This window comes from Haliotis cracherodii, unplaced genomic scaffold, assembly GCF_022045235.1.
Source record: "Haliotis cracherodii isolate W230 unplaced genomic scaffold, xgHalCrac1.p SCAF_16, whole genome shotgun sequence".
NCBI lineage: Eukaryota > Metazoa > Mollusca > Gastropoda > Lepetellida > Haliotidae > Haliotis > Haliotis cracherodii.
In genome coordinates, this window is record NW_027266271.1 from 1,398,017 (window position 1) to 1,974,732 (window position 576,716).

Sequence of the window (576,716 nt, forward strand, 5' to 3'; positions counted from 1 at the left end):
GCAACTGCGCCATCTGAGTGTGCATACACTTATGACCAATGATTTCGCTGTCATGTGACTGACCTCTCGTCCAACTGAAAAGTTGTACAACGTGTAAACTTCAAATAAAAAAATTGTATGTATATATAAAATTTAGATGGACATTTATATCATAATTAATATTGTAATTTATTGATGATACAATGCGTGACAATACAAATGGTACTCTCGTGTCGTAACTTCCGTTCAGACTCGTTTTATATATCCCTTTTGTCCCTTGAGGACATGTCCTGTGATTTCATTCAGCAAGCACTCAGAGACAATGATGATAATTACGAATGATTAGTGGTATGCGTGTTATGTAAAATAGGTTATGTCCCTTTGTCATTTTCGCCCGATTCCGCTCATTTCCGGGAAATCGATAACAAGATGGCTGAAAAGTGACAACAGTGAACAGGTGGACAATCCATAGGTAATGGTACCCCCAAACATGCTTCAAAATGAGTCAGACTTTGTATATGTATTTCAGTTATGTGGGCAGTTTTATGCCACTCGTTTTGATCCAGATGGAGAGGTTATTTGGAGATGCAGATTGCATAATTTATAAGCTAAGTAATTCCAGTGGGGACAAATGTGTTTAGCATGCAGTAAGAATTTGACATGACATTGAACAGCTTCGTGCATCCAGGTTTGGCTCCATCTCAACCTGTCTGTTGGTACTGTTTAGTTTTTTAAATATCTCACATATCCCAGAGAATATGTGAGACAACGTACTTAGTACGTCCGTAAATAGGATTTCATGTTTCATTCAGTTCTACTTGTGATTTGGGAACATTTGTCATATATAGGCTATAGAGTATAAAGTTCCAAATAGCTATCACAGAAATAAGTGGATCCTTTCTTATCCGATGGCTAAACTAATGAGTCTAACTTGTCCATATATATTCTTGTCCTGAGCACAATGGGGTCGAACAAAGACAACAAGAAATGACTTGACCAATGTTTACATAAGGTGGAGAACACCACCTTCATAAATCCTATGTAGATTGTTATGGCTGACAAATTCCCTGCTGTACCAGTCTTAATGTTGTTTCCATTATCGTAGGAACGAACAGCTGGGGAAACTGTTTCTGTTATTTTTCAGCAGGTAGCCTTGTTGACATGGTGTTGCAAATATGTTAGCATCATGTAGAATTCTTTTGGGCCTACCTTTAGAATACAGAACCACAAACTTTTCAAACACGTGACAATACACTAACACATAATTTGTAGTATATTGTTGCATACAGTCACATCGGCGAAAAAATGCCCTGTGACGGGTAGTATAGGTAATGGTGATTCTGCCACAACCCCACTGGGGCCAGATTTATATACCTATACTGCTACTTGATCTATTTCAAGTAGATCCTGGTCGCGAGTTTATGGGATCAGTAGCTAAACTGTTAACAAAGCATGATGTTGAAATCAGGCGTGGTGAAAAAGAGGCCCACCGTTGTCAAGCTATCACTGAAAGATTTAACCGGACATTAGCAGAACGGGATGGATCAGAATCAGTATGGGATCGAAATGAAATCGGAATGATTAAGATCAACCGAATGGGTGACACGTTTATCAGCTGTTGTATCAGCGCTAAATAATGAAGTAACGAGATTAATCGGGAAGAAACCATCCGATGCAATTAAAATGAAATCTGTGACTTCCGAATCTTCAGCACCAAGGAGAGGCAAAGAACAAAAACTTCCAGATGGAGTAAGCGTAAGATATTCACACCAGCTCGGTGAACTCGAAGGAGGTCTACGTCGCGCAACCGATTCGATTTGGTCCCTTAAGATATATAACATTAGTCGATTGGTTATGAAAGAAGGAGAGCCTATTCTTTATTATCTTAAAGATGGACCGGGCAGGGCATTTGTACGAGAAGAGTTGCTCATAGTTCCCAACGATACAGTATTACCGCCCTAAGTAACCATAAGCATAGGTAGTTACACCATCCTTATCAATCCTTCTCTTTGGGGGATAATGATGTCTTGTTCATTCTTAATCCATATATCCTGTGATTGACACTTCTTAAAGAGTTCATCTTGTGTTTGAATGTTCTACCATTGAATAATGCTTCTTTATACTGTTCATGTTTGATATGCTTTTTTACAACATACTTCTTAACACCCTTAGCTTTTCTTATCTCCCCATTATCGGACTTCTTTATAGAATACATCTCAGGTCTTAATCCAACATACTCCGCTATAGGGGTCCCAGCACATTCATCCTTCATCTTACCTAACACCTTTTTATTTACTACGCTGTGCAGTGGATTATCTTTTGGGTAATCGCTTGTATCGTACATATCTATTTTTTCTGCCATATCTTTATACACATCCTCGGTTTGTATTTCCATCAACAAAGAATCTGTTTCGGTATATAACACCACATCTATCGCCGTATTACTTCTTAAGTTGTAATAAAAGTCATACATTAAGTGTTTTGACAAGTACCAACCAACGTACACCGGTCTGTTGAATTTTATATTACTCTTCTGCATATGCGGCTAAGTCGTTATCAAATATCTTGCTTCTGTTAAAAGACGGACTGGCTGTAGGTTTCCTAAGTCTTTCTTCCTCATTAGATCTGACTAATTTAACATCAACACGCTTCCTCAGATTCTCCATAGTTTTACCAAATACTAAGTTATTCATGAGCTTAGTAGGTTCTTTTCGAAATCGCTGGTAGCCATCTTTCTTAAATCTGTGTTCAACCTTATATAGGGTTCTATCCAAGGGCTTTGATCGAACTTTAGAACTCTGTGTATTTTCTTTAGTTTCATATCTAACAATAGATGAAACTGGAGATTTCTATAGTGAACTGTATATTTTGTCTCATCCGTCAAATTTGGTACGAGTTTTTCTACGTTAGCCAACCTTGTATTACCCATCAAGGAGTGTTGATATTCCGACATCCAATCTTTATTAACCATTAATCTTTCTGGACCTAGCAGATAACTTATGATCTTTATGTAACTCTGTTGGATATTTCAAATCAACTTCTAGTATGTACCCTTTATTCACATCAATCTTGTGAATATCATTCACATTGATATTATGACTATCGACCCACTCAAAACCACCCGTGGGTAAAGGTTGACTCATAGCCCACCCGTACAAATTGTTGGCGTCGAGATATAATATGTGCGTATCAGGTTTACTTGGATCATATCCTTCTACAAATTTATTATTAGCCTTAGAATACCTTTTCGCCGCCATCGATATACCACCTCTTAATCCTTTCTCAACAAACAAGTGCATATAGTAATCAGTGAGTAATTTTAGTTGTTCACCGGTCTTCTTCAACAATGCATCCCACGATAGTCAGAGACTGGAATAGTACCATGCCGGATCCAAGCCATATTGTTTTAAACATGTCTTTCTAAATATCTCAAATATATCGGCAAGTAACAGTACATTGGTTTTTAAGTACAGATTGTGATAATCACCTAACTTCTTACAACCTAATTTATCCCACACCGTCAGAGCGTGTTCATAATCAGCATCGGTTATTTTTGATTCTGTTAAGTTACTATAGAATGATTCAAGGGGTGGTAATTTAGTTTCGTCGAATATAGACCAATCATCCATATATTCGTAAGGATATACACCTTTTCTTAGCAACAAATGCCGAGTTAACCGATCAGTATATTGATTTGTTATGCAAAGTCATCGGGATTGTTCGCATTAGCTAAATTGTCCAGGGAAGATAACAGAAACTGTACGGAGTCCATGAATATAAGTCCATTACTTTGCTTTATTCTAGCTTTCCCCATCTTCCCGGGGCAAGATAGTTAACTGACTTTAAAAGACCAGTTTCCACCCTTGCTGAACTATGCTGGAATGTCCCTTCTATGCCTCTCCTATGGACCAATCAGATTCCACCTCTCGTATCAGTCGCATTTGCTTCAAACAAAACGGCGGCTCCCAGTCAAGACGATCTGATCGATAATCAAGATCTATATAATGTGATAAAATGAGTCTTACATCATGAAGTGCATCAAATCACGTGAGCACCTTGATTAAAAACATGAAAAGATTAAGAAAATACCTATTGACAACGAGTTAGCGGTGCACATGCTTTTCAAATCCTGCAATTGACCGAAATCTGCGTGACAATTTACGAACCGGATTTCGATTTCGGAGCGCAATTTTGATTGGACTATGCATAGACTCGTAAGTCCAGCCAAAATGTAACTCCATAATACCAGCATAGCTTGGCAAGGGTGGAAACTGAACTTTTATAGTTAGTTAACTCACTTGCCTCGGTAAGATGAGCTTTCCCATCCTTGTCCGTAAAATTTGTAGTTTTAGTCAACGAGAATGATATGTTTTTTTCCATATTATTAGGAATGCACGTTAAATCGCCGTCGGTCTTTGAGATAGCTTGCATAATGAGATGTGAATCGTATCCCCTAAGGTTGTGAAACACAACGGGGATGGGTATTGTTTCACAATACATTTTTAGTTTCAAGTTACACTCGTTATGAGCGGATCCCCGATAATTACCCGTGACGTGGCAATGATCTCTTACGGAATCCCCATCCAGGGGTTTATTACAAACATGACAACTCGTTGACTTCTTATGGGCCCTCCAATCATCCCTCGTCATACACATGGGTTTCTTACACGATAATTTTTCCCTGATTATTCTCTCTTCATTTTGTAGATATTCTAGGAACTTTCCCGCTGCATCAGGACCTCTGTAAATCACTGGAGTGTTTGTTTTCCCATCATACCTTACAACTATATATCCAAACCCACAAGGAATATGTTCTTGAGTTTTGTACGTAAAACTACTATCAGTATTGCGTTCAGTATTTTCTATGGGTTTGATAAACGCTTCGATGTCGGCGTAAATTACGTACGGTACTGGCATTTGATTACAATAATGTTCAAATTTTAACATATTTAAGCCACCGTCGGTCTTTGAGATAGCTTGCATGATGAGATGAGAATCATATCCTCTAAGGTTATGAAACACGACAGGCATGGGTATTGTTTGAGAATTCATTTTTAGTTTCAAGTTACATTCATTATGCGCCGCTCCCCAATAATTACATGTGATCTCAGTGATCTCTTACGGAATCCCCATTCAGGTGTTTATTACAAACATGGCAACCTGTTGACTTCTTATAGGCCCTCCAATCATCCTTCGTCATACACATGGGACCGCCTCCGTGGTCTAGTGGTAGAGTGTCCGCCCGGAGAGCGGAAGGTCCGGGGTTCGATCCCCGACCGCGTCATGCCAAAAGACGTTAAAAGATGGTACTTGTTGTTACCCTGTCTGGCGCTCGGCATTAAGGGGCTAAAACAAGGACTGGTCGGCTCGGAGTCAGTATACTGTGTCTGAGTGGGGTATTCATGTCAAACTGCGGTATGGTATCTCAGTGAGCTAGCACTAAAAATCGGCATCAGTCCGGACTAGTACAAGCAGCCACACAAACACACACATGTAGATGCACGTCGCTATATAAGTGCAATAATCTTGGACGCGACGTTAAACCCGATTTCACCTCACCTCACCTCATACACATGGGTTTCTAACACTTTCCCGCTGCATCGGGACCTCTGTAAATCACAGGCAGGTTTGTTTTCCCATCATACCTTACAACTATATATCCAAACCCACAAGAAATATGTTCTTGAGTTTTATATGTAAAACTACATACGGTATTGTGTTCAGTACCATTTTCTTGAGTATAGTGCACACTTTTTTAAAAAAAAACCACAGCTGTGTAGAAGGGGGTGCGCATTATACACGAATTATGAGTTTGGATGTTTTTTCCCTCATGGAAAGACTGTGAGCATGTAACACCGGAAATACCATGTCAACAAATCCATACTGAAGTACGCAAATTAATCATGTAATTACACTGTCTGGCTATAGAAAGTGTTCTTTGTATATCTGGACTTACATTTGTAACTTATTTTATTAATTTTATTCAAAATTCCTTTTAATATTGTTTTAATTAATTTCGGCCAAATCTTGTGTGAAGGGATCGGAAGATCGCACAACTCAACATTATTAACAGCAACCACGGTCAGATTACCGCTATTGACGCCTCAAAACAGAACTTTAGTTGACAGAGAATGGATACATATATCATAAATGCCATACTTTGACTCGTTAAAAGCCATATTTGTTTTTGTTTGACGATTCTATGTCAACACGTCATTCTCGTGATCACGTGCGCGTGAGCCTTGACGGTGACTAGTCAGACTGGTTCCATGTAAAAATTTATACCCGGGATCAGCTGCTTCGCTTAGGGTTATTATTTTTTTAAATATCAGTAAAAGCTGCATCTAAATTAACAAGATATTGGAATATATTATTCCTGATAAAAAAAATAGTTTCAGATACAATTTATGCTGATCCTTGCATTAAAATCCTGTAAAGTTATATCATTGGATGTGTCTTGACTTGTGTACAGCTGATTGCTGTTTCCGGCTTAGTTTACGAGAAAATACACATGGTTATCTTAATCCCTGGATATGAAACAATGCCTAGAAGAATAAAAAATACGTTTTAAATAGTAAATCAACATGTCTGGTCATTTTTTATCTCAACTGCCTGACATCGCTGAAGGGACGCGGTGTAATTTTTTATGCGCTTGGTATTCGAATTTTTTTCTCCAAAATACGTAATCCGCTAGAGGGGGGTGTGCATTATACATGGTGTGCACTATACTCAAGAAAATTTGGTATTTTCTAAAGGTTTGATAAGTGCTTCGAAGCCGGCATAAATTATGTACGGTACTGTCATTTGATTACAATAATCTTCAAATTTTAGTATAGGCATATGTATCCTGATAACAGTCTATCCAACACCTATGCAGTCTTCTTTATGAGCTTCTAATAGATCTTATCTGCTGTACCAATGCAGGAATCTTTCACACAAATATTTCTTTCCTGCATGTTTTGCTTGATGGCATAATAGCCTGCTTAAACTCTTTATCCACGTAAAATGATATTTACCATCAGAAACGAAATGATTCTGGGAATATGTTCCGGGGCGGGGCTAATCCTGTGTACAACATCTAACTAATTTTACTTGATACGATGGACTTAACATCATTGACATACATGTTGGAATTAATACGTATCTTCCAACCTCTAAGATATTTACCAACGCCGGCAGTGGGAACAAATTTTAACTCATCAACCCGATGATAAAAATAATCAATCAGTTGATAAAAATAATCAACCAGATTGATCTAGTAAAGGGATCAATTCAGCTTTTCTCATTCGAGAATAACCTCTCAGCCCACTTTTTTTCGCTTGAGCTTTGAGTTCTCTAAAAGTCTTGGTTTTGTTGTATTCCAAACCGAGTAAATCAATCAATTCAGCTTTTCTCATTCGAGAATAACCATGTAGACCACATTGTTTTGCCAAAGCCTTCAACTCTCTCACAAAAACCATTGTGGTTTAATGGTATATGCAAAATGAGTCAAATCTCTAAATGGTTGTTTTTCATATATCTAAATACTTATTCTCCCCAACCTATTCCTCTCGTTGATGTAATCTCTCTTCCTAGCGTAAATAATCTGGTTCCTCACCCTATCAGCGCCGTGTTTCTTACATAAACAATAACGACCTTTGACTCCTATCCCACATACAGAACAAACGTAATTTATGTTTCCCCGTCTGATGTAATAAGAGTGGATCCTACAGTAAACACCCACATAACGTCGGTTGCATTGAATCAGCTTCCCCATGAGTGTAAATCTGCACAGATTCATGGTTATACATCTATCATATCATTTGTCTAAATGCAAATCACATCTCAACTGGTGAGTCATAGTTATCCTAGCTATTTATAGATTAATTGATACGTAATAGATCATAGCTTTTGTGTAGCTTAAAATAGATAACAGTCAGCCAGTCAGCGCTATTTATAGCTGAGTAGTCAGGGTTATTATTGATGGTTGATACTCAGTAGAACATAGCTAAATACGGACACACCAGTCAATCCAAAAACTATAAACGCTATCTTGCGGTTTTTCTGAGCCTCTGACGGTGTAGAAAACTGACTTATTGTTGGTCTCGGTATTGGGTCAAGTTTCTTTCCATAAACGAGGAAGTATTCATGCATGGCAGATTCAACATTCTTAAACGTTTGAATTGAATGCCCCTCTTTACGCAGTTCATCATTAATAAAATCTAATCTTAACATCCTATTTCTGGCCCATTGTGACTGGGCTGTTCCGAGTTGTTCTAATGCTTTATTATGTCTTTTCTGCTCAGAACCTCTCATACTAGAAAAAAAAAATTACTCCCCCAAAAAGCTAGAGCATTAACAATAGCTCCACCGACCATCATCGGAATTGATGCTATATTCAAATGTTTTATATGAATATAAAATATTCATATGTTCAATAATATAAAATATTCAAATGTTTAATTACTTCATTATGTCTTCTGGGATAAGTCCTTGTTTGATGAGCATATCTTTTGTAGCCATTGCCAATACTATATGAAGAATCATCATACCGATACCATAACCATTAAAATCTAGCTTGGGTGGTGTGGCTTTAGTAATCATTTTACCGTATATGACCGCGTATAAACCGAATTTTGAGGACCAGAAAAAAGATTCTGTAGGAAGGGGTCGGCTTATCCACGGGATACACTTTCATGGTAGTATTTTTCAGATCGTGATTTGTCAGAAACATCGCCTGAATGACGGTCCGATAGGTTACAACTTCCCGAAAGTTTGGAAGTTGCCACGACTAGAGCCATTATTGTTTTAAATTATCAATAAAGTTATTATTATACACCAATGTTGTCATTATTAAAAAAATGTTATGCATGTTACTACTTCCGATAATTAGTTTTCAACTGAATGTTCAAAGTTTATCGTTCTTCATAAACTCCACAATCTTTACATGTAACAATATATATAATTCACAGCTATAATATATTATCCCCAGATGAAATCGCCAATAGCTATTATGTACGTTTTGCAAAGTTCATAAATTGATAGTGAACAAGTGTCTGCCTTTATTGAAAGAGGCAAATAAACAACTGTAACACTGAGTTATTCTGTTCGCCATTTGCAAAAACATGTGATCAGCTGTTTCCTGTGACGTCACAAACGGTGACCACTGTCATTGCTTCCTGTTGTTTAAAAAGCAACACGGTACACAAGGAAATGAGCACTGATAATAACGGTCTGATTGGTATTGTCATGTTGTTTACACAAACATTTTCAAGTTGTGGCTGCTTAGCGATCGTGTTGGGAGTAGGGGCTTAATTCCTTTGTTTTCGAGAGATTAGTTTAATAAACTGGAGAAGCCTGTGAGTAAGTGATGGTCATTCAAAGTGTTCATAGTTTATTTAATTCAATTGGATTAACATACAATAGTGGTATAAAGGGGGTTATAAAAGTTGGTATATATTTACTGACTTACAGAAAGTGAGAAAGAAAGCCCTAAATAGGTCAAAAAGGGATAAATCAGCCTTTGCCCAAGTCCGAGCAGCCAGGACGAAAGTAAGACAACTCATAGACGATTCTAAAAAAGAGTCATGGCAGACATTCTGCAAATCCCTTAATGAGAAAACAAATGCTAAAACAGTCTGGAGCAAAATACACGCAATCAGGGGTAAGCGGAAACCCACAAAAATTCCCAAGTTAGCCAACGCCCATACAGTCAAAGAAAAGGCCAACATTCTAGCTGAGCACTTCTCATCTGTCAGCAGCAACACAAATTGCAGCGAAGAATTCAAACAGGAAAAAATGCTTATGCCTAAGATCTCAAAACGGCCGCAAAGCAAGCATCTGGTATACAATATACCATTTACGGTGACAGAGTTTGATGATGCGATACAACATAGAAAAGGCACAGCACCTGGTCTTGACACAACCAGCTACGAGATATTGAAAAACCTACCTGATCAAACCAAAGGCTTACTCACTGAGTTGTATAACACGATATGGTCCAAAGGAGAAGTCCCAAAAGCATGGAAACATGCTGCGGTTATCCCGCTGCTAAAGCAAGGGAAAGAAGAAGCCCTACCAAACTCTTTTGACCGATCTCACTCACCTCAAACATGTGCAAAGCCATGGAAGCCATGGTTACAAAAAGGCTCATGCATCATCTTCAAACTGGCAATCACATAAAACCTGACCAAAGTGGCTTCAGGAAGGGACACTCGTGTCTAGATCATATTCTAAGACTGGAAAATGAAATAAAAAAAGCCCAATTAAACAGACAATACCTAGCCGCAGTATTTCTGGACTTCAGCAAAGCCTTCGATATGGTATGGCATGACGGACTCCTCTCAAAACTATCACAAAATGGAGTTGAAGGGAACATGGCAAACTTCATAGACAGCTTCCTGCAAGACAGGTCGCTATCAGTTAAAATAGGGAACAATCGATCGGATCCTATGGCACTGGACAATGGCACGCCACAAGGCAGCATCATAAGCCCAACCCTGTTTAATATCATGATCAATGATCTTTTTGACCATGTCAACTCTCCTACCCAAACTTCTAAGTTCGCTGATGACGGAGCAATATGGGTAAAGCACAGAGATATCTCACAAATCAGAAAAAAACTCCAGTCAGCCCTGGACGGAGTAGATCAATGGTGCAATAAATGGGGATTCACCCTTTCAAGTGAAAAAACGGTTGGAGTTCTATTCAAACGTCGGGGGAAAGATGCTATGATACCCCGTGTCTCCATAAAAGGCAAACATATCAAATTCGAAAAATCTGCAATATTTCTTGGAGTTATCCTTGATCAACACCTCACTTGGCGCAAGCATATAGAATATGTGGAAAACAGATGTCAAAAAGACCTGAACGTATTACGGGCAATTTCAGGCACATCTTGGGGCACATCGAGGGACACTCAGCTGGACCTCTACAAAGCTCTTATCAGATCAAAAATTGACTATGGTTGTGAGGCTTTTCACTCAGCATCAAATACTGTCTTGAGGCGCCTAGACAGAATACAATACAAAGCCCTAATGCTGGCCACAGGCGCAGCGACAGGCACCTCACTAGAAGCACTACAAGTAGAAACAGGAGAACTCCCATTGAAACTAAGAAGAGAGCAGGCAATATTATCGTTCTGGGGACGAACATCAAACCCTTTGGTTAAAATGATATGGCAAGACAAAAACGCTCGAGATGAAGCCCTAGCTCGAAAAAATCCCTCACTAAAGCCATCTGGGATATTAGTGCGTGAACTCATTCGAAGTCACAATTGCGATGACATTCAGCCTCCAGAAAGTCACTACAAAGGTTTACACCCTCCCTGGACTTTACAAACTCCCAAAGTTGACACTGCTTTAACATCAGAAGTCACTAAAAGAGAAAACCCAACCCTACTACGATCAGTAGCTATCACTAAAATTCAAACTACCTGGGACAGCTGGGCCCATATATACACTGATGGATCCAAGAATCCTATCAACAACAGTGCTGGTTACGGGATCCATATCCACAGCTCCAAACCCCAAGCACATTCAGTTCGCTTGCCTGATGGTCAGTCAGTATTCACGGCTGAATTGGAGGCAATTCATACCGGAACTCCCGGAAGCAAAGGCAGTCGTCCTATCAGACTCGCTAAGTGCACTTCAGGCCATCAGTGGGAGAAACTCAAACTCCAGGCCAAACACAGTCAACAATATTCTATACGAATATACAAAACTATCGGACCAAGGGCAACAGGTGGAGCTGTGTTTGATCCCCTCTCACATAGATATTCATGGAAATGAAAAAGCAGACTCACTGGCGAAGCTAGCTCTAGACAAAGCGGATATACAGCCTATTCCCTTTAGTAAACTAGAGATAAAAAGCAAAATCAAAGCCTCCATAGCAAAAAGATGGCAAGCCCAATGGGACGCAAGTAAGATCGGCAGATGGCTATACAAAATTCAAGCCAAGGTCCAACAAAAGCCAAACTCATACTCAAATGAAAGGAAAATTGAAACTGCTATCTCACGCCTCAGACTTGGTCACAAAAAGCACTATGACAAGGTTTGCTCATCTTGCAATCAGGCTGAAACCATTGACCACCTGTTACTAGAATGTCAAGACCATGCCCCAGCCCGGGCTAGGTTAAAACAAGAATTGCAGTTAGATCCGCTATCTGTCATAGATCTCCTAAAGCCAAGAGATGCAATAGCGAAGGCCAAACTAACTCTATTTCTGAGAGATGGACAGCTGCTCGAACGTATATAAACAGAGCAGCCAAGGATAAAAATGAAATCATATCAATATAAGAAAATAGAAATCATATCAATGCAAAAAACAGAAATTATGTGAACACCGAAATCACAATAGATATGTGAACCCTTCTCACACACAGGAGTCCCAAAGAGGGACAGGTCAGCCGAAATTGCCTAGGCAGAAGGCGACCTCTTAAACACCTAATGCAACAACAACAACAACACTGACTTACAATATCCCAAAGAATAACAAACTACCTAAATGAACACCAAATTAAAAATCTTAAACAAAACTGCAAACAATCAAATATCTTCACCCCTAAACTTAAAATACCCAAAATAGACACAACACTAGCTAGCCAAATGAATAAACAAACCGACCCAAACATAGCTAAAACTACCACACTAGCATACATACACGAAAATTGGCCAAATTGGTGTCACATTTACATGGACGGATCCTCAGATCTCCAAACACACAGGTTTCGGAGTCCATACCACACAACCAACTAAAACCACACAATCCTTCCGACTCCCAAACAACCAATCAATATTCACGGCAGAACTAATGGGCATGGCCTCAGCCCTCCATAATCAAGAATCCAAAAACCACAAAAAAATCCTAATACTTACCGACTCCCTGAGTGGACTGCAAGCCCTCCAAAACAAAAATACCAAAAACCGACCTAAATTAATAAATCAAATACTTAAAAGCTCCAACGACCTAACTAAGGCAGGCAAACAAATAACCTTCTTGTGGATACCCGCCCACGTAGGAATATACAGTAATGAAAACGCCGATGAAGCAGCTAAACTATCCCTCAAAATCCCAGAAATAAGCTTAAACTTACCCATCTCAAAATCAGAAATTAAAAGTGTAAACAAACAAAAAATCACAAAAAAATGGCATAACCTATATCTAAACTCAAATAGCCAAATCAAAAAAATGCTCAGCAAACCACTAACCAAACCAAAAATTCTCCATCCATCAAAAAAATGGACAGAGTAATCACTAAACTCCAAACAGGTGACACCAACCTAAATAACCACCTAAAAAAAATAAAAATACACACTACAGGTAACTGCCCACACTGCAAACAACCAGAAACCCCAGAACACGCACTCATCCACTGCACACACTACCTAACACATCAAACCGCATTACAAACCACCCTCAATCTAAACAAGACTCTCACTCTAGAAGAAATACTAAACCCACAAAATAAACTAGAAAACTTTAAGGCCTTAGGCTCCCTTAGTTCTCCTCCCCAACCCCATCGGCATCTATTCCAAATCTCAAAATTCCCAAATTCTATATAAGCAGCCCCTAAACCGCCCTCTGGGGTTGCACAGACCACTTTCGCCCCTTTCGGAAACACATTAAATGGCCTGGCCGGGCCCGTGTGCGAAATACGCATCAGTCGGAAAGCGCACGTTAAATCTCCAAAGTAAGTAAGTAAGTAAGTACTGACTGACATTCTCATCATGAGTTTGAATTGAAAACGCCATGCTTACGATGCTGAATTCAAACTGCGAGTCTTCGCTCTAGCTGATATATTTTCTCACAGGTTCATAATTCTATATACACCGATTCACAAAATGGCGCTTCGTTGTTGATGGCAACATATAACGATCTTTATGAGATTAATAAAACCCAAGAGAAACAGCTTCCCACATTATGAAAGTGGATGACTGGTTTGTTAAATCTTTATTAGAAATAATAATGACTTTTTCAATTTGATTACGTTGTTTTTCATCTTTTCTTTTTGAATATCTGCGAGTACCGGCACATGTCTGACTTCGCAGTGTTTTTTGCCTTTCACTTCCTGTTTCGGCTTATCTGTGGGTCATATCATTTTCTTTCGTATTTCAATGGTCAAGTTAACACCTCGGCTTATCTACGGGGTCGGCGTATCTGCGGTCATATACGGTAGCTATATGAGCATAGCCAATGGCTAAGCCGCTGACCACCGCTGAATGATATGTTGCGTTTACCAACATTTTACTGTCTGTAACTGGAGTAGTCATTGCTATTATAACATTACATGAGGGCTTAACTCTAATTATGGCTCCAAGCCGAAAGGCTGTAGAGCCCTATTGTAATCGTTCGATTTATTATTATTTATTAGGGCTCCAAGCCTGAAAGGCTGTAGAGCCCTATTGTAGTTGTTGTGTTTGTTATTATTATTATTATTCCGCCGTTTTTTGTACCAGACCTACAAAAACAACCAGTGGCCAGAATGGCTTCAATATGGCTAAGGGCAGATACCTCATCAAAGTTTCAACTTCAGCAGCAATAATCTTCGAAACTAATTGTCCAAGGACTTCCAGATTTGCCATGCGGCAGCGCAATCAGATGCCCATCATTTTGTACTGCAGGACCATGGTAGCTACAACGCACCGTTTAGCAGCCATATTGGATTTATATGTTTATTGTGGTATATGTTTGTGGATTTCATAAACAAGTACGTGGGCTTTGTGTATAATTTTCAGCGAACTACGATTGTGTTCATCCGCTGTGGAGTGCCGAGATCAGTTGTCAGCCGAGATCAGTTGTCAGTGTTAGTGAGATACAGTGTACATTCTGCTGGTGAACAACACAAGAAGAAACGGACTATAGAAATCTGTTTTTGAAGCAGTGAAAGAAGCTGCAGTAATATTTCAGAATAAGCCCCGTTCACAGCATTTCAATCTACTTAGAACACTCATAACGTGCTCGCAACGGACTTCTCCAATAGGCATACTTATTTCTTGAAGTAGTACCGACACGGTGATGTTTGAGATGTAATGTTGTGCCCTGTTTCCTGGTGAACTGCAACTGTGTTCTATGGCTATGGTTTTTGGATTACAGCTTAGCTACTACTACTATGTACACTGGGCTTCCCCATAGCCATGTTTAATTGTAGCGGCATAGAATCGAAGGCTACGGAAAGAAACATTAAACAGGATTCATCTATAACAACATACTTGAACCTATTGTACCTCAGCAGATCATCCAATAACTGTCAGACTAGGCACTTTTTAGTATTTACTCATCCGAATCATACATTCACCAAACTGTGATCTGACATGTTTTGAAAATGTTTTTTCGGGAGAAGGGGGACCAAGCGATTTTATGACGTTTCCAACTGGTTCATTAAAGACACCGAAAGAAGCAGCAGTAAAAATATCAAACAAACCCTGTTTGTTTTATCTCAAAAAGGCATATTTATTTCTTTGCATAATACATGACAACAGGACAACGTGACGTCTGTTCTGTGATTCTGTGTCCTATTCCCTGGTGAACTGCAACTGTGTTATTCCTATGGTTTACCGATTTCACTAGCGGCTGAGAGACATACTTACTTATCTATAGAAAGCATGTGCGTACAACATGTCAACATGCTGATTTGGCTATGTCCGAAGGTGGTATTCTCGGCAGTGATGCAGGGTCGTGCATCGATGGTATAGCCCCATGGACAAATAAACTTCGAACATATTGTGTATAACCACCCAAACCCTGCTTCAGCCGGCACTGACAAGGTGTATTTCAGGGTAACGGCCAGCTAGCCAGCCAGCCACTGTAACACTATAGCAAGACTGCAGTAACGCTATATCGCGGTGATGGACATACTTGTACCAGTCAATGCACTCAGTAAACTGCATTGTTCCCCAGGTCTTTTGGTTTCGTTTGACCCCATCGCTTTTCTCGGTTAATACAAACTGTGAACACATGATCCATAACCACCTAAATATTAATTGCTTCAATGGGCACTCAGGATAGATGATATGTATAAGAGTGTACAGTAGTGCATATATCATTCCTGATACTGGAAGTGACTTATGAGTCAACTGGGATAATTGTCTAAAAAGTAATCACCTTGAGCCATTAAAAACTCATTTTCATTGGTTTAGTCCTCTGTATAACCAAAGTGAGATATTGTGAAATGCACTACCATGAATGTAAACAAGCATCAGCACTTATATTTGATATCGCTTGGAGCCCGCATCGTTGCTTGCAACTATATTTATTATTATTATTGTTTATTATTCCGCCTATTTTTGTACCAGGCCTAGCAAAATAACGACTGGCCTGATTGTGTTCAAATTTTGTATGTGTATGTGGACTGTTGGGTACTAGTGCCTGCTAAAAACCCAAGGCCTTAGGCCCAAAGGCCAAGGGCAGATAACTGAAAAACAAGTATTTTTTTACGATATATTTTGCCCTGCTGCTCCACAACCGTTTGTCCGTTTACTTTCAAACCTTGCATGTATCTGCTGCTTCAGTTCTTTGATATGTTTTGTTCTTTGACTTTGGTCATTGATCATGTGGTTTGGCAGCCATATTGGATTCAAGGTTTTCACAGGGTTTTTTGGGTACCTGTCTTCAAATACTATCTGGGGGCACGGGTGGCCCAGTCCTCTAAGGCGCCCCGATTTCGCTGTGTAGATTTGCGTCCCTTTGGCACGCCAGAAACCTAAGATTGTGGGTTTGAATCCTGGTTCGCCCTGATTATGTTTCTAGGTTTGTCAGCACCATACCCGTGCTCGTGGGTTTCACTGAAGTGGTAAACGTCTGAGACCTGCATCACTTCGGGCTTTCCTCCCACATTAAGCTGACACGCCGTGATATAACTGGAATACTGTTAAAAGAGGCGTTAAACCCGACTGACTGACTGACTGACTGACTGACTCACTGACTATCTCCTCCGAATCCACTGCATGAAATGCTTTCAAAATTTCTGAGAATTGTCTCCATACAGAACACAACAAATTGCCATAGCCGTTTGGATATCCTGTTTGGTTGCGGCAATAATGGATTTTGATTTTGATCATTTTATTTCACCGAAATTTTACTTTAAAGATCATATCTTGTGAGGTTCTCCACAGAAACTATTAATAGTTTACATGAAGTTAGTTGGACATATGTAGCTCATTTTTTGTTCTTTGACTTTGGTCATTGGTCACATGGTTTGGAAGCCATATTGGATTCAAGGTTTTCACAGTGTGTTTTGGGTACCTGTCTTCCAATCTTATCTCCTCTGGATCCACTGCATGAAATGCATCCAAACTTTCTGATAATTGTCTCCATACAGAACACAACAAATTGCCATAGCCGTTTGGATATCCTGTTTGGTTGCGGCAATAATGGATTTTGATTTTGATCATTTTATTTCACCGAAATTTTACTTTAAAGATCATATCTTGTGAGGTTCTCCACAGAAACTATTAATAGTTTACATGAAGTTAGTGTGCCATATGTACCTCATTTTTTGTTCTTTGACTTTGGTCATTGGTCACATGGTTTGGAAGCCATATTGGATTCAAGGTTTTCACAGTGTGTTTTGGGTACCTGTCTTCCAATGGTATCTCCTCTGGATCCACTGCATGAAATGCATCCAAACTTTCTGATAATTGTCTCCATACAGAACACAACAAATTGTCATAGCCGTTTTTGGATATCCTTTTTGGTTGCTGCAATAATGGATTTTGATTTTGATAAAAAAAAATCACCGAAAGTTTACTTTAAAGATCATATCTTGTAAGGTTATCCACAGAAACTATTGAAAGTTGACATGAAGTTAGTTGGACATATGTACCTCATTTTTTGTTCTTGGTTGCATGCTAAAAGTAACACCGCTTGGTGGTAATATTTGATTAATATTTGGGACACCCCTGGAACACGCCAATTCGTATTGGCGATGTCAGGTGACTATTTTTGGACGGAGTTGGTTCAAGCAAACCCTATGAGGATTCGAACATGTTCAAGGTCGGAAATGGGTTTAGAACAGACTTGGACACCCCTGCACATGACAATTACGTAGCGGCGATACCCTGCAAGTGGTGCCTACATTTGACGGTACAAGGAAACCCTTTGAGGATTCGAACATGGATGTTTGTGCGCAGTGTTACATGGAGCCCGGCATTGCTGCTTGCAGCTTTAATTGAACTTGTTGTTGTGATTGCGCAATCGCTGGTGAAGTTTTCTCTTCTCCAGTCTTATAAAACAACCATACCACCGCTATAGCAACAACCCCCAGTGTATAGGGAGCCCAAGTTTTAATCGTGCTATGTTCAGTATTTGAATTGTGGACCTTTGCCTTCCTCGCTAGCGCACCCTTCCTACCAGCTGTGACTTTTCGAGGATTCTTAGTCACTCTTGCTTGTGATTTCGCAATCGATGGTATTTCCTCATTCACTTGTGGTGCAATCTGTGTTTGTGGTGTTTCCTAGTTTACTTGTTGTGCAGTCAGGGTTTGTACTTGTTGTTGCGTCTCCACAATCTGTTGTGGTGTCACTTGAGTCTCCATTATTAGTATGTGGGCACTTATGTTTAAATTGACAATACCTAGCCGTTATTAAAGCGGTGGTCACCGGCGCTAAGAACATTCCGTATCTGTTATAAAACTCACAGCTTACTGTGCTTATAGCATGTTCGATGAATGGGTCTTTCTCTAGAGATTCCCATAAATACATGTAATGTTCTGTCGCGATAGGAAGAAATGTACTAGCTATGACTGTGTATAGTTGTAACATAGCCGAACCTATTGTTTTAGTCATGGTAGCTCCCAGTCTAGACTCGTAATGCGCATACAGTTTTTTAATTTCTCAATCAGTCATGTTATCAATGGTATAATTTTCCCCCAAATATTGGGAGCATTTTCCACCGGATACCAAAGCCGCGAGTCTTTTCTCTATGGTTATCTAAAGATTTATCTGTAACTACTTCAGCATGTTGATCAGGCTCATCTTTGAGCATTTGTTCGATAAGTTCGTCGCATTCCATAATGTAATACCTAAGGAGATATTTAAGTCTAACATAATGGAATATTGCATATCAAATACACCCCGAAATAATAAACTGCTGTAAAAGAGTGAGGATTTCAAACCACATTATTACATAATAACCGCTACTAATGTTCAATTTATCGTATTTTTGCTATATTTTTGCTTAGCAATTGCTATATGTTTGCTTAGCAGTTGCTATATTTGCTATATTTTTGTTATATTTTTGCTTAGCAGTTGCTATTTTTGCTATATATTTGCGAAGCAATTGCATAAGCAGCTGTTTGATCGGTTTTTAATACGAGTTTACAATGCTTTGTTTCCTCTAACAGTTTTCTGACTTTATCTCGTTCGTGCTTGGTATAAATAACACCATTTTTGCGTAGACATTCCTCAAATGAATCGGGGTCTTTGCAATGAATCAGGGCTACCTATTTGGTCTGTTCTCTGAGATCTTTCAGGACAGAGTTGTATTTTTGAGTAAGTACCCAAACACTATGCTGAGTATGCCGACCGGAGAATGCTAAATATGAAAGCATATCTTTCTTTTTGGTAAGTTCTTTAGTTGCACTGCAGTCGTCTATTATGAAAAGGGTTGATTCTCCTTTGTATTACTCGTAAACAGTCTTGTAAACGATCACCTGGGTCAACTCTGTGCACCCCGGGATCTTTCATTACCCAATCTCTCGATAGGTATGTTTTATTAACGTTTATGGTCTGACACAAAATAATAATATGGTTGAAAACAGTATGATAATGACTTTGTAAAATATCTAGAATAAAAGCTGTTTTTCCACACAACCCGTTTGCCCGCAGATGATAGCGCAGTGTGGTTCCTTAGGTAAAAGATTATTAATAGATTGCTTGCACGAATCGTCCATTCTGTATATTAAGTTGCGCGTCCATAATCACGTACAAATATAAGTTTAATTTACTAGCCGCTTCCTGGAGCTTCATCATCTGCATAGTAACACCCTCGCTAGCATTTTCTATTCTCCGCCCACTGCCGTGTAGTTGGTCATCGTCTGTTGTTCGCATGTCGAGCCATATCGCATACTTCGTGGTAAGGAATTCAGCCATCGACACATCCCCGAGAGACAGATCTTTCACGACTGCTTCTCGGCTTTGTTTTATAGAAGGGAGTTTTTTAATTTCATCCTACTGTTGATATGCTCGCATGCTATATAGTTGATTAGGCACACCCTCGATAGTCAATTCTACTTTTGTAATCTTGGGATTGTAGAACTTCTCTTATCTCTTGCAAATTCATCAGAGGGGTCCTCAAACAACATTAAATACCTTCAACGATCTAGCGGGGATGTTTAGATTGATATTCCACGTCATATCTCTTTTGTTCCTGGTGATTCTGGTGTCGAAGCACGCGATCGTAGAAAATGGCTAAACTTCCGGTATACTGGTTACGAATTTGTCTTGTTAATTCAGGATCTGTTATCATTTCATACTCTTGTGAGATATTGTAATTAGAATAGTTAGTATCATCTTCAGCGTTTTGATTACTCTGCTGTAGTCATTAAAAGTGAGTTCGTATTCTAACCTATCGCCTAGGGATGCTTGATAGAAGGGCATGTGACTGTCTTGTAATTCAAAGTCTAGCGGAATATAGAATCGGTTACCTAATGCATCAGCAACAGCCTTATCTCCTACGACGGTATTATCGCCACTATCGGCACCTACATGCAGTTTCAATGTGTTCTGATTACAAATACCTTGGTACTGTAAGTTTTCCCGTTCTTTAGCCGTTCCCCAGAGATCCATATAACAGAAGTATACATCGCTATCGTCAGTTCCTGGAACTAACACATCGTGTGCTCCGAGATTAGGAAAGCAAACCAGAAGTGTTTGATTCTGATCAATGGTACTCGGGTTATTATCCCCCGCCGGGCCAGAAATGGCCAAAGGGGAATTATGTCGTGGCGCAGTCCGTCCGTCCGTCCGTCCGTCCCACAGAGGGTACTAAGCTTGTGAAATCAACTCCTCCTACAGTTTCCAGAGAATATCCCTGACATTCTACACACAAGATGTCGACATGTTGATGATACGCATATCGCAGTCCCGTTTGGTTTCGACTAATTTTGACAGAGTTACTGCCCCTGTTTTATGGAGTTTCATTTGCCGAATTGTGAGAGAGGGTACTAAGCTTGTGAAATTAACTCCTCCTACACATTCCAGAGAATATCCCTGACACTCTACACCCAAGATTTCGACATGTTGATGATACGCATATCGCAGTCGACTAATTTTGACAGAGTTACTGCCTCTGTTTTACGAAGCTTCATTTGACTTGTTAAAAAAATTTATGCGGGGGATGTTGTGCTCTCAGAGCACTCTTGTTAGTTATAGTTACAGACTGGCGAATTGCTTTGACTCCTAATGTATCCCGAAGTCTACGTTGTGGATTTAACTTGCCTCCGTATTGCGAAGACATTGTTATATTGAAATTATGTAACCTTATGTTAAATATAAAAATGGATGAAATTAAAACTTTGATAATCCGAGTACAATCGAAGAGGGTACTGATGAAACCAGCTCTATGAATCTTAATGATGAACTTTTGAAACCAGCCGTTAATGATTATTACGATGCCTTAAAAGAAACTATTCAAAGACTATTCAAAGTTTACGATAGATAGTAAAGGAATATTGCAACTGTGTGGCTCTCCGGACTATGCGTACTGAACTCGGTACCATAGATAAAGATAATTTGGAAGAAAGCTCGAAGCTGGCCTTGGACGGACTCGGAGAAATCTTGGATACCTACTACGATAATTCCACGTTACTGGTATCACAATACTCTATTACGAGGTCTTGACAAGGCAATGCAAACAATGCGGGGAGAACTCATCAATAATATAGTCAAGCTATCTGAACTCGACAAGCATATAGCTTATGAGAAAACAAAACTTGAACAGGCGGGTGATGAATTCACTGAAAAATTGCGAAACTTAGAAGAGGAAAGATCGGCCCTCCTCGAAGCACATTCGAGTAATAGAAAGGTTCTTTGTTCACTATCGAACAGGTCCTCAACAATCAAACAACACTGGCCGATAAAATTAAAACATTGTTCAGAGAACAGGGGATAACCATTGCCAGTATTTTAACCGCATCGGGATTTATTATATCGACTTTGACTCTCGCGTTAACAGGTGGTGGTGGTACAGGAGGTGGCACACCACCTAGTGATAAAAATGGAGTAAAAGAGTGGATAAAAAAGCATTTAAAAGCATTGGGAGAAGCACTGGGAAAGCTTGCTGGGAAAGCTCGCTGGAAAATCTGCACTTCCCGGTATAATATCAATAGGGAGTATAGTTTCCTGGCTCTTGAAATTATTAGCTTAAACCACCACTTTGCTTAGTCCAAACTTGTGGGCATTGATCGTAGCAATTGCAGGGCTGTTGTAGGTATCCGCTAAAGACTATTTATCCAAATCATGAGTAAACCAGCCGCGACTCCACCTACTATAAGCGCTGTTTTTTCATCGATATGTTGTTGATTTTTAGCTTTTTGTCTAAGTTTGCGACAAACTGTTTTTGCGCATCGAGCACCGTCCCATATCCAATTATTCGCGTTAGTGTTTGCGATTGTGCACCAAGAATTGCCCATACATAAGTTCTTATTGATTCATTAACTCTTACAACTCCTTGGTTAGTAAGTATATTTTCTGTTTTATCATACAGAAATTCATTCCAAGCGTTTGCGGTATCGTTCAGTTGTACCAATTTTGTAATAATATAAGCTAAACCACCCTTAAAACTCATAAGATCTCCTCTCCAATCGTTACTCGAAAGTTCCCAGCCATGATAAAGATTATGCATTCTTACAAAAGATTGTTTTTCTGTAACAACATAAATGGATTGAATGGTTGATGAGTTTTTTTTAACTAAATCATTGCTTTCTTCTTTAACAGTTTTTTGTCCGCTGTACGGAACGCCTAGACCATGGTTAAGTCCTTTAATACGCCAATCTTTACTGGTAGAAATATTAAATTCATTACCAATACGTTTGAAGGCCTTCTTATCATACGGATTATTTGTGGAATTCCATGCTCGATCCTGTGGTAATAATTTCTTTAAGAATACGTCTAATCTGATAAAACACATGAAATGATAAAACAGACTTATTTAGTTCAAATCCTGGGGAATAAAGAGATACACCACATCCTGTTGTGGCACGCCATACAGCAAAGTTTAACTGGTTCTGCCAAAATTGCATTGGATTGTGGAACCAATCGTGCACCATTTTATTGCTAGTTGCCGTGACCCTGTATTTTTCAAAGATATCAGGGAATTTAAGAAAAAAATGAGCACCAGAGGCACTTACTAAAATAGACTGATTCGTAATGTAAGTTGATTTCATATTTAAGTTATGATATAGTATCATCTTATATTTAATATGTATGTTACACTCCCGGGAATAACAAATGGTCAGTCTATTCAACTGCTTCATACTATTGATAACTCGGCTGGTCAACTTGAAGTCGCTATCTGCGATGTAACGTATTACCCGCGGTGGACCAATATAAGTGCTGCGAGAGATAATAATTGGTTTTTAATAGGTGAATTAAGTATTGAGCACACTCACATTGTTATACCTGATGGGTATTACAGCGTATGCTCACTCAATGATGAAATTGGGGGCACGGGTGGCCCAGTCGTCTAAGGCAGAGTTGCGTCCCTTGGGCATGCCAGAAACCTATGATTGTGGGTTCGAATCCCGGTTCGCCCTGATTATGTTTCTAGGTTTGTCAGCACCATACCCGTGCACGTTGGTTTCACCGAAGTGGTAAACGTCTGAGACCTGCATCACTTTGGGCTTTCCTCCCACATTAAGCTGACACGCCGTGATATAACTGTAATACTGTTAAAAGCGGCGTTTAACCCAACTCACTCACTCACTCAGTGATGAAATTTTTAAGCCTAATGGAATTAGTCTCGCACAAAATGAGTCCAATGGGATGCTGATTTTAAACTCTGGAGAAAAGAGTATACATGTTGCCCCGAAAATATCAGTTACACTTGGACTTGTAAAATACTCAGGAGTAAGAACGACATTATTACAACCCAACGAAACAGTGCATGGAGTTAAATTACCCGATTTAGTTCCCTATAAAGAGTCAGTACGACGGATAATATTCAACTGGAAAGTCCTTCAACTCTACTAAGGGCTATTCCAGTCAAAGATGAAAAATACAATAGCGGTAGAATGGAATCTTTCTCATCATTACAATATAAAAAATTAAAGCGGGGTATTATTTCAGACCTCAAAATTTCTGTATTAGATGTAAAACATCAACCTGTACATATAGGATACTTGAGTGTAACACTCCATATTATAAATAATGGCTGATTCATCAGGCCCTTGAAGGCATATCCTTAGACAATGTAATACAATTGCACTTTCCGATCTCTGAGACACAGAAGGATTCGTTAAACCCGGTATCGATGGCAAGTTATACGCTTTACACTTACAAGATAATGTATACAAGTGGAAAGAAGTTGCAATCACAGGTAATCTAGGAGATTAAGCGATGTCAACGTTAGTAGACTAAATAAAAACACTTCATACAATCTTACTCGCAGCGATGATAATAAATGGACTATGATCGACGAAAAAATCGTGTGGCTATTGAATATCGCCATTACCCAACCATATGTGATGATGGGTAAGGGACATCAATTAACTAAGATAATAAATAGTGGGATCGTACTTGGGGCTTATATGCCCTCAAAACGAAAAAGTGTGTTAGTCTCTCCCCTGCCAGAAAACCCAGGTCATATGTTATTGAGTCATCCGGCAGTAAAAAATGTTAGTTTAAGTTTGGTTACTGAATTCAATGATATTAAAGATAACTTGAGTGCTATACCTAATCTTTCTACGCTTATTATTGAAGTCTTGTTTGGAGATGTACTAGTAGATGCCTTCGAGATATTACCAGGTCTATCGATTAAATTGCTCAAGCAACACAAGCGTCGACGTTGTAGTATTATTTATGTAGGAGCATCACCCGTTGCAACCCTTGAGGGTGTCCAAATTATTAAAGGTGATAGCATTTCTCTTACTAAGATATTTATGCCGTATAATACACATTTAATAAGGTTGATGTATACTCTCAAAACATTGAAGCAAGACCAATTAAAGACTATAACATGATATAATAATATACACTATGTGTTTATAATCGGCGCTCGATGAAGCGTCTGAAAAGATGGATACTGTTGATGGATTTCGATTACATCAAATAAGCGACATAAAACATCGAATAGAGAAGGAGAGGGAGATGAGACTTGGATTGTATAAAAAGTATTGCAGAGCTGGGAATGCTCTCAACAGAGTTGACACTGCGCTTGTAACAGCTGGTATGGGACTCGGTGTAGCCAGTGTTGGTTTATTATCAACTTTCATCGGCGCGCCTATCGTACTAGGCATGGAAATAGCTGATGAGTCTCAGGACTGGCAGGATAGCGATAAAATTTATTTCTCGTAAGTTACAAAAGAAAGCGTAAAAACATGATAATATTCAGATACTCACCGAAGCTCAACAGCATTGAGGATCATATTTCAACAGCACTGGCTGATTGTAAGATATCCTCCGAGGAGTTTGTTTAGTGCTGTCAGAAATCAAATACAACGTAATGAAGCAGGAGATTCGATCCAATTCCCGTAAGACCAGTTGTGTAAGTAAAGACAAGAAAAAAAAGTTCATAAAACAGGGAAGACAACAAGCGCGTCAATTATTCCGTGCCAAAACCAAAGAACTGGTTGGAGATTAAAAATAGATTGCTTGATCACGTTGGATCACACCACAATAATTTAGACGAATGCTTACATAAGTATATAATAATGTCAACAACATTTATGTTCCAGGACAAATTATCAAATGGCGAGAATTACCACAGGGTATATATTATATCAGTGATGTCAAACCAACCAAATACGGTCATCAATTGTTTCTTTTCAATTTAGAAAAAGAGTATGTAGTCTGGTCTCCTAGTAAAATGAACAAAGAACTTGGTAAAAATGTTGAATATCACTTTGTTAAAAATAATGGTATGCGTATGAGTAAAAATAATAGAGAATATTTTTATTACAATTAAGTTTAATCTCTTGACGATCATTGAATCGCATCAGCGTTTATGCATAAAAAATTCCCCCTGTAGTAGCGGTATAGGTATATAAATCTGGCTCCAGTGGGGTTGCGGGAGAATCACCATTACCTATACTACTGACATGAGAGGTCATCGAGTGTGCAGAAAGCTCCTCCAAGTGATCTATCATCTCTACACGCAATGTCATTGAACACGCCCAGCGGTGTTGAGAGTTTTGAATAGTTGTTTACTAAATATAGCCTGGGGCGGCACATTTTATAGCAAGTGCTAATTTGAGGGTACTGCCCTTGTCCAGAGCATATTTTCTAAACCGTACAACCATGCTTTCGCAAAACTTGGTACACTTAACAATCAGGCTCAGCAGGAGTGCCTTTTGCTATTTAGAGATTTTTAAAATTTTATATTTTTGTCGTTTCCATGGAAATATGATGAACTTAGGAAATTTGAGGGTAGTGCTCTTGCTAATCATATGCTAATCATATTGTTATTACAATTTCATGAGATCATCAGAAAGTGAGCTACATGAACCAATATTTAATAACCTTCATTATATTTCTGGTTTGGGCATCAAGGAAAAAGATTTCCTTGCCAATCTAAATACATTTGAAGGTACACACAGTTTACCGACATGCCACGTCGGGGGGATATGTCATCTTTGGATGACTCTTGTTTATTTCGTTTTTCTCGTAATTCAAGTGGCTAAAATGGTTATATATGGGAACTAATATACATATATTATTTTTTCTGTTAATTAATTTTCATTATTTTTCATAAGAATGCAGTTTAATAGGGATATTATATTGGCGCTGAACACATCCAAATATCAGCAGTGTTAGGGTAGGTTATCCCGAACTCTATCCTTAGCCCTTGGATCCTCTTTACGATCAATCCCCCTTTATGGTCATTAGGGTCAGGTACCCCTTAGTGGCTATTAGATTACCTGAACTCTATCCTTAGCCCTTGGATCCCCTTTACGATCAATCACCCCTTTACAATCATTAGGGTTAGGTATCCGTTTAGTGGTTATTATAGATTCTGTAGTGGCTCCTAATATTCTTCACACAAAAACGTTGAGTGAAAAGGATGAAATGGTTTTGTGTCAAGTATTTTGGTTACTGGAAACTGTCCTGGAACACAATCCGCTTTCACGGCTACATTTGTTCAGGACAGTGTGATTGCATACAAGGGAAATACAGGTTTGCATCAGTATATGCAAAGTAATCCACATAAGGAGACATGATATCATTGGGTTTAGCGACAAGAAAAGGCAATGGTATTTATGTAGGGACATTTCTTTTAGCTACAAATAACAGATTGGGACACATGTTGAACACTAAGGACTATATATGGGTGCTATACATGTGATACCTCCCAAGCTCTCCAGGATGCTCCGGGATTAGCAACCCTTATCATTGTCACCCACTCGGGGCCTTGTTTGACTCAGATTGGTCTATTAGTCAACTGGTAATTACTTCCAGTTGTGTGTCATTTCGTATCCAAGTAGATTTGTATCGTGGCACTTTAGTCACCTCTAATTCATTTCGTGTCTCATCGGTTTCATATTCCTTCGCCAGTTTCATACTCTGTTACATGTTTCATGCATTGTACAGCATTAGATATTGGCACTAGTCCAACAGTCCTTGTCCTTGTCTTAATAGTTAAGGTGTCATTAGGACTATATATTTCCTGAAGACGATCTATGTGACATCAGTAAACGATTGTCACTTGATGATGTGGTTAACAAATTTGGTCGCTCTCTTCTTAATTTATGTTATGTATATAATCTGTATATCATGAATGGCAGAGTGAATGGCGACAGAAGTGGTGAACTAACATCAGGGTTAGAAACTAACAATTTTTGTCCACTAGTCCTTATAATGATAACATACAGCAAAACCCTGAAAATGGGCTAAATTCTACTAGTCCTTAGGATACCTTTACTATTGGGCAGTTTGGTAAGGACTATAGGACTAATGCCAATTTCTAACGCTGAACATGTGTAAGTAGTAATGGCAGTAGCACTGTTGACTATTTTATAGCGTCAGCTGAATTCTTCAGATTTATTGATTGCCTAACTGTTGGGGAGAGCACAGACTCCGACCACTCTCCTTTAGAACTACAGAGTGCATTTTATAATCCTGTATCGGAACCATTATCAGAGGATATATTTTCTGACAGTTTTAGATGGAATGAATCTAAAAACCCTGACTTCTTACGATGTCTAAGCAATACTTTTGATGAGGTTTCTGACACCCTGTTTATACTTTGAGGAGTAATATGCATGATGCGGTTGATCTCTTTATAAACATTCTTTTGGAGTCCGGCAAATGTATGAAACGATGCTCGTGTTCAAATTTAGTTCCTAAAAAGCTGTTCAGTTTAAACAGTAAATGTAAAGAACACAAGAGATCAGCCAGAAGAGCTCTTCACGAGTTTCGTCGAAATAGATCAGAACGAAATAGAAGAAATTATTGTAAACTAAGAAACAAATATAAAACAGAATGCAGACAACATCTTAACTCTTTAAGACATCTGAAATTGAATAAATTAACCAACTCATTAAAGAACTCAAAGCATTTTTGAAAAGAGATAAAATCTCTGCGTAATCCAGTCATTGCACGTAATAATATTACAGGTCCTGAATGGCTTCTCCATTTCAAACAGGTTTTTGGAAATAACCATATTTTCGAAGATAACATCCATGATGTTGTTAATGATGTAAATTTATCTAATGTTGAGCGAGATATTTTAGAATCGGAAATTGAAGTCGCTGAAATACACGATGCCATTAATACACTTAAATCAGGTAAATCTCCAGGCCCCGATGATGTCCTAGCTGAAATGTTAAAAAGTTCAAAACATATCATTACTGCCTTTTTGCACAAATGTTTTAACGAAATATTCAGAAAGGGTATATTCCCAAATGCATGGTCTAGATCTGTCATTGTGTTTAGACCCTTAATCCGACTCCGACGCTCCGAATTTGCAACGAATTACCAGAATCAGTCTTGTTAATCCGACACAGTGATCAGTGTACTTCGTTGTCATCTGCCCACGAGTACACAACCTGTGTTTGATGCGAGACGAGTCGGCTGGTAGCTGCATATTACGGCTGCAGAGATAAACTTGCTTAACAAGAAACAATTATTGCTTTTAATAAAGAAAAGAGGATTAATCACATGCTTAGATTACCTCAATCTCATTTTAATCTGATACAAGTTCTCGCTGTCGCCAAGGACGTCCCATTACAGGTCACGTCAGAACAACATTACACGAACTATGACCGACCAATGAAATGACAAACAGGAAGTCAACGTTAGCCACTTAGAAAGCAGCTTTCTTAAGCTTTGCAGTACCAGTTCCAAACTGGCAACTTCCATTCCAGACTATGTATTTTGTCTGTAACAGTTGTTTTGTGTTAAGCTTTAGAGATTGCATGATTAGAAAACATATTCTGCTAACAATGTAACATAACAATATGAATATTTCATTTTTTATTTTGTGTTTGTATCGTTATCTATCATGTAGTTGTCTGATTTTCGATCACGAATGTTGATACTACTTAATTTTGTTTATCCGACATACTCGTTTATCCGACATAATCATATGCAACGAACCATGTCAGTTGAACAGGTTGACTGTAGTCAAGATATAATAAGGACTAGTAGAAATTTTCTCTTTTTTGGGGTTTTGTTTTATGTGTTATCAAAATAAAGACTATTGCAATTAAACTGTTAGTTTCTATCGCTGATGACTGTCCCAGTTATACATGACTTTATTGGTTATCAGAATAATGTATGTTAATATGCCTCAAAGTTACCCCATGAAAACAAAATAAGACCAGCAAATGTCCTCTCCAGAAACAACATAATGCATGAATGGTTGATCTGGTAGTTGAAATAACAAGTTACACAATCATGGTTCCTCAAGAGGTTTGAAAGTCAAAGTTTAAGTAAAAGTCATGTTAGTTTGCACCCTTAGCTGACATCAGTACTCATCTGCACAGAAATATCAACACGTCAACTTTTGCAAGAATGTATCATGTGAATCGATTTGCTAATAGTTTGCTTAGGTCCCAGATGGGTAATAACATTTTCATACAAGAATATTAGTCAACCAATGAGATTAATACACGTTTAGGTCAGAAAAGTCAACAATGAAAATGAGACACATTTCATTCAAAAATTGTAGTGAAGCATAATCATTGTAATTGAACTTCCAACACTGGCATACATTTCTTGGAAATGGACTGATGTGTACATTTTTAGGAAATTTATGAAGTTAATTAAGTAGTCATACTACATACTACTGCAGACAGCAATTTAGTGAAATCTAAACATTTTTCCAGTTTTGAAAACTTATCCTGCATTACTCCCTAATACATTTACTGCACCAGCCAATCAGCAACAGCAATGTCCGGCACCGAGTGACCATTCCTGTCGGCAGGCAGAGAGAGAGTGAAGTTTGTGGGAAGTCCGGGTATTATTGCAGTAATATAATTTTAAGCGAGGTTAAAGAACTAGACGTACCAAGCCAAGGTGTGCTGCATGTAATCTTCTAGTTTGGTGTGACACGGACCAGAGAGAGGTGGAAATGACCACCAAGGAGCCAAAACTGTGGACGCCTTCCACATCTTCCAAAGCAACAACTTGCAGCCATAGGGCTAGATGAAAAGGCTGTGGTGTTGGCTTCGACAAACTTTGGAGTGTCGAATGAAATATCACAGCGCACGCTCTGGACATAGGAGAAGTACCTTTACATCTTCAACCCCCACTATCAAAGAGAGGGGAGGGAAGGTGAATGACCTGTCCAGAATGTCCTGGAAGTTGCTTCTTGGCCATGAAGTCCCAGAACAGCCTCAGATGAACGGCTCCATGGGTACCGCATTTGAAAAGGACAGGGGAAATGTAAGAGGGTGTGAAGCTTGCTGACCCATGCTGCAGTGCGCTTTAAACGATGGGGCGAAGGAGAGCTTCCCAAAACCCTCGTCCAGTGAGGTCAACATAGGGTCTGGAAGTAAGGGCATCGGGAGGGACAAGATCCGGTGCCCTATCCACAGCAGGGCCCGGAGACTGTGCAACAGAGGCCATGAGATCAGCCATCCAGTCAGCAAGTGGATTCAGACCAATTTTGGTTTGGAAGGATCCGTACGAGGAATCCGAACGATAGTCACATTATTTAACGTGAGGAGTCCCACTGATCTGTCTTTGTGTTGAACTGTGACCCCTTAATGGTCCTTTGGCTGTAATCAGAACAGATGCACAAAAGTTCTCACTGAGACCAGCGTTCTTCAACGTTTAATTTTAAAGGCTGAAGAACATTTAAGAACGTTCGTGGAACGTTTTACTAATGTTCGCCGAGCGTTGCACGTGTTCGGCTATCGTTAGTCAGTCGTTACTCTAGCGTTACTTGGTTGTTACTAATCGTTTGCTTTGCATTGAACGACTCACTGGCGACCTGTCATCGACCACTGAACGGTCCCCTAGCGCACCGTAAAAATAACATGCCAGCAAGACGCTATTCTGTCGTTATTCACCCGTTAGTCACACGCTCAACACGCTTGTCTAACGTTGACAAATCGTTCGTCGCGCGCCAGTGGCACGTTAGCACACGCTAATGGTTTTCAGGGGTATCTTACTTGGTCGCTGTTACACGCTTCTCGTGCGTTAGACACACGCCAGTCATGCGTTAGGCACACGTTAATCACACGCCAGATGTGTCATCCTCATTCTTGAACGCTCAAAAATTGAACGATTGAAATGTTCAGAGAACGTTGACCAGAACGTCATGGTGTGACAGCCCCTTTAGCAATGAACAAATACCAATGAATAATCGAAAGTTCAGTGGTGTACACAGTGAAATTACAGAGGCTTCTCTTCACAAAGTGTTGCCTAGCCCTAGTGTTGATGTTGGCCATCTGATATATGTATTTGTATAGGCCTAAGCCAGTGATTGTTATCTGGCTTCTTAAACTTATGGTCAGTGGTGTAAATTTTAAAAGGTACCCAACTTTGGAGCAGCTCTTACAGAATGTTACAAAGTGCCACATGCTCAACTGCGTTCTTCCTTGCCCCTCATGCTGAGAAATGCCACAGATTATACATCAGACATGTAATGTTGATTGTGATAAGACACTCCCCTCCTGATCCCCAATCCCCTCTCTTGCATACAGCAAGAACTCTCACCACCCCCAGATACATCAAACGGGGACTATCGCAATAAATGATTGCATGCTTAAGCTGAAGATTCCAATTATTCTGTCCGACAGTGTTGATTCTAGTGCTTCACCCCAGTTAATGTTAAGACATTTCTCACATGAGAGACGCATACCAGACCACCTTAAGAATTATTTTATTGACTTTTCATTTCTTGTACAAGATACACACCTTTGCAATCATTTCCATGTATCATGACACCTTGAAACAAACCTCTGTTAACAGAAAATGATACATATATCAGAAATGCCATATTGTAGTTTGACTATTGTATGTCAACATATTATTTTTGCATTGGAAATACCTAGACCATGCGAAACCTCAACGGTGACTGGTCAAGTTGTTCCATATGTAAAAAGTATCTGACAATATACCAAAGTGCTACTCCCATAACCCTGGTTATGTTTTTTATTGTTTGAAATATATTAAAGTAAAACCTTCAATTAACAAAACATGATATTAGATTATGTTATGCATTGTAAAATAATATGTTCAGATACTATTTCTTTCTGTCATTGCATCAAGAACCTGGAGCACCAGCCAGTACTCAGAGCTGATTGTGCCGCTACCATGCCAGTACATTGGGTGGTGGACGATCCCATCGAACATCTGTGACAGGGTCTCTTTGCGAAACTTTGTGTCAACCCACCATCTCTTCTTTGACGCATCACTGAGGTGTTGGGGAGCACACATTGGTCACCTAACACTTTAAAGGGTGTGGACAGTTGAGCAGGCATGCTTGGGGATATCAAAAGCCTCAAGTTTTTGTCTGTGGTTCTGGCGATCAGTGGTGGCAAAGCTAAGGTGACTCATTACATCAAAAAGATGGGGTCCACACATTACAGCCTCTTGTTAGACCAGACCTTTCAGTTTTACTGGCTCACAAACATTTTTGCTGACACCCTCTCTCGCCCTCATCAGTCCAAACCGATGGAATGGCAATTGCATCCTGTCCTGTTGCAGGTGGTGTGTCAAGAATTGACCCCAGCTCCAGATCCACTGGCTTGCGATCACAACACTGTTGCTATCTCCTGAAAAAACGTTCATGAATACGCGTTCCTATTTCCGGCAGTGCTACCCAGAATCCTGCAGAAGTTGAGGGAAACAAAGCAGATCCATCTGCTTTTGGTAGCGCATTATTGTCCATGGAAATTGTGGTTCCCAGAGCTTACAAAGGTCGCAGGAAATCCAGTCATGGAGTCCCTCTGTGGCAGAAGTAACTCATCAACCCACTCACAAAGCAGGCTCATCTGAGTCCTGGCTTGTTGGCTCTGTTCGTGTGGAGCATTTGCAAAGAGCATTAACAACCAGGGGTTATGCAGGCTCACAGTATTTAGCACTGCGCTGGAAATCACAGCTATGTTAAAGGGCTTCAGACGGCAAAATAAAAAAAAGTGTTTAAGATCTAGGGAGAGTACAACAACATCTGGTCTCACTACCCTTTGGACCATTTGAGCAGGCTGAATGTTTAACTAAAAAACTATTTTTCGCATAGCCTTGGCTATGGCAGCTCGTATTGGAAAAATACATGCTTTATGTGACAGGGGTCCTGATGCTGAGGTTCACCTTGGCCTTATGTTGGACTGAAGTGGCTAAAAACCAGCAGGGGAGGATAATCGGTGGTTCACGATATTGCCGTGAACGTCCATCCTGGGGAAGGAGGAAGGACACCAAGGATCTGTTGTTATGTCCTGTAGGAACGCTCAAGCGTTACCTACGATTCTGCAGTCGTATTAGCATGCATGTTTGGACCCACCTCAGGCACACCATCCCAATAAAATCAGAGCCCTAGCATCCACGATGGTGCTGAATACCAACTGTAAGGTGACTGATGTCGTTGAGGGGTGTTTTTGGTGCACTGACAGTACATTTACCAACTACTATCTAAGGGACCTCTCTGTCGAAGGGGGTTCATCAGTTCAGGGCAACTTGTTTGCGCAGCTGTTAACTGTCCCAAATTTGTGTCATTGATTTTCACTCTGTATATATTCAGGTTACCTTTTTTTCATGAATAGATACAAAAAAATATGGCGTTCCTATGTTTCTTTTCACCACATGAATGATGTCAGATCCTGCTGTGTGCCGTAGACAAATTATCTCTGAAGTCTGTGCATTGTCAGATATTTCACTTGTGTCACATGTGGCTCAGTAAATATTCTGAAGGATATCTTTTAGTTCTGATCCTCTGGGCATCAAGTATCAGAAGCCGCACAGGTACTAGGACATGTAGCATATAGTCTTACGTGTTAGAGAAAGGATGTGTCAGGTGATACGGGATTAGTATCGAGAGCACCTCTGTTGCATTTCGCCTACTCCAGACGTAATCTGGGTGGTTGCCCATATCACAAGCTCAAGATATTTTCATTATGTCTCACTTTGGTCAAATAAATATTCTGAGGGATTGTTGGGCTTGGGTTGTTATGCGCTCCATCGGATGTCACAGGTGATACAGGATTATTGAAGAGGGTGCTCCGCTGAGCATAGTCTAATCCAGATGTAATCTGGGTGGTCACCAATTCTGCAAGTTGCAGAACCTGCCACCATCTATGTTGCAATGTGTTGTGCCAGGATAAGAAATAATCTACAGTGGTAGAAATTGACTGTTTTCGTCCACTAGTCCTTAAAATGATAACATATAGCAAAACCCTTAAAAATGGCAAATTTCTACTAGTCGTTATGATACCTTAACTATTGGGCAGTTTGGCAAGGACTACAGGACTAGTGCCAAATTCTACCGCTGTTCTACATGAATATGATTGTTCATGATATTAGTATACTTATCCAGACAGACTCAGGCCCTCCCATCTGTCCGTTGTGTAACGTTCAAGTGAAGCGCTGATGAGAAGACAACAAAGGGATCCCGGACAGATACTCCTCTTGGTAACCGAGGGCTGGGGGCACCCCAGAGGAGGAAGAGGCACATTTTGGGTTCTGTGTTGTAGGATCAAGTCAAGAAGAGAATTTGCTGTGTGTTGTGTCAGGATAGGTAACGGTATACTTATATCATGAATAATCAAATTCATCTGCATATAAAACAATGCCGAGCGATGGTAAATCATCATGTCTAGTGATGTTTTATTGCAAATTTCCAATTCTCGTTGATGAAGTTTGTTATCTCTTGTTCATTCACCAGAAGCAATAATATGAAGTGTATTACTAACAAAAAAATAGTTTCATGAAAGTGTAACCTTTACATAGGCACTATACCACCATGCTATATTGGTACAAAATGTATTTAAATTTGTGTTTTGTTTGTTTGTTGTGGGACTCAACACAAGGGCTGAAACGGGTACTCAGTAGAGTTTCCTGCCCCTTGGAAACATGAGTGACCTCTCTTTCTTAGGGTCCGACCACACGGTCATTATGTCAGACTAAAGTAAGTCTTACATTTGGGCTTATTTTACAGTAACGCCAGACAAACTTAAAACAAAATGCTGTTTGTGTGGTGTTCAACTGTCATTCAAAGGCGGCACACATCGACAATGCGAAGTCATTTGAAAATGAAACATGCCAAACTCACATAGAGTCAGGCGTCTTCCTCCATCTCATCATCTACAAAACAAAGCACATTCGTTAGTTTCACTAAAAAGGTAGGTTTTTATGATTTTATGAAAGTAGATCTACATTACAAAAGACTACTTAATGAATAATTTAATATTTGAAAATTTGAATCTAAAATAATATAAGTAAAATTTAAACCTCAGAATTAGAATCTAGAAGCCTAAACATTTTGGATCAAACAAGATGTATTAAAACAAAGTAGAATCTATATTTTTTAAACCATGATATAATAAAAGTTCAATAAATATCTTATGTCAATTTTCCATAAACAATATTTAATTTTTGGTGTGCATTTTATCAATATAGGGCCGTACGTTATTTTCAGATGACACCTCTCTCCAAGACCACATACCAAGATTTGACAAAAAGGGTGTGCTCATGATTGTCAAGGATTTGCGCCCTCTTTCTATTGTTAAAGGAGAAGGTTTTAGATAATTTACTGAAGCACTTAATCCCCAGTACAAAGTGCCATGTCACACTACAATGCATATGTATCTGATGCTTATGTATGATGAATAGAAAAGAGTTAAACTTGACGACACCTGTCAGTTTAACAACTGATTCTTGGACCAGTTGTACCTCACATGGATGCATCACTGTCACCTGTCATTTTATTAACATTGACTGGACTCTGTCTAATTTTATATTAGCAACAAGGAAATTGGATGAGCGTCATACATGAGAAAACCTGGCTCCTGTTCTAACTAATATTCAGCAGGAATTCGGAATCGCAAAAGTGTCAGCAAACTGACAACGCCAGCAACATGACGGCAGCTGCTGCAGCCACAGGGTACAAACATGTTCAGTGTTTTTCTCACATCTTGCAACTTGCTATCAAAGATGCACTATCTGTATCTACAATTGAAAACATGTTAGTTGTTGCAAGAAAACTTGCAGTGTTTATTCACATATGTCCTTTGGCTACATCAGCGAAAGCTTGGCAAACCAGTTCAACATATAGTGATTAACGTTGCCACCTGGTGGAACTCTACCTTCTTCCCCCTTGACCGCCTTCTCACCTTGAGATCAGACATCTTCACCATTCTCCATGACAAGGTCAGCTCCACATGTATCAGAAGGAAGACCTTGAAGATACTCACAGATTCCCAGTGGACAATCATGGAGCAGTTCACTGTGGTATTGAGACAACTTGTCACAGCTACAAAGGTTCTGTGCTCTGAGGAGTACCCGACATCTTCGTCCATTTTGCCACTCGTCCTGGGTTTAATACCAATCTCATAAAATCAGATCTTAGTTCTCACTATCGCTAAACAAAGATCTGAGGACATCCCATTACGGGTCACGTCAGAACAATCTTTCATCCAACCAATCAAAGCGTTGCTCACCAAATGATGAAAGTGACCATCGGAATGTGTTTTCTCATCGTGCAACCTCGAAAACGTTAACACAGGATATCCAGGACGACAATTCCGCCCCGTACGACTGATTCCGTCAAAATTATCGGCTGTCTCTCACTTCCGTAGGACAAACATTTGAACAGAGGAGGCGTTGCACAGTACATGTGAAGTACTGTCATACAATTTAAACCATATATTAGACATTCTGGAATGTTTGTTTGTTCAGTTTTCAAAACTGTGCCAACATATTTTTCAAGCGTATTCTGAAATGGAAGTTGCCAGGTTGAAACGAGTACCGTAAAGCTCTAGAAAACTGCTTTCTAATTGGCTGATGTTTGTCATTTCAGTGGTCAGTCAAAGTTCGAGACAGGTCGTTCTGACGTGACCGTAATGGGATGTCCTCAGATCTTTGTTTAGCGGCAGCGAGAATTCAGATCTGATTTTAATGAGATTGGGTTTAATACAGAACCGCTTTCAGTCACAAGAACTCTACAGCAATGTTATGTGCACTGTAAAGGAGAAGATCACCAATGGTCTCCGTCAGCGCAGCATGAATGGGGAGTACTGGTTGAAACTTCCAATGATTGCTGCAGTATTTGAACACATATTCAAGAAACTAATGTTTCTTAGTGATGAGCAGACATCACAAGTATACATAGAGGTTATCACGCGAGTGTGTTTGGGGATGGTAAATATCCTGCATTAGGAATAAACATTGTATTTAGCGAGCCTTGGCGAGCTAAATACATAGTGTTTATTCCTAATACAGGATATTTACCATCCTCAAACACACAAGCGTGATAACCTCTTTATCATATAATGTCATTCTTTAATTCTGTGCTTGAAAATCGCTTTCCCTCTCTCACAAACATTACCATAACATTGCCTGTTTTCCTGGAAAGCGCGCATTGATATTTATTATGTCACAGGGTAAGTGATGTGTCAGTCGGACAGTGACAGTAGCCAATATAGTTCCAACTGAAATCTGTTTCTTATACAGTGGCAAAGCAACATATACGCAAAACAACAATTGTTTTCACTTGCATTTCGCAGCAATCCATCGGTCTGTCCGCTAGAATAACTGCACTTTGTCAAAGGGAAGCTACTCTAGCCCTAGTCTATGAGACGTCACGGCCACGCTCAGACGTTGTTGACAGTCGGCCTGTCCTGTCCTAACGTTAAGAAGTGCAATCAGATGTACACACAGCGACAAAACGAAAGAAGGTAACAATTCAAACATATTTCGGCCAAATCCAATTATTTTAATTTATGGAAAAGGTTTCAAGGCGCAGAAGTCTACAAGCACAGATATGGCTACTGATCACGCTTGGCTAGGCCTAGTGCCCTCGCAAAATTGTTTCGAAATTTATCTCCAAAGTTGCCAAAATTTGTAAAATGCCTTAGCTACATCACAGTTAGACACTGATTTTAAGTATATTAGACTGTTCTTTTGATAGTGATAGCAATTATCCCTGTAGTATATCCAGATTCCCGATGGTTAATTCTGACTCGATTGCCAAATGACAAGGGCGACGCCATGTTTGTTTATAAACACTGAAAGTAGTCCCTACTTGACCTTTGATATTTGCAACTCTATCCGCAAATGACCCCAACGGATATCGTTTTTTTCCGTTGGCTTTATCCTGCCGAGAAACCTACCCATTGTATGATAAAGCCGTGTACGTGATGATCTTCAGAACATCATCTGTGACAATGCACGGAATCAAGGAGATCAAGGATTACCTATCGAGTCTGAGCCTCAGGAGGATGATGAGCCACGTAAGAAGTCTGTCAAATCCGAGGGAAATGTCTTTTCATACCTCATCGGAGATCTGATAGAAGTGTCAGATGATGAGCAAGATGAGGATCAGCTTGAAATGTACCTGTCGGACCAAGTCAAATTCCGCACTGGGGTTCTGGAAGGATTATGGAAGTCGATACCCGAAGATGTAAGAACTTGCAAGAAAATACCTTGCAATACCAGGTACAAGCATGAGTTCAGAGAGAGCCTTTTCTGCAGCTGGACAAACTATCTCGGAGAAACAATCAGCTCTTAACCCCAGAACGGCTGATGCCATAATATTTCTCAATAAGAACCTTAGGCATTCACTTTCAAGCAAACCCAAGGTATCTGACATGCAGGGTGCATGTGTTGATCTTCCATGCACCGTGGATGCTACTACCTCGGTTCCAGCCACTGATGGCCCAGCACTGCCTAACCTCAAATTAGAGCAAAGCGAATAGAGTCATGGATGTTAATTACCGGTATCATATTGACAAGGACATTGGGTGTTTTCAATCCTATGGATTTCTGTATCCATTTATGTATGCTTTGTTTGGCATTGCAGTTTAATGCTGTCGTTAACATTGTTTCTGTTTTCTGTTTAAATAAAGAATTCATTTTTTTGAATTTTCACTCGTTATGTTTTAACAATTGATTGCAATACGCCCTTGTAATAGTATAAATACATGGTGTATCGAGATCTAAAAGCCTACATATAATAGTTATCTGAATAACATAAACAATTATTTATAAACAGGCAAGTGTTAATGCATAATGTAATGGTCAAAATGTTTGTTTCTATTAATTATGATAGCTTAATTGGTTAAGGAGGTATGAAATCTTGTTTCTACAATTTCCACAAGTTATGTATTGCATATAACAACAGTAGTATACAATATTACATAACTGTTATGCTTAGGATGGTTATTTAATTTCCTGGTTTTGAATGTTATGTTTCATTTTTGATCATGTGCCAATTTTATATCAACCTTAATAAGAAGGGAGATAAGCACAGATTGGTGTGGTCATATCACCATGTGTTTTAAGCAACATCATGAGGAAGTCATGCTAAGAGCCAATGAGGTCTAAAGTAATGGTAAGCCACATTTATTCACTCATTTGAAAATTCATAAATAGGAATTTGTTTTGAATGCATCTTCTTAATTTCTACCATACATAGTAACTTAGTTCTTCATAATTGAGGGTTTGTGGCTGATTTAGACTTGGCTCATGGAAATACGCCCTAGACTTCAACTTTGTTCATAAATATTCTCATGGCCTAAAGTTATGAAAGTTAAGGCATTGTTTCTGTACATTTTATTGGACTATTATGTACTTAGTGCAATTTCCAGGTTTGTGTTGTAATTTACCTTACTGTTAAATGTTCATGCCTTTGTAAAGTAAACAAGCCCAACCTAGTATAATGCTGCTGTATTATAAGTTCATGTGTAACGTAAGGAAATGTAAAAGCCATATACCAAGTATACTAAATGAAATCCTTTTTATCTGTTACAGTCAATCTTATGTTTGTACATGAGACACCAGAATAAGAAAAGAATAAAGAATCAAGATTATTGTTTGGAATTTCATGTTGTAATCAACACAATCATGACCTTTAAAAAATCGTCTTTATTTAAACCACTTTTTTTATACTTTCAATTTATGTTTTCCATATACAACTGTGAGATGTTAATCTACATCAGATTGGTTTCTTTCTTTAACAAAAATAATTGAAATTTAGTATAAGAAAAATCATACATATGTATTGTATCAAATTTGTAGAGATAAAAATTATATTTTACGAATTTATCATGAGTTCTGTTTTTCTGTTTAAAATGCAGGACATAGCGTATTTCGAGGTTGTATTTTCACCCCCGGCAATATCGTTTTCTCTGCCGTTTCAGCCCTACTCAACACATATGTCCAGTTCTTCACAATATTTTAAGTTTTGAACTTCTTTTGACAATGCTCTTAAATTATCTCAGAAGTACTTGACTGTGTAAACTTCTCTGAAAATGTCAGACTGAGGGTGTCAACTTTGTCATGAAGGTTTCTCCTTTTGATGACACCACATTTTACTTTAGTGATTATGCATAAACTAGTTGAATGTCAACACTGACAACAACTTTTAAGCTGTTTAACAAGAGTTTTGTTGAAATTTAAACCGTAGACTAAATATCCTGGTGAGCATGGTGAGCTACAGTGCTGTTTGACTATGAGTATATTTGAATTATCCCTCCTACTGGTCATGTGGTAAATAAAACCTGTGGGGATTCATGGTGAGAATAGGTCCCCAGTAATCCAGGTTTGCTTGTTTGCACCCCTCTACATTGACATTGCAGTGTTTGTCCTGGTCCTGACTGCTGCTTCGATATAGCTGGGATATTGCTGACTGTGATGTTAAACTACATGTGAATTATAAAGAATCTGATCGCTGGCTATTGAGTGATCATTGCCATAAAATATCAATGAATAAATGGTATTAATTCTTGACAATAACAATGGGGCGATGACCACCTTAATAAACACATGTGAATTAGGGCTGGGACAGGTAACTCGGGTATTCGCAGACTGCCCGGACCCGTGGTTAGTCTTATGATATATTGTTTATCAACAAGAATTATCTAGAACTCTACGGTTACACTCCAAGTCACTAATCACTAATGCTAATGTTCGCATTTCTTTCTGACTATGCACCAATTCCTTCTGAACTCTATAGGTTTGAATGAAGATAAAACTTTGATTAACTTCAGTGTATGCATGACCAGATTGTTTAATAAGTGTATCTAAATACATTTTCCCAATCGGACATTTTGTACCCAACTCTTAAGATTTACCCCGGGTACTTGGGTAGGTTGGGTAATAAGGGGTCGGTAAATATGGACTCGTCCCAGCGCTAATGTGAATGTATGTTACCATTATGGTGAAAGTATTTTGACGGGCATTGAATGTTTGTGATACAATTGGAAATTGAATAAGAAACATAAATTGCCTCATGTTGAAACTTGTGTTACATAAATTTGGCTGTTGTGTATTGCAACAATGATATGCAATATGACATGTCAATTTCATTGTTTTGACATTGTTGAAATTTAATACTTGTTTCATATTTGTCAATACTCTCATCCTCAATATTACAAACACAAAATTTGAAGACTTAAAGTGGTGTGGCACTATTTTTGACTGTTATCTGGCTTGGGAACATGCTTCACCCCATATTGTGTTCTATTTGCAGATTTGATGCAGCAGAGATATACTTGGCTAGAGAGTTTTGTTACGGTGCTTATAGATTGTCTGTGAGAGCAAAATGTCGTAAGTACACTTGCATTTAGTATGAATGATAAAGCAAACATATTATACTGTATTCGACATAATAAGCGCCCAGGGTGCTCTCAAAATTAGAAATGGGGGCTCTTATTAGAATATTATTTTGGTGAAAAACAACCGAGTTGAAATATCTTACATTTCGTGGTTTATGCTGACAGCCTGAAATGTATATATACGACAGATATATTTTTCAAGAATTTAATTTCCCATAATTAAGGGTGCATATAACATACGTATTATACAAGAATAAATATGTCTACATTGATCAATCGGAAGGGGTGCTAATCGGGATTGTTCACTAGCCAGTACATTAGCTAATATCGCCATGGGCGCTTATTACGTCGAATATGGTAAGTTATCAAAGTAGAAATAAGTGCGAAGAATAGCATTCATTAATGTGTTCTGGAAATGAATGGCTTTAGCGTTGCTCAGGACATTTTTAAAAGGCTAATCTTATTATCCCCCGCCACAAAGTGGAAGGGGGATATAGGAATGGGTGCCGTCCTTCCGGCCGGCCGTCCTTCGTACCGTCCGTCACATTTCGTTTCCGGAGCAGATCTTGAAAACCGTACCATATTTCTTCACCAAACTTGGCACTTAGTTAGGTCTAGTGGTGAACTGGTGCCTTTTGATCGTTTGGGATTTTAAAAAAATTACTTTTCGAGTTTCCATGGCAATGACTTTGATTTAGACTGAAAATAGTGGTAGTCCTCGTTTCCGGAGCAGATCTTGAAAACCGTGCCATATTTCTTCACCAAACTTGGCACATAATGTCATCTCACAGTATTGAATACTTTCCTTTCTTGTTGGTACGTTCTGCATTGCTTGAGTGTATGTTCCTCCAAAAGTGTCATGGACACAGTTGTTGCATTCACTGATTAACTTCATGCAGAAACACAACTCATTACAAATACAACAATGTAACTGATCTTAAACCTACTCAACTGTATAAACACTATATATTCTTGTCAACCATACTGTGTACTTCACTTGCTAGATAAGGGTGTTAGAACCTACACCGAAACCATCGCTCCTAATTGTAATAAAGAAGTTGTTCGTCCATATGCCTCATCCTTACTAATTACAAATTCAGTTACATATTCTATCATAAACTGCAGATGGAAAAATAACACCAGTTACAACTTTTTTAGTGCTGCAATTAGGCCATTTACAAAAAGGCCCAGTGGACATAGTTCACAGGAGCTAATGCATTGCACACAACCGGACATGTTGTATTGGTGGGGGATGTGAGTATTTCATGCTTGTTGTTCTATTAACATGATTTGCTCGCCTTGACATCATGGGTATTGTCAGTCGTCCATTTGAAATCTCACTTTGAACCCTATACAACATGTAGTGGACAATTTTCAAGAAAGATATAGATATGTTTTAATTGTTACTTTAGAAACAATTAGTCATTTGATACCCAGCCATCTTGAAAAACAACCATATTTGAACACCTTGATATGAATATTAAGATTGTTTGTTAATATTGTTTTGTTATTCTTAAATCCAAAACTAGGTACCAGGTGTAAGTAAGTCCGAAATTCTGCAAAAAGTTGTTTTCAATGATTTTATGCTTGGAAGTGTTCCATTTGGGAACAGTTTCGATTCTGACGTTGATCTCTGCATTCTTTCTCAACTCCAGTCGGTGATCTTACAGTTTCTTACATTTTCTTTTGGAGCAGCTGGGGTGGATCATCAACAAAGCTCTCACTTCCTTGTAGTCCCTTCAGTTCATCGGGAGACAGTTTCACACAGCATAGATCAATAATCTTTTGGTTCCTTTAGACATTTGGCTGCGAATTCAGCCACTGGTATCTCAGGCTCTGTCTGCTGCTCATCTGTTCACAAGCACAAGATGGGGTCTCCATGTTTTTCAGGACAGACCAGGATCAACCAAATTTTGGGTACCATTTAATTAGCCACTATGTCCCTATCTCTAGTGGTGGACCTTCGAGTCCAGTGTCTTGAACATAGTCTCTTTAACAGACTTTGAGTTTGTGGATGCTCTTTTGCTGATCTGACAATGGTGGACATGTGGTCAGACGAAGTCAAGAGATGGCACATGAACCGTCATTCAGGCTATTCAAACTTGACAACATCTTCTGTGACATGGCAGGGTCATGAATGTCACTGACAACTCCACAGTAGTGCATTACATGAAGAAGATGGGGTCCACACACTCCCGACTTCTCCAAGAGTTGACATCTCTGTTCTACTGCTTACTTGACAGTGTACCAGTACAGGCATGTAGGCACTGACAGAGTGCACATATCCAAACATAGACCTGTTCTGTCATTACCCCCCAGTAACTGCCAGTGTCTCCCATGCCAGACCCTCGAGCGGTGGATCATGATGCACTGGCGATCATGGAAGGGGAGAGAGTCTTCACGTGTATGCATAACCTCCCCCAGTCCTGTTGCCACAGATTTGTGCACTAGCCAACTCGTATCCCAGCGGAGGTTTCTATTTTACGGTATTCTCAGTGCCGAAAATGAGCACATAAGATATTTCATCAAACTAAAGCTCTTCAACAAAGACTTTATTATACATACGCCCAGGTTTCAGACTTATCTATAAAAAACCTCAGAACCGAAGGTGGACTGGTCAGTCAGCTCAGACTTACAGGTGTGTATCTCTATGTCCCTGTCCTTCTCAATTGAGGTTAGTACCTCCATTTCACAGTTAACAGAAGGAGATACAAATTTCTCAGCATATTATTAGCGCCTTGGTTATCCACTCGGATAACAACTCCAATCAGCTTTGTTCATCACAGACTCAAAATGGAATTCGATCAATGGAAATGGAATTCAGCTAATATCCTACCTAGGGTTTCTTGTTCATCCAACCGAGTTGGATTTTCTGTTGTTACAGGACATTGTGTACATTGGGACCAGATTCCAGTTAAAGGGGAAGTGTACACGCAAAAATCACTTTCTTTCTTTTTCTAAACAAAACGCAATTTTAGAATTAGTTAGTATCTGTGTTTGAAAATATACACTCATTTTTTTTCACAGTGAAAGTAGGAAGCTCACAATAGTGTGAAAGTGATATGCCGTTATGAGGCCTTCGTTTTACGAGCGAAATAGGCCTGAGTTATCCCCCTTAGATTATGACGTAATTGGTGCCAATTCAACTGGGTCCCTGTCTATTCTTAACGCAAAAGATATCAAGGACCAGTTTGCGGTAAAACAACATGGTCTACGACACACTCCGGCGCAGTGGTGTCTCAGCATAACACAATTCTGGCTGGCATCTGAGATGCTAGAATCACAAAACTGTACCTACCCCACGTGAAGCGGCTCTAACAAAGCATGATGACGTCATAATGTTTATCAATTGGCACCAATGACGTCATATTGCAAGGGGCATAAGCCATGGTGTTTTTGTTATGGAAATAGAACACTTGGTAAATGTGAAAAATATGAATCGTTTTAGTGCCAAAAATATGTTAATTAAATATGATGTTTTTATATTTTTGTCTATGACACTTCTATGTTAACACTTTTAATGTGGAAAAAGTACAAGAAAAAATGGTTCATTTCCGTGTGAACTTGCCCTTTAAGCCAGGCTATTGTCGGACCCTTGGAGGAGTGTTACATGAATGTACAGATGATGATCGCAGAAGCCATCAGTCAGCCCTTGCGATCTCGTCCTTGGTAGATGTCGTGTTCAAGGTTACTGACATCTCTCCAAGTTCTCACATACATAGGACAACTTCATCTCTACCCTCTGCAAACTTGGTTGAGCTCGACAAGATCCCTTGATCTCGATGCCCTTGTACGACATCCTCACGTCAGTGTGGCTCCAGCTCCAACTATATCCATATCTGCTATGTCAGCAACAATCAAACATACAAAGGCTGGTCAAAATGTTCTAAGCCTTTCAAACAAAACCAACAATTGTGAAAGTGTTTTTAATTATATTTTCAACTTTATCCCTCTGCTTTTCAATACACTTCTCATATCGATAGTGAAGCTTTTCAATTCCAGTCAGGAAGATGTTTTCTGAAGCCACCCTGAAATATCCATTCACAGCAGCTTTGAAGTCATGGTTGTCATCATAGTGCTTATATATATGCTAGTATATATCATTTTCAACAGCATGCAACATTTTTTGTGTGTAAATTTGCACCTATATTACCATATGGTTTGGAAATATGAGAAACAAAATTAATGCTGACATTGAAAAAGTACATACCCAGGGCTCGAAATTTTTTTAAACCCAACTTGTCCTGCAGTGCAACTAGATAATATTTTGTACTTGTCCTGCAATATTTTCACTTGCCCTGTTAAATGTCCTAAAGTTTTATGTTCTCAGTTATCATTTACTGCAGACATTACAAAATAATTCAGAATCCTTGCCATCTGCGTTCATCTCTGCCCATTCAAACTAGCTCAACCATGTGTGTCTTGTGGTTTGTTTTCTTTTTTTTCAGTCATACTGTTTTTGAGACAAAACTTTTTGACCCGTTTGTTAATTAAATCATGTTTTTTTTTTTTGTTAACCCCACCATCCCCGATCAAAAACTTTAAATTCCATATGTCAGCAATTTTCCTCACAAAATCAGTTGTTCACTATCGCTTTGACATCTGAGCATCAGTAAGTTAACAAGTATCTTACAACAAAAACAATTCTTTTTGATTATCTCCCTTGTTTCTATACCTGCTGCGCAAACATACTTACTGTTTAATTTTTTACTTATCCCGCATTACTCCTTAATGCATATTACTGCTTGTCCTTGACAGAGAAAAGAGCTGTGTGAAGGTCTTTGCTTGAAGAAGTTGTTCCAACTAGCTGAGAGGCCAATCCTATCGCGCAGCTCCCATGTGACCAAAGGAAGTGACGTCACGGATCCTCACATTACTCTTGTCACTTGCTGAGAGAAAACCTGTTTTTTATCTGTAGCATAAACTTGTTCAGACCCTTACATGTTTTGCTTCTTGAGTTAATGTTCATTGTGCTTGTGTTGTGCATACGGTTTGCATCTTGTGAAACATTGTACGTTTTAACATGTGCACAACCTTTGTACACCTGCTGGCGTTTTCTTCAGAAAGAAAACAATGGTAAACCCAGGGGTCTTGTTGTTTCAAGTAGTCATCTTGAATATTTTATGTGGCCATTTATTTCACTGGCTTGCATTCTATATTCTTCTTGCTTTGTACCCCACCATTGGCATACCCTCGCAAGTATTTTGTCTTCGTTTTGAATGTTGTCTTACGTTTGTTGTAATAATTGTTTTATAAACCCACGTAGTGGAATAAACAAATTATAGCATACATAATCGGGAGGGGATGCATTGTGATTTTACACTGCTTCATTGCAGATATAATGCTCTCATGCTCAAAGTGCCGGCGTAATATGTTGGCGTGGGATCCCCACCCCCTGTGCCTTAATTGTACATCTAAATGTATGTGTCATAGATGTACAGACTGTTTCCGCTTTCCCCCCACAGCTTTCAGACGGTACCCCTGTATGTCCAGGAAATGGAGAATGCAACCGGTCAGGAAAACATCGGCGCAAGATGTCTGACTTATCCGAGTATTCGCCCACTACCAGATCGACTATCTCGGACGACAACACCCAGACCTTCATTACTACCATGATGTCGGGCCCCATGGTCCTTATAAGTCTCTACCCAGAGCTCCCTGACGACCACAACTGCGTCTATCTTAACGGCACCTATCCAGTCCACCGGACAGAAGCATGGCGCCCAAGAGGCGCCCCGCCTATGGCCCAGACGCTTGCTATTGAAGCCCCTCTCCTCCAGTACATCCAGTACTTGCGGGCCATGCAACAGACGCCAACGCCTATTGCCTCAGCGCCTATACAGACTCCTCTACAAGCGCCGTCCACAGCACCCCTGCAGACGCCCCTACTAGCGCCTATTCAGATAGCGCCTACACAGATAGTGCCTGTCTATTAAACAGCGCCGATACAGACACCAGCGCCTCGTAGGACGCCTATACAGACGCCAGTTCTTCGTCGGATGCCTATACTCACGCCAGTGCCTCGTCGGACGCCTATACAGACGCCTTTACAAAAGCACTGTCTACATCATCCATAACAGTGTCTATCCTAGCGAGTCTGATTGCGCCTATCCTTCGCCTCTCCAAAGTGCGCCTCTACAGACGCTCACCTGGGATAACCGCGCAGACAGACGATTAGCCATTCCACGATATACTTGTGGCTATGTGCTCTCATTCTACAGGCCAATGAGATCGTCAGATCCCCAGGGCCAACCTTCGGAGACCAGAGCGGTCGCTGGACACTTGATTGTCGCTGAACGTACTCTCAAAGATTTCCCTACCTAGTGTACTGCGCAGGACGACTTACATGTCACGTGTCAAGAACTACGACTGTAAACATCGTCGACCGTAATCAGGTCAACTGACCTAATGGGATTCGTGCAGTGTATTTGTGCAGTCTGGCTTGCATGATCGCTTATGCGTAACACTGCGACCACTCGATCAGACGCTGTATACTCTGTCGCTGTACATCAATGACTCAATCCTAGACAGCTCTCAAGACCCTGGCTAGGGTGTCACAGCCAGCCTTCGCTGAGGCGTCCAAGTCTGGCTCACACCAGCCGTGACGCAACACCCTCCAGCCCCAGTGGCGTGGCGCCACCTCAACCTCCCGGGGCAGAGGAAAAGGCAAGTCATCGGGTGCATACCAGTCCCACAGCAGCAACTCCAAGAGAGGTAATGCCGACTGCAGGGACTTCAAGTGAATAGCCAGACAAGCACGACTGGGACTTCCACCCCCAGCTGCCCAAGTTGTTGACACTCCAGTATGTGGGAGACTGGTTGTTTCTGGCAGATTTGTGAGATCCTGGGGGACCCATATGTCACCAACATCATCCTACATGGGTACAAGCTGGCGCTTATAGACGACCCGCCGCTCACGTCGGTGCCCATAGCCACCTACCCCCCTACTCAACAGCAGCTACCAAGCCAGTACTAAGCCAGTACGTCTCGGCGCTGCTGGACAAGAAAGCGATAGAGGTTATACACGCCCCAGCCAAAACATCGGGCTTCTATCTCCCTAGTCCCCAAGAAGGACTCAAACACAGGAGGATAGGCGGTTCCCCCATTTGGATTTTCTTCTTGGCTACTCACACAGCTTACAAAGTCGATAGCCTTGTACCTCCATCTCCGGGACATCCAGGTCGAGGCATATATAGACGACTGTCTCTTGAATCATTGGGACACCGTCACCCTACTTCACCCTGGCTTCTGTACCTATTGGGGTGGAAGATCAATCTCAGGAAGTCAGAGTCGACACCTTCAGTTCATCGTGGTCTTCTTCCAGACGGACCTCGATCTCTTCTCTGTACCCAGAGACCGATGGGAGCGCAGCTCTCCACCTTCCATGCACTCTGCGCCAATGGCAAGTCCTCCTGGGCCTCCTAACCTCAGCACAGGACTTGACCTACAGAGAGGGGCTCCAACTGCGCCTAGATCAGATGTTCCATCGTCCTCCCAGATCATCTCAAGCAGCATCTCCGGTGGTGGACGGTGGAATCGAATGTCTTAGGCGACGTCTCCTTGACAGGGCTTAATACCTCTCTGCGCCTATTCGTAGACGCACCCCTGCAGTGATGGGGCGCACACCTGGAGGGACAGATCGCCTCGGGGCTGTGGTCAGCCAATCAGCGCCTATGGCTTTAGACAACCTCAACCTCTCCATCTCAACAGACAACATAACTGTTGTATGGTGCCTACGGAACCAAGGAACGACTCATTCGACCTCGCTCCTTCAACAGACGATTGTTTCACCTGGTGTATCATCTGGGGATTCAGTTCCGGGTTCAACACATTCTGGGCTGCCGAAACATCCTAGTAGATGCTCTATCTTGGCCAGGCAAAGTCGCTCCCACAGAATGTGGGACAGAATGCAGCCTCACCCAGACGTCTTCGCTCTTGTTTGTCGAGAGCATGGTCTCCCCAACATGGACCTATTCACCACCAGCTAGAATTACCAGATCCCGACCCACATATCTCTGGTCCCGGATCCACTGGATTGGGCAGTCGACGCTTTCAGTGTCCCTGGGGAAGGACTAAAAGCGTACGCTTTTCCGCCACCTGTACTCCTTCCCAAAGTCGTCCAGATGAGCATATCGACACAGAACCTCAATCTGACTTTGGTTACGCCCTGGTGGCCAGCGAGGGCTTGGTTCGTCGACCGCAGAGAGCTGTCCAACGCCAACCCACTTCCACTTCCAGATTGGCCAAATCTGCTGATACTCCCCCACAGCAGACGGCCACTCCCAGGATCAGACAAGCTGTGTCTTCACGTCTGATCCATTTACAGAGAGCACTGAACGCCAAAGGCTACTTGGCCAGAGCGGCTAGCGCCATCACGATGGCACATCGCCCAAACACTAGGAGCCTCTATATGACAAGTGGCAATCCTTCGAGAGCTTTTGCAGTGGCAAGCAACAAGACCCCACATCGGCATCGCCTCAATTCCTGGCCGAGTTCATGCTCCATCTGCGTCACAAGCGTAAGCTCAAGGGCAGTACCATCATGACCTACCATCATGACCTTCAATGAAAGTGAATAATTGACCACTTTCGATTATAAAGTGGTTTTAACTTCCCGATAATCCCAGTCGTGTCCTGTTAACCACATTTCTTGTAACAGTATCTTTTCAGTGATTATAAATGGTCCTATGAATCCAAGAGGATCAAATAGTCTTGCAATTTGCCTGAGAAACCTCTTTTAGTGGTTTCCTCTTCAGGAAACATACCAATTTTTGAATGTGAACATATCTTTTTCAGCAACCCACATAAACCCAAGTGCTTTCACCGATGGTAAATGGCCTTTACAAAGATCAATTTCAGAAGCCCTATCTTCTTCAGGAATGTTATCAAGGACATTCAGGGAATTTGACAACCATTTTCGAGCATGCATTGAAGCACTGGACCATAACTGAGCTAATCGGTTGTACAGTTCTATACCTTCATCCACATTCTCTACCGAGTCCATACTGTCATCCATGTATGTGGACTTTTTGACAGTTTTTGCAGCCATAGGCAGATCTACAAGATGTGCCTTAGTATGTTCCTGGGTAACATACTGAGCCAAGAAAGGAGAAGAGGTGTTCCTGAATACAAGACGACTACCTCAGGAGGCATCTGTATTCAGAGAATTCAGATCTCCAGAGAAATCTGTGGTAAGGTCTATCTTCCGGTGATATTTTGATCTGCAAGAATATCCCTGCTTATCAAAAATGAGAGAGACTGGTTTTCTCCTGAACCGTATCAGCACATCAAAGAGCTCATGATGAAGTTTCGGACCTGGACTGATTACATCATTCAATGATGTGTCCTGATTCTTTGCCGAAGCATCAAAAACAATACGGAACTTTGTTGTGGTCTTATCTGGGCACAATATCGGGAAATGAGGTAGATACCACACATTTTCTCACGATTCCTCATAATCTACTTTACGGATATAACCTTTTTCAACATACTGCAAGATGAACTTGTCATAGGCTAGTGCCGTGTCCTGCTCTTTGGATAACTTCTTTTCAGTGCCAAGCAACCTTCGAAATGCCATGGCATAGTCATTTGGCAATGAGGGAACGTTCTTCCAAGGAATACCAATCTGGTATCGGCCATTCAAAAACACTAGTGACTTCTGTGCTTTGTGAAGAGCTTGCTCATCATCTGGTATAAGGCGTTTGAAACGAGTCTTCAACTCTTCAACTCTTCAATTTCCCAAAATGACTTCACCAATGAGCACAATTCACTGTCTTTGCTGTATGTGTGGTATGTATATGCGCAGTGTTTTTGGGATGTTGCCTGACTGCTTACATTGCCTATGCATGTCCACCCAAGAGGCGTTCTCCTTGCAAACAGGATCACCTACATCTCTACAAACATCTTCGAATGACTGATGTATTTGCACATGATCAATACCTATCAAGAGATCGATAATTGGACATCGCCCAATACATGGGAAGCTAATGTTCTTCAAGTGACTCCATCTGTGTCTGCATTTCTGCCAATCAATCACTTGCAGGTCCCCCTTGACCCTAGAAGTAGTCAGTGCTGTCATTTCCATATCCACCCTACTATCTTCACTCTCAATTCTAAATGCCACTGGCTTGGTCTCAAATCTTTCTTTCTTACCATTCAAGACACTCAGATATTTTCTCTATTGACCCCTGCATCCCTAATTCTGAAGCTACATCAGCATTAATGTATGACCTGGTACTTGCATCATCCAATAATGGGTTAACACGGATCCTATTAGTTCCATTCTTCAGCACTACTGGGACTGTCCAAGTGCTGTGAAGGGATGGTCAAATTCCAATGGCATAGTTGCATGTGCTCTTTCAGAAAAACCCAGGTCATGACCTTTTTTTTGAGAACCTACCTGAGTATCCTCCTTATCCACAACTAAACCATTTTCTGCAAAATCCAGATTGCCTTGTGCAATGTCTATTCTGGGTATGTTCTCATGTAAGAGTCTATTTTGGGTTTTCCTACACCCATTGATCCCACACTGATATGCATATGTACATTGTGTCCCACGATGATTATCACCAAGACAACAAAGGATACTTTCATTTTCTTAGCAGTGTTCCATCTCTCAGAAATATTCATATTCTTGAACACATTGCATTTCCATAACACATGCTGTTCACCACAAACCTTGCATCTGACCTCCCTCTTTGACTTTCTATTCAGCTGACTGAAAAATGAGCATGACTCTTTTCTTTTGAACTCAAGTCTTTTGCTTTTATCAGAAACACCATGTGTTGTTTCCACAGCTATGATTTGGTATTCAGCTTCCTGAAGTACCCATTCTCTTAGAGTCTCGACAGACTCTTGCCCATCTCTGTCATGAAGCCATCTTTGGTATTGTGCAATCATTGACTCAGTCATTTTCTTTTGTAAAATGGCATACAATAACCCATTACCAAGCTCTTCTATTCTATCTGCTTCTTTCAGATTAACGACTGCAATGTCCAAGACATCAGCAAATCTTTGAACATCTCTAGCACTGCCTTGGCGAATAGGCTTCAAATTTGTCACTTCTTCTAACTGTAACGCTACTTGACGCCTCCTACCACCATACTTCCTTTCTAGGCGCTCTAATGCAATGTCATAAGCTATAGCACTATGCCCCAAACCTTGTACTGCTTTCAAAGCTTCACTAGAAAGATATTGCCTCAGCTGCAATAATTTGTATTCAGCAGTTGCTGGTGCTTGGTCTATGCATGTCAGAAATGCAGCTTTCTAACGTTCATAGCATTTAATATCACCAGAAAATACTGGGATAGAAACACGTTTGAGTTGATTCCATAGCTCAGTGCCTATTGCATAACTGTGTGACTCTGCTTTATTAGCACGTGTGGGTTCATGTGGTATGCTATGAACATCATGCCCAATGTCTTTCTGAATCATGGCTCACTTCCCGCAGCCTGTCGTTCAGGACTATACAATCTATTGCGTCTCCTACTTAACACGGAAGTCACATCTGACCTATTATCTAAGTGACATTGTGCTTGTTCAACTACAGCATTAGTTTCATCCTCAAGATGACTAATCTCTCGTTCAGTTTTAACGACATTTTCACCTTGCTGATTCTTTGCAAAAGCCAGAGTGAGTTGTGTCATAACATCGACAGCTTTCACCTGACTTTCATTTACTTTATCTATACCATCTTGTATGTCTATTCGAGATAGTTGGTCAGGAGATTCGAGTAAACTGTACAACTTGTTTTTTGCTTATGTGAAGGTTGACTTAACATTTGCTTCTTTGTTGATTAAGTTTCAAAATGTTCTCCAGTTTTAACAGAGACCCTTCTGTTTCTTGGCCAGAGACTCATCGCTCTTTACAGAGCCTCCTTCCTGCAGATACGACATAATTAATTTGACTTACCGTTTGGAAACCACGCTCTGCTACCATATATGAATGAGGCAGTTCTTATTCCCCGTTGAATAAACAAGTCAAAAAGATCATGTCGGACATATAATTAGACAAAAGACAGAAACACAAACCTTCCTTGCAAATCTGAATAAATCCCCCCAAAATGATATGTTTCTGTATATTCAACGAAAGTGAATAATTGACCATTTTCTATTATAAAGTGGTTTTAACTTCTCAATAATGGAAGTTCATTCTAACATTAGAAAAATCAATCTCCTGACTGGAGTTCTGAGGACGTCTTCATCCCACACCGAATAAATGTCAACTAAAAAATGTTACACTGTTCAACGTGATGGTCTGTCACATACAGAACATGAAACGCAAGAGATTTACAAAAAAACGGGTGTGTTTGGGCGAGCACTTCCATATTAATCGAGTATATTAAGATGAGCTGTACCAAAGCCAACCGAGAACAACTGTTTCCTTCTGTTCACTTTGTTCAAAATAATGGTATGCGTATGAGTAAAAATAATAGATAATATTTTCATTACAATTTAGTTAAGTCTCACTGAATCACATCGTCGTTTTTGTAAAACAAATTACCTCTGTGGTATAAATCTGGCTCCAGTGGCAGTGAGCTAGAACTGTCATTCCCTATAAAAATTTATATCATAGAAGCATTGATATGGTTCGGGAATGGTTCAGGTGAGCTTGAGCCCTTTTCATTACAATTTAGCTTAGTCTCATGACGATCGTTGGATCGCATCGTGGTCTTTGCGTAAAACATTTCCTCTGTAGTATAGGTATTGGGGTATAAATATAGCTCTAGTGGAGTTGGGGTAGAATCACCATTGCCTATACTAGTGTTTAACAACTATATTATGATGTTGTGTAACAACATATATTGTTTTTGTATTTGTATGTCAACAGTCTCAACACTATTAGAATAAAGTACCTACCGGAGTAACACAGTTTTCAGTAGCCATCAACACATGCCATAATTTCCCAGCAAATTCTTTAGATAGCACTGGTTATGGTTATTTTGACAATTTTTAAGGCAGTATAATATTTTCCAAAGCACGTGTACAGATGTCGTTAAACCATAAACATGCACATTCACCCTATTCCGAGGCAGGAGCATGCACGCTGAAACATTCACTTCCTGAGGCAAGCACATGTGCAGTCAGCCAATTCCGTTTCATTGCCATATTGCCATCAGCAGCTTTTTATCGTACCCACCACCACCCTCATCTCCACCTAGCTAACTCTCTCCTGTCCCATTGATTCATTTCCACAGGAAGCACTCCTAGGGTCTCGTCTGTAGTAACCGTTTTGGTTTTACTTGTCAATCACATTAACAAATACAGGTTTCACAGGGTATACATTTGTGAATCTTATTACTGTTGGTTTCATATCATGCCACATCTGGGTTTCTCATTGTGTTAGGGATTTCATATTAATTATTATTATCCAGGCGGATGCTCTACCACTAGACCCTGGAGGCGGGCTTTATAACCATGGTAACCATAGGGACCATTCTTCTACTGGTGTATGTCACCATGTGTTTTGTCTTTCAGTACTCGTGGGTACTCCGGTATGAACTATGACCGACAGGTGGAAAACACAAACACTTCAACATTCCACAAGATGAAGGAAACCTACTGGACCACAAAGCAGGCAGTTATACAGAAACTTGGCAAGAAGGAAGATGAGCATGTTGTGGCCTCAGATCATGAGCTGGATTCAAAATTAGATGTGAGTAAACAGATCATAATCAGGCTCATGTGGTTGTTTCTTAAACATTTGATGTTAACATGACATTGTTTAAGTATTGGAGAAAACACGCTCACAAGGTTTTGGTAGACAGAGCATGCCCTACCAAAACCGAGGGAAAGTGTTTTTCCATACTTATAAACCGAAAAAAGAAACATAAAACAACATTTATCAACATTTTTATGTTTCGAACATACTTTCCATGAACCTTAGGAAACGCGCGTAAAATATCTGTTGCTGGCGTACGGATCTTGAAAAGGACATTCTAAAAACCAGTGAGTCTTATCAACACCTTTGAAGCCTCGTGGTACACTCACTGGGCTACAGATATGAAGGTTGCGAGTTCAATCCTCGGGAATATAAAGAAAACATTTGTCATTTGATTTTACATTTCATTACATCTTACAATCTGAACGGAAGTTATATTAATAAAATACCCAGGACATTATATAAAATCCCAGGGACATTACAAGGTCCCTGTTAAGGAGATTTAATCCGACTGGAAAGTAAAACCTCACAATAGGTCTTAATGCCTATAGAAATGAGTCTCTTACTTAATAGCGATCCCAATAAATAGGTTTATAAAAAGTGTATGAAGTTTATGTGCTGAGAACGTGTGTAACATGGGTGCTCAAAGGGTTGCACACGGGTTTAGCACCCGTTGTACACCCACGCCGGTCTGGAACTGAAATCCGGTCCCGTGTTACACGCATGGCACACATGTGCTCAACGGGTTGCACACGCGCTGCACACCCGTTGCACATGCGTCTGCCATGCATGTAACACGGGACTGGGTTTCAGTTGAAGTTGGCAAATATATCAAATGAATAGTGAGATAAAACAAAACAGTGAGATGTGGATCTTGAGTTAATGACCGGCCATTGGCCTGTGTTCACTAGACCATAATATGCACAAGGTTGGCCCGTCTTAATTTTATGGCATGAGCCATTCCACGGGGGCCCATTGTAGCCATTGTGGCTACCCAAAGTAGAACAGAAGTGAATTTAGGGGAACTAGGGGAACCCCCCGAGTTGGAACGATTGTTGCTGGTTGGTAAATATTCAAGGTTAAAGAAGTGATTGTTTGTAGATTGCAGACATATTCGTTTTAAGTTTTGCCCACATGAGTCATTCCAGGTGACTGCAAATATAACGTTTTTCTTCGCCAAATTTATGCTTTAGATAATACAATCATGATAGAGCAGTCACCACTACTTGTCTTATTATTTCATGTTGGAATATGTCCCTATTCCCCCCACCCCACTGTCTGTTTGGAAATTTGTTGGAATTATTTGGAGGAAGTTTTGTGTGGGACTCACTTATTCTAAGAGGATATTGGAAATGAATATGAACAGCCATGTTGTCTGACTGTTCATAGAATTTGAGATCTTCACAATCACCGGGTGTGATAATGTAGACAAATATCACGTTAGGGTTAGTGATTTTTACATTTGCCCAATGACCATAAGGAGTATTGCAGGGGATACCAATGGTAACAGTTTGTTATAAGAGGAAATTGGTTGTGAGTACTTATGCCATGTAGATAGGATGTCTTTTAGGATTTTAATCCTTTATTTCCCTGTTGGTAATCCTTTCACGTTGATAGAAGGAAGTCACTCAACCAGGTAATGACAACGGTTATGCGCAAGGCTCGGGATAGGGAAAAAATCACTAGAGGTGTTGATGGAGGATGGACATGCAGCATACACCTTTTCCAGTTTATGCGGGCACCTTGTCTTTGTTTCACTCGGTATTTAAAACCTTGATATACAAGTCTATGACCACCATGCCATTCACAGGTGCATTTGTCTATTTACAGTGAAGTTGTTTGGCATTCCCAGTATTTATATACTATCGCACCGATTACTTGTTAACTGGTCACTGCAAGTGCCTTAATTATCTAAATTTCAGTGAACTGAGTTTATTCACATGTTAGATTTCAAAGGTTGTGAGGGAGCACAAATCGCCCAGTCGTCTAAGGTGCCCCGATTTGCTGTGCAGAGTTACGTCCAATGGGCATGTCAGAAACCTATGATTGTGGGTTCAAGGTTTGTCAGCACCATACCCGTGCTTGTGTGTTTCACCGAAGTGGTAAACGTCCGAGACCTCCATCACTTTGAGCTTTCCTCCCACATCAAGCTGACACACCGTTATATAACTGGAATAAAGGCGGCGTTAAACCCAACTCACTCACTCACTCATAGGTTGTGATGGATACTTGTAAAATCCCCCGTTGAGTTAATTCACAAACTACTGTGAGCGTTTTTGCCAAGACTTCTGTGCTTGTATAAACACAGTAACTGCTAAAAGCGGCGTAAAACCATACTGACTCACTCCACTCATAGTAACTGTTAATCCTCTGCTGTTTGCAGGCAAAGTAGGGATAAACCTCTGTGTCACAGACGAGCAAACTCAGTGAGAATCCTTTTTTATCTGTGACATCTTCTAAGCGAGATTTTAGTATCCCCCGCCCAACAAAGTTGGCAGTGGATATAGAAACGGGCTCCGTCCTTCCATACTTCCGGAGCACAACTCATAAACCGTTCAATATTTTTTCATGAAACTTTGCAGGTCCGTCAGGTACATGCTGAACTGGTGCCTTTTGCTCTTTGAAACTTTAGAAATTTTTATTTTTTACGTTTCCATGGCAGCAAGATGGACTTAGGTTCGGTGAGGGTAGGGTTCGTTTCCGGAGCATAACTCATAAACCGTTCAATATTTTTTTATGAAACTTTGCAGGTCTGTCAGGTACATGCTCACCTGGTGCCTTTTACTATTTAAACTTTTTGGAAATTTATATTTTTTTTATTTTTCCATGGCAAAAGGTTGAACTTTTAGAAATTTATGAATTCTTCTTTTAAATGCCAAAAAATTCAACTTGACACCCATTTAGCCTGTTCAAGGAATATTTTAAGTCATAATAAAGTTTTTTTGTGTGCCTACATTTTGTGTTTGTCATCATTTGGAGGTATTTCCTATAGTAGGGGAAACTGTGCATGCCTTCTGCCAAGTTGTCAGTATGTGCCTCAATAATGGTTGAGGGTAACTTTCGTGACTTCATTATCAAATCCATCATCCCTACTTCTGCATTGATTATGACAGAGATGAGTGTGCAATAAGATGGCATACTTCTCTATGAAACTTTTTACAGTTTTCAGCACATGTTGATATGAAGACTTTTGTGCTGTAGAGTTTTAACATTCACATTTATAATATTGTCTTGTTTGTTTTTTCACTTTATCATATCACATGGTATGACCATATTGTTAAAAAGCCACAACTTCCTCGCAGGGAGTGCCAGTAACATGACTTGTAATGTTTTTTCTTTCTCCCACCCTAATGAATTCAGTAGTAAGTGTAGTAACTGATTTGTCAGTTTGTACTTCCATCATGTTTTTGTGGAGAAGGTTTCATTTTTTTCTTGAAGTTCATAGAAATTGTGATTTGCAGCATTTTATTTTGTTTCTTCAGGATATTTTGCATTTACATCAAGTAGATGTTCCCCTGCTGCCTTTTGCTCCTTACAAAATTTTGAATATTTTCAAATGTATGTGTTTGTGTGATCAAATTTCACTATTGTTGACATAATATACACTTCATTTGCTGGGCAGGAGACTTGGCCACGTTAGTGGCAAACTCTTCTTTTTGTAACAATTTCCATGACAACAAGTTCCACCTCGGTTAAAAAAGGTTAGGGTTTGTTGAGATTTAATTATGTCATAAATTCTGCAACAGGGGTGGGGTTTAACTGTTGTTAAACTTGACAAGTGATGATGAATTTTAATATTCATATTATTATAGTTTATCAAATTGTCTGAGTAAGTTTAAATGTCACGTCACACCAGTATTTTTTCAGCCATACTGCGAAGAAATAATTGCCAGCTTTTTGGACTACTGGTACATGTAACATGGCTGCTTTTATTATCAGTAGATCAATTCGATTTTTTATTGTGTAAACAAATTAGTCAAGTTTACAACAATAGATGAAGAAGTTGATAAATTTGGACTGCAGCTACCGATTAACAACTTAAGACAGAGACAGAGACAGGGAGTCGATATATAACCAAAGTTATGGTCCTGGTGAGACGATTGACAGTTAGAATGTAGCAGTAAATGACAGTAACTAATTTGAACATTCCCCAGTAATAATATAAAATACATCATTACCCATAACGGTCTGAGAGACAGCTTCAAGTTATTTTGTAGGGTCAGTCGCTTTTGATATATTTAAGAATAAACTCACTTTAAGGCACATGACAAGTCCAAACTGGCCGCCCTGATTATGTTCTTAGGTTTGACAGCAACTACGCTTGTGGATTTCAGAGATAGATATGATTTGTTAAATTGATGTTATTACAATAAACGAAAATGTCTTCAAAGTCAGAGTTTGTTTAATAGTACAAAAATAAGTGTGTTAAAAATCTATCATATTTGTTTGTGATCTTCATATGCCACGGTCTGTGGCCAGAAAAGCAAATAAAGTTATGTCTTATGACCTCCATTATCCCTGCTGACACTATCATAATGTTCAATTTCACACCAAGCGTAAATAAGCTTTATACATGTGTTGATAAACCACACTGACGTATATATATTTTTGTAGATATGAAACATTCTAGTTAACTGTGGATACAATCTGCTACACATACATAACATAACCACATGCCGTATGAATTGGTGCCTTGATATGCAACAAGAAAGAATCTTGTTTGTTTCCAGGCCATCCTGATCATCGTTTACTTCTACTACATGCATGGTTGGAGGCAAGATCAAAGGCGCCGCCCAGCATTTATTAGACAACAGACAGGGTTGTCTGTTTCGCTTTAACCCTCTGGATGCCGATTTTATTTTCCTGACGCACATTTTCCTAAGATCGGAAAAGTGAAGGTTGAGCAAGAATTGGGTTCACGTGGCACTGGATCTACCTCTTGCTATAAAATTATGCAGAGGTAGAGAATATTAAATTTCCTATTTGATGGTGTAAATTTAACTGCAAATGATAAACCAGTTTAAAAAAAAGAAACTTCTTAGTGTTGTCTGAGAATATATTCTGCGTTGAAAACAGTAAATTTCTCCGCTTTTTATCGTTCACCGATAAAAGTACTCTGCATCAATTTTTTTATATTTAGAAGCTTTACAGAAACTGTGAGCGAACAAAATACTGCTTAATATCTGAAAGACATAACTACATATCAAATGGAGTTATATGCGTTTGTATAACGACATACATACAATGCCAAAAATAGCATGCCGTAAATGACGAAAACTGATTTTTCTCTATGACGTCAAACGGCGACAGAGAGGTTAAACACCTACAAAGAAACGGGGACATAACTCTGCTATGCTCAGCACTAGTTTATTTTAACTCGGGTCACTTGGTGAGAATTGGCTGTGGGTAAGGACAATATATTTTTGTGGTGTTTTGTTCAGGATGAACCAAACTATTCCAACACAAATATCCATACTGAAACTGTATACGTTAAGTTATAAAAAAAACCCAATAAGAAATGATGAAATGGTACTTCATAAAAAAGAGGTAATAGAGAAATGGATTGCCCTATCTAACCTATAACTAAGTCCTGAGATTCCAACATTCTCCTGATTGTGTAAGTGTAATCTGACCAATTTTGCACTATTATTAATGGAGCACTAGCCTTATCATCAAATGTAATGAAATACCAAAAAAAAATCAACATTCTTTTTGAAGTCGTGGCTGGTTTTATGTCTTTGATAGTGTCAGAGAAAGACGACACTGGTATTTTGATTAATATATATATCTCCCCTAATTTTCGTTCATGGTTTGGAAAATCTCGATGTGTAACCAATACCCAAAAGAATATTTCAAAACAACCAAAATTATATTCAATATTGGACATATATTTGTTCATTATTATGTTATTATTTCTCTTCATATCGTCTCAGAATTACACAATAAAAGATGCGAAGAAAGCTCTATTGGTATAGAATTATCAGGATAATCGTATAGGGTTGAACCAACAGAGTACCTGGCATGGGTTTTATTTTTTATACTTTTTACAATTCCTGGAGTAAATAAAGTAAACAGTTTAATATCCTGTGATCACAATATTGAAAAAAGAATAAACCCATTGATTATATAATGCAAAACGAGGGGAATAATTTGTTAATTGTTTGTGACTGATGCGTACGCACCTGGCGAATCGTTAGATATCACTGTTCTGTATATCAAACGACATAAAAAACAATTCAATTCAGAAATGTGTGCATATATTTTAACGAAAAATATTATCCATTTTGTTAAAGTAATAATATTCAGTACTAGTTATAAAATAAAACGAAACGGCTATTCATGGACATTGGTTATATGAACTTATAATATTGACTATTACACATCCCAAGAAATACGTACATGCTGCAGTTTCATTTACACTTCATCTTGTAACACTTGTCCAAAGGAAACAACAAAACAAACCAAAGGAAAAAAATATTGTATTCGACTCTATAAACCTATCAAGTTTTATGTAAACAATGTTCAAACAAACAGGATATTATCAAAGGTTCCTTCACACATGTTGTGGCCTATATTTACGTTTGATATCATTTTGAACATTGACTAATATCCAAAGTGAAAATAATTGTGTGAAAAAATGTATAAAAGATATGCAAAATCTACATCATAACTGAAACTGTAAACAGCATGATACAGTGATCGTGTGCACTCTCATTCAGGGACCTTCACCTCAAAGAAATTACCAAATATGTACAACAATGTTGACGTATGACATCACTACCGGTGACCGACTTTCACAAAATGACGTGTTCACTGTCATCAGTAGGCGGGATTTTACAAGGGGTCTTTAGTTGATTCAGGGATCGTATATACATAAATGTGACATGTAAGTAATCAGAAACTTTCTGACATTCTATGTACTGTTATTTTTTGTTATATTTTTCATTTAAACCAACGGAAATAGTCAGAAATTCCGATAAATACCGTTGTCGTTGTGAGTGATTTTCCGTCAGTCATGGCGTCACACAGGACAGTAAATTTGACAATTTCTGTTGAAAATATCGAATCATTGCAATTTATCTATTTTAATTTCCCTAATACTTCCTACGATTCTCAACCCATGCATATTCTGAAAATGTTGAGCCAATATCTTGAACGAATAGACGAATGGATAGCTCAAAATAGGAGAAAATGCTACACTGTAAAATCTGAATTTTGCTTTGTTTACATTTCAAACAAGTGCAGTTTTTCGAGCACAGTGTTCGTTTTCACACCTAATTTATTTTGCTTGATTTCATCTTGGCACTTTGTATTGGTGACAAAGACCATTTGTCATTTGATTCTAAAATGTATGAGGAATTCAAGGATTTATGTATCGCTGCTAAGTTTGAAATATACGTGATGTTACAGATGTCTCATAACCGGTGTACCTGAAACCATCTTCCCGAGGCAAGTGAGTTAACTGACTATAAAAGTCCAGTTTCCACCCTTGCCGAACTAGGCTGGAATTCCTGGGCTCGATCGTAGCGCCACCAGTGGCTATTACGAGTTATGTCCTTTCTATGCCTCTCCTATTGACCAATCAGATTCAACCTCTCGTATCACTTGCATTTGTTTCAAACAAAACGGTGGCGCCCAGTCAAGACGATCTGATCGATAATCAAGATCTATATTGTGATAAAACGAGTCTTACATCGCGAAATGCATCAAATCACGTGAGCACCTTGATTAAAAACATGAAAAGATTTAGAAAATATCTGTTGACAACGAGTTAGCGGTGCACATGCTTTGCAAATCCTGCAGTCGACTGAAATCTGCATGACACTCTACGAAACCGGATTTTGATTTCGGTGCACGATTTTGATTGGACTATGCATAGACTCGTTAGTCCAGCCAAAATGTAACTCCATATAACCATCCTAGTTCGGCAAGGGTGGAAACTGGACTTTTATAGTCAGTTAACTCACTTGCCTCGGGAAGATGACCTGAAACATGTTTTTGTAAACACTTTCCAATATGGGGGAAAGTTTACATCGGAGTTTGTGTTTGCATATTTTCTGAAACATTCGAAACAATTCTAGGGTTATTGGAGACGTTTTGGAATGATCATTGGTGATTTCATAAAAGACGGATACCCGTGATAACTAATATGCTATTTTTGAAATTCATTTCTCCGAGTAAATATCCGAAATTTAGATTTCAAAACATCCTGTAAACAACGCTGTGAGTGGTGATTTAGTAATGTGTAAAAAATAGCGACATTTACGATGTACCTAATTTTCAGAGGTCATTTTCAGTACTTTTGCTTGGCCTAAAATGCCAGTGGATGATGATATCACAAAACAGGAAATTTCCCTCCTTATTCAAAACTGTGAAGTGTATTTGTGTGGGTGATGTATTTTGAATTTTATTTGACTTCAAAGTGAGGGTTGTAGAGGAGGGACATATGTCCCTGTGGCATCCAAGGGGTTTAACCACCACCCCACCCTGTTAATAGGAGTTACCCAATCGATGCGCAAATAACTGTGTCGAGTATACCACCACCCCACCCTGTAAATAGGAGTTACCCAATCGATGCGCAAATAACTGTGTCCAGTATACACCGAGTTTGATGCAGTGTCAGTGTCAAATGATTTTGTGATAGTTGTACAAATATTTGTTGTATATTGTATATTTTTGTTACGAACTATCCTCTTATTTGCTAAAAGAAAACAAACTGATATTTCAAACAATAAGTCAGCTTACTGGAAGCGCCACTGACTGCTACATCCTTGATATAGGCTAAACGGTCCTGTTTGTGTGTACTAGACGTAATATTCGAAGAGTAATAAAGTCAACTTTAAGACAGTACAGGCTATAGAACAGAAAGATAATATGTCCAGAACGCATCTGTTGTGTATAAGAGGTTGTCTATGCCCTGAAATGTTATAACGTGAGATTGCAAGGGCAAAACATAAAAGTAGATACACGTGAATGGGGACACTTGCTGTGTACCACCAAGACATGCCATTTGAAATCAGTCACTTACATAAGAGATGAGGTTAATTAAACACACAATTTTGCTTTCATATATAGCATTATGAGAACTGGGAAGCCAATATGCCAGTGTAACACGCATTAACACGCGGAAGAAAGTTACAGTTGATATAGTATAGTTAATCTGAACACATGTATATCAACAATAAACAAATGAACAAGTCTTTGGAAAATGCTTTGTTGCACGTTAATTTTTTTGGTTTTCACTTTGACATTATAGATCATAACAGAGTAATAGAAGGTTATATCGTACATACCATGCATACGTACAGTCATGTTATCATATGTAAATACTGAATAGGTAGGAAGTGGGTGTATTGATCTGTTGTCTCAATCACTGACCAATCAAGAGTGTCAGTCGTATGTATTCAATCTTTATAACCGGTGAGATTGTGATAACTGTCACACCTGACATACTTGTCTGAATGGCACGTCTGAAAACAAGGGGTGAACCTTTACACAGTAATTCAGTGCTATAGAATCGAAATCCTGTTGTGCTACTTGTATCTATAGTACATATGTTATGATGATGTGTCATTCCTCAATCAGTACAATGTATTGTATAAGTGTATACAGTCAAGTCCCGTTAATCCGACATGATTGGTTGCATATGATTATGTCGGATTAAAGAGTATGTCGGATAAACAAAATTTAGTAGTATCAACGTTTATGATCGAAAATCAGACAACTACACGATAAATAACGATACAAACACGTAATAAAAAAAATAAGAATGAAATATTCATATTATGTCACATTGTTAGCGGAATATGTTTTGTAATCATGCAACTTCTAAAGCTCAACACAAAACAACTGTATGACTTATTCAAAATACTTTAAATAGCTTAGTCTGGAACGGAAGTTGCAAGTTTGAAACTGGTACCGCAAAGCTTAAGAAAGTTGCTTTCTAAGTGGTCATTTCATTGGTCGGTCAAAGTTCGCAAACGGTTGTTCTGACGTGACCTGTAATGGGATGTCCTCAGCTATAGCGAGGACTTGTATCTGATTTTAATGAGATTGAGGTAATCTAAGCATGTGATTTATCCTGTTATCTTTATTCAAAGCATTTATTGTTTATTATTCAGCAAGTTTATCTCTGCAGCCATTGTAATATGCAGCTATCAGCCGAATCATTTCACCTCAAAATTGGCTGTGTACTCACAGGCAAATGACCATGGAGTACGCTGATCACTGTGTTCTGATTAATGAGTGATTTTGGTAATTCATTGCAAATTACGTGAGTCGGAGTCGGGAGTGCGAGACTGCCAGATTAACAGGTCTAAATAGCACTGATTTAATCGGTCCCGACCATTAGTGTCGGATAAAGCCAATTGTAGGATTAACGAGTGTCGAATTAAGGAGACTTGACTGTATACTTAAAAGTAGACACATGTTGACGATAATTATGACAGATAGATAAACACAGGTCGGGTAAGAATTGTTTCCTTGGTTAATAATAAATTACCATTTTTTAATTTTTTTTTTATAATATGAAGGAAATGATTGTGCAGAAAAAGATAAGCAATTAACACTACAACTGTGATGCAATCGCTTTACTCAATACAATCCACAAAGATTAATATATGTCACCTTTTTACTATTTATTCCTTATTTGATATCAATAATTCATTTATGGACACCAATCATATCGCAAATTGATTTTTAGATATCAGTAACTTAATTTAATTTATTGAATGATGTACTTTATTATCTAAAAAATTGAATGTAGTATAGTATCTATAGCCTTCGTTTCCGTAAACCTTAATCCCATTTTTTTAATAGTATGTGAATATACTGTAGACCACAGATATAACAAACAAACGGATACAACGAACTGTTAAAAAATCCCCTTACTTACTTACTTACTTTGGAGATTTAACGTGCGCTTTCCGACTGATGCGTATTTTGCACACGGGCCCGGCCAGGCCATATAATGTGTTTCCGAAAGGGGCGAAAGTGGTCTGTGCAACCCAAGAGGGCGGTTTAGGGGTTGCTTATATAGAATTTTGGAATTTTGAGATTTGGAATAGGTGCCGATGGGGTTGGGGAGGAGAACTAAGGGAGCTGAGTATGGTGGATGTTTGTTTGTTTATTTGATTTTGATTTGGTAGGTTATTGTGTTTTTAGATGCGTTTTATTAGTTCCGTTTTGATTAAGAATACGCCTAAGGCCTTGAAGTTTTCTAGTTTATTTTGTGGGTTTAGTATTGCTCCTAGAGTGAGAGCCTTGTTTAGACTGAGGGTGGTTTGTTATGCGGTTCGATGTGTTAGGTAGTGTGTGCAGTGGATGAGTGCGTGTTCTGGGGTTTCTAGTTGTTTGCAGTGTGGGCAGTTACCTGTAGTGTGTTTTTTAATTTTTTTTAGATGGTTATTTAGGTTGGTGTGTCCTGTTTGGAGTTTATTGATTACTCTGTCGGTTTTTTTTGATGGATGGAGAATTTTTGGTTTGGTTAGTGGTTTGCTGAGCACTTTTTTGATTTGGCTATTTGAGTTTAGATAAAGGTTATGCCATGTTTTGGTGATTTATTGCTTGTTTACACTTTTAATTTCTGATTTTGAGATTGGTAAGTTTAAGCTTATTTCTGGGATTTTGAGGAATAGTTTAGCTGCTTTATCAGCGTTTTCATTACTGTATATTCCTACGTGGGCGGGTATCCACAAGAAGGTTATTTGTTTGCCTGCCTTAGTTAGGTCGTTGGAGCTTTTAAGTATTTGATTTATTAATTTAGGTCGGTTTTGGGTATTTTTGTTTTGGAGGGCTTGAAGTCCACTTAGGGAGTCGGTAAGTATTAGGATTTTTGTTTTGTTTTTTGGATTCTTGATTGTGGAGGGCTGAGGCCATGCCCATTAGTTCTGCTGTGAATATTGATTGGTTGTTTGGGAGTCGGAAGGATTGTGTGGTTTTAGTTGGTTGTGTGGTATGGACTCCGAAACCTGTGTGTTTGGAGGTCGGATCTGAGGATCCGTCCGTGTAAATGTGACACCAATTTGGCCAATTTTCGTGTATGTATGCTAGTGTGGTAGTTTTAGCTATGTTTGGGTCGGTTTGTTTATTTATTTGGCTAGCTAGTGTTGTGTCTATTTTGGGTATTTTAAGTTTAGGGGTGAAGATATTTGATTGTTTGCAGTTTTGTTTAAGATTTTTAATTTGGTGTTCATTTAGGTAGTTTGTTATTCTTTGGGATATTGGGGTAAGTAAGGGGTGTTTACGAGCTAAAGCTTGGTTTTGGGGCTGATGTTTTGGTTAATTAAGTTTTGGATGAGAGGGTTTGATTGGGCCGCGACCCAGAAATTTAAGCTTAGCTGTTCCCTGCGTAGACTTAGTGGCATTTCTCCTGTTAAGGCCTGAAGTGAGGTGTAGGAGGTGCCATGTTGGGTGCGTGTAATTAGTTTGAGAGCCTGATATTGTATTGAGTCAAGTTTTTTTTAGATAGAGAGTTGTTTAGGGTATTGTATATGGCGCAGCCGTAGTCTAGTTTTGATCTAATTAGTAATATGTAGAGAGAGAGGAGGGTATCTTTGGAGGCTCCCCAGTTAGAACCAGTTAGGCATCTTAGGGTGTTTAGGTCTTTACTGCATTTAGTTGTTAGGTTTTGGATGTGAGCATCCCAGGTGAGATGTTCATCGAAAATAAGTCCTAAGAATTTGGTTTGTTTTTGAAATTTGATTGTTTGATTGTTTAGCTGGAGGATTGGGGAGGCGGGTTTCATGTTTCTATGTTTGAATACTATTCCTGTTGTTTTGTCTGAGTTAAGGGAGAAGCCCCATTTGTCAGCCCATTGTTGTATTTTATTAAGAGATATTTGGAGTAAATTTTGGACCATTTTCATGCTTTTAGTGCGGATCTAGATGGCTCCATCATCCGCGAATTTTGATGTGTTTACTTTAGGGGGTAGGCCCTCGAATAGATCGTTTATCATTATATTTAAGAGGGTGCGGCTGAGGATACTGCCCTGTGGAGTGCCATTTTCTAGGGGACATTGGTCCGATAGAGTTTGGTAAATACCCACGGTTATTTTACAATTGTTTAGGAAGTCCTGGATGTAGTTTATTATCTGACCTTTGAGTCCTATTTTTTAAAGTTTTTGTATTAGCCCGTCGTGCCATACCATGTCGAAAGCTTTAGAGAAGTCTAAGAAGATGCCTGTAGTATTTTGTTTATTTAGTTGTCCTGTCTTAATATCTTGTTCTAGTCGGGCGAGGTTATCTAGGGTTGAGCGGCCAGGAGTGAAACCGCTGTGATCTGGGATTATGATTTTATTTTTGGTTAAGTAATGTTGTCATCTATATTTAGCCATTGATTCCATTACTTTACATAAGTTTGAAGTTAGGGATATTGGTCTATATGAGTTAGCTTGATTAGCTGATTTATTAGGTTTAGGGATTGGTATGACTAGGGCCTGTTTCCAGGGAGTAGGAACCTGTCCGTTTAGGTAGATGAGATTGTATAGTTTGAGTAGTGCCTGGAGTAGTTTTAGGGGGAGTTTTTTAATTATTTGGTAAGAAGTTAGGTCTAATCCTTGGGCCGTGCCCTTTTTCCTGTTTTGGATTACGTAGAGGAGTTCCTCCATTGTGTAGGGTTGATTTATTTCTAGATTGTTATTGTTTGGTTCTTTTGTGGGTTTGTTTTCTGTTTTAAGTTTATCTTGGAATTTTTGACTGAAGTTGGTGTTACTGCTAACGGCCGAAAAGTGGTTGGCGAGATTATTTGCTTTTTGGGTGTGGTTGGTTGAGTTGTCAATGTTAGTTTTTTTTTAATGTCGTTATAAGCCTCTGATGGCGTGGATTTTGCGCCAGACCATTCTGGCATCTGTACGGTTATTTATACCTTCGCAGAATTTTTTCCAGTCTCTACTTTTGGCTATTTGGACTAGTTTTTGAACCTGGTGGTTTAGTTCGTGGGCTATGTTTAAATATTTGTAGTCGGGTTTTGCTGGGTTTTGTCGGGTCTTAGATGTTTTGAAGGGGATGGAGGTTTTGGCTGCCTTTATTATATAGTCTGTTAGGTTTTTACAATAGGTTTCTGGATCCTTATTTTCTATTTCGTTTAAGTTAGCTTCGTTGCAGATATCTTGGAATTGGTCCCAGTTAGCTTTAGTGTAATGGAATTTTGGTTCTTGGTTTTCTGTTTGGATTGGTAAGTTTGTATTTCCTATGGTTATGTTTATGGGGAAGTGGTCACTACCTAACGGGACGTCGTGCACTTCCCATTGAGTACTTTGGGTTAGATCTGCGGTGCATATGGTTAGGTCGATAGCCGACATTTTTTGGTTTATCTTATCGTACCTCGTGGGTTGGTTGCTATTAAGGAGTACTAGGTCGTTTGTTTCTATCCATTCGGAGATTAATTTGCGATGATTATCTATTTTATCATCTATGTTCCATGTAGGATGGTGAGCGTTAAAGTCTCCTAGGAATATAGTAGATTTATCGCTTATTTGGAGTAGTTTGTTTAGATCCTCAGGTTGGACTTTTTGTTCCGCCCAGTGGTAAATATTTATGATGTTTATGTTTCGGTTATTTAATGTGATTTTAATGCCGTTGGCTTCTAGGTTTGGCGTGTCTATTTTTATTTCTTCGTAATTTATATCTTCCCTGATAAATATGATTAGTCCTCCTGCGGCTCTTCTTGTTTTGGGTTTAGCTCTGTCAGTTCTAACTGAGTTGTAGTTAGGTAGTGTGTAGGTGTCCTGTATACAAGCAATGTGAGGGCCTTTATTTAGTTAAAATTTAGTTTTTAGTTCAGGTGAGTCCGTTGGCGTTCCACTGAAAAATATTTAGTCCTTCCATTATTGGTGATTGGTGATTTAGTTTTTAGTTTGTTTTTTTATTCGGTGAGTTCTTTTAGATGGAGGTTAAAGAGGAAGAAGGGAAGATCGGTTAATTTTAGATTGAAAGCTACTTTGTGGAAGGATTCCATGCTAGCTTTTGGTGAGTTTTGACTATGCATGTATGCTAGGAGTAAGGTGAGGTTATTTAGGTTTTGGGTGTTGGCTGGTTGGGGAGTTTGGTTTGTTTTAGTTGGAGTAGTGTCTATTGTTTCCTCAGTAGTGGAGAAATTTTCGTCATCGGTTAGATTAGGTTTAGCTGATTGAGTTTCCATGGGGGAGGCATGTGATATGGAGGATTGTGAAGGTGTTTGCGGGATGGGTGTAGCTGATGATTTCTTAGTGTTTGTGTTTTGTTGTTGTGCTTGCTTGTGGGAGAGTGTTGTTGCCATATGGGCTGTAGGGTGCTTGGATGAGGGTCGTGTTGTGGTGGTCATTTTGAGGTTTGTTTTGCATGCGGGGGTTTATGTTTTGGCTATGTGAGATGTGGGAGGGTTCGTGGTTGGTTGAGTGGCTGCTTGTGTGTGTGAGGTGGTTGCAGTTTCCCGGTAGGGGGCCCAGACAGAGCTGTCGGTTATGGGTGTGGTGTTTATTTGTGGGATGGTGTTTGGGTGTGGTGTAGGGAGGAGTGGTTTAGATGCGGGTGTAGCAAATTTTCGTGTTTGGATTTTAGCCGTGTCTATGTTTATGTGTTTGTTGGCCTGCTGGGTGAGTGTGTGTCTGTATGGGCATTGGTTTGAAAGCGAAGTGTGTTGGGTGGATTTGCAGGGTGTGCATGTGCCTGGGCAGTCTGTTTGTGCGCATTTTTTACATTTAGTTTTACGGTATGTGCATTGGGAGGCAGTGTGGTTGTATTTGAGGCACTTTGAACATTGCTTAACCTGCTTTATATAGGGTTTGACTTCTAAGTTGGTGTGGGCTCCGAAGGATATGTGTTTGGGGGCTTCAGGGAATTTAGCGGGGTTTTTGAAGTTGATTATGACAATGGAGGTTGGGACCGTTTTTCCGTTTCTAGTTGAGGTTATTCTATGCGTGCTGGTGATTAGGGGTTGAGGGTTTTGGTCTTGGTTTATGTTAGCTTCTAGAGAGTATAATTGTAAGTCCTCAGTTGTTTCCCTTGGGTTAACCCTAATTACGCCTTGTGTATATTGTTGCCAATTAGGTGTTTGTTTGATTACCGTGACGTGGAATATTTGAGTTATTTTATTTCCCCGATTTATTTCCTATGTAATATCATTTAAAATTTATGTATATAACAAACTCTCTACAGTGAACTAACAGATACAGCGAACTGATATCTGATCACCGACAAGCCCATCTATCCATAATTAGTGACGTGTATAGCGAACTGAGAAATCTCACTCAGTGCCAAGTGTCACTGACAACTGGCTCTACGCAATCAGCGGCGAATCAACACAATGCTGGTGAATCAATACAATCAGCGGTGCTGGATCAACATTGTGTTAATCTTACCTGTCCATGTCTTTAAAACAAACATTAAACATATAAATTTTACAAGATTGTGTCCAAGTGTCAGAACACTTGCATATGCTATCATGGCGGGCAATAGTAAGTGGAAAGCAATCAGTTCAGACGCGAAATTGAGAATTATAAATGCTGTTGATGCTGGCATAAAAACCAAGAAAGGCATTGCAATGGAATTTGACATTCCAAGATCAACATTAAATACCATTATGTAGAAGAGAGAATCCATTCTTGAATCCTGCGACTCGACTGACTTTGGCCCGCCCGGAAGAGGTTACGAGCTGCCAATCACCAAGACGTAGAGGACGCTCTCATCAAATGGTTGCATCATCTTGCATTGTACGAGCCAGAAAACATTTTCTATGCAGACTCCCCAGAGAACTCTTCATCTAAAATAAAGAACTGTTTCAGAAAGGGTGGCTTCGTATTGACGGATGGTGTGGCTTAATCCGACAGTGATTCGGATGACATTCCGTTATCAGACTTGCGGGATGTATAGGCTGAATTAAAGAAGGTCACAGACATTCCATCAGAAGTGACACTCCAAGAATTCATAGACGCCGACAGAGATATTCTTGTTGCTGAACGGCCGAGCGATTACGACATTACCCAGTCAATTATTGTCAAGCGCGAAGGCACTAGTCGAATGAATTCCGACGATGAAGACATGCAAGATGCAACCCTCTCCTGCAAGTGTAGCCTCCATGATATAACCTACTCTCATTAACTAAATGTTGCCCTTTCCCAGCGTCACGGCTTTGAAGCAGAGACAGAGAGACCCAATCATCATAAAGTAATTAGGGTCCAATAAAAACAATGCACCGCCAAACCTCATAAACATGATCACTGAAAGTCGTACTACAGATGTTTAATGTCAAATTACAAAAAAACATTTGAATAGCAATAACATTTACCAGTATCATGTATTCTCTTAACACCATCGCAAAACATCATGTAGAAACCACAACAGTACTCATATTTTCCAACGAACTCACATCTAAAAATGAGACATCAGCAAGTTCATATAATAAAATGTGTATTAACATTTTTCGTCAGGATAGCAAAGAATTCTCTTCTTGTTACCAGCTCCAAGTGCAGCTTAACAGGGGTCCTGCTTTGGTCAAAAGTTCGTTCCCCCTATAATGAGTGTGTCACGCGTTGCACACAAGTGACGAACGGAGTGCACACCCATATTCAACGCGTTGCACACGGTTGTCACACGCATGGCGGATGGGTTACACACGAATGACCAACGGGGTGTACACTCATGGGGTGGGGAGGAGTGGCATTGATATTGAGTCGTATTATTGGCTAGGGGTCAGCAGTCGTATTAATTTAGAGACACATTAATTTCAAGATTCACAGTATTGTAATGATATCACAGAATTGGACAGTTAAAAAGTTCTGCTTCAAAGATCCCTTGCATAGTCCCAGACAAATGGTAACAAACAATGATGTTCATGTGAAGAGCATTATGAAGGACGCTATTTATTTCTAGGAGTTGTGTGTGGGATAAAACATGTTTGAGGGTTTTTATGAGATTTCAAACCCGAATCCAATGGATGAAACTGAGGGGGGTCATCCCCAAGCTTTTATCCCAAGGATGAGGGTTTTAAGTGTCATTAATGCCTGTGGGTTAGTATTTTGTCTAACTTATAAACCCCCCAAAAGAAACTATAAATAATATTTATCAAACATACTTTCCATGAACCTCTATAGGAAATGGATGTAAAATATCTGTTGCTGGCTAACATGTATTCGAAAAAGACATTCTTCAAAGCATTGTGATTAATTAGCGCGTCTGTAGCCTTCGTGGTACACTCACTGGGATACAGATATGAAGATTGCATATTCTATCCGCAGGAATAAGAAGAAAACATATGCCATGTGATTTTACTTTTCATTACATTGTGTTCAAATTGCAACATAAATTTCCTAGCGACATACATTCATATATTACAATATAAACTGAAGTTGTATTAATAAAATATCCAGGATATTATAAAAGAAACCCGGGAATATTATAACATCCCTGTTGTTTGAGATTTGACCTGACTGGAGAACAATAGGATGACGTCACTGGAGGTTTATGACTGTACCTGAACCCTTCACTTCCTTTTCATCTGTGCACTGTGACATATTTGTGATTTGGATTCTATATCGTTGGTTTATTTTATTTGTTGATGTTCTAAATGAATAGTTAGACTATGTCAGATACCCATGTGGGAGGATACTACGTAAGTATTTCTTTAGTTCTGGTGAGTGACCCTCCTCCGTTGTCTAGTGGTAGAACGTCTGCCTGGAGAGCCGAAGGTCCGGGGTTCGATCCCCGGCCGCGTCATACCAAAAGACGTTAAAGATGGTACTTGTTGTTACCCTGTCTGGCGCTCGGCATTAAGGGGCTAAAACAAGGGCTGGTCGGCTGGGAGTCAGTATACTGTGTCTGAGTGGGGTATTCATGTTAAACTGCGGCATGGTATCTCAGTGAGCTAGCACCATAAATCGGCATCAGTCCGGACTCTCTCTCTCTCTCTCTCTCACTCACTCACTCACTCACTCACTCACTCACTCACTCACTCACTCACATGAAAACACAGTACTGCCAATCATACAATTATTAGCTTGTGAAGAAAATACATAAGAAAAGTTCATACACTCTAGGTCAGCTTCTGTACCCTGATTCTTCTAAGTCATAAGGAGGCATTGGAATATGGTGGTATGTCAAGTCTCATTTACATATACACATTTTCAGTTAGTATAGAAATTGACTTCAGCGTTTTGGAGACATAATCTCTGTGTAAAAAAATGTCTGTGATAATAACTTCACAGTCTGCTAATGTGATCATTCACACAAAACCCAGAAGCCAGCAGTAGAATGTCAATGACATTGTTCAATGATAGAATGCAACACAAGCCCCACCCATTCTATTTTCAAGAAACAAATCCATTAGTTGGCGTGACCTATTTTAAAATTGTTTGTGAAGACATAAATGCAGAAAAAATTGCTTGGTTTATGGCCAATCAAGTGCCACAGAATCACTTACAATTTATTTATACCAATGATTTCTGAAAGACCCTGAGGTGTCCAGATAAAATGGTTCCAATAGGTATGATTGTGTTTGAGTGGTTTGATCCCACACTTTTTAAACTTTGTGTGTTTGGTTGGGCTGCAACAATACAGGAAGGTCATGATACTATATGTATCTCGATATTCTTGTCACGATACGATATGTATCTCGATACACAACGATTAAAAAAGAGTACTCCAGTACTCCAGCACTCCAGCATTTATTAAATTTCAAGGCTCCTAGCATGTCAGGATTGGACCTTTCATGATTTTGGAACAGTCAAAATTACTTTATAATAACAAGACTACTTGTTAAGCTTCAAAGTGGAACTTTCTTTCACTTTCCATCAAAACATGTCAAAACAGCAGGAAACTTCAAAGTTCAAATACCAGAAAATAATCAATGCACTTTGCAGTCTGAATAGTTGCACTTCAGGTTCTTTTTCAGAAGAGTTGTAGGGGGTAGATGACCAACACAACAGTACATGTTCTGCCTGCCAAACATGATTTACCATGTACGCTTCAGAGTTTAACAAAGGATTAGAATGATAGTTGTTTATGATTCATAGTGTAAAAAAACATATTTATCGAGTGTTATGCACTCTAAAAAAACACATCGTATCCCTTCAGGGAACTCGGGTGAAGAAACAGGTATAACAAACCTGGTCAATAAAAATATGAAATTTGATATAAAACATCACAAGACACGATGATTTACCATTAAAATTCTATTTCCTGCTCTCATAGGCATTGTTTTATATGCAGAGATTAAGATTATCGTGTGTATTGTCTTGTGAATTAAGCTGGAAATCAGCTGTACACACATGTTCTCCCAATTCAGTTAAAAAGTACCCAGTGACATAACTTCATAGAATTTTGATGCAATGGTCGGAAGAAATTGTATCTGAAATTATTGTTTTATCAGGAATAATATATATTTCAATATCGAGTTACTTTACATGCAACTATATATATATATATTTAAAATTATAAGAAACATAAGTGTAGCAGTTTGGTCCAGGTGATTGCTATTGCAGGATATTTTTACGTATGGTACAATTTGACCAGTCACTGTAGAGAATTCCCGCACTACATGTATTTCGATAGCGAAAATGTTATGTTGACATACAATAGTCAAGTTGCCACAAATATATACACTGAATAAAATATACAAAATATATTACAAACATAAGTCCAGATATGCATTGAACACGTTTTTATAACCAGATAGTATTATGGAATTATTATGTTCTGTTCGGTTGAACAAAACCTTCCACATGGCGTGCTGGTTTTCTTGGGGGAATAGTCAGCAAAGAGCCGGAGTCACAGGAGACTTATCACAATTTTATTTACAAGAACAACTAACAATGAACAATTTACAATTTACAATATCTTAGAATGTAGCTGAGGGTGCCACAGAGAGTCGGTACAACCCTCTGGGCTGTGGGTGAGAGATCTGCTTGGTAAGAGCGTCAAACCCCTTCTGCCTAACATTTACTTACTTACTTACTTACTTTGGAGATTTAACGTGCGCTTTCCGACCGATGCATATTTCGCACACGGGCCCGGCCAGGCCATTTAATGTGTTTCCGAAAGGGGCGAAAGTGGTCTGTGCAACCCAAGAGGGCGGTTTAGGGGTTGCTTATATAGAATTTTGGAATTTTGAGATTTGGAATAGGTGCCGATGGGGTTGGGGAGGAGAACTAAGGGAGCTGAGTATGGTGGATGTTTGTTTGTTTATGTAATTTGGATTTGGTAGATTATAGTGTTTTTAGATGCGTTTTATTAGTTCCGTTTTGATTAAGAATACGCTTAAGGCCTTGAAGTTTTCTAGTTTATTTTGCGGGTTAGTATTGCTTCTAGAGTGAGAGCCTTGTTTAGATTGAGGGTGGTTTGTAATGCGGTTCGATGTGTTAGGTAGTGTGTGCAGTGGATGAGTGTGTGTTCTGGGGTTTCTAGTTGTTTGCAGTGTGGGCAGTTACCTGTAGTGTGTTTTTTAATTTTTTTTAGATGGTTATTTAGGTTGGTGTGTCCTGTTTGGAGTTTATTGATTACTCTGGCGATTTTTTTTGATGGATGGAGAATTTTTGGTTTGGTTAGTGGTTTGCTGAGCACTTTTTTGATTTGGCTATTTGAGTTTAGATAAAGGTTATGCCATTTTTTGGTGATTTTTTTGCTTGTTTACACTTTTAATTTCTGATTTTGAGATTGGTAAGTTTAAGCTTATTTCTGGAATTTTGAGGGATAGTTTAGCTGCTTTATCAGCGTTTTCATTACTGTATATTCCTACGTGGGCGGGTATCCACAAGAAGGTTATTTGTTTGCCTGCCTTAGTTAGGTCGTTGGAGCTTTTAAGTATTTGATCTTTGAATTTAGGTCTTGGATTCTTGATTATGGAGGGCTGAGGTCATGCCCATTAGTTCTGCTGTGAATATTGACTGGTTGTTTGGAAGTCGGAAGGATTGTGTGGTTTTAGTTGGTTGTGTGGTATGGACTCCGAAACCTGTGTGTTTGGAGGTCGGATCTGAAGATCCGTCCGTGTAAATGTGACACCAATTTGGCCAATTTTCGTGGTGTGGTAGTTTTAGCTATGTTTGGGTCGGTTTGTTTATTTATTTGGCTAGCTAGTGTTGTGTCTATTTTGGGTATTTTAAGTTTAGGGGTGAAGATATTTGATTGTTTGCAGTTTTGTTTAAGATTTTTAATTTGGTGTTCATTTAGGTAGTTTGTTATTCTTTGGGATATTGGGGTAAGTAAGGGGTGTTTACGAGCTAGAGCTTGGTTTTTGGGGCTGATATTTTGGTTTATTAACATTTGGTTTCTGTATGTATTTAACAAAAATTAGAACAATAAAATGAAATATGATTGGTTGATACACGATGGGCTGTGCCTTATGGTAACAGGTTAATGAATGGTTAGACAGAGGGGAATACTTAATCCTGTTAATACTGTTGGACTGGCACTAATCTTGTTGACATATTTACTGGGTGCTTTGAAAGAGATTATGGTGTCACTATAGACGAGCTTGTATTAGGGCTAATCCTTAATGCACTATTGACGAGCTTGTATGGGGGCTAATCCTTATTGAGTCTAAATTGAAGTAATTGCTGAATGTTATTCTAATATAGGTGATGACAGATTTACTTAAATAAAATAGTTCAAGGTAATCTATAAGACTTATGTAGACATATCTTTTGTCTGGGAGATGGGATCTTGATACCTTAGGCTAGCATTTATCTAAAAGCTTCAAATCTATTAAAATATGTAGACATAACGCTTGTCTTATTGAATAGTATGTCTAAGAGATGCGCTCCCATTACCTTAGGCTAGCATCTATCTAAAAAGCTATAGACTGAAACTACTGATATTTTATATATGCATTTTACCTGATGATAAGTATTACTTGCTAAACTATAATTATATGAAATGATGTATAAATGTTACACCATGATAACTCATAAAAGCACTTGATGTGGATCTAATTATTATAGGAAAACTTAGTATAAATGTTATATCATGATAGTATAATAATAGGATTGAATTGCGTACTTGAGTTCGTATTAATTGACTGGTATTTCTGGTGTTCCCTGCTCGCGCTGATAATGTTTTTTTGTGATTGAGAAAAACATTGTGTCAGTGAAGAAACTTAGGCTTATTAAAATGTAAGTAAGTTACTGTGCTCTATAACAGAGTTAGCGCTATATTGATGGGTGCAATAGCGAGGGAACATAGTACTAAGATGTGCATTCCGTATCGTGGCATATCGATAAAGAGACCAACGTGTAATGTGTATTATATCGTTGGTCAAGTATCGCGATGCATTGGAATATCGGTGTGTCATTTCACTTTTAGTGTTTGGTCACAGCAAGTGTGCATGTCAATGTCATACAGAATTCGAAACCAATTTTATCAGCATGGCTGCCACAACATTTGAAATGTAATATAAACTTAGACCATGATGAGCCTTTGTGTTTTTTAGCATACAGTAAGTATGACTGTTACATAAACATTTATGTCTTTGGCATATTTTTAAGTGTGATTTTAATTTCTGATTATGTGATTGTTTGTTTGCTGTTTAATACCGCACTCAGAAATATTCCAGCTATATGACGGTGGTCTCTAAATAATCGTGTCTGGACCAGACAATCCAGTGATTGACATCATGAGCATAGGTCCACGTAATTGAGATACAATGACATGTATCAAGCAAGTCAGCGAGCCTGATCACCTGATCCCTTTTGTTGCCTCTTACAACAGGCATAGTCGCCTTTTACCACGAGCATGGGTTGCTGAAGACCTATCCTACCCCGGATCTTCACAGGTCTGATAATGTGGCCTGTGATGTACAAATTCTAGAACATTGGAGCTATGGAGCTTTTTGCCTTTATTTCTATAACTTTACGGTACACAATCACATTCCCTAATGCCTGTTGTTTTATGTTCTGGTTTCATTGACACAATAATATTCATTTAGCAAATTGTCAGTATCACTTTTAGTTGTTTTCAATTCAGAATATTTGGTTTTGCTTCACAGTTTTAGTGCTTTGATGCTCAAATTGACCCTCAAAGGAGTTAATCCAGGTAGAGACTTGTTTGAGTTGGACATGTTGGATCACATCTTCACACTTGAATGTTTACATATTAAGTCATTGTATAAGCTTTATGTTTATTGTAAATTGTATGTTTTTGGTTGAATAGGTTTTTACCATCTCTATCTTTTTTAGGTGTTCAGGGCTGTTCAGAAGTCCTCCATGGATCTGCTGAGAGTCATTGAGAGATACCAAGATAGACTCTGTGGTGAGTTTGTTACCTAACATTTACGATGACATTGTTTTGACAAACATGTTTTTATTGCAAATGTAGGGATTGTGTATGCACTGGTAATGTGCTTCATTCCGATTTGCTTTATAGACAGGGTATATAAATTAGCATTGATTTTGAAGGCTTGTTCAGGGGGGTTACCTTATACGTGGGGACGCTTTATAGACAGTGATATACGATATGTAAGGGCAACTTACAGGTCCCATTTCTGTCAGTATTGTTTATGTATGGGCAACTTCCAGGTCCCATCTGGCTCAGTATTGTTTATGTGTGGTCAACTTACAGGTCCGTTCTGGGTCAGTATTGTTTATGTAAGGGCAACTTTCAGCTCCTTTCTGGGTCAGTATCGTTTATGTAAGGGCAACTTCCAGGTCCCATCGGGCTCAGTATTGTTTATATTAGGGCAACTTATAGGTCCAATCTGAATCAGTATTGTATAGGCAACTTACAGGTCCTGATTGTGTCAGTATTGTTTTTGTGTGGTCAACTTACAGCTCTGGTCTGGGTCAGTATTGTTTATGTTAGGGTAACTTACAGGTCCCGATTGTGTCAGTATCGTTTATGTGTGGTCAACTTGCGGCTCCACTCTGGGTCAGTATTGTTTATGTAAGGGCAACTTACAGGTCCCGATTGCGTCAGTATTGTTTATGTGTGGTCAACTTGCGGCTCCACTCTGGGGCAGTATTGTTTATGTAAGGGCAATTTATAGGATATAAGGATACATAGTCATCATCTGATCTGTCTGTCCATTCGTTCATCCACCTGTCCATCCTGTTTCAGGAGCAGAGCTTGTAAATTTTGAAAGATTTTCACTCAAACTTTGTACATGTATCAACCAGGGGCTGAAGTGGTGCCTTTTTCTATTGTGGGGGCTGGGGGGGGGAGGATTGACATCTTCTGATTGCTCTTTTTAGTATTTGGTTAACATTTAGAGAAATTGTCTTTGTTTGTTTGTTTGTTATTTAACGCTGTTCTCAGCAATATTCCAGCTATATGATGGCAGTGAGAAATTGTCATGTAATGTCCTGAAAACTGTCTCACATTCTCCTTACTTTTTACAAGTGGAAGCCAAATTACTCATTGTGCCTGATATCTGACTAATTATCTGAATGGGAGAAATTGTCATGCAATGTCATTGAGATAATTAGTCAGATATCAGGCTCAATGAGTAATTTGGCTTCCACTTGTAAAAAGTAAGGAGAATTTAAGACAGTTTTCAGAAGGTTTTCTGAAGATGAGTGTTCTTTGTACTACCTATGTTGTGCAGCGGTGTCTCAAGAGGAGAATGCAATGGGTCGGTTCTTGAAAGCTCAGACCAGCCATGACAAGACTCGTGCTGGGAAGATGATGGCTGCTGTTGGCAAGTCACAGAGCTTTGCAGCACAGCAGAGGTGAGATGAACTTCAGAATGTTCGCAGTTATATGGCCGAAATAAAAGGAATTGGAAAAAAGAAGAAGAATACTATCCTGCTGAGACAATACGTAATTTACTAAAACATAGGGCAGTTTTTTCCCTGTCAACTTTCTGTCACTTAATAAGATTATATGACTATTTCATTTAAGACTGCCCCTGTGATCTTGTGGTAGTGCATCCCCGGGAGACCAGAAGGTCAGGGATTCGATCCCTGGCTGCGTCATACCAGAAAATGTTAAATGATGATACTTGTTGTTACCCTGCCTTGCGATCGGCATTAAGGGGCTGAAACAAGGACCAGTCGGGTCAGAGACAGTATACTATCACAAGACCAAGGAGCGTCCATCCGAATTTAGAATGAACGTTGGATTGCTTTGGAAAGATCGCTCATTCCAACCTTTCCAAAGCTTGGAAGGATCGATTTTTATGGTAAATCCAAAATTGGATGGGCAACATTTCCAAACATTTCAAACACAGGAAATGTTTGGAATGACGTGGAATGGTTTGGAATGGTTTGGAAAGGTTTGGAATTGTTTGGAAGTATGGTTAGAAGGGACAAGTTAAAATATGTTTTATTAGTAATTTGAAAAATCAAAAGACTATTAATTATTTATTGAGTTTAAACTATATATAATAATTAATAAACTTATCTCAAACATTCACTACTTGTCGTTCGTTCGTTCGGGGATTTAACGTGCGCTTTCCGCATGTAATAATTTACATTTAGCGTATCTCGCACACGGGGAAGCACTAATACTAAATAGGAAAAAAAGCGTAATGAATAGATAAGAAGTGTGACCCCCAAAAATGTAAAAGAAGTAAACCTAAAAATTTAATCTAGGGGGGGGGGGGGGGGGGGGGTGGTCAAGCGTGGGAAGGCACGGCGTCGGCTGGCGAGCTGGTGTGGCGAGTTGCTGCTTCTTCCTAGCCAGGAGCCTCCTGGCTAGGTCGAGCTCTCCGGGAGGAAGAGCTCGGAACAGTGCGGTGGTGAGTGGTTAGGCGGGTGGTGGCGTTTGTGATGAAGAGTGGACTGACTGGGAGATCAGTCAACCATGAATTCCGAGAGATCCTGGTAGCTGTGAATCTCGTGCTCAAATCTTTCTTCACCCCAGTACTGCACCAGCACCAAGGGTGGGCGTGGGCGGTTGCTGGGATAGATCTTGCCGCTCTCATTCTGGTAGCAGGGGTTAAGGTGGACGTTGTGCTGTTCCAGAATGAGATCTGCCTGCTGTGCAAGGTTGGCACGGACGTCTACCGCAACATATTGTTCTGGACTTGGCTGGTGTTGAGGGAGGGGCCTGGTGTTGTGGCGGTCTGCGTCTCCGTGGTTTTGCAGGTTGGAGGTGTTGGGAGGGGGGGAGAGTCAGGGGAGAAGATACTTTTCTTCTTTCTCTTTTTCCTCCTGTGGCCAGTCCTTACCGGCGTGCGAAAGGGCTCCTCCCCTCTGGATTCGAGAGGAGCGAGTTCCAGTGCAGCTGTCGGGGGCGGAGGGGTGGTGGGAAGGCTCTCCTGGATCTCCATGGGGGCGATTGGTGGAGCCTTCTTCACTGTAGGCGACCTGGCCTTCTCTACTGGGCGTGTAGCAGGGGTAGGGGCCGGGGTCTTCTTCTCCTTAGGCTTGGTCTTGGCCGGAGCCTTGACCAGAGGCCTTTTCCTTTGGCCTAGGTCAAAGGAGATGGAGAGGGTGGATGAGTTGGACTTGTACGAAGTCTGGAGGGAGTAGTCCCCAACCCTGTAAGCCAGCAAGGGCTCCAGGATGGCAACTAGCTCCCTAGGTAGCGATAGGGCGATATCTCTCATGGTAGAGCGTGGGTTGCGAGCTAGGAAGGACACGTCTGCACGGGGCGAGTGTCCAAGCCGAGATGAGTGGCACTACTTGTCTGTCTAGTGAGGGGCTTATACAGTCGCATTCTCCCTAAGGTGAGAGGGAGACCCGTATTTGACTCGACAAGACACTAATAGGTCTCAAGATTAAGTATTCGGCTGGATGGCTGCCATTTTATTACAAAACAGACAGTCGTCTAGACAGCTCACATGTAAGTGCGCCGACATGTGCCTAAGATTATAAAATGGACAATCTTTGGTACATCTAATTTATTGTTGTCTCACGCCATAGCTTTGAATAATTCTGTTCATTGAACAATTGGAATTCAGGAAGTTATCAATAATTGTTTTACTTAACATAAGATAAGATAAGTTGTTTACGACATGATATTATCATGTCAGGACGTACTACAGTCAAAACCATATATTTTAAAATCAATTTAATGACAGACTATGATTTCTAAGTCCCGATTATCAAATCAATTGAGGTATCAGTTTCACTACATGTGCACAGACCGCCTATACTTATATTTACATTTTTCATAACTATTCTCCAGTTAATGTTCTATCCTCTTATCAAATAATCTGCAAGAGTGATCATCATTAAGGAAACTCATTCTCATCAAAGAATACAGAACAAATGAAGAATCAGATGCATACATTTATTGCCATGCTTCATTCATCACGAAGCAGATTTACATACATTTGTGAACAGCACTTAAACTGTGATAATGTATTTTACCATTGTCCACATTAACATAATAATATATACATATATGCAAAACAGGACATGCATTTAATAAATATTTACCTTTATATGGATTTCTGAATATATAAATGACTTCAACGTTGATATTTCAGACAAAAACAAAGTCTCCTGTCTTTTTACGTTCAAGGGAAAAGGGTTTGCTTTCACAATTTAACATTTGTTTCACCAAAGGACAATCAAATCAAGCCAAAAACACGAAAAATACATATATATGTTTAGCGACCGTCATTATACAGCGAGGGGGGAAATTCGTCTGCTCTAACTGCCTTCACAAAACATTCCAGCCCTTAATTACCGAGGCAGATGTGACGTAGTAGCATTACATTCGCTGCGTTTGCAGCATATAAGATGTGTAATCTGTGGAGTAACTAAAGTAATATTACGGCTTAAATCTTACTTGCATGGTTCTTTTAATAGAAAACTTTTAAAAACACAGTTGTACTTATATATTGTTTTTAGGTTTGGTTTATAAATACTAGAGAAATTTGTTTATACCTATAAAACTGATTGGAAATACAGCTGAACAATAGAAACATCAAAATAGGAGTTGTGAATAGTGACTTATTTTAATTACATCACTGTGTCAATAATTATTGACTGATTCCGTCAAACAACTGTCAAACCATTTATTGCCATGTACGTACATGTACACATGTACACAGGAAGTCTGCGCTGTCTGAGGCTCCAGGTAAATAAACATCGTGGTTTTATGACGGGAGATCAGACGAACCATGAACCAGGGGCATGTGACATAATTACACATAAAGGTGGTAGAACCAGGGTATTGTCTCTTGAACTGGCTACTTGACCGTACATATAATTGGTAAATATATTCGTTTTGACACCCGTGATTCATGGGCATCCCGGCTCATGAGCAGAATACAGACAAATGAGGCCCCGTGATCAGCGGAGCGTGAACAACATGGATGCCGCCTTTCGGACGTACCGAACAGTCAAGCTGCGATCTCGGAACTGCTCGCACGATTAAATCCAATTGCAAGCGGAGACAAGATTATCTCCCTTACCCAAACATGATCGTTGCTCAGAAATGTTCAAATCTATCTTCAGTAAATCATGAAATTAATGTGAGCATGACATTTATGCAAAAAATGCGATCGTCAGTCCCTCTGATTTATTTTAATATGTTTCATTTCATCATGATAAAAAAGTTAGTAACTTATAAGGCTGCCACGTTGAAAATGGAAATGATCGTTAACAAAAACAACAAAATGTATTCTCTAATCAGTCAGCCTAACAGTGATATAAGTGCACATAAAACAATCAAGTTCGCTAAAGTTTTACACATGATGGGTGGAGGAACAGGGGCACTTTGAGTTGACAGGTGTCATCAACTGGTCAAGTAACATCACGGTTTGTATATTCACGTTGATTGGACAGTCTAGACTGGCGTCAACTAATCATGACGGCGTCTTCAGAACAGAACAGAACAGAACTTTATCAGGTTTAGGCTTACATGGATAACGGAAAATTTTGTTTTAGGGACAGCATTAATTGTGATTTAAACAAAGCAGATTCTTCTAAAAACATCATGGTTTGCCTATATAATATATTAGTTCAAATTATAATAATGAGGCCCTCTATTCTCGAAACGGTCTTTGTTCTACGACAATCGTAAGTCGGTATGGGAAAACAAAATATTTGTTTAGTTATTCAAAGTTCATAGTCAATGTCATATGATTATAGACAAGGAAGATAAGAAATTAGATATAAAGAGTAGCCACTTTAAATGACAGAAATTCCTTTAGTTAAATTTGCTCATGATTTGGTCTTTTCGTGGTAAATAGTGCCAAAATACTTAATTATTTACTTTCATGTCATTACTAATCTGACATAAGGTCAAAAGTTGTACAACGTTGAACAGATATGATTATGACATGTTGTATCCAAACATATCCAAACAAATAAAAAAAATCAAACAAATCCAATCAAATCCTAACAAATCCAAACAAATCCAAGCTTGGAAATATGACCTTGACAAATTTTGGAATGGTCATATTTCCATTTGGAATGGTGGTATTTCCAAGTTTTGGATTGTCTGGAATGGATGATATTTTGTCCAGTGTATGTCTGAGTAGGGTATTCATGTTAAGGTGCGGCATGGTATGTCAGTGGGCACACATGCACGCACGCACGCACGCATGCACACAAATTACAATAAAAAAAACACAATATTAAGCTTCAGAAACAATTCATTATTACAATTCTAAAACATTTGGCAGGGGATTCTCATTGTATTGTTACCAGCCAGACTTGCACAAGCAGGGACTATTTGTCCCTTGTCACCAGGGTAGCCTGGCTGGACGGCATGGCAGGCAAATACCTGCGACTGGGTTGCCTGTAGATAACCCAGTTGAGCCTGGCAAGCAGGAGTCTCTAAGAACCTGACTACTTGTCCTGGTCGACAGGAAGGCTTGATGGGGAACGATATGGTTGGAATGACCGAATGTATGTGACGAACTTAAGGGGTGTGATATATTCCCAATCTCATTAAAATCAGATCTTAGTTCTCGCTATCGCTCAACAAAGATCTTGAGGACATCCCATTAAGGGTCTCGTCAGAATGACCTTTCATCCAACCAGTCAGAGCGTCGCTTACATAATAATAATGTTATGCTATCCAACAGATGGCTTGTGAAAGTGAATAAAAAATTTGATGTTGGATCTACAACCAAAAACCAACCTGGTGAAGTAATATCATTGACCTTGCCATATGAGCCTATGTAGGTGCCACAGTGATGCATGTATTGGGACTAATTTGAAACCGTCTGTGATATCTGTTTTGCACGTGAGAGTACCTCTTCCTAGCTATGATCTATCCTGACGTAGGTGAGCGAATATCTGTCTTTGTCGATTAGTGTGCTTAAACTGGAGTTTTTCTCATCTTCAAGTGCTGTAGACATGTGTTTTCGTGCCCGTTCCTAAAATCTTTTGACAAGGATGAGTTGGTTCCTCTGTGGACGTAATCATTGATTATGCACATTGAAAGGGATTATTTGAAAGTTGTTGCTGAAATACATGTAGAAATAGTGGAATGTTGTCAAGTTCTTTTTTAACTATACGAATTCAAAGCCCAAATGGAACAGAATAGAGATGTTCTACCTGCATCACCAAGTGATTTTAGCATTTTATAAGTCAGTTCCAGTATTTGCAACATGCTTGGCTGTACTGTACGAGTATTTCACAAGGCGTCTTAAAAGGAATAAATGCACCTATGCTTTCAATATCAGGGAGTATTTGTTTCAAAAAATGAATAGATCTCAATATAATGAAATTATAACACAATATAAACAAACACAACATGCTATTTTTAATGGTATATTTACTCCTTAATATTCCAAGATATTTTAAATCTATAAATATGGTTTTGTAATGAGTTCACACCAAGTCCACGTTCCACGCCCTTATAACGGTGTTGTATCAACAAGAGTATTTCAGCATGTATGTTTTAGCTAGCAATGTCAGATAAATTATTGTTTGACAAGTTATCTTAATGTCCAGTTATTCCTGAATCCAGATGATGAAATGATCATCCATGTGTAGCCAGGAAAAGGATACATATGTAAACCGTGCGAATACTGCCATGAATGCATCATGAAATAATTCATGCAGATATAATTTCTCGTTTCTGCAAATTTACATATTTCAGGATGTGTCATATGAACTAATGGGCACTTGCGGTGTTTATGCCATCACTTTAGCTGGTGGTTGTGCACAATACTACCCAATATAAATAAAATGCTCAGCAGTCAGTTGTTTTAAAGGATGTTCCTTATTATGAGTGAGTGAGTTAATATTTAACGTCACATCGGCAGTATTTCAGCCATATCGTGACGATCCTTATTATGATAGGCATTACGTGTCATACACGGGACAATAATTTTAAGATACTTTGACCTCCTTGTCGGAGGAATCTCCATTCATAAAATTAAAGCATGACTACAAATTTAGAAACAAGCAATTCGTTATTCACATACATATTTAAAACATGTGATGCAAACCAATTTCTTTCAAGTAGGTAAGGCTGAGATGCACTTAGTAATATTTCAAGTTGAATATTGGCAATCTATAAATAGCCAGACCAGATTATTCCAGACAACCTAAGAATATTTTAATGAGTATGGGTCTTTGCATATGTCATAGACGATCGATCGACTTTTGTTAGAGGACAGTAATTCTTACAAAATGTCTAGTAAGTGTGATTGAAGCCAAAATACAGAATTTAATAGAGGTAGTATTTTTAGAATTATTAACAATGATAACTATTGTTTGCTATTTTGGAACTTTTCACAAGAAACAAACAAACATTGATACAACTTTATTGACATTCACAGTAATATTGATTGATAGAAGGTAATGCAAGCTTTTGCAAGAGGGTTGTTGTCAAAATGAGGAACGACGTCTCTCCTCAAAACGTCCCGGATGTACTGAGCCCCTGTTAAGTTATCCCTTATGGTGACCAAATCCAACCTGCAATCATGAGAGATACACACCCAAACCATTACCGAGCCTCCAACATATGTAACAGTCGGTTTAATGTTCCTGGGGGTGTAGGCCGTGTTCCGGTGCCTCCAAACTCTCATTCTTCCATCAGTGACATGGAGCAGAAAGCGACTTTCGTCTGACCAATGGATCCGTCTCCAAGTTTCAGATTCCAATTCTGTCACCCAATACAAATATTTTGACCAAACAATAATGAAATATATTAGGGTGTGCTTAACTATTTTCTTTGTGTATACATCACGCACACAAATACACTTGAGAAATTCCCTGTTCTGTGATATCATCCACTGTCTTTATAGGAAGAGCAAATTTACTGAAAAAAACTTCTGAAAATTAGGTACATAGTCTATCTCGCCATTTTTTACACATTACCTAATCACCATTCACAGTGTTATTTACAGTATGTTTTGAAATTAAAAAATTATTTATTTGAAGAAATGGGTTTCAAAAATAGCATATTAGTCATCGTAGGCATCCATCTGTCTTTATTCCAAAATGTTGCCGATAAAAACCCAATTATCAATTTGAAAGTTTTGGAAAATACCGAAAACATGAATGTTGAAGTGAACTTTTGCCATTTTGAATAGTGTTTACATAATGACGTTTTACGTATGCCGGTTATGATACACCTAGTACATCACTTATGAACCTAGAACTCAACTGTGATACATATAGTCTGGAAGTTAATTTAAAAGGGGCACTGATCTAACGCAATTCCCCGGGACTGGTTGTTGCCTTTGTTATTGTTTTTTCCAAGTGAGTACCCGGATGTATAGCAGAAATCTAGACTAGTTCGCGACCTGTGCTGCGCCTTTCGTAAGCGCATGGGGCATTTTTATGGATACCGGTAGTAATAAGGGCGTATGGTCACATTGATCAACAAAATGAAATACAGTTTTCGAGATACATGTAATAAGGAAATGTAAGTATCTTTGTGGGTAGCATAGGTAATGGTGACGAAGTTTTGATAAGTCACTTGCTTGGTAATTTTGCGATTTTTGTTTACACTATTTTGACTTGCAACACAAAGTAAATATTTCACCTGAGCATTGCTTTTTTTTATAGTGTGTATATATTTTTACTGTCAAAATGAGTAACATATTTATTAAACGTCTAAATATTTAAAAAAAAGTGACTGAAAAACATTTCCATCTGTATTATTATGATAACGAATTCCAAACATTTTGATGTTTAATGTCATCACCAAGAGACTGAAAATGTTACGTTGAAAAGTACATTTCTATGTTGTTTGGCTTCTAATCCTACATAATAATCTGTTGTGATGTTTGTAGGCCCTTTTGATCGTCTTAATCAATCTGGACAGATTTTTCAAAATGACTGAAATATTTACACATTTTATAAATTGCCTGAGAGAATCACATTTTACAAATTGACGGTAATATATACATGCTTACAAAGGAAAAGACATGTGAAAACAACGTCTATCGCTCATTGAAGAATTTCCCAACCAAGACGTAGAGAAACAAGAACGAACCGGTTCAAATGAAGGAAAACAAAAGAATGCAAATACCATTTATTTGAATATGTGAATAAATTTTAGGCAGCTTCCTTGTTCGAGGAGAGTATCCGTTAATATCCACACAAAGGAACAATATCCCACTCGTCTGCAGCTGTATAAAGAAACTTATTCGATGTCACGTGTCTCTGTAACAATCAAATATTTTAAAATATATATATCGTTTCGAGATATTATAATCTGTGTTCGTTTCTCAACTGATCACTTGGATTGTTTCAGGTGTTTCACATAGGTGTCAAGTCTCAAGGGTCGGCTGAAAAAGCCCACATGACAACTATTTTCATAATGTCCACTGTTCCTAAAAAATCCATTGAGTGATAGATAACAATGATCAATCAATCAACGCATTATCAGTTAACCCTTTGAACAAAGTATGTTGTTTTTACATCGGCACTTCATGCCATGATATGAGTGTATTCCCTTTGTTTTAGTAAACCTAGACATGTAAACACTCACTTTTGACATATCCACTGTGCAAGATAACAGTGATTAATCAATCAACGTATTTTCTGTTAATCCTTTGATGACTAGGAACGATCCGTTGATTTACAAAAAAAAGTAAATGAACTGATCATTCATCTCTTGCTGGGCTGCCACGTGCATATTACATAACACACATTTCACCTCACTTCAAACCTGGATTTAGATTGAATAATTACCCCAGACACAATAAATGCCAAATGGGAACCTTTGTCAGGTAATCTAAGTGGTGCTACCACTAATTGTACCTGTAATAAATTCATTAACTGAACATCAAGTGAATCCGAAATCCGAAAATGCTTTCACTGCATGGATACTTTTTTTAGTATTAAACTATAACTATCTGGGGTATTTCCAAATTATGACAGCTGGTGAGCTCCGCCGTTCTTTTTGTCTGTTTGTTTAGGCTGAAGAAATTAATTAACATGCGCCCTTTGTCGAAATCTTTATAGTTACAGTTAACAAATCAGTGTTTATGCAAAAATGCTTAAAACAAATATTGCCTCCAGCCTCCAAGTTTATTTAGCTGTCCTTGCAGACGGTAGCCCAGTCTCTGGTCACGCTCAGTTGCGTTGCTTATCATTCGGGTAGTCACGGGGAAAAAAACAATAACAAAGGCAACAACCAGTCTGGAGAATTGCGTTAGATCAGTGCCCCTTTAAGGTACCAACGTTTACTACAATATCTGAAAAACTATTGGACCTACTCCAGTCAAAGTTGGTATGAGATTATTAAACAGGCATACATAACTGGATGTTACATTTAAAGACAATCGGTGAATGAATAAAAAATCTGGCTATTTAGCTACAGTGCCGTGTCAGTTATATTCATACGATCCAAAATGGCCGCCGTTTGTTTACATATCGACACGCTTTTACAGAGCGTCATTTATGAATGAAAAAATTATCTACATACCTTAATACTTGGTAAGATGCCCTTTCATAGTCAGAACTTAAGATATCGGGCATGGAATAGCTTCATAAAGGCCTTGAATAAAGTCAAGCTCAATGTCCCGTCAAATGATATGGATCGCTTCAAACAGCTGATCTTGGTTAGTGATGTCGTTTACGGTGTCCTGTAGTTTTTTCTTTAGTTTTAGCCAAACATTTTCTAAAATATTTAAATCCGGTGATTGTGCTGGCCAATCCATCGTGTTTATGGCATTGTCTGCAAAGAATGTTTTCACAATATTTGCCCTATGAACGGGTGCATTGTTGTCTTGAAATATATAGTTATTGTCTGGAAAATGTCTACAAATTACTGGCCACAAATTATTGTCCACAATTTCTATGTATTTCTGGGCATTTATGTTTCCATTTACACGCACCAAAGTCCCCACACCATTATAACTCATTCTCCCCCACACCATCAAACTCAACTTCCTGGTTCGAGGGGGACACTCGGGTCGATCGGCTTCATTTTCCTTTCTCCAAATGTATACACGATTATTATTTCCAATAACCACCTGACACTCATCAGTAAAGATTACATTCTTCCAAAAATTATTGACAGTTTTTTTCCTCATACTCCAACACCACAAGACACGTTTTCTTCTGTTCACCTCCCTAACAACCATTTTTTTTTTCGTGATCCTTCTCGTTGTAATTCCCTTTGAATTGTTCTTTTCGAGACAGGTTGGTCTCTCACCGAATTGAAATTACCAGTGATATCCTTCAAAGGTCTCTGTCTATTATTTTTAACGAGTCTGATCTCTGTCTGACAACTTTTTTTGTCTAGCTTGTCTCGGTATGTTTTCTACCAAACCCGTTCGCTGAACTTTAGCAAAAATACTACCCAAAGTAGACTTGGGAACCCCCCAACAGGTCAGTAATCGCTTGATAACTTTTCCCCTCTTCTTTTAACTTTAACTCAATTCCTTAGATTTTCTCCCCATGTTTGCACTGATTATCGTATGTTTTGATCAAAACAGCAGACGGCACTTTGATGGACATCACGTGACGGTCACATGATCAAACGGAAGTCATTTCAAATTTAACATGGTTCCGAGCATTATTGACGCTACGCGAAACATTTTTGTGCTCGTAAAATATTCGATGGTTATAAACCGTTATGGATCGTACGAATATAACTGGCACGGCACTGCATAACTATATTTCATCAACAACCAGACCTGTCACGGGTTGAACGAGCATTCATTGTAACAGCCATCTGCATAATGCTACCCCTGCGTCACAGGGCCATATGACACAGTTCAACTCGAAAGGTTCCACGGGAATCATGTACGCACGAATACGGTCTTAGCGTTGGGCGTCTCAAGCAGTTATTTAATAATATTTATCCAATTATTTTTGCATTCTTTTTCAGGTCAGTGTTATTGACTTGAATGTGTCATTCCTTGCCACATTATTATATTTCATGCATCATGTTATTTGGTGTAATATATCATACGTAATTATTCATTTAGACAAATCATTGCTTTATGGTTTCGAAGAAAATATTTTGATATTTTCGTAGATGATTCGATACTTTCGCGGCTGTTTAGGATGAAAGAGAATCAAATTCTGAGCCAAGAATTGCACAAAGTGGACAAGATCTGATTACGACATGTACTACAAAGCACGAATCTGAAATTCATAGACGATTCCTAGAAATTCTTTGATAAACAATTTTTTTCTCACGAATCCCACGAACTACAAGAATGTTTGGGAATCAAATAAGATATATTTAAGATTCTTAAGAAATGATTAAGAATATGTACGAATATGTAAGAATTCATATCCGTGGTAATTCGGGCTATTACATGTCGTAGTGAAACGGGTATATGTATTGCACCATTCTTGGTCCCACGAAATGCCCTTGTCATCACATTGGAGTCTGTGCTGTCACCTAAATGAACAACAACAGGCTGGACAGTATCTGGTCGGATACAGTCTTGTTTCCAATACTCTTCCTCAACTTTGATTACATGTTGGATGATTGCCGTTTCCATGGACACATAAAGAAACTTAAACTTTTAGGGTGGGTGTTTTGTAAGGCTCATATCTTTTTAACTATACATCCTAGCTTCATCAAGCTTGCTACATACATTTACCACAATGAGTACTTGTTCCTTTTGCTAGTTTGAAGATTCTGAATTATTTTACTTTTGCCGTTTCCATGGAATCATGGTGAAACATAAATTTTGGGTAGAGTTTTTGTACGATCCATGTTTACAATATTATATGAACTCAATCTTAGTTTTTAAAACATTGAAGTTAAAATCAGTTAGAAATATGTAATATTTCATTAATTAACAAACTATTTACTATTTGTTGTTGACCAGCGGGGATAACGGGGGTATGTGAGATTTGCTCACTTCTTTCTTGTTCCTTCCGTTTTTATGTTATTTAGTTCTTCCAGTTCAGTGTTGGCCCTTTTAAGTTTCTTAAGTATTTTTTTTTTAATTGCTATATCCTTTGAGATGTCTATATTGATTTGCAATGCTTCGATATGTTTTTGTCAGTCATTTTCTTTCTGTTCTCGCTTTTGTTTCCTTTCTGAGGTGTATTTTATAGTTTGACCTCTTATCATCAACAATAGTGTTTCGAAAAAAAGTTGGTTGTCTATAATAAATATGTCATTGCACCTGTTTTATATTGTTTTATCGTATTTTTGATTACTTCTTTAGTTTTTTCAACAAAAGTTTTGTCGTTTAGTAGGGAATTATTAAACTTCTAATAGCCTCTTCCTCTCTCAATACCATTAAGTTTTAGCGAGATCCAGTGTATAGAGTGATCTGATCTGTAAGCAGGGTCTATACCAACTTTATATACGGATATTTCAAGGTCTCTGGTTAACAAGAAGTAATCTAATCTGTCTTGTTTTAGGGGTTTGGTTTGTCTCCATGTATATCGTCTTTCATCTGGGTTCATATCTTTCCAAGGGTCAAAAAAGGATTTGTTCATCTATGAAATCTAATATTATTTCTCTGGTGTTTGGGTTGTTTACGTTTTTATAGTTGTAAGACCTGTGAAATCACCACAGTTGCGTAACGATTTCGTCTCAAGGAAAAGGGGTGGGCAAGTGTGCTTACTGCGCGAAATACTCCAGTCAAAGATGACACAACACAAAAAGACAGTAATAATAGTGTATTATAAAGTAAGGAAGTTACAGGGTGCAAGTCCTGGCTGCACAGGCTGGAGAACACCTAAAGCAAAATGAGCAGGGCTAGCTGGCGATGTTGGTGTCCAGGCAGTGCAGGCAGAAAGAGCTTATAAAATATATTTAAAAGAATCAACAATAATCCAACTGATATTCAGGATGTGATGATAATACTTATATGAGAAAATGACACTGTTAAGGACTATGCAAACGCATTATTGATACAAAAAGGCATATGTGCATAAATAAATACACAACGACAATGATTGTTTACGGAAATGACATTAACTAATAATCCCCCAATATAATCATCACATCCTTTCTACCATATAGGATACATATAAGATCCCACCTGACGTGAGGTGAAGTCACTTTAACAGCGGCGAACAGAGTAGGGCTGCAATGATACACCTAGGTCACGATACGATACGTATCTCAAATACTTACATCACGATTCGATACGTATCTCGATACGCTACGATACATATTGTGACAAGAGAAGACAAGAGATAAATAAACTTAGTTTATTAAAATGAAAAATTAAATGAAAGTGAATGAATGTTCATGAGTCATAAAATATATACTGTAATGAGTATTTTAACTTAATGAATCATCTGCCATTTCCATGTAATGGCTAGCAAACACAAAACTAACAGTTCTACATATTTGTGAGTTGTGACTAGATGGTAGATTCTAGGAGTAAATACTAAATACTAAATGTCCCAGTGTCCAGTAACTAATGATTTGCCATTTTCATGTATAAAGGCAAAAAAAAACAATTAAAAATAATTATAGCAACACCCTTGTTATACACCGTTTGAAAGGTCTAATCCTAGTGTTTATAAGTTATGTTGATCACATTATTTAAATAATGCATTGACAACTGAATTAAGTTCGTTGTAAATAAAAAATGTAAGCTGGCACATTCATAACGTCCAGATTAAGGACCAAGGAAGCGAAAATTTGATGATTTGGGGCAAATGTAAGATTTCAAAAGATCTACTTATTTATTTTTTTATTTTCATTGATTAATTGGAAAATTATTTTAAAAATAATTATGAATAGCATCTCTTTTCACTCATTTCCAGATAACAGCAGCTGTCCACTCAGTAACATGAAGAAAAAACCTCCGTTTTCGAATGCTTCGTATGAATAACACGTTCGTCGGTGTCTGACATATGACACATCGCTAGAAAGCTGTTTTTTTTCATCTACACGCTCGTAACATTGCCTTGAGTCTTTTCGTAGCTTAACATAAGATTTCATTGGATAAAAAATGGTTTCTAATGACGCTTTCTTGCCGAAATCTGCTATAAGGTTCATGATTGGTCAAATTTGAGCACGTGACCTTAGGCAGGCAATCAAATTACAAATCCTTGTGTACGATGAATTTCAGATTTTTACGAAATATTTTGGTTAAATCGTGTTATTCTGAACGTTTTAAGCAGGAAATCGCGACTATTAAAAATATGGATCTTCGTGGATGTATCATGCTAAGTTGCAAGCTATGACAAAGTTTTTTCCTGCATATATTTTGGCATTGAACGTCGTGTCCGAACCGAGAATTCAAGGTGCCGAAAGCTGAGATGTCATTTGACTAACATTACACGCGATCGCACGAAAAGTTGGAAATAATAACTTAGCTGTGAGTTTGACCACTTTTAGATATATTTATGTTGATTTTATTGATCACTTTGTATGATATATTTAAAGATTTGCTTGAAACTTCTTTGTTTTGCTCTTTGACACTTTCGATGTGCACGTTGTCGAAGTGTATGTCCAAAATTATATTTTCAACAACATTGCGGGAAATAGTGAATAACTTTTTAATCTATCAATAAATTGAAATAGAATACGTATTTCAGACATTGTGAGATGTGATAGATTTAATAAATGAATGGTATGACAGGTAGGTCCATAAAAATATATATATACTATTTTGACGTGACTAAGGCTTGGCTGGTTAACGGGCCTACGGTGCCTGGGAACTCGATGCTTCTTTAAACACATTTAAAACGTATCTGTGATAAAAGTTTATTTACAAAAAAAGACGTACGTATAGATCTATACGTCTTTGAAAAAAAACGTATCGTGAAAAATCGAGATACAGCACCTCACAAATCGCACACCGTATCGTATGGAGTGTATCGCGATGCATCGGTGTCCCGGGATATCGTTTCAGCCCTACAACAGAGATTTTGAAAACATACATTTAAACCCAAAGTGAGGGAATATTTATCCTAGCGCATTTGGAATAGGATAGGCAAGTATAAATAACCGGTTGAAACACGTAAGCCTAATAACCACGAAAGGACACCTGGCCTGTACTAGAATTGTGGCTAAGAGGAGTGGGGCATGACTGCCTGTTGGATGATCATACCAGTCCATATGGGGCTAGCTCCAACAGTATGACAATACACCCAGTAGGTAAGCCACGTGAGGCACCCCAGAATGAATGCCGAATTTAAGCAAATGTATTAAAAATGAATGTAGTAAATGGATATTACATAATACATATTTCTCAGATTGCAGGCAAATTGTTGGCCATATAATATAATACATTATATTATTATTGAATACAAGGTGACTTCACTATCACATCAAGTGGGAAAACGCAGTGAAATATACTTTATAACACCAATCCGACAATGTAGAAATATTACATATTTAATAGGACAGGATTGGTATGTAATAAACAGGGTTTTTCCATATTTAGAAGTTGGTTACTGCTAAGCCACTTGTCATCATATGGGATTGCGTAACGCCAGACGCCAAGAGGACAAGAAAATTACCATCTGCAGGAATGTACACTAATCTCAAATTGCCGGATACTTATGCCATATATGTGAACTGGTAGGTGTTACCATTACTTCGCAGACATTAGGATAGGATGACATTAATGTATGGTAGGCCAAACTGTGTTAAGGTAAGCATGAAACAGACGACGGAGCCATGCCTTGTTTACATCCGGTGCGGCCATTTTGTGATGCAACCGGAAGAGAGCCGGAGAGTGCCGAGGATAGCCGAAGATAAGGTGTGCTGCCCAGCGCACAGGTCAAGAGTTGTCAGTGAGGGGTCAGCCACTTGTTAATTTAAAATAAATTTGTAACAGAGTTCTGTTGTTGTCAGCAACAAGTGCATTTATCAGACGAAAGAATTTGGAATAACTGGAACTTTGAATTTAGCAATGAGCTAGTTTCAATTCTGACTGGCCGATCCAATTAGCAAAATTACTTAAATTTACTCCTGTAAATGTTATAACTATGCACTGGACCATACCATAATTGCCTACAATAGACCTATAGTTGCCGCACAGAGAAACTGGTGCTCTTACCTAAAACAAAATGAGCAGGGCTAGCTGGCGATGTTGGTGTCCAGGAAGTGCAGGCAGAAAGAGGCTGTTAAAAAGTTTAGGGGTCACACGGGGGCACTGGCCCCTGTCATGTGACCCCATAGCCCCAGGCTATTGGCTAAGAGCTGTTTCAGTAGTATAGGTAATAGGGGTTCTGGACCACTTCCACTAGAGCAGGATTTATTACCTCTACTGCTACTACAGGTGGCATTTTTTATGCCAAAATGATGATGCAATTCAACGATAGTCATGAGTTGTATTAAACGAAACATCAATATTAATTAATAATGAATAAAATTGACTATAGCCCACGAGGATATTGGAAAGGTATAGGAGCAATAAAAAAATTAGCCACCGCGGCTAAGGTATCTAAAGATGTGGCCAAGGATTGGTTAAAGAAACAAGCGATGTGGCAAATATATTTGCCGGCACCGCGTTATATACCGAGGAAGAAGTTTGATATTTTTACGACGAATGAAGTTCATCAGGCTGACCTCTTGTCTCTTTCCCACGATAAGGTAAAACGCAAAACGTATAAATACGCTTTAACAGTAGTGGATGTGGCTAGTCGATACAAAGAGGCTGAGCCATTAACCTCGAAAGAATCAAAAGAGGTAGCTAATGCACTGAGCCGCATATATAAACGTGGACCGCTAAAATGGCCTAAGCTATTTCAAGTAGATCCCAGTCGCGAGTTTATGGGATCGGTAACTAAACTGTTAACAAAGCACGATGTCAAAATCGTCCATGGTGAAAGAGAGGCCCACCGCAGTCAAGCTATCGTCGAAAGATTTAACAGGACATGTTTGGCTATCAGTATGGGATCGAAATGAAATCCAAGCGATTGAGATCAACTGAATGGGTGACACGATTATCAGCCGTTGTATCAGCACCAAATAATGAAGTAATGAGATTAATAGGGAAGAAACCATCCGATGCGATTTAAATGAAATCCGTGACTTCCGAAACTTCAGCACCGAGGAGAGGCAAAGAACGAAAACTTCCAGATAGAGTAAGGGTAAGATATTTATACCAGCCCGGTGAACTCGAGGGAGGCCTACGTCGCGCAACCGATCCCATATGGTCCCTTAAGACGTATAACATAGAGCCTATTCTTTATTATCTTAAAGATGGACCGGGTAGGGCATTTGTACGAGAAGAGTTGTTCATAGTTCCCGACAGTACGGTATTACCACCATAACCATAAGCATAGGTAGTTACACCATCATTATCAATCCATCTCTTTGTATCTAAGGGGGATAATGATGTCTTGTTCATTCTTAATCCATATATCCTATGATTGTAACTTCTTAAAGAGTTCATCTTGTGTTTGAACGTTCTACCGTTGAATAATGCTTCTTTATACACTGTTCGTGTTTGATATGCTTTTTTACAACATACTTCTTAACACCCTTGGCTTTTCTTATCTCTCCATTATCGGACTTTTTTATAGAATACATCTTAGGTCTTAATCCGACATACTCCGCTATAGGAATCCCAGCACATTCATCCTTCATCTTACCTAACACCTTTTCATTTACTACGCTGTGCAGTGGATTATCTTTAGGGTAATCGCTGGTGTCGTACATATCTATTTTTTCTGCCATATCTTTATACACATCCTCAGTTTGTATTTCCATCAACAAAGAATCTGTGTCGGTATATAACAACTCGCATCTATCGCCGTATTGCTTCTTAAGTTTGTTGTAATAAAAGTCATACATTAAGTGTTTTGACAAGTCGAGAATACTCATACCGACGTACACCGGTCTGTTGAATTTTATATTACTCTTCTGCATATGCAACGCGGCTAAGTCGTTATCAAATATCTTGCTTCTGTTAAAAGCCGGACTGGCTATAAGTTTCCTGAGTCTTTCTTCCTCATTAGATCTGACTAATTTAACATCAACACGCTTCCTTAGATTCTCCATAGTTTTACCAAATACTGAGTTATTCATGAGCTTATACAGATTCTTTTTGAAATCGCTGGTAGCTATCTTTCTTAAATCTGTGTTCAGCCTTATATAGGGCTCCATCCAAAGGCTTTGATCAAACTTTAGAACTCTGTGTATTTTCTTAAGTTTCATACCTAACGATAGATATAACTGGAGATTTCTGTAGTGAACTGTATATTTTGTCTTATCCATCAAATTTGGTACGAGTTTTTCTATGTTAGCTAACCTACTATTACCCATCAAGGAGCGTTGATATTCCGACATCCAATCTTTATAAACCATTAATCTTTCGGGAGATAGTGGATAACTGTTATGATCTTTATGGAACGAACTTGGATATTCTAGGTCAACTTCTAGTATGTACCCTTTATTCGCATCATTATTATTGATATTATGGATATCATTCACATTGATATTATGGATATCATCGACCCACTCAAAACCACCCGTGGGTAAAGGTTGACTCATAGCCCATCCGTATAAATTGTTGGCGTCGAGATAAAATATATGCGTGTCGGGTTTACTCGGATCGTATCCTTCCACTAATTTATTATTAGCCTTCGAATACCTTTTCACTACCATCGATATACCCCCTCTTAATCCTTTCTCAATAAAGAAGTGCATATCATAATCTGTGAGTAGTTTTAGTTCTACACCGGTCTTCTTCAACAATGCATCCCACGATAGTCCGGGACTGGAATAGTACCATGCCGGGTCCAAACCGTATTGTCTTAAACACGTCTTTCTAAATATCTCGAATATATCGGCGAGTAACAGTACATCGGTTTTTAAGTACAGATCGTGATAATCACCTAAATTCTTACAACCTAATTTATCCCACACCGTCAGAGGGTGTTCATAATCGGTATCTGTTATTTTAAATTCTGTTAAGTTACTATAGAATGATTCGAGGGGTGGTAATTCAGTTTCTTCGATTCTAGACCAATCATCCATATATTCGTAAGGATAAACACCTTTTCTTAGCAACAAATGATGAGTTATCTTATCGGTAGATTGATTTGTTATCGCGAAGTCATCGGGATTGTTCTCATTAGCTAAATTGTCCAGGGAAGATAACAGAAACTGTACGGAGTCTATGAATCTAAGCCCATTACTTTGCTTTATTCTAGATTTCCCATCCTTGTCCCTATAATGTATAGGTTTAGTCAACGAGAACGATATATATTTTTCCATATTGTTAGGAATGCACGTTAAACGGCCATCGGTCTTTGAGATAGCTTGCATAATGAGATGTGAATCGTATCCCCTAAGGTTATGAAACAAAACGGGGATGGGTATTGTTTGAGAATTCATTTTTAGTTTCAAGTTACACTCGTTATGAGCGGCTCCCCGATAATTACCCGTGACGTGGCAATGATCTCTTATTGAATCCCCATCCAGGGGTTTATTACAAACGTGACAATTCGTTGACTTCTTATGGGCCCTCCAATCATCCCTCGTCATACGCATGGGTTTCTTACACGATAATTTTTCCCTGATTATTCTCTCTTATTTTGTAGATATTCTAGGAACTTTCCCACTGCATCGGGACCTCTGTAAATCACGGGCGGGTTTGTTTTCCCATCATACTTTACAACTATATATCCAAACCCACAAGGAATATGTTCTTGAGTTTTGTACGTAAAACTACTACCTTGATTATTATCTTGGTTGGTATTTTCTATGGGTTTGATAAGTGCTTCGAAGTCGGCGTAAATTACGTACGGTACTGGCATTTGATTACAATAATGTTCAAATTTTAATATATTTTTTCCCTCTTTAGGCATATCGATCCTGATAGCGGTCTGTCCAACACCTCTACAGTCTTCTTTATGCTCTTCTAATAGATTTTGTCTGCTGTACCCATGTAGGCATCTTTCGCAGAAATATTTCTTTCCCTTATATTTAGTTTGATCGTATGATAGCCTGTTTAAACTCTTTATCCACGTATAATGATATTTACCATCTTTTTTGATCAGAAATGAATAACAGAAATGTACAACAATTCCTTTAGAATGTCCGAAAACATTTATAGCTAAATTATTTTGCTTTTCCACCTTATCAATTTGTGATATTGGTGTATGTTCGTCTATACCATCGAAGTTGAGTCCATCGTTTTGGGGATAGCTAGAAGGTCTATCCGGATGCTTGTCTACGGGGAACAATGCAGATCTTATCATCATTCTTAAACAGTCATCTGATTTATTTTTTACATTAATTATGGCTTTTTTCTTCTTATAATAAGTGGGTAAATCTATATAAGATCCACCTTTGAAAGGCATATAATTTGCTATATCTAAATATAAACTATCGATTTTATCCACACCCCAACCCGAACCTCTATTAGTCAAGCGTTCTAAAGTTTCCTGTATTCTCTGAATTGATGTATCTAATGATGCGTTTATAGTATCGGATTCGGTTATAACTTCTTGATTGCTTCGGAAATATGGTGCGGTATATTCGGTGCTATCGTCTGTGTTACTTTTACTCAATAACATTTTAATCGTCAGCTGGTATTTTATACTATGTAAATCATCTAACTCCTCGTTAATTTTACTCGATATGATAGGCTTAATATCGTTAACATCCATGTTGGAATTAATATCCATCTTCCAACCTCTTAGATATTTACCAACGCCGGCGGATATGGGTACAAATATTAATTCTTGTTGTTGTTGAATATCATCAACATCATTAGGTTGAACATCATTATTATCTAGTAAAGCGATCAATTCAGCTCTTCGAGAATAACCTCTCAGCCCACTGTTTCTCGCTCGAGCTTTGAGTTCTCTAACAGTCTGGGGTTTGTTGTATTCCAAACCGAGTAAGGTAATCAATTCAGCTTTTCTCATTTGAGAATATCCACGTAGACCACGTTGCTTTGCCATAGCTTTTAACTCTCTGACAAAAACCATTGTGTTTGAATGGTATATGCAAAATGAGACAAATGTCTAATTGGTTGTTTTCATATATCTAAGTACGTATTCTCCCCAACCTATTCCTCTCATTGATGTAATCTCTCTTCCTAGCATAAATAATCTGGTTCCTGACCCTATCAGCACCGTGTTCCTTACATAAACAATAACGACCTTTGACCCCTATCCCGCATACAGAACACATATAGTTTATGTTTCCGCGCCTAATGTAATAATTGTGTATGCCGCAGTAAATTTCAACACAGCGTCGGTTACCCATGAGTGTAAAATTGCAATTATTCATGGTTTATACATCTTTCATATCATCTAAATGCTAATCACAGCTACACTATTGATTAGGCAGTCAGCCAACGCTGGCTTATAGATCATGGTTTATGCATAGCCACAGCTGTGGTTATTTATGAGTAGTCATATAGCTGAAAATCAATACAGCAGGCAATCCCATAATCACAAATGTGACCTCGCGGTTCTTTTGTTCCTCTGACGGTGTATAAAACTGACTCATTGTTGGTCTCGGTATTGGGTCGAGTTTTTTCCCATAAACGAGGAAGTATTCGTGCATGGCAGATTCGACATCCTTAAATGTTTGAATTGAATGTCCTTCCTTAATCAGTTTTTCATGAATAAAGTCTAATCTCTTCATTCTCTGCCGCGTATATTGTGACTGGGCTGCTTGGAGTTGTTCCATTGCTTCGTTATGTCGTTTACGCTCCTCTTCAACTTCTTTAGCGTTTGATTCCCTCATACTAGAAAATAAATAATTACTCCCCGAAAAAGCTAGAGCATTAACAATAGCTCCACCGACCATCATCGCAATTGATGCCATAGTATATCATAATCACGTACAAATATATGTTTAATTTACCAGCCGATTCCTGGAGCTTCGTTATCTGTATGGTGGCACCCTCGCTAGCATTTTCTATTCTCCTCCCACTGCCGTGTAGTTGGTCATCGTCCGTTGTTCGCATGTCGAGCCATAGCGCGTACTTCGTGGTGAGGTATTCACCCATCGATACACTTCCGAGAGACAGATCTTTCACGACCGCGTTAACTTCCGGGGAACGTTTTATAGAAGGAAGTTTTTTAATCTCATCCCACTGGTGATACGCTAGCATTCCTTGGCTATATAGTTGATTGGGAACGCCCTCGATAGTCAATTCTACTTTTGTAATCTTGGGATTGTAGAACTTCTCGGTATTTCTTTTAAACGCATCGGAGGGGTCCTCGAACAACATTAAAATACCCTTCAACGACCTCGTGGGGACGTTTAGATTGATATTCCACATCATATCTTTTCTGTCCCTCTTGATCTTTCGGTGTCGCAGCACGCGATTGTACAAAATGGCTAAACTTCCGGTATAATGGTTACGAATTGGTCCAGCTAATTCGGGATCCGTTATCATATCGTACTCGAGCGAGATATTGTCAATGGAATAGCTAGCATCTTCAGCAGCTCTGATTACTCTACCGTAGTCATTAAAAGTGAGTTCGTATTCTAACCTATCGCTTAGGGATGCTTGATAAAAGGGCATGTGGGAATCTAGTAATTCAAAGTCTAGCGGAACATAGAATCGGTTACCTAATGCGTCGGCAACGGCCTTATCTTTTTCTTTGGTATCAACACCATTTTCAGCGCCCATGCGCAGTCTCAATGTGTTCTTATTACAAATACCTTGGTACTGTAAGTTTTCCCGCTCTTTATCCGTTCTCCTGAGATCCATGTAACAATAGTATACATCGCTATCATCAATACTCAAAACCTCATTACGGCTAATTTTAATCGCGATTTTCTTAACGATAGCACGATCTATGTTCTGAACGGGCTCCCTGTTAACGTCGGTAGAAGTCAAACCAATCGTAAATGCTAGTCGGACAGTTCCCGGAACTAACACATCGTGTGCGCCGAGATTAGGAAAGCGAACCAGAAGCGTTTGATTCTGATCGATGGTACTCGGGTTATTAGTTATAGTTACAGACTGACGAATTGCTTTGACCCCTAATGGATCTCGAAGTCTACGTTGTGGGTTTAAATTGCGTCCGTATTGCGAAGACATTGTTATATTGAAAACATGTACCCTATGTTTAATATAAAAATGACTGATTTTGATGTAGATACCTTTGATGACTTTGATAACCAGAATCCAATCGAAGATACTGATGAAACCAGCTTTAGTTGCACGAATCTTAAGGATGAAATTTTAAAATCAACCGTCAATGATTATTACGATAACTTTAAAGATACCCCTATTGGTCGTGACTATTCAAAGTTTATGATAGATAGTAAAGGAATATTGCGACTGCCTGACTCTCCGCATATTGATATTATGCATTCTCGTACTCGTAAGCTCCTAGCCTTGTCTACGATAGCCGGTAAACACGGTATCAGCACTGTTCGTGATAAATTAGGTTTTGTGGACTACTCGCGGTTTCCGCGAAGACTACTAAGGTTTTTCAGACTGTGCGTAATAAACTTGTTTACAACACAGATAATTTGGAAGCTTCCTCGATGGTGGCCTCGGACGGACTTGAAGAAATCTTAGATACCTATTACGATAATAACATGTTACAGGTACCATCCTCGGAGTTTAGTATTAGGGAATTACGAGGTCTTGACAAGGCAATGCGAACAATGCGGGGAGAACTCATGAATAATACAGCCAAGATATCCGAAATCGACAAGCATATAGCTCAAGAGAAAACAAAACTCGAACAGGCGGGCGATGAGTTCAGTAGACGCCTCGTAGCGGAAAGATTGCGTAACTTAGAAGACGAAAGATCGGCCCGCCTCGAAGCAGCTTCCAGTAATAGAAAGGCACTTCGTTTGCAAATCAGTCGAATTCGAGAAACTATCGATCAAGTCCTCAACGATGACACTACACTGGCCGATAAAATTAAAACATTGTTCAGAGAACAGGGAATAACAATTGCCAGTATTTTAACCGCGTTGGGATTTATTATATCGACTTTGACTCTCGCGTTAACAGGTGGCACAGGTGGTACAGGTGGTGGCGGATCACCACCTACGTCGGATGGTATAAAAGAGTGGATAAAAAAGCATTTAAAAGCATTAAGTTCAGCACTGGGAAAGCTCGCTGAGAAAGCCGCGGCCGCACTTCCCGGTATAATAGGGAGTGTTGTTTCCTGGCTATTGAATTTATTAGCTAAGACCACCACTTGGCTTAGTCAAAACTTGTGGGGGCTGATCGTAGCAATTGCAGGGCTGTTGTACGTATCCGCTAAGAACTATTTAACCAAATCAGTTCATTAAGAACTATTTAACCAAATCATGAGTAAACCAGCCGCGACTCCACCAACTACAAGCGCTGTTTTTTCATCGATATGTTGTTGATTTTTAGCCGCAATATGCGGTGACACTTGTGCGTCAGTAGATGGTTGAGCGATAGTTGGTGTTTGTGGCTTGACTATTCCCTTTTCGCCCGTGATCGTTTGCGTTATTAATTCGACATTCATATCTGAATTTATACCGAGTTTTTGTCAACTGGTGAATTAATGGCGTCCTCCACGTTTGAGACAAACTGTTTTTGTGCATCGAGCGCCGTCCCAGAACCGATAATGGACGTTCGTGTTTGCGATTGTGCTCCGAGAATTGCCCATACATAAGTTCTTATCGATTCATTAACTCTTACAAAACCTGGGTTAGTAAAATTATTTTCCGTTTTATCATTAAGAAATTCATTCCAAGCGTCTCCAGGTGGTTGCTCAACCTTTTGGATGGTGAAAGCAACACCACCCTTAAAGTTCATACGATCATCTCTCCACTCGTTACTTGAGAGAGCAAAGCTCGGAAGGAGCCGACCCCTTTTCAGTAAATCATCGCTGACTTCTTTAACAGAGTGTGCACCAGCATATGGAATACCTAGACCATGGTTAGCTCCACTCAGACGCCAATCTTTACTCGTAGAAACATTAAATTCATTACAAATACGTTCGAATGCCTTCTTATCGTACTGATTATTTGTGGAATTCCACGCTCGATCCTGCGGTAATGGAGCATTAGTTTCTTTAAGTATACGTCTAATCTGATAGTACACGTGAAATAATATAACAGACTTATATAGTTTAAATCCTGGGGCATTAACAGATACGCCTCATCCCGTTGTGGCACACCATACGGCAAAGTTTAACTGATTCTGCCAAAATTGCATCGGATTGGGAAACCAATCGTGCACCATTTTATCGCTAGTTGCCGTGACCCTGTAATTTTTAAAGATATCGGGGAATTTAACGAAAAATTCAGCACCAGAGGCAGTTACTATAATCGATTGATTAGTAATGTATCTCGATTTCATATTTAAGTTATGATATAGTATCATTGTATATTTAATATGTATGTTACACTCCCGGGAATAACAAATGGTCAGTCTATTGAACTGCTTCATACTATCGATGACTCGGATGGACAACTCGAAGTAGCTCTATGCGATGTAACGTATTACCCACTGTGGACCAATATAAGTGCTGCGAAAAGAAATAATGAGATGATTTTAGCAGATAGTAATTATCCCATTACTATACCTGATGGGTATTACAGCGTATGCTCACTCAATGATGAAATTTTTAAGCCTAATGAAGCTAGTCTCACACAAAATGAGGCGACTTGGAGACTGAAATTAGACAATGGAAAAAAAGGTATATATATTCACAAGAACTTATTAGTTACACTTGGATTTTTACGACTACTAATTAATGGATACAGATCTATGGATTTATTAAATGGAACATCTGTTGGAAATAAATTACCTGATTTAGATCCCTATAAAGAGTTGTGCATCCATCTTGATCAAATCAGTACGACGTATAATATTCAACTAGAAAGTCATTAAACTCTGCTCAGATCTATTCCAGTGAAAAATGAAACATACAATAGCTGTAGAATGGAATCTTTCTCAACATTACAATATAAAAAATTAAAGTGGGGTATTATTTCAGACCTCAAAATTTCTGTATTAGATGTAAAACACCAACCTGTACATATAGGACACTTAAGTGTAACACTCCATATTATAAATAATGGTTGATGCATCAGGCCCTGGAACGCTCAGATAATGTAATACAATTGCGCTTTCCGATCTCGGAGACACAGAAGGATTCGATAAACCCGGTAACAATGGCAAGTTATACGCTTTACACTTACACGATAATGTATAAAACGGAAAGAAGTTACATTCCCGGAAAATCTAGAAGATTTAAGCGATGTCGACATTAGTAGACTCCTTAAAAACACTCCGTACAATATTATTCTCAACGGTGAGAATAAATGGCCTATGGTCGAAGCAAACATCGAGTGGCTACTGAATATCGTCATTACCCCACCTTATGTGATGATGGGTAAGGGACATAATTTAACTAAGATAATGAATAGTGGTATCGTACTCGCGGCCTATATCCCATCAAAACGAAAAAGTGTGTTAGTCACTCCCCTGCCAGAAAAACCAGGTCATATGTTATATAGTCGTCCGGCAGTCCAAAATGTTATTTTAAATTTGGTTGCTGAATTCGATGATATTAAAGTTAACTTGAGTGCAATACCTAATATTTGTACTCTTATTATTGAAGTCTTGTTCGGAGATGTACCGGAAGATGCCTTCGAAATATTACCAGGTCTATCGATTAAATGGCTCAAGAAACACGAGCGTCAACGTTGCAGTATTATTCATATCGGAGCATCGCCCGTTGCAACCCTCGAGGGGGTTCAAATTATTAAAAGTGGTAGTATTTCTCTTACTAAGATATTCTTGCCGTATAACATACAGTTGATAAGGTTGATGTATACTCTCAAAACATTTAAGCAAGACCAATAAAAGACTATTATATATTCGTAATATACACTATGAATTTATATCCAGCGCTCGATGAAGCAATTGAAAAGATGGAAACTGTTGATGGATTTCGATTACATCAAATAAGCGACATAAAACATCAAATAGAGAAGGATAGGGAGTTGAGACTTGGATTGTATAAAAAGTATCGCAGAGCCGTGAATGCTCTGGATGGAGTTGACACCGCTCTTGTAGCAGCTGGCATGGGACTCGGTGTAGCTGGTGTCGGTTTACTATCAACTATAATCGCCGCGCCTATCGTGCTCGGCATGGAAATAGCCGCCGGAGTCTCGGGACTGGCAGGAATAGCGATAAAATTCATTTCTCGTAGGTTACAAAAGAAAGCATTAAAACACGATAGTATTCGAATACTCGCCGAAGCAAAGTTGAACAGCATTGAGGATCATATTTTGACAGCAATGGTCGATTGTAAGAAATCCGAGGATGAGTTTCGTTTAGTGCTGTCGGAACTCACCAAATACAATGAAATGAAGCAGGAGATTCGATCAAAATCTCATAAGACCAGTGGTATTAGCGAGGATGATAAAAAAATGTTCATAGAACAGAGGAGGCAACAAGTGCGTCAATTATTCCGTGCCAAAACCAAAGAACTGGTTGGAGATTAAAAAATAGATTGCTTACTATCGTTTGATCACATTTAGACAAATGCTTATATAAATATATATAATAATGGAGATCGAAAAAGCTATTGAATGGAGAGAATTACCACAAGGTTTTTATTATATCAGTGATGTCAAACCAACCAAATACGGTTATCAATTGTTTCTTATCAATTCACAAGAAGAGTGTAATTATATAGTCTGGTCTCCTAGTAAAATGAACGAAGAACTTAATAAAAATGTTGAATATGGCTTTATCGATAAAAATAATGAAGAATATTTGTATTATCATTTAGACTCAACTAAAGGAATGATTGGCCCCAGGTATTGGTGAGCTAGAAGCTAATTTAACTTAATCTCATGACTATCGTTGAATCGCATCATCATTTTGGCATAAAAAATGCCACCTGTAGTAGCAGTATAGGTAATAAATCCACCTCCAGTGGAAATGGTCCAGAACCCCTATTACCTATACTACTGTTTCTATGGGACCCCTGAGACCAGTGCCGTGAACCCCAAACCCTATTCTAAAATTAGTAAATTGGCCGGATATTTTGGTAACTGTTGTAAGGAACTTGGGCAAAATATCCCGCCTTTACATAGTTATACAAATCAATGTCTGGTTTTTGGATAAAATTCCAATCTCCACAGATGGAGCAGTGATCCGACTCAAACTCAGTGACAATATCTATTATTGTTTCGAAGAATGCTGGTGTGTCGGTATTCTTCGGGCTGTACAGGTTGATTAAAGTAAATGTTTTTTCTCTTAATTGCATTTTAAGAGCAAGAAAGTTACCAAATTCATTATCATGGACTTCTTTTAATTTCAAAGTTTTCTTCAAACATGATAGCTATCCCTTGTGCGTTACTTTTATAACAACTAAATATGCAATGTTTTGATCCCAATTCTTGTTTAATTTTATTTACTATGTTCTTAGTGAAATGGGTGTCCTTGCAGGCAATATATATTTGGTTTTTCTTTTTCAAATTTTGAAAAGCATCTATACGTTTTTTGTTGTTGTTCAGGCCTTGGTAATTTGTGCTGATTATTTTTTATATTGTCAACCTGATCTTGCAATGTCATAATTTTGCATGGGAACTCGATAGATAAGAGTATGTTGTGTACCCGGTATATTCTGTAACAAGAAAGGAATGAAAGAACAGGAAAGTAAGAAACAGATGGGACACAAAAAATACATTTACTCACAAGTTAATATGGTCTACCATAATGTGGAGTTGGTGTTTTTCAAGAGTCTTTGACAGTTCTTTTGGACACTGGGAAACAGGCGGCGTAGTTGTTATAGTTAAGTGCAGGCTCAGTGAGAGTGGAGTGATGAGATTCGCGCGAATGCAGATCGAGAGAAAAAGGTACGGCACGTGTGTCTCGCCCATGTCGCCCACCGCAGTCTCAGATCTAGGTCAGCTTACCTTTGTCATGGCAGTTTTGTCATGAACTAATTTGTTGTGGCAGTATTTGCAGTAAGTGAGGAATACTGTATTATTCAGTACTAGTTTGATTTGACATAACGGCTTATTTTTTTTAGAAAATTTGTCGTAAGTAAGTTTTTATTTTGATTATTTCAAGGGAGTTATAGTTAGAATTATTAATTTGGGATGACGGAAAAAAAAACATTTTTTTCCACTACGATTACCTATTATCGGGTAGTAAAATAGTTATTTTTGCCTGTATTGTTTCGTTTTTGTGTGCATCTATACATCATATATATATCACCCATATACATATAAAAACATGCCTTCACATATATATATACCTATTACATTGTAAGGGACAATAATTATGAATAATAATGTGATTAAAGTGAATTTGATATCTTACATTTTTTATGATGTTAAAGCATTATGTTTAGCTTATGTCTTTTTAATGTAAGCAGGGCTGCTATTCATATTAATATCTGTGTAAGTCATGGTTTTGCATGCATGTTACAAAAATAAAAGGATTTTTACAGTAGAAACAAACATTTCATACAATATTATCCACACGTAGGGGTCCGGAAACGGTCACATGCGCCGGACATGTCCGATTGGGAATCTCAAATGTCCGATTTAAAATACTGCTTACCGGACATTTAAAGTTTTCTTTCCAGACATTTTAAAAAACAAACAACGCTACCTTCAGCGAATTTAGGTGAATAAACAGGTATAACAAACTTGGTCAATAAAAGTATGAAATTTGATATAAAACATCACTAGACATGATGATTTCTAACTAAAATGTATTTCCTGCTCTCAAAGGCATTTTTTTATTTGCAGAGATTAAGATTTACCACTTTAAAGAATTTTGATGCAATGGTGGGGAGAAATTGTATCTGATATAATTATTTTATCAGGAAGAATATATTCCAATATCGTGTTATTTTAGTTGCAGCTTCCACCATATATACCGGTACTTAAAATTATAAGAACCATAAGCGTAGCACTTTGGTACAGATGGTATGCAGGATATTTTTTGACGTATGGAACGATTTTGACAAGTCACAGTAGGGACTTCTCCCGCTACATGTATTTCGATTGCGAAAACGTTATGTTGACATTTAATAGTCAAACTGCCTCAAATATGGCTTTTAGCGAGTCATGGTACTGCATTTATGATATGTGTATCCATTCCTTTGCAACTAAAGTTCGTTTCAAGCCGCCAATAGCGGTAATCTGACCGTGGTTGCTGTAAATAACGGTGAGTTGTGCGATTTACCGATCACTTCACATACGATATTGCCGAAATTATTGTAAACATTATTATAATTATTGAATGAAATATTGAATAATATTAATCAAATATATTGCTCTAGTCCAGATAAACAGTGAACAATTTTTTTTATTACCAGATATTATAATGATAGGATTAAATTGCGTTCTTCAGTTTGAATTTGTTGACTTGTATTTCCGGTGTTACGTGATCGGGGTGATCAGCTGATAATGTTTTCTGAGATGGGGGGAAAATAACATCAGTCTCAACTGTGAAACATAATTTTTAATCATGTAAGGATATTAAAATACATTTCATGTCAGATTATAATTTAATACCACTAACTCATTTACATCTTTTATGTAGTTAGCTTGTATTATCTATCAACAGTGAAGTTGAACTGAAGAATTGTGAACACTTGTACAATTTTCTGGTTGAATACAGTTTATTAGCAACAACAAACACGCCCAAACCTATACATTTCGTATGTACCATATTTATTCGTGTATAATACACACTCGTGTATAATACGCACCCCTAATCATGGGCAATTAAATTCTGAAAAAAATATCTCTCATGTATAATAGACTTTTCTTCAGTCTTATTTCAGGCTGTCATGATCCGTCATCGGAAATAGCATAACAAATCCAAATTGAATTACGCAAGTTAATCCTGTTGTTACACTATCTGCTAATAAAAATGTGTTCTCTGTATATCTGACCTTATGTTTGTCATCTATTTTATTAATTTTATTTAAAATTTCATTCAATAATGTTTACCTAAATTTTGGCAAAAACATGTGTCCCTCCGATACTTACAACTTCCGTTTACGGCGTTCCATAGGTTCCGCTTAACCACATACGTTCACTTTGATGAATAAATATATTTTGTCGTGTACCTCACAGTCGAACAGTTTTAGTAGCTTATCTATATAATTATGCAAAACAATATGTAAAGGCCCCGGTTCTGACTTTTTTACAGTTTTTTTTTTTTTTTTTTTTTAAACGAGAGAAAAGTCTTGTCAGGTGACAGGCTATGCAAATTAGCCCGTGGCAGTGGTGTTATGCGAAGTTATGTTACTTCTAAAATCTACGATTAATTAAAAACTAGACGTAAATTTTAAGACGTTTGCGCATATTGTCTTCGGAAAATGTTTATAAATTAAGTTCAGGTGAGTAGTTGTAATATTTTCATTCCAAAGCTGGTAAACAACAAAATAGATATTATGAAATTGCATCAGTCATGACACAGTCATTTATTTCTGGACGTATTTTTCCTTAATTGAGAGTCATATACGCAAGAATCCTGTGTCAGGGGAAACCCTGCTCTTATGCATATTGGTTTTGGGTCATGCCATATAATGTTAACAAAAACCTGGTAGGACTATTATGCATACATGTTCCTTGATTGTAGTTTGTAGTATAAACAAAAACTTGGTAGGCCTATTATGTATATAGGTTTTGGGTCATGCCATATAATGTACCGTATTTTCTTGAGTATAGTGCGCACCCATGTATAATGCGCACCCCCCTCTAGCGGGTTCAATATTTTGGAAAAAAAGAAATTTGAATATTATGCGCAGAAAAAATTTACACCGTACCCTTTCAGCGAAGTCCGGCAAACGAACGGGTGCTGAGAAACTTCCGTCAGTACAAATTCGAAATTTGAGATAAAAAATCACCAGACATGTTTATTTACCGTTTAAATAGTATTTATTGTTCTGCTAGGCATTGTTTTATATCTAGGGATTAAGATTACCTTGTGTATTTTCTCGTAAACTAAGCCGGAAACAGCAATCAGCTGTACACACGTTTTCTTGGAATCGACCGGTGATTCGGTCAAGACACACCCAGTGATATAACTTTATAGGATTTTTAATGCAAGGATCGGCAACAATTGTATCTGAAACTATTTTATTTATCAGGAATAATATATTCCATTATTTTCTTAATTATATGCAGCCTTTACTAAACATATTTAAAATAATAATAACCCTAAGCGAAGCAGCTGATCGCTATTCCCGGGTATTATTTTTTACATGGAACATGTCTGACCAGTCACCGTCAAGGCTCACGCGCACGTGAGCACGTGAGCGCGAGAATTTCATGTTGACATAGAATCGTCAAACAAAAACAAATATGACTTTTAACGAGTCAAAGTATGTCATTATGATATATGTATCCATTCTCTGTCAACTAAAGTTCGTTTCAAGGCGTCAATAGCGGTATTCTGACCGTGGTTGCTGTTAATAACGGTGAGTTGTGCGATCTTCCGATCGCCGAAATTAATAAAAACAATATTATAAGGAATTTTGAATAAAATTAATGAAGTAAGTTACAAACATAAGTCCAGAAATACAAAGAACACTTTTTATAGACAGACAGTGTAATTACATAATTATTTTGCTTACTTCAGTATGGATTTGTTGACATGGTATTTCCGGTGTTTCGTGCTCACGGTACGTAATGTCTTTCCATGGGAGGAAAAAACATCCAAACTCATAATTCGTGTATAATGCGCACCCCCTTCTACACAGCTGTGTTTTTCCGAAAAAAAGTGCGCACTATACTCAAGAAAATACGGTAAACAAAAACCTGGTAGGACTATTATGCATACATGTTTCTTGATTGTAGTCTGTAGTGTAAACAAAAACTTGGTGGGCCTATTATGCATGTAAGTTTGATGGTCATGGCATGTAATATAAAGAAAAACTGGTAGGCCTATTATGCCTATAAGTTTGATGGTCATGGCATGTAATATAAAGAAAAACTGTTAGGCCTCTTATGCATATAGATTTTTGGTCATGCCATATGATGTTAACCAAAAAACTGGTAGGATTATTAGGCATATATGTTTCTTCATTGTAGTCAATAGTGTAAACAAAAAAAATTGGTAGGCCTATTATGCATATAGGTTTTATGGTCATGGCATATAATATAAACAACGACCTGGTAGACCTATTATGCAAACATGTTTCATGCTTATGTTCTATATTATAAACAACGACCTGGTAGACCTATTATGCAAACATGTTTGGAGAATAAGTTCTTTTATTTCCTCCAAATTAGTTGATCATCGTGACATTGTGTACCCAGTTTTCGTAGATGTTTGGATGTATTCAAAAATGTCCTCACAAGGTAAGGTATATGCACAGATTTGTATTTTGGGTGAAACCCTAGTGTCTTTTACAAACAACTTTTCATTCTTTACCTCATATTTGACTCAGTTTTGGGCGATGAGCTTGGATTTTCTGCATCATGATCGAGAGTCAAACACGTCTTGGTTTCATGGCGACCTTGACCTTAGGAAGACATACCACAACATGCTAATGAGGCTTCAAATGGACTAGAAGAAATCTTCGCTACCTTAGATGATTCTTTGTCTTTGGAGTACAGTATTAGAGAATTAGACAAACAATGTAGGGATCACTCATCAATAATACAGCTAAGCTAGAAGAGCTTGACAAGCATATAGCTTATGAGAGTACTTACACAGGCAAAAAGATGAATTCAGTAGACCCTGTGTTGCAGAATGATTGCATAATTTAGAAGACGAAACATCAGCCTGCTTAGAAGCTGCTCATAATACAGAAGCATTTCGGTCACAAATCTGTTTTATTCGAGAAATTATTGATCAAGTTATGAATATTGATACTACACTGGATGAAAGAATTAAAACATTGTTCAGAGAACACAGGATTACTAGTATTTTAGCCCCATGAAGATCCGGGGTAGAATAGGTCTTCAGCAACGCATGCTTGCTGTAAAAGACGACTGTGCTTGTTATAAGAGGCAACCAACGGGATCGGGTGGTCAGACTCGCTGACTAGGTTGATGGATGTCATCGTATCCCAATAGTGTAGACCAATGCTCATCATGTCAATCACTTGATTGTCTGTTCCAGACCCCAGTGGGGTGTTAAACAACAAACAAACAAACCAGTATTTTAACAGCATTGGGATGTTTTCATATCAATCTTGGTTCCCACTTTAACTGGTGGTGGCAGCTCTGCCCCTACACCGCCTACACCGCCTACACCGCCTACACCGCCTACACCGCCCAGTGATAAGGATTCCCAGTAAATTAGGGAGTAATGTATCCTGGCGCTTGAATTTATTAGCTAAGACTGCTACTTGGCTTTGTGAAAACTTGTGAGCAGTGATTGTAGGAATTGCAGGCCTGTTATATGTAGCCACTAAAGACTACCTTACATCTAAGAAGCCAAATCATGAGTAACCTGCTATGACTTCTCTACTATAAGCATAGTTTTGTTGATTTTTTGCTTCAATATGTGATGGTGGAGTTTTGTGTCTCGTAAAGTTAGTCACATGTTTTGATGACTGCAACTTGACTGTTCCTGTTTTCCCCTGTGCTTGGTTGAGCAATTTTGTTGGTGTTAATATCTGAATTGACACCCAGTGTGTGTTCATCAGAAGCAACCACACTTTAATTATTATGACCGACCACTTGCCCAATCTTAGGTTCCATGTTACTTGGTGCCACCATATTTAAGCCTATTCCAACAACATAGTCTACTTTAGAACCAAAATACTGAAGTGAATCTTGATATTGTTTGACAGACAAATGCAGATTAACAGTGATGAAATCACATCCTCTACATTAACAGCAAACTGCTGTATCTACACTAATTAAAATGCTGTATCTACACCAATGATGATTGTATGTGTTTGAGCCTGAGCTCCAACAAGAACCTATACATAAGTTCTGATTGAGTCTTTCAATACCAGGATGAGTACAATCTTTTGATTCATTTGAAATGAAACTTTCCCAATCATTTTCAGCACTTTTTGGTTGTTTGACCTTTTGAACAGTAAAAGGAAGACCACCCTTAAAGTTCATATGATCGTCTCTCCACTCGTTGCTTGAGAGATCAAAGCCATGTTGAAGTTTACCCCTTTTCAGTTAATCGTCGCTGACATCTTTATCGGTGTGATAACCTAGGCCATGGTTAAATCCATTTGGTGCCATTGACAAATATGTTCATATGCCCGAGGATTGTATGGGAATATTTGTCGTGTCACATGCTTGATCTGGTGGTAATGGTGCACTTATTTCTGTAAGGATGTGTCTAATCTGATAGAACACATGAAAGAAGAAAAAAGACTACTAAGGCAACTAAGTATGTCATGATGACAACTAATAGAGCCTGTTGTAGAACACGGTACAGTAGGGCTGAAACGACATCCCGGGACACAGATGCATCGCGATACACTCCATACGATACGGTGTGCGATTTGTGAGGTGCTGTATCTCGATTTTTCACGATACGTTTTTTCAAAGACGTATAGATCTATACGTACGTCTTTTTTTGTAAATAAACTTTTATCACAGATTTAAATGTGTTTAAAGAAGCATTGAATCCCCAAGCACCGTAGGCCGGTGAACCGGCCAAGCCTTAGTCACGTCAAAATAGTATATATTTTTATGGACCTACCTTACCATTCATTTATTAAATCTGTCACATCTCACAATGTCTGAAATACGTATTCTATTTCAGTTTATCATTTTTTATTGATAGATTAAAAAGTTATTCACTATTTCCCGCAATGTTGTTGAAAATATAATTCTCGGACATACACTTCGACAACGTGCACATCGAAAGTGTCAAAGAGCAAAACAAAGAAGTTTCAAGCAAATCTTTAAATATATCATACAAAGTGATCAATAAAATCAACATAAATATATCTAAAAGTGCTCAAGCTTACAGCTAAGTTATCATTTCCAACTTTTTGTGCGATTTCGTGTAATGTTAGTCAAATGGCATCTCAGCTTTCGGCACCTCGAATTCTCGGCTCGGACACGATGTTCAATGCCAAAATATATGCAGGAAAAAACTTTGTCATAGCTTGCAACTTAGCATGATACATCCACGAAGATCCATATTTTTAATATAGTCGCGATTTCCTGCTTAAAACGTTCAGAATAACACGATTTAACCAAAATATTTCGTAAAAATCTGAAATTCATCGTACACAAGGATTTGTAATTTGATTGCCTGCCTCAGGTCACGTGCTCAAATTTGACCAATCATGAACCTTATAGCAGATTTCGGCAAGAAAGCGTCATTAGAAACCAATTTTTTTCCAATGAAATCTTATGTTAAGCTACGAAAAGACTCAAGGCAATGTTACGAGCGTGTAGATGAAAAACCAGCTTTCTAGCGATGTGTCATATGTCAGACACCGACGAACGTGTTATTCATACGAAGCATTCGAAAACGGAGGTATTTCTTTATGTTACTGAGCGGACAGCCGCTGTTATCTGGAAATGAGTGAAAAGAGATGCTATTCATAATTCTTTTTGAAATAATTTTCCAATTAGATCTACATAAACAATGAAAATAAAAAAGAAATAAGTAGATCTTCCTTGGCTTCCTTGGTCCTTAATCTGGACGTTATGAATGTGCCGGCGTGCATTTTCTATTTACAACGAACTTAATTAGTTGTCAATGCATTATTTAAATAATGTGATAAACATAACTTATAAACACTAGGATTAGACCTTTCAAATGGTGTATAACAAGGCTTGTTGCTATAATTATTTTTAATTGATTTTTTGCCTTTATACATGAAAATGGCAAATCATTAGTTACTGGAAACCGGGACATTTAGTATTTAGTATTTACTCCTAGAATCTACCATCTAGTCACAACTCACAAATATGTAGAACTGTTAGTTTTGTGTTTGCTAGCCATTACATGGAAATGGCAGATGATTCATTAAGTTAAAATACTCATTACAGTATATATTTTATGACTCATGAACATTCATTCACTTTCATTTAATTTTTCATTTTAATAAACTAAGTTTAATTCATTTATCCCTTGACTTCTCTTGTCACTATGAGTATCGTAGCGTATCGAGATACGTATCGAATCGTGATGTAAGTATCGAGATACGTATCGTATCGTGACCTAGGTGTGTCTTTGCAGCCCTACCGTACAGCAACGTTGAGGTGGTTTTGACAGAACTGTATTGGATTAGAGAACCAAGCATGTACTTTTTTAATGTTCTTTGCTGTGACCCTGTAATTTCTAAAGATGTCGGGGAACTATCAACAGATTCATGCTATTGATAACTCAATTGGGCAACTTGATGTTGCTCTCTGCGATATAACATGTTACCCCAAGTGGATCAATATATATGCTGTATGGACTCACTGCATTGGTGGATTGTTTGTGAAGGAAGAGCAAGGTCTTATCAATTGAATCATCTATACATCCCCACAATGACCAGCTTCCCATCTATGTACCAGGTCCGCAGACTCTACATTTAGACACCCTGTCATTAAATTGGGAAGGGATGTTTGTACTTGCTTTTTCCCCCATGGACACTACTAGATCGAGTACTAAGAAAAGTGGGGGAATCGGACAGTGTATTCATCCTCCTAGCCCTGGCTTGGCCAAACAGGACATGGTTTCACAGGTTGAATTGTTTGATAGGCATTACTTTGAAGTTGACGGATGACAGAGTAGACAAAATTTATGGATAACAACTTCTTTAAAACGCTGCCTTAACAGTAATAAAGAAGTTGTTATCCATAAGTTGTATCTACTTTGTTTCCCAGGTTGTTCCCTTCCTCATTAAAGATCCACTTATTCTACCATTATGATCTACTTCATCAACCCTGATCAGATGGATTTGGCAGCAGCTTGCACAACCTTCACCAACATGTACATTCCCAAAGAGGAACTAGTTGATTGTGCAGAGCTACATACAATCAGCTTCTCCTCCCTCACTCACACGTCAGATTGGAGTAGAATCACTCTGCTATCACTACCAGAGTTCTTTGCCAAGAATCAGTCTGCTGGCAAGAGATCCAGTGAAGTTTGATCATTATGTCAGCCTAGGTTGGGACTGATTATAGTTTAAGAACTGGTTTGCAATAGAATATCTGGAGGTGATCTACAGTTCAACAGAAGTGAAGACAGCGTAAGAGGTCATCAGTGCAACTGGAAGTGATGTCATTAGAACTGAATGAGATCACCCATAGAAATGGAAGTGACCTCAACACAAAAGAAAGTGACGTCAGAACGCTCAGAAGTGACGTCAGAGACCGGAAGTGATGTCATGCAAATGCCCATATACCATATTTTCTTGAGTACAGTCGTGCCTCGTTTATACGGACACTTGCGTCACTTCACAATTCGTCCGTATAAACGAATTTCCGTATAACTGAAACCAGCTTCTTACTGGAAGTCTGTCATGGAAGTTTGAACTTTACCACATTTTGAGGTTTGAATTTTAAACAATAAATCCAAATTGTCCAGATCGCCTGTGTTCTCGTAATAGGTAATCAAGGTCTCTATACAAGCCACGAACTTGTGCTTGGGGATTACATGTACAATAAACAAGCTCGTCTCAAACGTAACTCAGTGTCACTTTGTTAATTGACTTCTCACGAGTCAAAGGATTACCATCAGCGGAAGGATTACCACCAGCGGAAGTGTATTGTCCGGATAAGTGAGACAATTTTGTGTGCATTTCAGTGTTTTGTGTATGAAAATGACCGTCCGGTTCCGGAAACTGAATTTCCGGATATACGGGTAAATTTATATAGTCATTATTTCGTTTTGAATGAAAATCGTCCGGGAACCGAGGTTTCCGGATATCTGAAGTCCGTATAAGCGGGGCACGACTGTATAGTGCACATGTTTTTAAAAAAAACCCAGCTGTGTAGAAGTGGGTGCGCATTATACACGCCATAATGAGTCTTGAAGTTTTTTCCCCCCCAATCGAAAGACATTACCTTGAGCACGTTAAACCGGAAACAACAAATCCATACTGAAGTACGCAAATGAATCATGTAATTACACTGTCTGGCTATAAAAAGTGTTCTTTGTATATCTGGGCTTATGTTTGTAACTTATTTCATTAATTTTATTCAAAAATTCCTTTTAATATTGTGTTTGTGCAACCACAACAAAACATGAATATATAAGATAAATGATTTATTATATTGGCAAAGAAAACGGGGGCTGGCTCGGTTGCAGGCATGGAAAGACTGGGTCGATGACCCTTATGTTAGAAGAGAAGGAGGAACCATGTTATAAATGGATGTCCTGAGGTCATGCCGACCTGGACTGAGGGATCTGCCGGTCCTGGGGTCTCGTGACCCGGACTATCCCATGTTTTTGGTGTCCTGGGGTCATGCCGACCTGGACTGAGGGATCTGCCGGTCCTGGGGTCTCGTGACCCGGACTATCCCATGTTTTTGGTGTCTTGGGGTCATGCCGACCTGGACTGAGGGATCTGCCGGTCCTGGGGTCTCGTGACCCGGACTATCCAATGTTTTTGGTGTCCTGCAATAGAATATCTGGAGGTGATCTACAGTTCAACAGAAGTGAAGACAGCGTAAGAGGTCATCAGTGCAACTGGAAGTGATGTCATTAGAACTGAATGAGATCACCCATAGAAATGGAAGTGACCTCAACACAAAAGAAAGTGACGTCAGAACGCTCAGAAGTGACGTCAGAGACCGGAAGTGATGTCATGCAAATGCCCATATACCATATTTTCTTGAGTACAGTCGTGCCTCGTTTATACGGACACTTGCGTCACTTCACAATTCGTCCGTATAAACGAATTTCCGTATAACTGAAACCAGCTTCTTACTGGAAGTCTGTCATGGAAGTTTGAACTTTACCACATTTTGAGGTTTGAATTTTAAACAATAAATCCAAATTGTCCAGATCGCCTGTGTTCTCGTAATAGGTAATCAAGGTCTCTATACAAGCCACGAACTTGTGCTTGGGGATTACATGTACAATAAACAAGCTCGTCTCAAACGTAACTCAGTGTCACTTTGTTAATTGACTTCTCACGAGTCAAAGGATTACCATCAGCGGAAGGATTACCACCAGCGGAAGTGTATTGTCCGGATAAGTGAGACAATTTTGTGTGCATTTCAGTGTTTTGTGTATGAAAATGACCGTCCGGTTCCGGAAACTGAATTTCCGGATATACGGGTAAATTTATATAGTCATTATTTCGTTTTGAATGAAAATCGTCCGGGAACCGAGGTTTCCGGATATCTGAAGTCCGTATAAGCGGGGCACGACTGTATAGTGCACATGTTTTTAAAAAAAACCCAGCTGTGTAGAAGTGGGTGCGCATTATACACGCCATAATGAGTCTTGAAGTTTTTTCCCCCCCAATCGAAAGACATTACCTTGAGCACGTTAAACCGGAAACAACAAATCCATACTGAAGTACGCAAATGAATCATGTAATTACACTGTCTGGCTATAAAAAGTGTTCTTTGTATATCTGGGCTTATGTTTGTAACTTATTTCATTAATTTTATTCAAAAATTCCTTTTAATATTGTGTTTGTGCAACCACAACAAAACATGAATATATAAGATAAATGATTTATTATATTGGCAAAGAAAACGGGGGCTGGCTCGGTTGCAGGCATGGAAAGACTGGGTCGATGACCCTTATGTTAGAAGAGAAGGAGGAACCATGTTATAAATGGATGTCCTGAGGTCATGCCGACCTGGACTGAGGGATCTGCCGGTCCTGGGGTCTCGTGACCCGGACTATCCCATGTTTTTGGTGTCCTGGGGTCATGCCGACCTGGACTGAGGGATCTGCCGGTCCTGGGGTCTCGTGACCCGGACTATCCCATGTTTTTGGTGTCTTGGGGTCATGCCGACCTGGACTGAGGGATCTGCCGGTCCTGGGGTCTCGTGACCCGGACTATCCAATGTTTTTGGTGTCCTGGGGTCATGCCGACCCAGACTGAGGGATCTGCCGGTCCTGGGGTCTCGCGACCCGGACTATCCCGTGATATGATGTCCTCTCCTATGAATTGGGGGCTGCCCCAACTAATTTTTAACTAATTTCAGCAAAATCGTGTGTGAAGCAATCGGAAGATCGCACAACTCTGTTATTAACAGCAACCACGGTCACATTACGCCTTGATTCACTTAGTTGATAGAGAATGGATACATATATCATAAATGCCATACTTTGACTAGTTAAAAGTCATATTTTTTATAGTTTGATGATTCTATGTCAACACATAAAGTACTCACGGAAATTAAAAAAACCTGTTTTTCTCAATTTAAAAATCGACACAAAGTGTTACGTCGCTGTAAATACGAAATAACTAGTTTGCTAGTTTGATCTCAGTGAACAATACAAAATGTATGTTACAGGAGGTAATTTGTCGTCACTTTCAACATTCAAAAATAAAACTAAGTCCAAATTGACATAGCAGAAACAGACTATAGGCATTATGCACCTGTTCTCACCTGTCGTCAAGGTGTCATAGGTCATGGACATTCACCTTGATCTACTTACACCTGGTTATGCCCTGTTTTCACAATAGTCTGTTTTATTCACATTTTTACACACTTTTACTTGTAAAAAGGCATAAAAACCTTTGATACGCTGTATTTGTGCCAAGGCCCAATTAGTACTAATTGAGTTGTTTGAATATTTACTTATATTGCATATTAACTGCATTTATTTAAGATCTGAGGTCGAAAAAATAGTTTTTTTACATTTCCGTGAGTACTTTAGTTCTCGCGATCAAGTGCGCGGGAGCCACGACGGTGACTGGTCAAACTGGTCCCTGTGAAAAATAATAAATGGCAATAGGGTTCAGCTGCTTCGCTTAGGGTTATTATTATTTTAAATATATTTAGTAAAAGCTGCAACTAAAATAGCAAGATATTGGAATATATTATTCCTGATAAAAAAATTGTTTCAGATACAATTTTTGCCCATCCTTGCATTAAAATCCTGTAAAGTTATATCATTGGGTGTGACTACAAAGAATCACTGGTAGATTTCAAGGAGACATGTATACTGCTGATTGCTGTTTCCGGCTTAGTTTACAAGAAAATACACAAGGTAATCTTAATCCCTGGATGTAAAACAATGCCTAGCAGAACAAAAAATACAATTTAAATGGTAAATCAACATGTCTGGTGATTTTTTTTTATCTCAAATTTCAAATTTGTATTGACCAAGTTTCTCATCACCCATTTCATTTACTGGAATTTGTTGAAGGGGTACGGTGTAATTTTCTTCTGCGCATAATTTTCGAATTATTTTTTTTCTCCAAAATACTGAATCTGCTGGAGGGGGATGCGCATTATACTTGGGTGTGCACTATACTCAAGAAAATATGGTAATAGTATTTACAGTGCAAGGAAAAGGTATTGTGCATTTGCTTAAATGTTTCTGTGTGTTCATAATATGTCATTAACTATCAGCAATCCTGTATTACTATATACCAGATCCCATCAAACCCTCTGGTTTATTCTGACTATGATGTAATAGAGGTTAGGTATTGGAAGGAATTATCAAACAATAATTATCATTGTGTATAATTCTAAGAATGCTACCTCTATTGCATCTGGAAAATGTCCCTCCCACCTCCCTGATATTTCTACATCTGTTAGATGGAGTTGGAAAGAAGTGATGTGTCTTCCACTCTAAGCATGCACTGAGGCATTTGGCACAACATGCAGTACTCCTAACAACTGATTAGGAACTTGAAGAGGATGTCTGCTGAAAGGCTAAAGATATTTTTGTGTGATGTTAAGCAAATTTCAAGAATATTGGCTATGATGTAATAGATGTACTATTCTTAGAAATATTCACAAAGATAACTATTGTTTGATGTTTGATGACAATACGGGCTAAGAAAGTTGGGTGTGTCTTGACCGAATCACCGTGAGATTTAAAAAAGAATGTGTGTGCAGCTGATTGCCGGCTTAGTGAGAAAATACACAAGGTAATCTTAATCCCGGGATGTAAAACAATGCCTAGCTGAACCAAAAATACAATTTAAACGGTAAATCAACATATCTGGTGATATTTTTTTTTGTCTCAAATTTCAAATTTGTACTGACCAAGTTTCTCATCACCCGTACGTTACCGAAATTCACTGAAGGGGTAGGGGGTAATTTTTCTCTGCGCATATTTGAATTATTTTTTTTCTCCAAAATACTGAATCCGCTAGAGGTGGGGGTGTGTACTTTACTCAAGAAAATATTGTAATCAGGTCAAGTAGGTCTTCATTAGAGTGTAAATTCATCCAAAAAAGTTGAGCTTCTGTACCTCTGGTAGTGTTGATCTGTTCCCTTTTTTGCAGATTGGCATTACGTGTTCCATTAGTGCGGCTATACCAGGAAGTAGAAACATTCCGATATAGGGCAATATCAGACACCCTTGTCACGATTAACCGAATGGAGGGAGCACGCACGGAATACAGAGGAGCTCTGCTCTGGATGAAAAATATATCTGAAGAATTAGACCCCGACACCTACAAACAGCTGGAAAAGTTTAGGAAGGTAAGGTTGGCAATAACAACAGAGGGGCCACCAATCAGGGAAAATCAACAAAATCAAAACTTGTCACAGTTCCTTTGTGAAACCTCTAAGAAAATGAATATCCTGAGGAAATAATAGGAAAGTAAGTATTCTTACAGCATCTGTGCAGTATTATGTGGTTGTGTGTATTGCCATGAGTAGCCTCAGATCATTGTTGATCATTGTTTGTCTACCCCCTATGGGTGTAAACATGGGAGAGCTGAAGTTATGTTGCACTTGACCCAAATTTAAGTTCTTTTATTTTAGTAGCCTAACAGAGATGTTATTGTACCCCGCCGCACGAAAGCCGGAGTGGGGGGGGACCTAGTATTCACGACCGTCCGTACGTCCCACCTGTTTTTTGCCGCGATATCTCAAGAACTAAACACTGGATTGTATTCATATTTGGAACTATGGTGTATATACAGACTCCGCAGACACCAGTAGGTTTTGGTGACCTTGACCACATTTTCAAGGTCACAGCAGGCAAATCTGCTTTTGGAGTTGGAAAATGGTGTTGCCGCAATATCTCAAGAACTGATCGCTGGATTGTCTTCATATTTGGTACTATGGTGTATCTACAGACTCCGCAGACACCAGTCGATTTTGGTGACCTTAACTTAATTTTCAAGGTAACAGCAGGGAAATCTGTTATTCAAGATGGAAAACAGTGTTGCTGCGATATCTCAAGAACTAATTTCTGGATTCCTTTTATGTTTGATGATATTGGCTTTTGGAGTTGGCCCCAGGTGCAATGAGAAACTTTCTCCATCTGCTGGAAGAAGCTCTTTGTCAACTTCCATGGAGAGATAATGTTACTGTTTTGACTGGAGACTTCAATATGAACAATCATACTAAGCTGTGTGACATGCTGATGAAGTTTGATCTTCATCTTGTTCAAGGAACTCATAGAAGTACTCACATTCAGGGTGGTTAGATCTGATATTCACAAACAGCACCTGTGTGGAACCTACAGACCCAGTACCAGTATACTTCACAGACCACTTTCTGGTGTGGATGAAGATGTAACAGTTTGGTGTGCATGAACTTGTTATGGAGTATGATTATGGTTTTGTAACTAATTTGATGTTTATTGTGTCCTATGAAAAACAATAATAGAATTCTGCCTTTTTTTTTTTTATGTGTCATGTTGTTATGCAAATATGACAGACATGTCTCTATATGAGCAGCCATGAGCCGATTTGATTTGCAGGAATTTTGGTAATTATTTCTAATGGTACGACAAATAGTTCTATGGAGGTATCTAACACAGAAAATAATATTATTCAAAAGGAATAAAATATTTGGAAAAAAACAACATATCGCATAAGGCGGCGGGGGACTTTTCGTCACTTTGTGACAAATACTTGTTGGATTATCTTCTTAAATTGTTGTTAAAGAAGTTAAGGTAAAGAGATAGTACCTGTAAACATGAATAGAAACAACTTGGTTTCCTTCTGAACATTACGTAATACAGCTCAACTTTGGTAACATTTTCACATTCTCAAATCTGTAAGTCTATCTGTCCAAATATACAAAATTCCTGCCTTTGATCAATGTTATTCTGTGTATGTGAAACCTTTTCTGTTGTCTCAAGAATAAATCCAATTTATTCGTCCATCCATCCATCCATCCCCCCACATATTTTCTCTGGAGTGTTCTTTTTTCTCTCCTGAAACCTTTGCTTTCACATCAAGCAAGTGGTGATTTTAATAACCAGGAAGTGTTAATTGTTTTATTTATGCATTTCCAAGGCAACATATTTGCTCATTAACTGTACGATTTATCAAGTGTGAAACTATGTTTACCCATCAAGAAAGTTCTAAACTTTTAGGGCTGTCATTGATTGGACTGTTAAAAATATATCCACCCAGAAATATCATATTGTTAACAAAATTAGTTAATTCTGTATGTGTTCAGATAAAAGAAAGTCCGTCCAGAACTGCAATTAATCATCTTTAAGCTGAATATAAACTAGGCTGATACATTAAATGTTTAAAATTCAATTTTCTGTGTTATTGACCCCAAAGTGGATGGAATTCAAAGAATCCCTGGTAAATTTTGCATTTTAGATCCAGTAGTCAGAAAGTCAGAACTCACCAATTCCTCAACTACCAGTATTAACAATCCAGACTATGCTTGTTAATGATTTAAAGGATACTTCCTCCATAACATCAGGAGTAATCCCACCCACCTCCCGAATATTCTTCATCTAGTTGTAGATATTGGAAAGAATGTTTGGGTGATAGGAGTAGTATTATCTGAATTATTAAAAATGATAACAATTGTTTCATGTTTTATTACGCAGGTCCAGGGACAGGTACGCAAAACAAAAGCTAGGTTTGACAAACTGAAACTGGATGTGATGCAGAAAGTGGACCTCCTTGCAGCCAGTCGGTGTAACATGTTCTCTCATGTCCTAGCCAACTATCAGTCAACTCTTCTACATTTCTGGGAGAAAACATCACGTACCATGTCAGCAGTTGCAGAGAGCTTTAAAGGTTATCAGCATTATGAGTTCAACATGCTGAAGGTTTGTCAAATATTGTTTCTAATTAAAGTTTTTAGATTTAAGCTGCTCATATTAACTCTGTCCAGACTGATGTTTGATATATATATCGGAATCTCATTACAACCATATTTTTATAATCTCTACCTCAATTACATCTTTGCCATAAATCCCGTATTTTGGCTTCAGTCACACTAGCTAAATTTTCATATTTTCAACAGACATCCTCTTCTCAATGTCAATTACATACAATTAGTTGTTCCCGAATAGCACTATAGCAACCCAAGCTATGACGTGCGTAATGGCAGGAAACCTCACTTCTTTCCTCTGTGTGCTTGAGTCAACACCTATTGTTATAGTTGTAACGATCAAGCACTTGGTTGTAGTGACATTTAATCTAAGACTGTTCTGTAGTTTTCTTAAAACAGATATATTATGTCATATTAAGAGCTGCTAATTGCAGTGATGATCGTACTCACGTATTGCTGGTGTGATGTGTTTGTGAGATCGTCATGGAGTCTCCCCCTCCTCCTGCTTGTAAGAAGTGTGGCCATGGGAGGAGGGGGAGACTCCATGGGAGATCATCACAGCAATTGCTGGATGTGGAAGTGCAGAGAGGCCAAATGCACTGAAGAGGCAAGATGTGATCTGTGCCCTACTCTGTCTAAGAAGCCATTAACAAACTAGCAGAAGCCTTGACTAAAACTAGAAGAAGAGAAGCAGACAGTATTGACTAAGAAGAGTCCTCCGACCATGAGAACACATGGGGAACAGCAATCTGTTCAGATCACAGCAGCTCTACCTACCACTCTGCTAATGAAACTACTTCTGCATTCTCTATGAACATGTTGAAACAGCTCTTCAACCAGCAGAAGAAGAAGGAGACGCTGTTTGAGTCCCGCTTCTCAGCTATATCTCACGAGATGGAGATGCTTAGAAAGAAGCAGATAGTATTGGCTAAGAAGAGTCTGTTCAGACCACAGCCTACCCCAAATGACCATACGAACTAGCCGGGTAGAAGCTCCCAAGCAAGGCTTGAGTCCTGTCAGGGTACCGCAAGGCCATCTTCCTCATCTAGGACCCCATACAGTCTCCCGCAGACCGGTACGGGAGTGTCACTTCAACCGCATAGTCACCATCAACAGATGTAACCTAAGCCAACCACTCGGACCGCATGGGAGATTACATCATGGGACAGCCTAGCAGTTTGATGGAGGACCATCATTCCCATATGGGTTCCGTTATACATGGGCACTTGTCACAAGCCGCTCTGACTTTTACTCATTGCGGAGTCCTGGACACCAGTAGATGATGAACCGCACGGGGAACACATGGATGTATGGATTATGACAAACATCCACCCCTCCCAGGAGTTACCCACGATCATTCTGTGTCGGAGTCGGACCTAAATGAGGAGTTTAATCAGTCTGACGATTCACCCCAACGGGATTATGCAGAGAGAATGCCGGAATACGGAGGATGTCATGCTCCTACATCATCTCAACATATCCACCAGACATTGCCGTGGCCGAGTTATGCAGGCAAGGCTTCTGAAAGTCTACTCAAGCTCAGACAAGATGAACGGCTACCCTTACCTGTATCAAACCCATGATTCTCCTCTCCGGAGCATCAAGTTTTGGACGAGAACTTTTATGAAGCTAGTACGCAACCCTAATACTAAAGTCACATTACCTGCTTCCTGGATTAAAGACCTGTCTCTGACGCCCAGACATTTCATGGACATTGGCGCATATATTGACTGGTTTGTCGCCGGAATCGGGCACATCATTGCAGACATCATATGACTGCATACCCGGAGAGACTCCTATGACTATAAGGACGGATCAGGTTGGACTCATCCACAGCCTGCTAGACACCATAGTCAGAATGCAGGAAGACTTACTCTCCACCCAAGTCTTGATGTCTTCTCAGCTAATCTTGGTACAGCGTCAACAACTACCAGCACAAGAGCTGTTTCCAACCACACAATGTCACAACTGATATCTGCTCCCAAGATGTTCAATGGCAAATTGAGACATGTCATAGATGAGGTCAGACAAGAGACAACTGAATGATTCCAGGTGTCTATTGTACAAGTTGCTCAGGATAAGTTCAGCAGTTAGATGTTGCTTCAGGGAACAGACATTGTGAGCTCGTCTTACTAGGGTTGAAACAATTCCTTTCTTGACTTGAGGTGGATGGTTGGAGGCATAGTGTATGTATTGATCTGTGTGGGTAGGTTTCCGATAAACAGTGGTCTGGAGTTTGTCGTTATTATCTTTCTGTACGAGTACATCAAGGAAGGGGAGCTGTCAATTGGTTTCTTCCTCTATGGTGAACTGCATTCCTGGGTTTTGGGAATTCAAGTGGTCCAGTTGAGTTCTGAGGTCATTGTTTGGATGTAGGATGACAAAGGTGTCATCATGCAACTTTGCGGAACCAGCAGAGGGGAGTTATTGGGCATGTTTCCAGGGCTTTTTCTTCAAGGTAGGTCATAAATATCTCGGTGATCAAGGGTGATAGTGGGGATCAAAATGGGTGGCCGTGGGTTTGTTGATAGAAGTTATCTCTCCAGGTAAAATATGTTGAGCTGATACAGGAGTGTATGAGTATGAGTGTTATGATTTCCATGGCCTCGTTCCGGGTACATTCGTGAATAGGTCGACAACATCGTAGCTGATTAAGTTCCTGGTTGGGGGATGTCGAGAATCTTCTTACAGAATTCTGACAAATCTGCCACAAAGGACTTGGCAGTCTCACCAAGCGGTGCGAGGAGGTGGGCTAGGTGCTGGGCCGTATTGTAGTGAACAGTGTCTCTGGAGCAGACTAGGGGGCAGACAAGGAGACAGGCTTTGACAGGGTCTTTGTGAATATTACTGGCTTCATCCTTTGTGTATGTCACTGACTTCACCGATGATTGTCATCACTACCCTTGTGTGTACATAACAGGCTTCTCTACTCCAGTAAAACAATATCTACTCTACTGTATAAACATTGCCTCCTACTTATATATACTGAGTCAAATTATAAAACTTCACATTTTTAAAAGTAATCCACCTGCGGTATTTGGTAATAACATCAACAGTTTAAATCATAAGTCCCAAGCACGAGAATCTGATGGCACACAAGTTCAGTAGCGTGTATGGCCACCATGTGCGTTGACAACTGCCACACAATGCCTCCGCATGGACCTTGTGGTGCTTGTGAAGCTTGTGAACACATGATTGGGAAGACTCCGCCATTGTTGCTGCAAAATGGTGCCAAGATCTTGCAAATTCTGTGGTTGGTTATGGAGAGTGTGCAGACTTCTGCCAAGAGCATCCCAGACGTGTTCGATGGGATTCAGTTTGGGAGACCTTGACGGCAAGTCCATGACCTTGACTCCCGCATTCTAAAGGAAATTCCTTGTCAAAATTGCTGTGTGGGGTCTGGCATTGTCCTGTTGGAAGATCAAACCGGGTCCATGCTGCCATAATAGGCAGACGTTCTGGTGCCAGTACCTGGTCGCGGTAAGCAGCAGCGTTGAGGTTGCCACGGATGACAAGAAGCCTGGAACATGCATTGCCGCAGAAAGCACCCCACACCATGACACTTCTGCCTCGAAATCTGTCAACTTCCTGTACACAACACTTGGCGTAACATCATGACGGCGCCTCCACACCCTCGCCCTACCATCAGCAAATCGAAGATTAAATCGAGATTCATCACTGAAGACGACTTGATTCCAATTCCTCTGAGTACGTGTCGCTGTGCCCACAATTGACGTTGACGTCTGTGTAATTGAGTCAGAATCGGCCCGCAGTATGGCCGTTGTGCTTGAAGGTGAGCAGTTCTCAGACGGTTTCGAACAGTTTGCGCACTCAGTCTACCCCTAAACAGTTCATTTCTGGTTGATGTAGCCATCAAAAATCGGTTACGGAGGTGACGTAAGACAATCTGACGATTCTCTGCATGTGACGTTACACGGGCGATCAGCGAGGGCGATCAGCGGTGGTACCCGTTTGCTGTAGACGCGTCTGTAAATCATAAACAGTCTGTTGACTACAACCCATCGTCCTTGCGACTTCAGCTACGGACGTTCCCGTCTGCACCATGCTGATGGCACATTCACGTTGCACATTTGAAAGGTGTGGCATGACAAATGGCCGTAAAGACTTTTGCTTTCTTGTGTTTTTCTTTTTTGTTAATGACTGCTGACAAGTATGGCTGAAAACACGTGCGGTATTTTGGCCACCTGACCAGTTGCACGTGAAAAAACACTTTTGCCACTATAGTGCTGTGCACATGATTTTGATCGATTCACCTGCACAAAAACGGGTTTTATCTGAAGACAATATGTGGCCATTACTGTTTAAATACACAATAAGGGCCCACAATGATAACTGGTCAAAATGTTAAAATTTTAGGATTGTGAAGTTTTTAATTTGGCTCAGTATATGTATATATATACTTGCCAACCACACTTTGTATATCACTTGCTTAATAACGATGTTAGAACCTACACCGAAACATCGCTCTTAATTTTAATAAAGAAGTTGTTCATCCATAAATTCATTTCCTTACTTGGATATCTATATATGATGGAGACTACACGATTGTTTGCCTTGGCAGACTCCATCAGTTGCCGGATGGAAGCGAGACATATTCCCAGAAAGCTGAACATCCTTGCTGACAGCCTTTCCCGCCTGGGGAGAATAGTGGCAACAGAATGGACCTTACATCCCGAGATATTTGATAACCCTTTTATGGGACACAACACATCTAAATTTCTTTGCCACCTGCCTAAACCATCAACATCTGGTTTATGTCAGTCCAGTTCCCGATCCAGTGGCTCACCAGGTCGATGCGCTATCGATGGATTGGCGGGTCTTTTTTGCATACACATTCCCACCATGGTCTCTCCTTGACAAGGTCATCCGCAAGGTTGAGGAGATGGATTGAATGATAATCTTGATAGCACCAATCTGGCCCAGCAGAGTGTGGTTCCCCAGATTATTAAGGCTCTACGACAATCTGCCAAGCCTACATCTAACTGCCTGGAAGTTATCACGCAGAAGATGCAGACATGCGGATACTCTGAGATTGCCTCAGAAACTGTGGCAAGATCATTTAGACCTTCATTCTCCCTTACTTATGACACCAGATGGGACAAGTTAGTCCAGTGGAGAACACAACAAGGGATTATAACTAGTGCTATATCCATCCCTATGGTAGCAGTTTTTCTACTACATCAAGACAACAAATTCCGACATTGGATGATACAAGGTTACAGATCAGCCCTTCATTCTGTACTTCAACCTGACTGATTATGAATTGGAAACCATCCCATTATAACAGACTAATGAGATACTTTCTACTAGAAGTTGTTAGCACACCTTGTATCTTCCCCAAGTGGAATCTATCTGTTGAGTTATCGGCACTTTTAACAGAACCTTACGAGTCCCTGGCTAAGGCCCCCCCTTACACCAAAAATCCAGGAAAGCCGCCTTCCTCCCAGCCATGGTGACAGCAGCAAGATTTTCAGAACTCCATGCTCAGGACTATTCTAGTCTCACCCATGATGAACACTGGACTTCAATTACTCTAAGATCGCTCCCAGATTTTGTAGCCCAACATGCCGCAATATAACTGATATACTGTTAATAGCGGTGTTTAACCCAACTCTTTCACTCACTCACTCACTCACTCACTCACTCACTCACTCACATCATTCTACCACCATGGGGCCGTTTGGCCATAGACACTATACCATTCCTGCCTTCGGGACATCAGTGGATCGATCAACCAGAGAGACTTTTTTGTCCCATCAGAAATTCTACCTCTCGGCTACAGACCCACATAGACTCCATCGAAGGAGACTTTTCATATCCTGCAAGCCTCATTCCAACAAAGACATCGCCAAGGCTACAGTTCCTGGTTGGCTTAAGTCTGCCATTGCTGTGAGCTAAAGGCAGGCACAAAATTCCACTCCCCATCTTGGATCCTGCTCGGATCATGAAATCAGTGCCCTTACCACGAATCTTGCTTCATGACGTCATTTTGTAGAAATGGACCAGAAATGATGTCATTATTACTAAGAAGATAAGCTAATATAATGGTAATTCTTGTGAAGGTATCACTGATTTGACTGATTCTTGATACATTCTGATTTTCAAGTCCTCAAGAGAAATTTCAGAGGAAATTATCTAGGGTCAGGTTTAGAATTAGTGATTAAATGGTTTCAAAAAGAGGACTACTGTCAATTACACAGGAAGTTACTGGAGGCAGATCCCGCCGGGTTCCTCTGGTATATTCTGGCAAAGATGTAATAGAGGTAGAGGATTTGCAAGAATTATCAAACAATAGTTATCATTGTTAATAATTCTAAGAATACCACCTCTATTACATCAGGACCAGATGTTGGAAAGAGTGAGGTTTCCCGCCATTACACAGGTCATAGCTTGGGTTGCTATAGTGCTATTTGGGAACAACTAATTGTGTGTAATGGACACTGAAGAGGACGTCTTTTGAAAGTCTGAAAATTTAGTTAGTGTGACTGAAGCCAAAATACAGGATTTATGGCAAAGGATGTAATAGAGGTAGTATTCTTAGAATTATTAACAATCATAACTATTGTTCAATTTTTCATTTGAATCAACCAATGAATTCTATGTTATTTAAATGACTATTGCTTTGCGAAAGATGAATCTATTTTTTCCTTCAGAACTAGATGACTGTAGACCATGTATGCACTTAAACTGCTTTTGTTGTTGTGCTATCTGGAGGTATTTTCTCTAGTAGTATAGGTAATGATGGTTCTGCCGCAACCCCAGTGGAGCTGGATTTATATACCTATACTGCTATTACAGATGGCATTTTTTATGCCAAAATGATTGAGATTCAACGATAGTCATGAGATTAAGTTAAATTGGCTCTAGCTCACCAATACCTGGGGCCAATCATTGCTTTAGATGAGCCTAAATGGTAATAAAAATATTCTTTATTATTTTTATCAATAAAGCGATATTCAACATTTTTATTAAGTTCTTCGTTCATTTTACTAGGAGACCAGACTATATAACTACACTCTTCTTGTAAATTGATAAGAAACGATTGATAACCGTATTTGGTTGGTTTGATATCACTGATATAATAAAAAACCTTGTGGTAATTCTCTCCATTTAATAGCTTTTTCGATCTCCATTATTATATAAATTTATGTAAGCATTTGTTTAATGTGATCAAACGATAGTAAGCAATCTATTTTTAATCTCCAACCAGTTCTTTGGTTTTGGCACGGAATAATTGACGCACTTGTTGCCTCCCCTGTTCTATGAACCTTTTTTTCTCATCCTCGCTAATACCACTAGTCTTACGAGATTTTGATCGAATCTCCTGCTTCATTGCGTTGTATTTGGTGAGTTCTGACAACACTAAACGAAACTCCTCCTCGGATATATTACAATCGACCATTGCTGTCAAAATATGATCCTCAATGCTGTTCAACTTTGCTTCGGCGAGTATCCGAATACTATCGTGTTTTAATGCTTTCTTTTGTAACCTACGAGAAATGAATTTTATCGCTATTCCTGCCAGTCCTGAGACTAACGCAGCTATTTCCATGCCGAGCACAATAGGCGCGGCGATTATAGTTGATAGTAAACCGACACCAGCTACACCGAGTCCCATGCCAGCTGCTAGAAGCGCGGTGTCAACTCCGTCCAGAGCATTCACGGCTCTGCGATACTTTTTATACAATCCAAGTCTCAACTCCCTATCCTTCTCTATTTGATGTTTTATGTCGCTTAATTGATGTAATCGAAATCCATCAACAGTTTCCATCTTTTCAATTGCTTCATCGAGCGCTGGATGTAAACTCATAGTGTATATTACGAATATATAATAGTCTTTAATTGGTCTTGCTTAAATGTTTTGAGAGTATACATAAACCTTATCAAATGTATATTATACGGCAAGAATATCTTAGTAAGAGAAATACTACCACTTTTAATAATTTGGACCCCCTCGAGGGTTGCAACGGGCGATGCTCCGATATGAATAATACTGCAACGTTGACGCTCGTGTTTCTTGAGCCATTTAATCGATTGACCTGGTAATGTTTTGAAGACATCTACCGGTAAATCTCCGAACAAGACTTCAATAATAAGAGTAGAAATATTATGTATTGCACTCAAGTTAACTTTAATATCATCGAATTCTGTAACCAAATTTAAACTAACATTTTGTAAGGCCGGACGACTATATAACATATGACCTGGTTTTTCTGGCAGGGGAGTGACTAACACACTTTTCGTTTTGATGGGATATAAGCCGCGAGTACGATACCACTATTTATTATCTTAGTTAAATTATGTCCCTTACCCGTAATCACATAAGGTGGGGTAATGACAATATTCAATAGCCACTCGATGTTTGCTTCGACCATTGTCCATATATTCTCACCGTTGAGAATAATATTGTATGAAGTGTTTTTAAGGAGTCTACTAACATCGACATCGCTTAAATCTTCTAGATTACCCGGGAATGTAACTTCTTTCTGCTTGTATACATTATCGTGTAAGTGTAAAGCGTATAACTTACCATCGGTACCGGGTTTATCGAATCCTTCCGTGTCTCCGAGATCGGAAAGCGCAATTGTATTACATTTTCTGAGCGTTCCAGGGCCTGATGCATCAACCATTATTTATAATATGGAGTGTTACACTTAAGTGTCCTATATGTACAGGTTGGTGTTTTACATCTAATACAGAAATTTTGAGGTCTGAAATAATACCCCGCTTTAATTTTTTATATTGTAATGTTGAGAAAGATTCCGTTCTACCGCTGTTATATTTTTCATTTTTCACTATAATAGATCTGAGCAGAGTTGAAGGACTTTCTAGTTGAATATTATCAGTCGTGCTGATTTGATCAAGATGGATGCACAACTCTTTATAGGGAACTAAATCGTGTAATGCATATACACTCACTGTTTTGTTGGGTGGTAATGTTACTGGCTGTCCAAATCCAAGTGTAATTGCTAAGTTCTCGTCAATAACTATACCTGTTTCTCCAGTGTTGATTTTCACTATCCCATTCGACTCAATTTGTGTGATACTAATTCCATTAGGCTTAAAAATTTCATCATTGAGTGAGCATACGCTGTAATACCCATCAGGTATAATAATGAATTTTTTAATACCACTGTTTTCACCTGGTATAAACATCTTATTATTTCTTTTCGCAGCATTTATATTGGTCCACAGCGGGTAATACGTTACATCTCATAGGGCGACTTCGAGTTGTCCATCCGAGTTATAGACTCAGTTGAATAGACTGACCATTTGTTATTCCCGGGAGTGTAACATACATATTAAATATACAATGATACTATATCATAACTTAAATATGAAATCAACTTACATTACTAATCAATCGATTATAGTAAATGCCTCTGATGCTGAATTTTTCGTTAAATTCCCCGATATCTTTAAAAATTACAGGGTCACGGCAACTAGCGATAAAATGGTGCACGATTGGTTTCCCAATCCGATGCAATTTTGGCAGAATCAGTTTAACTTTGCCATATGGTGTGCCACAACGGGATGTGGCGTATCTCTTTATGCTCAAGGATTTGAACTGAATAAGTCTGTTATAACATTTCACTTGTACTATCAGATTAGACGTATACTTAAAGAAATTAGTGCTCCGTTACCGCATGATCGAGCGTGGAATTCCACAAATAATAATTATGATAGGTCCGCGTATGAGCGTATTTGTCAGGAATTTAATGTTTCTACGAGTAAAGATTGGCGTATTAAAGGAGCAAACCATGGTCTAGGTGTTCCTTACACACGGGAAATAACCGTCAAAGAAGAAAGCGATTATTTATATAAAGAACCTAATAAAGATAAAGTTGATTTTCCTAAGTTGTTGCGTACCAGCAAACTTTACGTAAGAATATATGATTATTTTAAAAGAACACATAAATGGTATAAAGGCTGGGAACTTTCGAGTAACGATTGGAGAGGGGATATTATGAGTTTTAAGAGTGGTTTAATTTATATTGTTACAAAATTTGTACAACTGAACGATACCGCAAACGCTTGGAATGAATTTCTTAATGATAAAACGGAAAATAATTTTACTGACCAAGGATTTGTAAGATTTAATGAATCGATAAGAACTTATGTATGGGCAAACACGAACGTCCATTATCGGTTCTGGGACAGCGCTCGATGCGCAAAAACAGTTTGTCGCAAATGTGGAGGACGCCATTAATTCACCAGTTGACATACCATCGTCTATAAAGCGTTTTCAAGATGTATTACAGTACAATCAATCCAAAGTAGACTACGTTTATGCACCGGGGCTATACATGTCTCCGAGTAATATGGAACTTAAGATCGGTCAAGTGATAGGCTATAATAATAAAATTGTTATTGCTACCGATCAACAAAAACCAGGTATAAATTCAGATATGAACGTCGAATTAATAACGCAAACAATCACAGGCGAAAAGGGAATAGTCAAGCCACAAACACCACATGTTTCACAACCATCTACTGACGCACAACCACAAGTGTCACCGCATATTGCGGCTAAAAATCAACAACATATCGATGAAAAAACAGCGCTTTTATTAGGTGGAGTCGCGGTTGGTTTACTCATGATTTGGTTAAATAGTTCTTAGCGAACTGATTTGGTTAAATAGTTCTTAGCGGATACGTACAACAGCCCTGCAATTGCTACGATCAGTGCCCACAAGTTTTACTAAGCCAAGTGGTGGTCTTAGCTAATAAATTCGATAGCCAGGAAACAACACTCCCTATTATACCGGGAAGTGCGGCCGCGGCTTTCTCAGTGAGCTTTCCCAGTGCTGAACCTAATGCTTTTAAATGCTTTTTTATCCACTCTTTTATACCATCCGACGTAGGTGGTGATCCGCCACCACCTGTGCCACCGGTTAACGCGAGAGTCAAAGTCGATATAATAAATCCCAACGCGGTTAAAATACTGGCAATTGTTATTCCCTGTTCTCTGAACAATGTTTTAATTTTATCGGCCAGTGTAGTGTCATCGTTGAGGACTTGATCGATAGTTTCTCGAATTCGACTGATTTGCGAACGAAGTGCCTTTCTATTACTGGAAGCTGCTTCGAGGCGGGCCGATCTTTCGTCTTCTAAGTTTCGCAATCTTTCCGCTACGAGGCGTCTACTGAACTCATCGCCCGCCTGTTCGAGTTTTGTTTTCTCTTGAGCTATATGCTTGTCGATTTCGGATATCTTGGCTGTATTATTCATGAGTTCTCCCCGCATTGTTCGCATTGCCTTGTCAAGACCTCGTAATTCCCTAATACTAAACTCCGAGGATGGTACCTGTAACATGTTATTATCGTAATAGGTATCTAAGATTTCTTCAAGTCCGTCCGAGGCCACCATCGAGGAAGCTTCCAAATTATCTGTGTTGTAAACAAGTTTATTACGCACAGTCTGAAAAACCTTAGTAGTCTTCGCGGAAACCGTGAGTAGTCCACAAAACTTAATTTATCATGAACAGTGCTGATACCGTGTTTACCGGCTATCGTAGACAAGGCTAGGAGCTTACGAGTACGAGAATGCATAATATCAATATGCGGAGAGTCAGGCAGTCGCAATATTCCTTTACTATCTATCGTAAACTTTGAATAGTCACGACCAATAGGGGTATCTTTAAAGTTATCGTAATAATCATTGACGGTTGATTTTAAAATTTCATCCTTAAGATTCGTGCAACTAAAGCTGGTTTCATCAGTATCTTCGATTGGATTCTGGTTATCAAAGTCATCAAAGGTATCTACATCAAAATCAGTCATTTTTATATTAAACATAGGGTACATGTTTTCAATATAACAATGTCTTCGCAATACGGACGCAAGTTAAACCCACAACGTAGACTTCGAGATCCATTAGGGGTCAAAGCAATTCGTCAGTCTGTAACTATAACTAATAACCCGAGTACCATCGATCAGAATCAAACGCTTCTGGTTCGCTTTCCTAATCTCGGCGCACACAATGTGTTAGTTCCGGGAACTGTCCGACTAGCATTTACGATTGGTTTGACTTCTACCGACGTTAACAGGGAGCCCGTTCAGAACATAGATCGTGCTATCGTTAAGAAAGTCGCGATTAAAATTAGCGGTAATGAGGTTTTGAGTATTGATGATAGCGATGTATACTATTGTTACATGGATCTCAGGAGAACGGATAAAGAGCGGGAAAACTTACAGTACCAAGGTATTTGTAATAAGAACACATTGAGACTGCGCGTGGGCGCTGAAAATGGTGTTGATACCAAAGAAAAAGATAAGGCCGTTGCCGACGCATTAGGTAACCGATTCTATGTTCCGCTAGACTTTGAATTACTAGATTCCCACATGCCCTTTTATCAAGCATCCCTAAGCGATAGGTTAGAATACGAACTCACTTTTAATGACTACGGTAGAGTAATCAGAGCTGCTGAAGATGCTAGCTATTCCATTGACAATATCTCGCTCGAGTACGATATGATAACGGATCCCAAATTAGCTGGACCAATTCGTAACCATTATACCGGAAGTTTAGCCATTTTGTACAATCGCGTGCTGCGACACCGAAAGATCAAGAGGGACAGAAAAGATATGATGTGGAATATCAATCTAAACGTCCCCACGAGGTCGTTGAAGGGTATTTTAATGTTGTTCGAGGACCCCTCCGATGCGTTTAAAAGAAATACCGAGAAGTTCTACAATCCCAAAATTACAAAAGTAGAATTGACTATCGAGGGCGTTCCTAATCAACTATATAGCCAAGGAATGCTAGCGTATCACCAGTGGGATGAGATTAAAAAACTTCCTTCTATAAAACATTCCCCGGAAGTTAACGCGGTCGTGAAAGATCTGTCTCTCGGAAGTGTATCGATGGGTGAATACCTCACCACGAAGTACGCGCTATTGCTCGACATGCGAACACCGGACGATCACCAACTTCACGGCAGTGGGAGGAGAATAGAAAATGCTAGCGAGGGTGTCACTATACAGATAACGAAGCTCCAGGAAACGCCTGGTAAAATAAACATATATTTGTACGTGATTATGGATGCGCAACTTAATATACAGAATGGGAGATTCGTGCAAGCAATCTATTAATAATCTTTTACCTAAAGATCTGCACTGCGCTATCATATGCGGGCAAACAGGCTGTGGAAAAACAGCTTTTATTCTAGATATTTTACAAAGTCATTATCGGGACGTTTTCGATCATATTATTATTCTGTGCCCGACTATAAGCGTTAATAAAACATACTTATCGAGAGATTGGGTAATGAATGACGACGGGGTACACAGAGTCGATCCGGGCGATCGTTTACATGACTGTTTACGAGTATGTCACGAAAAATACAAAGGAGAATCAACCCTTTTCGTAATAGACGACTGCAGCGTGAGTAAAGAACTAACAAAAAAGAGAGATATGCTTTTGTATTTAGCATTCTCCGGACGGCATACTCAACATAGCGTTTGGGTACTTACTCAAAAATACAACTCTGCCCTGAAAGATCTCAGAGAGCAGACCAAATGGGTAGCACTGTTTCATTGCAAAGATCGAGATTCATTCGAGGAATGTTTACGCGAAAATGATGTTATTTATACCAAGCTCGAACGAGATAAAGTCAGAAAACTGTTATCGGCAACGAAGCACTGTAAACTCGTATTAAAAAACGATCAACCAGCTGCTTATGCAATTGCTCAGCAAAATGTAGCAAAATGTAGCAAAATTATACAAAATTATAGGAAAATTATAGCAAATGTAGCAAAATTATAGCAAAATATAAATTGAACATTAGCGGTTAATATGACATAATGTGGTTTGAAATCATCATTTTTTCGCAACAGTTCATTATCTCGGGATGTATTGGATATGCCATATTATATTATGTTAGACTTAAATATCTCCTTAGGTATTACATTATGGAATGCGACGAACTCATCGAACAAATGCTCAAAGAATCTGATGCAGATGCTGAAGTAGTTACAGATAAATCTTTAGATAAACATAGAAAAAGACTCGCGGCTTTGGTAGCCGGTGGAAAATGTTCCCAATATTTGGGGGAAAATTATACCATCGAAAAAATTGAGAACATGACCGACGAAGAAATAAAAAAACTGTACGTGCGTTACGAGTCTAGACTGGGAGCTACCATGACTAAAACGATAGGGTCGTCTATATTACAACTATACACAGTCGTAGCTAGTACGTTTCTCCCTATCCCGGCAGAACATCGCATGTATTTATGCGAATTTCTAGAGAAAGACCCATTCATCGAACACGCTATAAGCTCAGTGAGCTGTGAGTTTTATCATAGATACGGAATGTTCTTAGCTCCACTCACCACAGCTTTAATAACGGCTAGGTATTGTCAATTTAAACATACGTGTCCACTTAATAATATAAAGAACTAAGTTCAAATAAATAATGGAGACTCAACAGACACCACAGATTGTGAACGAGGATGCACAACAGATTGCGGAAACGCAACAACATGTGAACGAGGAACAACTATTGAATGAGGAACCACCACATGTGAATGAGAAAATACTAAAAGCTAGAGTGACAAAGAACCCCCCAAAAATAGCTGCAGGAAGAAAGGGAGGACTCGCGAGGAAAGCGAAATTAATAAATAATTCAAATATTAATCCAATTAAAACATGGGCACTAGTAGGAGTTGCTGGTATAGCGGCTGTATGGTTCTTTTATAAGACCGAAGAAGAGAAAACGTCACCCCCAAGGCAACAACAAGTTCAATTAGAGGTTAGCCCCCATATAATGCTATAAGAAGCATGACTACTCCAGTTACAGACAGTAAAATGTTGGTAAACGCAACGTATCATTCAGCGGTGGTCACCGGCTTGGCCATTGGCTATGCCGGTATAGCTTAAATGATTACTAAAGCCACACCTCCCAAGCTAGATTTTGATAGTTATGATATACCAATGATGGTTCTGGATGTTGGATTGGCTATGGCAACGAAGGATATGCTCATCAAACAAGGACTTATCCCGGAAGACATAATGAAGTAATTAAACATTTGAATATTTTATATTATTAAACATATGGCAACAATTGCGATGATGGTCGGTAGAGCTATTGTTAATGCTCTAGCTTTTTCGGGTAGTAATTATTTATTTTCTACTTTGATGGAATCAAACGCTAAAGAAGTTGAAGAGGAGCGTAAACGACATAACGAAGCAATGGAACAACTCCAAGCAGCCCAGTCACAATATACGCGGCAGAGAATGAAGAGATTAGATTTTATTCATGAAGAAATGCGTAAGGAAGGACATTCAATTCAAACGTTTAAGGATGTCGAATCTGCCATGCACGAATACTTCTCGTTTATGGGAAAAAACTCGACACAATACCGAGACCAACAATGAGTAAGTTTTATATACCGTCAGAGGCTCAAAAGAACCGCGAGGTAAAATTTATCATGTTGGGATTGACTGCTGTATTGATTTTCAGCTATACAATTACGCATAAGCCAGAGTGACAGCTGTGGCTACACATAAACCATGACCTAGTTAGGGGAGGCAGAGTGACAGCTAATCTATAAATAGCGTTGGCTGACTGCCTAATCAATAGATGTCAATAGTGTAGATGTGATTTGCATTTAGACAATTGATATGATAGATGTATAAACCGTGAATCATTGCAGATTTACACTCATGGGGAAAAAAACTCTATGAAACCGACGCTGTGTTGAAATTTACTGCAGTATACACAATTATTACATCAGGCGCGGAAACATAAACTATACGTGTTCTGTATGCGGGATAGGGGTCAAAGGTCGTTATTGTTTATGTAAGGAACACGGTGCTAATAGGGTCAGGAACCAGATTATTTATGCTAGGAAGAGAGATTACATCAATGAGAGGAATAGGTTGGGGAGAATACATATTTAGATATATGAAAAACAACCAATTAGACATTTGTCTCATTTTGCATATACCATTCAACCACAATGGTTTTTGTGAGAGAGTTGAAGGCTATGGCAAAGCAACGTTTTCTACATGGATATTCTCGAATGAGAAAAGCTGAATTGATTACCTTACCCGGTTTGGAATACAACAAACCCCAGACTGTTAGAGAACTCAAAGCTCGAGCGAGAAACAGTGGGCTGAGAGGTTATTTTCGAATGAGAAGAGCTGAATTGATCGCTTTACTAGATAATAATCAACCTAATGATGTTGAGAATAAACAACAAGAATTATTATTTGTACCCACATCCGCCGGCGTTGGTAAATATCTAAGAGGTTGGAAGATGGATATTAATTCCAACATGGATGTTAACGATATTAAGCCTATCATATCGAGTAAAATTAACGAGGAGTTAGATGATTTACATAGTATAAAATACCAGCTGACGATTAAAATGTTATTGAGTAAAAGTAACACAGACGACAGCACCGAATATACCGAACCATATTTCCGAAAGAATCAAGAAGTTATAACCGAATCCGATACTATAAACGCATCATTAGATACATCAATTCAGAGGATACAGGAAACTTTAGAACGCTGGACTAATAGAGGTTCGGGTTGGGGTGTGGATAAAATCGATAGTTTATATTTAGATATAGCAAATTATATGCCCTTCAAAGGTGGATCTTATATAGATTTACCCCCGTATTTAAGAAGAAAAAAGCCATAAATAATGTAAAAAATAAATCAGATGACTGTTTAAGAATGATGATGAGATCTGCATTGTTCCCCATAGATTCTAAAATTGCAAATAGACCTTTTAGCTATCCCCAAAACGATGGACTCAACTTCGATGGTATAGACGAACCTACACCAATATCACAAATTGATAAGGTGGAAAAGCAAAATAATTTAGCTATAAATGTTTTCGGACATTCTAAAGTAATTGTTGTACACAGGATAAGCTCTGCTCCGGAAGATATCCCCAGAATCAATTCATTTCTGATCGAAATAGATGGAAAATATCATTATACATGGATAAAGAGTTTAAACAGGCTATTATACGATCAAACAAAACATGCTAGAAAAAAATATTTCTGCGAAAGATGTCTACATGGGTACAGCAGACAAGATCTATAGAGGTGTTGGACAGACCGCTATCATGATCGATATGCCTAAAGAGGGAAAAAATATATTAAAATTTGAACATTATTGTAATCAAATGCCAGTACCGTACGTAATTTACGCCGACTTCGAAGCGCTTATCAAACTGAACGCAATACTGATAGTAGTTTTACGTACAAAACTCAAGAACATATTCCTTGTGGGTTTGGATATATAGTTGTAAGGTATGATGGGAAAACAAACACTCCCGTGTTTTACAGAGGTCCCGATGCAGCGGGAAAGTTCCTAGAATATTTACAAAATGAAGAGAGAATAATCAGGGAAAAATTATCGAGTAAGAAACCCATGCGTATGACGATAGATGATTGGAGGGCCCACAAGAAGTCAACGAGTTGTCATGTTTGTAATAAACCCCTGAATTGGGATTCCGTAAGAGATCATTGCCACGTCACGGGTAATTATCGGGGAGCCGCACATAACGAGTGTAACTTGAAACTGAAACTGAATTCTCAAACAATACCCATCCCCGTTTTGTTTCATAACCTTAGGGGATACGATTCACATCTCATTATGCAAGCTATCTCAAAGACCGACGGCGGTTTAACGTGCATTCCTAATAATATGGAAAAATACATATCGTTCTCGTTGACTAAACCTATACATTATAGGGACAAGGATGGGAAATCTAGAATAAAGCAAAGTAATGGGCTTAGATTCATAGACTCCGTACAGTTTCTGTTATCTTCCCTGGACAATTTAGCTAATGAGAACAATCCCGATGACTTCGCGATAACAAATCAATCTACCGATAAGATAACTCATCATTTGTTGCTAAGAAAAGGTGTATATCCTTACGAATATATGGATGATTGGTCTAGAATCGAAGAAACTGAATTACCACCCCTCGAATCATTCTATAGTAACTTAACAGAATCTAAAATAACAGATGCTGATTATGAACATGCTCTGACGGTCTGGGATAAATTAGGTTGTAAGAATTTAGGTGATTATCATGATCTGTTCTTAAAAAACGATGTACTGTTACTCGCCGATATATTCGAGATATTTAGAAAGACGTGTTTAAAACAAAACGGCTTGGACCCGGCATGGTACTATTCCAGTCCCGGACTGTCGTGGGATGCATTGTTGAAGAAGACCGGTGTAGAACTAAAACTACTCACAGATTACGATATGCACTTGTTTATTGAGAAAGGATTAAGAGGTGGTATATCGATGGCAGCGAAAAGGTATTCTAAGGCTAATAATAAATTAGTGGAAGGATACGATCCGAGTAAACCCGACACGCATATATTATATCTCGACGCCAACAATTTGTACGGATTGGCTATGAGTCAACCTTTACCCACGGGTGGTTTTGAGTGGGTCGAAGATGTCAAGTTGAATGATATCCATAATAATGATGAGAATAAAGGGTACATACTAGAAGTTGACTTGGAATATCCAAGTTCCTTACATAAAGACCATAACAGTTATCCGCTAGCTCCCAAAAGATTAATGGTTAATAAAGATTGGATGTCGGAATATCAACACTCCTTGATGGGTAATCGTAGGTTAGCTAACGTAGAAAAACTCGTACCAAATTTGATGGATAAGACAAAATATATAGTTCACTACAGAAATCTCCAGTTGTATCTATCGTTAGGTATGAAACTTAAGAAAATACACAGAGTTCTAAAGTTTGATCAAAGCCCTTGGATGGAGCCCTATATAAGGTTGAACACAGATTTAAGAAAGATAGCTACCAGCGATTTAAAGAAGAATCTGTATAAGCTCATGAATAACTTAGTATTTGGTAAAACTATGGAGAATCTGAGGAAGCGTGTTGATGTTAAATTAGTCAGATCTAATGAGGAAGAAAGACTTAGGAAACTTATAGCCAGTCCGGCTTTTAACAGAAGCAAGATATTCGATAACGACTTAGCCGCGTTGCATATGCAGAAGAGTAATATAAAATTCAACAGACCGGTGTACGTCGGTATGAGTATTTTCGACTTGTCAAAACACTTAATGTATGACTTTTTTTACAACGAACTTAAGAAGCAATACGGCGATAGATGCGAGTTGTTATATACCGACACAGATTCTTTGTTGATGGAAATACAAACCGAGGATGTGTATAAAGATATGGTAGAAATAATAGATATGTACGACACCAGCGATTACCCAAAAGATAATCCACTGCACATTGTTGTAAATAAAAAGGTGTTAGGTAAGATGAAGGATGAATGTGCTGGGACCCCTATAGCGGAGTATGTCGGATTAAGACCTAAGATGTATTCTATAGAGAAGTCTGATAATGGAGAGATAAGAAAAGCCAAGGGTGTTAAGAAGTATGTTGTAAAAAAGCATATCAAACACGAACAGTATAAGGAATCATTATTCAACGGTAGAACGTTCAAACACGAGATGAACTCTTTAAGAAGTTACAATCATAGGATATATGGATTAAGAATGAACAAGACATCATTATCCCCCTTAGATACAAAGAGATGGATTGATAATGATGGTGTAACTACCTATGCTTATGGTTATGGTGGTAATACCGTACCGTCGGGAACTTTGAAACAACTCTTCTCGTACAAATGCCCTACCCGGTCCATCTTTAAGATAATAAAGAATAGGCTCTCCTTCTTTCGTAACCAATCGACTAAATTTATACGTCTTAAGGGACCATATCGGATTGGTTGCGCGACGTAGGCCTCCCTCGAGTTCACCGGGCTGGTATAAATTTCTTACCCTTACTCTATCCGGAAGTTTTCATTCTTTGCCTCTCCTCGGTGCTGAAGATTCGGAAGTCACGGATTTAATTTTAATAGCATCGGATGGTTTCTTCCCTATTAATCTTGTTACTTCATTACATTACTCCGATACAACGGCTGATAATCGTGTCACCCATTCGGTTGATCTCAATCGCTCGGATTTCATTTCGATCCCATACTGATAGTCAAACAAACGTTCCGCTAATGTCCTGTTAAATCTTTCGACGATAGCTTGACTGCGGTGGGCCTCTTTCACCACGCCTGATTTCGATATCATGCTTTGTTAACAGTTTAGTTACCGATCCCATAAACTCGCGACCAGGATCTACTTGAAATAGCTTAGGCCATTTTAGTGGTCCGCGTTTATATATGCGACTCAATGCATTAGCTACTTCTGTTGAATCTTTCGAGGTTAATGGCTCTGCCTCTTTGTATCGACTAGCCACATCCACTTCTGTTAAAGCGTATTTATACGTTTTGCGTTTTACCTTATCGTGGGGAAGAGCCAATTTAACTTAATCTCATGACTATCGTTGAATCGCATAGTCATTTACACATAAAAAATGCCATCTGTAGTAGCAGTATAGGTATATAAATCCAGCTCCAGTGGGGTTGCGGCAGAACCATCATTACCTATACTACTTCTCTTCCTCAGTTGATTTGCAAATTGAATCAAGAAATCTTAACAGTGTCAACTTTATTACTCCGTATTTGAAAGAGTTGTGTAACATTGTATTGATGATTTCCTGGAATTGGTGATAGCATGACTCATGTGTTTCTTTTTGAATGCAAGGGTCAGCAAAAATTGTATCTGAAACTATTTTCTTGTCAGGAATAATATATTCCAATATCTTGTTATTTTAGTTACAGCTTTTACTAAATATATTTAAAATATTAATAACCCCATGGATAGCAGCTGATCGCTATTGCAGGTTTTTTTTGGGAACAATTTGATCATTTACCGTCGTGGCTCCCATGCACAGGTAATCACGAGAACTACATGTTGACATAGAATCGTCAAACTATAACAAATATGACTTTTAATGAGTCAAGGTATGGCATTTATGATATATGTATCCATTCTCTGTCAACTAAAGTTCCTTCAAAGCGGGGGCACAGGTGGCCCAGTTGTCTTAGGCGCCGCGATTCACTGTGCAGACTTGCGTCCCTTGGGCAGGCCAGAAACCCACGATTGTAGGTTCGAATCCCAGTTCGCCCCGATTATGTTTCTAGGTTTGTCAGCACCATATCTGTGCTCGTGGCATTCACCGAAGTGGTAAACGTCTGAGACCTGCATCACTTGGGGCTTTCCTACCACATTAAGCTGACATGCCACGATATAATTGGAATACTGTTAAAATCGGCGTTAAACCCAACTCACTCACTCACTCGTTTCAAGGCATCAATAGCGGTTTTCTGACTGTGGTTGCTGTTAATAACGGTGAGTTGTGTGATCTTCCGATCGCTTCACACATGATTTCACTGAAATTAATCAAAACAACATTAAAAGGAATTTTGAATAAATTTAAAGAAATAAGTTACAAACATAAGTCCAGAGATACAATGAACACTTTTTTAGACAGACAGTGTCTTTACATGATTCATTTGAGTACTTCAGTTTGGATTTGTTGACATAGTATTTCCGGTGTTACGTGCTCTTTCCGTTGGGGGGGAAAAAACATTAAAACTCATGATTACATAGTAGTAAGACCACCTCATTGAAAGAATATCTATATCTACTCAGTTTTAACTGCAGAATATTTGTTCACTTTTAATCTCTGGCTAAACTTGAAACAATCGCCAGTAACTAAGGGAAAGGTGTGAACCCTGCTGGGTACCTAAGTCCCCTTGGTCCCTAGCATGGCGACCTATAGCCACATTTTTTATATCTTTTAGTATTCTACAACTAGTTTTAAGTCAAACTGTGATGTGATATATTGCTTGTTATTATACTGTCCTTCGTCGACAGTTTTTTTTATGAATATTGTATAACTTGTTCAAGTCACACTATGGCTAAAATATTGCCGATGTAACTTAAAATTAAATTCACTCACTCACTACTGATGAGGCACATTCCAAGGATCTGCAATATCATAGCTGACTCCTTATCCTGACCCGACCTAACCGCCACCAACAGAATGGCGTTTCCACCCAAGGATTTTTCGGTGGATCTTCAAACTTTACCATTGCCAATTCGTCGACCTCTTCACAACCAGGTTCAACGCTCAGCTACCATGGTTTGTCTCTCCCATCCTGGATCCGCAGGCATGGGACCATCCCAGGACCATATTGTGGGAGAACCTTGATGCCTACGCTTTTCCTCAGACCACCATTCCAACTCGGTTCATTCAGAAGGCGGCATCCACCAATCAACATTGACTGTTTTGGTCTCGCCCTAATGGCCAACTCAAGGTTGGCTCACAATGCTGGTATTGATCACAGAAAGAAATTTCCATTGCGGGATGATCTTCTCCATCATCACCCCCACCTACTGCACCCGTTGCCCCAAACCCTCCATCTGTACGTCTGGCTCATCTACATAAGTCGTTTGTCACCAAAGGGTATTCGAAGAGAGTAGTCAAGAGCATCACTTAGACTCATTGTTCCTCCACTAAGGCCATATATGACCATCAAAAAGCGTTCCAAGCACATTCTTAAGCTCGTGACATCACCAAGCCAACCCCTGCTCCAGGTCGCCAAGCATCTGCAAATTTGAAATCTGCTCAGAAGCTTAAAGGAGCTACAGTCCCTCATTCGGTCCCACAAGCTGACTGATCAGTCGTTTCAATTTAGTCCACCCACATGGGATCTGAACATCCTCCTCCGACATTTGACTTGCTAGCTAATCACCCACTATTCTGCGGGTCTACACCTTTGTTGGGTTGCCTTTTCCTCTCACATTTAATCCACATGAAACTTGACCTGTCATTTCTACCATGGTCTTGCACATCAATTGTACCATGTCTGCCATTATGGAGGGATGTCTGTTGAAGTCTGATACAGTCTTCTCTTCCCACTATCTACGTCACATCTCTGTCACTGAAGATCAGGTCCTCCACCCGTGTGGTCCCTTGGTCTTGGTGCAACAACTGACGACTACACACCAGCGCAGATAGACAATATGCGTACCCGCTCCTGTTGTCCAGAACTCTGTATCCTTTATATACAAAATAAATAATGGAATTGCCGCTCGGGTTTTTATTGTCATTACTCAGATTCCCAGACTTGAGTACTCAATTGAGGGTGAGATACCCCGCCTGGTCTTCAACATAGAAGTCGTCACGATCCTCTTGTGGATATATGCTGAATAGATCTCTATTTAAATATTCGCGGTCGCTTGTGTCACAATGCCCTACGTATAACACAAAACACATGTTATACCCGTATTCATGTCCGTCTAGCTTAAAGGGATCATAGCGCCTGTTGCGGTGTGTTTACCCACTCACAAGTTCTGTGCAAAACAAAGTCAAAGAAACCTTGTCCTTTTACAATAATGTGGCAGTGTGCCACTTAAACAACATTTTGTTTTATTTTTAGTGGCATCAAGGTCAACGTGTCATCATAAAATGCTAGAACGTTTCTCTTCCGTTTTGTCAACTTTCCGCAGCCTTTAGCTATCTATTTTTGGCAACAAGTTTCATTTTGAGTAATCTCCCATCCTCTGGTGTTTGAGTCCTGGAAAGCGTTCTCAACTCCATCTGTATCCAAACCAATATAGGGTACTCGAGTACCCGTCACAGCTGTAGTCAACTCCACAAGCTTGTACAGTGAGTCCTTAGGTGATTCTCATATTACCTGCTGGCAGTGCTGATTTGCTCAGTTTAATCATCTATGGCAAGAATTTCTGAGGATCATATAGATCCTGCAAAAAGTAGAACAGGGGGAAGAGGCCCTAAAAGTGTGTGTGTTTGACTATGACTTTGACAATGCTCAATACAATCACCACTGGTTTGGGACGAGAATGGCATTATACTGATAAAAATCACTCATGCACCACTGGGATAGGATATGGAAAAGAAGGATTCCCATAGCCAAGACTGGCTGGATGGAGGTGTGGCCCAGTTTCATTATGGGAATTGGACACAAATATAACAATAGTTCTATGGAGGTTTACCACATATTGGCATGTGTCCTTGGAATTATTCGGAAAACAGGCCTTTAAGGGTGATTGCGGGCATTATGTGCATCTAATTAAAATGAAGATAACTAGAATCTGTTGTTTGGAATAATTACCGGTAGGTTTATCATGGGCATCATGATTGCACAGATAACTAGGTAGCAACTTGCGAGCGCCACTGTCTTCAGTGCTGATATCATTGTTAGTACCCGTAGTTCAGATTGTTAGTTCACATGCAGCAAATTATTTACATATTCAAATATCACAGCATGAATTGTCAATACACCGGTTACTTTCAAAACTTCACTCACACACAAAAGAAACGCTAGTGGTTTTAAGCAGATAGGTAACAAACATGGAACCATAAATTGATATGAGTTTGAGCATGTAGTAAAGCCTGATGGTGTTATCAATATATCTGTTTGCATTTTGGAAGCCCCGAGTAAAAACGCAACATAAAAAACGAATCGCCAAAACACACCATTTCGATGAATATGTGGGTATCTTGCACCCATTTCTTGCAAAATCGAAAATGCACAAACTGTCATGAACTGTAGTGGGTATAAAACTGTGGCCGATTCTTGGACCTACCACTCCTTGGTCAACAATGCCACGCCTAACTCAAATTCAGAGAAGCCAGGCTATCGGACGTTTGGAAGCTGGAGAATCTGTCCAATTTACCGTCTCCTGCATCGATACAATGCTACACAGACCACAGATGACCTTCCTCGGAGCGGTCATCTTAGGGTCACCACACCTCGACAAGATTGGCAGATTATACCCGTCAACACCAGCGACATCCGTTCCTAACTGCAAGAGAAAGTGCTAGACAGACCATAGGAACACATAATCGACACATTAGCCGGGACACTGATCCGACATCGCCGACCAGCACATCGTGCTGTTCTCCAACCACGGCATCGACAAGCACCACTTCCGTGGGCACAGGGTCATCACAATTGGTGTCATCGTGAGTGGAGGCGTGTCATCTTCTCTGATGAAAGTCGCTTTTGTGTCTCCCATGCAGACGGAAGAGTCAGAATTTGGCGGCGTTGAGGTGATCGTTTCGCTGACAGAAACGTTGTGGAAAGGGATCCATGGGGTGGACCTAGCGTCATGGTATGGGTGGGGATTGGACTGAATGCGAGACTTGGACCCATGTGCTTTCTGAATGGTGATCAAGGTCGGGGACACGGTGTCACTGCTCAGCAGTATATCGACCAAGTGATCAGACCCCACGTTGTTCCATTTTTTTGCACAACATCAACAACACATTTTCCAGCAGGACAACGCTTATCCCCATGTTGCCAGAGCTACCATGGCCTTTCTGCAACAACACAACATCCGTGTTCTACCGTGGCCAGCCCTCAGCCCTGATCTGAACCCCATCGAACACTTGTGGGATGAGGTGCAAAGGCGTCTGCACAATGTGCGCCCAGTCCCTACAACTGCCGATGAACTACACACAGCTGCTCTGGATGTGTGCAGGAGGATCCCTAGGGCCTTCACAAATCGTCTGATCCACTCAATATACTGAAGATGTGTGGCAGTGATCAATGCTAATGGTGGTCACACCAGGTATTGACTGACATTTTGGGTATTGACCCGAAACTGTGTAAGCCCTTCCTGTTGCAATCACTATGACGGAAGAATGTCTAGCCACTAGGCGATATACAAATGTGGGCCCACTTGTTTCGATCACCATATATTACGGGAACAATGTGGGGCCACATTTTAGAAAATGGTTATCAATAATTAAGTGGAATTTAGCGACTAATAAATGTGGTCCTTCCTGTTGCAATCAATATGACTGAAGAACGTCTGCCCACATTTAGGAATTGATTTTCAGTACTAATTAAACAACCCAATGAAGCTAGGCGATATTCAAATGTGAACACTTGTTTCGATCACCATATATGACGGGAAAAATGTTTGCCCACATTTTAGAAAATGGTTATCAGTACTAAGCCAATCTAAGAAGATGTACGAATGGAAAGATAAATATATAATGCATTCAAACATTTAATTAAGAATACGTTTTACCTTAGGGATAAGCTGGGCATTTAATAGCTGGACCAACAACAACGAACAGCGTGACTGATGCCATTTCTCTTAAGTACCAAAACAACGGAGATAGCTCCCATTTGACACTGGAGGACGACCAACCCCACGGGGTAGACGAGGAGTATTATGATTATCCACCCACCACAGGAGCTACCCAAGGTCACTCGGAGGTGGAAATGGAGTGCAACTTCATAGAGTTGATTGAAGAACTCTACCATCTTATGCTTGTACTCCAATCTCCTATGACACAGAATTCGCCACCCCAGATGACGAGAATATGGAGGATGTCATGCTCCTACATCTTCTCAACACATCCACCAGACATTTGCCTTGGCCGAGTTATGCAGGCAAGGTAGTAGACCAGATAACGGAAAGTTAGACATGATGAACGACTACCCTTATCTCCATTGAAGCGGAGGGTGTATAGTAAACATGATACTCCACTTCCAGATTATCAAAGTTTAAAGCTAGTACGCAAATAGTCAGATCGCAGGACTGACTCTCAAGTCTGATGCTCGTAATATCAATCACTGGATTGTTTGTTTGTTTGTTGTTTAATGCCGCACTCAGCAATATTCCAGCTATATGACAGCAGTGTGTAAATAATCAAGTCTGAACCAGGCAATCCAGTGATTGACATCATGAGCATCAATCCACATAATTGAGATCGATGACATGCATCAACCAAGTCAACGAGCCTGACCACCCGATCCTTTTACGACAAGCATAGTCGCCTTTTACAGCAGGCATGGGCTGCTGAAGACCTATTCTACCCCTAATCTTGACGGATCTACTGGATTGTCAGAGCTTGACCTGATTATTCCAAATTCTGGATGCCTTCACAACTATTATGAGTTCAACGTCAACAAATACCAGCAGAGATTTCTTCAAGAGCTGTTTCCAGCTAAACCAAGAGGTTGATAATGTCACAACCAATTTCTTCTCCCAAGACTTTCAACGCCAAATTGGGACATATCATAGACGAAGTCAGACAAGATACAAGGAACGATTTCAAGCATCAAATATTCCAAGACACACGGATCTCCCCCACCCCCCAGAAGCGTACCAGGGATCAGAAGGACTCGTCATACAAAACAGCCTCCTAAGAAGTTTGTCCCCCCTGAGTGGGATTTTTTCCAACCGTGTCGGGGATACGACGACAAGTGGCAGTTTTTTTCAGGAATCAACTGCATTTCAAGAAACATCCTATCTTGAAATCTCAAGCTGTCGGACGCAGTTTTCATCTAGTTGGAGCCAAGCTAATGGCAGCAGATCTTGCTGTCAGGAAGCTACTAATGAAGCAAGCCATTCGGAGACGAGTGGAGACAAATAAGACCAAGGTTTTATTCTATGGTATTCATAGTTCCAAAGAAGAATACTACCGACATAAGAATGAGAATCGACCTAAAGACCCTCAACACCGGACCATTCGTATCTTTTTTCATGGGGCTCAACTTGCTCCTACACTGGACACATCACAGTTCCTACTGTAGACCTTGAAACTAGTTGACTCAACATACTTGATTACAGTTTACTGTGCCAGAAGAATTACATGTCATGTGTCAAGACTGACTGTAAACATTGTTTGACGGTAATCAGGTCAGCTGACGTAGTGGGATTCGTGCAGTATATTGTACAGACTGTCTCACATTATTGCTTATGCGTAACTCTACAACCACTTGACCTGACGCCTGTCGCTGTACATCATGGAGCTGATTCACAACTACAGCGATGCCTGCATGCACAGTGAATGAGACACCATGCACCATCGTCCCCCGATAAAACAACAGGAACGCTTTGGGAACGTTTCGTCATGTCCCGACACGAGCGGAGAATCGACTGAAGTAGCAGACTGATTCCATCAGTCGGCTTCAAGGGAGACATATTCACGGGGAACTGAACATCTTTGCCGACAGCTTTCCCGCCAAGGAATGGCAACAGAATGAATCTTACATCCCCAGATTTTGCTTGGTCCAACTTAGTTTACCTTGGCTGCCTAGTCAATCCTTCATAGTCCGAGACTACTCTGGTTCAAGACATCATATACATGGGATTCCTACTTGACGGGGGATATCTATGCCAACGAGAAGATTGATTCCACTTTAATGTCAACCCAGCAAATCGCTGAGGTAGTGGATGTCTCTTCTAGGCAACTTAATGTCTCTACAGGATATGACCTTCAGAAAAAGGCTGATGCTACGTCCACTACAGACATGGATCAACTCAAAATGATCTAACAGCCTAGAGTTCCATACTCAGTTCCCTCCAATATTACTATGAGACCTCCATTGGTGGAATCACAGAGTGCATGTGATTAGCTGCATCCCTCTGATTTATCTGATGCCACAACACCATCTATTCACAGATGCGTCAGATTTGGAATGGTGAGCCCATCAAACAGCATTACTTTTACACCAGACTGGCTTTCGGATGTAGATCAAGGCCCAAGATTTTTGACACCTTGTCGCAAGCCTTATGCTGGATGCTCGAGCACAACTACGGGATCCAGCATGTACTACACCTGCTCGACGACTTCCTGGCTCTTGACCCACCTGGATACGATGCTAATCAAACTATGCAGACCATCCTGAAGGTGTTAAAAAATTGAATATTCCACTAGCAGCTCATAAGACCCATGGACCTGTTACTCTCGTCGAATATTTGGGCATCATATTAGATTCTGGCACTATTACTGCACGCCTTCCAGAGAACAAAGTGACTAGAATTGCCGAGATATTGTAGACATTCTCCAGACGAAGGAAGGGTACCAAGAGAGAACTGTTGTCGCTATTGGGACATTTGAATTACGCCTGCCGTGTGACTCTGCCTGGGAGGTCATTTGTGTCATACCTCATCCACCTCTCCACAACATGAGTTGCACCATCATGTCAGCTTATCAAAGGAATGTCAGACCGATCTTACCATGTGGAACAAGTTCCTCACATGCTGGAATGGCATTTCTCTTTTCCATGACAGGTAGTGACTGACACACAAGACTTTAATCTATTCACTGATGCAGCAGCCACAGTTGGACATGGAGGCTACTTTCAAGGTGCTTGGTTTGCTGAGAAGTGGCCTGAGAGTGTGATTGACTTTTTAGCCACTGGCACATCTATGGCATTCATGGAACTTTTTCCCAGTGGTGCCTGCTCTCCTCTGGGGTCATCTTTGGTCTAGAAAGCGAGTTATGTTCAATTGTGACAACCAGGCTACAGTGTTAATTATTAAGAAGGGCAGGTCCAAGTGCACCAAGATCATGTCTCTCATGCGCACACTTACATGGACAGCAGCAGTTCACAATTTTGTCGTCTTGGCTAAACATGTACCGGGTGTTCATAATGACAGATTCCCTTTCTCGGCTGCAGTACAAGAGATTTCAAACCCTGGTTCCACAAGCAGATGTATCACCACACCAGTGCCCACCCAGCTCTCAGGTCATGTGGACTTAAACTACTACCTCAATCACCTGTGGTCATCAGCCATCAGCCAAGGAACCAGGTCTGCCTACAATACTGGCTTCAACTGCTACATGAACTTGAAGTTTGGTCTTTTCTGCACCCTATCAAGATTCATATTGCCCCCAGTTAACGAGAGCTATCTTAAGTATTTCATTGCTCATTGATTTGGTGTGCTGCAACTGCAACATGATACAGTCAAAACATATCTAGCAGGCATACGCTTCACTTACCTGCAAGCTGGAGTGACAACTCTGTTCGACGAGGCCAGTTCTGGAGCCTTAAACAAACTACAAGCCTTGATGAGGGGATACAAGAAACTGCAGGCAACTTCTTCCAGGAAACGCCTTCCTATCACCTATCCTTTATTAAGTAAGATCGTGTACCAACTCTGTGCAGGTATTTTCGGACCTCATGATGACTTTGTGATGGAATGCATGTGTGTGACAGCCTTTGGCTTTCTTCGATGTGGAGAATTCACCTGCTCTACTAAGTTTGATCACCGAGTTCATATTAGTATGAGAGACATTGAATTTGATCATTATAAGAGAAAATGTGTCCTAATGCTGAAAGCTTCTAAGACCGATCCCTTCCGGAAAGGAGTACCCATTTCCCTGTTTGGCTACAGTACTGGTATTTGTCCATATACTTGCTTGAAGAGACTTCATCACATAAACACACAGTGCAGAGCCAAGCCTTCAGATCCATTGTTTGTCAAATGCAACCTTGCACCGATCAGCAGAGCTTCTTTCTTGTACTGGCTGAGCATAGACATAGCTAGGACAGGTCTTGATTCCAAAGAGTACTCTGGACATTCTTTCAGAAATGGTGCACCTACTACGGCTGCCAGTGTGTGCATCAAAGACCACCTCATCAAGACGATGGGCCGTTGGAGTTCAGATTGTTTTACTCGATATATACGGACTCCGGAAGCCACTCTGAGCCAAGCCCAGAGATCTTTGTGTAGAATGTAGACTTGTCGTTACTACGGACTCTTGTGTTACTGTGTTACTTTATGCAATCTGTTGATAGCCTATTGTCCCTTAAAGTATAGGAGTCAGCATTCCACTAATTATAAGGACTATGTGTCACGCCTTTATGTTTGTGTACCATGGTGACTACTTAATGCTGGACATTATGATTATAACGCTGTGATGATCATGTGCGGGCTTAGGCCCATATCCCTCGTACAAACTTACAGGACTGTGTACGTTGAGACCCTTCATCACACCTTGGACTGTGCTTGACTTACCCTGGTGTGTTTAGACCCATTTGGTCATTTTTTCTCTCGATCATCAGCGTATAACTGTGGATTACATTCATGGGACTCCCTAAATTCTTCTTTTATTTGTGTTTGAACATGTGTTCTTCCTACTTATTCTTTGTCCCTTCCATGTGTAGATTTTTAATCTTCTCCAACTCCATTCTTTGGGGGCTCTCGGTTGCACACAACCTCATTTGGGCTTCCCATGCCCTGCACACTGTATAGGAATGGCTTGTGGCCCCCAAAGTACCTTTCTTCCAAATTTACAGTCCAGGGCCAGCACGGTCTCAGGACTTGTTCATTACCCGCAGGGTAACTAGCATTTATTGAGTCAGGTCGGCACAACCCTCATCTCTTCATTCATACCCACAGGGTTTTTCATTCATACCCGCAGGGTATGTTTTTACACTGGTGGATGTGGTGTGGTGGGTTTCATATTCTTGATATGTGAAACACCTGCACTGGTGGATGCGGTGTGGTGGTCAAGCTTCTGAAAAAGGCCTAGGCAGGGAATCTGGGGTGATGAGTGATCTTCACACGAAAGCTGGTCTAGAAAGAATGAAATGTTAGAGAGATACGAGAGACACTCCCTTCTCCTGCTACTGTAAATTTCTACTCAGTTTAGGGGCACTATATTCCACATCAGTGCACAGTATTCTGGAAGTTTACATATCACACTAGCATCTAAATTTAGTAATGTCCTTAAAGCTGCTTACATTAAACAGTACAACATTCCTGACAAATAATCACTGTCCAAATACAATGCAATGAGCGTCTACCAAATCCCAAGAGAAACAATGTAACATAGTTACAATAAAATACACTGCCATGTAACAATGTTACAATCTATCGAAATCTGCAAAGTTGTATTTTCCCATGAAACTTGCACTTTCAGGCATCAATATATAGATCTATAATGTAAATCTTGTTCTTCAGCTGATGTTGGGAGTTGAGATCAGAGGTATTCGTGAGCCCTGCTCACTTTTTGCCTTGTTTTTATGGTTGACTAGATCCTGTGCAGGATGAGAACAGAATAGTGGCTTTCGAGTGGTCTGTCCACCCAGGGGTATTTTGATGGATTACATCAGTGGGACACATCTCATCTGAACTTGCCACTCAAGAACAGGGGCCCGGTGTTTTTAAGCCAGTACCAGATCCCTAAACTGTTCAGTGCTTCAGCGACAGTTGCTGGATCATGGAGAACATCCTTGTCTGCCTTCTATGACAACAGGTAGAAGTTCTGTCAGAGGCGCATTAGATGGGGAGTGGTGTGGGATCTGTACTTACTCCTTTTAAAGATACAGTTATGCTCTAACATTGGTTCTACAGCACGACAGGCTATCTATTGGAGATGACCCTGTCCTTAAACGGATCATCAGATATTTCTGCTGGAATTTCCCAAATGGAGCCATTTGGTTGTTCTCTCCATTGAGGACATCACAGTTTGGGAATTGGATGCAGATATAACAGTAATTCTATGGAAATTTACCACATATTTGCAAAAGTCTTTGGCGTCATTCTGGAAACAGCCAAATATTAGTCAACACAACCAGAATAGTTTGTTTGGAATGATTAGGTACTCCAGAAATATTGGATTTAACAGAAAAAGGCACAATTTTGGTGGGAATCAGAGTTTGGGGTTAAATTTTCTCTTTAGATTCAGTAGACTAATAACCATCCAGGGTATTACTAGATGTCAGAACCCACCAATCCTTTGGGTATAGTCTGTCACTGATGTGATAGATGTTTTGTATATCATACAATAGTTAAAATTGTTATGATTTAAAGAATACTACCTCTTTTACGACAGGAGTAATCCCACCCTGTCCACAATGATATGCATCTAGGATGCTGATGTTGGAAAGAAGTGAAGACTGGTTATGGATAGTTGACAGTGAAAAGGACTTCTGATTTATTACAATATATTTTGTGTGGTACCGGTGACAGCTGAAATATGGAACTTCTATAAATTCTTAACAATGACTGTTCTTTGACATCTCTTCAAGTTGGCTACAGAGGCTTGTGGTTAATTTTTAATTGAATCACAAGAATCTGTTGACTGACCTTCATGACGTGCATCTATGTTACTGGTGCCCAAATAACTTTCAGCATGTTTGTCATTGTCTGTTGTTGGGTAGGCCTTTCTCCAAGACATGTCATTTGTCATTTCAATGTTGAGTACCGGAGTATGATCTCCTGGTCATCCAATATGCCCAGTATTATATGGAAGTCAGGAATGATGAATGAGTGAACAATTTTATGATATGTGATGACGAGATTAACTGATTTGAGTGATTGAGTGAGTGAGTGAGTGAGTGAGTGAATGAGTGAGTGAGATGGGTTTAACTCTGCTTTTAACAGTATTCCAGTTACAATATGGCTTAATATGGGAAGCAAGCCCAAAATTATGCATGTCTCAGATGTTTATACCACTTTTGTGAAACCCAGGGGCATGTATATGGTGCTAATAAACTTACAAACATAATCTAAGCCACAATCACAGGCTTGCATGATTGCTTTGAGTCTCACTGAACGAAATGTACCTGTGATGACAAATGCTGTCACGTATAATAAACTAAGGGTAGTTTTACTGTCATCTGCAGTCATTTGTTATTATTATTCAGTTTAGTGTAAGACACTCTGAACTTTATAAGTTGGCTCCCCTGGGCTCCAGTTGGCTGGCTTAAATTTAAAAAAATTTAATTAAACAATGAACAAATATGATACCGCATGTAATTGAAGGGCATCCTTTTTTGACAGGAGCTTGCAGAACCTAGTAAGCAACTTTTAGAAGACACAACAAAAAGGCATGAAGAACCACAGAAAGACACTGACAATGATGGATTTGATCCAGAGAAGTAAGTTTCATAGTCACTGCTTGCCGCTGCATATTCATTACTTTGTATAAGCACCACTAAGAACAGAAGACAAATTATGTAAAATAATAGCTTTTTCTTTTTCTGCATCATTGTGCTCACATGATCAGTTTGTGAATGTTAGTTAACTGAGTATTGTTTTGGGTTTATTGTCTTTCTGTTCTGTCAGCTTGATGTTTGTCAGTCATTTATCAGCCATTCTTAAGGAAACCGGTTGCCTAACATGAATTTTTGCATCAAAATTTGCATGTGTCCAATTTTTATAAAACAATATGCAGGTGTGGTGTTGATAGTGTCATGATCACCAAATTGTTTACTTCCTTGGCAATCATTAATTGTTGTTGTTGTTGTTGTTGTTGTTGCACTGTGTTTGTTTCTGTGGCAAGTGTAAGTGGTGAAGAATCTCGCTCCCAAGAGGATGACAGTGTGGAGGATGATGAAGATGAAGATGAAGAAGACAGTGTTAAAAGAAATGAGAGCCCCCTGCACTTTAACCCTACACATGGTCCCTCGTGCGAGGTTGATAGGTAACTCTGTCTGTGTGTGTGGTCTAACTCTGTTTGTTGGCAGTACATGGAATATATATATATGCTTACAAGTTTCTATGTAACATTACGACATCCTGTAGTTATAATGAACACTGAACACTGATAACATACAATTGGTCTGTAATGAACTATTTCAAAAGTACCTGTCAGATTTCTATGTATTATCATGTACACTTCACATAAATAACAAATTATCTTTAACAAATTGATGGCTGTACAGTGCACTGATATTCTTGTCCCTAACAGACCTGAATATCAGTATTTTCATGTGAGTTTTGAGCTGGTCAAACAGTCAGTGTCAAAAGAGTCATCATCAGCGATAAATCAAACAATGGAAATTTAGTCTTTTATAGGTATTTAGAAGTTGGGAGAACATGAATACATGACACTTTTTATGGACAGCAACTTTGTGGTAGATGATGTGATTGTATAGCACAGTGGAGTACACACTGGGTAGGTTGATACCCTGGTCTCTGTTCATTGCTGGCTTCTTTCTTTTGATTTCTATTCTTTCTTGAAGTTTCCTCTCTTTTTTGATGCTCAGTGTATATTGAGTGAGTTTATAATGATAAGTTAAACTGCTATGTTGTCATTAGCATACGTGCATATTTACATGTTGGATTAATTCCAGCATCATTTGGTACCAGCACATCAGTAATCGTGTGTTGTTTCATTATTATGTTAACATGAGTTCAACAGTATTAGCCAGAATGCAATCTTCTTTCAGCTTCTTAGCAGGTAAGTGTAACACTAACCACCCGGTTATGTATTAATATTATTACGAGTATCTATAGTAAGTCAAACTGTCAGTAATACATCCTGAGTGATTCTATTTATAGTAACTTAGATAAGGCAATTTCCCAGAATGCCAAGGTACGAGCATGCGCAGCAGCGCTTTAATGTCAGCCATCTTGTACATGTTTTGTAAACAATGACAAGCAATTTTGCTCCCATACGGATGAGCAAATAGTAAGAACCAAGAGTCAAGTTTCAAGCAGGATATCCAGCCTGGATAATACGCATAGTTGAGTGGCAAGTACGTGCGAGAATCCAGAAATTTTGGTAACAACACACATGGCCGCACCTGATGTGAGGGTGCCTCGGCGAAGATACTGGTATCTACCCTCTAAGTACAGTTGATAGTTGCCCGTATACTGTATTTCCACGCAGTTGGGCTATGGAAAGAATCTGTGCGAATATTGGAGAAGTGTAGGGAATTAAGCATCCCGTGGAGTTAACACAAGTGTCATATCAAACATTTTACACAAACAACCTCACAGGCCGTAGTGGAAGGATGGATACACAGGTCATCATTGTCGGATGTGATTACAGCTAGAGATGGCACTTCAGTAGTTCAAGAGTCTACTGTACAATCTACCACGAACGAGTCACACAGTGATGCAACACTTGCCCAGCTACTGGATACTGTGGATAATTTACAGCGTACTGTGGCCATGCTGAGTTTGCAAATGGATGCCAGGAATCGGCCTGCTACGGTGCCACACACTTCCCTTTTGCAGAGGAATTGTGCTGTGCCTGGTCAACCACATGACAATTTGCTACCTACCCATATGATGTCAGAGCCGTTCAGCTTGTAAACTGCCTTACGGGAATTGGACAACCCAGTCACAGGATTAGTTATCCCTGGTGTGTCCTTCAGAGAGCCTCAGCATTTACCGGATATAGGTCTTGTTACTCCCACTCTAAGGAGGAGCATTCAGGAAGGTAAGGATGTGAACCTGGCTTTGCTACTCATTGCTGATGAAATAACTACCAATGCAAGAACCATTTAGGTAGATATTGTGAATGTGCAGCTGAAAAGTCCTCATGACTCCAGATTGCAGATAACCCTTTACATCTGACATGTTCATCACAGTGTTTGGGAAGTATAAAGCCATCATGTGTCTACGCTGGCCACCAAGACGAGCCGAACTTGATGATTATATGTAGTTGATATGCACAACCAATATCAGAATCAACTTTTTTAACCTGTATCACAAATGTTTCTTGGCTAAAGCTGCAGCCTGTCTTGGACAACATAACCACAAACTTCCATGGGGAGAGATTGATGATGCCATTAATAGACCCGTGTTTACTGGACGTAGAATCAATGTATGCCAGTTGTGTGATGACATTGGTTATTTGACCCAGTTTTGTTCCATGGTAGATGCCAAGTCCATCCATCATCAGTTGGCAGAGACTTTTAACCATACTTCCACGACTAGAGACAGAGAATTCACTTCAGAACGCAGAGGCATTGACTGCCGGGGAAGGAAAGTTCTTATACACAAAGGTATCCCATGGTGCAACAATTTCAATGCTGAGAAATGTGTTCATGGGAATTGTAGATTTAGACATTTGTGCTCCATATTTCAGAAGCGCATCCTGCTTTCGAATGTTGGCATAACACAGTCGAGATTCAATCCCCAGCAGGCAAATCGACACCTGTCAAGAACTCTTCATCTGCCAAAAAGCACCGACAATGACTGCATGAGTAGTATAGGTAATGGGGATTCTGGCTCTCTTCCACTGGAGTCAGATTTATATACCTATACTGCTACTACAGAGGGAATTTTTTATGCAAAAATGATGATGCAATTCAATGATCGTCATAACATTAAACTAAATTGTAATGAAAATATTCTCTATTTTTTTACTCATACATATACCGTATATCGCTGTGTATAAGGCAAGTTTTTCGTACTTAAAATGAGGGGGTTAAGAAGGGGGGTCGTCTTATACACAGAGTCGAAGATCTCACATTTTTTTCCACTGGCGATGTCAACCGGCGTCCGATAGCCAGCCCAACATTTGACAATAAAACTTCGCATTTCGTCCTAAATAACTGTTCCAATAACTATTTCCATACTTAAACATGATTTGTATGTCTTTTCCTTGAATAAAGTTTTATAATTTCTGCAAATAAAGTTTGAAATGACCCTCGCCTCGATGCAGATTGTCAAACCAGCTGACACTGTAAAACAATCAACATCCATGAGTAGAGAGCCGGAAGTACCGATAGACATTTGCATATTGCACATGTGACCTAACATGTGATAACCGGTGAAGCTGAAATCAATTCCCACTGTTTTTACAGTTGTATTAACAACTGTTGGAGATGGTGTGTCTAAGTGATTGTGGAATAAACACGCTGAATGTTAAGCAAACATAAGACTAGTTAGTTACAACATAGTTGATTGGCGATTATATTATTCACCATTGTCTCTTATATGTTATTACTTCATAAATGAATTTTATTTTACGGGCACGAATTTGGTGTCGTACCGTGTAAACACAAAATGGCAACATGTGCTGGAGTTACACACGCGACCAATCACCATAGAAAAAAACAACGCAAGATAAACATATATTTATTCCATATATAAGGTTTGTGCACGCACTTGTGATGTGCTTCATTCCAGGTCGCCTTTTACACAGAGTATAGGATTTTGGGTTGATTTTGAAGGCGTGTACAGGGGGGTCGTCTTATACGTTGGGTCGCCTTATACGGTACCATTATTTTTAACAAAGTGATATTCAACACTTTTACTAAGTTCTTCGTTCATTTATTAGGAGACCAGACTATATACTCTCCCTGGTAATTGGAAAAAAACAATTGATGACCGTATTTGGTTGGTTTGACATCACTGATATAATATATACCTTGTGGTAATTCTCTCCATTTGATAATTTTGTCCGGGAGCATAAATGCTTTGATAGCTTTTTCGAGATCTTCTTTTGTTGGTTTGTAATTCTCCATAATTATATATTTATGTAAGCATTCGTTTAAATGTGATCCAACGATAGGAAGCAATCTATTTTTAGTCTCCAACCAGTTCTTTGGTTTTGGCACGGAATAATTGATGCGCTTGTTGTCTCCCCTGTTCTATGAACTTTTTTTCTCGTCTTCGCTAATACCACTGGTCTTACGAGAATTTGATCGAATCTCCTGCTTGATTACGTTGTATTTGGTGAGTTCAGATATCTTACAATCAGCCATTGCTGTCGAAATATGATCCTCAATGAGGTTCAACTTTGCTTCGGCGAGTATCCAAATATTATCATGTTTTAATGCTTTCTTTTGCAACTTAAAAGAGATAATGAATTTTATCGCTATTACTGCCAGTCCTGAGACTCCAGCCGCTATTTCCATGCCAAGTACGATAGGCGCGGCAATTATAGTTGATGAATATAGCTGCAAAGCAGCAATGGCGGGCTCCAAGTTAAACTGTGCACAGACGTCCATGTTCGAATCCTCAAAGGGTTTCCTTGTACCAAATCCGTCACATGTAGGTTCAACTTGCAGGGTATTGCCACTACGAAATTGGCGTGTGCTAAGTCTGTTCTAAACCCATTTCCGACATCAAACATGTTCGAATCCTCAAAGGGTTTGTTTGTACCAACTCTGTCAAAAGATAGTCACCGTTTGCAGGACATTGGCGTTTTCCAGGGGTGTCCCAAATTTTAATCAAATATTACCACCAAGTATTGTTACTTTTTCCATGCACCCAAGAACAGAAAATAGGATACATATAATACACTAACTTCATGTAAACTTGCAATAGTTTCTGTCAACAAGCTAACAAGATATGATCGTTAAAGTAAAATTTCGGTAAGTTTTTTATCAAAATCGAAATCCAATACAACCGCAACTAAAACAGATATTCAAGAACGGCTATTAGAGTTTGCTGTGTTGTGTGTGGAGACAATACTCAGAAAATTTGGAAGCATTTCATGCAGTGGACTCGGAGTTGTTTGCGTTTGAACACAGGTACCAAAAAGACACTGTGAAAACCTTGAATTAAATATGGCTGCCAAACCATGTGACCAATGACCAAAGTAAAAAAACAAAAAATGTCAAGCAGCTCAAGCAGCAGATACATCCAAGTTTTCAAAGTAATCGGATAAGCGGTTGTGGAGCAAAAGGGCGAAATACATCTTTAAAAAAGTCTTTATTTTTAGTTATCTGCCCTTGGCCTTTGGGCCTACGGCCTTGGGTTTTTGGCGGGCTCTAGTACCCAACGGTCTTCATACACATACAAAATTTGAACAAAATCGAGCCAGTGGTTATTTTTCTAGCTCTGGTACAAAAATCGGCGGAATAATAATAATATTAAATCAAACGATAACACTGGGGCTCTTTAGCCTTTCGGGTTGGTGACTCTTCAACAGGCTGTAACTTCTTTGTCAATTGTACTCCAGTCAAACGGATTTGTCTGGGCCCTGGGTTCCTGTCGCATTGCTGAGATAAAGTGCTAAACTTGTTTCCGACCTCGTTCATATTCGAATCCTCAAAGGGTTTACCCGTACCAATGCCGTCAAATGTAAAGAACCTCTTGCGAGACATCACCACTACTAAATTGACATGTGCCTGGGTGTCCCATGATGTTTAAACCAATTTCCGACTTCGACCCTGTTCGAATCCTCAAATGGTTTGTTTGTACCAACGCTATCAAATGTAAGGAACCGCTTGCGAGACATCACCCCATGTGTCCCAGTGTGTTCTTAACCCACGTTTGACTACGACCATGTTCGAATCCGCATATGGTTTGCTTGTACCAACTCCGTCAAAAGATAGTCACCGTTTTCAGGACATTGCCGCTACCAAATTGGCGTGTGCCACAGTTTCCCAGAGTGTACTTAACCCATTTCCGACCTCCATAGTCTAATCTGCAAATGGTTTGCTTTTAACAACGCTGTCAAAAATAAGGTACCATAGCAATTGGCAATTGAAAAATGAAGAACCAAGTGTGCGTCTGACCACCCGATCCGATTAGTCGCCTCCTGTTACAAGCATAGTTGCCTCTTGAGACAAGCATCGGTTGAAAAAGGCCAATTCTAACCCTTATCGTCAAGGGTAGTACACATAATACTGAAGAAGACTGTGGAGAACGTTTGGATATCTGCAAAGCCAGTGAATGGGGGTTTATGGTAGATTTATGAGGCGCTTCCTTCAGTATTTGTACTCAAGTCTCACATTTTACTAAAATCAAATAATACCACCAAGCGGTGGTGCTTTCAGTATGCAACCCAGAAAAAAATGTAGGTACATACAGTATCAAAACTTCATGCAAACTTTCAATAGTTTCTATTAAGAACCTTATAAGATATGATCTTAAAAGTAAAATTTGGGTGAAAAAAATGATCTAAATCGAAATCCATTATGGCCGCAACTAAAAAAGATATCCAAAATCGGCTATTAAAGTTTGATGTGTTATGTATGGAGACCATTCTCAGAAAGTTTGAAAGCATTTCATGCAGTGGACTCAAAGTTGTTTGCATTTGAAAACAGGTACCCAAAAGACACTGTAAAAACCTTGAATCCAATATGGCTGCCAAACCACGTGACCAATGACCAAAGTCAAAGAACAAAAGATGTCAAGCAGCTCAAGTAGCAGATACATGCAAGGTTTCAAAGTAATCGGATAAGCCATTGCGGAGCAATAGGGCGAAATACATCTTCAAAAAATTCTGTTCTTTTAGTTATCTGCCCTTGGCCTTTGGTTTTTGGCGGGCACTAGTACCCAACGGTCCACATACACACACAAAATTAGAACATAATCGACCCATAATCGGCGGAATAATAGATAATAATAATAATAAATAATAGATATAGCTGCAAAGCAGCAATGGCGGTCTCCAAGCTATACTGTGCACAAACGTCCATGTTTGAATCCTCAAAGGGTTTCCTTGTACCAAATCCCTCAAATGTAGGAACCACTTGTAGGGTATCACCGCTACGAAATTGTCGTGTGCCGGGTTGTCCAAGTCTGTTCTTACCCCATTACCGACCTCGGAATGTTCGAATCCATTAAGGGTTTGCTTGTACCAATTCCGTAACAAAATAGTCACCGGAAATCGCCACAACGAAATTGGCGTGTTTCAGGGGTGTCCCAAATATTAATCAAATATTACCACCATAGGTGTTACTTTTAGCATGCAACCAAGAACAAACAATAAGATGCATATGGCACACTAACTTCATGAAAACTTTCAATAGTTTCTGTGGGGAACCTTACAAGATATGATCTTTGAAGTAAAGTTTCGGTGAAAAAAATGATCAAAATCAAATTCCAATAGGTCCGGCGATATGAAAGATATCCATAATCGTCTTACAGAGTTTGATGTGTTATGTATGGAGACCATTCTCAGAAAGTGTGAAAATATTTCATGCAATGGATTCAGAGGAGTATGCATTTAAAGACAGGTAGCCAAAAGACAATGTTTAAACCTTGAATCCAATATGGCTGCCAAACCACGTGACCAATGACCAAAGTCAAAGAACATAAAATGTCAAGCACCCAAAGTAGCAGACACATCTAAAGTTTGAAAGTAATTGGACAAGCGGTTGCGAAGCAATAGGGCAAAATATAGCTTTAAAAATTGCTTATTTTTCAGTTATCTGCCCTTGGTCTTTGGGCCTACGGCCTTGGAATTTGTGTGGTATCTGGTATGTAAGTATCTGGGTACACATACAAAATTTGAATGGAATCGAGACAGTGGTTATTATGCTAGCTCTGGTACAAAAATCGGCGGAATAATAAATAATACAAATAATAATAATAATATACGGCCTTGATTTTTTGGCGGAATCTAGTACTTAACAGTCTCCACACACACACAAAATTTGATTAAAATCGGGCCAGTGGTTATTTTGCTAGCGCTGGTACAAAAATCGGCGGAATAATAAATAATAATAATAATAATAAATATAGCTGCGGGCAGCGATGTCGGGCTCTATGGTTTCGAGAATTACTGAGTCATTCGGTTTACTCAAAATTTGATAAGGATCACTAGGTGATATGTGTGTAAGTTACCACAAACATAACAAAAGACATGATGTTTAATCATGTTATGAATGAAAATTCATGAACGGCATGAACTTGTATCAATATGGAATGTTTGAAATCTGCAAACACCTAAAGGCATTTCATTAAAAAATGTTAACAGCAAACAAGAGAAAGAATTACACAGTTATGAGGGGTTGTCCATCATTACACTTAGTCGATGAAGTGTCAATATCGAGTATGACCTCCCCTTGCATCAATGACGGCCTGACAACGTCGAGATATGCTGTCAGTAAGCACCTGGATGTTCCCAATGGGAAGGTTGTTCCACTCTTTCACGAGGGCATGTCCGAGCTCTGCCAAAGTCGTGGGTTGTGCTCTACGGCGTGAAAGGGCAACCTGCAGCATGTTCCAGACATGCTCAATCGGGTTCAAGTCCAGCGAGCGCGCTAGCTAATCCATGCGGACAATTGTCTCCTGCTCAAGGTACTGCACAACCACCCTGGCGCGATGAGGACAGGTGTTATCATCCATCAGGATGAACTCAGGGCCAACAGCACCAGCGTAGGGTCTGAAGTACACATCGAGGATCTCATCCCGGTACCTCACCCCCGTCATTGTTCCTCTCTCTAGGACATGAAGATCTGTCCTGCCATCTCTGTTGATTCCACCCCAGACCATGATGGAACCACCACCATAACGGTCATGTTCACTGATGTTGGCATCATGGAAACGTTCACGTTGTCGTCGCCACACCCGCTGCCTCCTGTCTGTAAAGTCCAAACAATACCTGGACTCATCGGTGAACAGAACTGGAACCCAATCGTTCCGTGTCCAAGTGACATGATCTTCAAGCCCATTCCAATCGCTCCCGCCGGTGTCGAACAGTCAGGGGGATTCGGACACATGCCCTTCTCGAGTAGAGACCTGCATTGTGAAGACGATTCCGTATCGTCTGAGTGGACACATTCACCCCCGAGGCGCTCAGGAGGTCGTTACGTAGGCTGGTTGCTGTCCAGAAGGGATGACGTCGTGCCGGAAGAGCCACCAAATGATCTTGGCGTTGGGTTGTCGACCTCTGACGACCACCCCCATGTCGGTGTGCTGCTGTACCAAAATTTTGCTGTTGGGACCGGGCCCTGCTTACAACGCTCTGGCTGACATTTAGTGCATTGGCAACGTCACGTTGTGAATAGCCAGCATCAAGCATTCCAATACATCTGCCCAGTTGTTCTGTCGTCAGGCGACGCCTTACACGTTGAGGGGGCATTGCGTAGAGAAACGTAGTGTAAACAACCTGATTGAAAATCGTGCAATGGTAGCAAAAGCATGAACTGTGATGTGAAACGCATTTCCCATGGCATGAAATGCACGTGCACGTGTGTTGGAGACGTTTTTGATTTCACTTGAACACAATATTGCCAGTTATGCAGTTATTTTGTTTTTTTATTAAGAAAAATATCTACGATCCTTATCAAATTTTGAGTAGTATATAAACAACGGGATAAAGGCTGATTGGGGCCTTTGATGAGTTGATGGTACGCCGGGGGGTACGAAAATCAAAATCAAATATGGCCGCAACTAATAACTATCCCATCAAATATATCAATGTTTGATATTGTATGTACGGAGACAAATCTCAGAAAGTTTGGTAGCATTTCATGTTGTGGATTCAGTGTCGTATGCTTTTGAAGACCTGTGTACCCAGAACACACTGTGAAAACCCTGAATCCAAAATGGCTGCCAAACCACGTGGCCAATGGCCAAAGTCAAAGAACAAAAGATGCCAAGCACCTAAAGCAGCAGGCACATGTAGAGTGTGAAAGTAATCGGAGTAACGGTTTCAGAGCAACGGGTAAAATACATCTCACGCCAATAGTGAGTGAGTGAGTAAGTATGGTTTTACGCCGCTTTTAGCAATATTCCAGCAATATCACGGCGGGGGACACCAGAAATGGGCTTCACACATTGGTACTCATGTCGGGAATCTAACCCGGGTCTTCCGTGTGACGAGCCAACGCTTTAACCACTAGGCTACCCGACCGCCCCTCATGCCAATAAATCATTTAGTTCCAGTCAATTTGAATCCACTTTATAAATGCATTGCAGATGAATATGCTATAGTGTAATTTATTACTTCATATGTCATTAGACCGCCTCCGTGGTCTAGTGGTAGAGCCTCCGCCCGGAGAGCGGAAGGTCCGGAGTTCGATCCTCGACCGCGTCATACCAAAAGACGTTAAAAGATGGTACTTGTTGTTACCCTGTCTGGCGCTCAGCATTAAGGGGCTAAAACAAGGACTGGTCGCCTCGGAGTCAGTATACTGTGTCTGAGTGGGGTATTCATGTTAAACTGCGGCATGGTATCTCAGTGAGCTAGCACTATATATCGGCATCAGTCCGGACTAGTACAAGCAGCCCCACACACGTACATGCACGTCGCTATATAAGTGCAATAATCTTGGACGTGACGTTAAACCCCATTTCACCTCACCTCACCTCATATGTCATTAGTCCGTTTTGACAAAATTGGCGGGAGCCAGAGCTTTCTTGGTTGTACTCTACCCATTCCAGTCCTTGCTCAAATTCGAATCCTCAAATGGATTCTTTATACCATTGCCGTCAAATAAAGACGCCGCTACGTAATTGACGTGTACAAGGGTGTCTCAGGGCATAGAGCCCTAATAATAAATCGAAAGATTACAATAGGACAATATGATTATAATAATTATCTAGACGATCCCACTCTACACACACACACAAAATTTGGTCGAAATCGGACTAGTAGTTTCCGAGTTACAAGTGTTCAAAGGTCTGCTATTCAGAGGTCTGCTGTACGGCAGCTAAGGGGAGGGTGACAGGCAGGGTGGCAGGGGGTCAAATAGTCCGGAAGCATAGCTCGCTTGTCCATTGAGCTACAGTCAAACGAATTAGTGTTCTGACTTCGCCAGGACCCCGGGTTTCTGTCGCATTGCTTAGATAAAGTGCTGAATCTGTTTCCTGCCTCGTCCAAGTTCGAATCCCCAATTGGTTTGGTTGTACCGACGCCGTCAAAAGTAAGGAACGCTTGCAAGACATCGCCTCTACGATCCCACTCTACATACACACACAAAATTTGGTCAAAATGGGACCAGTAGTTTCCGAGTTACAAGTGTTTAAAGGCCTGCTATTCAGAGGTCTGTTGTACGGCAGCTTGTGGCAGGGTGACAGGCCGGGTGGCAGGCCGAGTGGCAGGGGTCAAATAGTCCTGGAGCGTAGCTCCCTTGTCCATTGAGCTACAGTCAAACGGATTAGTGTTCTGACTTCGCCAGGACCCCGGGTTTCTGTCGCATTGCTTAGATAAAGTGCTGAACCTGTTTCCGACCTCATCCATGTTCGAATCCCCAATTGGTTTGGTTGTACCGATGCCGTCCAAAGTAAGGAAACGCTTGCAAGACATAGCATCTACGACATTGACGAGCCCCAGAAAGTCCCGGGATGTTCTACACCCATTTCAGACGCCGTCCATGTTCGATTCCGCAAATGGTTTGCTTGTACCAACCCCGTCACATGCAAGGAACCGCTTGCGAGACATCACCACATGTGTCCCAGTGAGTTTTTAACTCACGTTTGACTTTGACAATGTTCGAATCCTCAAATGGTTTGCTTGTAACAACGCCTTCAAATGTAAGGAACTGCTTGTGAGACATCACCACAACGAAATTGACATGTGCCTGGGTGTCCCATAGTGTTTTAACCAATTTCCTACATCGAACATGTTCCAATCCTCAAATGGTTTGCTTGTACCAACGCCGTCAAAAGACAGACACCGCTTGCAGAACATTGCCGCCACGAAATTGGCGTGTGCGGGAGTGTCAGAGGGCTACTTAACTCATTTCCGACCTCGACCATGTTTGAATCCTTATAGGGTTTGCTTGTACCATCGCGTCTAATTTAAGCAGCGCTTGCGGGACATCGCCACTACGAAATTGATGGCTCTGGGGTATACCCTTTATCTTCTAAACCCATTTCTGACTTCGACCATGTTTAAATCCTAAACTGGTTTGCTTGTACCAACTCCGTCAAATGTAGGCAGTGGTTGCGGTCATTGCCGCTATGACATTCGCATGTGCCGGGTGTCAAAGGCTGTCCTAAACCTATCTACGACCTCGAATCCTCATGTTCGAATCCACAAAGGGTTTGCTTGTACCAACTCAGTCAAAAGATAGTCACCGTTTGCAGGACGTCACCGCTCCGAAATTGAGCGTGCCAGAGTGAATCAGGGAGTTCTAAATCCATTTCAGACCTAGACCATGTTCGAATCCTCAAATGGTTTGTTTGTACCAACGTCTTAAAACATAGTAACTGCAGGCAGGTTGGACATGGCCGCAAGAAATTGGCCTGTTCTGGGGTTGTCTGGGGGCACGGATGGCCCAGCCATCAAAAGTAAGCATTTGGCAATTGGGAAATAAATTAGCAAGTCAGGGAGCCTGACCACCCAATCCTGATAATCGCCTATCAAGACAAGCATGGGCTGCTGAAGACCAATTCTAACCCTCATCTTCAACTTTCAATAGTTTCTTTAAAGAACCTTACAAGATATGATCTTTAAAGTAAAATTTCGGTGATGAAAATCAAAATCAAATTTGGCCACAACTATCAAAGATGGCCAATGACAGCTATTAAAATATTGATTTGTTGTGTATGGAGACAATTCTCAGAAAGTTTGGAAACATTTCATTATGCGGATTCAGAGTTCCATGCTTTTGAAGACATGTACCCCCAAAACACTGGGAAAACCTTGAATTCAGTATGGCTGCCAAACCACGTGACCAATGGCCAAAGTCAAAGAACAAAAAATGACAGGCACCTAAAGCAGCAGACACATGCCAATTTTGAAACTAATCGGACAAGCGGTTTGGGAGATATAGGCCAACATAAATGTTAAAAAAAATCTTGTTTTTTGGTTATCTGCCCTTGGTCTTTGGGCCTACGGCCTTGGGATTTTTGTGGTATCTGCTTTAGGACATTTGGAATCTTGGTGCCAATTTTGAAGAGATTCTGAGTTGTAGTTCTTGAGTTATGATTGGAACAAAAAACGCCGGAATAATAATAATAATAATTAAAGCTGCAAGCAGCAATGGCGGGCTCCAAGAAACACTGTGCCCAAACGTCCATGTTCGAATCCTCAAAGGGTTTCCTTGAACCAAATCCATCAAATGTAGGCACCACTTGCAGGGTATCGTCGCAAGGAAAATGGCGTGTTCCAGGGTGTCCAGGTCTGTTCTAAAACCATTTCTGACCTCGAACATGTTCGAATCCATAAAAGGTTGGCTTGTGCCAACTCTGTCAAAAGATAGTCACCAGAAATCGCCGCTAAGAAATTGGCGTGTTCCAGGGGTGTCCCAAATATAAATCAAATATTACCACCAAGCGGTGTTACTTTTAGCATACAACCAATAACAATAAATGAGATGCATATGGCACACTAACTTCATGTAAACTTGCAATAGTTTCTGTGGAGAACCTTACAAGATATGATCTTTAAAGCAAAATTTCGTTGAAAAAGAATTATCAAAATCAAAATTCAATACGGCCGTAACTAAAATAGAATTCCAAAATCGGCTACTAAAGTTTGATGTGTTATGTATGGAGATAATTATCTAAAAGTTTGAAAGCATTTCATGCAGTGGACTCGGAGTTCTTTGCGTTTAAAGACAGGTACCCAAAAAAACACTGTGGAAACCTTGAATCCATAATGGCTGCCAAACCACGTGACCAATGACCAAAGTCAAAGAACAAAAAATGTCAAGCAGCTCAAGCATCAGATACATGCAAGGTTTCAAAGTAATCGGATAAGCGGTTGCTGAGCAATAGGGCGAAACATATCTTCAAAATATTCTGTTCTTTTAGTTATCTGCCCTTGGCTTTTGGGCCTACGGCCTTGGGTTTTTGGAGGGCACTAGTACCCAACGGTCCACATACACACACAAAATGTGAACAAAATCGAGCAAGTGGTTATTTTTCTAGCTCTGGTACAAGAATCAGCGGAATAATAATAATATTAAATCAAACGCTAACACTGGGACTCTTCAGCCATTCGGCTTGGTGACACTTTAACAGGCCGTAACTTCTTTGTCAGTTGGGCTCCAGTCAAACGGATTAGCGTTCTGCGTTCGTCCGGGCCCCGGGTTCCTGTCGCATTGCTGAGATAAAGTGCTAAACCTGTTCCCCACCTCGTTCATATATTCGAATCCTCAAAGGGTTTACCTGTACCAGCGACGTCAAATGTAAAGAACCTCTTGTGAGACATCACCACTACTAAATTGACCTGGGTGTCCCAGGATGTTTTAACCAATTTCCAACTTCGACCATGTTCGAATCCTCAAATGGTTTGTTTGTACCAATGCCATCAAATGTAAGGAACCGTTTGTGAGACATCACCACACGTGTCCCAGTGTGATCTTAACCCATGTTTGACTTCGACCATGTTCGAATCCGCATATGGTTTGCTTGTACCAATGCCATCAAATGTAATGAACCGTTTGTGAGACATCACCACACGTGTCCCAGTGTGATCTTAACCCATGTTTGACTTCGACCATGTTCGAATCCCAAAATGGTTTGGTTGTACCAACGCCATCAAATGTAATAAACCGCTTGTGAAACATCACCACACGTGTCCCAGTGTGTTCTTAACACATGTTTGACTTCGACCATGTTCGAATCCCAAAATGGTTTGGTTGTACCAACGCCGTCAAATGTAATGAACCGCTTGTGAGACATCACCACATGTGTCCCAGTGTGTTCTTAACCCATGTTTGACTTCGACCATGTTCGAATCCGCATATAGTTTGCTTGTACCAACTCCGTCAAAAGATAGTCACGGTTTGCAGGACATTACCGCTACCAAATTTACGTGTGCCACAGTTTCCCAGTGTGTACTAAACCAATTTCCGACCTCGACCATATCCTAATCCGCAAATGGTTTGCTTTAAACAACGCCGACAAAAATAAGGTACCGTAGCAATTGGCAATTGAGAAATGAAGAATCAAGCGAGTATGACCACCTGATCTGATTAGTCGCCTCCTGTGACAAGCATAGTTGCCTCTTGAGACAAGCATAGGTTGAAAAAGGCCAATTCTAACTCTGGTCGTCAAGGGTAGTACACATAATATTGAACAAGGCTGTGGAGAACGCGAGGGTATCTGCAAAGCCAGTGAGTAGGGGTTTATAGTAGATTTATGAGGCGCTTCCTTCAGTATTTGTACTCAAGTCTGATTTTTGTACTTAAATCGAATAATACCACACCAAGCAGTGATGCTTTCAGTATGCAACCCAGGACAAAATGAGCTGCATATAGTCTCAAAGTTTCATGCAAACTTTCAATAGTTTCTGTCAAGAACCGTACAAGCTATGATCTTAAAAGTAAAATTTCGGTGAAAAAAATGATCAAAATCAAAATCCAATATGGCCGCAACTACAAAAGATATCGAAAAATGGCTATGCTAATTTGTTGTGTTCTGTATGGAGACAATTCTCAGAAAGTTTGAAATCATTTCATGCAGTGGATTCAGAGGAGATAGTATTTGAAGACAGGTGCCCAAAAAACCCTGGCAAAACCTTGATACCAATATGGCTGCCAAACCACGTGATCAATGACCAAAGACAAAGAACAAAAATTGTCAAGCAACCGAAGCAGTAGATACATGCAAGGTTTGAAAGTAAACGGACAAACGGTTGTGGAGCAACAGGGCAAAATATATCGTCAAAAAATACTTGTTTTTCAGTTATCTGCCCTTGGCCTTTGGGCCTACGGCCTTGGCTTTTTGGCGGGCACTAGTACCCAATGGTCTACAAACACACACAAAATTTGAACAAAATCGAGCTAGTGGTTATTTTGCTAGGGCAGGTACAAAAATCGGCGGAATAATAAATAATAATAATAATAATTAAAGCTGCAAGCAGCAATGGCGGGCTCCAAGAAACACTGTGCCCAAACGTCCATGTTCGAATCCTCAAAGGGTTTCCTTGAACCAAATCCGTCAAATGTAGGCACCACTTGCAGGGTATCGTCGCAAGGAAAATGGCGTGTGCCAGGATGTCCAGGTCTGTTCTAAAACCATTTCCGACCTCGAACATGTTCGAATCCATAAAAGATTGGCTTGTGCCAACTCTGTCAAAAGATAGTCACCGGAAATCGCCGCTACGAAATTGGCGTGTTCCAGGGGTGTCCCAAATATAAATCATATATTACCACCAAGCGGTGTTACTTTTAGCATACAACCAATAACAATAAATGAGATGCATATGGCACACTAACTTCATGTAAACTTGCAATAGTTTCTGTGGAGAACCTTACAAGATATGATCTTCAAAGGAAAATTTCGTTGAAAAAAATGATCAAAATCAAAATTCAATACGGCCGTAACTAAAAATGAATTCCAAAATCGGCTACTAAAGTTTGATGTGTTATGTATGGAGATAATAATCAAAAAGTTTGAAAGCATTTCATGCAGTGGACTCGGAGTTCTTTGCGTTTAAAGACAGGTACCCCCAAAACACTGTGGAAACCTTGAATCCATAATGGCTGCCAAACCACGAGACCAATGACCAAAGTCAAAGAACAAAAAATGTCAAGCAGCTCAAGCAGCAGATACATGCAAGGTTTCAAAGTAATCGGATAAGCGGTTGCTGAGCAATAGGGCGAAACATATCTTCAAAATATTCTGTTCTTTTAGTTATCTGCCCTTGGCTTTTGGGCCTACGGTCTTGGGTTTTTGGAGGGCACTAGTACCCAACGGTCCACATACACACACAAAATGTGAACAAAATCGAGCCAGTGGTTATTTTTCTAGCTCTGGTACAAAAATCAGCGGAATAATAATAATATTAAATCAAACGCTAACACTTGGACTCTTCAGCCTTTCGGCTTGGTGACTCTTTAACAGGCCGTAACTTCTTTGTCAGTTGGGCTCCAGTCAAACGGATTAGCGTTCTGCGTTCGTCCGGGCCCCGGGTTCCTGTTGCATTGCTGAGATAAAGTGATAAACCTGTTCCCCACCTCGTTCACATATTCGAATCCTCAAAGGGTTTACCTGTACCAACGCCGTCAAATGTAAAGAACCTCTTGTGAGACATCACCACTACTAAATTGACCTGGGTGTCCCAGGATGTTTTAACCAATTTACAACTTCGACCATGTTCGAATCCTCAAATGGTTTGTTTGTACCAATGCCATCAAATGTAAGGAACCACTTGCATGACATCGCCACATGTGTCCCAGTGTGTTCTTAACCCATGTTTTGACCTCGACCATGTTCGAATCCGCATATGGTTTGCTTGTACCAATGCCATCAAATGTAATAAACCGCTTGTGAGACATCATCACATGTGTCCCAGTGTGTTCTTAACCCATGTTTAACTTCGACCATGTTCGAATCCGCATATGGTTTGCTTGTACCAACGCCATCAAATGTAATAAACCGCTTGTGAGACATCATCACACGTGTCCCAGTGTGTTCTTAACCCTTGTTTGACCTCGACCATGTTCGAATCCCCAAATGGTTTGGTTGTACCAACGCCGTCAAATGTAATGAACCGCTTGTGAGACATCACCACATGTGTCCCAGTGTGTTCTTAACCCATGTTTGACTTCGACCATGTTCGAATCCGCATATAGTTTGCTTGTACCAACTCCGTCAAAAGATAGTCACGGTTTGCAGGACATTACCGCTACCAAATTTACGTGTGCCACAGTTTCCCAGAGTGTACTAAACCAATTTCCGACCTCGACCATATCCTAATCCGCAAATGGTTTGCTTTAAATGACACTGTCAAAAATAAGGTACCGTAGCAATTGGCAATTGAGAAATGAAGAATCAAGTCTGAAGCAAGTCTGACCACCCGATCCGATTAGTCGCCTCCTGTTACAAGCATAGTTGCCTGTTGAGACAAGCATCGGTTGAAAAAGGCCAATTCTAACTCTGGTCGTCAAGGGTAGTACACATAATATTGAACAAGACTGTGGAGAACGCGAGGGTATCTGCAAAGCCAGTGAATGGGGGTTTATAGTAGATTTATGAGGCGCTTCGTTCAGTATTTGTACTCAAGTCTGATTTTTTTACTTAAATCGAATAATACCACACCAAGCAGTGGTGCTTTCAGTATGCAACCCAGGACAAAATGAGCTGCATATAGTCTCAAAATTTCATGCAAACTTTCAATAGTTTCTGTTAAGAACCTTACAAGCTATGATCTTTAAAGTAAAATTTCGGTGAAAAAAATGATTAAAATCAAAATCCAATATGGCCGCAACTACAAAAGATATCGAAAAATGGCTATGCTAATTTGTTGTGTTCTGTATGGAGACAATTCACAGAAAGTTTGAAATCATTTCATGCAGTGGATTCAGAGGAGATAGTATTTGAAGACAGGTGCCCAAAAAACCCTTTGAAAACCTTGAATCCAATATGGCTGCCAAACCACGTGATCAATGACCAAAGTCAAAGAACAAAAATTATCAAGCAACTGAAGAAGCAGATACATGCAAGGTTTGAAAGTAAACGGACAAACGGTTGTGGAGCAACAGGGCAAAATATGTCGTCAAAAAATACTTGTTTTTCAGTTATCTGCCCTTGGCCTTTGGGCCTACGGCTTTGGCTTTTTGGCGGGCACTAGTACCCAATGGTCTACAAACACACACAAAATTTGAACAAAATCGAGCTAGTGGTTATTTTGCTAGGGCAGGTACAAAAATCGGCGGAATAATAAATAATAATAATAATAATAAATAATAATAATAATAATAATAATAAATCGAACGATTACAATAGGGCTCTACAGCCTTTCGGCTTGGAGCCCTAAATAATAATAATAATAATAATAATAAATCGAACGATTACAATAGGGCTCTACAGCCTTTCGGCTTGGAGCCCTAATAAAGAATAATAATAAATCGAACGATTACAATAGGTCTCTTGCCTTTCAGGCATAGAGCCCTAATTAAAGCTGCAAGCAGCAATGGCGGGCTCCAAGTAACACTGTGCCCAAACGTCCATGTTCGAATCCTCAAAGGGTTTCCTTGAACCAACTCCGTCAAATGTAGGCACCACTTGCAGGGTATCGTCGCAAGGAAATTGGCGTGTGCCAGGGTGTCCAGGTCTGTTCTAAAACCTTTACCGACCTCGAACATGTTCGAATCCATAAAGGGTTTGCTTGTACCAACTCTGTCAAAAGATGTCACCGGAAATCGCCGCTACGAAATTGGCGTGTTCCAGGGGTGTCCAAAGTATTGATCAAATATTACCACCAAGCGGTGTTACTTTTTGCATACAACCAATAACAATAAATGAGATGCATATGGCACACTAACTTCATGTAAACTTGCAATAGTTTCTGTGGAGAACCTTACAAGATATGATCTTCAAAGCAAAATTTCGTTGAAAAATATGATCAAAATCAAAATTCAATACGACCGTAACTAAAAAAGATATCCAAAATCGGCTATTACCGTTTGATGCGTTATGTATGGAGACAATTAACAGAAAGTTTGAAAGCATTTCATGCAGTGGACTCAAAGTTGTTTGCATTTGAAGATAGGTATCCTAAAAACACTGTTAAAACCTTGAATCCAATATGGCTGCCAAACCATGTGACCAATGACCAAAGTCAAAGAACAAAAAATGTCAAGCAGCTCAAGCAGCAGAAACATGCTAGGTTTCAACGTAATCGGATAAGCGGTTGTGGAGCAATAGGGCGAAATACATCTTCAAAATATTCTGTTCTTTTAGTTATCTGCCCTTGGCCTTTGGGCCTACGGCCTTGGGATTTTTACGGGCACCAGTACCCACCGGTCCACATACACACACAAAATGTGAACATAATCGAGCCAGTGGTTATTTTTCTAGCTCTGGTACAAGAATCGGCGGAATAATAATAATATTAAATCAAACGCTAACACTGGGACTCTTCAGCCTTTCGGGTTGGTGACTCTTCAACAGGCTGTAACTTCTTTGTCAGTTGGGCTCAAGTCAAATGGATTATCGTTCTGCGTTCCTCCGGGCCCCGGGTTCCTGTCGCATTGCTGAGATAAAGTGCTAAAACCTGTTTCCCACCTCGTTCATATATTCGAATCCTCAAAGGGTTTACCTGTACCAACGCCGTCAAATGTAAAGAACCTCTTGTGAGACATCACCACTACTAAATTGACATGTGCCTGGGTGTCCCGGGATGTTTAAACCAATTTCCAACTTCGACCCTGTTCGAATCCTCAAATGGTTTGTTTGTACCAACGCAATCAAATGTAAGGAACCGCTTGCGAGACATCACCCCATGTGTCCCAGTGTGTTCTTAACCCATGTTTGACTACTACCATGTTCGAATCCGCATATGGTTTGCTTGTACCAACTCCGTCAAAAGATAGTCATCGTTTTCAGGACATTACCGCTACCAAATTGGCGCGTGCCACAGTTTCCCAGAGTGTACTTAACCGATTTCCGACCTCCATATTCTAATCCGCAAATGGTTTGCTTTTAACAACGCTGTCAAAAATAAGGTACCATAGCAATTGGTAATTGAAAAATGAAGAACCAAGTCAGCGAATCTGACCACCCGATCCGATTAGTCGCCTCCTGTGACAAGCATAGTTGCCTCTCGAGACAAGCATCGGTTGAAAAAGGCCAATTCTAACCCTTATCGTCAAGGGTAGTACACATAATACTGAAGAAGACTGTGGAGAACGTTTGGGTATCTGCAAAGCCAGTGAATGGGGGTTTATGGTAGATTTATGAGGCGCTTCCTTTAGTATTTGTACTCAAGTCTCACATTTTACTAAAATCAAATAATACCACCAAGCGGTGGTGCTTTCAGTATGCAACCCAGAAAAAATGTAGGTACATATAGTATCAAAACTTTATGCAAACTTTCCATAGTTTCTGTTAAGAACCTTATAAGATATGATCTTTAAAGTAAAATTTGGGTGAAAAAAATGATCAAAATCGAAATCCAATATGGCCGCAACTAAAAAAGATATCCAAAATCGGCTATTAAAGTTTGATGTGTAATGTATGGAGACCATTCTCAGAAAGTTTGAAAGCATTTCATGCAGTGGACTCAAAGTTGTTTGCATTTGAAAACAGGTACCCAAAAGACACTGTAAAAACCATGAATCCAATATGGCTGCCAAACCACGTGACCAATGACCAAAGTCAAAGAACAAAAACTGTCAAGCAGCTCAAGCAGCAGATACATGCTAGGTTTCAAAGTAATCGGATAAGCCATTGCGGAGCAATAGGGCGAAATACATCTTTAAAAAATTCTGTTCTTTTAGTTATCTGCCCTTGGCCTTTGGGCCTATGGCCTTGGGTTTTTGGCGGGCACTAGTACCCAACGGTCCACATACACACACAAAATTAGAACATAATCGACCCAGTGGTTATTTTGCTAGGTGTGGTACAAAAATCGGCGGAATAATTAATAATAATAATAAATAATAATAATAATAATAATAATAAATCGAACGATTTCAATAGGGCTCTACAGCCTTTCGGCTTGGAGCCCTAATAATAATAATAATAAATAAATATAGCTGCAAGCAGCGATGTCGGGCTTCGTGCGTTACTGCTTTGTAGTAGCGGATCCTGGTTTACATTCGAGGAAGTCCATTCACAATATCCCACTTGGGATACACAGAGAACTAGAACAATGAAACCGAGTTCTTAATGGCCGTAGGTAATGAAGCATTTCCAGTTGTCTTATAAATCACTTCTGGTATCAGGGAGGATATGTGCACTACTGTATCTGATTATTATATGGTCTTTATTAGCAAAATCATATTTAAGTGGTCTGTTTTGAGTGAGAAAAAAATTGTCCGTTTTGGCGATGTTCCATGTTTGGCATTTTTAAATGTGGTAACTCTATTTGCCCCTTGACAATTGAAGACCGCACTGACCGCCAATACGACCGCCAGTATCAACAGCTGTAGCCGAGAATAGTGTGTGGGCTGTTATGCACTACAGGCGCAACAACGTAATGTACCCGGCGCAGTCTGTTTCTAGCCATGAATCTTTGTATACACATCAGGAATACTCTAAATTAGTGCCTAATGCTATAGAGGGAGTTTCTATGTTTGTATTTGTTTGCGTTTCCACGGTCACATGTTGTATTTGTGATTCAATATTCCAAGATGGAAATGTATAAGCATATCACATACCATACAGCCCTTTTTGGATTCATGGTTAAAATAAGTTCCCCTGAAACCTATGCTTTTTAGCAGGGTTGACTAAATCAAAACTGGGTGACAAAGTAACAATACAGTCATGATAAGCAAACAAAGCCACATATATAAGTTCAGGCATTCTTTATATATTCTATTTTGTCATGGAATAAGAATTGAGGGTTTTGCAAATATTATATGTAACATTGCTATCAAATGCAAATTAATGTATTGAAAAGTACCATCATTTCCAACTCACGTCATTGGATTTGTGTTTGTTCGTTGTTTACATATATACTATGTTGTGATTTTTTGCATATATTGAAAATGGCTGGGCTATTGACGACTTTGTGTTCTCGTTAAAGTCAAGCTCCACACTGTCTCGAAAATATTGACAGCTATTACTATCTTGACCTTATTATGTTCACTACTTGTAAAGCCGAAGCTGACAGATATCAACCAGAAAGGTGCATATACTATCTAAGAAAACTGAGTCATTCAACAGGCCACAACTAAACTTAAAAGGTAATTCAACTTTGGGACCTGATCGACTCATCACTAAATACTACCTTCAGAATTACATGTTGCAATCATTATCAAACGAGATGGACATTGTTTCCAATATATACTTAACACAATTAGTTACAATACTAGTGCCGTTAAGATAATAGTGTATTATATTTAAATAAAGTAGGATTGGAAGAGTAATAAATAGGTAATATTTATTTCTTAAATATCTGTAACATGGACAGAAAAGCATAAAATAAAACTCATCTTATATTTCCTGTAAATTAGAAAATCTGCACTGCCTATTACAGTACTCTATACCGCATCTTCTATCTAAGTTTACCATCAATGGTAACTCACCAACTCTTAACAATCAAAACATAAACAGATCAGACATTGCTGATCCGAGTTTGGTTGAAATGTTTATACATGGAAATACTGCATGAGATCCATGCATTCTGTCGTACCAGTTATCTGGTTCTGTTATGCGTTTTTCACACAACTGGAAAGTCCATACAGAAACAGACTATAGAAATTGCTTACGTCGAAACATGAAGTGAACGTAAAATCGGTCTGTTATTGCTTTAAGTTGTTGTAATGAAATTTTGACAAGTACGTGAAAAGATAGAAAAATAATCGGAGAGTACAGCGATATCAAACTTTTAGTCACAAACTCACCTGAAATCCCAGAGTCTGAAAATGCTTTATGAAGGAGGTGTTCTCGGGCGAGATGTAGGTCATGTTTTGCCTGTAGGACGGACCCCCACGCGCAACTTCATTAACCCGCTACAGCGCTTCCGCTCTCTCACTTTTCCCTTACCGTGGCTCAAGCTCCAATATGCACTCGACTGACCTATCCACATGGGTCAAAGGCAAACTGACATGCTGTGAAGTCAATCACATGCATGCGCAATTCTTGGTTTATTTCACGATGCTTCCCTATTGAGAGTGTGTATTGTGAATTCGCGCCAATTTCTACAATGCAGATATGATATGACATGATCAAGCCACTTCTGTCGCGCGCGAGACAATCACTTTGTCGCCTTGCCGAGAATACCACGTTCAGCGATAGCCGAATCCGACAAAATGCGGGCACGTGATTTCTATAGTCCGTTTCTCCATGTTGGGCGCTTTGCACTATATATTCAGAGTTTGTATCGGTCGAGAGGAGGATGGGGCCACACAGCCTATACACGACCTGGGAAACAATACAGTTTACTAAGGATATCGCCTGGTGTCAGTTCCGCGCTATAGTGCTACCATTGTCTCGCTATATCGTTACCGTGACTCGCGCAACAGTGTACCCCAATTTACGCATCCCTATTCAATTAGGGAAGCAGATAGACAATATCGTCAAGGTGTGTATTGCCAAATGGGGTCAGGCAGTCAGCGCACGACCTTGCATTAGTGCCGGGAATTCAACTTTAAAGGACAACCGAATCAGCATGTTGACACGTGATTTCTATAGTCCGTTTCTGCAAACGTTAAAAGTAAGTCTCTGCTGACATCCGTAAACCATAGCGATAGAACACAGTTGCAGTTCACCAGGAAAAAGGGCACAACAATCTCATCACAGACCGCACGGGGTCGGTATTAATTCAAGAAATAAGTATGCCTATTGGAAAAGGCCCTTCCTAGCACGTTCATTAATATTCTGAGTTGATTGAAATGCGGTGAACGGGGCTTATGCCGATATTTTACCTCAGCTTCTTTCACTTCTTTCTTAAAATATATTTCTATAGTCCGTTTCTGCTTGCATTGTTTACCCTCAGTGTGTACACTCTATTTCACTGAGAATGACAAGTGATCTCGGTAGTCGATAGCAGATCAACACATTCGCAGTTCACTGAAAATTATGCCCAAAGACCACGTACTTGTTTATGAAATCGACAAACCTACACCACAGGTTTACAGACAATGCTATAGCGTATAGCGTCAAGAGCAAGGACGCTTCTTTCATCGTCTTTCCTGAACAAGTTTGAAGTGTCGTAAAATATCACTGTTTTCCCCACAAAATGACATTCGCAGTCAGATCACAGTTTGGTGTATTGTGATTTTGTGAATGCATATCAATATCGAACTGCATGTATACTAAAGAGTGCCACGTCTGACAGCTATTGGATGGTCCGGTGAGGTACAATAGGTTAAAGTATGTTGTTATAGATGAATTCTGTTTCATTTATCTTTCCGTAGCCTTCAATTCTATGTCGCTAGAATTAAACATGGCTATGTACAAGCCCAGTGTATACAAACACACGAAATTTGGTCGAAATCAGCCCAGTATTACCCGAGATATTAATGTTTAGGGTTCTGCTATATGGCAAGTTTATGGACGGGTGCCAAAGAGTTCCCTCTTTAAAATGTTGTAACATCCTTCTCAATTGAGCTACAGTCAAACGGTTTAGTGTTCTGGATTCGTCAGGAGATAGGCTACCAGAATAGCACATGATAATGCATGTGGAAAAGCTTGAATCCAATATGGCTGCCAAACGGTGCGTTGTAGCTACCATGGTCCTGCAGTACAAAATGATGGGCATCTGATTGCGCTGCCGCATGGCAAATCTGGAAGTCATTGGACAATTAGTTTCGAAGATTATTGCTGCTGAAGTTGAAACTTTGATGAGTTATCTGCCCTTAGCCATTGGGCCTATGGCCTTGGGTTTTTGCTGGGCACTGCATCACATTGGTGTCCATGTTGCTGTTGATTTTGGAGCGATTCTGGCTACTGGTAGCTTTTGTGGCAATGGTACAAAAAACGGCGGAATAATAAATAATAATAATAATATTTGTAATTACAATAGGTCTTCTGCCTTTCAGGCACGAAGCCCTAATTAAAAATCGTTATTTGAGCGATTTTGGCAGTTTTGACACCAGAATCGGGTAGCAAGACAAAAAACATTTCGAAAAAACCAAGGTCACCAAGGTGACGGGGTCAAGGTCATTTGTGTACTTTTTTATGCCTTTTGGGGCGAGCTGAAACGTGACTGTAGTTGCATGTATGGTGGTAGCGATTTGTGTTTGTTCTTATCTCCGACTTGATGTATCTCTCGTATTATTCAGATTTGGAGAATATTATGTCCGCCGTCCGTCCGCGGGTCTGTCCGCCAAAAACGTTTTTTTACCATTACTCATAAACCATTCAATGTACAGTGCTGTAACTTTGTAGAAATCTTCATATGGTCTGTATCTACTCATGCTGTGAAAATCAAGCCATTTGGTCCTCAAGTTGTGTTTCCATGGCAACCTGAAAGAAAAAATCTTAAATCCAAGGTGGCGGCCAAACGGTTGAATTTATCAATTTTTAGTCTGGGGGTAAAATGATCAGTATCTTATGACGGTGTCGCATGTAAAATTTGAAAGCTATTGGGTCCATAGTGTCTGAGATATATGCTGTTTTATGCCGTTTTTAATCAATTAATGCATTCAATCCAATATGGCCGCCAAATGGCTCAACTTTTGACAAGCCACTAAGAACAAAACTTGTTCGGCTTGCTATGCTGATGCATCATGTTACTTTCCAACGTTGATTCACGAAGAACCTGGGCAGATGTGCTGTTAGCAGATAAATTTCCGGAATCCAATATGGCCGCTAAACTAATTACATTTTGACATGCATCTAAGAACAAAATATGTGCGACATACAAAGTTGTTATATACTGCCAATTTACAACTATGTCTTTGCGAAACCAATGACGATATATTCTTTTCAAAAAAATATTTATGACAGTACTTACATCAAAAGCAAACTCTTATATTTCCGTAGCTAATAGAGATATGTAAAAACGGTTAGAATGTGTTGATGTTTGAACTATTGAGAAAATATGAGCAAATTTTGAAAGTACTGTGGCTGATACAGGCAGAGAAAATGATTGTGGAAGAAACGAACCCAGCACAAAATGACAAATCAGCTATCAACATGTTCAATCCAATATGGCCACCAAACCACGTGACTTTTGCCATGTGTTCAAGAACAGAAAATGTTCAGCGGCCAATAGCAAGATAGGAAGCAGTTGCTGCAACTACTTTGCATGATAAGATTCCATGTAAACACGTAATTGCAAAGTCATACATTAAGTTTGTGACAAATGTCGGCCGGAAGTAGCATTCAATATGGCGGCTATTAAAGGAGATATCAAAATTTCGCTAAGATCGTTTGTAGTGTGGTGCATAGAGACCAAGCATGCAAAGTTTTGAAGCCTTTGCTCCGGTAGTTTCAGAGGAGATAGATTTGGCGGCCAAGTGGTGAGAAAGTGCTAAAATGCATGTGGAAAAGCTTGAATCCAATATGGCTGCCAAATGGTGCGTTGTAGCTACCATGGTCCTGCAGTACAAAATGATGGGCATCTGATTGCGCTGCCGCATGGCAAATCTGGAAGTCATTGGACAATTAGTTTCGAAGATTATTGCTGCTGAAGTTGAAACTTTGATGAGTTATCTGCCCTTAGCCATTGGGCCTATGGCCTTGGGTTTTTGCTGGGCACTGCATCACATTGGTGTCCATGTTGCTGTTGATTTTGGAGCGATTCTGGCTACTGGTAGCTTTTGTGGCAATGGTACAAAAAACGGCGGAATAATAAATAATAATAATAATATTTGTAATTACAATAGGTCTTCTGCCTTTCAGGCACGAAGCCCTAATAAATCGAACGATTACAATAGGGCTTCCAGCCTTTCTGCTTGGAGCCCTAATAATAATAAATCGAACAATTTCAATAGGGCTCTTCAGCCTTTCAGCTTGGAGCCCTAATTATAAATCGAACGATTACAAATAGGGCTCTACAGCCTTTCGGCTTGGAGCCCTAATAAACCAACACCGGCTACACCGAGTCCCATGCCAGCTGTTACAAGGGCGGTGTCAATTCCGTCAAGAGCATTCACGGCTCTGCAGTACTTTTTATACAATCCAAGTCTCATCTCCCTCTCCTTCTCTATTCGATGTTTTATGTCGCTTATTGTCCCCCGCCACGCGAAAGCGCAAAGCGGGGGATATAGTATTCACAACCGTCCGTACGTACGTCCCACCTGTTTGTTGCCGCGATATCTCAAGAACTAAACACTGGATTGTATTCATATTTGGAACTATGGTGTATATACAGACTCCGCAGACACCAGTCTGTTTTGGCGACCTTGACCCCATTTTCAGCAGACAAATCTGCTTTTGGAGTTAAGGGTGTTGCCGCGATATCTCAAGAACTAATCGCTGGATTGTCTTCATATTTAGAACTATGGTGTATATACAGACACCGCAGGCACCAGTCGGTTTTGGCGACCTTGACCCCATTTTCAGCAGACAAATCTGCTTTTGGAGTTAAGGGTGTTGCCGCGATATCTCAAGAACTAATCGCTGGATTGTCTTCATATTTAGAACTATGGTGTATATACAGACACCGCAGGCACCAGTTGGTTTTGGCGACCTTGACCCCATTTTCAAGGTCACAGCAGGCAAATCTGCTTTTGGAGTTGGAAAACAGTGTTGCCGCGATATCTCAAGAAATAAACACTGGATTGTTTTCATATTTGGAACTATGGTGTATATGCAGACACCAGTCGGTTTTGGTGACCTTGACCCCATTTTCAAGGTCAAGGCAGGCAAATCTGCTTTTGGAGTTGGAAAACAGTGTTGCCGCGATATCTCAAGAACTAATCGCTGGATTGTCTTCATATTTGGTACTATGGTGTATATACAAGCGGGGGACATTTCGTCACTTTGTGACAAATACTTGTTTGATGTAATCGAAATCCATCAAGAGTATCCATCTTTTCAGACGCTTCATCGAGCGCCGGATATAAACACTAGTGTATATTATTATATTATGTAATAGTCTTTAATTGGTCTTGCTTCAATGTTTTGAGAGTATACATCAACCTTATTGAATGTATATTATACGGCATAAATATCTTAGTAAGAGAAATGCTATCACTTTTAATAATTTGGACCCCTTTAAGGGTTGCAACGTGTGATACTCCCATATAAATAATACTGCAACGTTGACGTTGGTGTTTCTCGAGCCATTTACTCAAGGGACCTGGTAATATTTCTATGGCATCTACCGGTGCATCTCCAAACAAGACTTCAATTATAAGCGTAGAAAGATTAGGTATTGCACTCAAGTTATCTTAATATCATTGAATTCAGTAACCAAATTTAAACTAACATTTTTTTATGCCTGACGACTCAAAAACATATGACCTGGGTTTTCTGGCAGGGGAGCGACTAACACACTTTTTCGTTTTGAGGGGATATAAGCCCCGAGTACAATCCCACTATTTATTATCGTAGTTAAATTATGTGCCTTACCCATTATCACATATGGTGGGTTAATGATGATATTCAGTAGCCACTCGATTTTTGCTTCAATCATAGTCCATTTATAATCGTCGTTGCGAGTAAGATTGTATGAAGTTTTTTTATTGAGTCTACTAATGTCGACATCACTTAAATCTCCTAGATTACCTGTGAATGTAACTTCTTTCCGCTTGTATACATTATCTAGTAAGTGTAAAGCGTATAACTTACCATCGATACCGGGTCGGAAAGCGCAATTGTATTACATTTTCTGAGCGTTCCAGTGCCTGATGAATTAACCATTATTTATCATATTGAGTGTTACACTGAAGTATCCTATATGTACAGGTTGATGTTTTAAATCTAATACAGAAATTTTGAGATCTGAAATAATACCCCGCTTTAATTGTTTATATTGTGATGTTGAGAAAGATTCCGTTCTACCGCTTTTGTATTTTTCATCTTTGACTGGAATAGCTCTCAGCAGAGTTGAAGGACTTTCTAGTTGAATATTATCCGTTGTACTGATCTGATCAAGATGGATGCACAAATCTTTATAGGGAACTAAATCGGGTAATTTAACTCCAATCCTTGGTCTGTTTGGTGGTATTATTGGGTTTTGTCCAAAAAATCCAAGTGTATCTGCTATGCTCGGAGTAAGAAATACTTGATCTTCTCCACTGACTAAAATCAGCATCCCATTCGACTCATTTTGTGTGAGACTAGCTCCCAAAGGCTTAAAAATTTCATCATTGAGTGAGTATATGCTGTAATACCCATCAGATATAGTGTGCACATCTCCATTTCTCCATATATATTATTATCTCTCGCAGAACTTATATTGGTCCACCAAGGGTAATATGTTACATTGCATAGAGTGACTTCAAGTTGACCAGCCGAGTTATCGATAGTATGAAGCAGTTGAATAGACTGACCATTTGTTATTCCCGGGAGTGTGACATACATATTAAATATACAAAGATACTATATCATAACTTAAATATGAAATCAACTTACATTACTAATCAATCGATTTTAGTAAGTGCCTCTAGTACTAATTTTGTTGTTGAATTCCCTGATATCTTTGAAAAATACAGGGTCACAGCAACTAGCGATAAAATGGTGCACGATTGGTTTCACAATCCAAAGCAATTTTGGCAGAACCAGTTAAACTTTGCCGTATGGTGTACCACAACAGGATGTGTGTACCACAACAGGATGTGGTGTATCTCTTTATGCCCCAGGATTTGAACTAAATAAGTCTGTTTTATCTTTATCAAGATGTATACTTAAAGAAATTAGTGCTCCATTACCGCAGGATCGAGCATGGAATTCCACAAATAATCCGTACAATATGTGGTCATTTGAACGTATTTGTCAGGAATTTAATGTTTCTATGAGTAAAGATTGGCGTCTGAGTGGAGTTAACCATGGTCTAGGTATTCCGTACGCTGGTGCACACTCTGTTAAAGAAGTCAGCGATGATTTACTGAAAAGAGGTCGTCTTCTTCTGAGCTTTGCTCTCTCAAGTAGCGAGTGGAGAGACGATCGTATGAACTTTAAGGGTGGTGTTTCTTTCACCGTCCAAAAGGTTGAGCAACCACCTGGAAATGCTTGCAGTTTGTCGCAAACGTAGAGGATGCTATTAATTCACCAGTCATCAAGATGTATTACAGTACGCTCAATCCAAAGTAGATATGGAACTTAAGATCGGTCAAGTGATCGGTTATAATAGTAAAATTGTTATTGCTTCCGATCAACAAAAAACAGGTATAAATTCAGATATTAACACCGAATTAATAACGCAAACAAACACAGGCGAAACGGGAATTGTCAAGCCACAGACATCTACTGATTCTCCTACTGACGCAAAACCACAAGTGCCACCACATATTGCTGCTAAAAATCAACAACATATCCATGAAAAAACAGCGCTTATAGTAGGTTGAGTCGCGGCTGCTTTACTTATGATTTTGATAAATAGTTCTTAACGGATAAGTACAATAGCCCTGCAATTGCTTCGATCAGTGCCCACAAGTTTTGACTAAGCCAACTGGTGGTCTTAGCTAATAAATTCAAGAGCCAGGAAACAATACTTCCTATTATACCGGGAAGTGCAGATGTGGCTTTCCCAGTGCTTCTCCTTTTGCTTCTAAATGCTTTTTATCCACTCTTTTACACCATTACACCTAGGCGGTGTGCCAGCTCCTGTACCGCCTGTACCACTGGTAAATGCGAGTGTCAAAGTCGATATAATAAATCCCAATGCGGTTAAAATACTGGCAATGGTTACCCCCTGTTTCTGAACAGTGTTTTAATTTTATCAGCCAGTGTAGTATCATCGTTGAGGACTTGATCGATAGTTTCTCGAATTCGACTGATTTGTGAACGAAGTGCCTTTCTATTACTGGCAGCCGCTTCGAGGTGGGTCGATCTTTCGTCTTCTAAGTTAACGCAATCTTTCCGCAACGTGGCGTCTACTGAATTCATCACCCGCCTGTTCAAGTTTTGTTTTCTCATAAGCTATATGCTTGTTGAGTTTCGATAGCTTGGCTGTATTATTGATGAATGATCCCCGCATTGTTTGCATTGCCTTGTCAAGGCCTCGTAATTCCCTAATACTGAACTCCGAGGATGGTACCTGTAACGTGGAATTGGCGTAGTAGGTATCCAAGATTTCTCCGAGTCCGTCCAAGGCCAGCTTCGAGCTTTCTTCCAAATTATCTTTATCTATGTTACCGAGTTCAGTACGCATAGTCTGAAGAACCTTAGTAGTCTTCGCAGAAAGTTTTTCTCGTGAATAGTCTACAAAACCTAATTCATTACGAACAAAGTTGATGCCATGTTTACTGGCTATCGTAGACAAGGCTAGGGGCTTACGAGTACAAGAATTCATAAGATCAATATCGGGAGAGCCATGCAGTGGCAATATTCCTTTACTATCTATCGTAAACTTTCAATAGTCAAGACATATAGGAGTTTCTTTTAAGGCATCGTAATAATCATTTACGGTTGTTTGTAAAAGTTCATCATTAAGATTCATAAAGCTGGTTTCATCAGTACCCTCTTCAGTTGTACTAGTATCATTTAAGCTTTCTAGATTAAAATCATTCAATTGTATATTAAACATAAGGTTACATAATTTCAAATTAAACAATGTCTTCGCAATACGGATGCAAGTTAAATCCACAACATAGACTTCGGGATCCATTAGGGGGTCAAAGCAATTCATCATTCTGTAACTATAACTAATAACCCAAGTACCATTGATCAGAATCAAACGCTTCTGGTTCGCATTCCTAATCTCGGCGCACACGATGTGTTAGTTCCAGGAACTGCACGACTATCATTTACAATTAGTTTGAATTCTACCGATGCTAGCAGAGAGCTCATTCAAAACATAGGTCGTGTGATTGTTAAGAAGATCGCGATTAAAATTAGCGGCAATGAAGTTTTGAGTATTGACGACAGCGATGTATATTTCTGTTACATGGATCTCTGGAGAATGGCTAAAGAACGGGAAAACTTACAGTACCAAGGTATTTTTAATCAGAACACATTGAGACTGCATGTAGGTGCTGAAAGTGGGGATAATACCGTCGTAGAAGATAAGGCCGTTGCTGATGCATTAGTTAACAGATTCTATATTCCGCTTCACTTTGAATTACTAGATAGTCACATGCCCTTTTATCAAGCATCCATAGGCGATAGATTAGAATACAAACTCACTTTTAATGACTACTTTTAATCAAAGCTACTGAAGATCCTAGTAGCTATTCTATTGATAATATCTCACTGGAGTACGATATGATAACAGATCCTGAATTAGCCAGACAAATTCGTAACCAGTACAGCGGAAGTTTAGCCATTTTGTACGATTGCATGCTTCGACACCGAAGGATCACCAGGAACAAAAGAGATATGACGTGGAATATCAATCTAAACGTCCCCGCCAGATCGTTGAAGGGTATTTCAAAGTTGTTCGAGGACCCCTCTTAACAATTTGCAAGAGATACCGAGAAGTTCTACAATCCCAAGATTACAAAAGTAGAATTGACTATCGAGGGTGTGCCTAATCAACTATATAGTCCAGGCATGCTAGCATATCAACAATGGGATGAGATTAAAAAACTCCCTTCTATAAAACGGAGCGCGGAAGTTAACGCGGTCTTGAAAGATCTGTCTCTCAGGAATGTGTCGATGGCTGAATTCCTTACCACGAAGTATGCGCTATGGCTCGACATGCGAACAACAGACGATGACCAACTACACGGTAGTGGGCGGAGAATAGAAAATGCTAGCGAGGGTGTTACTATACACATAACGAAGCACCATGAAGAGGCTGGTAAATTAAACATATATTTGTACGTGATTATGGACGCGCAACTTAATATGCAGAATGGGAGATTCGTGCAAGCAATCTATTAATAATCTTTTACCTAAAGAGCTGCACTGCGCTATCATCTGCTGGCAAACGGGTTGTGGAAAAACAGCTTTTATTCTAGATATTTTACAAAGTCATTATCGGGATGTTTTCGACCATATTATTATTCTGTACCCCACTATAAGCGTTAATAAAACATACCTATCGAGAGATTGGGTAATGAATGATCCCGAAATGTACAAAGTTGATCCGGGCGATCGTTTACAAGACTGTTTACGAGTATGTCACCAAAAATACAAAGGAGAATCAACCCTTTTCATAAAAGACGACTGCAGTGCGAGTAAAGAACTTACAAAAAAGAAAGATATACTTTCATATTTAGTATTCTCCGGACGGCATACTCAGCATAGCGTTTGGGTACTTGCTCAAAAATACAACTCTGTCCTGAAAGATCTCAAAGAGCAGACGAAATTGGTAGCCCTGTTTCATTGCAAAGACCGAGATTCATTTGAGGAATGTCTACGCGAAAATGATGTTATTTTATACAAGCTTGAACGAGATAAAGTGAGAAAACTGTTACCCGTAACGAAGCACTGTAAACTCGTATTTAAAACCGATTAACCAGCTGCTTATGCAATTGCTTAGCAAAAATAGCAACTTCTGAGCAAAATCATAGCAACTGCTAAGCAAAAATATAGCAAATACATATAGCAAAAAATATCGCAAAAATAGCAAAAATATAGCAAATATGGCAAAAATATAGCAAAAATAGCAACTGCTATGCAAAATTATAGCAACTGCTAAGCAAAAATATAGCAAAAATATGATAAATTTAACATTAACGTTTATTATGTAATAATGTGGTTCGAAATCCTCATTCTTTCGCAACAGTTTATTATTTCTGGCTGTATTGGATATGCGATATTCCATTATGTTAGACTTAAATATCTCCTTGGGTATTACATTATCGAATGCGACGAACTTATCGAACAAATGCTCAAAGAACCTGATCAACATGCAGAAGTAGTTACGGATAAATCTGTAGATAAACATAGAGAAAGACTCGCAGCTTTGGTAGCCGTTGGAAAATGTTCCCAATATTTTGTGGAAAATTATAACACTGAAAAAATTGATAACATGGCCGATGAAAAAAATGTACGTGCATTACGAGTCTAGACTTGGAGCTACCATGTCTAAAACAATAGGTTCGGCTATGTTACAACTATACACAGTTGTAGCTAGTACGTTTCTTCCTATCCCGGCAGAACATCGCCCGTATTTATGCGAATCTCTAAGCTCAGTAAGCTGTGAGTTTTATCATAGATACGGAATGTTCTTAGCTCCGGGGACCACCGCTTTAATAACGGCTAGGTATTGTCAATTTAAACATAAGTGCCCACTTACTAATAATGGAGACTCAAGTGACACCACAACAGATTGTGGAAACACAATCACACAAGTGAACAAGGAAATAACCCCGATTGTGAAATCACAACAGATTGTGGAAACACAGTCACATCAAGTGAATGAGGAAATACCAGTGATTGCGAAATCACAAGCCAGAGTGACTAAGAATCCTTTAAAAATCGCAGCTGGGAGGAAGGGTGCGCTAGCGAGGAAGGCTAGAAAACTAATACACAATACTGAACAACATAGTCGTCCGATTAAAACTTGGGCTCCCTATGCACTAGGAGTTGTTGCTATAGCGGTGGTATGGTTGCTCTATAAGACCGGAGAAGAGAAAACGTCACCCCATATTACACAACAAGTTCAATTAGAGGTAAGCCCTCATATAATGCTATAAGAAGCATGACTACTCCAGTTACAGTAAAATGTTGGTAAACGCAACGTATCATTCAGCGGTGGTCAGCGGCTTGGCCATTGGCTATGCCTGTATGGCTAAAATGATTACTTAAGCCACACCACCCAAGCCTGATTTTAATGGTTATGATATCGGTATGATGGTTCTTGATATTGGATTGGCATTGGAAAGAAAAGATATGCTCATCAAACAAGGGCTTATTCCAGTAGACATAATGAAGTAATTAAACATTTGAATATTTTATATTATTGAACATTTGAATATTTTATATTCATATAATATGGCATCAATTGCGATGGTCGGTGGAGCTATTGTTAATGCTCTAGCTTTTTCGGGGAGTAATTATTTATTTTCTACTCTGAGGGAATCAAACACAAAAGAAATTGAAGAGGAGCGTAAATGACATAATAAAGCATTAGAACAACTCGAAGCAGCCCAGTCACAATGGGCCAGGTGCAGAATATTAAGATGAGATTTTATTAATGATGAACTGCATAAGCAAGGACATTCAATTCAAATGTTTAAGGATGTTGAATCTGCCATGCACGAATACCTCCTTGTTTATGGAAAGAAACTTGACCCAATACAGAGACCAACAATAAGTCAGTTTTATACACCATGAGAGGCTCAGAAAAAACACGAGATAGTATTTATATGTTTGGGTTATCCGTCATTGCTATTTTTAGCTACACAATGACTACGTATAAACCATGATCTATGTCAGTCTGAGTCTTATCAGCTATGTCACCCTGACTGCTAATCTATAAATAGCGCTGACTGGCTGTTCCGCTGTTACAGTCCGTTTGACTCCAAATGAGAACGATGAATTGCAAAATAGCTCGAAATCCAGAAAAGTGTATGAAACATCAATACGGTACTTGACCATGAATACCCTGTACCCAACAAAATCTGAATTTTGTTTATTTTAAGACCCATGACGGATGAAGTTCTTTAAGAGACTATCATGTAATTTTGTATAGACATGTGTACATGACACATAGGGGGACAAACCGTGGAAGGAACAGCGCAAGCACGGTCTGCACGTGCTACACAGTGACCGTGTTCATTCAATGACAAGATGCGCTACTCAGCAGATGTTAAACAGTTGATGTTGAATGTGTATGATTTCTTTAGCAGTGAAGCAGAAAGAGCAAAGCCTTTTTATGCAATTAATAAATTCTTGAAACAAGCTTCAAAAGCTATTGGTATGTCCCCTCCGAAACTTAAAAATGTTGTTAGTCGACGAGATACAAATAGTCAGGTCAAGGAGGTAGGGAACATGTCAAAACCATGCAAGGTTGATAAATTAGACAGTTTTCAGAGGGATCAAGTCAGACGTGCAATTGTTAAACTGCACTCAGAAAATAAGTACCTGTCCCTAAGAATTTTGAAGAAACACTTTGAAACTGACCATGATTTACGTGTTACAAAGTACAAACTATGGCAGCTGTTGCATACATTTGGTTACAAATACAAAAAGATAACTGGAGAAAATAGGGCTGTGTTGTGTGAACGGTCTAACATTGTTCGTCTCCGAAATCATTACATTCGTACCATCAAGCCGAAACATGAAGAAGGATATGAGCCCGTCTTCTTAGATGAGACATGGGTAAATGCATCACACACAGCCAGCAGTCAGTGGGTACCCAGTGGTGACTGTAAGGAGTCTGGTAGAAAGTTACCAATGGGAAAGGGTGAAAGACTCATAGTTCTCCATGCTGGTTCTGCTAGTCAGGGTTTTCTCCCAGACTGTGACCTCATCTTTAGAGCAAAGGCCAAAGACAACAGGGACTACCACACAGAAATGAACAGCAATGTATTTCTGGAGTGGGTGAAAGATAAATTAGTCCCTGCTTTGCCTACCAAGTCTCTCATTGTCATGGACAATGCACCGTATCATAGTGTGCAGGATCCAGAAAGCAAGACTCCAACCTCTAATAACTGTAAAGGAGACATGGTTACTTGGCTGCAACAGAGGAACATTACCTTTCCTTCTCGAGCCATGAAACCACAGCTCTATGAAATCATCAAAACTATGAAACCTGACCCCGTGTATAAAGTTGACAGTTACATCAAGGGTCAGGGTCACGCTGTCTTACGACTGCCACATTATCACTGCGACCTGCATCCAATCGAGTTGGTATGGGGCATCGTCAAGGGTGACGTTGGATGATCGAACACAACGTTCAAATTACGAGACGTTGAACAACTTATAAAGGAATCCCTTGGTAGGGTAACAGTAGAAACATGGAGCCATTGTGTGGCCACAGTCGTTGACGAGATAGAGCCAGGTTATTGGTCACGAGATGGACTACGGCCAGCAACAGTCCAACCTATAATAGTGGAGGTCGGCAGTGGCACCAGCAGTTCCGACGACGAGATCTATGGCATGAGCGAGTCAGATTGCGGCTGAAATTATCATGAGATTGCCCCTCTAACGCTCTGTCATTTCCCCTACCACAGAACATGCAGTGCATGCATGCTTGCGCTGTGCCTTCCACGGTTTGTCCCCCCTACGTGTCATGTACACATTTCTATACAAAATTACATGATAGTTTCTTAAAGAGCTTCATCGGCAGGACTCGGCTGATGACATGCATTTAGACAAATGATACTAGAAGTGTATATTTATCACAATGGCGAGAGGCACAGCAAGATGTAAATTCATACGCATGGGCCAATCACAAATTTGTGGGAAGATCTGTGTGGCGGATTTTTGTGGAATCCATTCCATTGCAATTAGAAAAGGGCATATTAATTATTCGTGTTCTGTATGTGGGATTGTGGTCAAAGGTAGTTACTGTTTATGTAAGAAACACGGTGCTGACAAGAAACAGTTTCAAAGTATTTATGAGAGGAAAAAGGCTTACCGAAATGAGATAAATAGATTGGGTAGAATTCAAACCAATTAGAGATTAGTTCACATGTATTTATATATCACAATGATTTATGTTGTCAGAGAGCTGAAAGCTTTGGCAAAGCAACGTGGTCTACGTGGATATTCTCGAATGAGAAAAGCTGAATTGATTGATTTATTCGGTTTGGAATACAACAAACCCCAGACTGTTAGAGAACTCAAAGCTCAAGCGAAAAACAGTGGGTTGAGAGGTTATTCTTGAATGAGAAAAGCTGAATTAATCGATTTACTAGATAATAATCAACCCGATGATGTTGAATAAAATAATCAACCAGTTGATGAGTTAAAATTTGTACCCAGAACTGGCGTTGGTAAATATCTAAGAGGTTGGAAGATGGATATTAATTCCAACATGGATGTTAATGATGTTAAGCCCATTGTATAGAGCAAAATGAACAAGGAAATAGATGATTTAAATAGTATAAAATACCAGCTGACAGTTAAAATGTCATTGAGTAAAAGTAACGCAGATGATAGCACTGAATATACCAAACCTTATTTCCGCAGCAACCAAAAAGCTATAACCGAATCTGAGTCTATAAGCTCATCATTGGATACATCAATTCAACTGATACAAGAAACTTTAGAACGCTGGACTAATAGAGGTTCGGGTTGGGGTGTGGATAAAATCGATAGTTTATATTTAGATATAGCAAATTATATGCCTTTCAAAGGTGGATCTTATATAGATTTACCCTCGTATTATAAAAAGAAAAAAGCCATAATTAATGTAAAAAATAAATCAGATGACTGTTTCAGAATGATGATGAGATCTGCATTGTTCCCCATAGACAAAAATCCAGATAGGTCTTCTAGCTATCCACAAAACGATGGACTAAACCTTGATGGGATAGACGAACCTACACCAATCTCACAAATTGATAAGGCGGAAAAGCAAAATAATTTAGCTATAAATGTTTTCGGACATTCTTCTAAAGGAATTGTTGTACACAGGATAAGCTCCACTCCGGAACATATTCCCAGAATCAATTTTTTTCTAATCGAAAAAGAAGACAAATATCATTATACACTGATAAAGAGTTTAAGCAGACTATTATACGATGAACAAAACATAAGGAAAAGAAATATTTCTGTGAAAGATGCCTGCATGGGTACAGCAGACAAGATCTATTAGAAGCGCAAAAAGAAGACTGCAGAGGTGTTGGACAGACTGGTATCAGGATCAATATGGCTAAAGAGGGGAAAAATATATTAAAATTTGAACATTATTGTAATCAAATGCCAGTACTGTATGTAATTTACGCCGACTTCGAAGCGCTTATCAAACCTATAGAAGCCACAGAACACAATACTAAAGATAGTTTTACCTACAAAACTCAAGAACATATTCCTTGTGGGTTTGGATATATAGTTGTAAGGTATGATGGGAAAACAAACACGCCCGTGATTTATAGAGGTCCCAATGCAGCGGGAAAGTTCCTAGAATATCTACAAAATGAAGAGAGAATAATCAGGGAAAATTTATCGTGTAAAAAACCCATGTGTATGATGAGGGATGATTTGAGGGCCTATAAGAAGTCAACTAGTTGTCATGTTTGTAATAAACCTCTGAATGGGGATTCTGTAAGAGAACATTGCCCCGTCATGGGTAATTATCGGGGAGCGGCACATAACGAGTGTTACTTGAAACTAAAAACAAATTTTCAAACAATACCAATCCCCGTTGTGTTTCATAACCTTAGGGGATATGATTCACATCTCATTATGCAAGCTATCTCAAAGACGGACAGCGGCTTAACATGTATTCCTAACAATATAGAAAAATATATATCATTCTTGTTGACTAAAACTATACATTATACGGACAAGGATGGGAAAGCCAGAATAAAGCAAAGTAATGGGCTTAGATTCATAGACTCCGTACAGTTTCTGTTATCTTCCTTGGACAATTTAGCTAATGCGAACAATCCCGATGACTTTGCAATAACAAATCAATATACTGATCGGTCAACACGGCATTTGTTTCTGAGAAAAGGTGTATATCCTTACGAATATATGGATGATTGGTCTAGATTTCGACGAAACGAAATTAACACCCCTTGAATCATTCTGTAGTAACTGAACAGAATAAAAAATAATTGATGCTGATTATGAACACACTCTGACGGTGTGGGATGAATTAGGTTGTAAGAATTTAGGTGATTATCACGATCTGTACTTATAAACCGATGTACTGTTACTCGCCGATATATTCGAGATATTTAGAAAGACATGTTTAAAACAATACGGCTTGGACCCGGCATGGTACTATTCCAGTCCCGGACTATCATGGGATGCATTGTTGAAGAAGACCGGTGTAGAACTAAAATTACTCACAGTTTACGATATGCACTTGTTTATGGAGAAAGGATTAAGAGGTGGTATATCGATGGTAGCGAAAAGGTATTCTAAGGCTACCGGTAATAATAAATTAGTGGAAGGATATGATCCGAGTAAACCCGATACGCACATATTATATCTCGACCCCAACAATTTGTACGGATGGGCTATGAGTCAACCTTTACCCACGGGTGGTTTTGAGTGGGTCGATGTGAATGATATTCACAAGGTCGATGCGAATAAAGGGTACATATTAGAAGTTGACTTGGAATATCCAACAGAGTTACATAAAGATCATAACAGTTATCCACTAGCTCCCGAAAGATTAATGGTTAATAAAGATTGGATGTTGGAATATCAACACTCCTTGATGGGTAATACTAGGTTAGCTAATGTAGAAAAACTCGTACCAAATTTGATGGATAAGACAAAATATACAGTTCACTATAGAAATCTCTAGTTATATCTATCGTTAGGCATGAAAGTAAAGAAAATACACAGAGTTCTAAAGTTTGATCAAAGCCCTTGGATGGAGCCCTGTATAAGACTGAACACAGATTTAAGAAAGATGGCTACCAGCAATTTCGAAAAGAACCTATATAAGTTCCTGAATAACTTAGTATTTGGTAAAACTATGGAGAATCTAAGGAAGCGTGTTGATGTTAAATTAGTCAGATCTAATGAGGAAGAAAGACTCAGGAAACTTATAGCCAGTCCGGCTTTTAACAGAAGCAAGATATTTGATAACGACTTAGCTGCACTACATATTCAGAAGAGGCATTGTGTAGACAATCTTGTGTCATTATTTGTTCATGTTCATTTGTGGCATAATTTACTGACAATTGCCAGCAGCTTAAGGACAGTGTCTATGCTGCAGAGGGACCATGCAGGTCCCCATGGTCTCTATAAGGTGACCTTATTTTAAATTGTGTCATTGTTTGACAGTTAATCCTGTGAATGTTAGATGAAATTCTGGATATGTTTCTGGTTGCCTTACTGTTTTTCATTGATAGGATTTTATGTGATATGAAGTCCATGAAATATCTGGTATGACTGAAATATTTTTGATGTGACTTAAAATTTTCTCACTCACTGACTCTGAGGTTGTTATCATAGGGATATGTCTTTGTCTTTTCTGATACTGTGTTATAAGCAGGCACTAAACCTGATATTTTACAAAAACTTGTTCTGTAAAACACATCGTAAAGGGCATGAGGAAAAGTGGTATCAGTGAATGCCAGCTACATTTCTACTGATGCTGTTTGACAAAATGAGACTGTGTAGCTACTCTGGAAATTCTAATGATTAAGGTGAAGTGGAAGTCATATACTGTCAAATCATAAACAGATCAAGGTAATTGAAATGTTTATTAGGGTCTTTTGCATGTTCTGTCAATATGTTTTGGATATTTGTCATGAAATTGCAGATATATATTCTGTTTATGAATTGTTTATTAGCTGTCAGAGGGCAGAAATATGTATAAGAATTTCCTTGAAATCTAATTCCTGTGTCCTTCCAAATCATCACTCATCACACTAATTTGCATAACTACTTGGTGAGGTGTGTGTGTTCAAAACTGTAGGGATATTAACAGATACACCTCAAAGTGTGGGTATAAATGTTACATTGCAGCTAATGACACTCGGCAGGCAGTTTCAGACTGGTATTCATGGACAACAACATACAATGATGCCGCTTACATTGCAAGTGTTCAAAGAATAGCATTTCTGTTGGTGTAAATGTTGAACGATACATAACATTACAAAAGTAATAGAACATGTTTATGTATGTAGTGACCAGATATGTAATATGTGCTGTTCTCTTCCACACAGGCTTTTGGCTTTCGATGATGAATACCGGGATGAAGATGATAACAAGGAAAACACAACAGATGAAAATCTGAAGAATCTCCAAGTCAACAAAAGCTCATCAGGTTTGTACTGAGGTTAATCTGATCACTTGTTTTTTTCTCTCACCAAGGCAATTACAAAAGGTGAAAGCCTCCTCAACACCACTGGGGATTAGACATGAGTTTTCACACACCATAACTGATGTCAGAACTTCTTTGAGTGGCATTTAGAAGTTGGTGTGATGAAGTAAGACGAGTTCTATGGATGAACAACTTCTTTATTACAATTAGTGCGACGTTTCGGTGTAGATCCTAACACCTTTATCAAGCATTGCTATTGTTCATCCATAGAACTCGTCTTACTTGATGTCAGAATACTCAAATTTTATATCATTTTTCTTTTTAAAGTTATGTGACTTTCAGGTTCAAAGCCCTCTGTTTTCTGAGACCAAAATTAAAAACAATGATATCAGATGAAGAGGAGGGCAGTATGTATGATGCTTTAAGCCGTTAACTGACTGTAAAAGTCCAGTTTCCACCCTTACCGAACTAGGCGGGAATTGCTGGGCTCAATCGTAGTGCCACCAATGGCTATTATGAGTTATGTCATTTCTATGTCCCACCTATTGACAAATAAGATTCCACCTCTCACATCATGTGCATTTGCTTCAAACATGATGATGGGGCCAATCAAGACGTTCAGATCGATAATCAAGATCTATTTAAGAAATGAAGTTTGCTCTACCCCCATGTGTAGTCTCACAAAATGTAATTTTTCCCTGAACTATAATAGTTAAAGCACAAGGACGCTTTGACAATTTAATGTTTCAGGGCAAAACTATACTTTATTACACTACACATGGGAGTAGGGCAAACTTATGTTAATTTTATATTTTTGTTTGTGCAGTGATCAACATAGCCTTTCACCTATTATTAACATCGATGTTTATATTTGTCACCTACGTGAGGTTTTCCTCTTTATTTCCAGTTGTCATTTATCATTCAGAATCATCCGTGAACGATCACATTTCTTCTCTGTATCAAGTTACCACTTTCTATCCCAGAATGCAGTATTTTTTCTACAGAGCATGTGGATGTGACGTCATTTTGTTTATCTATATTAACTCTTTCAACACCGCAGGCCGGTTATCCGGCCAAGAAGCATCGAGTCCCCAGACACCGTAGGCACGTCAAAACAGTATATATTTTTATGGACCTATCTGTGATATCATTTATTTATAAAATCTATCACATTTCACAATGTCTGAAACAGGGGGCCGGAAAATTTTAAATCCCAATTGGACATTTGCATTTAGGCCACGCCCCCTTCAAAAAGCGTATTTTAGGACGACTAAATTGTTAATACACCGGACAATTGATAACTAGATCGAGACTATTATCCCATATTTGGTTATCACGTGACCTCACGGGAAAAGTTGTTTTTTTAAACTAAAGATAATTTAAAAACAAGACAGATAATATAATCACAAATACTAAAATATCGTTTATAGCAATAGTTATTTGAATGCTTTTTTCATCTGTACTTAATTATTGACCATAAAAAAATGATATCGATCGTCACAGAATGCAAAATGGCGGTCAATCAAGATTCAATATACGACTAGCTACTGAAAACAATCAAATCTGCAAATCCTCATTGAATGTCAACCAAGTGAAAGTCGTCAGTCACGTCTTACAAATGATCGTCCAGACTTTGAGGGTTTGGCAGATCCGCTCGACTGATCTGCATCGGTCGACTGGCTGTCGTCACGCTTTCGCTACTTGTCTGAGGTTACGTATCGTCGCATTGTGAGGATAATGAGGTACATCGATGATGCAAAGTATTTATGTACAGTTGTAAACACCTTTCACTCAAATTAACAAGATGTTCTCAGTAATTAATCCTCGATTAATCAGTGTCAACTCAGTTTATTGCCTATTACAGTGATTGACCGATTGGACTATCATGTCGGTACGATGTATTTACAGCAATCAAACAAACAAAGCTTGTCAGTGTAGGTAATCTTCATTGTGTTACAACTGCAGACAGAAACTGCTCAGTCCTAACTGTTGATCATGTCCGGTCAAAATTTAAGAATGTCCGGACAATACGTTTTAAAATGTACGGACAGAAAAATTTAAATGTCCGGTAAGCAATATTTTAAACCGGACATTTGAGATTCCCAATCGGACATGTCAGGCGCATATGACCGTTTCCGGACCCCTGGTCTGAAATACTTATTCCATTTCAGTTTATCATTTTTTATCGATAAATTAATAAATTATTCACTATTTCCCGCGATGTTATTGAAAATAAAATTCTCGGACACACATTTCGACAACGGGTCCACATCGAACATGTCCAAGAGCAAAATAAAGACGTTTTAAACAAATCTTTAAATATATTGTACAAAGTAATAAATAAAATCAACAAAAATATATCTAAAAGTAATCAAACTTACATCTAAGTTATTATTTCCATCTTTTCGTGCGATCGCGTGTAATGTAAGTCAAATGACATCTCGGCTTTCGTCGCCTTGAATTCTCGGCTCGGACACGATGTTTAATGCAAAAATATGTGCATGAAAAATCTTTGTCACAGCTCTTACCTAGCACACTACATTCACGAAGTTCAATATTTTTAATATATATCGTGATTTCCTGCTTAAAACGTTCAGAATAACACGATTTAACAAAAATCTTTCGCCAACTTCTGAAATTTATCAAACACGAGCTTGGTATCACAGCTGTAATTGGATTGGCTGCCTTAGGTCACGTGCTCAAAATTGACTAATCACGAAACTTGTAGCAGATTTCGTCAAGAAAGCGTCATTAGAAACCAATTTTAATCCAATGAAATCGCTTGTTATAACTATTTAAAAAAAACAGGCGATGTTACGAGCATGTAGATGAAGGAATAAGCTTTCCAGCGATGTGTCATATGCCATTCTTCGACGAATGTGCTTTTCATACGAAGCCTCGAAAACGGGGGTATTTCTTCATGTTACTGAGTGGACAGCCGCTGTTATTGGGAAATGGGTGATGATATAGATACTGTTTATAATTCTTTTTGTCCCCCGCCGCGCGAAAGCGCAAAGCGGGGGATATAGTATTCACGACCGTCCGTACGTACGTCCGTACGTACGTCCGTCCATACGTCCCACCTGTTTGTTGCCGCAATATCTCAAGAACTAAACACTGGATTGTCTTCATATTTGGAACTATGGTGTATATACAGACTCCGCAGACACCAGTCGGTTTTGGTGACCTTGACCTCATTTTAAAGGTCACAGCAGGCAAATCTGCTTTTTGAGTTGGAAAACAGTGTTGCTGCGATATCTCAAGAACTAATCGCTGGATTGTCTTCATATTTGGAACTATGGTATATATACAGACTCGGCAGACACCAGTCAGTTTTGGTGACCTTGACCTCATTTTCAAGGTCACAGCAGGCAAATCTGCTTTTGGAGTTTGAAAACTGTTGCCGCGATATCTCAAGAACTAAACTCTGGATTGTCTTCATATTTGGAACTATGGTGTATATACATTCTCCGCAGACACCAGTCTGTTTTGGTGACCTTGACCCCATTTTCAAGGTCACAGCAGGCAAATCTGCTTTTGGAGTTGGAAAACGGTGTTTCCGCGATATCTCAAGAACTAATCACTGGATTGTCTTCATATTTGGTACTATGGTGTATATACAAGCGGGGGACATTTCGTCACTTTGTGACAAATACTTGTTAAAATGATTTTCAATCACGTAAACAATGAAAATAAAACAGAAATAGGTAAGTGGATTTTATGAAATCTTATATTTGCCAAAAATAGTAAAGTTTTCGCTTCCTTGGTCCCTAATCTGGACGTTAACAACGTGTTATCTTACATTTTTTATTTACAACAAACTTAAATAAGTTGTAAATGCATTATTTTAGATAATGTGAAAAACATAACTTTCATATTTATAAACCATAGGATCAGACCTTTCAAATGATGTATAACATGTAGTAGCAAATATATTTTACAAGCAGATATTTTCTTTGATAAATGTTGGCTCCATCTATCACACAAGAGTCTCTGGGAACTCGGTGTCCCAGCAGTAAACACTTCTGGTTGACTGGTGTTGAAAGAGTTAACAACAAGAGGCTCAGTGTCGTTCAGCTTGTTTCCATTGTTCTCTCAGCTGTCATTACGAATCACGGTCATCCAAGAAAAATCTACAACAATCCTTTGCCACCCTGTTGTGTTATGCGGTACAACTGTTTGTTGCTATCATAACAATGGCTGACAGACAACAATCTAAAGCCAGATCTCAATCAACACGAAGGGTTAACCAGGATACGACCTCTGACCTGCATGAAAACAACAATGGCGATGATTGTGGTGAAGCGTCTAGCCCAGTTTCCTCTCTCAGGAATGTAAACAGAAGCTCTCCATATTTGACAGCAGCTGATATTCGTCACGTCTGACAGACATGGGTGTCAATGTGCCCACTTTCTGATCCAGACGGACATCAATGCAGATCTACATGAAAATCTGAAGGTGATGACAGGCACCAACAACACGGTCACCACCGCTACTATCTCTCAACCAGCTCCAGTCAGTCAAGATCAAGGCAGTGATGTGCCGCTTCAGAGAGACAATTCACAGGATTTTGCTCTGATAAATTTTGCTAGTGCCACAGAAAATACAGTGACAGTGTTTTCATTACAAAGGGAGATTGCCGAATTGAAGTCTATAGTCATGAACTAGGGACAACAATTACAACCTCCTACATGTACATTTACCACCACCAGTGACAATGACAACCCCAGAGAGGAGTCAAGACAAGCCACAGAAGCAAGTAGTGATGTTCCCAGACAGCTAAACAGGGATGTGGCCTCGGATTTACTGCCACACATACACACATTTCATCCACTCTAAAAGAAGGGTACAACAAGGTAAATATGTCAATTTAGCCTTGCTTCTTCAGGAAAATTTAGACAGAGTGTCAGATTTTGATGGACAGACTTTCAACTTACGTGATGAACCTAGGTATAATCACTCATTTACACTTGGAGAATAATATATTCATCAAGGCATTTGGTATATCACAAGGATATATACTGTGCTGGCAATGCAGAGAAACGACGTCAACTGGACGGCCATGAACAGACAGTGATTGATTTGGCCATTCAGTATGGTAGGACAGCCGACTTTGATTACCACAGGTTGTTCACGGCAAGTGTGGCAGCCTTTTCTGAGGAAGGTACCAGCATTAGGTTGGATATACCCGATCAGAGACTATGGACAAGAGTTTCATCTGGCCTCCATCTCGTGCTTGTAATGTTTGCCATAGACAACACAGAACTGTGTCCCGATGTGGCACAACCCGACAGAAGACCACCTATAAGACCTGGGACTCATAACAACAACTGATCAATCAACGATCATCAGACCGACTCAAGGGGCCGAGTGGTATAGGTAATGGGGATTCTGGCTCACTTCCACTGGAGCCAGATTTATACCCAATACTGCTACTACAGAGGGATTTTTTATGCCAAAATGATGATGCGATTCAATGATCGCCATGATTTGTATTAAAGGATCATCAATATTAATTAATAATGGATTTAATTTACTATATCCCACGAGGATATTTGAAAGGTAAAGGAGCAATACAAAAGTTAGCCACTACAGCTATTTTTACAACGAATGAAGTTCATCAGGCTGACCTCTTGTTTCTTCCCTATGATAAGGTAAGACGCAAAACATATAAATACGCTTTAACTGTAGTGAATGTGGCTAGTCGCTACAAGGAGGCTGAACCATTAACCTCGAAAGATTCAACAGAAGTAGCTAATGCACTGAGCCGCATATATAAACCGGACCACTAAAATGGCCCAAGTTATTTCAAGTAGATCCCAGTTGCGACTTTATGGGATCAATAACTGAACTGTTAACAAAGCACGATGTCACAATCAGGTTTTGTGAAAAAGAGGCTACCGTAGTCAAGCTGTTGTTAAAAGATTTAACCGGACATTAGCGGAACATTTGTTTGGATATCAGTATGGGATTGAAATTAAATGAAATTGATTAAGATCAACCGAATGGGTGACACTATTATCAGCTGTTGTATCAGCGCTGAATAATGAAGAAACAAGATTAATCGGGAAGAAACCATCCAATTCGATTCAAATGAAATCTGTGACTTCCGAATCTTCAGGACAGGCAAAGAACAAAAACTTCTGGATAGAGTAAGCGTAAGATATTAATACCAGCCTGGTAAACTCGAAGGAGGCCTATGTCGTGCAACCGATCCAATTTGGTCCCTTAACTCTTTCAACACCGTAGGCTGGTTTTCCGGCCAAGAAGCATCGAGTCCCCAGACACCACAGGCCCATTTTCCGGTCAAGCCGTAGTCACGTCAAAATAGTATATATTTTTATGGACCTACCTGTAATATCATTCATTTATTAAATCTATCACATTTCACAATGTCTGAAATACGTATTCCATTTCAATTTATCATTTTTTGTCGATAAATTAAAAAATTATTCACTATTTCCCGCGATGTTATTGAAAATAAAATTCTCGGACACACATTTCGACAACGGGTCCAAATCAAACATGGCAAAGACCAAAATAAAGACGTTTTAAACAAATCTTTAATTATGTTATACAAAGTAATAAATGAAATCAACAAAAATATATCTGAAAGTAATGAAACTTACATCTAAGTTATTATTTCCATCTTTTCGTGCGATCGAGTGTAATGTAAGTCAAATGACATCTCGGCTTTCGTCGCCTTGAATTCTCGGCTCGGACACAATGTTTAATGCAAAAATATATATTCACGAAGTTCAATATTTTTAATATATATCATTATTTCCTGCTTAAAACGTTCAGAATAACACGATTTAACAAAAATCTTTCGCCAACTTCTGAAATTTATCAAACACGAGCTTGGTATCACAGCTGTAATTGGATTGGCTGCCTTAGGTCACGTGCTCAAAATTGACTAATCACGAAACTTGTAGCAGATTTCGTCAAGAAAGCGTCATTAGAAACCAATTTTAATCCAATGAAATCGCTTGTAATAACTATTAAAAAAACACAGGCGATGTTAAGACCGTGTAGATGAAGGAATAAGCTTTCCAGCGATGTGTCATATGCCATTCTTCGATGAACATGTTATTCATACAAAGCCTCGAAAACGGGGGTATTTCTTCATGTTACTGAGTGGACAGCCGCTGTTTTGGGGAAATGGGTGATGACAGAAACTATTTATAATTCTTTTTAAAATGATTTTCCAATATCGTAAACAATGAAAATAAAACAGAAATAGGTTAGTGGATTTTATGAAATCTTATATTTGCCGAAAATCGTCAAGTTTTCGCTTCCTTGGTCCTTAATCTGGATGTTAACAACGTGTTTTCTTACACTTTTTATTTACAACGAACTTAATTAAGTTGTAAATGCGTTATTTTGAATAATGTGAAAAACATAACTTTCATATTTATAAACCATAGGATCAGACCTTTTAAATGGTGTATAACATGTAGTAGCAAATATATTTTGCAAGCAGATATTTTCTTTGATAAATGTTGGCTTCATCTATCACACAAGAGTCTCTGGGAACTCCAGTGTCCCAGCAGTAAACACTTCTGGTTGACTGGTGTTGAAAGAGTTAGATATATACCATTAGTTGGAAAGATTGCGTAACTTAGAAGACGAAAGATCAGCCCACCTTGAAGCGGCTTCCACTGATAGAGAGGCACTTCGTTCCCAAATCAGTCGAATTCGAGAAACTATCGATCAAGTTCAGAGAACAGGGGATAACCATTGCCAGTATTTTAACCGCATTGGGATTTATTATATCGACTTTTACTCTCGCGTTAACCGGTGGAGGTGGACCACCCACACCACCCACGCTACCATGGCCAAATGGTGTAAAAGAGTGGATAAAAAAGCATTTAAAAGCATTAGGTTCAGCACTGGGAAAGCTTGCTGGAAAAGCCGCGTCTGCACTTCCCAGTATAATAGGGAGTATAGTTTCCTGGATCTTGAATTTATTAGCTAAGACCACCACTTGGCTTAGTCAAAACTTGTGGCCAGTGATCGTAGCAATTGCCTCGCTGTTGAACTTATCCGTTAAAGACTATTTATCCAAATCATGCGTAAACCAGCCGCAACTCCGCCTACTATAAGCGCTGTTTTTTCATGGATATGTTTTTGATTTTTAGCTGCAATATGTGGTGGCACTTGTGACTATTGCGGTTGTGAAACATGTGGTTTTGAAGATATCTGTGGTTTTACTATTCCCGTTTCGCCTGTGTTTGTTTGCCTTATTAATTAGGTGTTAATATCTGAATTTATACCCGGTTTTTGTGGATTGGAAGCAATAACAATTTTATTATTATAGCCGATCACTTGACCAATCTTAAGTTCCATATTAATTAGAGACATGTATAGTCCTGCCCCATAAACGTAATCTACTTTGGATTGAGCGGACTGTAATACCGGTACATCTTGATAACGCTTTATAGAAGATGGTATGTCAACTGGTGAATTAATAGCATTCTCCACATTTGCTACAAACTGTTTTTGTGCATCGAGCGCCGTCCCAGAACCAATTATTCCCGTTCGTGTTTGCGATTGTGCACCAAGAATTCATTAACTCTTAAAACTCCTGGGTTAGTAAAATTATTTTCTGTTTTATCATACAGAAATTCATTCAAAGCGTTGCACAAATTTGGTAACAATATAAGCTAAACCACTCTTAAAGCTCATAAGATCTCCTCTCCAATCGTTACTTGAAAGTTCCCAGCCATGATTAAGATTATGCATTCTTACAAAAAGATTGTTTTTCTGTAACAACTTAAATGGATTGAATGGTTGATGAGTTTTTTTTAACTAAGTCATCACTTTCTTTTTTTACAGTTTTTTGTCCACTGTACAGAACACCTAGACCATGGTTAAGTCCTTTAATACGCCAATCTTTACTCGTAGAAACAGCAAATTTCTGACAAATACGCTCATACGCAAACCTATTGTACAGATTATTTGAGGAATTCCATGCTCGATACTGTGGTAATGGGGCACTAATTTCTTTAAGTATATGTCTAATCTGATAGTACACATGAAATGATAAAACAGACTTATTTAGTTCAAATCCTGGGGCATATAGAGATACACCACATCCTGTTGTGGCGCACCATATGGCATAGCTTAAATGGTTTTGCCAAAATTGCATTGGATTGTGGAACCAATCATGCACCATTTTATTCCTAGTTGCTAAGACCCTGTATTTGTCAAAGATATCAGGGAAATGAACAAAAAACTTAGCATCAGAGGCTCTTACTAAAATAGACTGATTCGTAATGTAAGTTGATCTCATATTTAAGTTACGATATAGTATCTTTGTATATTTAATATGTATGTTACACTCCCAGGAATAACAAATGGTCAGTCTATTCAATTGCTTCACGTTATCGATAACTCGGCTGGACAACTTGAAGTCGCTCACTGCAATGTAACGTTATACCCGCAGTTGACCAATATAAATGCCGCGAGAGATAATAATGGGATAATACTAGGTGATGTCGGTAGTGGTGGACACAAAATCATTGATCTGTCTGATGGGTATTACAGCGTATGCTCATTCAATGATGAAATTTTTAAGCCTTTGGGAGCTAGTCTCACACAAAATGAGTCGAATGGGATGCTTATTTTAAGCGCTGGAGAAAAGGGTATATATCTTCACAGGAACTTAGCATTTAATACACTTGGATTAACAACAGATATATACCACTCAACAAAACAGTGCATGGAGTTAAATTACCCGATTTAGATCCCTATAAAGAGTTGTGCATCCATCTTGATCAGATCAGTACAATGGATAATATTCAACTCGAAAGTCCTTCTACTCTGCTGAGAGCTATTCCAGTCAAAGATGAAAAATACAATAGCGGTAGAACGGGATCTTTCTCAACATTACAATGTAAAAAATTAAAGCGGGGTATTATTTCAGACCTCAAAATTTCTGTATTAGATGTAAAACATCAACCTGTACATATAGGATACTTGAGTGTAACACTCCATATTATAAATAGTTGATTCTTTAGGCCCTGGATTGCATAACCTTAGACAATGTTATACAATTGCGCTTTCTGATCTTGGAAACACAGAAGGATTCGATAAACCCGGTACCGATGGCAAGTTATACGCTTTACACTTACAAGATAATGTATACAAGCGGAAAGAAGTTGTATTCACAGCTAATCTTGGAGATTTAAGTGATGTCAAGGTTAGTAGACTCAATGAAAACACTTCATACAATCTTACTAGCAACGATGATAATGAAGGGACTATGGTCGAAGGAAAAATCGAGTGGCTACTGAATATCGTCATTACCCCACCATATGTGATGACGGGTAAGGGACATCAATTAACTAAGATCATAAATAGTGGGATTGTACTCGGGGCTTATATCCCCTCAAAACGAAAAAGTGTGTTAGTCGCTCCCCTGCCCGAAAACCCAGGTCATATGTTATTGAGTCGTCCATCATTAAAAAATGTTAGTTTAAATTTGGTTACTGAATTCAGTGATATAAAACAAAACTTGAATGCTATACCCGATCTTTCTACACTTATTAATTAATTCTTGTTAGGAGATGCACCGGAAGATGCCTTCGAAATAATACCAGGTCTATCAATTTAATGGCTTAAGAAACACCAACTTCAACATTGCAGTATTATTTATATGGGAGTATCACCCGTTGCAATCCTTGAGGGGGTCCAAGTTAATAAAGGTGATAGCATTTCTCTTACTAAGATATTTATGCCATATAATATACATTTAATAAGGTTGATGTATACTCTCAAAACATTTAAGCAAGATCAATTAAAGACTATTATATGATATAATAATATACATTGTGGGATTATATCCGGTGCTCGATGAAGAATCTGAATAGATGGATACTGTTGATGGATTTCGATTGCATCAAATAAATGTCATAAAACATCGAATAGAGAAGGAGAGGGAGTTGAGACTTGGATTGTATAAAAAGTGTCGCAGAGCTGTGAATGCTCTCGACGGAGTTGACACTGCGCTTGTAACAGCTGGCATGGGACTCGGTGTAGCCGGTGTTGGTTTATTATCAACTATAATCGCTGAGCCTGTAGTACTTGGTATGGCAGTAGCAGCCGGAGTCTCAGGACTGGCAGGAATAGCAATCAAATTTATTTCTCGTGAGTTGCAAAAGAAATTATTAAAACGTGATAATATTCGGATTCTAGCCGAAGCAAAGTTGAACAGCATTGAGGACCATATTTCAACAGCACTGGCTGATTGTAAGATATCCAAGGATGAGTTTCGTTTAGTGTTGTCTGAACTCACCAAATACAATGCAATGCAGCAGGAGATTCGATCAAATTCTCGTAGAACCCGTGGTATTAGAGAAGACGAGAAAAAAAAGTTCATAGAACAGGGGAGACAACAAGCGCATCTATTCCGTGCCAAAACCAAAGAACTGGTTGGAGATTGAAAATAGATTGTTTCTCATTGTTGGATCACATTTAAACGAATGCTTACATAAGTCTATAAATATGTCAACAAAGGAAGAACTCGAAAAAAAAATATTTATGCTCCGGGACAAAATTATAAAATAGCATGAATTACCTCAAGGTATATATTATATCAGTGATGTCAAACCAACCAAATACGGTCATCAATTGTTTCTTTCCAATTTCCAAGAAGAGTATATAGTCTTGTCTCCTAGTAAAATGAATGGAGAACTTAGTAAAAATGTTGAATATCACTTTGTTCAAAATAATGGTATGCATATGAGTAAAATTAATAGAGAATATTTTCATTACAATTTAGTTTAATCTCATGATGATCATTTGTGCGCATTATCATTTTTGCATAAAAAATTCCTGTGTAGTAGCAGTATAGGTATAAATCTGACTCCAGTGGAAGTGAGCCAGAATCCCCATTACCTATACTACTGGTCGTCCATTTGTTATGAATCAGGGACGAGAAGTATGTAACAATTTTTAATGACTTTGGATGTACTCGACACAACTGCCCATTCTTACATGTTTGCACAAAGTGTCAAGACACTTCACATGGACAATCCAAATGCCGCCACCACCACGGCAGTAGCAAAGACAAGAACTGACTGCCAGCCCTAGCGACATCCCAATATCCATTACCACCAATCAGTGTTACAAACTTGCAGCTTCTTCTCATCCAGACAGGAACTTTGTTAATTTTCTGATTCACAGTTTGGAGGATGGTTTTCCCCCCATGCTAAATTCTTTTCCCAAGACACTGTTGAATGTAGGAACAACCTGTTGGCTCACAAGGCACAGATGTCGTCACTAAAGCTGTGGAAACAGACGTCACATGGGGTTATGTGATTGGACCCTTCGGGACACCACCATACAGCTTGTATAGAGTCTGTCCTCGAGGTGTCGCTGAAGGGAAATATTCAAAAAAGAAGAGACTTATTCTGGACCTATCAGCACCTCATGACAGCGAGTCAGTCCCTTCCTTACTTACCTGGTACAGCGCAGCCACCAGTTTCCAATTCCATACCCGCAGGGTACACCTATCCTCCTCTCACCACTAGTATCTTTTAATTGTATCCATTGCCCATGTGTTCGTACCTCAGATTGTTTTCACTACCACTTCCGGTTGTCTCGCTCTCAGTTTATTTCTTAAATTGTTTACAATGTTTTTTATCACCCATGTCAGGCTGATTGCCCTTGTTTTAGTATTATTCTCCCATAGCCCTGTTATCTTTAACCAACATCCATGTACATAAATTCCTTATATACTCCCATAATGTTGTTCACTAGTGGGCACATGCAATGCTAAGGTATACTCTTTTGGTAAGGGCATCTCAAACCATTGTCCTGGTCTGGCGCAGCCACCAGTTTTCAATTCCATACTCGCGAGTACACCTATCCTTCAATTCCATAATAATCTGCTCCCTCTACAGCTCTCTACCTGCAGGGTATCCCTATACTCACAGGCTGGCTCAGCCCTGCTCTGGCGCAGCCACCAGTTTCCAATTCCATACCCCCAGGGTACACATTTCCTTAAATTTTGCTTATCGTGTGATCCCCTGGAAGATCTTTTGTGTCCTACCTTATAGACTTATCAACCAGAGCAGCCAAACTGCATCATCATTTTCAGCTGTCTCAAGACCATTGAATCGACTTGCGCATGAGGAACCTTTTCCTGTCACAGTGGAATGGCATATCAGTATTTCATGACATAGAAGTGACATCTGCCTGAGACTTGAACCTATATACTGACGTTGCTGCAACGGTTGGCCATGGTGGATACTTCAAAGGGGCCTGGTTTGCAGAGAAATGGCCATCAGACGTTACAAATTCCTGGAGCACAAATCTTCTATGGCATTCATGGAGCTGTATCCTATCGTGGTCGCTGCTAAACTTTGGGGACAATTGTGGACAAGTGCTATTTCATTGCGACAACCAGGCTACTGTGTTTATTATTAAGAAAGGTCGATCAAAATGCAGGTAGATTATGATGAGAACACTGACTTGGACGGCAGCCCAACATGTGGTTAGCTCAACATGTGCCCGGAATACAAAACAAACTTGCTGATTCGCTTTCTCCGTTCCACATGGAAACATTCCGCAGACTGGTGCCGCAGGCAGATGTACTTCCGCAACAGTGCCCATCCAGCTCAGACATCATGTGGACTTGAACAGTTACCACAGTACCCTGTGGTCAGCAGCTATCAGTCAGGGTACTAAATCTGCATACTCTTCCAGTGCTATGTAAATTTTCTGTTGAAATTCAGCTTAATCAACAACCTGTTACTCCAGTCCACCCTCCCACCAATAAGTGAAACTTATCTACAATATTTCGTGGCCCATTGTTTTGGAGTGCTAAAACTGAAACATGACACAGTGGAAACTTACCTGGCCGGCATCAAGTTCATGTACCTCCAAGCTGGTATCAAGACCCTTTTGGACGATGTATCTTCAGGAGCTGTACACAGACTACAGACTTTATTAAGAGGTTACAAGAAAAAACAATCAACATCTACGAAGAAGCGCTTGCCTATTACTTACAGTGTTTTATGTAAACTAGTGGTTCAGTTACCAGCAGGCGTGTTTGGATGTTTCAACGATCTGGCTATGCAATGTATGTGCATAACTGCATATTTTGGATTTCTCCGTTGTGGAGAATTTACTTGTGCCTCATCGTTTGATCCAGATGTACATCTAACAGTGAGCAATATGCAATTTGAACAGACACAACACAAGTGCATCCTAACCTTAAAGCTTCCAAACAGATCCCTTCAGAAAGGGTGTGCAACTAGTGTTGTTCGCTACATCGACCCTTATGACATGGCTTCAAGTTAGGAAGTTGAACGGAGCAGGACCCAGTGATCCTCTCTTTGTGGAATCGAACTCTAGAGCTTTTACCAGAACTGTCTTCTTGTCCTGGCCGAACATTGCTCTCACCAGGGCAGGCTTAGAATCCAGTGCTTATTCTGGACATTCATCCCGCATTGGTGCAGCAACTACAGCTGCTAGTGCCAGTGTGGAAGATCATTTGATTAAAACATTGGGCAGGTGGAATTCAGACTGTTTCACCAGATACATCAGAACACCAGAAGAGACATTAAGGAAAGCCCAACGAGCATTATGCTATGAGTGACTCTTTCACTTGAGGCTTGACCAACGTGTGTGTTGTGACTTACATTATTCTGCTTCCAATGCCTCAACCCACATGACTAAACTGTTATTCCTATCGGTGCAACTATCACTCATCAGTGCTTCCTGACACTGTTCTCTTGTTCTGTGACATTACCTGGATAATATAACTCATTTAATGCAGTTTTTAATTCTCTTAATATCTTGTATATAATAAACATTTGATCGTACTCAATTGTTTTTGTTGTCACTGCACAAAATGTAAATTTTATATTTTTGTTTGTGCAGTGATCAACATGGCCTTTCACCTATTATTAACATTGTCTACACAACAGATGTATATATTTGTCACCTACGTAAGGTTTTTCCCTTTATTTCCAGTTGTCATTTATCATTCAGAATCGTCCATAAACGATCACATTTCTTCTCTGTATCAAGTTACTATTTCTATCCCAGAATGCAATATTTTTTTTACAGAGCATGCTCAGTACTACGGATGTGACGTCATTTTGTTTATCTATATTAACAACAAGAGCCTCAATGTCGTTCAGCTTGTTTCCATTGTTCTCTCAGCTGTCAATACAACCCTCCATCCATCCCCATCTCCACCAAGGGGCTGGCTCGGAAGGGGCTTTGCAAGTCAATCATTCTGTAAACTATCATTATATGGCTTGCGGCCCCCAAAGTAATTTCATGGATGCACCATCTTGTAATGACAGTAATGAAAGAATGATGTTACCAAGGATATGTCAGGTCATGGAGGTGGTGATTTGAACAGCATTGTGATGTCAGCCCATTATGACGTAACTCTAAAAATGTACTTTGTCACAGGATAAAGTACTGTCAGAGCCTTTGATCTTTTAACATCTCAGAAATTGTAATAAAACGGGTCTTACTTTGCGAAGTGCATCAAATCATGTGAGCAGCTTGACTAAAAACATAAAACAATTTGGAAAATATCTGTTGACGTTGAGTTGGCGGTACACATGCTTAACAAATCTGTCAATCGACCAAAATCTCATGAACCTGATGTCTATTTCTTTATTTGATTTTGATTAGACTATGCAGGGCTCCAAGTTCATTCTTCTTACTTCTTGATAACTCATCACTGCATCCAAGCCGAAGTTGTGCTCTTTAGACTCAGTACCTTAAAAATTCCACTTAGGAATATTGAATGTGGATCACAAAGATTGTCAACTTATGTTTGTCAACAGGAACTACACTGGCTTGTTTCAAGAAAGCAGTGGTTGAGCCAATGATTAAAAAGGCTTCAAGTTGTGGATGCCCGTGCCTATAATAAGAACACGAGATGAGAGTGGATTAAACGGTGTGTTGGTACTAGTTGTCCACTAAGCTGCTAGTTGGGTATACGAAAAAGCTACCGTTGCCAATTGCAATTAGCAGCTACTGCTCATGGCCGTGTTCTTCAATATAGCACTAACTCGGGTTATAGCGGGCGGTAAAGCATGGCTCCCAAAATGTATTAACATAAACTTGAGTTTTCTAATGACAAGATGTTTTCAACCATCTCAGAAAACATAATCAGCTGATCACCGCGATCACGTAACACCGGGAATACCGGTCAACAAATACGAATTGAAGCACGCAATTTAATCCTATTATTATAATATTTGGTTATAAACAAATTGTTCATTGTTTGTCTGGACTCATGTTTGCAATATATTTTATTAATTATATTACAGATTTCTTTCAATAATTATAATAATGTTTACAATAATTTCGGCGAAATTGCATGCGAAGTGATCGGTAGATCTCACAACTCACCGTTATTTACAGAAATTACGGTCAGATTACGGCTATTGACGCCTTGAAACAAACTTTAGTTGCAAAAGAATGGATATACTTATCATAAATGTCTACTATGACTCGCTAAAAGTCATATTTGAGGCAGCTTGACTATTAAATGTCAACATAATGTTTCCGCTATTGAAATACATGTCGTGCGGGAAGTTCCTATTGGGTGACTGGTCAAATTGTTCCATACGTTAAAAAAAATATCCTGCATACCACCTGTACCAAAGTTCTATGCTTATGATTCTTATAATTTTAAGTGTATATATAGTGGAAGCTGCTACTAAAATAACACGATATTGGAATATATTATTCCTGAAATAAAATAATAATTTCAGATACAATTTCTTCACACCATTGCATCAAATTTTTTTAAGTTAAATAACTTTAAAAAAAAAGTGGTCACCTTTATTCTCAGCATTTGATTCGTAGCTCTCTGTTGATACATGAAGTAGTATAGGTAATGGGGGTTCTGGCTCACTTCCACTGGAGCCGGATTCATATACCTATACTGCTACTACAGGTAGCATTTTTTATGTGTAAATGACTATGCGATTCAACGATAGTCATGAGATTAAACTAAATTGACTCCAGCTCACCACCACCTGGAGTCTATGATATAAATTTTTATAAGTAATGATGGTTCTGGCTCACTTCCACTGGAGCCGGATTGGTATTAAACGAAACATCAATATTAATTAATAATGGATAAAATTTACTATAGCCCACGAGGATATTGGAAAGGTATAGGAGCAATAAAAAAATTAGCCACCACGGCTAAGGTATCTAAAGATGTGGCCAAGGATTGGTTAAAGAAACAAGCGTTGTGGCAAATATATTTACCCGCACCGCGTTATATACCGAGGAAGAAGTTTGATATTTTTACAACGAATGAAGTTCATCAGGCTGACCTCTTGTTTCTTCCTCACGATAACGTAAAACGCAAAACATATAAATACGCTTTAACAGTAGTGGATGTGGCTAGTCGATACAAAGAGGCAGAGCCATTAACCTCGAAAGATTCAACAGAAGTAGCTAATGCACTGAGTCGCATATATAAACGCGGACCACTAAAATGGCCTAAGCTATTTCAAGTAGATCCCGGTCGCGAGTTTATGGGATCGATAACTAAACTGTTAACAAAGCACAACGTCAAAATCGTCCGTGGTGAAAGAGAGGCCCACCGCAGTCAAGCTATCGTTGAAAGATTTAACAGGACATTAGCGGAACGTTTGTTTGGCTATCAGTATGGGATCGAAATGAAATCCGAGCGATTGAGATCAACCGAATGGGTGACACTATTATCAGCCGTTGTATCAGCACTGAATAATGAAGTAACAAGATTAATAGGGAAGAAACCATCCGATGCGATTAAAATGAAATCCGTGACTTCCGAATCTTCAGCACCGAGGAGAGGCAAAGAATGAAAACTTCCGGATAGAGTAAGGGTAAGATATTTATACCAGCCCGGTGAACTCGAGGGAGGCCTACGTCGCGCAACCGATCCCATATGGTCCCTTAAAACGTATAACATTAGTCGATCGGTTGCGAAGGAAGGAGAGCCTATTCTTTATTATCTTCAAGATGGACCGGGTAGGGCATTTGTACGAGAAGAGTTGTTCATAGTTCCCGACAGTACGGTATTACCACCATAACCATAAGCATAGGTAGTAACACCATCATTATCAATCCATCTCTTTGTATCTAAGGGGGATAATGATGTCTTGTTCATTCTTAATCCATATATCCTATGATTGTAACTTCTGAAAGAGTTCATCTCGTGTTTGAACGTTCTACCATTGAATAATGATTCTTTATACTGTTCGTGTTTGATATGCTTTTTTACCACATACTTCTTAACACCCTTAGCTTTTCATATCTCTCCATTATCAGACTTTTTTATAGAATACATCTTAGGTCTTAATCCTACATACTCCGCTATAGGAGTCCCAGCACATTCATCCTTCATCTTACCTAACACCTTTTTATTTACTATGCTGTGCAGTGGATTATCTTTAGGGTAATCGCTGGTGTCGTACATATCTATTTTTTCTGCCATATCTTTATACACATCCTCGGTTTGTATTTCCATCAACAAAGAATCTGTGTTGGTATATAACACCTCGCATCTATCGCCGTATTGCTTCTTAAGTTCGTTGTAATAAAAGTCATACATTAAGTGTTTTGACAAGTCGAGAATACTCATACCGACGTACACCGGTCTGTTTTATATTACTCTTCTGCATATGCAACGCGGCTAAGTCATTATCGAATATCTTGCTTCTGTTAAAAGCCGGACTGGCTATAAGTTTCCTAAGTCTTTCTTCCTCATTAGATCTGACTAATTTAACATCAACACGCTTCCTCAGATTCTCCATAGTTTTACCAAATACCGAGTTATTCATGAGCTTATACAGATTCTTTCCAAAATCGCTGGTAGCTATCTTTCTTAAATCTGTGTTCAGCCTTATATAGGGCTCCATCCAAAGGCTTTGATCAAACTTTAGAACTCTGTGTATTTTCTTAAGTTTCATACCTAACGATAGATACAACTGGAGATTTCTGTAGTGAACTATATATTTTGTCTTATCCATCAAATTTGGTATGAGTTTTTCTACGTTAGCTAACCTACTATTACCCATCAAGGAGCGTTGATTTTCCGACATCCAATCTTTAGTAACCATTAATCTTTTGGGAGCTAGCGGATAACTGTTATGATCTTTATGTAACGAACTTGGATATTCTAGGTCAACTTCTAGTATGTACCCTTTATTCTCATTATTATTATTGATATCATTCACATCGACCCACTCAAAACCACCCGTGGGTAAAGGTTGACTCATAGCCCATCCGTACAAATTGTTGGCGTCGAGATATAATATGTGCGTGTCGGGTTTTCTCGGATCGTATCCTTCCACTAATTTATTATTAGCCTAAGAATACCTTTTCGCTGCCATCGATATACCACCTCTTAATCCTTTCTCAATAAACAAGTGCATATCGTAATCTGTGAGTAGTTTTAGTTCTACACCGGTCTTCTTCAACAATGCATCCCACGATAGTCCGGGACTGGAATAGTACCATGCCGGGTCCAAGCCGTATTGTTTTAAACATGTCTTTCTAAATATCTCGAATATATCGGCGAGTAACAGTCCATCGGTTTTTAAGTACAGATCGTGATAATCGCCTAAATTCTTACAACCTAATTTATCCCAGACCGTCAGAGCGTGTTCATAATTGGCATCTGTTATTCTAGATTCTGTTAAGTTACTATAGAATGATTCGAGGGGTGGTAATTCAGTTTCTTCGAATCTAGACCAATCATCCATATATTCGTAAGGATATACACCTTTTCTCAGCAACAAATGACGAGTTATCTTATCCTTATATTGATTTGTTATCGCGAAGTCATCTGGATTGTTCGCTTTAGCTAAGTTGTCCAGGGAAGATAACAGAAACTGTACGGAGTCTATGAATCTAAGCCCATTACTTTGTTTTATTCTAGATTTCCCATCCTTGTCCCATGTCAATGTATAGGTTTAGTCAACGAGAACGATATGTATTTTTCCATATTGTTAGGAATGCACGTTAAACCACCCTCGGTCTTTGAGATAGCTTGCATAATGAGATGTGAATCGTATCCCCTGAGGTTGTGAAACACAACGGGGATGGGTATTGTTTGAGCATTCATTTTTAGTTTCAAGTTACACTCGTTATGCGCGGCTCCCCGATAATTACCCGTGACGTGACAATGATCTCTTACGGAATCCCCATCCAGGGGTTTATTACAAACGTGACAACTCGTTGACTTCTTGTGGGCCCTCCAATCATCTATCGTCATACGCATGGGTTTCTTACTCGATAATTTTTCCCTGATTATTCTCTCTTCATTTTGTAAATATTCTAGGAACTTTCCCGCTGCATCGGGACCTCTGTAAATCATGGGAGTGTTTGTTTTCCCATCATACCTTACAACTATATATCCAAACCCACAAGGGATATGTTCTTGAGTTTTGTACGTAAAACTACTACCTTGATTATTATCTTGGTTGGTATTTTCTATGGGCTTGATAAGCGCTTCGAAGTCGGCCTAAATTACGTACGGTACTGGCATTTGATTACAATAATGTTCAAATTTTAATATATTTTTTCCCTCTTTAGGCATATCGATCCTGATAGCATTCTGTCCAACACCTCTACAGTCTTCTTTATGCGAATCCAATAGATCTTGTCTGCTGTACCCATGCAGGCATCTTTCGCAGAAATATTTCTTTTCCTTATGTTTTGTTTGATCATATAGCACCCTGTTTAATCTCTTTATCCACGTATAATGATATTTTCCATCTTTTTCGATCAAAAATGAATTGATTCTGGGGATATGTTCCGGAGCGGAGCTTATCCTATGTACAACAATTCCTTTAGAATGTCCGAAAACATTTATAGCTAAATTATTTTGCTTTTCCACCTTATCAATTTGTGATATTGGTGTAGGTTCGTCTATACCATCGAAGTTGAGTCCATCGTTTTGGGGATAGCTAGAAGGTCTATCCAGATTTTTGTCTACGGGGAACAATGCAGATCTTTTCATCATTCTTAAACAATCATCTGATTTATTTTTTACGTTAATTATGGCTTTTTTCTTTTATAATACGGGGGTAAATCTACATAAGATCCACCTTTGAAAGGCATATAATTTGCTATATCTAAATATAAACTATCAATTCTATCCACACCCCAACCCGAACCTCTATTAGTCCAGCGTTCTAAAGTTTCCTGTATCCTCTGAATTGATGTATCTAATGATGCGTTTATAGTATCGGATTCGGTTATAACTTCTTGATTGCTCCGGAAATATGGTTCGGTATATTCGACGCTATCGTCTGTGTTACTTTTACTCAATAACATTTTAATCGTCAGCTGGTATTTTATACTATGTAAATCATCTAACTCCTCGTTAATTTTACTCGATATGATAGGCTTAATATTGTTAACATCCATGTTGGAATTAATATCCATCTTCCAACCTCTTAGATATTTACCAACGCCGGCGGATATGGGTACAAATATTAATTCTTGTTGTTGTTGAATAACATCATCATTATCAATATCATCATCAACATCATTATTATTATCTAGTAAAGCGATCAATTCAGCTTTTCTCATTCGAGAATAACCTCTCAGCCCACTGTTTCTCGCTCGAGCTTTGAGTTCTCTAACAGTCTGGGGTTTGTTGTATTCCAAACCGAGTAAGGTAATCAATTCAGCTTTTCTCATTCGAGAATATCCACGTAGACCACGTTGCTGTGCCATAGCTTTTAACTCTCTCACAAAAACCATTGTGGTTGAGTGGTATATGCAAAATGAGACAAATGTCTAATTGGTTGTTTTCATATATCTGAATACGTATTCTCCCCAACCTATTCCTCTTATTGATGTAATCTCTCTTCCTAGCATGAATAATCTGATTCCTGACCCTATCAGCACCGTGTTTCTTACATAAACAATAACGACCTTTGACCCCTATCCTGCATTCAGAACACGTATAATTTATGTGTCCACGCTTGATGTAATAATTGTGTATACCACAGTAAATTTCAACACAGTGTCGGTTACATAGAGTCGTCTTCCCCATGAGTGTAAACTTGCAGTTATTCATGGTTATACAGTGATCGCCCGCTATTGCGCTCCTCGATAAAGCGCTACTTCGGTTACTACGCGCGGTAACGCATGGCTCCCAAAATTTATGTACACTTTTATTACTGATAGTTTTACACAGACATAATTGTATTGTTGTTCGTTGTTCATTTGCACATAACGCTTCTCATTGCATAATCAACCGTTTATCGCTGAATGGAGTTCTAATAATCTGTTTGAAAACATCCGCGGCAAGTCCCGGAAATACGATTGTTCAACTAGTTAACTTTTCACACTATCGACCTTTGATCTTAGAAGCGCATGCATGCAATAAAAGAGAACCACAAGCGAAGTTTATATTCTTAACTAGTGGGCAATCCAATTTGAGGCGACACTGTCACACACATGTAGTTGCTGTCACAACACGGCTGTCATTCATTTCGTAATCGCGCTTTCGTAACATCGCCTGTTTTTTTCCGTAGTTATAACAAGCGATTTCATTGGATTAAAATTTGTTTCTAATGACGCTTTCATGCAGAAATCTACTACAAGTTTCGTGATTGGTCAATTTTGAGCATGTGACCTCAGGCAGCCAATCAAATTATAGCTGTGATACCAAGCTCGTGTTTGATAAATTTCAGAAGTTGGCGAAAGATTTTTTGTTAAATCGTGTTATTCTGAACGTTTTAAGCAGGAAATCACGATATATATATTAAAAATATGGAACTTCGCGAATGTATCGTGCTAGGTTACGAGCTGTGACAAAGATTTTTCATGCATATATTTTTGCATTAGACATTGTGTCCGAGCCGAGAATTCAAGGCGACGAAAGCCGAGATGTCATTTGACTTACATTACACGCGATCGCACGAAACGATGGAAATAATAACTTAGATGTAAGTTTGATTACTTTTAGATATATTTTTGTTGATTTTATTTATCACTTTGTATAATATATTTAAAGATTTGTTTAAAACGTCTTTATTTTGCTCTTTGATGTGGACCCGTTGTCGAAATGTGTGTCTGAGAAATTTTTTTTCAATAACATCGCGGGAAATAGTGAATAATTTTTTAATTTATCGATTAAAAACGATAAATTGAAATGGAATACGTATTTCAGACATTGTGAAATGTGACAGATTTAATAAATGAATGATATTACAGGTAGATCTAGGTCCATAAAAATATATACTATTTTGATGTGACGTGAGATAAACACATATTGATGATTTGAGATTTTCCGAGCGCGCGCCTCGGCCTCGGTTAAACGGCTCATCGTCTATAACGCCCACAAATTATTTGGACCCCATTGGTAGCGTTGTAGCGAGGGACCACTGTACATCTATCATATCATTTGTCTAAATGCAAATCACAGCTACACTGGTGAGATATTGATTATGCATAGCCACAGCTGTCACTGCGTAGCTATTGTATAGCTGAAAATCAATATAGCAGTCAATCCCATAATCACAAATGTGACCTCGCGGTTCTTTTGTTCCTCTGACGGTGTATAAAACTGACTCATTGTTGGTCTCGGTATTGGGTCGAGTTTTTTCCCATAAACGAGGTAGTATTCGTGCATGGCAGATTCGACATCCTTAAACGTTTGAATTGAATGTCCTTCCTTAATCAGTTTTTCATGAATAAAGTCTAATCTCTTCATTCTCTGCTGCGTATATTGTAACTGGGCTGCTTGGAGTTGTTCTAAAGCTTCGTTATGTCGTTTACGCTCCTCTTCAACTTCTTTAGCGTTTGATTCCCTCATACTGGAAAATAAATAATTACTCCCCGAAAAAGCTAGAGCATTAACAACAGCTCCACCGACCATCATCGCAATTGATGCCATATTTAATGATATAAAATATTCAAATGTTTAATTACTTCATTATGTCTTCCGGGATAAGTCCTTGTTTGATGAGCATATCCTTCGTTGCCATAGCCAATCCAATATCCATAACCATCATACCGATGTCATATCCATTAAAATTTAGCTTGGGAGGTGTGGCTTTAGTAATCATTTTAGCCATACGAGCATAGCCAATGGCCAAGCCGGTGATGACCGCTGAATGATACGTCGCATTTACCAACATTTGACCGTCTGTAACTGGAGTAGTCATGCTTCTTATAGCATTATATGAGGGCTAACCTCTAATTGAACTTGTTGTTGCGGCGGGGGTGACGTTTTCTCTTCTCCGGTCTTATAAAAGAACCATACAGCCGCTATACCAGCAACTCCTACTAGTGCCCATGTTTTAATCGGATTAATATTGGAATTATTTATTAATTTCGCTTTGCGCGCCAGCCCTCCTTTCTTCCTGCAGCTATTTTTTGGGGGTTCTTAGTAACTCTGGGTTGTTTTTGTGTATTCACATGTGGTGCATCCTTATTCACATGTGGTGGTTCCTCATTCACTTGTTGTTCCTCGTTCACTTGTGGTTGCGTGTTCACAATCTGTTGTGGTGTCACCTGTTGAGTCTCCATTATTTATTTGAACTTCGTTCTTTATATTATTAAGTGGGCACGTATGTTTAAATTGACAATACCTAGCCGTTATTAAAGCTGCGGTGAACGGAGCTAAGAACATTCCGAATCTATGATAAAACTCACAGCTCACTGAGCTTATAGCGTGTTCGATGAATGGGTCTTTCTTTAGAGATTCGCATAAATACATGCGATGTTCTGTCGGGATGGGGAGAAACGTACTAGCTACGACTGTGTATAGTTGTAATATAGACGACCCTATCGTTTTAGTCATGGTAGCTCCCAGTCTAGACTCGTAACGCGCGTACAGTTTTTTAATTTCTTCGTCGGTCATGTTATCAATTTTTTTGATGGTATAATTTTCTCCCAAATATTGGGAACATTTTCCACCGGCTACCAAAGCCGCGAGTCTTTCTCTGTGTTTATCTAAAGATTTATCTACATTTTGATCTGCATCAGATTCTTTGAGCATTTGTTCGATGAGTTCGTCGCATTCCATAATGTAATACCTAAGGAGATATTTAAGTCTAACATAATGGAATATGACATATCCAATACAACCCGTAATAATGAACTGTTGAGAAAGAATGATGATTTCGAACAACATTTTATGTCATATTAACCGCTAATGTTCAATTTGCTACATTTTGCTACATTTTGCTACAATTTTGCTTTAATTTTTGCTACATTTTTGCTATAATCTTGCTATAATTTTGCTACATTTTGCTATAATTTTGCTAAGCAATTGCATAAGCAGCTGGTTAATCGGTTTTTAATACGAGTTTACAGTGCTTCGTTGCCGATAACAGTTTTCTGATTTTATCTCGTTCACCCTTGGTATAAATGACATCATTTTCGCGTAAACATTCCTCAAATGAATCTCGGTCTTTGCAATGAAACAGTGCTACCCATTTGGTCTGCTCTCTGAGATCTTTCAGGACAGAGTTGTATTTTTGAGTAAGTACCCAAACACTATGTTGAGTATGCCTTCCGGAGAATGCTAAATACAAAAGCATATCTTTCTTTTTTGTTAATTCTTTACTCGCGCTACAGTCGTCTATTACGAAAAGGGTTGATTCTCCTTTGTATCTTTCGTGACATACTCGGAGACAGTCTTGTAAACGATCGCCCGGATCGACTCTGTGTACCCCGTCGTCATTCATTACCCAATCTCTCGATAAGTATGTTTTATTAACGCTTATAGTCGGGCACAGAATAATAATATGATCGAAAACGTCCCGATAATGAATTTGTAAAATATCTAGAATAAAAGCTGTTTTTCCGCAGCCCGTTTGGCCGCATATGATAGCGCAGTGCGGATCTTTAGGTAAAAGATTATCAATAGATTGCTTCAACGAATCTCCCATTCTGTATATTAACTTGCGCATCCATAATCATGTACAAATATATGTTTAATTTACCAGCTGATTCCTGAAGCTTCGTTATCTGTATGGTGGCACCCTCGCTAGCATTTTCTATTCTCCTCCCACTGCCATGTAATTGGTCATCGTCCGTTGTTCGCATGTCGAGCCATAGCGCGTACTTCGTGGTGAGGTATTCACCCATCGATACACTCCCGAGAGACAGATCTTTCACGACCGCGTTAACTTCCGGAGAACGTTTTATAGAAGGAAGTTTTTTAATCTCATCCCACTGGTGATACGCTAGCATTCCTTGGCTATATAGTTGATTAGGAACGCCCTCGATAGTCAATTCTACTTTTGTAATCTTGGGATTGTAGAACTCCGGGTATTTCTTTTAAATGTATCGGAGGGGTCCTCGAACAACATTAAAATACCCTTCAACGACCTTGTAGGGACGTTTAGATTGATATTCCACATCGTATCTTTTTTGTCCCTCGTGATCTTTCGATGTCGCAGCACGCGATCGTACAAAATGGCTAAACTTCCCGAATAATGGTTACAAATTTGTCAGGCTAATTCGGGATCCGTTATCATATCGTACTCGAGCGAGATATTGTCAATGGAATAGCTAGCATCTTCACCAGCTATGATTACTCTACCGTAGTCGTTAAAAGTGAGTTCGTATTCTAACCTATCACCTAAGGATGCTTGATAAAAAGGCATGTGGGAATCTAGTGATTCAAAGTCTAGCGGAACATAGAATCGGTTACCTAATGCGTCGGCAACGGCCTTATCTTTTTCGTTGGTATCAACACCATTTTCAGCACCTACGCGCAGTCTCAATGTGTTCTTATTACAAATACCTTGGTACTGTAAGTTTTCCCGCTCTTTATCCGTTCTCCAGAGATCCATGTAACAATAGTATACATCGCTATCGTCGATACTCAAAACCTCATTACCGCTAATTTTAATGGCGATTTTCTTAACGATAGCACGACCTATGTTCTGAACGGGCTCCCTGTTAACGTCGGTAGAAGTCAAACTAATCGTAAATGCTAGTCGGACAGTTCCCGGAACTAACACATCGTGTGCGCCGAGATTAGGAAAGCGAACCAGAAGCGTTTGATTCTGATCGATGGTACTAGGGTTATTAGTTATAGTAACAGACTGACGAATTGCCTTGACCCCTAATGGATCTCGAAGTCTACGTTGTGGGTTTAACTTGCGTCCGTATTGCGAAGACATTGTTATATTGAAAACATGTACCCTATGTTTAATATAAAAATGGCTAATTTTGAACATAATGACTTAGATCTAAGTACCTTTGATGACTTTGATAACCAGAATCCAATCGAAGATACTGATGAAACCAACTTTGGTTGCACGAATCTTAACGATGAAATTTTACAATTAACCGTCAATGATTATTACGATGCCTTAAAAGAAGATAAAAATTATGTTAACCCAATAGGTCATGACTATTCAAAGTTTACGATAGATAGTAAAGGAATATTGCGACTGCGTGACTCTCTGCACATTGATCTTATGCATTCTCGTACTCGTAAGCCCCTAGCCTTGTCTACGATAGCTGCTAAACACGGCATCGGCGCTGTTCCTGATGAATTAGGTTTTGTGGACTACTACCGACGACCAAAACTTTCCGCGAAGACTACTAAGGCTCTTCAGACTATGAGGAAAGAACTCGTTAATACAGATGATTTGGAAGCAGCCTCGATGGTGGCCTCGGACGGACTCGGAGAAATCTTAGATACCTATTACGATAATTCCACGTTACAGGTACCACATTCAGAGTTCAGTATTAGGGAATTACGAGGTCTTGACAAGGCAATGCGAACAATGCGGGGAAAACTCATCAATAATACAGCCAAGCTATCCGAAATCGACAAGCATATAGCTTACGAGAAAACAAAACTCAAACAGGCGGGCGATGAGTTCAGTAGACGCCGCGTAGCGGAAAGATTGCGTAACTTAGAAGAGGAAAGATCGGCCCGCCTCGAAGCAGCTTCCAGTAATAGAAAGGCACTTCGTTCACAAATCAGTCGTATTCGAGAAACTATCAATCAAGTCCTCAACGATGACGACACACTGGCCGATAAAATTAAAACATTGTTCAGAGAACAGGGAATAACAATTGCCAGTATTTTAACCGCGTTGGGATTTATTATATCGACTTTGACTCTCGCGTTAACAGTTGGTACAGGTGGTAGCGAATCACCGCCTAACGATAAAAACGGGATAAAAGAGTGGATAAAAAAGCAGTTAAAAGCATTAGGTTCAGCACTGGGAAAGCTCGCTGAGAAAGCCGCGGCTGCACTTCCCGGTATAATAGGGAGTGTTGTTTCCTGGCTATTGAATTTATTAGCTAAGACCACCATTTGGCTTAGTCAAAACTTGTGGGGGCTGATCGTAGCAATTGCAGGGCTGTTGTACGTATTCGCTAAGAACTATTTAACCAAATCAGTTCGCTAACCAAATCATTTGTAAACCAACCGAGACTCCACCCACTACAAGCGCTGTTTTTTCATCGATATGTTGTTGATTTTTAGCCGCAATATGCGGTGACACTTGTGCGTCAGTAGATGTTTGAGCGATAGTTGGTGTTTGTTGTGGCTTGACTATTCCCTTTTCACCCGTGATCGTTTGCGTTATTAATTCGACGTTCATATCTGAATTTATACCTGGTTTTTGTTGATCGGTAGCGATAACAATTTTATTATTATAGCCTATCACTTGACCGATCTTAAGTTCCATATTACTCGGAGACATGTATAGTCCCGGTGCATAAACAAAGTCCACTTTAGATTGAGCGTACTGTAATGCATCTTGAAAACGCTTTATAGACAATGGTATGTCAACTGGTGAATTAATGGCGTCCTCCACGTTTGAGACAAACTGTTTTTGCGCATCGAGTGCCGTCCCAGAACCGATAATGGACGTTCGTGTTTGCGATTGCGCTCCGAGAATTGCCCATACATAAGTTCTTATCGATTCATTAACTCTTACAAATCCTGGGTTAGTAAAATTATTTTCCGTTTTATCATTAAGAAATTCATTCCAAGCGTTTGCGGTATCATTCATTTGTTTAAATTTTGTAACAATATAAATTAAACCACTCTTAAAACTCATAATATCCCCTCTCCAATCGTTACTATAAAGTTCCCAGCCTTTATACCAATCACCGGTTTTATGCCAATGATCATATATTCTTGCGTAAAGTTTGCTGGTACTATACAACTTACCAAAATTAACATTTAGTTTATTAAGTTCTTTATATACATAATCGCTTTCTTCTTTGACGGATATTTTTTCCTCTGTGTAAGGAACACCTAGACCATGGTTTGCTCCTTTAATACGCCAATCTTTACTCGTAGAAACATTAAATTCCTGACAAATACGCTCATACGCGGACCTATCATAATTATTATTTGTAGAATTCCACGCTCGATCCTGCGGTAATGGAGCACTAATTTCTTTAAGTATACGTCTAATCTGATAGTACACGTGAAATGTTATAACAGACTTATTCAGTTCAAATCCTGGAGCATAAAGAGATACGCCACATCCCGTTGCGGCACACCATATGGCAAAGTTTAACTGATTCTACCAAAATTGCATTGGATTGTGAAACCAATCGTGCACCATTTTATCGCTAGTTGCCGTGACCCTGTATTTTTCAAAGATATCGTGGAATTTAACAAAAAATTCAGCACCAGAGGCAGTTACTATAATCGATTGATTAGTAATGTAAGTTGATTTCATATTTAAGTTATGATATAGTATCATTGTATATTTAATATGTATGTTACACTCCCGGGAATAACAAATGGTCAGTCTATTGAGTCTATTTGTTCATCCATCTTGACCAAATAAGCACGACGGATAATATTCAACAAGAAAGTCCTTCAACTCTACTCAGAAGTGTTCCAGTGAAAAATGAAAAATATAATAGTGGTAGAACGGAATCTTTCTCGTCATTACAATATAAAAAATTAAAGCGTGGTATCATTTCAGACCTCAAAATTTCTGTATTAGATGTAAAACATCAACCTTTACATAAAGGATACTTAAGTGTAACACTCCATATTATAAATAATGGTTGATGCATCAGGCCCTGGAACGATAAGACAATGTAATACAATTGCGCTTTCCGATCTCGGAGACACCTCGAAGGATTCGGTAAACCCGGTAACAATGGTAAGTTATACGCTTTACACTTACACGATAATGTATACAAGCAGAAAGAAGTTATATTCCCGGAAAATCTGGAAGATTTAAGCGATGTCGACGTTAGTAGACTCCTTAAAACCACTCCGTACAATATTATTTACAATAGTGAGAATAAATGGACTATGGTCGAAGCAAACATCAAGTGGCTACTGAATATCGCCATTACCCCACCCTATGTGATGATGGGTAAGGGACATAATTTAACTAAGATAATAAATAGTGGTATCGTACTCGCGACCTATATCCCGTCAAACCGAAAAAGTGTGTTAGTCTCTCCCCTGCCAGAAAAACCAGGTCATATGTTATATAGTCGTCCGGCAATCAAAAATGTTAGTTTAAATTTGGTTACAGAATTCGATGATATTAAAGTTAACTTGAGTGCAATACCTAATATTTCTACACTTATTATTGAAGTCTTGTTCGGAGATGCACCGGTAGATGCCTTCGAAATATTACCAGGTCTATCGATTAAATGGCTCAAGAAACACGAGCGTCAACGTTGCAGTATTATTCATGTCGGTGCATCACCCGTTGCAACCCTCGAGGGGGTTCAAATTATTAAAAGTGACAGAATTTCTCTTTCTAAGATATTCTTGCCGTATAATATACATTTGATAAGGTTGATGTATACTCTCAAAACATTTAAGCAAGACCAATTAAAGACTATTATATATTCGTAATATACACTATGAGTTTATATCCAGCGCTCGATGAAGCAATTGAAAAGATAGGGAGTTGAGACTTGGATTGTATAAAAAGTATCGCAGAGCCGTGAATGCTCTGGACGGAGTTGACACCGCTCTTGTAGTGGCTAGCATGGGACTCGGTGTAGCCTGTGTCGGTTTACTATCAACTATAATTGCCACGCCTATCATGCTCGGCATGGAAATAGCCGCCGGAGTCTCGGGACTGGCAGGAATAGCGATAAAATTCATTTCTCGTAGGTTACAAAAGAAAGCATTAAAACACGATAGTATTCGGATACTCGCCGAAGCAAAGTTGAACAGCATTGAGGATCATATTTTGACAGCAATGGTCGATTGTAAGATATCCGAGGATGAGTTTCGTTTAGTGTTGTCGGAACTCACCAATTACAATGAAATGAAGCAGGAGTATTAGACCAGTGGTATTAGCGAGGATGAGAAAAAAAAGTTCATAGAACAGGGGAGGCAACAAGCGCGTCAATTATTCCGTGCCAAAACCAAAGAACTGGTTGGAGATTAAAAATAGATTGCTTACTATCGTTTGATCACATTTAGACAAATGCTTACATAAATATATAATAATGGAAAAAACTATCAAATGGAGAGAATTACCACAAGGTTTTTATTATATCAGTGATGTCAAACCAACCAAATACGGTAATCAATTGTTTCTTATCAATTTACAAGAAGAGTGTAGTTATATAGTCTGGTCTCCTAGTAAAAAGAACTTAATAAAAATGTTGAATATCGCTTTATCGATAAAAATAATGAAGTATATTTTTATTACCATTTAAGCTCATCTAAATCAATGATTGGCCCCAGGTATTGGTGAGCTAGAGTCAATTTAGCTGAATCTCATGACTATCGTTGAATCGCATCATCATTTTGGCATAAAAAATGCCACCTATAGTAGCAGTATAGGTATATGAATCCGGCTCCAGTGGAATTGAGCCAGAACCATCATTACTTATAAAAATTTATATCATAGACTCCAGGTGGTGGTGAGCTGGAGTCAATTTAGTTTAATCTCATGACTATCGTTGAATCGCATAGTCATTTACACATAAAAAATGCTGCCTGTAGTAGCAGTATAGGTATATGAATCCGGCTCCAGTGGAAGTGAGCCAGAACCCCCATTACCTATACTACTCATGATACATGTATAGGGGCTGTCGGGTAGGGTAGCCTTGTGGTTAAAGCGTTTTCTCGTCACGCCGAAGACCCGGGTTCCATTCCCAACATGGGTACAATGCGTGAAGCCCATTTCTGGTGTCCCCCGCCGTGATATTGCTGGAATATTGCTATAAGCGGCGTAAAACCATACTCATTCACTCACTGATACATGATATGTTTGAGTCTGATTGTGTGTTGCAACTGTTTTGGTTTGAAATAGGACAATGTTTGTTCCTAACCCTTTAACCCTGTATTGTGCCATTCTATGCAATCCGAAATATGTCTTTGACGGAATACTCTATTAATCTACAACTCCGGGAACAATAAAAAAGTTTTTAAAAAAAGAAAAGAATAAAAATGATGATGGAAAAAAAAAGTTTGTTAGGTAACTCCAAAAAAAAATTCTTTGAAGTTGAATTCATTGGTTACTTTTCAACTGAATCACTGGAGAAATTTTTTTTTCGAATACCAAGCGCAGAAAAAAATTACACTGTACCCCTTTAGCGAGGTTCGGCAAACGAGCGGGTGATGAGAAACTTGGTCATTACAAATTTTTAATTTAAATTTTAAATTGTATTTTTTGTTCTGCTAGGCATTGTTTTATATCCAGGGATTAAGATTACCTTGTGTATTTTCTCGTAAAATAAGTCGGACACAGCAATCAGCTGCACACACATTTTCTTGGAATCTACCGGTGGTTCGGTCAAGACACACCCAATGATATAACTTTACAGGATTTTAATGCAAGGATTGGCAAAAATTGTATCTGAAACTTTTTTTATCAGGAATAATATATTCCAATATCTTCAATATCTTATCTAAAAAAATGATAACCCTAATTGAAGCAGCTGATCGCTATTGCCGGGTATTATTTTTTACATGTAACCAGTCTGACCAGTCACCGTCAAGGCTCCCATGCACGTGATCGCGAGAACTACGTGTTGACATAGAATCGTCCAACAAAAACAAATATGACTTTTAACGAGTCACAGTATGGCATTTATGATATATGTATCCATTCTCTGTCAACTAAAGTTCTGTTTTAAGGCGTCAATAGCGGTAATCTGACCGTGGTTGCTGTTAATAACGGTGAGTTTTGCGATCTTCCGATCGCTGCACACACGGTTTTGCCAAAATATTAAAAGGAATTTTGATTAAAATTAATAAAATAAGTTACAAACATAAGTCCAGATATACAAAGAACACTTTTTATAGCCAGACAGTGTAATTACATGACTAATTTGCGTACTTCAGTCAACAACATGGTATTTCCGGTGTTACGTGCTCACGGTAATGTGTTTCCGTGGGGGAAAAACATCAAAACTCATTAATTCGTGTATAATGCGCACCCCCTTCTACACAGCTGTGTTTTGGGGAAAAAAAGTGTGCACTATACTCAAGAAAATACGGTAGTAAAACAATTGTGGCAGCTATCGCCACCAGCCAAAATGTCAGCTACTGCTGCTGGGCCAGTATATGTGGCAATTGGTTGCCCAACGTGAGCTATTTCATCATTCCACTGCTGAAAAGGCAGGAAAGACAAGGTTACAACTGAGAAGCAGGTAAACTGGAAAGGTTCCTGCTGAAAAGCAGGTAGCCTGAAGCGCGAGTATAAATTTGGAAGCAAGTGAATTTGTTACTAGCAGGGTAGCCCACAAGAACCCCATCACACAGCAACAAAGTGCCACCCAACACCCACGGTCACGTGATGCACGGAGATAGCATTGTCGCCTAGTTTGCCTATGTAGTGAAAACAAACACTGACCTTTGGAGATAACATCCTTCTATTAGTGCCAAACAAGTATCAGGGCACGCAATAAATTGTCTGTAAACACACACAGTCCTTTGTCTCTGAGATTGACGCCCTCCCAGGCATACCATGTTCTGTCTAATGCCAGGATCTGGGGATGTGGCACTATTGTTCCGCAGAGCTCTTTTACACAGTTTGCTAGCCTGAGGTTAATGTTCTTCCACATCCCCTCAATCTTTATTGGATCTCTGGCATCATGCCAATAACGCCTGGGCAGCATTGATGATATGATGATCCTGGTGTTGGAGTCATATCTGAAGGATTGAGGCCACCATGTCAAGGAAGAGTTGGCTGCCCTTGACTGGGCACAGAATGTTGGAGCCCAACTGAATGATGATGGCTCTGGGGCTGCGCTTTGTCACCTTGACCTAAGATGGTGTCCAACTCCTTCCACCTCATTCCACTTCACGCCAGCCATAGCATCCTCGGTTGGTCCGGACTGGTGCCCTGTAGAAGCAAGTACTGCCGTGCACTGGCGTGCACTGGCCATGTAGCCGGAACCCACCACCCAAACTGTAGACAATAAGAAGTGTAGTAAGGACCATGTGTTGAATATTTAAATTAGATTTTTTGCTTTAAATTTGTTGGTAAGAGTATGTAAGCATTGCAACAATCTGACTTCCACCTGCCATATTGGTGTTCGGGCACCTCCGTTCATTGTCTGCTGATGTGGCCGCCCCAATACGAAGGAGTGAGAAGAATAGGAAGCAGTATTTATGTTGCTGTGTGCTAAGGCCTTTTAAGGAGTGCCTGGAATTTGTACCTTGTAATGGTGGAATAATCGAAATGAACAAATGCATGTTACGGGCCAGAGGGGCGCGCCTGAAGATAGTGCTGGGTGGCAACTATGGGACATAGCAGATTACCTGGTATAGATGACATTGTGTCAGGTGACCCTGCACTGTACTGATCACTTTTTGAGTGTGGGAGATGGATTGATAGCTGTTGGGGGGTTGCCCGAGAAACTTAAATTATGAATGCAGCAACCTGGCTTGGAGGGACCAGTTTGGACCAGCTCGCATACCCTAAAGAAAACGAAGAAGGCTATACAGTAGACTGCTTTGAAAAGTCTGGCTTCATATGCCGACGAACACATGTGTGGCATATTGTTGGAAACCACCCAAAGCAGATCTACACTGATTGTTTTTTTTGCTGTCTGGCCGGCCAGCCAGCTGATTTGTGTAAGCCTGTTAATAGCTTGCCCATCTGGAAATTGTTTGTACAATCGGTGAGCCCGCAGAATTTGTGCTGTGAAGACAGCACTGCAATATTAGTCTTGACTGTTAGTGTAGTGGTGAGTGACTGACAGATGAGCAATAAAGTTTACATCCTGATCCAGCAGGACTGTCCACACCTCCTGTAACTGATGTGCGGACCGGGAACTAGTGTAAGGCATTGACTAGTGTAAGGCTTTGACTTTGGTAAGTGGACCATGTGTTCAGTGGACCATGTGTTCATAGACAGAAATTGATGTAGGAGTCTACGAGCTTCTTGCCTCAGATCTGCCATATGTTGAACGGGGATAGGTTTTGGGGTCTAGTCCGTGTTTGGTACTGACGTCCGGAAGCATTTGAGCTGAAACCTAGAGAGAGCATCGGCAATGGTGTTAGTAATGGTTTGGACATACTTTGCCTTTAACAGAATATTATACCGGAGGCACTGCAGGATTAGGTGGCGGAGTAGGCTCATCACTCTGGGGGCCTTGGTAGACTGGTTGTTGATTATTGCAACGACGGCTTGGTTGTCGCTTGCCTTCCCTTTTTGTGACATTTATGTTACCTGTTGACAGGATGTCTTGAATTTCCGCTGTCACCTTCTTGGTCTTGGACTCCGGGAGTCTGATCTGCATTGCATTGGTGTCAATCTCAAGCCCTTAGAATGTCAGTTGTGTTGTGGGGCCCACCGTCCTGTCGTGGGTAATAGATACTCCAAACTGTTCCAGTTTCAGTCTGTGAGGTTGTCTAAGCAGTGGCTGGTGCCAGCTGTGCCCCCCATTAGGAAGTCATCCAGGTAATGCATGATCTTGTACATTGGTAGGTGGGATTGCATGCACCATTGCAAGTAGGTATTAAATGTTTCAAAATTGCGCAAGATATGGAGCAGCCAAAAGGTAAGCATTTATCAAAAAAAAAAAAATTCGCCTTCAAATCTTATGCTTTGTAGCTCGAAATCAGAAAGGTGGACTTGTATAATTCTAAGGGCCGACTTAATGTCAAATTTTGCTAGTAATGGTCCCTTTCCCAGTTGTTGAACCATATGAATAGCTTCATCAAATCTGGCATACACCAGTAGTATTGACAATGGGGGTTCTGCTTCAAAGGTGAGAACACCACGTATGGAGCATGCTTTTGCCCAAATCTTAGCTTCTGTCAGGTTCATTTTGATGTTCAGTTTATGTGAACTATTTGATGACTATCCAACGATCGTCATGCGACTCAGCTAAATTGTAATGAAAAGGGGTATTTACCGCACTGCCACCTAGACCAGATTCATACCCCAATAATGCTACTACAGAGGTAGTTTTTTATGCAAATCATGCGATGCGATCCAATAATCGTCATGGATTGTATAAAAGAATCATCAATATTAATTAATGATAGATAAAATTTACTATTGCCCATGAGGATATTGGAAAGGTATAGGGGCAATGCAAAAAGTAGCTGCAGCGGCTAAGATATCTAAAGATGTTGCCAAAGATTGGTTAAAGAAACAAGCAATGTAGCAAATTTACTAACCAGCCCCGCGTTGTAGACCGAGGAAAAAGTTTGATATTTTTACAACGAATGAGGTTCATCAGATTGATAAGGTAAGACGCAAAACATATAATTATGCTTTTACCATAGTAGATGTAGCTTGTTGGTACAAGGAGGCTGAACCATTAATCTCCAAAGATTCAACAAAGGTAGCTAATGCACTAGGCCGCATATATAAACACGAACCATTAAAATGGCCTCAGTTGTTTCAAGTAGATCCTGGTCGCGAGTTTATGGGATCAGTTACTAAACTATTGACAAGCAAAAAATGGCTAAAATTTGCTAAAGTTGCTAAAGTTTGCGAAGCAGTTGCTAAATTTGCTGAGCAGTTGCTAAAGTTTGCTAAGCAATTGCCTAAGCAGCTGGTTGATCGGTTTTAAAACGAGTTTCAGTGCTTCGTTTCCGCTAACATTTTCTGACTTTATCTTGCTCGAGTTTGGTAGAAATACCATCATTTTCTCTTAGATATTCCTCAAATGAATCTCAGTCTTTGCAATGAAACAAGGCAACCCATTTGGACAGCTCTTCTTTCAGGACAGCGTTGTATTTTTGAGTAAGTACCCAAACTCTATGCTCCATATGTCGTCTGGAGAATGCTAAATATGAAAGCATATCTTTCTCTTTGGTAAGTTCTTTACTCCCACTGCAGTCGTCTATTAAGAAAAGGGTTGATTCTCCTTTGTATTTTTCGTGACATACTCATAAACAATCTTTTAAACGATCACCCGGATCAACTTTGTGCTCCGCGGGATCTTTCATAACCCAATCTCTTGATAGGTATGCTTTATTAACGTTTATGGCCGGGCACAGAATAATAATATTGTCGAAAAAATTGTAGTAACGGCTTGGTAAAATATCAAGAATAAACAACTGTTTTTCTGCAACCCGTTTGTCCACAGATGATAGCGCAGGGCAGTTCTTTAGGTATAAGATTATGAATAGATCACTTGCACGAATCTTCCATTTTTTATATTAAGTTGCGCGTCCATAATCATGTACAAATATAAGTTTAATTTACCAGCCATTTTGGCCTTCTTCGTTATCTGTATAGTAACACCCTCACTAGCATTCTCTATTCTCTGCCCGTGTAGTTGGTCATCATCTGTGGTTCGCATGTCGAGCCATAGCTCATACACTACATTTCAAAAGTCATTTCCCCTGTATTGCGAAACTATTTCGCTATAGGTTCGCGACAGTTCCGTGAAAGTTACTCGAAAGTGGCGCGATAATACCGCGAAAGTGGCTCGAAAATGCTGCAAAAGTTGCGCGCTAATGTCGCGAAATTTCGCGTAAGTGGCGCAAAAGTGCCGTGATAGTGCCGCGATAGTGCCGCGATAGTGCCGCAAAAGTCGGTAATAGTGCCGAGAAAGTGGCGCCATATTGGTACACTGCTTGTACACTTCAGAAATGCTGTCATGCGTTACTTCCCCATGTATGACGAATGTATGTTCAATCTAACCTGGAGCTATATAAGCCTGTTGCTCGTGTTATATTTAAAGAGGTGTAGGTGTATATTAACAATATAAAGCTTTACATGGATATTTTCTTAAACTGTATTTTTTCCGCAAGGATGCATGACCTATTCTATATTAATCAATAAGAAATTCATTGACAAATGTATATATTCCCTGATGTGTGTAACTCATTTGTATAAGTTATCAATAGACTTCGGAATTGGGAGTAGTGTATGAGAACGCAATTCCTAGTGGTCCCTGAATACACTTTTTTTTCTAGATTTACCCTGATTTTGTTCCTCAGCTCATCTGATTCATACACAATAAGGACTTGCGTTTGTCCGTAAATGCCTGAAATGCTGAGTGTTAACAGCGGCCATCAGCGGCCTGTTTAGCATTTAGCATTCAGGATTAAATATATGAAAATACATTTCGGTTTTGATGTGCTTATGAAAACGGAATAACTTTCCTCAAAACGAAGTAGAAACCAGATGATACATACATGTAAGGAAGAGAATTTATGGATGGTAACTTTATTATGAGGAACACAATGTTTCGAAGTAATATTTACTCCTTCATCAGGTGAAAGAGTAAGAATACACTCCGAAACATTGTGTTCCCTAAATTAAAGATGTCTTCCTTATGTGTTGAACTTGTAAATGATTTTCAAAGATATGATACATACGGTTTTAAAATGATAGGTCAAATACTGTGTTGGTTATCTGTTCCACATAGTGGTAAGTTGTAAGATGAGTTTCTGCTCGTTAATCAGACAAACTACTGCTACACTTGGTTTGTGCTAAAGTTGATGCACCTATACACATGTCGAGTGTCTCAGATACGCGGGGTCTGCTTACTTACTTACTTAAATTGGGACTTTAACGTGCGCTTTCCGACACATGCGTATTTCGCACACGGGCCCGCCAGGCCATTTAGTGTTTGGTCGAAAAGGGTATGTCCGAGAAGGTGGGGCAACCTAGGGGTGGCTTTTAGGGTTGTTTACTTAATTTGGATAACATATTTGGAATTTTGAAATATGCCATGCAAAAGGTGGAGGGGGGACTAAATGTAGTTTTAGCAGTTGTAGTTCTAAGTATGTTTTTGTAGGTTTAGAATTTTAAGGTTTATTGGCAGCTTTTTTGTTGTACTTTGTTAGATGCGGCCGAGTAGGCCTGTTTTGATTAGATATATGACTAGTGCTTTAAAGGTTTGTAAGTCATTTAGGGTGTTTAGTACCGTTGCTAGTGTCATTTGATTGTTGCAGTTTAGTGTGGATTGGAGTTTTGTTCTATGTTGCTGGTACTGTGTGCTATATAGTATTACGTGTTCAGGATTTTCTATGGGGTTTCTATAAGTTGCAGTGGGGACATTTCCAGGATTGGTGTTTTTTTAATTTGGTGTAGGTGGGAGTTTAACTTTGTGTGGCCTGTTTATTTCTGATAGTTATTTTGCCACTTTTGTATTACTTTTAATTATTTTTTTTTACATTGGTAGGTTGATGCTTACTTCTTCTAATTTTAGTGCTGATTTGGCTGCTTTGTCTGCGTGTTCGTTGCCAAACACTCAAACGTGGGCAGGGATCCGTACTATTTCTATGTCTTTACCTAGTTTACATAGATTGTTGACGCTTTTAATTATCTGTTGTATTAGTTTTGGGCGCTTTTTGTGTTTTAGTTTGTTTATAGCCTGGAGCCCACTTAATGAATCTGAAAGGATTAGGGTTTTTGGTGGCGGGTTTTGCAGATATAGTTGTGATTTGATGAATTCTTTATTCTCTAGACATTTGAGAGCGAACCAGACTGCAGCATTATTCACAATGAATATACTCAGAATATCTACTCCAATAAAAAAAGCACCCCACAGTTTATTATGTAACTCATAGCCAGACAACTCGGATAGTTAATTACATTGTCTTCTCACAATGCTAAGCAGGTGCACGAAATAACAGGAAGAGTCATGCGTTATATAACATCATAAACGTGGAGGGTGAAATCCACCTTCCAGCAAATTGTACTCATTAGGAGTAGGGTAGATTCAGCTGTGCAGGCAATTGAATAGTAGTGTTAACCAGAGGCATTTAAGACGTTTTTACATTTAAGAACATATGTAATACTCATGGTCATTAGGACGGAAGCGCAACAGATATGAACGATGTCGATAGGTTTGTGCGAGGATCAAGGATTACCATCTATTTGCGACACAAGATCTATACTGTATTTTTCAGTGAATATTTGTACGTGGACCTATGGCCTTTATACTGAAAAATAAAGAATTGAATTGAAATAAAAAATTGAATTGAATTGACACAAGATCATATTTCTTCGTCAGCAACATCTCAGATATCCTGTGGTATCATGTTTGCTTAGAATATAGAACAATGACTTCAAACACATTACACTATGCAGTCATTTTGTCATCTTGTTCTTAACATTCCTTCACTGAAATAGGATTGCTACGCAGTATTTAATGAATTTGTTACGTTGGATTCGAGACCAGAGAACATGTTATGTATCGGTACTGGTTGTTTATTAATATTCAATAAAGGACGAAGGGCTACAATTGACAAGGACCTCTTGGCTACAGGTCATGAAAATATGTTTCTCATGTCGTTGTGTTTAGTTATACGTGTGCGCCTTCACTAATGAAGTAAGTGAATATTAAGAAGGCTCATTTTTTATGTACCACACCATATATTGGGTTTCTGTAGCTTTTTGTTCTGTCTATTAATGTGTGTCTGATCGGACACCGCTTACTTTTATTAGAATGCCAGCCTTCGACCTGAATGGTTGTTTGGGATCCTGTGGAGCTGAAACCTCTGCTCACCATCGTGAGCTTCGCTCACTTGCCAGTGAGACGGCCCCTATAATCCTCTATTGTTTTACCAATCAACACGCTTCATTGGCTATCGTTTTACAAAAACGCTTTTCGAAATAGAGTGATTTAATTTTCTTTTGACACTGTTTCTTGTAAATATTCCCTGGATAGAGAAGATATTGGCGACGTGGGTTCCATGCATCGTTTTGATATTTATAAACAATTCAATTCATTACCTTGAGCTCGAACATATGTTTAAGAAAGTAGGAGAGATTCTGATTCGCGAGTGTGTTACCGGATTGTTATAAGCTATATTTCAAGCGTCTATACTGACTGCACTAACACCCGCCAACAATGTTAGTGAAATATTTAATATGCTACAGTTTCATAATAAAAGCGACACAATCCTTTCCATATTCAAAAGAAAATCTCTGCTAAAAGCATGACGAGAGACTGGGCTACCGTCTGCAAGGACAGCTAAATAAACTTGGAGGCAATATTTGTTTTACGCATTTTTCAACACTGATTGGATCTATGAAGATTTGGACAAAGGGCGCATGTTAATAAATTTCTTCAGCCTAAATAAACAGACAAAAAGCATGACAAAAGCTCATCGGATGTCGTTATTTGGAAATACCCCTGGTGGTTATAGTTAATAATAAGAAAAGTATCCCTGCAGTGAAAGCATTTTCGGATTTCGGATTGCGTGGGTAAACTACTCCCTTGTTGTCATCCATGTTTTCTGGTATAACCCTACACTTGTGTATTTGTCGTCATTCAATTGATGCTCAGTTAATTTATTACAGGTATAATTACTGGAGGCACCATTCAGATTACCTGATAAAGGTTCCCATTAGGCATTTCGTGTGTCAGGGGTATTTATTCAATTCAAATCCAGGTTTAAATCCTGGTTTGAAGTGAGGTGAAATGTGTTATATAATATGCACGTTTCAGCCCAGTAATAGGAGTGACCACCATCATTCCTCGCCATCAAAGGGTCAGCAGAAATTATTTTGCACAGTGGATTTGTCAAAAGTAAGCGTTTACATGTGTATGTTTACTAAAGCAGACAGAATACCCAAATATCTGGGCGTGGAGTGCCGATGTGAAAACAACATACTTTGTTCAAAGCCGATATCACGTTGATTGATTGCTCATTGTTATCTAACTCAATGGATTTTCAAGAACCGTGGACATTATGAAAACAATTGTCACGTAGGCTTTCTCAGCTGACCTCTGAGACTTGACACCTATGTGAAACAACTGAAACAAACTAAGTGTTCAGTTGAGAAACCAAACACGGGTTATAATATCCCGAAACGATAAATATATTTTGAAATATTTGATTGTTACAGAGACACGTGACATCCAATAAGTTTCTTTGTACAGCTGCAGATGTGTGGAATATTGTTCCTTTATGTGAATATTTACGGTTGCATTCCTCGAACAAGGCAGCTGACTAAAAATATACATATAACTTTGGTAGGTTGTAATTATGATATTTGCATTTTGTTTTCATTCATTTGCAGTAGCATTGAACAGAATCATTCTTGTTCCTCTACGTCTTGGTTGGGAAGTTCTTCGATGCGCGATAGACATTTTCACAAGTCTTTTCCTTTGTCTGCGTGTATATGTTACAGTCAATGTGTTCAAATATGATTCACTCAGGCTATCTATAGAATGTCTAAAAAGTTCAGGCGATTGACTGAAAAATCTGTTCATTTATTTAACAGATTGACTAAATATGACTTAGACGGTCAAAAGGGCTTAAAAACATCACAATAGATTAATTATGCTGGGATTAGAATCCAAACAATATAGAAATGTACTTTTAATATCCTTACATTTTCAGTCACTTGGTGATGATATTAAACATAAAAATGTTTGGAATTCGTCATCATAATAATACAGATGGGCATATTTTTCAGTCAATTTGTGAAATAACTGAATATTTAGGCATTTAATAAATTTCTTAAGTGAAACTTTTGCACATTTTGACTGTAAAAATATAAACACCATAAAATAAGCAATGGGCACGTGAAATATTTTCTTTGTGTTGCAAGTCAAAATAGTGTAAACGAAAATCACACAATTACCAAGCAAGTGACTTATCAAAACTCCGTCACCATTAATGATGCTACCCACAAAGATACCTACATTTCCTTATTATTTCCAAAACTGTATTTCATTTTGTTGATAAATGTGACAATACGCCCTTATACTGTCAATAAAAGTGACAACTGCGCTTACAAATGGCGCAGCACAGGTCGCGAACTAGTCTAGATATCTGCTATATCATCCCGGTACTCACGGGGAAAAACAATAACAAAGGCAACAACTCTCTGGGAATTGCCCATTTAACAGTATTCCAGTTATATCTTGACGTGTCACGTTAGGTATTTGTATTACACAGTGACTTGTTCTTGATGTGTGGACAATTATTAACATTGTAAAAGAATACGCTTTTTATTGGAAACAAAATAAACAAAACCATTTCCATAATTTACTTCTTTTCCATTCCATTCCGACTATATCATAAGCATGTGTTAATGAATCATACTCATGAATCAGGTTAGAGCGTATCCACCACAAACACATGCAAATGCATGTCAGGTATTTGCAAGTCAAAGACATACATGCACAGTTACCACATTGAAATAACACAACTTTATACGAAGCTTCTGAAATAAACTTAGGGAAGAGCTGGTTTCGTGTTTTAGAGGAAGACACTAGAATATACATGTATGTACTTACATAGACTTATCAGGCTGATTATAACTAGATTTTAATCAATTAGACGTACATTTCTTAGAACTGATGAGTAGATATATATCTTCCATGAACTGCTATTTGAGCGTCTTCGGGATTTATAACATGGTGCCCCGATTTTGATTTCAGTGCATGGGTGGCCCAGTCGTCTTAGGCGCTGCGATTCGCTGTGCATAGTTGCGTCCCTTGGGCACGCCAGAAACCTATGATTGTGGGTTCGAAACCCGGTTCGCCCCAATTCTAGGTTTGTCAGCACCATACCCGTGCTCGTGGGTTTCACCGAAGTGGTAAACGTCTTAGACCTGCATCACTTCGGGCTTTCCTCCCACATTAAGCTGACACGCCGTGATATAACTGGAATAATGTTAAAAGTGGCGTTAAACCAAACTCACTCACTCACTCACTCACTCCATAGATCCATGTATGCTCGCTAATTTTAGTTGTGATTTTCTTTGCAATTGCCTGGCCTATGTTCTGAACAAGCTCCCTGTTAACATCAGTAGAAGTCAAACTAATTGTAAATGATAGTCGTGCAGTTCCTGGAACTAACACATCGTGAGCATCTAGATGAGGAAAGCAAACCAGAAGTGTTTGATTCTGATCAATGGTACTCGGGTTATTAGTTATAGTTACAGACTGGCGAATTGCTTTGATTTCTAATGGATCCCGAAGTCTACGTTGTGAATTTAATTTGCCCCAGAACAGGAAATACAATTTAATCGGCTAATCATTATGTTTAGTGATGTTTCATCTCAAATTTCAAATTTGTATTGACCAAGTTTAATTGATATAATCTGTTCCATTTCCCTGAATTCACTGAAGGGCTACGATGTACGATGAAAACACTTCAGGAACTTCGAAACACGCTCCAGCAGATATGGACAGATTTCCCACAGGACTTTGTGCGACGTCTGGTCCATTCCATGAGACAAAGATGTGTTGCTTGCATCACAACCAGAGGTGGACACACACGCTATTGATTTGTAAATTGACATTTTGGCATGTTGATGTTTTTTATGAAATCACGCATTTTCTGAAGTCAGTATGGCAATTTAAACCATTTGAACACTTACAGGAGTCTTTTATCTGTTGCAAACTGAAACTTTGCATTAAATCTTATCCAATGTCACAGGAACTTTTGTTGTTCAGTCTATGCCCATCTGTATTATTATGACAACAAATTCCAAACATTTTTATGTTTAATATCATCACCAAGAGACTGAAAATATTATGATGAAAAGTACATTTCTATATTGTTTGGCTTCTAATCCTACATAATAATCTATTGTGATGTTTGTAGGCCCTTTTCATCGTTTAATCAATTTTAGTCAATCTGTTAAAGAAATGGACAGATTTTTCAGTCAAAATGACTGAAATATTTACCCATTTTATAAACTGCCTGAGAGAATCACATTTTACAAATTGGCTGTAATATATACACGCTTACAAAGGAAAAGACTTGTGAAAACAACGTCTATCGCGCTTCGAAGAATTTTCCAACCAAGACGTAGAGGAACAAGAATGAATCTGTCCAATGCTACAGCAAATGAAGGAAAACAAAATGCAGATATCATAATTACAACCTACCAAATTTATGTGTATAATGTTAGGCAGCTTCCTTTTTCGAGGAATGTATCCATGAATATTCACACAAAGGAACAATATCCCACACATCTGCGGCTGTACAAAGAAACTTATTCAATGTCGCGTGTCTCTGTAACAATGAAATATTATGAAATATATATATTGTTTCGGGATATTATAACCCGTATTCGTTTCTCAACTGATCACTTAGATTGTTTCAGGTGTTTCACATACCGGTAGGTGTCAAGTATCAAAGGTCGGCTGAGAAAGCCCATGTGACAACTGATAACGTCCACGGTTCCTAAAAGAATCCATTGAGTAAGATAACAATGAGCAATCAATCAACGTATTATCAGTTAAACCTTTGAACAAAGTATTTTGTTTTTACATCAGCACTTCACGCCATGACATGAGTGTATTCCCTTTGTTTAAGTAAACCTAGATATGTAAACACTTTGACATATCCACTGTGCAAGATAAGTGATTAGATATAGTTGCAAGCAACGATGCAGGCTCCCTAACGGCATTGTAGCAGCGGATCCTGCTCTACATTCATAGAAGTCCTTTCACAAAATTGCACTTTGGCTATACAGAGTACTAAAAACCATTGAAACTGAATTCTTAATGACCCGAATCCATTACCATTAAGGCATTTTCTCCTGTTGTTATATAAGTGCCTTCCAATATGAGGAATGATATGTGCACTACTGTGTACGACTATAATATGATCTGGATTATCAATAATTTCACCGGTCCGTTTTGACCGAGACAATAATGTCCGTTTTGGCTCTGGACCTGTTTAGGATGGATGATACCAGCATGCAGGGGGTGTAGGTGACTTGTTTTTGTAATTTGTTTTAGGATTAGCTGTAAACGCAATAGAGATCATTGCACTTAAGTAAGTTAAGAAAGGGACTGGTTTCTAAACGATAATGATATTGCTAAATAATACTTCCTAAAGTTGGCATGCCATGTCAGTGATGTTTCAGAAAAAAATGGAATTATCAATAATGAATAGGTTTGCATTATAAAAGGTAATTTGATAGTGCGGAAATCCATTCCAAGAAAAAACAAGGCACTTTAAAACAAAACAAAAACATCTTGTACAACGATACTTTTAGACAGGGAGCAACTGGATGGATCTACCGTGCAAGTACGCGAAACTGTGCACTTTCCGCTGGCAGAGTGTACTGCAGACAGTGTGAAGAGAATCCATACAGAAACAGGCTATAGAAATTGATCAGAAGCAATAGAAAAAACATAAAAATTGTATTCTCTACTTGACAACACGTCTCGAGGTAGAGTCGAATAGAATGATGTGGCATAGGGTGTCATTTGATCAAACCACTTACGTCACGGTGCACAGGATTTGAGTGCATGACCCATTTGTCTAGGGTGGTGATTATGGTGATGTAAGGGGTACGTGTCCTGGCTAAATTGTTTTAGAGGCGGGAAACTTTGTTTCAGGATGTCTTCCCACAAGGATTGAAAGAAGAAAGAAGAAATGCATAGTGCGAGATGGGATAATTTAAAAAATTATAAATATATAGCTAACGAAAACGATGTTTGGAACAATGTGGTTATCAGTACAATTCTTGCGTATCCTCTATCTCTATTACATCTCATTCGTACCTGCTGGAATTGCAGAGAGGACATATGTACAGAGGAGGCTAGATGCGAGCAGTGTGCCAAAACATCTAAGAAAGCCTTCTAAAAAGTTAGCTGAGGCTGAAACTAAGGCTAATAGGCGTGAAGCGGCCAAGAAGAAAGTTGAAGCCATTACGGCAGTTATTGACAATGATCAGGCCTCTGACTCTACCCAAAGCCTCCTACAACTACTCCAGCAGAAAAATCATCTCCTGCGCTCTCCATGAGTCTCATACAACAATTATTGAAGCAACAGCAGAAGATGATTGAGACACGGTTCTCTGCCTTTCTATTCCTTTTTCAAATACAACAATTCTCCTTTAGATAAAAATCTTTATCTAGTACTTCACAAAACGACTACATTAAAACTCAGCCATTTCTCAAACATACAACTAAAGGGAAGCAACTCTTCCATAATAACCTGTAACATAAAATAGTAAAGCTTCCTGAAAATCTTTCTTTTAACTAAAGTTTGCAGTATAGTGTCTTAACTTATAAACTTTCAAGCTTTTATAAAATGTATTAGGTATATTTAAGTCTGTAGGGACATACTCAAATTCAACCACACCACGCTGAACCTCTGACCTTACAAAATGATATTGATATCAAAGTGCTTAGACCTGTTGAGTGACTGGGTTTTGGACCATAGGAATTGCTCCCTGATTGTCAACTTTTAACTGAAAGAGAAAGTCATTAGTTTCACCACTAATGTCTTTCATTAGCTGCCTCAAAAACTATCCCTCCTGTACAGCCGCTGCTAATGCAATGTATTCCCCTTCACATGTAGAAAGAGCGACAGTCACTTACTTCTTGTTCTTCCATCACACAACTTGAAATGCATATCCTGTTATACTTCATCTGTCCTCAGACGTTCCCTTATCTGCATCACAAATTCCACTGCGCACCAATGGATTTGTTCCTTTATTCACTGAACCCTTCGAATACCTGAGAGCTTGGTTAGCCCAAAACAAATAAAATATGGTTGGTTAGGCCATATGTTGAGATAATTTGGTAACAACATAACACAAATCAGGCGGGGCGGCTCTCATAACATGTATCAAGTTCCCCACTATCTCCCTGAACAATTTTGCATCTTCAAGCACAATTTCATCACACTTGGCTCTGACAGCACCAAGATCACAGCAGGGCACTGATTTTGGTTTGCTATTCATCATATTCTATTTTTGAGGAATTTTTATATGTAACAGGTTTACTTCATTTCAATACAATCACAGGAACGTTTGAACTCAATTCCAAGAAACCAAGATAAAATTCCTAAATCTTTCATTTTGAACCTTTGACACATTGAGGATTTTATCCTCTCAAGGATCTCAATACTTTCACAAGCCACAATTATATCAACCCACCCAATGACTATCACTTGAAAACCATTCACTGTTTTCGAATATACACATGGGTCTGCAAGTGACTGAATCAACTTGAAATCTTCTGTCAAGTAATTATGCAACATTGAATTCCAGTTTCTTCCACTTTGTTTCAAACCGTAGAGTAATTTCTTCCATCTGTAAACAAGGGTTTCTCCATTTTTATCTTTTTCTACAAATCCATCAGGATGTTCCATGTAGATTTCACAATCAATCCGCGCATTCAGGTATGCTGTTTTAACATGCATTTGATGAATTGTCATTATTCTGGACAGCAAGCTGCATTAATGCACGAATTGGTGCAAATGTTTCTTTGTAATCAATATTGTAACCTTTTGCTACAATTCTTGCCTTGTACTTCTCTCCGTTTGGGTTTGATTGGACTTGTCTCCCTCCAACAACTGATCTATCATCTGGCACAGTGGTAAGTTCAAATGTTTCATTTTCTTTTAAAGCACTTATTTCTTCCTCCATAGGTGTTTGCCATTTTCTAGAATCTGGTGAACTGACTGCCTCTTGATCAGTTACAGGAACCTCTGCAAGCCTATAACAATAATCACTGTCAGAGATCACATAATCTTCTAGATGTTTTGGTTTGTTGATTTGTCCCTTTGTATATCTTCTTTCTTCATCATTTTCTGTTTCAATTTTCCCATCCTTTTCTCTTTTTTCTCTTCAGTTTCTGCTTCCATTTTGTTTTCTTCAGTATTTGGCTCATCTTCAGACACTGGTTCTGAAGGTTTCATTCTCCTTTCAAATTTCTCAGTGAATTTCACAAATCCGACACGTTTGACTTCTCCTGTGTCAGGAAAATACACAAGGTATGCGGGACTGCCTTTATCATATCCAACAAACACTCCTTGTTCACAACTGAGATCCAACTTCTTTTTCTTCTCCATATATGCAAAGCATATAGTTCCAAAGAAATGCATATTGAAGAGGTAAGGTTTTTGTCTTGTTACTGCTTCAAATGGTGGTTTGTTTATACGCTGATTGTAACACCTGTTCCTTAAGTAAGAAGTGGTCATGACTGCATATGTCCATAGGTACTTGTGGAGTCCTGTTTCTATGATAAGGCATCTTGCCATGTCAAATAATGTTTTCCACATCCGCCCAATAGTCCCATTTTGATGGGATGAATAAGGAGATGACCTCTGATGTTTAATTCTATTTTTCGACTGAACATCCTGGAATTGTGCATTTAGTTACGTTATCTATTCTGAGAGTTCCAACATTTCCTATATATGCTGAATCTGCCAGAAACTGTTCCAGACCTCTCACTGCATCACTTTTCTGTTTCAACACATAAATCATACTCAAACTTGAGTAATCATCTACAAAGCACATAGCATATTTGAACCCTTCTCTAGCTGCAGGTTCTATCAGCCCTGCAAGATCACATTGACCAGTTCTGAAGTATTCATGGCTTTCTTGTCAGCATTACGATTTCTCCATTGTGGCATCTTCCCCTTCAAACATGTTTCACACGTAAAATCTTTATGACCTGTGATCTTCATGATGCTTGGTTTATTACAATGTCCCATAATTCTATGCCAATCTTGTACTGTGTGTGAGCCATTTCTGGAGGATATGTCATTATTGAGGTAGTATAGTTTTCCCTGCCTTTTTATGTAAAATATGGTTCCATCAGGAGCTTTGAGATTGACATTGGTTGGTGAAAAGGTCACTGACACACCTTTGTCTGTTGCTGCTTGCACAGAAAAGATATTCTGTTTATATGATGGTACATATAAAGCATTCTCTACCAACATTTTGTGTTTGTTTCCATATAATTTTTTAATTTGACGTTTACACGATATACAGCTTTTCCATTGGACGAGAGGTCGGTCACATGACTGCGAAATTGACGTTCATAAGTGTATGAACGACACAATTTGACACAATTGTGTTTAGATCTTGGCCTGCATCCTTTGAGGTAAGAAATTGTGATAAAAAATTATAAAAATTGACTTTCCCTTTGTGTGAGTTCATTGGAGTATGAACCTTCATAGAGTGAGGGCCAAACATTGCATGAACGTCGTCACAAGCTCCGACGTTCATACAGTTTGGCCCTCACTCTATGAAGGTTCATACTCCAATGAACTCACACGAAGTGAAGGTCAATTCTTAATTATATCACAAAACAACATGCTAGCATTTCCCTTCCCATGTACTATTCCATTTGTTTTTGTCCCATCAGCCAGTTCAATGAAGTGGTTCTCAGCTTTGAATGATTCATTAAAATTAATGAATCTATCCTTGTCTGTAATAATGTGGGCTGTTGCCCCACAATCTACAAGCAGACTGGCAATTTCACCCTTGTTTTGGGGATCTATCTACACTTATCTTAAATATAAAGGAATGTTCATCAGCAGCAGCAGCACTTTCATTACCTTGGTCTCTTGTATCTTGATTCACTAATTTGACAATGTCCCTCTTTCTGCAATATCTGGTATCATGACTGGAATTTTTGTCATATTTTCGTTTGTGCATTACCAAGACTTTTGACCGGGTTTTTCACACAAAATACATTTAATCTTCATAACACAGTCATTACAAGTAGATGTGTGTTGTTGTGTTTTCTCAGTTTCCTCAAAACTTCTTAGGGCTGGTTTGAAAGTTTGAAAAGTCATTTCACTATCTCTCTGAGTAACAACAGCGGTAAAAGTCGTGAAATTATCTAAGTCATTTTATGATCACTGGAATTAGTAAACTATCACTGGTTGTTTTCAATGAAGAAGACATAGAACAAGTTATGCAAATGCATTTGCATTTTTGTTTTCATCTGGTGGTTGGTCATTTCTTCAAAGACATCGGTAAGTTTCTGAATTCGCATGTGGCCAAGAAACTATACCCCCCAAAGTTCATACCTTGACTCATCTCCATCAAACCTGAGACGTTCACTGGGCCCATAACCTGTTATAGACATCGTTTCTATTCCTTCTTCTAATACAACAGACTGCCTCCGTGTTCTAGTGGTAGAGCATCCACCTGGAGAGCGGAATGTTCGGGGTTCGATCCCCGGCCGCGTCATACCAAAAGATGTTAAAAGATGGTACTTGTTGTTACCTGATCTGGCGCTCGACATTAAGGGGCTTAAACAAGGACTGGTCGGCTTGGAGTCAGTGTACTGGGTCTGAGTGTGGTATTCATGTTAAACTGCGGCATGGTATCTCAGTGAGCTAGCAATATAAAATCAGCATCAGTCCGGACTAGTACAAGCAGCCATGCATGTCGCTATATAAGTGCAATAATCTTGGACATGACGTTAAACCCCATTTCTCCTCACCTCAAATACAACAATTCTTCTTTAGATAAAAATCTTTATCTAGTACTTCATAAAACGACAATATCAAAAGTTCGCCATTTCTCAAACATACAGCCTTAGGGAAGCAACTCTTCCATAATAACCTGAAATGTAAAATACTACAGCTTCAATAAAATCTTTCTAAAGTTTACAGTACACTCTAACAGACGTAAACCAAGATATGAAGATGATAAAGAATAGACAGACAGCTCTGGCAAAGAGACCGCATGGGGGACAGCTATCTGTCTTTGCACCACACACGGCCGTAGGGCCTACCCCAGCTGACCGTACAGCTAGGCCTTTAACAAAGATATGGAGATGATAAGAATAGACTGACAGCTCTTGATAAGGAGAGTTCCCCGGTCAAGAGACCGCATGGGGAACAGCCATCTGTCTTTGCAACACACACAGCAGTAGGGCCTGTTAATTACCTTTATGGCCCTTTCCACTGCTAGTACTTCTCTCACTGAACTTGATACAGTTCACACCACTGACAGTTCACGTCAAATCCCCGCCATTCGTAACCACACTACTTCCTCCTGTTTTCCCCATCAAACCCCTGAGTTTCCGCTCATGCATGCACACACGTAGTCAAGTTCAGAGGTCACTTCCAGTACACACAACGTAGTTAGGACTGACATGTTATCAGGGCCTACCCCAGCTGACTGTCCAGCCAGGCCTTGAATGAAGATATGGAGATGATAAGAATAGACAGACAGCTCTGGCTGAGAAGAGTTACCCGGTCAAGGGACCGCATGGGGAACAGCCATCTGTCTTTGCAACACACACGGCTGTAGGGCCTTCCTCAGACGACTGTACCGACCAGCCAACCATCCAGACGGCCGGGCAGCCAGCTGTCCAGCCAACCGATCAACCATCCGTCCAGCCCTCAGAGCAGTCAGGTATAATGTCGCAAGCTTTTCCCAACCGTGAAACACGGGCAGCTAAATTTTAGCTTGGGTACCGCAAGGCCATACTTCCAAGCTGAGACAGCGTACGGTTGCCGCACGGATTCCACGGCAACACAGACGACCATTCAGCCAGACGCCCTGCCGACCCTTAGGACAATGTGCAGTTACCGCACGGACCCCGCGGTAAACCTGCCGACCAGCCTAGCCGACCGGCCAGCTGCACAAGCTGCATGGACCTTAATCATACCGGAATCCTGGACACCAGCGGATGATGAATCTCGCGGGGAACACATGGAGTGTACGGAATATTACGAATATCAACTTATATCAACTGGTTGGTCGTCTGAATCAGACACATCATTCCACCATTACAGGCATACCCAAAGAGACTCCTATGACTATAAGGACAGATCAAGTTGGACTCATCCACAGCCTGCTAGGCACCATAGTCAGAATGTAGGAAGACTTACTCTCGACCCAAGTCTGGACATCTTTACAGCTATTATGGGTTTAGTGTCAACAAATACTGGCACGGATTCACGACAAATCAAGAGGTTGATAACATCATATAAACAGCCTCCGAAGAAGAAGGCTTCGTTCCAACAGAGTCTGGGGTACAACAAGCGTCAGTCTTTTCAGGAATCTTTTCGTCATTCCCACTACAAGAAATGAAGATCCTATCGCCGGGGCAGATCTGGGGGCGGGGGTGAATGCAGATTCTGACTTCCTTGCTACCCATTCCGACATTATAGACCTTTTTTACCTGTTATGTCTATGAACTATGATTTACGCCTACCGCCTTTCAACATAATGCTGACTCCCGGGCCAGTGGGATGGCATCTTCTGTCATGCCGAAAATTGGAAGCAGATTACGCCCAACCGCTGGGTCCTAGACGTCATGGCTCACGGATACAAACTGCAATCCGTCGGACGCAATCTCATTAAAAACGATCTTAGATCTCGCTACCGCTAAACAAAGATCTGATTCCAATCCAGTTCAGGTCACGTCAGAACGACCTTTCATCCGACCCATCAGAGCATGGCTTGCCAGATCATGAAAGTGACAATTTTTAATCAAGAATTTGTCAAAATAATTATGTTTCGAAGCGGTTTCGCCAATTTGAAAAAGCACGAGAAAGCTGCCTTCTGATTGGTCATTCCATTGTTCGGTCAAAGTTTGCGCAAGGTCGGACTGATGTGAAATGTCCTCAGATCTTTGTTTAGCGGTAGTGAGAACTAAGATCTGATTTTAATGAGATTGCTGTCGGACGCAGATTTCATCTAGTCGGCAGCAGATCTAGCCGTCTACTGAAGAAGCAGGCCATTCGGAGACTAGGTGAGACCAGTAAGTCCAAAGGTTTTATTCTGCGGTATTCCTAGTTCCAAAGAAGAATATGACTGACATGAGAATGAGAATCGACCTAAAGACCCTCAATTGGGTCATCGTTCTCAACACTAGGCCAGTCGTCACTTGTCAACTTGCCCCTACACTGGCAGCATCACAGTTCCTGCTCAGAACTCTGACACACCACTGGTCTGTCAACCACAGGGTTCAGAGGAATGGCCGTGTGATGAGCTTGAACCTAGTCTACTCAGCATACAGGATTACAGTTTACTGTGCAGGAAGAATTACGTGTCAAGCCTGACTGTAAACATCTTTTACTGACCTAGTCGGATCCCTGCAGTATACTTGTACAGACTGACTTACATGATCGCTTGTGCACAACACTACAATCACTCGACCAGATGCCTTTTGCTGTACATCATGTAGCCGATTCACAACCACTGTGGAAATCCAATGCCTGCAATTGCAGTGATCGAGACACCACGCACCATTATGCGTAGCTCAAGGGGTTGAAACGATTCGTACGGTTCGATCTTTCAGACCAAGGAATTGTTTATATGTTCAACCTGTCCTACGCGATACATTGTTGAATTCTTCCCACCACCGCTCCTCGGTACAGAACGGGCGCGTCTACCAGGGATTTTGCATTGGTTCACTGACAACACAGTTTTCCACGTTTTGTCATGTCCTGACACAAGCGGAGAATCGGCTCAAGTGGACGAGCTGTCTCCATCAGACATATTCCCGTGAAACTGAACATCCTTGCCGACAGCTTTTCCCGCCGAGGGAGAATAGTGGCAACAGAATGGATCTTACATTCCCAGATCTTTGCCTGGATAACCATGTTATGGTACACACTGCACCTAGATCTATTTGCCACCTGCATGAACCATCAACTCCGGTTTATGTCAGCCCAGTTCCCACCCCAAGGGCTCACCAGATCGATTTTGCACGACATCCTGCCCAGCCTACATCTAAACGCCTGGAAGTTCTCACACAAAATGCAGATATCCGGGTACTCGGAAGCTGTGGCAAGATCATGGAGACCTTCATCCTCACTCATATTTGACAACAGATGGGATAAGTTCATCCAGTGGAGAAGCTGTCAAGGGATTATAACCAATACAATATCCATCCCTATGATAGAAGGTTACAGATCTCCTCTTCACTCTGTAAATTCAACATGACAGACTATCAATTGGAAACCATCCCATTCTAAACAGACCAATGTGATACTTTCTACAAGTAGATCTCCGCACACCTCGTATATGTCCCAAGTGCAATCTATCCGTTGGGTTGTCAGCACTTTTAATGGAGCCTTACGAACCCATGGCTAAGGCTACCTTACTCCAAAAATCCAGGAAAGCATCCTTCCTCCTAGCCATGGCGACAGCAGCAAGAGTTTCAGAACTCCATGCTTTGGACTATTTTAGTCTCACCCATGATCAAGATTGGACCTCAATCACACAAGATCGCTCCTTGACTTTGTAGCCAAAAATCTATCTCCCACAAAGGGGATGTTGGTCCATAGACACAATACCATTCCTGCCTTGGGACCAACAGTGGATCACCCAGACAGACTTTTCTGTCCCAGCAGAGCTCTTAAGTTCTATCTCTCAGCTACAGATTCACATAGACACCATGGAAGGAGACTTTTATATCCTGCAAGCCTCATTCCAACCAGGACAGCATCAAGGCTATGATAACTGGCTGGCTTTAGGCTACCATTTGGGCAAATTCCACCCCACGTCATGGATCCTGCTCAGCTCATGAGATTAGAGCCCTAGCCACGAGTCTCACTTCATGGACGTCAGTATCAGTAGAACAAGTAGTGTCTAGCTGTCAAAACACCTTCACCAGTTTTACTTGCTTGACGTGCAACCAGACGTAGGACATATATTCCCTTGGACCTTTTGTTGCAGGGGTGGGTGGGGGTGGGGGGATGGGGGGGTGCAAGGATCCCACACCAGCACCATCAGAGGTAAGTACACCCTTGAGTATCAACTGCTTCTAGTGACTGAAAATGACGTCAGAACCGAAAGATATAGAACCAAATGTGATGTAATCACCGGAAGTGAGATCATAACCGGAAGTGACGTCAACACTGGAAATAGCAGTACAAGGCCCATCTAATCAGGAAATGATGTCTTTGGTAGAAATAGACCATAAGAGACGTCATTATCCAATAAAAGGGAAGTGACGTCAGCACCGGTAATAGTGTCACAAATTCAAATTTATCAAGAAATGAACCAGAAATGACATCGTTATTACTAACAAGATCAGCAAATATAACGGTAATTCTGGTGAAGGTATCACATATTTGACTGATTATTGATACATTTCTGATTTTCAAGTCCTCAGGGGGAATTTTCATTTATCTCGAGTCAGGATTAGAATCCGTGAATAATGGTTTCCAGAAGAGGATTACTGTCATTACACAGGAAGTTACTGGAGGCAGATCCCACTGGTATATTCTGACAAAGATGTAATAGAAGTAGAGGATTCGCAAGAATGATCAAACAATGGTTATCATTGTTAATAATTCTTGCGAATCCTCTACTTCTATTACATCAGAAGTACTCCCACCCACCTCCCCAATTCATCTACCTCAAGTGGTTAGATGTGGGAAAAGAAGTGAGATTCCCATCATTAGGCAGGTCATAGCTTGGGTTGCTATTGTGCTATAATGGGGAACAACTAATTGTGTGATTGACAGTGAAGAGGACGTCTGTTGAAAATCTGAAAGTTTTAGTAAGTGTGACTGAAGCCAAAATACACGATTCATGGCAAAGATGTAATAGAGGTAGTATTCTTAGAATTATTAACAATGGTAACTATTGTTCGATTTCTTTTCAAAGGCATGAAAGTATGAGCTGTGAACTGTACAAATAATTAGACTCAAATATTAAAGGAATTTTCAATGAATTACCTTCATGGTGGTTAACTTTTTTGTAGAAACACCGCCAGTAGCATCACATTTTGAAACAAAAAATATCTACTTCATTTATTGAATGTCTAAACAAGGGCTTGGATCTTTGAATTATCATTCACTGATTGGTTAAAAGTAGGATTTCCATGATGTTATGTAAAAATCTGCAGATTTCAAAAGAAGAACTCTTCACTGTCATTTATCTGTAGTCATTTGTGCAAGTAATAATATGTTGCTGCCCAAACCTCTCTTCTCTTCCTGTGTGTGCTTGCAACAACATCTGAAATGTTTTTCTGACTTTTGTCCATCACGTTATTGGTAGTTTGTCAGACTGTAGTTGCTAGTAGTGCCTGCTGTATTGCTGAATAGTTCAAGTTATCTAGATCACATAGGTAGTTAGGAGGCTGCCTTTTGTAGGACCGAGATGGTGTCTCTTTACAAATACAAGCATCCCCCGGCCAAGAGGCTATGTGGGGACAGTTCATTTTTGGTCAAATGATATAGTCCACAGTAACAATGAAGTCTTCACCTCCAAGAGCTCCAGTCAGGCACAGCAAAGTTGTCACAATACCTATAGCCCGATCAAATCTCTGCTTGTGGCAGGCTAGTTGGCAAGTGGCTGTTTGAACTCTCTGTGCTGTAGACATTTGATCATTGGTCCCCGGTTAGATATCCAAGTTTTTGGTCATCGAGAGTCTGCACGACTCAGGGGTAGTTGTATCCCTGAACCTCTACCTTACATACTCATCAGGACCAGAGGACCAAAGCAACTTCTAGTCCTTCTTTACGATCATAGCAAGGCCATCTCATGAACTACAAGTTAAAAATGAGCAATTGAGAGAGATATACAGTTACAGATAGAGGACTGGCATGCGCTCTGCAGGGAAGGCTTTGAAGTGTCCAGTTTTGGACACTTCACCAGCAGAGAAGGTAGTCTAACATCAGACCCTCAGCCTGCTTCAATCAATGAAGAGAGTCGCCCGGCTCTGGTTCGGTCACTGTGGCTCATGTGAGGTGGGTCATCATTCTACTCGAGTGTCTGTTTTTGCTGAAAGCTGGATTCCTTCTGATCATAGAACATCATGGGGACCACTGGGATTAAATTACCGTGTTTCTTTGAGTATAGTGCGCACCCATGTATAATGCGCACCCCCCTCTAGCGGATTCAGTATTTTTAAAAAAAAAATCGAATGTCGATCGCAGAAAAAAAATATACCGTAGATCTACCCGTTCAAAGGTGAAAACTTGGTCAGTACAAATTTGAAATTTGAGATAAATACTCACCAGACATGTTTATTTACCGTTTAAATTGTATTTTTTGTTCTGCTAGGCATTGTTTTATATCCATGGGTTAAGATTACCTTGTGTATTTTCTCGTAAACTAAGCCGGAAACAGCAATCAGCTGTACACACGTTTTCTTGGAATCTACTGGTGATTCAGACAAGACACACCCAATGATATAGCTTTACAGGATTTTAATGCAAGGATCGGCAAAAAATGTATCTGGAACTTTTTTTTTTATTATCAGGAATAAAATCTTGTTAATTTAGTTGCAGCTTTCACTATACATATTTTAAATAATAATACCCCTAAGAGAAGCAACTGATCGCTATTGCCGGTTATTATTTTTCACATGGAACCAGTCACTGTCAAGGCTCCCGCACATGTGACCGCGCCATCGCGAGAACTACGTGTTGACACAGAATTGTCAAACTATAACAAATATAACTTTTAACGAGTCAAAGTATTGCATGTATGATACATGTATCCATTCTCTGTCAACTAAAGTTTGTTTCAAGGCGTCAATAGCAGTAATCTGACCTTGGTTGCTGTTAATAACGGTGAGTTGTGCGATCTTCCGATCGCTTCACACACGATTTCGCCGAAATTAATTAAAACAATATTAAAAGGAATTTTGAATAAAATTAATGAAATAAGTTACAGACATAAGTCCAGATATACAAAGAACACTTTTTATAGCCAGACTGTTTAATAAAATGATTAATTTGCATACTTCAGTATGGATTTGTTGACATGGTATTTCCAGTGTTACATGCTCACGGTAATATCTTTCCATGGGGAAAAAAACATCAAAACTATATAATGTATAATGCGCACCCCCATCTTCTAAGCTATGTTTTTTGGAAAACAAGTGTACACTATACTCAAGAAAATACGGTACTCAACGGGGTCTTAGTTATCATACTGGACATTGCCTGGGGTCAGGACAGAGATGTCGGGGTTTGATTCAGACCTAGGGATGAAGATTGCCGTAATTTATCGTCTTTACTAACAGCAGATTATGTTGAATTACTAGAGGAGATTTTCTGCCTCATGCCAGACCTGAACCCTAAAGTGATTGAGGATATTGCACCTCAAATGTCAGAGTAGGCTGGATGTCATGGGCCATCTATTGGGACTTATAAACGTTCCGTGGCCAAGTTATGAGTCTCAACTGCTAAATCAAGCCAATGATAATCTAAAGAAGTTTATAAGTTACCTCTCCCTTAGTTGAGATGGCGCATCTACCAGACATGCATTATTGTCCCTGCCGTGGCCTCCATCTGTGGATAAAGATTACTTTAAGTTAGTGACGTCTCCCCACACTAGGATGTCATTGCCTATGCCTAGGATCAAGGATCTTGATGTTGTCAATAGACACACCTTGGATATTGGTACATATTGTGTATCAACTGGTTTAGTGCTGGAGTACCATCTCCTTAAGAATCTTATGTGGGCATTTCAGGTGATTTGCCTTTCACTATGCAGACGGATTAAAGTTCATGGTTTCATTTACAGTCTGTTGAACAGCATCGTTAGGATGCTAGAAGACCACATTAGAGATGTATTAGCTTTACGTTCTTCGTACCTGTGATAAATACACCTTCTCACACAAGTCCAGAGAGAACAATGTGGGAACAATCAAGGAAGGTTTTCCTGGTAACACTTCTTAAATGACAAGCTTCAAAAGATCCTTGAAGTGTTTTGGGGGATTCCATCTGGAAAGGACTCATTCCAGGCCAACATGTGGAAGGACAGACCTGCCATCTGCCTCAGCTCTGAAGCATCGGACAACCTTTGGCAATTTTATTGGAATGATAAGCTTATCGCATACCTGCTTTAGTCCTTTCCAAGGTGATTCTGTGACCTTTTTTTACTAATTTTCGTGTATATCCACAGATTTATTAGATACCCATGATCAACTGTGAACTATCCAAAGGTTAACTCATGTCAGAATCCACAAGTCCCACTGGTATATTCTGACACTAATGTAATAGAGGTTTTCTATTTGCAGGAATTATCAAACAGTGAGATTTTCTACCTTGTGCATGCACACATCTTATTCAGCAAGGTACTATTATTTGCACAACTGAATATGAATGGGTGACTATGAGGAGGACATCTATGGAAAATCTGAAGATTTTTATATTGTGATCACAGCCTAAACCTATTCTTCTTAGTTTCATTAACAATGACAACTATTGTTTGATTTCACATAGTTGATATCCTGATAACAATTTCCATACATTCTGTCATAAAAGGGATTTTCTCATATTTTGAAAACCCTATTAATGTTAACTCAAGGATTCACAAATGAAAGTTAGGTTGAAACAGAAAAGCGTAGTTAATGTGTTGTGCATTTTTCAATGACGACAACATAAATGCAATGTATAATAAAATTCTGAAATGTTGAAATCTGATCTTTGCTGACAAATAGGATAAACGTCTGGTATCAAATTTTTGGAATGAATCCACATTTATGTTTTTAAATTGTCAGAATCATCATTATTTATTAACAGAAGAAAACAACAAAAACAATCCCATCAAGGGGAGGAATAGTGACTTTGGACCTTTCATTGAGTTTGATGAAGATGAAGAACAGGAGGATTTTAGTTTCTCTGGGAAACTGTTGGAGAAAAGGATAGAGCTGAAGACAGAAAGTGGTGAGTGTTTTTAAAAAGATTACAGTTTATTACATGATAAAAGTTCATATATTTGCATCAAATTTGATTTGCTGTATAAATGCTTACTCTGCCACTGCTAAATCTGCCCAACTGCAGTGGGCAGTAACTCTTTCGTGAAGATGTGGGGAAACCCTGGCTCTCCCATTAGCATGATGCAGCATTAATCTTGACTCATTGCAGAACTAAATAGTTTTATATCGCTGGTGAGGTCATGATGTTGCAGTTGACAGAATGTTATGTCAAAACAACAACTCTGTTAGCAATCCTGGAATTGATGCTTTTGTACATGATTTAGCTTTATGAAGTGGTCCTTTGCAGCCATTATAACACATGCTGGCTTGACCTGGGTTGGTCACAATGCGTACTTTGCTGTTGGTAACTAGAAGAAAGTTTAGTTATAGTGCTCTGTGACAACATTGTGCTTCAGTTCGTCAAGGCATAATTTTATTTATAGGCTTATTATAGGCTTATTTGATATGAATCACATGCACATGCATCAATGCCATGGTTATGATATCACGATGTTGTCACGATTGGAGTCAAGAACCTTCTATTATTGAAGATAGTAAGCAAAATTCCTTTGAATACCCTACCTTTATTACATCATAGCCACAAGTCCTGCAATTTGGCTAACATCACAAAAAGAAAATCCCAAACCTTTCAACAGATGTCCGCTTCACTGTCAGCCATCCCAACCAGTTGTTAGGTCGACTGTACCTCATGCAAAAGGACCCGTGAAGATTCCGGGGTAGAACAGGTCTTCAGCAACCGATGCTTGCCGTAAAAGGTGACTATGCTTGTCGTAAAAGGCGACTAAAGCGATCGGGTGGTCAGGCTCACTGACTTGGTTGATGCATGTCATCGATCCCAATTGCGTTGATGGATGCTCATGATATCAATCACTGGATTGTCTGGTCCAAACTCAATTATTTACAGACAGCCGCCATATAGCTGGAATATTGCTGAGTGCGGCGTTAAACAACAAACCAACCAACCAACCAACCAATCAACCTCATGCAAAAGCTTTCGTGACTTTTTTCTTTCCTATGTGTGCAAGTTAAAACACCTGAACTTTTTCAGTCTACACATGCACCCAGTTTTCGGTTTAAATCACTTAAGGTAACTTCTAAATTTCAAAAAGACAAATCTATACGTCAATTTAGATCTTGGCACATGGAGGTAAGATTCGGTAACATATTTTAGGAGCAAGGTCTTAACCCCATTGCCAATCATTGGTAATTATCGGCTGTTTTGTGAAAACATTGCTTCAGAACGATCAACATCCTGTCCCTGTGAACAAACCTACACATTACAGATTGAACGCCAAAAGTGTCTGTCAGGTTTCTAATGCTTAATTACTTTTGCTGAAGAATACGTTTCTTGTACAAACGCTATAAAACATGTTAACATAAGATTAATGAATGTTAAGGCTAGGCTTTACCTCCGTTTTTCTGAATTTAGCAGGCCCATCATACTAAAAAACAGCCTAACTGTCTATAATACTATATCTGCTATGCTTTCAGACCAGTCAACCCTCCCGCATTTTGCGGGAGACTCCCGCTATTTGATGAAATCACCCAGTCTCCCGCATGATGTACTATTTTTACTGCAAAACAGAATTCTTCATCATTTTAAAAATTCACCTCCATTGTCCCATGAGTAAAAGCAAAGATCGGGAAGTTTACATTCCGATCACTCTGGTAGGCTCACGGATTACTTACCCTTATCACAGCCACCGGCAAGGGGACCCAGCTGGGCCTATGTCTAGTAATCAACTGGTAATTAATCCATATTTATGGTGAACGATTTAACAATGTAAACTGTAAAGAAAACTCGGATAGTCCTAACAGGTACCTGAAGAGTTGAACTTTAATAGGAATAATCAGCCGAGTATTCATCGCTTCCTGAAATGAACTGTTGTCTTCATGTTCTTAGCATGTTTATTCCTCCATAATTTTAGAAAGTAGATACATATGGCCTGTCCAGTTATACATGACTTTATTGGCTATCAGATTTGTCAGAAACTTTGTTAAAACATCAATATACCTCAAAGTTACGTCATTTAACTCCTGGAAATGAAAACAAAATATGACCTGCAAGCGCCGTCTTCAGAAACAACACTATGCGTGCTTGGTTGATTCGGTAGTCGAAATAGAGAAACTTATAAATTTCCTGTTGACTGACATCGTGACTCGTGTGCACAGAAATATCAACACATATATGTATCGTGATTATTTTACACGATTTGATTGGCTAATAGTTTGATAGCGTCCCAGATCGGCAATCTTATTTGCATACAGCAGTACTAGTCAACCAATGAGATTGATACACGTCAAGGTCAAAAACATTATCAAAGACAAGACTCATTTCATTCATAAATTGAAGTAAAATATTATAGTACTTCCAAATATGGCATACATTTCTTGGTATGGAATTACGTGAACATTTCTAGGAAATTTAAGAAGCGAAGTAATGGGACTGTCAACAGACTATGACAGACCGAAAAAAAAACAACAATATATGGAGTGAAGATAACTCCTAAATTCAAAACAATTAACTATTGAAACAAGTTCATACTTTTAATACATATAGTTTACTATAATTTACTATAATGAACAATGTTTCTCCACTAATTGTGGATAAGTTCACTTTTTTATGTGAACTCAGTTACTATGTTGTTTTATAACAACGTTTCTACCCCAAATTCCCGTCTTGGGACTAAACTAAAACTTTTGCACAAACTCAACTCAAAACCACACTCGCGTAACATTTTAAGTGCCTCTTGCACGTGAAACACAACATTTTCATGTCCATTGAATGTTCGTTTGGGTGCGTTTTGGTGCACTGTTTTTACATCTGCATTTTCGTGCACAGTCCTTCTGTCCATTTTCCCTCCGCCTTGATGGACTATAGTCTATCAACTAAATAAATTACTATCCTCAGTTCACTTTGTACATTTCTTTGCCCAGTTCTTTGCAGTTCTTTTTACAGTGCTTGATCCTTTAATGCTTTATCCTAAATACGTTCTTTGCACAGTCTTGATTCTTGAATGCTTTATCCTTGAAATCCGTTCTTTGCACAGTCTTGATCCTTAAATGCTTTATCCTTGAACCCCGATCTTTGGTCTTTTGAGTCTTCTGAGTTGTTCCATTCCAATGGACTGATGTTCTTTATAGATCTGGTTAGTACAGTCTGACCCAGGGGTCCGGAAAATATAAAATCCCAATCGGACATTTGCATTTAGGCCACGCCCCCTTCAAATAGCACAACTTTTCACACACATTACAAGTTGTTACGTATTCATAATATAACCAATTATGAATTGTTTTAATTTAAATTGTTTAATTCACCAGACAATTAATAACAAATAATATCATTTTAGATATACATGGAAAACATATGTTTGTTTCTGTTATGATAACGATCTGTTAACGTAGTGAATGGTCTAATTAATATTCATGAGTCTGCTCAAGTGTACCGCGTTGTAACATTTGGATCGAGACTATTATCCCATATTTGGTTATCAAAAGTTTTTTTAAATAACTAAAGATTATCTAAAAACAAGATAGATAATATAATCACAAATACTAAAATATCTTTGATAGCAATAGTTATTTGAATACTTTTTTCATCTGTTCTTAATTATTGACCATAAAATAATTTGACTATAGATCGTCACAGAAAGCAAAATGACGGTCAATCAAGATTCAGTATACGACTAGCTACTGAAAACAATAAAATCTGCAAATCCTCATTGTATGTCAACCAAGTGAAAGTCGTTAGCCATGACTTACAAAATGATCGTCCAGACTTTGAGGGTTTGGCAGATCCCCTCGACTGATCTGCATCGGTCGACTGGCTGTCATCACGCTTTCGCTTCTTGTCTGAGGTTACGTATCGTAGCATTGTGAGGATAATGAGGTACATCGATGATGCAAGGTATTTATGTACAGTTGTAAACACCTTTCACTCAAATTAACAAGATGTTCTCAGTAGTTAATAGTCGATTAATCAGTGTCAACTCAGTTTATTGCCTATTACAGTGATTGACCGATTAGACTAGCATGTAGGTATGATGTATTTTTACAGCAATCAAAACAAACAAAGCTTGTCAGTGTAGAATATCTTCATTGTGTTACAACTGCAGACAGAAACTGCTCAGTCCTAACTGTTGATCATGTCCTTTCAAAATGTAAGAATGTCCGGACAATACTTTTTAAAATGTCCGGACAGAAAAATTTAAATGTCCGGTAAGCAATATTTTAAACCGGACATTTGAGATCCCCAATCGGACATGTCCGGCGCATATGATGATTTCCGGACCCTTGGTCTGACCAACCCTTACATCCACTACCCAAACGTGACCGTCAGCTCCAGGGTAAGTCTTTATGATTGTTCCAAGCTTCCAGTGTCCTCTAGGCGTGTTTTGCGAGATCACCAGCACGACGTCTTTTTCTTGAAAATCTCAAACTTGTCTGTTCCACTTTTTGCGCGTGTTGAGACTTGGCAACCATTCTCGCATCCATCTTTTCAAAAAATGGCGGACCAGTTCCTGAATCCTGCGCCAACGTCTTCTGGGGTTGAAGTCTGTTGTGTCCACACATTCAGGTGCAAATACACCTCCAGTTTGTCCATGAAGGAAGTGATTTGGTATGTGAGAGGCCTGGAATTTATGAGACCTTCTGCGCCTGCCATTGCTGTGATAAGATCCTCATCTGTGATGTCACCTTTGCTGAGGATGGCATAGATTGCGAGCTTTGCTGCCTTAATAATTTTTTCAACTATTCCCCCAAAATGAGGAGTGTGTGGAGGGTTGAAAAACCATTTTACTCCTTTATTTGCAAGAGATCTCAAAACAACTATTTTGATCCATTTGTTGTACGAGCTCTTTCAGTTCTTTAACTTCCCCCACAAAGTTTGTACCATTATCTGATACCATGACTTCAGGAAGACCTCTTCTGCTCGCCATGCGATAGAATGCATTCAAAAACAAGTCTGTATCTAGACCATATGCAACTTCGAGATGCACAGCCCTGGTCTTGAGACACGTGAACAAACACAAATAACGCTTTTGTCTCTTCTTATTCCTTCCTTGTACAGTCAAGAACGTACCAGCAAAATCTACACCTGCATCAGTAAATGCTCGAAGTGATGATTGTACTCTGAACTTCGGTAATGGTGCCATCACTTGGTATGCTGGCTTTGCTTTGTCTCGTCTGCACTTAGCACACTCACGTTCCCATTGTCTGATTTCTTCTCTGCCAGATATGATCCAGAATTTGGACAATATGGCTGATAATGTCTGGTTTGTTCCCATGACATGATTTCCTGCTTCATGATAGTGCTTAACAATGAGTTTGGTTACCCAATTATGTCGTGGCAGGATAATTGGGAATCTTGCTCCAAAAGAAAGACATTCAGCATGTCTTAACCGACCATTTACTCCCATGAGTCCCTGGTCATCAATTACCGGTTGAAGACTAAGAAGTTTGGAATTTGGAGACAATACTTTTTCTCCTGTTGACAATGCAGCGTACTCATCGCAGAATTCATTCTTCTGAACCTGGGTAAGTATTCTCATTTCAGCATCTTCGATTTCATCTGAAGACAGTTCACCTGTTGTTCTCACCTTCTTTTGTGATGAACAGTTGTGTAGAAAATCGATAGATCCATGCATTTACTCTTGTGAGTCTTTGCCAACTTGAGTATCTAGTTGGTTCAAGTCTCGAAGACTGTTCAATGTTAACAGCGAGTAAAGCAGATATCTTTTTAACTTTTTCTTTGTCACTTTCTGTGTCATTATTGTACCATGATATTTTTTGCTCTGGCCATTCTGTTTCTTCTTTTTCTAGGAATTCAGGACCTGACCACCAGAACTTGTTGTTTGTCAGTTGTGATACCGACACACCTCGAGACAACATATCAGCTGGGTTCATTTTAGATGGAACATGGTTCCACTGAGACGGATTAGTAACAGACTGTATTTCGCCAAGCCTGTTGGCTACAAATGCTTTGATAGACCTACTGTTGCTTTTTATCCAGCATAGGACATTCAAACTGTCTGACCAGAACTTTACAGTTTGGATTTCAAAGTTCAGTGCATTTGCCACTGTCAAAACTAACCTCAGACCAACTATGGCAGCCATCAATTCCAATCGAGGTATGCTTACAGCTTTTAATGGTGCTACACGACTTTTAGCTACCACCATTCTACTAGGTCTGCCTGTAAGAAATGGAAGAACTGCATACACAACACCCCCATACGCCTCCTGTGATGCATCCACAAAAGCATGATATGAGACAAGGTAACTGAAACCAGCTTCTTGCTGGAAGAGTTACGCAAGTGTCTGATTTGGTCCCAGCTTAAAAAACAACCCAGTTTCATCAATGTTAAAAATATCTTGCTCCTCGTATTCTTGCAGTACTTTTTGAAGATCTTCCCTTCCTCTCACAATAGCGGCCTTGTCCACATTAGCAGCCTCCCCTTGAAATTTCCTACATGATACACTTTGTCTGGATTTGAATCAAGTGAGCCACCCATGAGAATATGAAAAGTCAGAAATGTCCATTTTGCCACCAAAGTTGCAAGCTTTCTCTATCAGCATTTCATCATTAACGGGCACATTACGACTTGTCATGTCACACAACCAAAGATATAATGCATCTTCCATCTTCTGGTGTTTTGCTACATGGGATCGTGATAAGTCATTTGAATTTTGCGGAGATTTAGCCACTTCTGTTTGTCTTTTAAAATGTCACCAATTGTCGATTTTCCTATGGTATGTCCAAATTCAGTGCCATAATGCTTACTGATGGTTTCTAAACTTGCTGACGGGTGTTTTTCCTTAAACAGACAAATTTCCCTTTTTTTGCGGGCTGTAACTGCATGTCGCTTACGTTTCGCTGGTTGACAGGCCATACTGATTCAACTTTGACCTCTGACCTCCACAGACGCCATATTTATCGAAGGGGATTACATGTACAATAAACAAGCTCATCTCAAACGTAACTCAGTGTCACTTGGTTAATTGACTTCTCACGAATCAAAGGATTACCACCAGCGGAAGTGTATTGTCCGGATAAGTGAGACAATTTTGTGTGCATTTCAGTGTTTTGAGTATGAAAATGACCGTCTGGTTGCGGAAACTGAATTTCCGTATATATGGGTAAATTCATATAGTAATTATTTCGTTTTGAATGAAAATCGTTCGGGAACCGAGGTTTCCGGATATCTGAAGTCCGTATAAGCGGGGCACGACTGTACTGGAAAATGCAAGAAAGCTGAAGTTGAGCTTGCCGGGGACTTGGGTTGCTGCTTTATGGGTTTAAAAATGATCTTACCTGAGGAATCATACGCTATGGTTATGGTACCATCCTAGTGGCTTTCCTCGGTGTTTGGTAGTATGGTGCCTAGATCAACAAACTCGCCATGCCACGCCACATTTTTTCTCCCACCAGTTGTTTGACATGTGTCTATTCCATCCACACAGAAGGATAGGGAATCCCTGTATATTGTGTTCTGATTGGCTGACCAAGCCACATCACTGGCAGCCTTGTTATGAGCTGAAACCATGCTCTATCTGATGGTTTGCATTGACCGGTCCAGGCGCTGAATGTTTCAGCAACTGAAGTATTTTTTTTAGTTTTTGGTATATGGTGCACGCTTGTGGCCCCCCCTGCGTGGATCTAGTGCCCTGGGCATGCTGCAGGGTGCTGACCTGGGGGTGATTTAGTTACAAGGGGTGATTAAATTACTGCCCATTAAGTTATTAGCCCATGGTTTGTTGTATAAAGTCATTCAGTAGTTGGAACTAAATGCAAATATACATTTGGAATTCAAACATTTTATGAAATTCTGTTACTCAGAATTTCAGATATGATTTTGTTATTGGAAGTGTATAGCAAAGGATAACAGTAAAATGGTGAAGCAAGGATCTCTGAGCAGTGCAAATGAATAATTGGTAGCCAACTAATAATACTTTTTAATATCTTTCTGCCAAAAAGTCTAGAATTTCCCTGATACTGTGTGTATGCAAGATTGACCAGGGCGGGTTTGTCATGAGAAGCATGGTAGGGCCTACCTTTAGAACAAAGTACCACAAGCTTTTCAAACATGTGACAATACCCTATAACATAATTTCTAGTATTAGTCAGTCACACCAGCGAAACAATGCCCTGTGAGGTCAGGGGTCATCGAGTGTGCATAGGCTCCTCCCAGTGATCTATCATCTCTCCACGCAATGTCATTGAACACACCCAGCGGTGTTGAGAGTTTTGAATAGTTGTTTAGTAAATATAGCCTGCGGCAGCACATTTTATAGCAAGGGGAAGTTAATGAAAGCATTTTTATTTTCAATACATTTTTTATTTCGTTTTTTTTCATTATTCAAGTGACTAAAATGATTATAAATGGAAATTAATATACATATATTATTTTTTGGGTTCATTAAGTTTCATTATTATGCAGAAGAAAGCAGTTTATTAAGTAATATTACATTGGCACTGAACACATCCAAATGTCGCTGGTGTTAGGGTAGGTTACCCTTAACTCCATCCCTAGCAATTGGATCCCCTTTATGATCAATCCCCCTTTACGATAATTAGGGTCAGGTACCCGTTAAGTGGCTATTAGATTACCCGAACTCTGTCCTTAGCCCTTGGATCCCCTTTACGATCAATCACCCCTTTACAATCATTAGGGTTAGGTACCTGTTTAGTGGCTATTGTTGATTCCATAGCGGCTCCTAATATTCTTCACACAACAACGTTTATTAAAAAGGATGAAATGGTTTAGTTCGACACGGGAAACTAATCCTGGAACATTCACACAAGCCACTTTCAACTGCTACATTTATTCAGTAATGATTCAAAAGCAAACTCACCCTTGTGTCGTCACTAGCCATGCTCATGCCTCCCTCGTTCCTTACTATTATCCACATTATCCTTACAGTGTTTCTTACCACAGTTTTCTGTCACAAAATCACCTGACGAATTATTAAATACCATGTCATTCAAGCGTATCCGCGAGTTTGACGTCTGACGCCAGATGCCATTTTCAAAAAATGTAAATTCTATATTTTTGGTTATGCAGTGATAACATATATTTTCTTCATTTCCCCATGTTCCTAGCTTCACGACGTCCCCTGCCATAAATATATTTGCTCATTATCCGCTTACATATACATATATCACTTATTCTCAATAGTAATTCCCAGCTCACTTCCAACTCCCCTCACGTAAAAAATACTCTGTATTATGTTACATTTAAGCTATCCCACAATGCACCATTTTATCCTCTGCTCATGCTCAGAACTACGGACATGACGTCACAATGTTTTCTTATATTAACCCCAACAGCCTCGATATCGTTTACCTATTTCTGTCATGTTTATAGCAGCTGCAGAGATACCCTCCGTCCCTCCCCTGTCACCACCTTTTGGCTATTCGGTTTCATATATTATTTATTTGTAAGTGCTTCACAAGTCATGTTTTTTATTCATACCCGCAGATATGTCTCTATTTATATAGCAACCGAGGGGCTGGGCTTCACAAGTCATTCCATGCCCTGCATACTGCATAGGAATGGCTTGTTGCCCCCAAAGTACCTTTCTTCCAAATTTACAGTGCAGGGCCAGCACGGTCTCAGGACTTGTTCATTACCCGCAGGGTAACTAGCATTCTTTCAATCAGGTCGGCACAACCCTTACCTCTTCATTCATACCCGCAGGGGCTTTTCATTCATACCCGCAGGGTATGTCTTTTTATGTAGCAACCGAGTAGCCCCTAATATATTGCCAATGTTATTGATAAATATTTTCATGAATCCTATTGTTTTGTTGTTACTGCACAAACTGGTTGCTTGTCTTTGAGATACGTGACCTACAGCCGAGATCGTCCTCACGAGAAGTTGTGTTCTGTACTTTAAAGGTGCTCCCACGGTAGTATTGTTTGGATCTCAACCATAATTTGACAAAATGCCAATTAGTTATTGAGACAAAGAGACTTTGAGTTTTTATTCTTTTTCACAGCTGTGACTGTGACTACTGAAACAAAGACACAAAGAGATAAGACTATTTTTGGCTTTGGTACTGGTATAAACAGAGAAAGACAAAGAGAACATAGAATTAGAATGATAGTATTTTGTTAGTTCTCTCTATTCTTGGATTTGGATTATTCAAAGTAATAAGTTCAGATTCTGAATAGATTACTGCTGTGCTTTTCAATACATGATCAAGATGTATGTTGTGTTATGTGAATATAATAGTCAGGCAACAAGAATATATCTGAGTACCTATTGTGTGAAATACTTATTCTATAATAAACGGAATGGAATTACAAACCTGCCTTATGATTTGAGTGAGCTAAATCACCCCCGGGACAAAAGTGTGGTAAGAGTTAATTACTTGGGTACAAGTCTGTACTAGAGCAGATTGGATATGCCAAACAGTTAGTGTAAAATGCCGATATATATGTACATGCTGTTAAACAGTGATCAAAGGATTAACTAATAAGACACAGATTGATCATTGTTGTCTTACCCAGTGGGTTTGGTGTGAAGTACCTCATCATGACATATACATGTTGTAAAAGGATTGCTCAAAAGATTACCTGATATCAGGTTGACTGACTGACTGACTGACTGACTGATCATTGTTATCCAACTGCATTGATGTGTTGCACAAACAAACAAGAAAGTCATGAAAATAGTTGTCATGTTTGCGATTAGGGATAGGAATACTGTGGATGAATTTCATTATATTGAATGTACATACCTTACAAAAGAAAGAAATTTGTTCATACTGAATTCCTAATTATTAAGACCAACTATTTTACAATTTCAAGCACTTAAAGAACCTATGTAAATTATGTAGGCTAACAATGAAATTTGTAAAATTTTCCAGCTAAACTCATATCCTCCATCACTAACTATAGCTGAAGACCCCTTCAGCACAGGTCCTACAGATATGTACCCCAGGTATGCTTCTGTATACAGAAATGTACCCTAGCCAAAATCAAAGTACAGAAACATTTGGAGAACTAGAAATGACCCGTGGCTTCTGTGGTGTTTGTCTGTGATTTGTTTCATACTGTGTCAAAATGGGTTTGGGGGTCAAGGACCAACCTGTAGGTCCCGTGACCAAATCATGGAAACAAAGGTTTGAAAGTGTTTGGGGGTTTCCTGATGTATACTGAACAATTTTGACTTGGGCTGCCCAGTTGAAAATCCCAGGCATTTTGGAGAAGGGTCAACAAAGGTCAAACAGGGGTCAAAATTCAAAATTGTGTCGATATGCATATCAAATTACTCGTCCAGTCATAAGAAACCTAGAAATATTAGTTTGTTATACTTCCGACCTTAAATGGGGGAGCTATGGCCAAAAACGTTGAAAGGTCAACGCACTTTTGGCAGTCGGTGAAATTCACAAACACAGTTAACACTTTCCGATAGTCATGATTTTAGTGTCTAATAATATGTTTTCTGACATGACAAATTCAACCAAGCAACTTTTAAAAGTAAAAAGTGTTACCTTGACCTTGAAAATCGAAAATGGTTGCCATGCTTCAGCAAAGTCATTGAAAACAGGATCCTTGGCCAATAACGCAGCATATTTCAGTATCCATTGTCCAGAAATGCTTACTTGCCAATACAGTATTCACAGCCAGCACTGCCTCAACATCTGAGTGATGCCAGAGCAAACTGCTCTGTAGAATCGGACACAGATTCTAGATTCAAGTGATTGTGACAGTGATTCCGACTCTGCATCTGATCGGTATGACACAGAGTAGGATGATGAACTGTGCACTAAAGTCAGGTTAGAAAAGCATTACTGGACAATGGATTCTGAAATATGCTGCGTTATTGGCCAAGGATCCTGTGACTTTGCTGAAGCATTACAATTCTTAATGCAGCCAACCATTTTCGATTTTCAAGGCCAAGGTAACCCTTTTTACTTTTAAAAGTTGCTTGGTTGAATTTGTCATGTCAGAAAACATATTATTAAACACTAAAATCATGACTATCGGACAATGTTAACTGTGTTTATGCATTTCACCGACGTTTCACCGACGTTTTTGGCCATAGCTACCCCATTTAAGGTCGGAAGTATAACAAACTATATATTTCTAGGTTCCTTATGACCGGACGAGTAATTTGATATGCATATCGACACAATTTTGAATGTTGACCCCTGTTTGACCTTTGTTGACCCTTCCCAAAAATGCCCGGGATTTTCAAACGGGCAGCCCAAGTCAAAATTGTTCAGTATACATCAGGAAACTCAAAAACACTTTCAAACCTTTGTTTCCATGATTTGGTCACGGGACCTACAGGTTGGTCTTCTAGTATGTCAGAGGTACTGAAAGAAGTCACAGTAACAAAAGTGAAAATACTTCTTTTTGTGTGTGTCCCCAAAACTTTTCCTCAGACTGCAAAGGCAGTTAACCGTGTATGGTTACAGATTTTAACTGCCTTTGCATCGATGAAGGATCTGGTGTCAAATAAAGCAATGTCAATGCTTAGTAGTTTTTTAAAATAATTTTTAAAGCCCATAACTGTAAATGTATTATTTTTGTTGCAAAAGAGGAAATGACAATAAAAGAATAAAACAGAATAACCATTAACTTTGTAACTTAGTCAAAGAAATTTCAATCTTGATGACTAGTTGGGCTGGGTTCTTTGGTTTGGTTCTTTTGCAAACTAAAAGCCTTAGTTTAGTGTTATGAAGCTTCAAATGAGAAACTTGCTTTACTTGATTCTCCGTCTGTTTGAAGGAAGTGAATGGGACACTTGTATCCACATGAAGACAAGACATCAATTAAAAATATGGGAAATACCCCCACTGACTGCCTTTACATCAACGCAGGATATGGTGTAATATAAAGTAGTAACCTTTGGTATGGTTTTATAATTTTTGAAAGTCCACAATTGTAAATGCATGTTTTTTCTTGCTGTGAAAAATGTTAGGCAGGTTATCTTTTTCATCGATACTGGAAGTGACATATCCCAACGAGAAGTACTAATACTTAAGTAACAGAGTATGCTACAGCCAAAATACGAAGTTCGAAGTTCTATTGTTGTCAGAGTGTTAAAACCAGAAGTATACAAATGATGACACCCCATTTTGTTCAAGGGGTTTGAATCCCATGTATGACTTTTCAATATGATAGTTACAAAGGTCATTACTTCATTGTCACCTCAACATCATCAATTATGAGCTGACCCATGAACATTTGGGGTAGAATAGGTCTTCAACAACCCATGCTTGCTGTAAAAGTCAATTATGCTTGTCATAAGAGGTGACTAACAGGATCAGGTGGTCAGACTTGCAGAATTGGTTGCTGCATGTCATGGATCCCAATTGCGTGGATCGATGCTCATGATGTAAAATCAATGGATTGTCTTGTCCAGACTTGATTATTATTATCATGCATATACTGTGGTGTCCGTCGTCCGCCCGTTGTCCGTACGTCAACAATTTATTCAAGCAACTTCTTCTTCTTCTGAACCACAAATTGGATATTACCGAAATTTGGTGAAGTATCCCCAGGTGGTGGGGATTCAAAATTGTGCAAATAGGGGTAATTTGGCTATATTGCTTTAAACGACTTCTATGGAACTAAGAGATAGAATTCAACCATAGTTGGTTGTAAGCATTATAAAATTTGAGAATTGGAGGGCTGAACAACCCCCCACCCCCCACCCACCCACCCCCACCCCACCCCACCCCACCCCACCCACCCCCCCCCACCCCCACCCCCCCAGATTCTATGAAGTAATTCTATGAAGTAATAACACAAGGCACACAGGTAGAGATTTTATTAATATTTACATGTTGGTTTTGTTGAGAGAGAGAAAGAGAGAGAGAGAGTTTTTTTCACACATGGGTGCATCAACAGTAATTCATGAATTACTATTTATATGAACAATCAATGCCAATTAGAAAGTGGTCAAATCCAAATGTTACATTTGAGATAACACTTTCTGAGTAAAGTACAGATTCTCGTACCTTTTTGGGTTGAGTCCCACCTGGGATTCGAACCCACACTGCCAGAGTGAGGCACCTAATTGCCAGCACACAAAGTCAGCAATCTGACCCACTCAGCCACCGAGGCTTCTGCAAAATATGAAAATCCAACAACTGATAGTCTAGATCATGTACTTTGTGTACCCATCTGATAAGAGTAATTTGGCCCGGCTCCCATGGCCGAAAACTATGAACAAACAATACCATTTAGAATGTGGTCAAATGTAATATTAAGGATAAATATTTCTTAGTTAAGTACAGATTCCCGTACCTTTTTGGGGTTGAGACCCGTCTGGGTTTCGAACACAAACTGCCAGAGTGAGGCACCTAATCACCAGCACACAAAGTCAGCAATCTAACCCACACAGGGGTACACAAAGTATGTGATCCACACTACTAGTTGTTGGACTTTCATTTTTGTAGAAGCCTCCATGGCTGAGTAGGTTAGACCGCTGACTTTGTGTAACATCACCGAACAATATGTCAGTGGAGGCATGTTCTAGCAATGATTTGCTGAATCCACTATATTTGTGTATTTATATATATTTGTGAATTGGATTGTTTAGATTTTCAAAATTTAAATAGGAATATTTTAAAATGACTTTCATTTGAGATAAGCAAAGTTTCTAGACCTTAATGAGATCATTGAAAAAACAACACTTACATTTAGCTTGATTTAAGGAACAAAAATAAGGCACAATATGAACACTGATAGTGCCTTTTTTTGCTTGAGTAACTGTGAGAGACCTTAAAAAACATTGGGACTTCTGCATTGTTATCCCCCCGGCATATAATGCGAGGGGATATAGCGATCAGCCAGTCTGTCTGTCCTTCCGTCCGTAATCATTTCCTTTTCTGGGGCAGAATTCGAAAACCATTCAGTGTATTTGATCGAAACTTGGTAAATCTATCAGGCACATACTGAAGTGGTGCCTTTTGATATTTTGGGATTTTTCTAATTTTTATTTTTTACAATTTTTATGGAATGAAGTTGGACATAGACTCAATTGGGGATGGGGTTTGTTTCCGTGGCAGAATTCGAAAACCATTCAGTGTATTTGATCGAAACTTGGCAAAGCTATCAGGCACATACTGAAGTGGTGCCTTATGATATTATTTTTTTACAAATTTTTATTTTTTACAATTTTTATGGAATGAAGTTTGACCTAGACTCCATTGGGGAGCGGGTTCGTTTACAGGCCAGAATTCGAAAACCATTCAGTGGGTAAACAATGTATGCTTCTTAAAGAACATTCAACTGTTGACTCATTACATACAGAATTGCACATTTACTAGTGGTTACTTTACAGACAGCTGCCGGGGGGATATGTCATCTTTCTGATGACTCTTGTTTAATTATGCAAGTGTTGCAAGTTCGCTGTATACTCTCACAACTGAGAACAGAGGAATGGGACCGTAAAAAACAAACAAAAATCAGTGCCTTTTTATCCCCCCGACATATAATGACGGGGGGATATAGCCATCAGTATGTCCGTCTGTCCGTCTGTAATCATTGTTTGTCCGGAGCATATTTCCTAAACCATACAACCTAGCTTCACAAAACTTGGTACACTTACCGATCAGGCTCAGTAGTAGTGCCTTTTGCTATTTAGAGATTTTTAGAATTTTATATTTTTGTCGTTTCCATGGAAATATGAAATTAGGAAATTTGAGGGTAGTGCTCTTGTCTGGACCATATCTCCCGAACCATACAACCTAGCTTCTCAAAAGTTTTTACACCTATCAAGCAGGTTATGTAGTGGTGCCTTTGCTATTAACAGATTTCTTTGTTTTTCTTTTTTCAATTTAAATTGAAAATTGATAGCCTTAGGGAAATGTCCTCGTCTGGAGCATATCTTCTAAACCATGCGAGAGAGATTCACCAAACTTTATGCACATATCAATCATGTTCACTAGTAGTGCAGTTTGTTATTTATAGATTTTAATCTTTTTAATTTGTAGCCCCTGACATTTGAGATCATCAGAAAGTGAGCTACATGAACCAATATTTAATAACCTTCATTATATTTCTGGTTTTGGCATCAAGGAAAAAGATTTCCTTACCTATCTAAATACATTTGAAGGTACACACAGTTTACTGACATGCCACGTTGGGGGGATATGTCATCTTCAGATGACTCTTGTTTAGTAAATAAAAATGTGTTCATTACTACATGTACATGGTCATAATTGCCACTTTCAAGTGTTTCAACGCAACATGTTTCCCTGTACATCCACTCAAATCTACGTTTGTGTTTGTTTGATTTTTATAAATTGCTCAAATAACCGTGTAGTTACACACGTAATGTACATGTACATAAGGTGCATACAGACATGTCATCATATATTAACCAATCAAAGCCTTGGTCTCACATTAGTATGGTTACAAGGCTTGTTAGGCTTTGTAATTCACTGTCATCGATCGATAATGTCGATCGGACCATGTTTCTTCCGAGAAACTATAATATAATAACAACAGTTTGTTACCTTATATAGAATCTACATATATAACATCCAGTCCTAAAATAATACACTGTACTTTGATTCATTTATACTAAAAACTTTTTTTATTTTTTTACGCATGCATTTTGAATCATCCTCAATGATCAGTGTTACATAGATCTACATGTCCCATGCCACTGTGAAACACTTGCGCCACAGTTCTATACACTGCCAACATTACGTAATGTGAACATCAGCAATGAATATCTGTACAATGCTCTATTCTAGTACGCAGGGTTGGGATCTTGGACCCCGATGACAGCGGTACAGCGAGGAATCACTGTATATCTAACTTGGTTTTGCTTGTTTAATAATGTTTTGAAATGCGCTCATTGTTATAAAAAGAAGTATCTGATGGGGATAAGTGTAGTAATCTATATACATATATGCTGTTGGAGATGATTTTGTAATCATTCCTAAAACACAACTCATCATAGCAGACACGTTTTGACATACATTGTCTGTATTTCACCTCTGGCCAAGGTGCAAGTGACCTTGTGTTATCAACAGATTCTTCACTGAAACTGAACCTTAATCTTCTGGATTTATTTTTACATCCCAACATTGTGATCAAATATATTTAAATATTTTGATTTTTCCAAGTGCCTCGGCTACAACAAGGTGACCATCACTGTCCAAATTGATTGACACTGGATGGCAGAGTTTGTCTTGTTTTGTAAGGAGGAACTTTAAGAATCTACCATCAGGGAGCAACAGATGTATTCGGCTGTTTTGGTGGTCAGCAACAAAGATATATCCATGGCTGTCAATGCAAACACCATATGGCTGCAGTATTTGGTTCTGGTGTGTGCCGTATGTCCCATACTGAGTCAGGGATTCTCCTTTGGGATTAAGTATTTTAAGGTTAGGAGCAGCTTGATCTGTTACCACCAAGTCACCATTGTTAGTCATAGTGATGTAATAGGGGTCTGTCAACAGCTGATCATAATTGTTATCCATAGCCCTAATTGTTGATAGAAGTTCCCCACTTGTTGGATGAAAAGTCATTATTTGATGTAAATGACAGTCTACCACAATGATTTGTCCATTCTTATTTGTGGTTATTCCTCGAGGATGCCGACAGTGACCAGTGATTGCTGTTACACAGTTTCCTAATTGATCAAATATCTTCACATCTTCATTCTTGTAGTCAGTGACAGCAATATTGCTATTTTGCAGAATTGTGACATCAAATGGACTTCCTAGTGCATGATCTCCTTTGCCTGGGAATTCTCTTTTAAGCTTGCCTTCTTTTTCAAATATTTTCACTTTCTTGTTGTCCCTGTCCACAATAACAAAATCCTTCTCTTGAGTCACAGAGATGCCAGTAGGCCAAGCATCAACTGAGTCCGTATTAAGTTTAGTATCAAACACAGCCATTAGTTGAGGAGTTTGTAGGACAGAGGGCATCACAGTTGGGGCTGTCCGACGTGGTTGTGGAGAATCATCTTGATCAAATGGAACGCTGCTGATATTGAGATGGCCAAACATTATTTGTGCATTCATCTCTGTTAATGAACCTAATGTGAATCGAGTCATGAGCCTGTGACTTAAACCATCAGGTTTCATGTGTCTCATTTGGTTGATCCTTTCAGCAATTGATTTGAACATTAAAATAATTTCTTCTGGTTTCCCAAATCTTTCCAGATAACCAAGAAGATTTGTATTTTCTTGTATCGATATTTCTGCAAGTTTGAGATCATTGCATTTAGCTTGTAGTTTTCTGACCTCTTTCTGGCATGCCTCATTTAGCTGGTCTAACAGCTGTTGTCTCTGTTGATCAATCAGTTTATGTAAGCTATCTGCTTGGTCTGTGCTCTCTTTGCTAATTTCCTTCTGGTTCTTGTTTATATTTGTCTCATGTGTGTACAGGAAAGCAACATAGTTCTGTATTGCTGGTACTTGTGTCTCCAGTTCTTGTAAAAACCTCATCAGCTGCTTCTTGTACTTGGATAGTCCAGGTTCCACTGAGGACACCTTGTGATCAGCATGAGCCTCGAGGGCACAATCTTGGCATATTACCTGCAAGCAGTTTTCGCACATTACATTCAGATGACTTTCTTTATGGTCAGAACACATAATCTGCTGATGGCTTCGTATATCATGATCATATAAACCCTTTCTGATCTGCTCATGTGGAGCAAGTTTATGATCCCGTGTGACTCGTGTACGGTGGTGTGCACGTGTGCATGGATCACACATGTCGTCCTGACATTCCAGACACAGAGTTGTAGCACTTATCTTTTTCCCATCAAATGCTCAGTACTCACATAAACGTGAGTTTGCTGCTTTTAACTTCAACAGCTGACACAAGTTAAGTAAGAACATGTTAAGCTGGTTGAGACTGATGTCTGGCTTTATGACTGCTGACTTGCATGTAGGGCAGGTTAGTTGTAGCAATGAGTTGCCATTCCTGCTGATGTCCGATTTAAGATGAGACACACATGAGACACAGAAACTATGGAGACATGGCAAGAGCACAGGCTGACAGTACTGCTGCTGGCAGATGTCACAATACAGAAAGTCACTCTGAACCAGTTCTGACAAAGTCATTGTTTGGTCCTTGCCCACTGCCTCAGAGTATGCCATGTTGAAGAACTGAAGATGAGAAACATTGCTCAGTCAAAAATAAATTATGTAAGTATCTTATTTAATAATTATCAATAATAAATATGTTTAACCCTTTTTTTGGCAGTGATTTCATTTACTACATCCTTGTTGTCTTTTAAATTTTAATATTAGGTGAAACATGTCAAGTGTTTTGTAGGGAACCAATATCTTTAAGGTTTTGGTTACAGTGTAATTTTAATACAATGCCTGTTCACCAAACCAAATCTTCTCTGAAACCTGAACACCAAGACAGTTCTAAACAGACTACCTCAAACCATTCATCGCATCCCCTGACCATACATGCGCAGCCCACAGCCCTTGGTGATTACAGTAATTCATGCCAAACACCTCCAAGATTGTAGTGGAGAGTAAAAGAGATGCACACTGGATGAGTGCTCTTATGAGCAGATCTGCCAGGAGACTTGCTACTCCTGTGCACATGTCCAGGGACAATTTGTAGGAAATGATGATAGATAGAACTTGCATTTAGGCTTACTCCCTGCACATCTCAGTTGCAAGAACAGGAATCTATTTGTACCATCATAATCCTCTCTAGGTCAGTGGGTTATAAGAGCCCATGTGTCCCCTCCACATTAACCTGTCCACCAGGCAATCAAAGAGTTCACCCCTCAATTTGCAAGAAAGATGATGTTAATTGCATGTCATTTAGCCCGGATGTGTTGGACTTTAATCACTGGTTTGTCTGGAACATACTGTCCTATTTGGTGGTTGACATCATTTTGGTTGAATATTGCTGAGTGTGGCTAAAACATCTTACAAAATAAAATACAGCTGGTAGAGATAGAATTGCTGGTGCATCCTTGCTGGTGAAAATAGAGCATTTCTGCTTCATTATCACATCCTAAGTTGAAACAACATCCTCACAGCAGCATATCAGAAGTCAAGCCAAATACTTTCTCTCATTTCCATATCCAGGATAGAGACAATGACACCTGTAGTGTCACATGTAGTCATCAAATGATTCAAGTTTTCCCTATGTGAGGTAGGAACATTTGACAGTTGGGTTAATGTGGTGAAAGTACACCTTCAAATCTCTCTTTCAATCTCATGAGTTCAAAGAATGTGAATTGTAAAGCGTTACAAGTGTGTGAGTGAAAATCGTAAGATTGTTCTGTATATTGTCCGCTCTCCTTCTTATCTATAGGACCTATGAAGATCCAGGTTAAAATAGGTCTGCAGCAACCCATGCTTGCAGTAAAAAGCGGCTATGATTGTCGTAAGAGGCAACAAACAGGATCGGGTGGTCAGGCTTGCTACTTAATTGATGCATGTCATCGTATCCCAATTGCGTGGATTGGTGCTCATGATGTCAATCACTGAATTGTCTTGTCCAGACTCAATTATTAACATACTGCCGTCATATAGCTGGAAAATATTGCTGAGTGTGGTGTTTAACAACAAACAAACAAATCTTATCTATAGCTTTCTTGATAGGTTTCTGAATGGTCATGCAGCAACCTTTGCTAGCAGCATATGATGAACCTATTAGGTAGGTGGAGATGTATTTTGTTATCAGTAAATCCATGACATACCTTATCTTTCAACTTATCAGGTGTGTAGGCCCCATGCTGAGTAGGACACTAGTCACTTCAGCTTGTTTTAAAACAAAGATGGTTGGGTAGCCTTGTGATTAAAGCTTTTCACTCATCAAGCCCAAGACCCGGGTTCGATTACCCACATAGGTACAATGTGTGAAGTCTGTTTCTGGTGTTCCTCGCTGAGATATTGCTGGAATATTGCTAAAAGTGGCGTAAAACCATACTCACTATATTAAAATGACCGTCTGTTTTTGTCAAACACATTTAGTGATATGGACATCTTTCATGTAGTTAGCCAAAGGAGTAAATTATGTCAAGTTTTGATATGTTATAAGGCCAGACTAATTATCCCCTGCCCCAACGAAGTTGGCGGGGATATTGAAATGGGTTCCGTCTGTCCGTGCGTCCGTGCGTCCGTGTGCGGGTGTGTGCATGTATCCCAAAATCGTTTTCGGAGCATAACTCAGAATCCGTTAAATATTTCTATACAAAACTTTGCATGTCTATCAGACTGGTGCCTTTTGCTATTTAATAATTTTAGAAATTTTTATTTTTTACATTTCCATGGCAACAAGTTGGGCTTAGGTTCTATTAGGGTGGTGTTCATTTCCAGAGCGTAACTCAAAAACTGTTAAATACTTTTTTACAAAACTTTGCATGTCTACCAGGCACATACTGAACTGGTGCCTTTTGCTGTTAGGAATTTTAGATATTTTAATTCTTTACGTTTCCATGGCAACAAGTTGGACCTATGTTCTATTAGGGTGGTGTTCATTTCCAGAGCTTAACTCAAAAACTGTTAAATACTTTTTTACAAAACTTTGCATGTCTACCAGGAACATACTGAACTGGTGCCTTTTGCTGTTAGGAATTTTAGATATTTTAATTCTTTACGTTTCCATGGCAACAAGTTGGACCTATGTTCTATTAGGGTGGTGTTCGTTTCCGGAGCATAACTAAAAAATCTTTAAATACTTTCTTACAAAACTTTGCATGTCTACGAGGCACATACTGAACTGGTGCCTTTCAGATTTAGCACTTATAAAAAGTTTTATTTTTTACGTTTCCATGGCAACAAGTTCGACTTAGAAAACAATAAGGGTATGGTTCGATTCCAGATGAAATTTTCCACATTTATCAGACACATGCTGAATTGTTGCCTTTTGCTATTAATGAATTTTAGAGGTTTATATTACTGCCTACTGGGCATTATTTTTTACGGAGTTACGGCCCTTGGTCAATGCTATTTTTACTTGGTGCATAGTGTGTGCAATTGGGGCAAGTTTTCTCAGAAACTACTGAAGTTAGCTTATCTAAGTGATACTTATAAAGACTGAGTTATCCATAGAAGGGACCAATTGTGTATATTAATTTCACATTTGATCATTTTTTTCTAATGACTTTAAGTCGCCAAAGTGGCTGTCCCTTTTAAAGGCTTTATAGGACTCTTTTGTATAGTTTATGTTCACTACTAATTTATGAACAAGCAAAATTCTAATGTGTCCTATGGCGGGGGATAGTGATAACTTTTCTTGTTTAGTTGCTTGTTATTCTGATTCCCTGGTGACTGGAGTCATTGCCCCTCAAGTAATTCTTGCAAGCCTCTACTACTTCAGTTCCAGATATCCTGTATTTTGGCTGTCATCATGCTATAAAACCTATAGATTTCCAACAGAAGTCCTTATACTAATGGCATATCCCTTTCTAAACATCTTCACATCTTTCCCTTCTGTGTTCCTTTTAACGGAAAAAAGAAGAAGAAGAAATTAGGGGTTTTTTTAGTTGTCATAACATGAAACTTTATCGTTTTCACACCATGTAATGAATGAATTTCAGTTTACGTTGGTTACAAGAAGACTAGACCGTGTTTCTCACCTGCGTAGAAGCTGAAGAGGATATGTTACCCTGGCGTTTTATTTTCTTTGGTGATAAACATGTTGTGGGAAACAAGATGGTGTCTCCTCCACAAACATGGAAGTGCAGAGCTGTTCAGTATATAGATGAGTCCAGTTTGCTTTTCTCCCAAGGGATGAATTTCTCAGCATCAGTAAATCCTGGAAAATGTCAAAAAGGAGTGAAACGGTCAAGAAGAAAACATCTGATTCTGACATGGCATAATCCAGTCAGTTGGAACCTTCTTAGTATGCAGGAGATCAAACCCAGGACTTATGTCTAGTGTCTGATACTCCATCTGATCTGATCCAGATGTCTACAATTCTGATGATCCACCTGCTGTTGACTTATTCGTTTCACAACCATCAATTGACTAAAAACCAGGAGTTTTCAACAGACGTCCATTTCACTTTCAATTACATACAATTAGTTGTTCCTCAATAGCACTATAGCAACCCAAGCTATGACATGCGTAATGGAGGGAAACCTCACTTCTTTCCTCTGTGTGCTTGAGTAAATGATCAAGCACTTGATTGTAGTGACATTTAATCTAAGATTGTTCTATTGTTTTCTTAAAAAAGATATATTAAGTCATATTAAAAGATGCTAATTGTAGTGAGGATCATACTCACATAAGTATTGCTGGTGTGAGTGTGTTTGTGAGGTCGTCATGGAGTCTCCCCCTCTTCCTGCTTGTAAGAAGTGTGGCCATTTGATTATCATGGGAGATCCTCACAGCAACCCCTGGAAGTGCAGAGAAGCTAAATGCACTGAAAAGGCAAGATGTGATCAGTGCTCTACTCTGTCTAAGAAGGCATTCAACAAACTAGCAGAAGCCTTGACTAAAGCTAGAAGAAGATAAGCTGCTAAGAAGAAGGTCGGCGTGAATGCGGTCAACGTGAATGCGGTCAACGTGATTGCGGTCAATGTGATTGTTCAGACCACAGCCACAGCTGTACAGCCTACCCCAGATGACAATACGGACCAGCCAGGTAAAAGCTCCAAGCTTTACCCTCCCGTGAGACACGGCATCTAGATCTCCGCATGGGTCCCGTCTGGGTACCGCAAGACCATCTTCCTCACCTAAGACACCGTGCAGTCACCACACAGACCCCACGGTAGCCCAGCAGACTGTTACGGGAGCGTCACTTCAACCGCATAGTCACCATCAACCGACGGAACCGAAGCCGACTGCTCGGACCGCACGAGACTGTCCAGGGTCTACTGACCGAGACGGAGATTACATCATGGGACAGCCTAGCAGTTGGCACTCGTCACAAGCCGCATGGATCCTACTCATAGCGGAGTCCTGGACACCAGCGGATGATTAACCGCACCGGGAACACGTTGAGTGTATGGATTATGACGAACATCCAACCCTCCCGGGAGTTACCCATGATCATTCTGAGGCGGAATCGCACTTATATGAGGAGATTAATCAGTTTGAAGATTCACCCCAGCAGGATTTATACAGAGAGATACAGCTTTGTGGAACTTATTGAGGGGTTATATCATCTTATGCCTATACTCCAACCTACAATGACAGAAAATTCACAACCTAAGATGCCGGAATACAGAGGATGTCATGCTCCTACATCATCTCAACATATCCACCAGACATTGCCATGGCCAAGTGTTGCAGGCAAGGTGGCACATAAGGCTTCTGAAAGTCTACTCAAGCTCAGACATGATGGCTGGCTACCCTTACCTCTATTGAAGTGGAAGTTGTATAAAACCCATGATTCTCCACTGCCGGACCATCAAGTTTTGGACGAATACTTGATGAAGCTAGTACGCAACCCTAATACTAAAGTCATGTTACCTGCTGCCCAGATTAAAGACCTGTCTATGGCATCCAGACATTCAATGGACATTGGCACATATAACAACTCGCCGGAATCAGACACATCATTCCACCATTGCACCATTGCAGACATCATTTGGGCAGATCAGGTCGGACTCATCCATAGCATTCGACACCGTAGTCAGAATGCAGGAAGACTTACTCTCCACCCAAGTCAGGATGTCTTCACAGCTACTTTTGTACAGCATCAACAACTACCAGCACAAGAGCTGTTTCCAACCACACAAAGGTTGATAATGTCACAACCGATATCTGCTCCCAAGATGTTCAATGGCAAATTGGGACATGTCAGACAAGACACAACTGAATGATTCCAGGTGTCAACTATCAACCTAGCTGCCAATGTACATACCGAAGCATTCCTGGGATCAGAAAGACTTGTCATATAAACAGCCACCTAAGAAGAAGTTTGTTCCCTCCGGGAAGGATTCATTCCAACCGAGTCGAGGGGTATGACAAACATCAATCTTTTATGGATTCGTTTCGTCAGCCCTGCTACAAGAAACAAGGATCTTATAGCCAGGGCAATCCGGGGGCAGAGGTGAACGCAGGTTCTGACTTCCTTGCCAACCATTCCGCCGTTATTGACCCTTTCAACCTGGTTATGTCTATTGACTAAGATTTACGCCTACCGTCTTTCAACATAATGCCGCCTCGGGGGCCAGTGGGAGGGCGTCTTCTGTCATATGCCAATAATTTGAAACAGATAACGTCCGACCGCCAGGTCTTAGACGTCGTGGCTCATGGATAAAAACTGCATTTCAAGAGGCATCCCATCCAGGCAGACCCATGAAGACCTTGGGTAGTATAGGTCTTCAGCAACCCATACTTGCCGTAAAAGGTGACTTTGCTCGTCGTAAGACGCGATTAACATGATCAGGTGGTAAGGCTCGCTGACTTGTTTGATGTATGTCATCGATCCCAATTGCGTGGATCGATGCTCATTATTTTAATCACTGGATTGTCTTGGCCAGACTCCATTATTTACAGACCAGGGTCATACAGCTTGAATATTGCTGAGTGCAGCATTAAACAGCAAACCAACCAACACCATCCTGGCATATCCGGTCCATCAGCTGCAGATTTCGTCAAGTCGAAGCCATGCTAGCGGCCACAGATCTGACCATCAGGAAGCTACTAAAGAAACGAGGGATTTGGAAACTCATCGGAGATCAACAAGACCAAAGGTTTTTATTCTCTGGTATTCTTAGTTCCGAAGAAGAATTCGCCCGACATTAGGATGATAATAGACTTAAAGATCCTCAACAAATCCTTCCTTGATACCTCCTCCAAAGTTCCAGATGGAATGTGTATGGAAATTGCGATCATCTTTAAGGACAGGAGATTGGCTCATCAGCCTCGACCTTCAAGACGCCTCCTATCTTCATGTCCCGATACACCCATCATCACGGAGGTACCTTCGCAATCAATGGTCGACGATATGAGTTTCATATCAATAGCCCCTTGGCTGTTTACCAGGATTACAGCGCCAGTCATCAGGTTTGCCCACCTCCATCTAGTACGAATGCATGGGTACCTGGACGATTTCCTGGCACCAGACCAAGAAGAAGCTCATTTTCACCAGAACATGCTATTTCTGGTTCAGCTATTTCTGACCTACCCAGGCTTCCTAGTGCTCCAAGTTCGAGACCACTCCGGTTCAAGACATCAGATGCATCAGAGTGTGTTTCCAACTCCACAAGGGATATCTATGTCCACCAGAGGATCGATTCGTCAAGACTATTACGATAATTCAATCCCTATCAATTCAACCCAGCAGGTCTCATAGCCACGATCAACACCACAGTAGTGGCATCCATTCAGAAACATGGAGGAACCAGATCCAGTTTTCTGATGAGTGAGACTACATGATTGTTTGCCTTGGCAGATCCCTCCAGTTGCCGGATGGAAGTGAGACATAGTCCCGAGAAGCTGAACATCCTTGCCGAGAGCCTTTTCCGCCAGGGGATAATAGTGGCAACTGAATGGACCTTACATCCCGAGATCTTTGCTTGGATAACCACGTTATTGGACACACCGCCTCTAGATCTCTTTGCCACCTGTCTAAACAATCAACTTATGGTTTATGTCAGTCCAGTTCCCGATCCAATGGCTCTCCAGATCGATGCGCTATCGATGGATTGGCGGGTCTGTTTGCATAAGCATTCCCACCAAAGTCTCTCCTGGACAAGGTCATCCACAAGGTGTAGGAGATGCATTGAATGATAATCTTGATGGCACAAATCTGGCCAAGCAGAGTGTGGTTCCCCAGATTATTAAGTCTATTAATGGAAGAGCCTCTCCAGTTACCTCTCCATTGAGATCTGTTACGACAGCACAGGTCAAACATATTCTACAGCAATCTGCCCAGCCTACATCTAACCGCCTGGAAGTTATCACGCAAAAGATGCAGATATCTAAGTACTCTGGACTTGCCTCTGAAGCTGTGGCAAGATCATGGAGACCTTCATCCTCCCTTATATATGACAATGGAGGGATAAGTACGTCCAGCGGAGAAGATGACAAGGGATTATAACTAATACAATTTCCATCCCTACGATGGCAGACTTTCTACTACATCTACGTCAGGACAATAAGTTCTGACATGGGACATCTGACATCCCATTTTAATAGACTAATGAGATCCTTCCTACAAGAAGATGTTCGCACACCTCGTATCATCCCCAAGTGGAATCTGTCTGTTGTGTTTTAACAGAATCTTACGAGCCCCTAAGGCCACCTTACTCCAAAAATTCAGAAAAGCCTCCTTCCTCCTTCATTCTTCTCCTAGCCATGGCAAGAGTTTCAGAACTCCATGCTCTGGACTATTCTAGTCTGACCCATGATCAACATTGGACTTCAATTACTTTAAGATCGCTCCCAGATTTTGTAGCCCAAAGTCAGTTTACCACCATGTGTCCGTTGGGCCATGGACACTTACTATTCCTGTCTTGGGGCCTACAGTGGATCACCCAGACAGGCTTCTCCAATCAGAGCTCTCAAGTTCTTTCTCTTGGCTACAGACCCACATAGAAGCCACTTTTATATCTTAAATCTTCCGTTGCAGCGAGTTATACACAGGCACAGAATTCCACTCCCCGTCTTGGTTCCTGCTCAGCTCACAAAATCAGAGGATCCGACACCGGCAGCATCAGATTGATGCACCCTTGATTATCCTGTCTATTAGGTGTCGGATGGGTTATTGGAACCTTGAGTACCAACTGCTTCAAGAACTAGGTACAGATGACTGGAGGTGACGTCAGTGAGGTGATAGCAGTACAAGGCCCATCTAATCAGGAAATGACGTCTTTTGGTAGAAATAGACCATAAGAAACGTTGTTATCCAATGTAACGGAAGTGACGTCAGCACCGGAAATATAACGGTTATTCTAGTGAAGGTATCACGTATTTGACTGATTCTTGATGCATTCTGATTTTCAAGTCCTCAAGAGAAATTTCAGAGGAAATTATCTCGGGTCAGGATTAGAATCAGTGATTAAATGGTTTCCAGAAGAGGACTACTGTCAATTACACAGGGAGTTACTGGAGGCAGATCCCGCTGGGTCCCTCTGGTATATTCTGGTAAAGATGTAAAATAGAGGTAGAGGATTCACAAGAATTATCGAACAACAGTTATCATTGTTAATAATTCTAAGAATACTACCTCTATTACATCAGGAGTACTCCCACCCAACTCCCCAATTCAGCTACCTCTAGTGGTTTCCCGCCATTATGCAGGTCATAGCTAGGGTTGCTATAGTGCTATTTGGGAACAAATAATTGTGTGTAATGGACAGTGAAATGGACGTCTGTTGAAAATCTGAAAATTTAGTTAGTGTGACTGCCATAAATCCTGTATTTTGGCTTCAAAGATGTAATACAGGTAGTATTCTTAGAATTGATAGCAATGATAACTATTGTTTGAAGTCCTTGGCATTATTCTGGAAACATTCCTTTTGAGGTGATTTCGGAATTATATGCACCAAAACTGGTCAAAGCAACAAGGATGATTATTTGGTACCATTGCGTTCCCCAAACTGCTGGATATATGGAAAACCCCAAATTCTCATGGGAATCATGTATTTTTAAAAACAATTCATTAGAATGTCAACTATCCAGGGTTACCAAGTATACTACTTTAATATAATCCATCCCACCCACCATCCCACCCACCATCCCAATATTCTGCAACTGGGATGGCTGATGCTAGAAAGCAGAAACCTATCATTGTGGGTTTGAATCCCGGTTCGCCCCAATTATGTTTCTAGGTTTGTCAACACTATACCCTTGCTCGTGGGTTTCAACAAAGTGGTAAACATCTGAGACATGCATCACTTGGGGCTTTCCTCCCACATTAAGCTGACACGCCGCGACTGGAATACTGCTAAAAGCGGCGTTAAAGCCAACTCACTCACTTTGTGCAAGTGACTTTGTTCTCTGTGACTCTGATCATGCAGCAGTGAATGGATATCTGGTAGGATGAGTTGACAATGTGGCTGTTAACCTTTAAAGGCAGCTTGGATTGTATGTTCACCAGGCAGCTGAAAATGATTGTTGAGTGCACACTAATCCATTGACCGTTGTAATAAGTTGGTTGGTTGGTTGGTTTGTTGTTTAACGCCGCACTCAGCAATATTACAGCTATATGACGGTGGTCTGTAAATAATGGAGTCTGGACCAGACAATCCAGTGATTAATATCATGAGCATCGATCCACACAATTGGGATCGATGACATGCATCAACCAAGTCAGCAAGCCTGACCACCTGATCCCGTTAGTCTCCTTTTACGACAAGCATAGTCACCTTTTACGGCAAGCATCGGTTGCTGAAGACCTATTCTACCCTGGAATTTGTAATAAGTATGCTTTGAGCAACCACATAGTGGATGGAAAACAGCACCTAACACATGCACTCATTATTATTATTAAAATACTATGTGTTCGTTGTGTTTCATTATGGAACTTCTACTTGGGTGTACTTTTTTTTATGTTGATGTCCAATTTTCGATGTTAATGGATTACATTGATATTCAATTTCGAGGTTTAATCATATGAAGCCATATACAAATGCAAGCATTAATGATGGTGAAGAGGACGTCTGTTGAAAATCTAAACACTTTTTAGTATGATGACGAAATACAGGTATCTAATTTTCTTTGAATTATTAACCAGGAAGACTATTGTTTGAAATCTACCCAATTTGTTACAGCAACACTGAGCAGCTAACACTAATTGTGCATTTAAGCAAATCTGTATTTTTTAAGCAAATCCTTGTTGTCAAAGAATAAAAAGTATGACAAGACTATGAACATATGATTGCTTTAGCAGTTTCTTAGGTATAGGTTTTCCCCAGCTCCAAGTGAAGTCATTAAACCAGAAATGCTTATTTTTGGGCATTAGGCACAGCATTAGGCTAACACACTCACTTACAGCATTAGGGATCAAAAGATAAGTATATACTATTATTAGTGAGGACAGCTGTTTTCGAATTTGGTAAAGTCAAAATGGTTCATGCTTCTGTGTAAAATTAGGGGGGCTTTAAAACAAAAGTGTGGTTGGGGCTGTTTCATCTTATTAGTTGTTATTTCACTTTCTTTGGTCATTAAATTATTTTATTTATAAAGTAGCTTGGCTTCAGTGTGTTTCCTTTCACTCTGATTCATGTGTTTCAAATGTGTGTGCATGATGAAAACAAATACGGCACTGTGTTTCTGCTGTAGAAATGAAGTGACAAGTTCCTGCTAGTAACAAGTAAAAGATCTTGGATTTTTTAAAAATCTTTTAAAGGGACTGAGGTCGGATGGGGTTGGAGACTTTAGGACCCCACTGAATGTTTAACACTGTACAGCAGGGTTTTATGTGATGCACAAATGTGTGTCCAGTTTGCACAAATGTCAAGATTTTTATACGCAGAAAAGAATAAACTGTGTCCCAACATATACAGCACATCAAGAGCAGTTATGGGTGTCATTTTATCAATAAATCGTGACCACTGTCCACATGATCGTTGATTCATCTCAGGCTCTAAAGTGATTTTCAAAATGTGGAGTACACTATGCCATTTCATTACTTTACAGGACCTTCATATTTCTCCAAGGACCCCTAGAATTAATTATTTTGTAATAACACCCATTTTGTAAGTCAAGGTAAGACCCTGTATAGAATGTATGTAAGTATTTGCTGCAAATAAAATGTTGAGACTATTGAACATTTTACTCCAAGGTGGGAAGTGAATAACTGCACTCACCTGTGTTATCAGCTCCTATGTTCTCCTCCGTCTGTCGCCTGGCACCTAGTTCGCTGGTATACACTGTGTATTGTATATCTCTGTTTAGTTCAGTTGTTATGTAGTCAGCACTGTATTTCCCTACTGAAACTTAGATAAGTGGTAATGTTTGTTTTGCAGAGTGTAAGAAGGGTCCACTTAAGTTTTTGAGGGGTGTCAAGAAAAGTTAATCGATTACACCTTAGAGTAAATGTTTTGTGTTTCTCAAAAGACCTTTACTTGCATGATTAACAATTTCTTTTCCCATTCATAATTATTTACAGATCACATGTTTTCTTATGCATCTAACCAACCCTATTCTAAAGAATGTAATGTTTCCATAAGCAAGATGTATCTGGCATTGCAAAGACATCAAAGCTGAATTCAGTTTAATATAGCTACAAGTTTTTAGTACATTATATGATTCTCAAATGACATAAAATTTTACAAAGTGTGATGGCTTTTCATGGTGGCATGCATCACTGAGAATATGTTTGTCATTCTGACTGAAGAGCTCTATGTTCCCCACATTGTATGTGTACATGCGCCATACCTTAATTGGGCTTATCATAAGAGGGAGTTTCCCACCACAGCAAAGGGAGAAGCTGGCTGATTGTGTTATGACCCTGTGAAACCGTGGGTCAAACTTTGCATTGTCAGTAACCGGTTTTCCTCTTCTAGAATTGTTAACATTTCTTGATTATATTTGCACTGGTCATGAAATTTTTTTCTTGAAACTTAGTGACAACATAGGAAATTTGACATGACAGCTTTTATGATCTTCTCTCAGACACAAAATATCTAAATAGAATTGAAACTACAAAGGGGCGATGATAAACATATACAATCTCCATAAATTGTACCTCACCAAATTCAACAGAAACATAGTATCATCAAGCAGCTGCATCATCAGAATTTTTTAGTTAATATTATAAGGAACATCAGCCATGCAATGAACAAACACATTGAGCAAGCATTGGGTCTGGGTTACTGGGGACCTTTTCTGATCTTTAATCTCCACAGGAGTGTAACTGATACTGTAAATCTTGAAATTAACGCGAGCGTGAATTAAATGCGAAAAATGTGAGAGGTCTTAGCTCGCATTTTTAAAGTTGCATTTATATCAACAATAAGACATTTTGGATAGCAAAAATACCAACTTGGACATACACTGATGTATTCCACACCACTGTTTATTGAGCAGCACTTGTATATAAAGTATATAAACAATGTCATTTAAACACTAATTACATCCTGTGAATTGTCACTGCTGGGGTCAAGACAAGAGTTCTACTCACTTATGTCATCACTGATCACAACTTCAAGTCCAGACAGACGCCGCACCTTTGTTCTTTATGACTGCATCAAAGGCCGACACGAGCCAGCGCGCATGTATTGTTTTTGCGGAATGCTTTGCTCGGCGCTAATAAGCGGTGCTATTTGGTGTGTGATTGGATTAATGTAAGGTTGGATTAAGGTGACGATTCTAAACCTGACTCAGGACATCTTTAGATAGAAATCCACCAATGCTTGAGAGGCAGGGGTGTCGACGTCGCATTCATATTGAATTGCATTTTTGGCTGTGGGCCAGCGATTGCATTCTTTTGGAGACGCATTAATTTCACATTTTACAGTATATATACTGAACAACAAAAGTAACTAATAAAATGCAAAGGTATGATTTTTACCAAATCAAAAACAATTTTGGTTTCCAACAGATAAAAGACTCCTGTAAGTGTTCAAATGGTTTAATTTGCCAAACTGACTTCAGAAAATGCGTGATTTCATAAAAAACATGAACATGCCAAAATGTCAATTTACAAATCAAGAACGTGTTTGTCCACCTCTGGTTGTGATGCAAGCAACACATCTTCGTCCCATGGATTGGACCAGGCGTCGCACAAAGTCCTGTGGGATATCTGTCCATATCTGCTGGAGCATGTTTCGAAGTTCCTGGAGTGTCTGTGGAACACATGGTTGACGTCAAAGGCACCCAGCCATCTCGATTGGTGAGAGATCAAGGGAGCGAGTCGGCAAAGTGATGACATTCACATTGTTTTGTTGAAGAGAATCCTGAACAAGTCGAGCAATATGAGGCCGGGCGTTGTCATGTTGTAAGGTAATGCCTGGGCCATGACGACACAAAAACGGCAGAACAACAGGACCGATGATCTCGTAGCGGTAGCGCTGTCCATTGAGATTTCCTTCTACCACTATCAAATGGGTCCTCTGTCTTGCTGTAATCCCACCCCATACCATAATGCTGCCGCCCCCAAACCGATCTTCTTCCATGACACAATGATTGACGTAACGTTCACCTCGACGTCGGTACACTCAAATCCGTCCATCGCTGTGGCTGAGGTGAAAACGAGACTTGTCAGTGAATAGAATTTGTCCCCACTGCATGGCCGTCCAGCATAGACGCTGTCTGCACCACTGTAGACGTGCGTGACGGTAGTTTCCGTTTGGCAGGTCTTCTGGCAACAATCCCTGCACATCTGAGGCGATGATGTACGGTTTGTGAAGATATTCGTCGAAGGCCAGGGATGCTTCTTGCAGTCTCTGTTGCTGGCTGGAATCGATTTTGTAGGTGTTTTGTTCAAATCCAGTTGTCTTGTCGATTATTGGTTATTGGTCATTTTTGGACAGGCGTGGCATTTTGTAATGTTGAATAATTGTGTAATTTTGTTGTTTTTCTGAAGGTTGTCAGCACGATGCTAAACGATGCTAAACAATGCATATGGAATCCCGTTAACACACATGTTTTTATACCCATTCTTGGGTAGTGAAATGCATGGGGTTTGCATAAAAATCAGCTTTTGCATGGAATGCATGCTTTTCTGTAGCAGTTGCGTTTTTTTGACTAGATTCCATACATGTACTACAATATTGAAAACCAAACTTTACTTGTTACACTAAAATATTGGTGAACTTTTGTTGTTGAGTATAGATACGGTCATGTTCACAGTGTTGTGTGGCAACAGAAATAGGTCAGGGTGAACTACTTCTGAACAGTAGCATGTGGACATGTCATGAGCTGGCACCCATGTTTCGAAACTAGAAATCTAACTTTAGCAGTTTTAGCAGTATTACCAGTACCTGAATGTGATCCATATTCTTTCTGGTCAATGGCCAGGAGGTTTAGATCTGCAGTAAATGTGATTTAAAAATCTGGTTATGCATTACTCAATGAGAATATTATTGAGTAAATATACATACTCAAAGGGTCAAAAGATTACCTTGAACACTGGCTAGGAGTTTATTTAGTAATATATACTCACACGCAAAAGAAACGCAAGTCGAGTATGCAGTATACATGTTATTTATTTTCAACAGTAATGACAAGAAATACTAATAGGGCAAGATTGACAAAAATTTGACTGAAGACAGTTTAATGGATTAAAAGGCAGATGACATAATTGTTTTTTTCAAATGTTAAGGGCTTACACAGTTTCGGGTCAATACCCAAAATATCAGTCAATACCTGGTGTGACCACCATTAGCATTGATCACTGCCACACATCTTCTGTACATTGAGTGGATCAGACGATTTGTGAAGGCCCTAGGGATCCTCCTGCACACATCCAGAGCAGCTGTGTGTAGTTCATCGACAGTTGTAGGGACTGGACGCACATTGTCCAGACACCTTTGAACCTCATCCCACAAGTGTTCGATGGGGTTCAGATCAGGGCTGAGGGCTGCATGGCCACGGTAGAACACGGTTGTTGCAGAAAGGCAATGGTAGCGCATGGGTCCAAGTCTCGCATTAAGTCCAATCCCTGCCCATATCATGACGCTAGGTCCACCCCATGGATCCCTTTCCACAACGTTTCTGTCAGCGAAACGATCACCTCGACGCGGACAAATTCTTACTCTTCCGTCTGCATGGGAGACACAAAAGCGACTTTCATCAGAGAAGATGACACGCCTCAACTCACGATGACGCCCATTGTGATGACTCTGTGCCCACTGAAGTCGTGCTTGACGATGCCGCGGTTGGAGAACGGGACGACGTGCTGGTCGGCGACATCTGAGGTTGTTGGAACGGAGACATCAGATCACAGTGTCCCGGCTAATGTGTTGATTATGTGTTCCTATGGTCTGTCGAGCACTTTCACTTGCAGTTAGGAACGGATGTCGCTGGTGTTGACGGGTAATCTGCTGATCTTGTCGAGGTGTGGTGATCCTAGGACGACCGATCCGAGGAAGGTCATCTGTGGTCTCTGTAGCATTGTATCGATGCAGGAGACGGTAAATTGTAGTTATGTTAATGTTGAAATGACGGGCAACATCTTGGACTGACTCTCCAGCTTCCAAACGTCCGATAGCCTGGTTTCTCTGAATTTGAGTTAGGCGTGGCATTGTTGACTAAGGAGTGGTAGGTCCAAGAATTGGCCACAGTTTTATACCCACTACAGTTGGTGACAGTTCGTGCATTTTCGATTTCGCGAGAAATGGGTGCATGACACCCACATATTCATTGAAATGGTGCGTTTTGGCGATTCGTTTTTTATGTTGCGTTTTTACTTGGGGCTTCCAAAATGGAACCAGAAATATTGATAACACCATCAGGCTGCACTACATGCTAAAACTCGTATCAATTTATGGTTCTGTGTTTGTTACCTATTTGCTGAAAACCAGTTGCGTTTCTTTTGTGTGTGAGTATATTTATGAAAATGCTGATATGTGCAAACATGCATGCCTTGGTTACTAGTACTAGGTATCATGGACAGAAAGGCTATTTACTTCCAAAAGAAAGTATTTATCTTTCTCCCCACCCCCCCCACCCCAAAATCTTTTTTAATAAATACATCAAACGTAACAAAGAGTGACATACATTGAAAAATGGTACATTACCCAGCCATTACTTTAGTGGCCAGACCCTCAAACTGCCGACCTACCCCTCCCCATAGTAGAACAATGCGAACTTAGATTTTCCTTATGTTTTTGTATCCAACAGACTAGAAAATGATGGTTGTGGTCAAATGTTTTGTTGGCAGATACTGTTTGTGGGTCAAAATGCACTTTTCTGTTGTAAAAATAGTGAAGTACTCCAGCCGCGACTCCACCTACTATGAGCGCTGTTTTTCATCGATTGTGTTGATTTTTAGCTGTAATATGTGGTTGTGCGTCAATAGATGGTTGTGCATCAGTAGATGGCTTTTTCGGTGACTGTGGCTTGACTATTCCCGTTTCGCCTGTGTTTGTTTGCGTTATTAATTAGATATTAATATCTGGATTTTAACCTGGTTTTTGTTGATTATTATAACCGATCACTTGACCGATCTTAAGTTCCATATTACTTTGAGACATGTATAGTTCCGGTGCATAGATGTAGTCTACTTTGGATTGAGTGTACTCTAATACATCTTGATAACGCTTTTTAGAAGATTGTATGTCAGCTGGGTTTTTTTACCATTTTTTGGCAAAAATATCACTTTCTTCTTTAACAGTTTTTTGCCCACTGTATGGAACACCTAGACCATGGCTAGCTCCTTTAATACGCTAATCTTTACCCGTAGAAACATTAAAGGGGCACTGATCTAACGCAATTCCCCGGACTGGTTGTTGCCTTTGTTATTGTTTTTTCCCCCGTGAGTACCCGGATGATACGCAACGCAACTGAGCGTGACCAGAGACTGGGCTACCGTCTGCAATGACTGCTATATAAACTTGGAGGCTGGAGGCAATATTTGTTTTACGCATTTTTGCATAAACACTGATTGGTTAACTGTGATCTATAAAGATTTCGACAAAGGGCGCATGTTAATTAATTTCTTCAGCAAACTTCTTAAACAAACAGACAAAAAGAACGGCGGAGCTCATCGGATGCCGTCATTTGGAAATACCCCAGATATATTTTATACTAAAAAAAGTATCCATGCAGTGAAAGCATTTTCGGATTTCGGACTGTGTCGGTAATACGATTACTACTCCCTTGTTGTCATCCACGTTTTCTCGTATAACCCTACACCTGTGTATTTTTCGTCATTCACTTGATGCTCAGTTAATGAATTTATTACAGGTACAATTAGTGGTAGCATCACTTAGATTACCTGACAAAGGTTCCCATTTGGCATTTATTGTGTCTGGGGTAATTATTCAATCTAAATCCAGGCTTGAAGTGAGGTGAAATGTGTGTTATGTAATATGCACGTGACAGCCCAGCAAGAGATGAATGATCAGTTGATTTACTTTTTTTAATAAATCAACGGATCGTTCCTAGTCATCAAAGGATTAACAGAAAATACGTTGATTGATTAATCACTGTTATCTTGCACAGTGGATATGTCAAAAGTAAGTGTTTACATGTCTAGGTTTACTAAAACAAAGGGAATACACTCATATCATGGCGTGAAGTGCCGATGTAAAAACAACATACTTTGTTCAAAGGGTTAACTGATAATACGTTGATTGATTGTTCATTGTTATCAATCACTCATTGGATTTTATAGGAACCGTGGACGTTATGAAAATAGTTGTCACGTGGGCTTTCTCAGCCGACCCTTGAGACTTGACACCTATGTGAAACACCTGAAACAATCCAAGTGATCAGTTGAGAAACGAACACGGGTTATAATATCCCGAAACCATATATATCTTTGATTGTTACAGAAACACGTGACATCGAATAAGTTTCTTTGTACAGCTGCAGACGAGTGGGATATTGTTCCTTTGTGTGGATAGTCACGGATACATTCCTCGAACAAGGAAGCTGCCTAAAATTTATACACATAAATTTGGTAGGTTGTAATTATAGTATTTGCATTTGTTTTCCTTCATTTGAACCGATTCGTTCTTGTTTCTCTACGTCTTGGTTGGGAAATTCTTCAATGCGCGATAGACGTTGTTTTCACAGGTCTTTTCCTTTGTAAGCGTGTATAAATTACCGTAAATTTGTAAAATGTGATTCTCTCAGGCAATTTATAAAATGTATAAATATTTCAGTCATTTTGACTAAAAAATCTCTCCGGATTGATTAAGACGATCAAAAGGGCCTACAAACATCACAACAGATTATTATGTAGGATAAGAAGCCAAACAACATGGAAATATACTTTTCAACGTAACATTTTCAGTCTCTTGGTGATGACATTAAACATCAAAATGTTTGGAATTCGTTATCATAATGATACAGATGGAAATGTTTTTCAGTTACTTTGTAAAATAACTGAATATTTAGACGTTTAATAAATTTGTTACACATTTTGACAGTAAAAAAATATACACACTATAAAAAAAGCAATGCTCAGGTGAAATATTTACTTTGTGTTGCAAGTCGAAATAGTATAAACGAAAATCGCAAAATTACCAAGCAAGTGACTTATCAAAACTTCGTCACCATTACCGATGCTACCCACAAAGATACCTACATTTCCTTATTATCTCGAAAACTGTATTTCATTTTGTTGATCAATGTGACCATACGCCCTTATTACTACCCATAAAAGTGACTAATGCGCTTACGAATGGCGCAGCGGAGGTCGCGAACTAGTCTAGATTTCTGCTATACATCTGGGTACTCACTGGGAAAAAACAATAACAAAGACAACAACCAGTCCCGGGGAATTGCGTTAGATCAGTGCCCCTTTAAATTCATTACAAATACATTCGAAGGCCCTCTTATTGTATGGATTATTTGTGGAATTCCATGCTCAATCCTGCGGTAATGGGGCACTGATTTCTTTAAGAATATGTCTAATCTGATAATACACGTGAAATGATAAAACAGACTTATTTAGTTCAAATCCTTGGGAATAAAGAGATACAAACATGTTGTGGTACACCATATGGCAAAGTTTAACTGGTTCTGCCAAAATTGCATTGGATTGTGGAACCAATCATGCACCATTTTATTGCTAGTTGCTGTGACCCTGTATTTTTCAAAGATATCAGGGAATTTAACAAAAACATTAGCACCAGAGGCACTTACTAAAATCGACTGATTAGTTATGTAAGTTGATTTTATTATTAAGTTATGATATAGTATCTTTGTATATTTAATATGTATGTCACACTCCCAGGAATAACAAATGGTCAGTCTATTCAATTGCTTCATACTATCGATAACTCGGCTGGTCAACTTGAAGTTGCTATCTGCGACGTAACATATTACCCACGGTGGACCAATATAAGTACTGCAAGAGATAGTAATGAGTTTTTTTTAATACTAGGTGAAGACATACACTTTATAACAAATGGATATTACAGCGTTTGCTCACTCAATGATGAAATTTTTAAGCCTTTTGGATTTAGTCTCACACTAAATGAGTCGAATGGGATGCTAAAATTAAGCACTGGAGAAGAGGGTATAGTTTTTTACAAGTACTTAGCAGAAACACTTGGATTTAGTAGAAAAGGAGCTGTAAATATACCACCCAACAAAACAGTGCATGGAGTTAAATTACCCGATTTAGTTCCCTATAAAGAGTTGTGCATCCATCTTGATCAGATCAGTACAATGGATAATATTCAACTCGAAAGTCCTTCTACTCTGCTAAGAGCTATTCCAGTCAAAGAAGAAAATACAATAGCGGTAGAACAGAATCTTTCTCATCATTACAATATAAAAAATTAAAGCGGAGAATAAGTCAGACCTCAGACCGCCTCCGTGGTCTTGTGGTAGATCGTCCGCCCGGAGAGCGGAAGGTCCCGGGTTCGATCCCCGGCCGCGTCATACCAAAAGATGTTAAAGATGGTACTTGTTGTTACCCTGTCTGGCGCTCAGCATTAAGGGGCTAAAACAAGGACTGGTCGGCTCGGAGTCAGTATACTGTGTCTGAGTGGGGTATTCATGTTAAACTGCGGCATGGTATCTCAAGTGAGCTAGCACTATAAATCGGCATCAGTCCGGACTAGTACAAGCAGCCACACAAACACACACACATACATGCACATCGCTATATAAGTGCAATAATCTTGGACGCGATGTTAAACCCAATTTCACCTCACCTCAGACCTCAAAATTTCTGTATTAGATGTAAAACACCAAACTGTACATATAGGATACTTGAGTGTAACACTCCATATTATAAATAATGGTTGATTCATTAGGCCCTGGATCTCATAACCTTAGACAATGTAATACAATTGCGCTTTCCGATCTTGGAGACACAGGATTTGGTAAACCCGGTACCGATGGCAAGTTATACCCTTTACACTACAAGATAATGTATACAAGCGGAAAGAAGTTGCAATCACAGTTAATCTAGGAGACTTAAATGATGTCGACGTTAGTAGACTCAATAAATACACTTCATACAATCTTACTAGCAACGATGATAATAAATGGACTATGGTCGAAGCAACAATCGAGTGGCTACTGAATATCGTCATTACCCCACCGTATGTGATGATGGGTAAGGCACATAATTTAGCTAAGATAATAAATGGTGGATCGTACTCAGGGCTTATATCCCATCAAAACGAAAAAGTGTGTTAGTCTCTCCCCTGCCAGAAAACCCAGTTCATATGTTATATAGTCGTCCGGCAGTAAAAAAATGTTAGTTTAAATTTGGTTACTGAATTCAGTGATATTAAAGATAACTTGAATGCTATACCTGCTCTTTCTATAATTATTATTGAAGTCTTGTTTGGAGATGTACCGGTAGATGCCTTCGAAATATTACCACATCTATCAATTAAATGGCTCAAGAAACACGAGCGTCAATGTTGCAGTATTATTTATATGGAAGTATCACCCATTTCAACCCTTGAGGGGTCCAAATTATTAAAGGTGATAGCATTTCTCTTACTGAGATATTTATGCCGTATAATATACATTGTATACTTGATGTATACTCTCAAAACATTGAAGCACGACCAATTAAAGACACATGATATAATAATATACACTATGGGTTTATATCCGGCGCTCGATGATGCATCTGAAAAGCTGGATACTGTTGATGGATTTCGATTACATCAAATACGCATAAAACATCAAATAGAGAAGGAGAGGGAGTTGAGACTTGGATTGTATAAAAAGTATCGCAGAGCTGTGAATACTCTCGACGGAGTCGACACTGCGCTTGTAACAGTTGGCATGGGACTCGATGTAGCCGGTGTTGGTTTATTATCAACTATAATCAATACGCCTATCGTTGCGGCTTGGAAGTAGCCGCTGGAGTCTCAGGATTGGGAGGAATAGCGATAAAATTCATTTCTCGTAAGTTGCAAAAGAAAGCATTAAAACATGATAATATTCGGATACTCACAGAAGCAAAGTTGAACAGCATTGAGGATCATATTTCAACAGCACTGGCTGATTGTAAGATATCCGAGGATGAGTTTCGTTTAGTGTTGTCAGAACTCACCAAATACAACGTAATAAAGCAGGAAATTCAATCCAATTTTCGTAAGACAAGTGGTATTAGAGAAGACGAGAAAAAAAGGTTCATAGAACAGGGGAGACAACAAGCGCGTCAATTATTCCGTACCAAAACCAAAGAACTGGTTGGAGATTAAAAAATAGATTGCTTGATCACGTTGGATCATGCTACAATAATTTAGAAGAATGCTTACATAAGTATATAATAATGGAGCCAATCTAATGGCGAGGTATATATTATATCAGTGATGTCAAACCAACCAAATACGGTCATCAATTGTTTCTTTCCAATTTCGAAAAAGAGTATATAGTCTGGTCTCCTAGTAAAATGAACGAAGAACTTAGTAAAAATGTTGAATATCACTTTGTTCAAAATAATGGTATGCGTATGGGGAAAAAAAAAGAGAGAATATTTTCATTACAATTTAGTTTAATCTCAAGCGTTTGATTTAATATTATTATTATTATTCCGCCGATTTTTGTACCAGAGCTAGAAAAATAACCACTGGCTCGATTATGTTCACATTTTGTGTGTATATGTGGACCGGTGGGTACTGGTGCCTGCCAAAAACCCAAGGCCGTAGGCCCAAAGGCCAAGGGTAGATAACTAAAAGAACAGAATATTTTGAAGATGTATTTCACCCTATTGCTCCACAACCGCTTATCCGATTACGTTGAAACCTTCCATGTATCTGCTGCTTGAGCTGCTTGACATTTTTTGTTCTTTGACTTTGGTCATTGGTCACATGGTTTGGCAGCCATATTGGATTCAAGGTTTTTACAGTGTTTTTAGGGTACCTGTCTTCAAATGCAAACAACTTTGAGTCTACTGCATGAAATGCTTTCAAACTTTCTGATAATTGTCTCCATACATAACGCATCAAACGGTAATAGCCGATTTTGGATATCTTTTTTAGCTACGGTCGTATTGAATTTTGATTTTGATCATATTTTTCAACGAAATTTTGCTTTGAAGATCATATCTTGTAAGGTTCTCCACAGAAACTATTGCAAGTTTACATGAAGTTAGTGTGCCACCGCTTGGTGGTAATATTTGATCAATACTTTGGACACCCCTGGAACACGGCAATTTCGTAGCGGCGATTTCCGGTGACATCTTTTGACAGAGTTGGTACAAGCAAACCCTTTATGGATTCGAACATGTTCGAGGTCGGGAATGGTTTAGAACAGACCTGGACACCCTGACACACGCCAGTTTCCTTGCGACGATACCCTGCAAGTGGTGCCTACATTTGACGGATTTGGTTCAAGGAAACCGTTTTAGGATTCGAACAGGGACGTTTGGGCACAGTGTTACTTGGAGCCCGCCATTGCTGCTTGCAGCTTTAATTATTATTATTATTATTATTTATTATTCCGCCGATTTTTGTACCTGCTCTAGCAAAATAACCACTAGCTCGATTTTGTTCAAATTTTGTGCGTGTTTGTAGACCGTTGGGTACTAGTGCCCGCCAAAAAGCCAAGCCCATAGGCCCAAAGGCCAAGGTCAGATAACTGAAAAACAAGTATTTTTTGACGATATATTTTGCCCTGTTGCTCCACAACCATTTGTCCGTTTACTTTCAAACCTTGCATGTATCTGATGCTTGAGCTGCTTGACATGTTATGTTCTTTGACTTTGGTCATTGGACATGTGGTTAGGCAACCATATTGGATTCAAGGTTTTCAAAGGGTGTTTTGGGTACCTGTCTTCAAATACTATCTCCTCTGAATCCACTGCATGAAAAGCTTTCAAACTTTCTGAGAATTGTCTCCATACAGAACACAACAAATCAGCATAGCCGTTTTTCGATATCTTTTGTAGTTGCGGCCATAGTGGATTTTGATTTTTATCATTTTTTTCACCGAAATTTTACTTTTAAGATCATAGCTTGTAAGGTTCTTAACAGAAACTATTGAAAGATTGCATGAAGTTTTGAGACTATATGTAGCTCATTTTGTGCTGGGTTACATACTGAAAGCACCACTGCTTGGTGTGGTATTATTTGATTTAAGTAAAAAAATCAGACTTGAGTACAAATACTGAAGGAAGCGCCTCATAAATCTACCATACACCCCCATTCACTGGCTTTGCAGATATCCAAGCGTTCTCCACAGCCTTGTTCAATATTGTGTGTACTACCCTTGACGACCAGGATCAGAATTGGCCTTTTTCAACCAATGCTTGTCTCAAGAGGCAACTATGCTTGTCACAGGAGGCGACAAATCCGATTGGGTGGTCAGACTTGCTGGCTTGATTCTTCATTTCTCAATTGCTAATTGCTAGGGTACCTTATTTTTGACGGCGTTGTTTAAAGCAAACCATTTGCGGATTAGAATATGGTCGAGGTCGGAAATTGGTTTAGTACACTCTGGGAAACTGTGGCACATGCCAATTTGGTAATGTCCTGCAAACGGTGACTATCTTTTGACGGAGTTGGTACAAGCAAACTATATGCGGATTCGAACATGGTCGAAGTCAAATATGAGTTAAGAACACACTGGGACACATTTCGTGATGTCTCACAAGCGGTTCATTACATTTGATCTTGGTTGTACAAGCAAACCATATGTGGATTCGAACATGGTCGAAGTCAAACATGAGTTAAGAACACACTGGGACACGTATGGTGATGTCTCACAATCGGTTTATTACATTTGATGGCGTTGGTACAAGCAAACCATATGCGGATTCGAACATGGTCGAAGTCAAACATGGGTTAAGAACACACTGGGACACATGTGGCGATGTCTTGCAAGTGGTTCCTTACATTTGATGGCGGTTGTACAAACAAACAATTTGAGGATTCGAACATGGTCGAAGTTGGAAATTGGTTAAAACATCCTGGGACACCCAGGTCAATTTAGTAGTGGTGATGTCTCACAAGAGGTTCTTTACATTTGATGGCGTTGGTACAAGCAAACCATTTGGGGATTCGAACATGGTCGAAGTCAAACATGGGTTAAGAACACACTGGGACACGTGTGGTGATGTCTCACAAGCGGTTCATCACATTTGATGGCTTTGGTACAAACAAACCATATGCGGATTCGAACATGGTCGAAGTCAAACATGGGTTAAGAACACACTGGGACACATGTGGCGATGTCTCACAAGCGGTTCATTACATTTGATGGCGTTTGTACTAACAAACCATTTCAGGATTCGAACATGGTCGAAGTTGGAAATTGGTTAAAACATCCTGGGACACCCAGGTCAATTTAGTAGTGGTGATGTCTCACAAGAGGTTCTTTACATTTGACGGCGTTGGTACAGGTAAACCCTTTGAGGATTCGAATATATGAACGAGGTGGGAAACAGATTTAGCACTTTATCTCAGCAATGCGACAGGAACCCGGGGCCCGGACGAACGCAGAACGCTAATCCGTTTGACTGGAGCCCAACTGACAAAGAAGTTACGGCCTGTTAAAGAGTCACCAACCCGAAAGGCTGAAGAGTCCCAGTGTTAGCGTTTGATTTAATACTATAATTATTCCGCTGATTTTTGTACCAGAGCTAGAAAAATAACCTCTTGCTCGATTTTGTTCACATTTTGTGTGTGTATGTGGACCGTTGGGTACTAGTGCCCGCCAAAAACCCAAGGCCGTAGGCCCAAAAGCCAATGGCAGATAACTAAAAGAACACAATATTTTGAAGATGTATTTCGCCCTATTGCTCCACAACCGCTTATGTGATTACTTTGAAACCTTGCATGTATCTGATGCTTGAGCTGCTTGACATTTTTTGTTCTTTGACTTTGGTCATTGGTCACATGGTTTGGCAGCCATATTAGATTCAAGGTTTTCACAGTGTCTTTTGGGTACCTGTGTTCAAACGCAAACAACTCCGAGTCCACTGCATGAAATGCTTCCAAATTTTCGGAGAATTGTCTCCACACACAACACAGCAAACTCTAATAGCCGTTTTTGGATATCTGTTTTAGTTGTGGTTGTATTGGATTTTGATTTTGATACAAAAAAATACAGGAATTTTACTTTAACGATCATATCTTGTTAGCTTGTTGACAGAAACTATTGCAAGTTTACATGAAGTTAGTGTATCTTATGCATCTTATTTTCTGTTCTTGGGTGCATGGAAAAAGTAACAACACTTGGTGGTAATATTTGATTAAAATTTGGGACACCCCTGGAACACGCCAATGTCCTGCAAACGGTGACTATCTTTTGACAGAGTTGGTACAAACAAACTCTTTGAGGATTCGAACATGTTTGATGTCAGAAATGGGTTTAGAACAGACTTAGCACACGCCAATTTCGTAGCGGCAATACCCTGCAAGTTGTGCCTACATGTGACGGATTTGGTACAAGGAAACCCTTTAAGGATTCGAACATGGACGTTTGTGCACAAGGTAACTTGGAGCCCGCCATTGCTGCTTTGCAGCTATATTTATAATTATTATTATAACTGCCAAACTTTGACTCATTGAAAGTCAAATTTGTTGTAGTTTGACTATTATTTGTCAACATAAAGTTTTCGCGAGCACAACAGTGATTGGTCAAATTGTTCCATACGTAAAAAAATATCTGGAAATAGCAATCAGGAGTCCCAAAGGGCAATGCTTATGGCCATTATTTTATTTCAAATATATGTGGTAAAACTGCAACTAAAATAACAAGATATTGAATTATGAAATTCATGATAAAATAATAGTTTCAGATACAATTCTTCTGATTATTGTATCCAAATTCTTTAAAGTTTATTTTTGGGTATTTTTTAACCTAATCACCTGTAGATTCCGAGGATATGTGTGTACAGCTGATTGCGGCTTAGTTTACAGGACAATACACGCGGCAATCTTACTCTCTGCATATGAAACAATGCCTAGCAGAAGAGGAAATACAATTTGAACAGTAAATCATCATGTCTTAATCTATATATATACCGGTATCTCAAATTTCAAATTTGTATAGACCAAGTTTAATTGTTATCACCTGTTCATTTACGTGAATTCGCTGAAGGAATCCAACTGGGACTTAAATCTCATCAGTTTATTTGTCACTTTATTTGCATGAACAGGCTTCTTAGGGAAATTCTTCATGAATTTTTGTAAAACAAGGTTTACCCCACGCTGCATCCAGGCTATTGGTACATCGAGGAGCGTTATGTGAAGGAATCACTGTAACCTTATATTGTCCTTTTTGATAAATCCAATAAAATCATTTATATCATTGAATTGTCTGTCCCTTTTGACACTAATGTGATTGACAAGATTCAGGAAAACATGGCAAATATGCGGACCTCACTTTCGAAATGTCTCTCTTGCATCCCAAGTACAAAGTTGTCCAACTCCCCATTGTTCTCGGTGCCTAAGGTTTGGTATCTCCCAATCTGTTGACAGACATTGGGAGAGTACCAGCATTTGGTGCCAGGAATACAGCCCTTCTGACAATCTGTGTAATGCAGAAGGCTACAGTTTTGGGGAGCCTTCACATTCTCTGAAAAAGTTCTGGGTGAGTTTGACTAGACAGCCCTTCCAAGTCCCCTTTGCTGTCTTGGCAGTGTGTTGATGGGGCAAGGGCCTTGAGCTGAAAAACAACAAAAACAACAACATGATAATTATAACAGGCTTGCCAAAAACAAAAGGGCTGTCAGAGATACTGGCTCAAAATCCTCAAAATAATGATTACAATAGTGCCCTTTTCAGCTTACTACCTCCGAGAGTTGAAGGTCGGGTGTTTAATCAAGAGATGGTACTTGTACTTTCTGGTACTTGCTGTTTTTTATGCTGCCTGGCATTCGGCATTAGAATAAAAAGAGTACTGGTCGGCACGGAGTCAGTGTACTGTGTCTGAGTGGGGTACCATGGTAAACTGCGGTATGCCTAGCGTTGAATAATTGGCACTAGTCTAGGCTACAAGCATACACATCACTATGTAAGTGCAATAATCTTGAATGTGTTGTAAACCCCATTTCACCTCACCTCGTCTCACCTCACCTCGTCTCACCTCACCTCATCCTGTGGAGATTAGCCAAGCACAATTGACACACCTTAACATCAAAATCTTCTCCTTATTAGTTATTTGTTATTGCAGGCCCCCAAGACTTGTTGTCAGAAGATTTTGAGCAAAGTGATGTTGAGAAAGATGACATGACCCTCCTCAATGAAATCCTCAATGCTCCATCAACAGGAGAAGATGAATTTGCCCAAGAGTGGCAAGCAGTATTTGGTTCCAATCCACTCCATGCCTCACCAGCCATGGTGCCAGCTGAGCCGGATCACTCCAAGACACCAGCAGAGTTCATGCCCTCATGTCTTCTGGACATCTCCTCCCACATGTCAGGCCTTGCACTCACATCAGGTAAGGAGTCAGTCACCAAGCTGTTCCTCACATAGGGAATAGAGGGTCAAGATGACAAACGGGATGCTGAGCATGTTACTGGAGACTGGATCGGAGCATGTAACTTTAATCCAGATTAAACAAGGTTGTTAGATGTTGATTATGACCTTGAAGACAAATGCTCCTCTCCAAAACGGGTCTTTGATTATTTGTTTTCACAGGTATATCATGTGTTATCCCTCTGCAATGTCATGCATCTGTTGTTTAGTTCACCAAGTCCTTAAACTGTGAAGCAATATCTTCGTTTCCCGATTCGTCAATTTCCAAGTTCTTGGTGTTTGTACATGAATTTGTTTGGAATCATAGATACCAGAGATATATGACTAGTCATTATTCCTCTGTCAGCATATTTCAGCAAGATATGAGGTCATTCAAAACAGGGAATCACAAATTGTTTGAGAACTTAAATGATTAAACAACACCAACCATTCTATGCATTTGATACTATGTTTTTTATGCAAAATAACTAGTTTGGCAGATGCTCACCCATTCTGTGGTATGTCACTGAATCAAGGTGAGCCTCAGTACCGTGGTACTGTGGTCTTCTACCCATCAGAATAATTAGTCATCATTTAATGAAAGTTGAAATTATAAACCTGACAAATCTGAACTTTCATAAAGAGTTGCAGAGTGCCAAAAAATAATGTATGGCATAATCTTTCGTGTCTTCCTGAGTTACATATATTTGTATTATGTAAAACACTGCAGGGATCGAAATTAAAATTTATTTCAAGTGTGCCAATTGGCACAGTTATGCCAAATTAAGTGTGCCATCACATTTTTAGGTGTGCCATCACAGTTTTAGGTGTGCCAGGAAATACATGATTGGCTTCTAAACTGTTTTAATGGTTACTCATAATTCAAATACACGTCAAGTGACTGTCATAGTGTTTATTTAAGTCAAATTATACTTAGAATGAATGATTAATCAGAAAATTCAAACACCCATCACTCAAGTTACTCATTTCCGGTTACTCGTTGCCTTGGAAACTTAGTTAAATACTGTAATACAAATAAAATGGTTGATCAGTTACAGTCAGTTGTAGCTGTTCTGTGTCCATGGGGTGTGGTTCCTCTTCTGGTATTTCCTCCCCCCCCCCCCCTCCTGTATGTACTGTACTGAGCCACAGTCATCAACTTTGACAGTGTCTGGGACTTCAGCTTGTAAAACATCTTTGCTACTACATGTTGTACATCATTTGAAAGGTCTAATCCTACTGTTTATACATATGAAAGTTATGTTTATTACATTATTTAATTAATGGATTTACAACTAAATTAAGTGTGCTCTAAATAAAAAAATCTAAGCTAACACATTCATAACGTCCAGATTGAGGACCAAAGAAGCGAAAATTTGACTATTTTCAGCAAATATAAGATTTCATAAAATCCACTTACCTATTTGATTTTGTTTTTTTATTCTTTATGTAATTAGACACACGATTATCTACAAAGCTTATTTTGTCATCTGCATGATAGTAATCTTGCCTTGAGTCTTTATATTACGGTAACTTGTGATTTTATTGGTTTCTAATGACGTTTTCTTGCCGAAATCTGCAACACGATTCGTTAAATTTGAGCACGAGACCTAAGGCAGGCAATCATATTACAGCAATGCTACCGTCCTCGTGTATGATAAATTTAAGACTTTGACAAAAGTTTGTTGTTAAATCGTGTTATTCTGAAAATTTTAAGCAGGAAATCGAGATCTATATTAAAAATATGAAACTTTATGGATGTATTGTGCAAGGTAACGAGCTGTGACAAAGATTTTTCATGCATATATTTTGGCATTAAACATTGTGTCCATGCGGAGAAATCGAGGCGACAAAAGCCGAGATGTCATTTGACTCACATTACATGCAATTGCATGAAAAGATGGAAATGTTAAATTAGATGTAAGTTTGACAACGTTTACATATATTTTTGTTGATTTTATTTATTATTTTGTATAATATATTTAAAGATTGGATTGACAAGTTCTTATTTTGCTCTTTGACATGTTCGATGTGGACCCATTGTCGAAGTGTGTGTCCAAGAATTATATTTTCAATAACATTGCGGGAAATAGATCGAGTAAATAATCTTTTAATCTATCGATAAGAAATAAGAAATTGAAATAAAATATGTATTCAAGACATTGTGAAACGTGACAGATTTAATAAATGAATGAGATGACAGGTTCATAAAGTTAAATACTGTTTTGACATGACTACAGCTTGGCCAGCCTACTGGCCTGTGGTGTCTGGGGACTCAGTGTTGAAAGAGTTCAATCATGTTGATCATCATTTTCGAGAAAGGAAATTCCATTTGTTTTTGCACATATTTATAAGAATTATTTTTACATATGATTATCAACAGAAATACTCGTCAGTCATTTTCATCGATAAATTAAGTGTGCCAAAGGGGCACGCAGGTAAGGAATTCACCGTGCCATTACAGTTTTAGGTGTGTCCTCGGCACGATGGCACAAATAATTTCGAACCCTGCACTGGAAACAGTTAACTAATTGTATACTGTATAATTTTTTACTTATCCTTCATTACTCCTTAATGCATATCACTGCTTGTTCTTGACAGAGAAAAGAGCTGTGTGAAGGTCTTTGCTTGAAGAAGTTGTTCCAACTAGCTGAGAGGCCATTCCTATCATGCAGCTCCCACGTGACCAAAGGAATTGACGTCATGGATCCTCACATTACTCTTGTCACTTGCTGAGAGAAGACCTGTTTTTTATCTGTAGCATAAACTTGTTCAAACCCTTACATGTTTTGCTTCTTAAGTTAATGTTCATTGTGCTTGTGTTTTGCACACGGTTTGTATCTTGTGAAACATTGCATGTTTTAACATGTGCATAACTTTTGTACACCTGCTGGCGTTTTCTTCAGAAAGAAAACTATGGTAAACCCAGGTGTCTTGTTGTTTCAAGTAGCCATCTTGAATATTTTACATGGCCAGTTATTAACTGGCTTGTGTTCTATATTCTTCTTGCTTTGTACCCCACCATTGACGTACCCTCGCAAGTATTTTGTCTTCGTTTTGTATGTTGTCTTACGTTTGTTGTAATAATTGTTTTATAAATCCACGCAGTGGGATAAACAAATTATAGCATACATAATCGGGAGGAGACGCATAGTGATTTTACACTGTTTCATTGCAGATATATCATGCCCTCATGCTCAAAGTGCTGGCGTAATATGTTGGCGTGGGATTCCCACCCCCTGTGCCTTAATTGTTCATCTAAATGTCCCCAAGGTCATAGATATACAGACCGTCTCTGCTTCCCCCCCCCAGCTTTCAGATGGTACCTACGTATGTCCAGGGAACGGAGAACGCAACAGCCCAGGAAAACACCGGCGCCAGATGTCTGACTTATCCGAGTATTCGCCCCCCAATACTACCATGATGTCAGGCCCCATGGTCTCAGTCTCTACTTAGAGCTCCCTGACGACCACAACTGCGTCTATCTTAACAGCGCCTGTCTTAACAGCGCCTATCCAGTCCACCGGACAGACGCATGGTGCCCAACAGGCACCCCGCCTACAGCCCAGACGCCTCTGATGGACGCCCCTCTCCTCCAGTACATCAGTACTTGCGAGCCATGCAACAGACGCCGATGCCTATTGCCCCAGCGCCCCTGCAGACGCCTCTACTAGTGCTTATACACATAGCGCCTACCCTTAAACAGCGCCTATACAGATGCCAGTGCTTCGTCGGAGGCCTTTACAGTCGCCTTTACAGACGCCTTTACAGACGCCTTCTGTGTAAAGCTGCAGGGCGCAGCGATCATGTTCATTATCTCAGCGAGTGCATGTTCCTTCCAGATCATGACCGGAGATACATGGTCAAAGCAAGACAAATTGCCAGTATACTTGATGACCCTGCTGACGATGCTAGTGATACAGTTGAAAATGTGTGTGCAGTGCCATCTACTGAACCTGTCTCCACTCTTCGTGTGCAAGTCCGTCAGTCGCCCTACATGTACTGTTTCTGTGGCCACCAGACGGCACGAGTCACTGTAGATAGTGGAGCTACTGGTAACATGATCCACCTCTCAACAGCAACAGGCTTCGGCGCTGACATCAAGACTAGTTCTCAGTCAGCCCATCAGGCAGATGGCTCTTCCCCACTGAAGGTCGTTGGAGAGACAAGAATCCTTCTCACACGCGACAACAAGGAGTTCGATTTTAATGGTCTTGTGGTGGAAAACCTGGATGTAGAAGTCCTTGCAGGCATACCATTTATGGAGGTCAACAATGTGGCAGTACGCCCTGCTAAACATCAGATCATACTTGGTGATGGTACGACATACGCATACGGACACAACGGACATACGGTGACAAACATACTGTGAGACAACCTTGTGTACTCAGAGCCCCAGACACTTCTACTACCATATGGCCTGGAGACTTTATTGAGGTGCCGGTTCCTGAAAGCTTTGCTCCTGCGGATTTCACATTTGCCATAGAACCCCGCATAGATACCAGACCTCTCTCCCACTTGGCCAGAATTAGGAATTATCTCAAGCATCTCAGGCAAAATCAGGATCCCGAATCTGTCTGACACTCCACAAATGCTCAAGAAACACGAGCACTTTTGCCAGATTCGCCAAGTTTTTCTACCTGACTGCGACCCTGATTATGATGTTGAGACGGCACATCTGCTACCACCAACTATGTCCCCTCAAATTAAGGACATTGGTTTCTCATCCACTGTTTGTGTAGACCCAGACTCAGTTTGAGTTACTACTTACGGAGTTCGACGATGTGTTTAACCAACATATCGATGGCTATAATGGTGCTTCAGGCCCCTTTCAAGCATTTGTTAACATGGGACCTGTACAACCTCCACAACGGAAGGGTCGTGTCCCGTAATACTCACGAGATAAACTTTCTGAGCTCCAACAAAAGTTTGATGAACTTGAGCGGATGGGTGTATTTGTACGACCTGAAGATGCAGGTATCCAAGTAGAATACCTCAACCCTTCTTTCCTAATCAAGAAGTCCAGTGGTCGTTACAGATTGGTGACCGCCTTCTCTGATGTAGGACGATACAGTAAGCCACAACCTTCCCTCATGCCTGATGTCGATTCTACTCTAAGACAGATTGCCAAGTGGAAGTACATTATAACCACAGATTTAACCAATGCCTTTTATCATATTCCTCTGTCCAAGGAATCGAAGAAATACTGCGGTGTAGTGACCCCGTTCAGTGGTGTGAGAGTTTATCCCGCGATATGCCAAGGAGAGGCACGGGCCACCGAGCCGTGGATGCCCATGCCTATAATAAAGACACAAGATGAGATTGGGTTAAATGGCCGAGGGTGTGCAGGTACTAGTGGGCTACTTAGCTGCTAATTGTGTATACCAAAATGCTACCGTTGCCATGGCCACTCGCGTGGCCAACGGCGATTGCAGCTAGTGCTGCTGGCCTGAGACTGCTACCGCTGTCCGGCCCCCACGGTAGCATATTTAAACGCTACCATTGCTTGGCAACTCCGATGCTGCCAAAAGCAGCTCCACGCTGCTGGCCTAAGTCAGACTACCGCTGCCCGGCCCCAGGTAGCCGGCCAAAGCAGATCCCACTGCCTGGCCCCATTAGCAAAAACATTGTGCGGCTCCCGCCGCGGACCCAACTGTCAGCTACCTCTTGACAAGACGACTTCCGCCGCCGGGCCCATATACGTGGCAATTGTTTGCCCCAACGTATGTTATTTTACGATTCCCCGGCTGAAAAGTCGGGAAAGACAAGGTTCCCACTGAGAAGCAGGTAACCCCGGAAAGGTTCCCACTGAAAAGCAGGTAGCCTTAAGCACGAGTATTAATTTGGAAGCAAGTTAATTTGTTACTAGCAGTGTAGCCCACAAGAACCCCGCCACAAAGCACCAGAGTGCTACCCCACACCCACGGCCACGCGATACGCGGAGATAGCATTGTTGCCCGGCTTGCCTATGTACTGAAAGGAAACACTAACCTGTGGAGATAATATCCTTACTGGCGCAAAACAAGCGCCAGGGCATGCAACAAATTGTCCGTAAACACACACAGTCCTTTGTCACTGAGGTGGACGCCCTCCCAGGCGTACCATGTCTTGTCTGATGCCAGGATCTGGGGATGTGGCACCATTGTACCGCCGAGCTCTTTGACTCGGTTGGCCAGTCGGCGGTTGATATTCTTCCATATCCCCTCGATCTGTAGTGGGTCCCTGGCATCGTGCCAGTAGCGCCTGGGCAGCATTGAGGATACGATGATCTTGGTGTCAGGAAGCTGGAGTTGTATCCGAAGGATTGATGCCACCATGTCAAGGTAGAGTTGGCTGCCCTTGGCCGAGCACAGGTCGTTGGAGCCCAGGTGAATGATGAGGGCTCTGGGGCTGCGCCGTGTCGCCTTGACCTGTGCATCTAGAATGGTGTCCAGCTCCTTCCACCTCATCCCCCCTCGTGCCAGCCATAGCATCCTCGGTTGGTTCGGACTGGTGCCCTTCAGGAGCAAGTACTGCCGTGCCCTGGCCATGTAGCTGGATCCCACCATCCAAACTCTTGTAGCTGGTGTGCGGACCGGAACTGGTGCAAGGCATTGATGCCTGATTGGTAGGTGGCCCATGTATTAGTAGACAGAGATTGTTGTAGGAGTCTGCCGGCTTCCTGCCTCAGCTCAGCCATATGTTGCACGGGATAGGTGTGGGGTTCTGGTCCGCGGCTGGTACTGCCTTTCGGAAGCGTTTGAGCTGAAACCTCGAGAGAGCATCGGCAATAGTGTTAGCAGTGGAACATACATACTTTGCCTTAAACATAATATTATATCGGAGGCACTGGAGGATTAGGCGACAGAGTAAGGTCCTCCCTCTGGGGGCCTTGGTTGACTGCTTGTTGATTATTGTTACGACGGCTTGGTTGTCGCAGTAAAAGAGGACCTTTTTGTTTGCGAGTTGCTTGCCCCAGATTTGGATGGCCAGTGTGATGGGGAACAGCTCCAGGAGCGTCAAGTCCCGTGTAGTTCCATCCGTCACCCACTGGGGTGGCCATGCGCCGTTAAACCATTTGCCCTGCATGTAGGCCCCAAAGCCGGCGTCACCCGCTGCGTCTGAAAACAGCTGGAGGAAATCGCTGTCCACCCATAGTTGGTCCTGAAACACTGAAATGCCGTTATAACTCGTAAGAAATGTTAACCACATTTGTAGGTCTTCCTTGACCCAGCTGGTAATCCTAATGTGGTGAAATGGTTGCTTACCTTTGCTAAGCAGGTCGGTTAGCCTGCGGCTGAATGCCCTTGCCATTGGTATAGCCCTGCACATAAAGTTAAGCTTGCCTTTGAGGGACTGAAGGGCCCTTTTTGTGACCTTGATGTTACCTGTTGACAGGATGTCTTGGATTTCCCTTGTTGCCTCCTTGATCTTGGACTCTGGAATTCTGATCTGCATTGCAATTGTGTCGATTTCCAGCCCTAGGAATGTCAGTTTGGTTGTGGGGCCCACCGTCTTGTCGTGTGCAATAGGAACCCCAAGCTGTTCTAGTGTATTCACGCATCCGTTGAGGTTGTCTGAGCAGTGGCTGGTGCCTGCTGTGCCCCCCGTTAGGAAGTCATCCAGGTAATGCATGATCTGACACGTTGGAAGATGCGATTGCATGCACCATTGCAAGAAGGTACTAAACGTTTCAAATATGGCGCAAGATATGGAGTTCGAATCTGATGCCCAGCAGCTCGAAATCGGATGGGTGGACTGGTATAATTCTAAAGGCCGACTGAATGTCGAATTTTGCTAGTAGTGCTCCCTTTCCCAGTTGTTGAACCATATGGGTAGCTTCATCAAATCTGGCGTACACAACGGAGCAGGCCTCTGTGTCTATGAAGTCATTTATAGATTTACCCCTGGGATAGGATAGATGGTGAATAAGACGGAATTCCTCTGCATGCTTACCCAGGTGCTGACCGTATCCTGGCTGCTTCTTGGGCACCAGGCCTATTGGGGATACGTGGAGGTTGTCTAGGGGGGTGTCCTTGAAGGGGCCCGCCATCCTGCCAAGGTCGACTTCTTTTTGTAGTTTTTGTTGAAGCTGTGCGGCTTCCCTGGAACTCGCGCTTAAAGCCAAAGCTAAACCTACCCATAAATAATTTGCATCTCTGTAATTGACCCTAGCATATTGGCGTAACCAGGGTGCCATTTCATTGAGAACCACGGGTGAAGGGGCCATTGAATTTACCTGCCTTGACGGCTGGTTTTCTATTAGGGAAAGGCTGATTGGGCTTGTATGGGGTCGGTTGGACCCCATTCCCTCGAGAGCAGGTCCTAGAGCTATGGGAATGTTTGCCACACTTACTGCATTTGTGAGTGTACTTACAGTTGACCCTGCTACAGCCAAATTTATTGAAATCCCAGCATACCTGACTGGCGATGTCCCCCTGTACGTGTGTCATTGCGCCCTGTCCGCCTGATTCTGGCTGTCGTACCGGCTGTGTGACCATGTACTTCAGCCACAACTCCCCGTCGATGCTGTCCCAGCGTCGTGAGGGGTCCCTTGACATTCTGTGTCGGAATTGTTGGTCGTAGGTTGACCAGGCATCCCCCCCAAATCGAAGTGCCGCCGTTCTTATGGTTTCCATGTAGGAGAGCAACCCTTGGGTTGTGCGGACCTCGGAGTGCCTAGTAACATATATACACATGAAAATGTGGAAAGCTGAAGTCCAGCTTGCCAGGGGCAGGCGCTTTGGTTGCTGATTTATTGGTTTAAAAATTACCTTACCTGAGGAGTCGTATGCCATGGTAATCGTACCGTCCTCGTGACTTCCCTCGGTGTTTGGTAGTATTGTGCCGAGGTCGACATACTCGCCACGCCAGATTTTTTCTCTCACCTGTTGTTTGACGTGCATGTCTATTCCATCCGCACGGAAGGATAGGGAATTCCCGTATCCTGCGATGTGATTGGCTGGCCAAGCCGCATCACTGTTGGCGAAATGGCGGGAGAACTAAAACCAAGCCTTACCTGTTGGTTTGCGCTAACCGGGCCAGGCGCTGAATGTTCCAGTAACTGGAGTATTTTTTCCAGTTGCTCGTTTACCTGGGTAGCCGAGTTGGCACGTTAATTCTGTTGCCACCTTCGATATTTCCGTAATTGGCAGACTCACCATCAGCTGTTGCCTCCTGTACAATGCGTACTCCCGCGGTTTGTCTTCTGGTTGTCCTGGCCTGCTTGGCTCCCCTCACAAGCTTGTGGTTGACGGCTGCTCTTCTCTTGGGAGGCATCACGAAAGGTCGAGGTGGTGAGTTGGTATTCTACAAGCGTAAAATTGTCCCGAGGGTGAAGTTCGGGAGTAGAATGGAATAAATGCGATACGGCGAGTGCTGAAATAGATGGTATTCAAAGCGTAATCGGCGAAAAGGTCGCGATTGTGTCAATGCGATATGGTGAGTGTTGGAATAGATGGTATTGAAAGCGTAATCGGTGAAACGGTCGCGACTGGGTACAAAGGAAAGGTACAAAGCGAAAGCGATTAGATACAGTGACACACGTGTGTACTTGGAGAAGGGCTGTTCGCGAATGACGGACTAACAAAGGGCGGGATGATGCTTGCGCGGGATTATTCCCCGGGCACGGTGCCGAGTGGTGGCCCAGGGGTGATTGAGTTACGAGGGGTGATTGGGTTACAGACGTAATTAGCCCATGGTTTGGATACGCGCGATAATGTCATTTAGTAGTTAGTACTAAATGTAAATATGCCAGGTCTGCAATGGGAAAGCCGGGCTCTGAAACTGCGTTGGAGGAGCTCATGTGCCGCGTACTAGGGTATCTTTTAGAGGAAGGGGTGATTGCTAAGCTTGCTGACGACCTTTATTGTGGTGCTGATAGCCCAGATGAGTTACTTCGTCATTGGAGACGCGTACTTGACGCGCTCAAACACAACAATCTCAGATTATCTCCTAACAAGACAGTCATTGCTCCCAGGACAACAACCATACTAGGATGGCAATGGCACCAAGGATCCATTCAGGTAAGTCAACACCGCATATCAACTCTGGCTTCTTGTTCACCTCCGGAAACAGTGACTGGCTTACGGTCATTTATAGGAGCTTACAAGGTCTTGTCCCGTGTAATACCTGGTTGTTCCACACTCCTTGCCCCACTTGATGCTGAAGTGGGCGGTCGCCAGTCCAGTGAAAAGCTTCTGTGGTCTGACTCTTTGATCGATGCCTTCAAAACAGCACAGACTGTTCTGGCATCCAACAAATCCATAGTACTGCCCCACCCCGATGACCAACTCTGGATTGTAACTGATGGTGCTGTTAGGAAGCCAGGAATTGGAGCAACACTTAATGTAACACGTAGTGACTCGCCACGACTAGCAGGATTCTTCAGTGCCTAGCTTCGGCGACAACAGGTCGCATGGTTACCATGTGAAGTGGAAGCCCTTTCAATTGCTATCGCTACCAAGCATTTCAGTCCTTTCATTATCCTTTCAAAACACAAAGCATTTATCCTTACCAACAGTAGACCATGTCTTTTGGCATTTGAGAAGTTATGCCGTGGGGAGTTCTCTGCTAGTCTTCGGGTGTCTACCTTCTTATCGACAGTTAGCCGCTACCAAGCAACGATACACCTCGCTGGTTCTGCAAATGTGCCATCCGATTTTGCAAGGAGAAATGCACCAGAATGTGACAATCGCTCTTGCCAAATCTGCTCCTTCATTGAGCGTACAGAAAGCTCTGTTGTTCAACAACTGTCTATAGAGGACATCATGAATGAAACTACCCGCCTTCCTTTCACAAGCAGGTCTGCTTGGCGTTCCTTGCAAGAGGAGTGCCAGGATCTTCGACGAACACATGCTCATCTTCTCCAAGGTACCCGACCATCCAAGAAGGTAACAAACATCAGGGATGTCAAACGATACCTAAATGCAGCAACCATCTCCAAAGATGGATTGCTTGTTGTCCGAAAATCTGAGCCACTCGGTTCACCAAGAGAGTGTATTGTTGTCCCAAGACAAGTATTAGACGGAGTCCTGACTGCCCTACACATACAACTGGATCATCCATCAAGGCAACACCAACTCAAGCAAGTATGCCATAATTACTTCTTTGCTTTAGACCTTGACAGATCCATAAACAGTGTCTCAAAATCTTGTCACCGGTGCGCCTCCTTGCGTAAGACACCTCATGTTGTTGTAGACCAAAGCACCAGTGATCCACCTGAAACTGTTGGGTTTGCATTTGCGTCAGATGTTATGCGCAGGGAACGACAACTCATCCTCATTCTACGTGAATGTGTCACATCCTACACTGCGGCGTGCATCATTACCGATGAGCGTGGCTCCACCCTGTGTAAGGCATTGATTCGTCTTTGCATTGAATTCCGTCCACTCGATGGTCCTCACGCTGTTATCCGCACTGCCCAGCTCCAGGCTTTAGCAGTCTAGTCATGGATGAACGTCTCCAGCAACATAGAATTACCCTAGAAATAGGCAGAGTGAAGAATGTGAACAAGAACCCAGTTGCTGAAAAGGCCATACAAGAATTAGAGGACGAGCTTGTGCGCCAAGACCCTGTACGGGGCCCCACTACACCAACAGCTCTTGCCATCGCTGTCGCCCGCCTAAACTCACGCATTCGTTCACGAGGCCTGTCTTCTCGAGAGATGTGGACCAAGAGAGACCAATTTACAAACTGTCAGTTGCCTCTGTCCGACAAGCAGTTGAGGCAGGTTTGCTTGGCATGTATTAATGTAAGCAGAGTTAGCTCCCCTTGGTAGCTCGCCTGTCTTGGGAGGCTCACTTTGGTTTCGCGGTTCGTTTCGAGTGTTGCCAATAAATATCATCAAGTGTTTACCTGTGTCCTGTCGATGTGTGACAAGTGTACAGTTCCTCCCAACCTAACTGGCGTAGGGTGTCACAGCCAGCCTTCATGAGGCGTCCCAGTCTGGCTCATACCAGCCGCGACGCAACACCCTCAAGCCCCGGTGGCACGGCACCACCTCAACCTCTCGGGGTAGAGGAAAAGGCAGGGCATCGGGTGCGTAACAGTCCCGCCAAGGCCACTCCAAGGGGGTAAAGCCGACCGCAGGGACTTCAAGTGAATAGCCAGACAAGCACGACTGGGACTTCCACCCCCAGCCGTCCAAGTTGTTGACACTCCAGTACATGGGAGAATGGGTCATTGCTGGCAGAATTGTGAGATCCTGGGGGACCCATATGTCACCAACATCATCCGACATGAGAACAAGCTGGCGCTTATAGACGACCCGCGCTCACGTCGGTGCCCATAGCCACCTACCCGCCTACTCAACAGCAGCTACCAATCCAGTATATCTCGGCGCTGCTGAACAAGAAAGCGATAGAGGTTATACATGCCCCAGCCATAACACCGGGCTTCTATTTACCTGTCTCCCTTGTACCCAAGAAGGACTCAAACACAGGATGATCTACAACCTCGTGGCTTTCAACAAACGCTACCTGGCGCGTCCACCTTATTTCAGGATGACCATCCTCAGGCTACTGTGATCCCGGATCCAGGCACAGTATGTATTCATCAGCTTGGATATCGAGGAAGCTTATCGACATGTCCCTATACATCCCGATGACCAGGTCCATTACCGATGGGCGGTTCCCCCATCTGGATTTTCTTTGCCGCAGGGACTCCTGGCTCCTGTACCTATTGGGGTGGAAGATCAACCTCAGGAAGTCAGAGTTGACACCGTCCACTCGCCTTCAGTTCATCGGGGACCTCTTCCAGACAGACCTCGATCTCTTCTCTGTACCCAGAGACTGGTGGGAGCTCAGCAGGCGCACTTGACTCCAGCTCTCTACCTACCACGCACTCTGCGCCAATGGCAAGTCCTTCTGGGCCTCCTAACCTCAGCGCAGGACTTGACCTACAGAGGAAGGCTCCAACTGCGCCTAGTTCAGATGTTCCATCGTCCTCCCAGATCATCTCAAGCAGTATCTCCAGTGGTGGACGGTGGAATCAAATGTCTTAAGAGGTGTCTCCTTGACGGGACTTACAACCTCTCTGCGCCTATTCGTAGATGCGCCCCTGCAGTGATGGGGCACACACCTGGAGGGACAGGTTTCCTCGGGGCTGTGGTTCGCCGATCAGCGCCTATGGCTTATCAACAACCTCGAACTGGAAGCGCTTATCTTGGCCATTGCTCACTTGAAGCAGGCCCTCAGACACGCCCGGCTCTCCATCTCGACGGACAACATCACTGTCGTATGGTGCCTTCGGAACGGAACAACTCACTCTACTTCGCTCCTTCCAACAGACGTTCCGATTTTCACCTGGTGGATCATCTGGGGATTCAGTTCCAGGTCCACCACATCCTGGGCTGCTGAAACATCCTAGCGGATGCCCTCTCTTGGCCAGGCAAAGTGGCTCTCACAGAGTGGAAACTTCACCCAGATGCCTTCGCTCTTGTTTGTCGAGACCACGGTCTCCCCATCATAGACCTATTCGCCACCAGCTGGAACTACCAGATCCCGACCTACATATCTCCGGTGCCGTATCTACTGGCTTGGGCAGTCAACGCTTTAAGTGTCCCTTGGGAAGGACTAAAAGCGTACGCTATTCCGCCACCTGTACTCCTTCCCAAAGTCGTCCAGAAGATCGGATCAACATGGAACCTCGATCTGACTTTGGTCGCGCCCTGGTGGCCAGCGAGGGCTTGGTTCGTCAACCTCAGAGAGCTGTCCGACGTCAACCCACTGCCATTCCCAGATCGACCAAATCTGCTGATCCACCCTCACAGCAGACAGCTACACCCAGGACCAGACAGGTTATGTCTTCACGTCTGGTCCATTTACACAGAGCACTGAACGCCAAAGGCTACTCAACCAGAGCGGCTAGGGCTATCACGATGGCACATCGCCCAACCACCAGAAGCCTCTATATGACTAGTGGCAATCCTTCGAGAGCTTTTGCATGGGAAAGCACCAAGACCCCACATCTGCATCACCTCAATTCCTGGCTGAGTTCATGCTCCAGCTGCGTCACAAGTGTAAGCTCAAGGACAGTACCATCAGGACCTACTTTGTGGCGCTCAACTCCGTCCTGGCAGTTCAGCCAAGATCGGCGCATGACGTAAATCCCAGAACTACAGGCTGGAAGACCAAAAGGCGAAAACTCGTACACCAGCTTGGAGCTTGAATGTCATTCACACCTCGCTGAGAGTCCTTCGAGCCAATAGAAGCTACATCATCCTACAATCTGATGAGAAAATGGTCTTCCTACTGGCGCTCGCCACAGCAGCCAGTGTCAGTGAGCTACACGCCTTGGACGTCACATGCGTCTGCTTTGAGCATGGAGCACTCGGAGCTGTGCATCTTGGACTGTGCTGGGACTGCTTCGCCTAGAATCAATTCCCATGAACGCCAGATAGATCGTTCCTCATCCCATCACTATCTTTGATTGTGGGCGTGGAAGAGGAACTAGAGCTCCATCTATATCCGGTTAGAGCGCTCCGTTGCTATATCGGACGATCCAAGGAACGCCATAGACAACGACAACGCCTCTTCATTCAGGTATAGAGCTGCGACCTCGCAAGCGTAAGGTAGCCGCAACACGATCGCCCTCTGGCTACGAGCCTTCATTCTCCAGGCCTACAAGGCCTGCGGGATTGGACCCCCAGGCTCCAACAACCAACATGAGACCCGGGCAATCGCCTCCACCATGGCGCTACACAGCAACTGAGCTCTTCTTGCATCATGGAGATGTGTCCTGGCGATCAAACACATTCGTCGCCAGTCATGATATGCTAGGCACGCACAACTTGTTCCGTTAGTAGTGCCCAACAGGCTCCTCTACTACATGTCACTGACCTCGCCTCCAAGTCCAGAGCGGGCCTTTCAACCTCCCCTGGAGTAAGCCCTGGACTAAAAGGTTCATGCCCCACTTGCATATGGCTCGGTACTCCAGTCTCAACCTAACCGAGAGTTATTGTCAGGCTGCGCAGTACCAGGACACAACGCATACCTGGCTCTTCCCTTCCATGTAATGGTCATCCAGGCCAACCATACAGCCGAAGACGGGCTGAGGGAATTGGAGGTTCCCATACATGGAGTGGTCACCCGAAGCCGACCCTACAGCCAAGGATTGGCTAGGGAACAGAGTTTGGAAATAAAAGATGAAAGTCCACATCTGAAGGTATGCCCGCCTCCGGTTCCGTCCGATAAAGATGCATTAAGGAGTAATGCAGGATAAGTAAAAAATCTAGTAAAATCCTAGATATTTTTTTATATTCGTATACTTATCCTGCATTACTGCATCTAAAGGGACCCACCTATCGCAGATCTACCTCCCCACGATGCCTTCCGATGTCCGGACTCCAGAGTAATGTGAGGATCCGTGACGTCACTTCCTTTGGTCACGTGGGAGCTGCGTGATAGGGTTGGCCTCTCAGCTAGTTGGAACAACTTCTTCAAGCAGACCTTAACACAGCTCTTTTCTCTGTCAAGAACAAGCAGTGATATGCATTGAGGAGTAATGCAGAATAAGTATACAAATATAAAAAATATCTAGGATTTTACTAATTCCTTGACTTACTTCAAATGAAAAGATCTCACAAATCAATGCAGATACATGGAAACCAGTGGCGCACATGTCCTAACTGATTTCTCTGTGGTGGTTTTGTAGCTGTTGTCATTTATTTTTAGGGTTAAACCTTTCATGTACATTTAACTTGTCCGATACATTGCACTAACTATATCTTTATAAAATGTACTTTTTGGTTTTGAAGATCATCTTTCATGGTTACAGAGTTAGAAAAAACAATGTAGCAATGAAGAAATCTTTGTACAAAATATTATGTGAAAGTGTTGCAAGTTGGACATGATCTTATATTTAAGAGTATCAGATTACTGGACAATTTGATTTCAACATCCCAGGTATATACAACACTTCCTATAGAGTTAAGAAAGGTTTTTGTGATCAATGTATGTGTTAGTGCCAGTTCACAATTAGGAAGTCCATTCAGATTTTGAATACAGAAAAAAATGTCCATGTTTCAAAGCATGAAGTTAGTAGGTTTTTTTAATGACTGGAACTTTAACATGTGATTACGTTGAATACACTGCTGCTTATATAATAAATACTTTGAAGTTAAGATATAGAAAAAAAATAACAGATCATAGATCAAATATAAATGTGCTCTTGAAACTGGAAATGTGTCTGCTCCAGGTGGAACCGGTCAAATGCCAGTGGCACCAGGTCCTAGGTTGCAGCAAGGCATTGTTGCAGGCATGTCATTGCCACCCACTGGACCAGGCTCACAGCAAATGCCAAAATCAAAATCACAACAGCCACCAAGCAAGAAGGTGGGTTTCCATGACATTGCAGTGAATCACATGAAGTAACAATAAGTATTTTATCTTATTTAGCCTGTCATTTGAAATGAAGATGTCAAATCTTCATTTCATGCTGATCACTATGATGGCGAAGATAGTGAGTACAAGACTTTCTGAACATGCATAGTGCCTCGATGGGTGACCATGATAACATATTGCTCTGACAGGGCTTGATAAATTCCCCACTCTGAGTGGGTCTGCGCTCATAATATCATAAATAATGATATTTATTCCCTCTGAAGATTCTTTCCAGGAGAAAGTAATATCTTTGGTAAAATTTCCAGTGAAGATATTTGCCATGGACATTTTTTTCACAGCCTGTATCTTACTTACACTGGAATATATTCCCATAGCGTCCATAAACATTTTGACCCAGAAACATTAGTTGTTTACACTTGTTCGAGTCTATGGTTGGTTTTATGGTGAGGTCAATGGGAGGTGGTCCTACCTTCAGGTAATGCAGGTAGGTGTTTCATACTCAGACCTTTGATTTTCACTTTGCAAGGGTTTAGGCCCATTTATCAGCAACCTCTACCATTTTTTGAGAAATTGTTAGTATCAAAATATAAAATTACTTCTTTTTCAATGATGAAAATCACAAGACAAGGACAGTTTATGAACACACAATGCCATTTAGAAAGTGCTCAAATGTAACAAATGTTATATTTCTTTCTCAGTTAAGTACAAATTCTCATACTTTTTGTGTATAGTCCCGTGCGGGATTCGGACCCATCTGCCAGAGTGAGGCACCTAATCGCCAGCACACAAAGTCAGCGATCTAACCCACTCAGCCACAGAGGCTTCCACTAAAATGTCAGAGGGGTACATAAACTATTTGATCTGGACGACCAGTTATTGGACTTTGATTTTGTTAATATTGGCTTTCTTTCGATGTAAAACAAACAATATTTCCTTTGAATACACTACCTCTATTACATCATAGCCATAAAACCTGTATTTTGGCCATCATCATACAATAACATCTTTAGATGTTCAACAGACATCCTCATCACAGCTACCAGATAGCCTATTGTTAGGCAAATGGTATCACACTCCCTGTGCTTCTGTGCATGTGTGAGATTGAAAAACATCACTAGGAGTGGTGGGAGTTCAACACTGAAACACTTCCTAATCTAGCACTCTGTATGTCTGCTTGAAGAAGTTGTTCCAACTAGGTTTTATAAGTTCACAGATCATTGATGAGTGGTACTTACCTGGTTATCGAGGAGAATAATCACAGGCTCATGGTGCAGATGTCCAGATCATGGGGGACCCCTACCCTACATGCTACCTGCAGAGAGGAAATATCCATGTCAGAGTCTTTGCCAAATCCGCCCCCACCCCCGCCCCCGCCCCCACCGATACGTCAGTAGTAAGTTACACCAGACTATTAGACTATTACCTACCAGATCCTCTCATCTCCATCACCATCCTGGAACAGCTCATGAGAGCTCCAGGGAAAGCCATGCAAGCAGCTACGACTACTTCAATAACAGCCCTGATGGAGTAGTTCGTTAGGGTTGCCCTTGCCCAGACCATTGACACTGAAAATGATGTCCCATCAAGACAATGGGATGATATATCAGAGATTGATTCTCTCACAGAAGACCTGCACTCAGACCAGCGAGGTTTGAGAGATATTATCAGCCTGGAGGCAGACATCCCAGACATGACACCATATGTGCCTCTGGCGACAGGTCACATGACCCGCTATCTTCATAAAGTAGCGTTACTTCTACCAGCTGAGATCGTGTACCCACTGCTTACTGACTTGATGAAATACGATAGGCTGTTAATTCATGTGCTGCAGGTGCAGCTAAGCCATCAACTATGGTTACGCAAGACAAATGTTCTGACGACATACCCTCCACTGAGGTTCAGTTACACAGCAAGCATGGGTCTGCTGGGACACTAGCCGACAGGTAGAGACAAGACCCTCAAGTTCAGTTCCCTGCCTTGCCACCTTTCACAGGAAACATGTCACAAGATGAGCTAATCAGAGCCTTATTAAAGCCAGTTTGGAAGACAAGTTGCCATTGCCTCCCATAAAGAAAACAGCAAACAAGATGTTTTCACCGCTTCCTACCATAGATGATGATTATTATAGACTTGTCAAGTCACCTAAGCTCAGGATGAATGTACCTATTCCTGAAGTTCAAAGACATGGAAGTTGTCAACAGGCTTATGATGGAGATTGGTTCATTCATCAGCTGGTTTGAAGCAGGAGTATGGCATGTCATACCTACCCTTCACAAGTGCTACAGCGACATGCCAGGAGATATGCTGATTGAAATGAGAATCTGAGGATGCAAGAAGATCTTTTGTCTTCCCATGTGTGGATATCAAGCCAGTTTCTACTTACACAGAGGCATCATCTCCTCGCATAGGTCCATACTCGGATATCAAAGCCCATCAAGAAATCTATACTATCTCAGCCCATCACATTGCCTTTCTTCTTTGATCAGAGCAGCCAAGATTCAGCTGTCAACCTGGCAATGAAGGCTCACAAACGACTGAGCAAGTGGTCCAGAGAACATTAGGATCCACCTTAGAGGAGACATGTTACATAAGGATGAGACTCTTTCAAGACCCTGCATGTCATGCCCCAACACTACCGACAACAGAGACAGTCCTACATTTCAACCATGCCACTGAGGGAGGCAGACCTACCTCTTAAGAGGCAGTGGAGTGTTGAAGTAACACAAGCTTTGCTTATTGATCTCAAGTTTCGTCTGCCAAAGGTTACACCAGCTTCGAGACCAGTGGAAGTACCTCTCATAGATTGAAGCTCATTATGACCGATGTGAAGTTGTGAAGACAGGATATAAGTTGCATTTCCACCAGTGTCCAGCACCAGTGTCCTGGCCTGTAGGCCGCCAAACTCAGACCCCACCACATGGTTTTATTCATCAGTCTTGTGCCAAAAAGGATTATGTCAGATATGCATATGATAATTGATTGTCCACCTAAGTTCCAAATGAATTTGGTCAAGAAACTAAGAACTGCTCTCAGGATGAGACATGTCAGTGATAAAGCCTGTACACGACATCATATAATTTGGGGCCAGATTCCAGCTGCAAAAGGGTATCTAAGGCCCTCAAGGGGAACGATACCTATAATAAAGGGAAAAGATTTTGGAAACTCATGACATCTAGAGGCATTAGGACACCCTCCTTGAAGCATGTTGAACGAACTATATCAGTGGCTGGATCATCTCAATGTAACATCAGGAATTCCCCTAATGTTTCCCTCGCCAGAACATCATCTCTACGTAGATACCTCCATAGATGGATGGAGCTACACTCAAAGGGGGATGTTCAGATCAAGAAAAAGAGTTTCACATCATTTTTTTGGAGTTGATGGCAATATCCAAAGCGATCAAGTCATAGAGACATGGTTTAAGACACTCGGCAGTTCTGGTTGTGACGGACTATACTACAGAGACGAGAAGAACAAGATCAGCCTGCACATATATTTGCCTTGGCAGAATCAGCTGCAGGTCGGAAGCTCATAAAATTTGAGGGAAGCTCAACATTACCAGACTGTCTTTTCCAGAAGAACAAGATATTGGCAACAGAAAGGTCCCTGCCTCCCGAGTATTCAAATGGATAACATCAACTTGGGACACTCGTTGTCTCAATCTATTCACCACTTGCCTCAGCAACAGGGTTCCCTGTATACGTCAGCTCAGTACCAGACCCACAGGCACTACAGGTGGACCGTCCTGAGGAAGGTGGAGGACATGGAATGCTTCGTGATCTTCATAGCCCCAGCTTGGGCAAACAGGGCATGGTTTCCCAGACTGTTTACTCTACTCATGGAAGAACCACTCAGACTACCAGAGCGTCCCTATGTTCTACGCCAGCCCAGATCAGACATATTTTTCAACAGCCTCCACAATCATCACCTACACACTTGGAAACTTATGACGGCAAAGATGCAGGTTTCCAGGTTCTCCAAGTCTGCTTTGTGGCAAGATCTTGGAGACCTTCTTCATCTGCCATTTATGACAATAGATGGAACAAGTTCTACCAGTGGTGGAGAGAAAGATGATTGAGAAACGTAGATGTCAGGATCCAATAAAGGGTTATAGTTCAAGTTAAACCTTAATACAGCAGCATGATGGATGGATGAAATCATTTCTGCATGGACTGGTCAAAAAGTTCTAACTTTCAAGTATGGGCCATAACAAAGTGAACTTGTCAATGTTGTTCATTGCAAGTGTATTTGGTCTGTTGAAGATGATAGGGGTCCAAATGGAAACAGAAATGGAAAAGAACGAGTACCTTCAGAGAAAACTACTCCCCAAGAAATTCATGACCGCATGTCACAAGGTATATGGGTGTAAGTGCTCTAACTATTCCACTGTTAAACATTGGTGAGCTATGTTTAAGACAGGTCTAAGCCATTGATCCACTGAAATAATTATTCATGAACATCTACAGATGAATCAGATATCTGCTCGTTGGGTGCAAAAGTTTCTTAATTCTGATCTTAAGGAAAAAAGAACTGACATTACCAGAGAAAATGAGAAGTGAGGAGGATTTCATCAAATTCAAAACGAGATTAGTAATGGGTGAATAAATATGGGACTACCAGTATGATCCCGAATCAAAATGTCAATCCATGAAATGGCACCATTCCACTTCTCCTGCATCAAAGAAATTCAAATCTTCAAGATCATTGAGGTAATTATGGCCACTGTATTCAGGGATGCAAAGGGCGTGATCCTTGTTGATTACTTAGAAAGTAAAAAGACGATTACCAGTGCCTACTATGCTGATTTGTTTCATCGTGTTTTTTAGGGTGGCGTCAGAAAACTACTTCCTGACTGGAATTGAAAAGCTTCACTTTCTCTATGAGAAGTTTATTAAAAAGCAGGGAGATTATGTTGAAAAATAAAATTAAAAACACTTTCAAAAACACTTGGTTTTGAACATAGAACTTTTTGACCAGCCCTCGTACTAGAGGACTTCAGGACTGTTCCCTGAATTGGAATGTATCCTTTGTATTGTCGGCCTTAATGGAAGCACCATATGAGCCTCTGACACAAGCAACCCTACTGCAGACATCTAGGAAGACCGCCCTCCCCCAAGCTATTGCTACTGCTGCCAGAGTGTCAGAGATACATACACTAGACTTCTCTAAAACTCACTCAGAATGCTGCCAAAATTTATCAAAAAGGACCAACCCGAGGCGCCTGGACTGCTAGACCATAGACACTAACCAATTCCTGCATTGAACAAGACTGTGGACTTGTGTCCAGTTTGAGCACTGAAACATTACCTAACAGCATCACCACCACATAGAAGACACAGGAAACAACTATTCATCTCCTGCAAGACATCACAAAGGCCACAATTGAAGGATGGCTGAAGACTACTATTTCTGACAGATACCGCCCTGCACAACTCTCCATGCCAGTGTTGTGTAGCTGCAAACCCCATGAGATAACCTTATCAACCAGCTTAGCATCATGGAAATCAGTCTCAGTTGAACAAGTCATCATCTCGAGCTGTCAGTTGAAGCCCCACAATACGTCCACAAAGTCTTAATTGACCAGATCTTGAGGTGCTATATACTCTGGCTCCTTTAGTGGCAGTCCAGATCATGTAGTGTCTCAGTAGCTCAGATTCTTTTTCTTCTGAGAAGGAGGGCGTGTGGGTAGCGTGGATTCCAGCAACTTAAACCTTGGAAGATAAGTTAGACCTTTTTTAGATGGTTTGCCTAATAACACTTTACAGGCTGTAAGATAGCTGGCAGTGTAGAGGACTTCTGTTGAAAATCGTAAGATATTTGCTGTGATGACAGACAATATACAGGAGGTAGTATTCTTTGAATTATTCACTATGATAACTGTTGTTTGATGAACAAGGATAACAACTAATTAGACACTAATTGTGTTATTGATGATGCTGATATTGGTAGGCTTGGCTGCTGTCTAGGCTTATTCGGGTGAGTCATACTGCACTGCTGAACCAATGCCCTTGACATTATGTAGTCAAGTCCACATCCTTAGGGCGGGTTTTAGTGTCTTATTTTATTGTCTCTTTTACTTCCAGGCCCAGAAATCTGACATGTCTGCTTGGTTCAATCTCTTTGCTGATCTTGACCCTCTTTCTGACCCTGATGCTGTTGGTAGGCCAGATAAAGAGAGCAATGCAGCATAAATGTGATCTGAAAATGAGAGCAGCATATTTGACCTTGATCCTGATACTGAAGACTGACAGAGACAAGACTGTAACCAGGCATGATTCCTATCTGTTTACTCAAGATACAAGTTTGGTGGACAATATGTTTTCGTCATGTAGCATGGTAAATCTCTGAAATAGACAAGTAATGTATGATACAAGCTGATGTTTAATGTATGAAATTGTGTAAGTTTGGATCCTTGTCTTGAGTTAGAATTGTACCCATTCCTTCAAAGGTTGTATATTTGCTGCAAATATATGTTTATTTTATCTTAATGATGTTTGAGAAACCCAAGTCTGAACGTTCCAAGTGTAGTTATATCAACATGTTTTTCCTTCAGGCTATGAGTTAAACATGATATCACAGGAAGAAAGTCTGCTGACCAGTTTGAGCAGCATGACCATAGCAACCTATTCTCAAGTAAAATACAATTAGAATTTGCCTCATGCAATACTGACACACAAGTCAGAGGTTTACTGTTTCCTATGTAGCCTGCCTATGGCCATGGCCTTAGGTTGTGCAGCTGGTTAGGCATATGTCCTAATCACTAATGAAACCTTCATAAGAATATATTAAATGCAGTTCAGATTCAGATCTATGATTTTAGACTTGTACAGTTGTGACTGTCCAGAAGACTGGTGCAAGCCAACCATTAACCAGAGGAAAACCATTGTGTGATATTTCCTTGTTTAAACTAATGTATGTTTTCTTGACAGTGGTCAGGGAAGGGATACAGCTAGTCTATAAGATGTCTTTTTATAGCAAGAACTGATATTTTTCCTACAATTAGGTTTTGGACTTGAAGATGATGGATAAGCATCTTGTTCACTGCTCGGTAACCGTGGTTATGATGAATGCTCTCAGTGGAAGTATTTTTGTATATCTGTGGACCTGTCTTGCAATGGTTTATGTACCTCAAAGTTTGTTATCAGTTCAGTTGTTACAGCATTCTTGGCATAGGAATCATTGTTTCTTTTGGGTCATTATTGTATGAATGGTTTCACAAGTATGGCTTGATCAGAGTTATGGACCAGAACTTTCACTTCTTTACATTTGTGAACTTAATATTTTAATATGTTACTTGAACTAATGTAGTAAATTTTGAACATATATTCCCCATGTTCAATATCATATACTTGCTGTCAGGAACATTTACTAATTCCACCGATAACTCCACAACATGAATATGGCAAGATTGTTTGTCTTTCTATCACTTGAATCGAAAGTTGATGTGATCATGGTGTTGTGTATCCATCCATCTTTTATACATATTTTGATTTTTGACTCCTCTGAAACAAGGCCAATGAAGCTGAAAGTTAACAATAACGATCTAACCAATCGTATCTCCCAATAAGCTTTCTCAGAATGCTCTTCTGACTCTTATCAGGGCCACATGGCAAAAAGTTGTTTCTTATAAATTTTACTCTCTTAGGACCTGTAATTATTGTTTTTTGACCTTTAATAGTTAGAATTTGATATATAATGTTGCAAATATGACAAAGTAAGAGAGCTACAGAACCTCAGGGCTGTGTGTTGTTGGTACTTCATTAGGAATGATGGCATTGACTTTACCTGATGTAAATAACAGTTGACTTGGCATCCTCCAGGAAAGTAAGCCTGAATCAGTGGTATTGTTACAGGAGAGAATCCATATCCTCCCAGAGGTTCTGGGACAAAGAATGTGACATCAGTTAGAGTATGGTTGACCTGACACTTCAAGCTCTCATACTCAATGGTGGTGTTGTATGAGTAGCTTTTGAACAGACTTTCATTCCCACTTGTATCAATGATAATTATTACCAGCTGGCTGGACTGGCCTCGCCATTCTGGCTCATCATGTCCTTATATGCTGTTTCTATGTCTGTTCATCTGGCATCAGTCTGTTTTCAGTTATCTTCATAAATTTGTACTCTACTAGTACTACACATACCGTATTCGATGTAAAAAGCACCCAGGGCGCACTCAAGATTAAAGATAGGGGGCTCTTATTAGAATATAATTTTGGTAAAAGGGTTGAAAGATCGTAAATTTCGTGGTTTATTCTGACAGCCAGAAATGATACAAAAGAAAAGTCTGTGCGTGTTATACATGACATATATTTTTCAAGAATTTAATTGCCTGTCATTAAGGGTGCATATAACACACGAGTGCGCATTATAAACGAATAAATAAGTCTTGTGTACATGGATCAATCGGAAGGATGCTAATTGGGATTGTTCATAAGCCCATATATCAGCAAATATCGCCGTGGGCGCTTAAGGAGCGGGGCACTTATTACGTCGAATACGGTATCTTTGTCATATTTACCAAACACATTTTCCCTTACTAAAACAAGTTTTCATTTGGAAATATATTAAAATACCTGCCACAACAGCACACTTTAGTGAAAAAAGGATTTTGTTAGAGGGTGGACTCTTTCTAAACCAACAAATGACATATTAAACATGTCAGCTGGAGTTTCTGTTCTATTGTGAGCTCTAACGTTGCATGCTTGGCTGGTCCAGATTAAAATACAATTTGATTGAGAAGGCGCATTTTGTGTGTAAATTGATAACTGGGACTGACAAACAGTGACAGAATCCTGTGTAGACAAAGGCTGGATTACGCAGAGATTATATAATGACATTATAACTACAATCTGCCAGAGCCTAGATTTTCGAAACAATCTGAACCCTAAACTTATTGTAAAGTTATCGTTAGGAAATCGTTAACTGTCGTAGAATGTTGTAAATCTAAGGCAGCTCCTTACCTATCGTAAGTATATTTTGTCTTCATCCAAGGTTATGGTTTACTTTTCCATAGATATTTTACAAACAAGTAATCTGCTTTACGGTCAAACTTTGTGATTCAAATTAAAGGGGCACTGATCTAAAGCAATTCCCCGGGACTGGTTGTTGCCTTTGTTACTTTTTTTCCAGTGAGTGCCTGGATGATATAGCAGAAACCTATACTAGTTCGCGACTTGTGCAGCGCAATTCGTAAGCGCATTTGTCATTTTTAGTAAGTTTGGTAAGTCACTTGCTTGGTGATTGTGCAATTTTCGTTTACACTATTTTGACTTGCAACACAAAAGTAAATATTTCTCATGAGCATTGCTTATTTTATCGTGTTTATATTTTTACAGTCAAAATTTGCAAAATTTTCACTGAGGAAATTTATTAAACGCCTAAATATTCAGTTATTTTACAAATTGACTGAAAAATATGTCCATCTGTATTATTATGACAACGAATTCCAAACATTTATATGTTTAACATCATCATCATCAAGAGACTGAGAATGTTACTATGAAAAGTACATTTCTATATTGTTTGGCTTCTAATCCTACATAATAAGGGGCTGTCGGTTAGCCTAGTGATAAAAGCATTCACTCATCATGCCGAAGACCTGGGTTCGATTCCCGACATGGGTACACTGTGTGAAGCCCATTTCTGGTGTCCCACGCCGTGATATTGCTGGAATATTGCTGAAAGCAACGTAAAACCATACTCACTCGCTCCTATATAATAATCTATTGTTATGTTTTTAGGCCCTTTTGATCATCTTAATCAATTTTAGTCAATCTGTTAAAGAAATGGACAGATTTTTCAGTCAAAATGACTCAAATATGTACACGTTTTATAAATTGCCTGAGAGAATCACATTTTACAAATTGACTGTAATATATACACGCTTACAAAGGAAAAGACTTGTGAAAACAACGTCTATCGCGCATCGAAGAATTTTCCAACCAAGACGGGGGCGGTTGGGTAGCCTAGTGGTTAAGTGTTCGCTCGTCACGCCGAAGACCCGGGTTCAATTCCCGACATGGGTACAATGTGTGAAGCCCATTTGTGGTGTCCCCCGCCGTGATATTGCTGGAATATTGCTAAAAGCGGCGTAAAACCATACTCACTCACTCACTCCAACCAAGACGTAGAGGAACAAGAATGAATCTGTCAAGTGCTACAGCAAATGAAGGAAAACAAAATGCAAATATCATATTTACAACCTACCAAATTTATGTGTATAATGTTAGGCAGCTTCCTTGTTCGAGGAATGTATCCATGAATATCCACACAAAGGAACAATATCTGTAACAATCAAATATTTTAAAATATATATATCGTTTCGGGATATTATAACCCGTGTTTGTTTCTCAACTGATCACTTAAGTTGTTTCAGGTGTTTCACATAGGTGTCAAGTCTCAAAGGTCGGCTGAGAAAGCACACATGACAACTATTTTCATAACGTGCACGGTTCCTAAAAAATCCATTGAGTAAGATAACAATGAGCAATCAATCAACCTATTATCGGTTGACCCTTTAAACAAAGGCACTTCACGCCATGACATGAGTGTATTCCTTTTGTTTTAGTAAACCTAGACATGTAAACACCCATATCCACTGTGCAAGATAACAGGGATTAATCAATCAATGTATTTTCTGTTAATCCTTTGATGACTAGGAACGATCCTTTGATTTACAAAAAAGTAAATCAACTGATCATTCATTTCTCTTGCTTGGCTGCCATATGCATATTACATACCTCACATTTCACCTCACTTCAAACCTGGATGTAGATTGAATAATTGCCCCAGACACAATAAATGCCAAATGGGAACCGTTGTCAGGTATTCTGAGTGTTGCTACCACTCATTATACCTGTAATAAATTCATTAACTGAGAATCAAGTGAATACACAAGTGTAGGGTTATACCGGAAAACGTGGATGACAACAAGGGAGTAGTAATCGTATTATCGACGCAATCCAAAATCCGAAATTTCTTTCACTGCATGGATAATTTTTTAAATTATTAAACTATAACAATCAGGGGTATTTCCAAATGACGACGTCTGATGAGCTCCGCCGTTCTTTTTGTCTGTTTGTTTAGGCTGAAGAAATTAATCAACATGCGCCCTTTCTTGAAATCTTTATAGATCATGGTTAACCAATCAGTGTTCAAAAATGAATATAACAAATATTGCCTCCAAGTCCTTGCAGACGGTAGCCCTTGTCAGACTCAGTTGCGTTACATATCATCCGGGTACTCATGGGGAAAAAACAATAACAAAGGCAACAACCAGTCCCGTGGAATTGCTTTAGGTCAGTGCCCCTTTAACGCTTCAAAAACACGAAGAATGCAACAGAACAGCAACCATGGTCATATTACCACTATTGACGCCTTGAAACGAACTTTAGTTGACAGAGAATGGATACATATATCATAAATGCCATACTTTGACTCGTTAAAAGTCATATTTGTTATGGTTTGATGATTCTCTGTCAACACGTAGTTCTCGCGATCACGTGCACTGGAGCCTCGATGGTGACTGGCCAAACTGGTTCCATATGAAAATAATAACCGGCAATATCGATCAGCTGCTTCGCATAGGGTTATAATTATTTTAAATATATTTAGTAAAAGCTGCAGCTAAAATAGCAAGATATTGGAATATATTATTCCTGATAAAAAAATAGTTTCAGATACAATTTTTGCCCATCCTTGCATTAAAATCCTGTAAAGTTATATCATTGGGTGTGTCTTGACCGAATCACCAGTAGATTCCAAGAAAACATGTGTACAGCTGATTGTTATTTCCTGCTTAGTTTACAAGAAAATGCACAAGGTAATCTTAATCCATGGATGTAAAACAATGCCTAGCAGAACAAAAAATACAATTTAATCGGCTAATAATTATGTTTAGTGATGTTTTATCTCAAATTTCAACTTTGTATTGACCAAGTTTAATTCATATAATCTGTTCCGTTTCCCTGAATTTACTGAAGGGCTACGATGTAATTATTTTTTCTGCGGAAGACAAACACATTTTTATTGCAAATTTTGAGATTTGGTATGCATTAGTGATGTGCTTTATTCCGATTCACTTTAGGTGTCAGGTGATTTTTTTTTATCTCTTTTTTCAAATTTGTAGTGACCAAGTTTCTCATCACCTGTTCGTTTACAGGAATTCACTGAAGGGGTATGGTGTAATTTTTTTACTGCGCATACTATTCGATTTTTTTTTTCCCAAAATACTGAATCCGCTAGAGGGTGGTGCGCATTATACTCTGGTGCGCACTATACTCAAGAAAATACGCTAGTTAGCCACATGACAATGGAGTCAATAGCCAATCTCATTAGAATCAGATCTTAGCTCTCGCTGCCGCTAAACAAAGATCTGAGGACATCCCATTACGGGTCACGTCAGACCGACCTTTCGCGAACTCTGACCGACCAATGGAATTACTGACAAGAAGTCGACATTTGCCTATCAGAAGGCAGCTTTCTCGTGCTTTACGGCACGAATTTCAAATTGGCGACTATGCTTCAAAACATATTCTGACAAATTCCCGCTTACAAATTTGAAACCTGAACAAAAGAACATTCTCGAATGGCTAATATATGGTCTAGATTGTATAGATTCAGTCGTTAAGCCCGTAACTATCGTTCGGAATACCCCGTTTGAAAGTTTTCGAGGCTGCATGATGAGAAATCACTTTCCCACCGTCACTTTCATGATCTGGTAAGCAACACTCTGATTGGTCGCATGAAAGGTCGTTCTGACGTGACGCCTAATGGGATGTCCTCAGATCTTTGTTTAGCATTAGCGAGAACTAAGATCTGATTTTAATGAGATTGGTCGATAGCTAGCAATACATTTCTGTCCTGGTCTATGCTGAAGTAGGGTGAAACAAACGAGCACGGGTATAGTGCTGACAAACCTAGAAACATAATCTAGGCAAACCAGCATTCGAACCCACAATCATAGGTGGCCCAGTCGTCTAAGGCAACGCGATTTGCTGTGCAGAGTTGCGTCTGTTATGTTTGTAGGTTCAAATCCCGGTTCGCCCCGATTATGTTTCTAGGTTTGTCAGCACCATCCCCAAGCTCGTGGGTTTCACCGAAGTGTTAAACATCTGAGACCTGCATCACTTCGGGCTTTCCTCCCACATTAAGCTGACACGCCGTGATATAACTGGAATGCTGTTTAAAGAGGCGTTAAACCCAACTCACTCACTCACTCGAGATTGCAGACTAACGGAAAATCAACCAACTTCTCCCTTACATTCTTACTATATCAATTAAAGATGATAGTTTTAATGAAATATAAATATAAATTGACAAACAAAGAAAGTAATTTATCAGCAGTAAGTGTATTCGGCTTCACGACAGTCATCACTTGTTTGTAAACATAACGGTCATTCGGTCATCCACCTATCTCAGTGGGGAGTTTTGACTGGTGGAAGCAATAGTAATAGAGAGCTCCCTGAACGGACTATCGCTGTGAGGAGCTTGTCACCCAGCGAGACCTTGCTCAATGTTACAGTTTTCATAAAGCGCAGTGTTCCACTGGTATATATTTGGGGTTGCATTTGTGTTCAATGCTTTAGTCTTTATGTTTTGCATTTTATAAAATTAAATCAATCTACATATATGACAAAGTACCAAACCATAACCATTAATGATCTGTTTTTACATCTAAATCATTTGGGATGTGTGGTTTTAACAACTGAATTTGAACTTTACAGTGTTGTATGTATTGATTTAACAATGAAATAATTATGACAAAATATTTGTAAAGTGTATTTGTATCGAGTGTATATTTGATATTTTTTGTAGCAAGTGTAATTGTATTTTGTTTTGTGTTTAAAAAAACCAAACACCTACTTTGTCTAAGTTATTGAAAGACAATTATTCGATAATGTATTCGACGATGTATTGTCTGTTAAACAACTGCATGCTTTGAAAACAGGTGATTAGCGGCATGGACACAGCAATTTATTAAAATTTTGACAGCAAAATCTAAGCACAGATTTTCATATCATTTCAAGAATGGCAATTTCAAAAATGAAATAAAAAATGGGTTCCCTTTCTCATTTGGGTTTAACATATCATCAAAATGTAGCATTTTTTTTGCACATTGTCCAAAATTAACTGTCCAATATTTTTTTGCAGAAAATGTTAAATGAATTAAATTTACTCATCAATATAAGATAGACATGTATTTTCACAACAAAAATTCTTTGAATTTTGCATTCAATAGACCAATTTTAAAATACAAATTGATGTTTGTCTTTTCAAAATTTAGTTGCACATTTACTCATTTTATATTAAAAAAGTATAGACACTTGAGACCATTCAAACAATAAACCATTGTAAAGGATAGGGTTTCCAGCCAAATACATGATCCTCTGAGTACAGTGCTGTCAGACAAGCCAAATGTCATCATACGGCATTCAGGGATATATTTTGACTACATGTATATACAATGTAGTTATTGCGCTCCTCAGCCAGATTTTATAGACAAATCAGTTTAATACCTCTACTTAATTTCAAATGATAGAAAAGGACGTTCGTTATCTGCATGTTCATATTAACTGATGGTGTGATATATAAATAACAAAACAAGCTTAACAAGTCTAATTGACATTTTTACATGCTCTTGCGTGTGCTCATTCCTGAAAAATTTTGTATTGTGTTTCCAGGTATAATGTTGGCATTTTCACTATTATTTTGACTTTTGACATAATACCAAAAACAAGCAGTATTGTCAAACTGACCCAGTATACATCAGACTTGAACATGTATCTAAAATTCCGAATGTCTGCTATGTGATCAAAGGTATCACCATTTAGAACAATGTCCCATGTTTTCGGTGTGTTTACACAAAGTTTTGCGCTGTCTTGAGAAGACCATTTGAAGGGAAAATAGTAAAGTATCTTTTGGCACAGTATTTCAATTCTAATAGCTATAGTATTGTATATACTCTTATTGATTTTAACATTCATTGGATTTGAAAAATGTCTTTCCATGGTACACAAATGCTATGTATGTTTCGGTAGTCATGGCATCTTTTGTCATAAGAACAAGATGTCTGCACCTTTGGACATGCGTCATCTTCTCGAGGCAAGAGCGTCCACTAGCTTTTTAATCAAAGTCTTCTTTCCACGCTTGCCACATCAAGCCCACTTTCCTGTGCTAAGTATGATTGGACTTTCACACATATCGATATTCCAATCAGATTACATTTCACAAAAATCAACATCCAAGACTGGACCAACTCTTTATGGAAGTGATTTAAGCTGGAATATGTCTTTTTCATCTTTAAAACCAGCAACCCCCACTTAGTGACTCAAATACATGCGTGTTACACAATGTGACTTGACAATGTGATCATGAATTCCGTGTCACTTCATGTCGTTATTGTCAGCAGCTGACCTGATTGGGAAACACCCTGCTTTTTCAATTTCCAACACAAATGAGTTCTCTGTCAGAGTTACTATTGGTATCATATTAAGATAGTTTCGAAAATGTATTTTATCTTCAACTTAAGATATCTTATCTTTGAACATAAGTTGTTTAGATTAATCTCAGCCATGATTGTTTGAAAATCTAGACCCTCAACTAAAACATAATGCTGGCTTGGGCAGAATGTTGAGTCCACTGTATAATGTTTCTTTATAATAAAGTTAGGTTGTTGTTTTGTTTAGCTCACCTTATTGAAAGTAATGTGAGCTTATGTAAGGCCTTGTTTGTCAGGATTCTCATCCATCATCCATGTCAACATTTTCTCCTCCACTGGATCAGTGCTTGTTCCCATCGATAAAGGCACCTGAATTTGTTCCAGACTTTCATGTCTGATTTGACAGCTATATTGAAAACCCTACTGATAGCATCTGCTCTGCCATTTTTTCTCAAAGGCTAATGTAATGCTTCTAAGTTCTCTCGAAATGCATATTTTGCTCTGTAGAAATCTTTGCTAATATTTCCAGACTGCCAAAGGTGAACTTTGACGTGTAGTTCTCCTTAAAATGACACCTTATTTTGTTCAAAGCATTGTGATTTTATTGGGTTTTTAGTGAAACAACTGAAAACATTAGTATGGAATTAGAAAAGTTCTTCGAAGGTATGTAACGGTCACAGTTGAAACTTAGTGTAAAGTAAATGTAACTGTTATGCAAAATCAACAATGTTATACAGTTATTATTTTATTCTTGCAGAGAATGGATAGTTAGTTATTTGTTTCATATCTGTTAGGCTAAAAATAATATAGTCTTGGTTCTCAGCACCGCCGCATCATCATAAAGTCCGCCATACGTTTCGTTTTTTTTTCCATTTTGAAAAAAAACAACTTATTTAATGTTCCGCTTCTCGAACACATGACCTCAACTGTGAAATGCTACAATACTTAAAACAATGTGATCCAATATAACGTTCAGTTACTTCCCCTCTCATGCGCACTGCTTTACTGTGCATCTTGTGTGTTATGGTCATAGCACCAGAAGGAGTTTGTGTGCTTGCTTTGCTATTTGCAAATTTGGTCAATGAAAACATTAAATTTGCGATACAGCATCACTAGACACGACGATGGTATTCAAATACAAATTCAATGGTATTTGTATTTTGTATGAGGGACAATGTTTCATAAGCAGAGGTTATTTGTCTCGTAAAATAAGCGGGAAATCGATGCTAATTTATATACCCTGTCAATAACGCGAATCAGAATAAAGCACATCACTAGTGCATACCAAATCTCTACATTTGCAATAAAAATGTGTTTGTCTTCCGCAGAAAAAACAAATTACATCGTGGCCTTTCAGCGAATTCAGGGAAACGGAACAGATTATATGAATTAAACTTGGTCAATACAAATTTGAAATTTGAGATACATCACTAAACGTAATGATTAGCCGATTAAATTGTATTTCCTGTTCTGATTGGCGTTGTTTTATATGCAGAGATTAACATTACCGTGCATCTTGTCTCATAAAACTAAGCCAGAAGCAGCATTGAGCTGTACACACTTTTCTCGGAATCTACTGGTGATTTGGACAATAATATAACTTTAAAGAATTTTGATTCAATGAGCAGAAGATTTGTATCTGAAACTATTATTTAATCAGGAATAATTTATTCTAATAAATATAATTTATTCTCATGTGTAGTTGCAGCTTTACGATATATATGTGAAATAAATTAATAACCATAACAGTAGCACTTTGGTTCAGCTGATCGCCATTGCCGGAAATGTTTTCGAATGAAAGAATTCATATATATATATATTCATTCTCTATCCACTAAAGTTCGTTTCAAGATGCCAATGCCAGATGACCGTGGTTGCTGTAAATAACGGTGAGTTGTGCGATCTTCCAATCACTTCACATACGATTTTGCCGAAATGAATTGAAACAATATTGAATGAAATGTTGAATAAAATTATTAAATAGATTACCAACACAAGTCCAGATATATTATGAACTCTTTCTACAACCAGACAGTGTAATTACATGATTAATTTGAGTATTTCAGTATGGATTTGTTGACATGGTATTTCACAGCAATATACGGATTTCGATTCTTACTAGTGTGTACGATATTTTCTAAAGCTATTGCCTGAGAACCAATTTTTTAATATTTTGTTTAATACTTTTGTCCTGCAGAAACTATTTAAATACAAATGCAATAGCAATAGCAATGTTGACTCCATATCCAGGTTAGCTACAGTGCTGTGGCAAAAGTTTTTGTGATTTATTGATTATTTTTTTGGCATTAGCCCATTTAAGTACTCCTCCAGATCTCATAAGACAAGAAACTTCAAATGTGTGTTATTTATTGGCGGGACCACTCTCAAAAATACCTGTCATATAGCAATGTCCTCAATTCCTCATTGCCAGTTCAGTATCTCATTTGCAACCTGTTTGATTCTCAATATTGTTGTATTTTGTATCCAGATTTCATTTTAGTATAGTATTATTTCATCTATATTTGATATCTAAGGTAAGTCCATCGAAGTAAGTTGATGAAAAGGGCATGTCAGGAATATTCAAAATAATAATAGGCACATCACTCTTAACAACATGTCTGTGAAGAAGTGACAATAATCTTTCCTCTCTGTGTGTGTGTGTGTGTGTGTGTGTGTGTGTGTGTGTGTGTGTGTGTGTGTGTGTGTGTGTGTGTGTGTGTGTGTGTGTGTGTGTGTGTGTGTGTGTGTGTGTGTGTGTGTGTGTGTGTGTGTGTGTGTGTGTGTGTGTGTGGCGTGCATGTTGGTGGCCTGCGTGCGTACGTACGTGTATATATAAAATCTTTTTCTGATTCAAAGAAACATCCACAGAGTTGACAATGTCGTGTGTATTGTGTATTGTGTATTCCAGATGGCACGCTTTATCGTTGTGGTGTTTGTTTTTATGTTAGTAACAGGAAACTTGTATAAAACAATATTCTAGTCATCTGTAGTGGAGGTTAACAGGTCAATGAAATAATTATTCTCTTTTGACATGTTAGTGATATGGTGGTATTAACATTTCATATATCTGTGACAGACTTTTGCTCTAATTTCAGATGTCTTAGGTGGTAGATTTTTCCTCCAAGTCAGATTTTTTTGTTGGTGATAAAATAAATCTTACATAACTATTTGTCATTTTTGTTTGTGTGATTCTTGCATATTTTAATTACAACCCCAATGGCTTTTAGACACATGACGATCCGGGGTACAATTGGTCTTCAGCAACCCATACTTGCCGTAAAAGGCGACTATGCTTGTCAGAAGAGGCGACTTATGGAGTCGGTTGGTCAGGCTTGCTGACTTGGTTGATGCTTATCATCGTATCTAAATTGCGTGGATCGATGCTCATGATGTCAATCACTGTATTGTCTGGTCCAGACTCGATAATTTACAGACCGCCATCATATAGCTGGAGTATTGCTGAGTGCGGTGTTAAACAACAAACAAACAAGCAATGGCTTTTATTCTTTTGAGTATTTGTTTGCAATTGCCTATTTTAACACAACCTTAAAAATGAATGCACAGTCTTTTACAATTGATATCATCCCTGGTAGTATTGACGATTGGGGTTCTGCTGCAACCCACTCTGGACCAGATCCTGTTCCTGACAATGCTTACATGGAGGTCTTAACATTTATGTGATGATGATCATTTGATCATCAGGTGTCAAGATGCCATCCTAAAGCGAGGAAACCTTTAAACCAAATGGTAATTAATATATTCTCTATTATTTTTACTCATACGCATACCATTATTTTGAACATATTTATGTCCAACAATTCTTACCAGACTGTATAGTCTTCTTCACAATTGGAAAGAAACAATTGATAACTGTATTTTGGTGGGTTGACATCCATCATAAGATATACTCAACAACAAAAGTTCCTGTGACCAATATTTTAGTGTATTTTTCAAACAAGTAAAGTTTGGTTTTCAATATTGTAGTACATGTATGGAATGAAGTCACAAAAACGCAACTGCTACAGAAAAGCATGCATTCCATGCAAAAGTTGACTTTTATGCAAGCCCCATGCATTTCACTGCCCACTACCCAAGAATGCGTTAACAGGATTCCATATGCATTGTTTAGCATCGTGCTGACAACAACCACTCAGAAAAACAACAAAATTACGCAATTGTTCAACATTAGGAAATGCCACGCCTGTCCGAAAATGAGCGTCTTCGAGCCATTGGTATGCTTCAAGCAGGATTGAGTCAACGTGATGTTGCAAGACAATTCAACATCCACAGAAACACCATTTTGTGTTTATGGCAATGTTGGCAACAGATGAATGCAGTCAGAGACCATCCTCGCAGTGGCAGGCCACGCGTAACCAATAATCAACAAGACAACTGGATTCAAACAACAAACCTACGAAATCGATTCCAGACAGCAACAGTGACTGCAAGAAGCATACCTGGCCTTCGACGAATATCTTCACAAACCGTACGTCGTCTCCTCAGATGTGCAGGGATTGTTGCCAGAAGACCTGCCCGACATCCCATTTTGACAGGAAACCAGTGGTGCAGACAGCGTCTACGCTGGACGGCCATGCAGTGAGGACAAGTTCTATTCACTGACGAGTCTCGTTTTCACCTCAGCCACGGCGATCGACGGATTCGAGTATACCTGTTGAGGTGAACGTTATGTCAATCATTGTGTCATGGAAGACGATCGGTTGGGGCCCGGCCCTATATTGCTTGACTTGTTCAGGATTCTCTTCAACAAAATAACGTGAATGTCATCCCCTGGCTGGCTTGCTCCCCTGATCTCTCACCGATCGAACACATATGGGATGAGATGGATCGGTGCCTTTGACGTCAACCACATGTTCCTAAGACACTCCAGGAACTTTGAAACATGCTCCAGCAGATATGGACAGATATACCACAGGACTTTGCGCAAGGGTCCATTCCATGAGACGAATATGTGGTGCTTGCATCGCAACCAGAGGTGGACACACACGCTATTGATTTGTAAATTGACATTTTGGCATGTTCATGTTTTTTATGAAATCACACATTTTCTGTAGTCAGTATAGCAATTTAAACCATTTTAACATGTACAGGAGTCTTTTATCTGTTGCAAACCGAAATTGTTTCAGATTTGGTAAAAAACATAACTTTGCATTAAATCATATTCAATGTCACAGGAACTTTTGTTGTTCAGTATATATGCCATTTGATAATTATTCCCCGCCCAACAAAGTTAGCGGGGGATATAGAAACGGTCTCCATCCGTCCGTCGGTCCGTAACGTTTTGTTTCCGGAGCATAACTCAGAAACCGTTCAGTGTTTTTTCATCAAACTTTGCAGGTCTGTCAAGTACGTGCTGAACTGGTGCCTTTTGCTATTTAGAAATTTTAGAAAAGTTTATTTTTTACGTTTCCATGGCAACAAGATGGACTTAGGTTCTGTGAGGGTAGGGTTTGTTTCCGGAGCATAACTCAGAAACCGTTCAATATTTTTTCATCAAACTTTGCAGGTCTGTCAAGTACATGCTGAACTGGTGCCTTTTGTTATTTAGAAATTTTAGAATTTTTTATTTTATACGCTTCCATGGCAATAGGATGGACTTAGGTTCCAAACTCTTCTTTTTTTAACAATTTCCATGACAAGTTCCACCTCGGTTAAAAAAGGTTAGGGTTTGTTCAGATTTAATTATGTCAATTTCTTCAACAGAGGCGGGAGATATAGTTAGTGGCAAACTCTTGTACTTGGAGCATAAATGCTTCGATAGCAAACGTTTTTCTTTTGTTGGCATGTAATTGTTCATTGTTATACACGTGAAGATTTATCAAATGGAAATATTTCATTGTATAAAGGAACATCAGTATTAATTAATAATGGATAAAATTTACAATAGCCCACAAGAATATGAGTAAGGGGCAATACAAAAACTAGCTACAGTGGCTAAGGTATCTTAAGATGTTGCTGAGGATTGGTTAAAGAAACAAGCAAAATGGCAAATATACTTGCCAGCCCTGCAATTATATACTGGGGAAAAGGTTTGATTTTTCCATAACTAAGGAAGTTTATCAGGCTGACCTCTTGTTTCTTCCGCGTGATAAGATCAGATGCAAAACATATAAAGGTGCTTTAACTGTAGTGGATGTAGCTAGTCTTAACAAAGAGGCTGAACCATAAATCACAAAAGATTCATCTGATGTAGTTTATGCACTGGATCTCATATATAAACATGGGCGCTTAAAATGGCCTAAGTTATTTCAAGCAGACACTGGATGCGAGTTTATGGGATCAGTAACAAAACTATTAACAAAGCACAATCAGATACTGCAAAAGAGAGGCCCATCATAGCCAAGCTATTGTTGATAGATATAACCAAACATGAGCAGAACACTTGTTTAGGTATCAATATGCTCAGGAGATGGCGATGATTGATAAAAGATCAACAGAATGGGTCATCAGCTGTTGTTTCAGCGCTAAATAATGAATAAAAAGATTAATTGGTAAGGAACCATCTGACGCTATAAAAATTTAATCTGTGACTTCTGAATCTTCAGCTTCATGGAGAGGCATGGAACAGAGACTTCTGGACAGAGTATGTGAAAGATATTTATACCAGCCCGGAGAACTCAAAGGAGGTTTGGTGTCTTAAGATATATAATATTAGTCAATTGGTTATTTTTGAATGAAGGTGAGCCTTTCTTACATTATATTTTTAAAGATGGGCCAGGCAGAGCAGTTGTGCGAGAAGAGTTGCTTATAGTTCCGGGCAATACATTATTACCTCCCGAAACAAACGTATGCATAGGTAGTTATGCCATGCTCATCAATCCATCTCCTTGTATCTAAGGGGAAAATGATGTCTTATTGTCCCCCACCATGAAGTGGAAGGAGGACATAGGAATGGGTGCTGTCCCTCCGTCCGTCGATCCGTCTGTCCGTCATGTTTCGTTTCTGGAGGAGAACTCAAAGACCATGAGAGATATCTTAACCAAACTTGGCACATAGATAGGTCTAGTGGTGAACTTGTTCCTTTTGATAGTTTGGGATTTATTTTTTTTATTTTTCAAGTTTCCATGGCAACGTCTTTGACTTGGACTGAAAACGGCTGTCATTTGAAATCGAAGTTGCTCTTTGGGGTAGTTCACATTGGTTGTGTTATGCCCCCGACCATTCTGCAACAGGCATGTGCAGGTTTGTTGAAGCAATATGTTCAGTTTCTGGATCAGTTCTCGACTGGAATAAACCCCTTCTGGAATAATGATCTTTACGGTGGTCACTCTGGCGATGCTTGGGTTTTCAGCATCAAGGGCAGCTGCGCTATAAAACGTGGTTATTTCTTCCAAGTACAAACCAGTTGAAGGGGTAAAACTTATTGTACCCTATCATTGGAAAATGAAGTTCACTCACGTCCACTTCCCACTGCTGAATTTGACTACATAATGATTCACAGTGTTGTTAGGATGAACATCCATGGTAGCATCACTGGGCTAGGTCACATAACATAAAAGTCACGTTTTGGAAAACAAGGTATTCATCACAGACATCTTGTTGATACACCCTTTAAGGGACCAGACTGGACACAGAGGAGGTAGCAGAAGGAATGGTCAGTGCTGTTGTTGTGGTTGTCGTGGTTGTTGTGTCTTAGGCCGCAGAAGATACTAATGTGGGTTGTCGGAGCAAATACCCAAAGCAGCTGGCCAACAAGGCTGTCCACAACTGTTTTTAACCATGGTCCAAAGCCAACTGAACCATATTCATGAAGACCACACAACATATAAGAATCACTTGGTAGAAACACACCACATCACTTTGAGGTAAAGTCAAAGCATGTGGAAGACATCAGCTTGGGGACAGGCTTACCCTTCATGATGTCAAGAGACGCAACTGATGGTGTGAGACAGGGGAACACTATTTAAGGACCAAATAGGCAACAGGGTTCTGGGTATCCTGACCATCTCACCAACAATTTTTTGCTCACCGGGTCCAAAGGATACCTTGGCGTCCATCGTCTGTCCATAGTCCGTATGTAAACAATTTATTCAAACAACTTCTTCTTCTGAACCACTAATTGGAAATTAACGAAATTTGACTGGAAGCATCTCTATAGGTGATGAGGATTCAAAATTGTACAAATGGTGGGGTTGACCTCCCTGAGGGGCGGGATCAAATAGGGGTAATTTGGCTATATTGCTTTAAATGACTACTTCTCTGGAACTAAGAAATAGATATCAACCATATTTGGTTGGAAGCATCGCTAGGTGGTGGGGATTAATAATTGTACAAACGGAAGGGCTGATCCCCCAAGATGCTGAGGGGCGGGGCCAAATAGGAGTAATTTGGCTATATTGCTTTAAACAACTTCTTCTCTGGAACTAAGAAATAGATATCATCCATATTTGGTTGGAAGCATGGTTGGGTCCAAATAGGAGTAAGGTGAGGTGAAATTGGGTTTAACGTTGCGTCCAAGGTTATTGCACTTATATAGCGACGTGCATGCACGTGTGTGTGTGTGTGTGTGTGTGTGTGTGTGTGTGTGGCTGCTTGTACTAGTCCGGACTGATGCCGATTTATAGTGCTAGCTCACTGAGATACCATGCCGCAGTTTAACATGAATACGCCACTCAGACACAGTATACTGACTCTGAGCCGACCAGTCCTTGTTTTAGCCCCTTAATGTCGAGCGCCAGACAGGGTAACAACAAGTACCATCTTTTAACGTCTTTTGGTATGACCATCCGGGGATCGAACCCCGGACCTTCCGCTCTCCGGGCGGACGCTCTACCACAAGACCACGGAGGCGGCCCAAATAGGAGTAATTTGGCTATATTGCTTTAAGCGACTTCTTCTCTGGAACTAAGAAATAGATATCAACCATATTTGGTTGGAAGCATTCTCTGGTGGTGAGGATTCAAACTTGTACAGATGGAAGGGCTGATCCCCCAAGGGGCTGTGTGGTGGGTCCCCAATAGGAGTATTTTGGCTATATTGCTTTAAACGACTTCTCTGGGACTGAGAAATAGATATCAATCATGTTTGGTTGGAAGCAATATCCTGTATTGAGGATTCAAAATTGTACAAATGGAAGGGCTGATCCCCCATTCACCTGAGGGGCGGGGCCTAATAGGAGTAATTTGGCTATATTGCTTTAAGCGACTGCTTCTCTGGAACTAAGAAAGAGATATCAACCATATTTGGTTGAAAGCATCCTCTAGTGGTGAGGATTCAAAATTGTACAAATGATTGGACTGACCTCCCAAGGTGCTAAGGGACGGGGCCAAATAGGAGTAATTTGGCTATATTGCTTTAAACAACTTCTTCTCTGGAACTAAGTAATAGATTTCAACCATATTTGGTTGGAGGCATTCTCTGGTGGTGGGAATTCAAACTTGTACAAATGGAAGGGTTGATGCCCTAAGGTGCTGAGGGGCGGGTCCAAATAGGAGTAATCTGGCTGTATTGGTTATATCTCTGGAACAAAGGGATAAATATCACCCATATTTGGTATGAAGCTTATCCAGGTGGTTAGGATTCAAAATTGTACAATTGGTTGGGCTGGCCACCCCAAGGGGCTGAGGGACAGAGCCAAATGGGAGTAATTTGGCTATGTTGCTTTAACCGACTTCTTCTCTTGAACTAAGAAATAGATATCAACCATTTTTGGTTGGAAGCATCCCTAGGTGGTGGTGATTCAAAATTGTACAACACGAAGGGTTGATACCCCAAGGGGCTGAGTGGCGGGTCCAAATAGGACGCCATTGTCTCTTTGTCTGTCTATTGTTGTCCAATAGTGTATATATATGTCCATATCTTTACTGTTAGTTAGTCTGGTATTCCAACAGCACCTGCGAGTAGGATACGCCTGCTTGCTGGATTTCACTTGTAGTTGTTGAGTTGGAATCTCTGCTCGACATATTTCTATTAGTAATTGTATTTGTTTGTTTTATTGCCGACTAAAGAAGTTTGGACTCAACGTATTCTTCATCTTCAATCTGAGCTAATTTCCCCGTCAACATACGAAATCTTTTGACTTCTTCCCACGTTAACAGAGAGCTTGTTCAGAGCATAAGTCGTGCGATTGTAAAGAAAGTCGCGATTAAAATTAGCGGTTATGAAGTTTTGAGTATTGACGACAGCAATGTATATTTGTGTTACATGGATCTCTGGAGAACGGCTAAAGAACTGGAAAACTCACAGTACCACTCACTGTATTTGTAATCAGAACACATTGAGACTGCGTGTAGGTGCTGATAGTGGCGATAACACCGTCGTAGGAGATAAGGCTGTTGCTGATGCATTATAGTTAACCGATTCTATAAATATTCCGCAAGACTTTGAATTACTAGATTGTCACATGCCCTTCCAGCAAGAGAGCTAATTTCAAACGTATCAGTCACAGAATCAAAATATGTGGTGTGTACCTTTATTCTTAGATGTCCGACACTCATGAAAAAAAATGGCGCAATTCCATCTAAAATCAAGACTTGGCCTCATGTCTTGATTTTAGATGGAATTGTGCCAATTTGTGTGACTGATACTTTTGAAATTAGCTCTCATGCCGTAAAAGTCATCCATGTGAAACATTAGAATCACTGCTCTATTTTCAGTGCAGCTTCTTCTTGATATGGCTGAAATATTGCTGATGTGACGTAAAGTATTAACTCACTCACTCTTCTTGGCCTCAAAACTTGATTTTAGATAGAATTGCGCCAATTATTTTTCATGAGTGTCGGACATCTAAGAATACATCTACACACCAAATATTTTGATTGTGTGACTGATACTTTAAAAAAATTAGCTGTGATGGCGTAAAAGACATGCATGTGAAAAGTTCGAGTCGCTGCTGTATTTTCAATGCAGCTTCTTCTTGGTCTCAAGTCTTGAATTTAGATGGAATTGCGCCAATGTGTTTTCATGAGTGTCGGACATCTAGGACTACATCTACACACCAAATATTTTGATTCTGTGACTGATACTTTTTGAGGTCAGCTCTCATGGCGTAAAAGTCATGCATGTGAAAAGGTTCGAATCGCTGCTGTATTTTAAGTGCAGATTCTTCTTGGTCTCAAGTTTTGATTTTCGACGGAATTACGCCAATGTGTTTTCAGGAGTGTCGGACATCTAAGACTTCATTTACACACCAAATATTTTGATTGTGTGACTGATACTTTTGAAATTATCTCTCATGGCGTAAAAGTCTACACGTGAAATGTTCGAATTGCTGCTGTATTTTCAGTGCAGCTTCTTCTTGGCCTCAAGTCTTGATTTTAGATGGAATTGCGCCAATTATTTTAGTGTCGGACATCTAAGAATACATCTACACACCAAATATCTTGATTCTGCGACTGATACGTTTGAAATTAGCTGTGATGGCGTAAAAGTCATGCATGTGAAAAAGCTCGAATAGCTGCTGTATTTTCAGTGCTGCTTTCCTTCTTGGCCTCAAGCCTTGATTTTAGATGGAATTGCGCTAATTTGTTTTCAGGTGTGTCGGACATCTAGGAATACATCTACACACCAAAAGTGTTGATTGTGTGACAGATACTTTTGAAATTAGCTCTGATGGCGTAAAAGTCATGCATGTGAAAAATTCGAATCTCTGCTGTATTTTCAGTGCTGCTTTCTTCTTGGCCTCAAGCCTCGATTTTAGATGGAATTGCGCCAATTTGATTTCAGGAGTGTCGGACATCTAAGAATACATCTACACACCAAATATTTTGATTGTGTGACTGATCCGTTTAAAATTAGCTGTGATGGCGTAAAAGTCATGCATGTGAAAAATTTGAATCGCTGCTGTATTTTCAGTGCTGCTTTCTTCTTGGTCTCAAGTCTTGCTTTCAGATGGAATTGCGCCAATTTGTTTCATGAGTGTCGGACATCTAGGAATACATCAACACACCAAATATTTTGATAGTTTGGCTGATACTTTTGAAATTAGCTCTCATGGCGGAAAAGTCATGTATGTGAAAAATTCGAATTTCTGCTGTATTTTCAGTGCAGCTTTCTTCTTGGTCTCAAGTCTTGCTTTCAGATGGAATTGCGCCAATTTGTTTTTCACGAGTGTCAGACATCTAAAAATACATCTACACACCAAATATTTTGATTATGTGACTGATACTTTTGAAATTAGCTCTCATGGCGTAAAAGTCATGCATGTGAAAAATTCGAATCGCCGTATTTTCAGTGCTCCTTTCCTTCTTAGCCTCGAGCCTTGATTTTAGATGGAATTGCGCTAATTTGTTTTCAGGTGTGTCGGACATCTAAGAATACATCTACACACCAAAATTATTGATTGTGTGACAGATACTTTTGAAATTAGCTGTCATGGCGTAAAAGTTATGCATGTGAAAAATTCGAGTCTCTGCTGTATTTTCAGTGCAGCTTCTTCTTGGCCTCAAGTCTTGATTTTGGATGGAATTGCGCCAATTATTTTTCATGAGTGACGGACATCTAAGAATACATCTACACACCAAATATTTTGATTGTGTGACTGATACTTTTGAAATTAGCTCTCATGGCATAAAAGTCATGCATGTGAAAAGTTCGAATCGTTGCCGTATTTTCCGTGCTCCTTTCCTTCTTAGCCTCAAGCCTTGATTTTAGATGGAATTGCGCTAATTTGTTTTCAGGTATGTCGGACATCTAAGAATACATCTACACACCAAAATTGTTGATTGTGTGACAGATACTTTTGAAATTAGCTGTCATGGCGTAAAAGTCATGCATGTGAAAAATTCGAATTTCTGCTGTACTTTCAGTGCTGCTTTCTTCTTGGTCTCAAGTCTTGCTTTCAGATGGAATTGCGCCAATTTGTTTCATGAGTGTCGGACATCTAGGAATACATCAACACACCAAATATTTTGATAGTTTGGCTGATACTTTTGAAATTAGCTCTCATGGCGTAAAAGTCATGCATGTTAAACATTAGAATCGCTGCTGTATTTTCAGTGCAGCTTCTTCTTGATATGGCTGAAATATTGCCGATGTGACGTAAAGCATTAACTCACTCACTCTTCTTGGCCTCAAAACTTGATTTTAGATCGAATTGCGCCAATTATTTTTCATGAGTGTCGGACATCTAAGAATACATCTACACACCAAATATTTTGATCATGTGACTCATACTTTTGAGATTAGCTCTCATGGCGTAAAAGTCATGCATGAGAAAAATTCGAATCGTTGCTGTATTTTCCGTGCTCCTTTCCTTCTTGGCTTCAAGCCTTGATTTTAGATGGAATTGCGCTAATTTGTTTTCAGGTGTGTCGGACATCTAAGAATACATCTACACACCAAATATTTTGATTGTGTGACAGATACTTTTGAAATTAGCTCTCATGGCGTAAAAGTCATGCATGTGAAAAATGCGAATCGCTGCTGTATTTTCAGTGCAGCTTCTTCTTGGCCTCAAGTCTTGCTTTTAGATGGAATTGCGCCAATTTGTTTTTCATGAGTGTTGGAAATCTAAGAATACATCTACACACCAAATATTTTGATTCTGTGACTGATCCGTTTAGAATTAGCTGTGATGGCGTAAAAGTCATGCATGTGAAAAAGCTCGAATCGTTGCTGTATTTTCAGTGCTGCTTTCTTCTTGGCCTCATGTCTTGATTTTAGATGGAATTGCGCCAATTTGTTTACATGAGTGTTGGACATCTAAAAATAGATCTACATACCAAATATTTTGATAGTGTGACTGATGCTTTTGAAATTAGCTCTCATGGCGTAAATGTGAAGTAGTATATGTAATGATGGTTCTGGACCACTTCCACTGGAGCTGGATTCATATACCTATACCACCACTATAGGGGGAATTTTTTATGCCAAAATGATTATGCGATTCAACGATAGTCATAAGATTCAGCTAAATTGACTCTAGCTCACCACCACCTGGAGCCAATGATATAAATTTTTATAGGTAATGATGGTTCTGGACCACTTCCACTGGAGCTGGATTTATTACCTATACTGCTACTACAGATGGCATTTTTTATGCCAAAATGATTATGCGATTCAACGATAGTCATGAGATTAAGTTAAATTGGCTCTAGCTCACCAATACCTGGGGCCAATCATTGATTTAGATGAGCCTAAATGATAAAAAAAAAAAAAAAATTATATCGATAAAGCGATATTCAACATTTTTATGAAGTTCTTCGTTCATTTACTAGGAGACCAGACTATATAACTACACTCTTCTTGTAAATTGATAAGAAACAATTGATAACCGTATATGGTTGGTTTGACATCACTGATATAATAAAAACCTTGTGGTAATTCTCTCCATTTGATAGTTTTTTCCATTATTATATATATTTATGTAAGCATTTGTCTAAATGTGATCAAACGATAGTAAGCAATCTATTTTTAATCTCCAACCAGTTCTTTGGTTTTGGCACGAAATAACTGACGCGCTTGTTGCCTCCCCTGTTCTATGAACTTTTTTTTCTCATCTTCGCTAATACCACTGGTCTTATGAGATTTTGATCGAATCTCCTGCTTCATTTCATTGTATTTGGTGAGTTCCGACAGCACTAAACGAAACTCATCCTCGGATATCTTACAATTGACCATTGCTGTCGAAATATGATCCTCAATGCTGTTCAACTTTGCTTCGGCGAGTATCCGAATACTATCGTGTTTTAATGCTTTCTTTTATAACCTACGAGAAATGAATTTTATCGCTATTCCTGCCAGTCCGGAGACTCTGACGGCTATTTCCATGCCGAGCACGATAGGCGCGGCGATTATAGTTGATAGTAAACCGACACCGGCTACACCGAGTCCCATGCCAGCTGATACAAGAGCGGTGTCAACTCCGTCCAGAGTATTCACGGCTCTGTGATACTTTTTATACAATCCAAGTCTCAACTCCCTATCCTTTTCTATTCGATGTTTTATGTCGCTTATTTGATGTAATCGAAATCCATCAACAGTTTCCATCTTTTCATCGAGCGCTGGATATAAACTCATAGTGTATATTACGAATATATAATAGTCTTTAATTGGTCTTGCTTAAATGTTTTGAGAGTATACATCAACCTTATCAAATGTATATTATACGGCAAGAATATCTTAGTAAGAGAAATACTACCACTTCTAATAATTTGAACCCCCTCGAGGGTTGCAACGGGTGATGCTCGGACATGAATAATACTGCAACGTCGACGCTCGTGTTTCTTGAGCCATTTAATTGATAGACCTGGTAATATTTCGAAGGCATCTACCGGTACATCTCGGAAAAAGACTTCAATAATAAGCGTAGAAATATTAGGTATTGCACTCAAGTTAACTTTAATATCATCGAATTCAGTAACCAAATTTAAACTAACATTTTGGATTGCCGGACGACTGTATAACATATGACCTGGTTTTTCTGGCAGGGGAGTGACTAACACACTTTTTTTCGTTTTTACGGAATATAAGCCGCGAGTACGATACCACTATTTATTATCTTAGTTAAATTATGTCCGTTACCCATCATCACATAAGGTGGGGTAATGACGATATTCAGTAGCCACTTGATGTTTGCTTCGACCATAGTCCATTTATTCTCGGCGTTGCAAATAATATTGTATGGAGTGTTTTTAAGGAGTCTACTAACGTTGACATCGCTTAAATCTTCTAGATTTTCCGGGAATATAACTTCTTTCCGCTTGTATACATTATCGTGTAAGTGTAAAGCGTATAACTTACCATTGTTACCGGGTTGATCGAATCCTTCCGTGTCTCCGAGATCGGAAAGCGCAATTGTATTACATTGGCTGAGTGTTCCAGGGCCTGATGAATCAACCATTATTTATAATATGGAGTGTTACACTTAAGTATCCTATATGTACAGGTTGGTGTTTTACATCTAATACAGAAATTTTGAGGTCTGAAATAATACCCCGCTTTAATTTTTTATATTGTAATAACGAGAAAGATTCCGTTCTACCGCTATTATATTTTTCATTTTTCACTGGAACACTTCTGAGTAGAGTTGAAGGACTTTCTAGTTGAATATTATCTGTTGTGCTTATTTGATCAAGATGGATGAACAACTCTTTATAGGGAACTAAATCAGGTAATTTAACCTCCTGATCTGGTAACTTGTGTATTGTGCCAACTAAGCGTGTAAATTCAAGTGTAGCTGATCGGTCCAATAAAATTATATTTGGGTATTCATTGTCAAATTTCACTGTCCCAGTCGCTTCATTTTGTGTGAGACTAATTCCATTAGACTTAAAAAAATCATCATTGAGTGAGCTTACGCTGTAATACCCATCAGGTATAGTAATGGATTTGCTAGTACCATATGCGGATAATATCATTATCCTATTATTATCTTTTGCAGCATTTATATTGGTCCACCTCGGGTAATATGTTACATCTCATAGAGAGACTTCGAGTTGTCCATCCGAGTTATCGATAGTATGAAGCATTTGAATAGACTGACCATTTGTTATTCCCAGGAGTGTAACATACATATCGAATATACAATGATACTATATCATAACTTAAATATGGAATCAACCATTATTTATAATATGGAGTGTTACACTTAAGTATCCTTTATGTACAGGTTGGTGTTTTACATCTAATACAGAAATTTTGATGTCTAAAATAATACCACGCTTTAATTTTTTATATTGTAATGTTGAGAAAGATTCCGTTCTACCGCTATTGTATTTTTCATCTTTCACTGGAACACTTCTGAGTAGAGTTGAAGGACTTTCTTGTTGAATATTATCCGTCGTACTGATCTGATCAAGATGGATGCACAACTTTTTATAGGGAACTAAATCGGGTAAATCGAGTCCCTGATCTGATGTCTTGATTACTGTTATTTCTTCTCCCCATCCAAGTGTGTATGCTAAGTTCTCATAAAGCTTTACATCCTTTTTTCCAGCGTTTAAAATCCGTAACCCATTCAACTAATTTTGTGTTAGACTAATTCCATTAGGCTTAAAAAATTCATCATTGAGTGAGCATACGCTGTAATACCCATCAGGTATAATGTATTTTTGACCATTTATTTCTGTCTCATTATTATAACCCCTCGCAGCATTTATATTGGTCCACCGTGGGTAATACGTTACGTCACATAGGGCGACTTTGAGATGTCCATCCGAGTTATCGATAGTATGAAGCAGTTCAATAGACTGACCATTTGCTATTCCCAGGAGTGTAACATACATATTAAATATACAATGATACTATATCATAACTTAAATATAAAATCAACTTACATTACTAATCAATCGATTATAGTAACTGCCTCTGGTGCTGAATTTTTCGTTAAATTCCCCGATATCTTTGAAAAGTACAGGGTCACAGCAACTAGCGATAAAATGGTGCACGATTGGTTTCACAATCCGATGCAATTTTGGCAGAATCAGTTAAACTTTGCCATATGGTGTGCCACAACGGGATGTGGCGTATCTCTTTATGCTCCAGGATTTGAACTGAATAAGTCTGTTAAAACATTTCATGTGTACTATCAGATTAGACGTATACTTAAAGAAATTAGTGCTCCATTACTGCAGGATCGAGCGTGGAATTCCACAAATAATAATTATGATAGGTCCTCGTATGAGCGTATTTGTCAGGAATTTAATATTTCTACGAGTAAAGATTGGCGTATTGAAGGAGCAAACCATGGTCGAGGTGTTCCTTACAAAGAGGAAAAAATATCCGTCAAAGAAGAAAGCGATTATGTATATAAAGTACTTAATAAATTTCCAGTTAATTTTGGTAAGTTGTATAGTACCAGCTAACTTTACGCAAGAATGTATGATCATCGTCTAAAAACCGGTGATTACTATAAAGGCTGGGACCTTTATAGTAACGATTGGAGAGGGGATATTATGAGTTTTAAGAGTGGTTTAATTTATATTGTTACAAAATTTATACAAATGAACGATACCGCAAACGCTTGGAATGAATTTCTTAATGATAAAACGGAAAATAATTTTACTAACCCAGGATTTGTAAGAGTTAATGAATCGATAAGAACTTATGTATGGGCAATTCTCGGAGCACAATCACAAACATGAACATCCATTATTGGTTCTGGGACGGCGCTCGATGCGCAAAAACAGTTTGTCTCAAACGTGGAGGACGCCATTAATTCACCAGTTGACATACCATCGTCTATAAAGCGTTTTCAAAATGCATTACAGTACGCTCAATCCAAAGTGCACTTCGTTTATGTGCCGGGGCTATATATGTCTCCGAGTAATATGGAACTTAAGATCGGTCAAGTGATAGGCTATAATAATAAAATTATTATCGCTACCGATCAACAAAAACCAGGTATAAATTCAGATATTAACGTCGAATTAATAACGCAAACGATCAAACACCAACTATCGCTCAACCATCTACTAACGCACAAGTGTCACCACATATTGCGGCTAAAAATCAACAACATATCGATGAAAAAACAGCGCTTGTTTTAGGTGGAGTCACGGCTGGTTTACTCATGATTTGGTTAAATAGTTCTTAGCGAACTGATTTGGTTAAATAGTTCTTAGCGAATACGTACAACAGCCCTGCGATTGCTACGATCAGCCCCACAAGTTTTGACTAAGCCAAGTGGTGGGAAACTATACTCCCTATTATACCGGGAAGTGCGGCCACGGCTTTCTCAGCGAGCTTTTCCAGTGCTGAACCTAATGCTTTTAAATGCTTTTTTATCCATTCTTTTATACCATTTTTATCACTAGGCGGTGTGGGCGGTGTACTACCACCTGTACCACCACCGGTTAACGCGAGAGTCAAAGTCAATATAATAAATCCCAACGCGGTTAAAATACTGGCAATTGTTATTCCCTGTTCTCTGAACAATGTTTTAATTTTATCGGCCAGTGTAGTGTCATCGTTGAGGACGCGATCGATAGTTTCTCGAATTCTACTGATTTGCGAACGAAGTGCCTCTTTATTAGTGGAAGCAGCCTCGAGGTAGGCCGATCTTTTGTCTTCTAAGTTACGCAGTCTTTCCGCTATGCAGCGTCTACTGAACTCATCACCCGCCTGGTCAAGTTTTGTTTTCTTGTAAACTATATGCTTGTCGATTTCGGATATCTTAGCCATATTATTGGTGAGTTCTCCCGAATTGTTTGCATTGCCTTGTCAAGACCTTGTAATTCCCTAATACTGAACTCTAAGGATGGTGATACCTCTAAATGAGGATCATCAATGGTATCCAAGATTTCTCCGAGTCCTTTCGAGGCCACCATCAAGGAAGCCCCCAAAATATCTGTGTTATCGAGTTTATCACGCATGGTTTGAAGAACCTTAGTAGTCTTCGCGGGAGGTCGTGAGTAGTCTACAAAACCTAATTTATTACGAATAAGGTTGATACCACCACGACGTCTCGCTATCGTAGACAAGGCTAGGGGCTTACGAGTACGAGAATGCATAAGGTCAATATCCGGTTCGCCACGCAGTCGCAATATTCCTTTACTATCTATTGTAAACTTTGAATAGTCACGACCTATTGGGTTAACATAATTTTTATCTTCTTTTAAGGCATCGTAATAATCATTGACGTTTGATTGTAAAAGTTCATCGTTAAGACTACTAAACCTGATTTCATCAGTATCTTCGATTGTATTCTGGTTATCAAAGTCATCTAAGGTACTTTGATCTAAGTCATTAAGTTCAAAATCACCCATTTTTATATTAAACATAGGGTACATGTGTTCAATATAACAATGTCTTCGCAATACGGACGCAAGTTAAACCCACAACGTAGACTTCGGGATCCATTAGGGGTCAAAGCAATTCGTCAGTCTGTAACTATAACTAATAACCCGAGTACCATCGATCAGAATCAAAAGCTTCTGGTTCGCTTTCCTAATCTCGGCGCACACGATGTATTAGTTCCGGGAACTGTCCGACTAGCATTTACGATGACTTCTACCGACGTTAACAGGGAGCCCGTTCAGAACATACGTCTTGCTATCGTTAAGAAAATTGCCATTAAAATTAGCGGTAATGAGGTTTTGAGTATCGACGATAGCGATGTATACTATTGTTACATGGATTTCTGGAGAACGGATAAAGAGCGGGAAAACTTACAGTACCAAGGTATTTGTAATAAGAACACATTGAGACTGCGCGTGGGCGCTGAAAATGGTGTTGATACCAACAAAAAAGATAAGGCCGTTGCCGACGCATTAGGTAACCGAATCTATATTCCGCTAGACTTTGAATTACTAGATTCCCACATGCCCTTTTATCAAGCATCCCTAGGCGATAGGTTAGAATACGAACTCACTTTTAATGACTATGGTAGAGTAATCAGAGCTGCTGAAGATGCTAGCTATTCCATTGACAATATCTCGCTCGAGTACGATATGATAACGGATCCCGAATTAGCCAGACAAATGAGTAACCATTATTCAGGAAGTTTAGCCATTTTGTACGATCGCGTGCTGCGACACCGAAAGATCACGAGGGACAAAAAAGATACGATGTGGAATATCAATCTAAACGTTCCCACGAGGTCGTTGAAGGGTATTTTAATGTTGTTCGAGGACCCCTCCAATGCCTTTAAAAGAAATACCCGGAGTTCTACAATCCCAAGATTACGAAAGTAGAATTGACTATCGAGGGCGTTCCTAATCAACTATATAGCCAAGGAATGCTAGCGTATCACCAGTGGGATGAGATTAAAAAACTTCCTTCTATAAAACGCTCCCCGGAAGTTAACGCGGTCGTGAAAGATCTGTCTCTCGGGAGTGTATCAATGGGTGAATACCTCACCACGAAGTATGCGCTATGGCTAGACATGCGAACAACGGACGATGACCAACTACACAGCAGTGGGAGGAGAATAGAAAATGCTAGCGAGGGTGCCACAATACAGATAACGAAGCTTCAGGAATCAGCTGGTAAATTAAACATATATTTGTACGTGATTATGGATGCGCAACTTAATATACAGAATGGGAGATTCGTTGAAGCAATCTATTAATAATCTTTTACCTAAAGATCCGCACTGCGCTATCATATGCGGACAAACGGGCTGTGGAAAAACAGCTTATATTCTAGATATTTTAGAAAGTCATTATCGGGACGTTTTCGATCATATTATTATTCTGTGCCCGACTGTAAGTGTTAATAAAACATACTTATCGAGAGATTGGGTAATGAATGACGACGGGGTACACAGAGTCGATACGGGCGATTGTTTACAAGACTGTCTCCGAGTATGTCACGAAAAATACAAAGTAGAATCAACCCTTTTCGTACTAGACGACTGCAGCGCGAGTAAAGAATTAACAAAAAAAAAAGATATGCTTTTGTATTTAGCATTCTCCGGACAGCATACTCAACATAGCGTTTGGGTACTTACTCAAAAATACAACTCTGTCCTGAAAGATCTGAGAGAGCAGACCAAATGGGTAGCACTCTTTCATTGCAAAGATCGAGATTCATTCGAGGAATGTTTACACGAAAATGACGTCATTTATACCAAGCTCGAACGTGACAAAGTCAGAAAACTATTAGCGGCAACGAAGCACTGTAAACTCGTATTAAAAACCGATCAACCAGCTGCTTATGCAATTGCTTAGCAAAATGTAGCAAAATTATAGCAAAATGTAGCAAAATTATAGCAAAAATGTAGCAAAAATATAGCAAAATGTAGCAAATTCAACATTAGCGGTTAATATGACATAATGTGGTTCGAAGTCATCATTCTTTCGCAACAGTTCATTATTACGGGATGTATTGGATATGTCATATTATATTATGTTAGACTTAAATATCTCCTTAGGTATTACATTATGGAATGCGACGAACTCATCGAACAAATGCTCAAAGAATCTGATACAGATCAACATGTTGATAAATCTTTAGATAAACACAGAGAAAGACTCGCGGCTTTGGCAGCCAGTGGAAAATGTTCCCAATATTTGGGAGAAAATTATACCATCGAAAAAATTGATAACATGACCGACGAAGAGATTAAAAAACTGTACGCGCGTTACGAGTCTAGACTGGGAGCTACCATGACTAAAACGATAGGGTCGGCTATGTTACAACTATACACAGTCGTAGCTAGTACGTTTATCCCTATCCCGGCAGAACATCGCATGTATTTATGCGAATCTCTCGAGAAAGACCCATTCATCGAACACGCTATAAGTGCAGTGAGCTGTGAGTTTTATCATAGATACGGAATGTTTTTAGCTCCATTCACCACAGCTTTAATAACGGCTAGGTATTGTCAATTTAAACATACGTGCCCACTTAATAATATAAAGAGCGAAGTTCAAATTAATAATGGAGACTCAACAGATTGCGGAAACACAATCACAACAGGTGACACCACAACAGATTGTGAAAGAGGAAATAACTGCACAACCACAACAGATTGCGGAACAACTAGTGAATGAGTAACCACCACAAACACAAAAACAACCCAGAGTTACAAAGAACCAAAAAAAAATAGCCGCAGGAAGAAAGGGAGGACTGGCACGCAAAGCGAAATTAATGAATAATTCAAATATTTATCCGATTAAAACATGGGCACTAGTAGGAGTTGCTGGTATAGCGGCTGTATGGTTGTTTTATATAAGACCGGAGAAGAGAAAACGTCACCCCCGATGCAACAACAAGTTCAATTAGAGGTTAGTCCTCATATAATGCTATAAGAAGCATGACTTCTCCAGTTACAGACGGTAAAATGTTGGTAAACGCAACGTATCATTCAGCGGTCATCACCGGCTTGGCCATTGGCTATGCTCGTATGGCTAAAATGATTACTAAAGCCACACCTCCCAAGCTAGATTTTAATAGTTTTGACATCGGTATGATGGTTCTGGATATTGGATTGGCTATGGCAACGAAGGATATGCTCATCAAACAAGGGCTTATCCCAGAAGACATAATGAAGTAATTAAACATTTGAATATATTATATATTATATGGCAACAATTGCGATGATGGTCGGTGGAGCTATTGTTAATGCTCTAGCTTTTTCGGGGAGTAATTATTTATTTTCTAGCATGAGGGAATCAAACGCTAAAGAAGTTGAAGAGGAGCGTAAACGACATAACGAAGCAATGGAACAACTCCAAGCAGCCCAGTCACAATATACGCGGCAGAGAATGAAGAGATTAGACTTTATTCATGAAAAACTGCTTAAGGAAAGACATTCAATTCAAACGTTTAAGGATGTCGAATCTGCCATGCACGAATACTTCCTCGTTTATGGGAAAAAACTCGACCCAATACCGAGACCAACAATGAGTCAGTTTTATCCACCGTCAGAGGGACAAAAGAACCGCGAGGTCACAATTGTGATTATGGGATTGCCTGCTCTATTGATTTTCAGCTATACAATAGCTACGCAGTGACAGCTGTGGCTATGCATAAACCATGACCTATAAATAGCCTAATCAATATCTCACCAGTGTAGATGTGATTTGCATTTAGACAAATGATATGATAGATGTATAAACATGAATAATTGCAAATTTACACTCATGGGTAAGACGACTCTATGTAATCGACGCTGTGTTGATATTATTTACTGCGGCATACACAATTATTACATCAGGCGCGGAAACATAAACTATACGTGTTCTGTATGCGGGATAGGGGTCAAAGGTCGTTATTGTTTATGTAAGAAACACGGTGCTGATAGGGTCAGGAACCAGATTATTTATGCTAGGAAGAGAGATTACATCAATGAGAGGAATAGGTTGGGGAGAATACGTATTTAGATATATGAAAACAACCAATTAGACATTTGTCTCATTTTGCATATACCATTCAACCACAATGGTTTTTGTCAGAGAGTTAATAGCTATGGCAAAGCAACGTGGTCTACGTGGATATTCTCGAATGAGAAAAGCTGAATTGATTACCTTACTCGGTTTGGAATACAACAAACCCCAGACTGTTAGAGAACTCAAAGCTCGAGCGAGAAACAGTGGGCTGAGAGGTTATTCTCGAATGAGAAGAGCTGAATTGATTGCTTTACTAGATAATAATGATGATGATAATATTGATAATGATGTTGATAATAAACAACAAGAATTAATATTTGTACCCACATCCGCCGGCGTTGGTAAATATCTAAGAAGTTGGAAGATGGATATTAATTCCAACATGGATGTTAACGATATTAAGCCCATCATATCCAGTAAAATAAACGAGGAGTTAGATGATTTACATAGTATAAAATACCAGCTGACGATTAAAATGTTATTGAGTAAAAATGACACCGAAAATACCGAACCATATTTCCGTAGCAATCAAGAAGTTATAACAGAATCCGATACTATAAACGCATCATTAGATACATCAATACAGAGGATACAGGAAACTTTAGAACGCTGGACTAATAGAGGTTCGGGTTGGGGTGTGGATAGAATCGATAGTTTATATTTAGATATAGCAAATTATATGCCCTTCAAAGGTGGTTCTTATATAGATTTACCCCCATACTATAAGAAGAAAAAAGCCATAATTAGCGTAAAAAATAAAGGAGATGACTGTTTAAGAATGATGATAAGATCTGCATTGTTCCCCGTAGACAAGCATCCGGATAGACCTTCTAGCTATCCCCAAAATGATGGACTCAACTTCGATGGTATAGACGAACCTACACCAATATCACAAATTGATAAGGTGGAAAAGCAAAATAATTTAGCTATAAATGTTTTCGGACATTCTAAAGGAATTGTTGTACACAGGATAAGCTCCGCTCCGGAACATATTCCTAGAATCAATTCATTTTTGATAGAAAAAGAGGGTAAATATCATTATACGTGGATAAAGAGTTTAAACAGGCTATTATACGATCAAACAAAACATACTAGAAAGAAATATTTCGGCGAAAGATGCCTACATGGGTACAGCAGACAAGATCTATTAGAAGAGCATAAAGAAGACTGTAGAGGTGTTGGACAGACCGCTATCAGGATCGATATGCCTAAAGAGGGGAAAAATATATTAAAATTTGAACATTATTGTAATCAAATGCCAGTACCGTACGTGATTTACGCCTACTTCGAAGCACTTATCAAACCCATAGAAAATGATCAAGATAATAATCAAGGTAGTAGTTTTACACACAAAACTCAAGAACATATTCCTTGTGGGTTTGGATATATAGTTGTAAGGTATGATGGGAAAACAAACACGCCCGTGATTTATAGAGGTCCCAATGCAGCGGGAAGTTCCTAGAATATCTACAAAATGAAGAGAGAATAATCAGGGAAAAATTATCGTGTAAGAAACCCATGCGTATGACGAGGGATAATTGGAGGGTCCATAAGAAGTCAACGAGTTGTCACATTTGTAATAAACCCCTGGATGGGGATTCCGTAAGAGATCATTGCCACGTCACGGGTAATTATCGGGGAGCCGCTCATAGCGAGTGTAACTTGAAACTAAAAATGAATTCTCAAACAATACCCATCCCCGTTATGTTTCACAACCTTAGGGGATACGATTCACATCTCATTATGCAAGCTATCTCAAAGACCGACAGCGGTTTAACATGCATTCCTAACAATATGGAAAAATACATATCGTTCTCGTTGACTAAACCTATACATTATAGGGACAAGGATGGGAAATCTAGAATAAAGCAAAGTAATTGGCTTAGATTCATAGACTCCGTACAGTTTCTGTTATCTTCCCTGGACAATTTAGCTAATGCGAACAATCCCGATGACTTCGCGATAACAAATCAATATAAGGATAAGATAACACGTCATTTGTTGCTGAGAAAAGGTGTTTATCCTTACGAATATATGGATGATTGGTCTAGATTCGAAGAAACTGAATTACCACCCCTCGAATCATTCTATAGTAACTTAACAGAATCTAAAATAACAGATGCTGATTATGAACACGCTCTGACGGTCTGGGATGAATTAGGTTGTAAGAATTTAGGTGATTATCACGATCTGTACTTAAAAACCGATGTACTGTTACTCGCCGATATATTCGAGATATTTAGAAAGACATGTTTAAAACAATACGGCTTGGACCCGGCATGGTACTATTCCAGTCCCGGACTATCGTGGGATGCATTGTTGAAGAAGACCGGTGTAGAACTAAAACTACTCACAGATTACGATATGCACTTGTTTATTGAGAAAGGATTAAGAGGTGGTATATCGATGGCGGCGAAAAGGTATTCTAAGGCTAATAATAAATTAGTGGAAGGATACGATCCGAGTAAACCCGACACGCACATATTATATCTCGACGCTAACAATTTGTACGGATTGGCTATGAGTCAACCTTTACCCACGGGTGGTTTTGAGTGGGTCGATGATGTTGATATCCATAATATCGATGCGAATAAAGGGTACATACTAGAAGTTGACTTGGAATATCCAAGTTAGTTACATAAAGACCATAACAGTTATCCGCTAGCTCCCGAAAGATTAATGGTTAATAAAGATTGGATGTCGGAATATCAACGCTCCTTGATGGGTAATACAAGGTTAGCTAACGTAGAAAAACTTGTACCAAATTTGAAGGATAAAACAAAATATATAGTTCACTACAGAAATCTCCAGTTGTATCTATCGTTAAGTATGAAACTAAAGAAAATACACAGAGTTCTAAAGTTTGATCAAAGCCCTTGGATGGAGCCCTATATAAGGCTGAACACAGATTTAAGAAAGATAGCTACCAGCGATTTCGAAAAGAATCTATATAAGCTCATGAATAACTTAGTATTTGGTAAAACTATGGAGAATCTAAGGAAGCGTGTTGATGTTAAATTAGTCAGATCTAATGAGGAAGAAAGACTCAGGAAACTTATAGCCAGTCCGGCTTTTAACAGAAGCAAGATATTCGATAACGACTTAGCCACGTTGCATATGCAGAAGAGTAATATAAAATTCAACAGACGGGTGTACGTCGGTATGGGTATTCTCGACTTGTCAAAACACTTAATGTATGACTTTTATTACAACGAACTTAAGAAGCAATAAGGCGATAGATGCGAGGTGTTATATACCGACACAGATTCTTTGGTGATGAAATACAAACCGAGGATGTGTATAAAGATATGGCAGAAAAAATAGATATGTACGACACGAGCGATTACCCAAAAGATAATCCACTGCACAGCCTAGTAAATAAAAAGGTAATAGGTAAGATGAAGGATGAATGTGCTTGGACCCCTATAGCGGAGTATGTATAGTATCCCATAAACTCGCGAGCGGGATCTACTTGAAATAGCTTAGGCCATTTTAGTGGTCCGCGTTTATATATGCGGCTCAGTGCATTAGCTACTTCTGTTGAATCTTTCGAGGTTAATGGCTCTGCCTCTTTGTATCGACTAGCCACATCCACTACTGTTAAAGCGTATTTATACGTTTTGCGTTTTACCTTATCGTGAGGAAGAAACAAGAGGTCAGCCTGATAACTTCATTAGTTGTAAAAATATCAAACTTCTTCCTCGGTATATAACGCGGTGCCGGTAAATATATTTGCCACAACGCTTGTTTCTTTAACCAATCCTTGGCCACATCTTAAGATACCTTAGCCGCGGTGGCTCATTTTTTTATTGCTCCTATACCTTTCCAATATCCTCGTGGGCTATAGTAAATTTTATTCATTATTAATTAATATTAATGTTTTGTTTAATACAACTCATGACTATCGTTGAATCGCATAATCATTTTGGCATAAAAAATGCCATCTGTAGTAGCAGTATAGGTAATAAATCCAGCTCCAGTGGAAGTGGTCCAGAACCATCATTACCTATTAAAAATTTATATCATTGGCTCCAGGTGGTGGTGAGCTAGAGTCAATTTAGCTGAATCTTATGACTATCGTTGAATCGCATAATCATTTTGGCATAAAAAATTCCACCTGTAGTGGTGGTATAGGTATATGAATCCAGCTCCAGTGGAAGCGGTCCAGAACCATCATTACCTATACTACTTGTCATGCATGTGAAAAAATCGAATCGCTTCTGTATTTTCAGTGCAGCTTCTTCTTGGGCTCAAGTCTTGATTTTAGATAGAATTGAGCCAATTATTTTTCATGAGTGTCGGACATCTAAGAATACATCTACACACCAAATATTTTGATTGTGTGACTGATACTTTTGAAATTAGCTCTCATGGCGTAAAAGTCATGCATGTGAAAAATTAGAATCGTTGCTGTATTTTCAGTGCTCCTTTCCTTCTTAGCCTCAAGCCTTGATTTTAGATGGAATTGCGCTAATTTTTTTCAGGTGTGTCGGACATCTAAGAATACATCTACACACCAAAATTGTTGATTGTGTGACTGATACTTTTGAAATTAGCTGTCATGGCGTAAAAGTCATGCATGTGAAAAATTAGAATCGCTGCTGTATTTTCAGTGCTCCTTTCCTTCTTGGCCTCAAGTCTTGATTTTAGATGGAATTGCGCTAATTTGTTTTCAGGTGTGTCGGACATCTAAGAATACATCTACACCAAAAGTGTTGATTGTGTGACAGATACTTTCGAAATTAGTTGTCATTGCGTAAAAGTCATGCATGTGAAAAATTCGAATTTCTGCTGTATTTTCAATGCTGCTTTCTTCTTGGCCTCAAGCCTTGATTTTAGATGGAATTGCGCCAATTTGTTTTCAGAGTGTCGGACATCTAGGAATACATCAACACACCAAATATTTTGATTATGTGACTGATACTTTTGAAATTAGCTCTCATGGCGTAAAAGTGATGCATGTGAAAAGGTTCGAATCGCTGCTGTATTTTAAGTGCAGGTTCTTCTTGGCCTCAAGTCTTGATTTTAGATGGAATTGCGCCAATTTGTTTTCATGAGGGTCGAATATCTAAGAAAGTAGTATAGGTATTGGGGGTTCCGGACCACTTCCACTGGAGCTGGATTTATTACCTATACTGCTACTACAGGTGGCATTTTTTATGCCAAAATGATCATGCGATTCAATGATCGTCATGAGATTAAGTTAAATTGGCTCTAGCTCACCAATACCTGGGGCCAATCATTGCTTTAGATGAGCTTAAATGGTAATAAATTCTTCGTTATTTTTATCGATAAAGCGATATTCAACATTTTTATTAAGTTCTTCGTTCATTTTACTAGGAGACCAGACTATATAACTACACTCTTCTTGTAAATTGATAAGAAACAATTGATAACCGTATTTGGTTTGTTTGACATCACTGATATAATAAAAACCTTGTGGTAATTCTCTCCGTTTAATAGTTTTTTCCATTATTATATATATTTATGCAAGCATTTGTCTAAATGTGATCAAACGATAGTAAGCAATCTATTTTTAATCTCCAACCAGTTCTTTGGTTTTGGCACAGAATAATTGACGCGCTTGTTGCCTCCCCTGTTCTATGAACTTTTTTTTCTCATCTTCGCTAATACCACTGGTCTTACGAGAATTGGATCGAATCTCCTGTTTCATTTCATTGTATTTGGTGAGTTCCGACAGCAGTAAACAAAACTCATCCTCGGATATCTTACAATCGAACATTGCTGTCGAAATATGATCCAACTTTGCTTCGGCGAGTATCCGAATACTATCGTGTTTTAATGCTTTCTTTTGTAACCTACGAGAAATGAATTTTATCGCTATTCCTGCCAGTCCGGAGACTCCAGCGGCTATTTCCATGCCGAGCACGATAGGTGCGGTGATTATAGTTGATAGTAAACCGACACCGGCTACACCGAGTCCCATGCCAGCTGATACAAGAGCGGTGTCAACTCCGTCCAGAGCATTCACGGCTCTGTGATACTTTTTATACAATTCAAGTCTCAACTCCCTATCCTTCTATATTCGATGTTTTATGTCGCTTATTTGATGTAATCGAAATCCATCAACAGTTTCCATCTTTTCATCGAGCGCTGGATATAAACTCATAGTGTATATTACGAATATATAATAGTCTTTAATTGGTCTTGCTTAAATGTTTTGAGAGTATACATCAACCTTATCAAATGTATATTATACGGCAAGAATATCTTAGTAAGAGAAATACTGCCACTTTTAATAATTTGGACCCCCTCGAGGGTTGCAACGGGCGATGTTCCGATATGAATAATACTGCAACGTTGACGCTCGTGTTTCTTGAGCCATTTAATCGATAGACCTGGTAATATTTCGAAGGCATCTACCGGTACATCTCGGAAAAAGACTTCAATAATAAGCGTAGAAATATTAGGTATTGCACTCAAGTTAACTTTAATATCATCGAATTCAGTAACCAAATTTAAACTAACATTTTCGATTGCCGGACGACTGTATAACATATGACCTGGTTTTTCTGGCAGGGGAGTGACTAACACACTTTTTCGTTTTGACGGGATATAAGCCGCGAGTACGATACCACTATTTATTATCTTAGTTAAATTATGTCCCTTACCCATCATCACATAAGGTGGGGTAATGACGATATTCAGTAGCCACTCGATGTTTGCTTCGACCATAGTCCATTTATTCTCACCGTTCAGAATAATATTGTACGGAGTGTTTTTAAGGAGTCTACTAACGTTGACATCGCTTAAATCTTCTAGATTTTCCGGGAATGTAACTTCTTTCTGCTTGTATACATTATCATGTAAGTGTAAAGCGTATAACTTACCATTGGTACCGGGTTGATCGAATCCTTCTGTGTCTCCGAGATCGGAAAGCGCAATTGTATTACATTGTCTAAGCGTTCCAGGGCCTTATGCATCAACCATTATTTATAATATGGAGTGTTACACTTAAGTATCTTATATGTACAGGTTGGTGTTTTACATCTAATACAGAAATTTTGAGGTCTGAAATAATACCCCGCTTTAATTTTTTATATTGTAATAACGAGAAAGATTCCGTTCTACCGCTATTATATTTTTCATTTTTCACTGGAACACTTCTGAGCAGAGTTGAAGGACTTTCTAGTTGAATATTATCCGTCGTGCTTATTTGATCAAGATGGATGAACAACTCTTTATAGGGAACTAAATCAGGTAATTTAACCTCCTGATCTGGTAACTTGTGTATTGTGCCAACTAAGCGTGTAAATCCAAGTGTAGCTGATGGGTCCAATAAAATTATATTTGGGTTTTCATTGTCGAATTTCACTGTCCCAGTCGCTTCATTTTGTGTGAGACTAATTCCATAAGGCTTAAAAATTTCATCATTGAGTGAGCTTTTGCTGTAATACCCATCAGGTATAGTAATGGATTTGCTAGTACCATATGCGGATAATATCATTATCTTATTATTATCTTTTGCAGCATTTATATTGGTCCACCTCGGGTAATATGTTACATCGCATAGAGCGACTTCGAGTGGTCCATCCGAGTTATCGATAGTATGAAGCAGTTCAATAGACTGACCATTTGTTATTCCCAGGAGTGTAACATACATTTTAAATATACAATGATACTATATCATAACTTAAATATGAAATCGAGATACATTACTAATCAATCGATAATAGTAACTGCCTCTGGTGCTGAATTTTTCGTTAAATTCCCCGATATCTTTGAAAATTACAGGGTCACGGCAACTGGCGATAAAATGGTGCACGATTGGTTTCACAATCCGATGCAATTTTAGCAGAATCAGTTAAACTTTGCCATATGGTGTGCAACAACAGGATGTGGCGTATCTCTTTACGCTCTTGAATTTGAACTGAATAAGTCTGTTATAACATTTCACGTGTACTATCAGATTAGACGTATACTTAAAGAAATTAGTGCTCCATTACTGCAGTATCGAGCGTGGAATTCCACAAATAATAATTATGATAGGTCCTCGTATAAGCGTATTTGTCAGGAATTTAATGTTTCTACGAGTAAAGATTGGCGTATTAAAGGAGCAAACCATGGTCTAGGTGTTCCTTACACAGAGGAAAAAATATCCGTCAAAGAAGAAAGCGATTATGTATATAAAGTACTTAATAAACTTCCAGTTAATTTTGGTAAGTTGTATAGTACCAGCAAACTTTACGCAAGAATGTATGATTATTGGCATAAAACCAGTCATTGGTATAAAGGCTGGGAACTTTATAGTAACGATTGGAGAGGGGATATTATGAGTTTTAAGAGTGGTTTAATTTATATTGTTACAAAATTTATACAAATGAACGATACCGCAAACGCTTGGAATGAATTTCTTAATGATAAAACGGAAAATAATTTTACTAACCCAGGATTTGTAAGAGTTAATGAATCGATAAGAACTTATGTATGGGCAATTCTAGGAGCACAATCGCAAACACGAACGGGAATTATCGGTTCTGGGACGGCACTCGATGCGCAAAAACAGTTTGTCTCAAACGTGGAGGACGCCATTAATTCACCAGTTGACATACCATCGTCTATAAAGCGTTTTCAAGATGCATTACAGTACGCTCAATCCAAAGTGGACTTCGTTTATGCGCCGGGGCTATACATGTCTCCGAGTAATATGGAACTTAAGATCGGTCATGTGATAGGCTATAATAATAAAATTGTTATCGCTACCGATCAACAAAAACCAGGTATAAATTCAGATATGAACGTCGAATTAATAACGCAAACGATCACGGGTGAAAAGGGAATAGTCAAGCCACAAACACCACATGTTTCACAACCATCTGCTGACGCACAAGTGTCACCGCATATTGCGGCTAAAAATCAACAACATATCGATGAAAAAACAGCGCTTGTAGTAGGTGGAGTCGCGGCTGGTTTACTCATGATTTGGTTAAATAGTTCTTAGCGAACTGATTTGGTTAAATAGTTCTTAGCGAATACGTACAACAGCCCTGCGATTGCTACGATCAGCCCCCACAAGTTTTGACTAAGCCAAGTGGTGGGAAACTATACACCCTATTATACCGGGAAGTGCGGCCGCGGCTTTCTCGGCGAGCTTTCCCAGTGCTGAACCTAATGCTTTTAAATGCTTTTTTATCCACTCTTTTATACCATCACTAGGCAGTGTACCACCACCTGTACCATCTGTGCCACCGGTTAACGCGAGAGTCAAAGTCAATATAATAAATCCCAACGCGGTTAAAATACTGGCAATTGTTATTCCCTGTTCTCTGAACAATGTTTTAATTTTATCGGCCAGTGTAGTGTCATCGTTGAGGACGCGATCAATAGTTTCTCGAATTCGACTGAATTGTGAACGAAGTGCCTTTCTATTACTGGAAGCTGCTTCGAGGCGGGCTGATCTTTCATCTTCTAAGTTACGCAATCTTTCCGCTACGCGGCGTCTACTGAACTCATCGCCCGCCTGTTCAAGTTTTGTTTTCTCTTGAGCTATATGCTTGTCGATTTCGGATAGCTTGGCTATATTATTTAACAGTTCTCCCCGCATTGTTTGCAATGCCTTGTCAAGACCTCGTAATTCCCTAATACTAAACTCCGAGGATGGTGGTACCTGTAACGTGAAATTATCGTAATAGGTATCTAAGATTTCTCTGAGTCCGTTCGTGGCCACCATCGAGGCTGCTTCCAAATTATCTGTATTATCGAGTTCAGTCTGCACAGTCCTAAGAACCTTAGTAGTCTTCGCGGAAAGCCGCAAGTAGTCTACAAAACCTAATTTATCACGAACAGTGCTGGTGCCGTGTTTACCGGCTATCGTAGACAAGGCTAGGGGCTTACGAGTACGAGACTTCATAATATCAATATGCGGAGAGTCACGCAGTTGCAATATTCCTTTACTATCTATCGTAAACTTTGAATAGTCACGACCTATTGGGATAACATAATTTTTATCTTCTTTTAAGGCATCGTAATAATCATTGACGGTTGATTGTAAAAATTCATTGTTAAGATTCGTGCCACTAAAGCTGGTTTCATCAGTATCTTCGATTGGATTCTGGTTATCAAAGTCATCAAAGGTATCTAGATCAAAGTCATTAATATCAAAATTAGTCATTTTTATATTAAACATAGGGTACATGTTTTCAATATAACAAAGTCTTCGCAATAGGGACGCAAGTTAAACCCACAACGTAGACTTCGAGATCCATTAGGGGTCAAAGCAATTCGTCAGTCTGTTACTATAACTAATAACCCTAGTACCATCGATCAGAATCAAACGCTTCTAGTTCGCTTTCCTAATCTCGGCGCACACGATGTGTTAGTTCCGGGAACTGTCCGACTAGCATTTACGATTAGTTTGACTTCTACCGACGTTAACAGGGAGCCCGTTCAGAACATAGGTCGTGCTATCGTTAAGAAAATCGCCATTAAAATTAGCGTTAATGAAGTTTCGAATATCGATGATAGCGATGTATACTATTGTTACATGGATCTCTGGAGAACGGATAAAGAGCGGGAAAACTTACAGTACCAAGGTATTTGTAATAAGAACACATTGAGACTGCGCGTGGGCGCTGAAAATGGTGTTGATACCAACGAAAAAGATAAGGCCGTTGCCGACGCATTAGGTAACCTATTCTATATTCCCCTATACTTTGAATTACTAGATTCCCACATGCCCTTTTATCAAGCATCCCTAGGCGATAAGTTAGAATACGAACTAACTTTTAATGGCTACGGTAGAGTAATCAGAGCTGCTGATGATGCTAGCTATTCCATTGACAATATCTCGCTCTAGTACGATATGATAACGGATCCCGAATTAGCCAGACAAATGAGTAACCAGTATACCGGGAAGTTTAGCCATTTTGTACGATCGCGTGCTGCGACACCGAAAGATCACGAGGGACAAAAAAGATACGATGTGGAATATCAATCTAAACGTCCCCACAAGGTCGTTGAAGGGTATTTTAATGTTGTTCGAAGACCCCTCCGATGCATTTAAAAGAAATACCGAGAAGTTCTACAATCGCAAGATTACAAAAGTAGAATTGACTATCGAGGGCGTTCCTAATCAACTATATAGTCAAGGAATGCTAGCGTATCACCAGTGGGATGAGATTAAAAAACTTCCTTCTATAAAACGCTCCCCGGAAGTTAACGCGGTCGTGAAAGATCTGTCTCTCGGAAGTGTATCGATGGGTGAATACCTCACCACGAAGTACGCGCTATGGCTAGACATGCGAACAACGGACGATGACCAACTACACAGCAGTGGGAGGAGAATAGAAAATGCTAGCGAGGGTGCCACCATACAGATAATGAAGCTTCAGGAATCAGCTGGTAAATTAAACATATATTTGTACGTGATTATGGATGCGCAACTTAAAATACAGAATGGGAGATTCGTGCAAGCAATCTATTAATAATCTTTTACCTAAAGATCCGCACTGCGCTATCATATGCGGACAAACGGGCTGTGGAAAAACAGCTTTTATTCTAGATATTTTACAAAGTCATTATTGGGACGTTTTCGATCATATTATTATTCTGTGCCCGACTATAAGCGTTAATAAAACATACTTATCGAGAGATTGGGTAATGAATGACGACGGGGTACACAGAGTCGATCCGGGCGATTGTTTACAAGACTGTCTCCGAGTATGTCACGAAAAATACAAAGTAGAATCAACCCTTTTCGTAATAGACGACTGCAGGGCGAGTAAAGAACTCACAAAAAAGAAAGATATGCTTTCGTATTTAGCATTCTCCGGACGGCATACTCAACATAGCTTTTGGGTACTTACTCAAAAATACAACTCTGTCCTGAAAGATCTCAGAGAGCAGACCAAATGGGTAGCACTCTTTCATTGTAAAGATCGAGATTCATTCGAGGAATGTTTACGCGAAAATGATGTCATTTATACCAAGCTCGAACGAGATAAAGTCAGAAAACTGTTATCGGCAACGAAGCACTGCAAACTTGTATTAAAAACCGATCAACCAGCTGCTTATGCAATTGCTTAGCAAAATGTAGCAAAAATGTAGCAAAATGTAGGAAAAATATGGCAAAATTATAGGAAATTATAGCAAATATAGCAAAATTACAGCAAATTGAACATTAGCGGTTAATATGACATAAAATGTGGTTCGAAATCATCATTCTTTCGCAACAGTTCATTATTATGAGTTTTATTGGATATGTCATATTCCATTATGTTAGACTTAAATATCTCCTTAGGTATAACATTATGGAATGCGACGAACTCATCGAACAAATGCTCAAAGAATCTGAGCCTGATGTAGATAAATCTTTAGATAAACATAGAGAAAGACTCGCGGCTTTAGTAGCCAGTGGAAAATGTTCCCAATATTTGGGAGAAAATTATACCATCGAAAAAATTGATAACATGACCGACGAAGAGATTAAAAAACTGTACGCGCGTTACGAGTCTAGACTGGGAGCTACCATGACTAAAACAATAGGGTCGGCTATGTTACAACTATACACAGTCGTAGCTAGTACGTTTATCCCTATCCCGGCAGAACATCGCATGTATTACAGCGAATCTCTCGAGAAAGACCCATTCATCGAACACGCTATAAGCTCAGCGTGCTGTGAGTTTTATCATAGATACGGAATGTTTTTAGCTCCACTCACCACAGTTTTAATAACGACAGGTATTGTCAATTTAAACATACGTGCCCACTTAATAATATAAATGGAGACTGAACAGGTGACACCACAACAGATTGTGAACGAGGATGCACAACCACAACAGATTGCGGAACAAAGGTGAATGAGGAACCACCACCAGTGAATGAGAAAACACAACATGTGAATGCACCACAAACACAAAAACAAGCCAGAGTGACAAAGAATCCTTTGAAAATAGCTGCAGGAAGGAAGGGAGGACTCACGAGGAAAGCGAAATTAATAAATAATTCAAATATTTATCCGATTAAAACATGGGCACTAGTAGGAGTTGCTGGTATAGCGGCTGTATGGTTGTTTTATAAGACCGGAGAAGAGAAAACGTCACCCCCGATGCAACAACAAGTTCAATTAGAGGTTAGTCCTCATATAATGCTATAATAAGCATGACTACTCCAGTTACAGACGTTAAAATGTTGGTAAACGCAACGTATCATTCAGCGGTCATCACCGGCTTGGCCATTGGCTATGCTCGTATGGCTAAAATGATTACTAAAGCCACACCTCCCAAGTATGATGGTTCTGGATATTGGATTAGCAATGGCAACGAAGGATATGCTCATCAAACAAGGGCTTATCCCGGAAGACATAATGAAGTAATTAAACATTTGAATATATTATATGGCAACAATTGCGATGTTGGTCGGTGGAGCTATTGTTAATGCTCTAGCTTTTTCGGGGAGTAATTATTTTTTTTCTAGCATGAGGGAATCAAACACTAAAGAAGTTGAAGAGGAGCGTAAACGACATAACGAAGCAATGGAACAACTCCAAGCAGCTCAGTCACAATATACGCGGCAGAGAATGAAGAGATTAGACTTTATTCATGAAAAACTGCTTAAGGAAGGACATTCAATTCAAACGTTTAAGGATGTCAATTTCTGCCATGCACGAATACTTCCTCGTTTATGGGAAAAAACTCGACCCAATACCGAGACCAACAATGAGTCAGTTTTATCCACCGTCAGAGGAACAAAAGAACCGCGAGGTCACAATTGTGATTATGGGATTGCCTGCTGTATTGATTTTCAGCTATACAATTATGCATAAATAACCACAGCTGTGGCTATGCATCAATAGTGTAGCTGTGATTTGCATTTAGACAAATGATATGATAGATGTATAAACCATGAATAATTGCAAATTTACACTCATGGGTAAGACGACTCTATGTAATCGACGCTGTGTTGATATTTACTGCGGCATACACAATTATTACATCAGGCGCGGACACAAACTATACGTGTTCTGAATGCGGGATAGGGGTCAAAGGTCGTTATTGTTTATGTAAGAAACACGGTGCTGATAGGGTCAGGAACCAGATTATTTATGCTAGGAAGAGAGATTACATCAATGAGAGGAATAGGTTGGGGAGAATACGTATTTAGATATATGAAAACAACCAATTAGACATTTGTCTCATTTTGCATATACCATTCAAACACAATGTTTTTTGTCAGAGAGTTAAAAGCTATGGCAAAGCAACGTGGTCTACGTGGATATTCTCGAATGAGAAAAGCTGAATTGATTACCTTACTCGGTTTGGAATACAACAAACCCCAGACTGTTAGAGAACTCAAAGCTCGAGCGAGAAACAGTGGGCTGAGAGGTTATTCTCGAATGAGAAAAGCTGAATTGATAGCATTACTAGATAATAATGATGTTCAACCTAATGATGTTGATGATATTCAACATAATGATAATAATCAACAACAACAGGAATTGATATTTGTACCCACATCCGCCGGCGTTGGTAAATATCTAAGAGGTTGGAAGATGGATATTAATTCCAACATGGAAGTTAACGGTATTAAGCCCAACATATCGAGTAAAATAAACGAGGAGTTAGATGATTTACATAGTATAAAATACCAGCTGACGATTAAAATGTTATTGAGTAGAAGTAGCGCAGATGATAGCGTCTAACATACCGAACCATATTTCCGTAGCAATCAAGAAGTTATAACCGAATCCGATACTATAAACGCATCATTAGATACATCAATTCAGAGGATACAGGAAACTTTAGAACGCTGGACTAATAGAGGTTCGGGTTGGGGTGTGGATAAAATCGATAGTTTATATTTAGATATAGCAAATTATATGCCCTTCAAAGGTGGATCTTATATAGATTTACCCCCGTATTATAAGAAGAAAAAAGGCATAATTAACGTAAAAAATAAAGGAGATGACTGTTTAAGAATGATGATAAGATCTGCATTGTTCCCCGTAGACAAGCATCCGGATAGACCTTCTAGCTATCCCCAAAACGATGGACTCAACTTCGATGGTATAGACGAACCTACACCAATATCACAAATTGATAAGGTGGAAAAGCAAAATAATTTAGCTATAAATGTTTTCGGACATTCTAAAGGAATTGTTGTACACAGGATAAGCTCCGCTCCGGAACATATTCCTAGAATCAATTCATTTTTGATAGAAAAAGAGGGTAAATATCATTATACGTGGATAAAGAGTTTAAACAGGCTATTATACGATCAAACAAAACATAAGGAAAAGAAATATTTCTGCAAAAGATGCCTACATGGGTACAGCAGACAAGATCTATTAGAAGCGCAAAAAGAAGACTGCAGAGGTGTTGGACAGACCGCTATCAGGATCGATATGCCTAAAGAGGGGAAAAATATATTAAAATTTGAACATTATTGTAATCAAATGCCAGTACCGTACATAATTTACGCCGACTTCGAAGCACTTATCAAACCCATAGAAAATAATCAAGATAATAATACGTAAAAAACTCAAGAACATATTCCTTGTGGGTTTGGATATATAGTTGTAAGGTACGATGGGAAAACAAACACTCCCGTGATTTACAGAGGTCCCGATGCAGTGGGAAAGTTCCTAGAACATCTACAAAATGAAGTGAGAATAATCAGGGAAAAATTATCGTGTAAGAAACACATGCGTATGACTAGGGATGATTGGAGGGCCCATAAGAAGTCAACGAGTTGTCACGTTTGTAATAAACCCTTGAATGGGGATTCCGTAAGAGATCACTGTCACATCACGGGTAATTATCGGGGAGCCGCGCATAACGAGTGTAACTTGAAACTAAAAATGAATTCTCAAACAATACCCATCCCCGTTATGTTTCACAACCTTAGGGGATACGATTCACATCTCATTATGCAAGCTATCTCAAAGACCGACGGCGGTTTAACATGCATTCCTAACAATATGAAAAAAAATACATATCGTTCTCGTTGACTAAACCTATACATTATAGGGACAAGGTTGGGAAATCTAGAATAAAGCAAAGTAATGGGCTTAGACTCCGTACAGTTTCTGTTATCTTCCCTGGACAATTTAGCTAATGCGAACGATCCCGATGACTTCGCGATAACAAATCAATATACCGATAGGTTAACACGTCATTTGTTGCTGAGAAAAGGTGTATATCCTTACGAATATATGGATGATTGGTCTTTATTCGAAGAAACTGAATTACCACCCCTTGAATCATTCTATAGTAACTTAACAGAATCTAAAATAACAGATGCCGATTATGAACACGCTCTGACGGTCTGGGATAAATTAGGTTGCAAGAATTTAGGCGACTATCACGATCTGTACTTAAAAACAATGTACTGTTACTTGCCGTTATATTCGAGATATTTAGAAAGACATGTTTAAAACAATACGTCTTGGACCCGGCATGGTACTATTCCAGTCTCTGACTATCGTGGGATGCATTGTTGAAGAAGACCGGCGTAGAACTAAAACTACTCACAGATTACGATATGCACTTGTTTATTGAGAAAGGATTAAGAGGTGGTATATCGATGGCGGCGAAAAGGTATTCTAAGGCTAATAATAAATTAGTGGAAGGATACGATCCGAGTAAACCCGACACGCATATATTATATCTCGACGCTAACAATTTGTACGGATTGGCTATGAGTCAACCTTTACCCACGGGTGGTTTTGAGTGGGTCAATGATATCGATGTGAATAATATCGATGCGAATAAAGGGTACATACTAGAAGTTGACTTGGAATATCCAAGTTAGTTACATAAAGACCATAACAGTTATCCGCTAGCTCCCGAAAGATTAATGGTTAATAAAGATTGGATGTCGGAATATCAACGCTCCTTGATTGGTAATAGTAGGTTAGCTAACGTAGAAAAACTCGTACCCAATTTGAAGGATAAAACAAAATATATAGTTCACTACAGAAATCTCCAGTTGTATCTATCGTTAAGTATGAAACTAAAGAAAATACACAGAGTTCTAAAGTTTGATCAAAGCCCTTGGATGGAGCCCTATATAAGGCTGAACACAGATTTAAGAAAGATAGCTACCAGCGATTTCGAAAAGAATCTATATAAGCTCATGAATAACTCAGTATTTGGTAAAACTATGGAGAATCTAAGGAAGCGTGTTGATGTTAAATTAGTCAGATCTAATGAGGAAGAAAGACTCAGGAAACTTATAGCCAGTCCGGCTTTTAACAGAAGCAAGATATTCGATAACGACTTAGCCGCGTTGCATATGCAGAAAAGTAATATAAAACTCAACAGACCGGTGTACGTCGGTATGAGTATTCTCGACTTGTCAAAACACTTAATGTATGACTTTTATTACAACGAACTTAAGAAGCAATACGGTGATAGATGCGAGGTGTTATATACCGACACAGATTCTTTGTTGATGGAAATACAAACCGAGGATGTGTATAAAGATATGGCAGAAAAAATAGATATGTACGACACCAGCGATTACCCAAAAGATAATCCACTGCACAGCGTAGTAAATAAAAAGGTGTTAGGTAAGATGAAGGATGAATGTGCTGGGACTCCTATAGCGGAGTATGTGGGATTAAGACCTAAGATGTATTCTATAAAAAAGTCCGATAATGGAGAGATAAGAAAAGCTAAGGGTGTTAAGAAGTATGTGGTAAAAAAGCATATCAAACACGAACAGTATAAAGAATCATTATTCAATGGTAGAACGTTCAAACACGAGATGAACTCTTTAAGAAGTTACAATCATAGGATATATGGATTAAGAATGAACAAGACATCATTATCCCCCTTAGATACAAAGAGATGGATTGATAATGATGGTGTAACTACCTATGCTTATGGTTATGGTGGTAATACAGTACCGTCGGGAACTATGAACAACTCTTCTCGTACAAATGCCCTACCCGGTCCATCTTGAAGATAATAAAGAATAGGCTCTCCTTCTTTCATAACCAATCGACTAATGTTATACGTCTTAAGAGACCATATGGGATCAGTTGCACAACGTAGGCCTCCCTCGAGTTCACCGGGCTGGTATAAATATCTTACCCTTACTCCATCCGGAAGTTTTCGTTCTTTGCCTCTCCTCGGTGATGAAGATTCGGAAGTCACGGATTTCATTTTAATCGCATCGGATGGTTTCTTCCCTATTAATCTCGTCACTTCATTATTCAGCGCTGATACAACGGCTGATAATCGTGTCACCCATTCGGTTGATCTCAATCGTTCGGATTTCATTTCGATCCCATACTGATAGCCAAACAAACGTTCCGCTAGTTAGTTACCGATCCCATAAACTTGCGACCGGGATCTACTTGAAATAGCTTAGGCCATTTTAGCGGTCCATGTTTATATATGCGGCTCAGTGCATTAGCTACTTCTGTTGAATCTTTCAAGGTTAATGGCTCAGCCTCTTTGTATCGACTAGCCACATCCACTACTGTTAAAGCGTATTTATACATTTTGCGTTTTACCTTATCGTGGGGAAGAAACAAGAGGTCAGCCTGATGAACTTCATTCGCTGTAAAAATATCAAACTTCTTCCTCGGTATATAACGCGGTGCCGGTAAATATATTTGCCACAACGCCTGTTTCTTTAACCAATCCTTGGCTACATCTTTAGATACCTTAGCCGCGGTGGCTAATTTTTTTATTTCTCCTATACCTTTCCAATATCCTCGTGGGCTATAGTAAGTTTTATTCATTATTAATTAATATTAATGTTTCGTTAAATACAACTCATGACTATCGTTGAATCACATAGTTATTTTGGCATAAAAAATGCCATCTGTAGTAGCAGTATAGGTAATAAATCCGGCTCCAGTGGAAGTGGTCCAGAACCCCCATTACATATACTACTAAGAATGTATCCTAACACCAAATATCTTGACTCTGTGACTGATACCTTTTGAGATTAGCTCTCATGGCGTAAAAGTCATGCATGTGAAAAGGTTCGAATCGCTGCTGTATTTTCAGTGCAGCTTCTTCTTGGCCTCAAGTCTTGATTTTAGATGGAATTGCGCCATTTTTTTTCATGAAATATTTTCGGTGTAGATGTATTTTGAGATGTCCGACACTCGTGAAAAACAAACTGCCGCAATTCCATCTGAAAGCAAGACTTGAAGCCAAGAAGAAAGCAGCAGTGAAAATACAGCAGAGATTCGAATTTTTCACATGCATGACTTTTGGCCATGAGAGCTAAATTCAAAAGTATCAGTCACACAATCAAAATATTCGGTGTGTAAATGTAGTCTTAGATGTCCGACACAGAAGAAAACAAATTGGCGCAATTCCATATAAAATCAAGACTTGAGACCAAGAAGAAGCATCACTGAAAATACAGCAGAAATTCGAACATTTCATATGCTTGACTTTTACGCCGTGAGAGGTAATTTCAAAAGTATCAGGGACACAATCAAAATATTTGGTGTGTAAATGTATTTTTAGATATCTGACACTCATGAAAACACTCTAAAATCAAGACTTGAGGCCAAGAAGAAAGCCGCACTGAAAATACAGCAGCGATTCGAACTTTTCACGTGCATGACTTTTACGCCATGAGAGCTAATTTTAAAAGTATCAGTCACATAATCAAAATATTTGGTGTGTAGATGTATTCTTAGATGTCCGACACTCATGAAAAACAAATTGGTGCAATTCCATCTGAAAGCAAGACTTGAGGCCAAGAAGAAAGCTGCACTGAAAATACAGCAGAAATTCGAATTTTTAACATGCATGACTTTTACGCCATGAGAGCTAAATTCAAAAGTTTCGGTCACACAATCAAAATATTCGGTGTGTAGATGTATTTTGAGATGTCCGACACTCGTGAAAAACAAACTGCCGCAATTCCATCTGAAAGCAAGACTTGAGGCCAAGAAGAAAGCTGCACTAAAAATACAGCAGAAATTCGAATTTTTAACATGCATGACTTTTACCCCATGAGAACTAATTTCACAAGTATGAGTCACACAATCAAAATATTCGGTGTGTAGATGTATTTTGAGATGTCCGACACTCGTGAAAAACAAACTGCCGCAATTCCATCTGAAAGCAAGACTTGAAGCCAAGAAGAAAGCAGCAGTGAAAATACAGCAGAGATTCGAATTTTTCACGTGCATGACTTTTGGCCATGAGAGCTAAATTCAAAAGTATCAGTCACACAATCAAAATATTTGGTGTGTAAATGTAGTCTTAGATGTCCGATACAGAAGAAAACAAATTGGCGTAATTCCATATAAAATCAAGACTTGAGACCAAGAAGAAGCATCACTGAAAATACAGCAGAAATTCGAACATTTCACATGCTTGACTTTTACGCCGTGAGAGGTAATTTCAAAAGTATCAGGGACACAATCAAAATATTTGGTGTGTAAATGTATTTTTAGATATCTGACACTCATGAAAACACTCTAAAATCAAGACTTGAGGCCAAGAAGAAAGCCGCACTGAAAATACAGCAGCGATTCGAACTTTTCACATGCATGACTTTTACGCCATGAGAGCTAATTTTAAAAGTATCAGTCACATAATCAAAATATTTGGTGTGTAGATGTATTCTTAGATGTCCGACACTCATGAAAAACAAATTGGTGTAATTCCATCTGAAAGCAAGACTTGAGGCCAAGAAGAAAGCTGCACTGAAAATACAGCAGAAATTCGAATTTTTAACATGCATGACTTTTACGCCATGAGAGCTAAATTCAAAAGTTTCAGTCACACAATCAAAATATTCGGTGTGTAGATGTATTTTGAGATGTCCGACACTCGTGAAAAACAAACTGCCGCAATTCCATCTGAAAGCAAGACTTGAAGCCAAGAAGAAAGCTGCACTAAAAATACAGCAGAAATTCGAATTTTTCACATGCATGACTTTTACGCCATGAGAACTAATTTCACAAGTATCAGTCACACAATCAAAATATTCGGTGTGTAGATGTATTTTGAGATGTCCGACACTCGTGAAAAACAAACTGCCGCAATTCCATCTGAAAGCAAGACTTGAAGCCAAGAAGAAAGCAGCAGTGAAAATACAGCAGAGATTCGAATTTTTCACGTGCATGACTTTTGGCCATGAGAGCTAATTTTAAAAGTATCAGTCACATAATCAAAATATTTGGTGTGTAGATGTATTCTTAGATGTCCGACACTCATTAAAAACAAATTGGTGTAATTCCATATGAAAGCAAGACTTGAGGCCAAGAAGAAAGCTGCACTGAAAATACAGCAGAAATTCGAATTTTTAACATGCATGACTTTTACGCCATGAGAACTAATTTCACAAGTATGAGTCACACAATCAAAATATTCGGTGTGTAGATGTATTTTGAGATGTCCGACTCTCGTGAAAAACAAACTGCCGCAATTCCATCTGAAAGCAAGACTTGAAGCCAAGAAGAAAGCAGCAGTGAAAATACAGCAGAGATTCGAATTTTTCACATGCATGACTTTTGGCCATGAGAGCTAAATTCAAAAGTATCAGTCACACAATCAAAATATTCGGTGTGTAAATGTAGTCTTAGATGTCCGACACAGAAGAAAACAAATTGGCGCAATTCCATATAAAATCAAGACTTGAGACCAAGAAGAAGCAGCACTGAAAATACAGCAGAAATTCGAACATTTCATATGCTTGACTTTTACGCCGTGAGAGGTAATTTCAAAAGTATCAGGGACACAATCAAAATATTTGGTGTGTAAATGTATTTTTAGATATCTGACACTCATGAAAACACTCTAAAATCAAGACTTGAGGCCAAGAAGAAAGCCGCACTGAAAATACAGCAGCGATTCGAACTTTTCACATGCATGACTTTTACGCCATGAGAGCTAATTTTAAAAGTATCAGTCACATAATCAAAATATTTGGTGTGTAGATGTATTCTTAGATGTCCGACACTCATGAAAAACAAATTGGTGCAATTCCATCTGAAAGCAAGACTTGAGGCCAAGAAGAAAGCTGCACTGAAAATACAGCAGAAATTCGAATTTTTAACATGCATGACTTTTACGCCATGAGAGCTAAATTCAAAAGTTTCAGTCACACAATCAAAATATTCGGTGTGTAGATGTATTTTGAGATGTCCGACACTCGTGAAAAACAAACTGCCGCAATTCCATCTGAAAGCAAGACTTGAAGCCAAGAAGAAAGCTGCACTAAAAATACAGCAGAAATTCGAATTTTTCACATGCATGACTTTTACGCCATGAGAACTAATTTCACAAGTATGAGTCACACAATCAAAATATTCGGTGTGTAGATGTATTTTGAGATGTCCGACACTCGTGAAAAACAAACTGCCGCAATTCCATCTGAAAGCAAGACTTGAAGCCAAGAAGAAAGCAGCAGTGAAAATACAGCAGAGATTCGAATTTTTCACGTGCATGACTTTTGGCCATGAGAGCTAAATTCAAAAGTATCAGTCACACAATCAAAATATTTGGTGTGTAAATGTAGTCTTAGATGTCCGATACAGAAGAAAACAAATTGGCGTAATTCCATATAAAATCAAGACTTGAGACCAAGAAGAAGCATCACTGAAAATACAGCAGAAATTCGAACATTTCACATGCTTGACTTTTACGCCGTGAGAGGTAATTTCAAAAGTATCAGGGACACAATCAAAATATTTGGTGTGTAAATGTATTTTTAGATATCTGACACTCATGAAAACACTCTAAAATCAAGACTTGAGGCCAAGAAGAAAGCCGCACTGAAAATACAGCAGCGATTCGAACTTTTCACATGCATGACTTTTACGCCATGAGAGCTAATTTTAAAAGTATGAGTCACATAATCAAAATATTTGGTGTGTAGATGTATTCTTAGATGTCCGACACTCATGAAAAACAAATTGGTGTAATTCCATCTGAAAGCAAGACTTGAGGCCAAGAAGAAAGCTGCACTGAAAATACAGCAGAAATTCAAATTTTTTACATGCATGACTTTTACGCCATGAGAACTAATTTCAAAAGTATCAGTCACATAATCAAAATATTCGGTGTGTAGATGTATTTTGAGTTGTCCGACACTCGTGAAAAACAAACTGCCGCAATTCCATCTGAAAGCAAGACTTGAAGCCAAGAAGAAAGCAGCAGTGAAAATACAGCAGAGATTCGAATTTTTCACATGCATGACTTTTGGCCATGAGAGCTAAATTCAAAAGTATCAGTCACACAATCAAAATATTTGGTGTGTAAATGTAGTCTTAGATGTCCGACACAGAAGAAAACAAATTGGCGCAATTCCATATAAAATCAAGACTTGAGACCAAGAAGAAGCATCACTGAAAATACAGCAGAAATTCGAACATTTCATATGCTTGACTTTTACGCCGTGAGAGGTAATTTCAAAAGTATCAGGGACACAATCAAAATATTTGGTGTGTAAATGTATTTTTAGATATCTGACACTCATGAAAACACTCTAAAATCAAGACTTGAGGCCAAGAAGAAAGCCGCACTGAAAATACAGCAGCGATTCGAACTTTTCACATGCATGACTTTTACGCCATGAGAGCTAATTTTAAAAGTATCAGTCACATAATCAAAATATTTGGTGTGTAGATGTATTCTTAGATGTCCGACACTCATGAAAAACAAATTGGTGTAATTCCATCTGAAAGCAAGACTTGAGGCCAAGAAGAAAGCTGCACTGAAAATACAGCAGAAATTCGAATTTTTAACATGCATGACTTTTACGTCATGAGAACTAATTTCACAAGTATCAGTCACACAATCAAAATATTCGGTGTGTAGATGTATTTTGAGATGTCCGACACTCGTGAAAAACAAACTGCCGCAATTCCATCTGAAAGCAAGACTTGAAGCCAAGAAGAAAGCAGCAGTGAAAATACAGCAGAGATTCGAATTTTTCACATGCATGACTTTTGGCCATGAGAGCTAAATTCAAAAGTATCAGTCACACAATCAAAATATTTGGTGTGTAAATGTATTTTTAGATATCTGACACTCATGAAAACAAATTGGTTCAATTCCATCTGAAAGCAAGACTTGAGGCCAAGAAGAAAGCTGCAGTGAAAATACAGCAGAAATTCGAATTTTTAACATGCATGACTTTTACGCCATGAGAGCTAAATTCAAAGGTTTCAGTCACACAATCAAAATATTTGGTGTGTAAATGTAGTCTTAGATGTCCGACACAGAAGAAAACAATTTGGCGCAATTCCATATAAAATCAAGACTTGAGACCAAGAAGAAGCAGCACTGAAAATACAGCAGAAATTCGAACATTTCACATGCTTGACTTTTACGCCGTGAGAGGTAATTTCAAAAGTATCAGGGACACAATCAAAATATTTGGTGTGTAAATGTATTTTTAGATATCTGACACTCATGAAAACACTCTAAAATCAAGACTTGAGGCCAAGAAGAAAGCCGCACTGAAAATACAGCAGCGATTCGAACTTTTCACATGCATGACTTTTACGCCATGAGAGCTAATTTTAAAAGTATCAGTCACATAATCAAAATATTTGGTGTGTAGATGTATTCTTAGATGTCCGACACTCATAAAAAATAATTGGCGCAATTCCTTCTGAAAGCAAGACTTGAGGCCAAGAAGAAAGCTGCACTGAAAATACAGCAGCGATTCGAACTTTTCACATGCATGAATTTTACGCCATGAGAGCTAATTCTAAAAGTATCAGTCACATAATCAAAATATTTGGTGTGTAGATGTATTCTTAGATGTCTGAAACTCATGAAAAACAAATTGGCGCAATTCCATCTGAAAGCAAGACTTGAAGCCAAGAAGAAAGCAGCACTGAAAATACAGCAGAAATTCGAATTTTTAACATGCATGACTTTTACCCCATGAGAACTAATTTCACAAGTATGAGTCACACAATCAAAATATTCGGTGTGTAGATGTATTTTGAGATGTCCGACACTCGTGAAAAACAAACTGCCGCAATTCCATCTGAAAGCAAGACTTGAAGCCAAGAAGAAAGCAGCAGTGAAAATACAGCAGAGATTCGAATTTTTCACATGCATGACTTTTGGCCATGAGAGCTAAATTCAAAAGTATCAGTCACACAATCAAAATATTCGGTGTGTAAATGTAGTCTTAGATGTCCGACACAGAAGAAAACAAATTGGCGCAATTCCATATAAAATCAAGACTTGAGACCAAGAAGAAGCATCACTGAAAATACAGCAGAAATTCGAACATTTCATATGCTTGACTTTTACGCCGTGAGAGGTAATTTCAAAAGTATCAGGGACACAATCAAAATATTTGGTGTGTAAATGTATTTTTAGATATCTGACACTCATGAAAACACTCTAAAATCAAGACTTGAGGCCAAGAAGAAAGCCGCACTGAAAATACAGCAGCGATTCGAACTTTTCACATGCATGACTTTTACGCCATGAGAGCTAATTTTAAAAGTATCAGTCACATAATCAAAATATTTGGTGTGTAGATGTATTCTTAGATGTCCGACACTCATGAAAAACAAATTGGTGTAATTCCATCTGAAAGCAAGACTTGAGGCCAAGAAGAAAGCTGCACTGAAAATACAGCAGAAATTCGAATTTTTAACATGCATGACTTTTACGCCATGAGAGCTAAATTCAAAAGTTTCAGTCACACAATCAAAATATTCGGTGTGTAGATGTATTTTGAGATGTCCGACACTCGTGAAAAACAAACTGCCGCAATTCCATCTGAAAGCAAGACTTGAAGCCAAGAAGAAAGCTGCACTAAAAATACAGCAGAAATTCGAATTTTTCACATGCATGACTTTTACGCCATGAGAACTAATTTCACAAGTATCAGTCACACAATCAAAATATTCGGTGTGTAGATGTATTTTGAGATGTCCGACACTCGTGAAAAACAAACTGCCGCAATTCCATCTGAAAGCAAGACTTGAAGCCAAGAAGAAAGCAGCAGTGAAAATACAGCAGAGATTCGAATTTTTCACGTGCATGACTTTTGGCCATGAGAGCTAATTTTAAAAGTATCAGTCACATAATCAAAATATTTGGTGTGTAGATGTATTCTTAGATGTCCGACACTCATTAAAAACAAATTGGTGTAATTCCATATGAAAGCAAGACTTGAGGCCAAGAAGAAAGCTGCACTGAAAATACAGCAGAAATTCGAATTTTTAACATGCATGACTTTTACGCCATGAGAACTAATTTCACAAGTATGAGTCACACAATCAAAATATTCGGTGTGTAGATGTATTTTGAGATGTCCGACTCTCGTGAAAAACAAACTGCCGCAATTCCATCTGAAAGCAAGACTTGAAGCCAAGAAGAAAGCAGCAGTGAAAATACAGCAGAGATTCGAATTTTTCACATGCATGACTTTTGGCCATGAGAGCTAAATTCAAAAGTATCAGTCACACAATCAAAATATTCGGTGTGTAAATGTAGTCTTAGATGTCCGACACAGAAGAAAACAAATTGGCGCAATTCCATATAAAATCAAGACTTGAGACCAAGAAGAAGCAGCACTGAAAATACAGCAGAAATTCGAACATTTCATATGCTTGACTTTTACGCCGTGAGAGGTAATTTCAAAAGTATCAGGGACACAATCAAAATATTTGGTGTGTAAATGTATTTTTAGATATCTGACACTCATGAAAACACTCTAAAATCAAGACTTGAGGCCAAGAAGAAAGCCGCACTGAAAATACAGCAGCGATTCGAACTTTTCACATGCATGACTTTTACGCCATGAGAGCTAATTTTAAAAGTATCAGTCACATAATCAAAATATTTGGTGTGTAGATGTATTCTTAGATGTCCGACACTCATGAAAAACAAATTGGTGCAATTCCATCTGAAAGCAAGACTTGAGGCCAAGAAGAAAGCTGCACTGAAAATACAGCAGAAATTCGAATTTTTAACATGCATGACTTTTACGCCATGAGAGCTAAATTCAAAAGTTTCAGTCACACAATCAAAATATTCGGTGTGTAGATGTATTTTGAGATGTCCGACACTCGTGAAAAACAAACTGCCGCAATTCCATCTGAAAGCAAGACTTGAAGCCAAGAAGAAAGCTGCACTAAAAATACAGCAGAAATTCGAATTTTTCACATGCATGACTTTTACGCCATGAGAACTAATTTCACAAGTATGAGTCACACAATCAAAATATTCGGTGTGTAGATGTATTTTGAGATGTCCGACACTCGTGAAAAACAAACTGCCGCAATTCCATCTGAAAGCAAGACTTGAAGCCAAGAAGAAAGCAGCAGTGAAAATACAGCAGAGATTCGAATTTTTCACGTGCATGACTTTTGGCCATGAGAGCTAAATTCAAAAGTATCAGTCACACAATCAAAATATTTGGTGTGTAAATGTAGTCTTAGATGTCCGATACAGAAGAAAACAAATTGGCGTAATTCCATATAAAATCAAGACTTGAGACCAAGAAGAAGCATCACTGAAAATACAGCAGAAATTCGAACATTTCACATGCTTGACTTTTACGCCGTGAGAGGTAATTTCAAAAGTATCAGGGACACAATCAAAATATTTGGTGTGTAAATGTATTTTTAGATATCTGACACTCATGAAAACACTCTAAAATCAAGACTTGAGGCCAAGAAGAAAGCCGCACTGAAAATACAGCAGCGATTCGAACTTTTCACATGCATGACTTTTACGCCATGAGAGCTAATTTTAAAAGTATGAGTCACATAATCAAAATATTTGGTGTGTAGATGTATTCTTAGATGTCCGACACTCATGAAAAACAAATTGGTGTAATTCCATCTGAAAGCAAGACTTGAGGCCAAGAAGAAAGCTGCACTGAAAATACAGCAGAAATTCAAATTTTTTACATGCATGACTTTTACGCCATGAGAACTAATTTCAAAAGTATCAGTCACATAATCAAAATATTCGGTGTGTAGATGTATTTTGAGTTGTCCGACACTCGTGAAAAACAAACTGCCGCAATTCCATCTGAAAGCAAGACTTGAAGCCAAGAAGAAAGCAGCAGTGAAAATACAGCAGAGATTCGAATTTTTCACATGCATGACTTTTGGCCATGAGAGCTAAATTCAAAAGTATCAGTCACACAATCAAAATATTTGGTGTGTAAATGTAGTCTTAGATGTCCGACACAGAAGAAAACAAATTGGCGCAATTCCATATAAAATCAAGACTTGAGACCAAGAAGAAGCATCACTGAAAATACAGCAGAAATTCGAACATTTCATATGCTTGACTTTTACGCCGTGAGAGGTAATTTCAAAAGTATCAGGGACACAATCAAAATATTTGGTGTGTAAATGTATTTTTAGATATCTGACACTCATGAAAACACTCTAAAATCAAGACTTGAGGCCAAGAAGAAAGCCGCACTGAAAATACAGCAGCGATTCGAACTTTTCACATGCATGACTTTTACGCCATGAGAGCTAATTTTAAAAGTATCAGTCACATAATCAAAATATTTGGTGTGTAGATGTATTCTTAGATGTCCGACACTCATGAAAAACAAATTGGTGTAATTCCATCTGAAAGCAAGACTTGAGGCCAAGAAGAAAGCTGCACTGAAAATACAGCAGAAATTCGAATTTTTAACATGCATGACTTTTACGTCATGAGAACTAATTTCACAAGTATCAGTCACACAATCAAAATATTCGGTGTGTAGATGTATTTTGAGATGTCCGACACTCGTGAAAAACAAACTGCCGCAATTCCATCTGAAAGCAAGACTTGAAGCCAAGAAGAAAGCAGCAGTGAAAATACAGCAGAGATTCGAATTTTTCACATGCATGACTTTTGGCCATGAGAGCTAAATTCAAAAGTATCAGTCACACAATCAAAATATTTGGTGTGTAAATGTATTTTTAGATATCTGACACTCATGAAAACAAATTGGTTCAATTCCATCTGAAAGCAAGACTTGAGGCCAAGAAGAAAGCTGCAGTGAAAATACAGCAGAAATTCGAATTTTTAACATGCATGACTTTTACGCCATGAGAGCTAAATTCAAAGGTTTCAGTCACACAATCAAAATATTTGGTGTGTAAATGTAGTCTTAGATGTCCGACACAGAAGAAAACAATTTGGCGCAATTCCATATAAAATCAAGACTTGAGACCAAGAAGAAGCAGCACTGAAAATACAGCAGAAATTCGAACATTTCACATGCTTGACTTTTACGCCGTGAGAGGTAATTTCAAAAGTATCAGGGACACAATCAAAATATTTGGTGTGTAAATGTATTTTTAGATATCTGACACTCATGAAAACACTCTAAAATCAAGACTTGAGGCCAAGAAGAAAGCCGCACTGAAAATACAGCAGCGATTCGAACTTTTCACATGCATGACTTTTACGCCATGAGAGCTAATTTTAAAAGTATCAGTCACATAATCAAAATATTTGGTGTGTAGATGTATTCTTAGATGTCCGACACTCATAAAAAATAATTGGCGCAATTCCTTCTGAAAGCAAGACTTGAGGCCAAGAAGAAAGCTGCACTGAAAATACAGCAGCGATTCGAACTTTTCACATGCATGAATTTTACGCCATGAGAGCTAATTCTAAAAGTATCAGTCACATAATCAAAATATTCGGTGTGTAGATGTATTCTTAGATGTCTGAAACTCATGAAAAACAAATTGGCGCAATTCCATCTGAAAGCAAGACTTGAAGCCAAGAAGAAAGCAGCACTGAAAATACAGCAGAAATTCAAATTTTTTACATGCATGACTTTTACGTCATGAGAACTAATTTCAAAAGTATGAGTCACATAATCAAAATATTCGGTGTGTAGATGTATTTTGAGATGTCCGACACTCGTGAAAAACAAACTGCCGCAATTCCATCTGAAAGCAAGACTTGAAGCCAAGAAGAAAGCAGCAGTGAAAATACAGCAGAGATTCGAATTTTTCACATGCATGACTTTTGGCCATGAGAGCTAAATTCAAAAGTATCAGTCACACAATCAAAATATTTGGTGTGTAAATGTAGTCTTAGATGTCCGACACAGAAGAAAACAAATTGGCGCAATTCCATATAAAATCAAGACTTGAGACCAAGAAGAAGCAGCACTGAAAATACAGCAGAAATTCGAACATTTCACATGCTTGAATTTTACGCCGTGAGAGATAATTTCAAAAGTATCAGGGACACAATCAAAATATTTGGTGTGTAAATGTATTTTTAGATATCTGACACTCATGAAAACACTCTAAAATCAAGACTTGAGGCCAAGAAGAAAGCCGCACTGAAAATACAGCAGCGATTCGAACTTTTCACATGCAAGACTTTTCGCCATGAGAGCTAAATTCAAAAGTATCAGTCACACAATCAAAATGAGAGCTAATTTTAAAAGTATGAGTCACATAATCAAAATATTTGGTGTGTAGATGTATTCTTAGATGTCCGACACTCATGAAAAACAAATTGGTGTAATTGCATATAAAATCAAGACTTGAGACCAAGAAGAAGCAGCACTGAAAATACAGCAGAAATTCGAACATTTCACATGCATGACTTTTACGCCATGAGAGCTAATTTTAAAAGTATCATCTGAAAGCAAGACTTGAGGCAAAGAAGAAAGCTGCACTTTTGAGATTAGCTCTCATGGCGTAAAAGTCATGCATGTGAAAAAGTTCGATTCACTGATGAGTTTATAGTGCGGCCTCAAGTCATGATTTTTTATGCAATTGCGCCAACTTTTTTCATGAGTGTCGAGCATGTAAGAATGCATCCACACACCAAATATTTTTATTCTGAAACCAATACTTTTGAGAATAGATCTCATGGCGTAAAAGTCATGCATGTGAAAAAGTTCGAATCGCTGATGAATTTATAGTGCAGCCTCAAGTCATGATTTTTTATGCAATTGCGCCAACTTTTTTCAATATGGTGGACCATGTAAGAATGCACCCACACACCAAATATTTCCATTCTGAAACCAATACTTTTAAGAATAGCTCTCATGGCGTAAAAGTCATGCATGTGAGAAAGTTCGAATCGCTGATGAATTTATAGTGCGGCCTCAAGTCATGATTTTTTATGCAAATGCGCCAACATTTTTCATGAGGGTCGAGCATGTAAGAATGCATCCATACACCAAATATTTTTATTCTGAAACTGATACTTTTTAGAATAGCTCTCATGGCGTAAAAGTCATGCATGTGAGAAAGTTCGAATCGCTGATGAATTTATAGTGCGGCCTCAAGTCATGATTTTTTATGCAATTCCACTAACTTTTTTTTATGAGGGTCGACCATGTAAGAATGCATCCACACACCAAATACTTTTATTCTGAAGCTAATACTTTTGAGAATAGCTCTCATGGCGTAAAAGTCATGCATGTGAAAAAGTTCGAATCGCTGATGAATTTATAGTGCGGCCTCAAGTCATGATTTTTTATGCAATTGCGCCAACTTTTTTCAATAGGGTCGACCATGTAAGAATGCATCCACACACGAAATATTTTCATTCTGAAACTAATACTTTTGAGAATAGCTCTCATGACGTAAAAGTCATGCATGTGAAAAAGTTCGAATCGCTGATGAATTTATAGTGCGGCCTCAAGTCATGATTTTTTATGCAATTGCGCCAACTTTTTTCATGAGGGTTGACCATGTCAGAATGCACCCACACACCAAATATTTCCATTCTGAAACTGATACTTTTAAGATTAGCTCTCATGGCGTAAAAGTCATGCATGTGAGAAAGTTCGAATCGCTGATGTTTTTATAGTGCGGCCTCAAGTCATGATTTTTTATGCAATTGCGCTAACTTTTTTCATGAGGGTCGACCATGTAAGAATGCATCCACACACCAAATATTTTCATTCTGAAACTAATACTTTTGAGAATAGCTCTCATGGCGTAAAAGTGAGGCATGTGAAAAAGATCGAATCGCTGATGAATTTATAGTGCGGCCTCAAGTCATGATTTTTTATGCAATTGCGCCAACTTTTTACATGAGGGTCGAGCATGTAAGAATGCATCCACACACCAAATATCTTTATTTTGAAACTAATACTTTTGAGAATAGCTCTCATGGCGTAAAAGTCATGCATGTGAAAAAGTTCGAATCGCTCATGAATTTATTAGTGCAGCCTCAAGTCATGATTTTTTATGCAATTGCGCCAACTTTTTTCATGAGGGTCGAGCATGTAAGAATGCATCCACACACCAAATATTTTCATTCTGAAACTAATACTTTTGAGAATAGCTCTCATGGCGTAAAAGTGAGGCATGTGAAAAAGTTCGAATCGCTGATGAATTTATAGTGCGGCCTCAAGTCATGATTTTTTATGCAATTGCGCCAACTTTTTACATGAGGGTCGAGCATGTAAGAATGCATCCACACACCAAATATCTTTATTCTGAAACTAATACTTTTGAGAATAGCTCTCATGGCGTAAAAGTCATGCATGTGAAAAAGTTCGAATCGCTCATGAATTTATTAGTGCGGCCTCAAGTCATGATTTTTTATGCAATTGCGCCAACTTTTTTCATGAGGGTCGAGCATGTAAGAATGCATCCACACACCAAATATTTTTATTCTGAAACTAATACTTTTAAGAATAGCTCTCATGGCGTAAAAGTCATGCATGTGAAAAAGTTCGAATCGCTGATGTTTTTATAGTGCGGCCTCAAGTCATGATTTTTTATGCAATTGCGCCAACTTTTTTCATGAGGGTCGAGCATGTAAGAATGCATCCACACACCAAATATTTTTATTCTGAAAGCAATACTTTTGAGAATAGATCTCATGGCGTAAAAGTCATGCATGTGAAAAAGTTCGAATCGCTGATGAATTTATTAGTGCGGCCTCAAGTCATGATTTTTTATGCAATTGCGCCAACTTTTTTCATGAGGGTCGAGCATGTAAGAATGCATCCACACACCAAATATCTTTATTCTGAAACCAATACTTTTTAGAATAGCTCTCATGGCGTAAAAGTCATGCATGTGAAAAAGTTCGAATCGCTGATGAATTTATTAGTGCGGCCTCAAGTCATGATTTTTTATGCAATTGCGCCAACTTTTTTCAATATGGTCGAGCATGTAAGAATGCACCCACACACCAAATATTTTTATTCTGAAACTGATACTTTTAAGAATAGCTCTCATGGCGTAAAAGTCATGCATGTGAAAAAGTTCGAATCGCTGATGTTTTTATAGTGCAGCCTCAAGTCATGATTTTTTATGCAATTGCGCCAACTTTTTTCAATAGGGTCGACCATGTAAGAATGCATCCACACACGAAATATTTTCATTCTGAAACTAATACTTTTGAGAATAGCTCTCATGACGTAAAAGTCATGCATGTGAAAAAGTTCGAATCGCTGATGAATTTATAGTGCGGCCTCAAGTCATGATTTTTTATGCAATTGCACCAACTTTTTACATGAGGGTCGAGCATGTAAGAATGGATCCATACAGCAAATATTTTTATTCTGAAACCAATACTTTTTAGAATAGCTCTCATGGCGTAAAAGTCATGCATGTGAAAAAGTTCGAATCGCTGATGAATTTTATAGTGCAGCCTCAAGTCATGATTTTTTATGCAATTGCGCCAACTTTTTTCATGAGTGTCGAGCATGTAAGAATTTATCCACACACCAAATATTTTTATTCTGAAAGTCATACTTTAGAGAATAGCTCTCATGGCGTAAAAGTCATGCATGTGAGAAAGTTCGAATCGCTGATGAATTTATAGTGCGGCCTCAAGTCATGATTTTTTATGCAATTGCACCAACTTTTTTTTATGAGGGTCGAACATGTAAGAATGCATCCACACACCAAATATTTGTATTCTGAAACCAATACTTTTGAGAATAGCTCTCATGGCGTAAAAGTCATGCATGTGAAAAAGTTCGAAACGCTGATGAATTTATAGTGCGGCCTCAAGTCATGCTTTTTTATGCAATTGCGCCAACTTTTCTCATGAGGGTCGAGCATGTAAGAATGCATCCACACACCAAATATTTGTATTCTGAAACCAATACTTTTGAGAATAGCTCTCATGGCGTAAAAGTCATGCATGTGAGAAAGTTCGAATCGCTGATGAATTTATTAGTGCGGCCTCAAGTCATGATTTTTGATGCAATTGCGCCAACTTTTTTCAATATGGTCGAGCATGTAAGAATGCACCCACACACCAAATATTTTTATTCTGAAACTGATACTTTTAAGAATAGCTCTCATGGCGTAAAAGTCATGCATGTGAAAAAGTTCGAATCGCTGATGTTTTTATAGTGCAGCCTCAAGTCATGATTTTTTATGCAATTGCGCCAACTTTTTTCAATAGGGTCGACCATGTAAGAATGCATCCACACACCAAATATTTTCATTCTGAAACTATTACTTTTGAGAATAGCTCTCATGACGTAAAAGTCATGCATGTGAAAAAGTTCGAATCGCTGATGAATTTATAGTGCGGCCTTAAGTCATGATTTTTTATGCAATTGCGCCAACTTTTTACATGAGGGTCGACCATGTAAGAATGCATCCATACAGCAAATATTTTTATTCTGAAACCAATACTTTTAAGAATAGCTCTCATGGCGTAAAAGTCATGCATGTGAAAAAGTTCGAATCGCTGATGAATTTATAGTGCGGCCTCAAGTCATGATTTCTTATGCAATTGCGCCAACTTTTTTCAATATGGTGGACCATGTAAGAATGCACCCACACACCAAATATTTCCATTCTGAAACCAATACTTTTAAGAATAGCTCTCATGGCGTAAAAGTCATGCATGTGAGAAAGTTCGAATCGCTGATGAATTTATAGTGCGGCCTCAAGTCATGATTTTTTATGCAAATGCGCCAACATTTTTCATGAGGGTCGAGCATGTAAGAATGCATCCATACACCAAATATTTTTATTCTGAAACTGATACTTTTTAGAATAGCTCTCATGGCGTAAAAGTCATGCATGTGAGAAAGTTCGAATCGCTGATGAATTTATAGTGCGGCCTCAAGTCATGATTTTTTATGCAATTCCACTAATTTTTTTTTATGAGGGTCGACCATGTAATAATGCATCCACACACCAAATACTTTTATTCTGAAGCTAATACTTTTGAGAATAGCTCTCATGGCGTAAAAGTCATGCATGTGAAAAAGTTCGAATCGCTGATGAATTTATAGTGCGGCCTCAAGTCATGATTTTTTATGCAATTGCGCCAACTTTTTTCATGAGGGTTGACCATGTCAGAATGCACCCACACACCAAATATTTCCATTCTGAAACTAATACTTTTAAGAATAGCTCTCATGGCGTAAAAGTCATGCATGTGAGAAAGTTCGAATCGCTGATGTTTTTATAGTGCGGCCTCAAGTCATGATTTTTTATGCAATTGCGCCAACTTTTTTCATGAGGGTTGACCATGTAAGAATGCATCCACACACGAAATATTTTCATTCTGAAACTAATACTTTTGAGAATAGCTCTCATGACGTAAAAGTAAGGCATGTGAAAAAGTTCGAATCGCTGATGAATTTATAGTGCGGCCTCAAGTCATGATTTTTTATGCAATTGCGCCAACTTTTTTCATGAGGGTCGAGCATGTAAGAATGCATCCACACACCAAATATTTTTATTCTGAAAGCAATACTTTTGAGAATAGATCTCATGGCGTAAAAGTCATGCATGTGAAAAAGTTCGAATCGCTGATGAATTTATTAGTGCGGCCTCAAGTCATGATTTTTGATGCAATTGCGCCAACTTTTTTCAATATGGTTCGAGCATGTAAGAATGCATCCACACACCAAATATCTTTATTCTGAAACTAATACTTTTTAGAATAGCTCTCATGGCGTAAAAGTCATGCATGTGAAAAAGTTCGAATCGCTGATGAATTTATTAGTGCGGCCTCAAGTCATGATTTTTTATGCAATTGCGCCAACTTTTTTCAATATGGTCGAGCATGTAAGAATGCATCCACACACCAAATATTTTTATTCTGAAACTATTACTTTTGAGAATAGCTCTCATGACGTAAAAGTCATGCATGTGAAAAAGTTCGAATCGCTGATGAATTTATAGTGCGGCCTCAAGTCATGATTTTTTATGCAATTGCGCCAACTTTTTTCATGAGGGTGGACCATGTCAGAATGCACCCACACACCAAATATTTCCATTCTGAAACTGATACTTTTAAGAATAGCTCTCATGGCGTAAAAGTCATGCATGTGAGAAAGTTCGAATCGCTGATGTTTTTATAGTGCGGCCTCAAGTCATGATTTTTTATGCAATTGCGCTAACTTTTTTCAATATGGTCGACCATGTAAGAATGCATCCACACACCAAATATTTGTATTCTGAAACTAATACTTTTGAGAATAGCTCTCATGACGTAAAAGTCATGCATGTGAAAAAGTTCGAATCGCTGATGAATTTATAGTGCGGCCTCAAGTCATGATTTTTTATGCAATTGCGCCAACTTTTTACATGAGGGTCGACCATGTAAGAATGCATCCACACACCAAATATCTTTATTCTGAAACTAATACTTTTGAGAATAGCTCTCATGGCGTAAAAGTCATGCATGTGAAAAAGTTCGAATCGCTTATGAATTTATTAGTGCGGCCTCAAGTCATGATTTTTTATGCAATTACGCCAACTTTTTTCATGAGGGTCGACCATGTAAGAATGCATCAACACACCAAATATTGTTATTCTGAAACTAATACTTTTAAGAATAGCTCTCATGGCGTAAAAGTCATGCATGTGAAAAAGTTCGAATCGCTGATGTTTTTATAGTGCGGCCTCAAGTCATGATTTTTTATGCAATTGCGCCAACTTTTTTCATGAGGGTCGAGCATGTAAGAATGCATCCACACACCAAATATTTGTATTCTGAAACCAATACTTTTGAGAATAGCTCTCATGGCGTAAAAGTCATGCATGTGAAAAAGTTCGAATCGCTGATGAATTTATTAGTGCGGCCTCAAGTCATGATTTTTTATGCAATTGCGCCAACTTTTTTCAACATGGTCGAGCATGTAAGAATGCATCCACACACCAAATATCTTTATTCTGAAACTAATACTTTTGAGAATAGCTCTCATGGCGTAAAAGTCATTCATGTGAAAAAGTTCGAATCGCTGATGTTTTTATAGTGCAGCCTCAAGTCATGATTTTTTATGCAATTGCGCCAACTTTTTTCAATAGGGTCGACCATGTAAGAATGCATCCACACACCAAATATTTTCATTCTGAAACTATTACTTTTGAGAATAGCTCTCATGACGTAAAAGTCATGCATGTGAAAAAGTTCGAATCGCTGATGAATTTATAGTGCGGCCTCAAGTCATGATTTTTTATGCAATTGCGCCAACTTTTTACATGAGGGTCGACCATGTAAGAATGCATCCATACAGCAAATATTTTTATTCTGAAACCAATACTTTTAAGAATAGCTCTCATGGCGTAAAAGTCATGCATGTGAAAAAGTTCGAATCGCTTATGAATTTATAGTGCGGCCTCAAGTCATGATTTTTTATGCAATTGCGCCAACTTTTTTCAATATGGTGGACCATGTAAGAATGCACCCACACACCAAATATTTCCATTCTGAAACCAATACTTTTAAGAATAGCTCTCATGGCGTAAAAGTCATGCATGTGAAAAAGTTCGAATCGCTGATGAATTTATAGTGCGGCCTCAAGTCATGATTTTTTATGCAAATGTGCCAACATTTTTCATGAGGGTCGAGCATGTAAGAATGAATCCATACACCAAATATTTTTATTCTGAAACTGATACTTTTTAGAATAGCTCTCATGGCGTAAAAGTCATGCATGTGAGAAAGTTCGAATCGCTGATGAATTTATAGTGCGGCCTCAAGTCATGATTTTTTATGCAATTCCACTAACTTTTTTTTATGAGGGTCGACCATGTAATAATGCATCCACACACCAAATACTTTTATTCTGAAGCTAATACTTTTGAGAATAGCTCTCATGGCGTAAAAGTCATGCATGTGAAAAAGTTCGAATCGCTGATGAATTTATAGTGCGGCCTCAAGTCATGATTTTTTATGCAATTGCGCCAACTTTTTTCATGAGGGTTGACCATGTCAGAATGCACCCACACACCAAATATTTCCATTCTGAAACTAATACTTTTAAGAATAGCTCTCATGGCGTAAAAGTCATGCATGTGAGAAAGTTCGAATCGCTGATGTTTTTATAGTGCGGCCTCAAGTCATGATTTTTTATGCAATTGCGCCAACTTTTTTCATGAGGGTTGACCATGTAAGAATGCATCCACACACGAAATATTTTCATTCTGAAACTAATACTTTTGAGAATAGCTCTCATGACGTAAAAGTAAGGCATGTGAAAAAGTTCGAATCGCTGATGAATTTATAGTGCGGCCTCAAGTCATGATTTTTTATGCAATTGCGCCAACTTTTTTCATGAGGGTCGAGCATGTAAGAATGCATCCACACACCAAATATTTTTATTCTGAAAGCAATACTTTTGAGAATAGATCTCATGGCGTAAAAGTCATGCATGTGAAAAAGTTCGAATCGCTGATGAATTTATTAGCGCGGCCTCAAGTCATGATTTTTTATGCAATTGCGCCAACTTTTTTCAATATGGTTCGAGCATGTAAGAATGCATCCACACACCAAATATCTTTATTCTGAAACTAATACTTTTTAGAATAGCTCTCATGGCGTAAAAGTCATGCATGTGAAAAAGTTCGAATCGCTGATGAATTTATTAGTGCGGCCTCAAGTCATGATTTTTTATGCAATTGCGCCAACTTTTTTCAATATGGTCGAGCATGTAAGAATGCATCCACACACCAAATATTTCCATTCTGAAACCAATACTTTTAAGAATAGCTCTCATGGCGTAAAAGTCATGCATGTGAGAAAGTTCGAATCGCTGATGAATTTATAGTGCGGCCTCAAGTCATGATTTTTTATGCAAATGCGCCAACATTTTTCATGAGGGTCGAGCATGTAAGAATGCATCCATACACCAAATATTTTTATTCTGAAACTGATACTTTTTAGAATAGCTCTCATGGCGTAAAAGTCATGCATGTGAGAAAGTTCGAATCGCTGATGAATTTATAGTGCGGCCTCAAGTCATGATTTTTTATGCAATTCCACTAACTTTTTTTTATGAGGGTCGACCATGTAATAATGCATCCACACACCAAATACTTTTATTCTGAAGCTAATACTTTTGAGAATAGCTCTCATGGCGTAAAAGTCATGCATGTGAAAAAGTTCGAATCGCTTATGAATTTATAGTGCGGCCTCAAGTCATGATTTTTTATGCAATTGCGCCAACTTTTTTCATGAGGGTTGACCATGTCAGAATGCACCCACACACCAAATATTTCCATTCTGAAACTAATACTTTTAAGAATAGCTCTCATGGCGTAAAAGTCATGCATGTGAGAAAGTTCGAATCGCTGATGTTTTTATAGTGCGGCCTCAAGTCATGATTTTTTATGCAATTGCGCCAACTTTTTTCATGAGGGTTGACCATGTAAGAATGCATCCACACACGAAATATTTTCATTCTGAAACTAATACTTTTGAGAATAGCTCTCATGACGTAAAAGTAAGGCATGTGAAAAAGTTCGAATCGCTGATGAATTTATAGTGCGGCCTCAAGTCATGATTTTTTATGCAATTGCGCCAACTTTTTTCATGAGGGTCGAGCATGTAAGAATGCATCCACACACCAAATATTTTTATTCTGAAAGCAATACTTTTGAGAATAGATCTCATGGCGTAAAAGTCATGCATGTGAAAAAGTTCGAATCGCTGATGAATTTATTAGCGCGGCCTCAAGTCATGATTTTTTATGCAATTGCGCCAACTTTTTTCAATATGGTTCGAGCATGTAAGAATGCATCCACACACCAAATATCTTTATTCTGAAACTAATACTTTTTAGAATAGCTCTCATGGCGTAAAAGTCATGCATGTGAAAAAGTTCGAATCGCTGATGAATTTATTAGTGCGGCCTCAAGTCATGATTTTTTATGCAATTGCGCCAACTTTTTTCAATATGGTCGAGCATGTAAGAATGCATCCACACACCAAATATTTTTATTCTGAAACTATTACTTTTGAGAATAGCTCTCATGACGTAAAAGTCATGCATGTGAAAAAGTTCGAATCGCTGATGAATTTATAGTGCGGCCTCAAGTCATGATTTTTTATGCAATTGCGCCAACTTTTTTCATGAGGGTGGACCATGTCAGAATGCACCCACACACCAAATATTTCCATTCTGAAACTGATACTTTTAAGAATAGCTCTCATGGCGTAAAAGTCATGCATGTGAGAAAGTTCGAATCGCTGATGTTTTTATAGTGCGGCCTCAAGTCATGATTTTTTATGCAATTGCGCTAAGTTTTTTCAATATGGTCGACCATGTAAGAATGCATCCACACACCAAATATTTGTATTCTGAAACTAATACTTTTGAGAATAGCTCTCATGACGTAAAAGTCATGCATGTGAAAAAGTTCGAATCGCTGATGAATTTATAGTGCGGCCTCAAGTCATGATTTTTTATGCAATTGCGCCAACTTTTTACATGAGGGTCGACCATGTAAGAATGCATCCACACACCAAATATCTTTATTCTGAAACTAATACTTTTGAGAATAGCTCTCATGGCGTAAAAGTCATGCATGTGAAAAAGTTCGAATCGCTTATGAATTTATTAGTGCGGCCTCAAGTCATGATTTTTTATGCAATTACGCCAACTTTTTTCATGAGGGTCGAGCATGTAAGAATGCATCAACACACCAAATATTTTTATTCTGAAACTAATACTTTTAAGAATAGCTCTCATGGCGTAAAAGTCATGCATGTGAAAAAGTTCGAATCGCTGATGTTTTTATAGTGCGGCCTCAAGTCATGATTTTTTATGCAATTGCGCCAACTTTTTTCATGAGGGTCGAGCATGTAAGAATGCATCCACACACCAAATATTTTTATTCTGAAACCAATACTTTTGAGAATAGATCTCATGGCGTAAAAGTCATGCATGTGAAAAAGTTCGAATCGCTGATGAATTTATTAGTGCGGCCTCAAGTCATGATTTTTTATGCAATTGCGCCAACTTTTTTCAATATGGTCGAGCATGTAAGAATGCATCCACACACCAAATATCTTTATTCTGAAACTAATACTTTTGAGAATAGCTCTCATGGCGTAAAAGTCATGCATGTGAAAAAGTTCGAATCGCTGATGAATTTATTAGTGCGGCCTCAAGTCATGATTTTTTATGCAATTGCGCCAACTTTTTTCAATATGGTCGAGCATGTAAGAATGCACCCACACACCAAATATTTTTATTCTGAAACTGATACTTTTAAGAATAGCTCTCATGGCGTAAAAGTCATGCATGTGAAAAAGTTCGAATCGCTTATGAATTTATAGTGCGGCCTCAAGTCATGATTTTTTATGCAATTGCGCCAACTTTTTTCATGAGGGTTGACCATGTAAGAATGCATCCATACAGCAAATATTTTTATTCTGAAACCAATACTTTTGAGAATAGCTCTCATGGCGTAAAAGTCATGCATGTGAAAAAGTTCGAATCGCTGATGAATTTTATAGTGCAGCCTCAAGTCATGATTTTTTATGCAATTGCGCCAACTTTTTTCATGAGTGTCGAGCATGTAAGAATTTATCCACACACCAAATATTTTTATTCTGAAAGTCATACTTTAGAGAATAGCTCTCATGGCGTAAAAGTCATGCATGTGAGAAAGTTCGAATCGCTGATGAATTTATAGTGCGGCCTCGAGTCATGATTTTTTATGCAATTGCGCCAACTTTTTTTCATGAGGGTCGAGCATGTAAGAATGCATCCACACACCAAATATTTTTATTCTGAAACCAATACTTTAGAGAATAGCTCTCATGGCGTAAAAGTCATGCATGTGAAAAAGTTCGAAACGCTGATGAATTTATAGTGCGGCCTCAAGTCATGATTTTTTATGCAATTGCGCCAACTTTTTTCATGAGGTGTCGACCATGTAAGAATGCATCCACACACCAAATATTTTTATTCAGAAACCAATACTTTTTAGAAGAGATCTCATGGCGTAAAAGTCATGCATGTGAGAAAGTTCGAATCGCTGATGAATTTATAGTGCGGCCTCAAGTCATGATTTTTTATGCAAATGCGCCAACATTTTTCATGAGGGTCGAGCATGTAAGAATGCATCCATACACCAAATATTTTTATTCTGAAACTGATACTTTTTAGAATAGCTCTCATGGCGTAAAAGTCATGCATGTGAGAAAGTTCGAATCGCTGATGAATTTATAGTGCGGCCTCAAGTCATGATTTTTTATGCAATTCCACTAACTTTTTTTTATGAGGGTCGACCATGTAATAATGCATCCACACACCAAATACTTTTATTCAGATAATACTTTTGAGAATAGCTCTCATGGCGTAAAAGTCATGCATGTGAAAAAGTTCGAATCGCTTATGAATTTATAGTGCGGCCTCAAGTCATGATTTTTTATGCAATTGCGCCAACTTTTTTCATGAGGGTTGACCATGTCAGAATGCACCCACACACCAAATATTTCCATTCTGAAACTAATACTTTTAAGAATAGCTCTCATGGCGTAAAAGTCATGCATGTGAGAAAGTTCGAATCGCTGATGTTTTTATAGTGCGGCCTCAAGTCATGATTTTTTATGCAATTGCGCCAACTTTTTTCATGAGGGTTGACCATGTAAGAATGCATCCACACACGAAATATTTTCATTCTGAAACTAATACTTTTGAGAATAGCTCTCATGACGTAAAAGTAAGGCATGTGAAAAAGTTCGAATCGCTGATGAATTTATAGTGCGGCCTCAAGTCATGATTTTTTATGCAATTGCGCCAACTTTTTTCATGAGGGTCGAGCATGTAAGAATGCATCCACACACCAAATATTTTTATTCTGAAAGCAATACTTTTGAGAATAGATCTCATGGCGTAAAAGTCATGCATGTGAAAAAGTTCGAATCGCTGATGAATTTATTAGCGCGGCCTCAAGTCATGATTTTTTATGCAATTGCGCCAACTTTTTTCAATATGGTTCGAGCATGTAAGAATGCATCCACACACCAAATATCTTTATTCTGAAACTAATACTTTTTAGAATAGCTCTCATGGCGTAAAAGTCATGCATGTGAAAAAGTTCGAATCGCTGATGAATTTATTAGTGCGGCCTCAAGTCATGATTTTTTATGCAATTGCGCCAACTTTTTTCAATATGGTCGAGCATGTAAGAATGCATCCACACACCAAATATTTTTATTCTGAAACTATTACTTTTGAGAATAGCTCTCATGACGTAAAAGTCATGCATGTGAAAAAGTTCGAATCGCTGATGAATTTATAGTGCGGCCTCAAGTCATGATTTTTTATGCAATTGCGCCAACTTTTTTCATGAGGGTTGACCATGTCAGAATGCACCCACACACCAAATATTTCCATTCTGAAACTGATACTTTTAAGAATAGCTCTCATGGCGTAAAAGTCATGCATGTGAGAAAGTTCGAATCGCTGATGTTTTTATAGTGCGGCCTCAAGTCATGATTTTTTATGCAATTGCGCTAACTTTTTTCAATATGGTCGACCATGTAAGAATGCATCCACACACCAAATATTTGTATTCTGAAACTAATACTTTTGAGAATAGCTCTCATGGCGTAAAAGTCATGCATGTGAAAAAGTTCGAATCGCTGATGAATTTATAGTGCGGCCTCAAGTCATGATTTTTTATGCAATTGCGCCAACTTTTTACATGAGGGTCGACCATGTAAGAATGCATCCACACACCAAATATCTTTATTCTGAAACTAATACTTTTGAGAATAGCTCTCATGGCGTAAAAGTCATGCATGTGAAAAAGTTCGAATCGCTTATGAATTTATTAGTGCGGCCTCAAGTCATGATTTTTTATGCAATTACGCCAACTTTTTTCATGAGGGTCGAGCATGTAAGAATGCATCAACACACCAAATATTTTTATTCTGAAACTAATACTTTTAAGAATAGCTCTCATGGCGTAAAAGTCATGCATGTGAAAAAGTTCGAATCGCTGATGTTTTTATAGTGCGGCCTCAAGTCATGATTTTTTATGCAATTGCGCCAACTTTTTTCATGAGGGTCGAGCATGTAAGAATGCATCCACACACCAAATATTTTTATTCTGAAACCAATACTTTTGAGAATAGATCTCATGGCGTAAAAGTCATGCATGTGAAAAAGTTCGAATCGCTGATGAATTTATTAGTGCGGCCTCAAGTCATGATTTTTTATGCAATTGCGCCAACTTTTTTCAATATGGTCGAGCATGTAAGAATGCATCCACACACCAAATATCTTTATTCTGAAACTAATACTTTTGAGAATAGCTCTCATGGCGTAAAAGTCATGCATGTGAAAAAGTTCGAATCGCTTATGAATTTATTAGTGCGGCCTCAAGTCATGATTTTTTATGCAATTGCGCCAACTTTTTTCAATATGGTCGAGCATGTAAGAATGCACCCACACACCAAATATTTTTATTCTGAAACTGATACTTTTAAGAATAGCTCTCATGGCGTAAAAGTCATGCATGTGAAAAAGTTCGAATCGCTTATGAATTTATAGTGCGGCCTCAAGTCATGATTTTTTATGCAATTGCGCCAACTTTTTTCATGAGGGTTGACCATGTAAGAATGCATCCATACAGCAAATATTTTTATTCTGAAACCAATACTTTTGAGAATAGCTCTCATGGCGTAAAAGTCATGCATGTGAAAAAGTTCGAATCGCTGATGAATTTTATAGTGCAGCCTCAAGTCATGATTTTTTATGCAATTGCGCCAACTTTTTTCATGAGTGTCGAGCATGTAAGAATTTATCCACACACCAAATATTTTTATTCTGAAAGTCATACTTTAGAGAATAGCTCTCATGGCGTAAAAGTCATGCATGTGAGAAAGTTCGAATCGCTGATGAATTTATAGTGCGGCCTCGAGTCATGATTTTTTATGCAATTGCGCCAACTTTTTTTCATGAGGGTCGAGCATGTAAGAATGCATCCACACACCAAATATTTTTATTCTGAAACCAATACTTTAGAGAATAGCTCTCATGGCGTAAAAGTCATGCATGTGAAAAAGTTCGAAACGCTGATGAATTTATAGTGCGGCCTCAAGTCATGATTTTTTATGCAATTGCGCCAACTTTTTTCATGAGGTGTCGACCATGTAAGAATGCATCCACACACCAAATATTTTTATTCAGAAACCAATACTTTTTAGAATAGATCTCATGGCGTAAAAGTCATGCATGTGAAAAAGTTCGAATCGCTGATGAATTTATAGTGCAGCCTCAAGTCATGATTTCTTATGCAATTGCGCCAACTTTTTTCATGAGGGTTGACCATGTAAGAATGCACTCACACACCAAATATTTCCATTCTGAAACCAACACTTTTGAGAATAGCTCTCATGGCGTAAAATTCATGCATGTGAAAAAGTTCGAATCGCTGATGAATTTATAGTGCGGCCTCAAGTCATGATTTTTTATGCAATTGCGCCAACTTTTTTCAATATGGTCGAGCATGTAAGAATGCATCCACACACCAAATATCTTTATTTTGAAACTAATACTTTTTAGAACAGCTCTCATGGCGTAAAAGTCATGCATGTGAAAAGTTCGAATCGCTGATGAATTTATAGTGCGGCCTCAAGTCACGATTTTTTATGCAATTGCGCCAACTTTTTCATGAGGGTCGACCATGTAAGAATGCATCAACACACCAAATATTTCCATTCTAAAACCAATACTTTTGAGAATAGCTCTCATGGCGTAAAATTCATGCATGTGAAAAAGTTCGAATCGCTGATGAATTTATAGTGCGGCCTCAAGTCATGATTTTTTATGCAATTGCGCCAACTTTTTTCAATATGGTCGAGCATGTCAGAATGCATCCACACACCAAATATTTTTATTCTGAAACTAATACTTTTGAGAACAGCTCTCATGGCGTAAAAGTCATGCATGTGAAAAGTTCGAATCGCTGATGTATTTATAGTGCAGCCTCAAGTCATGATTTTTTATGCAATTGCGCCAACTTTTTTTATGAGGGTCGACCATGTAAGAATGCATCCACACACCAAATATTTGTATTCTGAAACCAATACTTTTGAGAATAGCTCTCATGGCGTAAAATTCATGCATGTGAAAAAGTTCGAATCGCTGATGAATTTATAGTGCGGCCTCAAGTCATGATTTTTTATGCAATTGCGCCAACTTTTTTCAATATGGTCGAGCATGTCAGAATGCATCCACACACCAAATATTTTTATTCTGAAACTAATACTTTTGAGAACAGCTCTCATGGCGTAAAAGTCATGCATGTGAAAAGTTCGAATCGCTGATGTATTTATAGTGCAGCCTCAAGTCATGATTTTTTATGCAATTGCGCCAACTTTTTCATGAGGGTCGAGCATGTAAGAATGCATCAACACACCAAATATTTCCATTCTGAAACCAATACTTTTTAGAATAGCTCTCATGGCGTAAAAGTCATGCATGTGAGAAAGTTCGAATCGCTGATGTATTTATAGTGCGGCCTCAAGTCATGATTTTTTATGCAATTGCGCCAACTTTTTTCAAGAGGTGTCGACCATGTAAGAATGCATCCACACACCAAATATTTTTATTCTGAAACCAATACTTTTTAGAATAGATCTCATGGCGTAAAAGTCATGCATGTGAAAAAGTTCGAATCGCTGATGTTTTTATAGTGCGGCCTCAAGTCATGATTTTTTATGCAATTGCGCCAACTTTTTTCATGAGGGTTGACCATGTAAGAATGCATCCACACACCAAATATTTTCATTCTGAAACTAATACTTTTGAGAATAGCTCTCATGACGTAAAAGTCATGCATGTGAAAAAGTTCGAATCGCTTATGAATTTATAGTGCGGCCTCAAGTCATGATTTTTTATGCAATTGCGCCAACTTTTTTTATGAGGGTTGACCATGTAAGAATGCATCCACACACCAAATATTTTTATTCTGAAACTAATACTTTTGAGAATAGCTCTCATGGCGTAAAAGTCATGCATGTGAAAAAGTTCGAATCGCTGATGAATTTATAGTGCAGCCTCAAGTCATGATTTTTTATGCAATTGCGCCAACTTTTTTCAATATGGTCGAGCATGTAAGAATTTATCCACACACCAAATATTTTTATTCTGAAAATCATACTTTAGAGAATAGCTCTCATGGCGTAAAAGTCATGCATGTGAGAAAGGTCGAATCGCTGATGAATTTATAGTGCGGCCTCAAGTCATGATTTTTTATGCAATTGCGCCAACTTTTTTCATGAGGGTTGACCATGTAAGAATGCATCCACACACCAAATATTTTTATTCTAAAACTAATACTTTTTAGAATAGCTCTCATGGCGTAAAAGTCATGCATGTGAAAAAGTTCGAATCGCTGATGAATTTATAGTGCGGCCTCAAGTCATGATTTTTTATGCAATTGCGCCAACTTTTTTCAATAGGGTCGACCATGTAAGAATGCATCCACACACCAAATATTTTCATTCTGAAATTGATACTTTAGAGAATAGCTCTCATGGCGTAAAAGTCATGCATGTGAAAAAGTTCGAATCGCTGATGTTTTTATAGTGCGGCCTCAAGTCATGATTTTTTATGCAATTGCGCCAACTTTTTCATGAGGGTCGAGCATGTAAGAATGCATCCACACACCAAATATTTGTATTCTGAAACCAATACTTTTTAGAATAGATCTCATGGCGTAAAAGTCATGCATGTGAAAAAGTTCGAATCGCTGATGAATTTATAGTGCGGCCTCAAGTCATGATTTTTTATGCAATTGCGCCAACTTTTTTCATGAGGGTTGACCATGTAAGAATGCATCCACACACCAAATATTTCCATTCTGAAACTGATACTTTTGAGAATAGCTCTCATGGCGTAAAAGTCATGCATGTGAAAAAGTTCGAATCGCTGATGAATTTATAGTGCAGCCTCAAGTCATGATTTTTTATGCAATTGCGCCAACTTTTTTCATGAGGGTGGACCATGTAAGAATGCACTCACACACCAAATATGTCCATTCTGAAACCAACACTTTTAAGAATAGCTCTCATGGCGTAAAAGTCATGCATGTGAGAAAGTTCGAATCGCTGATGAATTTATAGTGCGGCCTCGAGTCATGATTTTTTATGCAATTGCGCCAACTTTTTTTCATGAGGGTCGAGCATGTAAGAATGCATCCACACACCAAATATTTTTATTCTGAAACCAATACTTTAGAGAATAGCTCTCATGGCGTAAAAGTCATGCATGTGAAAAAGTTCGAAACGCTGATGAATTTATAGTGCGGCCTCAAGTCATGATTTTTTATGCAATTGCGCCAACTTTTTTCATGAGGTGTCGACCATGTAAGAATGCATCCACACACCAAATATTTTTATTCTGAAACCAATACTTTTTAGAATAGATCTCATGGCGTAAAAGTCATGCATGTGAAAAAGTTCGAATCGCTGATGAATTTATAGTGCGGCCTCAAGTCATGATTTCTTATGCAATTGCGCCAACTTTTTTCATGAGGGTTGACCATGTAAGAATGCACTCACACACCAAATATTTCCATTCTGAAACCAACACTTTTGAGAATAGCTCTCATGGCGTAAAAGTCATGCATGTGAAAAAGTTCGAATCGCTGATGAATTTATAGTGCGGCCTCAAGTCATGATTTTTTATGCAATTGCGCCAACTTTTTTCAATATGGTCGAGCATGTAAGAATGCATCCACACACCAAATATCTTTATTCTGAAACTAATACTTTTGAGAACAGCTCTCATGGCGTAAAAGTCATGCATGTGAAAAGTTCGAAACGCTGATGAATTTATAGTGCGGCCTCAAGTCACGATTTTTTATGCAATTGCGCCAACTTTTTCATGAGGGTTGACCATGTAAGAATGCATCAACACACCAAATATTTCCATTCTAAAACCAATACTTTTGAGAATAGCTCTCATGGCGTAAAATTCATGCATGTGAAAAAGTTCGAATCGCTGATGAATTTATAGTGCGGCCTCAAGTCATGATTTTTTATGCAATTGCGCCAACTTTTTTCAATATGGTCGAGCATGTCAGAATGCATCCACACACCAAATATTTTTATTCTGAAACTAATACTTTTGAGAACAGCTCTCATGGCGTAAAAGTCATGCATGTGAAAAGTTCGAATCGCTGATGTATTTATAGTGCAGCCTGAAGTCATGATTTTTTATGCAATTGCGCCAACTTTTTTTATGAGGGTCGACCATGTAAGAATGCATCCACACACCAAATATTTGTATTCTGAAACCAATACTTTTGAGAATAGCTCTCATGGCGTAAAATTCATGCATGTGAAAAAGTTCGAATCGCTGATGAATTTATAGTGCGGCCTCAAGTCATGATTTTTTATGCAATTGCGCCAACTTTTTTCAATATGGTCGAGCATGTCAGAATGCATCCACACACCAAATATTTTTATTCTGAAACTAATACTTTTGAGAACAGCTCTCATGGCGTAAAAGTCATGCATGTGAAAAGTTCGAATCGCTGATGTATTTATAGTGCAGCCTCAAGTCATGATTTTTTATGCAATTGCGCCAACTTTTTCATGAGGGTCGAGCATGTAAGAATGCATCAACACACCAAATATTTGTATTCTGAAACCAATACTTTTTAGAATAGCTCTCATGGCGTAAAAGTCATGCATGTGAGAAAGTTCGAATCGCTGATGTATTTATAGTGCGGCCTCAAGTCATGATTTTTTATGCAATTGCGCCAACTTTTTTCATGAGGTGTCGACCATGTAAGAATGCATCCACACACCAAATATTTTTATTCTGAAACCAATACTTTTTAGAATAGATCTCATGGCGTAAAAGTCATGCATGTGAAAAAGTTCGAATCGCTGATGAATTTATAGTGCAGCCTCAAGTCATGATTTTTTATGCAATTGCGCCAACTTTTTTTATGAGGGTGGACCATGTAAGAATGCACTCACACACCAAATATTTCCATTCTGAAACCAACACTTTTAAGAATAGCTCTCATGGCGTAAAAGACATGCATGTGAGAAAGTTCGAATCGCTGATGTTTTTATAGTGCGGCCTCAAGTCATGATTTTTTATGCAATTGCGCCAACTTTTTTCATGAGGGTTGACCATGTAAGAATGCATCCACACACCAAATATTTTCATTCTGAAACTAATACTTTTGAGAATAGCTCTCATGACGTAAAAGTCATGCATGTGAAAAAGTTCGAATCGCTTATGAATTTATAGTGCGGCCTCAAGTCATGATTTTTTATGCAATTGCGCCAACTTTTTTTATGAGGGTGGACCATGTAAGAATGCATCCACACACCAAATATTTTTATTCTGAAACTAATACTTTTGAGAATAGCTCTCATGGCGTAAAAGTCATGCATGTGAAAAAGTTCGAATCGCTGATGAATTTATAGTGCAGCCTCAAGTCATGATTTTTTATGCAATTGCGCCAACTTTTTTCAATATGGTCGAGCATGTAAGAATTTATCCACACACCAGATATTTTTATTCTGAAAATCATACTTTAGAGAATAGCTCTCATGGCGTAAAAGTCATGCATGTGAGAAAGGTCGAATCGCTGATGAATTTATAGTGCGGCCTCAAGTCATGATTTTTTATGCAATTGCGCCAACTTTTTTCATGAGGGTTGACCATGTAAGAATGCATCCACACACCAAATATTTTTATTCTAAAACTAATACTTTTTAGAATAGCTCTCATGGCGTAAAAGTCATGCATGTGAAAAAGTTCGAATCGCTGATGAATTTATAGTGCGGCCTCAAGTCATGATTTTTTATGCAATTGCGCCAACTTTTTTCAATAGGGTCGACCATGTAAGAATGCATCCACACACCAAATATTTTTATTCTGAAACTAATACTTTTGAGAACAGCTCTCATGGCGTAAAAGTCATGCATGTGAAAAGTTCGAATCGCTGATGTATTTATAGTGCAGCCTGAAGTCATGATTTTTTATGCAATTGCGCCAACTTTTTTTATGAGGGTCGACCATGTAAGAATGCATCCACACACCAAATATTTGTATTCTGAAACCAATACTTTTGAGAATAGCTCTCATGGCGTAAAATTCATGCATGTGAAAAAGTTCGAATCGCTGATGAATTTATAGTGCGGCCTCAAGTCATGATTTTTTATGCAATTGCGCCAACTTTTTTCAATATGGTCGAGCATGTCAGAATGCATCCACACACCAAATATTTTTATTCTGAAACTAATACTTTTGAGAATAGCTCTCATGGCGTAAAAGTCATGCATGTGAAAAAGTTCGAATCGCTGATGTATTTATAGTGCAGCCTCAAGTCATGATTTTTTATGCAATTGCGCCAACTTTTTCATGAGGGTCGAGCATGTAAGAATGCATCAACACACCAAATATTTGTATTCTGAAACTAATACTTTTTAGAATAGCTCTCATGGCGTAAAAGTCATGCATGTGAGAAAGTTCGAATCGCTGATGTATTTATAGTGCGGCCTCAAGTCATGATTTTTTATGCAATTGCGCCAACTTTTTTCATGAGGTGTCGACCATGTAAGAATGCATCCACACACCAAATATTTTTATTCTGAAACCAATACTTTTTAGAATAGATCTCATGGCGTAAAAGTCATGCATGTGAAAAAGTTCGAATCGCTGATGAATTTATAGTGCAGCCTCAAGTCATGATTTTTTTTATGCAATTGCGCCAACTTTTTTTATGAGGGTGGACCATGTAAGAATGCACTCACACACCAAATATTTCCATTCTGAAACCAACACTTTTAAGAATAGCTCTCATGGCGTAAAAGACATGCATGTGAGAAAGTTCGAATCGCTGATGTTTTTATAGTGCGGCCTCAAGTCATGATTTTTTATGCAATTGCGCCAACTTTTTTCATGAGGGTTGACCATGTAAGAATGCATCCACACACCAAATATTTTCATTCTGAAACTAATACTTTTGAGAATAGCTCTCATGACGTAAAAGTCATGCATGTGAAAAAGTTCGAATCGCTTATGAATTTATAGTGCGGCCTCAAGTCATGATTTTTTATGCAATTGCGCCAACTTTTTTTATGAGGGTTGACCATGTAAGAATGCATCCACACACCAAATATTTTTATTCTGAAACTAATACTTTTGAGAATAGCTCTCATGGCGTAAAAGTCATGCATGTGAAAAAGTTCGAATCGCTGATGAATTTATAGTGCAGCCTCAAGTCATGATTTTTTATGCAATTGCGCCAACTTTTTTCAATATGGTCGAGCATGTAAGAATTTATCCACACACCAGATATTTTTATTCTGAAAATCATACTTTAGAGAATAGCTCTCATGGCGTAAAAGTCATGCATGTGAGAAAGGTCGAATCGCTGATGAATTTATAGTGCGGCCTCAAGTCATGATTTTTTATGCAATTGCGCCAACTTTTTTCATGAGGGTTGACCATGTAAGAATGCATCCACACACCAAATATTTTTATTCTAAAACTAATACTTTTTAGAATAGCTCTCATGGCGTAAAAGTCATGCATGTGAAAAAGTTCGAATCGCTGATGAATTTATAGTGCGGCCTCAAGTCATGATTTTTTATGCAATTGCGCCAACTTTTTTCAATAGGGTCGACCATGTAAGAATGCATCCACACACCAAATATTTTCATTCTGAAATTGATACTTTAGAGAATAGCTCTCATGGCGTAAAAGTCATGCATGTGAAAAAGTTCGAATCGCTGATGTTTTTATAGTGCGGCCTCAAGTCATGATTTTTTATGCAATTGCACCAACTTTTTCATGAGGGTCGAGCATGTAAGAATGCATCCACACACCAAATATTTGTATTCTGAAACCAATACTTTTTAGAATAGATCTCATGGCGTAAAAGTCATGCATGTGAAAAAGTTCGAATCGCTGATGAATTTATAGTGCGGCCTCAAGTCATGATTTTTTATGCAATTGCGCCAACTTTTTTCATGAGGGTTGACCATGTAAGAATGCATCCACACACCAAATATTTCCATTCTGAAACTGATACTTTTGAGAATAGCTCTCATGGCGTAAAAGTCATGCATGTGAAAAAGTTCGAATCGCTGATGAATTTATAGTGCAGCCTCAAGTCATGATTTTTTATGCAATTGCGCCAACTTTTTTCATGAGGGTGGACCATGTAAGAATGCACTCACACACCAAATATGTCCATTCTGAAACCAACACTTTTAAGAATAGCTCTCATGGCGTAAAAGTCATGCATGTGAGAAAGTTCGAATCGCTGATGTTTTTATAGTGCGGCCTCAAGTCATGATTTTTTATGCAATTGCGCCAACTTTTTTCATGAGGGTTGACCATGTAAGAATGCATCCACACACCAAATATTTTCATTCTGAAACTAATACTTTTGAGAATAGCTCTCATGACGTAAAAGTCATGCATGTGAAAAAGTTCGAATCGCTTATGAATTTATAGTGCGGCCTCAAGTCATGATTTTTTATGCAATTGCGCCAACTTTTTTTATGAGGGTCGACCATGTAAGAATGCATCCACACACCAAATATTTTTATTCTGAAACTAATACTTTTGAGAATAGCTCTCATGGCGTAAAAGTCATGCATGTGAAAAAGTTCGAATCGCTGATGAATTTATAGTGCGGCCTCAAGTCATGATTTTTTATGCAATTGCGCCAACTTTTTTCAATATGGTCGAGCATGTAAGAATGCATCCGCACACCAAATATTTTCATTCTGAAACTAATACTTTTGAGAACAGCTCTCATGGCGTAAAAGTCATGCATGTGAAAAGTTCGAATCGCTGATGTATTTATAGTGCGGCCTCAAGTCACGATTTTTTATGCAATTGCGCCAACTTTTTCATGAGGGTCGACCATGTAAGAATGCATCAACACACCAAATATTTTCATTCTAAAACCAATACTTTTGAGAATAGCTCTCATGGCGTAAAAGTCATGCATGTGAAAAAGTTCGAATCGCTGATGAATTTATAGTGCGGCCTCAAGTCATGATTTTTTATGCAATTGCGCCAACTTTTTTCAATATGGTCGAGCATGTCAGAATGCATCCACACACCAAATATTTTTATTCTGAAACTAATACTTTTGAGAACAGCTCTCATGGCGTAAAAGTCATGCATGTGAAAAGTTCGAATCGCTGATGTATTTATAGTGCAGCCTCAAGTCATGATTTTTTATGCAATTGCACCAACTTTTTCATGAGGGTCGACCATGTAAGAATGCATCAACACACCAAATATTTCCATTCTGAAACCAATACTTTTTAGAATAGCTCTCATGGCGTAAAAGTCATGCATGTGAGAAAGTTCGAATCGCTGATGTATTTATAGTGCGGCCTCAAGTCATGATTTTTTATGCAATTGCGCCAACTTTTTTCATGAGGTGTCGACCATGTAAGAATGCATCCACACACCAAATATTTTTATTCTGAAACCAATACTTTTTAGAATAGATCTCATGGCGTAAAAGTCATGCATGTGAAAAAGTTCGAATCGCTGATGAATTTATAGTGCAGCCTCAAGTCATGATTTTTTATGCAATTGCGCCAACTTTTTTCATGAGGGTTGACCATGTAAGAATGCACTCACACACCAAATATTTCCATTCTGAAACCAACACTTTTAAGAATAGCTCTCATGGCGTAAAAGACATGCATGTGAGAAAGTTCGAATCGCTGATGTTTTTATAGTGCGGCCTCAAGTCATGATTTTTTATGCAATTGCGCCAACTTTTTTCATGAGGGTTGACCATGTAAGAATGCATCCACACACCAAATATTTTCATTCTGAAACTAATACTTTTGAGAATAGCTCTCATGGCGTAAAAGTCATGCATGTGAAAAAGTTCGAATCGCTTATGAATTTATAGTGCGGCCTCAAGTCATGATTTTTTATGCAATTGCGCCAACTTTTTTTATGAGGGTCGACCATGTAAGAATGCATCCACACACCAAATATTTTTATTCTGAAACTAATACTTTTGAGAATAGCTCTCATGGCGTAAAAGTCATGCATGTGAAAAAGTTCGAATCGCTGATGAATTTATAGTGCGGCCTCAAGTCATGATTTTTTATGCATTTGCACTAACTTTTTTCATGAGGGTCGAGCATGTAAGAATGCACCCACACACCAAATATTTTTATTCTGAAATTGATACTTTTGAGAATAGCTCTCATGACGTAAAAGTCATGCATGTGAAAAAGTTCGAATCGCTGATGAATTTATAGTGCGGCCTCAAGTCATGATTTTTTATGCAATTGCGCCAACTTTTTTCAATATGGTCGAGCATGTAAGAATGCATCCACACACCAAATATCTTTATTCTGAAACTAATACTTTTGAGAACAGCTCTCATGGCGTAAAAGTCATGCATGTGAGAAAGTTCGAATCGCTGATGTTTTTATAGTGCGGCCTCAAGTCATGATTTTTTATGCAATTGCGCCAACTTTTTTCATGAGGTGTCGACCATGTAAGAATGCATCCACACACCAAATATTTTTATTCTGAAACCAATACTTTTTAGAATAGATCTCATGGCGTAAAAGTCATGCATGTGAAAAAGTTCGAATCGCTGATGAATTTATAGTGCGGCCTCAAGTCATGATTTTTTATGCAATTGCGCCAACTTTTTTCATGAGGGTTGACCATGTAAGAATGCACTCACACACCAAATATTTCCATTCTGAAACCAACACTTTTAAGAATAGCTCTCATGGCGTAAAAGACATGCATGTGAGAAAGTTCGAATCGCTGATGTTTTTATAGTGCGGCCTCAAGTCATGATTTTTTATGCAATTGCGCCAACTTTTTTCATGAGGGTTGACCATGTAAGAATGCATCCACACACCAAATATTTTCATTCTGAAACTAATACTTTTGAGAATAGCTCTCATGACGTAAAAGTCATGCATGTGAAAAAGTTCGAATCGCTTATGAATTTATAGTGCGGCCTCAAGTCATGATTTTTTATGCAATTGCGCCAACTTTTTTTATGAGGGTCGACCATGTAAGAATGCATCCACACACCAAATATTTGTATTCTGAAACCAATACTTTTGAGAATAGCTCTCATGGCGTAAAAGTCATGCATGTGAAAAAGTTCGAATCGCTGATGAATTTATAGTGCGGCCTCAAGTCATGATTTTTTATGCAATTGCGCCAACTTTTTTCAATATGGTCGAGCATGTCAGAATGCATCCACACACCAAATATTTTTATTCTGAAACTAATACTTTTGAGAACAGCTCTCATGGCGTAAAAGTCATGCATGTGAAAAGTTCGAATCGCTGATGTATTTATAGTGCAGCCTCAAGTCATGATTTTTTATGCAATTGCGCCAACTTTTTCATGAGGGTTGACCATGTAAGAATGCATCAACACACCAAATATTTCCATTCTGAAACCAATACTTTTTAGAATAGCTCTCATGGCGTAAAAGTCATGCATGTGAGAAAGTTCGAATCGCTGATGTATTTATAGTGCGGCCTCAAGTCATGATTTTTTATGCAATTGCGCCAACTTTTTTCATGAGGTGTCGACCATGTAAGAATGCATCCACACACCAAATATTTTTATTCTGAAACCAATACTTTTTAGAATAGATCTCATGGCGTAAAAGTCATGCATGTGAAAAAGTTCGAATCGCTGATGAATTTATAGTGCAGCCTCAAGTCATGATTTTTTATGCAATTGCGCCAACTTTTTTCATGAGGGTTGACCATGTAAGAATGCACTCACACACCAAATATTTCCATTCTGAAACCAACACTTTTAAGAATAGCTCTCATGGCGTAAAAGACATGCATGTGAGAAAGTTCGAATCGCTGATGTTTTTATAGTGCGGCCTCAAGTCATGATTTTTTATGCAATTGCGCCAACTTTTTTCATGAGGGTTGACCATGTAAGAATGCATCCACACACCAAATATTTTCATTCTGAAACTAATACTTTTGAGAATAGCTCTCATGACGTAAAAGTCATGCATGTGAAAAAGTTCGAATCGCTGATGAATTTATAGTACGGCCTCAAGTCATGATTTTTTATGCAATTGCGCCAACTTTTTTTCATGAGGGTTGACCATGTAAGAATGCATCCACACACCAAATATTTTTATTCTGAAACTAATACTTTTGAGAATAGCTCTCATGGCGTAAAAGTCATGCATGTGAAAAAGTTCGAATCGCTGATGAATTTATAGTGCGGCCTCAAGTCATGATTTTTTATGCAATTGCGCCAACTTTTTTCAATATGGTCGAGCATGTAAGAATGCATCCACACACCAAATATCTTTATTCTGAAACTAATACTTTTGAGAACAGCTCTCATGGCGTAAAAGTCATGCATGTGAAAAGTTCGAATCGCTGATGTATTTATAGTGCGGCCTCAAGTCATGATTTTTTATGCAATTGCGCCAACTTTTTCATGAGGGTTGACCATGTAAGAATGCATCAACACACCAAATATTTCCATTCTGAAACCAATACTTTTTAGAATAGCTCTCATGGCGTAAAAGTCATGCATGTGAGAAAGTTCGAATCGCTGATGTATTTATAGTGCGGCCTCAAGTCATGATTTTTTATGCAATTGCGCCAACTTTTTTCATGAGGTGTCGACCATGTAAGAATGCATCCACACACCAAATATTTTTATTCTGAAACCAATACTTTTTAGAATAGATCTCATGGCGTAAAAGTCATGCATGTGAAAAAGTTCGAATCGCTGATGAATTTATAGTGCAGCCTCAAGTCATGATTTTTTATGCAATTGTACCAACTTTTTTCATGAGGGTTGACCATGTAAGAATGCACTCACACACCAAATATTTCCATTCTGAAACCAACACTTTTAAGAATAGCTCTCATGGCGTAAAAGACATGCATGTGAGAAAGTTCGAATCGCTGATGTTTTTATAGTGCGGCCTCAAGTCATGATTTTTTATGCAATTGCGCCAACTTTTTTCATGAGGGTTGACCATGTAAGAATGCATCCACACACCAAATATTTTCATTCTGAAACTAATACTTTTGAGAATAGCTCTCATGACGTAAAAGTCATGCATGTGAAAAAGTTCGAATCGCTGATGAATTTATAGTGCGGCCTCAAGTCATGATTTTTTATGCAATTGCGCCAACTTTTTTCATGAGGGTTGACCATGTAAGAATGCATCCACACACCAAATATTTTTATTCTGAAACTAATACTTTTGAGAATAGCTCTCATGGCGTAAAAGTCATGCATGTGAAAAAGTTCGAATCGCTGATGAATTTATAGTGCGGCCTCAAGTCATGATTTTTTATGCAATTGCGCCAACTTTTTTCAATATGGTCGAGCATGTAAGAATGCATCCACACACCAAATATCTTTATTCTGAAACTAATACTTTTGAGAACAGCTCTCATGGCGTAAAAGTCATGCATGTGAGAAAGTTCGAATCGCTGATGTTTTTATAGTGCGGCCTCAAGTCATGATTTTTTATGCAATTGCGCCAACTTTTTTCATGAGGGTTGACCATGTAAGAATGCATCCACACACCAAATATTTTTATGCTGAAACTAATACTTTTGAGAATAGCTCTCATGGCGTAAAAGTCATGCATGTGAAAAAGTTCGAATCGCTTATGAATTTATAGTGCGGCCTCAAGTCATGATTTTTTATGCAATTGCGCCAACTTTTTTCAATATGGTCGAGCATTTAAGAATTTATCCACACACCAGATATTTTTATTCTGAAAATCATACTTTAGAGAATAGCTCTCATGGCGTAAAAGTCATGCATGTGAGAAAGGTCGAATCGCTGATGAATTTATTAGTGCAGCCTCAAGTCATGATTTTTTATGCAATTGCGCCAACTTTTTTCATGAGGGTTGACCATGTAAGAATGCACTCACACACCAAATATTTCCATTCTGAAACCAACACTTTTAAGAATAGCTCTCATGGCGTAAAAGTCATGCATGTGAGAAAGTTCGAATCGCTGATGTTTTTATAGTGCGGCCTCAAGTCATGATTTTTTATGCAATTGCGCCAACTTTTTTCATGAGGGTTGACCATGTAAGAATGCATCCACACACCAAATATTTTCATTCTGAAACTAATACTTTTGAGAATAGCTCTCATGACGTAAAAGTCATGCATGTGAAAAAGTTCGAATCGCTTATGAATTTATAGTGCGGCCTCAAGTCATGATTTTTTATGCAATTGCGCCAACTTTTTTTATGAGGGTCGACCATGTAAGAATGCATCCACACACCAAATATTTTTATTCTGAAACTAATACTTTTGAGAATAGCTCTCATGGCGTAAAAGTCATGCATGTGAAAAAGTTCGAATCGCTGATGAATTTATAGTGCGGCCTCAAGTCATGATTTTTTATGCAATTGCGCCAACTTTTTTCAATATGGTCGAGCATGTAAGAATGCATCCACACACCAAATATCTTTAGTCTGAAAGTAATACTTTTGAGAACAGCTCTCATGGCGTAAAAGTCATGCATGTGAAAAGTTCGAATCGCTGATGAATTTATAGTGCGGCCTCAAGTCACGACTTTTTATGCAATTGCGCCAACTTTTTCATGAGGGTCGACCATGTAAGAATGCATCAACACACCAAATATTTCCATTCTAAAACCAATACTTTTGAGAATAGCTCTCATGGCGTAAAATTCATGCATGTGAAAAAGTTCGAATCGCTGATGAATTTATAGTGCGGCCTCAAGTCATGATTTTTTATGCAATTGCGCCAACTTTTTTCAATATGGTCGAGCATGTCAGAATGCATCCACACACCAAATATTTTTATTCTGAAACTAATACTTTTGAGAACAGCTCTCATGGCGTAAAAGTCATGCATGTGAAAAGTTCGAATCGCTGATGAATTTATAGTGCAGCCTCAAGTCATGATTTTTTATGCAATTGCGCCAACTTTTTCATGAGGGTCGAGCATGTAAGAATGCATCAACACACCAAATATTTCCATTCTGAAACCAATACTTTTTAGAATAGCTCTCATGGCGTAAAAGTCATGCATGTGAGAAAGTTCGAATCGCTGATGTATTTATAGTGCGGCCTCAAGTCATGATTTTTTATGCAATTGCGCCAACTTTTTTCATGAGGTGTCGACCATGTAAGAATGCATCCACACACCAAATATTTTTATTCTGAAACCAATACTTTTTAGAATAGATCTCATGGCGTAAAAGTCATGCATGTGAAAAAGTTCGAATCGCTGATGAATTTATAGTGCAGCCTCAAGTCATGATTTTTTATGCAATTGCGCCAACTTTTTTCATGAGGGTTGACCATGTAAGAATGCACTCACACACCAAATATTTCCATTCTGAAACCAACACTTTTAAGAATAGCTCTCATGGCGTAAAAGACATGCATGTGAGAAAGTTCGAATCGCTGATGTTTTTATAGTGCGGCCTCAAGTCATGATTTTTTATGCAATTGCGCCAACTTTTTTCATGAGGGTTGACCATGTAAGAATGCATCCACACACCAAATATTTTCATTCTGAAACTAATACTTTTGAGAATAGCTCTCATGACGTAAAAGTCATGCATGTGAAAAAGTTCGAATCGCTTATGAATTTATAGTGCGGCCTCAAGTCATGATTTTTTATGCAATTGCGCCAACTTTTTTTATGAGGGTCGAGCATGTAAGAATGCATCCACACACCAAATATTTTTATTCTGAAACTAATACTTTTGAGAATAGCTCTCATGACGTAAAAGTCATGCATGTGAAAAAGTTCGAATCGCTGATGAATTTATAGTGCGGCCTCAAGTCATGATTTTTTATGCAATTGCGCCAACTTTTTTCATGATGGTCGAGCATGTAAGAATTTATCCACACACCAGATATTTTTATTCTGAAAGCAATACTTTAGAGAATAGCTCTCATGGCGTAAAAGTCATGCATGTGAGAAAGGTCGAATCGCTGATGAATTTATAGTGCGGCCTCAAGTCATGATTTTTTATGCAATTGCGCCAACTTTTTTCATGAGGGTTGACCATGTAAGAATGCATCCACACACCAAATATTTTTATTCTGAAACTAATACTTTTTAGAATAGCTCTCATGGCGTAAAAGTCATGCATGTGAAAAAGTTCGAATCGCTGATGAATTTATAGTGCGGCCTCAAGTCATGATTTTTTATGCAATTGCGCCAACTTTTTTCAATAGGGTCGACCATGTAAGAATGCATCCACACACCAAATATTTTTATTCTGAAACTAATACTTTTGAGAATAGCTCTCATGGCGTAAAAGTCATGCATGTGAAAAAGTTCGAATCGCTGATGAATTTATAGTGCGGCCTCAAGTCATGATTTTTTATGCAATTGCGCCAACTTTTTTCAATATGGTCGAGCATGTAAGAATGCATCCACACACCAAATATCTTTATTCTGAAACTAATACTTTTGAGAACAGCTCTCATGGCGTAAAAGTCATGCATGTGAAAAGTTCGAATCGCTGATGTATTTATAGTGCGGCCTCAAGTCACGATTTTTTATGCAATTGCGCCAACTTTTTCATGAGGGTCGACCATGTAAGAATGCATCAACACACCAAATATTTCCATTCTGAAACCAATACTTTTTAGAATAGCTCTCATGGCGTAAAAGTCATGCATGTGAGAAAATTCGAATCGCTGATGTATTTATAGTGCGGCCTCAAGTCATGATTTTTTATGCAATTGCGCCAACTTTTTTCATGAGGTGTCGACCATGTAAGAATGCATCCACACACCAAATATTTTTATTCTGAAACCAATACTTTTTAGAATAGATCTCATGGCGTAAAAGTCATGCATGTGAAAAAGTTCGAATCGCTTATGAATTTATAGTGCAGCCTCAAGTCATGATTTTTTATGCAATTGCGCCAACTTTTTCATGAGGGTTGACCATGTAAGAATGCATCAACACACCAAATATTTCCATTCTGAAACCAATACTTTTTAGAATAGCTCTCATGGCGTAAAAGTCATGCATGTGAGAAAGTTCGAATCGCTGATGTATTTATAGTGCGGCCTCAAGTCATGATTTTTTATGCAATTGCGCCAACTTTTTTCATGAGGTGTCGACCATGTAAGAATGCATCCACACACCAAATATTTGTATTCTGAAACTAATACTTTTTAGAATAGATCTCATGGCGTAAAAGTCATGCATGTGAAAAAGTTCAAATCGCTGATGAATTTATAGTGCAGCCTCAAGTCATGATTTTTTATGCAATTGCGCCAACTTTTTTCATGAGGGTTGACCATGTAAGAATGCACTCACACACCAAATATTTCCATTCTGAAACCAACACTTTTAAGAATAGCTCTCATGGCGTAAAAGACATGCATGTGAGAAAGTTCGAATCGCTGATGTTTTTATAGTGCGGCCTCAAGTCATGATTTTTTATGCAATTGCGCCAACTTTTTTCATGAGGGTTGACCATGTAAGAATGCATCCACACACCAAATATTTTCATTCTGAAACTAATACTTTTGAGAATAGCTCTCATGACGTAAAAGTCATGCATGTGAAAAAGTTCGAATCGCTTATGAATTTATAGTGCGGCCTCAAGTCATGATTTTTTATGCAATTGCGCCAACTTTTTTTATGAGGGTTGACCATGTAAGAATACATCCACACACCAAATATTTTTATTCTGAAACTAATACTTTTCAGAATAGCTCTCATGGCGTAAAAGTCATGCATGTGAAAAAGTTCGAATCGCTGATGTTTTTATAGTGCGGCCTCAAGTCATGATTTTTTATGCAATTGCGCCAACTTTTTTCATGAGGGTCGACCATGTAAGAATTTATCCACACACCAGATATTTTTATTCTGAAAATCATACTTTAGAGAATAGCTCTCATGGCGTAAAAGTCATGCATGTGAGAAAGGTCGAATCGCTGATGAATTTATAGTGCGGCCTCAAGTCATGATTTTTTATGCAATTGCGCCAACTTTTTTCATGAGGGTTGACCATGTAAGAATGCATCCACACACCAAATATTTTTATCCTGAAACTAATACTTTTTAGAAAAGCTCTCATGGCGTAAAAGTCATGCATGTGAAAAAGTTCGAATCGCTGATGAATTTATAGTGCGGCCTCAAGTCATGATTTTTTATGCAATTGCGCCAACTTTTTTCATGAGGGTTGACCATGTAAGAATGCATCCACATACCAAATATTTTTATTCTGAAACTAATACTTTTTAGAATAGCTCTCATGGCGTAAAAGTCATGCATGTGAAAAAGTTCGAATCGCTGATGAATTTATAGTGCGGCCTCAAGTCATGATTTTTTATGCAATTGCGCCAACTTTTTTCAATAGGGTCGACCATGTAAGAATGCATCCACACACCAAATATCTTTATTCTGAAACTAATACTTTTGAGAATAGCTCTCATGGCGTAAAAGTCATGCATGTGAAAAAGTTCGAATCGCTGATGAATTTATTAGTGCGGCCTCAAGTCATGATTTTTTATGCAATTGCGCCAACTTTTTTCATGATGTGTCGACCATGTAAGAATGCATCCACACACCAAATATTTTTATTCTGAAACCAATACTTTTTAGAATAGATCTCATGGCGTAAAAGTCATGCATGTGAAAAAGTTCGAATCGCTTATGAATTTATAGTGCAGCCTCAAGTCATGATTTTTTATGCAATTGCGCCAACTTTTTCATGAGGGTTGACCATGTAAGAATGCATCAACACACCAAATATTTCCATTCTGAAACCAATACTTTTTAGAATAGCTCTCATGGCGTAAAAGTCATGCATGTGAGAAAGTTCGAATCGCTGATGTATTTATAGTGCGGCCTCAAGTCATGATTTTTTATGCAATTGCGCCAACTTTTTTCATGAGGTGTCGACCATGTAAGAATGCATCCACACACCAAATATTTGTATTCTGAAACTAATACTTTTTAGAATAGATCTCATGGCGTAAAAGTCATGCATGTGAAAAAGTTCGAATCGCTGATGAATTTATAGTGCAGCCTCAAGTCATGATTTTTTATGCAATTGCGCCAACTTTTTTCATGAGGGTTGACCATGTAAGAATGCACTCACACACCAAATATTTCCATTCTGAAACCAATACTTTTAAGAATAGCTCTCATGGCGTAAAAGACATTCATGTGAGAAAGTTCGAATCGCTGATGTTTTTATAGTGCGGCCTCAAGTCATGATTTTTTATGCAATTGCGCCAACTTTTTTCATGAGGGTTGACCATGTAAGAATGCATCCACACACCAAATATTTTCATTCTGAAACTAATACTTTTGAGAATAGCTCTCATGACGTAAAAGTCATGCATGTGAAAAAGTTCGAATCGCTTATGAATTTATAGTGCGGCCTCAAGTCATGATTTTTTATGCAATTGCGCCAACTTTTTTCATGAGGGTCGACCATGTAAGAATTTATCCACACACCAGATATTTTTATTCTGAAAATCATACTTTAGAGAATAGCTCTCATGGCGTAAAAGTCATGCATGTGAGAAAGGTCGAATCGCTGATGAATTTATAGTGCGGCCTCAAGTCATGATTTTTTATGCAATTGCGCCAACTTTTTTCATGAGGGTTGACCATGTAAGAATGCATCCACACACCAAATATTTTTATCCTGAAACTAATACTTTTTAGAAAAGCTCTCATGGCGTAAAAGTCATGCATGTGAAAAAGTTCGAATCGCTGATGAATTTATAGTGCGGCCTCAAGTCATGATTTTTTATGCAATTGCGCCAACTTTTTTCATGAGGGTCGACCATGTAAGAATTTATCCACACACCAGATATTTTTATTCTGAAAATCATACTTTAGAGAATAGCTCTCATGGCGTAAAAGTCATGCATGTGAGAAAGGTCGAATCGCTGATGAATTTATAGTGCGGCCTCAAGTCATGATTTTTTATGCAATTGCGCCAATTTTTTTCATGAGGGTTGACCATGTAAGAATGCATCCACACACCAAATATTTTTATTCTGAAACTAATACGTTTGAGAACAGCTCTCATGGCGTAAAAGTCATGCATGTGAAAAAGTTCGAATCGCTGATGAATTTATAGTGCGGCCTCAAGTCATGATTTTTTATGCAATTGCGCCAACTTTTTTCAATAGGGTCGACCATGTAAGAATGCATCCACACACCAAATATCTTTATTCTGAAACTAATACTTTTGAGAATAGCTCTCATGGCGTAAAAGTCATGCATGTGAAAAAGTTCGAATCGCTGATGAATTTATTAGTGCGGCCTCAAGTCATGATTTTTTATGCAATTGCGCCAACTTTTTTCATGAGGTGTCGACCATGTAAGAATGCATCCACACACCAAATATTTTTATTCTGAAACCAATACTTTTTAGAATAGATCTCATGGCGTAAAAGTCATGCATGTGAAAAAGTTCGAATCGCTGATGAATTTATAGTGCGGCCTCAAGTCATGATTTTTTATGCAATTGCGCCAACTTTTTTCATGAGGGTCGAGCATGTAAGAATGCATCCACACACCAAATATTTCCATTCTGAAACCAACACTTTTAAGAATAGCTCTCATGGCGTAAAAGACATGCATGTCAGAAAGTTCGAATCGCTGATGTTTTTATAGTGCAGCCTCAAGTCATGATTTTTTATGCAATTGCGCCAACTTTTTTCATGAGGGTTGACCATGTAAGAATGCATCCACACACCAAATATTTTCATTCTGAAACTAATACTTTTGAGAATAGCTCTCATGACGTAAAAGTCATGCATGTGAAAAAGTTCGAATCGCTTATGAATTTATAGTGCGGCCTCAAGTCATGATTTTTTATGCAATTGCGCCAACTTTTTTTATGAGGGTCGAGCATGTAAGAATGCATCCACACACCAAATATTTTTATTCTGAAACTAATACTTTTGAGAATAGCTCTCATGGCGTAAAAGTCATGCATGTGAAAAAGTTCGAATCGCTGATGAATTTATAGTGCGGCCTCAAGTCATGATTTTTTATGCAATTGCGCCAACTTTTTTCAATATGGTCGAGCATGTAAGAATGCATCCACACACCAAATATTTTCATTCTGAAACTAATACTTTTGAGAACAGCTCTCATGGCGTAAAAGTCATGCATGTGAAAAGTTCGAATCGCTGATGTATTTATAGTGCGGCCTCAAGTCACGATTTTTTATGCAATTGCGCCAACTTTTTCATGAGGGTCGACCATGTAAGAATGCATCAACACACCAAATATTTCCATTCTGAAACCAATACTTTTTAGAATAGCTCTCATGGCGTAAAAGTCATGCATGTGAGAAAGTTCAAATCGCTGATGTATTTATAGTGCGGCCTCAAGTCATGATTTTTTATGCAATTGCGCCAACTTTTTTCATGAGGTGTCGACCATGTAAGAATGCATCCACACACCAAATATTTTTATTCTGAAACCAATACTTTTTAGAATAGATCTCATGGCGTAAAAGTCATGCATGTGAAAAAGTTCGAATCGCTGATGAATTTATAAGTGCGGCCTCAAGTCATGATTTTTTATGCAATTGCGCCAACTGTTTTCATGATGTGTCGACCATGTAAGAATGCATCCACACACCAAATATTTTTATTCTGAAACCAATACTTTTTAGAATAGATCTCATGGCGTAAAAGTCATGCATGTGAAAAAGTTCGAATCGCTTATGAATTTATAGTGCGGCCTCAAGTCATGATTTTTTATGCAATTGCGCCAACTTTTTTCATGAAGGTTGACCATGTAAGAATGCACTCACACACCAAATATTTCCATTCTGAAACCAACACTTTTAAGAATAGCTCTCATGACGTAAAAGTCATGCATGTGAGAAAGTTCGAATCGCTGATGTTTTTATAGTGCGGCCTCAAGTCATGATTTTTTATGCAATTGCGCCAACTTTTTTCATGAGGGTTGACCATGTAAGAATGCATCCACACACCAAATATTTTCATTCTGAAACTAATACTTTTGAGAATAGCTCTCATTACGTAAAAGTCATGCATGTGAAAAAGTTCGAATCGCTTATGAATTTATAGTGCGGCCTCAAGTCATGATTTTTTATGCAATTGCGCCAACTTTTTTTATGAGGGTCGACCATGTAAGAATGCATCCACACACCAAATATTTTTATTCTGAAACTAATACTTTTGAGAATAGCTCTCATGGCGTAAAAGTCATGCATGTGAAAAAGTTCGAATCGCTGATGAATTTATAGTGCGGCCTCAAGTCATGATTTTTTATGCAATTGCGCCAACTTTTTTCAATATGGTCGAGCATGTAAGAATGCATCCACACACCAAATATCTTTATTCTGAAACTAATACTTTTGAGAACAGCTCTCATGGCGTAAAAGTCATGCATGTGAAAAGTTCGAATCGCTGATGTATTTATAGTGCGGCCTCAAGTTACGATTTTTTATGCAATTGCGCCAACTTTTTCATGAGGGTCGACCATGTAAGAATGCATCAACACACCAAATATTTCCATTCTGAAACCAATACTTTTTAGAATAGCTCTCATGGCGTAAAAGTCATGCATGTGAGAAAGTTCGAATCGCTGATGTATATATAGTGCGGCCTCAAGTCATGATTTTTTATGCAATTGCGCCAACTTTTTTCATGAGGTGTCGACCATGTAAGAATGCATCCACACACCAAATATTTTTATTCTGAAACCAATACTTTTTAGAATAGATCTCATGGCGTAAAAGTCATGCATGTGAAAAAGTTCGAATCGCTGATGAATTTATTAGTGCAGCCTCAAGTCATGATTTTTTATGCAATTGCGCCAACTTTTTTCATGAGGGTCGAGCATGTAAGAATGCATCCACACACCAAATATTTCCATTCTGAAACTGATACTTTTGAGAATAGCTCTCATGGCGTAAAAGTCATGCATGTGAAAAAGTTAGAATCGCTTATGAATTTATAGTGCAGCCTCAAGTCATGATTTTTTATGCAATTGCGCCAACTTTTTCATGAGGGTTGACCATGTAAGAATGCATCAACACACCAAATATTTCCATTCTGAAACCAATACTTTTTAGAATAGCTCTCATGGCGTAAAAGTCATGCATGTGAGAAAGTTCGAATCGCTGATGTATTTATAGTGCGGCCTCAAGTCATGATTTTTTATGCAATTGCGCCAACTTTTTCATGAGGGTCGACCATGTAAGAATGCATCAACACACCAAATATTTCCATTCTGAAACCAATACTTTTTAGAATAGCTCTCATGGCGTAAAAGTCATGCATGTGAGAAAGTTCGAATCGCTGATGTATTTATAGTGCGGCCTCAAGTCATGATTTTTTATGCAATTGCGCCAACTTTTTTCATGAGGTGTCGACCATGTAAGAATGCATCCACACACCAAATATTTTTATTCTGAAACCAATACTTTTTAGAATAGATCTCATGGCGTAAAAGTCATGCATGTGAAAAAGTTCGAATCGCTGATGAATTTATTAGTGCAGCCTCAAGTCATGATTTTTTATGCAATTGCGCCAACTTTTTTCATGAGGGTCGAGCATGTAAGAATGCATCCACACACCAAATATTTCCATTCTGAAACTGATACTTTTGAGAATAGCTCTCATGGCGTAAAAGTCATGCATGTGAAAAAGTTAGAATCGCTTATGAATTTATAGTGCAGCCTCAAGTCATGATTTTTTATGCAATTGCGCCAACTTTTTCATGAGGGTTGACCATGTAAGAATGCATCAACACACCAAATATTTCCATTCTGAAACCAATACTTTTTAGAATAGCTCTCATGGCGTAAAAGTCATGCATGTGAGAAAGTTCGAATCGCTGATGTATTTATAGTGCGGCCTCAAGTCATGATTTTTTATGCAATTGCGCCAACTTTTTTCATGAGGTGTCGACCATGTAAGAATGCATCCACACACCAAATATTTGTATTCTGAAACTAATACTTTTTAGAATAGATCTCATGGCGTAAAAGTCATGCATGTGAAAAAGTTCGAATCGCTGATGAATTTATAGTGCAGCCTCAAGTCATGATTTTTTATGCAATTGCGCCAACTTTTTTCATGAGGGTTGACCATGTAAGAATGCACTCACACACCAAATATTTCCATTCTGAAACCAACACTTTTAAGAATAGCTCTCATGGCGTAAAAGACATGCATGTGAGAAAGTTCGAATCGCTGATGTTTTTATAGTGCGGCCTCAAGTCATGATTTTTTATGCAATTGCGCCAACTTTTTTCATGAGGGTTGACCATGTAAGAATGCATCCACACACCAAATATTTTCATTCTGAAACTAATACTTTTGAGAATAGCTCTCATGACGTAAAAGTCATGCATGTGAAAAAGTTCGAATCGCTTATGAATTTATAGTGCGGCCTCAAGTCATGATTTTTTATGCAATTGCGCCAACTTTTTTCATGAGGGTTGACCATGTAAGAATGCATCCACACACCAAATATTTTTATTCTGAAACTAATACTTTTGAGAATAGCTCTCATGGCGTAAAAGTCATGCATGTGAAAAAGTTCGAATCGCTGATGAATTTATAGTGCGGCCTCAAGTCATGATTTTTTATGCAATTGCGCCAACTTTTTTCAATATGGTCGAGCATGTAAGAATGCATCCACACACCAAATATCTTTATTCTGAAACTAATACTTTTGAGAACAGCTCTCATGGCGTAAAAGTCATGCATGTGAGAAAGTTCGAATCGCTGATGTTTTTATAGTGCGGCCTCAAGTCATGATTTTTTATGCAATTGCGCCAACTTTTTTCATGAGGGTCGACCATGTAAGAATTTATCCACACACCAGATATTTTTATTCTGAAAATCATACTTTAGAGAATAGCTCTCATGGCGTAAAAGTCATGCATGTGAGAAAGGTCGAATCGCTGATGAATTTATAGTGCGGCCTCAAGTCATGATTTTTTATGCAATTGCGCCAACTTTTTTCATGAGGGTTGACCATGTAAGAATGCATCCACACACCAAATATTTTTATCCTGAAACTAATACTTTTTAGAATAGCTCTCATGGCGTAAAAGTCATGCATGTGAAAAAGTTCGAATCGCTGATGAATTTATAGTGCGGCCTCAAGTCATGATTTTTTATGCAATTGCGCCAACTTTTTTCATGAGGGTCGACCATGTAAGAATTTATCCACACACCAGATATTTTTATTCTGAAAATCATACTTTAGAGAATAGCTCTCATGGCGTAAAAGTCATGCATGTGAGAAAGGTCGAATCGCTGATGAATTGCGCCAACTTTTTTCATGAGGGTTGACCATGTAAGAATGCATCCACACACCAAATATTTTTATTCTGAAACTAATACGTTTGAGAACAGCTCTCATGGCGTAAAAGTCATGCATGTGAAAAAGTTCGAATCGCTGATGAATTTATAGTGCGGCCTCAAGTCATGATTTTTTATGCAATTGCGCCAACTTTTTTCAATAGGGTCGACCATGTAAGAATGCATCCACACACCAAATATCTTTATTCTGAAACTAATACTTTTGAGAATAGCTCTCATGGCGTAAAAGTCATGCATGTGAAAAAGTTCGAATCGCTGATGAATTTATTAGTGCGGCCTCAAGTCATGATTTTTTATGCAATTGCGCCAACTTTTTTCATGAGGTGTCGACCATGTAAGAATGCATCCACACACCAAATATTTCCATTCTGAAACCAACACTTTTAAGAATAGCTCTCATGGCGTAAAAGACATGCATGTCAGAAAGTTCGAATCGCTGATGTTTTTATAGTGCAGCCTCAAGTCATGATTTTTTATGCAATTGCGCCAACTTTTTTCATGAGGGTTGACCATGTAAGAATGCATCCACACACCAAATATTTTCATTCTGAAACTAATACTTTTGAGAATAGCTCTCATGACGTAAAAGTCATGCATGTGAAAAAGTTCGAATCGCTTATGAATTTATAGTGCGGCCTCAAGTCATGATTTTTTATGCAATTGCGCCAACTTTTTTCAATATGGTCGAGCATGTAAGAATGCATCCACACACCAAATATTTTCATTCTGAAACTAATACTTTTGAGAACAGCTCTCATGGCGTAAAAGTCATGCATGTGAAAAGTTCGAATCGCTGATGTATTTATAGTGCGGCCTCAAGTCACGATTTTTTATGCAATTGCGCCAACTTTTTTCATGAGGGTTGACCATGTAAGAATGCATCCACACACCAAATATTTTCATTCTGAAACTAATACTTTTGAGAATAGCTCTCATTACGTAAAAGTCATGCATGTGAAAAAGTTCGAATCGCTTATGAATTTATAGTGCGGCCTCAAGTCATGATTTTTTATGCAATTGCGCCAACTTTTTTTATGAGGGTCGAGCATGTAAGAATGCATCCACACACCAAATATTTTTATTCTGAAACTAATACTTTTGAGAATAGCTCTCATGGCGTAAAAGTCATGCATGTGAAAAAGTTCGAATCGCTGATGAATTTATAGTGCGGCCTCAAGTCATGATTTTTTATGCAATTGCGCCAACTTTTTTCAATATGGTCGAGCATGTAAGAATGCATCCACACACCAAATATTTTCATTCTGAAACTAATACTTTTGAGAATAGCTCTCATGGCGTAAAAGTCATGCATGTGAAAAGTTCGAATCGCTGATGTATTTATAGTGCGGCCTCAAGTCACGATTTTTTATGCAATTGCGCCAACTTTTTCATGAGGGTTGACCATGTAAGAATGCATCAACACACCAAATATTTCCATTCTGAAACCAATACTTTTTAGAATAGCTCTCATGGCGTAAAAGTCATGCATGTGAGAAAGTTCAAATCGCTGATGTATTTATAGTGCGGCCTCAAGTCATTATTTTTTATGCAATTGCGCCAACTTTTTTCATGAGGTGTCGACCATGTAAGAATGCATCCACACACCAAATATTTTTATTCTGAAACCAATACTTTTTAGAATAGATCTCATGGCGTAAAAGTCATGCATGTGAAAAAGTTCGAATCGCTGATGAATTTATTAGTGCGGCCTCAAGTCATGATTTTTTATGCAATTGCGCCAACTTTTTTCATGAGGGTTGACCATGTAAGAATGCATCCACACACCAAATATTTCCATTCTGAAACTGATACTTTTGAGAATAGCTCTCATGGCGTAAAAGTCATGCATGTGAAAAAGCTCGAATCGCTTATGAATTTATAGTGCAGCCTCAAGTCATGATTTTTTATGCAATTGCGCCAACTTTTTTCATGAGGGTTGACCATGTAAGAATGCACTCACACACCAAATATTTCCATTCTGAAACCAACACTTTTAAGAATAGCTCTCATGGCGTAAAAGTCATGCATGTGAGAAAGTTCGAATCGCTGATGTTTTTATAGTGCAGCCTCAAGTCATGATTTTTTATGCAATTGCGCCAACTTTTTTCATGACGGTTGACCATGTAAGAATGCATCCACACACCAAATATTTTCATTCTGAAACTAATACTTTTGAGAATAGCTCTCATGACGTAAAAGTCATGCATGTGAAAAAGTTCGAATCGCTTATGAATTTATAGTGCGGCCTCAAGTCATGATTTTTTATGCAATTGCGCCAACTTTTTTTATGAGGGTCGAGCATGTAAGAATGCATCCACACACCAAATATTTTTATTCTGAAACTAATGCTTTTGAGAATAGCTCTCATGGCGTAAAAGTCATGCATGTGAAAAAGTTCGAATCGCTTATGAATTTATAGTGCGGCCTCAAGTCATGATTTTTTATGCAATTGCGCCAACTTTTTTCAACATGGTCGAGCATGTAAGCATGCATCCACACACCAAATATCTTTATTCTGAAACTAATACTTTTGAGAACAGCTCTCATGGCGTAAAAGTCATGCATGTGAGAAAGTTCGAATTGCTGATGTTTTTATAGTGCGGCCTCAAGTCATGATTTTTTATGCAATTGCGCCAACTTTTTTCATGAGGGTTGACCATGTAAGAATGCATCCACACACCAAATATTTTTATCCTGAAACTAATACTTTTGAGAATAGCTCTCATGGCGTAAAAGTCATGCATGTGAAAAAGTTCGAATCGCTGATGAATTTATAGTGCGGCCTCGAGTCATGATTTTTTATGCAATTGCGCCAACTTTTTTCATGAGGGTCGAGCATGTAAGAATTTATCCACACACCAGATATTTTTATTCTGATAATCATACTTTAGAGAATAGCTCTCATGGCGTAAAAGTCATGCATGTGAGAAAGGTCGAATCGCTGATGAATTTATAGTGCGGCCTCAAGTCATGATTTTTTATGCAATTGCGCCAACTTTTTTCATGAGGGTCGAGCATGTAAGAATGCATCCACACACCAAATATTTTTATTCTGAAACTAATACTTTTGAGAATAGCTCTCATGGCGTAAAAGTCATGCATGTGAAAAAGTTCGAATCGCTGATGAATTTATAGTGCGGCCTCAAGTCATGATTTTTTATGCAATTGCGCCAACTTTTTTCATGAGGGTTGACCATGTAAGAATGCATCCACACACCAAATATTTTTATTCTGAAACTAATACTTTTGAGAATAGCTCTCATGGCGTAAAAGTCATGCATGTGAAAAAGTTCGAATCGCTTATGAATTTATAGTGCGGCCTCAAGTCATGATTTTTTATGCAATTGCGCCAAGTTTTTACATGAGGGTCGAGCATGTAAGAATGCATCCACACACCAAATATTTTTATCCTGAAACCAATACTTTTTAGAATAGCTCTCATGGCGTAAAAGTCATGCATGTGAAAAGTTCGAATCGCTGATGTATTTATAGTGCGGCCTCAAGTCATGATTTTTTATGCAATTGCGCCAACTTTTTCATGAGGGTCGACCATGTAAGAATGCATCAACACACCAAATATTTCCATTCTGAAACTAATACTTTTGAGAATAGCTCTCATGGCGTAAAAGTCATGCATGTGAGAAAGTTCGAATCGCTGATGTATTTATAGTGCGGCCTCAATTCCTGATTTTTTATGCAATTGCGCCAACTTTTTTCAAGATGGTCGACCATGTAAGAATGCATAAACACACCAAATATTTCCATTCTGAAACCAATACTTTTTAGAATAGCTCTCATGGCGTAAAAGTCATGCATGTGAAAAAGTTCGAATCGCTGATGAATTTATAGTGCGGCCTCAAGTCATGATTTTTTATGCAATTGCGCCAACTTTTTTCAATAGGGTCGACCATGTAAGAATGCATCCACACACCAAATATCTTTATTCTGAAACTAATACTTTTGAGAATAGCTCTCATGGCGTAAAAGTCATGCATGTGAAAAAGTTCGAATCGCTGATGAATTTATTAGTGCGGCCTCAAGTCATGATTTTTTATGCAATTGCGCCAACTTTTTCATGAGGTGTCGACCATGTAAGAATGCATCCACACACCAAATATTTTTATTCTGAAACCAATACTTTTTAGAATAGATCTCATGGCGTAAAAGTCATGCATGTGAAAAAGTTCGAATCGCTGATGAATTTATAGTGCGGCCTCAAGTCATGATTTTTTATGCAATTGCGCCAACTTTTTTCATGAGGGTTGACCATGTAAGAATGCACTCACACACCAAATATTTCCATTCTGAAACCAACACTTTTAAGAATAGCTCTCATGGCGTAAAAGACATGCATGTCAGAAAGTTCGAATCGCTGATGTTTTTATAGTGCAGCCTCAAGTCATGATTTTTTATGCAATTGCGCCAACTTTTTTCATGAGGGTTGACCATGTAAGAATGCATCCACACACCAAATATTTTCATTCTGAAACTAATACTTTTGAGAATAGCTCTCATGACGTAAAAGTCATGCATGTGAAAAAGTTCGAATCGCTTATGAATTTATAGTGCGGCCTCAAGTCATGATTTTTTATGCAAGTGCGCCAACTTTTTTCAATAGGGTCGAGCATGTAAGAATGCATCCACACACCAAATATCTTTATTCTGAAACCAATACTTTTGAGAATAGCTCTCATGGCGTAAAAGTCATGCATGTGAAAAAGTTCGAATCGCTGATGAATTTATTAGTGCGGCCTCAAGTCATGATTTTTTATGCAATTGCGCCAACTTTTTTCATGAGGTGTCGAGCATGTAAGAATGCATCCACACACCAAATATTTGTATTCTGAAACCAATATTTTTAGAATAGATCTCATGGCGTAAAAGTCATGCATGTGAAAAAGTTCGAATCGCTGATGAATTTATAGTGCGGCCTCAAGTCATGATTTTTTATGCAATTGCGCCAACTTTTTTCATGAGGGTTGACCATGTAAGAATGCACTCACACACCAAATATTTCCATTCTGAAAGCAACACTTTTAAGAATAGCTCTCATGGCGTAAAAGACATGCATGTGAGAAAGTTCGAATCGCTGATGTTTTTATAGTGCAGCCTCAAGTCATGATTTTTAATGCAATTGCGCCAACTTTTTTCATGAGGGTTGACCATGTAAGAATGCATCCACACACCAAATATTTTCATTCTGAAACTAATACTTTTGAGAATAGCTCTCATGACGTAAAAGTCATGCATGTGAAAAAGTTCGAATCGCTTATGAATTTATAGTGCGGCCTCAAGTCATGATTTTTTATGCAATTGCGCCAACTTTTTTTATGAGGGTCGACCATGTAAGAATGCATCCACACACCAAATATTTGTATTCTGAAACTAATACTTTTGAGAACAGCTCTCATGGCGTAAAAGTCATGCATGTGAAAAAGTTCGAATCGCTGATGAATTTATAGTGCGGCCTCAAGTCATGATTTTTTATGCAATTGCGCCAACTTTTTTCAATATGGTCGAGCATGTAAGAATGCATCCACACACCAAATATCTTTATTCTGAAACTAATACTTTTGAGAATAGCTCTCATGGCGTAAAAGTCATGCATGTGAAAAGTTCGAATCGCTGATGTATTTATAGTGCGGCCTCAAGTCACGATTTTTTATGCAATTGCGCCAACTTTTTCATGAGGTTTCGACCATGTAAGAATGCATCCACACACCAAATATTTTTATTCTGAAACCAATACTTTTTAGAATAGCTCTCATGGCGTAAAAGTCATGCATGTGAAAAAGTTCGAATCGCTTATGAATTTATAGTGAAGCCTCAAGTCATGATTTTTTATGCAATTGCGCCAACTTTTTTCATGAGGGTTGACCATGTAAGAATGCACTCACACACCAAATATTTCCATTCTGAAACCAACACTTTTAAGAATAGCTCTCATGGCGTAAAAGACATGCATGTCAGAAAGTTCGAATCGCTGATGTTTTTATAGTGCAGCCTCAAGTCATGATTTTTTATGCAATTGCGCCAACTTTTTTCATGAGGGTTGACCATGTAAGAATGCATCCACACACCAAATATTTTCATTCTGAAACTAATACTTTTGAGAATAGCTCTCATGACGTAAAAGTCATGCATGTGAAAAAGTTCGAATCGCTGATGAATTTATAGTGCGGCCTCAAGTCATGATTTTTTATGCAATTGCGCCAACTTTTTTTATGAGGGTTGACCATGTAAGAATGCATCCACACACCAAATATTTTTATTCTGAAACTAATACTTTTGAGAATAGCTCTCATGGCGTAAAAGTCATGCATGTGAAAAAGTTCGAATCGCTGATGAATTTATTAGTGCGGCCTCAAGTCATGATTTTTTATGCAATTGCGCCAACTTTTTTCATGAGGTGTCGACCATGTAAGAATGCATCCACACACCAAATATTTTTATTCTGAAACTAATACTTTTCAGAATAGCTCTCATGGCGTAAAAGTCATGCATGTGAAAAAGTTCGAATCGCTGATGAATTTATAGTGCGGCCTCAAGTCATGATTTTTTATGCAATTGCGCCAACTTTTTTCAATAGGGTCGACCATGTAAGAATGCATCCACACACCAAATATCTTTATTCTGAAACTAATACTTTTGAGAATAGCTCTCATGGCGTAAAAGTCATGCATGTGAAAAAGTTCGAATCGCTGATGAATTTATTAGTGCGGCCTCAAGTCATGATTTTTTATGCAATTGCGCCAACTTTTTCATGAGGGTTGACCATGTAAGAATGCATCAACACACCAAATATTTCCATTCTGAAACCAATACTTTTTAGAATAGCTCTCATGGCGTAAAAGTCATGCATGTGAGAAAGTTCGAATCGCTGATGTATTTATAGTGCGGCCTCAAGTCATGATTTTTTATGCAATTGCGCCAACTTTTTTCATGAGGTGTCGACCATGTAAGAATGCATCCACACACCAAATATTTGTATTCTGAAACTAATACTTTTTAGAATAGATCTCATGGCGTAAAAGTCATGCATGTGAAAAAGTTCGAATCGCTGATGAATTTATAGTGCAGCCTCAAGTCATGATTTTTTATGCAATTGCGCCAACTTTTTTCATGAGGGTTGACCATGTAAGAATGCACTCACACACCAAATATTTCCATTCTGAAACCAACACTTTTAAGAATAGCTCTCATGGCGTAAAAGACATGCATGTGAGAAAGTTCGAATCGCTGATGTTTTTATAGTGCGGCCTCAAGTCATGATTTTTTATGCAATTGCGCCAACTTTTTTCATGAGGGTTGACCATGTAAGAATGCATCCACACACCAAATATTTTCATTCTGAAACTAATACTTTTGAGAATAGCTCTCATGACGTAAAAGTCATGCATGTGAAAAAGTTCGAATCGCTTATGAATTTATAGTGCGGCCTCAAGTCATGATTTTTTATGCAATTGCGCCAACTTTTTTTATGAGGGTTGACCATGTAAGAATGCATCCACACACCAAATATTTTTATTCTGAAACTAATACTTTTCAGAATAGCTCTCATGGCGTAAAAGTCACGCATGTGAAAAAGTTCGAATCGCTGATGTTTTTATAGTGCGGCCTCAAGTCATGATTTTTTATGCAATTGCGCCAACTTTTTTCATGAGGGTCGACCATGTAAGAATTTATCCACACACCAGATATTTTTATTCTGAAAATCATACTTTAGAGAATAGCTCTCATGGCGTAAAAGTCATGCATGTGAGAAAGGTCGAATCGCTGATGAATTTATAGTGCGGCCTCAAGTCATGATTTTTTATGCAATTGCGCCAACTTTTTTCAATAGGGTCGACCATGTAAGAATGCATCCACACACCAAATATCTTTATTCTGAAACTAATACTTTTGAGAATAGCTCTCATGGCGTAAAAGTCATGCATGTGAAAAAGTTCGAATCGCTGATGAATTTATTAGTGCGGCCTCAAGTCATGATTTTTTATGCAATTGCGCCAACTTTTTCATGAGGGTTGACCATGTAAGAATGCATCAACACACCAAATATTTCCATTCTGAAACCAATACTTTTTAGAATAGCTCTCATGGCGTAAAAGTCATGCATGTGAGAAAGTTCGAATCGCTGATGTATTTATAGTGCGGCCTCAAGTCATGATTTTTTATGCAATTGCGCCAACTTTTTTCATGAGGTGTCGACCATGTAAGAATGCATCCACACACCAAATATTTGTATTCTGAAACTAATACTTTTTAGAATAGATCTCATGGCGTAAAAGTCATGCATGTGAAAAAGTTCGAATCGCTGATGAATTTATAGTGCAGCCTCAAGTCATGATTTTTTATGCAATTGCGCCAACTTTTTCATGAGGGTTGACCATGTAAGAATGCACTCACACACCAAATATTTCCATTCTGAAACCAACACTTTTAAGAATAGCTCTCATGGCGTAAAAGACATGCATGTGAGAAAGTTCGAATCGCTGATGTTTTTATAGTGCGGCCTCAAGTCATGATTTTTTATGCAATTGCGCCAACTTTTTTCATGAGGGTTGACCATGTAAGAATGCATCCACACACCAAATATTTTCATTCTGAAACTAATACTTTTGAGAATAGCTCTCATGACGTAAAAGTCATGCATGTGAAAAAGTTCGAATCGCTTATGAATTTATAGTGCGGCCTCAAGTCATGATTTTTTATGCAATTGCGCCAACTTTTTTTATGAGGGTTGACCATGTAAGAATGCATCCACACACCAAATATTTTTATTCTGAAACTAATACTTTTCAGAATAGCTCTCATGGCGTAAAAGTCACGCATGTGAAAAAGTTCGAATCGCTGATGTTTTTATAGTGCGGCCTCAAGTCATGATTTTTTATGCAATTGCGCCAACTTTTTTCATGAGGGTCGACCATGTAAGAATTTATCCACACACCAGATATTTTTATTCTGAAAATCATACTTTAGAGAATAGCTCTCATGGCGTAAAAGTCATGCATGTGAGAAAGGTCGAATCGCTGATGAATTTATAGTGCGGCCTCAAGTCATGATTTTTTATGCAATTGCGCCAACTTTTTTCATGAGGGTTGACCATGTAAGAATGCATCCACACACCAAATATTTTTATCCTGAAACTAATACTTTTTAGAAAAGCTCTCATGGCGTAAAAGTCATGCATGTGAAAAAGTTCGAATCGCTGATGAATTTATAGTGCGGCCTCAAGTCATGATTTTTTATGCAATTGCGCCAACTTTTTTCATGAGGGTCGACCATGTAAGAATTTATCCACACACCAGATATTTTTATTCTGAAAATCATACTTTAGAGAATAGCTCTCATGGCGTAAAAGTCATGCATGTGAGAAAGGTCGAATCGCTGATGAATTTATAGTGCGGCCTCAAGTCATGATTTTTTATGCAATTGCGCCAATTTTTTTCATGAGGGTTGACCATGTAAGAATGCATCCACACACCAAATATTTTTATTCTGAAACTAATACGTTTGAGAACAGCTCTCATGGCGTAAAAGTCATGCATGTGAAAAAGTTCGAATCGCTGATGAATTTATAGTGCGGCCTCAAGTCATGATTTTTTATGCAATTGCGCCAACTTTTTTCAATAGGGTCGACCATGTAAGAATGCATCCACACACCAAATATCTTTATTCTGAAACTAATACTTTAGAGAATAGCTCTCATGGCGTAAAAGTCATGCATGTGAAAAAGTTCGAATCGCTGATGAATTTATTAGTGCGGCCTCAAGTCATGATTTTTTATGCAATTGCGCCAACTTTTTTCATGAGGTGTCGACCATGTAAGAATGCATCCACACACCAAATATTTTTATTCTGAAACCAATACTTTTTAGAATAGATCTCATGGCGTAAAAGTCATGCATGTGAAAAAGTTCGAATCGCTGATGAATTTATAGTGCGGCCTCAAGTCATGATTTTTTATGCAATTGCGCCAACTTTTTTCATGAGGGTTGACCATGTAAGAATGCATCCACACACCAAATATTTCCATTCTGAAACCAACACTTTTAAGAATAGCTCTCATGGCGTAAAAGACATGCATGTCAGAAAGTTCGAATCGCTGATGTTTTTATAGTGCAGCCTCAAGTCATGATTTTTTATGCAATTGCGCCAACTTTTTTCATGAGGGTTGACCATGTAAGAATGCATCCACACACCAAATATTTTCATTCTGAAACTAATACTTTTGAGAATAGCTCTCATGACGTAAAAGTCATGCATGTGAAAAAGTTCGAATCGCTTATGAATTTATAGTGCGGCCTCAAGTCATGATTTTTTATGCAATTGCGCCAACTTTTTTTATGAGGGTCGAGCATGTAAGAATGCATCCACACACCAAATATTTTTATTCTGAAACTAATACTTTTGAGAATAGCTCTCATGGCGTAAAAGTCATGCATGTGAAAAAGTTCGAATCGCTGATGAATTTATAGTGCGGCCTCAAGTCATGATTTTTTATGCAATTGCGCCAACTTTTTTCAATATGGTCGAGCATGTAAGAATGCATCCACACACCAAATATTTTCATTCTGAAACTAATACTTTTGAGAACAGCTCTCATGGCGTAAAAGTCATGCATGTGAAAAGTTCGAATCGCTGATGTATTTATAGTGCGGCCTCAAGTCACGATTTTTTATGCAATTGCGCCAACTTTTTCATGAGGGTCGACCATGTAAGAATGCATCAACACACCAAATATTTCCATTCTGAAACCAATACTTTTTAGAATAGCTCTCATGGCGTAAAAGTCATGCATGTGAGAAAGTTCAAATCGCTGATGTATTTATAGTGCGGCCTCAAGTCATGATTTTTTATGCAATTGCGCCAACTTTTTTCATGAGGTGTCGACCATGTAAGAATGCATCCACACACCAAATATTTTTATTCTGAAACCAATACTTTTGAGAATAGATCTCATGGCGTAAAAGTCATGCATGTGAAAAAGTTCGAATCGCTGATGAATTTATAAGTGCGGCCTCAAGTCATGATTTTTTATGCAATTGCGCCAACTGTTTTCATGATGTGTCGACCATGTAAGAATGCATCCACACACCAAATATTTTTATTCTGAAACCAATACTTTTTAGAATAGATCTCATGGCGTAAAAGTCATGCATGTGAAAAAGTTCGAATCGCTTATGAATTTATAGTGCGGCCTCAAGTCATGATTTTTTATGCAATTGCGCCAACTTTTTTCATGAAGGTTGACCATGTAAGAATGCACTCACACACCAAATATTTCCATTCTGAAACCAACACTTTTAAGAATAGCTCTCATGGCGTAAAAGTCATGCATGTGAGAAAGTTCGAATCGCTGATGTTTTTATAGTGCGGCCTCAAGTCATGATTTTTTATGCAATTGCGCCAACTTTTTTCATGAGGGTTGACCATGTAAGAATGCATCCACACACCAAATATTTTCATTCTGAAACTAATACTTTTGAGAATAGCTCTCATTACGTAAAAGTCATGCATGTGAAAAAGTTCGAATCGCTTATGAATTTATAGTGCGGCCTCAAGTCATGATTTTTTATGCAATTGCGCCAACTTTTTTTATGAGGGTCGACCATGTAAGAATGCATCCACACACCAAATATTTTTATTCTGAAACTAATACTTTTGAGAATAGCTCTCATGGCGTAAAAGTCATGCATGTGAAAAAGTTCGAATCGCTGATGAATTTATAGTGCGGCCTCAAGTCATGATTTTTTATGCAATTGCGCCAACTTTTTTCAATATGGTCGAGCATGTAAGAATGCATCCACACACCAAATATCTTTATTCTGAAACTAATACTTTTGAGAACAGCTCTCATGGCGTAAAAGTCATGCATGTGAAAAGTTCGAATCGCTGATGTATTTATAGTGCGGCCTCAAGTTACGATTTTTTATGCAATTGCGCCAACTTTTTCATGAGGGTCGACCATGTAAGAATGCATCAACACACCAAATATTTCCATTCTGAAACCAATACTTTTTAGAATAGCTCTCATGGCGTAAAAGTCATGCATGTGAGAAAGTTCGAATCGCTGATGTATTTATAGTGCGGCCTCAAGTCATGATTTTTTATGCAATTGCGCCAACTTTTTTCATGAGGTGTCGACCATGTAAGAATGCATCCACACACCAAATATTTTTATTCTGAAACCAATACTTTTTAGAATAGATCTCATGGCGTAAAAGTCATGCATGTGAAAAAGTTCGAATCGCTGATGAATTTATTAGTGCAGCCTCAAGTCATGATTTTTTATGCAATTGCGCCAACTTTTTTCATGAGGGTCGAGCATGTAAGAATGCATCCACACACCAAATATTTCCATTCTGAAACTGATACTTTTGAGAATAGCTCTCATGGCGTAAAAGTCATGCATGTGAAAAAGTTAGAATCGCTTATGAATTTATAGTGCAGCCTCAAGTCATGATTTTTTATGCAATTGCGCCAACTTTTTCATGAGGGTTGACCATGTAAGAATGCATCAACACACCAAATATTTCCATTCTGAAACCAATACTTTTTAGAATAGCTCTCATGGCGTAAAAGTCATGCATGTGAGAAAGTTCGAATCGCTGATGTATTTATAGTGCAGCCTCAAGTCATGATTTTTTATGCAATTGCGCCAACTTTTTTCATGAGGTGTCGACCATGTAAGAATGCATCCACACACCAAATATTTGTATTCTGAAACTAATACTTTTTAGAATAGATCTCATGGCGTAAAAGTCATGCATGTGAAAAAGTTCGAATCGCTGATGAACTTATAGTGCAGCCTCAAGTCATGATTTTTTATGCAATTGCGCCAACTTTTTTCATGAGGGTTGACCATGTAAGAATGCACTCACACACCAAATATTTCCATTCTGAAACCAACACTTTTAAGAATAGCTCTCATGGCGTAAAAGACATGCATGTGAGAAAGTTCGAATCGCTGATGTTTTTATAGTGCGGCCTCAAGTCATGATTTTTTATGCAATTGCGCCAACTTTTTTCATGAGGGTTGACCATGTAAGAATGCATCCACACACCAAATATTTTCATTCTGAAACTAATACTTTTGAGAATAGCTCTCATGACGTAAAAGTCATGCATGTGAGAAAGTTCGAATCGCTGATGTATTTATAGTGCGGCCTCAAGTCATGATTTTTTATGCAATTGCGCCAACTTTTTTCATGAGGTGTCGACCATGTAAGAATGCATCCACACACCAAATATTTGTATTCTGAAACTAATACTTTTTAGAATAGATCTCATGGCGTAAAAGTCATGCATGTGAAAAAGTTCGAATCGCTGATGAATTTATAGTGCAGCCTCAAGTCATGATTTTTTATGCAATTGCGCCAACTTTTTTCATGAGGGTTGACCATGTAAGAATGCACTCACACACCAAATATTTCCATTCTGAAACCAACACTTTTAAGAATAGCTCTCATGGCGTAAAAGACATGCATGTGAGAAAGTTCGAATCGCTGATGTTTTTATAGTGCGGCCTCAAGTCATGATTTTTTATGCAATTGCGCCAACTTTTTTCATGAGGGTTGACCATGTAAGAATGCATCCACACACCAAATATTTTCATTCTGAAACTAATACTTTTGAGAATAGCTCTCATGACGTAAAAGTCATGCATGTGAAAAAGTTCGAATCGCTTATGAATTTATAGTGCGGCCTCAAGTCATGATTTTTTATGCAATTGCGCCAACTTTTTTCATGAGGGTTGACCATGTAAGAATGCATCCACACACCAAATATTTTTATTCTGAAACTAATACTTTTGAGAATAGCTCTCATGGCGTAAAAGTCATGCATGTGAAAAAGTTCGAATCGCTGATGAATTTATAGTGCGGCCTCAAGTCATGATTTTTTATGCAATTGCGCCAACTTTTTTCAATATGGTCGAGCATGTAAGAATGCATCCACACACCAAATATCTTTATTCTGAAACTAATACTTTTGAGAACAGCTCTCATGGCGTAAAAGTCATGCATGTGAGAAAGTTCGAATCGCTGATGTTTTTATAGTGCGGCCTCAAGTCATGATTTTTTATGCAATTGCGCCAACTTTTTTCATGAGGGTCGACCATGTAAGAATTTATCCACACACCAGATATTTTTATTCTGAAAATCATACTTTAGAGAATAGCTCTCATGGCGTAAAAGTCATGCATGTGAGAAAGGTCGAATCGCTGATGAATTTATAGTGCGGCCTCAAGTCATGATTTTTTATGCAATTGCGCCAACTTTTTTCATGAGGGTTGACCATGTAAGAATGCATCCACACACCAAATATTTTTATCCTGAAACTAATACTTTTTAGAATAGCTCTCATGGCGTAAAAGTCATGCATGTGAAAAAGTTCGAATCGCTGATGAATTTATAGTGCGGCCTCAAGTCATGATTTTTTATGCAATTGCGCCAACTTTTTTCATGAGGGTCGACCATGTAAGAATTTATCCACACACCAGATATTTTTATTCTGAAAATCATACTTTAGAGAATAGCTCTCATGGCGTAAAAGTCATGCATGTGAGAAAGGTCGAATCGCTGATGAATTTATAGTGCGGCCTCAAGTCATGATTTTTTATGCAATTGCGCCAACTTTTTTCATGAGGGTTGACCATGTAAGAATGCATCCACACACCAAATATTTTTATTCTGAAACTAATACGTTTGAGAACAGCTCTCATGGCGTAAAAGTCATGCATGTGAAAAAGTTCGAATCGCTGATGAATTTATAGTGCGGCCTCAAGTCATGATTTTTTATGCAATTGCGCCAACTTTTTTCAATAGGGTCGACCATGTAAGAATGCATCCACACACCAAATATCTTTATTCTGAAACTAATACTTTTGAGAATAGCTCTCATGGCGTAAAAGTCATGCATGTGAAAAAGTTCGAATCGCTGATGAATTTATTAGTGCGGCCTCAAGTCATGATTTTTTATGCAATTGCGCCAACTTTTTTCATGAGGTGTCGACCATGTAAGAATGCATCCACACACCAAATATTTTTATTCTGAAACCAATACTTTTTAGAATAGCTCTCATGGCGTAAAAGTCATGCATGTGAAAAAGTTCGAATCGCTGATGAATTTATAGTGCGGCCTCAAGTCATGATTTTTTATGCAATTGCGCCAACTTTTTTCATGAGGGTTGACCATGTAAGAATGCATTCACACACCAAATATTTCCATTCTGAAACCAACACTTTTAAGAATAGCTCTCATGGCGTAAAAGACATGCATGTCAGAAAGTTCGAATCGCTGATGTTTTTATAGTGCAGCCTCAAGTCATGATTTTTTATGCAATTGCGCCAACTTTTTTCATGAGGGTTGACCATGTAAGAATGCATCCACACACCAAATATTTTCATTCTGAAACTAATACTTTTGAGAATAGCTCTCATGACGTAAAAGTCATGCATGTGAAAAAGTTCGAATCGCTGATGAATTTATAGTGCGGCCTCAAGTCATGATTTTTTATGCAATTGCGCCAACTTTTTTCAATATGGTCGAGCATGTAAGAATGCATCCACACACCAAATATTTTCATTCTGAAACTAATACTTTTGAGAACAGCTCTCATGGCGTAAAAGTCATGCATGTGAAAAGTTCGAATCGCTGATGTATTTATAGTGCGGCCTCAAGTCACGATTTTTTATGCAATTGCGCCAACTTTTTTCATGAGGGTTGACCATGTAAGAATGCATCCACACACCAAATATTTTCATTCTGAAACTAATACTTTTGAGAATAGCTCTCATGACGTAAAAGTCATGCATGTGAAAAAGTTCGAATCGCTTATGAATTTATAGTGCGGCCTCAAGTCATGATTTTTTATGCAATTGCGCCAACTTTTTTTATGAGGGTCGAGCATGTAAGAATGCATCCACACACCAAATATTTTTATTCTGAAACTAATACTTTTGAGAATAGCTCTCATGGCGTAAAAGTCATGCATGTGAAAAAGTTCGAATCGCTGATGAATTTATAGTGCGGCCTCAAGTCATGATTTTTTATGCAATTGCGCCAACTTTTTTCAATATGGTCGAGCATGTAAGAATGCATCCACACACCAAATATTTTCATTCTGAAACTAATACTTTTGAGAACAGCTCTCATGGCGTAAAAGTCATGCATGTGAAAAGTTCGAATCGCTGATGTATTTATAGTGCGGCCTCAAGTCACGATTTTTTATGCAATTGCGCCAACTTTTTCATGAGGGTTGACCATGTAAGAATGCATCAACACACCAAATATTTCCATTCTGAAACCAATACTTTTTAGAATAGCTCTCATGGCGTAAAAGTCATGCATGTGAGAAAGTTCAAATCGCTGATGTATTTATAGTGCGGCCTCAAGTCATGATTTTTTATGCAATTGCGCCAACTTTTTTCATGAGGTGTCGACCATGTAAGAATGCATCCACACACCAAATATTTCCATTCTGAAACTGATACTTTTGAGAATAGCTCTCATGGCGTAAAAGTCATGCATGTGAAAAAGCTCGAATCGCTTATGAATTTATAGTGCAGCCTCAAGTCATGATTTTTTATGCAATTGCGCCAACTTTTTTCATGAGGGTTGACCATGTAAGAATGCACTCACACACCAAATATTTCCATTCTGAAACCAACACTTTTAAGAATAGCTCTCATGGCGTAAAAGTCATGCATGTGAGAAAGTTCGAATCGCTGATGTTTTTATAGTGCAGCCTCAAGTCATGATTTTTTATGCAATTGCGCCAACTTTTTTCATGACGGTTGACCATGTAAGAATGCATCCACACACCAAATATTTTCATTCTGAAACTAATACTTTTGAGAATAGCTCTCATGACGTAAAAGTCATGCATGTGAAAAAGTTCGAATCGCTTATGAATTTATAGTGCGGCCTCAAGTCATGATTTTTTATGCAATTGCGCCAACTTTTTTTATGAGGGTCGAGCATGTAAGAATGCATCCACACACCAAATATTTTTATTCTGAAACTAATACTTTTGAGAATAGCTCTCATGGCGTAAAAGACATGCGTGTGAGAAAGTTCGAATTGCTGATGTTTTTATAGTGCGGCCTCAAGTCATGATTTTTTATGCAATTGCGCCAACTTTTTTCATGAGGGTTGACCATGTAAGAATGCATCCACACACCAAATATTTTTATCCTGAAACTAATACTTTTGAGAATAGCTCTCATGGCGTAAAAGTCATGCATGTGAAAAAGTTCGAATCGCTGATGAATTTATAGTGCGGCCTCGAGTCATGATTTTTTATGCAATTGCGCCAACTTTTTTCATGAGGGTCGACCATGTAAGAATTTATCCACACACCAGATATTTTTATTCTGAAAATCATACTTTAGAGAATAGCTCTCATGGCGTAAAAGTCATGCATGTGAGAAAGGTCGAATCGCTGATGAATTTATAGTGCGGCCTCAAGTCATGATTTTTTATGCAATTGCGCCAACTTTTTTCATGAGGGTCGAGCATGTAAGAATGCATCCACACACCAAATATTTTTATTCTGAAACTAATACTTTTGAGAATAGCTCTCATGGCGTAAAAGTCATGCATGTGAAAAAGTTCGAATCGCTGATGAATTTATAGTGCGGCCTCAAGTCATGATTTTTTATGCAATTGCGCCAACTTTTTTCATGAGGGTTGACCATGTAAGAATGCATCCACACACCAAATATTTTTATTCTGAAACTAATACTTTTGAGAATAGCTCTCATGGCGTAAAAGTCATGCATGTGAAAAAGTTCGAATCGCTTATGAATTTATAGTGCGGCCTCAAGTCATGATTTTTTATGCAATTGCGCCAAGTTTTTACATGAGGGTCGAGCATGTAAGAATGCATCCACACACCAAATATTTTTATCCTGAAACCAATACTTTTTAGAATAGCTCTCATGGCGTAAAAGTCATGCATGTGAAAAGTTCGAATCGCTGATGTATTTATAGTGCGGCCTCAAGTCATGATTTTTTATGCAATTGCGCCAACTTTTTCATGAGGGTCGACCATGTAAGAATGCATCAACACACCAAATATTTCCATTCTGAAACTAATACTTTTGAGAATAGCTCTCATGGCGTAAAAGTCATGCATGTGAGAAAGTTCGAATCGCTGATGTATTTATAGTGCGGCCTCAAGTCATGATTTTTTATGCAATTGCGCCAACTTTTTTCAAGATGGTCGACCATGTAAGAATGCATAAACACACCAAATATTTCCATTCTAAAACCAATACTTTTTCGAATAGCTCTCATGGCGTAAAAGTCATGCATGTGAAAAAGTTCGAATCGCTGATGAATTTATAGTGCGGCCTCAAGTCATGATTTTTTATGCAATTGCGCCAACTTTTTTCAATAGGGTCGACCATGTAAGAATGCATCCACACACCAAATATCTTTATTCTGAAACTAATACTTTTGAGAATAGCTCTCATGGCGTAAAAGTCATGCATGTGAAAAAGTTCGAATCGCTGATGAATTTATTAGTGCGGCCTCAAGTCATGATTTTTTATGCAATTGCGCCAACTTTTTCATGAGGTGTCGACCATGTAAGAATGCATCCACACACCAAATATTTTTATTCTGAAACCAATACTTTTTAGAATAGATCTCATGGCGTAAAAGTCATGCATGTGAAAAAGTTCGAATCGCTGATGAATTTATAGTGCGGCCTCAAGTCATGATTTTTTATGCAATTGCGCCAACTTTTTTCATGAGGGTTGACCATGTAAGAATGCACTCACACACCAAATATTTCCATTCTGAAACCAACACTTTTAAGAATAGCTCTCATGGCGTAAAAGACATGCATGTCAGAAAGTTCGAATCGCTGATGTTTTTATAGTGCAGCCTCAAGTCATGATTTTTTATGCAATTGCGCCAACTTTTTTCATGAGGGTTGACCATGTAAGAATGCATCCACACACCAAATATTTTCATTCTGAAACTAATACTTTTGAGAATAGCTCTCATGACGTAAAAGTCATGCATGTGAAAAAGTTCGAATCGCTTATGAATTTATAGTGCGGCCTCAAGTCATGATTTTTTATGCAAGTGCGCCAACTTTTTTCAATAGGGTCGAGCATGTAAGAATGCATCCACACACCAAATATCTTTATTCTGAAACCAATACTTTTGAGAATAGCTCTCATGGCGTAAAAGTCATGCATGTGAAAAAGTTCGAATCGCTGATGAATTTATTAGTGCGGCCTCAAGTCACGATTTTTTATGCAATTGCGCCAACTTTTTCATGAGGTTTCGACCATGTAAGAATGCATCCACACACCAAATATTTTTATTCTGAAACTAATACTTTTTAGAATAGCTCTCATGGCGTAAAAGTCATGCATGTGAAAAAGTTCGAATCGCTGATGAATTTATAGTGAAGCCTCAAGTCATGATTTTTTATGCAATTGCGCCAACTTTTTTCATGAGGGTTGACCATGTAAGAATGCACTCACACACCAAATATTTCCATTCTGAAACCAACACTTTTAAGAATAGCTCTCATGGCGTAAAAGACATGCATGTCAGAAAGTTCGAATCGCTGATGTTTTTATAGTGCAGCCTCAAGTCATGATTTTTTATGCAATTGCGCCAACTTTTTTCATGAGGGTTGACCATGTAAGAATGCATCAACACACCAAATATTTTCATTCTGAAACTAATACTTTTGAGAATAGCTCTCATGACGTAAAAGTCATGCATGTGAAAAAGTTCGAATCGCTGATGAATTTATAGTGCGGCCTCAAGTCATGATTTTTTATGCAATTGCGCCAACTTTTTTTATGAGGGTTGACCATGTAAGAATGCATCCACACACCAAATATTTTTATTCTGAAACTAATACGTTTGAGAACAGCTCTCATGGCGTAAAAGTCATGCATGTGAAAAAGTTCGAATCGCTGATGAATTTATAGTGCGGCCTCAAGTCATGATTTTTTATGCAATTGCGCCAACTTTTTTCAATAGGGTCGACCATGTAAGAATGCATCCACACACCAAATATTTTTATTCTGAAACTAATACTTTTGAGAATAGCTCTCATGGCGTAAAAGTCATGCATGTGAAAAAGTTCGAATCGCTGATGAATTTATTAGTGCGGCCTCAAGTCATGATTTTTTATGCAATTGCGCCAACTTTTTTCATGAGGGTTGACCATGTAAGAATGCATCCACACACCAAATATTTTTATTCTGAAACTAATACTTTTCAGAATAGCTCTCATGGCGTAAAAGTCATGCATGTGAAAAAGTTCGAATCGCTGATGAATTTATAGTGCGGCCTCAAGTCATGATTTTTTATGCAATTGCGCCAACTTTTTTCAATAGGGTCGACCATGTAAGAATGCATCCACACACCAAATATCTTTATTCTGAAACTAATACTTTTGAGAATAGCTCTCATGGCGTAAAAGTCATGCATGTGAAAAAGTTCGAATCGCTGATGAATTTATTAGTGCGGCCTCAAGTCATGATTTTTTATGCAATTGCTCCAACTTTTTTCATGAGGGTTGACCATGTAAGAATGCACTCACACACCAAATATTTCCATTCTGAAACCAACACTTTTAAGAATAGCTCTCATGGCGTAAAAGACATGCATGTGAGAAAGTTCGAATCGCTGATGTTTTTATAGTGCAACCTCAAGTCATGATTTTTTATGCAATTGCGCCAACTTTTTTCATGAGGGTAGACCATGTAAGAATGCATCCACACAGCAAATATTTTCATTCTGAAACTAATACTTTTGAGAATAGCTCTCATGACGTAAAAGTCATGCATGTGAAAAAGTTCGAATCGCTTATGAATTTATAGTGCAGCCTCAAGTCATGATTTTTTATGCAATTGCGCCAACTTTTTTTATGAGGGTTGACCATGTAAGAATGCATCCACACACCAAATATTTTTATTCTGAAACTAATACTTTTGAGAATAGCTCTCATGGCGTAAAAGTCATGCATGTGAAAAAGTTCGAATCGCTTATGAATTTATAGTGCAGCCTCAAGTCATGATTTTTTATGCAATTGCGCTAACTTTTTTTATGAGGGTTGACCATGTAAGAATGCATCCACACACCAAATATTTTTATTCTGAAACTAATACTTTTGAGAATAGCTCTGATGGCGTAAAAGTCATGCATGTGAAAAAGTTCGAATCGCTGATGAATTTATAGTGCGGCCTCAAGTCATGATTTTTTATGCAATTGCGCCAACTTTTTACATGAGGGTCGAGCATGTAAGAATGCATCCACACAGCAAATATTTTTATCCTGAAACCAATACTTTTTAGAATAGCTCTCATGGCGTAAAAGTCATGCATGTGAAAAGTTCGAATCGCTGATGAATTTATAGTGCAGCCTCAAGTCATGATTTTTTATGCAATTGCGCCAACTTTTTCATGAGGGTCGACCATGTAAGAATGCATCAACACACCAAATATTTCCATTCTGAAACCAATACTTTTGAGAATAGCTCTCATGGCGTAAAAGTCATGCATGTGAGAAAGTTCGAATCGCTGATGTATTTATAGTGCGGCCTCAATTCCTGATTTTTTATGCAATTGCGCCAACTTTTTTCAAGATGGTCGACCATGTAAGAATGCATAAACACACCAAATATTTCCATTCTGAAACCAATACTTTTTAGAATAGCTCTCATGGCGTAAAAGTCATGCATGTGAAAAAGTTCGAATCGCTGAGGAATTTATAGTGCAGCCTCAAGTCATGATTTTTTATGCAATTGCGCCAACTTTTTTCATGAGGGTCGACCATGTAAGAATGCATCCACACACCAAATATTTTCATTCTGAAACTAATACTTTTGAGAATAGCTCTCATTACGTAAAAGTCATGCATGTGAAAAAGTTCGAATCGCTTATGAATTTATAGTGCGGCCTCAAGTCATGATTTTTATGCAATTGCGCCAACTTTTTACATGAGGGTCGAGCATGTAAGAATGCATCCACACACCAAATATTTTTATTCTGAAACCAATACTTTTGAGAATAGCTCTCATGGCGTAAAAGTCATGCATGTGAGAAAGTTCGAATCGCTGATGTATTTATAATGCGGCCTCAATTCCTGATTTTTTATGCAATTGCGCCAACTTTTTCATGAGGGTCGAGCATGTAAGAATGCATAAAAACACCAAATATTTCCATTCTGAAACTGATACTTTTTAGAATAGTTCTCATGGCGTAAAAGTCATGCATGTGAAAAAGTTCGAATCGCTGATGAATTTATAGTGCGGCCTCAAGTCATGATTTTTTATGCAATTGCGCCAAGTTTTTTCAATATGGTCGAGCATGTAAGAATGCATCCACACACCAAATATTTTTATTCTGAAACCAATACTTTTGAGAATAGCTCTCATGGCGTAAAAGTCATGCATGTGAAAAAGTTCGAATCGCTTATGAATTTATAGTGCGGCCTCAAGTCATGATTTTTTATGCAATTGCGCCAACTTTTTCATGAGGGTCGACCATGTAAGAATGCATCCACACACCAAATATCTTTATTCTGAAACTAATACTTTTGAGAATAGCTCTCATGGCGTAAAAGTCATGCATGTGAAAAAGTTCGAATCGCTGATGAATTTATTAGTGCGGCCTCAAGTCATGATTTTTTATGCAATTGCGCCAACTTTTTTCATGAGGGTCGAGCATGTAAGAATGCATCAACACACCAAATATTTCCATTCTGAAACCGATACTTTTGAGAATAGCTCTCATGGCGTAAAAGTCATGCATGTGAAAAAGTTCGAATCGCTGATGAATTTATAGTGCAGCCTCAAGTCATGATTTTTTATGCAATTGCGCCAACTTTTTTCATGAGGGTTGACCATGTAAGAATGCATCCACACACCAAATATTTTTATTCTGAAACCAATACTTTTTAGAATAGCTCTCATGGCGTAAAAGTCATGCATGTGAAAAAGTTCGAATCGCTGATGAATTTATAGTGCGGCCTCAAGTCATGATTTTTTATGCAATTGCGCCAACTTTTTACATGAGGGTCGAGCATGTAAGAATGCATCCACACAGCAAATATTTTTATCCTGAAACTAATACTTTTTAGAATAGCTCTCATGGCGTAAAAGTCATGCATGTGAAAAGTTCGAATCGCTGATGTATTTATAGTGCAGCCTCAAGTCATGATTTTTTATGCAATTGCGCCAACTTTTTCATGAGGGTCGACCATGTAAGAATGCATCAACACACCAAATATTTCCATTCTGAAACCAATACTTTTGAGAATAGCTCTCATGGCGTAAAAGTCATGCATGTGAGAAAGTTCGAATCGCTGATGTATTTATAGTGCGGCCTCAATTCCTGATTTTTTATGCAATTGCGCCAACTTTTTTCAAGATGGTCGACCATGTAAGAATGCATAAAACCACAAAATATTTCCATTCTGAAACTGATACTTTTGAGAATAGCTCTCATGGCGTAAAAGTCATGCATGTGAAAAAGTTGGAATCGCTGATGAATTTATAGTGCGGCCTCAAGTCATGATTTTTTATGCAATTGCGCCAACTTTTTTCATGAGGGTCGAGCATTTAAGAATGCATCCACACACCAAATATTTTTATTCTGAAACCAATACTTTTTAGAATAGCTCTCATGGCGTAAAAGTCATGCATGTGAAAAAGTTCGAATCGCTGATGTTTTTATAGTGCGGCCTCAAGTCATGATTTTTTATGCAATTGCGCCAACTTTTTTCAATAGGGTCGAGCATGTAAGAATGCATCCACACACCAAATATTTTTATTCTGAAACCAATACTTTTTAGAATAGATCTCATGGCGTAAAAGTCATGCATGTGAGAAAGTTCGAATCGCTGATGAATTTATAGTGCGGCCTCAAGTCATGATTTTTTATGCAATTGCGCCAACTTTTTTCATGAGGGTTGACCATGTAAGAATGCATCCACACACTAAATATTTCCATTCTGAAACTGATACTTTTGAGAATAGCTCTCATGGCGTAAAAGTCATGCATGTGAAAAAGTTCGAATCGCTGATGAATTTATAGTGCAGCCTCAAGTCATGATTTTTTATGCAATTGCGCCAACTTTTTACATGAGGGTCGAGCATGTAAGAATGCATCCACACACCAAATATTTTTATTCTGAAACCAATACTTTTGAGAATAGCTCTCATGGCGTAAAAGTCATGCATGTGAGAAAGTTCGAATCGCTGATGTATTTATAATGCGGCCTCAATTCCTGATTTTGTATGCAATTGCGCCAACTTTTTCATGAGGGTCGAGCATGTAAGAATGCATAAAAACACCAAATATTTCCATTCTGAAACTGATACTTTTTAGAATAGCTCTCATGGCGTAAAAGTCATGCATGTGAAAAAGTTCGAATCGCTGATGAATTTATAGTGCGGCCTCAAGTCATGATTTTTTATGCAATTGCGCCAACTTTTTTCATGAGGGTCGAGCATGTAAGAATGCATCCACACACCAAATATTTTTATTCTGAAACCAATACTTTTGAGAATAGCTCTCATGGCGTAAAAGTCATGCATGTGAAAAAGTTCGAATCGCTTATGAATTTATAGTGCGGCCTCAAGTCATGATTTTTTATGCAATTGCGCCAACCTTTTCATGAGGGTTGACCATGTAAGAATGCATCCACACACCAAATATCTTTATTCTGAAACTAATACTTTTGAGAATAGCTCTCATGGCGTAAAAGTCATGCATGTGAAAAAGTTCGAATCGCTGATGAATTTATTAGTGCGGCCTCAAGTCATGATTTTTTATGCAATTGCGCCAACTTTTTTCATGAGGGTCGAGCATGTAAGAATGTATCCACACACCAAATATTTTTATTCTGAAACTAATACTTTTGAGAATAGCTCTCATGGCGTAAAAGTCATGCATGTGAAAAAGTTCGAATCGCTGATGAATTTATAGTGCGGCCTCAAGTCATGATTTTTTATGCAATTGCGCCAACTTTTTTCAATATGGTCGAGCATGTAAGAATGCATCCACACACCAAATATCTTTATTCTGAAACTAATACTTTTGAGAACAGCTCTCATGGCGTAAAAGTCATGCATGTGAAAAGTTCGAATCGCTGATGTATTTATAGTGCAGCCTCAAGTCATGATTTTTTATGCAATTGCGCCAACTTTTTCATGAGGGTCGAGCATGTAAGAATGCATAAAAACACCAAATATTTCCATTCTGAAACTGATACTTTTTAGAATAGCTCTCATGGCGTAAAAGTCATGCATGTGAAAAAGTTCGAATCGCTGATGAATTTATAGTGCGGCCTCAAGTCATGATTTTTTATGCAATTGCGCCAAGTTTTTTCATGAGGGTCGAGCATGTAAGAATGCATCCACACACCAAATATTTTTATTCTGAAACCAATACTTTTGAGAATAGCTCTCATGGCGTAAAAGTCATGCATGTGAAAAAGTTCGAATCGCTTATGAATTTATAGTGCGGCCTCAAGTCATGATTTTTTATGCAATTGCGCCAACTTTTTCATGAGGGTCGACCATGTAAGAATGCATCCACACACCAAATATCTTTATTCTGAAACTAATACTTTTGAGAATAGCTCTCATGGCGTAAAAGTCATGCATGTGAAAAAGTTCGAATCGCTGATGAATTTATTAGTGCGGCCTCAAGTCATGATTTTTTATGCAATTGCGCCAACTTTTTTCATGAGGGTCGAGCATGTAAGAATGTATCCACACACCAAATATTTTTATTCTGAAACTAATACTTTTGAGAATAGCTCTCATGGCGTAAAAGTCATGCATGTGAAAAAGTTCGAATCGCTGATGAATTTATAGTGCGGCCTCAAGTCATGATTTTTTATGCAATTGCGCCAACTTTTTTCAATATGGTCGAGCATGTAAGAATGCATCCACACACCAAATATCTTTATTCTGAAACTAATACTTTTGAGAACAGCTCTCATGGCGTAAAAGTCATGCATGTGAAAAGTTCGAATCGCTGATGTATTTATAGTGCAGCCTCAAGTCATGATTTTTTATGCAATTGCGCCAACTTTTTCATGAGGGTCAACCATGTAAGAATGCATCAACACACCAAATATTTCCATTCTGAAACCGATACTTTTGAGAATAGCTCTCATGGCGTAAAAGTCATGCATGTGAAAAAGTTCGAATCGCTGATGAATTTATAGTGCGGCCTCAAGTCATGATTTTTTATGCAATTGCGCCAACTTTTTTCATGAGGGTTGACCATGTAAGAATGCATCCACACACCAAATATTTTTATTCTGAAACTAATACTTTTGAGAATAGCTCTCATGGCGTAAAAGTCATGCATGTGAAAAAGTTCGAATCGCTGATGAATTTATAGTGCGGCCTCAAGTCATGATTTTTTATGCAATTGCGCCAACTTTTTACATGAGGGTCGAGCATGTAAGAATGCATCCACACAGCAAATATTTTTATCCTGAAACTAATACTTTTTAGAATAGCTCTCATGGCGTAAAAGTCATGCATGTGAAAAGTTCGAATCGCTGATGTATTTATAGTGCAGCCTCAAGTCATGATTTTTTATGCAATTGCGCCAACTTTTTCATGAGGGTCGACCATGTAAGAATGCATCAACACACCAAATATTTCCATTCTGAAACCAATACTTTTGAGAATAGCTCTCATGGCGTAAAAGTCATGCATGTGAGAAAGTTCGAATCGCTGATGTATTTATAGTGCGGCCTCAATTCCTGATTTTTTATGCAATTGCGCCAACTTTTTTCAAGATGGTCGACCATGTAAGAATGCATAAAACCACAAAATATTTCCATTCTGAAACTGATACTTTTGAGAATAGCTCTCATGGCGTAAAAGTCATGCATGTGAAAAAGTTGGAATCGCTGATGAATTTATAGTGCGGCCTCAAGTCATGATTTTTTATGCAATTGCGCCAACTTTTTTCATGAGGGTCGAGCATTTAAGAATGCATCCACACACCAAATATTTTTATTCTGAAACCAATACTTTTTAGAATAGCTCTCATGGCGTAAAAGTCATGCATGTGAAAAAGTTCGAATCGCTGATGTTTTTATAGTGCGGCCTCAAGTCATGATTTTTTATGCAATTGCGCCAACTTTTTTCAATAGGGTCGAGCATGTAAGAATGCATCCACACACCAAATATTTTTATTCTGAAACCAATACTTTTTAGAATAGATCTCATGGCGTAAAAGTCATGCATGTGAGAAAGTTCGAATCGCTGATGAATTTATAGTGCGGCCTCAAGTCATGATTTTTTATGCAATTGCGCCAACTTTTTTCATGAGGGTTGACCATGTAAGAATGCATCCACACACTAAATATTTCCATTCTGAAACTGATACTTTTGAGAATAGCTCTCATGGCGTAAAAGTCATGCATGTGAAAAAGTTCGAATCGCTGATGAATTTATAGTGCAGCCTCAAGTCATGATTTTTTATGCAATTGCGCCAACTTTTTTCATGAGGGTCGAGCATGTAAGAATGCACTCACACACCAAATATTTCCATTCTGAAACCAACACTTTTAAGAATAGCTCTCATGGCGTAAAAGTCATGCATGTGAGAAAGTTCGAATCGCTGATGTTTTTATAGTGCGGCCTCAAGTCATGATTTTTTATGCAATTGCGCCAACTTTTTTCATGAGGGTTGACCATGTAAGAATGCATCCACACACCAAATATTTTCATTCTGAAACCAATACTTTTTAGAATAGCTCTCATGACGTAAAAGTCATGCATGTGAAAAAGTTCGAATCGCTGATGAATTTATAGTGCGGCCTCAAGTCATGATTTTTTATGCAATTGCGCCAACTTTTTTCATGAGGGTTGACCATGTAAGAATGCATCCATACACCAAATATTTTTATTCTGAAACCAATACTTTTGAGAATAGCTCTCATGGCGTAAAAGTCATGCATGTGAAAAAGTTCGAATCGCTTATGAATTTATAGTGCGGCCTCAAGTCATGATTTTTTATGCAATTGCGCCAACTTTTTACATGAGGGTCGAGCATGTAAGAATGCATCCACACACCAAATATTTTTATTCTGAAACTAATACTTTTGAGAACAGCTCTCATGGCGTAAAAGTCATGCATATGAAAAGTTCGAATCTCTGATGTATTTATAGTGCAGCCTCAAGTCATGATTTTTTATGCAATTGCGCCAACTTTTTCATGAGGGTCGACCATGTAAGAATGCATCAACACACCAAATATTTCCATTCTGAAACCAATACTTTTTAGAATAGCTCTCATGGCGTAAAAGTCATGCATGTGAGAAAGTTCGAATCGCTGATGTATTTATAGTGCGGCCTCAAGTCATGATTTTTTATGCAATTGCGCCAACTTTTTTCATGAGGTGTCGACCATGTAAGAATGCATCCACACACCAAATATTTTTATTCTGAAACCAATACTTTTTAGAATAGATCTCATGGCGTAAAAGTCATGTATGTGAAAAAGTTCAAATCGCTGATGAATTTATAGTGCGGCCTCAAGTCATGATTTTTTATGCAATTGCGCCAACTTTTTTCATGAGGGTTGACCATGTAAAAATTCCACACACCAAATATTTCCATTCTGAAACTGATACTTTTGAGAATAGCTCTCATGGCGTAAAAGTCATGCATGTGAAAAAGTTCGAATCGCTGATGAATTTATAGTGCAGCCTCAAGTCATGATTTTTTATGCAATTGCGCCAACTTTTTTTCATGAGGGTCGACCATGTAAGAATGCATCCACACACCAAATATTTTTATTCTGAAACTAATACTTTTGAGAATAGCTCTCATGGAGTAAAAGTCATGCATGTGAAAAAGTTGGAATCGCTGATGAATTTATAGTGCGGCCTCAAGTCATGATTTTTTATGCAATTGCACCAACTTTTTCATGAGGGTTGACCATGTAAGAATGCATCAACACACCAAATATTTCCATTCTGAAACCAATACTTTTTAGAATAGCTCTCATGGCGTAAAAGTCATGCATGTGAGAAAGTTCGAATCGCTGATGTATTTATAGTGCGGCCTCAAGTCATGATTTTTTATGCAATTGCGCCAACTTTTTTCATGAGGTGTCGACCATGTAAGAATGCATCCACACACCAAATATTTTTATTCTGAAACCAATACTTTTTAGAATAGCTCTCATGGCGTAAAAGTCATGCATGTGAAAAAGTTCGAATCGCTGATGAATTTATAGTGCAGCCTCAAGTCATGATTTTTTATGCAATTGCGCCAACTTTTTTCATGAGGGTTGACCATGTAAGAATGCATCCACACACCAAATATTTTTATTCTGAAACATAATACTTTTGAGAATAGCTCTCATGGCGTAAAAGTCATGCATGTGAGAAAGTTCGAATCGCTGATGAATTTATAGTGCGGCCTCAAGTCATGATTTTTTATGCAATTGCGCCAACTTTTTTCATGAGGGTTGACCATGTAAGAATGCATCCACACACCAAATATTTCCATTCTGAAACTGATACTTTTGAGAATAGCTCTCATGGCGTAAAAGTCATGCATGTGAAAAAGTTCGAATCGCTGATGAATTTATAGTGCAGCCTCAAGTCATGATTTTTTATGCAATTGCGCCAACTTTTTTCATGAGGGTTGACCATGTAAGAATGCACTCACACACCAAATATTTCCATTCTGAAACCAACACTTTTAAGAATAGCTCTCATGGCGTAAAAGTCATGCATGTGAGAAAGTTCGAATCGCTGATGTTTTTATAGTGCGGCCTCAAGTCATGATTTTTTATGCAATTGCGCCAACTTTTTTCATGAGGGTTGACCATGTAAGAATGCATCCACACACCAAATATTGTCATTCTGAAACTAATACTTTTGAGATTAGCTCTCATGACGTAAAAGTCATGCATGTGAAAAAGTTCGAATCGCTTATGAATTTATAGTGCGGCCTCAAGTCATGATTTTTTATGCAATTGCGCCAACTTTTTACATGAGGGTCGAGCATGTAAGAATGCATCCACACACCAAATATTTTTATTCTGAAACCAATACTTTTTAGAATAGCTCTCATGGCGTAAAAGTCATTCATGTGAAAAAGTTCGAATCGCTGATGAATTTATAGTGCGGCCTCAAGTCATGATTTTTTATGAAATTGCACCAACTTTTTTCATGAAGGTCGAGCATGTAAGAATTTATCCACACACCAAATATTTGTATTCTGAAAGTCATACTTTAGAGAATAGCTCTCATGGCGTAAAAGTCATGCATGTGAAAAAGTTCGAATCGCTTATGAATTTATAGTGCGGCCTCAAGTCATGATTTTTTATGCAATTGCGCCAACTTTTTTTTATGAGGATCGAGCATGTAAGAATGCATCCACACACCAAATATTTGTATTCTGAAACCAATACTTTTGAGAATAGCTCTCATGGCGTAAAAGTCATGCATGTGAAAAAGTTCGAATCGCTGATGAATTTATAGTGCGGCCTCAAGTCATGATTTTTTATGCAATTGCGCCAACTTTTTTCATGAGGGTCGAGCATGAAAGAATGCATCCACACACCAAATATTTTTATTCTGAAACCAATACTTTTGAGAACAGCTCTCATGGCGTAAAAGTCATGCATGTGAAAAGTTCGAATCGCTGATGTATTTGTAGTGCGGCCTCAATTCCTGATTTTTTATGCAATTGCGCCAACTTTTTTCATGAGGGTCGAGCATGTAAGAATGCATCCACACACCAAATATTTCCATTCTGAAGCTGATACTTTTGAGAATAGCTCTCATGGCGTAAAAGTCATGCATGTGAAAAAGTTCGAATCGCTGATGAATTTATAGTGCAGCCTCAAGTCATGATTTTTTATGCAATTGCGCCAACTTTTTTCATGAGGGTCGACCATGTAAGAATGCATCCACACACCAAATATTTTCATTCTGAAACTAATACTTTTGAGAATAGCTCTCATGACGTAAAAGTCATGCATGTGAAAAAGTTCGAATCGCTGATGAATTTATAGTGCGGCCTCAAGTCATGATTTTTTATGCAATTGCGCCAACTTTTTACATGAGGGTCGAGCATGTAAGAATGCATCCACACACCAAATATTTTTATTCTGAAACCAATACTTTTGAGAACAGCTCTCATGGCGTAAAAGTCATGCATGTGAGAAAGGTCGAATCGCTGATGAATTTATAGTGCGGCCTCAAGTCATGATTTTGTATGCAATTGCGCCAACTTTTTCATGAGGGTCGAGCATGTAAGAATGCATCAAAACACCAAATATGTCCATTCTGAAACTGATACTTTTGAGAATAGCTCTCATGGCGTAAAAGTCATGCATGTGAAAAAGTTCGAATCGCTGATGAATTTATAGTGCGGCCTCAAGTCATGATTTTTTATGCAATTGCGCCAACTTCTTTCATGAGGGTCGAGCATGTAAGAATGCATCCACACACCAAATATTTTTATTCTGAAACCAATACTTTTTAGAATAGCTCTCATGGCGTAAAAGTCATGCATGTGAAAAAGTTCGAATCGCTGATGAATTTATAGTGCGGCCTCAAGTCATGATTTTTTATGCAATTGTGCCAACTTTTTTCAATATGGTCGACCATGTAAGAATGCATCCACACACCCAATATCTTTATTCTGAAACTAAGACTTTTGAGAATAGCTCTCATAGCGTAAAAGTCATGCATGTGAAAAAGTTCGAATCGCTGATGAATTTATAGTGCAGCCTCAAGTCATGATTTTTTATGCAATTGTACCAACTTTTTTCATGAGGGTCGACCATGTAAGAATGGATCCAGACACCAAATATTTGTATTCTGAAACCAAAACTTTTGAGAATAGCTCTCATGGCTTAAAAGTCATGCATGTGAAAAAGTTCGAATCGCTGATGAATTTATAGTGCGGCCTTAAGTCATGATTTTTTATGCAATTGCGCCAACTTTTTCATGAGGGTTGACCATGTAAGAATGCATCAACACACCAAATATTTCCATTCTGAAACCAATACTTTTTAGAATAGCTCTCATGGCGTAAAAGTCATTCATGTGAAAAAGTTCGAATCGCTGATGAATTTATAGTGCGGCCTCAAGTCATGATTTTTTATGCAATTCCGCCAACTTTTTCATGAGGGTCGAGCATGTAAGAATGCATCAAAACACCAAATATGTCCATTCTGAAACTGATACTTTTGAGAATAGCTCTCATGGCGTAAAAGTCATGCATGTGAAAAAGTTCGAATCGCTGATGAATTTATAGTGCGGCCTCAAGTCATGATTTTTTATGCAATTGCGCCAACTTCTTTCATGAGGGTTGACCATGTAAGAATGCATCCACACACCAAATATTTTTTTTCTGAAACCAATACTTTTTAGAATAGCTCTCATGGCGTAAAAGTCATGCATGTGAAAAAGTTGGAATCGCTGATGAATTTATAGTGCGGCCTCAAGTCATGATTTTTTATGCAATTGCGCCAACTTTTTCATGAGGGTTGACCATGTAAGAATGCATCAACACACCAAATATTTCCATTCTGAAACTGATACTTTTTAGAATAGCTCTCATGGCGTAAAAGTCATGCATGTGAGAAAGTTCGAATCGCTGATGTATTTATAGTGCAGTCTCAAGTCATGATTTTTTATGCAATTGCGCCAACTTTTTTCATGAGGTTCAACCATGTAAGAATCCATCAACACACCAAATATTTCCATTCTGAAGCTCATACTTTTGAGAATAGCTCTCATGGCGTAAAAGTCATGCATTTGAGAAAGTTCAAATCGCTGATGAATTTATAGTGCGGCCTCAAGTCATGATTTTTTATGCAATTGTACCAACTTTTTTCATGAGGGTCGACCATGTAAGAATGCATCCAGACACCAAATATTTGTATTCTGAAACCAATACTTTTGAGAATAGCTCTCATGGCTTAAAAGTCATGCATGTGAAAAAGTTCGAATCGCTGATGAATTTATAGTGCAGCCTCAAGTCATGATTTTTTATGCAATTGCGCCAACTTTTTTCATGAGGGTTGACCATGTAAGAATGCATCCACACACCAAATATTTTCATTCTGAAACTAATACTTTTGAGAATAGCTCTCATGACGTAAGAGTCATGCATGTGAAAAAGTTCGAATCGCTGATGAATTTATAGTGCGGCCTCAAGTCATGATTTTTTATGCAATTGCACCAACTTTTTCATGAGGGTTGACCATGTAAGAATGCATCAACACACCAAATATTTCCATTCTGAAACCAATACTTTTTAGAATAGCTCTCATGGCGTAAAAGTCATGCATGTGAGAAAGTTCGAATCGCTGATGTATTTATAGTGCGGCCTCAAGTCATGATTTTTTATGCAATTGCGCCAACTTTTTTCAAGATGGTCGACCATGTAAGAATGCATAAACACACCAAATATTTCCATTCTGAAACCAATACTTTTTAGAATAGCTCTCATGGCGTAAAAGTCATGCATGTGAGAAAGTTCGAATCGCTGATGTATTTATAGTGCAGCCTCAAGTCATGATTTTTTATGCAATTGCGCCAACTTTTTTCATGAGGGTCGAGCATGTAAGAATGCATCCACACACCAAATATTTCCATTCTGAAGCTGATACTTTTGAGAATAGCTCTCATGGCGTAAAAGTCATGCATGTGAAAAAGTTCGAATCGCTGATGAATTTATAGTGCGGCCTCAAGTCATGATTTTTTATGCAATTGCGCCAACTTTTTTCATGAGGGTTGACCATGTAAGAATGCATCCACACACCAAATATTTTCATTCTGAAACTAATACTTTTGAGAATAGCTCTCATGACGTAAAAGTCATGCATGTGAAAAAGTTCGAATCGCTTATGAATTTATAGTGCGGCCTCAAGTCATGATTTTTTATGCAATTGCGCCAACTTTTTACATGAGGGTCGAGCATGTAAGAATGCATCCACACACCAAATATTTTTATTCTGAAACCAATACTTTTTAGAATAGCTCTCATGGCGTAAAAGTCATGCATGTGAGAAAGTTCGAATCGCTGATGTATTTATAGTGCGGCCTCAAGTCATGATTTTGTATGCAATTGCGTCAACTTTTTCATGAGGGTCGAGCATGTAAGAATGCATCAAAACACCAAATATTTCCATTCTGAAACTGATACTTTTGAGAATAGCTCTCATGGCGTAAAAGTCATGCATGTGAAAAAGTTCGAATCGCTGATGAATTTATAGTGCGGCCTCAAGTCATGATTTTTTATGCAATTGCGCCAACTTCTTTCATGAGGGTCGAGCATGTAAGAATGCATCCACACACCAAATATTTTTATTCTGAAACCAATACTTTTTAGAATAGCTCTCATGGCGTAAAAGTCATGCATGTGAAAAAGTTCGAATCGCTGATGAATTTATTAGTGCGGCCTCAAGTCATGATTTTTTATGCAATTGCGCCAACTTTTTTCATGAGGGTCAAGCATGTAAGAATGCATCCACACACCAAATATTTTTATTCTGAAATTGATACTTTAGAGAATAGCTCTCATGGCGTAAAAGTCATGCATGTGAAAAAGTTCGAATCGCTGATGTTTTTATAGTGCGGCCTCAAGTCATGATTTTTTATGCAATTGCGCCAACTTTTTTCAATAGGGTCGAGCATGTAAGAATGCATCAACACACCAAATATTTTTATTCTGAAGCTCATACTTTTGAGAATAGATCTCATGGCGTAAAAGTCATGCATGTGAGAAAGTTCGAATCGCTGATGAATTTATAGTGCGGCCTCAAGTCATGATTTTTTATGCAATTGCGCCAACTTTTTTCATGAGGGTTGACCATGTAAGAATGCATCCACACACCAAATATTTCCATTCTGAAACTGATACTTTTGAGAATAGCTCTCATGGCGTAAAAGTCATGCATGTGAAAAAGTTCGAATCGCTGATGAATTTATAGTGCAGCCTCAAGTCATGATTTTTTATGCAATTGCGCCAACTTTTTTCATGAGGGTTGACCATATAAGAATGCACTCACACACCAAATATTTCCATTCTGAAACCAACACTTTTAAGAATAGCTCTCATGGCGTAAAAGTCATGCATGTGAGAAAGTTCGAATCGCTGATGTTTTTATAGTGCGGCCTCAAGTCATGATTTTTTATGCAATTGCGCCAACTTTTTTCATGAGGGTCGACCATGTAAGAATGCATCCACACACCAAATATTTTTATTCTGAAACTAATACTTTTGAGAATAGCTCTCATGGCGTAAAAGTCATGCATGTGAAAAAGTTCGAATCGCTGATGAATTTATAGTGCGGCCTCAAGTCATGATTTTTTATGCAATTGCGCCAACTTCTTTCATGAGGGTCGAGCATGTAAGAATGCATCCACACACCAAATATTTTTATTCTGAAACCAATACTTTTTAGAATAGCTCTCATGGCGTAAAAGTCATGCATGTGAAAAAGTTCGAATCGCTGATGAATTTATAGTGCGGCCTCAAGTCATGATTTTTTATGCAATTGTGCCAACTTTTTTCAATATGGTCGACCATGTAAGAATCCATCCACACACCCAATATCTTTATTCTGAAACTAAGACTTTTGAGAATAGCTCTCATGGCGTAAAAGTCATGCATGTGAAAAAGTTCGAATCGCTGATGAATTTATAGTGCGGCCTCAAGTCATGATTTTTTATGCAATTGTACCAACTTTTTTCATGAGGGTCGACCATATAAGAATGCATCCAGACACCAAATATTTGTATTCTGAAACCAATACTTTTGAGAATAGCTCTCATGGCTTAAAAGTCATGCATGTGAAAAAGTTCGAATCGCTGATGAATTTATAGTGCGGCCTTAAGTCATGATTTTTTATGCAATTGTGCCAACTTTTTCATGAGGGTTGACCATGTAAGAATGCATCAACACACCAAATATTTCCATTATGAAACCAATACTTTTTAGAATAGCTCTCATGGCGTAAAAGTCATTCATGTGAAAAAGTTCGAATCGCTGATGAATTTATAGTGCGGCCTCAAGTCATGATTTTTTATGCAATTCCGCCAACTTTTTCATGAGGGTCGAGCATGTAAGAATGCATCAAAACACCAAATATTTTCATTCTGAAACTGATACTTTTGAGAATAGCTCTCATGGCGTAAAAGTCATGCATGTGAAAAAGTTCGAATCGCTGATGAATTTATAGTGCGGCCTCAAGTCATGATTTTTTATGCAATTGCGCCAACTTCTTTCATGAGGGTTGACCATGTAAGAATGCATCCACACACCAAATATTTTTATTCTGAAACCAATACTTTTTAGAATAGCTCTCATGGCGTAAAAGTCATGCATGTGAAAAAGTTCGAATCGCTGATGAATTTATAGTGCGGCCTCAAGTCATGATTTTTTATGCAATTGCGCCAACTTTTTCATGAGGGTTGACCATGTAAGAATGCATCAACACACCAAATATTTCCATTCTGAAACTGATACTTTTTAGAATAGCTCTCATGGCGTAAAAGTCATGCATGTGAGAAAGTTCGAATCGCTGATGTATTTATAGTGCAGCCTCAAGTCATGATTTTTTATGCAATTGCGCCAACTTTTTTCATGAGGTTCAACCATGTAAGAATCCATCAACACACCAAATATTTCCATTCTGAAGCTCATACTTTTGAGAATAGCTCTCATGGCGTAAAAGTCATGCATTTGAAAAAGTTCAAATCGCTGATGAATTTATAGTGCGGCCTCAAGTCATGATTTTTTATGCAATTGTACCAACTTTTTTCATGAGGGTCGACCATGTAAGAATGCATCCAGACACCAAATATTTGTATTCTGAAACCAATACTTTTTAGAATAGCTCTCATGGCTTAAAAGTCATGCATGTGAAAAAGTTCGAATCGCTGATGAATTTATAGTGCAGCCTCAAGTCATGATTTTTTATGCAATTGCGCCAACTTTTTTCATGAGGGTTGACCATGTAAGAATGCATCCACACACCAAATATTTTCATTCTGAAACTAATACTTTTGAGAATAGCTCTCATGACGTAAGAGTCATGCATGTGAAAAAGTTCGAATCGCTGATGAATTTATAGTGCGGCCTCAAGTCATGATTTTTTATGCAATTGCGCCAACTTTTTCATGAGGGTTGACCATGTAAGAATGCATCAACACACCAAATATTTCCATTCTGAAACCAATACTTTTTAGAATAGCTCTCATGGCGTAAAAGTCATGCATGTGAGAAAGTTCGAATCGCTGATGTATTTATAGTGCGGCCTCAAGTCATGATTTTTTATGCAATTGCGCCAACTTTTTTCAAGATGGTCGACCATGTAAGAATGCATAAACACACCAAATATTTCCATTCTGAAACCAATACTTTTTAGAATAGCTCTCATGGCGTAAAAGTCATGCATGTGAGAAAGTTCGAATCGCTGATGTATTTATAGTGCAGCCTCAAGTCATGATTTTTTATGCAATTGCGCCAACTTTTTTCATGAGGGTCGAGCATGTAAGAATGCATCCACACACCAAATATTTCCATTCTGAAGCTGATACTTTTGAGAATAGCTCTCATGGCGTAAAAGTCATGCATGTGAAAAAGTTCGAATCGCTGATGAATTTATAGTGCGGCCTCAAGTCATGATTTTTTATGCAATTGCGCCAACTTTTTTCATGAGGGTTGACCATGTAAGAATGCATCCACACACCAAATATTTTCATTCTGAAACTAATACTTTTGAGAATAGCTCTCATGACGTAAAAGTCATGCATGTGAAAAAGTTCGAATCGCTTATGAATTTATAGTGCGGCCTCAAGTCATGATTTATTATGCAATTGCGCCAACTTTTTACATGAGGGTCGAGCATGTAAGAATGCATCCACACACCAAATATTTTTATTCTGAAACCAATACTTTTTAGAATAGCTCTCATGGCTTAAAAGTCATGCATGTGAAAAAGTTCGAATCGCTGATGAATTTATAGTGCAGCCTCAAGTCATGATTTTTTATGCAATTGCGCCAACTTTTTTCATGAGGGTTGACCATGTAAGAATGCATCCACACACCAAATATTTTCATTCTGAAACTAATACTTTTGAGAATAGCTCTCATGACGTAAGAGTCATGCATGTGAAAAAGTTCGAATCGCTGATGAATTTATAGTGCGGCCTCAAGTCATGATTTTTTATGCAATTGCGCCAACTTTTTCATGAGGGTTGACCATGTAAGAATGCATCAACACACCAAATATTTCCATTCTGAAACCAATACTTTTTAGAATAGCTCTCATGGCGTAAAAGTCATGCATGTGAGAAAGTTCGAATCGCTGATGTATTTATAGTGCGGCCTCAAGTCATGATTTTTTATGCAATTGCGCCAACTTTTTTCAAGATGGTCGACCATGTAAGAATGCATAAACACACCAAATATTTCCATTCTGAAACCAATACTTTTTAGAATAGCTCTCATGGCGTAAAAGTCATGCATGTGAGAAATTTCGAATCGCTGATGTATTTATAGTGCAGCCTCAAGTCATGATTTTTTATGCAATTGCGCCAACTTTTTTCATGAGGGTCGAGCATGTAAGAATGCATCCACACACCAAATATTTCCATTCTGAAGCTGATACTTTTGAGAATAGCTCTCATGGCGTAAAAGTCATGCATGTGAAAAAGTTCGAATCGCTGATGAATTTATAGTGCGGCCTGAAGTCATGATTTTTTATGCAATTGCGCCAACTTTTTTCATGACGGTTGACCATGTAAGAATGCATCCACACACCAAATATTTTCATTCTGAAACTAATACTTTTGAGAATAGCTCTCATGACGTAAAAGTCATGCATGTGAAAAAGTTCGAATCGCTTATGAATTTATAGTGCGGCCTCAAGTCATGATTTTTTATGCAATTGCGCCAACTTTTTACATGAGGGTCGAGCATGTAAGAATGCATCCACACACCAAATATTTTTATTCTGAAACCAATACTTTTTAGAATAGCTCTCATGGCGTAAAAGTCATGCATGTGAGAAAGTTCGAATCGCTGATGTATTTATAGTGCAGCCTCAAGTCATGATTTTGTATGCAATTGCGCCAACTTTTTCATGAGGGTCGAGCATGTAAGAATGCATCCACACACCAAATATTTCCATTCTGAAGCTGATACTTTTGAGAATAGCTCTCATGGCGTAAAAGTCATGCATGTGAAAAAGTTCGAATCGCTGATGAATTTATAGTGCGGCCTCAAGTCATGATTTTTTATGCAATTGCGCCAACTTCTTTCATGAGGGTCGAGCATGTAAGAATGCATCCACACACCAAATATTTTTATTCTGAAACCAATACTTTTTAGAATAGCTCTCATGGCGTAAAAGTCATGCATGTGAAAAAGTTCGAATCGCTGATGAATTTATTAGTGCGGCCTCAAGTCATGATTTTTTATGCAATTGCGCCAACTTTTTTCATGAGGGTCGAGCATGTAAGAATGCATCCACACACCAAATATTTTTATTCTGAAATTGATACTTTAGAGAATAGCTCTCATGGCGTAAAAGTCATGCATGTGAAAAAGTTCGAATCGCTGATGTTTTTATAGTGCGGCCTCAAGTCATGATTTTTTATGCAATTGCGCCAACTTTTTTCAATAGGGTCGAGCATGTAAGAATGCATCAACACACCAAATATTTTTATTCTGAAGCTCATACTTTTGAGAATAGATCTCATGGCGTAAAAGTCATGCATGTGAGAAAGTTCGAATCGCTGATGAATTTATAGTGCGGCCTCAAGTCATGATTTTTTATGCAATTGCGCCAACTTTTTTCATGAGGGTTGACCATGTAAGAATGCATCCACACACCAAATATTTCCATTCTGAAACTGATACTTTTGAGAATAGCTCTCATGGCGTAAAAGTCATGCATGTGAAAAAGTTCGAATCGCTGATGAATTTATAGTGCAGCCTCAAGTCATGATTTTTTATGCAATTGCGCCAACTTTTTTCATGAGGGTTGACCATATAAGAATGCACTCACACACCAAATATTTCCATTCTGAAACCAACACTTTTAAGAATAGCTCTCATGGCGTAAAAGTCATGCATGTGAGAAAGTTCGAATCGCTGATGTTTTTATAGTGCGGCCTCAAGTCATGATTTTTTATGCAATTGCGCCAACTTTTTTCATGAGGGTCGACCATGTAAGAATGCATCCACACACCAAATATTTTTATTCTGAAACTAATACTTTTGAGAATAGCTCTCATGGCGTAAAAGTCATGCATGTGAAAAAGTTCGAATCGCTGATGAATTTATAGTGCGGCCTCAAGTCATGATTTTTTATGCAATTGCGCCAACTTCTTTCATGAGGGTCGAGCATGTAAGAATGCATCCACACACCAAATATTTTTATTCTGAAACCAATACTTTTTAGAATAGCTCTCATGGCGTAAAAGTCATGCATGTGAAAAAGTTCGAATCGCTGATGAATTTATAGTGCGGCCTCAAGTCATGATTTTTTATGCAATTGTGCCAACTTTTTTCAATATGGTCGACCATGTAAGAATGCATCCACACACCCAATATCTTTATTCTGAAACTAAGACTTTTGAGAATAGCTCTCATGGCGTAAAAGTCATGCATGTGAAAAAGTTCGAATCGCTGATGAATTTATAGTGCGGCCTCAAGTCATGATTTTTTATGCAATTGTACCAACTTTTTTCATGAGGGTCGACCATATAAGAATGCATCCAGACACCAAATATTTTTATTCTGAAACCAATACTTTTGAGAATAGCTCTCATGGCTTAAAAGTCATGCATGTGAAAAAGTTCGAATCGCTGATGAATTTATAGTGCGGCCTTAAGTCACGATTTTTTATGCAATTGCGCCAACTTTTTCATGAGGGTTGACCATGTAAGAATGCATCAACACACCAAATATTTCCATTCTGAAACCAATACTTTTTAGAATAGCTCTCATGGCGTAAAAGTCATTCATGTGAAAAAGTTCGAATCGCTGATGAATTTATAGTGCGGCCTCAAGTCATGATTTTTTATGCAATTCCGCCAACTTTTTCATGAGGGTCGAGCATGTAAGAATGCATCAAAACACCAAATATGTCCATTCTGAAACTGATACTTTTGAGAATAGCTCTCATGGCGTAAAAGTCATGCATGTGAAAAAGTTCGAATCGCTGATGAATTTATAGTGCGGCCTCAAGTCATGATTTTTTATGCAATTGCGCCAACTTCTTTCATGAGGGTTGACCATGTAAGAATGCATCCACACACCAAATATTTTTATTCTGAAACCAATACTTTTTAGAATAGCTCTCATGGCGTAAAAGTCATGCATGTGAAAAAGTTCGAATCGCTGATGAATTTATAGTGCGGCCTCAAGTCATGATTTTTTATGCAATTGCGCCAACTTTTTCATGAGGGTTGACCATGTAAGAATGCATCAACACACCAAATATTTCCATTCTGAAACTGATACTTTTTAGAATAGCTCTCATGGCGTAAAAGTCATGCATGTGAGAAAGTTCGAATCGCTGATGTATTTATAGTGCAGCCTCAAGTCATGATTTTTTATGCAATTGCGCCAACTTTTTTCATGAGGTTCAACCATGTAAGAATCCATCAACACACCAAATATTTCCATTCTGAAGCTCATACTTTTGAGAATAGCTCTCATGGCGTAAAAGTCATGCATTTGAAAAAGTTCAAATCGCTGATGAATTTATAGTGCGGCCTCAAGTCATGATTTTTTATGCAATTGTACCAACTTTTTTCATGAGGGTCGACCATGTAAGAATGCATCCAGACACCAAATATTTGTATTCTGAAACCAATACTTTTGAGAATAGCTCTCATGGCTTAAAAGTCATGCATGTGAAAAAGTTCGAATCGCTGATGAATTTATAGTGCAGCCTCAAGTCATGATTTTTTATGCAATTGCGCCAACTTTTTTCATGAGGGTTGACCATGTAAGAATGCATCCACACACCAAATATTTTCATTCTGAAACTAATACTTTTGAGAATAGCTCTCATGACGTAAGAGTCATGCATGTGAAAAAGTTCGAATCGCTGATGAATTTATAGTGCGGCCTCAAGTCATGATTTTTTATGCAATTGCGCCAACTTTTTCATGAGGGTTGACCATGTAAGAATGCATCAACACACCAAATATTTCCATTCTGAAACCAATACTTTTTAGAATAGCTCTCATGGCGTAAAAGTCATGCATGTGAGAAAGTTCGAATCGCTGATGTATTTATAGTGCGGCCTCAAGTCATGATTTTTTATGCAATTGCGCCAACTTTTTTCAAGATGGTCGACCATGTAAGAATGCATAAACACACCAAATATTTCCATTCTGAAACCAATACTTTTTAGAATAGCTCTCATGGCGTAAAAGTCATGCATGTGAGAAAGTTCGAATCGCTGATGTATTTATAGTGCAGCCTCAAGTCATGATTTTTTATGCAATTGCGCCAACTTTTTTCATGAGGGTCGAGCATGTAAGAATGCATCCACACACCAAATATTTCCATTCTGAAGCTGATACTTTTGAGAATAGCTCTCATGGCGTAAAAGTCATGCATGTGAAAAAGTTCGAATCGCTGATGAATTTATAGTGCGGCCTCAAGTCATGATTTTTTATGCAATTGCGCCAACTTTTTTCATGAGGGTTGACCATGTAAGAATGCATCCACACACCAAATATTTTCATTCTGAAACTAATACTTTTGAGAATAGCTCTCATGACGTAAAAGTCATGCATGTGAAAAAGTTCGAATCGCTTATGAATTTATAGTGCGGCCTCAAGTCATGATTTTTTATGCAATTGCGCCAACTTTTTACATGAGGGTCGAGCATGTAAGAATGCATCCACACACCAAATATTTTTATTCTGAAACCAATACTTTTTAGAATAGCTCTCATGGCGTAAAAGTCATGCATGTGAGAAAGTTCGAATCGCTGATGTATTTATAGTGCGGCCTCAAGTCATGATTTTTTATGCAATTGCGCCAACTTTTTCATGAGGGTCGAGCATGTAAGAATGCATCAAAACACCAAATATTTCCATTCTGAAACTGATACTTTTGAGAATAGCTCTCATGGCGTAAAAGTCATGCATGTGAAAAAGTTCGAATCGCTGATGAATTTATAGTGCGGCCTCAAGTCATGATTTTTTATGCAATTGCGCCAACTTCTTTCATGAGGGTCGAGCATGTAAGAATGCATCCACACACCAAATATTTTTATTCTGAAACCAATACTTTTTAGAATAGCTCTCATGGCGTAAAAGTCATGCATGTGAAAAAGTTCGAATCGCTGATGAATTTATTAGTGCGGCCTCAAGTCATGATTTTTTATGCAATTGCGCCAACTTTTTTCATGAGGGTCGAGCATGTAAGAATGCATCCACACACCAAATATTTTTATTCTGAAATTGATACTTTAGAGAATAGCTCTCATGGCGTAAAAGTCATGCATGTGAAAAAGTTCGAATCGCTGATGTTTTTATAGTGCGGCCTCAAGTCATGATTTTTTATGCAATTGCGCCAACTTTTTTCAATAGGGTCGAGCATGTAAGAATGCATCCACACACCAAATATTTTTATTCTGAAACCAATACTTTTGAGAATAGATCTCATGGCGTAAAAGTCATGCATGTGAGAAAGTTCGAATCGCTGATGAATTTATAGTGCGGCCTCAAGTCATGATTTTTTATGCAATTGCGCCAACTTTTTTCATGAGGGTTGACCATGTAAGAATGCATCCACACACCAAATATTTCCATTCTGAAACTGATGCTTTTGAGAATAGCTCTCATGGCGTAAAAGTCATGCATGTGAAAAAGTTCGAATCGCTGATGAATTTATAGTGCAGCCTCAAGTCATGATTTTTTATGCAATTGCGCCAACTTTTTTCATGAGGGTTGACCATATAAGAATGCACTCACACACCAAATATTTCCATTCTGAAACCAACACTTTTAAGAATAGCTCTCATGACGTAAAAGTCATGCATGTGAGAAAGTTCGAATCGCTGATGTTTTTATAGTGCGGCCTCAAGTCATGATTTTTTATGCAATTGCGCCAACTTTTTTCATGAGGGTCGACCATGTAAGAATGCATCCACACACCAAATATTTTTATTCTGAAACCAATACTTTTGAGAATAGCTCTCATGGCGTAAAAGTCATGCATGTGAAAAAGTTCGAATCGCTGATGAATTTATAGTGCAGCCTCAAGTCATGATTTTTTATGCAATTGCGCCAACTTTTTTCATGAGGGTCGAGCATGTAAGAATGCATCCACACACCAAATATTTTTATTCTGAAACTAATACTTTTGAGAACAGCTCTCATGGCGTAAAAGTCATGCATGTGAGAAAGTTCGAATCGCTGATGTATTTATAGTGCGGCCTCAAGTCATGATTTTTTATGCAATTGCGCCAACTTTTTCATGAGGGTCGACCATGTAAGAATGCATCAACACACCAAATATTTCCATTCTGAAACCAATACTTTTTAGAATAGATCTCATGGCGTAAAAGTCATGCATGTGAGAAAGTTCGAATCGCTGTAGTATTTATAGTGCGGCCTCAAGTCATGATTTTTTATGCAATTGCGCCAACTTTTTTCATGAGGTGTCGACCATGTAAGAATGCATCCACACACCAAATATTTGTATTCTGAAACCAATACTTTTTAGAATAGATCTCATGGCGTAAAAGTCATGCATGTGAAAAAGTTCAAATCGCTGATGAATTTATAGTGCGGCCTCAAGTCATGATTTTTTATGCAATTGCGCCAACTTTTTTCATGAGGGTTGATCATGTAAAAATTCCACACCAAATATTTCCATTCTGAAACTGATACTTTTGAGAATAGCTCTCATGGCGTAAAAGTCATGCATGTGAAAAAGTTCGAATCGCTGATGAATTTATAGTGCAGCCTCAAGTCATGATTTTTTATGCAATTGCGCCAACTTTTTTTCATGAGGGTCGACCATGTAAGAATGCATCCACACACCAAATATTTTTATTCTGAAACTAATACTTTTGAGAATAGCTCTCATGGCGTAAAAGTCATGCATGTGAAAAAGTTCGAATCGCTGATGAATTTATAGTGCGGCCTCAAGTCATGATTTTTTATGCAATTGCGCCAACTTTTTCATGAGGGTTGACCATGTAAGAATGCATCCACACACCAAATATTTCCATTCTGAAACCGATACTTTTTAGAATAGCTCTCATGGCGTAAAAGTCATGCATGTGAGAAAGTTCGAATCGCTGATGTATTTATAGTGCGGCCTCAAGTCATGATTTTTTATGCAATTGCGCCAACTTTTTTCATGAGGTGTCGAGCATGTAAGAATGCATCCACACACCAAATATTTTTATTCTGAAACCAATACTTTTTAGAATAGCTCTCATGGCGTAAAAGTCATGCATGTGAAAAAGTTCGAATCGCTGATGAATTTATTAGTGCGGCCTCAAGTCATGATTTTTTATGCAATTGCGCCAACTTTTTTCATGAGGGTCGAGCATGTAAGAATGCATCCAGACACCAAATATTTGTATTCTGAAACCAATACTTTTGAGAATAGCTCTCATGGCTTAAAAGTCATGCATGTGAAAAAGTTCGAATCGCTGATGAATTTATAGTGCAGCCTCAAGTCATGATTTTTTATGCAATTGCGGCAACTTTTTTCATGAGGGTTGACCATGTAAGAATGCATCCACACACCAAATATTTTCATTCTGAAACTAATACTTTTGAGAATAGCTCTCATGACGTAAGAGTCATGCATGTGAAAAAGTTCGAATCGCTGATGAATTTATAGTGCGGCCTCAAGTCATGATTTTTTATGCAATTGCGCCAACTTTTTCATGAGGGTTGACCATGTAAGAATGCATCAACACACCAAATATTTCCATTCTGAAACCAATACTTTTTAGAATAGCTCTCATGGCGTAAAAGTCATGCATGTGAGAAAGTTCGAATCGCTGATGTATTTATAGTGCGGCCTCAATTCCTGATTTTTTATGCAATTGCGCCAACTTTTTTCAAGATGGTCTAGCATGTAATAATGCATAAACACACCAAATATTTCCATTCTGAAACCAATACTTTTTAGAATAGCTCTCATGGCGTAAAAGTCATGCATGTGAGAAAGTTCGAATCGCCGATGTATTTATAGTGCAGCCTCAAGTCATGATTTTTTATGCAATTGCGCCAACTTTTTTCATGAGGGTCGAGCATGTAAGAATGCATCCACACACCAAATATTTCCATTCTGAAGCTGATACTTTTGAGAATAGCTCTCATGGCGTAAAAGTCATGCATGTGAAAAAGTTCGAATCGCTGATGAATTTATAGTGCGGCCTCAAGTCATGATTTTTTATGCAATTGCGCCAACTTTTTTCATGAGGGTCGACCATGTAAGAATGCATCCACACACCAAATATTTTCATTCTGAAACTAATACTTTTGAGAATAGCTCTCATGACGTAAAAGTCATGCATGTGAAAAAGTTCGAATCGCTTATGAATTTATAGTGCGGCCTCAAGTCATGATTTTTTATGCAATTGCGCCAACTTTTTTCATGAGGGTTGACCATGTAAGAATGCATCCACACACCAAATATTTGTATTCTGAAACCAATACTTTTGCGAATAGCTCTCATGGCTTAAAAGTCATGCATGTGAAAAAGTTCGAATCGCTGATGAATTTATAGTGCAGCCTCAAGTCATGATTTTTTATGCAATTGCGCCAACTTTTTTCATGAGGGTCGAGCATGTAAGAATGCATCCACACACCAAATATTTCCATTCTGAAGCTGATACTTTTGAGAATAGCTCTCATGGCGTAAAAGTCATGCATGTGAAAAAGTTCGAATCGCTGATGAATTTATAGTGCGGCCTCAAGTCATGATTTTTGATGCAATTGCGCCAACTTTTTTCATGAGGGTCGACCATGTAAGAATGCATCCACACACCAAATATTTTCATTCTGAAACTAATACTTTTGAGAATAGCTCTCATGACGTAAAAGTCATGCATGTGAAAAAGTTCGAATCGCTTATGAATTTATAGTGCGGCCTCAAGTCATGATTTTTTATGCAATTGCGCCAACTTTTTACATGAGGGTCGAGCATGTAAGAATGCATCCACACACCAAATATTTTTATTCTGAAACTAATACTTTTTAGAATAGCTCTCATGGCGTAAAAGTCATGCATGTGAGAAAGTTCGAATCGCTGATGTATTTATAGTGCGGCCTCAAGTCATGATTTTGTATGCAATTGCGCCAACTTTTTCATGAGGGTCGAGCATGTAAGAATGCATCAAAACACCAAATATTTCCATTCTGAAACTGATACTTTTGAGAATAGCTCTCATGGCGTAAAAGTCATGCATGTGAAAAAGTTCGAATCGCTGATGAATTTATAGTGCGGCCTCAAGTCATGATTTTTTATGCAATTGCGCCAACTTCTTTCATGAGGGTCGAGCATGTAAGAATGCATCCACACACCAAATATTTTTATTCTGAAACCAATACTTTTTAGAATAGCTCTCATGGCGTAAAAGTCATGCATGTGAAAAAGTTCGAATCGCTGATGTATTTATTAGTGCGGCCTCAAGTCATGATTTTTTATGCAATTGCGCCAACTTTTTTCATGAGGGTCGAGCATGTAAGAATGCATCCACACACCAAATATTTTTATTCTGAAATTGATACTTTAGAGAATAGCTCTCATGGCGTAAAAGTCATGCATGTGAAAAAGTTCGAATCGCTGATGTTTTTATAGTGCGGCCTCAAGTCATGATTTTTTATGCAATTGCGCCAACTTTTTTCAATAGGGTCGAGCATGTAAGAATGCATCCACACACCAAATATTTTTATTCTGAAACCAATACTTTTTAGAATAGATCTCATGGCGTAAAAGTCATGCATGTGAGAAAGTTCGAATCGCTGATGAATTTATAGTGCGGCCTCAAGTCATGATTTTTTATGCAATTGCGCCAACTTTTTTCATGAGGGTTGACCATGTAAGAATGCATCCACACACCAAATATTTCCATTCTGAAACTGATACTTTTGAGAATAGCTCTCATGGCGTAAAAGTCATGCATGTGAAAAAGTTCGAATCGCTGATGAATTTATAGTGCAGCCTCAAGTCATGATTTTTTATGCAATTGCGCCACCTTTTTTCATGAGGGTTGACCATATAAGAATGCACTCACACACCAAATATTTCCATTCTGAAACCAACACTTTTAAGAATAGCTCTCATGACGTAAAAGTCATGCATGTGAAAAAGTTCGAATCGCTTATGAATTTATAGTGCGGCCTCAAGTCATGATTTTTTATGCAATTGCGCCAACTTTTTACATGAGGGTCGAGCATGTAAGAATTTATCCACACACCAAATATTTTTATTCTGAAACTAATACTTTTTAGAATAGCTCTCATGGCGTAAAAGTCATGCATGTGAGAAAGTTCGAATCGCTGATGTATTTATAGTGCGGCCTCAAGTCATGATTTTGTATGCAATTGCGCCAACTTTTTCATGAGGGTCGAGCATGTAAGAATGCATCAAAACACCAAATATTTCCATTCTGAAACTGATACTTTTGAGAATAGCTCTCATGGCGTAAAAGTCATGCATGTGAAAAAGTTCGAATCGCTGATGAATTTATAGTGCGGCCTCAAGTCATGATTTTTTATGCAATTGCGCCAACTTCTTTCATGAGGGTCGAGCATGTAAGAATGCATCCACACACCAAATATTTTTATTCTGAAACCAATACTTTTTAGAATAGCTCTCATGGCGTAAAAGTCATGCATGTGAAAAAGTTCGAATCGCTGATGAATTTATTAGTGCGGCCTCAAGTCATGATTTTTTATGCAATTGCGCCAACTTTTTTCATGAGGGTCGAGCATGTAAGAATGCATCCACACACCAAATATTTTTATTCTGAAATTGATACTTTAGAGAATAGCTCTCATGGCGTAAAAGTCATGCATGTGAAAAAGTTCGAATCGCTGATGTTTTTATAGTGCGGCCTCAAGTCATGATTTTTTATGCAATTGCGCCAACTTTTTTCAATAGGGTCGAGCATGTAAGAATGCATCCACACACCAAATATTTTTATTCTGAAACCAATACTTTGTAGAATAGATCTCATGGCGTAAAAGTCATGCATGTGAGAAAGTTCGAATCGCTGATGAATTTATAGTGCGGCCTCAAGTCATGATTTTTTATGCAATTGCGCCAACTTTTTTCATGAGGGTTGACCATGTAAGAATGCATCCACACACCAAATATTTCCATTCTGAAACTGATACTTTTGAGAATAGCTCTCATGGCGTAAAAGTCATGCATGTGAAAAAGTTCGAATCGCTGATGAATTTATAGTGCAGCCTCAAGTCATGATTTTTTATGCAATTGCGCCAACTTTTTTCATGAGGGTTGACCATATAAGAATGCACTCACACACCAAATATTTCCATTCTGAAACCAACACTTTTAAGAATAGCTCTCATGGCGTAAAAGTCATGCATGTGAGAAAGTTCGAATCGCTGATGTTTTTATAGTGCGGCCTCAAGTCATGATTTTTTATGCAATTGCGCCAACTTTTTTCATGAGGGTCGAGCATGTAAGAATGCATCCACACACCAAATATTTTTATTCTGAAACTAATACTTTTGAGAACAGCTCTCATGGCGTAAAAGTCATGCATGTGAGAAAGTTCGAATCGCTGATGTATTTATAGTGCAGCCTCAAGTCATGATTTTTTATGCAATTGCGCCAACTTTTTCATGAGGGTCGACCATGTAAGAATGCATCAACACACCAAATATTTCCATTCTGAAACCAATACTTTTTAGAATAGCTCTCATGGCGTAAAAGTCATGCATGTGAAAAAGTTCGAATCGCTGATGTATTTATAGTGCGGCCTCAAGTCATGATTTTTTATGCAATTGCGCCAACTTTTTTCATGAGGTGTCGACCATGTAAGAATGCATCCACACACCAAATATTTTTATTCTGAAACCAATACTTTTTAGAATAGATCTCATGGCGTAAAAGTCATGCATGTGAAAAAGTTCAAATCGCTGATGAATTTATAGTGCGGCCTCAAGTCATGATTTTTTATGCAATTGCGCCAACTTTTTTCATGAGGGTTGATCATGTAAAAATTCCACACACCAAATATTTCCATTCTGAAACTGATACTTTTGAGAATAGCTCTCATGGCGTAAAAGTCATGCATGTGAAAAAGTTCGAATCGCTGATGAATTTATAGTGCAGCCTCAAGTCATGATTTTTTATGCAATTGCGCCAACTTTTTTTCATGAGGGTCGAGCATGTAAGAATGCATCCACACACCAAATATTTTTATTCTGAAACTAATACTTTTGAGAATAGCTCTCATGGCGTAAAAGTCATGCATGTGAAAAAGTTGGAATCGCTGATGAATTTATAGTGCGGCCTCAAGTCATGATTTTTTATGCAATTGCGCCAACTTTTTCATGAGGGTTGACCATGTAAGAATGCATCAACACACCAAATATTTTTATTCTGAAACCAATACTTTTGAGAATAGCTCTCATGGCGTAAAAGTCATGCATGTGAGAAAGTTCGAATCGCTGATGTATTTATAGTGCGGCCTCAAGTCATGATTTTTTATGCAATTGCGCCAACTTTTTTCATGAGGTGTCGAGCATGTAAGAATGTATCCACACACCAAATATTTTTATTCTGAAACCAATACTTTTTAGAATAGCTCTCATGGCGTAAAAGTCATGCATGTGAAAAAGTTCGAATCGCTGATGAATTTATTAGTGCGGCCTCAAGTCATGATTTTTTATGCAATTGCGCCAACTTTTTTCATGAGGGTCGAGCATGTAAGAATGCATCCACACACCAAATATTTTTATTCTGAAATTGATACTTTAGAGAATAGCTCTCATGGCGTAAAAGTCATGCATGTGAAAAAGTTCGAATCGCTGATGTTTTTATAGTGCGGCCTCAAGTCATGATTTTTTATGCAATTGCGCCAACTTTTTTCAATAGGGTCGAGCATGTAAGAATGCATCCACACACCAAATATTTTTATTCTGAAACCAATACTTTTTAGAATAGATCTCATGGCGTAAAAGTCATGCATGTGAGAAAGTTCGAATCGCTGATGAATTTATAGTGCGGCCTCAAGTCATGATTTTTTATGCAATTGCGCCAACTTTTTTCATGAGGGTTGACCATATAAGAATGCACTCACACACCAAATATTTCCATTCTGAAACCAACACTTTTAAGAATAGCTCTCATGGCGTAAAAGTCATGCATGTGAGAAAGTTCGAATCGCTGATGTTTTCGTAGTGCGGCCTCAAGTCATGATTTTTTATGCAATTGCGCCAACTTTTTTCATGAGGTGTCGACCATGTAAGAATGCATCCACACACCAAATATTTTTATTCTGAAACCAATACTTTTTAGAATAGATCTCATGGCGTAAAAGTCATGCATGTGAGAAAGTTCGAATCGCTGATGTATTTATAGTGCGGCCTCAAGTCATGATTTTTTATGCAATTGCGCCAACTTTTTTCATGAGGTGTCGAGCATGTAAGAATGTATCCACACACCAAATATTTTTATTCTGAAACCAATACTTTTTAGAATAGCTCTCATGGCGTAAAAGTCATGCATGTGAAAAAGTTCGAATCGCTGATGAATTTATTAGTGCGGCCTCAAGTCATGATTTTTTATGCAATTGCGCCAACTTTTTTCATGAGGGTCGAGCATGTAAGAATGCATCCACACACCAAATATTTTTATTCTGAAATTGATACTTTAGAGAATAGCTCTCATGGCGTAAAAGTCATGCATGTGAAAAAGTTCGAATCGCTGATGTTTTTATAGTGCGGCCTCAAGTCATGATTTTTTATGCAATTGCGCCAACTTTTTTCAATAGGGTCGAGCATGTAAGAATGCATCCACACACCAAATATTTTTATTCTGAAACCAATACTTTTTAGAATAGATCTCATGGCGTAAAAGTCATGCATGTGAGAAAGTTCGAATCGCTGATGAATTTATAGTGCGGCCTCAAGTCATGATTTTTTATGCAATTGCGCCAACTTTTTTCATGAGGGTTGACCATATAAGAATGCACTCACACACCAAATATTTCCATTCTGAAACCAACACTTTTAAGAATAGCTCTCATGGCGTAAAAGTCATGCATGTGAGAAAGTTCGAATCGCTGATGTTTTCGTAGTGCGGCCTCAAGTCATGATTTTTTATGCAATTGCGCCAACTTTTTTCATGAGGTGTCGACCATGTAAGAATGCATCCACACACCAAATATTTTTATTCTGAAACCAATACTTTTTAGAATAGATCTCATGGCGTAAAAGTCATGCATGTGAAAAAGTTCAAATCGCTGATGAATTTATAGTGCGGCCTCAAGTCATGATTTTTTATGCAATTGCGCCAACTTTTTTCATGAGGGTTGACCATGTAAAAATTCCACACACCAAATATTTCCATTCTGAAACTGATACTTTTGAGAATAGCTCTCATGGCGTAAAAGTCATGCATGTGAAAAAGTTCGAATCGCTGATGAATTTATAGTGCGGCCTCAAGTCATGATTTTTTATGCAATTGCGCCAACTTTTTTTCATGAGGGTCGACCATGTAAGAATGCATCCACACACCAAATATTTGTATTCTGAAACTAATACTTTTGAGAATAGCTCTCATGGCGTAAAAGTCATGCATGTGAAAAAGTTCGAATCGCTGATGAATTTATAGTGCGGCCTCAAGTCATGATTTTTTATGCAATTGCGCCAACTTTTTCATGAGGGTTGACCATGTAAGAATGCATCAACACACCAAATATTTCCATTCTGAAACCAATACTTTTTAGAATAGCTCTCATGGCGTAAAAGTCATGCATGTGAGAAAGTTCGAATCGCTGATGTATTTATAGTGCGGCCTCAAGTCATGATTTTTGATGCAATTGCGCCAACTTTTTTCATGAGGTGTCGAGCATGTAAGAATGCATCCACACACCAAATATTTTTATTCTGAAACCAATACTTTTTAGAATAGCTCTCATGGCGTAAAAGTCATGCATGTGAAAAAGTTCGAATCGCTGATGAATTTATTAGTGCGGCCTCAAGTCATGATTTTTTATGCAATTGCGCCAACTTTTTTCATGAGGGTCGAGCATGTAAGAATGCATCCACACACCAAATATTTTTATTCTGAAATTGATACTTTAGAGAATAGCTCTCATGGCGTAAAAGTCATGCATGTGAAAAAGTTCGAATCGCTGATGTTTTTATAGTGCGGCCTCAAGTCATGATTTTTTATGCAATTGCGCCAACTTTTTTCAATAGGGTCGAGCATGTAAGAATGCATCCACACACCAAATATTTTTATTCTGAAACCAATACTTTTTAGAATAGATCTCATGGCGTAAAAGTCATGCATGTGAGAAAGTTCGAATCGCTGATGAATTTATAGTGCGGCCTCAAGTCATGATTTTTTATGCAATTGCGCCAACTTTTTTCATGAGGGTTGACCATGTAAGAATGCATCCACACACCAAATATTTCCATTCTGAAAATGATACTTTTGAGAATAGCTCTCATGGCGTAAAAGTCATGCATGTGAAAAAGTTCGAATCGCTGATGAATTTATAGTGCGGCCTCAAGTCATGATTTTTTATGCAATTGCGCCAACTTTTTTCAATATGGTCGAGCATGTAAGAATGCATCCACACACCAAATATTTTTATTCTGAAACTAATACTTTTGAGAATAGCTCTCATGGCGTAAAAGTCATGCATGTGAAAAGTTCGAATCGCTGATGTATTTATAGTGCAGCCTCAAGTCATGATTTTTTATGCATTTGCGCCAACTTTTTCATGAGGGTCGACCATGTAAGAATGCATCAACACACCAAATATTTCCATTCTGAAACCAATACTTTTTAGAATAGCTCTCATGGCGTAAAAGTCATGCATGTGAGAAAGTTCGAATCGCTGATGTATTTATAGTGCGGCCCCAAGTCATGATTTTTTATGCAAATGCGCCAACTTTTTTCATGAGGTGTCGACCATGTAAGAATGCATCCACACACCAAATATTTGTATTCTGAAACCAATACTTTTTAGAATAGATCTCATGGCGTAAAAGTCATGCATGTGAAAAAGTTCAAATCGCTGATGAATTTATAGTGCGGCCTCAAGTCATGATTTTTTATGCAATTGCGCCAACTTTTTTCATGAGGGTTGACCATGTAAAAATTCCACACACCAAATATTTCCATTCTGAAACTGGTACTTTTGAGAATAGCTCTCATGGCGTAAAAGTCATGCATGTGAAAAAGTTCGAATCGTTGATGAATTTATAGTGCAGCCTCAAGTCATGATTTTTTATGCAATTGCGCCAACTTTTTTTCATGAGGGTCGAGCATGTAAGAATGCATCCACACACCAAATATTTTTATTCTGAAACTAATACTTTTGAGAATAGCTCTCATGGCGTAAAAGTCATGCATGTGAAAAAGTTCAAATCGCTGATGAATTTATAGTGCGGCCTCAAGTCATGATTTTTTATGCAATTGCGCCAACTTTTTCATGAGGGTCGACCATGTAAGAATGCATCAACACACCAAATATTTCCATTCTGAAACCAATACTTTTTAGAATAGCTCTCATGGCGTAAAAGTCATGCATGTGAGAAAGTTCGAATCGCTGATGTATTTATAGTGCGGCCTCAAGTCATGATTTTTTATGCAATTGCGCCAACTTTTTTCATGAGGTGTCGACCATGTAAGAATGCATCCACACACCAAATATTTGTATTCTGAAACCAATACTTTTTAGAATAGATCTCATGGCGTAAAAGTCATGCATGTGAAAAAGTTCAAATCGCTGATGAATTTATAGTGCGGCCTCAAGTCATGATTTTTTATGCAATTGCGCCAACTTTTTTCATGAGGGTCGAGCATGTAAAAATTCCACACACCAAATATTTCCATTCTGAAACTGATACTTTTGAGAATAGCTCTCATGGCGTAAAAGTCATGCATGTGAAAAAGTTCGAATCGCTGATGAATTTATAGTGCGGCCTCAAGTCATGATTTTTTATGCAATTGCGCCAACTTTTTTTCATGAGGGTCGACCATGTAAGAATGCATCCACACACCAAATATTTTTATTCTGAAACTAATACTTTTGAGAATAGCTCTCATGGCGTAAAAGTCATGCATGTGAAAAAGTTCGAATCGCTGATGAATTTATAGTGCGGCCTCAAGTCATGATTTTTTATGCAATTGCGCCAACTTTTTCATGAGGGTTGACCATGTAAGAATGCATCAACACACCAAATATTTCCATTCTGAAACCAATACTTTTTAGAATAGCTCTCATGGCGTAAAAGTCATGCATGTGAGAAAGTTCGAATCGCTGATGTATTTATAGTGCGGCCTCAAGTCATGATTTTTTATGCAATTGCGCCAACTTTTTTCATGAGGTGTCGAGCATGTAAGAATGCATCCACACACCAAATATTTTTATTCTGAAACCAATACTTTTTAGAATAGCTCTCATGGCGTAAAAGTCATGCATGTGAAAAAGTTCGAATCGCTGATGAATTTATTAGTGCGGCCTCAAGTCATGATTTTTTATGCAATTGCGCCAACTTTTTTCATGAGGGTCGAGCATGTAAGAATGCATCCACACACCAAATATTTTTATTCTGAAATTGATACTTTAGAGAATAGCTCTCATGGCGTAAAAGTCATGCATGTGAAAAAGTTCGAATCGCTGATGTTTTTATAGTGCGGCCTCAAGTCATGATTTTTTATGCAATTGCGCCAACTTTTTTCAATGGGGTCGAGCATGTAAGAATGCATCCACACACCAAATATTTTTATTCTGAAACCAATACTTTTTAGAATAGATCTCATGGCGTAAAAGTCATGCATGTGAGAAAGTTCGAATCGCTGATGAATTTATAGTGCGGCCTCAAGTCATGATTTTTTATGCAATTGCGCCAACTTTTTTCATGAGGGTTGACCATGTAAGAATGCATCCACACACCAAATATTTCCATTCTGAAAATGATACTTTTGAGAATAGCTCTCATGGCGTAAAAGTCATGCATGTGAAAAAGTTCGAATCGCTGATGAATTTATAGTGCGGCCTCAAGTCATGATTTTTTATGCAATTGCGCCAACTTTTTTCAATATGGTCGAGCATGTAAGAATGCATCCACACACCAAATATTTTTATTCTGAAACTAATACTTTTGAGAATAGCTCTCATGGCGTAAAAGTCATGCATGTGAAAAGTTCGAATCGCTGATGTATTTATAGTGCAGCCTCAAGTCATGATTTTTTATGCATTTGCGCCAACTTTTTCATGAGGGTCGACCATGTAAGAATGCATCAACACACCAAATATTTCCATTCTGAAACCAATACTTTTTAGAATAGCTCTCATGGCGTAAAAGTCATGCATGTGAGAAAGTTCGAATCGCTGATGTATTTATAGTGCGGCCCCAAGTCATGATTTTTTATGCAAATGCGCCAACTTTTTTCATGAGGTGTCGACCATGTAAGAATGCATCCACACACCAAATATTTTTATTCTGAAACCAATACTTTTTAGAATAGATCTCATGGCGTAAAAGTCATGCATGTGAAAAAGTTCAAATCGCTGATGAATTTATAGTGCGGCCTCAAGTCATGATTTTTTATGCAATTGCGCCAACTTTTTTCATGAGGGTTGACCATGTAAAAATTCCACACACCAAATATTTCCATTCTGAAACTGATACTTTTGAGAATAGCTCTCATGGCGTAAAAGTCATGCATGTGAAAAAGTTCGAATCGTTGATGAATTTATAGTGCAGCCTCAAGTCATGATTTTTTATGCAATTGCGCCAACTTTTTTTCATGAGGGTCGAGCATGTAAGAATGCATCCACACACCAAATATTTTTATTCTGAAACTAATACTTTTGAGAATAGCTCTCATGGCGTAAAAGTCATGCATGTGAAAAAGTTCAAATCGCTGATGAATTTATAGTGCGGCCTCAAGTCATGATTTTTTATGCAATTGCGCCAACTTTTTCATGAGGGTCGACCATGTAAGAATGCATCAACACACCAAATATTTCCATTCTGAAACCAATACTTTTTAGAATAGCTCTCATGGCGTAAAAGTCATGCATGTGAGAAAGTTCGAATCGCTGATGTATTTATAGTGCGGCCTCAAGTCATGATTTTTTATGCAATTGCGCCAACTTTTTTCATGAGGTGTCGACCATGTAAGAATGCATCCACACACCAAATATTTGTATTCTGAAACCAATACTTTTTAGAATAGATCTCATGGCGTAAAAGTCATGCATGTGAAAAAGTTCAAATCGCTGATGAATTTATAGTGCGGCCTCAAGTCATGATTTTTTATGCAATTGCGCCAACTTTTTTCATGAGGGTCGAGCATGTAAAAATTCCACACACCAAATATTTCCATTCTGAAACTGATACTTTTGAGAATAGCTCTCATGGCGTAAAAGTCATGCATGTGAAAAAGTTCGAATCGCTGATGAATTTATAGTGCAGCCTCAAGTCATGATTTTTTATGCAATTGCGCCAACTTTTTTTCATGAGGGTCGACCATGTAAGAATGCATCCACACACCAAATATTTTTATTCTGAAACTAATACTTTTGAGAATAGCTCTCATGGCGTAAAAGTCATGCATGTGAAAAAGTTCGAATCGCTGATGAATTTATAGTGCGGCCTCAAGTCATGATTTTTTATGCAATTGCGCCAACTTTTTCATGAGGGTTGACCATGTAAGAATGCATCAACACACCAAATATTTCCATTCTGAAACTAATACTTTTTAGAATAGCTCTCATGGCGTAAAAGTCATGCATGTGAGAAAGTTCGAATCGCTGATGTATTTATAGTGCGGCCTCAAGTCATGATTTTTTATGCAATTGCGCCAACTTTTTTCATGAGGTGTCGAGCATGTAAGAATGCATCCACACACCAAATATTTTTATTCTGAAACCAATACTTTTTAGAATAGCTCTCATGGCGTAAAAGTCATGCATGTGAAAAAGTTCGAATCGCTGATGAATTTATTAGTGCGGCCTCAAGTCATGATTTTTTATGCAATTGCGCCAACTTTTTTCAATATGGTCGAGCATGTAAGAATGCATCCACACACCAAATATTTTTATTCTGAAATTGATACTTTAGAGAAAAGCTCTCATGGCGTAAAAGTCATGCATGTGAAAAAGTTCGAATCGCTGATGTTTTTATAGTGCGGCCTCAAGTCATGATTTTTTATGCAATTGCGCCAACTTTTTTCAATAGGGTCGAGCATGTAAGAATGCATCCACACACCAAATATTTTTATTCTGAAACCAATACTTTTTAGAATAGATCTCATGGCGTAAAAGTCATGCATGTGAAAAAGTTCGAATCGCTGATCAATTTATAGTGCGGCCTCAAGTCATGATTTTTTATGCAATTGCGCCAACTTTTTTCATGAGGGTTGACCATGTAAGAATGCATCCACACACCAAATATTTCCATTCTTAAAATGATACTTTTGAGAATAGCTCTCATGGCGTAAAAGTCATGCATGTGAAAAAGTTCGAATCGCTGATGAATTTATAGTGCGGCCTCAAGTCATGATTTTTTATGCAATTGCGCCAACTTTTTTCATGAGGGTCGAGCATGTAAAAATTCCACACACCAAATATTTCCATTCTGAAACTGATACTTTTGAGAATAGCTCTCATGGCGTAAAAGTCATGCATGTGAAAAAGTTCGAATCGCTGATGAATTTATAGTGCAGCCTCAAGTCATGATTTTTTATGCAATTGCGCCAACTTTTTTTCATGAGGGTCGACCATGTAAGAATGCATCCACACACCAAATATTTTTATTCTGAAACTAATACTTTTGAGAATAGCTCTCATGGCGTAAAAGTCATGCATGTGAAAAAGTTCGAATCGCTGATGAATTTATAGTGCGGCCTCAAGTCATGATTTTTTATGCAATTGCGCCAACTTTTTCATGAGGGTTGACCATGTAAGAATGCATCAACACACCAAATATTTCCATTCTGAAACTAATACTTTTTAGAATAGCTCTCATGGCGTAAAAGTCATGCATGTGAGAAAGTTCGAATCGCTGATGTATTTATAGTGCGGCCTCAAGTCATGATTTTTTATGCAATTGCGCCAACTTTTTTCATGAGGTGTCGAGCATGTAAGAATGCATCCACACACCAAATATTTTTATTCTGAAACCAATACTTTTTAGAATAGCTCTCATGGCGTAAAAGTCATGCATGTGAAAAAGTTCGAATCGCTGATGAATTTATTAGTGCGGCCTCAAGTCATGATTTTTTATGCAATTGCGCCAACTTTTTTCAATATGGTCGAGCATGTAAGAATGCATCCACACACCAAATATTTTTATTCTGAAATTGATACTTTAGAGAATAGCTCTCATGGCGTAAAAGTCATGCATGTGAAAAAGTTCGAATCGCTGATGTTTTTATAGTGCGGCCTCAAGTCATGATTTTTTATGCAATTGCGCCAACTTTTTTCAATAGGGTCGAGCATGTAAGAATGCATCCACACACCAAATATTTTTATTCTGAAACCAATACTTTTTAGAATAGATCTCATGGCGTAAAAGTCATGCATGTGAAAAAGTTCGAATCGCTGATCAATTTATAGTGCGGCCTCAAGTCATGATTTTTTATGCAATTGCGCCAACTTTTTTCATGAGGGTTGACCATGTAAGAATGCATCCACACACCAAATATTTCCATTCTTAAAATGATACTTTTGAGAATAGCTCTCATGGCGTAAAAGTCATGCATGTGAAAAAGTTCGAATCGCTGATGAATTTATAGTGCGGCCTCAAGTCATGATTTTTTATGCAATTGCGCCAACTTTTTCATGAGGGTCGACCATGTAAGAATGCATCAACACACCAAATATTTCCATTCTGAAACCAATACTTTTTAGAATAGCTCTCATGGCGTAAAAGTCATGCATGTGAGAAAGTTCGAATCGCTGATGTATTTATAGTGCGGCCTCAAGTCATGATTTTTTATGCAATTGCGCCAACTTTTTTCATGAGGTGTCGACCATGTAAGAATGCATCCACACACCAAATATTTGTATTCTGAAACCAATACTTTTTAGAATAGATCTCATGGCGTAAAAGTCATGCATGTGAAAAAGTTCAAATCGCTGATGAATTTATAGTGCGGCCTCAAGTCATGATTTTTTATGCAATTGCGCCAACTTTTTTCATGAGGGTCGAGCATGTAAAAATTCCACACACCAAATATTTCCATTCTGAAACTGATACTTTTGAGAATAGCTCTCATGGCGTAAAAGTCATGCATGTGAAAAAGTTCGAATCGCTGATGAATTTATAGTGCAGCCTCAAGTCATGATTTTTTATGCAATTGCGCCAACTTTTTTTCATGAGGGTTGACCATGTAAGAATGCATCCACACACCAAATATTTTTATTCTGAAACTAATACTTTTGAGAATAGCTCTCATGGCGTAAAAGTCATGCATGTGAAAAAGTTCGAATCGCTGATGAATTTATAGTGCGGCCTCAAGTCATGATTTTTTATGCAATTGCGCCAACTTTTTCATGAGGGTTGACCATGTAAGAATGCATCAACACACCAAATATTTCCATTCTGAAACTAATACTTTTTAGAATAGCTCTCATGGCGTAAAAGTCATGCATGTGAGAAAGTTCGAATCGCTGATGTATTTATAGTGCGGCCTCAAGTCATGATTTTTTATGCAATTGCGCCAACTTTTTTCATGAGGTGTCGAGCATGTAAGAATGCATCCACACACCAAATATTTTTATTCTGAAACCAATACTTTTTAGAATAGCTCTCATGGCGTAAAAGTCATGCATGTGAAAAAGTTCGAATCGCTGATGAATTTATTAGTGCGGCCTCAAGTCATGATTTTTTATGCAATTGCGCCAACTTTTTTCAATATGGTCGAGCATGTAAGAATGCATCCACACACCAAATATTTTTATTCTGAAATTGATACTTTAGAGAATAGCTCTCATGGCGTAAAAGTCATGCATGTGAAAAAGTTCGAATCGCTGATGTTTTTATAGTGCGGCCTCAAGTCATGATTTTTTATGCAATTGCGCCAACTTTTTTCAATAGGGTCGAGCATGTAAGAATGCATCCACACACCAAATATTTTTATTCTGAAACCAATACTTTTTAGAATAGATCTCATGGCGTAAAAGTCATGCATGTGAAAAAGTTCGAATCGCTGATCAATTTATAGTGCGGCCTCAAGTCATGATTTTTTATGCAATTGCGCCAACTTTTTTCATGAGGGTTGACCATGTAAGAATGCATCCACACACCAAATATTTCCATTCTTAAAATGATACTTTTGAGAATAGCTCTCATGGCGTAAAAGTCATGCATGTGAAAAAGTTCGAATCGCTGATGAATTTATAGTGCGGCCTCAAGTCATGATTTTTTATGCAATTGCGCCAACTTTTTTCATGAGGGTTGACCATATAAGAATGCACTCACACACCAAATATTTCCATTCTGAAACCAACACTTTTAAGAATAGCTCTCATGGCGTAAAAGTCATGCATGTGAGAAAGTTCGAATCGCTGATGTTTTTATAGTGCGGCCTCAAGTCATGATTTTTTATGCAATTGCGCCAACTTTTTTCATGAGGGTCGACCATGTAAGAATGCATCCACACACCAAATATTTTCATTCTGAAACTAATACTTTTGAGAATAGCTCTCATGACGTAAAAGTCATGCATGTGAAAAAGTTCGAATTGCTTATGAATTTATAGTGCGGCCTCAAGTCATGATTTTTTATGCAATTGCGCCAACTTTTTTCATGAGGGTCGACCATGTAAGAATGCATCCACACACCAAATATTTTTATTCTGAAACCAATACTTTTGAGAATAGCTCTCATGGCGTAAAAGTCATGCATGTGAAAAAGTTCGAATCGCTGATGAATTTATAGTGCGGCCTCAAGTCATGATTTTTTATGCAATTGCGCCAACTTTTTTCAATATGGTCGAGCATGTAAGAATGCATCCACACACCAAATATTTTTATTCTGAAACTAATACTTTTGAGAACAGCTCTCATGGCGTAAAAGTCATGCATGTGAAAAGTTCGAATCGCTGATGTATTTATAGTGCAGCCTCAAGTCATGATTTTTTATGCATTTGCGCCAACTTTTTCATGAGGGTCGACCATGTAAGAATGCATCAACACACCAAATATTTCCATTCTGAAACCAATACTTTTTAGAATAGCTCTCATGGCGTAAAAGTCATGCATGTGAGAAAGTTCGAATCGCTGATGTATTTATAGTGCGGCCTCAAGTCATGATTTTTTATGCAAATGCGCCAACTTTTTTCATGAGGTGTCGACCATGTAAGAATGCATCCACACACCAAATATTTTTATTCTGAAATTGATACTTTAGAGAATAGCTCTCATGGCGTAAAAGTCATGCATGTGAAAAAGTTCGAATCGCTGATGTTTTTATAGTGCGGCCTCAAGTCATGATTTTTTATGCAATTGCGCCAACTTTTTTCAATAGGGTCGAGCATGTAAGAATGCATCCACACACCAAATATTTTTATTCTGAAACCAATACTTTTTAGAATAGATCTCATGGCGTAAAAGTCATGCATGTGAGAAAGTTCGAATCGCTGATGAATTTATAGTGCGGCCTCAAGTCATGATTTTTTATGCAATTGCGCCAACTTTTTTCATGAGGGTCGAGCATGTAAAAATTCCACACACCAAATATTTCCATTCTGAAACTGATACTTTTGAGAATAGCTCTCATGGCGTAAAAGTCATGCATGTGAAAAAGTTCGAATCGCTGATGAATTTATAGTGCAGCCTCAAGTCATGATTTTTTATGCAATTGCGCCAACTTTTTTTCATGAGGGTCGACCATGTAAGAATGCATCCACACACCAAATATTTTTATTCTGAAACTAATACTTTTGAGAATAGCTCTCATGGCGTAAAAGTCATGCATGTGAAAAAGTTCGAATCGCTGATGAATTTATAGTGCGGCCTCAAGTCATGATTTTTTATGCAATTGCGCCAACTTTTTCATGAGGGTTGACCATGTAAGAATGCATCAACACACCAAATATTTCCATTCTGAAACTAATACTTTTTAGAATAGCTCTCATGGCGTAAAAGTCATGCATGTGAGAAAGTTCGAATCGCTGATGTATTTATAGTGCGGCCTCAAGTCATGATTTTTTATGCAATTGCGCCAACTTTTTTCATGAGGTGTCGAGCATGTAAGAATGCATCCACACACCAAATATTTTTATTCTGAAACCAATACTTTTTAGAATAGCTCTCATGGCGTAAAAGTCATGCATGTGAAAAAGTTCGAATCGCTGATGAATTTATTAGTGCGGCCTCAAGTCATGATTTTTTATGCAATTGCGCCAACTTTTTTCAATATGGTCGAGCATGTAAGAATGCATCCACACACCAAATATTTTTATTCTGAAATTGATACTTTAGAGAATAGCTCTCATGGCGTAAAAGTCATGCATGTGAAAAAGTTCGAATCGCTGATGTTTTTATAGTGCGGCCTCAAGTCATGATTTTTTATGCAATTGCGCCAACTTTTTTCAATAGGGTCGAGCATGTAAGAATGCATCCACACACCAAATATTTTTATTCTGAAACCAATACTTTTTAGAATAGATCTCATGGCGTAAAAGTCATGCATGTGAAAAAGTTCGAATCGCTGATCAATTTATAGTGCGGCCTCAAGTCATGATTTTTTATGCAATTGCGCCAACTTTTTTCATGAGGGTTGACCATGTAAGAATGCATCCACACACCAAATATTTTAATTCTTAAAATGATACTTTTGAGAATAGCTCTCATGGCGTAAAAGTCATGCATGTGAAAAAGTTCGAATCGCTGATGAATTTATAGTGCGGCCTCAAGTCATGATTTTTTATGCAATTGCGCCAACTTTTTTCATGAGGGTTGACCATATAAGAATGCACTCACACACCAAATATTTCCATTCTGAAACCAACACTTTTAAGAATAGCTCTCATGGCGTAAAAGTCATGCATGTGAGAAAGTTCGAATCGCTGATGTTTTTATAGTGCGGCCTCAAGTCATGATTTTTTATGCAATTGCGCCAACTTTTTTCATGAGGGTCGACCATGTAAGAATGCATCCACACACCAAATATTTTCATTCTGAAACTAATACTTTTGAGAATAGCTCTCATGACGTAAAAGTCATGCATGTGAAAAAGTTCGAATTGCTTATGAATTTATAGTGCGGCCTCAAGTCATGATTTTTTATGCAATTGCGCCAACTTTTTTCATGAGGGTCGACCATGTAAGAATGCATCCGCACACCAAATATTTTTATTCTGAAACCAATACTTTTGAGAATAGCTCTCATGGCGTAAAAGTCATGCATGTGAAAAAGTTCGAATCGCTGATGAATTTATAGTGCGGCCTCAAGTCATGATTTTTTATGCAATTGCGCCAACTTTTTTCAATATGGTCGAGCATGTAAGAATGCATCCACACACCAAATATTTTTATTCTGAAACTAATACTTTTGAGAACAGCTCTCATGGCGTAAAAGTCATGCATGTGAAAAGTTCGAATCGCTGATGTATTTATAGTGCAGCCTCAAGTCATGATTTTTTATGCATTTGCGCCAACTTTTTCATGAGGGTCGACCATGTAAGAATGCATCAACACACCAAATATTTCCATTCTGAAACCAATACTTTTTAGAATAGCTCTCATGGCGTAAAAGTCATGCATGTGAGAAAGTTCGAATCGCTGATGTATTTATAGTGCGGCCTCAAGTCATGATTTTTTATGCAAATGCGCCAACTTTTTTCATGAGGTGTCGACCATGTAAGAATGCATCCACACACCAAATATTTTTATTCTGAAATTGATACTTTAGAGAATAGCTCTCATGGCGTAAAAGTCATGCATGTGAAAAAGTTCGAATCGCTGATGTTTTTATAGTGCGGCCTCAAGTCATGATTTTTTATGCAATTGCGCCAACTTTTTTCAATAGGGTCGAGCATGTAAGAATGCATCCACACACCAAATATTTTTATTCTGAAACCAATACTTTTTAGAATAGATCTCATGGCGTAAAAGTCATGCATGTGAGAAAGTTCGAATCGCTGATGAATTTATAGTGCGGCCTCAAGTCATGATTTTTTATGCAATTGCGCCAACTTTTTTCATGAGGGTTGACCATGTAAGAATGCATCCACACACCAAATATTTCCATTCTGAAAATGATACTTTAGAGAATAGCTCTCATGGCGTAAAAGTCATGCATGTGAAAAAGTTCGAATCGCTGATGAATTTATAGTGCGGCCTCAAGTCATGATTTTTTATGCAATTGCGCCAACTTTTTTCATGAGGGTTGACCATATAAGAATGCACTCACACACCAAATATTTCCATTCTGAAACCAACACTTTTAAGAATAGCTCTCATGGCGTAAAAGTCATGCATGTGAGAAAGTTCGAATCGCTGATGTTTTTATAGTGCGGCCTCAAGTCATGATTTTTTATGCAATTGCGCCAACTTTTTTCATGAGGGTTGACCATGTAAGAATGCATCCACACACCAAATATTTTCATTCTGAAACTAATACTTTTGAGAATAGCTCTCATGACGTAAAAGTCATGCATTTGAAAAAGTTCGAATTGCTTATGAATTTATAGTGCGGCCTCAAGTCATGATTTTTTATGCAATTGCGCCAACTTTTTTCATGAGGGTCGAGCATGTAAGAATGCATCCACACACCAAATATTTTTATTCTGAAACCAATACTTTTGAGAATAGCTCTCATGGCGTAAAAGTCATGCATGTGAAAAAGTTCGAATCGCTGATGAATTTATAGTGCGGCCTCAAGTCATGATTTTTTATGCAATTGCGCCAACTTTTTTCAATATGGTCGAGCATATAAGAATGCATCCACACACCAAATATTTTTATTCTGAAACTAATACTTTTGAGAACAGCTCTCATGGCGTAAAAGTCATGCATGTGAAAAGTTCGAATCGCTGATGTATTTATAGTGCAGCCTCAAGTCATGATTTTTGATGCATTTGCGCCAACTTTTTCATGAGGGTCGACCATGTAAGAATGCATCAACACACCAAATATTTCCATTCTGAAACCAATACTTTTTAGAATAGCTCTCATGGCGTAAAAGTCATGCATGTGAGAAAGTTCGAATCGCTGATGTATTTATAGTGCGGCCTCAAGTCATGATTTTTTATGCAAATGCGCCAACTTTTTTCATGAGGTGTCGACCATGTAAGAATGCATCCACACACCAAATATTTTTATTCTGAAACCAATACTTTTGAGAATAGCTCTCATGGCGTAAAAGTCATGCATGTGAAAAAGTTCGAATCGCTGATGAATTTATAGTGCGGCCTCAAGTCATGATTTTTTATGCAATTGCGCCAACTTTTTTCAATATGGTCGAGCATGTAAGAATGCATCCACACACCAAATATTTTTATTCTGAAACTAATACTTTTGAGAACAGCTCTCATGGCGTAAAAGTCATGCATGTGAAAAGTTCGAATCGCTGATGTATTTATAGTGCAGCCTCAAGTCATGATTTTTTATGCATTTGCGCCAACTTTTTCATGAGGGTCGACCATGTAAGAATGCATCAACACACCAAATATTTCCATTCTGAAACCAATACTTTTTAGAATAGCTCTCATGGCGTAAAAGTCATGCATGTGAGAAAGTTCGAATCGCTGATGTATTTATAGTGCGGCCTCAAGTCATGATTTTTTATGCAAATGCGCATACTTTTTTCATGAGGTGTCGACCATGTAAGAATGCATCCACACACCAAATATTTTTATTCTGAAATTGATACTTTAGAGAATAGCTCTCATGGCGTAAAAGTCATGCATGTGAAAAAGTTCGAATCGCTGATGTTTTTATAGTGCGGCCTCAAGTCATGATTTTTTATGCAATTGCGCCAACTTTTTTCAATAGGGTCGAGCATGTAAGAATGCATCCACACACCAAATATTTTTATTCTGAAACCAATACTTTTTAGAATAGATCTCATGGCGTAAAAGTCATGCATGTGAGAAAGTTCGAATCGCTGATGAATTTATAGTGCGGCCTCAAGTCATGATTTTTTATGCAATTGCGCCAACTTTTTTCATGAGGGTTGACCATGTAAGAATGCATCCACACACCAAATATTTCCATTCTGAAAATGATACTTTTGAGTATAGCTCTCATGGTGTAAAAGTCATGCATGTGAAAAAGTTCGAATCGCTGATGAATTTATAGTGCGGCCTCAAGTCATGATTTTTTATGCAATTGCGCCAACTTTTTTCATGAGGGTTGACCATATAAGAATGCACTCACACACCAAATATTTCCATTCTGAAACCAACACTTTTAAGAATAGCTCTCATGGCGTAAAAGTCATGCATGTGAGAAAGTTCGAATCGCTGATGTTTTTATAGTGCGGCCTCAAGTCATGATTTTTTATGCAATTGCGCCAACTTTTTTCATGAGGGTCGACCATGTAAGAATGCATCCACACACCAAATATTTTCATTCTGAAACTAATACTTTTGAGAATAGCTCTCATGACGTAAAAGTCATGCATGTGAAAAAGTTCGAATTGCTTATGAATTTATAGTGCGGCCTCAAGTCATGATTTTTTATGCAATTGCGCCAACTTTTTTCATGAGGGTCGACCATGTAAGAATGCATCCACACACCAAATATTTGTATTCTGAAACCAATACTTTTGAGAATAGCTCTCATGGCGTAAAAGTCATGCATGTGAAAAAGTTCGAATCGCTGATGAATTTATAGTGCGGCCTCAAGTCATGATTTTTTATGCAATTGCGCCAACTTTTTTCAATATGGTCGAGCATGTAAGAATGCATCCACATACCAAATATTTTTATTCTGAAACTAATACTTTTGAGAACAGCTCTCATGGCGTAAAAGTCATGCATGTGAAAAAGTTCGAATCGCTGATGAATTTATAGTGCGGCCTCAAGTCATGATTTTTTATGCAATTGCGCCAACTTTTTTTATGAGGGTCGAGCATGTAAGAATGCATCCACACAGCAAATATTTTTATCCTGAAACCAATACTTTTTAGAATAGCTCTCATGGCGTAAAAGTCATGCATGTGAAAAGTTCGAATCGCTGATGTATTTATAGTGCAGCCTCAAGTCATGATTTTTTATGCAATTGCGCCAACTTTTTCATGAGGGTCGAGCATGTAAGAATGCATCCACACACCAAATATTTCCATTCTGAAACCAATACTTTTGAGAATAGCTCTCATGGCGTAAAAGTCATGCATGTGAGAAAGTTCGAATCGCTGATGTATTTATAGTGCGGCCTCAAGTCATGATTTTTTATGCAATTGCGCCAACTTTTTTCAAGATGGTCGACCATGTAAGAATGCATAAACACACCAAATATTTCCATTCTGAAACCAATACTTTTTAGAATAGCTCTCATGGCGTAAAAGTCATGCATGTGAGAAAGTTCGAATCGCTGATGTATTTATAGTGCGGCCTCAAGTCATGATTTTTTATGCAAATGCGCCAACTTTTTTCATGAGGTGTCGACCATGTAAGAATGCATCCACACACCAAATATTTGTATTCTGAAATTGATACTTTAGAGAATAGCTCTCATGGCGTAAAAGTCATGCATGTGAAAAAGTTCGAATCGCTGATGTTTTTATAGTGCGGCCTCAAGTCATGATTTTTTATGCAATTGCGCCAACTTTTTTCAATAGGGTCGAGCATGTAAGAATGCATCCACACACCAAATATTTGTATTCTGAAACCAATACTTTTTAGAATAGATCTCATGGCGTAAAAGTCATGCATGTGAGAAAGTTCGAATCGCTGATGAATTTATAGTGCGGCCTCAAGTCATGATTTTTTATGCAATTGCGCCAACTTTTTTCATGAGGGTTGACCATGTAAGAATGCATCCACACACCAAATATTTCCATTCTGAAAATGATACTTTTGAGAATAGCTCTCATGGCGTAAAAGTCATGCATGTGAAAAAGTTCGAATCGCTGATGAATTTATAGTGCGGCCTCAAGTCATGATTTTTTATGCAATTGCGCCAACTTTTTTCATGAGGGTTGACCATATAAGAATGCACTCACACACCAAATATTTCCATTCTGAAACCAACACTTTTAAGAATAGCTCTCATGGCGTAAAAGTCATGCATGTGAGAAAGTTCGAATCGCTGATGTTTTTATAGTGCGGCCTCAAGTCATGATTTTTTATGCAATTGCGCCAACTTTTTTCATGAGGGTCGACCATGTAAGAATGCATCCACACACCAAATATTTTCATTCTGAAACTAATACTTTTGAGAATAGCTCTCATGACGTAAAAGTCATGCATGTGAAAAAGTTCGAATTGCTTATGAATTTATAGTGCGGCCTCAAGTCATGATTTTTTATGCAATTGCGCCAACTTTTTTCATGAGGGTCGACCATGTAAGAATGCATCCACACACCAAATATTTGTATTCTGAAACCAATACTTTTGAGAATAGCTCTCATGGCGTAAAAGTCATGCATGTGAAAAAGTTCGAATCGCTGATGAATTTATAGTGCGGCCTCAAGTCATGATTTTTTATGCAATTGCGCCAACTTTTTTCAATATGGTCGAGCATGTAAGAATGCATCCACACACCAAATATTTTTATTCTGAAACTAATACTTTTGAGAACAGCTCTCATGGCGTAAAAGTCATGCATGTGAAAAAGTTCGAATCGCTGATGAATTTATAGTGCGGCCTCAAGTCATGATTTTTTATGCAATTGCGCCAACTTTTTTTATGAGGGTCGAGCATGTAAGAATGCATCCACACAGCAAATATTTTTATCCTGAAACCAATACTTTTTAGAATAGCTCTCATGGCGTAAAAGTCATGCATGTGAAAAGTTCGAATCGCTGATGTATTTATAGTGCAGCCTGAAGTCATGATTTTTTATGCAATTGCGCCAACTTTTTCATGAGGGTCGAGCATGTAAGAATGCATCCACACACCAAATATTTCCATTCTGAAACCAATACTTTTGAGAATAGCTCTCATGGCGTAAAAGTCATGCATGTGAGAAAGTTCGAATCGCTGATGTATTTATAGTGCGGCCTCAAGTCATGATTTTTTATGCAATTGCGCCAACTTTTTTCAAGATGGTCGACCATGTAAGAATGCATAAACACACCAAATATTTCCATTCTGAAACCAATACTTTTTAGAATAGCTCTCATGGCGTAAAAGTCATGCATGTGAGAAAGTTCGAATCGCTGATGTATTTATAGTGCAGCCTCAAGTCATGATTTTTTATGCAATTGCGCCAACCTTTTTCATGAGGGTCGAGCATGTAAGAATGCATCCACACACCAAATATTTCCATTCTGAAACTGATACTTTTGAGAATAGCTCTCATGGCGTAAAAGTCATGCATGTGAAAAAGTTCGAATCGCTGATGAATTTATAGTGCGGCCTCAAGTCATGATTTTTTATGCAATTGCGCCAACTTTTTACATGAGGGTCGACCATGTAAGAATGCATCTACACAGCAAATATTTTTATCCTGAAACTGATACTTTTTAGAATAGCTCTCATGGCGTAAAAGTCATGCATGTGAAAAGTTCGAATCGCTGATGTATTTATAGTGCAGCCTCAAGTCATGATTTTTTATGCAATTGCGCCAACTTTTTCATGAGGGTCGACCATGTAAGAATGCATCCACACACCAAATATTTCCATTCTGAAACCAATACTTTTGAGAATAGCTCTCATGGCGTAAAAGTCATGCATGTGAAAAAGTTCGAATCGCTGATGTATTTATAGTGCGGCCTCAATTCCTGATTTTTTATGCAATTGCGCCAACTTTTTTCAAGATGGTCGACCATGTAAGAATTTATCCACACACCAAATATTTTTATTCTGAAAGTCATACTTTAGAGAATAGCTCTCATGGCGTAAAAGTCATGCATGTGAGAAAGTTCGAATCGCTTATGAATTTATAGTGCGGCCTCAAGTCATGATTTTTTATGCAATTGCGCCAACTTTTTTTTATGAGGATCGAGCATGTAAGAATGCATCCACACACCAAATATTTGTATTCTGAAACTAATACTTTTGAGAATAGCTCTCATGGCGTAAAAGTCATGCATGTGAAAAAGTTCGAATCGCTGATGAATTTATAGTGCGGCCTCAAGTCATGATTTTTTATGCAATTGCGCCAACTTTTTTCATGAGGGTCGAGCATGTAAGAATGCATCCACACACCAAATATTTTTATTCTGAAACTAATACTTTTGAGAATAGCTCTCATGGCGTAAAAGTCATGCATGTGAAAAGTTCGAATCGCTGATGTATTTATAGCGCGGCCTCAAGTCATGATTTTCTATGGAATTGCGCCAACTTTTTCATGATGGTCGACCATGTAAGAATGCATCAACACACCAAATATTTCCATTCTGAAACCAATACTTTTGAGAATAGCTCTCATGGCGTAAAAGTCATGCATGTGAGAAAGTTCGAATCGCTGATGTATTTATAGTGCGGCCTCAAGTCATGATTTTTTATGCAATTGCGCCAACTTTTTTCATGAGGTTCAACCATGTAAGAATCCATCAACACACCAAATATTTCCATTCTGAAGCTCATACTTTTGAGAATAGCTCTCATGGCGTAAAAGTCATGCATGTGAAAAAGTTCAAATCGCTGATGAATTTATAGAGTGGCCTCAAATCATGATTTTTTATGCAATTGTACCAACTTTTTTCATGAGGGTCGACCATGTAAGAATGCATCCACACACCAAATATTTGTATTCTGAAACCAATACTTTTGAGAATAGCTCTCATGGCTTAAAAGTCATGCATGTGAAAAAGTTCGAATCGCTTATGAATTTATAGTGCGGCCTCAAGTCATGATTTTTTATGCAATTGCGCCAACTTTTTTCATGAGGGTTGACCATGTAAGAATGCATCCACACACCAAATATTTTCATTCTGAAACTAATACTTTTGAGAATAGCTCTCATGACGTAAGAGTCATGCATGTGAAAAAGTTCGAATCGCTGATGAATTTATAGTGCGGCCTCAAGTCATGATTTTTTATGCAATTGCGCCAACTTTTTCATGAGGGTTGACCATGTAAGAATGCATCAACACACCAAATATTTCCATTCTGAAACCAATACTTTTTAGAATAGCTCTCATGGCGTAAAAGTCATGCATGTGAGAAAGTTCGAATCGCTGATGTATTTATAGTGCGGCCTCAAGTCATGATTTTTTATGCAATTGCGCCAACTTTTTTCATGAGGGTGGACCATGTAAGAATGCATCCACACACCAAATATTTTTATTTTGAAACTAATACTTTTTAGAATAGATCTCATGGCGTAAAAGTCATGCATGTGAAAAAGTTCGAATCGCTGATGAATTTATAGTGCAGCCTCAAGTCATGATTTTTTATGCAATTGCGCCAGCTTTTTTCATGAGGGTCGAGCATGTAAGAATGCATCCACACACCAAATATTTCCATTCTGAAACTGATACTTTTGAGAATAGCTCTCATGGCGTAAAAGTCATGCATGTGAAAAAGTTGGAATCGCTGATGAATTTATAGTGCGGCCTCAAGTCATGATTTTTTATGCAATTGCGCCAACTTTTTACATGAGGGTCGAGCATGTAAGAATGCATCCACACACCAAATATTTTTATCTTGAAACCAATACTTTTTAGAATAGCTCTCATGGCGTAAAAGTCATGCATGTGAAAAGTTCGAATCGCTGATGTATTTATAGTGCAGCCTCAAGTCATGATTTTTTATGCAATTGCGCCAACTTTTTCATGAGGGTCGACCATGTAAGAATGCATCAACACACCAAATATTTCCATTCTAAAAGCAATACTTTTGAGAATAGCTCTCATGGCGTAAAAGTCATGCATGTGAGAAAGTTCGAATCGCTGATGTATTTATAGTGCGGCCTCAAGTCATGATTTTTTATGCAATTGTACCAACTTTTTTCAAGATGGTCGACCATGTAAGAATGCATAAACACACCAAATATTTCCATTCTGAAACCAATTCTTTTTAGAATAGCTCTCATGGCGTAAAAGTCATGCATGTGAGAAAGTTCGAATCGCTGATGTATTTATAGTGCGGCCTCAAGTCATGATTTTTTATGCAATTGCGCCAACTTTTTTCATGAGGGTCGAGCATGTAAGAATGCATCCACACACCAAATATTTCCATTCTGAAGCTCATACTTTTGAGAATAGCTCTCATGGCGTAAAAGTCATGCATGTGAAAAAGTTCGAATCGCTGATGAATTTATAGTGCAGCCTCAAGTCATGATTTTTTATGCAATTGCGCCAACTTTTTTCAATATTATCGAGCATGTAAGAATGCATCCACACACCAAATATTTTCATTCTGAAACTAATACTTTTGAGAATAGCTCTCATGGCGTAAAAGTCATGCATGTGAAAAAGTTCGAATCGCTTATGAATTTATAGTGCAGCCTCAAGTCATGATTTTTTATGCAATTGCGCCAACTTTTTTCATGAGGGTCGAGCATGTAAGAATGCATCCACACACCAAATATTTTTATTCTGAAACCAATACTTTTTAGAATAGCTCTCATGGCGTAAAAGTCATGCATGTGAAAAAGTTCGAATCGCTGATGAATTTATAGTGCGGCCTCAAGTCATGATTTTTTATGAAATTGCGCCAACTTTTTTCATGAAGGTCGAGCATGTAAGAATTTATCCACACACCAAATATTTGTATTCTGAAAGTCATACTTCAGAGAATAGCTCTCATGGCGTAAAAGTCATGCATGTGAGAAAGTTCGAATCGCTTATGAATTTATAGTGCGGCCTCAAGTCATGATTTTTTATGCAATTGCGCCAACTTTTTTTATGAGGATCGAGCATGTAAGAATGCATCCACACACCAAATATTTGTATTCTGAAACTAATACTTTTGAGAATAGCTCTCATGGCGTAAAAGTCATGCATGTGAAAAAGTTCGAATCGCTGATGAATTTATAGTGCGGCCTCAAGTCATGATTTTTTATGCAATTGCGCCAACTTTTTTCATGAGGGTCGAGCATGTAAGAATGCATCCACACACCAAATATTTGTATTCTGAAACTAATACTTTTGAGAATAGCTCTCATGGCGTAAAAGTCATGCATGTGAAAAAGTTCGAATCGCTGATGAATTTATAGTGCGGCCTCAAGTCATGATTTTTTATGAAATTGCGCCAACTTTTTTCATGAGGGTCGAGCATGTAAGAATGCATCCACACACCAAATATTTGTATTCTGAAACTAGTACTTTTGAGAATAGCTCTCATGGCGTAAAAGTCATGCATGTGAAAAAGTTCGAATCGCTGATGAATTTATAGTGCGGCCTCAAGTCATGATTTTTTATGCAATTGCTCCAACTTTTTTTATGAGGGTCGAGCATGTAAGAATGCATCCACACACCAAATATTTTTATTCTGAAACTAATACTTTTGAGAATAGCTCTCATGGCGTAAAAGTCATGCATGTGAAAAAGTTCGAATCGCTGATGAATTTATAGTGCGGCCTCAAGTCATGATTTTTTATGCAATTGCGCCAACTTTTTTTATGAGGGTCGAGCATGTAAGAATGCATCCACACACCAAATATTTGTATTCTGAAACCAATACTTTTGAGAATAGCTCTCATGGCGTAAAAGTCATGCATGTGAAAAAGTTCGAATCGCTGATGTATTTATAGTGCGGCCTCATGTCATGATATTTTATGCAATTGCGCCAACTTTGATCATGAGGGTCGAGCATGAAAGAATGCATCCACACACCAAATATTTTTATTCTGAAACTAATACGTTTGAGAATAGCTCTCATGGCGTAAAAGTCATGCATGTGAAAAAGTTCGAATCGCTGATGAATTTATAGTGCGGCCTCAAGTCATGATTTTTTATGCAATTGCGCCAACTTTTTTCATGAGGGTCGAGCATGTAAGAATGCATCCACACACCAAATATTTGTATTCTGAAACTAGTACTTTTGAGAATAGCTCTCATTGCGTAAAAGTCATGCATGTGAAAAAGTTCGAATCGCTGATGAATTTATAGTGCGGCCTCAAGTCATGATTTTTTATGCAATTGCGCCAACTTTTTTCATGAGGGTCGAGCATGTAAGAATGCATCCACACACCAAATATTTGTATTCTGAAACTAATACTTTTGAGAATAGCTCTCATGGCGTAAAAGTCATGCATGTGAAAAAGTTCGAATCGCTGATGTATTTATAGTGCGGCCTCATGTCATGATATTTTATGCAATTGCGCCAACTTTTTTCATGAGGGTCGAGCATGTAAGAATGCATCCACACACCAAATATTTGTATTCTGAAAGTCATACTTTAGAGAATAGCTCTCATGGCGTAAAAGTCATGCATGTGAGAAAGTTCGAATCGCTTATGAATTTATAGTGCGGCCTCAAGTCATGATTTTTTATGCAATTGCGCCAACTTTTTTTATGAGGATCGAGCATGTAAGAATGCATCCACACACCAAATATTTGTATTCTGAAACCAATACTTTTGAGAATAGCTCTCATGGCGTAAAAGTCATGCATGTGAAAAAGTTCGAATCGCTGATGAATTTATAGTGCGGCCTCAAGTCATGATTTTTTATGCAATTGCGCCAACTTTTTTCATGAGGGTCGAGCATGTAAGAATGCATCCACACACCAAATATTTGTATTCTGAAACTAATACTTTTGAGAATAGCTCTCATGGCGTAAAAGTCATGCATGTGAAAAAGTTCGAATCGCTGATGAATTTATAGTGCGGCCTCAAGTCATGATTTTTTATGAAATTGCGCCAACTTTTTTCATGAGGGTCGAGCATGTAAGAATGCATCCACACACCAAATATTTGTATTCTGAAACTAATACTTTTGAGAATAGCTCTCATGGCGTAAAAGTCATGCATGTGAAAAAGTTCGAATCGCTGATGAATTTATAGTGCGGCCTCAAGTCATGATTTTTTATGCAATTGCTCCAACTTTTTTTATGAGGGTCGAGCATGTAAGAATGCATCCACACACCAAATATTTTTATTCTGAAACTAATACTTTTGAGAATAGCTCTCATGGCGTAAAAGTCATGCATGTGAAAAAGTTCGAATCGCTGATGAATTTATAGTGCGGCCTCAAGTCATGATTTTTTATGCAATTGCGCCAACTTTTTTTATGAGGGTCGAGCATGTAAGAATGCATCCACACACCAAATATTTGTATTCTGAAACTAATACTTTTGAGAATAGCTCTCATGGCGTAAAAGTCATGCATGTGAAAAAGTTCGAATCGCTGATGTATTTATAGTGCGGCCTCATGTCATGATATTTTATGCAATTGCGCCAACTTTGATCATGAGGGTCGAGCATGAAAGAATGCATCCACACACCAAATATTTTTATTCTGAAACTAATACGTTTGAGAATAGCTCTCATGGCGTAAAAGTCATGCATGTGAAAAAGTTCGAATCGCTGATGAATTTATAGTGCGGCCTCAAGTCATGATTTTTTATGCAATTGCGCCAACTTTTTTCATGAGGGTCGAGCATGTAAGAATGCATCCACACACCAAATATTTGTATTCTGAAACTAGTACTTTTGAGAATAGCTCTCATGGCGTAAAAGTCATGCATGTGAAAAAGTTCGAATCGCTGATGAATTTATAGTGCGGCCTCAAGTCATGATTTTTTATGCAATTGCGCCAACTTTTTTCATGAGGGTCGAGCATGTAAGAATGCATCCACACACCAAATATTTGTATTCTGAAACTAATACTTTTGAGAATAGCTCTCATGGCGTAAAAGTCATGCATGTGAAAAAGTTCGAATCGCTGATGTATTTATAGTGCGGCCTCATGTCATGATATTTTATGCAATTGCGCCAACTTTGATCATGAGGGTCGAGCATGAAAGAATGCATCCACACACCAAATATTTGTATTCTGAAACTAATACGTTTGAGAATAGCTCTCATGGCGTAAAAGTCATGCATGTGAAAAAGTTCGAATCGCTGATGAATTTATAGTGCGGCCTCAAGTCATGATTTTTTATGCAATTGCGCCAACTTTTTTCATGAGGGTCGAGCATGTAAGAATGCATCCACACACCAAATATTTGTATTCTGAAACTAGTACTTTTGAGAATAGCTCTCATGGCGTAAAAGTCATGCATGTGAAAAAGTTCGAATCGCTGATGAATTTATAGTGCGGCCTCAAGTCATGATTTTTTATGCAATTGCGCCAACTTTTTTCATGAGGGTCGACCATGTAAGAATGCATCCACACACCAAATATTTGTATTCTGAAACTAATACTTTTGAGAATAGCTCTCATGGCGTAAAAGTCATGCATGTGAAAAAGTTCGAATCGCTGATGTATTTATAGTGCGGCCTCATGTCATGATATTTGATGCAATTGCGCCAACTTTGATCATGAGGGTCGAGCATGAAAGAATGCATCCACACACCAAATATTTTTATTCTGAAACTAATACTTTTGAGAAAAGCTCTCATGGCGTAAAAGTCATGCATGTGAAAAAGTTCGAATCGCTGATGAATTTATAGTGCGGCCTCAAGTCATGATTTTTTATGAAATTGCGCCAACTTTTTTCATGAGGGTCGAGCATGTAAGAATGCATCCACACACCAAATATTTGTATTCTGAAACTAGTACTTTTGAGAATAGCTCTCATGGCGTAAAAGTCATGCATGTGAAAAAGTTCGAATCGCTGATGAATTTATAGTGCGGCCTCAAGTCATGATTTTTTATGCAATTGCTCCAACTTTTTTTATGAGGGTCGAGCATGTAAGAATGCATCCACACACCAAATATTTTTATTCTGAAACTAATACTTTTGAGAATAGCTCTCATGGCGTAAAAGTCATGCATGTGAAAAAGTTCGAATCGCTGATGAATTTATAGTGCGGCCTCAAGTCATGATTTTTTATGCAATTGCGCCAACTTTTTTTATGAGGGTCGAGCATGTAAGAATGCATCCACACACCAAATATTTGTATTCTGAAACTAATACTTTTGAGAATAGCTCTCATGGCGTAAAAGTCATGCATGTGAAAAAGTTCGAATCGCTGATGTATTTATAGTGCGGCCTCATGTCATGATATTTTATGCAATTGCGCCAACTTTGATCATGAGGGTCGAGCATGAAAGAATGCATCCACACACCAAATATTTTTATTCTGAAACTAATACGTTTGAGAATAGCTCTCATGGCGTAAAAGTCATGCATGTGAAAAAGTTCGAATCGCTGATGAATTTATAGTGCGGCCTCAAGTCATGATTTTTTATGCAATTGCGCCAACTTTTTTCATGAGGGTCGAGCATGTAAGAATGCATCCACACACCAAATATTTGTATTCTGAAACTAGTACTTTTGAGAATAGCTCTCATGGCGTAAAAGTCATGCATGTGAAAAAGTTCGAATCGCTGATGAATTTATAGTGCGGCCTCAAGTCATGATTTTTTATGCAATTGCGCCAACTTTTTTCATGAGGGTCGAGCATGTAAGAATGCATCCACACACCAAATATTTGTATTCTGAAACTAATACGTTTGAGAATAGCTCTCATGGCGTAAAAGTCATGCATGTGAAAAAGTTCGAATCGCTGATGAATTTATAGTGCGGCCTCAAGTCATGATTTTTTATGCAATTGCGCCAACTTTTTTCATGAGGGTCGAGCATGTAAGAATGCATCCACACACCAAATATTTGTATTCTGAAACTAGTACTTTTGAGAATAGCTCTCATGGCGTAAAAGTCATGCATGTGAAAAAGTTCGAATCGCTGATGAATTTATAGTGCGGCCTCAAGTCATGATTTTTTATGCAATTGCGCCAACTTTTTTCATGAGGGTCGACCATGTAAGAATGCATCCACACACCAAATATTTGTATTCTGAAACTAATACTTTTGAGAATAGCTCTCATGGCGTAAAAGTCATGCATGTGAAAAAGTTCGAATCGCTGATGTATTTATAGTGCGGCCTCATGTCATGATATTTGATGCAATTGCGCCAACTTTGATCATGAGGGTCGAGCATGAAAGAATGCATCCACACACCAAATATTTTTATTCTGAAACTAATACTTTTGAGAAAAGCTCTCATGGCGTAAAAGTCATGCATGTGAAAAAGTTCGAATCGCTGATGAATTTATAGTGCGGCCTCAAGTCATGATTTTTTATGCAATTGCGCCAACTTTGATCATGAGGGTCGAGCATGTAAGAATGCATCCACACACCAAATATTTGTATTCTGAAACTAGTACTTTTGAGAATAGCTCTCATGGCGTAAAAGTCATGCATGTGAAAAAGTTCGAATCGCTGATGAATTTATAGTGCGGCCTCAAGTCATGATTTTTTATGCAATTGTGCCAACTTTTTTTATGAGGGTCGACCATGTAAGAATGCATCCACACACCAAATATTTTTATTCTGAAACTAATACTTTTGAGAATAGCTCTCATGGCGTAAAAGTCATGCATGTGAAAAAGTTCGAATCGCTGATGAATTTATAGTGCGGCCTCAAGTCATGATTTTTTATGCAATTGCGCCAACTTTTTTCATGAGGGTCGACCATGTAAGAATGCATCCACACACCAAATATTTGTATTCTGAAACTAATACTTTTGAGAATAGCTCTCATGGCGTAAAAGTCATGCATGTGAAAAAGTTCGAATCGCTGATGAATTTATAGTGCGGCCTCAAGTCATGATTTTTTATGCAATTGCGCCAACTTTTTTCATGAGGGTCGACCATGTAAGAATGCATAAACACACCAAATATTTCCATTCTGAAACCAATACTTTTGAGAACAGCTCTCATGGCGTAAAAGTCATGCATGTGAAAAAGTTCGAATCGCTGATGTATTTATAGTGCGGCCTCATGTCATGATTTTTTATGCAATTGCGCCAACTTTGATCATGAGGGTCGAGCATGAAAGAATGCATCCACACACCAAATATTTTTATTCTGAAACTAATACGTTTGAGAATAGCTCTCATGGCGTAAAAGTCATGCATGTGAAAAAGTTCGAATCGCTGATGAATTTATAGTGCGGCCTCAAGTCATGATTTTTTATGCAATTGCGCCAACTTTTTTCATGAGGGTCGACCATGTAAGAATGCATAAACACACCAAATATTTCCATTCTGAAACCAATACTTTTGAGAATAGCTCTCATGGCGTAAAAGTCATGCATGTGAAAAAGTTCGAATCGCTGATGTATTTATAGTGCGGCCTCAAGTGATGATTTTTTATGCAATTGCGCAAACTTTGATCATGAGGGTGGACCATGTAAGAATGCATCCACATACCAAATATTTGTATTCTGAAACTAATACTTTTGAGAACAGCTCTCATGGCGTAAAAGTCATGCATGTGAAAAAGTTCGAATCGCTGATGAATTTATAGTGCGGCCTCAAGTCATGATTTTTTATGCAATTGCGCCAACTTTTTTCATGAGGGTCGACCATGTAAGAATGCATCCACACACCAAATATTTGTATTCTGAAACTAATACTTTTGAGAATAGCTCTCATGGCGTAAAAGTCATGCATGTGAAAAAGTTCGAATCGCTGATGAATTTATAGTGCGGCCTCAAGTCATGATTTTTTATGCAATTGCGCCAACTTTTTTTATCAGGGTCGAGCATGTAAGAATGCATCCACACACCAAATATTTGTATTCTGAAACTAATACTTTTGAGAATAGCTCTCATGGCGTAAAAGTCATGCATGTGAAAAAGTTCGAATCGCTGATGAATTTATAGTGCGGCCTCAAGTCATGATTTTTTATGCAATTGCGCCAACTTTTTTCATGAGGGTCGACCATGTAAGAATGCATCCACACACCAAATATTTGTATTCTGAAACTAATACTTTTGAGAATAGCTCTCATGGCGTAAAAGTCATGCATGTGAAAAAGTTCGAATCGCTGATGTATTTATAGTGCGGCCTCAAGTCATGATTTTTTATGCAATTGCGCCAACTTTGATCATGAGGGTCGAGCATGAAAGAATGCATCCACACACCAAATATTTCCATTCTGAAACTAATACGTTTGAGAATAGCTCTCATGGCGTAAAAGTCATGCATGTGAAAAAGTTCGAATCGCTGATGAATTTATAGTGCGGCCTCAAGTCATGATTTTTTATGCAATTGCGCCAACTTTTTTCATGAGGGTCGAGCATGTAAGAATGCATCCACACACCAAATATTTGTATTCTGAAACTAATACTTTTGAGAATAGATCTCATGGCGTAAAAGTCATGCATGTGAAAAAGTTCGAATCGCTGATGAATTTATAGTGCGGCCTCAAGTCATGATTTTTTATGCAATTGCGCCAATTTTTTTATGAGGGTCGAGCATGTAAGAATGCATCCACACACCAAATATTTGTATTCTGAAACTAATACTTTTGAGAATAGCTCTCATGGCGTAAAAGTCATGCATGTGAAAAAGTTCGAATCGCTGATGAATTTATAGTGCGGCCTCAAGTCATGATTTTTTATGCAATTGCGCCAACTTTTTTTATGAGGGTCGAGCATGTAAGAATGCATCCACACACCAAATATTTTTATTCTGAAACTAATACTTTTGAGAATAGATCTCATGGCGTAAAAGTCATGCATGTGAAAAAGTTCGAATCGCTGATGAATTTATAGTGCGGCCTCAAGTCATGATTTTTTATGCAATTGCGCCAATTTTTTTATGAGGGTCGAGCATGTAAGAATGCATCCACACACCAAATATTTGTATTCTGAAACTAATACTTTTGAGAATAGCTCTCATGGCGTAAAAGTCATGCATGTGAAAAAGTTCGAATCGCTGATGAATTTATAGTGCGGCCTCAAGTCATGATTTTTTATGCAATTGCGCCAACTTTTTTTATGAGGGTCGAGCATGTAAGAATGCATCCACACACCAAATATTTGTATTCTGAAACTAACACTTTTGAGAATAGCTCTCATGGCGTAAAAGTCATGCATGTGAAAAAGTTCGAATCGCTGATGTATTTATAGTGCGGCCTCATGTCATGATATTTGATGCAATTGCGCCAACTTTGATCATGAGGGTCGAGCATGAAAGAATGCATCCACACACCAAATATTTTTATTCTGAAACTAATACGTTTGAGAATAGCTCTCATGGCGTAAAAGTCATGCATGTGAAAAAGTTCGAATCGCTGATGAATTTATAGTGCGGCCTCAAGTCATGATTTTTTATGCAATTGCGCCAACTTTTTTCATGAGGGTCGAGCATGTAAGAATGCATCCACACACCAAATATTTGTATTCTGAAACTAGTACTTTTGAGAATAGCTCTCATGGCGTAAAAGTCATGCATGTGAAAAAGTTCGAATCGCTGATGAATTTATAGTGCGGCCTCAAGTCATGATTTTTTATGCAATTGCGCCAACTTTTTTTATCAGGGTCGAGCATGTAAGAATGCATCCACACACCAAATATTTGTATTCTGAAACTAATACTTTTGAGAATAGCTCTCATGGCGTAAAAGTCATGCATGTGAAAAAGTTCGAATCGCTGATGAATTTATAGTGCAGCCTCAAGTCATGATTTTTTATGCAATTGCGCCAACTTTTTTCATGAGGGTCGACCATGTAAGAATGCATCCACACACCAAATATTTGTATTCTGAAACTAATACTTTTGAGAATAGCTCTCATGGCGTAAAAGTCATGCATGTGAAAAAGTTCGAATCGCTGATGTATTTATAGTGCGGCCTCAAGTCATGATTTTTTATGCAATTGCGCCAACTTTGATCATGAGGGTCGAGCATGAAAGAATGCATCCACACACCAAATATTTCCATTCTGAAACTAATACGTTTGAGAATAGCTCTCATGGCGTAAAAGTCATGCATGTGAAAAAGTTCGAATCGCTGATGAATTTATAGTGCGGCCTCAAGTCATGATTTTTTATGCAATTGCGCCAACTTTTTTCATGAGGGTCGAGCATGTAAGAATGCATCCACACACCAAATATTTGTATTCTGAAACTAATACTTTTGAGAATAGATCTCATGGCGTAAAAGTCATGCATGTGAAAAAGTTCGAATCGCTGATGAATTTATAGTGCGGCCTCAAGTCATGATTTTTTATGCAATTGCGCCAATTTTTTTATGAGGGTCGAGCATGTAAGAATGCATCCACACACCAAATATTTGTATTCTGAAACTAATACTTTTGAGAATAGCTCTCATGGCGTAAAAGTCATGCATGTGAAAAAGTTCGAATCGCTGATGAATTTATAGTGCGGCCTCAAGTCATGATTTTTTATGCAATTGCGCCAACTTTTTTTATGAGGGTCGAGCATGTAAGAATGCATCCACACACCAAATATTTTTATTCTGAAACTAATACTTTTGAGAATAGATCTCATGGCGTAAAAGTCATGCATGTGAAAAAGTTCGAATCGCTGATGAATTTATAGTGCGGCCTCAAGTCATGATTTTTTATGCAATTGCGCCAATTTTTTTATGAGGGTCGAGCATGTAAGAATGCATCCACACACCAAATATTTGTATTCTGAAACTAATACTTTTGAGAATAGCTCTCATGGCGTAAAAGTCATGCATGTGAGAAAGTTCGAATCGCTGATGAATTTATAGTGCGGCCTCAAGTCATGATTTTTTATGCAATTGCGCCAACTTTTTTTATGAGGGTCGAGCATGTAAGAATGCATCCACACACCAAATATTTGTATTCTGAAACTAACACTTTTGAGAATAGCTCTCATGGCGTAAAAGTCATGCATGTGAAAAAGTTCGAATCGCTGATGTATTTATAGTGCGGCCTCATGTCATGATATTTGATGCAATTGCGCCAACTTTGATCATGAGGGTCGAGCATGAAAGAATGCATCCACACACCAAATATTTTTATTCTGAAACTAATACGTTTGAGAATAGCTCTCATGGCGTAAAAGTCATGCATGTGAAAAAGTTCGAATCGCTGATGAATTTATAGTGCGGCCTCAAGTCATGATTTTTTATGCAATTGCGCCAACTTTTTTCATGAGGGTCGAGCATGTAAGAATGCATCCACACACCAAATATTTGTATTCTGAAACTAGTACTTTTGAGAATAGCTCTCATGGCGTAAAAGTCATGCATGTGAAAAAGTTCGAATCGCTGATGAATTTATAGTGCGGCCTCAAGTCATGATTTTTTATGCAATTGCGCCAACTTTTTTTCTGAGGGTCGAGCATGTAAAAATGCATCCACACACCAAATATTTGTATTCTGAAACTAATACTTTTGAGAATAGCTCTCATGGCGTAAAAGTCATGCATGTGAAAAAGTTCGAATCGCTGATGAATTTATAGTGCGGCCTCAAGTCATGATTTTTTATGCAATTGCGCCAACTTTTTTTATGAGGGTCGAGCATGTAAGAATGCATCAACACACCAAATATTTGTATTCTGAAACTAATACTTTTGAGAATAGCTCTCATGGCGTAAAAGTCATGCATGTGAAAAAGTTCGAATCGCTGATGAATTTATAGTGCGGCCTCAAGTCATGATTTTTTATGCAATTGCGCCAACTTTTTTCATGAGGGTCGACCATGTAAGAATGCATCCACACACCAAATATTTGTATTCTGAAACTAATACTTTTGAGAATAGCTCTCATGGCGTAAAAGTCATGCATGTGAAAAAGTTCGAATCGCTGATGAATTTATAGTGCGGCCTCAAGTCATGATTGTTTATGCAATTGCGCCAACTTTTTTCATGAGGGTCGACCATGTAAGAATGCATCCACACACCAAATATTTCCATTCTGAAACTAATACTTTTGAGAATAGCTCTCATGGTGTAAAAGTCATGCATGTGAAAAAGTTCGAATCGCTGATGAATTTATAGTGCGGCCTCAAGTCATGATTTTTTATGCAATTGCGCCAACTTTTTTCATGAGGGTCGACCATGTAAGAATGCATCCACACACCAAATATTTGTATTCTGAAACTAATACTTTTGAGAATAGCTCTCATGGCGTAAAAGTCATGCATGTGAAAAAGTTCGAATCGCTGATGAATTTATAGTGCGGCCTCAGGTCATGATTTTTTATGCAATTGCACCAATTTTTTTATGAGGGTCGACCATGTAAGAATGCATCCACATACCAAATATTTGTATTCTGAAACTAATACTTTTGAGAATAGCTCTCATGGCGTAAAAGTCATGCATGTGAAAAAGTTCGAATCGCTGATGAATTTATAGTGCGGCCTCAAGTCATGATTTTTTATGCAATTGCGCCAACTTTTTTCATGAGGGTCGAGCATGTAAGAATGCATCCACACACCAAATATTTGTATTCTGAAACTAATACTTTTGAGAATAGCTCTCATGGCGTAAAAGTCATGCATGTGAAAAAGTTCGAATCGCTGATGTATTTATAGTGCGGCCTCATGTCATGATATTTTATGCAATTGCGCCAACTTTGATCATGAGGATCGAGCATGAAACAATGCATCCACACACCAAATATTTGTATTCTGAAACTAATACGTTTGAGAATAGCTCTCATGGCGTAAAAGTCATGCATGTGAAAAAGTTCGAATCGCTGATGAATTTATAGTGCGGCCTCAAGTCATGATTTTTTATGCAATTGCGCCAACTTTTTTTCTGAGGGTCGAGGATGTAAGAATGCATCCACACACCAAATATTTGTATTCTGAAACTAATACTTTTGAGAATAGCTCTCATGGCGTAAAAGTCATGCATGTGAAAAAGTTCGAATCGCTGATGAATTTATAGTGCGGCCTCAAGTCATGATTTTTTATGCAATTGCGCCAACTTTTTTCATGAGGGTCGACCATGTAAGAATGCATCAACACACCAAATATTTCCATTCTGAAACTAATACTTTTGAGAATAGCTCTCATGGCGTAAAAGTCATGCATTTGAAAAAGTTCGAATCGCTGATGTATTTATAGTGCGGCCTCAAGTCATGATTTTTTATGCAATTGCGCCAACTTTTTTTATCAGGGTCGACCATGTAAGAATGCATCCACACACCAAATATTTGTATTCTGAAACTAATACGTTTGAGAATAGCTCTCATGGCGTAAAAGTCATGCATGTGAAAAAGTTCGAATCGCTGATGAATTTATAGTGCGGCCTCAAGTCATGATTTTTGATGCAATTGCGCCAACTTTTTTCATGAGGGTGGACCATGTAAGAATGCATCCACACACCAAATATTTGTATTCTGAAACTAATACTTTTGAGAATAGCTCTCATGGCGTAAAAGTCATGCATGTGAAAAAGTTCGAATCGCTGATGAATTTATAGTGCGGCCTCAAGTCATGATTTTTTATGCAATTGCGCCAACTTTTTTCATGAGGGTCGACCATGTAAGAATGGATCCACACACCAAATATTTGTATTCTGAAACTAATACTTTTGAGAATAGCTCTCATGGCGTAAAAGTCATGCATGTGAAAAAGTTCGAATCGCTGATGTATTTATAGTGCGGCCTCAAGTCATGATTTTTTATGCAATTGCGCCAACTTTGATCATGAGGGTCGAGCATGAAAGAATGCATCCACACACCAAATATTTGTATTCTGAAACTAATACGTTTGAGAATAGCTCTCATGGCGTAAAAGTCATGCATGTGAAAAAGTTCGAATCGCTGATGAATTTATAGTGCGGCCTCAAGTCATGATTTTTTATGCAATTGCGCCAATTTTTTTATGAGGGTCGAGCATGTAAAAATGCATCCACACACCAAATATTTTTATTCTGAAACTAATACTTTTGAGAATAGCTCTCATGGCGTAAAAGTCATGCATGTGAAAAAGTTCGAATCGCTGATGAATTTATAGTGCGGCCTCAAGTCATGATTTTTTATGCAATTGCGCCAACTTTTTTTATGAGGGTCGAGCATGTAAGAATGCATCCACACACCAAATATTTGTATTCTGAAACTAATACTTTTGAGAATAGCTCTCATGGCGTAAAAGTCATGCATGTGAAAAAGTTCGAATCGCTGATGTATTTATAGTGCGGCCTCATGTCATGATATTTTATGCAATTGCGCCAACTTTGATCATGAGGGTCGAGCATGAAAGAATGCATCCACACACCAAATATTTTTATTCTGAAACTAATACGTTTGAGAATAGCTCTCATGGCGTAAAAGTCATGCATGTGAAAAAGTTCGAATCGCTGATGAATTTATAGTGCGGCCTCAAGTCATGATTTTTTATGCAATTGCGCCAACTTTTTTCATGAGGGTCGACCATGTAAGAATGCATCCACACACCAAATATTTGTATTCTGAAACTAGTACTTTTGAGAATAGCTCTCATGGCGTAAAAGTCATGCATGTGAAAAAGTTCGAATCGCTGATGAATTTATAGTGCGGCCTCAAGTCATGATTTTTTATGCAATTGCGCCAACTTTTTTCATGAGGGTGGACCATGTAAGAATGCATCCACACACCAAATATTTGTATTCTGAAACTAATACTTTTGAGAATAGCTCTCATGGCGTAAAAGTCATGCATGTGAAAAAGTTCGAATCGCTGATGAATTTATAGTGCGGCCTCAAGTCATGATTTTTTATGCAATTGCGCCAACTTTTTTCATGAGGGTTGACCATGTAAGAATGCATCAACACACCAAATATTTACATTCTGAAACTAATACTTTTGAGAATAGCTCTCATGGCGTAAAAGTCATGCATGTGAAAAAGATCGAATCGCTGATGAATTTATAGTGCGGCCTCAAGTCATGATTTTTTATGCAATTGCACCAATTTTTTTATGAGGGTCGACCATGTAAGAATGCATCCACATACCAAATATTTGTATTCTGAAACTAATACTTTTGAGAATAGCTCTCATGGCGTAAAAGTCATGCATGTGAAAAAGTTCGAATCGCTGATGAATTTATAGTGCGGCCTCAAGTCATGATTTTTTATGCAATTGCGCCAACTTTTTTCATGAGGGTCGACCATGTAAGAATGCATCCACACACCAAATATTTGTATTCTGAAACTAATACTTTTGAGAATAGCTCTCATGGCGTAAAAGTCATGCATGTGAAAAAGTTCGAATCGCTGATGTATTTATAGTGCGGCCTCATGTCATGATATTTTATGCAATTGCGCCAACTTTTTTCATGAGGGTCGAGCATGAAAGAATGCATCCACACACCAAATATTTGTATTCTGAAACTAATACGTTTGAGAATAGCTCTCATGGCGTAAAAGTCATGCATGTGAAAAAGTTCGAATCGCTGATGAATTTATAGTGCGGCCTCAAGTCATGATTTTTTATGCAATTGCGCCAACTTTTTTCATGAGGGTCGACCATGTAAGAATGCATCCACACACCAAATATTTGTATTCTGAAACTAATACGTTTGAGAATAGCTCTCATGGCGTAAAAGTCATGCATGTGAAAAAGTTCGAATCGCTGATGTATTTATAGTGCGGCCTCATGTCATGATATTTTATGCAATTGCGCCAACTTTGATCATGAGGGTCGAACATGAAAGAATGCATCCACACACCAAATATTTGTATTCTGAAACTAGTACTTTTGAGAATAGCTCTCATGGCGTAAAAGTCATGCATGTGAAAAAGTTCGAATCGCTGATGAATTTATAGTGCGGCCTCAAGTCATGATTTTTTATGCAATTGCGCCAACTTTTTTCATGAGGGTCGAGCATGTAAGAATGCATCCACACACCAAATATTTGTATTCTGAAACTAATACTTTTGAGAATAGCTCTCATGGCGTAAAAGTCATGCATGTGAAAAAGTTCGAATCGCTGATGAATTTATAGTGCGGCCTCAAGTCATGATTTTTTATGCAATTGCGCCAACTTTTTTTATCAGGGTCGAGCATGTAAGAATGCATCCACACACCAAATATTTGTATTCTGAAACTAATACTTTTGAGAATAGCTCTCATGGCGTAAAAGTCATGCATGTGAAAAAGTTCGAATCGCTGATGAATTTATAGTGCGGCCTCAAGTCATGATTTTTTATGCAATTGCGCCAACTTTTTTCATGAGGGTTGACCATGTAAGAATGCATCCACACACCAAATATTTGTATTCTGAAACTAATACTTTTGAGAATAGCTCTCATGGCGTAAAAGTCATGCATGTGAAAAAGTTCGAATCGCTGATGTATTTATAGTGCGGCCTCAAGTCATGATTTTTTATGCAATTGCGCCAACTTTTTTCATGAGGGTCGACCATGAAAGAATGCATCCACACACCAAATATTTGTATTCTGAAACTAATACGTTTGAGAATAGCTCTCATGGCGTAAAAGTCATGTATGTGAAAAAGTTCGAATCGCTGATGAATTTATAGTGCGGCCTCAAGTCATGATTTTTTATGCAATTGCGCCAACTTTTTTCATGAGGGTCGACCATGTAAGAATGCATCCACACACCAAATATTTGTATTCTGAAACTAATACGTTTGAGAATAGCTCTCATGGCGTAAAAGTCATGCATGTGAAAAAGTTCGAATCGCTGATGTATTTATAGTGCGGCCTCATGTCATGATATTTTATGCAATTGCGCCAACTTTGATCATGAGGGTCGAACATGAAAGAATGCATCCACACACCAAATATTTGTATTCTGAAACTAGTACTTTTGAGAATAGCTCTCATGGCGTAAAAGTCATGCATGTGAAAAAGTTCGAATCGCTGATGAATTTATAGTGCGGCCTCAAGTCATGATTTTTTATGCAATTGCGCCAACTTTTTTCATGAGGGTCGAGCATGTAAGAATGCATCCACACACCAAATATTTGTATTCTGAAACTAATACTTTTGAGAATAGCTCTCATGGCGTAAAAGTCATGCATGTGAAAAAGTTCGAATCGCTGATGAATTTATAGTGCGGCCTCAAGTCATGATTTTTTATGCAATTGCGCCAACTTTTTTTATCAGGGTCGAGCATGTAAGAATGCATCCACACACCAAATATTTGTATTCTGAAACTAATACTTTTGAGAATAGCTCTCATGGCGTAAAAGTCATGCATGTGAAAAAGTTCGAATCGCTGATGAATTTATAGTGCGGCCTCAAGTCATGATTTTTTATGCAATTGCGCCAACTTTTTTCATGAGGGTTGACCATGTAAGAATGCATCCACACACCAAATATTTGTAATCTGAAACTAATACTTTTGAGAATAGCTCTCATGGCGTAAAAGTCATGCATGTGAAAAAGTTCGAATCGCTGATGTATTTATAGTGCGGCCTCAAGTCATGATTTTTTATGCAATTGCGCCAACTTTTTTCATGAGGGTCGAGCATGTAAGAATGCATCCACACACCAAATATTTGTATTCTGAAACTAATACTTTTGAGAATAGCTCTCATGGCGTAAAAGTCATGCATGTGAAAAAGTTCGAATCGCTGATGAATTTATAGTGCGGCCTCAAGTCATGATTTTTTATGCAATTGCGCCAACTTTTTTCATGAGGGTTGACCATGTAAGAATGCATCCACACACCAAATATTTGTATTCTGAAACTAATACTTTTGAGAATAGCTCTCATGGCGTAAAAGTCATGCATGTGAAAAAGTTCGAATCGCTGATGTATTTATAGTGCGGCCTCATGTCATGATATTTTATGCAATTGCGCCAACTTTGATCATGAGGGTCGAGCATGAAAGAATGCATCCACACACCAAATATTTGTATTCTGAAAGTAATACGTTTGAGAATAGCTCTCATGGCGTAAAAGTCATGCATGTGAAAAAGTTCGAATCGCTGATGAATTTATAGTGCGGCCTCAAGTCATGATTTTTTATGCAATTGCGCCAACTTTTTTCATGAGGGTGGACCATGTAAGAATGCATCCACACACCAAATATTTGTATTCTGAAAGTAATACTTTTGAGAATAGCTCTCATGGCGTAAAAGTCATGCATGTGAGAAAGTTCGAATCGCTGATGTATTTATAGTGCGGCCTCATGTCATGATATTTTATGCAATTGCGCCAACTTTGATCATGAGGGTCGAACATGAAAGAATGCATCCACACACCAAATATTTTTATTCTGAAACTAATACGTTTGAGAATAGCTCTCATGGCGTAAAAGTCATGCATGTGAAAAAGTTCGAATCGCTGATGAATTTATAGTGCGGCCTCAAGTCATGATTTTTTATGCAATTGCGCCAACTTTTTTCATGAGGGTCGAGCATGTAAGAATGCATCCACACACCAAATATTTGTATTCTGAAACTAATACTTTTGAGAATAGCTCTCATGGCGTAAAAGTCATGCATGTGAAAAAGTTCGAATCGCTGATGAATTTATAGTGCGGCCTCAAGTCATGATTTTTTATGCAATTGCGCCAACTTTTTTTATGAGGGTCGAGCATGTAAGAATGCATCAACACACCAAATATTTGTATTCTGAAACTAATACTTTTGAGAATAGCTCTCATGGCGTAAAAGTCATGCATGTGAAAAAGTTCGAATCGCTGATGAATTTATAGTGCGGCCTCAAGTCATGATTTTTTATGCAATTGCGCCAACTTTTTTTATCAGGGTCGACCATGTAAGAATGCATCCACACACCAAATATTTGTATTCTGAAACTAATACTTTTGAGAATAGCTCTCATGGCGTAAAAGTCATGCATGTGAAAAAGTTCGAATCGCTGATGAATTTATAGTGCGGCCTCAAGTCATGATTTTTTATGCAATTGCGCCAACTTTTTTCATGAGGGTGGACCATGTAAGAATGCATCAACACACCAAATATTTGTATTCTGAAACTAATACTTTTGAGAATAGCTCTCATGGCGTAAAAGTCATGCATGTGAAAAAGTTCGAATCGCTGATGAATTTATAGTGCGGCCTCAAGTCATGATTTTTTATGCAATTGCGCCAACTTTTTTCATGAGGGTCGACCATGTAAGAATGCATCCACACACCAAATATTTTTATTCTGAAACTAATACTTTTGAGAATAGCTCTCATGGCGTAAAAGTCATGCATGTGAAAAAGTTCGAATCGCTGATGTATTTATAGTGCGGCATCAAGTCATGATTTTTTATGCAATTGCGCCAACTTTGATCATGAGGGTCGAGCATGAAAGAATGCATCCACACACCAAATATTTGTATTCTGAAAGTAATACTTTTGAGAATAGCTCTCATGGCGTAAAAGTCATGCATGTGAAAAAGTTCGAATCGCTGATGAATTTATAGTGCGGCCTCAAGTCATGATTTTTTATGCAATTGCGCCAACTTTTTTCATGAGGGTCGAGCATGAAAGAATGCATCCACACACCAAATATTTGTATTCTGAAACTAATACTTTTGAGAATAGCTCTCATGGCGTAAAAGTCATGCATGTGAAAAAGTTCGAATCGCTGATGAATTTATAGTGCGGCCTCAAGTCATGATTTTTTATGCAATTGCGCCAACTTTTTTTATGAGGGTCGAGCATGTAAGAATGCATCCACACACCAAATATTTTTATTCTGAAACTAATACTTTTGAGAATAGCTCTCATGGCGTAAAAGTCATGCATGTGAAAAAGTTCGAATCGCTGATGAATTTATAGTGCGGCCTCAAGTCATGATTTTTTATGCAATTGCGCCAACTTTTTTTATCAGGGTCGAGCATGTAAGAATGCATCAACACACCAAATATTTGTATTCTGAAACTAATACTTTTGAGAATAGCTCTCATGGCGTAAAAGTCATGCATGTGAAAAAGTTCGAATCGCTGATGAATTTATAGTGCGGCCTCAAGTCATGATTTTTTATGCAATTGCGCCAACTTTTTTTATCAGGGTCGACCATGTAAGAATGCATCCACACACCAAATATTTGTATTCTGAAACTAATACTTTTGAGAATAGCTCTCATGGCGTAAAAGTCATGCATGTGAAAAAGTTCGAATCGCTGATGAATTTATAGTGCGGCCTCAAGTCATGATTTTTTATGCAATTGCGCCAACTTTTTTCATGAGGGTGGACCATGTAAGAATGCATCAACACACCAAATATTTGTATTCTGAAACTAATACTTTTGAGAATAGCTCTCATGGCGTAAAAGTCATGCATGTGAAAAAGTTCGAATCGCTGATGAATTTATAGTGCGGCCTCAAGTCATGATTTTTTATGCAATTGCGCCAACTTTTTTCATGAGGGTCGACCATGTAAGAATGCATCCACACACCAAATATTTTTATTCTGAAACTAATACTTTTGAGAATAGCTCTCATGGCGTAAAAGTCATGCATGTGAAAAAGTTCGAATCGCTGATGTATTTATAGTGCGGCATCAAGTCATGATTTTTTATGCAATTGCGCCAACTTTGATCATGAGGGTCGAGCATGAAAGAATGCATCCACACACCAAATATTTGTATTCTGAAAGTAATACTTTTGAGAATAGCTCTCATGGCGTAAAAGTCATGCATGTGAAAAAGTTCGAATCGCTGATGAATTTATAGTGCGGCCTCAAGTCATGATTTTTTATGCAATTGCGCCAACTTTTTTCATGAGGGTCGAGCATGAAAGAATGCATCCACACACCAAATATTTTTATTCTGAAACTAATACTTTTGAGAATAGCTCTCATGGCGTAAAAGTCATGCATGTGAAAAAGTTCGAATCGCTGATGAATTTATAGTGCGGCCTCAAGTCATGATTTTTTATGCAATTGCGCCAACTTTTTTTATCAGGGTCGAGCATGTAAGAATGCATCCACACACCAAATATTTGTATTCTGAAACTAATACGTTTGAGAATAGCTCTCATGGCGTAAAAGTCATGAATGTGAAAAAGTTCGAATCGCTGATGTATTTATAGTGCGGCCTCATGTCATGATATTTTATGCAATTGCGCCAACTTTGATCATGAGGGTCGAGCATGAAAGAATGCATCCACACACCAAATATTTTTATTCTGAAACTAATACGTTTGAGAATAGCTCTCATGGCGTAAAAGTCATGCATGTGAAAAAGTTCGAATCGCTGATGAATTTATAGTGCGGCCTCAAGTCATGATTTTTTATGCAATTGCGCCAACTTTTTTCATGAGGGTCGAGCATGTAAGAATGCATCCACACACCAAATATTTCCATTCTGAAACTAGTACTTTTGAGAATAGCTCTCATGGCGTAAAAGTCATGAATGTGAAAAAGTTCGAATCGCTGATGAATTTATAGTGCGGCCTCAAGTCATGATTTTTTATGCAATTGCGCCAACTTTTTTTATGAGGGTCGAGCATGTAAGAATGCATCCACACACCAAATATTTTTATTCTGAAACTAATACTTTTGAGAATAGCTCTCATGGCGTAAAAGTCATGCATGTGAAAAAGTTCGAATCGCTGATGAATTTATAGTGCGGCCTCAAGTCATGATTTTTTATGCAATTGCGCCAACTTTTTTTATCAGGGTCGAGCATGTAAGAATGCATCAACACACCAAATATTTGTATTCTGAAACTAATACTTTTGAGAATAGCTCTCATGGCGTAAAAGTCATGCATGTGAAAAAGTTCGAATCGCTGATGAATTTATAGTGCGGCCTCAAGTCATGATTTTTTATGCAATTGCGCCAACTTTTTTTATCAGGGTCGACCATGTAAGAATGCATCCACACACCAAATATTTGTATTCTGAAACTAATACTTTTGAGAATAGCTCTCATGGCGTAAAAGTCATGCATGTGAAAAAGTTCGAATCGCTGATGAATTTATAGTGCGGCCTCAAGTCATGATTTTTTATGCAATTGCGCCAACTTTTTTCATGAGGGTGGACCATGTAAGAATGCATCAACACACCAAATATTTGTATTCTGAAACTAATACTTTTGAGAATAGCTCTCATGGCGTAAAAGTCATGCATGTGAAAAAGTTCGAATCGCTGATGAATTTATAGTGCGGCCTCAAGTCATGATTTTTTATGCAATTGCGCCAACTTTTTTCATGAGGGTCGACCATGTAAGAATGCATCCACACACCAAATATTTGTATTCTGAAACTAATACTTTTGAGAATAGCTCTCATGGCGTAAAAGTCATGCATGTGAAAAAGTTCGAATCGCTGATGTATTTATAGTGCGGCATCAAGTCATGATTTTTTATGCAATTGCGCCAACTTTGATCATGAGGGTCGAGCATGAAAGAATGCATCCACACACCAAATATTTGTATTCTGAAAGTAATACTTTTGAGAATAGCTCTCATGGCGTAAAAGTCATGCATGTGAAAAAGTTCGAATCGCTGATGAATTTATAGTGCGGCCTCAAGTCATGATTTTTTATGCAATTGCGCCAACTTTTTTCATGAGGGTCGAGCATGAAAGAATGCATCCACACACCAAATATTTGTATTCTGAAACTAATACTTTTGAGAATAGCTCTCATGGCGTAAAAGTCATGCATGTGAAAAAGTTCGAATCGCTGATGAATTTATAGTGCGGCCTCAAGTCATGATTTTTTATGCAATTGCGCCAACTTTTTTTATGAGGGTCGAGCATGTAAGAATGCATCCACACACCAAATATTTTTATTCTGAAACTAATACTTTTGAGAATAGCTCTCATGGCGTAAAAGTCATGCATGTGAAAAAGTTCGAATCGCTGATGAATTTATAGTGCGGCCTCAAGTCATGATTTTTTATGCAATTGCGCCAACTTTTTTTATCAGGGTCGAGCATGTAAGAATGCATCCACACACCAAATATTTGTATTCTGAAACTAATACGTTTGAGAATAGCTCTCATGGCGTAAAAGTCATGAATGTGAAAAAGTTCGAATCGCTGATGTATTTATAGTGCGGCCTCATGTCATGATATTTTATGCAATTGCGCCAACTTTGATCATGAGGGTCGAGCATGAAAGAATGCATCCACACACCAAATATTTTTATTCTGAAACTAATACGTTTGAGAATAGCTCTCATGGCGTAAAAGTCATGCATGTGAAAAAGTTCGAATCGCTGATGAATTTATAGTGCGGCCTCAAGTCATGATTTTTTATGCAATTGCGCCAACTTTTTTCATGAGGGTCGAGCATGTAAGAATGCATCCACACACCAAATATTTCCATTCTGAAACTAGTACTTTTGAGAATAGCTCTCATGGCGTAAAAGTCATGAATGTGAAAAAGTTCGAATCGCTGATGAATTTATAGTGCGGCCTCAAGTCATGATTTTTTATGCAATTGCGCCAACATTTTTCATGAGGGTGGACCATGTAAGAATGCATAAACACACCAAATATTTCCATTCTGAAACCAATACTTTTGAGAATAGCTCTCATGGCGTAAAAGTCATGCACGTGAAAAAGTTCGAATCGCTGATGTATTTATAGTGCGGCCTCAAGTCATGATTTTTTATGCAATTGCGCCAACTTTGATCATGAGGGTCGACCATGTAAGAATGCATCCACATACCAAATATTTGTATTCTGAAACTAATACTTTTGAGAACAGCTCTCATGGCGTAAAAGTCATGCATGTGAAAAAGTTCGAATCGCTGATGAATTTATAGTGCGGCCTCAAGTCATGATTTTTTATGCAATTGCGCCAACTTTTTTCATGAGGGTCGAGCATGTAAGAATGCATCCACACACCAAATATTTGTATTCTGAAACTAATACTTTTGAGAATAGCTCTCATGGCGTAAAAGTCATGCATGTGAAAAAGTTCGAATCGCTGATGAATTTATAGTGCGGCCTCAAGTCATGATATTTTATGCAATTGCGCCAACTTTTTTTATGAGGGTCGAGCATGTAAGAATGCATCCACACACCAAATATTTGTATTCTGAAACTAATACTTTTGAGAATAGCTCTCATGGCGTAAAAGTCATGCATGTGAAAAAGTTCGAATCGCTGATGAATTTATAGTGCGGCCTCAAGTCATGATTTTTTATGCAATTGCGCCAACTTTTTTTCTGAGGGTCGAGCATGTAAGAATGCATCCACACACCAAATATTTGTAATCTGAAACTAATACTTTTGAGAATAGCTCTCATGGCGTAAAAGTCATGCATGTGAAAAAGTTCGAATCGCTGATGAATTTATAGTGCGGCCTCAAGTCATGATTTTTTATGCAATTGCGCCAACTTTTTTTATCAGGGTCGACCATGTAAGAAAGCATCCACACACCAAATATTTCCATTCTGAAACTAGTACTTTTGAGAATAGCTCTCATGGCGTAAAAGTCATGAATGTGAAAAAGTTCGAATCGCTGATGAATTTATAGTGCGGCCTCAAGTCATGATTTTTTATGCAATTGCGCCAACATTTTTCATGAGGGTGGACCATGTAAGAATGCATAAACACACCAAATATTTCCATTCTGAAACCAATACTTTTGAGAATAGCTCTCATGGCGTAAAAGTCATGCATGTGAAAAAGTTCGAATCGCTGATGTATTTATAGTGCGGCCTCAAGTCATGATTTTTTATGCAATTGCGCCAACTTTGATCATGAGGGTCGACCATGTAAGAATGCATCCACATACCAAATATTTGTATTCTGAAACTAATACTTTTGAGAACAGCTCTCATGGCGTAAAAGTCATGCATGTGAAAAAGTTCGAATCGCTGATGAATTTATAGTGCGGCCTCAAGTCATGATTTTTTATGCAATTGCGCCAACTTTTTTCATGAGGGTCGAGCATGTAAGAATGCATCCACACACCAAATATTTGTATTCTGAAACTAATACTTTTGAGAATAGCTCTCATGGCGTAAAAGTCATGCATGTGAAAAAGTTCGAATCGCTGATGAATTTATAGTGCGGCCTCAAGTCATGATATTTTATGCAATTGCGCCAACTTTTTTTATCAGGGTCGAGCATGTAAGAATGCATCCACACACCAAATATTTGTATTCTGAAACTAATACTTTTGAGAATAGCTCTCATGGCGTAAAAGTCATGCATGTGAAAAAGTTCGAATCGCTGATGAATTTATAGTGCGGCCTCAAGTCATGATTTTTTATGCAATTGCGAAAACTTTTTTTCTGAGGGTCGAGCATGTAAGAATGCATCCACACACCAAATATTTGTAATCTGAAACTAATACTTTTGAGAATAGCTCTCATGGCGTAAAAGTCATGCATGTAAAAAAGTTCGAATCGCTGATGAATTTATAGTGCGGCCTCAAGTCATGATTTTTTATGCAATTGCGCCAACTTTTTTTATCAGGGTCGACCATGTAAGAAAGCATCCACACACCAAATATTTGTATTCTGAAACTAATACTTTTGAGAATAGCTCTCATGGCGTAAAAGTCATGCATGTGAAAAAGTTCGAATCGCTGATGAATTTATAGTGCGGCCTCAAGTCATGATTTTTTATGCAATTGCGCCAACTTTTTTCATGAGGGTGGACCATGTAAGAATGCATCCACACACCAAATATTTGTATTCTGAAACTAATACTTTTGAGAATAGCTCTCATGGCGTAAAAGTCATGCATGTGAAAAAGTTCGAATCGCTGATGTATTTATAGTGCGGCCTCATGTCATGATATTTTATGCAATTGCGCCAACTTTGATCATGAGGGTCGAGCATGAAAGAATGCATCCACACACCAAATATTTTTATTCTGAAACTAATACGTTTGAGAATAGCTCTCATGGCGTAAAAGTCATGCATGTGAAAAAGTTCGAATCGCTGATGAATTTATAGTGCGGCCTCAAGTCATGATTTTTTATGCAATTGCGCCAACTTTTTTCATGAGGGTCGAGCATGTAAGAATGCATCCACACACCAAATATTTGTATTCTGAAACTAATACTTTTGAGAATAGCTCTCATGGCGTAAAAGTCATGCATGTGAAAAAGTTGGAATCGCTGATGTATTTATAGTGCGGCCTCATGTCATGATATTTTATGCAATTGCGCCAACTTTGATCATGAGGGTCGAACATGAAAGAATGCATCCACACACCAAATATTTGTATTCTGAAACTAATACGTTTGAGAATAGCTCTCATGGCGTAAAAGTCATGCATGTGAAAAAGTTCGAATCGCTGATGAATTTATAGTGCGGCCTCAAGTCATGATTTTTTATGCAATTGCGCCAACTTTTTTCATGAGGGTCGAGCATGTAAGAATGCATCCACGCACCAAATATTTGTATTCTGAAACTAGTACTTTTGAGAATAGCTCTCATGGCGTAAAAGTCATGCATGTGAAAAAGTTCGAATCGCTGATGAATTTATAGTGCGGCCTCAAGTCATGATTTTTTATGCAATTGCGCCAACTTTTTTCATGAGGGTCGAGCATGTAAGAATGCATCCACACACCAAATATTTGTATTCTGAAACTAATACTTTTGAGAATAGCTCTCATGGCGTAAAAGTCATGCATGTGAAAAAGTTCGAATCGCTGATGAATTTATAGTGCGGCCTCAAGTCATGATTTTTTATGCAATTGCGCCAACTTTTTTTATGAGGGTCGAGCATGTAAGAATGCATCCACACACCAAATATTTGTATTCTGAAACTAATACTTTTGAGAATAGCTCTCATGGCGTAAAAGTCATGCATGTGAAAAAGTTCGAATCGCTGATGAATTTATAGTGCGGCCTCAAGTCATGATTTTTTATGCAATTGCGCCAACTTTTTTCATGAGGGTTGACCATGTAAGAATGCATAAACACACCAAATATTTCCATTCTGAAACCAATACTTTTGAGAATAGCTCTCATGGCGTAAAAGTCATGCATGTGAAAAAGTTCGAATCGCTGATGTATTTATAGTGCGGCCTCATGTCATGATATTTGATGCAATTGCGCCAACTTTGATCATGAGGGTCGAGCATGAAAGAATGCATCCACACACCAAATATTTTTATTCTGAAACTAATACGTTTGAGAATAGCTCTCATGGCGTAAAAGTCATGCATGTGAAAAAGTTCGAATCGCTGATGAATTTATAGTGCGGCCTCAAGTCATGATTTTTTATGCAATTGCGCCAACTTTTTTCATGAGGGTCGAGCATGTAAGAATGCATCCACGCACCAAATATTTGTATTCTGAAACTAGTACTTTTGAGAATAGCTCTCATGGCGTAAAAGTCATGCATGTGAAAAAGTTCGAATCGCTGATGAATTTATAGTGCGGCCTCAAGTCATGATTTTTTATGCAATTGCGCCAACTTTTTTCATGAGGGTCGAGCATGTAAGAATGCATCCACACACCAAATATTTGTATTCTGAAACTAATACGTTTGAGAATAGCTCTCATGGCGTAAAAGTCATGCATGTGAAAAAGTTCGAATCGCTGATGAATTTATAGTGCGGCCTCAAGTCATGATTTTTTATGCAATTGCGCCAACTTTGATCATGAGGGTCGAGCATGTAAGAATGCATCCACACACCAAATATTTGTATTCTGAAACTAATACTTTTGAGAATAGCTCTCATGGCGTAAAAGTCATGCATGTGAAAAAGTTCGAATCGCTGATGAATTTATAGTGCGGCCTCAAGTCATGATTTTTTATGCAATTGCGCCAACTTTTTTCATGAGGGTCGACCATGTAAGAATGCATCCACACACCAAATATTTGTATTCTGAAACTAATACTTTTGAGAATAGCTCTCATGGCGTAAAAGTCATGCACGTGAAAAAGTTCGAATCGCTGATGTATTTATAGTGCGGCCTCAAGTCATGATTTTTTATGCAATTGCGCCAACTTTGATCATGAGGGTCGAGCATGAAAGAATGCATCCACACACCAAATATTTTTATTCTGAAACTAATACGTTTGAGAATAGCTCTCATGGCGTAAAAGTCATGAATGTGAAAAAGTTCGAATCGCTGATGAATTTATAGTGCGGCCTCAAGTCATGATTTTTTATGCAATTGCGCCAACTTTTTTCATGAGGGTCGACCATGTAAGAATGCATAAACACACCAAATATTTCCATTCTGAAACCAATACTTTTGAGAATAGCTCTCATGGCGTAAAAGTCATGCATGTGAAAAAGTTCGAATCGCTGATGAATTTATAGTGCGGCCTCAAGTCATGATTTTTTATGCAATTGCGCCAACTTTGATCATGAGGGTCGACCATGTAAGAATGCATCCACATACCAAATATTTGTATTCTGAAACTAATACTTTTGAGAACAGCTCTCATGGCGTAAAAGTCATGCATGTGAAAAAGTTCGAATCGCTGATGAATTTATAGTGCGGCCTCAAGTCATGATTTTTTATGCAATTGCGCCAACTTTTTTCATGAGGGTCGAGCATGTAAGAATGCATCCACACACCAAATATTTGTATTCTGAAACTAATACTTTTGAGAATAGCTCTCATGGCGTAAAAGTCATGCATGTGAAAAAGTTCGAATCGCTGATGAATTTATAGTGCGGCCTCAAGTCATGATTTTTTATGCAATTGCGCCAACTTTTTTTATCAGGGTCAAGCATGTAAGAATGCATCCACACACCAAATATTTGTATTCTGAAACTAATACTTTTGAGAATAGCTCTCATGGCGTAAAAGTCATGCATGTGAAAAAGTTCGAATCGCTGATGAATTTATAGTGCGGCCTCAAGTCATGATTTTTTATGCAATTGCGCCAACTTTTTTCATGAGGGTCGAGCATGAAAGAATGCATCCACACACCAAATATTTTTATTCTGAAACTAATACGTTTGAGAATAGCTCTCATGGCGTAAAAGTCATGCATGTGAAAAAGTTCGAATCGCTGATGAATTTATAGTGCGGCCTCAAGTCATGATTTTTTATGCAATTGCGCCAACTTTTTTCATGAGGGTCGAGCATGTAAGAATGCATCCACACACCAAATATTTGTATTCTGAAACTAATACTTTTGAGAATAGCTCTCATGGCGTAAAAGTCATGCATGTGAAAAAGTTGGAATCGCTGATGTATTTATAGTGCGGCCTCATGTCATGATATTTTATGCAATTGCGCCAACTTTGATCATGAGGGTCGAACATGAAAGAATGCATCCACACACCAAATATTTGTATTCTGAAACTAATACGTTTGAGAATAGCTCTCATGGCGTAAAAGTCATGCATGTGAAAAAGTTCGAATCGCTGATGAATTTATAGTGCGGCCTCAAGTCATGATTTTTTATGCAATTGCGCCAACTTTTTTCATGAGGGTCGAGCATGTAAGAATGCATCCACGCACCAAATATTTGTATTCTGAAACTAGTACTTTTGAGAATAGCTCTCATGGCGTAAAAGTCATGCATGTGAAAAAGTTCGAATCGCTGATGAATTTATAGTGCGGCCTCAAGTCATGATTTTTTATGCAATTGCGCCAACTTTTTTCATGAGGGTGGAGCATGTAAGAATGCATCCACACACCAAATATTTGTATTCTGAAACTAATACTTTTGAGAATAGCTCTCATGGCGTAAAAGTCATGCATGTGAAAAAGTTCGAATCGCTGATGAATTTATAGTGCGGCCTCAAGTCATGATTTTTTATGCAATTGCGCCAACTTTTTTTATGAGGGTCGAGCATGTAAGAATGCATCCACACACCAAATATTTGTATTCTGAAACTAATACTTTTGAGAATAGCTCTCATGGCGTACAAGTCATGCATGTGAAAAAGTTCGAATCGCTGATGAATTTATAGTGCGGCCTCAAGTCATGATTTTTTATGCAATTGCGCCAACTTTTTTCATGAGGGTTGACCATGTAAGAATGCATAAACACACCAAATATTTCCATTCTGAAACCAATACTTTTGAGAATAGCTCTCATGGCGTAAAAGTCATGCATGTGAAAAAGTTCGAATCGCTGATGTATTTATAGTGCGGCCTCAAGTCATGATATTTGATGCAATTGCGCCAACTTTGATCATGAGGGTCGAGCATGAAAGAATGCATCCACACACCAAATATTTTTATTCTGAAACTAATACGTTTGAGAATAGCTCTCATGGCGTAAAAGTCATGCATGTGAAAAAGTTCGAATCGCTGATGAATTTATAGTGCGGCCTCAAGTCATGATTTTTTATGCAATTGCGCCAACTTTTTTCATGAGGGTCGAGCATGTAAGAATGCATCCACGCACCAAATATTTGTATTCTGAAACTAGTACTTTTGAGAATAGCTCTCATGGCGTAAAAGTCATGCATGTGAAAAAGTTCGAATCGCTGATGAATTTATAGTGCGGCCTCAAGTCATGATTTTTTATGCAATTGCGCCAACTTTTTTCATGAGGGTCGAGCATGTAAGAATGCATCCACACACCAAATATTTGTATTCTGAAACTAATACGTTTGAGAATAGCTCTCATGGCGTAAAAGTCATGCATGTGAAAAAGTTCGAATCGCTGATGAATTTATAGTGCGGCCTCAAGTCATGATTTTTTATGCAATTGCGCCAACTTTGATCATGAGGGTCGAGCATGTAAGAATGCATCCACACACCAAATATTTGTATTCTGAAACTAATACTTTTGAGAATAGCTCTCATGGCGTAAAAGTCATGCATGTGAAAAAGTTCGAATCGCTGATGAATTTATAGTGCGGCCTCAAGTCATGATTTTTTATGCAATTGCGCCAACTTTTTTCATGAGGGTCGACCATGTAAGAATGCATCCACACACCAAATATTTGTATTCTGAAACTAATACTTTTGAGAATAGCTCTCATGGCGTAAAAGTCATGCACGTGAAAAAGTTCGAATCGCTGATGTATTTATAGTGCGGCCTCAAGTCATGATTTTTTATGCAATTGCGCCAACTTTGATCATGAGGGTCGAGCATGAAAGAATGCATCCACACACCAAATATTTTTATTCTGAAACTAATACGTTTGAGAATAGCTCTCATGGCGTAAAAGTCATGAATGTGAAAAAGTTCGAATCGCTGATGAATTTATAGTGCGGCCTCAAGTCATGATTTTTTATGCAATTGCGCCAACTTTGATCATGAGGGTCGACCATGTAAGAATGCATCCACATACCAAATATTTGTATTCTGAAACTAATACTTTTGAGAACAGCTCTCATGGCGTAAAAGTCATGCATGTGAAAAAGTTCGAATCGCTGATGAATTTATAGTGCGGCCTCAAGTCATGATTTTTTATGCAATTGCGCCAACTTTTTTCATGAGGGTCGAGCATGTAAGAATGCATCCACACACCAAATATTTGTATTCTGAAACTAATACTTTTGAGAATAGCTCTCATGGCGTAAAAGTCATGCATGTGAAAAAGTTCGAATCGCTGATGAATTTATAGTGCGGCCTCAAGTCATGATTTTTTATGCAATTGCGCCAACTTTTTTTATCAGGGTCAAGCATGTAAGAATGCATCCACACACCAAATATTTGTATTCTGAAACTAATACTTTTGAGAATAGCTCTCATGGCGTAAAAGTCATGCATGTGAAAAAGTTCGAATCGCTGATGAATTTATAGTGCGGCCTCAAGTCATGATTTTTTATGCAATTGCGCCAACTTTTTTCATGAGGGTCGAGCATGAAAGAATGCATCCACACACCAAATATTTGTATTCTGAAACTAATACTTTTGAGAATAGCTCTCATGGCGTAAAAGTCATGCATGTGAAAAAGTTCGAATCGCTGATGAATTTATAGTGCGGCCTCAAGTCATGATTTTTTATGCAATTGCGCCAATTTTTTTATTAGGGTCGAGCATGTAAGAATGCATCCACACACCAAATATTTGTATTCTGAAACTAATACTTTTGAGAATAGCTCTCATGGCGTAAAAGTCATGCATGTGAAAAAGTTCGAATCGCTGATGAATTTATAGTGCGGCCTCAAGTCATGATTTTTTATGCAATTGCGCCAACTTTTTTTATGAGGGTCGACCATGTAAGAATGCATCCACACACCAAATATTTGTATTCTGAAACTAATACTTTTGAGAACAGCTCTCATGGCGTAAAAGTCATGCATGTGAAAAAGTTCGAATCGCTGATGTATTTATAGTGCGGCCTCAAGTCATGATTTTTTTATGCAATTGCGCCAACTTTGATCATGAGGGTCGACCATGTAAGAATGCATCCACATACCAAATATTTGTATTCTGAAACTAATACTTTTGAGAACAGCTCTCATGGCGTAAAAGTCATGCATGTGAAAAAGTTCGAATCGCTGATGAATTTATAGTGCGGCCTCAAGTCATGATTTTTTATGCAATTGCGCCAACTTTTTTCATGAGGGTCGAGCATGTAAGAATGCATCCACACACCAAATATTTGTATTCTGAAACTAATACTTTTGAGAATAGCTCTCATGGCGTAAAAGTCATGCATGTGAAAAAGTTCGAATCGCTGATGAATTTATAGTGCGGCCTCAAGTCATGATTTTTTATGCAATTGCGCCAACTTTTTTTATCAGGGTCAAGCATGTAAGAATGCATCCACACACCAAATATTTGTATTCTGAAACTAATACTTTTGAGAATAGCTCTCATGGCGTAAAAGTCATGCATGTGAAAAAGTTCGAATCGCTGATGAATTTATAGTGCGGCCTCAAGTCATGATTTTTTATGCAATTGCGCCAACTTTTTTCATGAGGGTCGAGCATGAAAGAATGCATCCACACACCAAATATTTGTATTCTGAAACTAATACTTTTGAGAATAGCTCTCATGGCGTAAAAGTCATGCATGTGAAAAAGTTCGAATCGCTGATGAATTTATAGTGCGGCCTCAAGTCATGATTTTTTATGCAATTGCGCCAATTTTTTTATGAGGGTCGAGCATGTAAGAATGCATCCACACACCAAATATTTGTATTCTGAAACTAATACTTTTGAGAATAGCTCTCATGGCGTAAAAGTCATGCATGTGAAAAAGTTCGAATCGCTGATGAATTTATAGTGCGGCCTCAAGTCATGATTTTTTATGCAATTGCGCCAACTTTTTTTATGAGGGTCGACCATGTAAGAATGCATCCACACACCAAATATTTGTATTCTGAAACTAATACTTTTGAGAATAGCTCTCATGGCGTAAAAGTCATGAATGTGAAAAAGTTCGAATCGCTGATGTATTTATAGTGCGGCCTCATGTCATGATATTTGATGCAATTGCGCCAACTTTGATCATGAGGGTCGAGCATGAAAGAATGCATCCACACACCAAATATTTTTATTCTGAAACTAATACGTTTGAGAATAGCTCTCATGGCGTAAAAGTCATGCATGTGAAAAAGTTCGAATCGCTGATGAATTTATAGTGCGGCCTCAAGTCATGATTTTTTATGCAATTGCGCCAACTTTTTTCATGAGGGTCGAGCATGTAAGAATGCATCCACACACCAAATATTTGTATTCTGAAACTAGTACGTTTGAGAATAGCTCTCATGGCGTAAAAGTCATGAATGTGAAAAAGTTCGAATCGCTGATGAATTTATAGTGCGGCCTCAAGTCATGATTTTTTATGCAATTGCGCCAACTTTTTTCATGAGGGTTGACCATGTAAGAATGCATAAACACACCAAATATTTCCATTCTGAAACCAATACTTTTGAGAATAGCTCTCATGGCGTAAAAGTCATGCATGTGAAAAAGTTCGAATCGCTGATGAATTTATAGTGCGGCCTCAAGTCATGATTTTTTATGCAATTGCGCCAACTTTGATCATGAGGGTCGACCATGTAAGAATGCATCCACATACCAAATATTTGTATTCTGAAACTAATACTTTTGAGAACAGCTCTCATGGCGTAAAAGTCATGCATGTGAAAAAGTTCGAATCGCTGATGAATTTATAGTGCGGCCTCAAGTCATGATTTTTTATGCAATTGCGCCAACTTTTTTCATGAGGGTCGAGCATGTAAGAATGCATCCACACACCAAATATTTGTATTCTGAAACTAATACTTTTGAGAATAGCTCTCATGGCGTAAAAGTCATGCATGTGAAAAAGTTCGAATCGCTGATGTATTTATAGTGCGGCCTCAAGTCATGATTTTTTATGCAATTGCGCCAACTTTTTTTATCAGGGTCGAGCATGTAAGAATGCATCCACACACCAAATATTTGTATTCTGAAACTAATACTTTTGAGAATAGCTCTCATGGCGTAAAAGTCATGCATGTGAAAAAGTTCGAATCGCTGATGAATTTATAGTGTGGCCTCAAGTCATGATTTTTTATGCAATTGCGCCAACTTTTTTCATGAGGGTCGAGCATGTAAGAATGCATCCACACACCAAATATTTGTATTCTGAAACTAATACGTTTGAGAATAGCTCTCATGGCGTAAAAGTCATGCATGTGAAAAAGTTCGAATCGCTGATGAATTTATAGTGCGGCCTCAAGTCATGATTTTTTATGCAATTGCGCCAACTTTTTTCATGAGGGTCGAGCATGAAAGAATGCATCCACACACCAAATATTTGTATTCTGAAACTAATACTTTTGAGAATAGCTCTCATGGCGTAAAAGTCATGCATGTGAAAAAGTTCGAATCGCTGATGAATTTATAGTGCGGCCTCAAGTCATGATTTTTTATGCAATTGCGCCAACTTTGATCATGAGGGTCGACCATGTAAGAATGCATCCACATACCAAATATTTGTATTCTGAAACTAATACTTTTGAGAACAGCTCTCATGGCGTAAAAGTCATGCATGTGAAAAAGTTCGAATCGCTGATGAATTTATAGTGCGGCCTCAAGTCATGATTTTTTATGCAATTGCGCCAACTTTTTTCATGAGGGTCGAGCATGTAAGAATGCATCCACACACCAAATATTTGTATTCTGAAACTAATACTTTTGAGAATAGCTCTCATGGCGTAAAAGTCATGCATGTGAAAAAGTTCGAATCGCTGATGAATTTATAGTGCGGCCTCAAGTCATGATTTTTTATGCAATTGCGCCAACTTTTTTTTATCAGGTTCGAGCATGTAAGAATGCATCCACACACCAAATATTTGTATTCTGAAACTAATACTTTTGAGAATAGCTCTCATGGCGTAAAAGTCATGCATGTGAAAAAGTTCGAATCGCTGATGAATTTATAGTGCGGCCTCAAGTCATGATTTTTTATGCAATTGCGCCAACTTTTTTTATGAGGGTCGACCATGTAAGAATGCATCCACACACCAAATATTTGTATTCTGAAACTAATACTTTTGAGAATAGCTCTCATGGCGTAAAAGTCATGAATGTGAAAAAGTTCGAATCGCTGATGTATTTATAGTGCGGCCTCATGTCATGATATTTGATGCAATTGCGCCAACTTTAAACATGAGGGTCGAGCATGAAAGAATGCATCCACACACCAAATATTTTTATTCTGAAACTAATACGTTTGAGAATAGCTCTCATGGCGTAAAAGTCATGCATGTGAAAAAGTTCGAATCGCTGATGAATTTATAGTGCGGCCTCAAGTCATGATTTTTTATGCAATTGCGCCAACTTTTTTCATGAGGGTCGAGCATGTAAGAATGCATCCACACACCAAATATTTGTATTCTGAAACTAGTACGTTTGAGAATAGCTCTCATGGCGTAAAAGTCATGAATGTGAAAAAGTTCGAATCGCTGATGAATTTATAGTGCGGCCTCAAGTCATGATTTTTTATGCAATTGCGCCAACTTTTTTCATGAGGGTTGACCATGTAAGAATGCATAAACACACCAAATATTTCCATTCTGAAACCAATACTTTTGAGAATAGCTCTCATGGCGTAAAAGTCATGCATGTGAAAAAGTTCGAATCGCTGATGAATTTATAGTGCGGCCTCAAGTCATGATTTTTTATGCAATTGCGCCAACTTTGATCATGAGGGTCGACCATGTAAGAATGCATCCACATACCAAATATTTGTATTCTGAAACTAATACTTTTGAGAACAGCTCTCATGGCGTAAAAGTCATGCATGTGAAAAAGTTCGAATCGCTGATGAATTTATAGTGCGGCCTCAAGTCATGATTTTTTATGCAATTGCGCCAACTTTTTTCATGAGGGTCGAGCATGTAAGAATGCATCCACACACCAAATATTTGTATTCTGAAACTAATACTTTTGAGAATAGCTCTCATGGCGTAAAAGTCATGCATGTGAAAAAGTTCGAATCGCTGATGTATTTATAGTGCGGCCTCAAGTCATGATTTTTTATGCAATTGCGCCAACTTTTTTTATCAGGGTCGAGCATGTAAGAATGCATCCACACACCAAATATTTGTATTCTGAAACTAATACTTTTGAGAATAGCTCTCATGGCGTAAAAGTCATGCATGTGAAAAAGTTCGAATCGCTGATGAATTTATAGTGCGGCCTCAAGTCATGATTTTTTATGCAATTGCGCCAACTTTTTTCATGAGGGTCGAGCATGTAAGAATGCATCCACACACCAAATATTTGTATTCTGAAACTAATACGTTTGAGAATAGCTCTCATGGCGTAAAAGTCATGCATGTGAAAAAGTTCGAATCGCTGATGAATTTATAGTGCGGCCTCAAGTCATGATTTTTTATGCAATTGCGCCAACTTTTTTCATGAGGGTCGAGCATGAAAGAATGCATCCACACACCAAATATTTGTATTCTGAAACTAATACTTTTGAGAATAGCTCTCATGGCGTAAAAGTCATGCATGTGAAAAAGTTCGAATCGCTGATGAATTTATAGTGCGGCCTCAAGTCATGATTTTTTATGCAATTGCGCCAACTTTGATCATGAGGGTCGACCATGTAAGAATGCATCCACATACCAAATATTTGTATTCTGAAACTAATACTTTTGAGAACAGCTCTCATGGCGTAAAAGTCATGCATGTGAAAAAGTTCGAATCGCTGATGAATTTATAGTGCGGCCTCAAGTCATGATTTTTTATGCAATTGCGCCAACTTTTTTCATGAGGGTCGAGCATGTAAGAATGCATCCACACACCAAATATTTGTATTCTGAAACTAATACTTTTGAGAATAGCTCTCATGGCGTAAAAGTCATGCATGTGAAAAAGTTCGAATCGCTGATGAATTTATAGTGCGGCCTCAAGTCATGATTTTTGATGCAATTGCGCCAACTTTTTTTATCAGGTTCGAGCATGTAAGAATGCATCCACACACCAAATATTTGTATTCTGAAACTAATACTTTTGAGAATAGCTCTCATGGCGTAAAAGTCATGCATGTGAAAAAGTTCGAATCGCTGATGAATTTATAGTGCGGCCTCAAGTCATGATTTTTTATGCAATTGCGCCAACTTTTTTCATGAGGGTCGAGCATGTAAGAATGCATCCACACACCAAATATTTGTATTCTGAAACTAATACGTTTGAGAATAGCTCTCATGGCGTAAAAGTCATGCATGTGAAAAAGTTCGAATCGCTGATGAATTTATAGTGCGGCCTCAAGTCATGATTTTTTATGCAATTGCGCCAACTTTTTTCATGAGGGTCGAGCATGAAAGAATGCATCCACACACCAATTATTTGTATTCTGAAACTAATACTTTTGAGAATAGCTCTCATGGCGTAAAAGTCATGCATGTGAAAAAGTTCGAATCGCTGATGAATTTATAGTGCGGCCTCAAGTCATGATTTTTTATGCAATTGCGCCAATTTTTTTATGAGGGTCGAGCATGTAAGAATGCATCCACACACCAAATATTTGTATTCTGAAACTAATACTTTTGAGAATAGCTCTCATGGCGTAAAAGTCATGCATGTGAAAAAGTTCGAATCGCTGATGAATTTATAGTGCGGCCTCAAGTCATGATTTTTTATGCAATTGCGCCAACTTTTTTTATGAGGGTCGAGCATGTAAGAATGCATCCACACACCAAATATTTGTATTCTGAAACTAATACTTTTGAGAATAGCTCTCATGGCGTAAAAGTCATGCATGTGAAAAAGTTCGAATCGCTGATGTATTTATAGTGCGGCCTCATGTCATGATATTTGATGCAATTGCGCCAACTTTTTTCATGAGGGTCGACCATGTAAGAATGCATCCACACACCAAATATTTGTATTCTGAAACTAGTACTTTTGAGAATAGCTCTCATGGCGTAAAAGTCATGAATGTGAAAAAGTTCGAATCGCTGATGAATTTATAGTGCGGCCTCAAGTCATGATTTTTTATGCAATTGCGCCAACTTTTTTTCTGAGGGTCGAGCATGTGAGAATGCATCCACACACCAAATATTTGTATTCTGAAACTAATACTTTTGAGAATAGCTCTCATGGCGTAAAAGTCATGCATGTGAAAAAGCTCGAATCGCTGATGAATTTATAGTGCGGCCTCAAGTCATGATTTTTTATGCAATTGCGCCAACTTTTTTTATGAGGGTCGAGCATGTAAGAATGCATCAACACACCAAATATTTGTATTCTGAAACTAATACTTTTGAGAATAGCTCTCATGGCGTAAAAGTCATGCATGTGAAAAAGTTCGAATCGCTGATGAATTTATAGTGCGGCCTCAAGTCATGATTTTTTATGCAATTGCGCCAACTTTTTTCATGAGGGTCGACCATGTAAGAATGCATCCACACACCAAATATTTGTATTCTGAAACTAATACTTTTGAGAATAGCTCTCATGGCGTAAAAGTCATGAATGTGAAAAAGTTCGAATCGCTGATGAATTTATAGTGCGGCCTCATGTCATGATTTTTTATGCAATTGCGCCAATTTTTTTATGAGGGTCGAGCATGTAAGAATGCATCCACACACCAAATATTTGTATTCTGAAACTAATACTTTTGAGAATAGCTCTCATGGCGTAAAAGTCATGCATGTGAAAAAGTTCGAATCGCTGATGAATTTATAGTGCGGCCTCAAGTCATGATTTTTTATGCAATTGCGCCAACTTTTTTTATGAGGGTCGAGCATGTAAGAATGCATCCACACACCAAATATTTGTATTCTGAAACTAATACTTTTGAGAATAGCTCTCATGGCGTAAAAGTCATGCATGTGAAAAAGTTCGAATCGCTGATGAATTTATAGTGCGGCCTCATGTCATGATATTTTATGCAATTGCGCCAACTTTGATCATGAGGGTCGAGCATGAAAGAATGCATCCACACACCAAATATTTGTATTCTGAAACTAATACGTTTGAGAATAGCTCTCATGGCGTAAAAGTCATGCATGTGAAAAAGTTCGAATCGCTGATGAATTTATAGTGCGGCCTCAAGTCATGATTTTTTATGCAATTGCGCCAACTTTTTTCATGAGGGTCGAGCATGTAAGAATGCATCCACACACCAAATATTTGTATTCTGAAACTAGTACTTTTGAGAATAGCTCTCATGGCGTAAAAGTCATGCATGTGAAAAAGTTCGAATCGCTGATGAATTTATAGTGCGGCCTCAAGTCATGATTTTTTATGCAATTGCGCCAACTTTTTTCATGAGGGTGGACCATGTAAGAATGCATCCACACACCAAATATTTGTATTCTGAAACTAATACTTTTGAGAATAGCTCTCATGGCGTAAAAGTCATGCATGTGAAAAAGTTCGAATCGCTGATGAATTTATAGTGCGGCCTCAAGTCATGATTTTTTATGCAATTGCGCCAACTTTTTTCATGAGGGTCAACCATGTAAGAATGCATCCACACACCAAATATTTGTATTCTGAAACTAATACTTTTGAGAATAGCTCTCATGGTGTAAAAGTCATGCATGTGAAAAAGTTCGAATCGCTGATGAATTTATAGTGCGGCCTCAAGTCATGATTTTTTATGCAATTGCGCCAACTTTTTTCATGAGGGTCGACCATGTAAGAATGCATCCACATACCAAATATTTGTATTCTGAAACTAATACTTTTGAGAATAGCTCTCATGGCGTAAAAGTCATGCATGTGAAAAAGTTCGAATCGCTGATGAATTTATAGTGCGGCCTCAAGTCATGATTTTTTATGCAATTGCGCCAACTTTTTTCATGAGGGTCGAGCATGTAAGAATGCATCCACACACCAAATATTTGTATTCTGAAACTAATACTTTTGAGAATAGCTCTCATGGCGTAAAAGTCATGCATGTGAAAAAGTTCGAATCGCTGATGTATTTATAGTGCGGCCTCATGTCATGATATTTTATGCAATTGTGCCAACTTTGATCATGAGGGTCGAGCATGAAAGAATGCATCCACACACCAAATATTTGTATTCTGAAACTAATACTTTTGAGAATAGCTCTCATGGCGTAAAAGTCATGCATGTGAAAAAGTTCGAATCGCTGATGTATTTATAGTGCGGCCTCATGTCATGATTTTTTATGCAATTGCGCCAACTTTGATCATGAGGGTCGAGCATGAAAGAATGCATCCACACACCAAATATTTTTATTCTGAAACTAATACGTTTGAGAATAGCTCTCATGGCGTAAAAGTCATGCATGTGAAAAAGTTCGAATCGCTGATGAATTTATAGTGCGGCCTCAAGTCATGATTTTTTATGCAATTGCGCCAACTTTTTTCATGAGGGTCGACCATGTAAGAATGCATCCACACACCAAATATTTGTATTCTGAAACTAATACTTTTGAGAATAGCTCTCATGGCGTAAAAGTCATGAATGTGAAAAAGTTCGAATCGCTGATGAATTTATAGTGCGGCCTCAAGTCATGATTTTTTATGCAATTGCGCCAACTTTTTTATGAGGGTCGAGCATGTAAGAATGCATCCACACACCAAATATTTTTATTCTGAAACTAATACGTTTGAGAATAGCTCTCATGGCGTAAAAGTCATGCATGTGAAAAAGTTCGAATCGCTGATGAATTTATAGTGCGGCCTCAAGTCATGATTTTTTATGCAATTGCGCCAACTTTTTTCATGAGGGTCGACCATGTAAGAATGCATCCACACACCAAATATTTGTATTCTGAAACTAATACTTTTGAGAATAGCTCTCATGGCGTAAAAGTCATGAATGTGAAAAAGTTCGAATCGCTGATGAATTTATAGTGCGGCCTCAAGTCATGATTTTTTATGCAATTGCGCCAACTTTTTTATGAGGGTCGAGCATGTAAGAATGCATCCACACACCAAATATTTTTATTCTGAAACCAATACTTTTTAGAATAGCTCTCATGGCGTAAAAGTCATGCATGTGAAAAAGTTCGAATCGCTGATGAATTTATAGTGCGGCCTCAAGTCATGATTTTTTATGCAATTGCGCCAACTTTTTTTATTAGGGTCGAGCATGTAAGAATGCATCCACACACCAAATATTTGTATTCTGAAACTAATACTTTTGAGAATAGCTCTCATGGCGTAAAAGTCATGCATGTGAAAAAGTTCGAATCGCTGATGAATTTATAGTGCGGCCTCATGTCATGATATTTTATGCAATTGCGCCAACTTTGATCATGAGGGTCGAGCATGAAAGAATGCATCCACACACCAAATATTTGTATTCTGAAACTAATACGTTTGAGAATAGCTCTCATGGCGTAAAAGTCATGCATGTGAAAAAGTTCGAATCGCTGATGAATTTATAGTGCGGCCTCAAGTCATGATTTTTTATGCAATTGCGCCAACTTTTTTCATGAGGGTCGAGCATGTAAGAATGCATCCACACACCAAATATTTGTATTCTGAAACTAGTACTTTTGAGAATAGCTCTCATGGCGTAAAAGTCATGCATGTGAAAAAGTTCGAATCGCTGATGAATTTATAGTGCGGCCTCAAGTCATGATTTTTTATGCAATTGCGCCAACTTTTTTCATGAGGGTGGACCATGTAAGAATGCATCCACACACCAAATATTTGTATTCTGAAACTAATACTTTTGAGAATAGCTCTCATGGCGTAAAAGTCATGCATGTGAAAAAGTTCGAATCGCTGATGAATTTATAGTGCGGCCTCAAGTCATGATTTTTTATGCAATTGCGCCAACTTTTTTTATGAGGGTCGAGCATGTAAGAATGCATCCACACACCAAATATTTGTATTCTGAAACTAATACTTTTGAGAATAGCTCTCATGGCGTAAAAGTCATGCATGTGAAAAAGTTCGAATCGCTGATGTATTTATAGTGCGGCCTCATGTCATGATATTTGATGCAATTGCGCCAACTTTTTTCATGAGGGTCGACCATGTAAGAATGCATCCACACACCAAATATTTGTATTCTGAAACTAGTACTTTTGAGAATAGCTCTCATGGCGTAAAAGTCATGAATGTGAAAAAGTTCGAATCGCTGATGAATTTATAGTGCGGCCTCAAGTCATGATTTTTTATGCAATTGCGCCAACTTTTTTTCTGAGGGTCGAGCATGTGAGAATGCATCCACACACCAAATATTTGTATTCTGAAACTAATACTTTTGAGAATAGCTCTCATGGCGTAAAAGTCATGCATGTGAAAAAGCTCGAATCGCTGATGAATTTATAGTGCGGCCTCAAGTCATGATTTTTTATGCAATTGCGCCAACTTTTTTTATGAGGGTCGAGCATGTAAGAATGCATCAACACACCAAATATTTGTATTCTGAAACTAATACTTTTGAGAATAGCTCTCATGGCGTAAAAGTCATGCATGTGAAAAAGTTCGAATCGCTGATGAATTTATAGTGCGGCCTCAAGTCATGATTTTTTATGCAATTGCGCCAACTTTTTTCATGAGGGTCGACCATGTAAGAATGCATCCACACACCAAATATTTGTATTCTGAAACTAATACTTTTGAGAATAGCTCTCATGGCGTAAAAGTCATGAATGTGAAAAAGTTCGAATCGCTGATGAATTTATAGTGCGGCCTCATGTCATGATTTTTTATGCAATTGCGCCAATTTTTTTATGAGGGTCGAGCATGTAAGAATGCATCCACACACCAAATATTTGTATTCTGAAACTAATACTTTTGAGAATAGCTCTCATGGCGTAAAAGTCATGCATGTGAAAAAGTTCGAATCGCTGATGAATTTATAGTGCGGCCTCAAGTCATGATTTTTTATGCAATTGCGCCAACTTTTTTTATGAGGGTCGAGCATGTAAGAATGCATCCACACACCAAATATTTGTATTCTGAAACTAATACTTTTGAGAATAGCTCTCATGGCGTAAAAGTCATGCATGTGAAAAAGTTCGAATCGCTGATGAATTTATAGTGCGGCCTCATGTCATGATATTTTATGCAATTGCGCCAACTTTGATCATGAGGGTCGAGCATGAAAGAATGCATCCACACACCAAATATTTGTATTCTGAAACTAATACGTTTGAGAATAGCTCTCATGGCGTAAAAGTCATGCATGTGAAAAAGTTCGAATCGCTGATGAATTTATAGTGCGGCCTCAAGTCATGATTTTTTATGCAATTGCGCCAACTTTTTTCATGAGGGTGGACCATGTAAGAATGCATCCACACACCAAATATTTGTATTCTGAAACTAATACGTTTGAGAATAGCTCTCATGGCGTAAAAGTCATGCATGTGAAAAAGTTCGAATCGCTGATGAATTTATAGTGCGGCCTCAAGTCATGATTTTTTATGCAATTGCGCCAACTTTTTTCATGAGGGTCGACCATGTAAGAATGCATCCACACACCAAATATTTGTATTCTGAAACTAATACTTTTGAGAATAGCTCTCATGGTGTAAAAGTCATGCATGTGAAAAAGTTCGAATCGCTGATGAATTTATAGTGCGGCCTCAAGTCATGATTTTTTATGCAATTGCGCCAACTTTTTTCATGAGGGTCGACCATGTAAGAATGCATCCACATACCAAATATTTGTATTCTGAAACTAATACTTTTGAGAATAGCTCTCATGGCGTAAAAGTCATGCATGTGAAAAAGTTCGAATCGCTGATGAATTTATAGTGCGGCCTCAAGTCATGATTTTTTATGCAATTGCGCCAACTTTTTTCATGAGGGTCGAGCATGTAAGAATGCATCCACACACCAAATATTTGTATTCTGAAACTAATACTTTTGAGAATAGCTCTCATGGCGTAAAAGTCATGCATGTGAAAAAGTTCGAATCGCTGATGTATTTATAGTGCGGCCTCATGTCATGATTTTTTATGCAATTGCGCCAACTTTGATCATGAGGGTCGAGCATGAAAGAATGCATCCACACACCAAATATTTTTATTCTGAAACTAATACGTTTGAGAATAGCTCTCATGGCGTAAAAGTCATGCATGTGAAAAAGTTCGAATCGCTGATGAATTTATAGTGCGGCCTCAAGTCATGATTTTTTATGCAATTGCGCCAACTTTTTTCATGAGAGTCGACCATGTAAGAATGCATCCACACACCAAATATTTGTATTCTGAAACTAATACTTTTGAGAATAGCTCTCATGGCGTAAAAGTCATGAATGTGAAAAAGTTCGAATCGCTGATGAATTTATAGTGCGGCCTCAAGTCATGATTTTTTATGCAATTGCGCCAACTTTTTTATGAGGGTCGAGCATGTAAGAATGCATCCACACACCAAATATTTTTATTCTGAAACTAATACGTTTGAGAATAGCTCTCATGGCGTAAAAGTCATGCATGTGAAAAAGTTCGAATCGCTGATGAATTTATAGTGCGGCCTCAAGTCATGATTTTTTATGCAATTGCGCCAACTTTTTTCATGAGGGTCGACCATGTAAGAATGCATCCACACACCAAATATTTGTATTCTGAAACTAATACTTTTGAGAATAGCTCTCATGGCGTAAAAGTCATGAATGTGAAAAAGTTCGAATCGCTGATGAATTTATAGTGCGGCCTCAAGTCATGATTTTTTATGCAATTGCGCCAACTTTTTTATGAGGGTCGAGCATGTAAGAATGCATCCACACACCAAATATTTTTATTCTGAAACCAATACTTTTTAGAATAGCTCTCATGGCGTAAAAGTCATGCATGTGAAAAAGTTCGAATCGCTGATGAATTTATAGTGCGGCCTCAAGTCATGATTTTTTATGCAATTGCGCCAACTTTTTTTATGAGGGTCGAGCATGTAAGAATGCATCCACACACCAAATATTTGTATTCTGAAACTAATACTTTTGAGAATAGCTCTCATGGCGTAAAAGTCATGCATGTGAAAAAGTTCGAATCGCTGATGAATTTATAGTGCGGCCTCATGTCATGATATTTTATGCAATTGCGCCAACTTTGATCATGAGGGTCGAGCATGAAAGAATGCATCCACACACCAAATATTTGTATTCTGAAACTAATACGTTTGAGAATAGCTCTCATGGCGTAAAAGTCATGCATGTGAAAAAGTTCGAATCGCTGATGAATTTATAGTGCGGCCTCAAGTCATGATTTTTTATGCAATTGCGCCAACTTTTTTCATGAGGGTCGAGCATGTAAGAATGCATCCACACACCAAATATTTGTATTCTGAAACTAGTACTTTTGAGAATAGCTCTCATGGCGTAAAAGTCATGCATGTGAAAAAGTTCGAATCGCTGATGAATTTATAGTGCGGCCTCAAGTCATGATTTTTTATGCAATTGCGCCAACTTTTTTCATGAGGGTGGACCATGTAAGAATGCATCCACACACCAAATATTTGTATTCTGAAACTAATACTTTTGAGAATAGCTCTCATGGCGTAAAAGTCATGCATGTGAAAAAGTTCGAATCGCTGATGAATTTATAGTGCGGCCTCAAGTCATGATTTTTTATGCAATTGCGCCAACTTTTTTCATGAGGGTCGACCATGTAAGAATGCATCCACATACCAAATATTTGTATTCTGAAACTAATACTTTTGAGAATAGCTCTCATGGCGTAAAAGTCATGCATGTGAAAAAGTTCGAATCGCTGATGAATTTATAGTGCGGCCTCAAGTCATGATTTTTTATGCAATTGCGCCAACTTTTTTCATGAGGGTCGACCATGTAAGAATGCATCCACACACCAAATATTTGTATTCTGAAACTAATACTTTTGAGAATAGCTCTCATGGCGTAAAAGTCATGCATGTGAAAAAGTTCGAATCGCTGATGTATTTATAGTGCGGCCTCATGTCATGATATTTTATGCAATTGTGCCAACTTTGATCATGAGGGTCGAGCATGAAAGAATGCATCCACACACCAAATATTTTTATTCTGAAACTAATACTTTTGAGAATAGCTCTCATGGCGTAAAAGTCATGCATGTGAAAAAGTTCGAATCGCTGATGAATTTATAGTGCGGCCTCAAGTCATGATTTTTTATGCAATTGCGCCAACTTTTTTCATGAGGGTCGACCATGTAAGAATGCATCCACACACCAAATATTTGTATTCTGAAACTAATACTTTTGAGAATAGCTCTCATGGCGTAAAAGTCATGAATGTGAAAAAGTTCGAATCGCTGATGAATTTATAGTGCGGCCTCAAGTCATGATTTTTTATGCAATTGCGCCAACTTTTTTATGAGGGTCGAGCATGTAAGAATGCATCCACACACCAAATATTTTTATTCTGAAACCAATACTTTTTAGAATAGCTCTCATGGCGTAAAAGTCATGCATGTGAAAAAGTTCGAATCGCTTATGAATTTATAGTGCGGCCTCAAGTCATGATTTTTTATGCAATTGCGCCAACTTTTTTTATGAGGGTCGAGCATGTAAGAATGCATCCACACACCAAATATTTGTATTCTGAAACTAATACTTTTGAGAATAGCTCTCATGGCGTAAAAGTCATGCATGTGAAAAAGTTCGAATCGCTGATGAATTTATAGTGCGGCCTCATGTCATGATATTTTATGCAATTGCGCCAACTTTGATCATGAGGGTCGAGCATGTAAGAATGCATCCACACACCAAATATTTGTATTCTGAAACTAATACGTTTGAGAATAGCTCTCATGGCGTAAAAGTCATGCATGTGAAAAAGTTCGAATCGCTGATGAATTTATAGTGCGGCCTCAAGTCATGATTTTTTATGCAATTGCGCCAACTTTTTTCATGAGGGTCGAGCATGTAAGAATGCATCCACACACCAAATATTTGTATTCTGAAACTAGTACTTTTGAGAATAGCTCTCATGGCGTAAAAGTCATGCATGTGAAAAAGTTCGAATCGCTGATGAATTTATAGTGCGGCCTCAAGTCATGATTTTTTATGCAATTGCGCCAACTATTTTCATGAGGGTGGACCATGTAAGAATGCATCCACACACCAAATATTTGTATTCTGAAACTAATACTTTTGAGAATAGCTCTCATGGCGTAAAAGTCATGCATGTGAAAAAGTTCGAATCGCTGATGAATTTATAGTGCGGCCTCAAGTCATGATTTTTTATGCAATTGCGCCAACTTTTTTCATGAGGGTCGTCCATGAAAGAATGCATCCACACACCAAATATTTGTATTCTGAAACTAATACGTTTGAGAATAGCTCTCATGGCGTAAAAGTCATGCATGTGAAAAAGTTCGAATCGCTGATGAATTTATAGTGCGGCCTCAAGTCATGATTTTTTATGCAATTGCGCCAATTTTTTTATGAGGGTTGAGCATGTAAGAATGCATCCACACACCAAATATTTTTAATCTGAAACTAATACGTTTGAGAATAGCTCTCATGGCGTAAAAGTCATGCATGTGAAAAAGTTCGAATCGCTGATGAATTTATAGTGCGGCCTCAAGTCATGATTTTTTATGCAATTGCGCCAACTTTTTTTATGAGGGTCGACCATGTAAGAATGCATCCACGCACCAAATATTTGTATTCTGAAACTAATACTTTTGAGAATAGCTCTCATGGCGTAAAAGTCATGCATGTGAAAAAGTTCGAATCGCTGATGAATTTATAGTGCGGCCTCATGTCATGATATTTTATGCAATTGCGCCAACTTTGATGATGAGGGTCGAGCATGAAAGAATGCATCCACACACCAAATATTTGTATTCTGAAACTAATACGTTTGAGAATAGCTCTCATGGCGTAAAAGTCATGCATGTGAAAAAGTTCGAATCGCTGATGAATTTATAGTGCGGCCTCAAGTCATGATTTTTTATGCAATTGCGCCAACTTTTTTCATGAGGGTCGAGCATGTAAGAATGCATCCACACACCAAATATTTGTATTCTGAAACTAGTACTTTTGAGAATAGCTCTCATGGCGTAAAAGTCATGCATGTGAAAAAGTTCGAATCGCTGATGAATTTATAGTGCGGCCTCAAGTCATGATTTTTTATGCAATTGCGCCAACTTTTTTCATGAGGGTGGACCATGGAAGAATGCATCCACACACCAAATATTTGTATTCTGAAACTAATACTTTTGAGAATAGCTCTCATGGCGTAAAAGTCATGCATGTGAAAAAGTTCGAATCGCTGATGAATTTATAGTGCGGCCTCAAGTCATGATTTTTTATGCAATTGCGCCAACTTTTTTCATGAGGGTCGACCATGTAAGAATGCATCCACACACCAAATATTTGTATTCTGAAACTAATACTTTTGAGAATAGCTCTCATGGTGTAAAAGTCATGCATGTGAAAAAGTTCGAATCGCTGATGAATTTATAGTGCGGCCTCAAGTCATGATTTTTTATGCAATTGCGCCAACTTTTTTCATGAGGGTCGAGCATGTAAGAATGCATCCACACACCAAATATTTTTATTCTGAAACCAATACTTTTTAGAATAGCTCTCATGGCGTAAAAGTCATGCATGTGAAAAAGTTCGAATCGCTTATGAATTTATAGTGCGGCCTCAAGTCATGATTTTTTATGCAATTGCGCCAACTTTTTTTATGAGGGTCGAGCATGTAAGAATGCATCCACACACCAAATATTTGTATTCTGAAACTAATACTTTTGAGAATAGCTCTCATGGCGTAAAAGTCATGCATGTGAAAAAGTTCGAATCGCTGATGAATTTATAGTGCGGCCTCATGTCATGATATTTTATGCAATTGCGCCAACTTTGATCATGAGGGTCGAGCATGTAAGAATGCATCCACACACCAAATATTTGTATTCTGAAACTAATACGTTTGAGAATAGCTCTCATGGCGTAAAAGTCATGCATGTGAAAAAGTTCGAATCGCTGATGAATTTATAGTGCGGCCTCAAGTCATGATTTTTTATGCAATTGCGCCAACTTTTTTCATGAGGGTCGAGCATGTAAGAATGCATCCACACACCAAATATTTGTATTCTGAAACTAGTACTTTTGAGAATAGCTCTCATGGCGTAAAAGTCATGCATGTGAAAAAGTTCGAATCGCTGATGAATTTATAGTGCGGCCTCAAGTCATGATTTTTTATGCAATTGCGCCAACTATTTTCATGAGGGTGGACCATGTAAGAATGCATCCACACACCAAATATTTGTATTCTGAAACTAATACTTTTGAGAATAGCTCTCATGGCGTAAAAGTCATGCATGTGAAAAAGTTCGAATCGCTGATGAATTTATAGTGCGGCCTCAAGTCATGATTTTTTATGCAATTGCGCCAACTTTTTTCATGAGGGTCGTCCATGAAAGAATGCATCCACACACCAAATATTTGTATTCTGAAACTAATACGTTTGAGAATAGCTCTCATGGCGTAAAAGTCATGCATGTGAAAAAGTTCGAATCGCTGATGAATTTATAGTGCGGCCTCAAGTCATGATTTTTTATGCAATTGCGCCAATTTTTTTATGAGGGTTGAGCATGTAAGAATGCATCCACACACCAAATATTTTTAATCTGAAACTAATACGTTTGAGAATAGCTCTCATGGCGTAAAAGTCATGCATGTGAAAAAGTTCGAATCGCTGATGAATTTATAGTGCGGCCTCAAGTCATGATTTTTTATGCAATTGCGCCAACTTTTTTTATGAGGGTCGACCATGTAAGAATGCATCCACGCACCAAATATTTGTATTCTGAAACTAATACTTTTGAGAATAGCTCTCATGGCGTAAAAGTCATGCATGTGAAAAAGTTCGAATCGCTGATGAATTTATAGTGCGGCCTCATGTCATGATATTTTATGCAATTGCGCCAACTTTGATGATGAGGGTCGAGCATGAAAGAATGCATCCACACACCAAATATTTGTATTCTGAAACTAATACGTTTGAGAATAGCTCTCATGGCGTAAAAGTCATGCATGTGAAAAAGTTCGAATCGCTGATGAATTTATAGTGCGGCCTCAAGTCATGATTTTTTATGCAATTGCGCCAACTTTTTTCATGAGGGTCGAGCATGTAAGAATGCATCCACACACCAAATATTTGTATTCTGAAACTAGTACTTTTGAGAATAGCTCTCATGGCGTAAAAGTCATGCATGTGAAAAAGTTCGAATCGCTGATGAATTTATAGTGCGGCCTCAAGTCATGATTTTTTATGCAATTGCGCCAACTTTTTTCATGAGGGTGGACCATGGAAGAATGCATCCACACACCAAATATTTGTATTCTGAAACTAATACTTTTGAGAATAGCTCTCATGGCGTAAAAGTCATGCATGTGAAAAAGTTCGAATCGCTGATGAATTTATAGTGCGGCCTCAAGTCATGATTTTTTATGCAATTGCGCCAACTTTTTTCATGAGGGTCGACCATGTAAGAATGCATCCACACACCAAATATTTGTATTCTGAAACTAATACTTTTGAGAATAGCTCTCATGGTGTAAAAGTCATGCATGTGAAAAAGATCGAATCGCTGATGAATTTATAGTGCGGCCTCAAGTCATGATTTTTTATGCAATTGCGCCAACTTTTTTCATGAGGGTCGACCATGTAAGAATGCATCCACACACCAAATATTTGTATTCTGAAACTAATACTTTTGAGAATAGCTCTCATGGCGTAAAAGTCATGCATGTGAAAAAGATCGAATCGCTGATGAATTTATAGTGCGGCCTCAAGTCATGATTTTTTATGCAATTGCACCAATTTTTTTATGAGGGTCGACCATGTAAGAATGCATCCACATACCAAATATTTGTATTCTGAAACTAATACTTTTGAGAATAGCTCTCATGGCGTAAAAGTCATGCATGTGAAAAAGTTCGAATCGCTGATGAATTTATAGTGCGGCCTCAAGTCATGATTTTTTATGCAATTGCGCCAACTTTTTTCATGAGGGTCGACCATGTAAGAATGCATCCACACACCAAATATTTGTATTCTGAAACTAATACTTTTGAGAATAGCTCTCATGGCGTAAAAGTCATGCATGTGAAAAAGTTCGAATCGCTGATGTATTTATAGTGCGGCCTCATGTCATGATATTTTATGCAATTGTGCCAACTTTGATCATGAGGGTCGAGCATGAAAGAATGCATCCACACACCAAATATTTGTATTCTGAAACTAATACGTTTGAGAATAACTCTCATGGCGTAAAAGTCATGCATGTGAAAAAGTTCGAATCGCTGATGAATTTATAGTGCGGCCTCAAGTCATGATTTTTTATGCAATTGCGCCAACTTTGATCATGAGGGTCGACCATGTAAGAATGCATCCACACACCAAATATTTGTATTCTGAAACTAATACTTTTGAGAATAGCTCTCATGGCGTAAAAGTCATGCATGTGAAAAAGTTGGAATCGCTGATGTATTTATAGTGCGGCCTCATGTCATGATATTTTATGCAATTGCGCCAACTTTTTTCATGAGGGTCGAGCATGAAAGAATGCATCCACACACCAAATCTTTTTATTCTGAAACTAATACGTTTGAGAATAGCTCTCATGGCGTAAAAGTCATGCATGTGAAAAAGTTCGAATCGCTGATGAATTTATAGTGCGGCCTCAAGTCATGATTTTTTATGCAATTGCGCCAACTTTGATCATGAGGGTCGAGCATGTAAGAATGCATCCACGCACCAAATATTTGTATTCTGAAACTAGTACTTTTGAGAATAGCTCTCATGGCGTAAAAGTCATGCATGTGAAAAAGTTCGAATCGCTGATGAATTTATAGTGCGGCCTCAAGTCATGATTTTTTATGCAATTGCGCCAACTTTTTTCATGAGGGTCGAGCATGTAAGAATGCATCCACACACCAAATATTTGTATTCTGAAACTAATACTTTTGAGAATAGCTCTCATGGCGTAAAAGTCATGCATGTGAAAAAGTTCGAATCGCTGATGAATTTATAGTGCGGCCTCAAGTCATGATTTTTTATGCAATTGCGCCAACTTTTTTTCTGAGGGTGGACCATGTAAGAATGCATCCACACACCAAATATTTGTATTCTGAAACTAATACTTTTGAGAATAGCTCTCATGGCGTAAAAGTCATGCATGTGAAAAAGTTCGAATCGCTGATGAATTTATAGTGCGGCCTCAAGTCATGATTTTTTATGCAATTGCGCCAACTTTTTTCATGCGGGTCGACCATGTAAGAATGCATCAACACACCAAATATTTCCATTCTGAAACTAATACGTTTGAGAATAGCTCTCATGGCGTAAAAGTCATGCATTTGAAAAAGTTCGAATCGCTGATGTATTTATAGTGCGGCCTCAAGTCATGATTTTTTATGCAATTGCGCCAACTTTCATCATGAGGGTCGAGCATGTAAGAATGCATCCACGCACCAAATATTTGTATTCTGAAACTAGTACTTTTGAGAATAGCTCTCATGGCGTAAAAGTCATGCATGTGAAAAAGTTCGAATCGCTGATGAATTTATAGTGCGGCCTCAAGTCATGATTTTTTATGCAATTGCGCCAACTTTTTTCATGAGGGTCGAGCATGTAAGAATGCATCCACACACCAAATATTTGTATTCTGAAACTAATACTTTTGAGAATAGCTCTCATGGCGTAAAAGTCATGCATGTGAAAAAGTTCGAATCGCTGATGAATTTATAGTGCGGCCTCAAGTCATGATTTTTTATGCAATTGCGCCAACTTTTTTTCTGAGGGTGGACCATGTAAGAATGCATCCACACACCAAATATTTGTATTCTGAAACTAATACGTTTGAGAATAGCTCTCATGGCGTAAAAGTCATGCATGTGAAAAAGTTCGAATCGCTGATGAATTTATAGTGCGGCCTCAAGTCATGATTTTTTATGCAATTGCGCCAACTTTTTTCATGCGGGTCGACCATGTAAGAATGCATCCACACACCAAATATTTCCATTCTGAAACTAATACTTTTGAGAATAGCTCTCATGGCGTAAAAGTCATGCATTTGAAAAAGTTCGAATCGCTAATGTATTTATAGTGCGGCCTCAAGTCATGATTTTTTATGCAATTGCGCCAACTTTTTTTATCAGGGTCGACCATGTAAGAATGCATCCACACACCAAATATTTGTATTCTGAAACTAATACGTTTGAGAATAGCTCTCATGGCGTAAAAGTCATGCATGTGAAAAAGTTGGAATCGCTGATGAATTTATAGTGCGGCCTCAAGTCATGATTTTTTATGCAATTGCGCCAACTTTTATCATGAGGGTCGAGCATGTAAGAATGCATCCACGCACCAAATATTTGTATTCTGAAACTAGTACTTTTGAGAATAGCTCTCATGGCGTAAAAGTCATGCATGTGAAAAAGTTCGAATCGCTGATGAATTTATAGTGCGGCCTCAAGTCATGATTTTTTATGCAATTGCGCCAACTTTTTTCATGAGGGTCGAGCATGTAAGAATGCATCCACACACCAAATATTTGTATTCTGAAACTAATACTTTTGAGAATAGCTCTCATGGCGTAAAAGTCATGCATGTGAAAAAGTTCGAATCGCTGATGAATTTATAGTGCGGCCTCAAGTCATGATTTTTTATGCAATTGCGCCAACTTTTTTTCTGAGGGTCGAGCATGTAAGAATGCATCCACACACCAAATATTTGTATTCTGAAACTAATACTTTTGAGAATAGCTCTCATGGCGTAAAAGTCATGCATGTGAAAAAGTTCGAATCGCTGATGAATTTATAGTGCGGCCTCAAGTCATGATTTTTTATGCAATTGCGCCAACTTTTTTCATGCGGGTCGACCATGTAAGAATGCATCAACACACCAAATATTTCCATTCTGAAACTAATACTTTTGAGAATAGCTCTCATGGCGTAAAAGTCATGCATTTGAAAAAGTTCGAATCGCTGATGAATTTATAGTGCGGCCTCAAGTCATGATTTTTTATGCAATTGCGCCAACTTTTTTTATCAGGGTCGACCATGTAAGAATGCATCCACACACCAAATATTTGTATTCTGAAACTAATACTTTTGAGAATAGCTCTCATGGCGTAAAAGTCATGCATGTGAAAAAGTTCGAATCGCTGATGAATTTATAGTGCGGCCTCAAGTCATGATTTTTTATGCAATTGCGCCAACTTTTTTTATGAGGGTCGAGCATGTAAGAATGCATCCACACACCAAATATTTCCATTCTGAAACTAATACTTTTGAGAATAGCTCTCATGGCGTAAAAGTCATGCATGTGAAAAAGTTCGAATCGCTGATGAATTTATAGTGCGGCCTCAAGTCATGATTTTTTATGCAATTGCGCCAATTTTTTTCATGAGGGTCGAGCATGTAAGAATGCATCCACACACCAAATATTTGTATTCTGAAACTAGTACTTTTGAGAATAGCTCTCATGGCGTAAAAGTCATGCATGTGAAAAAGTTCGAATCGCTGATGAATTTATAGTGCGGCCTCAAGTCATGATTTTTTATGCAATTGCGCCAACTTTTTTCATGAGGGTCGACCATGTAAGAATGCATCCACACACCAAATATTTGTATTCTGAAACTAATACTTTTGAGAATAGCTCTCATGGCGTAAAAGTCATGCATGTGAAAAAGTTCGAATCGCTGATGTATTTATAGTGCGGCCTCATGTCATGATTTTTTATGCAATTGCGCCAACTTTTTTCATGAGGGTCGAGCATGAAAGAATGCATCCACACACCAAATATTTGTATTCTGAAACTAATACGTTTGAGAATAGCTCTCATGGCGTAAAAGTCATGCATGTGAAAAAGTTCGAATCGCTGATGAATTTATAGTGCGGCCTCAAGTCATGATTTTATATGCAATTGCTCCAATTTTTTTATGAGGGTCGAGCATGTAAGAATGCATCCACACACCAAATATTTTTATTCTGAAACTAATACTTTTGAGAATAGCTCTCATGGCGTAAAAGTCATGCATGTGAAAAAGTTCGAATCGCTGATGAATTTATAGTGCGGCCTCAAGTCATGATTTTTTATGCAATTGCGCCAACTTTTTTTATGAGGGTCGACCATGTAAGAATGCATCCACACACCAAATATTTGTATTCTGAAACTAGTACTTTTGAGAATAGCTCTCATGGCGTAAAAGTCATGCATGTGAAAAAGTTCGAATCGCTGATGAATTTATAGTGCGGCCTCAAGTCATGATATTTTATGCAATTGCGCCAACTTTGATGATGAGGGTCGAGCATGAAAGAATGCATCCACACACCAAATATTTGTATTCTGAAACTAATACTTTTGAGAATAGCTCTCATGGCGTAAAAGTCATGCATGTGAAAAAGTTCGAATCGCTGATGAATTTATAGTGCGGCCTCAAGTCATGATTTGTTATGCAATTGCGCCAACTTTTTTCATGAGGGTCGAGCATGTAAGAATGCATCCACACACCAAATATTTGTATTCTGAAACTAGTACTTTTGAGAATAGCTCTCATGGCGTAAAAGTCATGCATGTGAAAAAGTTCGAATCGCTGATGAATTTATAGTGCGGCCTCAAGTCATGATTTTTTATGCAATTGCGCCAACTTTTTTCATGAGGGTGGACCATGTAAGAATGCATCCACACACCAAATATTTGTATTCTGAAACTAATACTTTTGAGAATAGCTCTCATGGCGTAAAAGTCATGCATGTGAAAAAGTTCGAATCGCTGATGAATTTATAGTGCGGCCTCAAGTCATGATTTTTTATGCAATTGCGCCAACTTTTTTCATGAGGGTCGACCATGTAAGAATGCATCCACACACCAAATATTTGTATTCTGAAACTAATACTTTTGAGAATAGCTCTCATGGTGTAAAAGTCATGCATGTGAAAAAGTTCGAATCGCTGATGAATTTATAGTGCGGCCTCAAGTCATGATTTTTTATGCAATTGCGCCAACTTTTTTCATGAGGGTCGACCATGTAAGAATGCATGAACACACCAAATATTTGTATTCTGAAACTAATACTTTTGAGAATAGCTCTCATGGCGTAAAAGTCATGCATGTGAAAAAGATCGAATCGCTGATGAATTTATAGTGCGGCCTCAAGTCATGATTTTTTATGCAATTGCACCAATTTTTTTATGAGGGTCGACCATGTAAGAATGCATCCACATACCAAATATTTGTATTCTGAAACTAATACTTTTGAGAATAGCTCTCATGGCGTAAAAGTCATGCATGTGAAAAAGTTCGAATCGCTGATGAATTTATAGTGCGGCCTCAAGTCATGATTTTTTATGCAATTGCGCCAACTTTTTTCATGAGGGTCGACCATGTAAGAATGCATCCACACACCAAATATTTGTATTCTGAAACTAATACTTTTGAGAATAGCTCTCATGGCGTAAAAGTCATGCATGTGAAAAAGTTCGAATCGCTGATGTATTTATAGTGCGGCCTCATGTCATGATATTTTATGCAATTGCGCCAACTTTGATCATGAGGGTCGAACATGAAAGAATGCATCCACACACCAAATATTTTTATTCTGAAACTAATACGTTTGAGAATAGCTCTCATGGCGTAAAAGTCATGCATGTGAAAAAGTTCGAATCGCTGATGAATTTATAGTGCGGCCTCAAGTCATGATTTTTTATGCAATTGCGCCAACTTTGATCATGAGGGTCGAGCATGTAAGAATGCATCCACGCACCAAATATTTGTATTCTGAAACTAGTACTTTTGAGAATAGCTCTCATGGCGTAAAAGTCATGCATGTGAAAAAGTTCGAATCGCTGATGAATTTATAGTGCGGCCTCAAGTCATGATTTTTTATGCAATTGCGCCAACTTTTTTCATGAGGGTCGAGCATGTAAGAATGCATCCACACACCAAATATTTGTATTCTGAAACTAATACTTTTGAGAATAGCTCTCATGGCGTAAAAGTCATGCATGTGAAAAAGTTCGAATCGCTGATGAATTTATAGTGCGGCCTCAAGTCATGATTTTTTATGCAATTGCGCCAACTTTTTTTATGAGGGTCGAGCATGTAAGAATGCATCCACACACCAAATATTTGTATTCTGAAACTAATACTTTTGAGAATAGCTCTCATGGCGTAAAAGTCATGCATGTGAAAAAGTTCGAATCGCTGATGAATTTATAGTGCGGCCTCAAGTCATGATTTTTTATGCAATTGCGCCAACTTTTTTCATGAGGGTGGACCATGTAAGAATGCATCCACACACCAAATATTTGTATTCTGAAACTAATACTTTTGAGAATAGCTCTCATGGCGTAAAAGTCATGCATGTGAAAAAGTTCGAATCGCTGATGAATTTATAGTGCGGCCTCAAGTCATGATTTTTTATGCAATTGCGCCAACTTTTTTCATGAGGGTCGACCATGTAAGAATGCATCCACACACCAAATATTTGTATTCTGAAACTAATACTTTTGAGAATAGCTCTCATGGCGTAAAAGTCATGCATGTGAAAAAGTTCGAATCGCTGATGTATTTATAGTGCGGCCTCATGTCATGATTTTTTATGCAATTGCGCCAACTTTGATCATGAGGGTCGAGCATGAAAGAATGCATCCACACACCAAATATTTGTATTCTGAAACTAATACGTTTGAGAATAGCTCTCATGGCGTAAAAGTCATGCATGTGAAAAAGTTCGAATCGCTGATGAATTTATAGTGCGGCCTCAAGTCATGATTTTTTATGCAATTGCGCCAATTTTTTTATGAGGGTCGAGCATGTAAGAATGCATCCACACACCAAATATTTTTATTCTGAAACTAATACTTTTGAGAATAGCTCTCATGGCGTAAAAGTCATGCATGTGAAAAAGTTCGAATCGCTGATGAATTTATAGTGCGGCCTCAAGTCATGATTTTTTATGCAATTGCGCCAACTTTTTTTATGAGGGTCGAGCATGTAAGAATGCATCCACACACCAAATATTTGTATTCTGAAACTAATACTTTTGAGAATAGCTCTCATGGCGTAAAAGTCATGCATGTGAAAAAGTTCGAATCGCTGATGAATTTATAGTGCGGCCTCATGTCATGATATTTTATGCAATTGCGCCAACTTTGATCATGAGGGTCGAGCATGAAAGAATGCATCCACACACCAAATATTTGTATTCTGAAACTAATACGTTTGAGAATAGCTCTCATGGCGTAAAAGTCATGCATGTGAAAAAGTTCGAATCGCTGATGAATTTATAGTGCGGCCTCAAGTCATGATTTTTTATGCAATTGCACCAACTTTTTTCATGAGGGTCGACCATGTAAGAATGCATCCACACACCAAATATTTGTATTCTGAAACTAATACTTTTGAGAATAGCTCTCATGGTGTAAAAGTCATGCATGTGAAAAAGTTCGAATCGCTGATGAATTTATAGTGCGGCCTCAAGTCATGATTTTTTATGCAATTGCGCCAACTTTTTTCATGAGGGTCGACCATGTAAGAATGCATGAACACACCAAATATTTGTATTCTGAAACTAATACTTTTGAGAATAGCTCTCATGGCGTAAAAGTCATGCATGTGAAAAAGATCGAATCGCTGATGAATTTATAGTGCGGCCTCAAGTCATGATTTTTTATGCAATTGCACCAACTTTTTTATGAGGGTCGACCATGTAAGAATGCATCCACATACCAAATATTTGTATTCTGAAACTAATACTTTTGAGAATAGCTCTCATGGCGTAAAAGTCATGCATGTGAAAAAGATCGAATCGCTGATGAATTTATAGTGCGGCCTCAAGTCATGATTTTTTATGCAATTGCGCCAACTTTTTTCATGAGGGTCGACCATGTAAGAATGCATCCACACACCAAATATTTGTATTCTGAAACTAATACTTTTGAGAATAGCTCTCATGGCGTAAAAGTCATGCATGTGAAAAAGTTCGAATCGCTGATGTATTTATAGTGCAGCCTCATGTCATGATTTTTTATGCAATTGCGCCAACTTTGATCATGAGGGTCGAGCAGGAAAGAATGCATCCACACACCAAATATTTGTATTCTGAAACTAATACGTTTGAGAATAGCTCTCATGGCGTAAAAGTCATGCATGTGAAAAAGTTCGAATCGCTGATGAATTTATAGTGCGGCCTCAAGTCATGATTTTTTATGCAATTGCTCCAACTTTTTTCATGAGGGTCGACCATGTAAGAATGCATCCACACACCAAATATTTGTATTCTGAAACTAATACTTTTGAGAATAGCTCTCATGGCGTAAAAGTCATGCATGTGAAAAAGTTGGAATCGCTGATGTATTTATAGTGCGGCCTCATGTCATGATATTTTATGCAATTGCGCCAACTTTGATCATGAGGGTCGAACATGAAAGAATGCATCCACACACCAAATATTTTTATTCTGAAACTAATACGTTTGAGAATAGCTCTCATGGCGTAAAAGTCATGCATGTGAAAAAGTTCGAATCGCTGATGTATTTATAGTGCGGCCTCAAGTCATGATTTTTTATGCAATTGCGCCAACTTTGATCATGAGGGTCGAGCATGAAAGAATGCATCCACACACCAAATATTTGTATTCTGAAACTAATACGTTTGAGAATAGCTCTCATGGCGTAAAAGTCATGCATGTGAAAAAGTTCGAATCGCTGATGAATTTATAGTGCGGCCTCAAGTCATGATTTTTTATGCAATTGCGCCAATTTTTTTATGAGGGTCGAGCATGTAAGAATGCATCCACACACCAAATATTTTTATTCTGAAACTAATACTTTTGAGAATAGCTCTCATGGCGTAAAAGTCATGCATGTGAAAAAGTTCGAATCGCTTATGAATTTATAGTGCGGCCTCAAGTCATGATTTTTTATGCAATTGCGCCAATTTTTTCATGAGGGTCGACCATGTAAGAATGCATCCACACACCAAATATTTGTATTCTGAAACTAATACTTTTGAGAATAGCTCTCATGGCGTAAAAGTCATGCATGTGAAAAAGTTCGAATCGCTGATGTATTTATAGTGCGGCCTCATGTCATGATTTTTTATGCAATTGCGCCAACTTTGATCATGAGGGTCGAGCATGTAAGAATGCATCCACACACCAAATATTTGTATTCTGAAACTAATACGTTTGAGAATAGCTCTCATGGCGTAAAAGTCATGCATGTGAAAAAGTTCGAATCGCTGATGAATTTATAGTGCGGCCTCAAGTCATGATTTTTTATGCAATTGCGCCAACTTTTTTCATGAGGGTCGAGCATGAAAGAATGCATCCACACACCAAATATTTGTATTCTGAAACTAATACTTTTGAGAATAGCTCTCATGGCGTAAAAGTCATGCATGTGAAAAAGTTCGAATCGCTGATGAATTTATAGTGCGGCCTCAAGTCATGATTTTTTATGCAATTGCGCCAACTTTTTTATGAGGGTCGAGCATGTAAGAATGCATCAACACACCAAATATTTGTATTCTGAAACTAATACTTTTGAGAATAGCTCTCATGGCGTAAAAGTCATGCATGTGAAAAAGTTCGAATCGCTGATGAATTTATAGTGCGGCCTCAAGTCATGATTTTTTATGCAATTGCGCCAACTTTTTTTATGAGGGTCGAGCATGTAAGAATGCATCCACACACCAAATATTTGTATTCTGAAACTAATACTTTTGAGAATAGCTCTCATGGCGTAAAAGTCATGCATGTGAAAAAGTTCGAATCGCTGATGAATTTATAGTGCGGCCTCAAGTCATGATTTTTTATGCAATTGCGCCAACTTTTTTATGAGGGTCGAGCATGTAAGAATGCATCCACACACCAAATATTTTTATTCTGAAACTAATACGTTTGAGAATAGCTCTCATGGCGTAAAAGTCATGCATGTGAAAAAGTTCGAATCGCTGATGAATTTATAGTGCGGCCTCAAGTCATGATTTTTTATGCAATTGCAACAACTTTTTTCATGAGGGTCGAGCATGTAAGAATGCATCCACACACCAAATATTTGTATTCTGAAACTAATACGTTTGAGAATAGCTCTCATGGCGTAAAAGTCATGCATGTGAAAAAGTTCGAATCGCTGATGAATTTATAGTGCGGCCTCAAGTCATGAGTTTTTATGCAATTGCGCCAATTTTTTTATGAGGGTCGACCATGTAAGAATGCATGAACACACCAAATATTTGTATTCTGAAACTAATACTTTTGAGAATAGCTCTCATGGCGTAAAAGTCATGCATGTGAAAAAGTTCGAATCGCTGATGAATTTATAGTGCGGCCTCAAGTCATGATTTTTTATGCAATTGCGCCAACTTTTTTTATGAGGGTCGAGCATGTAAGAATGCATCCACACACCAAATATTTGTATTCTGAAACTAATACGTTTGAGAATAGCTCTCATGGCGTAAAAGTCATGCATGTGAAAAAGTTCGAATCGCTGATGAATTTATAGTGCGGCCTCAAGTCATGATTTTTTATGCAATTGCGCCAACTTTTTTTATGAGGGTCGAGCATGTAAGAATGCATCCACACACCAAATATTTGTATTCTGAAACTAATACTTTTGAGAATAGCTCTCATGGCGTAAAAGTCATGCATGTGAAAAAGTTCGAATCGCTGATGAATTTATAGTGCGGCCTCAAGTCATGATTTTTTATGCAATTGCAACAACTTTTTTCATGAGGGTCGAGCATGTAAGAATGCATCCACACACCAAATATTTGTATTCTGAAACTAGTACTTTTGAGAATAGCTCTCATGGCGTAAAAGTCATGCATGTGAAAAAGTTCGAATCGCTGATGAATTTATAGTGCGGCCTCAAGTCATGATTTTTTATGCAATTGCGCCAACTTTTTTCATGAGGGTCGAGCATGTAAGAATGCATCAACACACCAAATATTTCCATTCTGAAACTAATACTTTTGAGAATAGCTCTCATGGCGTAAAAGTCATGCATGTGAAAAAGTTCGAATCGCTGATGAATTTATAGTGCGGCCTCAAGTCATGATTTTTTATGCAATTGCGCCAACTTTTTTCATGAGGGTCGACCATGTAAGAATGCATCCACACACCAAATATTTGTATTCTGAAACTAATACTTTTGAGAATAGCTCTCATGGCGTAAAAGTCATGCATGTGAAAAAGTTGGAATCGCTGATGTATTTATAGTGCGGCCTCATGTCATGATTTTTTATGCAATTGCGCCAACTTTGATCATGAGGGTCGAGCATGTAAGAATGCATCCACACACCAAATATTTTTATTCTGAAACTAATACGTTTGAGAATAGCTCTCATGGCGTAAAAGTCATGCATGTGAAAAAGTTCGAATCGCTGATGAATTTATAGTGCGGCCTCAAGTCATGATTTTTTATGCAATTGCGCCAACTTTTTTCATGAGGGTCGAGCATGAAAGAATGCATCCACACACCAAATATTTGTATTCTGAAACTAATACTTTTGAGAATAGCTCTCATGGCGTAAAAGTCATGCATGTGAAAAAGTTCGAATCGCTGATGAATTTATAGTGCGGCCTCAAGTCATGATTTTTTATGCAATTGCGCCAACTTTTTTTATGAGGGTCGAGCATGTAAGAATGCATCCACACACCAAATATTTTTATTCTGAAACTAATACTTTTGAGAATAGCTCTCATGGCGTAAAAGTCATGCATGTGAAAAAGATCGAATCGCTGATGAATTTATAGTGCGGCCTCAAGTCATGATTTTTTATGCAATTGCAACAACTTTTTTCATGAGGGTCGAGCATGTAAGAATGCATCCACACACCAAATATTTGTATTCTGAAACTAATACTTTTGAGAATAGCTCTCATGGCGTAAAAGTCATGCATGTGAAAAAGTTCGAATCGCTGATGAATTTATAGTGCGGCCTCAAGTCATGATTTTTTATGCAATTGCGCCAACTTTTTTCATGAGGGTCGAGCATGTAAGAATGCATCAACACACCAAATATTTCCATTCTGAAACTAATACTTTTGAGAATAGCTCTCATGGCGTAAAAGTCATGCATGTGAAAAAGTTCGAATCGCTGATGAATTTATAGTGCGGCCTCAAGTCATGATTTTTTATGCAATTGCGCCAACTTTTTTCATGAGGGTCGACCATGTAAGAATGCATCCACACACCAAATATTTGTATTCTGAAACTAATACTTTTGAGAATAGCTCTCATGGCGTAAAAGTCATGCATGTGAAAAAGTTGGAATCGCTGATGTATTTATAGTGCGGCCTCATGTCATGATTTTTTATGCAATTGCGCCAACTTTGATCATGAGGGTCGAGCATGAAAGAATGCATCCACACACCAAATATTTTTATTCTGAAACTAATACGTTTGAGAATAGCTCTCATGGCGTAAAAGTCATGCATGTGAAAAAGTTCGAATCGCTGATAAATTTATAGTGCGGCCTCAAGTCATGATTTTTTATGCAATTGCGCCAACTTTTTTCATGAGGGTCGAGCATGAAAGAATGCATCCACACACCAAATATTTGTATTCTGAAACTAATACTTTTGAGAATAGCTCTCATGGCGTAAAAGTCATGCATGTGAAAAAGTTCGAATCGCTGATGAATTTATAGTGCGGCCTCAAGTCATGATTTTTTATGCAATTGCGCCAACTTTTTTATGAGGGTCGAGCATGAAAGAATGCATCCACACACCAAATATTTGTATTCTGAAACTAATACTTTTGAGAATAGCTCTCATGGCGTAAAAGTCATGCATGTGAAAAAGTTCGAATCGCTGATGAATTTATAGTGCGGCCTCAAGTCATGATTTTTTATGCAATTGCGCCAACTTTTTTATGAGCGTCGAGCATGTAAGAATGCATCCACACACCAAATATTTGTATTCTGAAACTAATACTTTTGAGAATAGCTCTCATGGCGTAAAAGTCATGCATGTGAAAAAGTTCGAATCGCTGATGAATTTATAGTGCGGCCTCAAGTCATGATTTTTTATGCAATTGCGCCAACTTTTTTATGAGGGTCGAGCATGTAAGAATGCATCCACACACCAAATATTTTTATTCTGAAACTAATACGTTTGAGAATAGCTCTCATGGCGTAAAAGTCATGCATGTGAAAAAGTTCGAATCGCTGATGAATTTATACTGCAGCCTCAAGTCATGATTTTTTATGCAATTGCGCCAACTTTTTTCATGAGGGTCGAGCATGTAAGAATGCATCCACACACCAAATATTTGTATTCTGAAACTAGTACTTTTGAGAATAGCTCTCATGGCGTAAAAGTCATGCATGTGAAAAAGTTCGAATCGCTGATGAATTTATAGTGCGGCCTCAAGTCATGAGTTTTTATGCAATTGCGCCAATTTTTTTATGAGGGTCGAGCATGTAAGAATGCATCAACACACCAAATATTTTTATTCTGAAACTAATACTTTTGAGAATAGCTCTCATGGCGTAAAAGTCATGCATGTGAAAAAGTTCGAATCGCTGATGAATTTATAGTGCGGCCTCAAGTCATGATTTTTTATGCAATTGCGCCAACTTTTTTTATGAGGGTCGAGCATGTAAGAATGCATCCACACACTAAATATTTGTATTCTGAAACTAATACTTTTGAGAATAGCTCTCATGGCGTAAAAGTCATGCATGTGAAAAAGTTCGAATCGCTGATGAATTTATAGTGCGGCCTCAAGTCATGATTTTTTATGCAATTGCGCCAACTTTTTTCATGAGGGTCGACCATGTAAGAATGCATCCACACACCAAATATTTGTATTCTGAAACTAATACTTTTGAGAATAGCTCTCATGGCGTAAAAGTCATGCAT

General features: G+C 38.7%; 2 protein-coding genes and 3 pseudogenes across 3 annotated transcripts; 3 read left to right on the forward strand and 2 right to left on the reverse strand.

Annotated features, from left to right (window-relative positions):
- The first annotated feature begins 381 nt into the window (after window positions 1–381).
- LOC139463729 (islet cell autoantigen 1-like) lies at window positions 382–341,812 on the forward strand. Of its 2 annotated transcripts, XM_071244977.1 has the most exons (14): window positions 382–451; window positions 42,241–42,317; window positions 55,800–55,977; window positions 80,123–80,195; window positions 81,487–81,610; window positions 125,405–125,603; window positions 127,930–128,154; window positions 161,670–161,767; window positions 162,172–162,312; window positions 204,404–204,504; window positions 265,031–265,174; window positions 312,298–312,564; window positions 328,758–328,894; window positions 334,987–341,812. In XM_071244977.1, exons 2-14 carry the CDS (start codon window positions 42,313–42,315, stop codon window positions 335,092–335,094), a joined length of 1,800 nt encoding a protein of 599 aa, XP_071101078.1. In that variant the 5' UTR covers window positions 382–451; window positions 42,241–42,312; the 3' UTR covers window positions 335,095–341,812. The 2 variants fall into 2 exon arrangements, with proteins under 2 accessions (XP_071101078.1, XP_071101080.1); XM_071244979.1 differs by lacking the exon at window positions 162,172–162,312.
- Window positions 157,114–158,167, forward strand: LOC139463730 (uncharacterized; annotated as a pseudogene).
- On the reverse strand, window positions 282,292–284,310 carry LOC139464091 (tripartite motif-containing protein 2-like; annotated as a pseudogene).
- LOC139464092 (uncharacterized) lies at window positions 316,117–325,918 on the forward strand (annotated as a pseudogene).
- Window positions 319,248–320,225, reverse strand: LOC139464093 (uncharacterized). The gene has a single exon (XM_071245642.1). The coding sequence runs from the start codon at window positions 320,223–320,225 to the stop codon at window positions 319,248–319,250; it is 978 nt and encodes a 325-aa protein (XP_071101743.1).
- Window positions 341,813–576,716: the final 234,904 nt, after the last annotated feature.

Coding starts and splice junctions, on each gene's coding strand:
- LOC139464093 (XM_071245642.1), bottom strand. CDS start 320,225: ATGCAATCGCATCTTCCAACGTGTCAGATCATGCATTACCTGGATGAC.
- LOC139463729 (XM_071244977.1), top strand. Junction 128,155..161,669: donor ATGAGTTCAACATGCTGAAG/GTTTGTCAAATA, acceptor CTTTTTTGACAG/GAGCTTGCAGAACCTAGTAA. Junction 162,313..204,403: donor CCCTCGTGCGAGGTTGATAG/GTAACTCTGTCT, acceptor TCTTCCACACAG/GCTTTTGGCTTTCGATGATG.